Source organism: Urocampus carinirostris, chromosome 4 (assembly GCF_059441175.1).
Source record: "Urocampus carinirostris isolate Australia breed hairy pipefish chromosome 4, RoL_Ucar_1.0, whole genome shotgun sequence".
NCBI lineage: Eukaryota > Metazoa > Chordata > Actinopteri > Syngnathiformes > Syngnathidae > Urocampus > Urocampus carinirostris.
Genome location: NC_142352.1, coordinates 19,596,224 through 20,136,680, shown reverse-complemented (window position 1 = coordinate 20,136,680; position 540,457 = coordinate 19,596,224). Strand labels below are relative to the sequence as shown.

General features: G+C 38.9%; 2 protein-coding genes, 1 long non-coding RNA gene and 1 other non-coding gene across 6 annotated transcripts; 3 read left to right on the top strand and 1 right to left on the bottom strand.

Annotated features, from left to right (window-relative positions):
* The first annotated feature begins 51,079 nt into the window (after positions 1-51,079).
* On the top strand, positions 51,080-187,689 carry lrp4 (low density lipoprotein receptor-related protein 4). 3 transcript variants are annotated; one of them, XM_088333855.1, is made up of 38 exons: positions 51,080-51,375; positions 101,260-101,406; positions 123,857-123,973; positions 133,236-133,349; positions 133,428-133,544; positions 135,288-135,416; positions 141,117-141,236; positions 141,324-141,449; positions 141,735-141,860; positions 142,709-142,843; positions 147,329-147,454; positions 147,791-148,021; positions 151,642-151,798; positions 153,932-154,149; positions 160,908-161,084; positions 162,049-162,174; positions 163,252-163,460; positions 164,253-164,334; positions 164,431-164,536; positions 165,243-165,444; positions 165,515-165,704; positions 167,080-167,211; positions 167,398-167,538; positions 167,604-167,690; positions 168,652-168,823; positions 168,897-169,059; positions 170,799-171,024; positions 174,789-175,092; positions 175,228-175,446; positions 175,897-176,031; positions 176,517-176,625; positions 176,970-177,114; positions 179,231-179,344; positions 179,422-179,533; positions 179,614-179,678; positions 179,743-179,830; positions 180,632-180,773; positions 184,801-187,689. In XM_088333855.1, the coding sequence occupies exons 1-38, from the start codon at positions 51,315-51,317 to the stop codon at positions 185,131-185,133; spliced, it is 5,703 nt and encodes a 1,900-aa protein (XP_088189981.1). In that variant the 5' UTR covers positions 51,080-51,314; the 3' UTR covers positions 185,134-187,689. The 3 variants fall into 3 exon arrangements, with proteins under 3 accessions (XP_088189981.1, XP_088189980.1, XP_088189983.1); XM_088333854.1 differs by having other exon boundaries at positions 176,922-177,114; XM_088333857.1 differs by lacking the exons at positions 176,970-177,114; positions 179,231-179,344; positions 179,422-179,533; ... (2 more) ...; positions 180,632-180,773; positions 184,801-187,689 and adding an exon at positions 176,727-176,872.
* A 1,677-nt stretch (positions 187,690-189,366) lies between these two features.
* On the top strand, positions 189,367-191,002 carry LOC148367060 (uncharacterized). Its single transcript, XR_015850189.1, has 2 exons — positions 189,367-189,442; positions 190,858-191,002. It is a non-coding gene; the product is annotated as an uncharacterized LOC148367060 (long non-coding RNA).
* Positions 189,546-189,659, top strand: LOC148367061 (small nucleolar RNA SNORD67). Its single transcript, XR_015850395.1, has one exon. It is a non-coding gene; the product is annotated as a small nucleolar RNA SNORD67 (small nucleolar RNA).
* Positions 191,003-249,551: 58,549 nt separating the features above from the next.
* On the bottom strand, positions 249,552-532,444 carry LOC148367059 (protein kinase C-binding protein NELL1-like). Its single transcript, XM_088333852.1, has 20 exons — positions 532,287-532,444; positions 531,877-532,005; positions 502,213-502,363; positions 489,038-489,208; positions 451,453-451,549; positions 441,620-441,692; positions 441,252-441,334; positions 428,164-428,298; positions 425,237-425,339; positions 421,212-421,285; positions 417,297-417,396; positions 412,706-412,834; positions 344,596-344,721; positions 326,182-326,304; positions 290,270-290,365; positions 276,107-276,247; positions 260,912-261,105; positions 257,617-257,793; positions 256,505-256,729; positions 249,552-253,738 (listed from the first exon to the last, which is right to left on the bottom strand). The coding sequence occupies exons 1-20, from the start codon at positions 532,333-532,335 to the stop codon at positions 253,688-253,690; spliced, it is 2,427 nt and encodes an 808-aa protein (XP_088189978.1). The 5' UTR covers positions 532,336-532,444; the 3' UTR covers positions 249,552-253,687.
* Positions 532,445-540,457: the final 8,013 nt, after the last annotated feature.

Genomic DNA, 540,457 nt, shown 5'->3' with positions numbered 1-540,457 from the left:
AAACTCAGTTGGACATTAAGAAAACACAATGGCGGGCCGTGCCTTCAGCAGAGGTAATATCTTGTGCCTGGGTCGAGCCCAAAATGCCAACCATTACGTCCGGGTAGGGTCGAGCTTCTCTCTTGCAGATTTTTTTAGTATCCATACATCACTGTTCTTCTTTGTCTCTCTGCTTCTCTCGAAATGCCGTGTGTCTTAAGGATGCGCTGTTGCTGTGGTTCATAGTACTATTTTCAAAATGACGGACGGCATTAACATTTTCTCGTCAACTTTTTAAAAAATCCGCAATAATGGAAAGTTGTCCTCCAATGTAATGTCTGTTAAATGTCCATCCAGTCTTGCTTAACTCAAATTTTGTTACAAAAGACAGGCTTTACGTGTCACGCATCAGCGCCCCCCCCTCCCCTTAATCAATCATCAAAATAATCGGAATTAATTGTATGTTCCGGGAGTATAATATTAAATATGGCGTCACGTATTTGTGCCCTTTAAAGACGATCCGTGCCAATGCTCCCCTTCAGCAATTATCTAGGAAGGTCCTCCCCCCAAGCACAATTCGTCCCCAATAGCTTCTTCTCACATTTCTGTCCTTTCCATAATGCACGTCGCCTTTAGTCCCGGTGGCACTCATCCGTCTGAGGCCGCCTCATTGTGATGTTGCAGCAGATGGAAGCCCTTTTCAGAGGCCATCAGCTGGGGCTTTATCCCCCACTCGTCCGGGGCCCGAGAAGACATTAGTCATGGCCGTGGGCGACACCGACACAAGAGGACTAATTGGAAACAGATCACACACTCCGGACGGCGCTTGTGATGAAATTTACACGCGCAATCTCGGCTGGCGGACGCACATGCCGCCCATTCCACGTATACACACAAACACAATATGGCGCACTCGATTAATCAGCGCCCCGCTAGCGCTCAATGTCTGGCTAACACTCGGCCTTGTGTCTTTCAGAGGCCCCGGAGGAATTACCTCGAGGTGAGGCGAAGGGGGTCAGTTTATTGTTCCTTATCAAGAGCATGGGAAATGATTGACTCAACAGACGGGTGATGAAAGTGAGAAAGAGAGACTGAGGAGGTCTTTTGGAAACCTTGTGCAAAGTTGGTCTTGCACGAATGAATTATGGGGCACACAAACGCGTACTTTATAATATGCTTACTTTAACTTCTGCTTCTCTAATCGCACAAATAACTTTGAGTAATTTTTCCCTTTAAAATATTGTATGGTTCTGGTTGATCAAATCCCAGTGAAGGAATTTGAGCATTAGCATCAAGCAATATTTTTATTGATGAAACATTGATTAAGAAATCACTGTTTTAACTTGATTACACTCTGCTTTAACAACTTTCCAGACATATTTATCAAAATAAATAAATAAAAGTACTAGATAACCGTCAATATTGGTTTAGGCTAGCCCCTAGCATAACTTCTCCACCCTCCGCTAATTGCTACTTTTTTCTCTCTTTGACAACACTGATTGCAAGAAGTGTATTTACTTGTTTTCCTATAGAGACAATTATTTTTGTTTTAAGATTGAGTTTACATTTTACTTTTGTCGCTAGGCTAGCCACACAAGCTAGCTAAGCAGCCACTATTTTGAACCGTGGCGTTTTTTTTAAAATATGCTCTATATCAACAAACATCTTTCTTAATGTTGCGTAAACAATAAAATGTGCCAGGGGGAAACAGAAAGTTACATTAAAATGACAAAATGTTTGCAATTATTATTTGTTTTAACTGCCTTCTGGTTCTAGGAAAGCTTTATGCAGAGTTTCACTACTTCAACCGTGGCAGTTTTGCTTACTTTAGTTTTCACTTCTCTAATCACACAGACCACTTTGATAAAATGTCCCCCTCTAAAATGGTTCTGGCGACTCAAACTACAGAGAATGAATTCAACCATTAGCATATTATTCACGTAAAATGTTGCTGTTGTAACGCAATTATGCTCTGTTGTCACTGTTAGTCTAATCAGTGCAGAGGTTGGCGACCTAAGATGTTAAAAGAGCCATATAGGACCAAAAATGAAGCCTTATAAGTAAGTAAGAATATTCCGTGTATGTATCTAGTGGTTTAGGATTCAGCACTCTCATGGCCGGGTTATTTGGGTCCCGCTGCATCCAATGATTTGTGATTGTGGTCTGTCGTATTTCCGACTAATCAATCATTGGACAGATATGGTAATATACTACCATAAAACCTCGCAGGCACCTAGATGTCAAGTTCTTTTAGGGAAAAAGTGTGTGTTCTACACAAATAAATACGGTAGCTTTCCTGCATTACCTAAATAGTCAAACTAGCAGCAAATAAAAGTGCAAAAAACTGCCACTGACTCTATACTCATCATTCCGTGCATGAATGAGTATTATGACACTTAAAGTCTGCCAAGGTGACATCCGCACATCCTGCCTTCGCATGGCATGCGCCGCCTCCTCCTTCTTTTGCTGTCAGAAAAGAAAGTCATGGAGCAGCGCGAGTAAGTTTGTGCCAATTAAGGGATGTCCCGGAGCTGATTGGTGTAGCTGACATGTTCGGCGTGGCCCTGCCAGAAAACGGCCCGAGTCGAGTCTGCGGCGAGGGCCGAGGCGGCTGAAGTTGATGGACAGCGGCTGATTAAGGGAAGGCCTTCGCTTTGCTCACATGCCCTCAGGCTTTGTCAAGGTAGAACAACCCCCCCTTGCCCTCACACAGCCCCGACTATTACTTATTTATTCATTCTTGTCCAGGTTGACGGCTCGGGGGTTCCAACTGGATATTGTTGTTGAGAAACCGAATGCTCCATGCTCGACTGGTCTAAGGCTTTGTGCTGAGTATTGGCCGACAAATGACAGTTGGGGTGAAGGTGATGGGGGTTGACGTCTATACTGACAGTTTAAGGAGATTGTTAACCCGGATTGTGCAAAAGTGAACATTGATATGAAAGAAAAGTGAAAGTACAGTAGATAGTTGTGAGCAGATTCATTCAATAGCAATATTTTCAACACTAAGAAGGTACTTCTCCTTCTTAGGAGACCGAGAAGATGGCCGCGATTGACGTGGATGGATGGTGTTATGAGTGCACTGCAGGAAAGAGGTTTAAATATAGTGGAAGCTAGAACTCTTGTTGGTGAAAGGAATGAGTGGAGATGTGTTGTTAAACGATAGTGGCATGTCCGGACGTGTACTAAGGGATGGGCAGGGCACTTGTATGATGCGACAGGGGTAAAACAGTGAAATCTGTCACGGCCAGCTGTTGAATGTTTTGTGTCACCTTGACCGAGTGTCGTGGATAAATGGGCAAATATTTACAAAGCAGTACTTGTAAACTGGCCTAAGTTGTCAGTGCATCAGAGCAAGAACGTAATGAAAGATAGTACAATGACATTAGCAGCAGTCCGTGTACTTACAAACTTTAATTTGTTCTGTTAGTAGCTTCCTAACCTGAAAACTTGAGCAGAGACGCAATTTGAATGTAATTCGTTCCAAACCCGCAAAAGTACAGTATGATATTATTTTAATCAATTATTAAAGAGCACCAGAACATGAAACAAACAAATGTTAAAATTAGACTTCCGCACAATGAACATAGTACGAGAGGCACATTATGTAAAAAAGCAAAGTTTAATGGAAATAATAAAAATATTTATTGACCTTTTTACCCCGCGTTTTTTGAAAAACTGATCCATCGAAGTCTGCTTTTGACGGCTTTTGACAACCTGTCATAAATGTGCGAGAAAGACTTCATCATAATGAGCGATAGCCTGACTGGAATTCCTTTCCACAATTGCGAAACTTCATGGAATTTTGTTTTTAAAAAAATCACTTTAATTTGGGCTACGTCTTCCTCCTTGCCACCTTGCTGGTATTTATAATGTTCTCTCGTCATTCACTTACATTACACATGAATAGTTGTAATCGTTTTACTATTTTACAAGGATACTGGGGTTTTAGAACCAATCACCATGGATTTCTATCCCTTCACAGTACAGCAAATTCACTTTGAGGTCTCCACCTCGAAACAGATTAATGTCATATCCTGAGGGTCTACTTTAACGGGTGTGGCTTATGATCAGGTGCACCTTATGACATGTTTCAGTCTTTGACAGAATTCTGTTTCAGTAAGTTATACGGACGGACGCATTCATAAGTTCCACATCTACGATCAAAAGTACAGGGCTCTAATGAACAGTATCATGTAAAAGCCTTTTATCCGAAATGCCTCAAATTAGCCTCGGAAAGTCTTATTATATCTTACCTCAAACAGTGAAATTCGTTGCCCTCAACAAAGTTCTTCCAGGACGACGTTATAAAAGTAGTTTTTCTGTCCTCCATTTCTGTTTATCACTTCCGAGTCTGACTTTGCGTTTTCTTTCTCGTTCTTTGCTGTGTTGCTCTTTGTCAGCACGTCAGAATAATGAGGGCAAGAGAGTTCAGGACAACCTGCCGATGAATATTCAGTACGGCATATGGTGCTTTGCGTTAAGATCCGCATCCACTCGAAGGACGTTAATTCAGATTCTTGATTGGGAAAAACGAAAAGTGCCTCTGGCTATTGTCAAAGAGCTCAGAAGAAAATGGAGAAGAAATGATGTGGTATACAGTCATGAAAATCTCTCATTTTTAGGAGAATTTTACCCAGTTGAAGTCAAAACAGGTGACTTATGTGAATTGTGTAGATCCAGGGAGAAAATATTTTGAGGTGGGAAGAGGGTTATTGGGAGATTTTCCAGAGTGAATTAGGCGTTTGAGGCGGTTGGTTTGAATTACAATCAGTGTGGTTCTTGCAGGAAAGAGTACTGTATTTATTATTTTCTAACACTCACTAGATTTGACCTCATGATCACACAAATTTTATTAATGGTAACAAAGACACAGTTTGATTTTCAACTCATTTAGTGCCAGATGTTTCCCTATAAAATTGGAAGTGCCATTTGGACTCATTTCTGAAGGCCAACAGAAAATCTATCTCTTTTGCCATATATGCATAGTTCCGTCTAATCTTCCACTGTCCGTGAGCATCGCTTGAAACAACGGAAAACATCAATCGGAAATTTGGCAACCTAATTAGAAAACATGTCCAAAACCTGAATTCCTCTTTTTCTTATTTTCCTGCTTTTTTATCCTTTCTCTGTTTTCCCTTTTTATTTTTTTCTTCTCGTTTTGTTTCTTTTTTACTTATCTTTTTACTTCTTTTTAATTTTGGTATTTTTCTTTTTTTTTGCTTTGGTTTTTGTCTCGGGTGTCCCTTTTTTTAGCTCTTTAGTCTTGGCCAGAATGAAATTTGTAGTGTGACGTATTGAGGTCGTGGACAGTTGTCTTTTACAGCAATGTAAGGAGTTTTCTTTAATTTCTATTATTTTTATTTGCTTTAAGGAGGAACGTTTCGTTACTCGAGCAATTACCAAATTTCTCAATAGATGACGCTAGCAATACACCATATAGTTTAGTTGGATCAGTCTTATAATCTGAAAGGCTAATTGCTACAATATTTTTAATATGCATTATTAAGATTAACAATCCCGAAGGAATGGAAATTGAAGACACACATTCTTTAATTCAATATAGAAAGGAAGATTTATTCAAAACAGATTCGAAATGGAACAAAGAAAGCAAAACCAACCGGGGGTAGGGGATAAACTGATGGCGAGTGTCTCGCAGGTGGGAAAGGGGTACGGAATCAAATGAAGTTCATATTATCTAAGAGGAACAGGATTTCTATTATGATAGGATCATTTTAGGATATTCATTTGTACAGGCTATTCCGCTAAAGATACCCACCCCACAGAATTGAACAACATGAAGTTTGAAATGGAAACGGTCACCTTGTTGAGGTCTCTGATGTCTTGAAGGTTCACGTCTCGGCCGGGTCACAGCAAGGACGACAGTGAAGGTCAGTCTTACAGTGTGGGACTAAGTGCTGTTAAAATGATTTTTTTACAATGGTTTTCTTAAATGATTTCTTGGTAACTCGCGTTGTCCAACCGGCAGGCAAGAAAAGTGAAGGAATCCTGTCCGTTGTTCCCACTTAAATGACCTGTGGCGCATGTTTACAAATCACACCCCAGGGGCGTTATTTGGGGGAAACCGGGCACATTCCCGGAGGGTTAAGGTGTAAACCGGTTTCTAGATTAGGGGGAGTTGAAAACCTCACCCCGAATTGTTCTTAAGATGATAGGGGATGGACGATTCAAACGGATTTATGAATGTCCTAACCTGACACACGTCATAAACAAGTGGCATCGTTCATCCTGGTTCCTGCATAGTCATACATTTTTTAATTCAAATCACAAAATTCAGGTTATCAAACTTTTTGTGATCTACGGAAGATTTGTGGTCTCTGTGATGAGTCCTGGGTAAGTCCGGGAACTGCCATCAGGGGGCGAAGTCATTCCACCCATCGTTAAGGCCTTAGTTTAAAAGTAAGATCGGCCAAACAAAATTCAGCCCGACCCGACCCGAGTCGCGGGTATATAAACCCGAACCCGCCAAACCCGATTTGATTGATTTGATAAACAAGCCTAATAAAAACCCGAAGCTTTAATTTGCCGGCAAAGTAAACTTCTACTCCGGCTACGGGTACTTCAGTGCCCAACTGTGAGTTTTGGCAGAACTACGCAGCTTAGGGCTTACTTGGGGCCTACAAAATGACAAAACATTAAGTTATTTTAAAAATGTTTTTTTTCTAATTTAACGAGATAAAAAAACAATGGAGTTTTGTCTCATTTAGCTTGTAGTATATAGTTTTACGCTTTAAAGTTGTAGTTGACACATAGGATTTATTATCTATATTGTGTTCTAGCTAAGCCTGAAAACTGTAATGGAGATAAATAGAATTCAAGTAAAAATATAAACCCGCGGCTGTGTGAAACATTGAACAGATCACTGGCTTGGCTGAACGCTTTTCTCGGGTTTCAGGGATTGTTTTCCTTCGTGGAGAGAAGACCTCCTGTACAGTATAGAAATGATGGCAGTTCACTGAAGCTAAAATGGGCTCGCTCACTTTCTATGCCATAACTTTTCTTCCTCCTTAAAGGTTAGCATCGTTGTTGTTTTTTATCCAAAATTGAATGTTGTCTTTTTCTGCTCCAAAAACTAGTTGTTGTCAAGTCAAGTCAAGTCATGTTTATTTGTATAGCCCTTAATCACAAGGAGTCTCAAAGGGCTGTACAGACTACAGATTATTGCAAAATCTAGCACTGTTGTTGTTTTCTGCACCAAAAAGTTATGGTAAATGGTCTGCATTTATATAGCGCTTTTCAAGTCCATCAAGACTTCCCAAAGCGCTTTACAATGTGCTTCACACTTACCCATTCACACACACTCACACAGCAATAGCAGCCGTGCAGCCATGCAAGGCGCCAACCTGCTTATTGGGGATATATATTACGGATTCAAGGACACTTTGACACATAACACGGAGGAGCCGGGAATCGAACCTGCGATCTCTGGATCCCAAGACGAGCGCTCTACCTCCTGAGCTAATGCCGCCCATGTTATGTTATGTTGCCATCTTACCATCCCCAAACCCCAATTGTACCCCACATTCATACAAGCCACAGGGTTCAGAGCATGTTAAGTTGGGATTTAGTTTTGGGGTCTTTTCTGTCAAATGAAAGTTCAATGTTCCTTTTAGAAGAGGACATGAATAGCAATCTTGCAAGATATATGCTCTGACTCGTAATTTTGATAGGATGAGGCCAATCGCGAAGAACTTTTTTGTAAAGATGACAAGTTTAGCAGCTGGAACCGGTAAGACGGCGTAAAATATAATTATGTGAAATAAGTTTGCCCTGTGAGACCTTGCCAGAGGCATCAAACTCGAGTTAACTTAGTTCCCGTGGGAAAATTGGGACATACAAACACCTTCACTCTAGTCAGATGACCGCACTTGGCGAGCGGAATGGGACAAAAACCGAAAATATCAACTATGATAAAATACGGTGATGCTCCGCTACCTCACGCTTTGTACTTAGACGCCAATTTATTTAAAAACTGAAAAAAATGTTAAATAAAAATTCAAGCCTCGCTGCTTGTGTACTGGATGCACTATCGTAATGCATGATTTTTTGTGTTTCGGGCCACTGAAGCAATCCATTAGAGTACACTTTTGTCTGGCCTGGTGACTCTTTTTTTTGCTGTTAGTTTCCGCTTAACATAAACTGCACTCATGCGGCCCAATCCTATATTGCTGCGAGCAAGGACCGGCAGAGCACTCATTTGTCAGGCCTGGCGGCTCTTTTTTGGTGTTAATTCCAGCTAGAACAAACTTTGGCTTGTGCAGCCGGGATCTATTATCCTCTATCTCATATAGTTGCGAGCAGGGACCAATAGAAGCTACTTTTTCTGGAGGCGTGCCATCCTAGCCTGCTTAAAATGAAATGGCCAGTTGTGGCCGCAAACGATTATCACCGATCGAACACTACTAAGAACAGGGCCCAGCGGAGTGCATTTTTTTTCAGTTCGGGTCATCGGAGCGTGCCACTGTGGCCTGCCTAAAATGTTGATTATGTTGGCCATGATCCATTATCCCTGTTCAACTATTTCTGAGTTCTTTTCACCTAAAATGAACTGCACTTGTGCATTATTCTGCATTTTGCTGTAAGCGTGGCCCAGCAGAGGGCACTTTTGTTGGGCCTTGTGACTCCTATTCTGCTGTTACTGAATTTCCGCGTATTATGAACTAAACTATTAAAGCCGCAATCCATTATTACCAATACCTTATATTACTATGAGCGGACCAGCACAAGGCATTTTTGTTGGGGCGCGTGCCAGTCCTGCCAGCCTAAAATGAAACACACAGTTGTGACTGGATCGACTGTTGCTGAAACCAGGGCCTGAAACACCACATATTTTACAGTTCGAGACAATGAAGCATGCCATTCTGGACAGTACAAAATTAACTGTACTTTTTTGTTTTATCCGCGATTTATTATGCCCAGTAGACTATTAATTAAAAGCTGTGGCCGAAAAATTTGCCTCTTGTCAAGTTAAGTCAAGTCATCTTTATTTGTAGCAGATTATTGCATACCAGAGACTATTATTACACAATGCCCTGATCAAAACCTACATGAGGGCAAGGAAAAACTCAAAAACCTCAACATGAGGAAAATGAGGAAACCTTGAGTAGCACCCGCACATGAATTAATCCCCCTTTAAAGATGACCAGGCTGCAACGGAAAAGAACAATCCACAGATATTGTCAATGTGAAATATAGGTCAATCATAAGCTATAGTGTGTTTTAGCATAGATTTCAACAGTTCCATGGATGTTGCAGATCAAAATGTGTACAATGGAAAGCACCAGTGCGGCCCGATCCATTATCCTTGGTCAAATATTGCTGAGAGCATTGCACAATAGTGCACTTTTTTGTGTTAAGCCGCTGAACCATGCTAATATGATCCACCACTTGTGGTTTTTTGGCGAGGCTGGACCCATGAGGGGGAGGCAAGAATTGGACAAAGGGATACTCAAAAAACATGTGGTTGCATTTAATAACAAAATGAGCTACAAAGTGCCATCAAACATGGGTTGACAAAACAACAAAATTTCCAAACAAAACTAAACCCGCCACCAAGAAAGGAACCTTGCACGGCAAAGGGGCCCTCTCTTCTCCACCAGAACAGCAATGTGGGAGAGACCCCCCTGGATCCTTTGGTGTGTTGGGTTATTCTGTTAAGTTCTGGTGGTAGATGGACCAATGCGGGGAAGCAAGGACTGGGGGCATGGGTATTCAAGAAGAGGGATTGTATTTAATAACAAAAGAAGGTACAGATTAGCAAACAAGCATAGGTTCACAAAACAATGAAATGTCCAAACACAACCAAACCCTACAAAGTACAAATCAGGAACAGAGACCAAAACTTGAAATGGTAAATGGAAAATGCAAAGTAACAAAGTAATAAAGAACCAAACAAAAACAAACCTGGCGTGGTGGAAATTAAATAAAAATGACAAAGAACATCTCAAACATCTTTTTTAAGGGGTGTGTATCCAATCGCCACAAACCTGTGCCCAGTTCTAAACATGGTTGGCACCCTCTGGTGGAATGAGGCACAGAAGACCCGAATACCGCCAATAATAAAACATAGCGTCTTTTTTTGTTGGTTTTTTTTTGGCCCCACAGAGCTATAGTGTGCTATTGAATTGCCTTAAAATGAAATGCACTAATTTGGCCGCAATCCATTATCACCAGTTGGCTATTGCTAAGAGCCGTCCCAAGATAGCAAATTTTCGTGTCCTGCGTGGCAGCAGTTTCCTTCCATTCTATTTGCCTTAAATGAACAGCACCTGTGTGGCCGTAGTACATTATCCCAGGTCCACTACTGCTGCGAGCGTGGCCGACAGAGTGGATGTTAAAAATGGGGTAGCTAAGTTGCGGATTTTTGCATATCGCAGGGGTTGTGGAACTAATTAACATCGATAAACGAGGCATTACATATAAAAATGTGTTTTTAAAGAGTGTGTTCATTAGCACAATAACTGACTAAACAAAGCTGCTGTTGTTTAAGGACTCCTTCCACCGGATCAGTTACTTGCTACAAATCCGTTCCTTGTGTGGCAGGGGGCAAACGTGCGGTGTCAGCGTGTCACTGTTGTGATCAGAGGCCAGACATCTGTCTTTCTCTCTCCTCGGCTCCGTCACAGCAATGATATGCTTGATCCCCGAAATGCTCCGCGCAGCAACACGATCTCAGTGTTGGGGATGAAACGCATGAGTGGATGATTACGAGCTTGCAAAAAAACTCAGAGGAGGTGAAGAGGGAACCTGGTAAAAGCTTTATTGATTCAATAAACACACTTGGATGCACGGCAGAAGAGACCAGCGAGAGGTTTTTCAAAAATAAGTGTGAAGTAGAGAGAGTTTCTCCTGACTGGTTATGAAAACACTAGAATGTTGAAAAAACAAAACTCTTAGATGTAAAGATACTTTGTTTTCGAATTTCAATATGTCAGCCAACCCAGTTCGAAAAAGTACTTCTGACGGAAGTCATAGAAGTATTTTATTAAACATATTCGCAGATTTTCAAAACATTTCAGTTTCATTTTTATTGCAACTATATTTAACTCTGATAAGTTTGATAGATTGTTGCTGTGCAGATGTGTACATTCTAGACAGAAAAAAAAAAAATTGCCACACATCACACAAATTTGCCTTCTTGTACTCTCTCTCAGCCAAAGTCAACCGGTGATAATGGATAACAGACACAACCATGTGTTTATTTTAGACGAGCAAGAACAGCACGCTTCCCAACAAGAGTGCCATATATCGGTCTCTGCTCACAGCAATATAAGTTTGGGGATAATGGATTGCGGCTTCACAGCTGCACGAGTACAGTTCATTTTATTCAAAAATACAATAATTGTAAAAAAGAGCCACCAGATCCAAAGCCAGAGCCATAAGTGCACTCTGCCATTCCCTGCGCGCAGGAATATGTGTTATGGGATAAAGAATTGCGGCCATAAGAGCGCAGTTTACTTTTCAGTGGACAGAACCTTAAAAAAAGAGCTGCCAGACCTGAAAAAATATGCTCTGCCAGCTACCTCTCGTACCGCTATTGGAATAGGGGGACTGGCTTTGGGCGGCACAAGTGCAGTTATTTTTTGGAGGCATTAATGGCAGAAAAGTGCCACCAGGGCCGGCAAAAGTAGGCTCGGATAGTCTCCGCTCACAGCAACTTGCATTCAAGGTTAATGGATCACGGCCGCACAAGTACAGTTCACTTTTCCTTGGACAGAACCTTAAAAAACAGCGTTCAGGCTTGAAAATAATATTTTCTGCCGGCCCAGGCTCGCAGCAATATGGGAATAGGCATAGTGCATCGTTGCCCCACGAGTGCAGTTCAATTTTGGAGGAAGTAATGGCAAAAAAGAGCCGTCAGGCCCCACAAAAGGACCCTTGGTGTATTAAATACAGTAACAAGTAACAGTAACTAATGACTGTTTTTCAGTAACGGGCCAGACACTGCATATATACATTTTACTTTCCACAAAACTCGAATGGAATCTCCGCTACTTTATTTTTTGCGTACATATTACACTCCCTGTGCAACTTGATTCAAAATTTGTATATTTTTTCGAGTTTCCACTTCTCAGTTGTCGTCATTTAACGCTCCGGGATAGGCAATCATCTTTGCAGGAGTGTGTTGTTCTTGTAAGTCCCCTGTCCATTTTTAGCTCCGTTTTGTTTTTGGATTTCATGATGTCATCCCGGCAACCCTTTTCCTTGAAATCCCTAGTTACATTTTTAAAACCTGCCATTAGCCAAAAAGGGGAAGTAGCGGTCGCTTTCACGCTCTCTATCATTTCTTCATGGAGAAACATTATTGTTTACGTTCTCTAGTTTGCAGTAAGACAATACCATGGGAAGTTCAACATTGTTTTTATGAGAAAAGAGGCATGGGAACGTAGATTGAGGGCAGAAAAGAAGAAAGAAGCCTTTTGTCACGGTTGAGGTTTTGGAAATGTGATGAGCTCATGAGGGAGAAGGGAGGAAAAGAGCACTAGTGATAAGATGTTCTCTTTTGCGGAAAAGAACATAAAAAGCCCCTTATGGCGAAAAATAGCCAAAAGGTATTGGTTAACGAAACTCGAGGTACAGTATAATGAATCCATGGAGGAATCGCTTGACCTGATTTTCTCACTGCTCAAAAACAACACTTCCAATGAAAATAACCTATATTTAAATTAGTTCTGGATAGATACTTTATTCATCCCCGTACGGAAATTCACACTTCCAGCAATATCCTTGTGTTGAAAAATAAAATAATAAAACAAAGGAAATAGAATACAGAAATACCCAATATAACGTGTTGATATAGAGTATTTAAAAAGTGCTACATAAAATACACACTGTAATAAAAATAAGGTAATATGCAAATGTTGGGGTGGGGTTTAATGTGGGCTTTTACTCCCCCGGGTGGAGTTAAAGAGCCTCATGGCATGAGGAAGAAATCATTTCCTCAGTCTGTCCGTTTCATTTCTTCGCTGTATAGATACAGCCTTTAAACCCAAGGTAAAAAAGTCATTTTATTTTTACTAATACTGAAAAAAATAGTAATAAAAATAATAAAAACAATAAAATAAAATTCTACTAAAAAGGTAATTCATATTAATAAATGCCATTTTGTTTTATTCATACTAATTATTACCGATTCACATAAGAAAATGCAATTACCCAAAAATAAATAAATAAATAAATACAATACTGTACATAAATATAATATTAAAATGAACATAACGAAATTACGGCATCCAGATAACCACTAAACCTCAAAGTGTGGAGAAAAAACATTAAAATAAAATCTTAAATCATCACTTAAATCATCAATATAGCAATAAAACAGTAGAAATGAATCATTTCAATGACTTGAATTGAAATGTGTTTATTGTGATAAAAACATAGTTAAACATTTGATGAAATGAGATTAGATATGGCACTCCAAAGCAACACGTAATTAAGACATTAAAAAGAAAAAATAAGATAAGAAACTGTCAGTAAATATGCGAAAATGATTTTCAACGTAGTGCTTAGAGACTGGCCTAAATTAGGATAATAATGCAATAAAAAAAAATAATGCCTCATAGCGATAGTGTGAAGAAAAGCAGTATGATAACATGTAGCAGCAACAAAAAATTCCATATAAGTCCCTAAAATATCTATTTTTACAGTCTGCGCACTTGTTTAGGTTGGTGATAGCCCTGGGGAAGAATAAAGGTTCAACTTTAACATTTACAAGTAAGCAAAAGGCACTCTACCTGTGCTACAGCAACATCAGACATACAGAAAGAAGACAATTTCTATTTTGTTTTGTATATTATACTTTAAATATTATTTTTATGTATTTATTGTTTGTTATTGCAACATCCGTTGCAGCCTGGTCATCCTGGAAAGGGGATTACCTCATGTGTGGTTCCTTCTCAAGGTTTCTTTATTTTCCTCATTTTGAGGTTCTTGAGTTTTTCCTTGCCCTCGTGTAGGTTTTAGATCAGGGGATTGTGTAACAATAGTCATTAGTCTATACAACCCTTTGAGGGCTATACAAAAACATGACTTGACTAGCCTTTTAGTGACTAGCCACTAGCATTAGCTTTTCCTCACAGTGCTTGGTCAAAGTCAAAGTCCAAATACCCAATTTTCTTATTTTCCAAATGTTTAACTTTCGGATGCATGAATAGGGTAAAAAAATGACGCCATGTGGGGATTTTTCTTCCAGGTATTCCTCATAAAACATGTTTATGACGTGATGCCAATAGTATTTTTATTTTTGGGGTCACTGATTTTTCACCACCATTCATGGAAGAGTGTATGTAATGGTAGGTCATGCATCAACGGGGATAAAGGGACTGTGTACAATATTTAGTGCCACCTAGTGGTACAAAAAACTTTTATTTAGTTAAACATTGATTTCAATACCAGGCAAAAATACAGAATAATAACTATAATTCCAATGTTTATTTTTTTTTTTAAATCATACATTGAGAAATGTGTATTTCTGTTACATAGTGGAATCCATACCTAGAGGATTGTTTGTCTGCCGGTTTTTGCTGCTACGCAGTGCTCTGTGGCGCTGGTTTTCATTCTCTTTAGACAACCGTGCCATCTAGATGTCAGATATTACACATTAGGGATGTATATGAGCAAGTTTGGAGCGAGAAAATGTTCCCAATGTTTGCCTTGATAATTGATAAAACTATTTTGAGCGAATGTATCATCGATGTTAAAAACATGACACATTACTCAGTAAATATCGAAAAATAAATTGTTTGTGAAGTCATGAACTTAGCATTCATTTTTTAAAAGGCAAAATAACATTTTAACAATCAGTAATCATTCTAACTAATTAGAATACATTTAATACTTACACAAAGCAATGTTTCTTTTTTTTCATTCTAAAACACGATACAGTACACCCTAGGGATATGATACTCATCAGTTCTGAGGTGGGGATCACAAAATGGAATCGCAACCTGTGGCAATGCTTAGCTAATCTCTTTAAAACCCGGTACACCTCATAAAAACATTAAAATTACAAAATAGGATGTAGTAAGTGCTATGCTTATGTAATGTGCATGTGTAGGATTAACTAAAATAAGTTAATATACACATAAAGGAAAAATGAAATTTGATTGATCAAAATATGTCCTTGCTTCAATTGCCTCCTTATTTTTAATAATAGTACATGTTGTCCATTTCCTACAGCCATGCTAAAATGAGGGTAGTGATTTGTAATTCTTGATCACCGCAAGCTTTGTTTCCATGGTTTTCATGTTTTTGCTTCCCCCCTTTAGCGTCACTGCAAGCCTGATAATATTGGACCGCCGACTCGCTAAATCTTCACGAAGCTCACGAGATTCTGAACTGTATGAAGATAAAGGCATAGTGGGAGGTAATTCAGCCAATATCATATCTGCATTATCAAAATGATGTGACGCAAACCAGTAGCAGATCAGCATATGATATGCTGTCAACCGATAGGAGAGAGGCTGTTACATATACTTGCAAAGTTTGAAAAGTTTTGGGCCGTGTGAAAAGACTTGTAGATGTTATGCACTGGCAAAAATGGCAAGAGGGGGATCCAAAAACACTTCATTCCACAACATAAAGTGAAAACTTTGTATCCCCGTGGTCGACCGTACTACGTGATTATTCCCATCACCCCACTTTTAATCTCCATTTGCTCTTAACTCCATTTTTTACCCTGTGATCTCAGCTCCTGGGCTCAGCATTGCGTCACATACCTGAAATCCTCATCGCAGATTCCAAACTCTGTTCAGACTGACTTTTCTCAATGTGAGTCTTGCATCACTTCGTTTCCCAAGTATGTTTTGCAGAGGTGCAATTGCAGACAGGTTGCGTCCGGATGGATAAACAAAAGTTGCTCGTGATCGGGCGACAGGACAGCTTCTTCCTCACAATCCTTGAATCGGAATCCATTACAGCAGTGGTGTCAAACCCAGTTTAGCTCGGGGGCCACATCGTAGAAAAAAAACGATCACAGGGCTGCACAAGTAGATTAAAGAGTAAGAAAGAATGAAAGATAGTGAGTGAAAGAGAGGGAGTAGTGAGAGAGAAAAGAGAGAAAATGAGAAAAGGAAAGAGTAATACAATAAGAGAGAAGGATAAATTTAGGAAGAGAGAGAATGAGATGGTATGACAGAAAAAGATAACAAGAGTGAAAAATAAAGAGATAAATAAGAGATGAGAGAAAGAAAGATAGAATATTAGAAAAAGAGAGAGGAGAGAAAGGGAGAAGGAAAGGAAGAAAGAGAGAGATCAAGAGAGAGAGAAAGCAAGAGAGAAAGATAGAAAGAAATAATAAACAGAGAAAGTAAGAAAAAAGGGAGAAAATGAGAGAAAGAAGATCAGAAAGATAGAAAGTGTGAAAAATAGAGACAGAGAGAGGGAAAGAAAGGAAGAGAGAACACATAAGAGGGATAAAATGAGAAGCGAGAACAAGAGAAAGAATGAGAAAGAGAGAGAGAGATAAGTAGAGTGGAAGAAAGAAAGCACGAAAGAAAGTGCGAAAGAACGAAAAAGAAAGAAAAAGAAAGAAAGAGCAAAAGATTTAGAGAAAGAGCAAAAGAATGAAAGAAGGAAAGAAAGAAGAAAAGAAAGAAACAAAGAAACAAAGTAAGATGAAACTGAAAAAGAGAGGAAGAAAGAAAAAATGAAACTGATAAACAAAGAGGGAATGCAAGAAAGAGAGAGAAACGAAAACAGAGAGAGAAAGAGATAATAAGAGACAGAGAGAAAAAAAGAGAGAGAGAAAACAAGAAAGTTAAAGAGAGAGAAAGAAAGGAAGACAAAGGTACAAAAAAAGAGGCAAAAACTCTTGGCAGACCTGATCTGGCCCGCGGGCTGCATGTTCGACACCCCTTCATTACCGTACTACAGCATTCACGATCGTCCTTGTAAAGTGTCAGGAAACTCAATATCAATTTGATTTATGATAGATTACACAAACAGATGACGCAAAGCAGCATACTGAAAAAGCACTTGAGAGTTACTCTTCAAAGTCATGATGTATTTTGAATGCGTCTTTGTATCCTTCAAAAGTGGGAAAAAATGTCGGAGGTATCTCCAGGGCACCATCTGCTTTGATGACATTTTAGGAATTCATTAGCATTCATTTATTAGTTACATAAGTCGAGAATTGCAAAGACACTCAATCCTACACTACAAAAAGTCCTGTTAGGGAAGTTAAATAAGCCAAAGCGGATCATTTTCTCGTTTTAAGTATTTAGTTTCCTATATCATTCCCCCAAAAATCTTAAAATGAATCATAAAACTAATTCTAAAACCTTGCAATATGGAATACATTGTTTTATTTAGCCCCTCGTTAAAGCAATTTCCCCACTTTACAACATTGACAACAAATTATGTTGAAAGCCCAAAAACGGATAAAAATCCAGTCTCCGGTGTTTGTGTGTATGTAGTTACATCTTTAAGATGCCAGTCTGCTATTGGTCGACGTATTATAAGATGCTGGTCCACTATTGGTTTGCGTCACAGCATCATGAAGATGCTGATATGCTATTGGCTGAGCTCCCTCTCACAATGCCTTTATCTCTCTTCTTTGAGTTCAGAACCTCGTAGAACAAACTTGAAAACAGAGAAGCAAAAAGCTGATAACCATGGAAACAAATCTGGAGATAAACAAATATAAATAAGTCTCATGCATCATTACCCTTATTAAGGAATATGGTCATAATCAATCCACATTCTCGTCAATTATTAAAAAAAAGGAGGCAATTCAAGCAACAAAGTCTTCTAAAGCCATGACAACTCTTGCAAATAGAGGTGTAAAGTCATTTTTGATTATACTCCGCTGCCTCCTCCTCTGCATCCACCCATTAACTCCACTGTACCAGCCCAAGTCACCAATGTTAAATAAAATATATTTTTTCCCTAACATGGATATTTGTTTAAAAAGTAATTTAATCATATATACGTATAAGTAGTTCATAGTATTTTGTTACCACTGTTTAATCCGTATATGACAATTTCAGTTTATGATCTCCACATAAGAACGGAAATATGTCCACTATATTAAAAAGGAACCACATTATCTGCCAGTAAAATAATACAATTACACCAGGAAAGGCAATTATGTTACTGTGTTTTCCAACAAAACATTTTTTCAGTGTAGCACCTTTTCAGTTCTTAACTGATGAATTTCCACTGTTAATAATGACATCTATTATCTGCACCGCTTATCCTCAGTAGGGTCGCGGGGGCGCTGGAGCCCATCCCAGCTGTCTTTGAGCAGTGGACAGGGGACACCCTGAACTGGTTGCCAGCCAGTCGCAGGGCACACAGGGACAGACAACTCATTCGCTCATTCACACCTAGGGACAATTTGGACCGGCCAATTCACCTGAAATGCATGTTTTTGGAATGTGGGAGGAAACCGGAGTGCCCGGAGGAAACCCATGCAAGCACGGGGAGAACATACAATCTCCGCACAGGAAGGCTGAAGGCCGGTAGCTGGATTTGATCCCATGAACTGTGCCACGGCCACGCTAACCACTCAGCCGCCGTGCCGCCTTTAATATTTACAACCTGGTAATAATGTATAAATAACATAGTAACAACATAGTATCACGATAACTTGTTATTTTATACATATCAAACTGGTAGACCTTCACACTAATAAATTATATTATAGTAGCTATCAACTTCAAAAGTCACCCCTGCTTTAAATATTCCTCTAATAGTTTACTAAGGAGTTATTTAAAAGGTTTGTACTCTAAATCTGTCAATATTACATACTTTGTTGCCCTAGTGTTAAAAAAAATGTACATTATCTGTAATTAATTTTTAATAACCCTAGCATGGTCCATCAACCATGGAAGATTTTTGGCTTTAGAAAACAGGAAAGAAAAAGGTGAGATGCGGAAATGTGACTCGTTTTTGCCAAATTCCTCACCAAAGTGGCAGAACGAAGAAAGTGGCCATAGAAGGAGTGAAACGGCGCTCGTAAAGTGTAAAAAAATGTCACATTTCATAGTGCCACTGAAAATTTTTCTTCCGCAGATTAATGACAAAATTCCATTCGGTAATGGATGAATTTCAATATTGTGTGCTTGAATCTTTTAGTTCAGTCACATTTTTAAAGATACTGCAAATGATTAGTCGGATAAAATGCTAAAAAGAAGGTATTTTAATTCAGAAAAACATATTTGAAGGAATTAATGCAAAACATCAAATTGTGAAATTATGATAAAAATGTGTTCTCCTTTGGTCGATAATACATCCATCCATCTATCCATTATCTGCACTGCATATCCTCAGTAGGATCACAGGGGTACTGGAGCCCATCCCAGGTATCTTCACGGAGTGGGCAGGGGGAAAACCCATGCAAGCATGGGGAGAAAATGCAAACTCCACACAGGAAGGTTCGATCCCATAACCTCAGAACTGTGCCAAACACGCGCTAACCACTACTCCGCCGTGCTGCTTGTCGACAATACAGTGCTGTTCAAAATAGTAGCAATACAGTGTGACTAAACCGAATATCTCAGGTTTTAGTATATTGTTTTTATTGTTCCATGCCAAAAAAAAGTTACCAGTAAGTGCAGTAGATTCTCAGAAAACAAACAAGACCCGACAATCATAATAGTCACACTTCGAAAGCTGTGCTATTGGGCAAATAGTTCAAAGAGGGGTCTTCCAAAAATAGCCCTGTCGTCATTCAATCTCTGAGTTTATCAATTTTGGGGGGAAAAAAATACAAAATCAAGTGAGAATCAAGTGTGAATCAAGTGGCGCCTATTTAAGGATGATAAAGCCAGCACAGGTTGAACGTGCGTTCGTTCAAGACACTGCTCTGAAGAACAGTGCTCTTTGATCAAAAAGTTGATTGGAGAGGAAAGAACCTATAAAGAGGTGCAACAACTGTTGGCTGTTAAGCTAAGATGATCTCCAATGCTTTAAATTGGGTAGAGAAACCAGAGACACTTGGCAGAAAACGGAAGACAACTATTAAGACCAATGATCAGGTCCAGGACAATCAAACACCAGTCTGCAGTTACCTTTAAGTACTGTGACAGTTACAAGACGTCAGTATGAAGTAAATTTATTTTCAAGGAGTCCCTCTGTTGATAAAAACACATGTGCACAAAAGGTTACAATTCACCAAAGAACACATCAACTGGTCTAAAGAAAAATGGAGGAACGTTTTGTGGACTGATAAAAGTACTATTGTCCTTTTTAGGTCCAGGGGCCACAGACTGCGTGTGAGACGACCCCCAAACTCTGAATTCAAATCACAGTACACATAATAGATAGTGAAGCATGGTGGTTCAAGTATCATGGTCTGGGCATGTTTCTCCTACTCTGGTATTGGGCCCATTTATCACATAACAGGGATCATGGACCAGTTTGTGGATGTCAAAATACTTGAAGAGGTTTTGTTGGCTTATGCTAAAGAGGACATGCCCTTGAAATGGATGTTTCAACAAGAGAATGACCTCAAACACACCAGTAGACGAGCAAACCTTTGCTTCCAAACCAATAAAATTCATGTTATGAAGTGGCCAGCCCAATCCCCAGATCTCAATCTAACCGAGAGCTTGTGAGGTGATATCAAAAATGCTGTTTGTGAATCAAAACCAAGAAATGTTAATGAATTGTGGATTTATTTTAAGCCATCGTGGAGTGAAATAACAACTGAAAGGGGCCTTGAGTTGGTTGACTCTATGCCAAACAGATGTAAAGCAGTGTCAGGCCACTGAATATTAGGATTACTAAATCCTACCTTTTTGGGGGAAACAAAATAGTTTTGAGTTTGCACTGTCAACCACAGACACTGCTATTTTTTAAAACACTGCTTTGAACTATTTTGCCCTAATGCACAGCTCTTACAGCGCGCCTATTATGATGCTGGGTCTTATCTGTTTTATGAGAATCTACTGCACCTACTGGTAATTTGTTCGGTATCTTAACAATAAAAAAAAGACTAAAACTAGAGATATTCTGGTTAGTCACATTGCACTGCTATTAATAAAATAAGCCATACATGTGTTGCAACACCTTTTCAGTGTTAAATAAAAAATGCAAAATGAAAAAGATACATTAACAAATTTCAAATTTTGTAGAAAATTATTTTGATCATTTGTAATATGATTTTTCCTATTTGGCTGTTTGTAAATGTATTCATTTTCACAGATTCCTCACAATATCCGCAGCTCCATAATGTGAAGAATTTCGTTAAAAAAAAGAGAGAAATTTTAGTGTAGTAAAAGGTATGAATCTAGGGAGGCACTTTAAGATAGACAGATGCAGGAGAACAATGACTTCTCATCAAATGCGTATTTATTTCATTTTTTATGTCCCAAACCCAACGTAATGATTGACATTTGAGACCTGAAGCTTTTTGTAAGGTCGGACGTGGGCTTAGACTTAACATCTTACCTATACTTTCATATGAACGAATGGTTTTGCCCAAGACCTCTCAACAGCATCTTGGCCGGGGGTCAGCTACACGCGGCTCACGAGCTGCATTCAGCTCTTTAGCTCTGCTGAGGGGCTCCCGGGCGCTTTTACAAAAATGTTTACACATTGAAAAAGATTGGGGAGGAAGATCCATTTTTATTTTGATATGGTTTCTGTAGGAGGATAAAAATGAAGCAAACACCATTGATGTTTGCCGGTGCTGTAAAAATGTCTGGAATAAATATGACATTTAAAGGAGGAGCTGTTCCAACTTCACGACTCCGGTGAGTTGCTCCTCGACTTTACTCACTCTCTCTCTCCACTGGCCTGAGCTATGTCTCCCGAGCTCCGCCTCTTTTAAAGGAGAAGCGTGACCAGGCAAGGCAGGTGGCTGTTTTCAGCAAATTGGACATGGACCTTAAAGGTATAATGAGAAGTATAAGTGAGGAGAACAGAGGGTTCAATATTTCTTGGACCAAATGCGGATTGATTGTCTGAATAATTGCTCTGTATAGAGAAGTTATCAAAAAACAAAAAAATAAATGTGGAAATAACTTACCAGGAAAAGTATGCTACATCTGTGGCATGGTAACCAGGTAAGAGAAAAGGTGTAATTAAATCTACACTACTGCCACGTGTTTTGTTGCAAACTAGGATATATTAAAGCAGAGAAAACCTTTCACAGATGTTGACTACATGAAGAAGAACATCAAGAACACCTATTTGAAGACTTCAGGGCCAAAAGTGAAGTAGTGCAGATAGTTAGATCTTGAAGAAAAAGGCTAAAAAAACAGCAATAAACATCACCAAACAGCAAATCATGGCCATTCGACGCCAGAACGTTCAAGTGTGATGAGTCAAGTGATCTGGTGGATTTCTTTATTGGGCTTCTTTAATATTGTCAAAGCAATGAAAATGAAATTCATTATTATTGTAATGAAGTCAAACTTGAGGTGGTATCCTGCAACAGAATTGTCACGTGGTGCATCGTTATCCAGAACACGCGCTGCATTCAAGATTTCAATAGTAGGCTAACATAGCTAATGTATATATACATACAGCATGCAAGCATGAAATGCAATCATTATAGGGCTTGTAAATGGCTTTACATGTTTTTTGCGGCGCCAGACAAATTTGGGTTGTTTTTTTTTAATCCAATATGGCTCTTTCAACATTTTGGGTTGCCTACCGCTGTTCTTGGTTAACTTTATCATGATTGACATGATTGACATTTTAGGCCCGACCCAACCCAAAATTCATGTCAGGTCGGGCTTGGACTCAGGCTTGGGCTTAACATCCTCCTCTAATTCCAACCCACCAAATGATTTTGCCAAAGACCTCTCAGCACCATCTTGGATAACATTCTTATGATTGACATGACCCTGCTTATATAGGATTTTAGTGCCTGCAGTGTAGGTCAGAATTATCTCTTCCGGTGTAACGATGTTGTGTCTAAGCCACAGAGGCGCAGCTAAGGCAGATTGTGCTATTGCTTGAGTCTTCATCAAATTAAAGTTTCCATTTCCCCACTCTTCCAAATCCCACAAGCAGTGCCACAGTGGATCCATTTCACACCTGGAAATCGTTTTTCACCATGCGGGTTCGAGATGAGCTTACAGGGATATTTCGGCCGACATTCGCGGCCAATCTTAGCCGCCGGCCTTCCGTAATTTCATCTTCTTGGCTGCTCGAACTTTCTCTCCTTGTCACTGTGCCTGTTTCTCCCCGCAGACATTGTGTCCTTTATTTCAACCTCTGTCGGACGCACAGTCTATTAGCTCGGATTGGTTACAGCGCAAAGGCGTGAAATGAGCCGCTTGGATCAAATCGGAATAATTCGCATTAACAGCAAAGTCAGGACGGCCAATCTGCAAACGTAAGCGCGGGCTTGGGTATAACAATTTAAAAACACGAGTAGATTTAATCTGCGGCTGTGAATTCAAAAACCTCATCTGCCCTATATCAAACCTGCCGCTCCAATGGGAAATAATAAACTCGATTGTGGTATATTCACAGTAATGTAATCCCTCATTGATTGTGGTTAACGGGGACGAGAAGATGTGTGAACATCCACAATGTAGCCCCCCAGCCATTTTTAACATGCGCTTTACCGGCCCCCAGGTGCTGTTCATTTCAGGCGGGAAAAATGGGAACTTAACTCTCTCGGCCCCCACTCTCAGCAAAAGTCAATTAGGGATAATGGATCATGGCCAAAACAGTGCAGTTGATATTAGGCGGGGCACAATGGCACAGTTCAGCAGCCTGAAACGAAAAAGGGTTCTGTCGAATCCTGCCCTACAGAATAGTTGACCGGGGATAATGGGCTGCTGACGCACAGGTGCTGTTCATTTTAGGTGGAAATAACAGGTGGAAAAAAGAGCCACCACATGACACAAATTTGTTCTCTCAGCCCCGCTCTCTGCAAAGTCAACTAGAGATAACGGATCAGTGCCAAAACAGTGCTGTCCATGTACGACAGGCCACAATGGCACATTTCTGAAGCCTGGGGAAAAAAAGCTTTCCCAGCTCCTGCTCTCAAGAATAATCGACCAGTAATAATGGATTGCGGCCACGACACAGAATTTTATTTTGGGGAGGCCAAAACAGCAAGCCATCCGACAAAAGTTGCATCTGCGTGTCCCCGCTCCCAGTAATGTGGGATTTGGGATAAAGGACAGCAGCCGCACAACTGCAGTTCATTTTAGGTGGAATACAAAAACTGCAAACAGGATATGTCAGGCCCAACTAAAAAGTGCTCTCTGCCAAACTAGGCTGACAGAAATTTGCAATCAGGGAAAACGGATTGCGGCCGCACTAGCGCAATCCAATTATTAGTGGACAAACGCAAAAAAGAGCTGCCAGGCCTGACAAAAATTCACTCTCTTCTCAGATAGTTGACTGGGGATAATGGATTATGGCTATAACCGTGTGCTCCATTTATGGCTGGCCAGAATGGCACGCATCCCGATGCACAGGCATTTCCAGCAAAATGTGATGGAGGATAATGGATCACAGCAGCACGAGTCTTTGAATTGTATGTCTCTCTTTTATAGTATACAGTATGTACTTTTATAGTATATGACTATTTTTATGGTGCAGTAGTTTTTTGACATTAATTTAAACTTATCAGTGAAATATGACTCTCTCCAGAATGAATGTAACATGAATTGTGTAATAATAGACAAAATTAATTTTGAGAAATTCAGCACATAACTAATACATGCCGCATCCAATAAATTAGTCATGCAAACACATACCTAGGTTGTTAAAAAAACGACAAATGCTGCTCTTTTTAAAAATGGAAGGACACTGAAAGAGGGTTGCTATCTCCATTAGTTAAATATTTTTTATGGATGAACACCTTGGCTCTCTTCATGAAATAACACAGCATAAAATTGAATTTGCAAAGCCAAACCGAGCTCTTTCTGACTAATTCTGTGCCAATATCAAACCAGATCTTGTCCCGGATCGAATTATATAACACGGTCAGAGTAATGTGATACTGTTTTGTGGTTTATTGGCGAAGACAATATGTGAGTCGTTCCCCAGACCCATCAAAACAGTTTCATAAAATAAAGTGTTCCCTTGCTATATTGCAGTTAGACATTTGCGTCCTCCTCGTATTACAGATTTTTTTTTTCCATTATTCTTTTTTTGTGTACTTTGCAATTGTAGCAGTCCGAACAAACTGTTTACATGACAAGTGACAAACTACTAAATCCCTTACACATGGCGTTTGACATTAAATATCAATCTTATTATTTCATTCTTTGCATTCACCAAAATCCACCGAGTACCTTACTTGTTTGCCCTCGTTTCAAAGTTTGCTCTAATGTTACGCCCTGTCTGTTTACAGGGTGCCCAAATGCATAGGCTTACACTACATATGGATGGATACAACTGTTGCATCCACCTTGTATGGACTGCAGCATTTTTGGAGCACAAGTCCCACTGTGCTTTGCGCCATTATAAACATCTCAGGTGATACGCACAAGTAAACAGATTCCTTGTGTTATGTCATAACATGTATACAGTACAGTATGTATCATCAATTATTACCCCATTGGCAAGAAATATGCTCATTTTAAGTATATTCTACACTACACTTTGGGTAGTATTTCTTGTTTTGCAATAATATGTCTTTTACCAGTAATCTTTGTTCTTGTTTTTTTAATATTGGTGTTGGCGTATATTCGGTATATAGGAAAATCATCAGTTCCTATGCGTTTTATTTTGAACCACCCTATTCTTTTTGTATAATTGATCTTCAGAAAGGGACATAATGAGAAGTTAATCACGCTTTATTGAAAATGCCAACACATTTTTGTTTATCAAAATTGCATACTTTAAAGTGGGGCAAATAAGTATATAGTCAACCACCAATTGTGCAAGTTCTCCTACTTGAAAAGACTAGAGGCTTGTAATTGTCAACATGGGTAAACCTCGACCACGAGAGACAGAATGAGGGAAAAAACATGAACATCACATAGTTTGATTCTTTTATGATTTTTTTCCAAATTCGAGTGGAAAATAAATATTTGGTCACCTACAAACAAGCAAAATTTCTGTCTGTCAAATAGGTCTAACTTCTTCTTAAGGAGGTCTAACGAGGCTCCACTTGTTAACTGTATTAATGGCACCTGTTTTAACTCATTATCGGTATAAATGACACCAGTCCACAACCTCACTCAGCCACAATCCAAAGGCAAAGACCAAAGAGCTGACAGAGGATACCAAAGACCAAATTGGAGTTCTGCACCAGGCTGGGAAGATTAAATCTGCAATAGGTAAAACAGACAAAGAAATCAACTGTAGGAGCAATTATTAGAAAATGGAAGACATACAAGACCACTGGTAAGCCCCCTCGATCTGGGGCTCAATGCAAGATCTCACCCGTGGCTTTATAACGATAACAAGAACTGAGAGCAAAAATCCCAGAACAACACAGGGGGACCTAGTCAATGACCTACAGAGAGCTGGGACCACAGTAACAAAGGCACTATTAGTAACACGATGCACCGTCAGGGACTGGAATCCTGCACTGCCAGGCGTGTCCCACTGCTAAAGCCAGTATATGTCCAGGCCCATCTGCGGTTCGCTAGAAAGCATTTGCATGATCCAGAAGCGTATTGAGAGAATGTCTCCTCTCATCTTATTAGCTACACCGCTTATCCTTAGTTGGGTCGCGGGGCTGCTGGAGCCCATCCCAGCAATCATCGGGCAGTGGGCAGGGGACACCCTGACCTGGCTGCCAGCCAATCGCAGGGCACACAGGGACAGACAACTCGCTCGCTAATTCACAGGGACAATTCGGACCGGCCAATCCACCTGAAATGCATGTCTTTGGAATGTGGGAGGAAACCGGAGTGCCCGGAGGAAACCCAAGCAAGCACGGGGAGAACATACAACAGTACCAGACAGTAAGTCCGGTAGCTGGATTTGAACCCACAGAGGAGGTTCCCAAGACCTTAGAACTGTGCCGCACACGCGCTAACCACTGCGCCGCCGTGCTGCCCTTGAGAGAATGTGTTGTGGTCAAATAAATCAGAAATGTAATTTTTCATACCAAGTCCTTAGCAAAAATTATTCCAAATTATTGGTCAAATACCGATTTGTTTGAAAGCCGAGCAGTTCAAATACTGAGGTATTGTGGTTTATTTTTGGAAATTCAATGAATATGGGCTGTTACAGAATGGATTGAGCAAGCAAATCAAGGGAATGGTGTACACACAGATGATATAAATGCTTGACGTCTATCTAGGGGAAAAGCAAGCGACAAAAATAAGCATTTCCAACATTTCCTGCGTGCTTTTTTCTACCATTATGCAAAAGAAATTGCGCAAGCGGACCTTGACAAGCCCTTGCAAATGAAAACCGAGTTCACCAAAGATGAATGAACACTCACATTAAAGTGTTTGCAACACTCGAGATTCGCTAAATGCTCATGCCGCTTTGCAATTTACACACTCAACTGTATAAGCACTTCATAGTGCATTAAAACACTCAAATCTAACGAGGCCCAATTAAACAAATAACACTGCAGTCTTCCGAATAGAACAATATTGATGCAGCCATACATTTTCCAAACTAAATGCAAATCCACTCTGCATTTAATGCATCTCTGTAGGAAAAACTGCTTTTCTCATGCTAATTCCAGAACGAAAACAAAGACAAGAGGTGAGTGTTTTGGATTCTGGTTTGAAAGCAGATCTTCCATGAACAGTTTTACCACTGAGGGCCAATTTGCAGACGTTCATTTCCTCCAATCTGTCAGAGCGGACAGTGTAAGTGTGGGAGGAGAGGTTAAGTAGTCAAGGAGGAGGGGGACGGAGCTAGGAGGCGTAATAAACCCAAATGAGACTCTTGGGATTACCCGACCACAGAGCTGCTAAGCGTTTCAGAGCTCGGCTCTGAAAGTGGCTGCTACCTTTTCTTGATTTTAGCAAAACCACCAAAAATAGACCCCAACAAATCTGGGGAGTCATCATTTGTGTCAAGTTCCTGGTGTACACATTTTTCTTTTACTAGATTAAAAAAAGGAATAAATAATGTTGTACTTTTGTAAATTTATGACATGATACATGTGTTCATTTCTGTTGCTAATGTACTAAAAAGAAATGTTTTTGATTGATTTTATTCATCATATATTGAATTTAATTAACTTCATAGTCATTGATATCAACGTTGGGAAACATTGTATGCAACAAGATTAGACATGGTGCTTCAGGTTAAACATGCTCTAAAAAGGAAAAAGGAATATTTAGGACATTCAGGATAGACAAAAACGTAGACCTAGGGACTGGCGTAAGTTATAATAAGAGTGCAATTTAAATAATAGTGCGTCATAACAATACAGAGTTCGTACAGGTGCATAAAATCTTTTAAATACTTTAATGTCGTTTACAAGGATAAAAAAGTGCTTGAATTTTGGCTGAAGCGCTAGTAAATGCTTGAAATTGTTGCCATGTTTCTCAAGTCTGCTTGAAAATTATGCCGACACTGCTCTCTGGTGGCTTCGCTTTGCTGTTGCTTTTGTTCTTTCCTCTTGATTAACAGCAGTTATTTTGTTTGGCATTGGGCTATAAAGTGTAATCATCCCGTTTTGGGTCACGCCCAAAATGAAAGGTGAATGTTAAACCTAAACAGGGGATTACGAAATGTGTATTATTGCAAGTATTACTTGTCAATTATGGACATTTATTTTTGGCCAAGCAAAAAAATTACGTAGCATTTCCCAGTGTTAAATTGTAATGGGAAGAACTTCCAGCAGCTGAAAATATAAGCTACATATTACTGTCCTTTTACCAAACACATACAGGGAGAGCTGAGTCTCACAAGATTAAAAATCACATCGGTAAATCACAGATATTTTTGCGGTTCTGCAAATCATGTGATTCACACCGGATTTCTTCTTTTAATGGTAATTGAGAAATTGAAAAAAATGGCGTTGAAAGTCCTTTAAAAGTGCTCGAATTTGGCCATGCAAAACGTGTAAGAACCCTTACCATAGTGCAATGAAAAATAGTGCCATAACATTTAACGGCAACAACAAAAATCTATTTCTATTTATCTACCGTGGTCATATCCCTCGAGAGGGGTGACCGACAGCAAGACAAACACATAAAAAAAACAAAGAAAATTAAAAAAGGGGAAAAAGTAGCAAAAAACACACACGAAAGTTTTTGGACCATGGCCAACCCAAATGCCCAAACACCCAAACAAGTTAAGCACCTCGGCACCCAAGTTGGTCATGCTTCTGTCCCTCCAGATGAAACGGGACACAAGAAAGCGGCCATGTCACCCGGGTCAGGGTGACACAACACACTCTTCTGTTCAACAGCAGGGCCCGACAGCTTTCAATGGTTTACCCCTGCCGCATCATACCACCCTGCCCATCCCTTAGAACACGTCTCAACATCCCACTATCCTTTTACAACACCTCTCCACTCATTACTATCACCAACAAGAGCTCTAGCTCCCACTATATTTAGACCTTTTACCTGCAGTGCACTCATAACACCATCAATCCTCGTCAATCACCCAAAAAAAATCCAAGTACAATAATGTATATTTTCACAGTTTTGGGCACTTCTTTAGGGTAGTGATGGCCCTGGGGAAGAAACTGTCTCTGAACCTGTTCGTCCTTGTTTTCAGGGACCCGTAGCGTCTACCTAGGTCAAAGAGGTGGTGGCCGGGCTGAGAAGAGTTGATTGCTCTGCTGCGGTATCGAAAGCTGCATGGAATAATAATAATAATCATCTAGAAAGAGAAAGAAAATAACTTTTTAAAAAGAAAGTGGAAGTGTTGATCATTCGCTTAAAGAGAGTTGAGGATTACATGAACTCATCTAGTCCTACTCTTGATCGTCAAGTCAAGTCAAATTTATTTATTTAGCCCTTAATCACAAAAATGTCTCAAAGGACTGCACAGGATAACAATGACACAATTACCTGATCTTAAACCAACATGTGGGCAAGGAACAACTCAAAACCTGTGGAAAAAGAGAAACATTGAGAAGGGACTTCACAAGTGGTATCCCCCTTTCAGGATGACCAGGGTGAATTACATTTAGCATTACAGTACACAAACATAGTAAACACTAGGTAACATGTTGAAAATTTGTTCGGAAAGTGCATGACAGCAGCGACGCCCCTAGCCTGTAAACTAGACAGAAAAGTCTATGACGACCACGACGCAGCTTCCCATCTCTGCCAGCTGGTCCATGCAGGCGTTCACATGCTTCAGGTCAAACGCTGGTCCGCTGACTCATCTCAAATCGTCCTTTTCCTTCGTATCACCACAAGGCAGGCAGTTGGAAAAATACAGGACAATACAGAATATGAGGTGGGCATCAATCAAATAGAATACAAGTGTGTCTTAAGCCTTGATTTAAAAACTTCCATTGAGGTTGCAGATCTTATCTCCGGAGGCAGGGCATTTTTTTTAGCACCAGGGCCCGGATGGAGAACGCTCTAAAGCCTGCACACTTCTTGGCTCTCGGAGTCACAAGTAGACCGGCATTTTCCGAGCGCAGACTCCATGCAGGAACATAGGGGGAAATCAAATCAGAGAGATAAGAGGGTGCAAGCCCATGCAAACATTTATATGTTAATAAGACAACCTTAAAGTCACATCTTAAGTGAACTGGGAGCCAGTGCAAGTTGGCCAATACAGGAGTAATATGCTCAAGCATTTTGGTCTTAGTCAAAAGTCTAGCTGCTGCATTCTGAACCAGCTGCAAACTTTTGATGCTAGACATCGGGAGACCAGAAAGCAATACATTACAGTAATCAAGCCGAGAAGTAATAAAGCATGAATTAAAACCTCTGCATCTGATTGGGACAGCATCGAACGAATCTTCGCAATATTACGGAGGTGGTAGAAAGCTATTCTAGTAATATTTTTCACGTGTGACTGAAACGACAGATTAGGATCAAATATAACACCTAGATTTTTGACCGAGTCACTATGGGGGATATTACATTTGTCTAGGTTCAGGGTAGTGTTTGAAAACAACTTACAACAGTGAGCTGCACCAATAATCAACATTTCAGTTTTTTCTGGGTTAAGGCGCAAAAAATTAAGTGACATCCATCTTTGAATCTCAGTAAGGCAAGCCTCCAGATTTCTACAACTTAACTGTCCAGTTGTCTCCAGTGGCACATACAGTTGAGTGTCATCTGCATAGCAACGGAAACTAATATTATACTTGCGGATAATGTCACCAAGGGGAATCATATAAATACTAAAAAGAAGTATTTTTAAACCAAACAATACTATCTATTAAATATCAAAGACAATCCTGGCTCTTCCGTGTTAAATGTCCAAGTGTCCTTAGGCAAGACACTGAGTCCCTAATGCCCTGATGAGCAGGTAGTTGCCTTGCATGGTTCACGTTTCTATTGATGTGTGTGTGTGTGTGTGTGTGAATGGGTAAGTGTGAAGCACATTGTAAAACTCTTTGGGAAGTCTTCAGTGACTTGACTATATATAAATGGAGACCATTTACATTTAGAAAACAAACACTCATATTAAACCAGACTATAATCCATCCGTTTTATGAACTTTTTATCCTCCATATTAGTACAAATATGGAAATACATATATAATTTCATATTTTTTAAGTTATTTGAGCAATTTTGAAGTCTTACTATTGTAATGGAACAGCTCTAGACCTTTTACGCTCCTTTCGAATGCTTTTTGGTATGACGGCAGTCGCTCTTTAGTGGAAAACCAGATGATGTGTCATAGTGATGTTGTGGTTTGTATAATGGTATGTTTAGGAGGCTGGTGGCGCCAGACCCCTCTCCTCTTGACACACAGAATTGGAGGCTCTGAAATCTTTCATATGAAACCAAACAGTTCGGCCTGCCGTTGAGGGTTAGGAATTGTTTTTAATGATTGAGAGAGTTTTGATGAGATATTCATTCATCAGTTAGAAATACATTTGTAACTGCATATACCATAATCCTTTGTTTATTGTGGGTAAAGGGGACAAGAAGCCTCCGTAGTATGGGAAAATGCATGAAGTAGACCCTTCTCCACATATGTAACATGTGCTCTCCCGGCCAACGCTCGCAGCAATAGTCAACCAGGGATTATGAATAGTGTCTACATGGGTGCTGTTCATTTGAGGCAACAAGAATGGAAAAAAAGAGCAAATTTGCTCTTTTGACCTCCCACGCACAGCAATATTTACCCAGGGATAATGGATCATGGACACAACAGTGCATCTTGTTTTAGGCAGGCACAGAACTGCACAATACCCGACAAAAGTGCTTTATGCCAGGCTCCCATAAAAGCAATATGGGTTTGGGGATAATAGATCACGCTAAAGAAAATGGCCCGCGAGACAATGCTGGAAGAAGAACATGCAAACTCTGCACAGGAAGGCTGGCAGCTAGATTTGTTCCAATGAACTCAGAATTGTGCTGTGGACGCGCTATCCACTTAGCCGCTGTGCCAATTTTAAATAATAATAAATAAATAATAAATGATTTTTAAATCATTTTAAACCCCACCGAGTTAGTCGCTAATACCTTACCCGTGCGATCCGACACTACAATGTCATTTTTAGTGGATATCATGTTTGCATGTTGGATATGTGAATATTACCCGCAGGAAGAATACGCAAAGTTGCAACGCGAGTCAGGCCAAGCTGCAGATGGGAATATTGGTTTCAAATCACAAGTTTAAGCTTCTTGTGGTGAGGCAGCTGTGCCACCGCATTCACCAGCACGCTGCCAACCACATTCATTTGCAGACTTTAAATCAAATATTGCTGGAAAATCTTGAACGGTTGATCTGTGGATCGGAAAACATTTGATATATTTTCACTTTTAAATCTCCGGTGTTGAAATGAGAATAAGGAGTTTATAATTTATTTTTCTAAACACATTTTTTAAATACCCTTTTTCATGTCACTCTGTGAAAACTAAACAAATGTTATGACATAGAAAAAGTATTAGTGGGCATATTTGCTTCACATCAAATATCTGAATTGTCTTTATTGATAACAACTTAGTAAACATTGTATACAACAAGTATAGACATGGCACTCCAGGCTAAACCTGCACTGTAATATGTAGCATGCTCTTTGAAGAAGGGTGGCGTATTGCGCTTATTTCTGAAATAATACTCAAATTTGCTCCCCGTGCCTCTAGTCATTATAAGGCGTTTGAGGGTCTTGTCATGCGGTCCTCTTTCATGTCAATTTTATAGTAACCATTTATCGTGCCTCAGGACCATACTTGGTTTTCTTAGATGAAATCTCAAAACTGTTGCCTGACCTAGTAATCTATGAATTCTTCCTTGCCCTCATGTGGGTTTTAGATCAGGGGATGGTGTAATAACAGTCTGTGGTTTGCAATAATCTGTGGTATTTGCAGCCCTTTGAGACTCCTTGTGATTAAGGGTTATACAAATAAACCTGACTTGACTTGACTTACTAGTGACTTGGGGGCGGGGGTGGGGGGGCACTAGGGACACAAATATAACAGCATCCAAGGTGATAGTATAACCAGTGTCTGAAATAACGTCTGCCCGGGGCGTGCATCTTTTACGTACAACTTACAAAACCTCTCTGCCCGGGTGGCCGCCAACTTTTTCAAGAAAAAAAAAAAAGATTAAATAAAAAGTTTTATTCTGATTTAGAGATCTTTGTTCATTTTGGAAATTTCTGAATTTCGGTTCATTTGGCAATTTGCATACCCGGCAGCCAATCAGAAGCCTGCATCAATAAGTTTGTGCTTACGGACTTTCCCCAGCGTTATAAGGTCGTGCATTTGCATATCAATTTCCAAAGTAGACACGCAGAGAACACAAGAAAATGGATAAGTGGTTAGGAATTGTTAAGATTTGACAAAGCTCTTACTCGTGGTCTTGCGGTAAGACGTTTTCCCTTGTTACGCACGCACCATATTTTGTTTTGCTAATTGTTGATCGCTATGTTGTACTGAATGGAGCCGTGTTCTCGTTTGCTTGCTGTTGAGGAATAAATATGCTTAAAGGCTGAACCCCAATGTCCTGCTTATCTTCTCACGGATGAGGAAACTGCACACTCTGACATGTCCTTAACAAGAATCAAGCCCAAAACCTCAGCCCCAGAAGAAATATTCAAAGGAAGCTAACAAAATTGATGACGCTACAAAACGTAAACGTACATTTAAAGCATCGTGGAAAGAGGAGTTCACGTGGCTTGTAGCAGACGACGCAACGCAAACATTGCATAAATGAAGATGAGTAAATACAGGTACATACTGATGGCAGATGGAAAACAGCGATGTTATATACATGCAATGAATGTTATAAGTTTAATTATTAAAAACTTAATTATAAAGTGTTGTTCTGTTATATATTCTGTTTATCAGTCCTTAATACTTTACAACAATGGCTTTTTTTGCGATTAGTCGTCTTATTGTGTTTCAAGTTTTGAAAAATGGGGCATGCAACTTTATGGCTGGGCAGGCAACTTTTCAGAGTTGGCCTGCCTTGGTGTCCGGTAACCTTTTGTCATGAGTTTCAGACACTAGTATAACATAAAACAAATCAACCCAATATACATACAAAAACAGCAAATAACAAAAAAAGAACTAATAGAACAACACCAAGACAAACCAACAAAAAAGTACCTCAGCATATTCAAGAAAAGTGATAGAAGTAAATCAGCCCGCTACAGTTGGTAGTTCAAAACACGTTAGACATCTGATCAATATTGTAAGAAAAAGAAAGATAAATAACCTTGTGTAGTGAGTTATAAATTACACTAGGTTAAGAGTCTGATGGGATGGGTGGAACAGACACCATATAATTACACTGGGTAGGTTTATCATTCTGGGATGTCAGCGAAGTTTTCCTAATGTAGTTAAGGAAGACAGACCATCTTGAGTAGAACATTTTAACAAAGCCCTTTAGTGTTATCTATTTTTTTTAAATGGTACTGTAAGGTAGATTGGATCCACATAGTGTGTGATGGAGGAACTGATGATTTCCATTGTATTAGGTTCAGAAAGCCGTGCTAGTAATGTGATTGTCTTGTGTGGCTTTAGGGAATTTTAATGTGATTGAAGACGTTTCATGTAATGCTATCATATGATCCCGTTTGATAAGAGAGACGCATATTTTTTAAATGGTTTGAAAAATCTCCATTCAAAAGTTATGCAGAGAATAACATGACCAGGAAATGTGTGTGTGATTGGCTGGGGATTGATGGCAGCGTGCGCAGTTTGAATTTACATTCCAAAAATTTGAGACTTTCTTGGTTTGGTCAAATAAACTCTGTGAATAATTTGTCAGAATGAGGCTGTGTCACGCGCATATTGAACATTTATGTGTTCTCTAGAGCAAGGGTGTCCAGATTTGCTAAGATAAAAATGTTTGAGGCCCGATCATTCAGCCTAGCATTCTTTGAACAATCTTTAATAGATTCACCCTCCAGGAAAGGTTTGCAGTGCTTGGCGATCAACGTCGCGACCTCGTAGCTTGCCTTGGTAGTGGTTTCATTTGACTTGCGGGGTCTAGTGAGAAAGTGAAGCAATCGCTCGTTCCCAGTTAGCTTGTCGTAGTCGGCATGTTTAGTCTGGCAGAGCCTTTTGATATTACATTCTTTGTCAACAATCACAGTCTCTAGGCAACTTCGGCAGGCGCATTTGCTTTGGATTTCAGTGAAAAATTAGTCAATTTTCACTTGTCCTGCAAGCAGCGGCCCTCACACCCAATTTTCCTTTTTTATTTACAGTTGACATGTCGCAAATGGGGTGGGCTAAAATTCTCACAGAGAGCAAAAGACAAGGTGGCTACTGCCATCATCAACTGAAATGGTGATTTATTTATTTTTTAATGTTTTTTTTTTTAACAAATGTGTTTTATCATGCAATCAACATTACTGGTGAGCCACATCTTATTAATTTTGTGACAGAGGCCGGACTTTGGACATGCCAGCTCTAGAGTATGTTCTCTCAAAGTACATCTGGTAGTTCTTGGCCGATAGTCTGCTCCCATATTGTTTTATTTTTGGTCAACGAGGTTTTAGTCAGGTCACATATCTGGCCATAGATAACTGACAGGCTGCCTACAAGTGAAGGGAGAGTGTCAAGAAGCATGTCCAATGCAGTCTCTTCTGGAAGAGTGGGGAAACATGTATCGATATTAGGAGCAAAGCTGTGGATCTGGAGGAATCTCAAAAGTCATTATAAGGTATGGTGAATTTGGTCATAGGTTGCTCCAAAGTTGCAAAAGTGAATTTTCACCAGTCAAAATAAATACTTTGAAACCACGTTTTATTCAAAGATAGCTGAAATGAATTGACGCATATTTCAACAACAAAAAAAAAAAAAGATAAAAACCTGTGTTCCATTTGACAAACAGGTGCTGCTAGTCACTCAACAGGTACACACACCCACAAACACAGGTGCATTTTCTTTAGTGAAAAAAAAAATCTCTGCACATCATATAGCCAGATGGCAACATAAAAGCGAGTTACAGGATTTTGAGGTTTGCTTTGGGTTTGCTTAAAAGTCTATTGACACAGCTGCACGCCCTAACTTGGTCCTATATTACTTGCTGAGAAAAGAAAGATTCCATAGAAACTTGCAAACATCACATTCTGTTATTTTCAACAGTAGCCGAAAATCTAAGTAAACACACGTACACAAGAAGAAATAAATCAGAGGACAAAAAGGCAAAAAGCATTTAGAAGCCACAGAGATGAAGCTTTTGTAAGAGAAAGCGGGATTCTGTGCATATAGTTCGTGGACAATGTGTGATCAAGGTTGGATTTTGAAGGATTTGCTGTGGTTCTGTTTGCACTTGGGTAGGAAGATACAGACAGAAAGAGGCCATCAACATAACATATAGAATGACAGAAAAGTAATTTAATACAAAAACATTTGATACAAACTGAAAAGATGAAGATGGATTTGCATAGCTGCTACGGAAAAAACTCAGTCATCAACACAGCTCGGAAAATCATTGGCTGCTCTGTGCCCAATCTGGAGGACATTTTCGGCTAGAGATTCTGCAGCAGAGCGAACAACATTATCAGTATTGGGCACGTGTCTTTACAAAAGTATTTCGTTATACTGTAAATTCGGGACTCTAAGCCACTACTTTTTCCCCAAACTTTCAACCCTGCAGCTTATTTAGTGATGCAGCCAAGTTATGTAATTTTTCTAACGGCCGCCAGCGGCACTCGAGTACAAAAGGTAAGATTAGACCGGTGGAATATATGCGCCGAGGAAGACTGCAACTTCTTGGCTTGACTAGCGGCGAGAAATCTTTCACTAAAACTGGCTGCATGCGAAAGGCAACTTTTTCGCAAGTCTGCCAGTGGATCCTGGCAGCGTTGGGCAGCATAAAAAAATCCACCATCACCAACGGGTTCCGAAAAGCCGGTCTGCTGTGTGACGGAGAAAAGGGCACAGAATCAGGAGTGGATGGGAGCGTGGGACGACGTCTATATGACAAAGTTTCTTTCCGATAACTGAGGAAGACGACTTTAATGCCTTCAAAGGAGGAAGATGAGGACGGTTTACCGTGATTTTTACAAGTACAGTAATTTTTTTTAGCAGACCCGTTTACTGTGTTGCTAGCGTGTTGCTACCATTAACTGCCCGGATGAAAGTTATATTATTATTATTAAAGCTTTGAAAACTCTCTCGGTGTACCGTCTTTCTTTGTAAATATGTGTAACCATGTATAATATGTATTTGTAACTGTATATTTTTGGAATGTATTTATTTGTATTTATTTTGGACACTTATTCTGATATGTTTTGGACGGGCGAATTAAAAAGAAGGGGCGTAACAAACGCGGGCTGACGGGAAGTAGGGACCGGTAAAGGTGAGTGTTTGTTGACACGGCGGACAATAGTAGATATATATTTTTCCCACCCTTACCTTTGGAAATATATACTTTTTTTTTGGGATTACTTTCAACGGGACCCGGACTCTGCCGGTCTGCATTAAACCCTAAGTACCTGTATCATTTTCCGTTCATTTTGCTGGCTGTGATTTTTGGACTGTGTACTTAAATGAAGGATATTCAGTTAGAGAAGACAGAGCTATGCCCTTGCACAATAGTATTGCCCTTTACACATTGGTTAACTGCTGTTCAAACCTCATATTGTTAGAATATGATATAATGAAATTGTGAATGTATTTAATTGCTGTTAAAAATGTCGAAAACATTGTTAAAACGTCATATTGTCAGATATAACGAAATTGTGAATATGCTTAATTGCTGTTAAAATTGTCGAGAAAAATTGTTCAAACCTCACATTGTTTATTTGCTGTTAATAGTGTCAATAAAATTGTTCAAACCCCCCAAAAAAAAATCTGTTACAATCGCGCGACTTAAAGTCAGGTCTGGGTTAATTTTGTGTTTTTGTTACATTTTTTTAACGTGGGCGCATGCGGCTTATATACAGGTGCGGCTTGTGTAAGTACAAAATCGGTTTTCCTCTTAAAATGTGGTGGGTGCGGATTATAATCAGGTGCGCTCTATAGTCCGGAATTTACGGTAGTTACTCCTGGCGGCGAGGGGAATATACCTCGGACGCGCCTGGTTACCTGTACTGGCAGCGGGGGAAGAGAACCTCGGCCGTGCCCTCGTGTCTCAGGGCTGAGAACCCATTACCATTGATGCACACCTCCTTCCTCCAGAGGGCCTCAACCACCAGTAACTGGGCACTGGTCTGTCAAATCACAACACAGCTATGCCTGATCATCCTAGCCCTTTGTATACCACTGTTTGGACACCATACTTTGATGGATCATTGTAATTTTCAACTTCTTTTGTCGCGGTCATTCTATTCTACCGCAACCCCAGATTTACTTGTTTTGTTCCTGGTTTCTTTGTTACTTTAGTCCTTGTATTTTTGTAGGTTTGTCTTTTCGTATCTAGTGTCTTGTTTGGGCATTTTTTTGGTAGCTTTGTGCCCACTTGTTTGTTTGATACGTTCGTCTTAGTTTTGTAAATAAATACAGTTCGTCTTAAGCACTTCTGCCTCCAGTTTCTGCCTCCCACACATGGATCCATCCCACCACCAATCCGAACAGAAAATGTGTTATCCATATGGATTTATTTTGTAGCGTCTGTAGATTTCAGGTAAATAAAATGTTACAAAAACACACTTGCAAATAAATCATTTTTTATTAGACACAAATATTACAGGGTCATTGTGTAGTTCCATAAAATAATGATGACCAAGTCCTGTGCTGTTCAACCAACGAAATTAATAACCATGGTTGGCCCTCGATACCACAGTATAGCCGACAACATTATAAAAGAATTCTTTCTCCCCTGCGACCACCTCATTTACCTGCTGCTCTCTGGAATACGCTACAGGCTCAGAGACAGTTTCTTAGACGGGCCATCACAACCCTAAACAAGCACACAAGATGGTGAAAATAAAAAACTTGCACATGTATTGAAAAATCCATATTTATATTTTATTTCTTTATTTTTATATTTTGCCGCCAATGTCATTGCATTATTTTGGTTATGCTATTGTTCTAATGTCACGACCGGAACAAGCGGTGGACCCAAATGCGTAAAGTTTCACACAATGCTTTATTAAGGGATCGGGGAAATTCAGGGGACGGGGAAAAGGCAGCGATCTGGCGCTCGCTTGACAGGTGTAACAGGAAGCCCCCACGGCCGATGACAGATGGCGAGGCGGACAAGGCGGGGGCAGAGAGGCCAGCATAATCGTGGACCAGACAAGTTGTGTAGCCGGGATTGGAGAACAAATCGTGATTGCGGATCAGAACAAGTCGGTTAGCCGGGACGGGAGAACAGAGCGTGGTCAAAGATCGGACCAAGTCGGGTAGCCGGGACGAGCGGGAAGCCAGGGATCAGGGATTGAAACAGGAAACTGAATCAGGCAGAATACGGGTAGCCGAGACAGGAGAACAGAGCTTTGATCGGAGATCGATACAGGAAACAGGCTGGGATCAAAACAGGAGCCAGAGTCAAAAGTGCTTGCCTTGCTTGCGCTGAGGTTTGCTGACGGACTGACCAAGAGTGAACAAGAATGACCTGCTTATATAGGAGTAGGGCTAATTAGGGAACAAGTGGAGCTGGGGCTAAAAGAGTGAGCGCAGGTGAGGGCAATTGACAAATCATAACATCCAAAGAACTTACAATTTATGCCAATCCACAAGCACTGCTTTGTAAATATATTTATTTATTACCCTGATATTCTTTTTTTTCACTTCATTTTTCTCTTTTAAGTTTTAATCACATGTTTATCCTGGGGCAGCACATCTAATCTCATTGTGAACAATGTTCACTACGTTGTAATTATTGACAATAAAGACAATTCTATATTTGGTGGGTTTGGCCAGTGGGGAAAAAATACATACATACATTTATCATTATAGTGAAAAAGAACTGGATCAAATAGTCAAGTCAAGTAAAGTCCAGTTTATTTGTATAGCCCTTAATCACAAAGAGTCTTAAAGGGCTGCACAGACCACAGATTATTGCAAACCATAGACTAATATGACACCATCGCCTGAGCTAAAACCTACAAGAGGGCAGATATTGTCAACATAAAATATTGGTTATTCATAGGCTATAGAATAGAAGTGTGTTTTACGCTTATATATGAACATTTCCACTGAAGATCAAATCTCATGGGTAAGAGCATTCCACAGCACCGGGGCTCGAATGGAGAACGCTCTCGAACCTGCGGAACTCTTCTTGGCTCTTGTGATCACTAGTAGACCAGCGTTTTCAGAGCGAAGGCTCCGGACCGAAACATTGGGGGAAATTAAATCTGAATGATATGAGGGAACAGGTCCATGCATGATTTTGTATACTACCAACATGACCTTAAATAGGTCACAAATAGAGTTAACAAAATACTCCACTAATGAATGGTTTTGTCGTACTTTTTCTAACTTTACATCCATACATTTTTAACATAGTTTTACCACATATGTGTTTAGATTTTTTTTCCCATCACCAGAAACTTAATATTTGTTCAATTGTAGAGTACTCTGTTGCTCGCCGTCATTATTTTTCATCCCAAACATTTCCTGTCACTCAGTTACCGCAAGGGTTGAAGCAAACATCGCAGACTGAATGTAAGCATTGTGCGTTTATAGCATGAAAGTCACACTGTTGTGTTTATTTTAAGCGTGCAAACAACTTTTTTTTTCTTGTGGGAGTACTTGTTGGCAAGTTTGCGTTGGCACCGCAAGAGTGAGAAGATGAACCGTGACGGTATAAACCAAAGGCCATGACAGATGCAGGCGTTTATTATAGTGTTTTTAGTGCTCTAAATTGTAAGAAATAAGTATGACTTTCATGAAGTCATCATATATAAAAGTCAATCTAAATAATTTAACTTTTAAACATTTACATTTGGTTGAAAAATTCCCAAATTGATTGTTTACCAACTAAAACTAAAACTTTGAAGTTTTACCCATACATTTGTTTAAGTTTGTCAGCATAGCATAAAGCAAAATTGATTAAGACGGAAAATGATTCATTTAAATGATTTTTTTACATTAGTATTACAATTGTTTGCCTCAAAAAAACAGGTGCCTTCATTTTGGCTTATTATTAATAATTGTGCTTATTATCATGATAACAATAATAACAAATACGGTTACTAATAATCATAATTCTATTATTAGGATTGTAATGATAACTTTTGATCCAATTTTTGAGTAGTATTTTTCTGCTTACATAATAAAATATTATCTAATTTAGCAAAATGTTCTACTATAAGGCGGTACGGCACGTGAGTGGTTAGTGCGTCTGTGGCACAGTTCTGAGGTCATGGGTTGAAATCCAGCTACCAGCCTTAATGTGCGGAGTTTGCATGTTCTCCTGGTGTTTGCGTGGGTTTCCTCCGGGCACTCCGGTTTCCTCCCACATTCCCAAAACATGCATGTCAGGTTAATCTGCCAGCCCAAATTGTCCCTAGGTGTGAATGAGCGAGCGAATTGTCTGTCTCTGTGTGCCCTGCGACTGTCTGGCAATCATCTCTGGGTGTCCCATGCCTACTGCTCGAAGATAGCTGGGATGGGCTCTAACAGCTTTGCAATCCTACTAAGGAAAAGCGGTGCAAATAATGGATGGATAGATAATCTACTTGAATCCCTCATAACAAAGTGACCCCATTTGTAGCATGCGCTTTGCCGGGCCCCACTTGTAGCAATAGTTGATCAAGGATAATTAAACGTGGCCACACTGTTCACTCTAGATGGAAAGAACAGGGGGAAAAAACTGCTGCCACACATGACACAAATTTGCCTCGTAGCTACTGTTCTCAGCAATAGTCAAGTGGTGATAATTGATTTCGGCCAACAAGGGCAGTTCATGTTAGGCAAGTTAGAACGGCACACCTACAGAAAAAGGAGCCTTCTTTCAGTGCTAGCTCGCAGGCATATGGGCGGGAATACAGTAAAGGCAAAAAAGGAGCCGGCACGCTTGACAAAAATGCATTCCCCCAGGCACCGCTCACAGCAATCAATATGTGATCAGGGATAATGTATTACGGAATATTTTTGTCAGACAATTGTTTTCAATTTAAGAATTTGTATTATTTTGCCAAAAAAACATGATAAAATAAAGTGAAATTGTATTAATAATTATTTTACTATAAAAATACTATAAAAAAATTTTTTTCCTCGTTCTAAGCCCTTCTATCCACCAATGTGGCCGCATTATTTTTTTAATTGTTGGAATTCTCAACTGCCTTGCTGCATGTTAATTGTAGGTAAAAGCCTTTTTTAAGGATGACTATCGTCACAATGAGTCAAGAAGGATCAGGTGTTATCCAACGATTGTTTCTAAAATGGACAAACTATCACATTAGACTTGTGCAGGTCACAGTTGGTACGTGGACTGAGTGTTTGAAATCCCTGAACTGGAGGTTACGGAAGTAAATACAGTATTACCTTTGTTACGGTTAATGGGGTGCATACCCCCTACGAAAAGTGAAAGTCAGCAAATTAGAAACCTTTTTTTTATATTCATGATTGAATTATTTCATTTTTTAATGTAGAACAAACCCAATATACAGGCTCAAGTATTTGCTTAACAATTAAAAGTACTGAACTTTATAAACTGTTTTCACAAATTAGGTTTTAGATCAGGTGATGGTGTTATATTAATCTGTGGTTTGCAATAATCTGTGGTTTGTGCACAAATGATAATTTTAAAATAACTGCTGTTTTATTGCACAACTTGATTAATTAAGGACCCGACCCACTTCATTTTACATGATACTTTACCGCTATCATGTGGATGGTATGGAAAATTACATTTACTCTAAAGTTCTGTCCTCCAGAAACCATATAGTGCATCGTTTCATGACCAAACATTTTTGAAACAGCGCCAAGGAGCCACTAGGAAGCGCTAAAGAATGTGACTCCTGAGCAGGTTTAACGTGAGGAGGGATCTAATTTTGTTGGCGATAGAAAGCATCTTCCTCTGTTTAGCCAATCAATTCAGAACGTTATACACAATAAAAATCCGCGAAGCAGTGAACCAGCGATAACCAAAGTGCAAATAATTGAGAAAGAACTGAGTCCTAGTACACACTTGGATGGTATAGCATCCAAGGAAAACATGGAAATTTGGCCCTCCATAAGTTAAATGTTATACAGAATAACCTTGTAGTTAAGAAGCCCACAAAATATCGTATCCAACTCTAAACCCTACGTTGACGTTAACTGTGAGGTTTGCTCAATGCAGCTGCAAGCTGAAATTAGGAGTAATGAATAAAAGTGGATGTGGCATAAAAAAAGCAGTGGGTTGACTCAAGTGTCAAAAAGCAAACAGGGGGTCATTTAGGATCAAGGCTGGAACTCATCGATTCATTGAATTCTAATTCTGTAGTTCAGGGGTCACTTAAGAAAATTACATAATTCTATACAAATGAACTCCATTATCAGGTTGATGCTTATAGGGTTTTTTTTTTACCCAATTTGGAAAATAAATAATCCAAGTACCAGACGGGACCAAATATGTTTTTAGTTTTGTTTTGTTTTTCAAATAAAGTGATTACATTTTAAAAAGAACATAACTCAATGGATCCAAATGATGTCATTTTTTGACAGTTTTTAAAAAAATAACCCAAGTAAGCAGATCGGTCCAAATTTGGTTGTTTTTAACTTTTTTTAAATTTATTTTTAACCAATATATTTTGCAGATTGGGTCAAATATTCACCAATTTTGTTGAAAGGGACCGTAAAAATACTTAAAAAAAAGAAAATAAACTACACAATTTCAAACAAATCAATAAAAGTAGATGGTTCGAAACTGGGTTATTTTCTGACAGCATTTTTTTTTAAATACACACGTGGTGGAAAACGTTGTGTTGTTTTTATTGACTCCTTGAAAAAATAAGCCAAGTAGCATATTGGGTTGTTTTTTTCCCCGTTGCCATGGCGCCCAATTGGCTCCGCCCGTGTGGCACCAGCTGCGGCTAATTGACAGATTGGCTTCCCTATTATTTAAGCTCAATGCTCTCACTGACCCTTGGTCAGTCCGTCAACGAGCCTCTGCACCCTCTAGACGTGGGTTTTTGACTCTGTCCGGTTTCCTGCTGGTTTCCTGTCCTTTGTATTGTTCCCGTCTATTTTGTCCTGTTTGATATCAATCTTCAGTTTCATTCCCGTCTAATTTGTCCTGTTTAATTTCGATATCCAGTTTTGATATCAATCATATCCGTCCCGTCCTGTCCGGTATCTACCTTATCTGTTTGATATCTGCTCGTGCAATTGTACTGATTTTGTCGGCCTCTGGCTTCCTGTCGTTCCACGCCAGCCTGCTAACCTAATTCTTCCACCAAACGATCGCCGAATCACTGGTGTTTGGGTTAACGTGCAAGACCGCCCCATTTCCTGTAAAATAAAAGCTTGTGTGAGGAATGTCACACATTTGGGTTTGTCTCCTGTTACGTTTCATGACAGTTTTTCACACGCAATACGTAAGAGGAAGTGTGCAAAAAGGTTCTATTTATTTATTTTTTAATCAAACAAATTGATTTTAAACAAATCAAATCAAGTAGTGGATAGTTTCAAACTGGGTTCTTTTCTAATACAATTTGTTGTTAACCCAAAAAGTGGATGAGGTTAAGTTATTTTTTGGCCCATCTGTTTTTAAAATGTCGCCTTCTGATTATAAAATGTATCCTATGTGCAACTTTCTCAAAATTATAAATTAATTCCAGTTTTTAAAAATAATTTGAATATACATGCTTCTTGTAAAATATCTTTTAAAATGTCCTTTACCTCCTGCAGTGCCATCAAACACCCCCCTTTTAGAAATCACTGTTTCAAACCATTGTTCTGACATCATGGACAAAAATAAAATACATGATGATTCAACTCCATATTTCCTTCCTGGGAAACAGTCTTCGTGATGAAAACCCTTTAGTGATGGTGGAGAAAAAGCAGGAGAGGTAAAAGATGATAGAAATGCCGATATATTTATTTTTTTATTAAACACTGTGTTCTCCAGCCTTGGGAGACGCGCTGCTACCATGGCGACCCGTATTTGATGCACTCACACCCACCACTTAACTCTCCTCAGATTTATGAATGTAGAAAAGCACTTTCCTGCTACGCATCAGAAATGTTCTGCAATGATCCGTTGGTCTTGCTATTCAAAGCTATTTTGGTTATACACCCAAATTGTTGGCAATTGTGATTGTCTAACCTTTCAAAACAAGAGAGAATAAAATCGTAGCGACACCCAACCCCCTTCGCTTGACACAAAGCAATAAAAAGCTTTTCTTGTTATATACAACCGTAGTTTGAGTATCTGGTTTCAAGCAAGATAGATGGTTCTCCCACTCAATACCAACACACTTTTATCGTCACCACTTATCATTTCTGCCTATGTCATTTTGAACCTTTTGAGGTCTCTAGACTATTATAAAATCCTGATTTGCTTGCATGTGTGTTTCGTGTCCAGGCATCCCCAATAAATACCAACAAAATAGATTAACGTCTGCTTTTGTGTACAAGCGGCTCTAGAGATGCATGTGGTCATGCTGCTCTTTGGCACTCCCTAGTGGCTCCCTGGCGCTTTTTCAACAAAACATGGCCCCAACAACCTCGCTCAAGTAGTGTGCCCAGCAACGCAAAGCCCGGTAACGCCGGGCCATTATTGTCAAGGACCCGCTTGGTGTGGCTTGGAAGCACAGTGCGGACACATAGATTAATGCAGCAATAGATTTTTAATAAGGACAAGGCTCGGTATATAGGGAGTCAGAAATCGGGGCAACAGTATCAAAATCACCAGAGGCAGCAGTCGTTGTCCAGAGCCAGGCAAAGGGTCGGTAGTGATGTTGTCCTCGGCCCGAATACCTGAAGCATGTGCTGAGTATTTTACTGCACCCATCTGTGACACAGCACCTGGCCATTCTCCACAGAAACTACCAAGACTTGGCTTAAAACACTCAAACCCTTTTCGACTATTTAACATGTAGATCAAGAGTGTGACTGGCTTCTTAGGGTGCTGGTGTGCTTCACATGAAATCAGATGTCAGGAAGTCAAAGATGAGACGGACTGTCTTCAAAATGCATTATCTGGGAAAATAATTGGAATATACCGAAGCCATAAATATAGATATTGTGCAAAAAACGCATACAGTGTTATTTTCTTACATTTTGTATGTTTTTAGAATTTGGGAATCCCATTAAATAGTGAGCAAGAGAGGTGATTATGGAGCAATTTAGAGCAAGTGACACTGGGTCTATCCATATACCGAAGCCATAACCCAGTAGTGGGAGCAACATCGGGTATGAGTGGAAATTTGGGCCATGTAGGAAGTTAAAGAGGGAGAGAGAGAAAATCAAACCTGTCTGCCGGAATTTGACAATTTTGCATATTACTTTGTGTTGCAGGGCTCAGAATCAGCACCACTGTCTTTCAAGCGGCGTGAGAAATGCTAACTTTTGTGCTAGCTCCATGTGTTGATTTAATTATTTACAATAACTGAATTTGAATTAAAATGTACAAGATATAGTGACGAGTGGTCAGGTCCATTTCTTGTGAAGCAATACTATCACTATTCTTTGTGGCTGAGGTGTGCGCCAAATTCAGACTAAACCGCACCGCGTGGAAGCGTGACATGTAAAGCCTGTTTTTTGAAACCAAATCTAAGTCAAAGAAGACTGTATAAACAGAAAAGGAAGAACAATGACAGGGATCATAAAAAACAAAAAAAGTGAGCGGGAGAGAAGCTCGGCCAAACCTGAACGTAATGGCTGACATTTTAGGGCCAACCGGCCCGAAATTTGGATCGGTTGGACTTGGGCTTAAGATCTTACCTCAAGGCTTAAAGTCCTTGTTCCTGCTTGAGAAAGGGTTGCTCGCTTCATAGTTGTCTGACTTTTGCCATTAAATCAACACAACAGACAGTATATTTCCTTGAGCAGCTCAGTCTCTTCAAGTTTAACGGCTGTTGGCGCAATCGCTCTGGTGGATTACTGGGCCCTAGCTAATTATGGTTTGTGAAACTGGTGATGTTACCTAACGCCCAGAAGCAGGCGCTCCGACTACAACTAGGAATCTGAATGGCTAAACCAACAACTTTTTTAAAGACTGATTTTATGGTACACGGCCTTCAGTATTTTTGTGAAGGTTGATTTCTGAGCCTAGCAACAACTAATGACTGAAATGTGATTGTTTGAATGCTGAAATATGAAAGCACACATCTGGATGCAGCACAACCAGGCTTGAGAGCATTCTCCATCCGGGCCCCGGTGCTGAGATATGCTCTGCCTCTGGATATAAGATCTGCAACCTCAATGGAAGTTTTTAAATATAGACTGAAAACACACCTCTATTCAATAGCTTATGATTGATGTCCACCTCATATTTTGTTGTCCTGTCTTTTTCCGATTGCCTGGCTGGTGGTGATACGAGGGACAAGGAAGATTTGAAATGAGTCAGCGGATCAGCATCTGACCTGAAGCATGTCAACGCCTGCATCGACCAGCCGGCAGAGATGGGAAGATGCGTCGTTGCTGTTATAGACTTTTTGGACTATTTTACAGGCTTGCTGTCATGCACTTTCCTGACAAATTTCAACATGTTACCTTGTGTTCTCTTTTATTAGTGTTTACTATGTTTGTGTACTGTTCCCCAATGCTAAATCTATTCCACCCTGGTCATCCTGGAAGGGGGGTTACCATTTGTGAGGCCCTTTCTCAATGTTTCTTTTTTCCTCACGCTAAGGTTTTGAGTTTTTCCTTGCCCGCATGTTGGTTTAAGATCAGGCTATTGTGTGATTGTAATCCTGTGCAGTCCTTTGAGACATTTTTGTGATAAAGGGCTAAACAAATAAATGTGACTTGACTTAACGATGTAGAAGCATTGAAAGGTATCTGACATATAATCTGAAATTATCTAATATGTATTGATGGACCAAACATAATTAACATCACATGGTTCAAATATATTTTTAGGCCAGAAAAAGCCTTGTAGGCCGTTACAGCTCACCACTGTATTTCCATGATGACAGGTGAGGCACTGACTCACAGACCTCCTCTGAAAGATTTTTACTGTTGTTAATTTGACTAATTACAAGGACTGGGTGCATAACATTGGTTTAAACTGTACAAAATGATAAGTAGATCTGCTTTCTCAGAATTCAAGTTAAATGTTGTCCACTATGTTTGATGATTTAAAATTCGTTTTCACAAATTTTATTTTCAGTCCCTTTTGTTAAGACCAGAATGGAGACAGGACCCATTTGCGTTGCATTTCTCACAAGTCTTATTAGAAGAAAGAGAAAGGGTTGCGCCCACGATCTGGTGGTTGCTGCACACGGGAAGCAGGTCGCTCTGAATGCGGAAGTGGATCTTCCATGATGAGCGATGGCGGTATCGGGAATGGAAATACGGGTCAGTAGCCGGGAAGGGAGAGCAAAGACGTGGTCGGGGGTCGTAAGCGAGTCGTAAGCCAGGAAGACGTGGTCGGGACAAAAAGAGGTTGAAAGCCGGGACGGGAGAGTAGACGTGTTCAGGATCAAAAAAAGGTGGAAGCCGGGGGACAGACCAGAGCAAAAACAGGTGGGAATCAGGGTCGAAAAAAGGCTTGCCTAGTGTTAAGTTAGGTTCGCAGAGGTACTGACAAAAGGGGACAGATAGGAGTGAGGTTAAAAAGGCACAGAGAGCCAATCAGAGTCCGAGGCTGTTGGCGCCAAAGGAGCTGGCACAGGTGATGCATATCGGTAATCATGACACCTTTTCAATGCAGCATCATTATACTATTAAATCACAATCATCAATTTATGCGTACAAAGTTAAAATAAAAGATTAAAAACAAGTCAAAAGAAAAAAAACTTGTGTATAATGATTCAATATAATTAAGTTTGATTATATTTATTTCAACTTTCCTATTTTTAAGAAGAGAAAGTATTTGTGACAAGAGAGCAGGAAATCTACCTGTTATTTTGCAAAGTGAAGCACGTGCATGTACTGCAATATAAAATAGTTTCTGTTTTTTATTTATTTCGTTTTAAAATCATCTTAAATATAACAAAATAAGATCATTGTCACTATTTCAGTACAATGTGACAAAATGTGTCACAAAAAATTCATCTTGTCCCTCTCGGTCCTGCTTGCTTTATCAAAGTCCAAAGTGTATATTTCATATGTTTCACAGATTAATTGATAGAGTGATCAAGATTAAGCACATACAAAAATAAGTGTTAGTTGCAGCCATACCTGTAATATATTTTTGGAAATTGAAAAATGTCTTCTGAAAAGTCATGTTTAGTCTATTACCCTACTATTTTTAAATATAGTTCTATTTTATATACATGCTTAGTGTGTTGAGGTTACATTCAATTGTATACGTTTTAAGTACAAAGTTGAACATCTTTAACAAATTGGCAACAGCATAAAACCAAATTCTTTGTGAATCACTATTATTTAGTTTGGGGTAATTTATTTGGCTATTTAGAAGAAAGGGAAAATAATCCCTTCTTGAGCAGAAAAGAACAGGGAATGTACCACCCCTTTAGGAAAGTGAAATAGGTGAATATACGGATAAACAAAATTGATTTTTTTATTTAGTTTGGAAAATATAATTTAAAATACAAAATCAGGCGGGCAGCACGGCGGAGCAGTGGTTAGATCGAACCTTCCTGTGTGGAGTTTGCATGTTCTCCCCGTTCTTGCATGGGTTTTCCCCGGGCACTCCGGTTTCCTACCACATTCCAAAAACATGCAGTTCAGGTTAATTGGCCTGTCCAAATTGTCCCTGGGTGTGAATGAGCGAGTGAATTGTCTGTCTTTGTCAGCCCTGCAACTGAATGGCAACGAGTTCAGGGTGTCCCCTGCCCACTGCCCGAAGATACTTGGAATGGGCTCCAGCACCCTCACGACCCTACTGATGATAAGCGGCACAGATAATAATAGATGGATGGACAATATCAGGCTCAACATTCCAATATATATATCTGGTGCGTGACAAAATTTGCCTCAAAAATTAATCTTGTCCCTTCCCCTTTCTGGCCGCTTTGGTTAAGTCCTAAGCATGAAAAAATAATAAAAATAGGTGTCAACTATTAATCCATATAATGCTTATGATAAAACACATTTAATAATACTTGTTTGTTGCAACCTTACCAAGTATGTATTAAAAAAAAAGAATCACATCTTATGAAAATTCAAGTTCAGATGGGGTACCCAACCTTTAATTGTTTAAAGAATGTTTATTTTCGCACCTTGTGCTTGCTTACAAGGTTTCATTCATCAATTAAATGATCAATTAGTTTATCGTACAAGTACAAAGCTGACAAAATTATCAAACAATTTGAACGGAATAAAACAAATAATTGGTATGATTCGTCACTATTATTTAGTTTGAGGTCATCTATTTACGATTAAAAAAACACCCAAAGCGCTGACGAGAGCGGGGACTGTTCCACTTCTTTTGTGAAAATAAAATACTGGTAACTTAGTGAATGTACACATTTACAAAAGAGCTTTGTGTTTATTTTGTTTTGACAAATAATTCCGTATACTACAATAGGCTGTATATACTTCAATACATCCTCTGTGCGTGACAAAATGTGCCACAAAAGGTTCCTTCGTTTCTCCCCTTTCTTGCTCACTTTGGTACGGTCCAAAGCGTTTTTATGGTAGCTCCAGCCAGAGCGAGTCCAACAGAACATGCTGGAGACCGACAGTGATTATTAGTCGTCCAAAAGTTAACTTTTAAATCCTTATTTTTCTGCCTCTTAAACCCTAAGGTGGTAAATTTGAGTAAAGAAGATACAACAACTCCAGCGATGCCATTAGAATAACGTGAAATGCCGGAAGGTGTTTTTTTCCCTGCCAAGTTGATTTGAGTGAGGAGCAAGAAGACGTCGCAAGGGAAAGCCCAGGAAGAGCAAGACTTGCCCGGTCCGAGATATGCCGCCGGCCGCGGGGCTATGGCTTGGCCTCACAACTTTGCTGCTCAGCTTGAGTCCAGGTAGGAAGACGTTTGATAAAAATGAAAAATGTGCGATAAATGAGTTGAGGGTCTAAGGGGTACAGGTCTACAGGATGGTTGGTTTCTGAGGGGACACTGGCGGTTTCCCTTAACACCTTAGCTCACGTAAAGGCTCATCCCCTATTCTAAAACCTGTTTGATTATTACAGACTAACGACATGAAATAACTTGTCTGCAAAGTGTTCAGAAACGCATGGAGACTTGACATTTATTTGCCTTATTGTGCATTTTTGGAATTAACTGTTTCCCTATTCAATATTGACACGGTAGACCCCCAAGATACGACATTAATCAGTTCTGAAGTAGATATTGACATGTAATATTTGCATAAAACAACAAAACTTTGTAAATTGAGTACAATTTAGGTTTAATATAAGTGCATATAATTGTCATAATAGTAATGCAATTTTATTTTACTTTGATGGAACGTGACATGAGCTGGTGCAGTGGAGTTCGGGAGTGGCTGCAGAATGTCATGACCTTCGAAGATTACCTGGTTATAACCACCTTATTTTTTAATATTTCGGAATGTCTATTGGTTAAGGCCCTGCCACTCGGCTAAAGTAGCGGTTTGTGAGCCCTCTATTTATTTCCTATTTGATTCTATTGTTATTGTTTTTGTGTATCCATTCAGGAAGCGACAAAATACGACACAAAAATACAGTCTTGTAAGTTTTTGCAAAGCACTCGGGTCTAAACTGATTGAAAAAAGAGAATTATGATGTCAACAATTAGCAGACAAGCATGTTAGTGACATAACTCGTCATACGCATGCAAGTTTTCATTTTATACGTATTTGGGCATACAAAATAATTTGTTATTGAAGTTGTATAATAGCAAAACTGTTGTAAAGAAGAGCCGAAAAAGCATAGTATTTCACACAGTAAAGTGAAAACATCATTAGGCATGGACGCCGTATCCCGGGGGTCTTCTGTATTAGTAATCGGTCCGGAATGACATTACCAAAATATACAAGATTTGATACAAAATCTCCAATTAGTGCTCAAAAATAGTAGATCCATTCTTGTTTACGCTCCTTCTCTTGTATTGAGAAGCTTGATCAAGAATCTGCAACCTCTTTGTCTTAAAAAGCAAAATATTTAGATTTTTTTTCACATATACTACCGTTTATCGCGGGAGTTACGTTACCAAAAAAAAACCCTTGATAGCCAAAATCTGTGAAGGGGTGAAACATTTATATTTTTCAATATACTCTATTGCACCATTAACTACTCTTGACAGGTTTGTTGACATTATGGGTTTACGAGGAACTTTAAATGGCAAGCCATTTGGCACATAGGCTTGTGATATCTGTATAATATCGGAAGTAGACAAGACGTATAGGACACCTGGCATGTACTCTCCGTGTGTTCCATTAACACATTGCAGTATGTGATTTTTGTCTCTGTAAACATGCCTATGTATCCTTATTTAATGACTTCTTTTCACTGGAGGAGTTTAAATGAAGGCTTTTGAGATGTGTAAGCATTGTTTTTTTTCTGCTATGCCTAGACGATATGGGAATATAACCATTTGATCTTGAAATTGACATGACAATTGTCTTTGAAATGTATCATTATTTCAAACCTTAGGTGCTGAATTTGTGGATTCTACCCTCTCCCCATCCACTGCTGTTTTTGTAGCAGTGATAACTTTCCGCCACCCCCTCCCCCTGTTTTCTCTAACACCTTGTATTTACAACATGTCAGAACAGCCGCTGGAATGTACAGACCCTACGGAAGCTATTCTTAAGCTCCCACAACGGGCTTTGCGTCACATATTGACACACGGACGCTCATATGCACTCGTGCACACCGTGCCCTCTGACACGACCTTAAAAACACACCACGTCGGAAAGCGAAAAATCACACCTTTAATTGGCTACTTGGACTTCAAATGGGGACTGCAGCCATTGTTCCTGCTGCTAAATGTCACCATAAGACTCTCATCAAAATGTCAACCGCAAAGATTCAATATCCAATTGAAAACAAAAGCCACCTCCGGTTTTGTCCTCCAATCGGTGTGGTGTGTTAGTCATCACATCAGATCTCAGTTAATATGAATTTATCGTCTGCTTGTTTTGATGATAAAGCGCATCCGTCACAAAACAATTACAACTGCTGGACTGTTTATGTTTAATCTTGTGTTGTCTTGTCATTGGTAAATAGATAGAAATATTTACGTCGTTATAAGTGCAAAAAATGAATCTAACAATCCTGCTGGAAATAAATATTAAAATCTGACTTTCTTCTATCCATTGTCCTCAAATGAAAAGCAAACCATTGATTCACAAATAGAAGTGGCAGTGTTGGCATTTCAAGACAGATCCATCGTATTGGAAATGAGCCACCAATGCATAACTCATGTTTGTGTGTTTTTGTGTGATTTTGTGTGAGGTCTGCCTTCCAAGATATGTTGAGTGGCCTCGCAGTAATTGGTTCAGTTTGACTAATAGCAAATTGGAGAGCAGAGTTTTCAATTTAATAATGCGCTCTGGGACAATGTGATTATTTCAACCTTTTGTTTCTCACTGACCAAGCCAAATTACCCCCCACGTACAGTTTTTTCCCCCCCTTTCATCAAGTGTAATTGAACTCGCAGGCAAACATGAAAGATGTGTCTTTTATTTTTAGGGCATGTTGACATTAAACTATACAAGTAAGCTACATTTGAAATATGTACATTACCAATTAGGCATGGGTTTGAATGCAAAAACACACACAACGTAGTGCTCGTGGGCACAAGGATGCCCCCTAAGGACAGCCCTCGGACCTGTTCTGAAAAAAGTTTCAGTGATTTTCTAGTTATTTTTTTTTATTTTGTAGTTGACCGTGTCTAGTTGACCAAAAATTATCTGATAATAACATAGTAAGCACACGGTAATGCCATAAGGTATTATTTTGAAAATGCATATCGAAGTGGGTGCCCTAATGCGCTAATTAGTAACAAGAAGTAGTTCTCCGTTCAAAAAAGGTCGGAGCCCCCTGGTTTAGAATCTATTGCAATTGTAGCCATCCAGGCTGACGAATAAAATTTAGATTTTATTTTCCGGCTGTGCAAGAAATGCCAGTTGTCCATTTGCACAAAAGCACTGTTATTTTTTATTCAATAATTATTATTTTTTCCCCAGTATTGTTGATTTTTTTTATGACGGTGTCATCGCATAATATTCAAGTCAGGTCACATTTATTTATATAGCCCTTAATCACAAAATGTCTCAAATGACTGCACAGGCCACATTTACACCATCCCTAGATCTGAAACCTGTGTTTGTCTGTGCTTTATTTAATTTGACCTTTTTATGTTTTATTGATGTATTATCAAGTGAAATGTAGACCTTGCTACTTGTCAAAAAAGTATCTTATTTTTTAGCAAATTGTAAATTACTTTCTGTTGCCCATTAAAGGGATAGTGTGTATTTTTTTGTGTCTTTTGGTAGTGAGAAAAAAAATTAATAGAAAAATATCCAACAATACATGTACTATTATGAAACATTTTTTTTGTATTTATTTTACATAACAAGGCTCATCTACAGGAAGCTGACATAATTGTCCGACATCTTGCTGTTTCAGCTACCCGAACGCTCCCAAAAAATCTTGTAAAAGGTGCCAAAAAAAATGAGACGAATGTGGTGGTTGGGTCACTTGGAGTCTTTGTAGTTGGAATTCTTCCATGTCCTTTTTAGCACTCATTTTTCGTTGCACTACACAATGCAGTAACATTTAGTGGTCAATCATACTTGTTCCTTTAAGTCATAACAGCTTCATAACAATTGTAAGCTTTTCAGTACATTGGCTTCCATTCATTGGAATGATTGTGAAAATGAAGTAGAGAGTGCGAAAGGATTTCACTATCATGTCACTGGCACGTTGGGTAGTAAGAAGCGGATTATGATGATTGGGTTGGATTATATTAATTCTACAATCCTGCTCTGCATTTATCTCTTCTCCAAATCAGATGATGCCATTGATCGTTCCCTTACCATTCATCTGCAACAAGGGCCAAACATTAGCACCACTTATTCAATGGTGGTCTTTGTTTTATAGAACTTGCAGATGTATCTTGGCCTTACCAGCAAGCCTTCAATGTGGATTTATGGCTTTGTTTTGCAAAATGGCTCCAGCAGCCTATTAGATTAAGTGCCCCCAAAGTTGTTCGGTTGGCATTAACTGGCATTGCAAAGTTGATGCCTGCTTGTAAAAGACTGGCAGATTTACTGCTAGCCACAAGTTGATTTTTGTCCAGATTCCACTCGGCAAACCATATTTTATTTGAGCTGGAAAACGTACGTTTGCAGGATGTCGATAAATCACGACCTGTTTTTCTGGCAGAAAATGACTATACCGTATGAAACATTTACCTTCCAATGCCAGAGTTTTTTGTTGATTCTGAACCTCTTTAGGGGCTCATGGAGCCTGAGGTGGGTCAATTCTTCATTAGTTTCAACACTTCAATTATGAAGGCTTCGGCGTATACCGCTGAGCTAATAAACACTCTGCTAAATGAAGGCAGTGAAATGCCACCCCTGAGTAACATATTATAAATTGCGCTGCCATGCAACTAAACTTATTAAGCACGCTTCTCTATTTGACTGTTTATCTTTTCACAGATCCCAATTTAGAATGATTCTACTATTTTTTGGGAGCGTGTGCAAGTGTGCTTTCTTTCCTCCTTGGTGCTGTTGGTCCAAATCCTACTACTGAGCTACAGTGCCCTTGCCGTGAGCGATGGAAATCTGGTATTGTAACTAAATGGCTTAAATTAGGTCTCTGAGCCAGGTACAATCCTCAAGAGAGCAACACCTGGCTCACAAAGCATATGTTTCTGATGCCTGACCTAGATGTGGTACCTAGAGAGAAGGTGATCAACACATCTGTTTATTGGACAGAATTAGGTTTTCATTTTGGTCTTGTTGGTCTCTTATTTGAGAGGAGCATGTTTAAAATTGTGTGGTTGATGGTGCCATCCTTAACAGCATTGTGCAAAAAAAAAATAAAAACACTTAAAAAAAATGTATATTTTATGCTTTGAATCTGATTCTATCTGTATCAGACAATATTTCAGGCTGCAATGTTTTTGTCCAGTGAAAAGTTGGTAAGCATTCACATCTTTTACTGCTTTTAGATCCTATAAAATTACATTACAGGCTGCAATGTCTAAATTGTATCGAAAGTGGAAAAGCATGTATAATGTTTTACTGATTTTGGATCAAATCACATGTATCTGAGAGTCCTCTCGGGTGCAATGTTGGTATCGTGCAAGAAAATGGAAAAGCATTTATATTTTACTGATTTTAAATCTGATATCGTATTGGACAATACTACGGTTTGTAATATCTGTGTCCGATCAAAAGTGGAAAAGCATGTATATTTTTTTATCACTTTTGGATGGGATGACCTGTATCGGACAACATTGGAGGCTGCGACATCGTCGTGGAAAATAACTTATATTTTTTTTAACTGATTTTTGGATTGGATAAGATGTATCAGATAGTCCTCTGGGGTGCAATATTTTTACTGTTTGTAATCCGACTATACCTTATGTAATTTTTGGTCTGCAATATTGGTGTCCGATTGATCGAAAGTGCAAAAACACAGAATTTTTGCTATGTTTGAATCCAATAATGCTTATCGAGGAATGTTACTGATTGCAATGTCTTTTACCAACATGGAAAAAAAATGATTATTTTAAAAATCTGACAATAAAATGACAAAGCATGTATATTTGTTAACTCATTTTGGATTGGATACCACGGATCTTATTAGTAGAAATTTATTTAAATGTTTTTACCGGTTTTAATTTGGATAGTATACAACAGTTCTCCTGGCTATAATGTGGATATCAGGTTGGAGGTGGAAAAGCATGTACACTTTTTGCTTGATTCGTTTTGTGTGAGGCACGCTTTTGCTTTCACATCAGAGTACGACACCTGATACCCCCCTAGTGCTCTGTTTGGCCCATTTAAAGGGATGCAATTGCACCCCCAAGGTAGCAATGGAAGTAACCTATGATTATTTAAATCCAGCCCGCTACGCACACACACTCAATATTCTCATGGATAAATGTCACATTTAAAACTGCACACCCCCATCTACATTCCTGCGCTCATGTTCCCCCTACCTTCCTATAAATCACATAGCTTGCTCGCACTGGATGGCCAAGTTCCTTTGCAAAGGACCTTCGAGCTCTCTTTAGGGTGGTGTCAGATTTCAGAACACGATGCCATAGCCCGCAGGCCAATATCAATTATGTTCATTGTGATGATATGTGCCACTGACCTCAGATTTAGGAGCACACAAGCAGAAATCAAAGTAAACTTTTGGAAACCTACTGTTCCCACAGGTAGCTACCCAACAACTACACATGTGCAATTTCAGGTTTTGGATTGATTTACAAGACTTCTTGGATAACATTTCACCATTGTTTTTAAAGGCATTATCTGCTAAATTGCATAGAATTGAATCGTTATCATCGTTATGTAACATTATGTGTATGCAACAAGATTAGGGTAAACATGTTAAGACCTAATGGAGAAAAATAAGATAAAAGGCTATTGGGATGAATAGTCAACCGATTTACAAAGTAGTGCTTAAAGACTTGCCCAAGTTATAATCATTTTTTAATGAGGGAATAGTTTATCATAATGGTAATTTGCATGCCATTTAGCAGCAACAAAATACTTAGCAGCAACAACAAAAAATTCTCAAATAAGTTGCAAGATATATATTTTTAGTTTTGAGTGCTTGTTCAGGTTGGTGATGGACCTGGGGAATAAACTGTCCCTGAGTTTATCGGTCCTTTTTCTTAAGGGACCTGTAACACCTACCAGAGTGTAGCAAGGAGGTGGGGGCCGGGGTGACAAGAGTCTTGTATAATGTTGATTGCTCTGCCATGGTTTAAATCAAACTGTCAATGTCCTCCAGACTGGGCAGTGAGCAACCCAGGATCTTATATTATTACTGTACTAATTTTGCTGGTGTGGATTCAAAATTTAAATAAAATGGCATGTTTTCATATTATTTGTCTACTTTCTGCGTATATGTACTTATTGCATGCAAAATTGCCACTTTTGATCTTAGAATCTATATAAGGAGTAGTAGGAGTTTTGTACAAAACGCTGTGATGTCACAATCCAGTTGACTTTCTATGGGTTTGGCAGACAGCCACAGCCGCTGTGTTATTGTTTTTCTTCCCGAAAGAGTTCCAAAAAGCGTTCCAGGTTATACATTGTCCTCCCAAATTCAATAGTGTTTTAGGCAACCGCAATGTCCTCGTGATCTTTAACTCACACTATGTGTATTGTTTTTCGGTAAAAGTTACTCTGCTGGACACCATAGTGTAGAAAAAAAACATTCGAATAAAATTTTAACTACAGTTATCAAGGAAAGTAGATCTCAAAATGAAAAACTGAAATCTATAACACGATTAACATTCATGAAACATTACTTCTATTAAGCTATTTATAGTATCCTTTTGGCAATTTTATTCAATTTGACTGTCTAAAAACAGATTTTAAGATGACTCAAACACATGACGAATTTTTAGAAATGTTTTCTAACCCCTGGAATTTCAAAACGACTTTTTATTGAACATGCATTAAAGATAAGCTGTGCAACAAATGAAAATTAAATTACTCTGCAAAATCTTTTACACTTGATTTATCATTGAGAAACCATTTGGATAACGAATGGTCATAATTCTCAGAATTTTAGCTTCCAATTATTAATTATTCTTTAATTTCGCTAGTCCTCCATAATAGAAGCCCAACGATTGTGTTAATTCAAAATATAATATTTTACTCTCTACCACATGCTCATCAGTCACACTTTGGTAAATAAAAAAAAAATATATATCTGAAATTGGACATGTGTGGGTGTTTTTCCATATCATTTACCAATCAAAAGTTTGTAAAGCCAATGATTTTAAGGTCTTTAAATACTACATACATTATTCGCACTTTTGCTGACACATTCTAAGACAAGGGCCTAAAATGTAAACATTTTAATTGCAATTATTAAATCAATAACCTTTTTGAAATGTGAATTTATTTTAATTTTAATTTTATTTTAGTATTCAATATATTATTCAAAAATTAAAATGTTTAGAAACCCCATTCTAAATCACTGCTAAGTGATGTATTGATTTCCAAAGTTGGTTAAAAGCCTCTTTCAAAGCCGTTTGAGATCGCTCCGGGCATTGAGGGAATTGTTCGGGCCATTTACCAGTATGACAAACAAAATACATAACTTTTGGATTGTAGATTTTTTTTTAAATAAAATACTAACCTTAGGTAATGACTTAGCAGCATTCGTTTGTATTTTAACAATATGCCAGGGTGTGACATAAATGATGCAGATCAGTTTGTTGTTCAGGTATCAAAAGGCATTTGTAGATTTATCAGCCTTGTAGTGTGTAGTTGAGTTCCTCGGGGGTGGCAGATATTTGCAGGCTGTAATAAACTCTGCTTTTCTGTCCCGGCAGGGGGCTGCTGTAAAGGACAGACTGATAAGCAGTGTTGGAGACTCACTGTCTGAGCACAACCAGAGAAGGGGGGTGGGCAGGGACGCAGAGGCATTTTGAAGGACACCCGTGTGCACCGATCCATAGTAACCTAATTCTAAAGCTCTGCTTTGACTTGACTGGAAAAAGCTTCAATTGGGGATTGATTTTTGAACATTTGACTTTGAAGACTTGTTAAAGAGGCTTTTTTTCTATTACAAGTTTTGCAATCCCTGGTTTACTTTCAACCATACATACAGCGGAGCAAATTAGTATTTAGTCCACCACCAATTGTGCAAGTTCTCCTACTTGGAAAGATTAGAGAGGCCTGTAATTGTCAACATGGGTAAACCTCAATCACGAGAGACAGAATGTGGGAAATAAAACAGAAAATCACATTGTTTGATTGTTTGAACCGTGGCAGCTATTAGAAAATGGAAAACATACAAGACCAAGGATAATCTCCTTTTATTTTTGGCTCCATGCGAGATCTCACCCCGTGGCTTCCTAATAAACAAAAATCCCAGAACCGCACAGGGGGACCTAGTGAATGCCCTGCCGAGAGTTGGGACCACAGTTACAAAGGCTACTCTGAGTAATACAACACAATGCACTGCCAGGGACTCAAATCCTGCACTGCCAGACATGTCCCCCTGCTAAAGCTGGGATATTTCCAGGCCCGTCTGCAGTTTTGCTTGGGAGCATTTGGATGATCCAGAAGAGGATTGGTAGAATGTGTTACGGTCAGATGAAAAAAAAAAAAATGAATTTTTAGGTAGAAACACACATTCTCCTGTTTGTAGGAGAAATAATACTGAAAAACATCCGTAGAACACATGCCCACTGCTGAGCATGGGAGTGGAAACATCTTACTTTGAGGATGTTTTTATGAAAAAGACCAGGATGTCTGATCTGTGTAAAGGAAAGAAGGAATGGGGGCATGTATTGAGAGATTTTGAGTTGAAATCTTCCATTAGCAAGGTAATTTATGATCAGACGTGGCTGAATCTTTCAGCATGACAATGATCACAAGCACACAGCCAGGTCAACAAAGGATTAGCTTCGTAAGAATAATTTCAATGTCCTGGAGTGGTCCAGCCAGTCTCCAGATCTCAACCCCAGTGAAAATCTGTGGAAAGAGTTGAAAGTCAGTGTTTCCCAATGACAGCCCTAAAACATCACTGCTCTGAAGGAGATCTGCATGAAGGAATGGTCCAATATATCAGCAACAGTGTGTTAAAAGGTTGTGAAGAGTTTCAGAAGACATTTGGACCCTGTTATTGCCAAAAAAGGGTACAAATTATTGAGGATAACTTTTGGTATTGACCAGATACTTATTTTCCACCATGATTTGCAAATGCATTGTTTAATAATCAAACAATGTGATATGTTTTAATTTTATTTATTTATTTGTTTTTGAGCGAGCCACACAATATACTAAGATAAAATTCAACAAAACTGCCCAACCTGCTCTCTTGACAAAAGCTAATTTTTAGCACGTTTTTATTTCACTGTCTGACATTGAATCAGTTGATAAAATGCATGAAAAAAATACCAGAGCCTGTGTCCCATATCAATATAAACATACAACTTAAAATTTGTCTCCCTCCCCCAATTACTTAAGAGGGTTGAGGTTTATTTTAACTGTCTTTTTTTGTCCTAAATAATTGGTTTCAAAACAAGGTCCGACCAAAGTTATTTTGTAAAAATGTCACAAAATACGGCCAATGAGGATATTTAACTTTGGTGCCGACAGCATTGGGCAAGGGGAAGAAGCAGGGCCTGCACTTTGTGCATAGCGCCGCCCACTACTACAGCTTAGCTATACTTTTTTTTACAGTTTGTTCTGTGGGATTTCATTAAGTGTTTCAACATTGAGCATGAATTGTTTAATAAGAGTCCATATAAATGATTCTTTAGCGATAATCAACCAAATCGCGGTCTGTTGGTGTGACGACTTGACTGTAAACCGAAGTTAGGGAATGTTCCTTATATATACTGAACTGAACCTTACATGTATTCAGTGTTATCCCAGCTTTGCACATGCTGCATTCAGGTTTGAATAAAACAATGCTGCATATTCACATTTGGAAATATTCAGATGAAGAAAAACAACCTTGGTTTGCTTCTTTCAAAAGATAATCATGCAGTTGTCATAAAAATAAGCAAATTTACTACAAGCCTTGTCTTGTGAAACCGACCTATCTTAATAAAACAACTGTGCTTATGTGTGACAAAAATAAAACTCATACCATTCTGCTATTGTAAATATTTGCCCAATGTGTTTGAAGCTCAGAATAGCCTCCAACATGTCTGCATTGCCCTGTTATCCACTAGCCAGCTGTTTGAGCTTATTACTACACTCCTTTTGTAATGGATACATTTACATTTCCCTTATGAACAAATGGGATTGTAGGGCAGAGCAGGCTTGTTAGTTGCGGCCACAGAAGACCTGTTGCCTCTCTGGCTTTTGTCCTCTTGTAGGATTTACCGATAATAGGCAAGTAGGTTGTATTCTTCTAAAAAAACACACTGATTTCAAATTCTAAATATACTGCATGTGATGCCAGTGCAGCTTGCTTTGTCCTACCTCACTCGAGACAAAAATGGATCGGGGGATAGGTCCGTCTATAAATACCCCCAAAGACAGACAGGTCTCTTCAACTGCCAATTTGGCATCTTTTGGAAGTGCACTAGCTTGTGATTTACTGGGTACATTTACATGTAGGCCAATAATCTGATTGGGAACTGATTGCTGCCACTTTACCAATAATGTAAAGAGGTGTAAACGCACACGGAAAACCGGTTAAGGTCTTAGTCTGACTGTGAGTAAACCGATTGCAATTTTTGGACTAGTCCTTTCATTTTTTTTTTCTTGTTCATGTATATTAGTAATCCAATTGGTTCTAGTCACGTGCAGTTTCACGGCCCAGACGTCCGTAGTGTTAACAACAACAAGGACATGTGATTTCCGTTCAAAAAAATTAAAACACTTATGTGATACAACACTAACATTTTGTGGATTAATTTAGTTGTGTTGCACAATACAGAACTAACTTTTTATCCACTTATAGTGGAAGTACAATGTTGGCAAAAAGATTGACTTGATATGTTTCCAAATGATCTAAATGCAACACAAGAGCAAAGACACCTCCAAAAATGTATTTTTTCTGCTTTTTTGCCTTGATTTTTCCCCTTTTTCCTTTGTTTACTTGCCTTTTTTCTTTTGCTCAATGGTTTCATTTTTTTCTTTTATGTTTTTAATTCATTACATTTTTTAGCTTTTTACTGTTTTGTTGCATTTTCCTTTTTGTTTTGCCTGTTTTTATCCCTCCCTCATATTTTTGGGAAGTCACACATATGATCAGACCTAAACAAATATGACTTAGTTTGTTCTCTGATGTGTAAGTTGCAAAGACACAACAAAAAAATAATAGCATGAGAAAATATAGAAGTGGCAAGATGCAGTCAGTCTTATGGTATGTCATTTTTACCCAAAGTTGACAACACGAGTTCAGGTCAGACTGGAATCTTGAGAATTCATCCTGGTTTTATTATTTAATAAACATTTCTTTCCTTATTCAACGCAATAGTGAGTTTAAGAATTTCGTTTTCCTTTTTTCCCTAGATGTTATTCAGCGACCAACCATTTAGTGCAATGTCACAACAGCTGATTGGATTTGGGGATTTTTTTTCTTGTTAGTTACAGTAGGAACATGTGGCAGTGTCACCTTACCCTTATAAACCTCCCTGAAACAACTGTAGGGAAGCACCTGCTCCATTCATATCTGGTGTCCTCAGAGCTGTTGAAATGAGTAGAAGCCCTGCAGAGGTATAAAGGTAACCAGAAACATATACGATATAATAAAACTGCCTATGCTGCTATCACATCTTAAACGCCTTTGTAAAGCTATAAAATGCGTGAAAATGACATTGTATATGTATTATTCGGGGTTCTATGATTTGTTTCAGCTGTTTTAGCTTAACAAGATCTCGTACAATAGTATTGCTGTTTTTTTTACCCCAAAAGTGAAAAGAACTAAACCCTCATATGCCAACCAACAGTATTTCAGAGATCATAAATTAACATGAATGTAAATGGTCTGCATTTATATAGCGCTTTTCAAGTCAATGAAGATCTCCCAAAGCGCTTTACAATATGCTTTGCACTTTTTCCATTTACACACTAACTGATAGCAGCGTCAGCCATGCAAGGAAACTATCTGCTATCGGGGGCATTAGGGATTCAGTGTCTCAGACCTTGTTATGGAAACTCATTGTTTTCTAGTGCTTACAAAAAAAGAACAATCTTTTTTTAATTGAACATCTGTAATTTCACTGTCATAGAGGAACCTCCTATACCCTTGCTAAAAATATGCTTTTTTTTTTAATCTTGTTTTTCCCTTTCAAGCTTTTTTTTTTTATTGACTTGTTTTGTCCTGGAGCGCCACATTAAATGTCACTACGAACGATGTACACTACGTTAAATAGACTATTCTAATTATAAATAATTTTCCAAGTGTAAAAATATAGCATTTTTGCAATAAAGCACTGAAACCAATAGGTCACTATTTGAGACAACCTAAAGGGGTTTGCTCCAACATCCCCAGGGTGTGTTTACTGTATTCTGTGAGTGAAATTACCCTTCTCGAGTGACGTTTTTCTCTTTTGTCTACTCAAGGTGATGTCACTTGAATGTGTGAGAGCAGAAACCTTACACTGCACATTACAAGTATGCAATAACTCATGAAACAACAGTTGACATAAAAGTTTGTGTCACTTCAAGGTGACACTCGCAAAGTTGTATCTCATTTGTTTCCTATTTCGATTGGTGCATTCCCGATTGGCAATGGCTGAGCCGAGGCCACGATGATGGAAATTGAGCTGCTTGTTGTAAAGGTGCTGAAGGACTTCATTAAACAAACAGGGGAGGGCTCAGGAGGCCCCATTGAAGCCCGGAACTGGAATGGGGACACCACTGAAAGCATTGCTCTCCCTAATGAACTTGAGTGGCCAATTGAAGTAGGGCTTTTTCACCCACGCTAAGGAGGACAAAGTGTCAAAACAAGCCCAGGCCCTTGCTGTAACCAGGGGCTAAACGCTGCCTTTTGACTCTTAGGAGTGTGGGCATCTGAAGGGAAGGGCACGAGGAGAAAGGAGAGGGACGGAGAAAGTACATGCTAAAACAATGGCCTCTTAAATCTAGCACCCCCTGTGCCCCCCCCCCTCCTGTGCTCCTGAGCTTTCCCCCTTTCTATTGCCTCGACTGCCAATTAGGGATTCTCTTGCACAAGCAGTTGGAAGACCTATATATTGCATGGGCCTCTGCGGAGGAGGCTTAAAAGTTGGTTCTCTGTAGCAATTTTTCTATCTAAGCTCTCCGTATTCAGAACAGAGCCTTGTTTGGACTCCTCAAAGCTGTTAAATATGCCACTGAGGGACACATGCAATATCATGTCCTCTATGTCGTCATCATTACTTTCATCCATTTTGCTTTCTTGTACTGAAACTTTTCACCCAAATTCAATTTCATTACTCCTCCACTTCTGAAGGCTTGCACAACAAAGAATCGGCTTCTGTAATCTTATCTATCCTTCGCAAATCCGGCATTTAAATCATCTGATTAAAGTGATGGCTGGAAGAAGCCATTTGCAATGCTACAACTTGTACTCTGGTGTTTACAACTGATTGGTGAAGTAGAATGTTTGGGTTGAACTACAGCAGGGAATATAATATAATATAATATATAATTTACTTTTATTGTCATTCTTTGTAACCACGCACACAGAACGAAATGTCGATACACCTGACCCGTACAGTTCAACTGTAGCGAGCCGATGCAGCCGCAGCCAAACAGGGCGCAGCCATTTTTAGTCATTAGGTGACCAAACCCCCCCAATTCCAACCCTTAATGCCGAGCACCAAGCAGGGAGGCAATGAGTACCAATGTTGTAAGTCTTAGGTATGACTCGGCCGAGGCTTGAACCAGCGACCTCCCAGTCTCGGAGCGGGCGCCCTACCATCTATGAGCAGCCACTGTGCTTCTTCAAACATAATTGACATTTTGACCTTATTAATATTCTTTGGGAATAATAAACTAAAATATAAACCTACTTAGAAACTGAACTGAAAGAGGAGTCATGAGGAATCTGTTGAAGAAGACCAATCATTTTGGTCGAGCTATGAATTTAAGAATAGATATCTGAAGGGACGCATTCGTCCAGTGTTCTGCCTCGAGAGTTTGTCTATTTTTGGTATTTGGATGTCCTAGTTTTTAAGGGTACCTGATACTCCCTACTCCATACACACAAAAATAATGACCTTTTGCCCTTAGTGTACAAGGAAAATGTTTTCCTCAAAGTCTTTCTTGATTGTTAGTAGTGTTTAAGCAACCTGGAATGCAAACAAATTCCTCTTACCCTTGAACTGCCCCTGAACTTCGCTGATCTTCAAGGAACCAAAGACTAAAAATTGTTTCTGAAAACCATTTTCTATTCATCCTGTCCATTTATACAAGAAGGGCATCATTGCTTTAAATTAATTAGTTTATTGAATTTATGCTTGTTATTAGTTGTGCATGTGATTGAGAATTGTAACGGTAATTCACATGATGTGTGAATCTGGTAGATAAAACAATGATGTGGGAACATTGAGTGCTGGCCTCGTGTTCTTGATCAGGCTTCTCAAGGTTTGCAGAGCTACAACAGAGTCTCCATTCACTGCAACAACTCTTGAACTTGTGATGATACTCTGAAACATCCTAATGTATTTAGTTCCGCTGCATTACCAAAGGTTACTTTTTCCTGTCAATTGCGTAATTTCCAGTACTTGTTCAAATCCCGTTTTGAATTCTTAAGTGTATGTGCATGTGTTTAATCTGCGTGTTCTGTCAGGGATACCAGTTGACCAATCAGTTTCTTTAGTTTTTTTATTTATTATTATTATTATTTTTTAAATCTCTGGTACATTTGTTTGGACAAATGTATACGAAACATCAAACGCTTTGTTTTGATTCCAATTTGTAATTATATATGTATATATGTATGTATATACTCATCTCATCTCATCTCATTAGCCGTACCGCTTATCCTCATTAGGGTCGCGGGGGGCTGGAGCCCATCCCAGCCATCTCCGGGCAGTGGGCAGGGGACACCCTGAACTGGTTGCCATCCAATCGCAGGGCACACACGGACAGACAACTCATTCGCTCATTCACACCTATGGACAATTTGGACCGACCAATTCACCTGAAATTTTGGAACGTGGGAGGAAACCGGAGTGCCCGGAGGAAACCCACGCAAGCACGGGGAGAACATACAAACTCCGCACAGGAAGTCTGGAGCTGGATTTGAACCCACGACAGGTTCCCATGACATGAACTGTGCCGCACAAGCGCTAACCACTGCGCCGCCGTGCTGCCTATGTATATACTGTATGTATATATTTGTAATTTTCTACCATACTCAGATATAAAAAAAAATATGTAAGTCTAAACACTATATCAATTGCCCTGCATTTATCCTTTTGTTTATTTTTTCCAAAGTTATCACACATTTGGTGGTTCAATGCAAAAAACTGAAAAACTCCCATACATTTAACACTTAAGCTGTTTTACTTTATTATGGAAATTTGCCGACCAACACATGTTATTGTAAATAAATGCTTCTAAGGAGTTTTCTGGAAACGTTTGAATTCTAATTATTTCTTTAAAAAAAAGTAGAAGCATCTATGCACATATTTGTGACTGTCACTGTAGAAGAAAGCATTTCAGACTTGGGAGTAGTGGGTAAAGAACGTCACAAATAAAGGATGCTTAATATACTCATCCCACATTTGGTTTTTGCATGTGCCAGCTGTCTTGCTGTGTGGATTACATAGAAACTCGATTGTTACTCAATTTGCTGTCATAGAGATGGCCACACTGTGAGATATTTTTATCTCAGAATTGATTCATGATTTCAGTGGAGAATGAACTCATTGAAGGCATCTGTGACATTAGTACAGTAGACCCCTGGGATACAACACCTATCTGTTCTGATGTGGGGATCTTAAAGTGGATTAGTTGTTAGACGGGGGATAGAAACCAATGGCATTTAGACCCAAACCCCTGATACCCTAGGGATCCTAAAAGCAAACATATTTAGATTTTTGGGGAGCCACACCATACATTTTAGGACAACATTCAACAAAACCATCCAACCTAATTCTTTACCACACTTTATTTCATTATGTGATGTTTAATGATTTGAAAACAAAAAAAAATCTGATAGGATAATAATGTCCAGAGTGTACCACTAACAATTTGACTCCCTTCCTTGCTAGAGTTGGATTTTATCTGCGAGCCGGATGTAATCATGAATACAGCCATATGTGGCTCGTGAGCCATAGGTTCCTGACCCTAGCCCTGCATTAAAACATTAAACGAACAAAATGGTATAAAGTTAATAATAATCATGTGTAAAATACATGCATTTGATTAAATATTGTGATGCATGTAAAGTTAAAATGAAATTGCATTTACGTTCTGATATGACGTGACTTGAGGTGATCGTGTGGAGTTAGTAGAGCCAGAGGGAAAAGGAGACGGCAACAGCAGATTAAAAATTATAAAACTGATTTAAAACTTGGAATTGCGAGGACTGTCTTAGAAGATTTCCCCCACTTTAATTGCCTCCTTATTTTTATAAATAGTCCAAATTGTCAAACGGTGCAACTTGGTGAGGGTAATAATTCGAGGGCTTTCTTCGAACTTTGTATTCCTTGATAATCACAAGCTTTGATTCATTGGTTATCATGTTTTTGCATCTCGTCTTCACATTACTACAAAGATAGATGATTGAATATCCTTTCACTGACTCAAATGTCTTTAAAAAGTTCGGGATTCTGAACTGAGTGAAAACAGCGAAAGGCTTTTGTGGGAGGGAGTTCAGCCAATAGCATATGGAGATGTTCATTAGGCTGTGATGCAAACCAACAGGAGACTAGCGTTTTATGTAACATTGACTAATAGCAGACAGACGTCTTGGAGGAGTAATTCGTCACACGCAACAAAAACCTCAAAGTTTGTTATGTTATGACATTATTTGTTGTTGATGTCGTATAGTGGGGAAAATGCAATGCAAAAAACAGATTTTTCCCCACTGCAAAGTGAAAATATTGTAATGCAGGGTTGCCGTAACTGAGGGTATATGCAAGTGCAACATGCAGACATTTAATTTTATTTATTTAATTATTTTTAGGAATTCCTTTACTTTTAGCTTTTGGCACTTACAGGAAGTTTCTCATGAGCTATCATTGGCACATAGGGAACAGTCGTGCGGATTGTCTGTATTTTTGACCCATCCCCCTCTTCTGTTAAGATTAATTTGGCACATTCTATTTAGCTCTGGAATACACATGCTTTGACCTCTCAAAAACACTGGGCTGGAGTTAAACACAGTTGTGATCATTGTGCTGGTACCTAATTATTCCGTCCCTTCTTTTCCACTCCCCTGTCTTCTTCAGTTCCTCTTTTTCTTTTTATAGAGTTTAGAAAAGGATGCCCCAAATGGACCTAACTTCCAGGTCAGTGGATGTGGGATGGGGGGTCACGTTTAGGCTTAAACGATTATCAAATGGATGATCAGGCGGCTGTGTGTTGCTTAGTGATTGGAAGAATCATTCCCAATGGAGGCATTGGTTTTTTTCACCAAATCTTCTTTTCACACTATCGTGTTTCTCCCATCGTTACTTTTTTGATCACACGCTGTTCTTTTATTTGCTCCATTGCCAAGCAACAATGACAGCCATGACAGATTTGGACTTTGGCTCAAATTTACTCACAATTGCCATAAGGCAAGTTGGCAACCCACTCCCACAAAGATGTCTATAAACACGTAGACCTTCGCCTTACAACCAAGTATCCTGCTGATTTAGGGTTTGATACTGAAACCCCCATCCCCATCAGAAGTACTCTGCTCAGCACCCCCTTTCTGGGGCGACAAGAGAGAAATGTCCAGCTGGATAGAGCGGTTGTTCTTTTGCTTCTATGGGCTTTAAACTCTTGCACCATTTGTGTCCCCAATCAGCATATATCTTTGCAGTTTTGAAGTCCGTTTTCCTTGCTGCTTGACGCACTTTGCTTTTCTTGCTGCTCCTTGTTGGGTATGCAAGCATTACTGAAGTGGAGATGGATGATCCATTCTGCTGTGACTCCATACGACAGTAGGGGCATGGTGGAGTCGGGTCGCTTTCTTCTGACTCGCAACCCACTTTCCTGGTCATAACTTCTCCCAAACTGGCACTTGCTTTTAGCTTCCCTCAAATCTGCATCCTTACGTTTATGTATAAGCCTTAGCATGTCCTCAGAGAGTAGGCTTGAAGCTCCCCCTTCTTATGTCCCACAGAAGCCCCTGATCCTGGCCCCATTTTTTAAAGCTTTAAGACTGACCTGTCAGCCTGGCTCTCTTCCCTAGAGTGACTGTGGGACGGCCCCCTCAAAGACCAGTCTGCATCAGCCTTCTGTTAAAACAGGCCTGACCGAAAGCCTCTTGTGCGGCCCTTTGTGTAGTCAAACATTAGATCTGAGCTAAATTCCCTTTTCTCTATTGTTTGTAGATGAGACTTGTGGGCCAAGGGAGCACTTGGTAGTCATATTGTTTGTGCAGTTTTTTACAGCATCATTTAAAATGAACATGCACTTTATGTTTCATTCTTACCCAGAACTTTGGTGTAAATTGCGCTGGTGGAGTTGAAATTCCGATCACTTTTTTCACCAGAATGGTTTTAGAAACATTATTTTCACAAATTACTTTTCCACAGTCTGCAGTTTAAGGGGTGACTAAAAGTTTTGGGACTGGTGTCACATTATTTACAGTATACAGTAGTACCTCAACTATCCAATATCTCCTTCGACCAACTCAAACTCCAACCCAAATTTTCGTAAAAGGTTTTCCTCCACTTTTGACCGAATTTCAGCTTTTGACTGGCCCGCGGTTAACCGTGAATGTTCAGACAGCCCCGGGGGTCTCAACTCCTCAGAACTGCGTTCTTTCTCATTTAACCAGTTGCAGGGCACACGGAGACTTACAACTCACTTGCTCATTTACACCAAAAGACAATTTGGACCAGGAAATTAACCTGACATGCACGTATTTGGAATGTGGGAGTGCCTGGAGAAACCCATGTAGGCACAGGGAGAACATGCAATCTCTTCTACTATTGAGTTGAAAAAAAGAGATGATACACACAATAGTGTTTTGTAGTATTGTTTCTAATCTTGCTCACCAGTCGCCTTCCCAAAGTCTACCATTTCGATTTTCATAAAGAACAAGGAGGTCATCAAGAAATCCAATATCCGCATCGACCGATTTTCGTAAGTCGAGTCGTGAGTAGGGTAGCGTCTGTATCAGTATAATCTACATGTACTAGTCTACATTGCAAGTTAGATACAGGCTTTATTGGAAAGAAAGTGTACTTTTTATATCGGCCAGAATTTATTAATGTGTTAACATTATTAATAGTGGGAAAAATAAATGAAGACCTCAACCAAATCAGACCTCGACCATCAAATTGGAATGTATGCAGTTTGAAAGCTGATGCACCATGCACCGCTGTATTTCCTATCTGGACTACAAACGACAAGTTTTCTCTTTGTAACAATCCCTTGAGTACACCTTCCCTGGCTACACTGTCATGCCTTAGTGCACTCCTGATCATTCTTCCAGGATCTTCCACAACTCCGTCAGTATAAGAATCGGAATCCCATCCTCTCGAAAATTCCCCTGGTGACCTGATCGTTAAGTGGTCTTCCTTTATTTTCTCACTCACAGAACAAAGCAAAATCTGTAAGATGTTTTTTTTTTTTTTTACTGTTTTTTTTTGTCTGATCGACACACAGTTTTTCTCAATATACTTCTGTTAAACAAGTTAAATGTTTCAAACTGACACAACAAGCCTTGGAAATTGCTAAGAAAATGTGTATCCAATGACTCTATCAAAGGGTTGGGGGGTTAAAAAAGAGCCTTATTTAAATCAAATTCACAAATTGTAGTAAGTATTGACGTTTTGTTTGGCTCTGGATATGGTAAGCTGTCACCTGTGCTGAGCATATAATTCCAGTTATATTTATCTATAACCTTTGCACGCACTTGTTGCACACTTTACAAGCAGGCTGCCCACAGCAGTGCAATCGGGTTATAAGGACAAGCTGTTCTGACAGGATTAATTGAAGAGAAGCAGAGATAGCGAGTAACTAGATTACACACTTTCACTGGCAGGGCTGTTAACTCTGCTTAAGTGCTCTAATCACAAAATTTAATGCTTCCGCCAGATGGACATGATTACTGTTGGGATATTACTCACTGGGCTGGTTGACTTTGAGAAGAATAATTTGTAATGTTGTATACTGATGGAATACTAATATACATATTTGTGTTTTTTCTCTTATTCAATCCTTGCACTTTGCTTCAGCTTCCATTACAGTCATATCGCAGGATACTGTGCCTTGACATCATCACCATGCACGGGCGACAAACTTCCTCTTGTGGTCAAATTTGTGACCAACACTACCTCAAATTGGCTTTTATTCCATGAAAACCCGTGACCATAAATATATTTAGGTGTCACATATACAGCATATACAATTAAAATGATAAAAAAAAACGTATTAAAAATGGGCGGGGGGATTTTTCTAGGGCTTCTAACTTATTACGCTGAAAAACAATGGCGGCAATTTGTTTTGGATCAGGTCTCCGGGACGATTCTTTCTGACTAATCACTCGTAGTCAGTGAACCACGTGATGTTTTAGTCCCCATGGCTGTGTTTTGGAACACCGACCGGTGTTACGAAAAACACATGTACCAGGGACCTAGAACCAGGTACTTTTTCATAATGGAAAACAAAAAAAGGCGGGACGGAGCAAGGCTCGGCGGGGGCCTGGAACGGTTTAGTGGAAATGCACCATTATTTATGTCCTTGCACATGTAAAGCATAGAAATGGTTGTTCCACGTAATGTCAGGAAAAAGTAACTCTTTAGGGTAATCCCTCAGACATAGTGCGAGTCCGGAGCCAGTCTTCAACCTGTTGTAATTTTTTCATCATCAAGACCACATACATGGGGCTGGAAAAAGAAGGAATAGGTTATCTTGGTCCACTGCTAGTCTTTGTAAACGTAATTTTTCTACAGTGATGCCACGCAATATCGTGGTTCGACTCTTTCACTGCACCAAATATATTTTTCTATTAATTCTGGGGTTTTTCGCACGGATCTTAGAATATCTGCGTTACTCTTAGCGTGCCAGTTCACTCAAACCAATCTGAGAGCTGCTTTCTGTTTTTTGGGTGCTAATTGGAAGATTTTGAATGAATGGTTCACATTAATAGTGAAAAACGAATAACCCCTGATACATTCTGTATGCAAACAATCAGATCAGAGTGGGCAAGCACGAGCAACGTCATCAAAAAATTTGACGTACCTTTTGACAATGAAGGACATTTTCATTAATGTCACTAAAACTCACACTCACTAAAATCAATAAAGTACCATGCTTGTTTGCTCTTATTCCAATAATGGGCTCCATTGCCGTATCCGTTTGTGGCTTCCTGGAAGCATAGACTTACACTACATACACATAGATACAACTGTCTCTTCAGTTATATATGGTCTCTAGCCTTTTTTGCTGTGCGGGTTGAAAATAAAACTGATATGTCTCGGATCAATCAACCAATACAAATGAGGCTTTTTTAGTGAGGAAACCGGAGTTTCCGTGCATAATTTGTCTCTGTACTACAAGTCCCACAGTGCATTGTAGCAATATTATATTAATACATTCTTTACAAGTTAAAATGTTCTTGATTTTACCTTTTTGCGTGTCTGGGGACTGATTCTAATTCCCTCCAGTCGTTAAGTGCAAGAGTGAGTCTTTGTCTATTTATGTGTGAAGCAAGCGCTTTGAAATGGAGTCATCTGTTACTGCTTGAGTGTTTCATGTGAGACGAAACTATTTTTCTCCTTTTGCCTCTAATCAATCACTACGCTTTACACTTGCTGCCCTTGCTGTTTTTCTTTATTGTCTATTTGTATCTAAAAGGAGTCACTTGAACTCCCTCTTCCGCCTCTTTTGTGAATACAAAATAGAATGGTGTAAAGGAGAACTTAAATATTATAATGGGTTTAAAATCCAAAGACAAAGTGCTATTTTCAAATTGTTGGTATGATCCTCTAATGATAGAATCAATTATCCCAGGGAAAAAATTGTGATTATGTGATTGAGGTAACTTTCATTACTTGCAGTAACTAACTTATTAAATCCAAGGTGGTTTTTATTCTGGCACAAGTACACTGTAATAAGCAACCTACCAAAGTTAAATGCTAATACTTAATTTTGATGAAAATACAATTATATAATATTCATCATCATATCATCAGCTGCACCGCTTATCCTCAGTAGGGTCGCGGGCGTGCTGGAGCCCATCCCAGCAATCATCGGGCAGTGGGCAGGGGACACCCCGAACTGGTTGCCAGCGAATTGCAGGGCATTATATAATATTATACTATACTATATCATACTATACTATATATGCACCGTAAAATTCAGACTATAAGGTGCAACTTTTTTCCCAAGCTTTCAACCCTGCGGCTTATGCAATGAGGTGAATAATTTTTGCATTTTTTTAAGGGCTGCCAAGGGCGCCTATGCAGTAAAGGGAAGCGTGAAACAGGTGGAATATGTGTCCATTTGTTTGTAAAGATCTCATGTTTCAATCTGGGCACATGTGGCCTATAGTCAGGTGCGGCTTATGTACAACATATCTGCCAGAAGCATTGACTCATACTATAGATATATTGATAGAACTGTTGCATTTTCACTGTAGGGGCAGAAACTAAAATATAAATGTCCTCAAGAAATCAATACACATGATGCTTTTTTAGCGTGTAAGCTTAAGTTTTCGTGCATCATTCACTGCTGTACTTCAAGTGCCATAGTGCTTTGCGGTATCAAAATAACCCTGGATGAGGGAAAACCACATAAGTGCGTTACGCTGTAGTGTTTGTATTAATTAGTTTTTACTTTGCGGAAATTCACTGGTCGTAATGAAATGGATCAACTGTAAAATTCCAGGCAATACGGACACTGTGCGACCAAATACTATTAATCTTCCTTTGTTTACTGCTTTTTGTTTGTAGCAAATTAAGAAAAAAATAATTTTCAAGAAATCTGCAAATATTGTAAAAAAAATAAGTCAATCATTTTGTTAATTTGTATTGAAAACACTGATTGCAGAATAAAGAATAATTCGTTTCAATCCTTAACGATTTTCAAAATTAAAGCTAGAAAAATCCTTACACTTGCATGCCTGCTTTAGATAAGTGAATGATATAACTTTAGCCTTTGCAGTCTTTTGAGGTATTTTGTGATTAAGAGCTTTACAATAAAGTGTGACTTCACTTGACTTGAAAGCCCTTTGTATTTATATTACACTAAATTACAGAGATTGCATGACTTGTGAGCCAGGTATGGCTCTCTTTATGAGTACATCTGCCTCAGAGATAAAATAGCCACACTAGACCTATTTTTGCCTGGTTCAAATTGTAGTTAAGTATATGTAAAGCTGAGGCAACGCATTACAAGCTAGGTTTGGTTCAGAATATAAGTGGAAAAGTCCCATCAACAAGTCACAGTCACGGTGTTACACCAACATACCTCGTTTTGGTTGCAAGTCTCTCAAACAATGTATGTTCACTTTATTATGAAAACACTCAGAACAAACTGTAAACACCAAGAAAGGCAAACAGATCAATTTAATTGGGTAAGCTGTTTGGGTGGGTGTATTTCTGCACACAAAGCGCACTCCCCCCCCTCTTGCCCAGTGCACTCTGTACCGAAGATAAATATATTTCTCGTTTGCAGTAGTTTGTGACAGTTCTACAAAATAACTCTGCTTGCACCTTGTTTCGAGACCAAACAGCAGGGGGTGAAAGGTTCTTGCAATGTTCATGCATAAGTTGAGGTGTTCTTCATTTTACAAGTACAGTGTTGTGTTTATATAAAGCATAGTTCAGATATTGGAGGAATCACAAATGTATATAAAAAAGCAAAGTTCTGCTTGAAAAGCATCCTTTCACAAAAAGCTGTTATTCTCAGTTTTTCTCGGAAACGAGTATTTTAAAGAAACTTTGTAATGTTCAACTGTTGTTTACTATATAATAGTAAAATCTAGGAGTATCCTTTTTTTCTAATACAAAATAAGGGTTCAAGCTTTCTTTTTATTGTTTCCTTTCCCTATATAGCTGCAGATATACAGTTTCTGTAGGACTTCAAAAATGGCTCTTCCTTTTTGAAAGAAACGTCTGGCACTCTGAGTTGAGTACAACATCCAGTAACTTTTAACATTCTTAGCACAGGTGTGCTGCAGGTGGCGTGTCTGTGTTCATTTGATCGGATCGGAAGCTGTTAACTGAAGCTCACTTCAGTGCTGCGTGTTGGCCTCCTGCACATTTGGAACGCTTTGATAGAAACAGGAGGAAGAGGGTACACTGAGGGAAATGGCTGTTTGGCAAGTGATCTATTGCTTGTTTATCCGTTCTATATCTTTCTGTCACGCGCACATGCACAGACTTTGAGATAGGCTGTGCAGTTTGCTCAAGTTCATTGCATTCGTGTTCTGGGAGGTGGGCTGTTGGGGGAAGAGGAAGAGCAGTAATTAAAGAGCTTTGAGAGCGGGGCCCCCTGACTCTCTGTTAGATGCATTTCATCCCTCCTCCTCTCGGTAATCCCCACAGGAATAAACAAATTGGGGGGTTTCGGATTGCAAGATGGACCTGGTCACTATTACAATGCTTTTGAAAAGAGGTTTGTGTGTGTGTGTGAACGTGTTTGTACATGTATTGTTTGAATAAGTAAGGGTGTGAGAACATGTACTTGTATTTTTGTGTGTGAGTGTGGGCACGCTTAGCTCAAGTGCGGTAATTGTTCTCGCCTCCGCAATAAAGTGTGTTTATGGACAAAGGCCTTGGCTGAGAGGATTTGTTAATTTAATCATATTAAAACCATATTTGCAACAAAACATCCAGAACTATCCTGAGGATACGAGTTGCCGTCTCTTAAGACATTAGTGCGATCTGGTAATTTTATACCTTGAGAACACTGATTTGAGTGGGCCGAGATTATAATTCAGGAGAACGCCGGATACATCATTAACCCAATTTGAGTTGGGGATCCCAAATTGAAATTACCATATTGTTGGGATAGAAACCTATAGTAAACATCTTTAAAAACCCCACTATGTATAATATGCATTCATTTGATTAATCAACATTAAAAATATACATGTACAGCGAAGGGAAAAATTGCATTTAATTTACCTTTGTTATATCGTGACTTGAACTAGTCAAGTGGAGCAATGGGTAAATGAAGAGAGGGGAGACCATGGCGGGGGATTAAAAATACAACTCATTCCAAAATGTCAACTCATGAAGACTGTCATATTTCCTCGATTGCTTTCCCTTTATTTGTAATAGTCCTGATGGTTGACTGATTACGACCATTAATTTAGTTTAATTTAATAATGGCACGCTTCGTTTGCATGGCTATGATGTTTTTGCTTTTCCCATAGCCGTTAGATATAGTTAAAAAATACACTATTTTATTGCCGATTATAAGTCTTTTCTGAGTCTTAACTAAGTCTAAACTGAATCAAGGGACAGAATGGCATTGTTTAGGGGAACATTTTAAGAGACTAGTATTTTAGATGACAGGCATTTTAGAGAGGTAACTAGTACCACAGAACACCGCTAAGTTAAAGGTTTTGGACATGCAAAGTAATTTGTTCTTTATGTCCTATAACGGGAAAAAATTCAATAAAGAGGGGCTGATAAAAACATCTTACTCCACACCTTAATAAAATGTATCCCTGAGTTCCACAGTGTCATGTCATGTCATCAGCCGTTCCACAGTATTTGGTTGTATTTTGTCAATAATTAAATCCATTTTCCATTCAAATATAATTCTATTTTGCACTTGGAGAATACTTTCTACTACTATTGCTCTTAAGGATACACACCCATAATAGCCAATGATTTATTCAAAGTGCTCTTAATCATTACAGACAGCTTTTATTACCCCTTTTGTTTGGAGTTCAGAAATTGTTTCCCTTATCTTTAAAAAAGCTTGGTTATTCATCAGTTTTTTGACAAGTGGTGTTGAAAACTTTCAGATTGTATTTTTCATGCATGTCTGATCTAGGTCAACAGGTTTATTTTGTATTTATTTATTTTTCTATTTTTAAACGAAACGCAAAAACACACACATTACCTGTTTCATTCCACATTTGAAGCTACAAGCTTTGAACTGAAATGAAACGACTTCATTTTGATCTGTCTACTTCCATCTTTGTACATATATTACTGTCGCTCTCTTGCTGTGTGAAGGTTAAAGGTTACATATGCTTTTACCCTTAACATTTTCTCTCTTCTTCTCATCAAATCAAACGCGTTGCTTTTTTTCCACCTAAAAGAGGCCATTCCTCACAAAACGCAGCAAATCGGAAAGTAATATGACCTGAGGATGAAGATTCTTAAATTCCAATGCATTCTGGAGCCAGTTTGAACTGTCCATGTTTTGTCGTTCTCAAGTTGAGATGTTTGTTAGATCACAGTGAGCTGCTTGTCTTGAACTGCATACATATAAGATATGCATGTTAAATGAACTTTAAGCAAAGGGTAATGGAGCTGAATGAATAAATAACTAAATGCTTAAGCTATGTTGTTCGACTTAATTGTTTCGAACTTTTGAATGTTTAATTATTATTTCATGTTTTGTTTATTGACATGATTCTGTAACATGATAAAATGTTAAGAATTCCGGGATCGAAATCAATCATACTTTACACATACAAACTGTTAAATAAAACACATTGTTAACCCCTTTAAAATGGTTATTAGATATCAATGACAAAACCAGTTCAGTTGTGGCTAACTTTTAAAATCCATGATGGTTCTTACAATCATATTTGATTAACCCCATCAATTATCTGATTTGGACAATTTTAGTCTTGCACTATTCCCTATAAAATTAGACTAACACTAGATCTGGGGTCACAAACTCAATTTACTGGGGGTGTCGCTGCACTGGATTCTGGGTGAGGTTAGGCTGCATTGAGGGCTCAAAAACACAGTAATAATAACAACAACAAAAATCTGCCTAAAAGCATTTCTGCATCGTTTGATGATCATTGTTGTATTCCGTCTGTTTGGCTCCATAACTTCCCTTTTAAAAATAAACAGTCGGCAGAGATTTGCTTTATACTCATTGGCCTCGGACCTTTTGATTGATACCACTCTTGGCCAATTACAAACTTTCTTTCACTGTCCTTAGCCTGTGACAACCTATAAGGCTGTATTGAGAAAAAAAAATTGTCATGACCTACTTTGGCTTCAAAAGTCATTAGCCAATAGTGACCGATTCAAATGTGGATTGAAACATTTGTTGGCCAATTAAATAGCTAACATAATTTTATTGTTTTTTTTTGTTGTTTTTTTTTCAAGCATTCATAGTTCAATTTCCTTATTTGAATGATGGAGTGCTGTTACATTTCGTGGCTTGTAGCAACAGTGGCTCGTTAAATTGAAAATGCATTAATTAATTAAATCTGACTCTGAGGAAATTCAGAACGGCGCAAAAATGGCTGATCACCAGCAGGAGCTGCCTGGATTTTCATCGCTTCCTGGAATTGACTAAGGCGGCGTCCGGAGGGAAAGCTAACAACTCTTAATCCAACGCTGCCAAACGGGGCTAGTCACCAACGCCAGATCCATTACCCATTAAGGGGCGACTACTTGTGAAAACCGCTACATTTGCGACTCTTGTGATTTAATCATCACAAAAACCTTGCAGAGGTCTCGGTTACTCAAGGTTAGTTTGCATTCCACTATGTTTAAGTTCTCCCCCCCCCCAAAAAAAAACAAGCACAGGTAATCATTTTTCTTGCAAAATTGAAAAATCGCTACTAAATTGCAATACAGATCCAAAAAATCGCAATTTGGTTTTCTTCCAAAATCGTGCAGCCCTAGCAAGGAGTCTATGAATGCAGTTCATAGCTCAAATGGAGGTATGGAAGATTGTGTTTTCAGAGTTGTACACGGCCTACAGGTATCCGAGCTAGCAGGCAAGCCAGCACAGGCCCCAACACTAAGGAGTCAGACGGGCACGTCCAACGTTTTCTCTCTCGCGTCTGGGTCATCTGACACCGCTCTCATGTTTTTTGAAGTGCCCTGGAGGGCTCATTGCTTTTAATCAACACGGACAGAAGATCCTCAAAATATTTTAGGGCTGCAGAGAGACAAAGTAAGGACAGAGCAACAGTAGGATTGAAAGACTAATGGCACGCAAGATTAGAGGGCAGAGCTGATTAGATAGTTGAGTTGTTTGTTTTGGGAGAGTGAGGAAAGTCACCCAACGGAAAATATTGCCCAGTCATAACGTTTTTTTTTTATTTTATTTTTAAGAAGGGTGTACCTTCAACACATTGTTTTGTTAAAAAATACCACATATTATATTAATGTCTTAAGCATTTGATTTGCGATTTTGTTACCCTTTCCATTCCTAACAAAATGAAATAACTATGACATAGTTTAGCCACGAAATCCACTAAATGATTGACTCTTACTTTGAAAGTAGACACACATTTTCTAATCTTCTCAAAGTCAATGGGTGTTTGTGATTGGTTGGCTTTGTCAATCCAGAATGAGCACAACGTTTTATTTATTTTTGACTTGCCTTTACAAGGTATTTAAGGATATGTGGAAAAGGGATATTCTGTCTGTAGTCACTGTCCTGTCAATATCCATTTGCTCTTTAGCCATCTAGCTAGTTATCTAGCTAGCCATTGTCGTACTATTGAAATGTGTCACTGCGAAATGTGTCACTGCATTGACATTGGATAGGTTGATTATTTACATACCTTTTTGAAATTTGTGCCTTTTTAAAAAACCTTCCCTTCACAAACTCGCTGCTTCCATAGAACATTGATAAACCAACCTCTAATAGGAAAAAATATTTTAAACCATATCAATCTTGAACTAAACTCATCTGTAGTCTTACTAGAGAAACCTGGGACATTTCTCCTCAGAAAGATCCTTCAAAACAATCTTCACAACCCTTACGGAAACTGTCTTTACTCACAGTACACAACCATTCACCAGTGTCTCCTACAGAGCTATTGAGCATTCACTAGGCACCTCCACATCCCTGCAAGGCCAACAAAAAGCATTTTAAAGCAACACCCCCCACAGTTCCCACACTATTTCACCTGTCAAGTCCTTACAAAACACCCAAGGAGGGCCAAACACTGCTCATGGGCGCCACAACACACCTCTTGCCAGCCTCTGCCCCACTAAATAAGTTAGAAGAAAGAATAAACTATCAATCTTTCCCCATCTGCTATCTTGGGATTTTATTGAACCTCAAGTGCCGAAGAGGACCGAAGACCAAAACGAACTTCACTCCAAACGAGCAGGAAACCTAAATCCCTCTTAGAAATCGTTCTCCCAGAACACGGGGATGAGTCATCTCAGAAAGATGTTAGGAAAATCGATACGAACCAATTGTATGTGCAGGGAAGGAGACAGGAACAGCAAAGAAAGGGCAGACCAGGAAATCCATTATTCAACATTAGAAGTCACCTGCAGAGTTGGAACATTGTCTGACAGATTGATCGTTTCACTATTGATGTCTATGTACTAATGTAGTAAATAAGTTTCATAGAACAAAACTGACTAGAGACTTTGTTGAGGTATCAAAAAAGATGAGTGATGCATTGAAAAAAACAATCAGTTTTGTATACTGAAAGGATGCAATAGACACGTAAAAGCCCAGGCAAGTTGAGCTTTAATTTATCAGAAATGGAGCAACTTCTCATGATTTCATTGCAAAAAAGTAAACATTTCAACCATTACAAAAATCAAGAAATCTTTAGTAATGAGCATCCATTTGTTTTTCTTCACAAATTGAGACGGACACATGATTTATGGGATTTTATCACACTAGGAAATGCTATGAGCGCCGACAATTTCCATCTCTCACTGTTGGATGGAGGTACTGAATCACCTGGCTTGATATGTCTTTAACAACAGATTGTGTTGCTATGATTCACACAATATAATATTTTCTCTATTAGGAAAAGAAAACACCTAAAATAGTGCATTCAATTTTGTGTCTAAAGATTTTAAAAGTTAGCAATCAAAAAACAATTTTAACATATTTGTAATCTTTAGGTCTCTGAAAAAGTGAGAAAACGGTACAAGATGTTGACAAATGCAGATGTTTGAAGAATGTTTTGTTTTGATACAATAAAATAATAATTAGGTTGGTTTCATCTTTGGAGCATATTACTTTTGACAAATGAAAATTCAGAGGATTTATTTATTTATGATTTATAAATCAAACAAGATAATGTATCCACAATAAAATATCTTATTGTGAAAAGTGTTTTGACTGTCAAGACGACAGGACAAAGAGACGGTGTTTTTCCCGTCTCTCCGTTTTTCCCGTTCAACTTTATCAAATGTATCATGAAGCTGTTGATTTTTTTTGATTCATTAACATTATATTAAGAAAAGGGAAGGAAGAAAAAAATCAATCACTTAGCTTTGAATTCTGTACCTCTAATCAGAATAATCCCACATTCCAAAAACATGCATGTCAGATTAATTGGTTGGTCTAAATTGTCCCTAGGTGTGAATGAGCAAGTAACTTGTCTCTGTGTGCCCTACGACTGGCTCGCAACCACTTCAAGGTGTCCCCTGCCCACTGCCTGAGGACAGCTAAAATGGGCTCCAGCACCCCCGCGACCCTGCTGAGGATAAGCGGTACAGATAGTGGATGGATGGATAATCAGAATCAAATAGAATAGTCTTCATTGTCGTCGATTACAGCGTAGTGTCATTGTTTAAACAAGATTAGATGTGGCACTCGGGATAAACATGTAATAAAAATGTAACAGATTAAAAAAAAAGATTAAAAAAATGTAGTATTAGGGCGGCATTAGCTCAGGAGGTAGAGCGCTCGTCTTGGGATCAAGAGATCGCAGGTTCGATTCCCGGCTCCTCCATGTTTTATGTCGAAGTGTCCTTGGGCAAGACACTGAATCCTTAATGCCCCCAATAAGCAGGTGTGCGCCTTGCATGGCTGCATGGACGCTATTGGTGTGTGAGTATGTGTGAATGGGTAAGTGTGAAGCACATTCTAAACCGCTTTTGGGAGGTTTTCATTGCCTTGAAAAGCGCTATATAAATGTATACCATTTACCATTTATATAGTTGGTGCTTATTGACCAGCCCGAATTGTATGTACATCCTAAAATTGTGCAATAAAATAAGCAGCAACTTTGAGCAAAAGTAGATGTGAAAAAAATAACATTTCAATATAAAATATATGAATTGAGTATTAATCAAAAAATATACAGTAAATTTGCCCAAGCGGTAGGATAACACACAAGTTGGGACACAAAGCTCAGTTTATTATCACTACACAATGCTAAAACACTGAAAAATATTAGGTCAGGTTTTTTTTTACTTGTCTCTACTTGTTTACTTTACACAAAAGTATGGGTCAGTTATTTTCATAGAAATAATTATTTTGATTTATTCCCAGCTTGGATTGATTTTTATAAAGGACTTTAGTGTGTTTTGTTTCAATAAATGTTAATGTGCCCCGAGGCGTCTCGGAATATAAAGTCATCAATCTTTGATGGCCCTGCGCCCAAGATTAGCAAGTGACAGCTGCAGAATAAGAGCTGCAATATAATTAAGGGAAAAAGGCGACAGGGGGAACAGATAAAAGGTTGAGGTTGTGCCAAATGAACAATTACCTCCATAAAGGGGGTTGCGAGTGGGTTGGAGGGGCGGTGGGGGGATTAAGTGTTGATATAATAAGAGGCGAGGAATAATATGTTATTGAATCACATCTGAATATGAAGATAATGCAAGATATTATCATTAATATAAAATTTCCTTGCTGTCAAATGCATGTCAAGCTCAGATAAAATAAAATTGTATTGTCATAGATTACAACAAAGGGTACATTGTTTACAAGTTATCATGGCACTCCAAAATAAACTTGTGTGGACTCAAAGATTTGCCATGTGTGTAGAGTTAAACATGTGCTTATTGTTATTTTTCTTTTCACTCTTTACTTTTTTCTGTATTTCTGCAGCACTGTATTTCATGATAAAACAAAGTTAACAACTTTCAAGGGAACAAACACTACTAAGTTGAAACTTTCGTACCAATTTTGTTTGTATTGATGCAATGTTCAATATTTAGGATTTAAAAAAATGTAAGAACTTTTATAAAAACCTTGGCTCTCTCTGCATGACCAAAGCTGTACTAAAACTCCAGGCGTCACAACGGAATAGTATGCACTCGTAGTTACATTGATTTAACAATGTTTGTGGCTTATAAATTGAGCGATACAATGAATCGATAAACCAAGTAGTTGCCAACGCTTTTAATCACAATTTTAATCGAGTTCATTGATTAGTTGTTACAGCCCTAAACATATTCATCAATTGGGAATTGTTAAAACTATGTGCTTTGTAGGTCGAGTAGGGGTTGATGCGTTTTGGATATTTTGGATGGGGCATGTAACAATGAAGTCGGATATTGCATTACAATATGCTATTAATTTATATGGTCTAAATCCGTCTCGGCATTTCGGATTCAATATGGCATTCTGAAATATTAGTGGGTTTTTTTTTAAAGCAACTTGGGTCATACTGAAGTTTTAATTTTTTTCTTTGTTGGCAGAAAATGTCAATTTGGGTCCTAACAAATGAGAGCATAACTATATTGGCATTGTGTGTTTTTTCTTTAGTTGAGTATTGTGCTTTTAGTTTAATCAAAAAATATTGAGGTTACTGAAAAGAGGCTGGAAACAACAGCACATGAATCATTTGCCACTAAAAGAGAGAGAAAAAACAAGCGGCATTGACATATGAAGGCCTGAGTTTTTCAAACAGTACGTCGCGGTTGCTTTTAGTGATGGAGAAAGTGTGGCATAAAGCAAAGCCGAGCAAGATATTGTTCAGGGCCATCGCCTGGCGTGGAGTATTGTTCATCCTTCTCTTTTGAGCTCAACGAGACAGAGTTTCACACGCCACTTGCAGGCATCCTGCTGGGCAGCCCCGGAAGGGGGCTATTGCAGCCGGCAAACAAGGCTTGGCCATAGGGATAAATTACTCTGAATGAAGGGATCTGTGTTTGCTGTTTTCTAGTCTTATTCTGAAAGGAGGCAGAAAGGGAAAGAATTCAACCCCGACCGCAGGTTGTCCGCTTCATTGTGGAAAAACGTTGCCTTCCAAGTCACCAATTTAACATCCCTCCACCCTTGACGCCCCGTAAACTCTCTAAACCCACCTCCGCTGGAATGTTCATCTGTTGTGGAATCGTAATAAGACTTGATAATTTCTTAATCTTTTATTGATTATCAATGGAACACTTACTTTCATGTATACATTTGCCCTTTTATATCGCTTTTTGGCATTTGTGTCCTCTGTGCATCACATCTTTTTTTTCATTAGTTTGCGAATTTTGCTCACAGAGTGTAATTTCGGTGTGCCAGTACACACGAACCAATGGTCGATTGTAGCAATCCGAATCAATTTTTTACATGACGAGTAGCAAACGACTAACCCCTTATGCATTTTTGCTAGCAATCGGATCAGGGTTGCATGCTGAAGCGAAGCCATCATGAAAATAATAATTTCCGCTTTTAACTTTTGACAATTAAAATGATTTCATTCACGTCACTTACCAAAATAGACAAAATACCATGGCTTGGCTCACCAGATGCGTAGATCTACTCTAAATCTAGAAGAAACAAATTTTTGTTCCATACATTATAATATGAACTGTAGTATTTTTGACATAGGGAAAAAAATAAAAATAAAACTTCACAGAGACATCATCTCATACACATGAGGCTTTTTTTAACAAGTAAGCCAGTGTTTACATGTTTAATTATTCTTCGTACTACAAGTCACAGTGATTTTTGGCATACAAATATCCTGCAAGATTGAAACTTTTATGTGCACAGGTTATCTAACGGTTTAACTGTAAAAGAATTGAGAGAATACTGTGCCTTTTTTTAACATTTCTTAATTGTCGTAATCAAACATTAAACCAGGGTTCGGGAACCTTTTTGATCCAACGAGCCAAAAAAAATAAAAATATTGATTGATTGATGAATTCTTTGAGAGACCCACGCCATATATTTTAAGAAAAAGACAAAGATGCTCTCCAGGCAAAAGCTAATTTTTCAGCACATTTTTTTTTCTCTGTGACGTTTAATGATTTGATAAACTCTATATAATAATGACAATAATGCCAGTGTCCCATATCAATATAACTGTACGATTTAAAACAAAAATTCCAACCTGCAGTTATTTAAGCGTGTTTAGGCTCATTTTGACCTAAATAATGGTTTCCAAACAAGGTGCAGGTTGTATTTTTACCTTGTGTATTTTTAAACAAGGCAACGTTCTTGTGTAAAAATACTGCAAACGGGGGTACCAACATATTTACTCTCATTGCTGACGGCGCTGGGCAAGAAGAAGGAATGCGCGTGCTGTGTGTATTTCTCGGCCCATTCCTACCCCTCACCCAGAGCTTTTGGGTGTTTACAGTTTTTTCTGTGGCTTTTCATCATGACGTGTCTTAACAATGAACATAGACTGTGAAATTAGATTCCATATAAAGGATTATTTAGCGATTTACAGACAAAGGTGTGACACGCTGACTGAACCCTTTGGATAGTCAGTGTCGTCTCTGTTTCGCACATGCTACGATCGGCTCCGCGTGTATCAATACAGTAAATAATTGTGCACGTTATATCATGTTTTATCTCCAAACCAGATTTACTTATTAAGAGCCATACAGCGTATGGCTCGCGTGCTATAGGTTCCCAACCGCTGCATTAGTCTAATGAGGAAAACGGCGCAAGACTGACTGTAATAGTGTAGGTTTTTTTCTTTTTCTCCCAAATGTTTCAGTTTAACGTCATTCTGAAATGTGGGCCAGCACAGTAGAGGTTGAGGCTGCCAAGTGACTCCCCTGACGCTATGTCATTTTAACTGAATATTGATTGCAGAGCTGTAACCTTGGTGCTCTTCTCATCTAGGCAGAGCCTAGAAAGCCAGTTACTACTTTCCCACATGGAATAATCTCTTCTTATTACATTTATTCCCTCATAGAGGGTTCACATTTACAGGCATGGACCAGAGGGAGTCTGTAATACTTATCTTGCCCTCGCAGCTGCTCTGAGGTCTTTTAAATGAAGAAAATTGCTCATGTGCAAAATCCATCCTTGCTTTGGAGGTAGGAAAACGAGAAATCTTCAAAAAGATGTCAAATGACTTAGAAACCGGCTAACCTGTGCATTTCATCCATTTAATCTTGACACCAGCAAGGCCAGTTTGTGGCAATTCTTTTTAGGTGTCTGTTTATAATAGACATCCAATTTTGGACTAATAATTTATCCTTGGACATGAATTTTATACCCCCAAAAACTTGAGTTGATTGCCTCCATTAAAAATGTTTTTCAAAGACAGATTAGTGTTTCTTTGTTGGGTATTCCTATGGTTTAAACTTTTAATCTCATTATGTTAATAGTAATCAAGTGGCTGCCTTAGTTCTTTAGTCATTTGTTTGAAATACTTTTGTATGAGGGAATCTTCATTGGCAGGAAAAAAACATTGGAAACAAAATGGAACTGTGGGAAATGCAGACCACAGAATTAGTAACAAAACTATTTGCTCACTGCATTTCTTTTGCACTGTTGTGTAATTTCAAGAAGAGAGCCATTTTTGTGAAAACTGATGTTCTAGGTAAAGTCTAATACTTTTGTGCGCCACAGAGGCCCCGTTTGGGGGTGAAGAAGGTGTGTTTGTTGGATGTCTTTTGGTTTTTGGTGGGGGTGTCATCTGTCTAACACTCAGCGGATTAGGCTGAGCTTGGACACCAAGCGCTCTCTCAGCACATTACCCACTCAGTATGAAGTTTACTGCCAGAGGCAAAGTGTGGTTCACTGCTGTGTTTATTCCACTAGACCCTGTACATACAAATAAAAATGCATACTTTGCTAAGTGTATCACAACGTATTAAATATTATGTTCTCTTCTATTTAATATACAGGTTCAGGCAACTTGACACATTTGCAGGCTTAATACAAGACAAAGCAAAGAAACAAAGTGTTTTACATGTTTTAGTACATGTGTCATTTTTTTCACATTGTGCTTTTTTTGTTGCTACTTTGCGCTTCAGTTCACTCCTTTGCAGATCTTAAATTGAATTGCTTTGTCTTTGTCATTGATATCATTGTATTGTGCATTCTGTTCTGATAGCCAGCAGAGAGCAGGAACAGATTAGGAAGGGCGCTCTGCATTGGTTGAGTGTAACTGTATTTTTGGGTAGCTGTGATAGGCTGGTGTATGCTGTAAGTCAAGCAGTGGGCGGGCACAAAACAAATTGCAGCATAGAACCAGATAGCGCCAGATAGCTTTAAAAGTTCCTTATATTAAGAATAAATCCATCAATTAAATTTGAGGAAAGTCAGAAGAGTGCTCCGTGGATTATTATCAGGTTCCAGTACTGCCTGGGTGGCGTCATGGAGAAGGCAAGAGCTGTGCTGCTGGCCCGGCCTACTGCTACGGCTAGGCGGACAACTCTCTTAAGATGCTGACCCTGTATCTTCCCAAAGCCAGGTCCATTAACCATGAAATGGATGACCTAGAGCTACAACTCATGGGAAACTGGCATTCTGAAAGGATTTATTCTGATCATTGCGAAGATCTGGCTCAATTAGAGGACGCCTGATGCTTACGTGCAGTAGCAACCCATTCTCTAAATGTATTTCTTACAATGCAAGGAGAAGCGCTTCAATTTCGTTTTACTCTTGTAGAATGACAATAAAAACATTCATTGTGTGTTTTTTTTTGTAGATCTATAATTGTTATTTTGTTATCATTTTATACTCTCGGACTACAAGGATGTCATCTCAGGGTAAGTTTAACCCTTGGGGGCTGTTATGAATGTGTAACGCTACTTCGCCAAGCTTGTGTTATGAGTGTGTCTATCAAGTTTGAAGTAGAAACGGAATTCTTATTGGGTTTCAGTGGCAGATTTGTTCGTGTTGATAAATTTTTTCACAAGGAATGTACAATTTTTACCAGTCCAATTCATTGCATAATCTAAAAACAGAATAAAGCAAAAGCTATTATATGAAAAGAAATTGCATTGCATGTTGTTTTCAAAAAGAGAAACACTTTTTGTGTCTTTGCTTTATTTTAATTGTCTTTTTTTGTCAGAGGTACTAGTTCATAGGCTTTATATTGCTAAAAAGTCTGAAATCTAAATGCAAAGACATACATTATTTGGGAATACTTTTTATTTGGCTACCGGAAAACTTTGTATATGCCTACTGATGAAATCTTTACAGAGGTTATAGGGTGTCGACATCAAAGTTTGATGAAGCAAATAATGGTAGTGCAGCTGATAACATTCTGTCTGAGGTTCAAAGTCTACACACTTACTGGTGACATAGATGATAAATATTCTGTGTATATATATATATATATATATATATATTTACTCAAAACCCTATCCATTCAAGTATGTCAAAATATAAATTGTCAGCGTACCACAACAAAATTTTGTGAGGCATAAGACAATGGTATTAAATTGTATACATTAATTGAAACTGACCCAGATAACACACAGCAAACTTCAGCTTGGCAATGAACTGATAATGACCCAAATTATACTTACCTTATCATTTTTCCACACATTTCAGTCTGTGCCAACATCATTACATTTTGACACCAAAGCTTGTCAAAACTGTCATTCTCTCTCAACAGCTAGCCTTTTATCTGACTGGTTTGACAGTTGTGGTGCTGCCTCAGCAGGCCTTGAACAAATAGACAACATTTTCTTTCACTTTCTTACTCGTTACAGTCTCCTGGTCTGCTCTGTTTTCTCTCCCACTCCTCAGAAAAACACCACACGAGGCTTTCCCGTTCGTAGTTATGATCAACAGACCCGCAGTTCTTTTTAGAATGGAATAGAATAGTTTTTTTTTGTGTCAATGATAACAAAGTAGTAAACATTTCTTAAAAAGTAGGTGTGGCACTCCAGGGTAAGCAAAGTAAAAACAACTTTAAAGATAAAATATATTTTTAAAGAGTTACAAGATATAGGCAATATATGCAAGGTTGTGTTTGTAGACACGTGGCAATGAAAATTGTGTAGACGTGTAACAGAGTAAAGCAATTTAACATGGATATATAATATTCTGTGCATAAGCAGGGTACAGATGCTGCCCTACTTACAAACAAGATAGGTTAAAGTTATTCGGAGCCTCGGATAGGTCAGAGGGCCGAAACAAACCCTGCAATTGGCCGAAAAAGATGTGTCAATCATCATTTGAATTGATCGCTATTGGCTGAAGTTATTCGGAGCCTCGGATAGGCTAGAGGCCCAAAACAAACCCTGCAATTGGCCGAAAAAGATGACTGAATAGCAAGCTTGCTAAACTACGCCATAAAGAAACATGTTTCATTAGTCTGTATTTGTAAATATTTTACTCTTCTGGATTTACTACACTAACGGTTGTAAGAAGACCATGGTTGCGTATCATTTTTGAACGTGAGAACTTAGGTGAGCTATGCGGCTTTATACTTTCCCAGTATCTTGTTTTAGAACGATCTTGATGTTGCTGTGATGAGTTGAGTGAATTAAACTAAATTCCAAGTGTTTATTGTCATATGCACAGTAAAGTTGCGAGCGAAAAAGAAAGTAGAAACTAAGGAATGGTTGGCATTTCTTGAATCCCAAGACTTTAACCTTCCGAATGATATTTGAAATGATGCATTTGAGTGACATCGTACGGACACCGCATTCGCATGTGTCTACGACACGTATTTGCTTCTTTGCAAGCTTTGGGAATGTTAAGGGGGTAATCAGTTTGACTGAATCATCTGACTGTTTTGTCGACGTTCCCATTGTAGCCTTATAACCCGGTGCGCCTTATCTATGGAAGATCTAGGACCAAAAACTTTTTTTGGGGGTGCGCCCTATTGTGCGGAAAATACGGTACTTTTGGAAGATGGGCTTCAAGAAGTCCTTAGTAGTAGAGAGTGGCCAAAAAAAAAACATCTGACCATTTTCTCAACCGCATTAAGCTTTCTTATTTCACTTTCATTTCAAAAGAAACGGCTTGTCTCTTCTTTATACTTCACACTTTACACCAACCAAATTGAATGGATGCACGAGATATTAAACAATAAAAATGTCAAAGTTTTTAGTGCGCTAGAGGTTCAATAAAGTATGTTTACACATGAGCTAGGAAGAGGAAGCTGATTTCTTCTTCGGGGTGGATGTTGGCTGACCTCTCACAGCCCCACCACACGCCAGTATCGAGGGAACGAAGCACACAGTAATGTCCAGAAAAACGCGCACACAATACAAAATCTAACTTGCAGCCATGTCCGGATGTTTTTCGACATCCAGAAAAAAATGTTCAGATCTACCGTTTTTCATAAGTCCAATGGTTTTAAGTAGGTGAATGTTTGTATATATTTTTATTCTCACACACTTGTGTGCACTTGTTTAGGGTAGTGATGGCACTAAAAAACTCTGTTAGTCCCTGTTTAACCAGAGCATCTGCCATAGCACAACAGGTCAAAGAGGTGGTGGCCATGGTAAGAGAATACTTTGAAGTTGGCTCTCATGTGGTAGCGCAAGCCGGCAATACCCTGCAGAAAGAGCAGCCGCTAATTTTCTGTGCTATGTTGCTGACTAGGTTTGTCATGATTTGCCATTTGCCCACACCTGCGCTCACTCGTCAGCCCCAGCTGCTACTCATTCCCTAATTAGTCCTCCTATTTAAACACTTAATTCTCGTTCACTTCTTGTCAGTCCGTCAGCAAACCTCCGCCCATGCAAGGCAATCATTTTTGACTCTGGCTCCCGTTCTGCTCCCGACCCGTTCCTGTTTCCTGCTTGTCTGTTACCTGACTTGTCCGAATCTCCGACCATGCTCCGTTCTCCCGTCCCAACTGCCCAACTTGCTTCTGATCTCCGACCTCGCTTCGTTTGCGAGGGCTTCCTGTTCCTCGCTGTTGTGTTTTTTTTCTCCTCGCCTGACTTTCTCGATTCCCCAATAAAGCATTGTGTGAAACGTTACGCATTTGGGTCCACTGCCCGTTCCGGTCGCGCCAAAGTTATGTTCTTCTGTCCACCGCTGTGCTTGCAGCATACTATTAACTTCCTTTTTCAATGTTTGGACCTAAAGTGGCACCAATCGTTTTATGTTTAAAATGGGTTTGCTTGTTTGAAAAGTATATAAAATCAGGATTGCCAAGAACGACAGATGAAATCAAAATTGACATTTTTTTTGGCATATATTTTGAAACATGGGTCACCAACGTGTTACCAGGTAGCCCCAAAATACCACCTGAGTAGTCCTGAAACCCACCCTTGTAACCAGTGCTGGGTCATTATAATTTACTCTGAAGTTTGATTTTTACCTGCCTCAGAAATAATTGTTTTTTTTGAATACTTGACCTATTCTTCCCCAAAACTTCTTTTTTTAATCAACCTCTAGTTTATACTGTATATGTAAATCACTCAATGCCTTTTGCCTTTACACCAGGCTGATGTTTTATCTGTTGACTCTGCCTATTTTAACCCTACTTTGAATAATTACTATTCGGTAATATCATCGTAACAAAAACATGATAACTCGGTATTTTAGAAATGCATTCCAAACGGGTAACCTTTGAGTACAACAATGTTGATCTCATCTTCAAAAAACTTTTTGAAATATTTGACAGATATATATGCAGCACCAGGATCTTTTGCAAATGCCTTTTGTAACCGTAACATGATATGAGCAAAGGTGAAGCTGAAAAATGAACATGTCATTATATCAGACCGTTCATGCTTGCTGGTTTTAAAAAAAATCATAACCTCAGCTTGAATAGACACAAAACAAACGGAGTTGCTTTTGAGACCCAAACAAGCTTCTTGGGTCCTTCCATTTTCAAATTTGTAATATTCGTTCTTGTTGTCTTCCATATTCGTGTCATTCTGACTGGCTCTCTCCTTCAACAAATTGCCAGCCGAAATGAGCGGCAGCCCTGCACTCATTGCTGGCCAAGTCAGTGTTACGTTGGAACTCGATTCTGAAATGGCTGGCCAGTTATGTATCGTGTGTGTGCGCATGTTTTCAGTTTTTGGCCATCTAATTCACTCGCTACACGGATTTACTTGTGAGGTGTTTTGCAGCAGGGCAATATATCAATGACATTCTAATTATGATGTTGTTGTTTCTTTTAAGGGGAGACAGAAAGCGTACTATGTTGCATTTAGGTAATTGGCTGTAGCGTTGTTCAGTATGTGTTCTTCATGTTTTTTGTTTCAATGAATCACTGCATGACTAACGTGGCAGAGCATCGCAGGATTTAACTCGGGTCTGCCATTAAAAGGTCATCCAGCAGAGGTTTAAAAACACACGCCCTCTTGCCGAGCTGTAAGAAAGTGATTGAATGCCACTGTGTGATGCGAGTTTAAATGAAAGGCTGAGATGAGCAGGTGTGAAAAGAAACCCACGTTGTGTGCCAGTGGGCAAGCCAGAGGATGAGCTTGTGATGACGGGCCTGTCCAGAAAGATTTTGAGTTATGCTTTGAACAGTTGGCATCGACTCTGAACTCTCTTGTCAGTCAATTTATGTGTATTCCTAAATCCCGAAACTGCACATTTTCAAGTGCGTTTGAATTTAAAAACCTCTGCATCTCTTTCACACAATTCACCCAGCAAGGCTCAAATTGTGTTGCTGTGGTTACCGACTGGCGGGACTGATGCTGCATGACCTATGACGGGCAAATTAGTAGGTGAAGATGAGCCAACAGAGCAAAGGAACTGGCCTGTCTGGCATCTTGCAGTCATGTCAGCGTGGCAAAACCCACAGAACCGCAGGGAATGTTGTGAATGTGTTCTTTGTGTGATTCAAAAACTTAAAAGGAACTCGTATATTGCCATAGAATCATTTTGAGTTTATAACATGAACAAAGACTTTAAGAAATAGAATGGTTGCATTGATTATAATTCATCTTTAAAATACACATGATCTGTTGTTGCAGGAACAGAATGATCAACCTATAAAAAAACGGGCAATTTACAATCCGGAAAATACATCTGCCAGATGTTCTAAAGCGGCTCTCTTCAGTTAGCAGCCTGCGGGTAAAATGCAGCCCAGAATCAGACTACAGTACAAGTGTGGGTACCCACCACAATTGGAATTGAATTCAAAACCTGGAGAGAACATCCTTCACTGGGATGCTGTGAACACTCTTCGTAAAGTAGTCTCGCAACATTTTTCCAACAAAGTATATTTTTTGGACGAGTGGCTCAAGAATCTGTTTTGTGCACATTTCAACGTCCATCTGAAACCTTGAACGGAAACCCATCAATTTTTACGCTCAAAACATTCTACAGATAAATGTGATTGAAAAAATGTTTTTAAAAAGCTAAAGAAAGTATAGCCTTTAACGATAGATACATGGTTTGCATTTTTTTAATAGCCACCTTTAACTTAATATAAAAATTCGGTCAAACAGATTTTCTGTTTTATGGCAACTCAGAACATTCAAAAATGTGCGCACATTTTCGATCTTGAATGAAAATACACATTCTTTAAGGCTTCATCACTTTTGGGTTTTTATTCAACAAGGCTTTTTTTTTTTTAAACCCAAATTTGACCAGGACTAACCACAGAGTTGGCTAAGTTGCTTAATTATTCGTCAATTAAGTAGATATCTCGCTTTAGTTCCGTGCCAGAAAGATTCCGCTTAACTTTTCATGGGTGTGGTAATTATCTAATGACTGTCAAGTTTTTCGGAACAAACCAATGTTAGATCTTCCATGAGTTGTTGCTTTGTGTATGTGCTGAGCTATTCTGGGAGGAATTAGATGTTTGCGTACTGATTTAATGCATTGAATTAAGATATTCCAACACCATTTCACACAAAAACGTACAGAAGTTTAGATCTGAAAGTGAACACGGTACAATATATTATTTATTGTCTCCATAGTCCCTTATTGAAGTTCTATAAATTAAACCTTTCAGTTTCAATCTTCCTGACATACAGTAGACCTCAGGACACGAGTTCCCCACACTTTCACTTTACGGTGTGGAATAAAATTGTTTTATGGGATTTCGTTACGACATTCCCAACAATACTACACCATCAACAACAACTTTTCGCATGCCCCAAATCATACAAAATTCAAACTTTGTGGTGCGAGTCCATATGAAGAGTTACGTTTCTAAAATGCATGTCTGTTATTGGTCAACGTCATGTAAAATTATTAGTTTCTGTCACGTCAACATGAAAATGCAAATGTCCTATTGGCTAAGTATCTCCCAAACGACATGCTCTTTATTCATTTCAGAATTTTGTGTACTTTGTAAAGACTTTGCAAGTCAGCGATACAATTAGGAATTTTCTTTTTATTCGCTAAGGGTCTTGAGACTTTCAGTGATGCGAAAGCGAGAATCAAAAAACACGATAACTAAGGAAACAAAGCTTTTGACTATCAAGAAATACAAATGAATAAAGCACACAAATTGCTACCCTAGCTAAGTTGCAAATCTGTATTCAACTGGCAATCCTGGCTAATATTAAAGATAAAGAGGCAATTTAATCACATAAGTAGTCATTAATATATTCTATTTCGGTTTTGTTTTTATGTTTGGTACCTGAGGTTTGGAATGCATTAGCTAATTACTATAGGTTTCTATACCCCGACTTAGACAATTTTACTTTGCTATACCTAACTCGGAACAGATTGTCTTATCCTGGGGTCTCTTTTTTCTTTACAACTTGATACTCGCAAAATGTATTTAGACTTTACTGACCTTGTTAATCATGGTTTGATCTACAGGGTTCTTTTGTATAACAGTGCTATTGCAGCAGTTTTTCCAAAGAGAGAAATCATCAGCACTGTTGGCTGACAGTAGGGTAGTACACCAATTGGTTACATTGTGCCAGTGCAACACTGTTGGACTACTTTGCTCAATGCAGCTGCTTGAAGCTGAAGCTCAACAGTTGCTGGGACACAGTTGCTCTGGCGCGACTACGCGATTACTGCCGGTGAATTTGGTGACCAACAGGAAACCCAGAGAGCGTTATGCATTCACTCTGCACTACTGTCTTAGCCTGTTGCCATCGCAGATTGCTTAATCAGCCACTATGATTCTTGTTTATCGGTTTTCAAAGTAGGACACTCTGACAAAAATTACATTCCGACCCTCCAAGTAGTCTCCTGGGCGGTTTATGGCTAATTACTGTTTTACCTAGTAGCTCAAAGTCTGCTCTCCAGCTCAGGTTTTTATTGTGTGTTTTGGCTCCAATGTTCTCTCCCATCGTTCCACCAACAGTCATTTATAAGAACTGCAAATTACATTAGATCCAAGAATTGCATGCTGTCATTTCTTCTGGTCTACAGTCAGGAGAGCTACATTTCGAGATCCATACGCTGTATGTGGGGCCGTCAAGGTGTGGTGTTTGCGGTATCATTTGTGTTTACTCGAGACGTAGGACCACCTGTGCTTTTCCACAGCAGGCCCATTTAGACAGTTTGTGGCCAAAATAGCGGTGGATCCTTGGTGGCCCATGTTTTCTCTTACAACATTTTCCTGTTAAAACACACGCTGCAGCTTTTGGCCACAGCAGGTGAATGGAGAATTTAGCCGTTCCTCGTTATTTTGTTGCCTGACGACCAAACTCAACAATTCCGTTAGCAACATTTCCCATTGGTGAGTTGGAAGTCTTTATATTATATTTTCTTCCACTTGTCTAGCTTGCGTAGTGGGTTTTTCAATAATGTGCTGAACGAGGCCAAGGTGCCCTCAGAAAAACCACTCACGTTTGTATGGAATCTTACGGAGTAGTATCTCAGTCCGTTGGAGCAGTACCGCCCATTATTCTGCTATACATTTATTTATTTGCATTTTTGTTCAAGACTGGAAGTTGAATGCACACACACACACACACACACACACACACACACACACACACACTTAAAGCGCAGTGTCTTTTAAACTGGCTGGATTTGTGATTTGCTATCTGTGGATGCATCGGAGGTTAGTCATGCTGGTAGTCTCCAAAGCCCCCCACCGCCTTAGCTGGCAGCTCCTCGCTGATTCTGGAACCCACACAAAATGTTGTTTCTTAAACAAACAAGCTGTTGGTGTGATTTTATGAAAAATAGTTAATTATGAACTGTTCATGTTTTACCCTGGAGTGCCATGTCTAATCTCGTTGCATACAATGTTTCACAACGTTGAAATCAGTGACATGAAATACAATTCCAATTCAATTTCTTTGTTAATAAATAAATAATGGATAGTCTTATTTCAACTTTGAAATGAGACAAATAACTTTAAAACAGATATAAAAGGTTCTAAATAATGAAAACCTCAAACAATTGACATCCATGTAAAGACACAGGCCTTTCTATACAGTAGACCCTCGGCATATGACAATACATTCTGAGGAATGGAAATTGCCTTATTGCAGGGGATAGAATCCAATGGTAATTAGCACAGAAAACCTACAAATAACAAAATTGTATATAGAAAATAAAATTTATCAGATTAAATAACATTATTTAATCTGCATAATGATGCATAATGTATACTGTAAAGAAAATGAATTTATATCTACATTTGATGTGACGTGACTTGAGCTGGTCGAGGAGAGAATCTGTTATGTGTAGTGGGGGTCAAGAAACGCTGACGGCGGATTCAAATTGATATTGATTTAAAAATTCCACTTGCAAAAATTGCCAGGACCTCTAAAGAAGTATTTGCTTTAACCACCTCCTTATTTTTTAATAATAGTTGCAACTGAGCGAGGATAGGATTTTTGTTTCCTCTTTGTATTTCTTGATGATCACAAGCTTTGTTTCTATGGTTGTCCTGTTTTTGCTTCTCCCTTCAACATTATGGCAAACCTTGTACCTTTCCGAATAAATTCAGTGTAAAAAAATGCAGTATTCATTACCTGCAAGGAAAACTTTGTTAGGCAGAATCTATGTATTATATTAAAACATTTGTATTCACTTTATAAGTTGAAATTGGTTTATAATACTATGTGCTTTGTAGTTTGCAAAATTATGGATTTTTAAATTTTTATTGTCAGGGTTGTTGATGTGTTTGAGGTCTGTGTTGGAGCATAAAACAATAAGGTCGCATATCGCATCACAAATATGCTATCTTGGATTAAATCATTTGTTGTTGATGTCGCATGTGAAAAATGACTCAAAAGGGGTCTGAAAACATCGTCAGGGGCGGCAGTGGCTCAGAAGGTAGAGCGCTCGTCTTGGGATCAAGAGATCGCAGTCCGAATCCCGGCTCCTCCGTGTTACATGTCGAAGTGTCCTTGGGTAAGACACTGAACCCCTAATGCCCCCAATAAGCAGGTTGGCGACTTGCATGGCTGCATGCCCGCTATTCGGAAATGTGAAGCACACTGAAAAGCGCTTTGGGAAGTCTTGACTTGAAAAGCGCTATATAAATGCAGATCATTTCATTTTTTCATTTTCATTTCATTTCTTATGCCACACCGTAAAGTTAAAACGTTATAAGGCAGGGTCTACACAGTGTGAAGTGCTAAATTACTGAAACGACAGATTCCACAACAATGCAAACATGATGAACCCAAAAAAATCTGGAATTGGGGTGCCCCCTTTTCTTAATCATGTTGGCAGACCCAAGAGTCTGTAAATAAGGGTCATGGAGGAAGAGAAGGTGGGAAGAGCTGAAAATAAGAGGGACAGCTTTAGGGGGAAGTGTGATGAAGGGATGGTGAAAAGAAAGGAATGAGAAGAAGAATGGGGGATGAAAAAAAGAAAGGCCATTAATTTAGTGCAGTGGGAGGGATCTGAAGGTTACTGAGCTCTCTGCCAGGCCCTCCTGGGTTGACTGATGCCTTTGTGAAGAGGCCAGAAACCACACACACACACACACCCACACGATCACATCCCAAACCATTTGTGAACTTGTGTATTCCTCCGAGTTTGTTGTGGAAGGATAGTTTTGGTGGTCGTCAAGATACGTTAAGGTAAACAGAAGCTTGGCATGAAAACACAGTTGTGTAATGATATAAAATCTCATTTATTTTGTGTTTATATGACAACATATGCTCTGGCCTAATATACTGGATATACCAAAAATGTTCTGCTTTTAGTTAATTTGTCAAATGCTGCACGCATGTTGACGAGAGGGCCTTGTGGCTTGCTCGATCCCATTTCATAAATAAACGTGTGAAAATGCTTTGTTCCTGGCTTTATGGACTATTATTGCTAAAGAGTAAGGGGAAAGATCAGATTAAAAAAAAAATCTAAGAACAATGTTTATTTTCACTTTTTTAACCCCTGACCCATTTTCATGCTTGTAATATGTAAATTATATATTGTGAATTAAAACATATACTAAATTGTCTATAGTGCTACCAAATACCACGCTTTCTCGTAGTTTACTTAGCCAGTTTACACAAATTTACAAAAAAAGCATTTTGTAGGAAAACTGAAAAAAATCAATCAGTGCTCAGCTTTTTTCCCCTTATTTCTGTCACATGAGTATCATTTGGTTCGTATTTGCATTAGCAGCAGGTTTGGTGTGTGTTTTCTTTTTAATTGAAAATACCGTCTAACAACCACTTTTGACTATAAAAAAAAAAAATTTACTATATAAAAAAAGTGAAAATTGTCGTCCTCCATTCTGAAATGTTTTTCAATGTTTGGCAGCTCTTTAAGCGATAAATGATTGTTGAAATAATGAAAGAAATGATGAGTTGAAATGATGGATAGAAGAAGAAACCAAAGTTATTTATGGGACGGGTCAGTCTTCTATAAGCCTTTGGCTTCAACCAGTCGTCCCTTTTTTATTTTTGGGTGATTTGTTAACAAAAAAAGTGGAAAAAGTTTGGAGAGGAACATTTTTTGTGTGTGTGCCAAACTTTTTAAACATAAATCAATAGCTTACGTTATTACCATGACGCATTACCATTGTGTCTTTCACTCAGTTTTCTGCAAATTTCTAATTTACCTGAAATATTTTCTTCTTTCATTGAACACATTTCTTCTTGCGTATTTCGTTGTACACAATCAGTGAATTTGGAAAATGTGAATAAATCAACCGGTGCGCTGCTTTGGAAAGATGTCATCTCAAGGGGAATCTGAGTTGACATGACGGCACTTGTTCAAACTGGCAGACACATGTAGGATTGTATCTTTCTGAGCACACTAAGTACCTGAAGTTGTTTCTCATGGATGTTCCATCACACAAGAAATCAAATTTTTTGTTTTCTGTTTTTGTATGCATTATACATTCAATACATTTTCAACGGATGGAGCAAACGTTGGCTGGAATTTCAATAAACAAAAGGTATACAGTAAACCCCACAGAGTTTGGGGTCGCAAAGTGAAATTGCCGTTTGGCGGGAATAGAAAACTATGGTGATTACCTGATGCGTTGAAAACCGCTGGTAACCCAGATACAAGAATTTTAGAAAACTAAAGAGTATACAGTACGTACTACTCGTGTTTAATATACATGCACATGGGTTAATACCATTATGAATAAATGTACATATGAGTGAAAAATGAAATTTGTATTTACATTTTAAGGTGACGTTAATTGAGCTGGCCACGTGAAGACTGCTGATTAAAATGAAAGTGATTTTAAAATTTCCACATGCGAGGATCTAGATTAGAAAACAAAGGTGCTTCATTCGCCTAATTTTTTTTTCCCATAAATGCCCTGATTGTTCATTGGTAACAGCCATTCTATTTAGCAAGGGTCCTTTTCCTTGCAATCTTGTTAATCGCAAGCTTCATTTCCACAATTATGTTTTTGCTCTTCCATTCAGCGTCACTGCAAGTCAAGTGAACCATTGCTAATACAATACAAAAAATTCCGTACAGTACCACACTAAATTGCAAAGTCTTTATAAAGGGAACAAGATTCTGAACTGAATGGAGACAAAGGCATTGTGGGAGGTATATCAGCCAATAGCATTTCAGCATTTCCGTGATGCAAAATGTTTTTACTAAGAGACGAAAAAACGTCTTATTCCACATCATAAAGTGAAAACATCGTGAGGTGAAGACGCCCTATCCTGGGTGTCTACTGTATCGTCTTAGATTTTCCAATTTTATTACATATAAGATCAACCGTTTCCTCGATAAGATTTTTACTCTTCTGATTAGCCTATTCCTCGTTAATCTCTGTGGATATTAATCTTTTTTTTTAATGTGTGTAGGAGTTGAAGGAAGTGCTGAGTGTTCCTGTGGGAGGAACCACTTCACATGTGCAGTCAGCGCTTTTGGCGAGTGCACCTGCATACCCTCCCAGTGGCAATGCGACGGAGACAACGACTGCGGTGACCATAGTGATGAAGATGGATGCAGTAAGTTTACCCTATTTGTTTCACAAATATTCTCATTTCACTCAACTTCCAGTTTGTGAAACCATGCCAAAAATGACTTCTGATGGGTTTGGCAAAGTAAAATTAACTATCAGTCCATTTTGTTTTGTGTACTTTAATTAAGTTGTTTATATGGTGCAGAGTGATTCTGTTTTGGACTTTAAACTCAATTGAAATTATAATGTTAAGAAAAGCTCCATTTTCACTAGACCACCACCTGATGTTTAGTATAATTTTAACTACAATCATTTGAGATGGAAAAAATGTTGTAGCTGTATCGTGTTTGTGTAAATTCACTGTAATCCCTCGTTTATTGCGGTTAATGAAGACCAAAAGCCCCCGTACTATGTGTAAACCATTGAAGTCCCCCTCCCCCATATTTGATAAGTGCTCTGCCGGCCCCCACTCGTACCAATAGCTGACCATGGATAATGGCTGCACGGGTGTTCATTTTAGGCGTAATAAAACCAGAAGAAAAATGTCATGCATGTCTCAATTGTCTACTTGGGATAACGGATTGCGGCCACAACATAGCATTTGATTTTGGTGGGCCACAAAGGCACCTCTGCTCACCAATTGGCCTCCTGCCGTTCTCAGCTTGCAGTAATATGAGATTGGGGATAATGGATTTATTGTATTTAAATAAAATCTCTCCACTAATCTCTTGTATATGTATATGTATATATATATATATATATATATATATATATATATATATATATATATATAGACACACACAAAACATATTTTTTTTGCTATGTCGGCATAGTACAGTGACCTGATCGGACGACGGTTCAATTAACAGAGGTCCCAGATAAATGGTTACAGGCTGTGTGTCAACTAGCAGAAAATGAATTCAGACACACTCAGATTTTCCAATTTTTCTGGTAACTGTAACATTTACCATATGAGAAGTTCGAATAACCCAGCAAAATGAATAACGGGGGTAAATATAATTGAAAACATTAATCAGCCAAAAACACACATTATGACCATACAGGATTTTTCCATTTCAGCTCCCAGATGATTAAAGTCTCACAGATTGAAAGAATATCAATACATCAGCTGTGGGATTTTTTGCTCACATCTAAGAAACAGGATATATTGTTTTAAGTTTCAACGTTGCACTGTGTGGATGGCATGGTAATAGCTAGGTCTGCCACATAAATATTGTGACATCATACCAGAGGGACAGTACAATTGTACCTTGCCAATAAAATGAAACATGACTCGGAGCAATGTGATATGGCATTTTGCATAAATTAAGCCTTTAAAAAAAACACACAAAAAAACAACACTGGTTTGTTAACGTTCCATCCTACCAATACACATCCTAAAATCACCATTAAACTGTAAATTATCCTATTAGTCAACAGACATAATTACATCAGAGTATACTACTGTCTTACAGTGTATGTAATAAAGGCGTTTTTGTTCAGTATTTGACCTGAGGTGCTCAAAATGCTTTCAGTTACAAAAACAAAAAACGGTGTAAACGACAGTTTTGAAGCTGACCTGCTAAGTAATACTAACAACGTAAATCCATTCTAGCAGGCGTTCGACCAATTTAATTCATCCCCGTATGGCACTAATTCATGTAACGACTGCACTTGAGTACATTGCCAAGAAGGAACGCCATGTGCTCAGGCAACCATTTCCTGTAAAAAGTAAGAATAAAATAATAAAAGGAATATGTATAATTGGACCCATATGGCTCCCATCATCACCAAGGGAAACACTAAATGGTTCACTGGTCTGGGCATGGTAGTATTTCTTAGGTAGAAGCAAGCAGAGGCGTCTGTCGTTGGCGTATGTTTCCTTGCGGTAAAACTCCATCAGTGAGCAAGGTTTCTGAGGCACTCATTGCGTTTACATGTGGGGAATAATCCAATTGGAAACAGAATATTGGATTTCTGAAGCAATTCGAATGAATTGTTTACATGCGTAGAGACCAACGAATAACCCAGTATACATGGCATTTGTGAGTATTCTGATTACAGGGGCGAAGTGGGAAGTACATTTTTCGGCAAATTGATGGACGCTCTGTATTTAACTTTTTACATTAAATAAAGGATGATTTAAATAATGTCACTTGCTTGTTTCCGTGTTTCAAAAGTGCGTTCTATTGCTGCGTATCATGTGTCAAACAGATCTGCCCGTATGTGGCTAGCCAAAAGCATAGACTTACACTACATATTTGTGTGGTATTTTAGGCATGGGGCAGAAAATAATAAAAAAATAATAAGTCCTTGAGAAATCCACTACACATGAAGCTTTTTTTTGTTCTGTAATCTGGAGTTTGTGTGCATCATTTGTCCTCTGTATTACAAGTTCCATAGTGCTTTGCGGTATAAAGATATCCTGTGAGGGAAATTGGGCCTGTTCAGAATCACACTATTCAAATATGTATACATGTACCAGTAATCTTAAAATGACAGGACTAATCCAGCCAAAAAAAAAATACTCTGTCAAGTCAAAGACGTTCATCAGATTATTGTGCACGTCTACATGGCTTTACAAAATCTGAAACTGGCCATATTCTGTTTCCAATTGGATTATTGCCTGCACGTAAACATACCCACCGATGAACACCCAACATTGTAGTTGTCAAGAAAAAGAGCACTCCTCCATATCTGGTTTCTGGGTTGGTTGGGTGTGAAGATATTGAGAAGTGATACCAAGTGCTATTGATCCGTGGCCAGTTAAGTATCTGATTGTGGTTTGTTGATCTCTTGTGTGGTGCTTATTGAAGGAGAGAGCGAGCAAAACTAGCTGACAGAGATCGAACCACATAGTCTGACTGTTCGAATTCATTTGTACAGTTTGATCAGTACTCTGTCCGTTTACTTTGCTCATGGCAAAGGCCACTAAACATGGTTTAAATGGCCAGACGGTTGATTGTATTGGCAGCTCCAAATCATCAGTGGGAAACTACATTGAGTTAAAGTAGCTGCAATAGCATTGTTGATCCCAATACATCATTCTTCAGACCAAAACAGTCTGGTGATGGTTAGCCAAATTCCAAGTCTAAATTCCAACTCAAAATCTAAATTGCATCAGATGGTTCTCGAAGATATTTCAGCCTCTTTTTCACTGAGGGAACTTTTTAGAAGACTTTTTGCGTGTACCGTTCGGAGTTATCCACCAAAAATCTGTTCATGGGACGCAGCCAGATGCCTTTGGAAAACCACCTATCCATTAGTTTGACGACCCAAAATATTGAAAGAGCCATATCGGACCAAAAAGAACCACTTGTGTTTGGAGTGGTATTGAGTGGTTGGCACGTCTGCCTCACAGTTTAGAGGACCAGGGTTAAAATCCAGCTACCGGCCACTTCTGCGGCCCTACGGAGCATAAGCAGTGCCGTAAATGGATGGATGGATATTTGGAGCCAAAATATTAAAAGCTTTTCATAAGCCTTATATACATAATGTGTTGCCACCCTTCTATTTATATTCATTGAAAAACCTTAAGAATGTTTCTCATGTTTGTCCTATTGAAACTATATCATTTTCCATTATCAAACACTTTTCAAAAAGTGGCAGAGAGCCACTACGGAGCGTCATGGAGCTGCATGCAGCTCAATAGCCACTTCTTTCTGACCCCCGCACTCGACTCTTTTAAACACCCTGAACTGTTCATTGGAAGGCCTGCACTGATTAAAGCTGATTGGTTGATTCAGTTTGGGGGCGTGTCGCTTAGCTCCTATAGTCTCACCATTTACTTTTGTTCACTTTTTACCAGTGTTTTATACGGCAGCTTTTTTTTAAATGAAGGGTAAAACTAATGGTTGGTTGATTGAGAGTGGATGCTATGCTTTGCATTTTGATGCAGTAGAGATATATTCTTGTTTTGGGTCTGCACCAAGGAACGATAAAGTAACAACAAATTAGAAATACTGAATCATGTTTTTTTTTTACTACGACCGGGTTTAAACGACTCAGTGGCCATGCAAAATTGCATATGGTTCTTTAGGTTTGTAGTAATAGAGTTTTTGGGCTGCAGAGTTCATGGGCTATTTAGAGAAAGAGTGCTAACAAAGGCCGGGCTACATTACAAAAATAGTCATCACAAAAAAAAATATTCTCATCAGTCTATCAATAATATTCGGAATTATTATCCCGTCTTTTTTTCTTTATCACATTTTAAGTCTTATTTTTGCCTCTGAAAGATGACAAAATTTGATGCTGCTTCAACCAATCCTTAATGTAAAAAAAATGGATGGTGACAAACCATTGAACAGCATTTCCACAATATGAAGGTCAATAAAAAATTGAAAACCTTCGCAGAGTGGGAACTGTTTTCAGCTAGCGCTTTCTTGGGAATTATTTTCAGATTGCCCGGTGATTGTTCGTCTGCTAGCACTCGTTTGGGGCTGAATTGCTTTTCTTTTAGTGTATTTTAGCGGGCAATGCTATTTTAAATGGTGGAATAAGTTTGCCACGTTGCCCGTCTTGGTTGGCAAAGTGTGCGTTGCATTTAGGCTCTGTATTTTTTTTTTTCAATTGGAATCTAAGAACCCAACATACCTCCATCAAAGTGAAGATGAGGGTTTCTGCTTTCTAAGACTTTTACCGCATGTTTTGAGTGGGTGTGCTGGGTGTCCTTTGTCTGTTTATGTCTCATTTTTACTGGGTGGTAGTCCTTTCGTTTTCATGGTGTGAGCTGGCTTCCCGCTAACCCTGCGAAATGATTCGCTGGTCCTAGTCTCCTTCTTCGTCTCCTGAATTTTGGTCTGGATTTTTCATGGGTGATCAACTAATTATCAAACTTTTATATTTATGCGGGCAAAAATCATATGACAAATTTGTTATCGCTTTATTGCCTTGGCTAAAATGTACTAGCACCTGCTTTCTTAGTGGTTAAATAACCGAAAAATAATTTTGAAGCCCATGCACTTTTTTTGCGTGAGATAGCCCACAATTAGAATGGCCACTTCAAAGTATTACTAATAATTATTTGGGGCGATTGAGCGAGAAACCCATTGAGCAGGATCTACAGTTTGCCTCAAGCCAGAGGAAGCGATAAATTAACTGAGAGCAACGCAAAGGGAAACAAACTGCTGGAGGTCCAAATTACAGGACTTGGCGACGACCACCTGCAGGCCACAGCTGTGAATGGTAACCAGTTGTCGTCTCATTGAGCCTGACAGGAACTGCAACTAACGCTACTAGACTATTAACAAACCTATCCTCTTATATGTAACTATATCTGAAAGACTGTGTAGAAACCTGTCAGCGTCCTGGAGAGCACTGCCAAACCTACGCAATATAATTGGTGATTGACCCTTGACGCTTGTGCTAAATGCTAATCTTCAAATGAGCAGATTGGAAAAACAAGTTTTTTTGACCGTGGGAATGTATACACAAACACTTCTGATAAACACACAGTCATCTATTCTTAGCATTTTTAGAACACTGCAATTCTGTGCCTTCCAGGCTCTGCTTTGAACTTGCACATTTATGTCAATTAATCCATTTTTTTAGAGAAAGCCACTATTGTTCGTCATCTCAATGGAGGAATGCGGAGAAACCAGACATCTGTGAAGCTCTTGTACACTTCAAATCTAATTACAACGTGGGAATCATGTGAAAATTGTGGAAATTGCAGATGTGCCGCTGTTTGCAATGAGGTGTTCTGATCTCTTTTTTTCTGGATAAAGTTTAATCGCTGTATTAGATAGCTAAGGTGGAAGGATGGTTAATGAGTGACTTTGAATAACATCATATTTCCCTTTTTTAGAGGCATTTGAGCCAGTTGATGTAAAAGAGCAAGCAAATGACACTCAAGGAACACTTATATAGGTTATTGAGTTTCAAGGTAAGGAGAAAATGGACTTTGCAGCTGGCAGTTGTCCTTTATTAGCTTATAGTTGGGTGACATTTGAAAGTCAATCAAGGCACAGCAAAGTTGTCTTGTAAATCCTAATGAGACTTCCAATTTTTGTAATCAATTAGCCTCGTATTGTTTATTTTTATTTCAGGTAACGTTCAGCCACAGAACAAGACATTAATACTTTCTGATGTTCTGATTGTAGCATAGCAGGATAAAAACCCAATTAGCTAATTTGTTCTAAAACCCCAGTTTCCCACATACAAACATCAAAATGACAAATTAATATAAAGTAAGTACTAATTATGTGTAATATACATACATATGGTTAAATAACAAATATACATGTAAAAGAAAAATGCATTTGTATTTGATTTTGGTCGAATCACAACAGATGACGCACCCTCGATTTTGTTGTTACGTATGGCTTTAGCGCCAGTGAGTCCTTTGCTGTCGATCTGGCTGTGTCTGATGATGTGTGTTTTTTAACATCAGTACTTCTAATCACCAGGTGGCCTCAGGCGGGGCAACTTTTTTAACTGGTCTACTGTATATTCTAGAGGAGTACATTTGTTTTTCCCAATTATAGCTCAACTGTATGAATTAGAATGTATGTATTGTAAAATCCATATGTCAATATATTATATTATAGTTTTTGGAACTTTAATGTTTCTCTTGACTTTTTTTGTCCGTTTCACAATACATTTTGTTCATAATGCTCAATGTGTGATGGTTGACCTTGGCTGTGTCATTTTGAACCCTTGAAAAACTCATATTGTGTTGTGGAAACTACCAAACCAAAATAGACTGATTTAATGCTTCAGTCTACGATCTCATATCTGAATTATCTTTCATGAACTATTTTTCTTAGAACAGTGTAATAAAACCTAACAACCCACAATAATTCAGGATGTTCAAAACTGACTGAATCACGGTTTGAGATTTATATATCCAGCGATTCTTATCCAGCTGTCCATACCCCCTCTTTGCACATCATTCACATTTACTTAGATTTATTTTCGTTTTCACCACCCAATAATAGAAGCGGGACATGGGTTGCGGTTTGATTCCTGCTGAGTTGAGAGTAGGTGGGCATTTTCAAGCGTAAATGCTTTTAGTAAAGCGAGGGTGACATAAAAGTAAGAGAAGATAGATGTAAAATTCTCTGTGTAACCTCTTTCACACAGGACAGCTATAAATATGAGCCTACCAATATGCAGCCTTGCTGGTGTAGAGCTCACCAACAGCAATATACCACCCAAGTGAGTCTAAAAGGACTGAACCAGCATTCTGTAATGCTGGTGTTTTAAATCACAGCTGGAGTAACATTCTAAGCTTGAGACTATTTTATGGGGAAGTGTAAAGTGTTTGTTTATGTGATATGCTTTCATCATTTTTGTGTTGTAACAGCACACACTGATCTATCAAGTTTGAATTTCAACATGAATTCACAAAGGAATACTTTTTAACTTACTGTTGCAAAGCTAAAAAAAAATAAGTATTGCTGACTTTCCCATTTGAACCACTGAAGATGTTCTGCACTTTATTCATACAGTTTAATGCTGACATCTCACCGTGCATGTCTGGAAATGCATAAGCTGGTTCATGTGTGTGCAAAAAGCAATACAGTAAACCCCCGGGATATGACTATTAGTCTGTTCTGAGGTGGGGATTGCAGAGTAAAAATGCCATATAGCAGGGGATAGGAACCTCTGGTAATGCATATCTAATGCATTCCAAACCCGTGGTTCCCCTGATAGAAATTAAGCTATAGTATAAGTAATCTATGTGTAATATAGCTGGATATGATTAACATTATAAATGAATGCACATGTAAACGGAAATGAAATTTTTATTTTCCTTTGGGGTGACTTGACATGAGCTGGTCAAGTGGAGTAGCAAGTGGATGCAGAGGTGGAAGGTGGATCCTTAAGTCTTAAAAGGCATTGAATTCATTGTTCTCAAAATATGGCCTTGATTGGATTAAATGTCTTGAATCCAATTTTCCAAAGTGCTACACACGTAAACAAAAAGATTAAGTAATATTTATCCATTTTTCAGATCCATAGAGTACCTTTTTTATTCCCCCCAACAATGTGCTTTTATGATGCTACGCTCTAAATTAATCATTGATACAGCAGTGTTTATTTTATTTTTTTAAGTTTTACTCTGGACCAAAATTGTCCATTTTAATGCATTATAATAAAAACATTCATGTAGCAGAAGAGTTATTTGGAATTTTTAGTTATCTGCCAGGTTTGACTGAGGATCCACTAACACTGTAAAACATCCTTTTTATTGTTTTCCATGTCCAAAATATTGGAGAGTGCTTTGTTTTTTTGGATGGGAAGTTTTCAACTTGACCACAATATGGTTTAAAAATAAAATATTTCTCTAAAATTGCAGCTAGTTCATATGTTTTTGTTTTTGTTGAGTTTCAATTGTGTATTTTTTTTGTCGACATAAATTTGATTTCAAAAGGCATCAAAATTAATCTTAAAAAAACTTGAGCTGTAGAAAAATTGCAGACCATTCCTTATAAGATGTCCTTGCTTTAACCGCCTCCTTATTTTTAGTGATAGCCCTGATCGTCGATTCGTTTCAGCCGTTAACCCATCGAGGGTAGCGATTTGTGCCTTCTGCCTATTTCATAATCATCCCAAGCTTTTTGGGGACAAAATAAAGTTTTGTTATCGGAAAAAACAGAGTTGTTGGTTTTTGAGAAAACAATTTATCTCTTTTTTTGTGTGGGGTAGATCATTTTGACTTGAAAATTGGTGCAGTTGTTCACTTTGAGTCTCCCTAGTTTCTATTCCTTCTGGTGCTTTTCAGCACTTGTTTTTGATTGCATAGCACAATACAGTGACATCTAGTGGTATAATATAACTGTGTCCTTTTAAATACCTACAAATGTTTAAAACTCAAACTAGTTCTCCTTGAACTCACACCTCCCTCTTTTAAAGATGTCTGAGCAGTTGTAGCTAATCGAGAAAGCAACCAGGACAGCAAGACCACAACGGGCCATCAGCATGTACCAAAAAGATAAGGACCCCATTCCCACTTTCTCTGTCATGTCAATTTCTCAGCCCAGACCTCCGTTAGCTCACCTCGCCATCCTGTCTGCCATCCCTTTATCATGCTACTCACCTTATTTTAATCCAACACTTTTTCATTTATTTCTCTCAACGTTGGATTTTTGATGCTTAGCTCAGCATGTTTGCCTTCAAGTCCATCACTATGCGCCTTGTATTTTTCTTTTTATGTCTTTTTTTGTCCGGCTTTGGATACATTAGCATAATCCTCCTCCCCCGCCTTCTCTTTCGTCCTCTACATGCCTCTTTTCCTCAAACCTAAGCCCAGTTTTCTCTCCTCTACTTCCTCCTTGGTTATTTACAGCCTCTTCAGTAAATGAAACCGCTTCAGAAAACACGTGTTTCGAAGCTGATAGGGTCGCTGAAGGGATAAGGGAGTGTCTAAACCGTTTTTACAGTAAATCTTTCACAAGAAGGTTGAAAGGGACTGTGTGTTTTATTTAGTGCATCCTAGTGTTACATTTTTTTTAACTCAATAAAATTCAACTGATTTAAATAATAAGCAACCCTAAATGAACTGTAAATAAATCAGAATATCAACACAACTAGCATGAGCAATCTTTCACTCGAAACAAAAACTAACCATGCAGGAAATAAAATTGGGCTTAGCAGAAACTCTTATAACAATTCATAAAAACTTAAAGAGCGCCCTGATTTCCCCCCCTACAATAAATACATAAAAATGCAAATTGAAAAGTGTTGGCACTCCTGACATGGATCTAGATTGACGAACTAATGCAATGGTAAAAGCTAATCACTCAGCCTTCCACTTTAGCGTGCTTTTTATGCTCTCCCTCAATCGCAAACACACATGCTTGATTGACTAACTAATGTAATGATAAGAGCTGATATATCAGTCTCCACCTTAATAAGATTCCCTTGGACAAATTAACTACTACATAGGGAACAGGAGAGTAGGAGTAGGAGCAAGGGAGAGAAAGGCTCAGCTGTATCTGAGCTTAAATAATCAGCCTGTTGAATAAATAAAAATGTCTATCTATATCCTTCAAATATCGGTGCAGATAATTGGTCGAACCCTAGCCCCAAACTTTCATCCCGAGGGCCGCAATCGGCCCCTGGTCGTTAGTTTGAAACACTTGTCATGAGTCATTTTGTGTTTTGTTCCACTTGCATAAATTTCATGCACAATAAAATGGATTTTGTGTAAACAATTGCTGCATCAATAAAAACAAATGTCAAATGAAAACTCTTTGAAGGGCATAAATCTTGCGAGGTTTTCAATTTTTCTGGATTCAAAACTACGATAGGGAATTTGGATACAACAATTGTTTACTGTGAATATGATCCAGATGGACATGATGGCTTTAGCCTTGGCATCTTACAAAAGGCTTTTTTTGTACTTGACATAATCCAGAATACGTGCAAATTTGACAGTGTTGGCTTTTTGCTCTTCACAAGCAAATCCTGGCTCTCACTTCTTATTATCGGAAAAACTAGCTAACAAATTTATGTTGGCTTCGGTTTTGAGGGTGGTTTTAAAAAATAACAAAACATGTTTTCTTTCCCTTTTTCAGGTTGCCACTTTCGAGTTAATAATGTATTTCAACATTCTTTTGAAATCATCCAAAAGTCTAATGACATGACTGTCTGTACAAGATAACAAAACACTGCAAGATAACACTAAATCTAATTACTCCTTCCTGTCAAATGCACTCCTTACTCTAGCAAAACACCTTCACTATGAGTGAAAAAGTTTGAATCCTTAGCAAAGCAGAGCGTAAGGTGGAAGGGTGGGGGCACAAGCCACATATCACGAAGCCAGCTCAAAAGGGCTCTAGCTTCTTGCTAGCCCTTGGCATTACTAACCATTTGGAAGCAATCATGCGAGAGAAAGTATTTATGTTGTGTTGGGTTTTGGAGCCTAGATTCTTAGAGGGCGCTGCAAGACAAGGAAAAGCAGAGAGATGCAGAAGTTTTGGGGTAGACAACGAAAAATAATTAAAAGTGAAGCGCGTGAATTACTCAATAACATACTTAGTTCTGTTGAAAGTTAAACACTGCAGTTTTCAGTAATCAGTTTAAATGGTACTGTTTTAAATTGTATGGAATTAAAAGCGAAACATAAACATTGTCGCATGTTTTACTTCACAACAAATGTAACTTGAAGTGATAACATATTAACCAGGAAGTAAATTTTGTAATACCTTGAGCAATTGTTCCTTTGTCGTCACCAAATAAGTGAAAGGGGGAGAAGACAAACACTACAAATGCCTCTGTTAGGGTTTTGGATCTTTGCTGGTGCCATAACTTTGTAAGGGAATCACTCTAAAAAGTATTACATTATCAATTTTGCAGTCCATGAAAATGATCAGTTCAAAGGAAAAATGTACAGACACATAAATAAAGAACTCGCATTGTTATAACAATCAACTTGTTTACAGGACCGGGAATTCTTTCGTAACTTTTTGGAAATTAAATACTATATCCCCCTGCACCAAAACCATTTATTTTGTGATATTTTCTTGGTTTACCTTGGAGGACAAAAGACGTCTCGCTCTGCTCTGGTTTGTGGCTGCATAGGGTCGCGGCCCTCTCTGGTTTTTCTTTGCGCAAGGAAGACAAAGACTAACCCGTGCAAGCATAGCTAGGTGAAAGATTGAGCCAGAGAGAAATGTCAAGAATTAAAGAAGACAAACATTTTTGCCTTTGTGCTTTTTTCTTTAATTGGCCATTTTGTCCGTAAATGCTGTTACTCTGCTTGGATTTTAGACACTTAGCATTGTATTTTTTTATCGTTTTCATAATTTTATGAGTTGGTGTGAAACTTCTCAGAAGCACCCCTGCCCTGATTCAGCTACTTTTGAAAAGAAACTTTCCTGCGGCCAAGTAGCCTGGTCATAAAGTATGCATTGCTTTATCCATTGGCTGTAAACTCTAGCATCTATAAAACCAGTTTTGAATTATATTGCGATAGACTAGTAACTTCCATTTATGAGCTCATAAACTCATTGGCAAAATGTCTGTCCAGATTTCCTGTATTTGTGTCTCTGAACTATGAGCTAGATTCTGGCAACGTCATACTTGCATATTTTTCCCTATTTAAACATTATTGTACTGCAATTTATACATCAACTTTCTTTTACTTCAGCAGAAATCCACATTATGGACTCCATGCTTTTGACTTTGCCAGGAGTGACAAAAGAAAAAAATCAGAGTAGTCCTGTTCTGGCCTTACACAAAGACCACTTATTAAAACTGCTGTTTTCTACTATTGTCGTAGCTTGAAGTGTCAAAATAAATTTCCACCTAAATGCGGTTAGTGATTCAAATGATAATTGAAACAGATGTAAAACATCGATTTAAAAGTAGACCAACATGATCACAAAGTGAAATTGGCATATACCGGGGGCTAGAAACATGTGGTAATAAGCCAATGCTTTGCAAACTCCTGCCTTCAAAACAAAACATTTTCACTTTCCTGTCATGCTCTTGCTTAAATTTTCAATAGGTGTCCCAATTGTCGATTGGTTATGGCTATGCAACTTAGTGAAAGTATCGATTCTTATGCCCACTTCGTATTTTTGGATAATTTCAACCTTGGTTTCCATGGTTATCATGTTTTTGCTTCTTCTTTAGCATCACTGCAACCATTGGCACCCAGAACGAATAATTAAAGTACAAAAATACAGTAATACAATACTCTAACTTATTATTTTTTTAAGATGCACACAGGATTCTGAAAGAAGAATAACAAAGCCAACATGGTGCCGTATCTTTTACACTATAAGGTGCACCGGGATTGTAAGCCGCACCCCCAAAAAAGTCTCTTGTCATATATTTTCCATGCCTAAGCCGCACTGGACAATAATGCACTACAGTAGGAATGTCAACAAAACGGTCAGATATGTAAGTCAAACTGTATTAACCCCTTAAGATTCAGGCAGGCCGTCGGACTGTTAAGAAGCAAATACGTGTTTTAGACACGTACAGACACGGTGTCTGTACAATGTAGCCAGTTACTGAAATATGTCATGCCAAATATCATTGGAAAGTTAAAACTCTTGGTAGATATCCTGACCATTTAAAAATATACTTATCACAGCAACTTCACTATCCGGCTGAAACAAGATACCATAATAATATGAAGTCTAGGTAGCTCACCAAAGACGTCATCTTGCAGCCATCACATTCGACAGACCCCTTACATCCGTGAGCGTAGTAAATCAAACCGTGTAAAATATTTATATTAAATATATTTAAATATTAAACAAGCGATTATGCGGAAAAAAAATATCAGCTGAAAAGCATCTCTGCATTGATGGATGTTGCTTGTTGCTAGCTTTGTTGCCAGCTGTCTGTTTAGCCCCATAATTCCCTTTACGAGACCTGTTGCTTTTAGGTGCACCTTAGAGTGTGGAAACTACGGTACTTCAGGTAATAACATATTGTCATCTTCATAACGCTCTGACACAAACCAATAGCAAGGCAGCATTTCACAAGACATAGACCAATAGCAGACAGGTTTTTTTTTTTTTTTTTTTTTTTAAGATTTACCTCAGTCATATTCAATTAACACCGCAAACTTTGAATTTAATTTAATTTTGGGTACGCAAAATCCTTAGGGGCTGAAAAAAAACCTCCCAGAACATAATGCAAAATTATCATAATGCTATATCCTGGGGGTCTATTGTAATTGGATGATGATGATTTCCTAAATTAATGAATCAATTTGTGGTAATTTAGCCAATCAAGTAGCGGAAGTCACATTAAATATCCTAGCCAAGGCTATGTAAATTAAAAATCCTTGGTTGATAGTTTTACTCTTCTGAGTGCCCAACCAGCTACTGACTAGAGCTCTCTAAAATCAGATACGCCTGGTGTCACATGAGCCCAAAAAGAAAAGATAACATTAACACTGTAGTGGCAATTTTTTGGGCCCCTTTGAAAAGTAGCAATCGTTCCCTTAGGAACAATTTCGGTTGTGGTGCAACAGCCTCAAGTAACCTCAGTGTTTTTTTCCTCCTTTCAATTGAACTCTGTTATTTTTCTGTGTGTTTTTTAAATTCGCTTACCACCATACTAGAGAATGTTTAAGGGACAGTGTGTATTATTTGACTACTTAATGTTGCTCTACTGTGGCACCAGAACAAGTACTAAAAAGCTAAAAGAATACATACTACAGAAACACTTTAAGTAACCAAACTGCACAAATTTTCTTTTCATTTATGTGTCTAGATTTGAACAGCGTGCAAGCCATGTGACATCGCATACAACTCGGGCTGCAAATAACTATTATTTTATTTATCAATGAATCAGTGGATTATATTACCAAAAAATGGGATTTTTAAAAAACACATCTTTAATTTCTCCCTCCTTTTTCAAATATTGAAGTTTTGGACGGATGGACAAAACCGAATATTCGATAATAAATAAAAACAAAAGATCCAAGTGTTTGTCAAACAGTTTAAAAATAAATAGAAATAAGTTCAAACATACGTTACACACCTGCAAATACGGTATATACCTTTTTATAAAAATGGTCTCGAGCTGTCCTCTCTGTGCTACAACAACTATTTCCCTTTAACGCCACTTTTTTTTTTGCATTGAATTAACCTAAGTGGTGCATAAACCCTGCAACACAACGAATCGATGATGAAATTAGTTGCCAAGGCTTTTAATAATCTTATTTATAGGTTTGTTTTTGCAGCCTTACATACGTTTCTCAGAATCCCTTAAAGCAAATATTAATTATTTCCAATTTTTTGTGCTTTATTTAATGGATATTCTGTCCCACATTTTACAAGGTACTGTATAATTACCACCACAACAAAAAAGCAACAGAAATGTCAGCTCCCTTAAGCACAAAACATTTTATAACATTCGATATTTGCTTCCTTTGTGTTTTTCGGTGCCAGCATTTTTCTTATTTAATTTGACCTTTTGAATTGCATGCTTTGCATGCTACTATTAAATATTTTTTCCCCTTCCACAAAAATCCGGACAAATGCTGCCTTTCGTTTTTTTCCTTTCCAAAACTTCAATCAACAATTGTTATGAAGCTCGCTTAGATCGCCAACATTATATTTGTCACGATGTTGGATGTACTTCCCCATTGGTGTACGGAAAAACATAATTCCACTGTTATGAACTGTTTCTACGAGAGATGACAGTAATCTGGAAAGGAAATGACTTATGTTGGACACGAAAGAAAAGCTTTATTGAAGATTGAGCTCAGGGATTCACATCTGCTTTTTCCACTCGTTCTCAAGATGTTCATTCATCGGTGTGTTGAGCCTCGGCGATAAGCGGCATTAAGACAGATATATTGGTCCCATTAGAGGCACTAGATTCCGCTGCTCTACAGGAAAGAGTGGGTCATTAACTTGCTGCTCCAGGCCACTTAAAGATGCACACACATTTACTTGCCGCGCATACACATTGCATGCAAAAATGTGGCTATCAATATGCGTTTTACTCGTGACCCCCCTCATTACAGAACCCACATGAATATTAAGGCACTTTTAAATAATGAATAAAAGTCATAAAGAATAATGATATACGAAACCATGAATACTCCAACAATTAAATAAAGGTGTATTCAAACAATGATAATTACTTAAATGTGTGGATAATTAAGATTAAACATCAAAATAGACATATAAAACAATTTTGGACAACGCAGCGGTTCGAACACCATTCTCGTGTTACATAATATTTTACTTCAACATGATCAGTTTTCCTCTTTTCCTCTCCTGATAACTAACTTTATTTGGGATCTGGCAAGAAAACACACTTAATTACAATACATTCTCAACACATCTCTTCCGAAATGATGCTACCCCACTGGCCCGGAGTAGCTACGATTGCCGCTCCACTTACTCTGCCATGCGTTGGCTGTTTTCGGATTTGTTCAAGTTATGATTTTTCATTAGAACACGGAAGCACAAATTATTGTTTTTTCTCGGGTCGAATGCAGATTTTTTTCAAATACAAGGTCAATCGAGTACCATGATATCTTGTAAAATATGCGACATCGATTCATTCCTGTTTTTGTTTTTTTTAACTCTACTCCAAACCAGTAACACGGGAACTGGTTGCAAAACTAAACTGTAGTGTTTAACTTTCAAAATATACAAGAATGTTGATTAGCACTGCGCTTCACTCATGGTCATTCTTTCTCTTACCCACAACTAACTCTCCTGCCTCTGACAACAAAACTATAAGGTATTTTTACCCTAACAATGTCTTTTAGAAAAATGTCCGACCCTGGTACGCAATCATACTGGGTCAAATGACTATTGGAACTGTAAAGAAAGTATTAAATTTCTCCGAAACTCCCTCACAAGTGTGTTAAGAATTAGTATTGTATTATTGTCATTGATAACAATGTAGTAAACATTATTTACAATGAGATTAGATGTGAAATTCCAGGATAAGACTTAAAGATTTAATATTAGAAGGACAAAATTAAAAAAGAATGTTGGCATAAATAAGCGAACATATTTACCAGGTAGTGCTTGGAGACTGACATATGTTGTAAGTGCATCAGAACAATGACAAGTAGTGCAATAACAATATAGAGATGTGTACAAAGATATTGTGTGTATATATATTTATATATAATATTTATTCATCAATCCTCTTAATTTTAAAAGCACGGCCGTGGCTTTATGTTTCTAATTGAGGTATAGAGGACTTTTCATTAGAACGATCAATATGTACTTTTTTTTCCTTTTGTGTCAAACTTGCTTGGTAGCACACACACAAACAGTTAATGTCAAAACACTGCGGATGATTTACACTGAAAAAATAATAAAAATGTTATGCCCCCAGTGATTCAGTCATTTACGGACAGGTACTATCGTATTTATGGTGTATAAAGCGAGGCATTACGGTTGTATATTATTGTAATTGTGCAGTTAAAAACTATAACTGACCTCAATTGCAACATTGGACGCAATGGTAATCGAACCCAGGTCGCAGCGATGAGTACGTCAAATCATAACCACTAGCCCACCAGTGATTTTTATGTCATACAAAAAGGCATTAAATTGTATCAAATTATCACAATATTTTTTTTTCACTGCACAAGAGATGAATGTTGGTGAACAGGGAAAACAGTAAGTCCTCCTAAAAGATATGAATAAACGCAAAAAAGCACAAGGAGGGAAACAATTATTTGTTGTATCTGGAGATGAATCAGACTTTACAGGACATCAAATTTTAACATTTTATTTTGTTATTGTGTTCATAGCTTATGTTGTCAATAAATTATTTTAATCAAACAACGATTGTCACTAAGAACGCTTAGTTTGAGCTGAGGAAAAGTGAAACACCATTTCATAACGATTTTTATTAAAGACTTAGGCGTGCGCCTTATAAGCTAAAAAATCTAGTTATAAAGCAATTGAATCTTAACTTTTTTCCCCAATTCCATCAGAATTTTATGTGACCTTTTGTTTTTCATCATGTGAAGATGTAATCACTCATTTAAGTTAATATCGGGCTCACAATTTTCCAACAGTTAAGAGTGCTCCCGTAACATATCTCCATAATAAATGAACCAGACCATTCCTGTGACGGCCAAATGTGTCTGAAACCAGATTCATCAGACGAGAAGAAAATGCTGAGGCGCTGGGCAAGCAGTTTCTGTACAGCCATGTCTCACTTGGCTTCTCCTTTCTCTTAAATAATGTAATATCCAAGCAAGGGTATGTGGGTCAGTAGTGCTTTACTTTACCCAGGAGACCGGAGCCACACCCCGGCACACACACTTAATTCACTCCCCGGGCCCGAGTTGTCTGACTGTCTGCCATGGTGGTTAAATCGCTGTGTGACGTCATGCATTTTTCATAAAGTCTGCAAAGCTCGGTCAATATTTAATATCTGGTATTGACAAGCGAGCCCGGTGGCGAGACTAACTAGCTCCCTTCCTCCTGCTTTCATCCATCGCTGGTCTGTAATTAAATTAGCTCTGTCTGCGCATGACAAAGAGCCAGTCATTAGACTGGGAGCTTCTGCGCTTATTACGGATATGAAGTTAAGAAAGAATGTGCTGAGTTGAGATGCATTGTGTGCATCTGGGAATAAGTTGTTTAATCTTTTTTTTCAAATTCATGTATTATTATTTTTTTTACTTAAAAGAAAGAAAATGTTGTGTTAGAATGTTTTAAACACTTATTTATTCCAATATACAGTGGTGCCTCAGTTTTCGAACTTAATCTGTTATGGGCTGGGGATCGAGGTCGGATTTTGTTTTGAAATGAATAATGGTATACTGTTCTGGTCCATTTGAACTATACTATGTCTATCTAACCAGCAATTCAGTCTTTATCATGTAGCTCAGGGGTGGGCAAACTTAGATTGTCAGGATGCATTGGTAAAAAAATTGGCAGAGGGGGCGGGCCAGACTGAAAAAAGCACATTGATTTTGTTTTGTATCCATCAATGTTGTTTGCAATCTGATACCTCGGCACTACATTTGGAATAAAATAGAGGCGTATCCAGTTTTTCCTAATATAGTCACTGCTATTTCAAAAGGATTCATCTAATTTTTAGCTTGTTTCTAAACATTCCATCCATCCATTATCTGCACCGCTTATCCTCAATAGGGTCGCAGGGGTGCTGAATCCCATCCAGGCTATCTTTGGGCAGTGGTTAGGGACACCCTGAACTGGTTGCCAGCCAGTTGCAGGGCACACAGGGACAGACAATTCGCTCACTCATTCACACCTAGGGCCAATTTGGACCGGCCAATTCACCTGAAATGCATGTTTTTGGAATGTGGGAGGGAATCGGAGTTCCCGGAGGAAACAACACAAGCACGGGGAGAACATGCAAACTCCACACAGAAATGCTTGATCCTATGACCTCGGAACTGTGCCGCAGACGTGCTAACCACTGCCCCGTCGTGCACCCTCTAAATCCATTCATGCAAGAATAATAGATGACAAATAATAGAGAAGTTGAACAATATCGATACATGAACATGCAAACATCTAGATGTACATTTAATATTTTCTTAATCTATCGCCACATAGGCTTTACAATAAAATGTGTTTTAAACACTTAGTTAAAGCAAAATAATGCATTATGTATTTTTTTAAGCACTAAATTTCCTTTCTCAGTTAAACTCAATAAATATCTTGATGGAAAAAATACGTCTTCCGCCGCCTAAAAAACTATAGAAAAATGTAGCCAAATATTTGATTGTTGGAGACATTGAGAACAAGAGTGGCACCAGATCAGTTCATGTTTTTTATTATTACGTCTTTAAAACCATTGCGTGTATATATACATATATATATATATATATATATATATATATATATATATATATATATATATATATTTATATATACTGGACTGTCTCAGAAAATTAGAATATTGTGATAAAGTTCTTTATTTTCTGTAATGCAATTAAAAAAACAAAAATGTCATACATTCTGGATTCATTACACATCAACTGAACTATTTCAAGCCTTTTATTATTTGAATATTGCTGAATTTGGCTTACAGCTTAAGAAAACTCAAAAATCCTATCTCAAAATATTAGAATATCATGGAAAAGTATACAAGTAGGCTATTCAACTAATCACCTGAGTCATCTAATTAACTCGAAACACCTTGCGAGGGTTTCCTGAGCCTTAAAAACACTCAGCTTGGTTCAGTAAACTAAATCACAAGTATGGGGAAGACTGCTGATCTGTCTGCTGTCCAGAGGACCATCATTGATACCCTCCATCAGGAGGGTAAGACACAAAAAGAAATTTCTCAAAGAGCAGGCTGTTCACAGAGTGCAGTTTCAAAGCATATCCACAAAAAGTCTGTTGGAAGGGAAAAATGTGGCCGGAAACGCTGCACAACCAAGAGAGATGACCGCAGCCTTAACAAAATTGTGAAGAAGAGCCGCTTCCAGAATTTGGGGGAGCTTCAAAGACAGTGGGCTGAAGCTGGAGTCCAGGTATCAAAAGCCACAGTTCACAGACGTGTCCGGGAAATGGGCTACAATAGCCGTATTCCCATGGTCAAGCCACTTCTGAACTCAAGACAACGGAAGAAGCGTCTGACTTGGGCTATGGAGAAGAAGCACTGGACAGTTGCAGAGTGGTCCAAAGTCCTCTTTTCAGACGAAAGCAAGTTTTGCATTTCATTTGGAAGTCAAGGCGCCAGAGTCTGGAGAAAGGCTGGAGAGGAGCAAAATCAGGGTTGCTTGAAATCCAGTGTGAAGTTCCCACAATCAGCAATGGTTTGGGGAGCCATGTCAGCTGCTGGTGTTGGTCCACTGTGTTTCATCAAGTCCAGAGTAAATGCAACTGTGTACCAAGAGATTTTAGAGCACTACATGCTTCCATCTGCTGAAAAGCTCTATGGAGATGAGGATTTCATTTTCCAGCATGATCTGGCACCTGCCCACAGTGCCAAAACCACCAGTAACTGGTGCACTGACCATGGCATCACTGTCCTTGATTGGCCTGCTAATTCCCCTGACCTGAACCCCATTGAGAATTTGTGGGGTATAGTTAAGAAGAAGATGAAAGACACCAGACCTACAAATGCAAATGAGCTGAAGGCCGCTATCGAAGCATCCTGGGCATCAATAACACCTCAGCAATGCCACAGGCTGATTGCCTCCATGCCACGCCGGATTGATGCAGTAATCCGTGCAAAAGGATTCCCAACCAAGTACTGAGTGCATCAATGGACATTTTCAAATGTTTGATTTAGTTTTGCTGTTATAAAATTATTTTTTTACTTGGTCTGAGGAAGTATTCTAATATTTTGAGATAGGATTTTTGAGTTTTTTTCAGCTGTAAGCCAAAATCAGCAATATTCAAATAATAAAAGGCTTGAAATAGTTCAGTTGATGTGTAATGAATCCAGAATGTATGACATTTTTGTTTTTTTAATTGCATTACAGAAAATAAAGAACTTTATCACAATATTCTAATTTTCTGAGACAGTCCAGTATATATATAATATATAATTTTTTTAACATTTGGCGGGCCGAATTAAAAAACATGACAGGCCTTATGTGGACCCTGGCTGTAGTTTGCCGACCCCAGCCTTTGATGTTAATGTATTTAATACTCGTTTGTAAATTTATCAAAGTTCGCTGAGGAGCAAATTAATTTATCAGCCTTTATGTCTTGGGCCAACTTAATCAGGTATTTATCTGCAGCCTTTTGTTCTAAACGCGCTGCCTCTCTAGTTGCATGACCTCCTTTGCGCCGAGCATGGTGCGTTATATGCACTTGTACGACCTGTTGCGGTTGTAGAATCTTACACTGCTCCCACCGGTTTCATCCCTGCTCTCTGTCACAGTTCTGTTTTTATTAAAAGAAAAGCACTCTTTCCAAATGCCAAGCCCAGTTTGAGTTTTTGCTCCTTCTCTTGAATGTAGCTTGGGAATTGGTAATTTATTCATTAAGATACCAAAGACTACTTCAATGAATTTGCCTTGCGGGGCCCTCTGTGGGTGGGGATCATTTGAGGCAACTTTCCACTCTCTGTATCACATCAGTTTTTGTTTTGTATATTTTGGTGGGTTTTGGACAACCAGCTGAAAAAAACATGCTTTGTTTAAAAGAGGAACTGTGCAAAATCTAAGACAGAGGTGTTCAAATTACAGCCTAGGGAGCTGTTTTCTCACTGCCGTGTTTGATAACATTTTTGAATATTATATGTTTTTTGTAGGACAAAACAGGATACATTTTTAACATTTTCCATCGAATATAAATAGATACAATATATGTTTCTTTTCTTATAAGGGTTTTATTTTCTTGTGGCTACACATATTTTAAAAACATTCTGTGGCCCAATAGGGCTTTTTTGTGTTATCAACTGGAAAGTGAATGCAGGTTTAAACAACGTCCATGTGATGGTGACAAATCATCACGTAAGACAAAGCAGATCGTGTCCTTAATCCAGTTGTGCAATAACACGGCAAGACTATTTTGAAAATTATAATTTGACAGGGCAGAAGTTATTTGCAAAATAAAACTACGTTTATAAAGTCAGTACGTTTATTTGTCAAAAAATACTTGAGCCTGTAAATTGAGTTAGTTCTTGTTTACTTGAGAAATAAATATAGGTTTCTACTTTGTGGGTTTTTACTATCGCAGGACGTTTTTCAAACGCAACCCTGCGAAAAATGAGGGACTATTGTACATGGTCCTTGGAGGAAATAGTTTTGACATTTCTGGTATAACATGTTTAGCTGATTGAAAAAATCTTGTCTATTGTCACTTCGCATAACCAAATTTAAAAAAAAAAACACAATAAAACAATGACTTCTATTTGATTTAGTAAAACGTTTTCTCAAACATTTCCAACCCACAGCTTGTTTCCTAAATAGGATTCATGCTTAATTAAAGAAAAAATACATTTGACACCTTTAGGGCAACACTGCCTCAGGGTGTAGTAATTTGTTTGGCTTGCCTGCACCCCCCACCTACCGCCCACTCCCCTCATTTCCTCTCATTTGCACTGCCTAAGCGCCTGTTTATCTTTCCTGTTTTCACACTGTTCAACTTGTATGCTTGCAGTGCTTCCCACCTGCTCCCCGCTGGACTTCCACTGCGACAACGGCAAATGTATACGACGCTCGTGGGTTTGCGACGGGGACAACGACTGCGAGGACGACTCTGATGAGCAAGACTGTCGTGAGTGCTCCTCCTCATACGACCAAACTGTACAATCATTCCTCTGCTATTAATGGATGTACATGTGTACTCCTATTGCCCCGCCCCCTTTAATTAAGGAATCATATTTGAAAAGAAACAGTTTCTTCATAGAGACCTGCATTTATGAGGTTTTTCATGCAAAAAAAATCCTGGGATTTGACATTAATCCGTTCTGAGGAGGAGAGCGCAAAGTTAAATTTCCGTAGAGTAGAAATTTTTACCATTTTCAAATTGTAAATAGATAATGTGTTCCAAACCCCCTGTATTCCAGTTTAAAACAATACAATGCAAAATAGTTTATAATTGCTTCTTATGTTTAATATAGATGCAAATGATTAAATAACATTATTAATAAATAATACTGCACAGGAAAAACAAAATTTTATTTACCTTTAGTGTGCCATGACTACAGCTGGTTGAGTGGAGTAACAGGAGGATGCAGACGCTTAGACTGCGCTTAAACTGATTTTATAACTTACACTTGCGAGAATTTTCATGCCCTTTGAAGATGTCCTTGCCTCTTTTTCTATATTTACCTCAATCATTGCTTGGTTACAGCCATTCAACTCGTGTGCCTTCGCAAGAATTATTTCTGTCGTTATCATTATGTTGCTTCTCCTTCTAGCTTCACCGCAAGTTTTGGGATCTACAGCGAAAGAGTACAATACAAAAAATTTGCAAAGTCTTTAAAAAGCATACAAAGTTCTGAACTGAATGAATAGAGGGCATTTGGGAGGTAGTTTATCCAATAGCATATCAGCATTTTCATGATGCCGTTACGCAAACCAATAGCAAACCAGTATTTTATAGGACATCAACCAATAGAAGAGGGCATCTTAAAGCCGGAACTCATCATATGCGCAAACACTACATTTTAAATGACAGTTTTTGGATTGATTTTTGTAAAGATAAAACGTAGGACGGCTGGAATGCCATGTGAGTAGCATCAATAATAACTTAATATATTAGCAACAATTTGTGAGTTTGCTGTGTCAACAAAGTACCATTCTTTGGAAATTGTGGCCTTTCCTCTGTCAACTACTGTTCGGTCTATTGCGTTGGAATTCAGTTTAGTTTTTTTTCCTGTAGCTCGTCTCGATACATTCATTCTAATGTATGTATAAACTGGGTGGAAATATGTTGGCCACATGAATTATGAAGCAACAAACCACCCGGTTTTGAAGTTGAATTAGGCCAAATGGGTAGTGGCTTCAAGAGACCGCCATAAAATAAGAAAAAACACCACAAAATAGAATTTGGTCCACCACCAATTTGGTTACATGGTCCCATGAGGATGCTAAAGCTGAGCAGCGTGTGCAGAATAATGAGTTATGTGCACTAATTTAATTTTATTGTGGGAAAAAATACAATTTTATTATTTGCTACTGTTGTTTAATAAAAAAGACTGATGTAATGTACTTAGTTTTTAAAAAAAAGCCCTACCTAATTTCATACACTGGGTTTGAGATTTTAGACTACAGAAGGTTCAGTGAATAAAAGTACAATTCAATCACACTAAGTGCTCTTTAAAAATCCAATTTCATCACATCCAGTACAGATTAGTCAAGATCATTACAAAGCACCATCCCCCTTTTTTCCTAACCCATCTCTAAATCAGGGATCTTCAGCCTAGAGTTCCTTTTTGTTACTGCTTAGAATGAAGGGCTAAAAGTTTCATATGCATTTCAAATTCAAACTTTATGAGGTTTTTGCAAGTTATGTCTTTAAGATTCCTCTCTATTGGTCGAAAAGTGCTTGAAATTTGGGTGAAGTGCTTGTAAATTATATGGTTGTCGTGTTTCTCAACAAGTCTGCCTAAAATGACACTGCTCCCTGGTGGTTTTGATTTGCCATTGCTTTTCTTCTTCCCTTGTGAATAACGGCAGCTGGCATTTGTTTGTATGGCATTGTCCTATGAAGCGCTGGTCGCGCCCAAGAGGGTGCATGCTACACCTAAACATAGCACTATGTAATGTTTATAAGTGGAAGGATTATGTCTTTTTTATGGACATTCATTATGGGACATGCAAAATAATTAGGGTAGCTTTCTCCAATGGTAAATTGTAATGGTAAAAACTTACTGCAGCTCAAAATGTAAGATACATCCATTATCCGCACTGCTCATCTTCAGTAGGGTCGTATGGGTGCTGGAACCATCCTTGCCAACTTGGGTCAATGGGCAGGGGACACCCTGAACTGGTTGCCAGCCAGTCGCAGGGCACACAGAGGCATACAATTTACTCGCTCATTCATACCTAGGGACAATTTGTGCCGGCCAATTAACCTGACATGCTTGTGCCCGGAGAAAACCCACGCAGGCATGGGAAGAACATGCAAATTCCACACAGGAAGGCTGGTAGCTGGATTTGATCCCATGACCACTCAGCCGTTGTGCCGCCCTGTAGGCTAAATATTACTGTCAATTTTACCCAAAATCTATTTGGGGAGAGATTTGTCTCAAACATATTTACACACTTATTGTTCAGATCCACAAATATTCGCAATTACTCTAAATCTATATGTCCTGATGAATGGACACGAGAGATTAAAAATCTCATATGTAAATTGGAGATATATTTTTGGCTCTGCAAAATACATGATTTACACTCAATTTCTTTCAATGTTCCTGGGGAAATTGGGAAATTGGCATAAATATAGGCATGAAAAGGTGTGCAAATCATATATATACTTTTTTGTTCTCTGATTTTCTTTTCTGGTGTACCAGGGGTTCGGAAGGCACTGACTACCCATTGCCATAGACTTTGTGATTCCCCCTTTGAACTGATTCATGTTCTATCTCAGGGTTCTATTATGTATACAAAAATCGAAACGAGGCAGACCCTGAAATTCATACAGTCATAAGGAAAGAACCCTTAAAAAGATTTTAACGGTCCCACATGTCTTTTGCTCGGTGTCCTTTAATTTTTCATCTGGCTGCATAATTTTTTCGCTCTCCTCTTAGCACCAAACTACTTATTATTTAATGCATTTACCCTGCTTTTTCCACTCTTTAGCTCCGAGATTTTTTTAAATTCAATTATTTAGAAGCAGAGACTGAAGTGGGTGGCGCATACCTACCAAATGATGTGATTTTATTGATTTTTATTGCTTTTTGTTGCGTGGTTGTTTGACAAGGATATATAGGCGTTCCAAAACGCTATAATAAAAAAACGTGAAACCAATCACACATTCAGGAAGCATGGTAATGACTCGTCGCACCCTTTGCCCTTTGCCGTTTGGCAGCTGTGTGAGTGATAAGGGTCTCGAGGGCTTCTCCACCTTTAACCTTCCTTTGTTTACTACGCTGAAGGCAGCAAATGACACAAAAGGGATGTGGGGTGTGTGGCTTTTGCAACACAGGTTAATGAATTCAGTTCATTGACATTGTCTGATTTTACTTTAGTCGAACAAAATATAAGTTTTAATATGAGTATGTTTTGTAAATTCGTTTCACATTTTTGAAGGAAGTATCTATCGCAGTGTCTGAAGCTTTATTTTGTTTGGGGCTGGAGAGGTTATCAGGTTTTTCACAAGAAAAACCCTGATAGAAATATTCCCCTGTGATCTGATATGTACAATATAATATATATTTTTTTTAGGGCCCGGTCACACAGCCGTTTGCGTCTGAATCACGGCCAGAAATTTCTGCCCGTGAAGCAGACGCTGCTGGACGCTTTGAGATGGCCATATAGACGAGATACAGCAGTGCTTTACACGCGGTCGGAAATTCACACGCGGTTGGCCGCGCGAAAAAGTTTTGCGCTGCTCAAAACTTTAGACCATGTGTTAACCGCGGGCGGCACACGAGGTAATGACGCGGAACAACGTGCTCTGGCCGCGGCCAGGGCGTGGTTACACATGGGTAGGACGCGAAATTTCAGCGGGTAATCGCGGGTGGAGCACGGTCATAGCATGTTCTGCGCCTGTATCGCGGTGTTATTACGTGAAATTAGCGTGTTACGCGTGTGACGGTCAAACGCCTTTCTCCGCGTATATACAGCGCGATTAGCCGAGCAAACGTCAGTTGTGCTCGAGACGTCAAGGGGTGGACATGGGTCACCGTAGTGACCTCGTCTTAATCCATTTTTATTTCTTGACATTTATTTTCATTTCATAACAAGATAATAAAATAAAAATGAAAAACTATTACAATAATAACATTTTGGCTTCTTCGGTGCCATAGCTTGAAATCTTGATCTTCACGGGACTGTGTCTTGAGGGGTTATGATTTCTACAGCCCGGTGTTATGCCGAGAAATGCATCCCTGCCGAGATTTGCATCCCCTCGCTACTACAACCACTTTTACCTCGTTTTATCTCACTTTTAGGGAAATATAATGGCGAACATATAACCAAATCCACTTCGTCTTGCATTTGTTGGGAATGTAATACAACTTAAACCATTCCGTCTTTGTTTTTGTTGTGAAAGTAATCGAATGGTAATGCACACCGTATATAAATCACTTTTGAGAACTGCTATGCCCTCTACCGTAAAGCTTATTATGCAGAAATAATCTTTATGGTAGAGTGCATAACAGTTTCAATACGAGCGATTTGAATAGAAAAAGGCAAAATAAACATGTTACCTGCTCAAAAGTTATTTGTATACGGCGTGCATTACCGTTCGATTACATTCACAACAAATACAAAGACGGAATGGTTTAAGTTGTATTACATTCCCAACAAATGCAAGACGAAGTGGTTTTGGTTATATGTTCGCCATTACATTCCCTAAAAGTGATATAAAAGTGAGATAAAACGAGGTAAAAGTGGTTGTAGTAGCGAGGGGATGCATTTCTCGGCATAACGCCGGCTCGGCAGCTTTTATACCCGTGGTCCACACGAGAAAATGACGCGAAAATGACGCAGAAATGACGCGATGAGGAAGCGGAACAGTAGCCGGCGTCTGTTTTGCGGGCATACCACCGATGAACAGCGGGTTGGCCAATTTTGCGCATTTTCCATCGCGGGCAACCACGGGCAAAAAAAAAACGCAAAATTTTACCCGCGATACAAACGCAAACGGCTGTGTGACCGGGCCCAAAAAAAGAGAGAAATGGTTAGAAAATATTTTAGGAACGCTCACTCGTGTGAGTCAAAAAATGGAATTTTCAGATTCTAAAGCACGTCTACAGCCTTTAATACTCTGAACACGAACTGTACGGAACTTTATACAAAATAATTTATCGTAACATTTAATTTCTGTGATGCATGACAAAACAAATAAAGCAATGTTTTGTTTGTAACCAAAGTCAATCAGATAAAACTGTTTAAGTAGTTTTCTCTTAAAGGCAGAGACCAACTGGATGTTATTTAGCAAAGTGCATCTACAGTCCTTTTAGCTTCAGTTCAAAAACAGCGACCATCTCCCGCCAAAGGGAACATCCATACCGCTCTTACATTAAATGTGCAAACACATTAAGTTGGGGGCCTCACAATATAATCAAAATCATAGTACAGTATCTCTAAATGTTAAAATATTTGCCTCACTAAAAGGCCCCACTAAACTTTCAGAAACTATACCTGACCTAAACAAATTGAGAATTTGTCAAACGTTTGCGTGAATGTTGTGATCACTATCGATATACATTGATATCTCGGTACTCGACCCTAATCAGTTTGAAACCTAATTACCGAAACATTTTTCCCAAATGAAGTGATGGTATTCATTGTCATACGTACTGTGTATTACAAAATAAGCAAATGATAAAACCTGTACCTAAACAGCCATAAATACTCTGAATTTGAATAAAACTTGTACCTAAAAAAAAAATGAGAATTTTTGAAATGTGTGGATACAATTAACCATAGTAAAGATATGAAACATTTTAAACCATTTACTGTACGTTTTAGCATCGGTTAGATGACAGACACACGCACACCATTATCGTAATTCATGATAATTTCGCTCTTTAACTCAATTGTTATTCTTACTTTTCCTCCCCGTTCAGTAACGTTCTATGGAACCAATATTATCGGCATTAAAAATGAAAAAAGCTCTAAATTACAACAACTTTTCAGCAATTGTTAACAGACTAATGAACTCTCTCAAAATGATGCTACCCAACCGGGCCCGGGTAGTCACGTGTTTAACTATGTTGAGATGTGTTTGGGTTTGTCGGAGCTCAGATTCTTTGTTCAAACACCTGAGCAAAAATTACTTTCATTTTTGTGTCAAAGCTAATTTCTTCGGTTACAGTCTCGTTCAAGTACTGAAGTATCGTTGTGAAGCAAATATATCCGTCAAAACATGCTAAGATAGTTTTAGTAGCCTGAGCCTTCTGATGTCTGCACTGTGCACGGAACTAACGTCAGTAAAACTGAATCACCCATTCGTAGAATTGTGCCACCTCCACAGGGCATATTCAACTATCCATCATATCAAAGATCTCTGATCTATGATTCAGATGCACACATTCCACAACTGGTCTGTATCTTGTCTCTGCCGTCCCCATGTGACTTGCACTTGAAAGACCTCAGAAGTAAAACTCAAATCCGTGCTCTTCCAACTCTTTCTGTCTCTCTCTTTCTGTTTGCCTCAGTTGTCTATCAAACGAAACACACAACAATGCTAAATTATAGATTGCCATCTGCCTGTAGCCATCCGTCATTGGTTCCCCTTGACTAAAGTGTTTACTCTGCTCGAGGCTAGTCGAGCTGGGATTTGCCATCGATTCGGGGCAGCAAATGTAGATTGTGATTTTGAAACAGCATAAAGCAAAGGTCAAGAACCTATGGCTCTTTTTGTGAGTGCATGTGGCTCATAGTTAAAATTTGACTCATATTTTGGTATCATTTTGATGATGGTACATGGAAGCCAGTTTGTCATATGCGAATCCGGGGTGACGCTGTTACAGTATCAGGTTTGGTCCAGGATATATAGGGCACAGACAGAACTACAGTTTACAGTCAAGGTGTCGCACCAACGGACCCTAGTTTGGCTGTACGTCGCTAAAGAATCCTTTATATGGAAGCTCATTAAAAATATGTTCCCTGTTGAGATAGCTTATGATGAAAACCCACAGAACAAACTAAAAAATCCAAAGCGCCAGCAAGGTACCCAGAGCAATTTGATTGGGTGAGCACTAGGGACTATGCAAGCAGTGCACGCTCTCGCCTATTGCGCTGCAATGAAATTAATCTGTCGACTTTTAGTTTGCAGTATTTTTACAATAAAAACTCTGCTTGCACTTTGAGTAAAACCATTTTTAAAGAAAAAAACGGTCAAAATGAGCCTCAATTATCTCAAGTAACTGCGGGAGGGACACAGGTTTAAAGTCATATATAGAATTGATGTGGGACAAAGGCGCTTGCATTATTGTATCATAAAGTCATTAACGGTCACATTGTGAAACAAAATGCACTGAAAATTGAGTTTTTGGCTGGAGATTGGGTTTGGCGGTTTTATTGATTGGTCTTAAAATCTACGTTGTGGCTCTCTCTCCCCCCAACAAATCAAAATATGGTGCTCTTATGTCTCTTTGGGTCAAAAAGGTTCCCGACCCCTGCCAAAGAGTATTTTAATCAATAGACGTGTGATTAAAAAATATGCAAGATGGAGGAATTTGGTCTGGTATAAAAGATTTTAATTGGAAATTATTTTAAAGTTGTGGTGCTTAAAGTTAACACGAGGTAGTGACTTCTCCCAGGGAGACGCAGTGGAAGACGAATGTCTTTTTATGTCTTGTCTCAAGGTTAACTGTCTTGTGAAATTGCGCTTCCTTTTATATTGCAGCCAGGGTTTCCAATTAAGGCGTAAATCAAGCTGTGAGGCTGAGCACGGAAAGTTGTAAATTCGAGCCGAGTTTTCAGATAAATCAAACGGGATTTTTTCAGTTCATCAATTTGCTTATTTTTTAATGGATACTCTGGCATAAATTTCATCAAACGTTAACAGGGCAATAACAATGATGGGATTGTTTTTTTCTGTTATAAACTTGGATGTGTCCGTTTGAATCTGTCTTTTATAGGCAAGGAATTTGCTTATCTACAAAGTGGTCTCGTATTTTAAGAAAGTAACGTAGACCTACGAGATATGACTTTATTCTGTTATGAGGTGGGCATAGCCAAGTGAAATTGCAGTGAAGTGGGGGATGGAGACCTATCACAATTAGCTCCAAACTGCTGGCACTCGAGATGAAAACATTAAAATAAGAAAACCGTATAAAGTAAGCACTACTTTAGTGTAGAATCCGTGCATATGATTATATAACATTATAAATAAGTATACATGTAAAGGGGGAAAAATGATTCACTTTTTTTTGACATGAGCTAGTCAAGTGGAGTAAAGGGTATATGCAGAGAGAGTAGGAGATGGCAGATTAAATCAATATTTATTTTAAAACTTGCAACAATTGCCTTGTTCTCAGATGATATCTCTCCTTTAATTGCCTATATATTTTCAATAATAGTGTCAATTGGCAATTGGTAACGGCTATGCAGCTTTGTGAGTGTAGTGGTACATGTGCTTTCTTCGTATTTGATGATCATTGAAAGCTCAGATTCCATGTTTATCCTATTTTATGTCCCCTTTAGCATCACTACAAGTCTTGGGACCCATAGTGAACAAATACAGTGCAAAAAATACATTAGTGTATCACTGAAAGACGAAGTTTTAACGAAGCATATGAGATTCTGAACTGAATGTAGAGAAAGACATTCTTGGGGGTAGTTCACCCAGTAGCATATCAGCATTTTCATGATGGCGTAACACACATCATTAGCATATGGGCATTTTAGGGATGTAACTAGTGACTTGCACAAACATCACAAAGTTTATCTTTGATATGTTTTTGCGCATGCAAACATTTCTTTCATTGGCTTTCAAAAGTGAGGAAAATCCTATAAAGAGTGGCTGTTAAATCATCTCAATGTGCTTAATTGCTGTTGAGATTGTCATGATTGTTTTTTGTTTTTAGTGTCAATAAATTTGTTCAAACCACAGACCAAAAATAATCGACTTTGGCCTGGACGGATCTATTGACACTAACAAAGATGTTATATAATGAAATTGTGAATATGCTTGATTGCTATTAAGATTTTCGAGAAGGGTTGTTCAAACCTCACATTGTGCTTGCTATAAAAAGTCATATTGAAATATAATATTGTGAATGTGCTTAATTGCTGTTGAGATTGTCATGATTGTTTTTCTGTTATTAGTGTCAATAAATTTGTTCAAACCAAAAAAACATTGTAAAGCGAAAACGTCTGTTCATAACTCCAGTGGACTTTTCCTTCTCCAGCTCCTCGAGAATGCGAAGAAGACGAGTTTCAATGCCAAAATGGATACTGCATTCGCAGCCTCTGGCACTGTGACGGAGACAACGACTGCGGGGACAACAGCGATGAGCAGTGCGGTATGTACAAACACACCACCAACCGTGTCGGGATTTCTTATTCCAATGGTCTAATACTTATAATTTTTGCACATCAAGACATGCGGAAATGTTCAGACAAGGAGTTTCGCTGTATGGACGGCAGCTGCATAGCCGAGCACTGGTACTGTGATGGTGACACGGATTGCAAGGACGGATCTGATGAAGAAAACTGTCGTAAGTTTGGTTGTCCGAGATAATCACTTGATCTAATCCAATATTCTTACAAAGTGTACTATCAAAATGTAAATTATTTTTCTTTTTGACTGATTTATGTTTTCTCCTATCAAACATTTTTATTAGAGTTACATGTGAGTATAAGTTCTAATACTGCTAGTTGAAGCACAAGGTAAACAGAGAGGGTGATATTAGCCTAGCTTGGGCTTTAACTGTTTCATCGATGCCCGCATTAAGAAATGGGGGATGGGGAAATTATGATCCAACCATTGCATATCATCAATGCTAAAGTTTAGGTAATTTTTTTTGGCATAAGAGAAAAATGTGGAAGTGTCATTTTGAAAAATAAAAATGAATACGTTGACTGCTTTTCTTCATAATGACACATTTTTTTAAATACTGTTTTTGACACCAAGATTCAAATCTTGAGTAGTTTTTGGTACCAATATCACAAACCGATATTATTATTGGCTTAAATTCCCTCCCCTTTTCAAAAATGATAGCTATTTTTCACGAAATACCTTTTAGATATAAACATATTTTCCTTAATATTGCATCTATGTAATTACTTTGGGTGGGACCAAAAAATAAATTGATGTGTATATATTGCCATTTTATTTCTGGCGATTTTTAAAATCGATGTCTTTCCCCTTGAATGGATTTTTGGGATGTCATATCTGGTACGTAAAAAATGCAGGAAAGCAAACGATTTTTATTCAATTCCTAGAAAGACTGAGCAGGGCATGACCAAAACTGTCTGCAAACTTTGTCACAGACACGTATCCCATTGCGGTACTACGACAAACATGACCGCACATCAGAAGTGAATGATTTTTAAGTTGCTTGTTTTTTAGGAAAGAAAAATAAAACGCAATCATTAATTACAACTAATCGCAATACTTGTAGAGCCACAATTATCGAGAATTGTGACATAAATCGATTTGGCTCCTGAGTATTTTAATACAATTGGAATCTTGAACAAATCATATCGTCCCACCCTATGACAATTTAACATTGCTTTAATTTCTGCTATTGGCTACTTAAAGGTAGCAGATACAGGTATCAGCTATCATCCTGAGTACTGATGCCCTAAAACTCAAGGCTAGAATCGACACCATCATTGATATTGGTACTCCCTAATTTTTAGAATTATTTATTTATTTATTATCAGTTTGACTCTCCATTAGTCGGTCAAATTGTTCTAAAAGAGTCTTACAAGTTAGAGTATTTTGGTTGTTTTTTTATTGGGTCTGAATGGTTTGAAAAGAAAAAACAAACGTGAAAAGATTGATGTTCTTAAGCTACCCTTTTAAATACTGATTCATATTTTTCTGGTTTCATCACTCTTTTTGAATTAAAGGAAAAGCTTTAAGGATGTTTTTTAATTGTAAAAAGATGATCATTCTGCTTTATTGAAGCACTACTGAAATCGTGAAGTGATTATGTGAATGTGTCGTAAATGCTGAAGCGTTTGGGGGAGATCTCCACAAATGAAGTAGTATGAAAGAAGAAGATTGCATAGAAATTTACATCAGTGATTATGTAACATTCGTGCTAAAGCTAGTTCCAACTTCATGCTAAGGGGGAAACGAGGGCAAGCACAAAACGGCAACGCAGATGCAGAAACCCTCACACATTCTGACTGATCTTCAATCATCCTTCCCACCATTTCATCTTAAACGGAACTCCAAGATGTGTTTTTGAATTCTGTCATCTGTTTGCCTTATGTGTGCGTGCGTGCAGCTTCGGATGTGATGGCGGCCACGTGCAGCGTGGAAGAGTTCAAGTGTGCATACGGACGCTGCATCTTGGACATTTACCATTGCGACGGCGATGATGACTGCGGGGACTGGTCAGACGAGTCCGATTGTTGTAAGATTATTGACACACTGTCGATTGTCGTGGCTTCTTGATTACCTGGTCGCATTAAATAGACTAGATCCCTCGTATACGACTTTAATATTGAGAGGTGGGGATCGCAAAGTGACATTGGCGAGGATGGAAATAGGTTTGGGCGATACGACAAAAATAATAAAACATTTATCAGTCGATGGCGATAATTATCACTTAATTTATCACGTCTTGGGCGGAGGGGAAAGTAGATTAAAAATACAACTGGTTTTAAACCTCCACTTGTGAAGATTGACTTGACCTTGAAAGATTTCCAAACTTAAATCGCCTATTATTTATTTGTATTACTGCATTAATCGTCCATAGGTTTACAACTTAGCGGCATTAGTGATTTGTGTGCCTTTTTTCTGTATTTCTGGATAACCGCAAACTTCGTTTCCATGGCTTGTTTTTGCATCCCCTTTAACATCACTGCAAGCCTTAGGATTCATAGCGAACAAATACAGGACAAAACATAGAGGAGTGTATTGTCGACTCGCAATGTTTTTGCAAAGAACAAAAGATTGAATGAATGAATAGAAAGCAAGACACTGGGGGTTTCAGTGCAGCCAATAGCATATCGACATAGCCATGGCACAAACCGATAGCAGACAGGCATCTTCAAGATATAACACGACACCTGCACGAGCACTGCAGAAATTGAATTTGATAGTTTGAACAAAAACAAATTGTTAAAATAAGAATGAACGAATGAATAAATAATAATTAATGCATTGGTTTCTTTCTATGTCCCTTAGTTTAAGTATAGACCTCATTTAGCAAATTATATTTTCATTTCATCTTAGTCTATAAAAAGGTACATTCTTTTCAACCCTAGGGATAGTTTATTAAGTTTTTTTAATCATCTTAACTGGAATTGATTTTGTTGCAGTGTACATTGTTCAAAAACTAAATTGGAACGTGGCAGTCAAGCATTAATATGTAATAAAAGACTTCAAGAACAAATAATGCATTATTTACAAGGTAGTGCTTGTTTTATTTTATTTGTAAATTTCATTTTTTTGCTAACGCGTTTACATCTCTTTCCTCCTCCCAAAAAGATAACATTATAAGCCAGATTATTTATGTATTTATTTATTTATTTTTAGGTCAATTTCATGAACCATCTTCTCGTATAATTGATGTCTCGACTCGGCATTAAATAACATGCTTGGGAATGGCAAGGTTTTTTAGTACCTTACATTAAATCACATTTGCCAAACATGCAGGTCACAGCCAAACACAGGGTTTGTACGGGTTCTTGAAATTTTTGAAAATGCTTGCATTTTAATGTTGTGTTTCCAAGGGTTGAAAATGCTTGAAGTTTGGGTGAAGTGCTTGTAAATTATTGAAATCGTCAACCAGTCTGCTTAATAATGTTGCTGAGACTGCTCTCGGGTGGCTTTGCTTTGTCATTGCATTTCTTATTCCCTTATGATTAACGACAGCTGGCATTAGTTTGTATGACATTCTCCTATGGGTCATCAGCCCCTACAGGACATACCCAATAGGACAGGCGCATGCAATTTTATGTTTATTATTGCAAGGATTACGTACCAATTATGGACATTTATTATGGGGCATGCAAAAAAAATTAAGGTAGCATTTCCCAGTGGTAATTTCTAATTGGAATAACTTCCTGCAACTGAAAAATGTAAGCTACATATTACCTGGGTGGAAACCGATTTATCTCAAATATATCTAAACACGTATTGTTCAGATCCACAAGTATATTTGCGATTTAATCAAGATTTAAAAATAATACGTGTTAATAAATGCACACGTAAGATTAAGAATCTCATATGTAAACCGCAGATATATTCGTGGCTCTGCAAAATACATGATTCACAGCAGATTTATAATTTTACTGCTTCCGGAGAAATTCGAAGACTAGCTTCGAAAGTCCTTTAAAATTGCTCAAATTTGGCCATGAAAAATGTCTACAGACCCTGCAAACACCACGTGATCTACAGCTAAACAATTTTAACAGACTGGTGCTCTCAACTGTCACTGCCACTCAATTGCTCACTCTCTCTGTCGCAAACACTCATCGGGTTTCTTTTTTGATGTTTTTATCTCCGCTGTGATAAGCTTTTAACTCGAAGCTTTACTGTCATCGTTTGCTCGTCACCAAGGTCACAGAAGCCTCCCCGCTCTTCCTTTTATCACTACTTCACTTTTTTCAATGTTTGCTTTATTCTGTCTACTCAAACACACTCAACAATTTATGAAATATTTAGCCATTTCAGTCAACAGTGAAAAGGGGGAAAAACGTTTGAGACACACATACAAGACCTTCCCCTTATAGAACATTCCATAGAATCCTCAGACCTATGAAGGGTGCTTTGTTCAATGAAAAAGAAACCTCTCTTTCTTTCTCACTCCCACTTTTCATGTGAATCCTGGTAAACATCCAGATTCTTGTGCCTTGTTGACAGCTGACTAAGCACATGAAAGCACATTGTTGTGTTTTGGATTGAATAGAATAGAATTGTCTTCATTGTCATTGATATGAACGTTGTGAAACATTGTAACGTGATTAGACATGGCACCTCATGTTAAAGATGTAAGACTTAAAGGAGAAAAACGTCAAGACTGTCAGGATAAATGGCAGAAATATTTACATCATGGTGCTTAGAAACTTGCCCAAGTTATAATAATAGTGCAATGAAAAAGAATAGTGAACTCTTAATAATTGTGCAATGAAAATAATTACAATAACATTTAGCAGCAAAATAAGTACAATAAATGAATAATACGCAAGATGTTTTCAGTTTTGATTTTTTTTTTTTTTTGTCTGAGAATAAACTGTCTTTGAGCCTGTTAGTCCTTGTGTTAAGGGACCTGTAGCGTGGAATCAAATGCAAACTCCCCTGAATGATGTGCGTGTTTTTACTGACACGTTTCCTCTTAAAGCTCGGAACGGAGATAAAACAAAGAGTCAAAGAGGTGGTAAGAAGAATCCTGTATAATGTTGATAGCGCTGCTGCAGTATTGCAAGCCAGCAATGTCCTCTAGACTGGGCAGAGAGCAGGCGATGATCATCTGGGCTGTGTTGATTACTCTCTAGGCGAGTGGGGATTTTAATCGTATATTTAAGAAAGTACTATAATCTCTTGTAATCATGTTTAATGTAAACTAAAATCCCATACGATTTGTAAAAATTTGAAGTAATCCCTCTCTACCATTCCCACCATAGGCTTCATCCATCTCACATCAATAGTAGACTGGGGATGATGCTTTGCTACTACATAGCGGAAAGAACAAAAAAATGTAAGGCAAATATTTGTTCTCGGCCCCCGCTCTCAGCAAGGGTCGACTGAGAATAATGGATCGTACCCAAGCAGTATTTTAGACTAAAAGAATGGTTAAAAAGTGCTACCACACATGACACAAATTTGCTCTCTTTGCCCCTGCTCTCATCAAAATTCGACTATAGATAAACGATCGCGGCTAAAACATTACAGTTCTTCATAGGCAGAAATAACAGAAAATTTGTCATATGTGGTGGTTACTTTTTTTAATCTCTGGCTTCGCTCACGGTAATAGTTGACTGCGGATATGGATCATAGCCAAAAAATTGGAGTTCGTCCTAGGTGGGCCACAGTGGCATGCTTCAGCGGCCTGAAACTATGAAGGAAAGAAAAGTGCTCTACTAGCCACTGCTCTCAGCAATAGTAGACATGGGATAATGGAAAGCGGCTGCAAACGTGCATTTTATTTTAGGCAGGCTGTGATGGCACACCTCCTGGCAAAAGAGCCTTCTGCTGAACACCGCTTGCAGTAATATGGGATTGGGAATAATGTGCATTTTAGGCGGAAAGAGCGGGAGAAAAATAGCCGCCGCGTTTGACACAAATTTGTTGAACCTTGCTCTCAGGAATAGTCAACTGGGGATAAAAGATTACCGCCAAGGGAAGTATTTACAGTATCTACCTATCACGCATTCTGTGTTGCCATTATTGATCTCTTATCAAAAGCACCTGCTGTTATGATCATCTCAGCCAGCTGATAAGCCCGCAGCAGCAGGCTTTAAGCGTCAAATGTTTTCCATCTTTTTCTTTTGACTCTCCCATGCGGTTTTTTTGATCTCCGTCCCGAGCTTCAAGAGGAAACGTGTCAGAGAAAACACGCACATGATTTAGGGGAGGTGGCGTTTGATTCCGCGTTAATCTTCCTTTGCACCTCCGGCCCCATCCGTTGCCGCTCGGAGAAGATCTTCTGTCTGTAATTACGAGGAGTGATATATGAGCCGTGAAAGTAAGACTGCTCGTGGCTGAGTCCGTTACACAATATGAGGAAACCATTGAGATTGTTTCCATTTATTTTTAGTGTCATGTCGTCCCAGATTTTGATGAATCTTGGACCTTTGCTTTGACCTAAGCATTTTTTAGATTATATAGTTCTTAAAACATTTTTTGTTTTATTAATTTTATGCATTTATCAATTTTGATTTGTTTTTGTAGTTTCGAGTATTTCACCAGAAATCATATACATATTTCCATTAAAATATTTTTTTTCATTTTTAAATGAATAAAATATTTTTCTTAAATTACGATATATTTTTGTGAAATAAGTTACATAAAAATCAGATTTTATTTGCTCTCGGTCGGCTTGCTTTGTCCCCCAGGGGAACTGCCCGTTCACCTTCTTCTCACTCAGAGGACCAATTTTCTCAGGGTTTCGTTGGACACTGTGTTGATGTCAGCATGGCCCTCTGATCGTAGGGTGGTCGACGTTCTCCACCTCTTCGACCTTTTTCGAGGCGGCAGGCTCTTGCTTTAAGTTTCCTATTTGCGGCTTTGAGGCAAGCCGACCTCCTTGATGACTGGTGTCCCGCTGGGCCTGCTGTCGCTGCGCCCCCTGCCGTTTGTGGTCACAGGGTGGCCACATCAAAATGCTGGAGCTGCGTGTGGTACACCTGGCCCTTATGCATTTTCTCCCGTATGATAACATTTAGAGCTTAAAGCATCGCCTGTAGCTGTTGTACGGGACTCCTAGAACCGTCGTTACATTCGTAACTTTTTGCGTTTTCCTCTCCAAATGGTTTGGTACGTTAATTTGTTGGTTGCAGCCAGGAAATGCAACAATCAGACAAAGATAATGATTCAAATAAATCCTTATTGACTGCAAAATGTAAAAAAAAAATTCGCAGGCAGCCTCTTTAAACCAAGAGCGTATGGGCAAAGGGAATTGTTTGAAGAAAACAGTTTGAAAAATTAAAAAAATATTCTACGTTCGGGACACACAGCAAACGCTAGATTAGTATTTTACGCATCCAGCGGCACTGTGAGTGTGCCAAGTGGATTGCATTTACACTGATTTTTTTACATTTTATCATTTTTTTCCATTGGTGTCGTTTGAGCTGTTCTTGGTTATTAAAGCTTTGTACTTTACAGTAACTTAATCGTTTGACATCTTTAGCCTTATTTCTTGTTTTATTTCTACAATGTGGTATATTTATTTATGTATTAGCTGAACATTAGTGTACCTCCAGTTAATGGGTTTGAGAAATTCGGAACGGATTGATCCCGTTTCCATTCATTTCAATGGGAAAACATGTTCATTTTTAACAGTTTCATTTTACAACATCACTGCCAGAACCAATTAAATAGTGGCGGTACCCCTTTTTGTATGTCCAGTTAATTTTAATGACGATATTTGTTGGGTTTTTTTCCCCAGCGTCCCACCAGCCATGCAGATCTGTTGAGTTCATGTGCAGCAGTGGCATGTGCATCAACGCTGGCTGGAGGTGCGACGGCGAGTTCGATTGTGATGATCAGTCCGACGAGATGAATTGTAGTAAGTGAACACTTTTTTTGGTCTTATGAAGCATGCACACTCCACACTCGTGTCATTTGCATTTACACCCTTGGAAATGTCTCACAGCTACATCTATGTGCACGGCCGACCAGTTTCGGTGTGGCACAGGACGCTGCGTCCGGTTGTCATGGCGATGCGACGGCGAAGACGACTGTTCAGATCACAGTGACGAAGAGGCTTGCGAAAAAACTGGTGAGACTGTGCTTGTTATCTGCGTTTTGGCGGCTAAATATAGTCCAAATTCAACTTGTAGTCATGGCAACAGTGGAAGTTTCAACAAAAGTCAGCTCTTGTTTTTTTAGCTCAGTCAGAGTCTCTTTCGAAACCCTTGTTTTATATTGTACCAATCTCTGAAAATTGCTGAAAATCATGCAGTTACAGTCCAGCAGAATATTGGCTCATCATTCTTTAAGATTGAGTCTCACGTTGGTCACTGGCTTGTTATTTAAGCAAGACTCTCTTCTATGTCCAACTCAGAGACGTCCCCTTGCGCCTCTGACCAGTTCCAATGTGGGAATGGGCGCTGTATTGGTCAGAGGAAAGTGTGCAATGAGGTGAATGACTGTGAAGATGGGACTGATGAACTTCCACACCATGAATGTCGTGAGTCAACCTTCTTTGTGCATAATATATATAAATATATATATATATATATTTATTTATTTTATTTTTTACGACTCGTGTAGTAATTGGTGAACTGTGCACCAGTGATTTTTTTTTTTCCAGCCAAATACTGTTATTCCTGGAAATGTATGTTTAAATACATAAATAAAACCAACAATAAATACATAATAACTAAATGAATACATAAATAAATTGTATAAAATAAATAAAAACATTATAAAACAATGCAATAATAAGTTGCATAGAATAAATATACAATGGAACAAAAGATTAAAAATAAATAATTGTTGAGTAATACACAAAATAAACATCCCTTTGAAAATAGGATCAAAAAAATATTCCAGGATCAATGTATTAGAAATAAATCATAAAAAAGCACAACAAAGTATTTTACAAAAATATATTCAATTTTTAAATGTAAAAAAATAATCTATCTAAATTTGTTTACAAATCCTAAATTGCGTGCGTATGCTTGCAATCATATGTGGCTTATAGGCTCCGTAAGGGCTCAAACGATTTGTGTGAAAATTGACACAGTAGTTATTTTGGTGTCCGCAAATCTGAACTAGGATTTGTGTAGAGGCACCCCCAATAAATTCTAATAAATTGATATATGTGGTGATATGCCACACCCATGCTAAGACAGGGGTCTCTGTTCCTCCTACTCTTTTAGAGAATCAAGTGTCTAATTTAATGTCTGTAAGTATTCTATGTTGAAATCCAAAAATACATTGACATTTTACCAGTGGTGATATCAAGAAACCAACACAAACACCAGTGGGACACATTAAGAGTGCTTTTTGAGATGCTCAAATGTTTCTGTGCAGGTCCACGTTCCAGCGACAGCAACTGCAACCAGAATAACGGCGGGTGCTCCCAGAAGTGTCAAATGCTCCGAGGATTGGTCCAGTGCACCTGTCACACCGGATACCGACTTATGGACGATGGCCGTTCCTGCCAAGGTATTTGTGCGTCCCTATCGGTGTGTGGGTCATTTAGACATCGACGACATGTCGAAGACTGGTCAGTTGTTTATATGTTGCATATCGGTTCACCTTCCCGGAACCCGAGAGATTAAGTGTTTGCCAGCGAGATAAAAATAACTCATGAATCTTAATGAAAGGTATGTTGCTCTTAATAACAGTATAAACAGTTAATGATTTACAGTCAAATATTGACTATTCACTGGTACTTTTTTCCTAAGTTTTCAACCATTCAAAAGTGCGTACTCTGTAGAGATTAAGTGGTGTGCTATCAAGTCCAAATAGCCTCAGCAACAACACAAAACTGAATAAACGGAGTGTCCACTAAGTCTGGGCACATGGGGGATAGGAACATATTTTAAAAACAAAACAATCTTGAGAACATTCCTATGTACCCAGAATTTTGTGGACAATCATATATATATATATATATATATATATATATATATATATATATATATATATATATATAGATATAGATATAGATATAGATAGATATAGATATAGATAGATAGATAGATAGATAGATAGATAGATAGATTACTTTTTATTTTATTTTATTTTTTTATTTATTTTAGTTGAAAACTACTGCGCAAATGTAGTGAGCCCGCCCTGGCCGCCATCTTGCTTGGTCTCCCAGGCCGAACTGACAACATCCGGTCAGTAGGCGTGGATTATTGAAAAGTCGCACATGCGCAGTGAATGAATGGAGTCGCGCATACATATGACATAATATACAATAGATAAACATTAAAAACGTATTAAAAACAATGGAATTAGACTGAAAACGTAGATCTAGAAAAATGTGACTGTGTGTGTGTGTGTGATGATTACTTGCGTAAGCCGGGACGGGAGATCAGACTTGGTCGGGATCAAAAACAGGTCGTAGCCGGAGACAAACGGGGAGATCAGGAACGCACAGGTGGAAAAACGGGTGCAAAAACGGGACAGGGTTAAAATGCTTGCCTTGTAACAACAGATTGTGGGCACTGGTTTGCCATCCCTGGAATCTATATATAATGATAGAGTTTTGAAACATACCTCAAATATTCTTAAGGATGAGAGTCATCCTGGTAATGATCATTTTCATCTATTACGGAGCGGTAGGTGGGTTCAAATCCAGCTCCAGACTTCCTGTGCGGAGTTTGTATGTTCTCCCCGTGCTTGCGTGGGTTTCCTCCGGGCACTCCGGTTTCCTCCCACATTCCAAAAAACATGCATTTCAGGTGAATTGGCCGGTCCAAATTGTCCCTAGGTGTGAATGAGCGAGTGAGTTGTCTGTCCCCGTGTGCCCTGCGATCGGCTGGCAACCAGTTCAGGGTGTCCCCTGCCCACTGCCCGATGATTGCTGGGATGGGCTCCAGCACCCCCGCGACCCTACTGAGGATAAGTGGTGTAGCTAATGAGATGAGATGAAAATAGAAAAACAGTTTAATTTCATAGCATAGGAGTCTGAGAAATACACAACTAAAAGTAGCCTACTTTACAATATATAAAGATAACTCACAAACACAGTAGACCTACAGGATACGACTTTAATCCATATCTGAGGTAGGAATCACAAAGTAAAGTTGCTGTATAGCGAAAGATTAAAACATAAAGGAAACATTTTATTTGCCTTGGTGTGACATGACGAGCGGGGTAGCGAGCGGATGAAGAAGGGGGAAAGATTGTAACACCAGATGAAAATGGAATCTAATTTTAAAATTTCCACTCATGAGGATCATCATGGCTTTTAAATATGACTTTTCTTTGATTACATTCTTATTTTTAATAAGTCTTGATTGTTGGTTGGTTGGTTGGTTACAGCCAGTCAACATGGTGGGGGTAGCTATATGTGTGAATTTTTTTAATTTAGCAATTATTACAAGCTTTGTTTCCATGGTTATCATGTTGGTATTTCTTGATAACCATGAAAATGAAGCTTGCGATTAATTTTCATGTTTTTGCTTCCACTTTAGCATCATTGATGGCCTTACAGACCCATAGAAAATAAATACAAAAAAACAGTATCTTATATTGCCTGCCTTTATGAAGCACAAAAGATTCTAAATGGAGAGAAGCATTATGCGACGGAGTTCAGACAATGGCATATTGGTATTTTAATGATGCAGTTACGCAAACCAAAAGCATACCAGCCTTTTTTATGTTGTCAACCGACAACAGACAGGCAAACTAAAGTTGTAAAGTTTCATTTTGTGGGATACGCAAATGTATTTGTCATATAGCAGGAAAAATGCAATACATAAGGCATTTCATTCCACACCGCAAAGTGAAACGTCGTATGGACGCCAAATCATGGGGATTTACTGCACTAATACAGGGAGTGCAGAATTATTAGGCAAATGAGTATTTTGACCACATCATCCTCTTTATGCATGTTGTCTTACTCCAAGCTGTATAGGCTCGAAAGCCTACTACCAATTAAGCATATCAGGTGATGTGCATCTCTGTAATGAGAAGGGGTGTGGTCTAATGACATCAACACCCTATATCAGGTGTGCATAATTATTAGGCAACTTCCTTTCCTTTGGCAAAATGGGTCATAAGAGGGACTTGACAGGCTCTGAAAAGTCAAAAATAGTGAGATATCTTGCAGAGGGATGCAGCACTCTTAAAATTGCCAAGCTTCTGAAGCGTGATCATCGAACAATCAAGCGTTACATTCAAAATAGTCAACAGGGTCACAAGAAGCGTGTAGAAAAACCAAGGCGCAAAATAACTGCCCGTGAACTGAGAAAAGTCAAGCGTACAACTGCCAAGATGCCACTTGCCACCAGTTTTGCCATATTTCAGAGCTGCAACATCACTGGAGTGCCCAAAAGGACAAGGTGTGCAATACTCAGAGACATGGCCAAGGTAAGAAAGGCTGAAAAACGACCACCACTGAACAAGACACACAAGCTGAAACGTCAAGACTGGGCCAAGAAAAATCTCAAGATGGATTTTTCTAAGGTTTTATGGACTGATGAAATGAGAGTGAGTCTTGATGGGCCAGATGGATGGGCCCGTGGCTGGATCGGTAAAGGGCAGAGAGCTCCAGTCCGCCTCAGACGCCAGCAAGGTGGAGGTGGGGTACTGGTATGGGCTGGTATCATCAAAGATGAGCTTGTGGGGCCTTTTCGGGTTGAGGATGGACTCAAGCTCAACTCCCAGTCCTACTGCCAGTTTCTGGAAGACACCTTCTTCAAGCAGTGGTACAGGAAGAAGTCCGCATCCTTCAAGAAAAACATGATTTTCATGCAGGACAACGCTCCATCACACGCATCCAAGTACTCCACAGCGTGGCTGGCAAGAAAGGGTCTAAAAGAAGAAAAACTAATGACATGGCTTCCTTGTTCACCTGATCTGAACCCCATAGAGAACCTGTGGTCCCTCATCAAATGTGAGATTTACAAGGAGGGAAAACAGTACACCTCTCTGAACAGTGTCTGGGAGGCTGTGGTTGCTGCTGCACGCAATGTTGATCGTGAACAGATCAAAGCACTGACAGAATCCATGGATGGCAGGCTTTTGAGTGTCCTTGCAAAGAAAGGTAGCTATATTGGTCACTGATTTGTTTTTGTTTTGTTTTTGAATGTCAGAAATGTATATTTGTGAATGTTGAGCGGTTATATTGGTTTCCCTGATGAAAATAAATAATTGAAATGGGTATACATTTGTTTTTTGTTAAGTTGCCTAATAATTATGCACAGTAATAGTCACCTGCACACACAGATATCCTCCTAAAATAGCTAAAACTAAAAAAGCCCCACTCCAACTTCCAAAATATTCAGCTTTGATATTAATGAGACTTTTGGGTTCATTAAGAACATGGTTGTTGTTCAATAATAAAATTAATCCTCAAAAATACAACTTGCCTAATAATTCTGCACTCCTTGTACTTAGGCATATCTTCTAATGCAGGCTCAAAGAAATTAATTTTATTTGTACAAGAAACTGGAGCGTCAACTTTCTCTGCTTGACCTGCAAAAGTCTCGAAAAACCTTTTACAGGATGCCAACAACATGCCTATTACATATGTGAAATCATTAACAAATCAACTTCTCGAGGGGGCTTTAACTACGCGTAAAAATGGTAACCCTTCCTTTTTAAAAGTCAGCTTTTACTGATGCGTTCCTCCCATGTTACAGGCACTGTTTGGAATGACAACTTTAGTTAGTAAAACCTTCTGTCTTGGTAAATATTTATTTTTATATATATATATATATATATATATATATATATATATATATATATATATTCTACAATGCCGTGACGTTTGGCTTGTCTTATGCAAGCTTATTTCTGTAATGTATTTTCTTTACAAACGTAATGCGTGCGGCTTATAATCAGGCACATCTTTTAGTCCGTGTTTTTTAGTTCTAAAACGGAATACTAATGCGTTTTAAACACAACCCTCGATTTGTTTTCTTGTGACATCACCCATCTTTTCCTTTTTCCCCTGCGGTTGGCGTTTTCCAGATGTGGACGAGTGCGCGGAAGAAGGCTACTGCAGTCAAGGCTGCACCAACGTGGAGGGGGGCTTCCAGTGCTGGTGTGTTCAAGGCTATGAGCTGCGGCCCGACAAGCGAAGCTGCAAGGCGCTGGGTAAAGATCAACTGTACTCAAGCGTTGATGTCAAACTGCAAGGACAGAGACAAAAAAAAAACATTACGATATTGTTGATGTATTCTTCAATTGTAATTATATTTCTGCTGGTTCTGCAACATATTATCAAGGCCTGGAGTAGATTCACTGGACTCAAGATTGAGTGCTGGTGCATCACCCCATCAATCTGTCACAGAACCAAGCTAAACCTAAATCCCGACTGTCAGATGAAATGAATGTTCCACGATAGTGACAAAAAAGAAAAAAATGATTTCTTTTTGTAGCCTTTCCAGAATACGTCCTTTTCTGTTCATATTGATGTACCATTTTTGACAGGTCCAGAGCCGGTGTTGCTGTTTGCCAATCGGATCGATATCCGTCAGGTTCTGCCCCACCGGTCCGAGTACACGCTGCTACTCAACAATCTAGAGAACGCCATTGCTCTTGACTTCCATCACAGCCAAGAACTTGTTTTCTGGTCAGACGTGACACTTGACCGCATCATGAAAGCCAACCTCAATGGCTCCAATGTAGAAGAGGTCGTCTCAACTGGCCTGGAGAGTCCAGGTGAAGGCAGCATGTCAATGTTATCATTCATCAAATGTCTTTTTGCTGTCGTCTTCTACAGTATTTCTCTTTTTCTTACCATTTCCCACTCTCAGGCGGCTAACATTTCTTTACTGTAATACATGTTATATATGATACTTTTTATTTATATACATAATTTATGTATGTAATTAAAGATAAATTGTTATTTTTAGTTATACATTTTATATGCAAATAGAAACCCACAGGAAAAAAGCCTAAATTTTACACTTATAATGTAATATGAAAGAATACATTTTATTTACTAATGGTTTAGAATGTATCATTGTTATTCGTATTTTAATTTAATTATTTGTATATGTATATTTGTAAATGGTTGGTTGGGTTCCTTAACCACTAGGATCGTAGGGACACCAGTTGTGGTGTGTCTTGGGCAAGTACAGCCTGTTGGTGCCCATACCTCTCTTCAGGCCAACAAATGTTTCCACCTGGTCTCGAATTGGGGACATTTCGCATGATAGGCGAACGTGCTAACCACTCCATAAAGATTCCCGGTTCGAGGCCGAGTGGAAACATGCAGGGCTGGAGAGGGATGGACCCCCCTTTACATATCTTAACATTCTGTATTCGTGTACTGTATAACGCACCTTTCTTCTTAGAAAAATAACTCAAAGTTTGGGTGCAAGTTATACACAAAAGGCTATGATTTATCGGTCGCAAAATGTTGCTGGTCACTATCAAAAAATCGCGAATCTCAATATCACACTGTTTTTATTAACAGTACTAGACACAAATGCATGAGAATGGAGAAAACAGAAAGCCATCCTGAACGATATAAATTAACTCCAACAGTTGATGGAATGATGGAAATAATTATTTGGTCTATCTGATGATGAATATGACTTTGAGGGAATTTAAATAAATAGATTGTTATAATTATTTTGGGATTGCGTACATCGTTTATTTGTCAATAAATGATGACAATCATAGCTGCACATATTCACTTTACAATGCTTAGTTTCAGCTGAGAAGAAAAGGAAACTCATTGGGATGCGAGTTATAAACAAATGCGCGTGTATTCACACACATTTATAAACTACTCAGTTTTTTGTGTATATTTTTTTAACGGAGTCTATATATGTATGTATATCAATTTATAGTTTATTACTAATATGCATAGTGTTCCAAAAGTCATGGGCACATTAGAAGTCCCCATATCTCAAAGATAATGTATCAATAATTAATTGAATAAATCAAAGTATTTAGATTTTTTGTATGGCTATGTATTTGTTTTAAATTTCCGTTTCAGACCCATGTATGGCATTCACTTAACCAGAAAAGATGATTAGTGTGCTTGAATTTGCAAAACTGGCTTGATGTGTGACCAATGCCGCTCACATTGAAAATGTTTGAACATTCTATGTAGCATTTGAGATTCCAAGCTTTCTCAATTTGATAAATGTCCTTCTATACTTACTTAATAGTTTGAGATATCCATTTTCAAAATATGCCCAAGAATTTTGGAACACCCTGGGTTGAGCAATATGGCTAAAAACTAAAACAAAAAAAATCCCTTTCTCACGGTCCCTTGTCATCAATACTATTCTGAATTAAATTGGATTTTGAACCTTATAACGAAACCACCAATAAACAAAGAATACAGCATATGATTAATTCAAACCAAAATCCCATGCTGCACAAATTGTTCATGAAACAATAATATATTTTACTTAGTTGTACAGTAGCTTTTCAGAAGTTGCGCCTAACTTGCTTACATTTCAGTATAATGTAGTTTGTAACTATTGTAAATATATTTTGTAAACCACACAATCCAGCATTATACTGATAGTAGAAAAATAACATTTGGATTTATAAAATGTTCTAATATTCAGTCCTGCCTTTGATTGATTAAAATGAAACTGTTTAATTACGGCCCTTAGCAAATCATCACTTATTTTTCAAAACAATCATATACTAAAATTTAATTCCCTACTATTTATGTTTTACTGAAGTACAAAAGTCAATTCCATTGAAGTTGGGAAAAAGTTTAAAATGTCAGTAAAATTAGAATAGAATGACTTGCAAACCTTTTCTAACCCATATTTAAATGAATACACCACAAAGACAAGATTATCCATGTTCAAACTCATAAACTTTATTTCCATAAGCAAATAATGATAAACTTAGACTTTTATAATTGCAACAAGTGCCAAAGTAGTTGGGAAAGGGGCTTCTTCACCATTGTGTTACATCACCTTTCCTTTTAATAACACTCAATAAACGTTTAGGAAGTGAGGAGACTAGTTGTTGAATCGTTGATAGTGGAATCCTTTCCCATTCTTGCTTTATGTACAGCTTCAGCTGTTCAACAGTCCGGGGTCTCCTTTGTCTTATTCTGCGCTTTATAATGCGCCACACATTTTCAATGGGAGACAGGTCAGGACTGCAGGCAGGCCAGTCAAGCACCCGCACCCTCTTACTACGAAGCCACGCTGTCGTGAGACGTGCAGTGTGTGGCTTGGCATTATCCTGCTGGAAGAAGCAAGGGCGCCCATGGTAAAGATTCTGTTTGGATGGCAACATACTTTGTTCCAAAACCTGAATGTACTTTTCTGCATTAATGGTGCCTTCACAGATGTGCAGGTTACCCATTCCTTGGCCACTCATGCACCCCCATACCATCACAGATGCTGGCTTTTGCACTTTGCGTGCATAACAGTCTGGGTGGTTCTGTTCTTCTTTGGACCGGAGGACACGACGTCCACAATTTCCAAACACAATTTGGAAAACTGACTCATCAGACCACAGAACACTTTTCCACTTTGTATCAGTCCATTTTAGATGGGCTCGGGCCCAGAGAACCCTGCGGCGTTTCTGGATGTTGTTGATGAATGGCTTACGCTTTGCAACATAAAGTTTTAACCCACACTTACGGATATAGCGTCGAACTGTATTGACTGACAGTGGTTTTCCAAAGTGTTCCTGAGCCCATGTGGTGATGTCCTTTACACATTGATGTCGGTTCTTAATGCAGTACCGCTTGAGGGCTCGGAGGTCACGGGCATTCAATAATGGTTTACGGCCATGCCGTTTACGCACAGTGATTTCTCCAGATTCCCTGAACCTTTTCACAATATTATGGACTGTAGATGATGATATCCCTAAATTCCTTGCAATTGTACTTTGAGGAATGTTGTTTTTAAACTGTTCAACAATTTGCTCACGCAGTTGTTCACAAAGAGGTGAACCTCGCCCCATCCTTGCATGTGAATGACTTAGCTTGTTCGGGTCTCCCTTTTTTATACCCAGTAACAACTCTCACCTGTTGCTAATTCATCTGTTCACCTGCAAATAGTTGGTTGATTTCCATTCATCCACTTTCTGAGTAGTTATTGACACCTGTCCCAACTATTTTGGCACGTGTTGCTGTCATCAAATTACAGAGTTGATGATTTTCTCCCAAAACAATAAAGTTTATGAGTGAAGACAATAAATATGTTGTCTTTGCTGTGCATTCATTTAAATATGGGTTGAAAAGAATTTGCAATTTACTTGGATCAATTTTTATTTGCAATTAACACACTTTCCCAACTTCATTGGAATTGAGTTTTGTATTTCTATTTAATTTCTTTCTAAACTAGGTGGACTGGCCATTGACTGGATCCATGACAAATTGTACTGGACCGATTCCGGAACATCCCGCATTGAGGTGGCCAATCTGGACGGGACTCATCGCAAGGTGCTGCTGTGGCAGAACATGGAGAAGCCTCGGGCCATTGCGCTGCATCCTATAGAGGGGTAAGCGCACACACATGTATTTACTCCGATTCAAAGCAGATGGTTTCAAACACACACACACACTATCCTCTCTGGATGTGTCCCAGTTGTCATGCAGTTCCAGAGTGAGGATTAGGGTTTGGCACAACTGCAGTGCCCACAAGCAAGTGCCTGTGTGGCTGGTGAAGATTTCATACAGAAAGCAGTGACTAAGACTCCCTGACTTTACTGTATGTTGTTGCTGATAAAGCTATAGAAAAATGTTCAGCTAGAATACGCTAAACAGAGTTTATTGCGGGGATTCTAAAAAGAACCCCTGATAGACAAAATCTGTGAAGTTGCAACCTTAGCTTTTTAAATTTTTTTACAATTATACAATTAATTACAGTAGACCCCCGGGATACAGCGACACCACCTTAAAGCTTTTTCACTTCTCTGCCCCTCTATTCAGCATTTTCACGTTCACAAAACTTCACCTTCTATTGTAGGTTGATGTTATATAAATTGCTTGTCTGTTATTGTTTTTGTCACTGCCTCGTGGAAATGCCAATATGCAATTAGCTGAAAAAACTCCCACAATGCTATTTTGATCACTATTTCCAGACTCTCGTATGCTTATAAAGAATTTGCAAATTAGTCCGAATTCAATACAGTATTTTTGTGCTGTATCTATTCACCGTGGGTCTCAAGACTTGCAGGGGAAGTAAAAGCATGATAAGCATGGAAACAGTTTGCAATTATAAAGAAATCCGAAGAAGGCAGAGGAATCCCTACCCTTGCTGAGTGAGTGGGACAGGGTTCATATGGGTGCTTGAAATCTGGAAATATGCTTTAATTTTAATGTTGTGATTTCAAGGCCAGAAAAATGCTTGAAGTTTGGGTGAAGTGCTTAAAAATGCTTTACATTTTGTCATATTTTTTTTATCAGTCTGAATCGACAGAACAGGCTTTAAACGAAGAAAGAACAAAAAAAAGATTATAAATTCGGCTTAAAAATGACGCCGGCACGGAAGCTGCGATTGTAGTGTTTTGTATAGCGTTGTCATGTGATGCATCATTGCTCCCTACAGGTGCGTTAGGAAAGGTGCACCACATCAAGTAAATCACACAAAGATACTGGGAGGTGTCCGGATGGCCCGAAAAAGAAAAATAGAAACAATGGTTAAAATGTTGAACAAATCTACGTACAGCATGCTGCAAAATTTGCATGAAAGAGATCCAACTCTTCACAACAATTTGTTACTTGCTACACCTAAAGTCTTTTGTACCCAACAACTATATGGCGAACGATTTGTATTAAAAATATTTACTCTCAAAATGTTAAGATCCTTAAATATAATCAAGATTTACTCAAGATCTAAAAATCACGTCTTGATAATTGCACACACAAGATTAAAATCACGTATGCAAATGACAGATAGTTTTATACATGTTTCACACTGGATTTATTTTTCAATTAATGGTACTAGAAAAAAATGGAAAATTGGCCTGGAAAATACTTAAATAGTGCTTGAATTTGGCCATATTAAAGGTGTACAAACCCTGATGGGAGTATCCAATTGATGATCGGGACTATTAATAAAAATAAGGAGGGAAGCTTCTAGGGGCATGATGATACTCCCAGGTAAAATTGAAAAAATGTTTCATTTGTAATCCGCCGTTGCCGTCCCTTCCCCCTTCTGCACCCACCCGCTAACTCCACTGTACCAGCTCAAGTCACTTCACGCCAAATGTAAATACAACTTCAGTTTTTCCTTACATGTATATTTGCTATTGCGATTCTTACTTCAGTACAAATTAATGTTGTATCCCGCCGGTCTACTGTACTCCATTATACATTCAGACCAAATAACAAACCCTTTTGCCACTTTTTTTGGGGGGAAAGCTGTTTTGCACACGTGCACATATTTATCCGCAACACTATTTACGCACAGGTGGAGAGGCAAAAGGACAGCTAGGCCAATCAGGATGCAAAACAAAATGCATGATACAAATCGGTGAAGTTGCGAGATTGTGAGAAGTGAATCGTGTGATAGCAAATGTTTACTGTTCTCAAGCAGTGAGCCAGACATATGAAAATAATCATGGGTTGGCCATCTTTTCCCGAGGCTTTAGATAGCCAGCTAACGCGGCATTGCTGTTTTTCATCTTCAGTAAGATCTACTGGACCGATTGGGGCAACACGCCTCGCATCGAGTACGCCAATATGGATGGATCCAATAGACGGGTCATCGCCGACACTCACCTCTTTTGGCCCAATGGGCTGACCATCGATTATGCCGGCCACCGCATGTACTGGGTGGATGCCAAGCACCACGTCATTGAGAGAGCCGACCTGGACGGACGCAATCGGAAAGCTGTCATCAACCAAGGTGGGCCATTTTTTTCTTGAACAAATAAGACGTTTCTTCCCCCATTTGGTGCCCAGTGGACAGGCAGCCTCATGTAACAAACACTGATACTAGATCCTAAATCCTGGAGAAAAACTATTTTGTTCTTGAATTTTGACGATCACATCGTAAAATTGCTTCACTTATGGACAAACACCACCCAAAAAACGGCCTGGAGAGAAATGGGCACTGCCAGGGTGTACTTGCCCAAGACACACAGGAAAGGGTGCGGCTACAACTGGTGGTTAACCGTGAACATGAAAAGAAAAATCATTATGTATATTCTTGAAAAAAATGAAAAGAAATGTTGCAAAATGATCATTTTTACATCATTTTTAATGTACTCATTTTAAGTATTTTCCTTTTTAATCTAAAAAGTAAACATAAATTGAGCAAAAAATACCTACTAAGCAAAACTATATACCACCAAAACAAAAATAACATATTTTGCAGTGTAATGAATATGTCGTTCCCTGACATTTAACTCATTACTCAATTTGCTGGAAACAAGAAAATTATGTGTCCGGAAAAAAAACAATCTGTTCCTTGTGTTAGTCATTTGTTCATTTTCCAGGTTTTGACAATTTAAGTCCTCAACAATTTGGAGCTAGGCAAAAAAAGCAGCATGCAGCATTATTCTGTTCTGACGTGAGAGTCGCAGAGTAAAATGGTCGTATGGGCTGGTGATGGAAACCTTAGGTAGTCAGTTAATTTGTTCCCTACCCCAGGCAAAACATTTGAATTCCAAAATAATATACTGTAAGTACTCCTTATGTATTAGCTATCTATATAATCACATAACAGTACAGATAAATATTCATGTAAATTAAATTGCATTTACAATTGGTGAGATGTGACTTGAGCTGTTCCACCGGGGTAGCAGGTGTGTGTAGAGTGGGAGGAGATGACGACGGCAGTTCAAAAAAAATGAAAATGCTTTTAAAACGTACACTTGTGAGGATTGTTCTGCCCTTATAACACATTGTTGTTTTAAACCCCTTTTTCATTGTTCATAAATGTTGATTGCGTATATGGTAAATTCCTTAGCGAGGGTAACATCTTTGTATTCTATAACATATATCACAAGCTTCTATTCAATGGTCATATATTTTTGCTTCTTTCTTTAGCATCCCTGCATTATTTGGGACCCATAACAGATACAGTACAAAAAATTTAGTATCGTAATGCCGACTCGCAAGGCTTTCAGAAAGCACACATGATTCTGAACTGAATGAAGGGAAGTGCATTGTAGAAGGTAGTTCAGCCAATAGCATACGGGCATTTTCACGGTGCCATGACGCAGACCAATAGCAGACATTTTTTCGACCTTGACCAACTGCAGACAGTGGACGTAGTGACGTAACTCGTCATATGCACAAAGCTGTAAAGTTTGAATTTTATGTGTTTTTAGGCACTCCCAAAATATGTTTTTGTTGTATAGTGGGAAGAGTCCAGAAAAAACAAAGTTATTCAATATTGTAAAGTGAAAACATTGTAAGGTTGGGACGTCGTAACCCAGAGTCGACTGTATTTGTTTCTTCGGAAATGTAACCACAAAAGGTACATAGGCGAGGAAAAGACAGTGGTAGTAATTTCTCTCCCCAACTGAACCTTAATGCAACAATGATCAATATCAAATTCAATTCAATATAAAATAGCTGTGATCCAATCACTATTTGGAGTCTCTGCTCAATTTGTGATAATGAAAGGCCTGATGTGCTTTTGTATTTGAAAGTCTTCTGTTTCCTCCTGAGTTTTTATCAGCACATCAGTCAGGACGGCTGGAGTGTGTGTGAGCGAGGAAGTCCGGCGTGTTTGTATACGCGTGCACGCGCCATTGTCCGTGTGAGCACTCCTTAATGATGTGTGTTCTGAGGATAAAAGGCTGTAATTGGCCCTGTCCGTTCCCCACAGCCTCTGTTTGCTCAGACAACACACAGGACAAATGGGACGTGTGTGTGTCCTTTGACCACACTCTGCCAAGGAATGTTAATGACTATTGTAGCACCTATGCTATCAGGCAAGGGAAGAACAGCGACTGGACTAGTTCTACATTTCATAAATGGTAAGATTAATAGAGGAAACAACAGAGTCAAAATTAATTTAAAAGTTTGCTGGTAATTTATTGTACAATAGATGGCATTTAATATTAATTATAGTAAAATAAATCTTATTTTGTTTAAAGAGTTAGATAAGAAGTACAAAATTAGGTTACTCTTGGTTTACTAACCCGTTTATTTTTAATTCAGTTTGCAGGGATGGTACGGATGCTTGAAATCCTTGAAAATGTTTACGTTTTATTGTAGTTTTTAAGGATTGAAGAATGCTTGAATTTGGGTGAAATGCTTGAATGTTTCACAAAATGACGCCGACACAAGTTAGCTAAAACTGGAGTGATGTGGTAAAACATTTTGAACTAGCTGCAAACTTGATGCTAGACATCGGGAGATCAGAGATCACTCTATTACAGGTATCAAGCAGAGAAGTAATAATTGCTTCAGTTATAATCCCAGTATCTAATTTGACAGCATCAGGCGAATCTTTGCAACATTACAAAGGTGAAAGCCTCTCCAGTAATATCTTTCACATGTAACTGAAACGACAGATTCGGATCAAATATGACACCTACAAGCACATGTTGTTTGTCAATCATTCTTGAGATTGATTGTGTTAAGCCCTTATAAGTCAACTGCTTTTTAATGTCAAAAGGTTGACATCTTCTCATTTATTCACAATCAATGCAGAAAAAAGATGTTCATGTTTAGATTTGCATTGAATGTGTTAATTAGTTCATTTTAACAGTTGATTGAATGCAGCTTTACACCTGAATGAACTCACCACACTATACAAACTTCACACAGCCCTCTAGCGGCCGGAGAGAGCATTTGGTTTGCATTTATTATTTTAAAAAAAGATAAATTATGATAGAAATGACCGAGGGACTCGCTTCTTTTTAGACATACTCTGAAATTTATGGCTGACTGGATGAAATCCTCCACTAGGCCAGATTCAGCTCGCGGGCCGTATGTCTAAAATCTCTGGGTTACACTATCTCCTTGCACCAATAGTTGCGTTACATTTGTCTTTGTGCGGGATCTGGACACACGCCAAGTTCCTGGAGCTGTAGGGTTTAATCTTTTAGCAGCCTACACACCTGTAGAGCCCTGGGGTGGGGGCAGACGATGAAATTTCTGTGGGGGCGTGTCAGTTTGATCTCTGAGTATATATATTTTTTTTGCTTGGGGATATTCCGCCCTGGGAAGATGATTCTTTTACAATGCATGTGACACCCTCTGCCCTCTGGGAAACAGATATGAGAGCAACAGTACAGTGTGGCCTTTTTGAAAGGTCCTAGGAAATTAATCTCTTTCAGTTTTGCCTTAGGGTTTGTGTTTTCAGTGGTCCTCGGACTTTTTATATAGCAGGTGTCACCAATGCGGGCACCAAATAGCCCCGGGAGAAGACGGAAAATAGCTCACTAGTGGGTCATTGCAATTTTCTCGGAAATTCAATTTCTAACTAGCATGATGTTTTAGTGGTTGATTTAGCTTATTTTACCTATACTTCTAATAACTCCAACCTGGGAATAACGTAAAACATGGTACTAGCATATACAATACAACAAAGTCATTGCATAGGTTATTTATTAAATAATATCAAAATGTTTGCCATTTGTGCTAATCAAATAGTTCTTAGCTTCAAAAACGATCGTTTCCCCTGTTATATAGAATATAATAGAATGTAATGTATTGTCGTTTATTTATTTACATTTTCTCCTAGGACCTCAGTGTTTCTTGTAGGTGATTATTTTTTCATGATAATAATAATAACAATAATAATAATAAGATTAATAGCCCCTTCTTTTTTCACATTTTCTCATTCAACGCCCAAAATGCCTTGAAAATATGGTAAAATAAAACTTGTAATACTTTAAACGTTTGGAGATTGTTCTACCAATGATGCACGCACGGATACAAAGAGGTGCAGACGCTCCCCTACTTACGACCATTCGACTCACGTAAAACGGAAAATACAAACATTTTTTTCGGAATGTCAAAAAATATCCAGACATTGCTATTAGTTAGATTTTGTATTGTGTGTACCTTTTACCAAGTACAGGACAGTACTGTAATGCTTCTCTCCGACGCTACCGTTGTGTGGTGGCTCTGTGAGAGGTCACCCAGCCTCCACCCCGAAAAAGAAATCCGGCTTCCTCTTAGTAGTTAGTGTGTAAACATTCTATACTGTATCTCCGGCACGTTAAGAACTTTGACATTTTTATTGTTTAATATCTCGTGCATCCATTCAGTATGGTTTGTGTAAAGTGTTGAGAAGAGGTGAGCCATTTCTTTTTAAATAAAAGTGGAAGAAAGATCGATGCGGTTGAGAAAATGGTTGAATCCCTTTTTTAAGCCACTCTCTAACACGGAGGAGGACTTCTTGAAGCCCATCTTCCAAAAGTAAGTAAAACTCAACTTGATTTAGTGTATTATTTGATGAAAAGTTTATTTTTTTAGTACAAAACAATAGAGGTTAGTTATACAAGCCTTAAACATACTTATATAAACCTTAAACATACAAAATATAGCACTGAAGCAACTTACGTCCGTTTGTAAGTAGGGCGGCGTCTGTAATATAGTACTAATACTTGATTTATTCCTGCAGCAGAATTAGTCTCCAAAATGTAAGGCTATCATGCTATCCACTCATGAGATAATACTGTGCATACCATAAATGTAATTCTGTTGGTCAAGAAAAAAAAACATAGTCCAAAGACAAATAACTAAGAAGAAAAACTAAGACCACACACATATGTTTACTTTCCAATCCTGTACTTTCTGGCCATCTGGAAGCGATGCTCGCTGCTATCATTGATGAGCTGAGAGTGTGACTGGTTTCGGCTTGGTGTGAGGTGCCACATGTAGGTTAAAGGGGACATTGCTGTACAGGCCCGACGCGGCACTCCATGCCCTGTCGGCCCGCAGCTGCTCGTCCAGCTGTCCTGGGAAGAACAAAAGCAGAGGGGACGACAAGTTCGTGTGATGACACGGAAGAAGGTGACCAAGACAAAAGCACTCGCCTGTTTGGATTTCCGTTATTCCCGGCCAGGAAGCGGGTGTATTATTCGCCACCCTCATCTTGTGTGGATAACATCACAAAAGCTGCCACGCACCTGACCCAGTTGGTAGATCAAACGTTTTTTTTATTTTTTTTTTTTATTTTATTTTGGTAGTGCTCATGCATGAAATAAATATTCTACCCACATGCCAAAATACCAGAGAATGTTTATTTGACATAGTAACTGAGCACTCTATGTGACAAGGGCAAGTTACGGTAATTGATTGAGGCGAGCAAGTTTTTTTTTTAATCAGTGCTACTGGGTGGCCACGATGGACCACACATGAATGCGATTTTGCATATCGTCGCCTACATACAGACACTCCCCTACTTACGATTGTTCGTAAGTTGGATTTGTTTGTAAGTTGCTTTAGTGCTATATTTTAAGGCTTATATACGTAACCTGTATTGTTTTGTATTGACAAATAAGCATTTAAAAAATAATATTCTCTATAAAAATAAAAAAGGTGAAATTTAACTTACTTTTGGAAGATGGGCTTCAAGAGTTTGGCTACTTCTCTGCGGTAGAAAGTGGCCGAAAAAAAAGCCGCATTAAGCTTCCTTATTCCACTTTCATTTCAAATGAAACGGACCGCCTCTTCTTTACACTTAACACCAACCATTTTAAATGGATGCACAAGATATTAAACAGTACAGTATGTTTACACACAAACTGTGACAGGAAGATGAAGCCGGTGGATGCTGGGTGAGCCCTCACAGCGCCACACGCCAGTAGCGGCGGAAGGAAGCACTACAGTAATGTCCTGTACTCTGAAAAAGGTGCACAATACAAAATCTAACTTACATTAATGTCCGGAAATATTTCGACATTCCGAAAAAATTTTTTATATCTACTGTTGTTCGTAAAATTGTTTCATTTAAATTTCGAGTTTATGCCCTAAAAGATAAGACTCAAGCAGATATATGTGTCATGTCTGCCATCTAGTAGTGAATATTGATATTACAACTCAAAACTACAATTAATCTGTCTCCTCCCAGTTCCTGTGTTTTCTTTTCTTTTTGGGGGGAGTACAAAAAATAATCAACTACAAAATCATTGTCTGTTACAGTTTTCAATGCGGAATTATCAAACATTGATGAATAAAATATATATAATATTCTTTTCAGTCAATCAATAAGGCTCAGGGAGCTCAGATTTCAAAAACTTAATCTGCCATTTTAACAATCAAAAATGTAACATGTCAAGAGTTGCACTTTGATAAAAAAGTTTGACTAACTTAAAGTGAGCACTGATTATCAAAAAATAGTAGGTAGTCTTTTTTGGGGCCTTTCTTTCTTAAGAAAACAAAATTTATTCAGTTATCACATTTTGCACAGGATGTATTTTTGTAAGCAAAACGTTCTTTTCTGTATGTGTTCTTAGTGAGGCTTATATATATTCAAAATTGGAATCATCTAGAATGACAGCTATTCTACTTTTTAGGGCTGTGTTTTTGATGCTCAAAATCCATGTCGTGCTCAGAGTGTGTTGCTCTGGCAACAAGGGCTCAGACAACAAAATCAGCAATTCTTGCTGTCTGTTGATTACTCGCTGTCCTTGTCCTGATGATGTTCTTCTTAAAGTCTCATTTTTTAAAGTGCTCTGCTTTTGTCTTCCCTAGGCCTCCCTCACCCGTTCGCCATCACTGTGTTTGAGGACAGCCTGTACTGGACTGACTGGCACACCAAGAGCATCAACAGTGCCAATAAATTTACTGGCAAGAACCAAGAGATTATCCGGAACAAACTGCACTTCCCCATGGATATCCACACCTTGCACCCACAGAGGCAACCTGAAGGTCAAGACACAATTATTTTGTACTGTTTGCTCCATGCTGGATTTCAGTTAAACTTGACTTTAGTCAGATATAATTTTGGGTTTATACAATATTTAATGTGAAATATTGTTATAGTGTTATGTTGGGATGCACCAAATATTCAGCACCGAAAATGTTGCCTTCGAAACAGACCAAATGTGCATTTTAAGTTTCGGTCAAAAGAGTATATAAAACTGACAACCTTTTGAAAGAACAATGTTGTGAAGACATCACGTCAAACGTGAGGTGAACCTTGCGAAGCTGGCTTTTACTTGGGGACAGATTTCTCAACTCCATTTATCTCTCTGCTTCCACGTTCCTCTTAACCCCTACCCTAGTTTGGCTAATGTTTACAGCGCTTACACTACATAATTAAGTTACTACAATTGAGCAGTGTTAAGTAGTAACCACGTACTCTGTGTGTGATATTCAATCTGTTCGTCCCCGAGATGATTGGCTGGCCCTAAGCTATTTATCATCAATTCCTTCCTTCTGTTTTCTTGTCACTATTTACTCCTCTTTAAAATCCCCAATAATATGTACTTAAAAAGGGGTAAGGCAAGATTTTGCAGTGTAGCAGCTACATGCTATTCTTCATTAGAAGCAGACAATTTACTCAAATAGAATAAACCTATTTGTGTCATTTGCATACAAGATATTTCAAAGGTTTTACTCCTTCTTTTTTAAAAACACTTTTAGTGTTTTTTGATGTTTTGTGTGAATTTACCAAATTAAAGATTAGCTACAATTAGCACAGAGTAATATGCATGTCGGGTATTCATCATTTTAAATTGTTTGATTGTTTTAGCAAGTCACTTCAAAATAAGTTCGGTTCTCATTTTCGGTTTTCGGCCGAGCATTTCACGTTTTCAGTCTCAGGCTAAATTGAGATTCTGTTTCATCCCTAGTGTAAAATGCAGTTTTCTTTTCTTTACTTTTTTCTTAGGGGGTAGAAATCGCTGCGGTGCCAACAATGGAGGTTGCAGCCACCTGTGTCTCCCTGGCAACAAGACATACACTTGTGCTTGTCCAACTGGTTTCAAGAAGGTGGATCACAGCAACTGTGCAAACAGTGAGTTTTTTTGTACTTGTGTGTACTTTAATGTACAATACAGTAGAACCCCAGGATATGACACTAAACTGTTCTGAGGTGGGGTGCGCTAGGTGAAATTGTCAAATGGAGGGGGATGGAAACATGGTAATCAGCTAATGTGTTCCAAACCCCCAGCCCCCCTGGTGAAAACATTAAAATTATATATACATGATACACATTGGTAACAAAATACTACTTATTTGATTAAAAACATGATAAAACATATAAAAGTAAAGGATTTTTTAAAATTTTATCTACTTTTGGTGCAATGCGACTTTAGCTGGTACATTGGATTTTGCAGGTGGATAGTAAAGAGGGAGGAGACAAAAATGGCGGATTATAAATGAAACTAATTTTAAAACTTACACTTGTGACAACTGTCATGCCCTAAGAAGAGTTTATTCCAATAATTGCCTCCGTATTCTTAATAATTGGAGCGATTGTTGATTGGTTGGGACCATATTTCTTAGTGATGATAACAATGCGTGTGCCTTCTTCATATTTCTTATCTCAAGCGTCGTTTCCATTGATATTATATTCTTGCTTCTCCCTTTAGCATGACCGAAAGTCTCGGGATCCATAGCTAAACAAAATAAAGTTTGTCATGCGAGATTCCAAAATGAATGGAGAGAAAAGCTTCAGTCAGCCAATTCAACCAATGACTTCAGCCAATAGTATATAGGCATCTTCATGAAGCTTTGACGCAAAACCAACAGCAGACCAGCATCAGATATGGGGTTAACCAATAGCAAACCCGTATCTTATAGACTCATCTCAAACACCACAAGGTTTTGCTTATTTTGGGGCTCTAAAATTTGGTTTTGCCGTATGGTGGGGAAAATTCCTAGACAAGGGGCCGAAAAAAAACATCGTACTCCACATTGTACCGTGAAAACATTGTAAGGTAGTCTGCAGTAACCCAGGGGCCTGCTGTATAAAGATTGTATGCTGATTTAGAAGTTGTATACATTTCCTGTTTGTCAGTATTTTGTGTTTTTAATGTTGACCCATTGTTAAAAATAGAAGACTGACAGAAGACCTCTGGTCTTTAATCAGGTCTTGACAAGTTCCTGCTTTTTGCCCGAAGGACGGACATCCGACGGATCAGCTTCGACACTGAAGACATGTCGGATGATGTCATTCCTCTGGCCGACGTACGCAACGCTGTGGCGCTGGATTGGGACGCCAGAGATGGTTTTATCTACTGGACCGATGTCACTACTGACTCCATCAACAGAGCACTGTGGAACGGCAGCAACCAGGAGGTATGAGGAGATCAGACTAGAATAGAAACCATGGCATTCATACAGCGAGTTTATTTTTAGTCAGTGGAAGAAGTAATTTGTCTGGTGAAACACTGCTATCTAGAGTTGGAGCAGCGGCATTGCAATTCAACTAATCTGTGAACCACAGCATTATAAAAGTGAGCCATGGTTCTCAAATGGAGTATTAAGACCAGGAGTTAGGAGGGTTGCTTTAAAAATGTGATCCAAAACAGTTACCTGTAGAAAAGTGCAATCAGTAACATAATCCAAATACCATAATGTTTCAATATACCTTGATTACTTCCAATTACTTTTAGATTACTCTAAAACCAAATATGATAATAGAAGATAAATAAACTATATATAAGTAAAAGTATTCTTTTATTTTAAGAAAAATGAATAATGTATCATTGAAAAAGAAATACAGGAAACCATGTTAAGGTAGTTGCGTGTAGTCCGACAAAAAGTGGTACAATTTTAACCACTTGGTATAGTGCATTGAGGAAAAAACAACTTTCTCTTTCGCATCACACAAAGATATGCTCTGTTTTAGTGCATCTTAAGAGCACATCAAGAACTTAATATTGTTTTAAACACACTAAGTGTTCACTTCATAAAATTCCATCAAACTGGGATGTCTTCTCATCCCTCTGTCTCTAGTGCAGTTCTTCTCATTTATTTTCTGTCATGTCCCCCCTCAGAAGAATAAATCCTTTCTTGTCTTGAATTAAATTAGTATATTCTTAAAATATGCAGAATTATTAATTATCTAATTTTATTTTGTTCTTTCAGATGGTGGTGGACACCAGTTTGGAAAGTCCTGCAGGTTTGGCGATTGACTGGGTGACTAGCAAGCTCTACTGGACTGATGCTGGTAATCAATGACAGAAAATGTAAACATGAGTCATGTTCTTAATCTACCTCATCATTTTTATATACATGTATATTTTTTTTAAATATATTTTTCCAGGCACAGATCGCATTGAGGTTTCTAATGCAGATGGCAGCATGCGGACTGTGCTGATATGGGAGAATCTTGACCGTCCCAGGGACATTGTTGTGGACCCTATCGGAGGGTGAGCGGATTGAAAATTAAATATCAATGATATAGTATTCTCTCTATTTTCACGTTTAATCCATTGAAATACTACCCATATTAAGTCAATTTCTGTGAAGTAGGAACTACTGTATAAATTTATATACTGTAGCTTAACACAGGGGATCTGTTCACCTCAAAAGAGATTGTTTTATGCCATGAAGCACTGGCGGGATCTTTAGTACAGAGGTGAATAATACATGTCAACTCTTGCTTACTTTTTGAAAAAGTGTCATATGATTTGGTTGATTTCTCTGGGACAATTCTTTTATTTTCTGCCTCCACAGCAAAAACGCCAAAGTAGTGTCCATCCATATAAAGTGGATACAGCAGTTGTATCCAAGATCCAATAACGTAAATCTATGCTTTTAAAAAGCCTTGTTTAGCCTCTCTATTCAGATTGATCGCAAACCATCATGCGTTTGTCACGAAACATGAAAACTATTCTTCGGATTGCTCCAATCAGTGGCCAGGAAACGGAAGGCAGTTCTCTGATTGGTTTAAGTGTACTTGTGCTTTGGAAGTGACAAAAAAAAATCATAATGTATGCAAAATTCCACAAAGCTAAATAAAAGAATAAATTCCATGGTGCACTCAGAAGGAGATAGTCGAACCGCGATAGGGCGAGGGAACATTGAATTAAGTTGACGTTTTAGCAATTTCTCTCATCGGTGTTTTCTCCATAGTTTCATGTACTGGACAGACTGGGGTGCCAACCCCAAAATCGAACGTGCAGGTATGGATGCTTCAAGTCGCATCGTCATCATCTCTTCCAATTTGACTTGGCCCAACGGACTTGCAATCGATTATGAGACCAAGCGCCTGTACTGGGCGGATGCCGGCATGAAAACCATCGAATTCGGAAACTTTGATGGTTCTGACCGACAGGTAAGCGATGCCTTCACTTTATTTCGTTTTTTACTTAAACAGCTATGTATTCATACTCTCTTCTGTTTAGGTTCTCATTGGCAGTCAGCTTCCTCACCCTTTTGGCCTGACAGTACACGAAGACACGCTGTATTGGACGGACTGGCAATCCAAGAGCATCCAGAGTGCTAACAAGCTCACCGGTTTGGGTCGGCACACCCTTGCAGAAAACCTGGAGAACCTCATGGATATTCATATGTTCCAAAGACACCGGGAAACAGGTGTGTGACTGCATTTGAGATGTTGCATTTCTTTTTTGGAAAGTTTAAATGGGACTGAATGTAAGTTTACCTATATTCAGCCTGCAAAAATATAGTCATTCGCTGCTTCATTCTCAGGTCACTGTCATTCAATTTTGCCTCACAGAAATGATGGTAAATCAGTTAAATTTAGCATCCAGGTAGCTTCTTTTCTGTCGTTGCTCATTTGTTCGAGGGAACAAGCTGTCAAATTTAACACAGGGGGGAAAAATAAGTCTACTATAATTAGATTTGTTTTTCTTCTGTCGATTTGAATTTTTGTTTCCTAAGTAAAGTTGATCATTTTGTGGGTGACTGTGTATTAAAATCAATGTCAATTTATTGCACTTGTCATTTTTTTCTTTCTGTGGTGTTATAACATATGACGTATGATATGACCCAGTTTCTTAAGCCCGTGCACACCTGACACCAGCCACATGGTGAAAATTGAGAAATTTAAGAAAGCCAGATCTTTTTAGTGAGATGAGCTGAAAAAAATGTCTCTAAAAAGAGTCGGAATTCCCATCTCTTCAACATACCATTTGCTTCCCCAAGGTAAAATAAACTCCGGTCAAAATTGTGTTTTGTATTTAGAGCGCATGCGTCAAGTCATGCGCCAAGATTATCAAACATGTTTACGGTTGGCGCTCAGCGTGCGGGTGGCTTTTGACTCTTACAGACAAACTGCATTATTTTTTAGTGTTAAAAAAAAACCACAAATTTTTGGAGGTCTGTTGAAATGTAAAAATGTATGTTTTTGTGATTTTAAAGACAATCAATCACCCAATTTTTGTTGCTATTATAAGCAATTATAATTTCTTGCTTTGCGTTTAGAAACTTTCGATCTCAACAGAATGGCACAGGTTTTATTTTTTATTTAAATATGTTCGGCTGTTAGAAATAAATAGTAAGATTTGGTGACTTTGAAACAAAATGACCCTAATTGTGTTGCTATTATAAACTGTTAATTTTCTGTTTTTGTTTATATATATATATATATATATATATATATATATATATATATATATATATTTATGCTTTTTTTTTTCAACATCGTGATCATTGGTTCATATTTTGAATGTGGCTTAAATTTCAAACCTTAAAATTTTGGAAACACAAACCTAAATATTGAATATTTAATAGGTGTATTCGGGAATTAGTTGTTTCCAGGATGCAGGGTGGGGAAAAAGGTATTTTTTTATGTATTCATTAACCTCTTAATTAAAATTGTGCATGTGTTTTATACGCACAGATGTGTTAAGGTGCTACCTATCCTGCTGGACACTTGTACCTGACAAAGATGCTCAATGCATTATAATCGTGAGCAGGGCTAATTTTTTTGTTTGTGCTCTTGCAGTTCAAAACCCCTGTGCAGTGAAAAATGGCGGTTGTAGTCACCTGTGTCTTCTGGCTCCTGCTCCCAAAGCCTACAGCTGTTCTTGTCCCACCGGCATTAATCTTCAAGCAGATGGAAAAACCTGCACACCCGGTATGAAAGTCTTTTGATTTTTGCATATCTGGTCCCCATTAAACCATATAAACAAGGTATTACATTATATATGGTTCCCTACTTAGTGATAATTTACTTATTACAGGTGGTTATGGAACGGATAACCGTAAATATATATCGATTGAATACTGTATTATACATTTTTCTTGACTAATTTTCAAACAGGAATGAGCAGCTTCCTGATTTTTGCGAGAAGGACCGACATCAGAATGGTTTCTTTGGACATCCCTTACTTCGCTGACGTCGTTCTTGCTGTCAACAGTTCGATGAAAAACACCATTGCTATTGGAGTCGACCCACAAGAAGGTTTGTGTGCCTGGAAAAAAAAGCAATATGACATAAACTGCGCTCACTTCTGAATTCTTCTTCAGGTAAGGTGTACTGGTCTGACAGTACACTTAAAAGAATCAGCAGAGCCAACATCAACGGTACGGCCGATGAAGACATCATTTCTACAGGTTTGCTGTTCTGAACTTTTTTTTTTTTATTATTCAATCAATACCATAATGTACAGATACTTTTCAGAAGCATTGTCTGAGTGACAAAACTCAAAAATATGTTTTTCTTCTTTTATTAAAATTTTATCAAACTAAAAAAGATTTGGCGCTGGTCATCAGTAAGTAACAGGCCTCTGGGAATGATTTCTGTATGATAAATTACCATTAGATTGAAGGAGTGTCTTTTATTAGATATTTTTCAACACATCTTTTTTCTGGTGAAAGAGTATGTGTAGGCGGCCCCACATAGCGAGTAGGCATACTGAAGCTGTGTGTTGACACCTGCAACATGGAGACAAATAGGTTTTAATTTTCGAAAAAGATGACAAAGTTTCATCGTCTGGTCAGAGGGATGACGTTTCGTGCACGTCCTCAGCAATGTGATTGCCGTCGTGACTGAACTCATGTAATCACTTCACCGTAAAAAATCAGGCACTGAAAAGTTCTTCATGCTTAAGTTCAGTGTCCCTGCGATACATTGTTATTTTGCAAGCAAAGTTGTGTTTAGGGAAATCATTGTTTATATATATATATATATATATATATATATATATAATCAAAAATACAAAAACAAAAGAAAGCTCTGTTTGGAATGCAGTTTTTCACAAAAAGCTGTTTTTCTCAGTTTTCTTGGAAACAAGTATTTTCAGGAAACATAGCATTGTTCAACTGTTGTTTACTAAACAATGGTAAAATTTAGAAACATACTTTTTTCTATGAAAGATGACGGTTGAAGCTTTCCTTTGATATATTTTATGCTTGTATAGCTACAGAACTAAATTTTCTAAATGTTCAAAAATGAGTCAAAATTGCAAAACTTGGCTGGCACCGGCTCATCCCATTTGAGAAAAACGTCTGGCATTGAATGAGTTTAAAGAATGGTCTGTGACAGTGTTATGATATTGACTTTCTATATCTGTAGGACTGATGACAACCGATGGCCTGGCAGTGGACGCGGTAGGTCGAAAGCTTTACTGGACCGATACCGGAACAAACAGAATCGAAGTCGCCAATCTGGACGGCTCCATGAGAAAAGTTCTGGTGTGGCAAAACCTGGACAGCCCTCGTGCCATTGCCCTTTACCATGAGATGGGGTGAGCATGGCAAGATTTTGACTTTACATTGAAATTATTGCATTTGTGTGTGACAAAAAAATAATTCTTGCAGTTACATGTACTGGTCGGACTGGGGCGAGCACGCTAAGCTGGAGCGTTCAGCAATGGACGGGTCCGATCGAGTGATCCTCATCAACAACAACCTGGGATGGCCCAATGGGCTCGCTATCGACGGGGCAGGTTCACAATTATTGTGGGCTGATGCACACACTGAGGTAAATTATTTTTATCTTTATAATATAAATATTTATTAGTATGGATTCATTTCTAATGCATTAGTGCTTTCTATGTATTATTAGGGTGATTTTCAGTCTAGTAACCCTTACCAAGGCAAAACATTTTTTTCAAACAACCCAATATTTGTGGTTTGAAAACAAGGTGACCCATTATTTTGTAGTTGTTTAAAAAGCATTAAATATTTAGATTTCAAGACGAAATGACTCATTTTACGTTTATTTTGAACAAAATGATCTCCTGTAGTAGGATATTAATATAAAATGAAACCATTTTTGATACATAAACTGAAGTGGTAAATGGCTCTTGACCAAAACCTCAACCCAAATTGTTTTAAAGCCAATAGGGGGCTGACGATTAAAACAGAATAGCTGGCAGTATGAATATCCTACCCCGACACACACTAAAAACAAGCGGCATCAGTCATGCATAGTCATAAATGTTTTAATTACACAAGAGCTATGTTATCAGACTTAATTGTAATCCCTTAAATATTTGTGGTCTCCGGGGATGGGACCTGGGCTTTTCTGGGAACTCTCCATCGGGTGGCGGAGTCGTTCCACCAATCCCAAAGGCCAATATTCTACGAACTAGGGTGGAATGCAAATGTTCAGTTCTGTCTGTGGTAACAAAAACTCACAAACGAAAGGGTGGACAGAAAAATAAAAGGGAAAACGTGGTCCTGACTAAACGAAGGCGTACGTAGTGAGATAGTCCAGTGGAAACAAAAAGAATAGTCTTTGAAAAGAAAAAGGGGAATGGTCCTTCGCTCCGCGGCCAACAGATAGATAGATAGATAGATAGATAGATACTTTATTCATCCCCGTAGGGAAATTCAGACTTCCAGCAGTCTACCCCGTTGTTTATTAACAGATGAATATAATGCCCTAGGGGTGCTTGTAGCGGAGTGGATGACGTCACGCCAGTCCAGAAGTTCGACATCCCTGCGGCAGATGGAAAACTTTTCTTTGTGAAAATCCAGGGATACACCACCTCGTGTTAGCAAGTCCGCCTCCTCTCCGATTCCCCCCGGCTTTCGTGTCTCTGTTTAGCGGCGTTGAAGCCGGGTAGCTCCGGGTGGCTACACGTTAGTGTCCGGAATGCTAAACGTGAGCCATGTTTCCGCAAAACACAGCAACTGCGCTCCCTGTGCGCTTCGATGTTTTCCACCAGCACTCGATGATCTTATTTGGTCGTGAGTTTGCATTTACCATGATGCGAACCACATATAAAGGGAGAAAAAAGAATGGAGTTGTCGATGTTGTGCTGAGCTCATTTACCCTACAACAAGGAGCGGCCCATGGTCGTGAAAATACAGTATAGTTTAGAAAAAGCAGAGAAGACATTGATGGATTTTGAACTTGCAAGGAGAACAGGGGAAAAAAGCAACTTCAGTGAAGAAATTCCAACCTGTTTAAAAAGCCTTCTCCTGACCCATTTTTATTTAATCTCCTAGGTTACAGATTTGTAATCAAAGAACAGCAACATGATTGGGCGATGTAAACAGTTCATAATAGTCAAGATAACGGCATCTTATGCATTCTCCTTTGCAGGTGTCCAATATTAATAGATTAAACTTATCAATATGCCTCCTTCATTTGAATATGTTAAAACACCCCAATTTAACACCAACTCTTATAAGACAACGGTTATAAAGATTTCAGTTATTTCATGTTGCAATTATGTGGACTGTAAGCATCTACTTTCGTATTTTCCGCAGCGCATTGAGGCTGCTGATCTAAACGGGCAGAACCGCCACACCCTGGTGACCCCAGTCCAGCACCCGTACGGTTTGACCCTTTTGGGGCCTCACATCTATTGGACCGACTGGCAGAGCCGAAGCATCCAGCGAGCGGACAAGAATACCGGTGCCGACACCATCACAGTCCGTGCCAACCTCCCGGGACTGATGGACATTCAGGCAGTGGACAGACAGAGGGCTCTTGGTGAGGCTTCCAGAATGGAAAAATGCATATCGGGGTACTACATTAATCCAATATGAGGTAGGGGTTGCAAAGTGAGATTGTAGTATAGCGGGGAATAGAAACCTATGGTAATTCATAGCTTATGCCTTCCGAACCCCAAATACACCAGGTTTAAAAAATCAATTAAAATAAGAAAATATTATATAGTAACTACACTCTAAAAACGGATGCGTTTAATATAGACCAGCTCAATAATTTTGATTTGACCAGTCCTGTGTATTTTGCAGAAGTAATCCTCACAAAGGAGTGTTTTTTGCACACTAAAATTGTGCCTTTTTTTTCTTTTCTTTTTTTTAATGATGGCCCCCAAAATGTTTCGTTTTATATTAGTTCGGGTCATTTTGTTTAGAACAACCTAAACAAGTTTTATGCAAAAAGATTCTGAAAAAATGAGTTAAATTGACCCAAGTATTGGTTTGTTCCCTTTTTTGACTCATGTTTTTAGAGTATTACATACGTATTATATGTGTATATAATACAGTGGTGTAGAAGGTGGGTTACTACAATTAAAAGTCATTCTAAAACGTCCATTTGTGAGGATTGCAAGGATTGTCATATATAGATTTCCTTGCATCTATTGACTATTTACGTTTAAAAATAATCCTAAATGTTGAATGGTTAATTTAGCAAGGGAAGTTTTTTTTGTGTGCTCTCTTCGTTTTTCTTGATAACCATAAGCTCTATTTCCATAGTTATGATGTTTTTGCTTATACAGTAAAAAAATACAAGTATTGTATTGCCAACGTGCAATACAATTAGAGGTAAGATCGGGCCAAAAAAAAGCACCCGAGCCCGACGCAGGCCCGAGGGGTATTAAACCCGACCCGGACGGAGCCCGATTAATTAACTGGATTTGCTGGCCCGGCCCGAAAGGGGCCCGAAATTACATATTTTATTTATAAGGAGGGGTGATTTATGATAACAAATTAAACTCTGCCTTTTGATACAACATCTAGGCCTAAGTTAAATAAAACTGTATAAACATTTACATCTTTTATATTTCTGTGTCTGCACTGCAGATGTTACATTAAGCGACAATCTGTCATTGACGTTTTTTTTTTTTTTGAGGTAGCGAAAACATTTAAGGGCGTCCGTCATTTTGACGACTTGATCATTGGGCCATAATCCACAGCAGCAGTAGTAGTACGTCCTTAAGATTTTAGCGCAGCACTTTCATTGAGATGGTGTTGACGTGTTGTGCCCTTTTCCGACTCCTATGCAAATCCCCCCCCCCCCCCCCCCCCCCCCCCCCCGATCGTATTCTATATAAAACGCTTATTAAAACAATAAAGCGAGCTAATTATAATAATTGGGAGATCCTAGTCTATATAACGCGTTTATTTAAACAATAAAGCGTGATTTTATTCTGCAAATTGCGTTTTTTAACGCGGATGAAAATGTCACCAACGTCAATGTACGCTTCCGACAAAAGCGATCGTATTCTATATAAAACGCTTATTAAAACAATAAAGCGAGCTAATTATAACAATTGGGAGAGACACTTCACTCTTACCAGAGTGCGTTTTCCTCGTCAGTTCTCCTCTCTTGAGTTTATCCTTAACTTCTTGTTGGTCCGACTCCATATCGGGGATACCAGGCCAAAATCACGCGAATTTGCGGAGGGGAAGATTATTAAGAGGACAGCATTCACGTCACGTCACGTGCACAGAGCATGCTCTGGCTCCGTTAAAAGCAATTACAGCTCCTTCTCCGTTTTATCCAAATTATTTATTTTATAACAAGTATTCCTTGGTCTAGTATCCATACATAGTTTAAGTATATATTTTTAATGAACATATATTTATAATTATTAATTAATTAAAAAAAAAAAAAAAGAAAAAAAAAGCAGGACCGAACCCGACCCGACCCGACCGTATGACTGACATTTCAGGCCCGAAATTGCCTCGGGTTCGGGTTCGGGCTCGGGCCATAAATCTTAGGTCTAAATACAATACTTGTATTTTGGGGGGAATTTTTATTTTTCCACTTTTTTTACAAGACTTTTGGATTATTCCTTTTCTTCAGAAATTATTAAACGGCATAACACCTGATTGAAAGGACAATAGGGGAAAGAAAAAGCAAGGAAAATGTTATAAATATACATATATATATATATATATATATATATATATATATATATATATATACATAATTTATAGTGTAAGACTCTTTTGTTTTTGTGATGATAAAATCTAAATGACATGAATGTATAATTAACAAATGAGTGTGATGATGAAAATGTTAATGTATAATGAACAAATAAGTGAAAGGAATACTCATAACACTTAATATCCAAGTCATAATGAACCTCACTTGTTTGTTTTAAGGACAGTGTTCCCGTTTGGCCGCGTCCCTGCGTCCTAGACGCATCATTTTTGCTGGGGACGCATAGTCTCAAATCAATGTGCGTCCCCAGAACGCAACTTTTTTGACACAAAATTGTCATTATTACCCGATTATATTTTTTTAAACAAAGATTTACCACACTCCAAAGGCAGATCCAGCAGATGTGGTTTTGGTCCCGCGGTTCGAGTTTTCGTCTGCAAGCCGATCTCGATTGTGTGGTGAAAAGTCTGTTTCTTTTTCGGCTCAACTCATTCAAGAGAGCCGGCTCTCAAACGGCTCACTTGCTTTGATGCGTTACATTATGAATTATTATGTTGTATAAAGAAGTTAAGAAAAAAAGGAAGTATAAAAGGAGAAAATGAAAAATGACAGGTTTGTGGTTATCCTTTAATCGGTATATTACCAACACTAATTTGATGCAGAAAATGAATTTATAATTCGATGATTAAAACTGAATGAATACTGTATATAGAATTGTATTATATTTTTGTCATCGATTTACAATTGCAACCTCGATAACACTAAATTTTGGGGACCCATAGATCTCTGTTGGGACCCATAGATTTTTGAACGTGCGAGTCTCCGGGACTCATCACTTTTCAGTGGTAAAATGAACACTGAGGACATTAACAGAATAGCTTCTTTATAAACTCTAAGAAAAGCTGTACCGTAGTATGTAAAAAAAAAAAACAAGGTTAAAAAATATTTTTGTTTTCAGAATGGGTTTTAAATGTGAGACGGGGTGTGGGAGCAGGGCCTTTGGCAAATTTTGTGTTGAGTGTGACCCAGGCTCCTAAAAAGATACAATACTGATGTTCAGATTGACCTGTAAATTCATTATGCTCATCAGAGCAACATTGATGCCATCTTGGTTCCGCACTGAACAGACGACGCTGGAGAATACCTTTGATCAGGCTGATGTCAGCTGAGCTGCAAAAAGCGATGGAAGGGGCGCTTGGCGGGTGCTCACCTAGTCTGGTCGCACTCTTGTGGTTCACTCTTGATGCACGTCCAATCCCACTTTAGCTTTTTTTCACAATACCGTGCCTGTTTGTCACAGGTTTGAGGAGGAGAATGATGTAAAAAGAATAATTTTTCAGAAACTGTAAAATACTGTATACATCGTGATTCAATAATGCGGCCATATTTTAATAGATTGTTATAATGATGTAAGATATGTTAATTTGTTTGTATGATTGAGCGTTAAAAGGTTTTTGGTGGTCCTTGATAAGTCTTGACTTCAACCTGTCATCCCTTTTTCTTTTCAAGTGATTTGTTCATTCTGTTATTTGATGTGTGTTGCAATATGACTGAAAAGAAAAATAAACGAAAAAAAAAATTCAAAAATTAAGATCATTTTCTCCCTCTTTCCTGGTCAGGGTTCAACAAGTGCGGCAGAAAGAACGGCGGCTGCACTCACCTGTGCCTTCCCCGCCCCAACGGCACTTCCTGCGCTTGCCCCACCGGCATCCTTCTTAAAGCGGACGGCCGATCGTGCGACGACTCTCCCGAAACTTTTCTGGTCTTCTCCAACCGCGTCAGCGTGCGAAGGATCTCATTAGACACGGACGATCACACGGACGTGCATGTGCCAGTGCCCGAGCTGCACAATGTCATTTCGCTGGACTTCGACAGCGTCGATGGCAAATTGTACTACACTGACGTCACGCTAGATGTGATAAGGTAGCGGACACAAATATTGCTCGCATGTTTTTTTTATTTTTGACTAGATTGTTTAAGATCACTTTTTTTTTTTTCCCAAAATTCCAACCAACTAAAAAAAAGTAATCACATTTAATATATGTCTTTTATTTATAGACGTTCAAACCTTGACGGCACGGGCATGGAGACAGTCATCAGCCAGGGCCTGAAAACGACAGACGGGCTGGCTGTAGACTGGGTGGCCCGAAACATGTACTGGACCGACACAGGACGAAACACCATCGAGGTGGCGCGAATCGATGGAACCAGCCGAAAGGTTCTGGTCAACAATAGTTTGGATGAACCCAGAGCCATTGCAGTTTTCCCGAGCAAAGGGTGAGGGGAAAAATAAATTGATACAAATATCTGTCTCACTCTGTCTGTCTGTCTGTCTGTCTCACTCTCATTCACTCTCATTTACTCATACCCTCGCCCACCGTCTTTCTCCTTTTGCTCTCCCCAATCTCTTTCTCCTTGTTGCACTGCTCTTTTGTTTTTGAATTTCTCTATTCTTTCATATCCCTTGTTCTTTCTTTCCCCTCTCTTCCCCCCCTTTTTCTCTCCTTATTTTCAATCCTTCTTTACCCCCCTCTCTTTGCCTCTTTCTTTTACCCCTCTCGCCCTCTTCTCTCTTTGCCCTATCTTTCCTTTTTCTCTCCTCTCACTTCTCTCACCTCTTATCTTCTGTTCTCCCCTTTTCTCTTTGTTTCTCTACTTATGTAGCATAATTAATGTATAGTATATGCTTACAATTTTTTTTTACAAGTTTCTTTTTTTTTTTTTCAGGTTCCTCTTTTGGACCGATTGGGGTCATATAGCGAAAATCGAACGATCCCACCTAGACGGCACTGACCGCAAAGTCCTCATCAATACTGATCTGGGCTGGCCCAATGGACTTACATTGGACTATGATACTAGGAGGTGAGACTCTGTTTTTGATTTCAGAAAGTTTTAATCACAGGGAAGTTCTTCTAATTCACTTAGACTCTTAAGATCTGGACATAAGTGCCCATCAAACAAGAAGCTAGGTTCTTAAGCCGTTAAGTAGAACATGTTTTTCCACTTAATGCTGACTCCGCGATCGGGTTGTATGAATAGGTAAAGTGTGAAAGACACTTCTACTCTATGGCAGATGAATAACCTATATTTTGTGTTGATGAATATGTGTATTATTTGCCCTCATGTAGGTTTTAGATGAGGGTATGGTGTCATAATATTCTGTAATAATAGTTTGCAATAGTCTTTGATCTTTGCACCCCTTTTATACTCTTTGTGATTAAGGGCTATACAAAAAAAACATGACATGACTTGAAATGCCTGGTAGCTATGGGGTCCTTAGTGACTGGCTAATGCGCTATATAAATGTAGTCCATTTACCTCAACAATGACTTTGCTATTTCCCGCAGGATTTTTTGGGTGGATGCCCACTTGGACAGGATCGAGAGTTCTGATCTGAACGGGAAATTGCGCCAGATCCTCGTTAGCCCCGTGTCCCACCCCTTCGCCCTAACACAGGTACCCATTGCTGCAACCTCTCCCTCCCACCAGCTCGCGATCCGATCCAAGACTGACCCTTCCTGTCGGCTGCCCACTTCACCTGCTCTGTCTCGTGTCAGCTCACCGTGTAACTCGGTCATTCACTCGACCTCCACTTGGCTCATTTGACTCGACCATTTCTTCTTCATTCCTTCCACTCTGAACTTCATTTTTCTCCCTCCTCCTTTCCCACCCCCTCCCTTTATTCCTCCCATACCCCTTTTCCTTGTCTGTGTTTTTTCCTTTCCTCTTTTCTTCTGCCTCCGTTTCCCCAGTTGAAGCCGGTGTCTTCCCCTCTAACGCCTTTCTCCCGACTCTCGCAGCAAGACCGTTGGATCTATTGGACAGACTGGCAGACTAAGTCCATCCAGCGGGTGGACAAACACACGGGCCGGAACAAGGAAACCGTGTTAGCCAATGTGGAGGGGCTCATGGACATTATTGTAGTGTCTCCCAACAGGCAGACGGGTAAGTGATGTGTTTGTGTGATAATACGGCAGAAGTAAGCTGCATGTTTTCATTTTTTTACACCGAAATAGTTGGAAAAATAACTTCTTATCAGGGGCTGGTGATTTTTCTGCAAAATAAAATTTTGCAGAAAAAACATTGTTTTTTTTCCAAGAATTGTATTTACAGTTTTTTAATTCTGATTTTTGCCTCCAACTACAGTGGGGCAAATACATACGTATTTAGTTAACCACTAATTGTGCATGTTCTCCCACTTAGAAATGTTAAAAGGCCTGTAATAGTCAACCATGCGTGAATGTGGGAACAAAAACAATATTACATTGTTTGATTTTTAAATATTTTTTCCCCTATCATGGTGGAAAATGAGTATTTGGTCAATACCAAAAGTTATTCATACATTGTTATGTACCCTTGTTGGCAATAGCAAAGGCCAAATGTTTTCTGTACCTCTTCACAAGCTTTTCACACACTGTTGCTGGTATTTTGGCCCATTCCTCCTTGCAGATCTCCTCTAAAACAGTGACGTTTTGGGGCTGTCGTTGGTCAATATGGACTTATAACTTCCTCCACAGATTTTTGTATTGGGTTAAAATCTGGAGACTGGCAGGCTCTCAGAATGCTTCGTAAAAAAACACTTCTTGGTTGCCCTGGCTGTGTGTTTGTGATCATTTTCATGCTGAAAAACCCAGCCACGTCTCATCTACAATGCCATTGGTGATGGAAGATTTTCACTCAAAAGATCTCGATACATGGCCCCATACAGATCAGTTGTCACCGTGGAGATAAACAGCCCCAAAATATTATGTTTCCATCCCCGTGCTTCACATTGGATACAGTGGTCTGTGGATGCAATTCAATATTATTTCTCCTCCAAACACATGAACCTCTGTTTCAATCAAATATTTCTATTTTCCTTTCATCTGTCCATAACACATTCTCCCAGTCTGGTTCTGGATCATTCAAATGCTCTGTAGCGAAAAATATGGTCCTGGGTGCGTACTGGCTTCAGTGCACCCTCAAAGGCCCTGCAGATTGAATGCAGCTAGTTCACTGTTCCACGACCCGCACGAAAACTACACTTGCTCCTCCTGAGTCAGAGATTCGACTGTCTGATGGACCCTCCTCTCCAGTGACCGTTAATAGCAAGGCTGTGAAGTTTGATTCCCCTGTAATTTGAACACACTCTCTGATCCCCTTTCTCGAAAAGTGGAATCTTCATCCCAGTCTGCCAGTCCAAGGGTATGGTCTCCGATGTCCGGGCGATGTTGCAAAGGCGTGGCAATCATGACACGTCCAAAACATACAGAACACTGGGCGGATCTCATCCACCCCTGGGCCCTTGCCACCGAGGAGCTTTTTAACTACTCAGTAACTTCAACCCCAGAGATATGAAAGTCAACCTCAGGTCCCCAGATCCTGCTTCCTTAGAGCAAAACATATTGGAGGGATTGAGGAGGTCTTCAAAGTATTCTGCCCACTGCTTCACAACGTCCCAGGTTGAGGTTAGCAGCGTCCCATCTCCACGATTAGAAATGGGACGCTTCTGGCACACCGCTTTCGTGCACCAATGTTCGTTTTCATTATATGTGAATTTCCCTGCGGGGATGAATAAAGTATCTATCTATCTATCTATAAGAGGTCGATGAGCTGCGCTTTGGCCCCTTACCGAGGACCTGTTTGTCATGGGTGACCCTACCATGGGCTTGAAGCCCCAGACTACAAAACTCCTACAAAATAAGGTAGCAGATCATGGAGGAGGAAGAAGCAATGATTTATTAAAGTATTTTTCCTCATTAAATGGGTGGTCTATCAAGTCAGACTGCCGGGAAACATGGCTACAATTCAAAGCATTTACAAGTTCTTCACACAAATTTCAAGCACTTTTAATACCTTGAAAACAACATTGAAGCACTTTTAAGGATTTCAAGCACTCGTTCGAACCCTGCCATCCATTGTTGGAACAGAGCTTTGATAATAGTGGTAAACAAGAACAAAGCAGAAGCTAGGCTATGAATAAAACAGCAGTCAAGAAATTTGTATGACTATAAAAAGGAAACCCAATAAATCACCCACAGAGTATTTTTTTAAACTTGTGTGAACCCTCCTCTTTTGCAAGGTACCAACCTCTGCGGAGTCAACAACGGAGGCTGCACTCACCTGTGCTTTGCCAAGACCAACAGTTTTGTTTGTGCGTGCCCCGACGAGCCAGACGGGAAACCGTGCTCCACCAGTAAGTGGATAAGGATTCTGCAATGCCAAGTGTGAAATGTTTTATACATAAAAATTCAACATACTTGTTCTTACCAGTTGCAGGCTACATTCCCACTTTGCCAAGCCGAGAAACGAGCAGCACTGCGGTCCCCAACAAGATCCCTAAAGCTCCAACAGAAAGTTCCCAGAGAGGACCTTCTGCGGTCAAGTAGGTCTTTTGACTTAATTAGATCACATTTGGTTTTACATTGGCTTATTAAGACATCAAATCCATGCGTTTGTTCACAGCTGCACTGACAAGAACCTAAATATTGAAGAGTGCTTGCAGAGTAATGTAGTCACTGCTCCTCATGGTCAGTATTAAAAATGTCTGTTTTTGTCACTATGAGCAATGAACATGCTTGTTTCATCGACCAGGAGAAGGACTTCATCTCAGCTATGTGATCGGTGGAGTTTTGACCATCCTGGCTATTCTGATTCTCATCATTGCTTTTATTATTTACAGGTCAGTCCCCCACATTTAGATACACTAAACCCCCATGATTCGACATGAATACATTCTGGGGGTATTGTAAGGGGAAAATTGGCTGACTTAGAATGTGAGAGGCAAAAAATTCCATATGGTAGGGAAAGATACTTGTGGTAAATGTTTTCTGAACCCTCGGTAGCCTTTGATAAAAGACATGAAATAACTAAAAGTATAGTTAGTATTACTTCAGTGTAATATAGATGTAAATGATTAACCTGTTAACACTCATACAGCTCACCCGCAGGCCGCCAGAATTGATAAAAAAATGTCTCTGTGCAATGTCACCAGTCACTGAAATATATCATGCCACGAATCATTGGAAAGCTTAAGCTCTTGGGATCCAAGATATGATGACTATTTTCAAATGTACTCATCACAAAAACATCATGAGTAATCCGAAACAAGATACCTAAAAACTAGAATGCCGGCGTCCCCTGGCAGTGAATAAATCATTCGAATGTCCACAAACATGGCTTTGTTACATCCAGGAGCGTCCAGAGAATCCAACCGTGTAAAATATTTACTCCAAAACACACAATAATGCTGACAGAGTACAAAAAAAATCTGCCTTAAAGCTTTTCTGTATCATCAATAATTTGCTCGTGAAACTTTGGAAAATGCTGTAACGGGGGCGAAAATTCATCTTATTCCACGTTGTAACTTAGAAACATAAGAGACACTGTAAACAGGGGGTTGTCTTTTCTAAAAGTATATGCTTTATTGATAAATCATATTTATCACACAACCTTTATTAATTCCTGTGTTTTTGTCCAACAGACACAAAAAGTCAAAGTTTGCTGATCCCGGAGTAAGCAACCTGACCTACAGTAACCCTTCGTACCGGACTTCCACGCAGGAGGTCAAGATTGAGGCCTCCCAGAAGCCGCTGATTTATAATCAACTCCGATATAAGAAAGAGGTATACAATGCACAAATACAACTTTTGAAAATTGAGTGGACTTAAGGTTTTTTATACCTTATATCGAGGGTCGCCAAGCTTTTTGTAGATTAAAACTATTTTGTGTTAATGATTAGCAGGAAAGGGCTTCTAGCATTTGTATAAACAAGCGATCATGTTATATTTGTTAATATTACCAGGTTGTAATCAGTCAACCACTAAAACATCTGCCTTGTATAACCTTGTAGGACTAAGGGATTTAAATATATAAATTATACTGTAGACTAATTTTAAAATGAATTGATCATGTATTTAAACACACGGATCATGTCAATGGTTTCTCATGCCAATTAGAACTTACATTTGACAATGACCCATTAAGTGCTTCTAACTACAGTACTTGAAACTGCTGCCATGTTTTTCAAGTCTGCTTAAAAATGATGCCGACACTGCTCTCTGGTGGTATTGTTTTGCCATTGCATTTCTTCTTCTCTTGAGATTAGCTGCAGCTGGCATTAGTTTGTGTACCCAAGTGTACAGCTCTTTGCTAATCCTAAACAGGGCACTATGAAATGTGTATTAGTTCAAAGGTTACGTATCAATTATAGACATTTATTATGGGACATGAAAAAAATAAGATGGCATTTCCCAGAAGTAAAATTGCAAAAATATTTATACATGTATTGTTGAGATCCACGAATACAGTGCAGCAAAGAAGTATTGGGTCAACCACTAGTTATGCAAGTTCTGAAAATCACATTTGATTTTTAATTAAATAATTCCCAAATTAGAGTCGAAAATAAGTATTTGGTCACCTACAAACATGCAAGATTTCTGACTGTCAAAGAGGTCTAACTTCTTCTCAAGACGTCTAACAAGTCTCCACTTGTTACCTGTTGTCAAGGTTAAAACTCGAGATTGTAGTCAAATGAAAAAGAGAACACACTTTGAATCGGATATTTGGGTTTTTGATAGCCCCTTCCTTCGGAGGTGCGTGTTTCCAGGATCGAAGCCGAAAAGAATCCTGCTCCTCCACTCTCAGGAGGCTAATTTATTGGAAAACACTCGAAGGAAACTACACATCTGATTGGTTTATATGAACACATGAAATGAATCTGATTGGTTTAGACAGGAATCACATAATTAAATTCTGTGTATAATGTTGGTCACTAGATGGCGTGCGAGTATGATAAATGACCGATAAGGCTGACTTGGAATGTGGAAGCTCTCGAGCGCGCTTGACGGCACAGAAACAGAAACTTTGTTAACACAATGCGTCTCTGTAAGAAGAAAGAAATGTGGGAGGCAAGGACATCTTTTGACATTGCCTCTAAACACCAAGTGAAAACGTAAAACCACACACACTTCTTGAGTATACCATATAAATATAAACGTATAAAGATGTAATAGTACAAAAGTATAAGAGTATATAAAAATACAAGATTATAAAAGGCCCATTTAAACCGTAATTTCCCTTACACCTGCATTAATGGTACCAGTTTTAACTATATATCAGTATAAAAGACAACTGTCCACAACCTCAGTGAGTCACACTCCAAACTCTACTATGGGCAAAACCAAAGCGCTGTCCAAGGACATCAGAGACAAAATTGTAGACCTGCACCAAGCTGGGAAGACTGAACCTGCAAAAGGTAAAACGCTTGGTTTGAAGAAATCAACTATGTGAGTAATTAATAGTAAATGGAAGGCATTCAACCCCACTGATAATCTCCCTCGATCTGGGGCTCTGAGAGATCTCACCCCGTGGCGGGAAAACGATAACACTGGTAAGCAAAAATCCCAAAACAACACAGGGAACCTCGGGAATGTCCTACAGAGAGTTCTAACGACAGTAACAAATCAGTAACGCAATAAGCCACCAGAGGCTCAAATTCTGCAATGCCAGGCATGTCCCCCTACTGAAGTACATGTCCAGGCCTTCTGTTGTTCACTAGAGAGCATTTGGATGATCCAGAAGAGGACTGGGAGACTGTGTTATAATCAGCTGTAAAAGAGGTAGACGAACTGTGATTGTCAGTTCTGGTCCGCGGGCTATTCAGCTGTTTTTGGGGGGCCACAAAAAAAGTGACATCTGCCTTTTACCATAGATTCCGGACTATAATACGCGACTTGTGTAACAAGCTTTCAACCCTGCAGTTTATACAATGATGCGGCTAATTTATGCATTATTTTTCTAATGGCTGCTTATAATTGGTGCGCTTTATTGCCCGGAATTTACAGAGATCGTTATTGTTTTAAATGGCAAATTAAATCTTTGAAAGGCTACACTGAAACTCTCATTTTTTTTGCTCCCTTTGTTGTATTTCCTGCAGCTCTCTCATCCTTACAACTCCCTCTCCCCCTTTATCTTTTGACCCCTAATGTGCTGTGGACAGGTAGTTGCGCCGCATGGAGGAAGGGCTCCTTCTGTTTTGCATTTTTGATGTGTGCTGTGTCTTTCTATCTGTTATGTTATGCTGTTTTATTCATTTCTATTGTGGTAAAAAAAGTTATTTTGGGGACTGTAAAAGTTTATATTCCTTACTTGAAATGAGATTGAGTAGTGCATAAGCATGTACAGGTAAGGAAATTCGAACTGTCTGTTGCAACTGGCGTGAAACTCACACTCATAAAAGATAGAAAATTTATGTAGATAAATAGATAATTATAAAAAAAATATTATCCCCAGTAAAGTATTCTTCATCTGTTGGCAGTTGATTTTTATTATATAATTCCTTTAATAAATACTTTGAGTCAAAATAACCAAAAATATTGTTATACCATGTCATGATCTATTAAAACAAAATGTGTATTCAAATAGTAAACTCGAAACACTTTAACTTCAAAATGATTTCAAAATTATAATAAAAACAAAAAAAGAATTTCGAAATATTTATTTTGCTCTGCTTTAATATTTGCGTCTTCTAAACATCCATTTTTGGCCGAAATATTGTAAAAATAAGGCACATCTAGAAAGAACGTGTTAAAAATTACTCATTTTATGTTTTTTCCTATTTAATGGAAACATTTCAAAGTGCAGTACTTTTGGGTGATAAAAAACCTTAAATATACCTTAAATATGCTTATTTTCAGTAATACTTTTCTTAGTTTAAAATGTACTCATTTTAATATAAAGTAATTAATGATATAGCAAAATAAAAATATTTTTTTTTTTTTTTTTTTTTTACGGAGAGAACTTAATTTATTTGATTTTTATTTTTATTTGATTTTATTATTTTTTTTTGGGGGGGGCAGAAAACGTTTGGGGCAGTTGAGTGTTAAAAAGACGTTCTTAAATAAGTTTATTGGTGGTCTATTGATCTAGGAAGTGTGATTGAATTTTTTTTTTTTGCTTGGTTTTTTTTTTTAAATGTAAAAAAAAAGTTAAGGATAACAAAATATCATGATATCATTATGATGCGGACTTTAATATTTGATAACTGTCACAATATTGTAACAAGCTTAAATTAACTGATTATTAATTCAGTGTTATTTGTATTCAATGTAAAGAAATACTACACAATGTTCTTATTTTTCTAACTTATTATTTAACATCCCAAAAAATTTATTGCTAAAATAAGTTTCTAAAATATATGTATTTATAGCAGTTTAAAGACAGAAATATCATCAAAACACAAGTATTATGGGTCTTAAATTTAGCTGGCCAAAACGTTCCTTATTGAAATATCTTCAGATATAAACTAACCATCAATGATTGCCCAAACTGTTTTGGTATGATGATGATGATATTGAGCCTCTTAACATTGATCTCAATTGTGTGCCAATTGTGATGCTTTGACTAAAAAATATCCCATTGCCTTCAGAGAAGGTCTCGAACATTGGTTCTTAACCTCACCGCTTTCACTCTAGTGTACCAAAATACGTCTCCCTGAACCTGTGAGACTGACTCACCACACCCATAGTTCGATCAAACCTAGGTTAAGAACCACTGATCTAGAAATAGATCTCCTGAAGGAATTACAGACATGTGAGAATGCCTGAATCCATCCTTCACTCTCCAACTAATTCCACTTCATGCATTCTCTAGGGCGGTGTGGACGGAGGCTACACCAAAGAAAAAATCCGTATCGTGGAAGGCGTTTGCCTCCTGTCCACCGAAGAGCTCTACTGGGATGACCTCAAACAAATCAAGCCGTCGCGGGGGGGCCTGCATACCTGCATGCGAACCGACACCGTTTCCCTGCAGACCAGCAGCGCTTCATTAGATGACGGCGAAACGGAGCAGCTCCTCCAAGAAGAAGCTTCCGAATGCTCCTCCATCGCAGCCCTCACCCCTTCTGCCATCACCCCTCAGCGCCACGGCCTACCCGACACCGGCTGGATGTCCTTGCGTAAGCCCTCCACTGAGAGTGAAGTTTGAGGGCCGGCCAAAAAATAAAAATAGTAGTCCAGATGGACCCAAGGTACGAAAATTAAAGTCCAAGCTGAACTTGTGTGCCCCCATAGCACAGCCCTAAAACACCTCCAGGCGAAATTGTAATCTGAATAGTTTGCCGGAATCGGAAAACGCAAAGGACTCTTTGGAGCTAGTGGCACGGGATACAAATGTGCAACTATTATCTCTCTGTGTACTTTACTATTTTTAGGATTTTGTTTTTCCTTTTCAGATTCAGCAGGACTCCTAACATGGTACCTTAAAAACCACTCATCTTGAGATAAACTCTATTTATTAATTTTTGTTTTGTATATCTGAGTGGGCTTTCAGATTTTCGTCACTTTTTGTGCAGCAGGAATACAAGTGTCGTATTTATGACTGTGCCAAAGGGCAGGGCTTCAGAGTGTCCCCATGCTTCTGACTCGCATTTATTAATCGGAGGAGGATTTAAGTCATTTCACGACAGTAGAATTTTGAGGAAAAAGCTGGGAGTCGACGAAATTGATTTCTGCAAACGCTGCTGAAATGGTCATTTAGCATCTCTCACCCTTGGAAGAAGTCACAGTGATGCAACAGTAAGTGCCACATGCTTCGTTATCCACTCCCCCTTTTCTAGACACCCCCCCAACCCCCCTTTTTGTGTAAATGATCCTCTATATTTGAATTTTTAACCATATCATGAGAGTTCAGATGTGTCTGTATTGATATCAAGATGGATTTAGATTCATGCACTGAATGTGTGACAAAAAGACTAAGTCTGATGCTGATAGGTTTAAATTTATGCTAACAAAATCATCTGTCCCTGTAATTCTTAATACACAGCACTTATGATTGCAATGTCAAAGCTACTTGGTTTGAACAATACTAAAATATCCCTAATTATCTTCTTAAACTATTTTAGAGGGAATAAAGTGCTTCTATTAAAGTATTTTCTAAAGCACTAATATTTCCAACCCCGCTAGCATAAATGCTACTTTTAGACTGTATTGACAACTGGAAGGAAGTCATCATAGTAGCCAGCTTGAAGACTGTTTTACTACTTCCCTACCATGTATCTTGTTTCTAGACATTGTTAAACAGAGTAAAATGAATTAAATTGTATTCTGTGTAACCCAACTACTATCAAAACATGTAACACTGTCACATTCATTTTTGGTCAGCCGGCCTTCTAGCTAACTCAGTTTAGCATAAGCGACTCTTGCTAGTTAGCAATATCATGAATATTAATTATTTATGGTGTCATGTATTATGTGTTAAGGCTGGGCAACGTGCTCGTTGGATTATTATCAGACATTCTGGGCGGTTACAAATGTAATACATTTTAAACAAATTAAGTTTACTTGACAGTTGTTTTAAAAAAATATGACGAAAAGCTTCCTGAGCAATGAGTTGGTGCAACAATACCTGTAACTGATTTTAACCCACCTAGGGTTAGGGTAAAAAAATGGTTGAAACAAGGTTTCAAAAATGCTAAGGTTCAGTCAAAAAGGCGTCCTTATTTGGTTGCAAAACATATTTTTTAAGATGTTAGGGGAGGCCTAATCGGGTGCTAAATTTAGACCATGTTAGAAGGTAAGAACTATTTTTAGACCAAATTGTATCCACCTTGGATGGGATAAACACAACCCAATTTTAGACGTCTATTGGGATTAAATCGGGTCTTAAATGGACTAGACGGTGGGAAAACATTTATGAATAGCTGGATACATCTGTGACATGTTTGGTTTTTGGGGAGGCAAAAATATATATCCTGTAGACATCAACCAAATACGCAGGAGACTTTTTTTTTTTTTGTCGTAAGTTTATGTGCATCATCTTTATACTACAAGTCCCATAGTGCTTTGGGGCATAGAAATATCACGGATGAGGGGAATGCGCACAAGCAATTTCTGTGCCCATTTACATGGCTTTACATCATCAGAATATTGGTAATAATCAATTTCCAGTTGGCTTATTGCCTGCACGTAAATATACCCTAGGTTGTCTATTTTCATGCATTCGGGAGTTTCCATTAATAAAGCAACTTGCTGTTTGTTGTGCTGCTAGCACTGACACTAACAGGCGAGCGTCTCGGCAGCTACAGTCGGTATCATAGTGACCCAATATGTCAGCCCAGCTCACAAATCCCTCCAACTCTGCTGCAGGAATGCTAAAACTGTACAAATTGTATTTTTTCGGGTATATGACTATTCAGCTGTATATTCTTTTTGTACAAAGGGATCTGTAATTGGACTTGCATTCATGTTTTTCACTGGAGAATGTGTTTTTTTAATGGATTATTTTAACCACTGTTTTGCAGGCTATTGTAAATGATAGGGAATATGCCATTTATTTAATAATCCCCCCTTTCTGTTCTGAAATATCAGTTGCATATAGCTGTTGTAAAGTTGACAAAAAAGAGGTATTTATGATTTGATTGTCATTTGATGTAAAAGTATGGACAGACATGTTATTTACATGGCGGTACTAACGAGATGTGTTGTGTGATATAGTGAATTATCCCTTTGCTATCTTTTAATATAAAATTGCATTTTAATGGAATTCTTGTCTGACTCTTTTTCTCAAATATGTGGTTGGGTAATGATAAAACTGTTCAGAGCTATTAAATTCGTTGATTTTAAATGGAGCGTTTATTTTTATTTTTGGGGTTTGGACCAATCAAGCGTCACGGCTGAGTCACGTTCTCATACCTGGCCAAAACCGTCGCCATAGCGATTGGGCCCATCAGCTCACTGTTAGAGGCGGAAGAGTTTCAGTATGTGACGATAGGGGGCGGTAGTGCACCAAAGCGATGGATACCACCCGCATTTAACCTGGAAGAAAAAGAAGCTTGGTCTTTTCTTTTTTTCTCTCCTTTGTCCACATTTCGAACTTTTATGGTTGAACGTTTAGGTAAGTTCTCATATCAACATTTTTGGGGGAAATGTATATATATTGTAAATGTTATGAGTCTTATGACGAGAAGACGAAGTTAATTTTTTATTTCTGTGACTTGGTTGTTTATAAATTCGAGTAAAAATAAAATGCTAAGCTTGGCTGCTAGCTTGTCTCCTATAAGATTCAAACTACGAAAAAAATATTTTACATATTGGATTTTAATTTTGACACCATCTCCACTCGTGCATCATAACTGTTTCTCATAAGTAACGTTTGTGTGCGTGTTTCAATTCTTAGGTTTAACTCAGCCACGTGGTTTGCGAAACGCTGACAACTTGCTGGCCTGCAAATTTTTAAATGCCTTAACTCATTATTGGCTTGCAAATTAATGCTCCTTTGTAAATCATTGCTCCTTTGTAACGTGTCAAATATTTCTAGCTAGTAAAATATTGGTAACGCAGCAGCTGTTAATAACGTAAATGCAGGGTTGGGTAAGGTTACTTTAACTTGATTACTTTCAATTACTTTTGGATTACTCCAATACCAAATATTCTAATAAAAGACAAAATAAACTAAATATGGGGAGTAACGGAACGACAAAAAATGATGTTGGCAAGCTGTTTGGATTTATTTTCCTTTTGTTTCTGTCGCATTATATGTTAGTTTTGCAGTAAATCAAAGCCAGGAAATAAAGCTTACCATGTGTTGTGAGTCATAATTTTATTTATATGTAGTTTTTTTTTCTTTTTTATTTATATTTGGTATTGGAGTAATTGAAAGTAATCAAGTCAAAGTAACCCTACCCAACCCTGCCTAAATGAAGGAATCGGAAGAGGCTGGAAGTGGTTCTAGCTTAACCTGTAAGGCAAGGCGTCTGTGAAGGGACATGAGTCAAGTCATTTTTATTTGTATAGCCCTAAATCACGAAGCGTCTCATGAGTGTCCCTTCACGTTGTAGATTTCTTAAAGAAAATGTACAAACATGGATTTTGCAGGTGTGTTCTCTCCCTCAAGGACATAAATTATTCAAACAAGAGCAGCCATACTCCAAATTGAGCTTCTTTAAAAGCAGATGAACGTCCCTGCGTCCAGTGTTGCCACTATATTCCTCCCACCATAAGGAAGCCAGAGCCATCTAACTCGAAGCCCAACAACTATAAGTCCAGGAAAAGAGACAAATACCTTTAAAATGCAAAATTGCAAATGCAGCGTTATGTGTAGGTAGGTCTTCATTTGTAAGATTGCAAATTATTGTTCGCTTGCAACTGTTGTAAATGTGAGCTCCATGCATCTTGTTCTGTTGTGAAAAGGACATGCTTAACATCATTGACATTTATTTTCTATTTGTACTGGCTTCTTATGCTTTACCCGCGGCACACTGAATACGAAGAAGGCGTCCAGTTGAAGATCCCCCATTGTAAGTTGTTCTTTAGTCTCTTGGTGGGATTTAATTGATTTCTGTGCAAATAAATTCTCCTCGAACGATCTGAGAAGAAATTTGTTTCAAAAGCTTGGGAGTGTATGAGAGTGATGAGTTGCACTAATCTGGTTGGGGTGTGATGCAGTGACATCAACGCTCCAATCTGATTCTACCTTGATGACGCAAACTGTGCACAGGGGCCATCTGACTCAAATCTCCCTAGTCTGTAACCGTCATTTTTGTCTCAATAAATGGGAAATTGACAATTCTGAACTGTTGGTAATTATGCAGAGAATGGAAACAATTTGCCATGTGACAACTGTTTCATTTTTGGAATGCAGACAAACATTTGTATTTTTTTTTCTAAGGGTTTTGTGCAAGGTTGCTAATTTCTGTTTTTATTCATCAGTACACATACTGCATTATCCAGAACAGCGTTTCCCAACCTTCTTTGAAGCCAAGGCACACATTTTTCATTAAAAAAAAATCATGCGGCACACCCACCATCGAAAATTGTTCAAAAAATTATTCTTGACACCAGTGTCATGGTTTTAATCTCACATTTAAATAATGTTGCCTGAATTTACAGTTTTTATAATTACCGCAGCTGAGGGGTTATCGCAGGTTTATAATTCTAGATTTTTAACCAGTTTTTCAAGTCTTGTTTAGAAAAATACGTAAAATGGGCAAAAATTATCTGCCGGTGGAACCAAAATTTTTTCCTGGGTTAACCCTTTCATCCCTCCCTCAGATAAATGTGGTGCGCTATGTCTAAGATGTTGGCACGCACAGGGGAAGCGGCTCATTTTTCCTTCGTTCCTTCTCTAATTTCGTCCGTTTTCTTGTCTTTTGTACTTTTCTTCCCCACTCTTAACAAACACGGAAAACTAGAAAATATACATCTTGGTAGTTGCATTGAAAAATGGGTATTCAAATGTTATTTGTCAATTTGTAGGGAATTCTAGCTGCTGCTAAATGTTTCACTACTTTTCTTTGCACTATTGCAACTTGGACAAGTCGCTAAGCACTACATTGTACATATTTCTTGCCGTTTATCCCGACATTCTTTTAATTTTCATGTTTTAAGCCTTTACTACGCGTTTACCCTGGAATGCCATGTCTAATATTGGTGCAAACCATGTAATCTGCAATATAAATGGATATAAAGACGATTCAATATTCAAATACCACACAGCTTGACAAACACTTAGATTATTGCATATCTTTGAAATTGGGGATATCATAATTATATAAATATATATTAATATAAAAAATTATAGTCTGACAGTATTAGCATTGTGTAATTTTCTAACAATTTTTTTCAAATTAAACTAGAATCAGGGTTTGTATTTTGTCTACTTATGCAATTTTCACACTGCTGCTAATCCAGTCTATTTTCTCTTTTCTCCGAGGTTCAAGAAATCTTCCGGCATCCTTGTACTGTTCAGAGTTCCATTCCTGCATTTGAAGCGAAGTGAATTGTATTTATGAGCAACAGAAACTGTAAATATGACCACCCTGAACTAATCTGTAAATAAATTGTTTGAGACCCGTCAACTGTTTGGAATGCTTTTGCTGTAATTCACAAATGTGCCACGAGATGGGAGTAAAACAACAGCCATCATCGATAGTTGGCAGCAGGTGAATCTTCTCAGTCTTATTAAAATACGTGTTCAATAAAACATGAGGCCTTCCAAGGGGACTCTTAATATTCATCGGGCCACGGGTGGAATTCTGAAATGGTGTGCCATGTTTATATTGAAGAATGGCACCAAGCTGTATTCCGGCTTGGGGAGCAACAGAATACCTGCAACGGCGAGATTTAATTAGGATACAAATATGTAATTGTATTCCACTACAGTTACAGAAAAAGGATTACCATGTCAGGTTTGCAATTTTATTTCAGAGTATATTCAAATATACATAATGTGCAGAACTGTGTATTGTGTCTCGTAATTCCAATCATTGATGCGAGACAGGGCTAAGAAGTACACACATTGTGCACGTGCATTTTAGTAATTCTGTACGGGCGACGAACTCATCTACGCCTGCAACTCTGTTGCTTATGTTTGCGCTAGTGATGCGCTCGGGGAATTTTTTTTTTTTTTGATGTCCTCATATTTTGCAGGTATTGTGGTTCACAGGGTTTGTTCAGGTTCTTGAAATCCTTGACACTGCTTTAAGTGTTTGTTAATGCTTGAAATAGTTACCATGTATCTTGGCAGTCTGCCTTGATAGACCACATATTAAATGAAGACAAATAAATGTAGCCTGCTTAAAAATAATGCAGACACTGCTCTCTTGTGGCCTTGCCACTGCATCTCTTCTTTCCTTACGATTAACTGCAGCTGGTATTAGTTTGTCAGTCATTGTCCTATGATTCATCGTTGCACCCAAGAGGACAGGTGCCTGCTACACCTCAACAGGGCACAATGAAATATGTATAAGTGCAAGGATTATTTATCAATTATGTGTAAACTGTTTATTTTGCTTCCTAAACTCCATGGTTAAAATCTGAGCACTTTTTGTACGACTGCAGGCAACTGACCTGACCATGGTTCACTCCAATTAATTTTTAAGGTCAGTTACTTTATCTCAAACCTAGTTCTGCAATTGTATTTATATTTTTATTTTGTCTTCAATTGTTATATTTGATATTAGAGTAATCCACAAGTAATTGGAAGTAATCAAGTTACATTACTGTAATATTGTAATCAGATTATTTTACTTACATTTTTCAACAGTAATGCATTACATTTATAAAGTAAGCCTTACAACCACGGCTGTTTTGAAAGTAATTCAAGACCATTCTAATCCGATACAAGTTGACAGCATTTAACCTACGGTAAATCATTGTCGTCTTTGATTTAAAGCTAATTATGTGTTCTCAACAATGTAATCTTGGTAATTTCTTAATAGCTTTGACTGCTTCACGCCATAGCAGTTCACTGTCATTACTTTTTTCCCTAGCCATCCAGTAATCACAGTTGCTGTCCGTCAAAGTGTCACAACTGGTGCAGGGCAGTACTTTTCCTGTCAAATCCAAGTGCATGAGGCCGGGCTGGCCACACCGTCTGCTCGTGTGTTGGTCGGGTTCGTTAAGACTTTACTTTTTGTTTGGAATGAAAATTTTTTAAAATGCAATAACGCTGTGCACTACTCGAATGCAATTTTTAGACTCTTCAGCAGGAAGGGAAGGCAATTGTTGTCTATAGTTTCCCTGTATTTGGCTCCAAAGAAGTATTTGAACATACTTGCAACTAAGTCAAAACGTTTACATATAATCCTATCTTGTATTCATTATTTGATATTGGCTTGCACTCAGCCTTGACAATATAAGGCATGTTTTTTTGCATGCCGCTCCCCTGACCCTTTTTGAAATTGAATGTGTGTCAGAAAAACAAAAAAAAAACATTGCGAAAACCAACAATAAATGTATATAAAGGATGTGTTTTTTTATCAGTATATGTTAATCATTTGAAGTTAAACAATATGGGCTTAGAAATAAAAATTTGTTTTTTTGCCATTGTTTGCTTGTTTTAGTTTCCAACATTTGCCATGCATACACAAGAAAAACATCAGGGATATCTATAGATGTAAATAAAAGATGGGGCTTCCCATACATGTATGCGCAATATAAATAGATTTAAGAGTATTTTCAGTTTTAACAAGTCTACCCTGGTCATATCCCTCGAGGGGTGACCGATATCAAGACACATACACAAATGTCATGAAAATACAGAAATAATGTGGTTTAGAATAGTCTAGCATACACAAAACAAATGGCATATATATTTATAAATAATATTTTACAAAGCCATTTTCATACCTGTCAACCTGTACGTTTTTGCCGTACAAAGTATGTTTTTATGCATTTTAAGATGTGTGCGACGTACAAGAAAATCTGTACGGAAAAGCGCAAATTTGTCAATTATGGGTACCATCCGGTATACACCGACTATCGTGAAATGGCAAATCAATCAAGTCAAACGATTTCGCCGCAGAAGCCTATCGTTTTTATTTCCCGTTGCAATCGAAGCAAGCGGTTTGATGCTACTGTGCGCATGCGTCTGCCGCCTGAGCATTTCTTATGCATCATTCTGAAAAAAAATATATGGTGTAAGATTATTTTGTACGGGAAAATACGACAGTTTGTACGGGCATGGAGCTGTAGAAGCTGTGGAGGTTGACAGGTATGCATTTGATTGTTTTGAGTATGTTTTGAATCCTCACAAAATCCGTGTTTTTGTTGCATTACTGTTAAATTTCTGGTAATGCATTCATTTGTTGGCACTTCATGGACTTCTGCGCTTGCCGTACCTTCAGCTCAATAACATCGTGCTGAAGATGATTTCAGTCGCCCTGACTTTTGTACTGTTTTGTTTACAGAATGCAGGCAATAAACCGAGTGACTGTGAACCCTTGTGTCGCCAATGATTGAGGGTCGTTACATAGGGCCTTTCATCTATCAATGCTATCAATAAGTTTAAGAGCTTGTTTGTTTTGTTTATCCAGGTTCTGTCTCGGATTAGAAATGTATTCTCTGCTGCCGTCTCCTGCCTTAAAATTCCGTTGCACCCGTAGCTCATTCATCAAGTACGTGCATTTCTGAGACGTGAATAAGCGCCTGTTTGTTCATAGTTTTGGGGGTTGGAGTTGCCGTTTGCACTGTATTTGAAACAGGCCTTTTTATTACCATTTTCAGGCTCTACTAACAAAAAAACTGCAATGACTGGCATAAAGTCACACTCCAACCTCTCCTCCCTCTTCTACCGTCCAAAATGGTGTTGCAGATGGGTGCTATGAGAATTTGGTTTTATGTTTTTGTTTTTCCTATTATTTAATTGTAAATGTGTAACAAACATTAACAACAGAAAAACGTTCAAATATAAAACACAGAAAAATTGGCGAAGTATATACAGGACTGTCTCAGAAAATTAGAATATTGTGATAAAGTTCTTTATTTTCTGTAATGCAATTAAAAAAAAAAAGTCATACATTCTGGATTCATTACACATCAACTGAACTATTTCAAGCCTTTTATTATTTGAATATTGCTGATTTTGGCTTACAGCTGAAAAAAACTCAAAAATCCTATCTCAAAATATTAGAATACTTCCTCAGACCAAGTAAAAAAATAATTTTATAACAGCAAAACTAAATCAAACATTTGAAAATGTCCATCGATGCACTCAGTACTTGGTTGGGAATCCTTTTGCACGGATTACTGCATCAATCCGGCGTGGAATGGAGGCAATCAGCCTGTGGCATTGCTGAGGTGTTTTTGATGCCCAGGATGCTTCGATAGCGGCCTTCAGCTCATTTGCATTTGTAGGTCTGGTGTCTTTCATCTTCTTCCTAACTATACCCCACAAATTCTCGATGGGGTTCAGGTCTGGGGAATTAGCAGGCCAATCAAGGACAGTGATGCCATGGTCAGTGCACCAGTTACTGGTGGTTTTGGCACTGTGGGCAGGTGCCAGATCATGCTGGAAAATGAAATCCTCATCTCCATAGAGCTTTTCAGCAGATGGAAGCATGTAGTGCTCTAAAATCTCTTGGTACACAGTTGCATTTACTCTGGACTTGATGAAACACAGTGGACCAACACCAGCAGCTGACATGGCTCCCCAAACCATTGCTGACTGTGGGAACTTCACACTGGATTTCAAGCAACTTGGATTTTGCTCCTCTCCAGCCTTTCTCCAGACTCTGGCGCCTTGACTTCCAAATGAAATGCAAAACTTGCTTTCGTCTGAAAAGAGGACTTTGGACCACTCTGCAACTGTCCAGTGCTTCTTCTCCATAGCCCAAGTCAGACGCTTCTTCCACTGTCTTGAGTTCAGAAGTGGCTTGACCATGGGAATACGGCTATTGTAGCCCATTTCCCGGACACGTCTGTGAACTGTGGCTTTTGATACCTGGACTCCAGCTTCAGCCCACTGTCTTTGAAGCTCCCCCAAATTCTGGAAGCGGCTCTTCTTCACAATTTTGTTAAGGCTGCGGTCATCTCTCTTGGTTGTGCAGCGTTTCCGGCCACATTTTTCCCTTCCAACAGACTTTTTGTGGATATGCTTTGAAACTGCACTCTGTGAACAGCCTGCTCTTTGAGAAATTTCTTTTTGTGTCTTACCCTCCTGATGGAGGGTATCAATGATGGTCCTCTGGACAGCAGTCAGATCAGCAGTCTTCCCCATACTTGTGATTTAGTTTATTGAACCAAGCTGAGTGTTTTTAAGGCTCAGGAAACCCTCGCAAGGTGTTTCGAGTTAATTAGATGATTCAGGTGATTAGTTGAATAGCCTACTTGTATACTTTTTCATGATATTCTAATATTTTGAGATAGGATTTTTGAGTTTTCTTAAGCTGTAAGTCAAATTCAGCAATATTAAAATAATAAAAGGCTTGAAATAGTTCAGTTGATGTGTAATGAATCCAGAATGTATGACATTTTTGTTTTTTTAATTGCATTACAGAAAATAAAGAACTTAATAACAATATTCTAATTTTCTGAGACAGTCCTGTATATGTACAATGCATCCGGAAAGTATTCACAGCGCTTCACTTTTTCCACATTTTGTTATGTTACAGCCTCATTCCAAATTGTATTAATTTAATCTCTTATCTCAAAATTCTACACAAAATACTCCATTATTACAAAGTGAAAAAGTTTTTTTTAACTTTTTTGAATTTATTAAAAATAGAAAACCAAGAAATCACATAAGTATTCACAGCCTTTGCAATGAAGCTCAAAATTTAGCTCAGGTGCATCTTTTTTCCACTGATCATCCTTGAGATCTTTCTACAGCTTAATTGGAGTCCCCCTGCTGTAAATTCAGTTGATTTTACATGATTTGGAAAGGCACACACCTGTCTATATAAGGTCCCACAGTTGAGTGTGCATGTCAGAGCACAAACACCAAGCATGAGGTAAAAAGAACTGTCTGTAGACCTGCGAGACAGGATTGTCTTGAGGCAGAAATCTGGGGTAGGATACAGAAAAATTTCTGCTGCTTTGAAGGTCCCAATGAGCACAGTGGCCTCCATTATTCGTTAATGGAAGACATTTGGAACCACCAGGACTGTTCCTAGAGCTGGCCTTCTAAACTGAGCGATCGGGGAAGAAGGGCCTTAGTCAGGGAGGTAACCAAGAACCCGATGGTCACTCTGTCAGAGCTCCAGCGTCCCTCTGTGGAGAGAGGAGAGCCTTCCAGAAGGACAACCATCTCTGCAGCAATCGACCATCAGGCCTGTATGGTAGAGTGGCCAGACGAAAGCCACTCCTTAGTAAAAGGAACATGGAAGCCCGTCTGGAATTTGCCAAAAAGCACCTGAATGACTCTCAGACCATGAGAAACAAAATTCTCTGGTCTGATGAGACAAAGATTGAACTCTGGTGTGAATGCCAGGCGCCATGTTTGGAGGAAACCAGGCACCGCTCATCACCGGGCCAATACCATCCCTACAGTGAAGCATGGTGGTGGCAGCATCATGCTGTGGGGATGTTTTTCAGCAGCAGGAACTGGCAGACTAGTCAGGATAGAAGGAAAAATGAATGCAGCAATATATAGAGATATCCTGGATGAAAACCTGCTCCAGAGCGCTCTTGACCTCAGGCTGGGGCAAAGGTTCATTTTTCAGCAGGACAACGACCCGAAGCACACAGCCAAGATCTCAAAAGATTGGCTTCAGAACCACTTAATACAATTTGGAATGAGGCTATACCATAACAAAATGTGGAAAAAGTGAAGCGCTGTGAATACTTTCCGGATGCACTGTATTATCAAGATTTCCTGACTATTGACCTCGTTTGCACGTGACGTCACGTGGCTGTCTCTGGCTAATTGAGAACCATGACGGACAGCAAGAGGTACTTGGGCGCATGGCAGTTGAACAAGTAAGTGAGTTGAAACATACCAATTACCACGACAAAAGTATAGTCACGTTTTACCCTGGTGTTTATTTCATGTGCGGCAGGCAAACTTCTAAGCCCGATATGGAATTGTATCCCTTTTGATGAAAACAGAAGACTGTGATGTTAATCTGCAATCAAGCGGAAGGATCAGTATTGTGCCTCAAGTATTCCAGGATTTGCAGCAAACATTTCCACATGGTATTTTTGATGTAATTCCCAGCAATTTTAAGTAGGTATGAGTCACGTCAAAGACACTCAGTGTAATAAATTAGCTAGTGCTAATTAATAATAATAATAATAATAATTTCCTTGTATTGTCATTCTGTGTAACAATGTACACAGAACGAAATGTCGATTGCACCTGACCCGTTGTAGCGAGCCGATGCAGCCGCAGCCAACAGAGGGCGCCGCCGACCACTTTTTAAGTCTTAGGAATGACTCGGCCGGGGCGCGAACCCGAACATCCCAGTCTCAAAGCTAGCTACGTTAATGGCAAACCGTTGCCATTTCTTACTACGTACGGTAGCTGCTTTTGTTGTGATTAACCAGGGATTCACAACCGTAATCTTCTGAATATCAAATGTATTGAAAAATGTGCTGTACCATAAAGCTTACTATGCTGAAGTAACCTGCCAAATTACCATTGGATAAAATGAGATACGAACGTTCAGTAGAAAAACCGTCACTTCTCCAAAACAAATAATTTCTACATGGACAAGTGATTTCTGTACAAGCTGCAAATCCTCTGTGCATTATTATTCTGTCCCCCAAATTTTTAGTTACAAATTCATTTTAGTAACGTTTGCATGAGTGGAACAGTTTACGTAAGGGTGCATTTGTTGGCAAAGTGAAGCACAGTAACGCAAACCAGTTATGAACTGGTAACCATCCAGACTTTTACAAGCTTTTAGACCAGCACCAGTGTATGGGGATACTCCATTTCCAATATAGTGGTACAGATCGTGTAGAACAGGGGTGTCAAACTCATTTTAACTCGAGGGCCACACAATAGAATTAACATTCTCTCGGGGGCCGGACTAGTAGATGAGAGAGGAAGAAAAAAAGGAGAATTAAGGGAAAGAAAGGGAGAAAAAAAGTAGAGAGGGTGGGACAAAGGAAGGGAGAGAGAGTGTGAGAAAACAAAAGTGAGAAGGGGAAAGAAATAGAAAGAAAAAAATCCAGAGAGAAAACCGAAGGGGAGAAAGAGAGGAGGGGAAAGCAAGAGAGAGAAAAGGAAAAAAAGAGCAAAAGGAGGTCAAAAGACACAGAGAACGAGTGAAGGGAACGCAAGAGAAAAAAGGAAAAGAAAGAGACAAAAGAACAAAGAAAAAGTGAGACCGAAAGAGTGAAAGAGAGAGAAAAAGGGAGGGGAGAGAGAAAGTAATACAATTACAGCATTTTTGAGAGGCATCTGGCTTTGGCAACATCAAGTGGAGATTTTTCAACCTGCAGCTCGATTTTCTCTCGCGCTTCCCTGAGTATTGTCTCGCAGGCCAGATTAGCGGGCCTGATCTGGCCCACGGGCCGCCTGTTTGACCCCCCTGGTGTAGACTGACATCAGGCAGACTGGGTCATTTGATCAGATGTGTGAATATTTCAGGAGGGAGACAATAGTTCAGAATTTAGCATTGCTAATGTTGTCCTCAATTTCTCTAAGTAGCGCTCTTTGTGGTTACTGGGTATGTGAACCACATCAACTGACAGCTACTCAATGTTCGTTTGACTAGTCATTGCCAATGGTGTTAAGTAATACAGCTGTTTTGTTGTTGTTGTCTCCTGTTTACCGGCCTCGTCAACTTGGTACGAATGTCCATCATGGTTTCGTCACGTATGTGCAAAGGGTCAAAAAAGCGCACCTAAGAACCCCAAGTTGGCAAGAAATTTGAAAGTGTGCATTATATACCCAAAATACAGTTGATAAAATTCAATGTGAATGGTCTGCATTTGTATAGCGCTTTTCAAGTCACTGAAGACCTCCCAAAGCGCTTTACAATGTGCTTCATACTTACCCATTGCAAAGATTTTATACGATTAAATACAAGTTAGATTTATCGAGTGCAATGAAGATTTTCATTGAGTGGGCGTCAGGTCACGCTGTTCCAGATTTCGGAATGTTTTGGCTGGGTAATTTTGATAACAGGACTCTGACGGGGACGGCAGGGGATGTTTGGACAACAACGCCCTGATGAGGTAGAAACGCTCTGTTGTTATGAGTTTTTTTAGACATCGGGACGCTCTTCTCCGAGATGGTGGGGCCACGTGGGGGCTTTCATTGGCATGCGCACGGGAGGAGCCGGCACACCAGCTTTCGGAAAAAACGTGGGCCGAGGAGAGAAGCAGGAGATTGAGAGAGGAGGCTTGACAGAGACTCAAGCGACACTAATTCGGCAATATAATTCGATGGAGTTCACTTAGCTAAATTGTTTAAGAAATTAAATCTAAATCATGTGGAAATGCCGGTCTCTTGTCCATCTTTTCCCATCAAGAAACGAGCGCGCGTTGTTAAGTGAATGTAGGTTGTGTTTGGTTAATGGATTCAGATAACTAATTCGAACAATTTGGTAAACAGTAAATTTTAATATTTTAATTCCTTAACACCTTTCACACACACACACTCACACCCCGATAGCAGCGTCAGCCGTGCAAGGCAACTACCTGCTATCGGGGGCGTTAGGGATTCAGTGTCTTGCCCAAGGACACTTCGACACACAACACGGAGGAACCAGGAAATGCATTCTTACCATTAAAAGGTTCTGCCTATGGTACCTGTTCTGCCTTTATGAAACGTGTGAAGTGGAGTGTCCTCTTGTAGTTAACATGTTAATTGTATGTAGCTAAATGAAACGGGACAGGCACAGCACTTGGACTTCAGCTCAGAGGCCGTCTTTCAAGCACTCATTGCGGATCCTCTTCTCTTTTTGCTATGGATAACTCCATAAGTATGAAACATTTTGTTTACTTGGATGAAATTTTTTGTTTATCGTAATGTTTTGAATAAAATCACGTAATCCTGTTCAAATTGTTAACCCTCCATTTGTCTTCGGGTCAAAATGTCCGCAACTGTGTTGTTAAAAACTCGGAAAAAAACCCTAAATTATTTAATTTAATATAAATGTTATGACTTTTCATGGGCGGAACACCACCTGGTTGGTTAGTGCACAGCCCCACAGCGCGGAGTCCAGGGTTCAATTCCAGCCACTACAGCCTCCCCTTGCAGAGTTTGCCTGTTGATTTCCTCTGGGAACTCTGGTTTCCTCTCACATTCCAAAACATGCATGACAGGTTTATTGGCCGGTCCAAATTGTCCCTAGGTGTGAATGAGCGAGTGAGTTGTCTGTCTCTGTGTGACCTGTGACTGGCTGGCAACCGGTTCAGGGTGTCCCTGCCCACTGCCTGAAGATAGCTGAGATCGGTGAAGAGAATGGATGAATCAATGACTTTTCTAGATTCATTCACATTTCCATGTAAGTTGTATAAACCACTACAAAGAAGGTTCTTAGAACGTGAATATCACGAGGGATAAATTATACTGCACACTGTAACTCTTCTGCCTCTGAGGAAACGGTGTGAGTGGTCTTCAGCCCTTTTTCCACTACACAGTTCTGGCCTCTCACGGCCTCTCCCCGGGTACCTTTTCCATTATTGGTCAGTACTGCCTCTTGAAATCATTTCAGTGTCATAGTTTGCGTAAATCATAGGTTCAAAGCTTCGAAGCGAACCAGAACCACGCTCACACTCAGACAAGCGACAATGGGTAACGAAGTAACAGAGCTTTCAGTCAGGAAACACTGAACCTTGTCGGAAGATCACCGGGCTGAATTTCGTGCGGCAATACACTAACATGTGGAGCTATTTAAAAAATGGCGGGTAGGACGAACCGAACCTTCCTTTCTCTACTACTTTTGAACAATCATTGGTCTGCAGTGCCCCAATCAGTGGTCGGCACGTGACTGTTTAAGTCCCCAGTGCAGGTATACAGCCTCAACAGAGAGGGTACCTCAGGCTGGGTTCCCAGGGTCTAGGGAACAGTTACTTTTTCATAAATGAAAACCAAAAATGGCCTGGAGAGATGAGAAGGCCAGAACCGTGTAATGGGAGAGGGCACCAGATGTCATTAAGCTATTTTTTGTCAGAACCAGAACAGGAGGAGGACCCAGATTTTTAACGTTTTCACACAAGCATTATTTTTCGGGAATGGGGCAGTCATGCCCATGAACACAAACGCCCGTGATTCAGCGATCGCTGGGCGGAAGAAGTAAGACAGAAGTCCGGCGTGGAAAAGCAGGAAGCCAGAGGCCTACAAAACTATACTAGTTATAGAGCAGATACGGGACAGACTGGTCGATACAGGACGGGACAGACAGGCTTGATACCAGATACACGAGCAGATACCAGACAGACGGAGTCGATACCGGACTGGGCGGGATAGACAGGATCGATACCAGATACACAAGCAGATACCGGACAGACGGGATCGATTATTCGACAGACACGATCGATACCAGATACTGGAGACTGGAGTCAGGTATCAGACAGGACGGGACAGACAGGATCGGTACTGGAGACTGGCGCAAGATATTGAGACAGATGATGAGACATCAGGCGGAATCGATACTGGATATCAGAGACTGTAGCAAGATATCAGGCAGGACGAGATAGAGGGGATCGATATACAATACTGGAGTCAGATGTCAGACAGGACGAGACAGACGGGATCGATACCAGACACTGGGGACTGGAGTCAGATATCAAACAGGACGAGATAGACGGGATCGATACAGGACAGGATTCACATGCAGGATACCGGACAGAGTCAAAACACACCTCTTGCGGGTGGAGAGGTTTGTTGACGACTGACAAGGGGTGAGTAAGAGTACTGAGCTTAAATAGAAGGGATGCCAATCAGGCAACGAGCCGCAGCTGGCGCCAAACGGGCGGGGCCAAGTGAGGGCAATGGGCAACCGCGACAATTTTCTATTCAATCGATTATCTTAAAGCATATATCGTATTTTCCGCACTATAAGGCGCACCGGGTTATAGTGCGCACCCCGAAAAAATAGTTTTTGGTCCTATTTCTGACATACATAAGGCGCTTCAATGGGAACGTCGACAAAACAGTCAGATAGTTCAGTCCAACTTATTACCCCCTTAACATTCCGAAAGCTTGCAAAGACGCAAATACGTGTCGAGAACACGTGCGGATGCGGTGTCCGTACGATGTCACTCAAATGCATCGTTCCATCATTCGGAAGGTTAAAGTCTTGGGATTCAAGAAATGCCAACCATTCCTTAGTATCTATTTTCTTTTTCGCTCGCAACTTTACTGTGCATATGACAATAAACACTTGGAATTGAGTTTAATTTAAAAATAGACACTCCATTCCATCCATTATCTGCACCGCTTATCACAGAAACATTGAGTTCAGTCTGAAACAAGATACAGGGACAATATAAAACCCGGAGTAGCTCACCGAAGTCGTTGTGTTCATAATAATGTGCAGCCAATGTCCTCTTATATCCGTGAGGGTAGTAAATCCAGGAGAATAAAATATTTTCAAATACAGAATAGAAAAAAATGCTTTCTCTATGCCGTCAGCCACGTGCTATACACATTCATCTTTTTTGGCCAATTGCAGGCTTTGTTTCGCCGTTTAAGCCAAAAAGGATCCGCCCTTGACCTCCGAATAACTTTAGCCAATAGTGATCGATTCGAATGATGATTAACACATTGGTTAGCCAATGAAATGCCGGTAAATAAATCCCAGCATACACCGCGTACTACTTGGCGTTCGGGGGAAAATCTAGTCGGCGGCTGCAAGTTAGTTGAAAATCTTTGCAATTTTAAAATTGATTCCTTTTTTTGCACTATGATGTCTATGCTTGCACCAATGTATATGCGGACTATTTTTGCACCATGATGACTTTGCACCAAATGCAATATTGCACAACCGTTACGATACAACGTTATCACGACAACCCTGTATGTAACATCCCACATGCTGACATTGCTGTGTAAATACCATGTAAATTATAACTATAGCCTTATTCCCCTTGTTTTATAACATTATCTTCTCTGTTCCTTTATCTTCTTGCTCATACCCTCACTATGTGTAAAACTGGAGTGTCATGCCCAATTTCGTTGTCACAATATGTTAGCCCATTTGTAACAATGACAATAAAGGTATATTCTATTCTATTCTATTCTATTCTATTCTATTCTATTCTAAATAAGGCGCACTGTATTATAAGGCGCATGGTCAGCTTTTGAAAAAAATAAAGGCTTTTAGGTGCGTCTTATAGTGCGGAAAATACGGTACATATATTTTCTATGCAATCCTTTCCCAATATTTTAATTCACACATTTCCCGATCAACGCTAGCCCCGAGACACTAAGATAACAAACGAGATCATAACAAGACGCGACAACCTAGCCACAGATGTTCCTACCGAAATGGCTTGATTCAATAACTCCCAGTGGTGCGCAGTGACACTCAGTTTGTGCGCAAACCCAACATCTGTTTGCGAAATGACATCAACTATTTATTTATTCAAATGCATTCACATACCCCATTAACCATGCACCCCCCTCTCAATCCTCTCCCTGTCGCAGAGTACCATTTTTATCCTAAGACAAACAGCCAAAACAGACGCCATATGTTTTTCTGTTTGCTCCTGCTTGAACGTGAGCTAGGTTAAGTCGATCGGGTTCTGTTTAGCGAAGCCTAATCAGCAACTGTTGCCTTTGGCTGCTCACCTAATAAAAGCGCCGCGTTTCGATTCGTCTCTGCGACGGCGGCGGAGGTGTTGAGAACCTCAAGGGAACTCCGGGATGAATATTTATCCCTCCCCAGGAAAGTGCCATGAATATTACTCTTGTATCGCTTCCTACGTGTGATGTTTATTTTCATGCTGTTGAATCATAACAATGAGAAAACCAATGTGAAACACTGAAAGGCCTCTTTGAGGTGATTTCTTCTACAAGCAAATGGGACCAAGCACCAGTATGCTTTGTGGAGATCCCCATTGTGATGATTTTAGCACTTAACGGCCACATTACTTCCACAGGTAAGCCCTGCATGTGATGGTCTCAGTGTCCTGTAATGCAGGCATCTGGCAACTTTTTTCCCTACTGTTTCCTTCTCTATCCACTCTTGTGAGCCACTTAGCTGGAAGGCTATGGCTATCCACTAGCTGGGGACTCAGAAATTAGAGCCACATGCAGCTCTTAGTCGCTCCCTAGGGGTCCCCTAGCACTTTTTCAAAAATGTTTGATAATGGAAAATTATATGTTTTCTACAGGACAAACATGACACATTCTCTGTCTCTCTCTCTGTCTTTCTCTCTCGTCCTCTGTCTCTCTCTCTTTATGGATGCATCTGATACAATCGGAGTCTTATTTTGCTCCTACCCTCTTATCCAAAGATCACATTACAATTAGGCTTATTATACAAAACCAAAAACAAATAAAAAGCAAAAATCCCAATTTGACATCTAACAAAAATATCAAAAATGTATACCAAATTTTTTCAAATGTTGTCAAATTTGTTTTTTGGATTGAATCTCTGAATATGATAAACATTCCAAATGTGCAATTGCTGTATAATATATTGAATACACGAGCAGGATACCGGACCAATACCGGATACAAGATGCACGAGCAAATTACCGGACAGGACTGGACGGGCGGGGTCGATACCAGATACAGGGTGCATGAGCAAGATACCGGACGGGACCGATGGGATCGATACCGGATGCTGGATACACGAGCAGGACACCGGACAGGACGGGACTGACGGGATCGATACTGGATACAGGATGCACGAGCAAGATACAGGACAGAACGGGATCGATATCGGATACTGGCTACATGAGCAGTATACTGGACAGGACAGACGGGATCGATACTGGATACATGAGCAAGATACCGGACAGGACGGGACTGACGGAATCGATACCGGATACAGGACGCACGAGCAAGATACTGGACAGGGCGGGACAGACAGGATCGATACCGGACAGAGTCAAAATGCATGCCTCACAAGTGCAGAGGTTTGTTGACGGAATGACCCGGAGTGAATGAGAGCACTGAGTTTAAATAGTAGGGGAGCCAATCAGGCAACAAGCAGCAGCTGGCACCAAACGAGCGGGCACAGGTGAGGGCAATGGGCAATCGTGACAGGCTACATTAGGTGAATTCTTTTTACCGCTTTGATAGTTTAATACTTTAATCAAGACACACACACTCTTGGATTAATGGACTTTTCTTTTACTAATAATTTACTGAAGAAGCTTGATTAGAACACAAATCAATAATAAGAAAATAAAACAAAGACAACTCGGAGTTGAGAACTTAAGCTGGCACCATTTGGATTGACAACAATGTTGGCTTGATTTTTACATTAGTCTTTATGTCTTCGGCTATAGAGCGATGAGGAATTCTGGTAGGCTTGAGAGGAGGTTGGGACGAAGATCCACGAGATGCAGAGTGTTGAAGCAAAGGTTGACTGCTGGTGCCTCGAGGCTTCTTTGACGTTGCTGACTTTGTCCCACCGGTTTGGCCGCTAGCTTGCACAAGCTTGGCTGCTGACTTGGCAAGGTTCTCTGGCTGCTTGTGAAGCTGAGACTTGGCCAGGACCGGCCAGGGTTTTGATCTAGTTCTTCTTGTTAGAATATGCCCTCTTGCATTCTTGTTGGCCAAATTCAGGAGTGCCCTTTGAGTCGAGACGTGTTCCAGCTCTTGGTCCCGGTCTCCTGGGAGGGGCGGACCCCTGTGTTGGAGTTGTCACGGCAACCTTTGATGGGCAATTGCAAGCTAACACTCCCCTCACCCAACCTCACATTCCACCAGTATCAGTCAGATAATATATCTATGTGGTTGACTTCAAACACAGTATTCACCTCATATGTTTTAGCATTGTTTGATCATTTTCTGACATTGCAAAACAAGATTCTGACCAAACATTGAATATTATTCATAAATCATCTTTGAATGCTCACGCTTTTGCTCCATTCTCAGATACAGTGACGCATAGTGGTCACACTGTCATATTTAGGCCATAGTCCATCACATGGAACACACTTTAAAGCACAGATCAGAAATCCAGTCTGTAGTCTTCCTTCATTTTTGACTGTCAGTGTTGCTTATCCAGTCCTGAATAGGAGTATAAACTCCTTTCACGGGTAAAGCTAAAACTTGTCGGATTAAATGCGACAGGGCGTGCAAGTGTGACGGTATGACGCCTTTCGAATGAAATGTGACGGGAAAAGGTCGCTTGGTTTTGCCACCGATGAGTGCAATGAGAAGCAAATGCCGAAAGCAAAGAATTATTCCGACATTTGATTCTATGCCAATCCTTTGGTCAAACCGAGATTTTCCCAGATGTAATTCATCCACTGCCACTATAATTCGAAGATAAATGTAAAAATATTTTGCAGATGGAAATATAGGTCGTTGTTTACATTTGTATATTTAGTAAATATACTTAAGAAAACTAACATCTCATCTCATTAGCTACACCGCTTATCCTCAGTAGGGTTGCGGGGGTGCTGGAGCCCATCCCAGCAATCATCGGGCAGTGGGCAGGGGACACCCTGGACTGGTTGCCCTCCAATCGCAGGGCACACAGGGACAGACAACTTACTCGCTCATTCACACCTAGGGACAATTTGGACCGGCCAATTCACCTGAAATGCATGTTTTTGGAATGTGGGAGGAAACCGGAGTGCCCGGAGGAAACCCACGCAAGCACGGGGAGAACATACAAACTCCGCACAGGAAGTCTGGAGCTGGATTTGAACCCACGCAGGAGGTTCCCAAGACATGAACTGTGCCGCACATGCGCTAACCACTGCGCCGCCGTGCTGCCCGAAAACTAACATATACATAGATTTATGTCATTTTGGTTTTGTGCTAGTTTGATTTATTTATTGATTCTGTATATTTTTTTCAGAATTGTCGTGAACCGGAAGAGGAGGAGAACCCAGATGCGTGACGTTTCTCACACAAGCTTTGTCTTGCGGGGCAACGGTTCGTTGACGGACTGACAAAGCTAGAGTGAGAGCTCTGAGCTTAAACAGACGGAAAGCCAATCTGTCAACGAGCCACAGCTGGCGCCACCTGGGCAGGGCCAATTGGGCACCATGGCGACTGTGACAGGATTAGGGATATTATTTTGTTTTTGGCACTGATATCATGCAAGAATTATGAATGTTTAACTAAGAACAATTCATTCGATTTCTACAAATTGTTTAGATTAATGATATAAGGCTGTTACCGACACTGAAACCAAGTATCCGCACTCACATTGACAATGTATTGTAAATTATTTTGAACCGCTAATAATGAAAGGTTTAATTGTTTCAGGATAATGTTTGAAATTCACTGTTGATTATAAACTGATATTTACAAACAGTTTCTATAATTGTTTAGGGATATGAGGTCGTTATCAGTGCTGATACGAGGTATTCATACTCACATTGGCAATACGTGGTCAAGGATTACGCACTCATTACAAAGGGTTTCTTCAATTCCTACAAATTGTTTGGATTAGGATATACAGGGAGTGCAGAATTATTAGGCAAATGAGTATTTTGACCACATCATTCTCTTTATGCATGTTGTCTTACTCCAAGCTGTATAGGCTCGAAAGCCTACTACCAATCAAGCATATCAGGTGATGTGCATCTCTGTAATGAGAAGGGGTGTGGTCTAATGACATCAACACCCTATATCAGGTGTGCATAATTATTGGGCAACTTCCTTTCCTTTGGCAAAATGGGTCAGAAGAGGGACTTGACAGGCTCTGAAAAGTCAAAAATAGTGAGATATCTTGCAGAGGGATGCAGCACTCTTAAAATTGCCAAGCTTCTGAAGCGTGATCATCGAACAATCAAGCGTTACATTCAAAATAGTCAACAGGGTCGCAAGAAGCGTGTAGAAAAACCAAGGCGCAAAATAACTGCCCGTGAACTGAGAAAAGTCAAGCGTACAGCTGCCAAGATGCCACTTGCCACCAGTTTTGCCATATTTCAGAGCTGCAACATCACTGGAGTGCCCAAAAGCACAAGGTGTGCAATACTCAGAGACATGGCCAAGGTAAGAAAGGCTGAAAAACGACCACCACTGAACAAGACACACAAGCTGAAACGTCAAGACTGGGCCAAGAAAAATCTCAAGACGGATTTTTCTAAGGTTTTATGGACTGATGAAATGAGAGTGAGTCTTGATGGGCCAGATGGATGGGCCCGTGGCTGGATCGGTGAAGGGCAGAGAGCTCCAGTCCGCCTCAGACGCCAGCAAGGTGGAGGTGGGGTACTGGTATGGGCTGGTATCATCAAAGATGAGCTTGTGGGGCCTTTTCGGGTTGAGGATGGACTCAAGCTCAACTCCCAGTCCTACTGCCAGTTTCTGAAAGACACCTTCTTCAAGCAGTGGTGCAGGAAGAAGTCCGCATCCTTCAAGAAAAACATGATTTTCATGCAGGACAACGCTCCATCACACGCATCCAAGTACTCCACAGCGTGGCTGGCAAGAAAGGGTCTAAAAGAAGAAAAACTAATGACATGGCCTCCTTGTTCACCTGATCTGAACCCCATAGAGAACCTGTGGTCCCTCATCAAATGTGAGATTTACAAGGAGGGAAAACAGTACACCTCTCTGAACAGTGTCTGGGAGGCTGTGGTTGCTGCTGCACGCAATGTTGATCGTGAACAGATCAAAGCACTGACAGAATCCATGGATGGCAGGCTTTTGAGTGTCCTTGCAAAGAAAGGTGGCTATATTGGTCACTGATTTGTTTTTGTTTTGTTTTTGAATGTCAGAAATGTATATTTGTGAATGTTGAGCTGTTATATTGGTTTCCCTGATGAAAATAAATAATTGAAATGGGTATACATTTGTTTTTTGTTAAGTTGCCTAATAATTATGCACAGTAATAGTCACCTGCACACACAGATATCCTCCTAAAATAGCTAAAACTAAAAAAGCCCCACTCCAACTTCCAAAATATTCAGCTTTGATATTAATGAGACTTTTGGGTTCATTAAGAACATGGTTGTTGTTCAATAATAAAATTAATCCTCAAAAATACAACTTGCCTAATAATTCTGCACTCCCTGTACGGCTGTTCCCTGCGTCAAAACCAGGGTGTCTGCTGTTAAATTGACAATTCATTGTCAATAATTATGAATTGATTGATTGATTATTGCTCCAGCGAAGGTCGGGGGGTCCCGTCCCTGTGCGTTGAGCCGACCAGATGAACCAGGTTTTTCCAATGCTGGCGGTCTTGTGCCAGCTGTTCTGCATCCTCTACAGCAACTCCGTGTTGTTGGAGGTCGCCCGCAATGACGTCGAGCCATCGAGTGCGGGGTTTCCCTCGTGGTCGTCTCCAGCCTGCTGCCTTTGGGTCAAACTGGAGAATGGCTCGTGTCGGATGGTCTGGTGGTAGACGAAGGACATGGCCAAACCAGCGGGTGCGGCGTTGTGCGACCATGGAAGATGCTCGGGGCTGGCACGTGCGGGCTCTGAGCTCTTTATTGGAGACTCGCTGGGGCCACCTGATGTTTTCGATGGTTCTGAGAGCCCTGCTATCAAAACCGTCGATTCTTGTGGCCAGGGTGTCGTTCAGGGGCCATGTTTCTGAGCCATAAAGCAGGATAGAGAGTACGGCGAGGTTGTAAATGCGGAGCTTCGTCTTGCGTGCTATGGTCTGGTGCCGCCAGAGTGGTTTCCAGAGAGACTGCAGAGCAGATGCTGCCAGGGCTCTTCTGCGGAGAATCTCTGGTTTTAGGTCCCCATTGTGTGTCACCATGGACCCCAGATACACAAAGCTCTTGACAGGCTCTACGATGTCGCTACCAATTTGGATGGGAGGTGGATCTGGTCCATCACCAACATACATGAACTTGGTTTTCGTCCAACTCACTTGGAGGCCAAGCCGCGCTGCCTCTTCGCTGTAAATGCCCAGAGCGTCTCTCAGCTGGCTGTAGGAAGTGCTGAGCATGATGGTGTCGTCAGCATACTCCAGGTCAGTCAGGTGGTAGTTGCCGAAAGACACTCCGGGGATGCGCTCACTAACCCTGAACATCAGATGGTCGATGATGCAATTAAAAAGGTCGGGAGCAGCCACGCAGCCTTGACGAACGCCGCTGGAGATAGTAAACCAGTCGGAGTCAATGCCGTTGATACGGACACAGCTCTCTGCGTTGCTGTAGAGTAGCTTGAACAGGGCTATGATCTTGGGTGGTGCTCCGAGAGCTTGGAGGATGTTCCACAGTGAAGAGTGGCAGACGGTGTCAAAGGCGGCCTTCAGATCAATGAATCCGATATATAGATGGCGATCTTTACGGAATTCACGGGTCTTCTCTATCAGCAAACGGACGGCAGAGATGTGGTCCGTTGTGGAATACCCAATTATGAATACCCAATTCCAAATGGTTTGTTTAGGGATAATCATTGACAATGCATTGCCGAAGCTAAACAATTAAATAAAATATTCGTAATCATAGTTCATATTCATAATGCACTGTCAATTTGAGTACTTATACCTGGTACCAGTACCTGTGCCGAAAACAACCTTATATCGTATACTAAAAAAAACAAATAAAAACTTTTTGTCATGATTACTGATGCGAAGCACCTATGCCCGCTCATTTGGTGCCATCTGCCTCGGACTTTGATTGGCTCCCTGTCATTATTCAAACCCACTCCTTTCTGACACCTGTTGTCAGTCCGTCTGCGAACCTCAGTTTACTCTAGGCTAGCTTTTCGACCCTGATTCGCTCCTGTTTTGGCTTCAGTGTGTTTCCCGGCTTCAACCCGTTTTTTGATTTTGACCACGTCTACTCTTCTCTCCTGGCTTTCGACTCGTTGCTGCTCTTGACCACGTTTTTTGTTCTCCGGTCCCGGCTGCTGACCTGATTTTTCCGCTCCTGACACCGCCATCGCTCGCCACGGAAGTGCCACTTCCGCGTTCAGAGCGACCTGCTCCTTGCGACCAGCGATCACCGGATCGTGTGTGTAATCCTTTCCCTTCTTCCCAATGAAACTGAGAGAAATTACGCACGTGGGTCTTGTCTCGGTTCTGGTCTTGACACCCTTAGTAATTATCAGTTTATAATGACAATTCATTGTCAAAGGGAGAACCAATAGTTTCTTTAACTATTTAGTGATAGTAGTTGAAAAAGCATCGTCAGTGCTGAACAATGAAAGAAACGGTTTGTAATTACAGGATCATAATCTTTGTCAATGCAAGGACCGTTACTGTCACGACCAGCAGACAGGGTAAACCCAATAGCGTACCATTTTCTCACAATTTTATTGAAAGAAAGAGGATGGGCAGCGCCCACGATCAGATGTTCACTGGACACGGGAAGCAGGTCGCTCTTGTACTCGGATTGTGATCCGAACACGGAAGTGGATCTTCAGTAGCGAGCGATGGCGGTGTCAGGGATGGAAAAACGGGTCGGTAGCCGGGACTGGGAGAGCAAAAACGTGGTCAGGTTCAGAAACGGGTCGTAAGCTTCGAAGGGAGGGCTGACGTGGTAAGGATTAAAAACGGGTCGTAAGTCGGGATGGGGGAGCAGACGTGGTCGGAATCAAAACGGGACAGGCGGGAGTCAGGGTTGAAAAAAGGCTAGCCTTGTAAAAACAGATGTTCGCAGACTGACTGACAACAGGGGACTCACAGGATGGGGTTCAAATAGTCACAGGAAGCCAATCAGAACCCATGGCGCTAAATGAGCGGGCACAAGTGATTCCCATCGGTAATCATGACAGTTACCTAATATCAGTCCTGGTAACAGCCTTTGACAAGGTATTGGTATCTGCAATCAGCTACCTTTTACAACTTGAAATGAAAAGAATTGTATATCGCAGCTCTATTATCTCTTTTATTAGTGTTCTCATCTCATCTCATTAGCTGCACCGCTTATCCTCAGTAGGGTCGCGGGGGTGCTGGAGCCCATTCCAGCAATCAGAGGGCAGGGGACACCCTGAACTGGTTGCCAGTCAATCGCAGGGCAAACAGGGACAGACAATTCGCGCACTCATTCACACCGAGGGACAATTCGGACTGGCCAATCAACCTGAAATGCATGTTTTTTGGAATGTGGGAGGAAACCGGAGTGCCTGGAGGAAACCCACGCAAGCACGGGGAGAACATACAAACCCCGCACAGGAAGTCCGGTAGCTGGATTTGAACCCACACAGGAGGTTCCCAAGACCTCAGAACTGTGCCGCACATGCGCTAAACACTGCGCCGCCGTGCTGCCCTTTATTAGTGTTATGTTGTTATAAATGAATCTTGACTTTCATTGTTTGGCACAGGCTACATTGCGCCCATTATTAAACTTGTGGCCATGATACATCAGTGTTAAACTATCCACAGTTTCCGTTTTTTCCCCCAAAACACGCCGTCGGGTTATATATCCATTCTCCGATAGTGCCAACCTGTGATTGCTTCTTTTGCTCCTCCGCTTTCTTTTCGGTATCGCCGACAGCAACAAGAGCAGACGAAGAACGCGGCCTAACGGCTTCTCCTTGCCACGGGAGATTTGGATATGGATAGATGGTAGCTGCAGTCGTCTCCCAGCTGACATTAACCTTCCCTTCTGCTCCTTCACCTTCATCGGTGATGGACGACCTCTCTCTCTCTTTTGCTCTCAATTCCATCGCCCATCAAGGACACATCTTTATAAACGGATCAAGTCACTATGTAGTAATGGAAATGTGTAGAGCTCGGTCCCACCCCTATTCATATTCTTTGCTTCGATCAATCTCGTAATTGTTATGAAATGTCACCGGTTTATTTAAAGGGGGCATGTTGTAAACCAGTGTTTCCCAACTGGCGGGTCGTGACCCAAAAGTAGGTCGCAAGCCTTTGCTTTTCAATATATGCTAAGGAGAAAAAAAATCAATTACACTCCTTACCACGAGTTGCCCTGCTCGCTCTCTTCTCCCTGTTCAGTCATTCATCACCATCCTGATTGTTTTTGAGTGGGACCACATCTCATGTTGTTTTGATTTTGTTTGTTTTATTTCCTTATTTGCCAATTATAGTGGACACCAACAACGTTAACAGTAAAAGAAAGTAGAAAACTGTCACACGATCGAGTTCCAAACAACAAAATGGTATATGAGTGTCTACTGTTGAAGCGCTGCTTGAAGGCACAAAAATTAAAATGTTATATTTTTAGCTTTTTTAAATCGGTATACTAAGCTTCTTTATCCATATAATTGAATAATTACAATCGTTTTGGTTGTCACGACCAGAACGGAGACAGGACCCACTTGCGTTGCGTTTTTCTTTTACTGGAAGAAATAGAAATGGTTGCGGCCATGATCTGGAAGTGTATCTTCTGTGGCGAGCGACGGCGTTGTTGGGGACGGAAAAACGGGTCAGTAGCCAGGACAGGAGAGCAAAAACATGGTCGGGGTCGTAAGCGAGTCGTAAGCCAGAAAAGGAGAGAAGACCATGGTCGGGGACAATAAGAGGTCGAAAGCCAGGACGGGAGAGTAAAAGGTGGTCAAATCAAAAACGGGTCGTAGCCGGGGGACAGACGGGAGCAAAAAAACGGGACAGGTGGGAGTCACGGTCGAAAAGGCTTGCCTAGGGTTAACTAAGGTTCGCAGACAGACTGACAAAAGGGGACAGACAGGAGTGGGTACAAGTACTGATCATGAGCTAATCAGAGTCCGAGGCAGTTGGCCCCAAAGGAGCGGGCTGAGTCACATCAGTAATCATGACATTGGTACACTTTTTTATTAATATTTTGGGTACACATTTCTTTGGGCTATTTTAAAGCAGCATTATGGGATCTGTTCATATGCGATATAGGCTTATATGCTAGTATATTCGGTATTTAAAGTTGTTTTGCTGGTCATTTTCTAGGACGTATACTCTACTATCTCCTTTCATTCAGCAAATTTGAGAAGTGGAATTAGGGTGGGATGATGCGTCCTGATGTCAGACCAGCTAAGAATCACTAAGAATCCGCACTGAGAGGAGCCAGCTGAGGCGGCTCGGGCATAAGATAAGGATGCCAACTGGACGTCTCCCTTGGGAGGTGGTTTGGGCATGTCCCCCGGGCAGGAGGTCCTGGGATGGACCCAGAACAGACTACTTCTCTAGACCGGCATGGGAACGCCCTGGAAACCTGTCTGATGAGTAGGATGAAGTGGCTGGGGATAAGGTCCGCTGGGTTTCACTGCTGAGTCTGCTGCTCCTGCAACCCGACCCCAGATAAGCAGGGATGAATGGCTGTTTGGTTTGGTCACTCCGATATCTTCGTAATTTGTAATCTTTACTCCTTCTTCCCTGCACTACACTATACATCGACATCTAGTGGTCAAATATTACACACCGTAACTTTAAAATCTATTCACGAGACAAATCGAAACAGACAAAAGAGAAATGGACCGAACACAAAAGGATTTGATATCAAACCCGATTTCATTTTGTAGCTGCCGCTTACGAGAACTTATAAAAAATACTGCCAGCGTGTTTGGTTTTCCCGAAATCCTTTTGAGACCGCTGTGTTCTCTTTCCCGTGTTCAAGTCTCCCCGTTGAGATTAATCATGGTTGAGGATTACGTTTCTGAGTCAGCCACGCTGCCAATAATTTTTTTGGGGCTCCTTTGTAGCTCTCCAAGGACGCACACAGAAAAGAATTATTTTCCAAAAGAAGGATTTCAGGTCAAGTGGTAGATTAAATTACAGCACCCTACTTTCATATATTCTCAAAGGCTTAAGTGGAAAGAATGGCGTTTATTTTCTGTCGGGATAAAGTCTCCCAGATAAAAGGTGAACTCTGTCCTCAGAGTGGCCAATTCCGCCTAAAAAGAGCATTCTTCTCCAGTAATTCCATTTGAGATTTTCAATGTGGCGCCGAGAGCTGGCATTGTCGTTTCTGCTGACGGTGTGCTGCTCTTAATCGTTGGAGAATCGAGCGCAGTCCAGTCTGCGCTCAAAGAGAGATAAAGTGGGGGCATTCTCAGTCTTTACTTAGCCCAGATTTAGAGGGGAGGACACTGGGAATTGCTGTGGGGGACGGACAGCGTGTCCTTCAGGCAGTCAGGAATTTGGACCGTTTTAGAATAGAGGAGAAGAGTCATTATTGTCATGGACTCAACAACGGAGTGTATATTGTTTACGAGGAGATTAGACGTTTAAAAAACAATATATATATATTTTTAAATTATGACAATTTTTAAAAGGTAGCACTTCCGACGTAAATGCATTAGAAAATAGGGCAATGACATAATAATGTATCGTCAAGAATACATCTATACCTATGTCTCTAGCTCTTTCTATATATCAGTGTTTCTCTGTCTGTCCCCGTCTGTTTCTTTTTGTGTCTTTCTCTTTCTATATATATATCTCTGTTTATCCCACTATTTTTCTATCTCTCTTTTTCTCTATATCTCTATCTCTCCGTCTACAGTATATGTAGCTTTCTCTAGCTAGTGTATCTCTAGAAGAGGTAAGAACGGGCCTAAAAATCCAGCCAAAGATGCTGTAGTTGTACTTTTTCTTCTTTACTCCCTCCCTTTCCTTTCTGTTTTTCTTTCTCTATATCTTTCTTTTCCCACCTCTCTCTCTCTCTCTCTCTCTCTCTCTCTCTCTCTCTCTCTCTCTCTCTCTCTCTCTCTCTCTCTCTCTCTCTCTCTCTCTCTCTCTCTCTCTCTATTTCTCCATTTCCCCTCTCTATATGTCGAAGGGCAAGACACTGAATCCTTAATGCCCCCGATAGCAGGTAGTTGTCTTACATGGCCGACACTACTACAAGAGTGTATGTGTGAATGGGTAAGTGTGAAGTACATTGTGAAGCACTTTGGGAGGTCTTCAGTGACTTGAAACGTGCTATATAAATGCAGACTATTAAAATTTACATCTCTCTCTCTCTTTCTCTTTCTATCTCTCTCTCTTTATTTCTCTCCATTCTTTTATTATGCTCTTTCTTTTTCCCGACTTTTTATCTCTCTCTTTCTCTCACTCTCTCTTTATTTATTTTGTTCTGCCTATTTTTCTCTTTCTCAATATCTTTATTATATTTCTGATGCTCCATTTCTTTTTCTTCCCCTTACTCTCATTGTCTCACTCTCTTTCTTTCAAATGTTTTTTCTCTACTTTTCTCCCTTCATTCCTTTTTTCTTCCCCTTTCTCTCATTGCCACTCTCAGCCTTTCCCTTGTTCTCTCTCCATTGCTCTTTTTCTTCCCCTTACTCTTATTGTCACTCTCTTTCTGTCTCTTGTTCTCTTTCTATTTTTCTCTCTCCATTTCTCTTTTTCTCCCCCTGACTCTTGTCACTCTTTCTCTTGTTTTCTCTCTATTTTCCTCCCTTCTTTCCTCTTTTTCTTCCCCTTTCTCTCATTGTCACTCTATTTATTTCTCTTATTTTCTCTCTATTTCTCTTTTTCTTACCCTTACTCTCATTGTCACACTTTTTTTCTCTTGTTCTCTCTATTTTTTCCCTCCATTTCTCTTTTTCGTACCCTTACTCTCATTCTCACTCTCTCCTGTTCTCTCGATTTTTATCCCTGCATTTCTCTATCTGTTCCACATTATTTCTGTCTTTATTTCCCTCTCTTTTTTCTCTTTACCCCTTTTCATCTCAATCTCTCTTTCTGTCTCTAACTTTTTATTTCATTCTCTCTTTTGGTCTCATATTCTTTTTCATCTTTCTTTCACTTTCTCTCGCTCTCTTTCTTTCTCATCTCTCTCTCTCTTCGTCTCTTTCTTGCTCTTTTAGGCACACCCTTCGATGACCGTCAGGAACAATCGTCACAGTGTTGTTGTTAAAAAACGTGGGAAGATATTTGACATTGCAAGTCAATCACCTGAGATCAGAATTTCCTCCGGGTGCTTTGAAATTCCCAGAGACGCTTTATTAAAAGGAGAGGTTTATCTAATCTGGAGTTAGCAGAAATGATTAAACCTTCCATTGTCTGTGCGATTGATCGAGTCTCTTCGGAATTTAAGACCCTACGAGTTGATGTCCTATCCTGAGCAATGTTTTATTTTCATTGATCTCTTTTGTCTTCTTTCCTGCAATGACTGAAAGAGAAGAAGAATGACTATTACTTGTGCCCTTGAATCCAGCAGAAACACAGCAAGTATTTTAATGAGTTATTATCCACCGCTTGCATTGTAGCCTGTAGTCAAATTTCACCAGAAGGCAGGGGACACATGTTTAAGGCAGGTTAAACATCCACATTTTAAAAACACCCATATGGGATAGGAAAAGGTCGCATAAGTCGTCCTGGAGTATAAGTCGCATTATTTGCAATACAATAGGACAGTAATCCGTTTTGAAGTGGGGATCGCTCGGGATATCTGCATCTTCAAGATGCTGTTACAAAAACCAATAGCAGCTTAGCATCATGTATGGCGTCGACCAATAGCAGACAAGCATCTCAGAAACGTAATTCTACATATGCTCGAATTTTACGTTTTTGGGAATGCAAAATGATTTGTTTTTAATGTTGTATAGTGTGTCATGATTGCCGATTGAGCGCAGCTGCGGTGGCTTAATTGCCGCCAACAGCCCGGACAGATGATTGGTGCACACTCTCTTTTTAAACCCCCGGCTTCCTCTTGGAAGCGGTCAGATCGTTATGCGAACTGTTGCCTTCAGCTCAGTAAGCCTTTTCGTCCGACTCTGTTCCTGCTCTGTTTTTTTCTGCCTGATCTTTGTTACCAACCTGTTTCCGGACCTGCCTACGCCCCGTTCTGCCTGCCTGTTACCTGACCTGTTTTGCCCCGTTACCTGCCTGCCTCCTGCTACCGACCTCGCTTACGAACTCGACACCGCCTTTGATCTCCAGTCCCGGCCAACAACTTGCTATTTCCGCCTGTCTCCAAATCCTCCTTGCCCAACACGGAAGTGCCACTTACGCACCGCTTGCTCCTTTTGTCCGTCAGCCATCGGATCGTGAAAGCAAGCCTTACGCTCCCTCTTTATCAATAAAAACTGAGAAAACGAGCGCTATTGGGTACTGTGTCCGTTTCTGGTCTGTGACATAGTGAGGAAAATGCCGTAAAGAGGGGCTGACACAAACACAATTTTAATTACAAATGTATCTGAAAAATATTTTGCTTTTTTTGGGTTTCTATTAATTTTTACTGGCAGTACGTAAAATTTTTCTTGAGATTGTTTAGAGTTTTTGTTATTTTTGTAGGGGTAATCCCTTGCAACATATAACCCCCCCATTTTTTATTACAGCCACACACTCTGTCAAAAAGAAGGGAACCTAGAAAGACTCACCACTCGTCCCCCACGATGTTTTATTTTTCCTCTTTTTATATCTGGTCTTCCTGAAAGCGTTATTACCACTTGTGAGCCCCCTTCTTAAGGTTTCTTAATTCCCTCGTGCTGAGGTTTTGAGTTTTTCCTTGCCCGCATTTTGGTTTAAGATCAGGGGACGGTGTAATGTTAAATTCTGTGCAGTCCTTTGAGACATCTTGTGAGGGTTAAGGGCTATACAAATAAATGTGACTTGACCTGATTATTTTTTGTTCCCTATTGGATTATGGATTACTTTAACTGCAGATAAACTGACCTATGCTCGAGATGAACTGAATCGCTGATCCATCTCTAGGCCAGTTTCACCAGACTCGTGATGAACAGCACACATGCACACGCTACAAATGTGCTCATGGACGACATTTTTCTTTTTTCGTTTCCAGGAAGTGACCTGACTCTGCATTCATCCATTTTCTACGCCTTGTACCCCCATTAAGTTCGTGTTGGGTGCTTGACAACTCACTCGCTTATTCACACTTAATGACAATTATGATCAATCAACCTGACATGCATGTTTTTGGAATGTGGGGGGAAAACCCACGCAGGCACAAGAACATGCAAACCCCGCAAGAGAAGGCTGCGGTAGCTGGAATTGAACCCTGGACCACCGCATTGTGGTGCTGTGCGGTAACCACCAAGCCCGTTTTTGTAATCAGCGCAGAATGTCCGATTCTTCACATTCCTTTTTTAATAAGAAACATGAGTTTTTCCCCTTTTGTTGAATTCTTTTGGGTTTTATTAATTTTCCAAGTATGAAAAAAAATCATAGTTTGCTAGATTAAAAACTGATAACTTTGAATTGACAACTTGAAAGTAAAATCAAAAGTATGTATAGGGGTTTTCCTTTATAATGACTTAATATTTGATATTGACATAAAAAATAAATGAAACTAAAAACTAATTTTTGTGGTAGACCTCTAGCATTCTCAGCTGGTTAATTCGGTAACTGCCAAGGCTCCTGCCAAATCAAGTTTGATTACCGTATTTTCTGCACTATAAGGCGCACCTAAAAGGCATTATTTTTTTCAAAAGCTGACCATGCGCCTTAATACAGTGTGCCTTATATATGGATCAATATTAAGTCGCAAGGTCCCGCAACGAAGGCAAGCAGCCGCCGACTAGATTTTTCCTCGTAGGCAATGTGGTCCACGGTGAATGCTGGGATACATATGCCGGCGTTTCATTTCCCAGCCAATGGTTCAATCATCATTTGAATCGATCACTATTGGCTAAAGTTATTCGGAGGTAAAGGGGGCGGATCCTTTTTATCATTTACAGGCTCGCATAGGCTAAAGGGGGGAAACAAAGCCTGCAATTGGCCAAAAAAGATGAATGTGAATCACAGTTCAGTTGCACCATGGCATAGAGAAAACACTTTTTACTATTCTGTATTTGTAAATATTTTACTCTCCTGGATTTACTACACTCACGGTTGTAAGAAGACCATGGTTGCGTATCATTATTAAATGTGATGGCTGCAAGAGAACTTAGGTGAGCCATCCGGCTTTATATTTTCCCTGTATCTTGTTTTACAACGATCTTGATGTTTCTGTAATGAGTTGAGTGAATTAAACTCAATTCCAAGTGTTTATTGTCATATGCACAGTAAAGTTGCGAGCGAAAAAGAAAATAGAAACTAAGGAATGGTTGGCATTTCTTGAATCCCAAGACTTTAACCTTCCGAATGATATTTGAAATGATGCATTTGAGTGACATCGTACAGACACTGTTTCCGTACATGTCTGAGACACGTATTTGCTTCTTTGCAAGCTTTGGGAATGTTAAGGGGGTAATCAGTTGGACTGAATCATCTGACTGTTTTGTCGACGTTCCCATCGCCTTATAATCCGGTGCGCCTTTTGTATGGAAAATATAGGACCAAAAACTATTTTTTGGGGGTGAGCCCTATAACCCGGTGTGCCTTATATACGGTACACTAAATTAATTAAAAATCAAGCAATTCCATTTGCATTTGACACATTTCAAATTTTGAAAATGTTATGTATTGATTAAAATTAATTCATGTCAGAATCAAGATTCATCCCAAAATCGGAAATTGTTCTTTCCTTACCGGACACAACATACCAAACACAAGATTAGCCCTTATTTTGGGGGAAGGGATAGCGCTTAGCAGAGAGAAGTCTTTTTTTTTCCTTTTAATGGAACCCAAACAACATCAGACGAAATGCCAGAGAGAAATTATTTTATTACTGCAAACTATTTTTGATTACATTTGACTTTGATTCAGACGAGAAGGCCAAATTATACCGTGTCCGTATTAAAAAGATTGACTACCAGCCACAACCTCTAATTAAATAAGTAACAAACTTGTCAAAGAAATAAAAAGGAAGCAATTCAACCATTTTTTTCTCCCGCTAAAAGTAAAACCACTTTGCACGATTCTATTGGTAGGCAGGGAACAAAGGAACACAAAGACAGATTATTACTTTGCTAGAATGAACGTAATAAGCAATAACATATTTACAAATTCTTTCTATCAGCCTAGGCTAATTGCGACACCAAATAGTCCAGGGGTGTCAAACTCATTTTAACTCGGGGGCCACACGATAGAACAAACATTCTGTTGGGGGCCGGACTAGTAGATTAGAGATAAAGAAAAAGAGAGATAAAGAAATAAGAGAAAGAAGGAGGGAAAGGAAGAGAGAGGGCGGACAAAGAAAGAGAGAGAGGGAGAGAGCGTGAGAAACAAAAGAGATACAAAGAGAAGTTGTGAGGGAGTGGGAAAGAAATGGAGAGGAAGAAAGAAATCCAAAGAGAAATAGAAAGACAAGGAGAGAAAAGAGAAAAGAAAGCGCAAAGGGTAGGAAGAGAGAAAGAGAAAAGAGAGAATAGGAAAAAAATGAAGTTAGAGCAAAAGAAGTTAAAAAGACAGAGAGAGAGAAAAAGACAAAGAGCAACAAAGGAAGAGAAAAAGGGAGACACAGAGATAGAAAAAGACAGAGAGTGGGAGAAAAGGTGTGTAAGAGAGAGAGTGAGAGAGAGAGTGAAAGAGACAGAGAGGTAGAAATGAATACAAGTACAGTGTCTTTGTGAGAGCCACCTGGCTTTGACAACATCAAGTTGACATATTTCAACCTGCAGCTTGTTTTTCTCTTGTGCTTCTCTGAGTGTTGATGCAATCCCTTGGCGGGCCTGGTCTGGCCCGTGGGCCGCCTGTTTGACACCTGTGAAATAGTCACTTAAAATAGGGGGATGTTTTTCATAAATTACATTCGACTCAATGTCAATAATATCAATTATAATAATGACCTTGGAATACAAAATTAAAAGATGATTTCATATAGCCTATGAGGCTTCCGCTGTGTTTTCTGTTATATTTTCTCTTCCAATCATTGTTAACAAGGCTTGTTAGAAGAAAGCTTGCCGAGAGAAACAAAGAAAAGGGGTGATTGTGTAATTAATGCGTAAATGTGTCCTGGATTACAAAACATTGATCCCTGAAGATGTTAGCTTTGGCTGTCTCTATTACTCTTCCCCTGCCTTTGCGGGGATTTGGACTTTTCACCTTCAACGTCCTATTAGAATTCACGTCAGACCAATCATTTACCACATTGAAGCGCTCTCTATTATTTATACAGTGATCCCTCTAAATACCAGATTAATTCGTTGCCTGATAAGCAAGTAGGCCTATCTAGAATTTTTTGTATCACGAAATAATTTCCTACATAAGAAATAACTGCAAACCAATTAATCAGTTCCATGCCGACCAAAACATTTAAGTTAACATCATTAGGGACCCCTCTCACTCCCATCATGGACTGTTCACTCTGCTCTCCTCTGGGAAGAGGTACTGCAGTGTGCGGTGCAGGACCACCAGGTTCTGCAAAAGCTTTGTCCCCCTGGCCGTTAGACTGTTAAATGGTCAATCACACACATAGTAAGCCTACACAGCTGCTAATCTGTACCTATGTTTTTTTTTGTCCTTGCACTACTGGCAGTTCTCTATACCTAGCCACTCCTTGCACATCTGTTCTCCTCTGCACTATCGTACTCCAGTGTTATTGTTATTGTAAAGTGACTTGTTTACCTGACTGCCCATTTTGCACATCTGGTTAGCTGCTTCTCTTGGACTCTTTGCACTACTGTATAATACTACACATAGCTATAATTATTTATTATATTATTAGTACTTCAATACTCCAACTCAATACAACATTTTATTTATATCTTTACATTCAAGGAAACTGTGTGGGTCAGATGTATCGACATTTCATTCTGTATACACGTGTACAAGAATGACAATAAAGTAGATCTGAATCTGAAGTTGACCCTGAATAGCTATAAAACACATCAACCTAATCGCTAAAACCTAAGGGTGGGCGGAACAGTCCAAATATCGATACTCAAGATTGTCTTTATTGTCATCAACAATGCCAATTTAATTTTCTTTGAGTACAGTGTTCACATTTGAAATTCAAAACAGGGTATAATAAAATCAATGGACTTGACAGCTCTGGGGAAAAAAAACAGTCTTTAAGTCTTTTTGCGGTGGCACGGGTGTTTCAATACCGCTTTCCTGGTCGAAGTGGTACAGTTTGTGGACAGGATGGGTGGAATCCAGGGCGATGGCTTTTCACTCCCTTTGACTCGGGCAGCATTTATGGATTCCAAGTCAGGGAGCTGGCTGCCCAAGATGCCCTGTGCAGTCCTAAATACCCGCTCCAATTGTTTCCTCTCCTACGTGTTGCAGCTGCCATACCACACGGTCACATTGAGGAAGCGAATGCTCTCGAGTGCTACTTAATAAAAGTTGTTGAGGAGTGCTAAGGGGAGAGACCAGCCCATTTAGGTTTCCTGAGGAAGAAAATTCTTTGCTGAGCCTTCTTCGCCATACAAGTGTTGGTAAATCGGGATATGTCTAATAGGATGTGGGACCCAGGAACATCCAGGAGGATGGGGCATGGTCAGTCTTTCTGGACTTTCTGAAGTCAGCGATAACCTCTTTTGTCTTCTTAGTGTTCAGCACAAGTCCCGCGAGCTAACCGATTGCGCCACTGGAGCGCAAATTTTTGAGATAAAGTGTTTGAGGAGTATGTTAGGAGTGACAAGATTGGATAGATTGAGAAATGAAATTGTGAGACACAGAACTGGAGTAGTTGAGGAACTGAGCAAGCGTGTGGATAAGAGGGTACTCGGTTGGTTTGGACATGTGGAGAGGATGGATGAGAAGCGAATGTTGAAGAGGATCTACAGAGCAGAAGTAAATGGAAGGAAACCAAGAGGAAGGCCGCGATTGACGTGGATGGATGGTGTTATGACTGCCCTGCTGGAAAGAGGTCTACATCTAGTGGAAGCTAGAGCTCTTGTTGGTGATGGGAATGAGTGGAGGGGTGTTGTAAAAGGATAGTGGGGTGTTTGGACGCGTTCTAAGGGATGGGCAGGGCACCTGTATGATGCGGCAGGGGTAAACCAATGAAAGCTGTCGGGCCCTGCTGTTGAACATAAGAGTGTGTTTTGTCAACCTGACCCGGGTGACATGGCCGCTTTCTTGTGTCCCGTTTCATCTGGAGGGACGAAAGCATGATCAACTTAGGTGCTGAGGTGTCTAACTTGTTTGGGTGTTTCGGCATTTGGGTAAGCCATGTGTGTGTTTTTTGCCATTTTTTCCCCTTTATTTTCTTTGGTTTTGTATGTGTTTGTCTTGATGTCGGTCACCCCTCTTGAAGGATATGACCAAGGTAAATAGATAGATGGATAGTGTTCAGCAACAGGTTGTTTTTATAACACCCTGGTGAAAGCTGATGTATTTCCTCTCTGTATTGAGGCTTATTGTTGCCTAAGAGACCCACCACTGTAGTGTCGTGCGCTAATTTCACGACTGTATTGCTGGGATGGATGACAGCACTGTCGTGAGTAAATAGGGTGGTGAGCTGAGCACACACCACTGTGGCGTGCCCGTGTTGGGGATGATATCGTGGGCTGAGAACACACCACTGTGGAAGATACCGTCTTCCCAATTCTTACCATCAAAGGCCTGTTGGCGAAAAAGTCTCTGATCCAATGGTTCAATGCAGGCAGACTAAATGGTAAATGGAGATACTTGACTCATTCACACAGCGATAGCCCTGGCAGCTATGCAAGGGACCTACCTGCTTATCTGGGGCATTAAGGGTTCAATGTCATTCTTGAAGAAGCCAGAAATCGAACCTCTTGGTCCCAAAGATGACTCTACCTCCAAGCATTCTACCTCCTGAGCGACTGCCTTTTAAGCATTTTTTAAAATTTCTTCAGTGGAATTAAAGAATAAACTCTGTGAATCATGTATTTTACAGAGCCATGAATATATCTGTGAATTATAAATGCGATTTTTAATCTTGTATGGACATTTGCGAACGACATATGACAACTTGAGTAAATCGCAAATATATTTGTCCCTGAGGCAAATCTCTCTCCACATTGGTGTTGGGTATAAATTACAACAATATTTACAATAATTAGATTAAATTCTGTTGGGAATTAATCATCAAAATGTACCGTTTACCAAACTGTTCGAATTAGTTATCGGACTCCATTAACCAAACACAACCTACATTCGTCCAACAATTATGCGCGCTCGTTTCTTGAGAGAAAAATGACCAGGAAAGCTGATATTTCACACGGGAGCTTTCTCTTATTGGCCCACGTCTCCCCGCAAGATGGCGTCTCGGCTCCTCCCATGGGCGTGCCAAGGAATTGTTTGCGCCCAACGTTCTCACAACACAGCGCCTTGATGTCTGTCTTCCCAAAACAACGCCTGTCGTCCTGTGTCAGCAAATCCACGAGTCCTGTTATCAAAATTTCCTGGACAAAATATTATGCATTTCGAACAGCCTGCCCTGTCATTGAACTAAAGCTCAGTCAGTGAATATCTTTATTGCAAATGTATAAAATCCTTTATTTCTCAGGAAGTTCTTCCCATTACAATTTACCACTGGGAAACACTACCTTATTTTCTTGATAGGCCCACAATAAATGTTCGTAATTGATACGTAATCCCCGCACTAATACACATTTTATAGTGCCCCGTTCAGGTTTAGCATGCCCCTGTCCTCTTGGGTGCAACTAGTAGGGGGATGACGCTTCATAAGACAATGCCATTGTCATATCCAGCATGGTCGCCATGACAACCAGCTGGCCCCGCCCCTTGGCACCGGCTGTGACAGATTGTCTAAATTGCGTGTGTGCTTCTTAAGGGCGGGTTTGGGGACTGCCGGTTGCTGGATCATTGCATTAGTCTGTTCTGTTTTGCTCTGTTCTGTTTTGTTTGACTCAAGGAAGACCTGTCATGCCCGTTTGTCTGAGTTAGTAACTTTAAGCCTGTTTGTGAGTATTACCCAGTCTGAGTTCCTGATTGCCTGTAAGCCTGTTTCTGTTTTGTTTTTGTCCCTGCGTGTTGGACAACTTTTATTTTCTAAATAAAAGTAACTGATCGTTACGCGAATGAGTTCACCCTTCCTGCCTCCCGGTCCGGTCCGTGACAGCCATACAAATAAATGACAGCTGCCATTAATCAGGAGTAAGGAAAAAAATGCTATGGCAAAGTGAAGCCACCAGAGAACTGTGTCGAGATCATTTTGAAGCATACTTGTTTAGAAACAAGGCAACAGTTTCAAGCATTTACAAGCAATTCACCGAAAACTCAAGCACTTTGCAACTATTAAATCACAAAACTAAAATTCAAGTATTTGGAAGGATTTCAAGCACCAGTACAAACCATGTAAAGACGTTCCCCTACTTACGACCATTCGACTTACGTAAAACGGTAAACACGAACATTTTTTTCAGTATGTCGAAGAATATCCAGATATTGCTGTAAGTTAGATAGCGGCAGTGGCTCAGGAGGTAGAGCGCTCGTCTTGGGATCATGATATCGCATGTCGAAGTGTCCTTGGGTAAGACACTGAACCCCTAGTGCCCCCAATAAGCAGGTTAGCGCCTTACATGGCTGCAGGGCCGCTATTGGGAATTGTGAAGCACACTGTAAAGCAATTTGGGAAGTCTTGACTTGAAAAGCGCTATATAAATGCAGATCATTTCATTTAATTTCATCTTTTTCCAAGTAGAGTACATGACTGTAGTGCTTCTTTCCGTCACTACTGGCCTGTAGTGGCACTGTGAGAGATCACCCAGCGTCCACCCGGAAGTAAACAAAATCCGCTTCCTCTCCCTAGTAAACATATTACGTGTACTGTATGTCTAGCGCGCAAAGAACTTTAATGTTTTTATCATTTGATATCTCGTGCATCTGTGGTTGGTGTAAAGTGTAAAGAAGAGGCGAGCTGTTTCTTTTGAAATGAAAGTGGAATAAGAAAGCTTGATGCGGTTGAGAAAATGGTCAGAACACTTTTTTCAGCCACTTTCTACCACAGAGAAGAAAGTCGACAAACTCTTGAAGCTCATCTTCCAAAAGTAAGTTAAACTCAACATTATTTATTTTTATATTATTGTATTAAATGTTTATATTGTTAGTATATTGTTAGTTTTTTTCAGTGTCAGCCCACTCTTCAGAGATGAGCGCTAGCTTCAAATTGACGGGAAGCGGAGCAAAGCGGAGCAAAGCGGAGCAAAGCCGTTCCCCAAAATATGGCCTGGAGGGGGATTTGCACCGACAGGCTGTACATGCCCAAGATACACCACAGTAAGTGGTGCCCCTGATGACCCATCATATAATATTATATTATGTAAATAATTTACAGGAATCACTCATAGTTCGCATTTAAAGGCAAAAACTAATCCCCTCCCATCACTTTTGACATGTGCTCTACCATTTCCGGTCCGTCAAAAGTCGACCAGGGAAAATGGATTGTGGTGACACAGACAAAGAGATGCCATGACATAAACTCTCAACCATAGTTGAAGGGATAATGGATTGTCGCCAAAACAGTGCAGTTAATTTTAGATGGAGCACTGCCCAATAAAAATACGCTCTCCTGGCCCTGGCTTTCAGTAATAGTAAACAGGGATAATAGATTGTGGCCACAACCATGCATTTCATTTTAGGCAGACCAGAATGGCACGCTTCATGACAAAAGTGACTTCTGTTGGTCTCCACTTGCAGCTATATGGGATTGGGGATAATGGGTTGCTGCGAAACAAGTGCAATTCACTTTTTGGTGGACAGAATGGCAAAAAACCATCAGCCTCACAGCGATATTAGATCGGCAATAATTAATGCAATATTTTTCAAACCGCGATGCACTAAAGCCGCAAAGTACAATAACCGAAGTAGCATTACATTTTATATGTTTTTTACTTTGCAGAAATTCACTTAATACGGGTGGTTATCAAACGCATTAGCTGCTAAAATGGAGGAAATACTGTATTCTTCAATCATGTCTTATTCAGGGAACCTTTAACAATTTTGGCAACCATTGAGAATTGTGCTATCTGCGCCAGTCCTATTCACCGTGCAGACCTTTTCTTGCTCACAAATTGGTAGGAAGGCCTGACAGAGGCTGATAACATCCCGCAGCGTCTGATGAAGGACAATAGTCTTTAGGAATGGGAGCAGAGGGGGTTCATCTGGAATGCTCTACTATCCTCACAATCGCCCACACACAAATGGATGCTCTCCAAAACGGGCTTGAAAATCATCGGGGGGTGCTCATAAGGACTTAGCCTGACTATGTTTAAAAACAGAATAAAACACCATTTGTAAAGATTCAGGTTTTGTAAGCCTGTGTAAACAGAAAGAAAGTCAAGTTCTCTCCTATTTCTTCACTTTATGTGACCCGATATTCTTTTTCAAAGAAACACGTTTTAAATATAACGTATTTTCACGTCTGTAAAGCGCACCTGATAAGACACAGAGTATATATATATACAATCAATGCACCCACACTTCACCTTATAATGTTCGCATGGTGTCCTCTACTACGTCAGTCTTAAAACAACAATACACAGAAACACACTATAAATAACTTACTGTAATATTAACGTTTTTTTAATCATCAGCCAATCATCAAAAGGCGTCAACAAGATAAAAAAAAAGAAATACAATGGGGACTTTGTTGCATATTGTTACATTTGTTTTTATTCTGCTAGCAATGTAGTTTGCTTATAACGCCAGGGTAGTTCTATTTTATCTGTTAAACACTTGCGAAAGAATGCCTGTTATGCCAGGGTTGTTTTGTTTGGTCTATTAATTTTGAAAATCGTTAGAATTGAAACAAATTCGTTTTTACTGCAATCAGTAAACACATTTGCCTCTAGGTGTTGCTTGTGCTCCACCATAAATGTTTTTTTTTCTTCTGAAGGATGCTAGAATTTCTTGCACTGATAAAAAAATTAACTTTCGTTATTATCTTGAGTTCTGATATGAATTACTAACCCCAAGAAAATGGAATCAATGAACCAGGCCGATTGAAATAGGCACACAATTTATTAACACAGGGAATCAATGATTGAAAAAAAAGTGTGGGGGGGGAAAGGCGCTGGAGATTATGGGAGTTTTCGGCTGCTGAAAGTCTGGAGGTAACTTGTGCAAAAACAAAGTTTCCGCTATTATGCTAGTCCATTTGGGGAGATTCCCTTGTCCTTAGAAAAAAAACGCTCCTTCCCAAGAACCAGCAAACATGGAGTTAAATCTGAAGCTGTCACCTTACTTGTGTTGCGGAGAGAATTGGTCTCGTGCTCTGGATGGTCACAACGTGTGGCCCACGTGCTGAACTCCAGGCCGCATATCAGGCCTACACGGCTTCTTGGCGCGGCCATCGTGCGAGACGAACCAGGCTTGCAGTCAGGCAGTAGAAAAGAGAGCAAGCTATCAACCAGCTACTCTTTTTATATGGACCAGGGACCAGATCATGTCTCTTTGGGCTTGGTCTCAGATATCTGATAGCCCAAAGATCGGATGACGGTGTTTGAAGTTGCTAAACTTGTTAGAAAGCCAAAGTAGTGAGGAATCTGCGTAATGTTCTGTACTTGAGAATCAACATAATTATGTATGGTCAGAACATTATTTTATCAATACATTGCCGTGGATGTTTTAATTACATACAAAACTTCATGTTATCAGATTTTATTATGGTACATGGTGAATTGCATCGTCCGGGGACTGTCCAAACAGGGAGGCCATCGTTCCATCCATTCCAAAGTGATTAATTCAAAACAAAGATCAGGAAGTCATTTTTGTGCTGGGCTTTTTGCTCGAAAAACATGTCATTGACTATTTTGAGCGCTTGGAAAAAGTATGCTTGTAATCCCAGGGTTGTTGTTTTTGGTCAATGTTTGCATCAATGTCACTGATGGCCAGTTGTTAAGTGAATATTTTACTTTGTTTTTCAGACAATAAAAACTAATCCATATTTGTTTCTGTGATTAAAAACCAGGGGAACGATAAGTAGATAATTTATTTTTGTTTTTACTATTTGACACCTGCAAAGAATTTGGCTCAGGTTGCCAGGGCTGTTCATTATTTTGTCAATTATTATCGTTATTATCGTATCGCGTTCAGTTGTTTGTGGTTTTAGCTCATTGCTTGTTGTTTTGTCTATGTCCCTTTTAGAAAAGGTTAGAATATCTTATCTAAGGGCGGGGTCAATATCCATTGATGTCTTTTCTCCATATTTTGGTCATCTTATAAACTTAGCACCAAGCATGTTGCTGTTATTTAATTTCAATTTGTAACTTGGGAGATTTTAATAAGAAACCTTAAGAACAGGTTGGATTTTTTTCATCTTAAGGATTTTTGTAAAGTTCTTTCTTGTTATTCCAGCAAGTTTAAAATCCATGAGTGTGTTCTCTCCATACTTTGAGTATCTATTAAACCCGGGATATCAAACTCTGTCTGGCTCCGGGCCCAATCCAGACTTTCGGTTTTCAAGCGAGTCTGATCAGTAAATGAATGTCAACTCAATGTTTAGCTTTGTTTTTCAGTATTGTGCCTAATCACGGATGATATGGGATCTTTTCTAAACGCAACATATTTATTCACAAACGGGGAAAGATTTTTAGGTTTGGCATTGAATGTGTTAACTGGTTTATTTTAACAGTTGAGTGTATGCAGTTTTACACCTGTACCCACTCATCACTGACCTCTAGTGGTCGGAGAGAGTATTTGGTTCGAATTTGTTTAAAGTAAACAATCATAACTTTAGATAGAAATGACCTAGAGACTCGCTTTTTTGACATCCTCAGAAATTAGCTGGAAATAAGCAACATAGTTGAGGACATTTATTACAAAGTTTCAAAACAAAGATAAAACAGAGTGCACTCTGGAGAATCGCGTCTCCCACCCAGAAAGGCATCGAAGGCCCTTCTCTTATGGGAGAAAGGCGTGGTTTATGCAAAATGGAACATGAAACAAGCTCTCCTGGGAACTCACAATACAGAGCAGGATTTTGAAGGTTGTATGATAAGGGTAGAAGATCATTGCTGGCAAAGTAATGATACGAAAGGATACAGCAAGTAAATACTTCACTCAAATATGTGGATGAACATAGGTGCATTTATAATAGCTAAATGAGTCGTGTTATCGTTTAAGTAATTATGTGATGATTAAATAATAAACTTAATAGAGCTGGAAAAATCACTATTATGGTGACACCATACTCGGTGACCTATTTCAATAATATAACAGTACCATGAAATAAATCATCTTTTATTTATTGTCAATAAACCTGTATACTCAGCTTGCATTTAAGAAGACTTAAACATCTGTGCTAACGCTAAAACAGCATCATCCATTCGAAAAAGCGGTTTCTCCATTACGGATGAGCTTCACGCTAACCGAACCACATCTTACAGTTTAGGCGCATGACTTACAAGTCGTTAATTACTCGGCGAGCGCGTTAAAATCCGAGAGCCTTTGGGGATTTTGTCTCCGACATGCTCCGACGTCGACTGAGCAGAAGAGGAGCGTAGCTCAGCTCGCAGCGTAAATGAAATTGAAAGCGTTATCTTTGCGAGCAGATGGAGAGCACCCCCTGGAAAACGATGACACCGTTGTGTACCACCGAGTCCAGACGGAGTTCTTACCAGCAGCGAGGGTACACAAATTATTATCTGCCTTGTTACGGGCGGAACGACTGTTTTGTTTGCCGGGATAATGAAGAGATATTGATACAGCTTTGGCAACAGAGATGTACAACCGGTAGGACTGGAGTGCAAGAGTCTATTAACCCGGCAGAGAAATGGCATTTACGAACACCCGTGTTGAATTTTGGACAGCACGCGACGGAGTTTGAAGTGTATTCTATTATGGAAGGCAAGACATTCATTATCATAATTGAATATGAAAATTAAGTGCATAAAAAAATACTACTACAAATGAAAATAGTTAGCCCAAAAGTGGACTGAAAGGAAAAAAAATAAATCTATTTCAACATGTTTTTATGGGAAAAGCTATAACATATTTTTTGTTTGAAAAGTACTTGTGCCAAAAACGCATATTTCAGATAGATAAAAAGGATACACTGCCCATGTAAGAATGAACAAAAAGATCAAGCGAGCATACGACTTGAACAAAGGCAACGAAAAATTTTAGCATGGAAATTGGCAATTCCTTTTTCACATAGGACCAGATGAGATTTAATTTTTTCTTGTGCCTTAATAATTCGAATCAACATTTCCTTGGATTGTCTCTGTGTGGTAATAAAATTTGTTTGATAATCTGAAACCTTTGTGTGTGATAAATATGCAAAAAAACACAGAAGGGGGTAAACATTTTTAACAGCACAGAATACAATAATACCTCGCTATAAGATTCAGATTTCATAGTTTTGTTACTTCACGGATTTGCATCGTGCATTGTGTTCTGCATTTTGATTGGCTAACAAGTCTTCCCGCATGTCATTATCTGATGATATAGTGGTTATTTGTAAAAAAGTAAAAAAAGTTTATAAAGTACTTTTATTTGTTAAAAAAAGGTTTGAGCCTGTGTAACGGGTGTAATAATAACTTTTATTTTATTGAAATTCCTGCTAAAATATGTGTATAGTTTTTGGTAAATGTCCTGCAATGCTGAGTCCAACAGTGCCATCTGCTGGTATGGGGTGGGGTTTGGTTTTGGCTTCTAACATGTGACCAGGAGGCGGGGTTTTGTCAGTTTAACCAGAGTACTACAAAGGTAAGACATATCTTTTGGTGCTCCACAAAATAAGTTAATTTTAAACTTTATAACCCCAGCTGACAAATCTCTCACCATGCATAGTAATGTGATTGATATTGTCAAGCTGTTTAGGTTTATTTTCGTTTTGTTTCTGTTTTACTAAATCTTAATTCCCCTTGTAGAGATCAAAGAGATCAGACCCAGCAGAAAAAGCTAATGTTGTGACTCATCCATTTGCAGGTAAATTGTACCCATTTTTATACTCATTATTGTTTTTATTCCTATTTTTCATATACATTAAAAAAAGGATGATGTTGGTTAAAATTCAGAGTAAAGAAAAACATGTTGAATTCATTGTAAACGTTAAAAATCCACTATACGATCTCTTGTTAAAAGTATCTTGTTAAAATGCAAAGATTTATAAATGTATTGTGATATTCTAAAATGTATTTTCTATAAAGTGAAAAGACAGCTCTTTGATATGCTTTGTTGTCAGTTTAACCAGAGTACTACAAAGAGATCAAAGAGATCAGACCCAGCAGAAAAAGCTAATGTTGTGACTCATCCATTTGCAGAAACTGTAATAATAAAAACCTCATCATCCAGTCCAGCGTGAATGTGGATCTTTGGTGGGACACGTACACCGCGGTTACATTGGTGCCGTGACCCGTGACTTCTATCAAACTCTCCGAACCGAGGACTGTCCTACCTGCCACATTGTTTCATGATGCCATCAGCTCACAGTATTTAAAATTGCTATACAGTGACGTGTTACGCAGGCTCCTGATTTATTTTGTGATTTTGACTCATTTACATATTTGAAACATGTTTAATCAGAGCACGAGTGACATTTCTGAGGGTGTAGCTGATCAGATGACAAATGTTATTCAGGAGATAGGACATACATTGGCTGATAGCATTTTCTCACGTATACAGTCACACAATACAGTAGCTCCTAGCGCTGCTGCCACACAAGATGTAGCAAACACATTGAGTAAGCCAGGTTATGTGTCAGATGTAACACAGGTTCAGGTGGTTACACAGAGAAAGGTTAAAGAACCACCATCATTTAATGGGGATGGCTCAGACTCAATAAAATTACATGAGTGGGAAGATCTAATGAAGACATTTATTAAGAAGAGTAATGTGAGACTTGAAGAGCAAGCAGAGGAAATCCAAATGCATTTGAGAGGAAAAGCTAAAGATGTAGTTAGGTTTGGCATTAGAAACAGTAATATAGACGTCTATACCCGCCCTGACATGATTTATAGTCTCCTCAGGAAACACTTTAGCTGTACCAAGTACTCTGCTGTCCCTTTAGCTGACTTTTATTCAACTTTGCCCAAACACCAGGAGGACCCCTATGACTACTGGCTGAGACTAAACAGAGCAGCTGACCTTGCCTCTGAGTGCTTGAGTGAGCAGGGCAAAACATTTGACAACCCTGAAATAGAGGTCACTCGCATGTTTATTAGGAACTGCCCATGCAAGGAACTGGCACTCACTTACAGATCAAAAACCATCGAAAAGTGGTCAGCATGTGAGGTACTAGAGGTGCTGAATGAATACCACGCTGAGAAGAGCTACAAAGCAGATTCCCTACAACAATCTGCGAATAGAGCGGAAATTGCCGTACACAAAGCTGAGGTGAACCATGGTCCAACCCTCATGCACGAGCCACCTCAGACTTCGAGCCCACAGTATGTCTCTCTAACGGACGTTATTAGTATGTTGGAGAAGGTTCTGATACGTGTTACCTCAAACCAGTTTCAAGGGAGAAGGCGAGCTCCAACCAGGCGACCTGGAGACAGAATTAATGGTTTCACTGACAAGCCATGTATCATTTGCAAAGAAGTCGAACACAGTGCTCTCTCTCATTGCCGAGACAAAAACCTTTGCTTTCACTGCCATGCCCCAGGGCATTCTCGACGTGATTGTCCAGTGACGAAAGTTGTCCCACTGCCTCAGGGAAACTAACTGATCTGCGCTTAGGGGAGAACAGTGCAGATCAACTGAGTATACCTCCCACCACTAATGTGAAGCCTGACATGCAAGACAATAAATCAATTTATGAGTTGTATAGCAACAAGATACCTCCATCGAAGAAGCTGATCTTTCAGGGGTTTCAGAGAATAGCGGAGACTGACGAACTGTTTTACACACCTGTACTTGTGCAAGAAGGCCCAACTTTCAGAGCGCTATTGGACAGCGGGTCGATGGCTTGTACAGTAAGTGAGGACACGGCTAAGTCCCTCCTGCAGCAATTCCCTGATATGATGAGTTACACGGCCGATGATTATGTCATTGTAGGCTGCGGTGGACACCAAGTTTCTCCCAGAGATATGTACGACATTCACGTCACAGTTTACGGGTGCCAAATGATAATACCAGTAATGGTGGTGCCAGGCCAGACAGAACAGATGATCCTTGGCAGCAATGCCATCAAATATATTTTGACTCAATTGAAAAGTACTGATGGCTATTGGAGATTAGTTTCCACTCCTGACAACGGTCTGTCCGATAACCACAGTCAATTCCTGTCAATGCTTTCCAACACAGAGAGATGGAGAGGTGATTGCATTCCAGACAAGGTAGGGACAGTAAAGATCAAAAGTTGCGTGACGCTGAATCCACGGACCGAGTACGTTATTTGGGGCAAGTTACCTGAGTTGGCCGGGGCATCAGCGGGCAGCACAGTTGTCGTTGAGCCAACCCAATCTAAGGCTGCGCCCAGACAAGTCCTTGTCGGACGAGTTGTCACTCCACTCTGGGGAGATGGATGGGTGCCTGTTAAAGTCTTTAATCCCACGGACAGAGTTGTGGTGCTGAGAAGAAACAGGAAAATTGCAGATGTGTCTCCTTGTATCGCAGCGGAAGACCTGCCCAATGCAGAGGAGGTCAAGTGCAACGTGCAGAGTGTACAGAGCAAAGAGGTCCGACCCAGGTCAGAAGAGGACATGATGCGTGCATTGGAAGCTCTGGGACTGCAAGACATTGACCTGAAGTCATGTGAGGTTTCGCTGCAGTGTAAAGACAAGCTCCTTCATATCATCGAACAATTCGAGTCAATCTTTTCTCGCCATAAGATGGACTGTGGAGAGGCCAAAGAGTTTGTACATCGTATCCACCTTGTTGATGATAAGCCGTTCCGTCTACCCTACAGACGTATACCACCAAGTCAGTATGAAAAATTGAGGACGACTCTGAACGAGATGGAAGAGAAAGGAATTATTCAGAAGTCGACTAGCGACTATGCATCTGCGCTTGTTCTCATATGGAAGCGGAATGGAGAACTAAGGGTATGCACTGATTTCAGAAGGCTTAATGCAAGAACAATAAAGGATGCCTACCCACTACCGCATCAAGCTGATGCTTTGGCCGCACTTGGGGGAAATGCCTTTTTCTCCACAATGGATCTGACGTCAGGCTACTACAATGTCCCCTTGCACCCTGACGACAAAAAGTACACGGCATTCTCCTCACCATTCGGCCTTCACGAGTACAACCGGCTCCCTCAGGGACTTTGCAACAGCCCAGCAACATTTATGAGGATGATGATGTCAATATTTGGTGATCAGAATTTCATGAGCCTATTATGTTACCTCGACGATCTGATGGTGTTTGCCCCCACAGAGGAAGTTGCACTCCAACGCCTGCAGATGGTGTTTACTCGCCTTAAGGAACACAACCTCAAGCTCGCACCCAAAAAGTGTTTTTTCCTCAGACGGACTGTGAAATTTCTTGGGCATGTCATCAGTGAGGATGGAATTCGGACTGACCCCGAGAAAGTGAGAGCGATAAATGACGTACAAGTCGCTGATCTAATGGAGTCGGATGGCAAGACGCCATGCCCTAGTAAAATCAGATCTTTTCTAGGCATGGTGATGTATTTCCAAAGCTTCATTGAAGCATGTTCTGCGAAGGCAAAACCTCTGTTCAGGCTCACATCTGAATCTGGTGACAAGCATAAGCGCAAGAGAGCCCGCAAGAAAGGTCAAGTGAAGCTGACGCCTGCAGATTGGTCCGATGCATGCCAGAACGCCTTTGAAACACTGAAGCACGACCTCGTGACAGGTGTCACTCTGGCCCACCCAGATTTTGATGCGCCGTTTATTCTGGCTGTCGACGCATCCTTTGATGGGATTGGAGCAGTCCTGTCACAGCTGCCACCTGGTGGAAAAGTAGCCAGACCAGTCGCCTTTGCAAGTAAGACGCTCTCTCGCTCCCAGCTCAACTACCCTGCACACAGGCTCGAATTTCTTGCCTTGAAATGGGCGGTATGTGATAAATTCAGCCATTGGTTGAAAGGAAGACACTTTACCACGTGGACCGACAATAACCCACTGACATACATTTTGACCAAACCAAGACTTGATGCGTGTGAACAGCGGTGGGTAGCGAAGCTAGCTGCATACAATTTTGACCTGAAGTACATTCCCGGCCCAAAGAACATCGTAGCCGACGCTCTGAGCCGTGAGCCATTTGTACGGTCATGTGTGGGTCATCGCCTTGTTACCGAGCCCTATACTTCGCTCTTGGACCAAGTCAACAGGGTGAACAACAGTACTGTGCAAGAGGTGTTCAGAGTATCCAACAATTGTCACGCTGTTGTAGACGAGAGTGCTGGGACATCAGACGAGTCAGTAAAAAGGGCAATTCCATCAGGCTCCAATGGTTCTGTGACATCAGAAGAAGTTGCTGCTGTCTTCAGTGCTCAGTCCACTGGTGGTGTGGGTCAAGTGATGGGAACAGATGCTAACTTCAATCTTCTGCAGAAGGGAGATCAGTCAACGGCACTCCCACAGAGTCAGCTTGTTGGTTTACAAGAACAGGACAACACAATAAGCAGAACCATGTACTTTGTGCATAGACACAAGAGACCTACCAGGCGTGAGAGAGCTGTCGAGTCGACTAGTGTGATGAAACTACTGAAGCATTGGAGCAGACTCACCATACAGAATGGCATGCTCTACAAAATAAGGAAAGATCCTCACATGGCCAAGAAAATCTTCCAGTTTGTGGTGCCTGATTCATTGAAACAGAAAGTCCTTCAAGGTTTACATGACTCAGCAGGTCACCAAGGCCAGAACCGTACTTTGTCTCTGGTGAGGCAACGATTCTTCTGGAATGGCATGGAACGTGATGTTGTGAATTATGTCAAATCCTGTCAGCGCTGTGTAGTAGGGAAAACACCGGAACCACACAACCGTGCACCACTCAAGAACATAGTCACCTCTGAGCCTATGGAGTTGGTCTGTATAGACTTTTGGACTGCTGAGCAAGAGAACAAGTCTGTAGATGTCCTGGTCGTAACTGATCATTTCTCCAAGATGGCGCACGCCTTCCCTTGCAGAAATCAAACCGCCAAACAAGTTGCTCGCCGTCTGTGGCAGGATTTCTTCCTTGTCTATGGTTTCCCACGGCGTATCCACTCTGATCAGGGAGCTAATTTTGAGAGCAAACTGATCAAAGAGCTTCTAGAGATGGCAGGGGTGCAGAAATCCCATACCACTCCGTACCATCCCATGGGAAATGGCATCGCAGAACGATTCAACCGAACATTGGGAGATATGATCAGAACCCTTCCCCCTCAGCCCAAAGCAAAGTGGCCACAAATGCTGCAGCAGCTCACATTCTGCTATAACTGCACAGAGCATGAGACAACAGGGTTTGCACCGTTTTACCTAGTGTTTGGTAGGATCCCTCGTCTCCCTGTCGATGTCATGTTTCAACATGCTAATACCAATGATGCTGTTGTCAGCTACTCTGACTTTGTACGCCATCTGAAGAAAGATCTACATGAAGCTGCTCAAATTGTACAGAGGAATACTCTCAGAGAACAGACTCGTCATGCCAAGCTGTACAACCGTAGGGCCAAAGGATCACCTCTCGTCGTGGGAGACCGGGTGTTGATCGCCAACAGAGGTGTCCCGGGGAAACGCAAAGTTGCAGATAAGTGGGAGTCAACCCCGTATGAAGTCATATCAGTCAAGCCTGATCTCAATGTCTACAGAGTCAAGGATTGTCTGACGGGCAAAGAGAAGGTAGTTCACAGGAATTTGCTGCTCTCTGTTAGCTTCTTGCCCTGTGAGGATGATCTGGCCAGCGAATCTGAACACTCAGAGTCTGACGCTGCTATGCATGGAAGTGATGTATGCCCTGATTTACCTGACGCGGTTGAAGACAGTGATGTCCGTACAGTAAACTGGGTGATACAGGCAGGTGAAGAGCAAGTTCATCCAGAGGTAGAGGATAACTCACTAGACAGCAGATCTGATGCCCAGTCCGACTCTTGCAGTGTTGATACATCCAGTCGAGGAAGTCAGCACATCCCCGAACAAGATGTTGACCATACTTCAAGTGACAATACGGAAAGCCCATCACAGTGCTCTGAAAGCATGATCTCTTTGGGTATGGGTCTCCCAGATGAGACCCCATTGAACACTGACCATCCGGACGCAGACTCCCCTGATACTGACTGTTTAGACTTGACCGTCCCAGACCTTCAAGCTCAGGTTAATTGTGCTCAACCTGACCGTTATGGTCTTAGGGTCCGCCAGTCCATCAGGCCTCCTAGTCGTCTAATTTGTCAGATGAATGACCAGTTGGTAGGTGACAATCCTCTGTCCGCAATATCTGCTAGTTCCTAGTTTAAGTTCAGTAGAGATGCACTTTCAGTTTGAGTAACAAAGCTTGAGTAAGAAACAAGAATTGTGCCTATGTGAGCACTTACAACTACAGGAACAATGTTTGATATTTCAGAGATGTAACAGGCATCTTTGAGTCTGTGCTTAGTTAGGAGTTTCATCGCCTCCTTTCTTTTCACACTCCTTTTTGGGAGAGTTTTAGAACGGACATGCACTTCAGTTTGTTCCTTGTAATACTGTACCAGTTTTCGTGTCCTCTTTTTCATCAGTATTTGCCTTTTTGGCATGTGATTTTTTTTCTGTTTAGTGTAGCACTCCCATATTTAGCAGAATTTCAGGGGGGTGTATGTAACGGGTGTAATAATAACTTTTATTTTATTGAAATTCCTGCTAAAATATGTGTATAGTTTTTGGTAAATGTCCTGCAATGCTGAGTCCAACAGTGCCATCTGCTGGTATGGGGTGGGGTTTGGTTTTGGCTTCTAACATGTGACCAGGAGGCGGGGTTTTGTCAGTTTAACCAGAGTACTACAAAGGTAAGACATATCTTTTGGTGCTCCACAAAATAAGTTAATTTTAAACTTTATAACCCCAGCTGACAAATCTCTCACCATGCATAGTAATGTGATTGATATTGTCAAGCTGTTTAGGTTTATTTTCGTTTTGTTTCTGTTTTACTAAATCTTAATTCCCCTTGTAGAGATCAAAGAGATCAGACCCAGCAGAAAAAGCTAATGTTGTGACTCATCCATTTGCAGGTAAATTGTACCCATTTTTATACTCATTATTGTTTTTATTCCTATTTTTCATATACATTAAAAAAAGGATGATGTTGGTTAAAATTCAGAGTAAAGAAAAACATGTTGAATTCATTGTAAACGTTAAAAATCCACTATACGATCTCTTGTTAAAAGTATCTTGTTAAAATGCAAAGATTTATAAATGTATTGTGATATTCTAAAATGTATTTTCTATAAAGTGAAAAGACAGCTCTTTGATATGCTTTGTTGTCAGTTTAACCAGAGTACTACAAAGAGATCAAAGAGATCAGACCCAGCAGAAAAAGCTAATGTTGTGACTCATCCATTTGCAGAAACTGTAATAATAAAAACCTCATCATCCAGTCCAGCGTGAATGTGGATCTTTGGTGGGACACGTACACCGCGGTTACACCTGTAAAAAGAGTTTGTTATTTGGCGTCAGTGTATAATATAGAATTTTAATTCTATAACAACTGTAAAAAATATATAAAAGTTTCTACCTTGTAGATTTTGCTTGTAGCGGGTGTATTTTGGAACCCAACCCCTGCATCTCTTATCATGTAGGTTTTGTCCATATTTCCTAGAACCGGTGTGGTGGAAACCAACCGTTTGGATAAATACTTCATTATTCTGCTCTGAGAATTTTAAATCTCTTATGATCTTCTTTACCTTGTAGCACATGTTGCCTATAACTGTTATGGTAAAAACGAACTGTTCAGTACTTCATTGTTTATCACCCTGAGTATTTTCCATCTCTTATTTTGATATACTCTTACCATGTAGCACGAGTATGTATTCCCTGGAATCCTTGACATGGAACCAGACTTTTAAAAACTCAATTTTAATGCCCTGATGACTGCATTTTCATGACCATAAGTCACATAAAAGCCTTATTTGCTTCAAATTGTGTCTCATATACACCGGTGGACGGGTTGGCCGCCTGCCCGAGACTGGTAGGTCACAGGTTCGAGTCTTGGCCGAGTCATTGACTTACCAGGAAGCATGTGTATGTATTTCCTAGAGCTTTTGACGTGAAAAACAACCGTTTCATACTTCATTATCGATTCCCCTAGGATTTTAAATCTCCAATTACAACTTTCTCTTGACATGTGGCATGTTGCCTTATTAGCGATGCTACAGTGTCGAATTGGATTTTGGGATTATTCTTTTGTGCCGCAATCACCTTTTCCGCTCAGATTTCCTGCAGTCTTGTTTAAGTGATCTAGTTTTTTTCAGTAAACCAAGGTATGCGTCTATTTGGTCGTAATTTATGCCGTAGGGATGCCACAGAACCCAGGACGCAAGCCAGAGCAGCATTTAAAACATTCATAAATGAGTCAATAGAGCATTTATACAAAGGAAACCCCTTGAAAAAGATCAGAGAGCTCAGAAACTGTACCAATGCAAATATTGCGGCAGCTAAATCCTTTACTTTCTTTAATACAACATTTAGCCAGCACCTCAAATGTCACTAAATAATGATAGAATAGAATAGAATAGAATAGAATATACCTTTATTGTCATTGTTTCCACATGGGTTTAATATATTGTGACAATGAAATTGGACATGGCACTCCAGTCCCACATTCACCAGTGAGGATAAAAAAAACAAAGAGATAAAGGAACAAAGAAGATGTTTGTACTGTCTTTGTTGCATAGGCTTTGTTTTCCTCCGGAGGGGGGTGTATGAGGGGGTGATGGACAGACAGAGATGGCCGGATCCAACTAGATGTTTGATCTTACTGTACACACGGTCCAGAGTATTTTCCACATATGGAATGAATTTAGGAAGTACAGTCTTTAGCATCCGGTGGAACGTTAGCATCCGGTGGAACGTAAACAGCAACCACAATGACCACAGTAAGCTCTCTCGGTAGATAGAAGGGTCTACACGATACTGCTAGAAACTCTTTATCGAGTGAGCAGTGTGTGTCAATGATTGAATGACTGTTATTGTAGCGCATAGTCCCCGAACCCCTGTTTTTACCGGACTCTCCTTCTCGGTCGTGCCGGTGAAGTGTGCGTCCTGCTAGTTGGGCTGCGGCGTCGGGGAAGCCAAGACTCAGTGATGACAAAAATACTCCAATTTCGGACGAAGCTGTTGGTGGCGATCCGCAGCTCAAATTCACTCATTTTGTGGACGATGGATCTGGCATTGGTCAGGAACATGCTTGGAAGCGCTGGTCTGTGTGGTCGCCTTTTTAGCGATCAGAGATAACGGTAGTATACGGTAACACCGTCATATTTGAGGTTGAAACTCATTGAGTCATAACCAAGCCCAGTGTGTTTCTATATTTATGCTTCAACAAATTAATCAATTGATTAAAAGCAAATGTTTCAATTATAGACCGAAACACAACGGTATGCGAGCTGAGTGGAGAATTCATGTGAATGTTAAAGTACCCCATAATTATTGTTTGGTCTGCATAGGTTACTAGGTCAGACAACAGTTCCGAGAATTCATCAAAGAAAACCCAGTATCGTCTTAAGGCGCGATAAATAGTTACTACAAAAATTGAACATAAAAGAGGACCGCATGACAAGAGCCTCAAACGGCTTAAGATTATTAGAGGCACAGGGAGTCCATCCATCCATTACCCGTGTCGCTTATTCTCAGGAGGGTCGAGGGGGTGCTGGAGCCTATCCCAGCTATCTTCGGGCAGTGGGCAGGGGACACCCTGAACTGGTTGCCAGCCAGTCGCAGGGCACACGTTGACAGACAACCATTAACTCGCTCATTCACACCTAGGGACAATTTGGACAGGCCAATTAGCCTGACGTGCATGGTTTTGGAATGTGGGAGGAAACAGGAATCTCTGGAGGAACCTCCTACGCAGGCTTGGGGAGAACATGAAAACTCCACAGAGGGAGGTTGTGGTAGCTGGACTTGAACCATGAACCCAGCTGTGGCACAAGAGTAAATTTGAGTACATTTTCAGAAATAGGCCCAACACCGCCACCCTTCTTTAAAGAGCGTGCTACATGAGATCTCACATGTAGGTTTTAGATCAGGGAACGGTGTAATAATAGTCTATAGTTTGCAATAGTCTGTGGTCTGTGCAGCCCTTTGAGACTCCTTGTGATTCAGGGCTCTACAAAAAAACATGAGTTGGCTTGACTAGTAGTGAATACGAACGATTATTACTTCATTATTGATCGCCCTGAGTATTTTGGATCTCTTATTATGACCTTCTCTTACCATTTGGCATGTTTACATACTTCCAAGAGCAGTAGTAGAGAAAACCAAACGTTTATTACTTCATTATTGATCGCCCTGAGTATTTTGGATCTCTTTTTTACGACTTTCTCTTAACATGTAGCACGTGTACGTATTTCCTAGAACCTTTGTAGTGAAAACCATCCGTTTGATCGCCCTACATTGAGAAATAGTTTCTTGTGCTTCTTTCCAAGCCCAATCTTATCAAGGTACCATTTGCTTTTCTTTTTTTATTTGCAACCATTGCGTCAGCGATTGGCAGAGGAGACAATCCTCCATGTTCCCGTCTAAAATCTTGAAAAGCGTCCACGTACAAACGCAGATGGATGAATGACAGGCTGGTAGTCTGCCTCTCGTCACATCTAATAAGAATGTGTCAGGTCATCACAGATCGTCTATTGATCACGCGCACTTGGCCCACTTTCTGTCTTGGCTTCGGTTTGAAGGTCTTAAGCCGTGAATCACAGCAACGGCGCTAAACAGGGAGTCGGTGGAATGCGGAATGAGCTTTTTCATTTTTTTGCCAACAAAGCTCTCTCATTGAGTTGGGAAAATCATGGCTCGTGACGCTTTTGGTACGAACATTCATTTGCTGGGAAATGTTTGTTGTAATTGAACGAGCACATCGGGTACACGTTGAAATACTTTTTGTGAGCAAAACCTGGTGAATAATTTGAGAATGTTATGAAAAAAAATATCCAAAAGCTCACCGTACTTAAGATAGCTAATATTCATAATGCAGCTGGATGTTGCTAATGCCAAAGTTAATGCTTGCTATAACTATCTTTTTCTATAACTATAGTTATATATATTTAGCGCTTTCTTTTATCCCTACGAATTTTGTAAAACATTTGGTTATTTCAGTGTGTCATGACAAAAACTTTGCTCATTAGTCACAATGTAAGTGCACCAAAATAACTTCAATAGCGTACTGTACAATATATGTCAACATTACTAGTTAGTATTTATGTAGCAGCTGGTTGTTTCTAATGCTTAATATATATATATATATATATATATATATATATATATATATATATATATATATATATATATATATATATATATATATATATATATATATATATAATTTGGCCACTCTTTATGGTATTTTACCCACTATACAACATCAACCATAAGTTATTGAGCGTGCCCAAAACATATACAATTCAAACTTTTGTGCGAATGACAACATACATATCTAGGAAGCCTGTCCGCAATTGGTCAACGATGTGTAAATATTAAATAGAAATGTTATTGACCTCTTTTGTTTCTTTTCAACTATTACTTTTCAAAACAAGACGTCTTTGAACAGAAAATTTATGTCTTTTCAATGTCTTTTTACCTTTTTTTTTTCAATGAAAATAAATCCTGGACAAAATGTTGATGTAATTCCAACCTGTTTTCATTGTATTTTTAGCCAAATTTTGCTGTGTTAGCTAGCTAGCTAGTTAGTTACTCAAATAGTTTTATCTTAAATCAAAACTTTCAATTAGTTTGACGCTGCGGGCTAGTTTTGTTGACGGCGCTGTTACTTCCTATGTGAGGCCCAAAACTCTGACGCCTCTTGACATTCAAGGTCTTTTCAAGAATTAATTCACGTCCTGTAATTTGTGTGAACAGCACTCTTGTCCCGGGGCTGTACGCCCTCTCAATTTAAATCTGTTTGCCTAATTAATAAATGTTACCGCCTAATAAATTGTGACGGGAAAATAATGGTGCTGGCCTGGTCGTGTGTGAAGGTCATGATGGACCCTCATAGATGACGGGTTCATATTGTGATATATATATTCATATAAAACAAAATTTCATCTAAGACAATTAAGCAAGGCACAACACACTGAATATGTCCAGATGGTGAGCTCTGGCACTCACATTTACTCTTTATAGCCAGGAGTATAAAATTGTTATCCTTTTATTGATGCTGCAAATTTCTTGTCTGGATTAAAAAAAAAACAGTTTTTCTGTCTGTCTGTCTGTGGTTTAGGATTAGAGGCATAGGGGTAACCTGTTAATGGGGTTTGAAGGTTAAGGATTGGGGGTTTGAAGGTTAAGTATAACAGGGTTAGGATTAAGGGGTAGACGTTAAGGTTAGTGATTAGGGTTTAGGGGGTCAGGGGTCAAGGTTAGTGTTTAGGGTTGGAGTGTTAGGGGGTTTAGGATTAGGGGGTTAAGGGTTAGGATTAGGGTGCGCTGATTAAGATGAAATGTTTAGGAGTTTGTGTTTAGGGTTAGGGTTTATGCTGTGAGGGTTTGGAGTCTTAACACAAACCCCCAAACTCTATGACCAGCCCTAATCCTCGGACATCACGTGGCATTTTCTTTTAGCATTTTCCTTCTTACTTTGCCTTCTACCACCTTGTTTTCTGCCAAAAATACTGTTCTATGTGAATTTTAATGTTTCTTTTTTGCTTGTTGACAAAATAAAATCTATAAACTTTTAAATTCCTTCCCAGAGGATACAAATTGATTATCTTCAATCTCTTGAGGAATTGTTTTTTGGGTTTGAGGGAAATGCAGGAAGTGAAGATATCGTGTGGTTAGTGCCTGACTAAATCTCGACCGTGAGGAGCCTCAGCAATCATCACTTTGAGTGACGGTTGAAAATGATTTATACGTGAATGTGATGCATTTGTTTATCAGCAAAGCAAGAGGCACTTGAGCGTTCCATCCACGAGTTTTTCATCAGAGTTTAGATTTAGATATAAATTGGATTTCAGATAGCATGTAGTTAGATAATTTAGTAATATTTTCCATTTTATCTTGGAAAATTCATGCTTTGGGGAACGCAAGTTACCCACTACTATTCAAAAATGCACTTTCCATTTCAGAATGTAGATGATTTTAATCTGAACAGGGCTGGTTTGAAAATAAAACATACCATTTCCCATGGCCTTTTGTGTTCAGACCTCTCTTTTTATTCTGCCAAAATTTTAGATTTTAGAATATTTGAAAGTTGACTTGGGATAATGAATCACGAAAACAGTGCGGTTCATTTTAGGCAGGCAACAATAATACGCTTTAGTTGCCCAGTTTACATTTTCGGCAATAGTCGACAGGGGATAATGGATGATGGCCACTGCCTTACATTCCATTTTAGGCGGGCCACAACGGCACGCCACCTGACAAAAGTGCTTTTCACCAGTTCCCGCTCGCAGAAATATAGGGCTTGCGGCTGCACCATTGCAATTTACTTTTTGATGGACAGAATAGCAAAAAAAAAAGCCACCACACCTCAAAAAAAGTGCACCCTGCCTGTCCCGGCTTGCAGCTGTATCCAATCGGGGATAATGGATAGCAGTCTCATTCACGCAGTTCACTTTTTGATGGACAGATCATCAAAAATAGTCCTGCCAGGCCTGACAAAAATGTGCTCTATAAGCCGCTGCTCTCAGCAATAGTTAACCGGAGATAATGGATTGCGGCCAAAACCGTGCATTTCCTTTAAATAATGTCAAAATAAACCGTCTCATAATGAAATTGCCATTTGCCAGTCCCTGCATGTAGTAAAATGGGATTGTAGGTGATGGCTTGTGGCCGCACCAGTGCAGTTCACTTGATAGGCAGAGCGGCAAAAAAAGCCACCAGGCTTGACAAAAGTGCTTTCTACCTGTCCCTGCTCGCAGCAGTATGCGATTAGGCATAATGGATCATGGGTGCAGTTCACTTTTTTTGTAGACAGCGTGGCAAAAATAGAGCCACAAAGCCCAACAAAAGAGCACTATCCTTGTCCCCGCTCATTGTTATAAACAACCAGGGATAATGGGCAGTGACCTTTATCCAGTCCTTGTTCTCAGTAATGTGGGATTAGAGATGATGACTTGCGGCCGCATGAGTGCAGTTCACTTTTTGGTGGACAGCACGGCAATAAAGCCACCGTGCTTGACAAAAGCACACTCTACCTATCCCCGCTCGCATCAGTATGCGATCGTCATCAAATATTTTTCAACTAGCAAAGCGCTGAGGCCGAAAAATTCGAACGTAAAGTAGCGAGGGATTACAGTAGTTACACAGCACTCGGACGTGACATGGGGTTAAATAAACACTTAACTGCTATGTCTGCCCTGCGGTCAACAGCGGCGTCGGGGCGGCCTTGTCACTGGCTCAGCCGCACTTTTTAATTATACTCCAATTGATTGCGCGCATCGTCGATAAGGCATTTAAGCCGCTTAATCCGCGATACGTTAACATGGGCAATGCGCGCCCCGCGGCCACAGGGACGTCGCTCGCTCGTCTCTTGCATTTCTAAGCGGGTGCCCTTTTTTGAGAAACGCTGATCGAGAGACGGCATCGATTCAGAACCGCCGGGGTGAGGTGGCCTTCGCGATTGCACAGAGTTTCTATCTTGCTGAAACAAAACTGATGAAAATGCCTCGATTGGATGCTCCCCCAGCACTCGTTTCAGGTTCTTTCTAAGCTTATCGAGTTGTTTTTTGGAGCAGAAATCTCAACGTATCGTCAAACTGTAGACAAGAGTTGTTGTTCTCGGGGGCGCGGACCGGGGCTTCAGATAAGATAAAAACCCTCTTTTAGAGCACCTACGCCTCCAGTTTGTACAGTTTTGGCCTACATCTCATATAGTCCATTTCAGAAAAAAGATTTTGTCAAAAATAAATGTCTAAAATCGAGTTGTGTTTAGCCCATTCCACATAGAGCAAATTTTGTCCCTAATCGGTCATACAGATCTGGTCTAAAGTGGTTTAAATTTAGCTCCAAAAAGTTGTCTTTTCAACATCTTTTGGAGATGATAATTTTGATGAAATGAAATGATCTGCATTTATCTAGCGCTTTTCAAGTCAATGACTTCCCAAAGCGCTTTACAGTGTGCTTCACATTTCCCAATCCTCCAGAGCTACTGCCGCCAGGGGCGGGGGTGGCAGTAGCTCAGGAGGTAGAGGGCTCGTCTTGGCATCAAGGGATCCCAGTTCGAATCCCGGCTCGTCCGTGTTACATGTCGAAGTGTCCTTGGGTAAGACACTGAACCCCTAATACCCCCAATAAGCAGGTTAGCGCCTTACATGGCTGCAAGGCCGCTATTGGGAAATGTGGAGCACATTGTAAAGCGCTTTGGGAAGTCATTGACTTGAAAAGCGCTATATAAGATGCAGATCATTTCATAAATCCGATATAGTACATTTTAGACGGGATTTAGTTGAAAATCGTCGTTTCTAATCGGGTTGTGTTATGCCCATTAGTTGTTGTGGTTACGTCATCTAAAGTTGTTCAAATTTAGCCTCCCATTTTTTTTTAACAACCTTTTCCGTCTTTTTTTACCCAAATAACGATGTGCTGTGGACGGCACTTTTGTCTCATTTCAATGTTTTTTCTAGGGATTTTTTTACTGTGTGGGTTGGTCTCCCCAAAGATCCTTTCACTCCTCCGTCTTAGACAAATTCCATCTATGCATCGCTTTGACAATAGGATGCATGTTTTCTTGGCAGTAGTGATATCATCAAGCCATCTCTTTAAAACAGGGGTGTCCAAACTTTGCAGAAAGCGGGCCGGATTTGCTAAGCTGAAAATGTGTAAGGGCCGACGATTCAGGCGTTCTTTTTTGCGGTCTTTAAAAAACTCACCCTCCTTTACACGTTTCCAGCGCTTGGTGATCAGCGTCACGACCTCCTAAAGTGCCTTTGTTACATTTTCATTTGACTGGCAGGGTCTCGTAAAAAAGCGCTGCTGTGCCGTTAAAACACCTTCAGGTTGCTCCACCTTTTTACAGCATTACATTTGCAAATTGTAATCATATATTTTACTCATTTATTAAGATATTTATCAAACACTTTTTCATTTTGAGTTTTTTGATGCACAATATTCCTTAATTATGAAGTATTTCAAAAATAAGTATATGAACTTGTTTATTACTTAACAAATATAAAATATTACATGTCAATATAAATGTCTACTCCTTTATTGGAAAAATAGGTTATATTTTCCCCTCATGCATTAGTGTGCATGTATTCTGTTTAGTACTTATGATATCGAGTCACGGTATTTTATCGAGACACGGTTTTGCCAGAACGAATAAAATCATTTATTTAGTCCTGGCCCAATTTTTTAACTCAATGCAGCCCATGTCTCAAAAAATGTGTCCAACCTTTGTGTAGACAGTGTTTATTTCCGTCAACTAGCGTCCAAAAACCTATGAGAAAGTCGACTTCTCTTAACAAAGACATCAAGCTTCTGAAGCAAACAGACACAGCAGGCAAAAATACAACTTAAATATTTATTAACTTGAGAATGTCTTACAGCAAACTCACAACACAGTCTTCAAGTCAAATGACACTTAACCCTTTGAGTACGAGAACAGTAAATGCACTGTTGTGTCTGCTTATCAAAAAACATGAAGAGCCTGTCAAGCTCGTCCTTATTTTTTCATTTATGTAAGACGTAACGGGAGCAACACAGTGGCTTGTTCATTTGTGTGAGTCAAGCTTTTTTCTCAACACTGAATTCATATTTTCTGTCACCCAGTGTCTATATTTTGTCCGATTTTTATTTCCCCTTTCGTGATTTCAGTGAACGAACATAGCGACTATTCTAATCCATAAAGTCTGTCGCACGACTGTGACGAGAAAAAACAAAAACGATGGCATTTACTAAAAGGGTTAAGGCAAACATAGAAAAATAAATAGCAATAAAAACAACTTGCTTCTCGTACTTGACCCAAAACACTCCTAAGAAGCTCTAGAATTATTCACATGAGTTGTATGTACTTTACACACTTTACAATCTATTTACAGACAAAATGAGTGAGTGGAATCCTCCACTGAAAGGAACAAAGGATGCGTGAACACCATAATAGAAAAAATTCCGTTATTAGCCATATGGAAAAACATTCACACGCAGACTGGCAACGTCTTGGTTTTTTAAGTTCATAGTTTTCATATCAAATAAGTCAACAGCACGCGCTAAACGTACTTTAAATTTTTTTTACGGATATTTTATACAAATGTCTGTGTTAAAGTTTGACAAAAACACAAAAAGGAAATATTAGAAAAGGAAAAAATATTTGTGAGTTTTTATGTGAATTTGGCAAAAGCACTGCAGCAACATTTATTTTTGGAAAGACAATTATTATTAAAAAGACAGTGTGTATAATTTGACCAATAGATTTCGCTGTATTGAAACTAAAAAGCACGAGTACAAAGTACCGAGACTCAATCTGACCAAACCATTCGATGTAACCTTTCATTTTTTGCCTGGATTTTATGAGGTTTTTGCTGGCAAATATTGAAAATACTATTTCAGAATGGATGTAGATAACTTTCAAATTTTGACAGTTCTTTTCCTAGTAGCATATAAAAGTACAATTTTTGGGTTGTAGGAGGTTCTTTTGTACAAACTTGAATGTAATGATTTACTATTTCATAAAGCATTTGTGATATTGATTCTTGTGGCTAAAGATGCACTAGAAGTGTATTGAACTAGCCTTTGTATCGATTTTATAAACCATGAATACCATCAGACCCTAGTTCTCAACTGGTCTGACTTTGGGACCCACCATTCCACTTTAATAACATGCTGCGACCAAAATCAAGAAGACATTTCTACTTCTTCAGCTCTCTCTGTAGGTCACTAGGTCTCCCAATGTCGATCTGGGATATTTGCTCACTGTTCTTGTTGTTATTTTGACACCATTTGTATGGGAGATTATTAATGGTCTTGTATGTCTTTCATTTTCTAATACTTGCTCTCACCGTTGATTTCTTTACACCAAGCGTTTTATCCATTGCAGTTTCAGTCTTCCAAGGCTGGTGCAGGTCAACAATTTTGTCTCTGGAGTCTTTCGACATCTCTTTGGTCTTGGCCATGGTATGCTATAGTTTGAAATATGACTGATTAATTGGTGTGGATAATTATCTTCTATACTGATAATGAGTTAAAACTGGTATCAAGTGGAGCCTTGTTAGAAGAAGTTAGATCTCTTTGACAGACATAAATCTTGCTTGTATGTATGTGACCAAATACTTATTTTCCACTCTAATTTGGAAATAAAATATTTAAAAATGAAACAATGTGATTTTTTTGTTTTTTTTCCCCACATTATCTATCTCATTGTTGAGGTTTACCCATATTGACAATTACATGCCTCTCTAATCTTTTCAAGTAGGAGAATTTGCACAATTGGTGGTTGACTAAATGCTGTACTCATTTGCCCCCAATTATTGCTTATTATTCAAAACCACTAGGATGCGCCAAACAGTGCACACTGTCCTTTTAAAAGAATACATGTGTATCTCACTTTTGTGTTTCTACAAATACAATGTGGCAAACACAAATAATACTGACAATAATAATGACAGCAACACAGTTCAAATGTGATGAGATAGACACAAATTGGAATTGAGTGGTCTCAAGACAAAATTGAAACAGATAATGGAACAGGAGCGAATAAATCTGTCATATTCCAAAAAGCGTTATTTTATGTCTTGATTATTCTGATCGCCCGTAAACAGAAGCTGACTTGCTAAAATACTCGAGGTGACGTCCCTCTTTTTCAACGAGTATGACGTGTATGGAGAGAAAACAAAATAATAGGGATTCACCAAAATAAAAATTTGGTGCCGTAGCCAAAAATTTAAAAGCCTTGGCCAAAAAAACACATTAAAAAAAAAAAAAAAAAAAAAAAAAAACACAAACTTACAATATCAAATGATAGATACATGACAGGCATATTACTGGATGCAAATTGTAAGTGTTTCATTCATTACATTCTGATAAAACAAAAAAGGCATATAAGTGCTTACAAAAATTTAGCTGGACTACAAAGAGCAGTAGTTTAACTGTTAAGGGATAAAAAATGCGAATAATACGAGCAAGTTCATTTTTCTTTGGGTAACGTTATGAAAAAAATAACTTGTAGTTGCTACACTGCGATATCTAACTCTTCTTTTTTCAAGTACTGTATATACTCACATATAAGTTGACTGCCTTAATTGCTTCGAAATAGCTACCTACTAAAATAAATATGTATAACCGTTGTTATCAAAGTTCTCCACCTTTCCTTATAACTATCATTCTTGGGACTCATTTTTATTGGCAAAATCCAGTAAAACACACTAGATCACAGTAAATTGAGATGTGGTCCCTCTTCAACACAATCGGTAGGATGAACAGGAAAAAGGGATCAGGCGAGGGCACTTTGTGTTCCTTATTTTCCTTAACCCTAACCGTTATTTTAAAATGGCATCTTATTGTTCTAAATTCGGCTTACATGAGAGAATATACAGTACATATTTTTAGGACAATTTAGCTTTTAATGGCAAGAGAGTGAGTAGTGACAGGAAAACGTGAGTAGGAGAGAATCGATGATGATGATGTTGCGGTAGCTGCACAGTCTAATGCCACAAATGAGTCATTTTAGTATATTTTCCATAGTAAAATCATAATAACAGTAAATCAAACTTTTGTCGTATATAACTTAGCTCCTGCTAATCGACTTTGGGGATGAATGGACTGAATATCTCAAATAAAGTATGTTTTTACGACTTAAAACTACTCAACTGTAGTAAGTTAGCTCCGTAGTGCTAGCATGTAAACATTAGCCAAAGTCCGGCTAGCGACAAACAAATAGAAGGAAACACAGGGACAGACAAACTTTTGAGAAAATGTCTTATTGGTTTTGACAAAGTCCTCCATTTCCTTCCTGTAAAAAAAAAAAAAACAAAAAACAAAAAAACCCACCATGATCGAGCACAAAGTCATCCCATGACTGAAAGCCAGCTTCGCACAGCTCGATTCACCTTAGTCGTAATTAACGTCATTAAAACATCATTCTTTCAGAATCCTTTTTTTCCCGTGTTATTTTTTTCTTTTGGCTAGAATGATGCCAAAAATGGTTAGTGTGTCCCTAAATGAATTTAAAAAAAAGTTTTTTTTTTTTTCTGTTTTGCAAAGTTATTATTTTTACAAATATGTACAGGTTGCATTCAAAAGTGCCATATGTTAAAAATGTACAGTGTCAACATAAAATAAAATTGAGCGGAAAAGCAAGGAGTGCTTTCACTGGAGCCGAATGGGTTTTTCTGATAAATAGAAACATATTTGCATAGATTTATGATCAATTTTGCAGAAAAACCATGATGAAATCATTAAATTGAGATTTTTTTTTTAACCCCCCAATTTTTGTTATTTTTCTTTTTTCTATTACACCAAAGGGGTTTCATTCAGCCTTAGGCGCCTGCAGTGAGGTCCTTCTAAGAGTTTCGAGTGGAAAAATAACAAAAACACAAAAAGGTGCAAAAAACAAGTGTACAGGGCTCAGTTGTTTGATGGAATTGTGGGCGTAGCAATCCTGCAGTGAAGGACAGAATCAAGGAAAAATGCTGAAAGAAAAGGTGCAGCCTCAGTTGTTCTGAAGGCATTCGAGATCCAGTGAACAGCAGACGTTCCCGTTCTGAGTACAAAGAAAGAGGTATGTTTAAAGTTAATAAAACATGAAATTAAAAAAAAAACCTTTAAAAAAAAACGTATACTGGAGATGTTTTATACTTCTTTTTTTAGACAGATACTAACATCTTGAATAAGCGTCTATAGTACTCTATACCTATAACAGGTATCATTACCACTAGTATATGAACTTTCCTCTGAAAACCCAAATTCTAAAGAAATAACTTAGCATAACTAGCAGAAATTCCCTCAAAATATAATTGATATTGCATTTCATTCAATTTCTAGTTCCTGGTCCTGTCATAATCAGCCGTGAGCAAAGCCAAATTATTAGGTAAACCTGTCCAACTACTCATTAACACTTTATTTCCAAACAGTCAATCACAAGCCATGTAGACATGGTCAAGACAATGTTCTGCAGTTTAAAATGAGCATCAGAATGGGGAAAACATGTGATTTGAGTGTCTTTGAACGTGGCACGGTTGTTGGTGCCAGAAGGGCTGGTCTGAGCATCTCAGTATCTTCTGATTTACTGGGATTTTCAGACACAACCATCTCTAGGGTTTACAGAGAATGGTCTGAAAACAAAACAATATCTAGTGAGCATGAGTTCTAAGAGCGGAAATGCCTTGTTAATGCTAGAGGTCAGAGGAGAATGGCCGGAATGGTTTGAGAAAGGCAACAGTGACTCAAATAACCACCCATTAAAACCAAGGTAGGCAGAAAAGCATCTCTGAACACACAGTGCGTCGAACCTTTTCGGTAGATGGGCTACAGCAGCAGAAGACCACGCTGGGTGCCACTCCTTTCAGCTAAGAACAGGAAAGCGAGGCTACAATTTGCACGAGCTCATCGAAATTGGACAGTAGAAGATTGGAAAAACGTTGCCTGGTCTGATGAGATTTCTGCTGCGACATTCGGATCGGTCAGATTTTGGCGTCAACAAGAATAACGTATGGATCCATCCTGCCTTGAATCAACGGTTCAGGCTGATGGTGGTGGTGGTGTATTAGTGTGGGGAATACTTTCTTGGTCCTCTTTGGCCCCTTGGTACCAATTGAGCATTGTTGCAACGTCACAGCCTACCTGAGGATTGTTGCTGACCGTGTCCATCCCTTTCTGACCACAATGTACTCAACTGCTGGCAGCTACTTTCAGCAGCATAATACGCCGTGTCATAAAGCATGAAGGAATATCCTGTGAGCTGGGACAATACGACCAACTGGACCGTGTGCTGTCCAAACGGTCTTAAAGATGGGAACCACCACCCCAGTCTGCCAGTCCAGAGGACCAATCATCAGACTGATTTCTTGAACATGACAATGGGTTCACTGTTCTCGAATGGCCTCCACAGTCACCAGATCTTAATCCAATAGAGCATCTTCGGAATGTGGTGGACTGAGAGATTTGCATCATGGACTATGTCAACTATGTCATGCCCTCATGTCAATATGGACCAAACTCTCTGAGGAATGCTTTCAGCCCCCTGTTGAATATATGCCACGAAGAACTGAGGCAATTCGAAAGGCAAAAGGGGGTCCCACCCGTTACTAGCATGGTGTACCTCAAAGTGGCTGGTGAGTGTATATACACACACACACTTTTTTTTTAACATATCTGTTTGTCTCTGTCTTTATGTGTATCCATCCAGCCAAAAAAAGTGGTAACCCTAGATGTGAAAATGCAAAAGAAGATGACTCAGCTCTTTTGTTTTTGTTTACTCAGCATTTTTGAGCAAAAAAAAAAAAAGATCAAAAAGATGCTGCTTTTCAACTTCCAGTCTCCAGTTTTCTTAAGATTTTCTCCTTGGACTATTTGCATTTTAATCTTTTCCAAACCATATTACATGTAGACAATTACATATTTGGGATGTTCGTAACCCTATTTCAGGATTTTATTCTCCGTCCCTGGTCTTTGGGTGCCAATGACCCTGCAAAAAAGAGAACTACCAACCAAAAATGGTTTTGCATTTCAAAGTGGGTGATGCTCTAATGGAGCACAACAATTCTAGTTTTTCATCTAATTATTATTTATTATTTTGGTTTATTTTTTTCAGTTTTTATGTTTTATACTCTCTCTCTCTCTCTCTCTCTCTCTCTCTCTCTCTCTCTGTATCTTTTATATTTTTATTTCTTTATGTAAATATCTTTAGATTTTTTTAGGAATGTGTTCCTGATCTGCGATTATTTCTCATTGCATCATTTTCGGTATTTTCTTATTACTATTTAAGTATTATTTAGTCATGTAATTAATCATTATTTTAGTTTTATTTTATTTATAAATTATTGTTGCATTTGATTATCTTATGCATCGTCATCTGGGCTCAAAAGAAAATATTAAAGTATTTCAGATACTAAAGTAGGGATCACCAACATGTATCCTGCGGGTCATTTCTGAAATTGACGTGAAATTAACTGACCGGTTATGTGTCATTCCATGAAATTTCATTTCTAACTAGTATGAAAATTCATTAAGATGATCAGTGTCTTTAAATGCATGATCGTTTCTTCCAAAGTTATTTTTAAAACCAGTCCGTAATCTTAAATGTAAATCACTCAGCTTTAAGCAAGGACGATGTTTTAGTAATTAACTTAGGCTTTTTTGATCATACTTCTAATAATGACAACCTATTAATAACAGAATATTAACATCATAGTAAGTCAATGAGTTATTTTGGAAAAGGCATATCTAACTGGTAGCACTTCGCGTTAATCAGTGGCAAAAAAGTATCTCACAGCTTAAAAAAGGCCAAACTAAAGTGAATAGCACATACTTTACACTGGCAGCTGGTGCAGGGCGAGTGTGGCATCCGCCAGGCGTCTCCGCTGGGCCGGGTGATGCCGTAGTGGTCCGAGCACGTCCGCCGGACGTCGTAGTTCGTGCTGTCGGCTAGGCAAGGGTCGACCACACAGCGCGGGCAGCATTCGCCCTCCGCCACCGCCGTGTACTCGCACGCTAGCCCAGGACACACCATGGGCCAACAGTCCACCTCCCCCTCCTGAAAAGATTGAAGAAACAACAAAGTCAGCATATTTAGTGCAGTCATACATCTATATATGGCCACCTCTAGACTAGGGCTGCATTGGTTGCTTTTAGTCGATGTTGTCGACAAAAATCAATACTAGTAATTTAATGTATAATAGAGATAATAGAAACCATAAATGTGTTCATTCTGTTTTTCTAACAGCGAGTCATCTTTACATGAATATAATCTTTGTCTAGATTTGCTCATTCGTCTCTGCTTCTAGCTGTAACATACAGAAATGACGGAGTCGCATACATGTAACAAAACTTCTAAAATTTGGAAGCATTTCGACCCAATTCCGACCTGATCTGAAGTCCTGCCAGTCTCGGCTAAATTGTCAACCATAACTGGGTCTGACTGAGCTTCTGTCTTGCTGCCTCTTTTTTTTTTCAATTATGCACCCATTATGGTTCCTATGTTTATACCAATTTCTTACCTCAGATTCCCTTACATGCGGGGCTGTTGGAGTAAAAAAACAGAACCCACCCTTTTCCTACCCTCTACCGCTCTCGCTCAGTCTGAGCTCCCCAAGAGGCTGCTTTTTGGGCGCTGCACCGTTGTTAAACCCGGTAACCGGGTGGCGGGGGCCAGTTGGCAAGAGGTCTCCCACACTCACAAATACATTTTACTTCCAAGTGTCCGCTCATTAAAGTCCGTTTGTTCGAGAACGACACATCACTAATATGATAGGGATCTGAAGGCGTAGTTCTAATATCCATGGAATGCCACTTGTTTTTAATGATTATACATCAGGAAAATGCCCTTGTTACATAAGCAATTCGAGGTACAAACACAATCCTGGAAAAATTTAAGCTGGTATGCAGAATTATCACTGTAATTTCTATTGTGTGAACGCTAACCATGCAACGGCACTGCTGGCATCCGTAGAGCCAGGAGGCGCCGCTCCGGTAGAGTGTTCGGCCACTCTGGTCCAAGCATTGGCTGCTGGGTCGGTTGTCGCAACCGGGGCAGCAGAAAACATCCTCTGTCGGGTCGCTGCAGTCGCACGGTTTCCTTCGACAAAATGTCTGCCCCTCCTAGAAAAAGATTGACTGGTTAAAATTGAGATCTGAGAAAAAAAGACCAAATTCTGCAGTCCTCAAGAACAATTAAAGTTTGTAAAGATGCAAAATATGAAGAAATAGTACATGGGTTTTGCATAACTTTACAGATTTCATTGGTATATTCAAATTATTTTTCAAGAAAACGCATTTTGAAGACAGTATGCCTTGATTTTGTCATTCTATGCTGTGACGTCATCAGAGGAACACCAGCGCTCTAGCAAGCCAGTCATCATGTTGGTCGACGAGCTCCATCAGGCTGTTATTACACAAAGTTATCTCTTCACGGTGTCACCAGTCACTGAAATACGTCATGGCACAGATCTTTGGAAAGCTTAACTCTTGGGATTCAAGAAATGAAGACCACAAGATGTACTCATCACAGAAACGTCATGACCAGTCCATAACAAGATACCCGAAAACTATAAAGCCTGCATAACTCACCCAACATTGCAGTGGTATTCCACTCATGAAAGAATTATGCACAGACACGATCTGGTTACACTCACGAGTCCAGTAAATCCAACTGTGTAAAATATTTACTCCAAAAACACAAAATACTGCCGACTGATAAAGACAAAAAATCTGCCTAAAAACATTCCTACATTGTTTGACAATTCTCATTTTACTCAGTTCGTTTCACTCCAAAATTCTCTTTTAAAATAAACAGACTTGTCAGATGATTTCCAATATTGTGGTTTGCCTCTAACCTTTTCGCTGACACCACTATTAAAAAAAAAAAAGACATAACCCACTTTGGCTTTGGTTATCTTTAGCCAGTAGTAACCAAATCAAATGATGATTGACACATTGGTTTCTTTTAACTCACTTTAACTCCTCAGTTAAAGTAGCTTTGCATTGGGAGCTAGGGTTATGACAATTCCCCCTTCAACTCGCTTGATCCTTCGGTTAAAACAGCTTTCACTCTAATGTTTTCTTTCATGTGAGTGACTAACACCAACAGGAATTGGATTTTGCATTTCATGAAACCCATCTTATAGATCTGAATGTATAGGTCAACATCAACAGAATTTGCGAGAACTCCTAAAACTTTTTCAGTTTTAATTTCTTTAAATTTCTCATAAAAACTCACTTTTCCACAGTGTGTCTAATTTACATAACGAGTGAGCATGATATTTACGGTACATGGAGGTGTCCTCGTTTTTATTTTCCGCCTTGACAACTATTAGAATTATTCAAATAGACTGTGCAATGCTTAACTACCATCTTTTAATTTTTTAAACGCTCTACTACTACTCTTCTTCGATCAGAACCTCAGCGAATAGCAAATCTCAATTGTCCTCCGACTGATTTTCAGTCAGCTCTGTCCTTATATCTTACACTAAAGCTGCTAAAAACTTAATGGTTGGTTTTACACACAACAGCGAGCACGGTCAGGCTAAGGGGTGGCCGGGCTAGTACTGATATAAAAACGTTACAAGAAAGGGCTGTTAGAAAATGGACGAGGGCCGTAAAACCGCTCTGCATACCATTAAAAGGTAACGCCGGGCCGATGTTTTATCTACGCATATTGTCGCGCTTCCGTAAACCCGAGGCCGACTTCCTTTTTATGTGGATCGTCCTGAGCTTGCTAGTTCAATATAGGTTATATATGTATGTGTGTAGTATTTCTTTTTATATTTGTCAGGTAAGTAGGGGTGATATGACAATAAGCTTGTGAAGGACTGAAAACTATTTTTTGATCTAAAAAATAATAGCTTGTTAGATTGTCTTTCCTATTCCGCTGCTAGCCAAAACAAAAGGTAACACCTTAGTGGCTAGCTTTGCTTTATGTACTGGCATCATATTAGTTGTTAATGCAAAATAATTTAGCAACTCTTCCTAGTGCCAAGCATCTTTACTTATGTCACCATTGTGGATATGGTTGATAGCTGCTGAATGAATACCAAATGTAAATAATGCAATTTTTATTAATCAAAATCAGAATGATAACAGTCCAGAAAGTAGCAGTGCATACTTTTTTTTCAATTTGGAAAACAGGAAAATGGCTAGAAATGTGCTAATTTAGCCACTGTAGGAATTAGGCTTTGGTGGCTTGTTTTGCTTTAGCCACTAGCATCACATTATTTGTTAATACAAAATATTTTATTAGTTAATGCTTCTATCATGAACCTTAACTACTAATGTTTACATTGTGGACATGTTTGATAGTTGCTAATGTATTTGGATTCACGCTTGAGGTTGCATTAATGAGTGATAATACCCTGCACTATTTAATTAAAACCTTGTCCAGAAAATAAATGTTCCTAAAATCTGAATTTTTTTTTTCTTTCCTCACACGAATACAAATGGCCGTATTGTGATATAATTTTGCCAATACACCCACCCTTACTTGTTAGCATATCTTATGCGACATTAAAGTGTTAGATAGAAGATTGCGAAAATTTAAGATTACCATTGCAGGGTTTTGCTCAATTTTGTTTTATTTTGCGTGGACATGTCTGTTATTGCTTTTATCGAATTAACCATCAGAAGACGCCAGAGGTCCACCACAAGACTTTGTTTTATAAATAGGTATCAGTCTCTTATTTAGTCATGTTGAATCAGTTTAAAATTTTTAACTCTTTCTGAAGGTCAAAAACCGATTACATTAATTTTCATTTTACCATTATGTTATCAATTTTGCACCAGTTGATGCCTGCAAAGCTGAGAGGCACAAAATGTCAATATCAATACGATCACTGTACTATTTGCTCTTAATGTGAACTAACAGAGCATATCTCATGGGAATGGGAAAGTTTGATTTTGGCCTAATAAACTATACTACGCGATTAAAATGTGAGCAATTTTTATAGGACTACAAGTACCTGACCTTGGTTTCCTCCAAATCTTTTTCAAGGTTACACTGTTTATTTATCTTGAAAAATTGTAATTGTATTTATATTATTAATTAATTTAGTCTTTTATGAGCAAATTTGTTATTGGGGTAATCCAAAAGTAATTGAAAGTAGTCATGTAACATTACTGCAATATCAGAGTATTCGGGTAATGTTACTGATTACATTTTTCAACAGGTGACTCGTAACTGTATGGGACTGCATTTTTAAAGTGACCCACTCAACCCTATGTATACCTTGCAGGAGCACACAGTGCAGATGTCATAGCTTGGCTTCCAGTCTTCTCCGTTTCTTCTAATGCCCTCTTCCTGTGGGCAGTCGCCGGTGCATTCGGGACCCACCGTGCAAATACAATCGTAACTTCCGGGTAAGTTGACGCAAGCACTGTTGTTCCAGCAGGTGTGCTTCTGCAAACTGCACTCGTCGATGTCTGTAAGGCAGAAAGGGACAAAATATCATTGCATAGATTTCTCTACAGTAACAGAGGAAGGTACGAGTCAATGGAGTACAAAAGATTGTGGGTGGGCTGTTCTAATTACGTAGTTGCTCTTTTCAAGAAAATGTTTTCTGTCAACCAATCAATGGACATGGGGGGTGGAGGTGTGGGACAAGTATCCTACCATGGGATTTATGTTGCAGTTTGTGTACTTTATTAGGTACAGTTTGAATATTGTGTTAGACTTTTCAACTTCTGACCGTTAGGAACACATTACGATCTTTAGCTAATTAGGGAAAGCTATTACAACAGCTAATTGGGTACAGCGTTCAATCGATCCCTGACGACAGAAGCCGGGGAATTTACTCGATCATTTGACGTTAGAGAAAGAAAACAAGAGCATTATTGCAATTTTAAACAAAAGTGAAATTGGAAACAGCAAAAAAATACTGTTTATATTAAGCTCCTGGTTAAAGTATCTTCAGCGTTTCTGGAGAGAAGCGACTGACAGGAAATCATAAAATGTTATAAAATATTTCCAAGTAAAAATGTTCTTGTTGTGTGTTGTATATAGTATTTTCTTACTATACAAGAATTATTTCAAATTTTACTGTAGTTTCCTCAATGCTTACACAGTAGCTACGCACTCCAAACTCAAGTCCAATCCTAAAGAGGGGGGAACAATGATAACATTTTCATGTTCTTTTCTGTTATCATTTAGCTCAGTTTGAATATTTTATCTATTTTTTTTTTTTACAAATATAAACCTAATAATTATCTTAATCCTGTACTCTAAATAATAGAATAAAAACATTATAAAAACATGAAAAAAAATTCATTTACTATTAAAACCCAATACATCCTAATATATTGTAAATCAACACTGCATTCAGTCTAGTATCAATATGAAATGTTAAATTAAAACATTTTAAAATGGAAATATTTCCCCCAAAAAACTTTCCTTTGATGCTACAAGGTAATTTTGAAAATAAGGTATATATATTATATGTATATACATATTTTTTGGTATGCAAATGTTGTCATTTTTTGGGGAATCGAGTTTGCCCAAACCCCCACCCCCCGAACAAAATGAAGCCAAAACAGAGAATGCAGGGTTTCCCATACCATTAAAATAGCAACTTAACTAGATAGATTAAATGGCTAAAAAAGTAGCTTGATGGTTAGCTAGAAAGGTAAAAAGGTAAAAAACTAAAATGGAGCTAAAAAATAGCTAAAGGAGTAAAAAGCCTTCTTACAGCTAGATGGAAAGCTAAAATCAAAGCTAAATGGCTAGCCAAAAGGAAGCTTAAATTTTGCCTGATAACTTTCAAAAAAAGGTAAAATGAAAGTTCAAATTAAATGCAAAAAAATCAAAACGCTAGCTAGATAGCTTGCTAAATAGCTAGAAAGGTAGAAAGATAACTCGCTACAAAGCCAAAAAGGTGAGCAGCTTGCTAGCTCATTTTGTTTTTCACATAAATTGGAATTTAGTTTGTTGTATTTCTTGTAAAATAACTCAATGAAAAGTGTAATAAATAAATAATTAATAATTGGAATAATTCTTTGCTAAAAAATAATTATCAATACAGTGGAACCTCGGTTTTCGAACGCCTCTCAGTTCGGACAAATCGGTGTTCGACCAAAAATTTTGAGAAATTCTTGCTTCGCTGTTCGGTCAAAAAATCGTAGTTCGAACGCCGGTACGCTAGGGTGCGATGCTGAGCGGCGTACGGGTGTTTTGGCCCCTAATTATGCCTCTGAAGAAGGTCGGTGCAAGCAGGACAGGTGAAAAAAGACAAGTGGTTCGTACAACTATTGCCTTTAAGAAAGACATTATAGCTAAATATGAAAGAGGTGTACGAATTTCCGATCTTGCTAGTGAATACAGCATGGCTAAATCTACTATCAGTACAATAGTAAAGAATAAGGAGGCTGTGAAATCGAGTGATGCGGCTAAGGAAGTTAGCGCTATAAGCAAGCAACTGCCATTTTGGAAGAGGTTGAAAAACTTTTGATGATTTTTCTCTCCCCACCGTCCACCACAAAGGTAAGAAATCCTATTGATAATCCTTTTTTTATTTTTACACGTTCATGTTAGCGTAATCTTTCGTACGGAAGATTACGATAACGCGAACGTACGATTAGCCTGGGTTAGCTTTGTTTACGTAAAACATTCAGGGTGTTGGAACGGAGCTCCCTTTCCAATGAAGCGCCAGCCACTTTTTGTGGAGACCCGGGTGCTATATGACATGTAAACGACCTGATTTTTTTATTTTTACACGTTCATGTTAGCGTAATCTTTCGTACGGAAGATTACGCTAACGCAAACGTAAGATTAGCCTGGGTTAGCTTCATGTTTACGTTCATGGTAAACATTCAGGGTGTTGGAACGGATTAAAACGATTTTACATTACTTTTAATGGGAAAAACAATTTCGGTGATCGAACAAATCGGTTTTCGAACAGGGTTCTGGAATGGATTATGGTCGAGAACCGAGGTTCCACTGTACTTGAACATTTTTTTGCCAATGAAGCACATGAACTGTAATTTATTTGAATTTCTAGAATGACAACTTATCATTATTACTATGTTGTACAATGTTATTACCATGTTATTTGTTAAAAATAGGGTAAATCGACTCAGTCAAAAACAAACAAACAAAAAAAAACATTCGACTAGAATTCCTCAATAACCCAGCCCTGGTGAGCTATTTTCAGAACAGGCAACCTCAACTGTCCTTAGAGGATACCCCGGTTCCAGCGGGCACCATGTTGAAAACCCCTGCCCTAGACTGTCCACCCACTAAGATTTCACAAAATTCCATGTCGAACACTGCAATGCGATGCAAATGTCATTGTTTGAAGAATCCAGTTTGCCCCTCTGAAAAAATTGAAGCCAAAGTGAAGAATGCATCATTCCCGTTTGCATACGCTACATCAAATCCCCATTAGTCAGCAGGACGTGCACCTCTCCCGCCGAAGGATTAATGTTCGTCATGCTACATTCGCCGCATTCCGCCAGAAGCCGCTCAAGACTGCAACACAAAAAGTCATTACGAGGAAGCAGCTGAGCGCAGCCCCCCGACGGAAAGTCAGAAAAGGCAAATACATATTTCGTGCCGGCTCAATACAAATCCATCCGATGGTGAGAGCTTTTGTATTTGCGAATCTAAATGATGTCGCCGCTACTCCGTATGGAAAGGTCAGCTCAATTACACCCGACCAGAAAGAAATCCTCGAGTTTCTCCCATTGTTAAGGGGGAAGGAAGGTCTATTTTGAATGCGACCCAGGTGTTGCTCAGTGCATGTAATAATGCAAGTGAAATGCAACCTGCAGCTTCTCAGAGCAGAACAGGCTTCGCTTCGAAATACCTGCAGTGCTTCCGAATGAACTAAATGCAAATGTGAAGAGATGCTGTTCAGTGAGAAGAGAGCAAAACAGTTTTCCTGAAAACTGTTAGGCATGAGGTCCGGGGGTTTATTCTATTCTATTCCATTCCTGCATCCTGTCTGTTTACAAGGTGTGCTGAACGTAGCTTTTCAGAAGCATAGACTTACACTATATATGGATGAATACAACTAGGACATCCATAATATACGGATGGGTACTACAGTGAGATTTTGGCTATGGGGGCAGAAAAAAAAACAGATATGTTTAAGAGAAATCAAAAAAGAAGTCACAGAGATCGCATACCTGTCAACTTGTTCTGCATATATCATAGCATATTTGAACATTTAAAATCCTGCACGCCATACAACCATTGCATTTAAAAATAGAATTATATCATCTTGCCAACTTCAGCTCTTACCCGGAACATCTTGGTCACTGGTAGAAAACGACGAGGTCATTGTAGATTTCTAAAACCGTTGTGGTATTCGACATAGTCTGTTCTGCTGTGTGTAAATAGGAGCCAAGTTGTGGTTGTAAGGTTTATTGTCACTTAGAAAGGATTTGCAACCATTAATGAGGGGAGCAATTGGCAGAGGTTGACACGGTATCGAGAGATCGAGACATAGTCGATGAAAGTCTTGTATATGGAAGCTCACCAAGCACTATGTTCTTTGGACACTTCATAATGAACAGCCACACAGCATATGTTAAATAGCCGGAAGCTCTAGCAAGGCATCTATAGCAATTTGATTGGGTGAGGGGAAGGATTGGGCGGAGCTATACACAGGATATGACGCACGCACTCACTCTCACCCAGCGCCATATGACTCATTTGCAGTATTTCGTGACATTTTTACAAAGAACTGCTTGCACCTTGTTTTGGAACCATTATTCGTGACAAAAATCACAGTCAAAATGAACCTCAACACTCTTAAGCAACTGAGGGCGGGAGATCATTTTTAGCTGGTAAATTTATATTGATATGCGACACAGGCTCTAGGATTATTCTTATTATTTCATAGATTGAAGAATTAGCTTTGGTCTGGAGAGCGTTTTGGGTGGTTTTGGAGAATTCTGTCTTAAAATGTATGGTTAGGCTCTCTCAATTTTTGTTTTATATTTTTGCTTTTATGGCTCTTTGGGTCTTAACGGTTCCCAATATCTGTGGCTTGAGCAAGAGGAGCGTTGGCAGGGATGATTGCTTGGGGGCTGCGTAAGCGTCTTTGTGAAATGAGCATGGAACAGATTTAGTTCAGTCGTCAAGCTATTGTTGCACACTCTTGTCGTCTTGATGTGGTCTCCCGTAGCTGGCGACGTCTTTTAGGATTTGCCACTTGAACACCGCGTCCATTGCACGAAAGTCTATTCCCTGCAAACTGTCTCCAGGGCAAGAAATTAAGCGCTTGATATGAATAAGGCGGTTGGCCGAGCGATTTAACCCATTAACACATTCACTACCAATGACAACTACAGAAGTCAAAAATCAGTTCTGAATTTAGTTCAATTGATTGACTTAGATGTCAATTCCTCTACTTAAGTAGGAACTATGCATGAACTCAATGAGTTAGGCAAGCTTTAGCTTTGTTGAAAAAGTATGGAATATTTTTGACATTCACTTAGATACAATTGACAAAGACGACAAACATCTGTTTTAAAATTGGTGCCATTAAAAGCTGAAGATGAATATAGGCTTTTGTGGCAATATCCCATATGTTCATCCCATTTTTTAAAATTTACTTTATTAACGAGGAAAACATTTTGATGAACATATGGGATTATTTCATGAAAGCCTTTATTCACCCTAGTAAAATGGAAAATGAAGGCGTGACGTCTAACGATGTCAATCGCACCAAAATTAGAACATATTTTTGACGTCTTTAGTTGTTAACGGTATCAAAGGAGTGAAAGTCCGAAACATTTTATGAATTTTCAATAGTGCCCCAAATGCCTTTACATGGAACATGGAGAATTGATGTCTAAAACTGATATTGCTCTTAATTGTGAACTGATTTTAAGGCTGGAGTGTGACTTTGGCGTTGCCTACAAAAGACAGGGCTTTTCTTAGAAATCAACCTTTATTGCGAACGCCTGATCAATCATAATCGATTAAAACATTTGGTAGTTATCATCTGTGGCTTTCACAAATAAACAGACGTAACATAACTGGACAAATGTTTATGAGCCATATTTCTTTTGTTTTATATTGCAGGAAAAATTAATTTATTTGGATGAATTGGATCTGGCACGAATGGTGGTGTCATCTCCAATATCGAACGATTGTATCGTTCCCACCATAATATGTGATCACTTAATTAAACGATCAATCGATGAAAGCATTGCAGAAAGGATTAAGGCAGGTTTTCTCCTTAAGTGCTGAAAAAAAGGACAAATGTATTTGCTGTGTCCTTCCCGTATTTCACGAGACTTGTGCTTTTTTGTGATTTGGTCTTCAATGCCAAACCCACGTCTGTGCCTAATGTTGCCAACAACCATTGCATATCCCTACTTTAGTAAACCAATGAACGTTGTTGGGATCATATCATTGAGCAGGAGGTGAGAGTTGCTGTTTCTGCCTCAAATCCTTCGTTGAAAAACTGTGTACATATTTAAAAACATGCTTTTTCAGCCATTATTACAGACATTGTTTTTGATAAAAACAGTTTGCACAAATTATATAATATATTTATGCTTAGCAGGTAAACATGTTTTTAATATTTTGCTCTTGAAGTAATGTTTGTGATCAGTTTGAATTAGGGGTAAGATTGGGCCTTAAAATATCCAGCCCGAGGGCACCAGAATTATTTGATTTGAGTGACCAAGCCAGACAAAAACCACAAATTTTTACATTTTATTTGTGGGGAGGAAAGCTCTGACAACAAAGAGCCTGGTGCCAAGGTGCACACTTTGGCCCCCTGACTACCTCGGAAGTATGATTTTCACCTTCTCTGACAACGAACAGCCCGGCGTGGAAGTTCACAGCATGCCATTACCAAGACTATCTTAAAACGTGATATTTGCCTTTTCCAACAACAAACAGCTTGTCGGAGACGGCAAAAAACACCCTTCGGATGTCGTCAGGATAGCGTGCATGCTGTGAAGTACCTCCACGAGGAAAATAAATATAGATCACATGATGACTGGATAATTGCTTAAAAAAAAATAAAATTCAATGAGAGAGAGAGAGAAGGGGGAGAGAGAGAACGCAACTTTATACGTTCAGATAAAACTAATTGTATTTGAAAAGCTTTATCTTATGACCCAAATCAATTTGAGAGTTAATTCTCAAAATGTAGACTCTCGATCTAAATGAAATGAAATGAAATGATCTGCATTTATATAGCGCTTTTCAAGTCAAGACTTCCCAAAGCGCTTTACAGTGTGCTTCACATTTCCCAATAGCGGCTGTGCAGCCATGTAAGGCGCTAACCTGCATATTGGGGGTATTAGGGGTTCAGTGTCTTACCCAAGGACACTTCGACATGTAACACGGAGGAGCCGGGATTCGAACTGAGATCTCTTGGTCCCAAGACGAGCACTCTACCTCCTGAGCCACTGCCGCTAAAGAAGCATTAAGTGATGAGTTAATGCAAATTGAAAGTTTTATCTCTTAAGTGTTAACCCTCAATGTAAACCTGTTATAACTGATGAGTTAAAGTGGGTAAAAGGTGTTTTATTGCCCAATGCTTGAATTCAACCAAGTTGAACGTTTTAACTCTTAAAGTATTTAACTTTCAATGCCTTAAAGCAACTTCAACTAATGAGTTACAAAAATTAACTCTCAAAGTATTCAATGTTTTTTGGGTGGGGTTAATTGTAAGCCTTATTATCCCTACTTCAAGAAATGTTATTTAAATGTTTTTAAAAACCGACGAATGCACCGGAGTTTTAGTACAGGTTCATTATTCGGAATTCCTCTCCATGTAAACACATTGAAAATACCTTCAATACCTTGAACCGGGATTTTGCTTCCTTCTATTTTTGCTTTATCTTTCTTCTTTGCGGCTTCTTCTTCGTGACCTATATACTTGCAAGGAATCTTGGGCTTTGTAGTGCAGAAATGATTTTATAAACGTAACCGCTGTCTGACTCGCTAAATGAGCCTCGCCTGAATACGATGTTTACTCTGTGGCGTTTGTTATGTTATTTTCCATCTCAACAGAAGGGAAGCTGCAGTGTGAATACATCCACACATCGAATTTATTATTTAATTTTACTGCAGTGGCATAACTCCATATAAAGCTCCTGAGGAAAATCGTTCAAATATCATTTTAGCATTCTTTACTTCAGCATTTTCCACTTACAGCCCATTCAATAAGGATGATTAAGGTCCAAAATGTAGTTTTATGTCCGGCAAGACGTCGGATCCGGTGGCCGTGTCAAAGATGGACCCTGGCGCACCCCCGCTGCCAGAAAGGACAATATCGGAAAGTCAATCAACTTCCATTGATCGCAGCCCGCTGCCAAGGCCCTGATTTGTGAAAGTATTGAATTCCATAAAATGCTGAATTGCACAGAACTGCGGCTTCACAGTGAGAGGGTTACGTTTGAATTTCTATTCTGACTTTGAAAGCGTTAACTACAGGCATATGTATTAGAAAATTACTTACCAACAGCTTTTACCTTAATACCTAATTTATTTTATGCGACATCATTTTTGGGTAAATTTCAAAAAAGCCTGCAACCATGCAACTGCATTAGAAAAATACAATAATCCTTACAATTTCACGTTACAACGATGCACAAGACATAGCTGATCACTCTCTCCTCTACTGTTCACACTTTTACTGAGCTACTCGCATCAGCTATAAACCAAGACATTAGGATACATGGTATCCACGCCGGGGTGACTAATCACAATATCGACTAATATGGATCATAAAATTTCTTTCCACCCCCACCGCTGCCAAATCTTTAGAAGTATCCACTCTAATAACAACATTCTCATATTTATAAGATTACTCTATTACCTGGACAAAATCTACAATACTTCCAACCACAGAGACTTCATAGAACCCTACAATCCAAGACCCACATTACTCATTTTCCACCGGTAACACAAAATATTGATGTGATGAAATTTCAGCAAACATAAGTGAATTAACAGATTTAAATTTTCGCCCATTGGATAGTGTTTGTAACAACCTTCAATGTTGGAGTAACTTCCTTACATCACTTTTAGGACGAAAAGCATCCGTTAAAATGAAAGTTCTACCCAAAATAAACTACAAATTTTCCATGATTCTATTTCACCCAGCGACTCAATTTCCTGAGAGTGCTCAGGAAAAATCATTTGAAACAGCAGCTGCTGGTGTCCTTCTACAGAGTCACAGTGGAAAGCATTTTGGCATACTGCATTACAGTGTGGTATGTTGGGTGCATGGCAGCAGACAGGAAAACACTTCAGAGGGTCATCAACACAGCCCAGAGAATCGTTGGCTGCTCTTTGTCCAGTCTGGAGGACATTGCCTGCTCTCGCTACCTCAGCAGAGCAGAAAACATCATTGAGGACTCTTTTCACCCCGGCCACCACCTCTTTGACCTGCTGCCTTTCGGCAGACGCTACAGGTCACACAAAACAAAAAGACTCAGAGACAGTTTCTTCCCCAGAGCCATCACCACCCTTAACACACAGTGCACAAAAAACTGAAACTCTTGCAAAGACACTACCTCATACAGATGTAAAATATTATTCATGCCTATGCTTACTTTGCACAATGTTGCCTATTTTGCACTACTGCATATTGCACTAATACGTTTTCCCCTGTAAGCAAACACCCAATGTAAATATCTTCTGCCTGTACATGCTCACACTTTCTTGTGTAAATATTGTGTAAATTATCTTTTTATACCCTTACAGTTAAATGTGTAACTGGAGTGCCACGTCCAATTTCGTTGTGACAATATGTTCAACCCAATTTGTAACAATAATAATAAAGGTATACTGTATTCTATTCTATTCTTTTCCATTCTATTCTATTCTATTCTATTCTATTCTATACTATTCTATTCACCCAACATCCCACTGGTTCAAAATGCTAGATTCTGCTCTCATAAAATAACATCGGAACAAAAAGAAAGAAACAGTTTCCCTATCCACTCTCCATGGAAAAAAATCTCAAGGAGGTCTTGATGCACCTAATTTTAAATATCATTACATAGCTAATGTGGTATGGCAGCTGACTGGTTAGTGCGTCCGCGGCACAGTTCTGAGGTCATGGGAAGAAATCCAGCCACCAGCCTTCCTGTGTGGAGTTTGTATGTTCTCCCCGTGCTTGCGTAGGTTTCCCCCGGGCATTCCTGTTTCTCCCATATTCCAAAAACATGCATTTCACGTTAATTGGCAGGTCCAAATTTTCTCTAGGTGTAAATGAGCAAGTGAGTAGTCTGTCTCTGTGTACCTCGTGACTGGTTGGCAACCAGTTCAAGGTTCCCCTGCTCGCTGCCCAAAGACAGCTGGGATGAGCTCCAGCATCCCTGCGACCCTACTGAGGATAAGCGGTGCAGATAATGGATGGATGCTTGGAAATATAGCTAACCAATTACAATATCTTATTTTATAGGCACTTCCTAAAATTGTTGATTTGAATTTGATCAATTCTACTGTAAAACATCAGATTTACCCTGTCACAACAACTATTAAGCGGCAAAGCTGCTTTGAAAATACAATGATCTCTGTGACCCTGGCGGCCTGGTGGGAAACACTAGACATCACCAACACCCAACTAGAACCGTGCAAACTCTCCCATTTAGTACAACCCTGACTTCCAACTAAACAAACATCCTGTCCACTTTAGTATGTGGCAACAAAAAGAAATACCACACCTTCACAATCTTTTTCCAACAACAGGTTTATATCATATAAAAACTTAATCGAAAACAACAAATTAAAAAACATTACATATATACACTTTTTTTAACAGTATTTACCAATTAAAAACGTTATCAAAAAGAGGATGCCTACCTTCCAAGGTACGTTTTAGCCACCGGGTCTTGCAAAAGGTATTATCAAGTAATCAGCGACAATCATAACAAAATTGAACACTAAAAACAAATGTTTTTTCATGTAATTATATGAACATTAAGAGTGGGACTAAATAAGTTAGTTTTCCTTTTATTCACGTTTTTTGGACACGTAAGCAATGCTTGCACTACTGTCATTTAGAAAAATAACATTTGTCCCTTTCTCCTTATCAATCTTTTTTCTTTTTTTTTTAAATGAGTATTTTTACATAATGCTGCAGGGGTAAACCAGTGAAAGCTGTCGGGCCCTGTTGTTGAAAAGAAGAGTGTGTTGAGTCACCCTGGCCCGAGTGACATGGCTGCTTTTTTGTGTCCTGTTTCATCTGGAGGGACGAAAGCATGACCAACTTCAGTCCCGAGGTGCTTGTTTGGGTGTTTTGGCTTTTTTGTTGGCCATGGTCAAATATATATATATTTATATTTTTTTTTTTTGTTGCTACTTTTTCCTTTTTTCTTTTCTTTGTTTTTATGTATGTGTTTGTCTTGCTGTCGGTCACCCCTCTTGAGGGATATGACCAGGGTGTATATATATATATATATATATATACATATATATATATATATACATATATATATATATATATATATATATATATGTATATATATATATATATATATATATATATATATATATATATATGTATATATATTACATCATATTAAAAAACAAAAGAGAGAGATTAAGGAGGACAATGAAGACAATAACTTAAAAGTTGTTGACACTCCAGAACAATCTGCCATCACATATCTCAATAACACATTCAAAATGTTATAGTTAATAATTTATATGTTTACATAGTCAATAAAATACAACCAACTTATTAGATACATCTGTGGCAAGAAAGAAAATTCAATCAACATTTTTTGGGGAAACTTATTATTAGGTTATTTTAGAGCTATAGGTTTCTATCCTTACGTTTCTGCCTCCCGCACACATGGCCATTTCACTTTGTGATCCTCACCTTAGAATAGATCAAAGTTGTATCGCCAGGGTTTACTGTACTTTTTTCAGTGACAAGCATAAGCATTTATCTCGAATATATCCTGTAAATCCGTGGGTTGTTTTATCTCGTTGAGTTTTCAGCTCCTCGACACTCAGTTCCCCTCAAAAAACTATTCTCCACAGTTTAAAGCTTTCGAAATATATTTTAATTATTTTCTCATCGTTTCGAGTGCTGAGCAGGGATGCCGAGCGCAGCGCCAGGCATCAGGTTTATTCTTGTTATTTTCTTTGTCAGCCACAAATTTGGAACCGGGCCAACCGCATCCGCTTTATTTGAAATGCAGCTCACACTCACTTCCACTGCGTCCGCCGTGCAATACGATCACAAATAAAAGTAAGCAAGGAAGGGAGTTTTTAGGGAGAACTATTCAGAAATCTAATGGGATCATAAATTCTGTATTTTTTACACTATGAAGCTGACCGGATTGTAAGGTGTACTCCCAAAATACAGTCATTTGTGATATTATTTTTATATGTAAGGTTTACCGGACTATTAGGCAGATGGAATTAAAACAAATCTAATGGCTAGGGTTGCACATCAAATGAAAAGTGCCGTGTTTGCACATTTATTGATCAGTTTGATCACAACTGCGTAACAGGAATCAAACCAAGAATTCAGCCTGGAGTGCGCTATATCCTATCCACAGAGATCACTGGGGAAACAGACGGCATTTGAAAAGGCATTAGGTCTTTTTAGGGCTATTTTTAGTCAGAGTGTCAAATTGATAATGTTATTATCGGGCCAGGTCACGAGAATATTGACAGACATTAAATTTGTTTTTGCTAAAGCCGAATCGCAAAGTCTTTATGAAACACACAAGATTCTGAACTGAATGACGAGAAGGGTAACAAAAAGGGTGCAATAAAACAAAGCATGCATTTATAATGAAATAGCAAATAGTAGAAGCTTGTGACAGCTCTTCAAACACAGGACGGTGGAAAGAGAGAAAAAGAAGCATCGCAAGTAAGTTTTCCGAGCAGGAGTTCAAGGCTTAAAACCACCATTTCACGTCAGTATATATGACGTTGCTGCGATCAAGACAACAAGTATTTCGTGTCTTAACAACCTAATACCATTGAGAAAGCAAAAAAAAAATGTATTTCTCTCACCAATATTTTTCAATTTGTGAAATTTTTGAAAATGCGCCAGGCAGCCACTCGGCACTGCTAAGAGCCATTTGCAGTTTGCCGACCCCCCGGTCTGGTGGATAAAATCTGGCCGTTATGGCCCGGTCACACAGCCTTTCACGGGCGTATCGCAGCTGAATCACGGACAGAAACTTCTGGCAGACGCAGTTGAAAATGTGCAAAATTAGCTAAACCCGCTGTTTACCCGTGGTATGCCCGCGAAACAGACGCCGGCGACTGTTCCGCGTCCTTATCGCGGGTAACAGCGGCTGCATCGCGTTTGACCGTGCTTCCACGCGGTACACACGCTAATGCACGTGGTAACACCGCGATACAGGCGCAGAACAAACGTGCTATGACCGTGCTCCACCCGCGATTACCCGCTAAAATTTCGTGTCCAACCCGCGTGTAACCACGTCTTAGCCGCGGCCGTAGCACGTCCTAGCACGTTCGTACCGCGTCTTTACCTCGTGTGTACCACGTGTGCCGCCCACGGTTACCCGCGGTCTAAAGTTTTGAGCAGCACAGAACTATTTCGCGCGGCCAACCGCGTGTGAATTTCTTACCGCGTGTAAAGCACGGCTGTATCTCGTCTGTATCGCAATCTCAAAGCGTCCAACAGCGTCTGCTTCACGGGCAGAAATTTCTGGTCGTGATTCAGCCTCGATACGCCCGTGAAAGGCTGTGTGACCGGGCCTTTAGGCTATTCAATTTTGAACAACCATCCATGTTCCCAGCAGCCAGGTGGTTAGGATTCAGTGCTCTTACCAATGCACTTAGGTTAGATCCCCATGTCCAGGACTGAACTTAAACAGATACAGTGCATTTCTTTTGCCAACCACAGACTCTGCCAACACCTCAAAAGACCCACAATTTGTTCACTTGACCCTTCCTTGTTCCTAATGGCACTCAAGAGCATGCACACCGGGCCCACAATCAAGCATTACATTCATTTACAGGAAGTGACTCTCCGGCTATGTAATAAAGATTTTAATCACCAGGGTATTCATTTGTCATCACAAAATTAACGATTTGCATATATGTGTCATGTTAATGCCAGAGAAATTATTTCATAACCTGTCCAAATTAATTATCATTCAATCAAACAATTGTAGAACACTATTTTAAAAAGAAATCATCAGGAACTTCAACCGGTCACAGGACACGCGCAAACGCCTTTCTTCCCCTCTTTTCTTCATGCCTACTCTCCCTGGATGGTGGCTCGAAAAGGGGGCCGTTTGGACAAAGAAGGCTGGGATCCAGGGCCTTGTCTCCTTGGCCAGGAGGCCCGGTTTGCCCATTTACCTATTCTTCCCTCTCCATTGGGTGAAAAAAGACAAAGGAGGAGCATCATGTGTCCTCCCCCATGTGCCACTCCCCAAAAGGTATCCATCAAAAGATAATGCAACAAATTGTTTTGGTGCTGGGCATGCATATTTCATTTTGACACGCTATGAAAAAATCTTGATAACTTAAATGAGTTGATTATCTTAAAACCAAGTTTGTTGATCAGTAATTTTATTCCTGCTACAGAATTTTTTCCGCTCCCACCGCTTACACCATAAGTTCTTGTGACAACAATGTTCTTTGTTCTTTCTTTTGATTCAATTTTCCTTGTCCTGTAAATAAATGGTAGTTTGTTAGAATCAAACCACCTGCATTATTTCTATATATTTTTCTTTTGGATTTATCAAACTTTATTCATGTCAATGAACTGAAAAATCGATAATTTAAATCTAAAAATACAATATGTTGTGAAAATTGCTTCCTTATTGATACACAGACAAAAGAGGCCTTTTTGGGAACTAATGGTGGGAAATTGTATGCCCCAACTACTGGTCAAATCACCAAACAACAAATTAAATTCTGAAGCAAATACATACAATTTAAAGCAATTATCTCTGCACCCGTTTGCATCATTGTTATGCAATTGTGGTAAGCGATAAAATGTATTGACTCATCAACAATTGCACAAAAATGGTAATGCATTTTCAATTTTGAATGCACATAAGGCGCACTGGATTATTAGGCACATGTTTGAATTTCTGGCTAATTTAGGGTTTTTAGGTGTGAATTGATAAGTGTGTTGCTATTGGACAAGGGCAAATGAGATTTCACAAAGTGCCAGTTCCTTATTTGGACTTACTGTTGTTTATTTCTTTTGACTATTGCATCATTGTCGCTATCGGCCAGTCATGTTGCGGTTCTTTGATATCCACGCCCATTTGTTTTTGGTAACCTTGAGGATTTATTAGATAGAACAGCTCAGAAGAGAGCTTTGAGAAGGGATGGAAGTTTTCTTATCAGAGAGCTCTACTCCTGCTCCCCCTTGCAAGTTCAACATTCATTGATGTCTTCTCACCTTATTTTGAGCGTCTACTAAAGTTTAAACTTATTAGCCCTATAGTCCGGAATATACGGTATTTTGATGCGGTAACAAGAATGTTTACTTACCGACGCAGGAGCTGCCGTCGAGTAGATAGGAGCCGTTGTCATGGAAACCGCTTCTGCACTCACAGTGGTACCAGCCGGGGAGGTTGACGCAGCGAGAATGGTTATGACACTCAATCAGCCCTTCCGCACACTCGTTGATATCTAAGAGAAGCACAAAGGCGCCCGGTTATGGGCATGAAACATTGACGCATCTCGCTAATCCCCTCAAAGCGGCAAACACCGTGGCCTGGCCGGCGGATATGTCCGCCGCTTTTTCCCAACCAGGCTTTGTTTCTCGAGAGTGGAGTAAATACTGGAGGCATGAGGTCTCGGCTGGCTCTCAAGAGAGTAAATGGCACTCATCCATTATGTATCGTGAGAATTGTGCTGCTCTTCTGCAGTTCTTAACCTTCTAGCACACCTGGAGTTCAAAAAATACTTGCAGTTACACTTTAGGTATGTTTTTGTTTTCAGCTTTTTGGTGGTGTTCTCTTCTGTAATTTACCGTATTTTCCGGACTATAAGGCACCCTTAAAAAAAAACAAATTGGCCACAAATTTGTCAGTGCGCCTTATAGCCAGGTGCACGTTATATACCACAAAATACAGTGGGTAAGATTGGAAATGCATACTGTATGTATACGAGGTTTTACTGCGGTATTTGGCAATACTTGATCAATCGAAACACATCGCTGACAAAAATCGCAAATCGGCTTGAACCCGGGTCACTCGGGTGAGAGCACTGATACTTAACCACTGGACAGGTGGTCTAGAGTTCTCTAGTGGCTTACTGGCACTTAAAAAAAAAATATATATTATTACATTATTAAGTTTAACAGCGGTTGGTAGATCATTTATGTGCATTGCCGACAAAAATGTTTGATAATGGAAAAATTATATATTTATTGGGAAAATAGTTACCCAACGATTCAGAATGTTTACGTATGAATATAAAAATAAACAGAATATATAACAGTATGTGTATCATTCCTCATGAGACTTATGTAAAACATTCTTTTCTGGCACAGTGACTAAAAGTATTGTTAAAATGATATTAAATATAATCAATTTTCACAAATCATCTGTATCCGGTGTTCTCTCTGCCGTGACCCGGGTTCAATTCCCCATGCACAAAAGTTTTGCCATTTTGGTCAGCGACATTTTTTGACTGATCAATAACCCCTAATATGTAACGTAAGTGTAGAATATGCTGAACGGGTACACACTAACAAATATGGTAGCTCTTGGTTGGTTGGTGTCATGGCCAGCATGGTCGCCGTGGCCCCCTGGGCACCAGCTGAGGCAGATCAGCTAATTGCGTGTGTGCTACTTAAGGCTGGGTTGTGGGTTTTGCGGGTGCTGGCTCATTACACATTTTCCGTTCTGTTATGCCCTGTCCTGTTTAGTTTGAGTCGGAGGAAACCTGTACCTGCCCATTTTGAGTGTAAGAATGTTTTTGTTCTGTTTTGTCCCGGAGTTTTGGACGACTTTTATTTTGTTAAGTAAAAGTTTGATCGTCACCGCAATTGAGTTCTCCCTTCCTGCCTCCTGCCTCCGTCCTGGTCCGGTCCCACCTCATGACAGTTGGTTGGATCCCTTAACCATTATTGTGATAGCTCTTACTGTAGTTTTAATTCCAGGCACCTTATATATGAAAATAGACGACAAAAGATGATTTCTAAGGGGTAAGTCTTATAATCCGGTGCGCTTTATAGTTTAAATACTTGGGGCACGAAGTCTAAGCTGGCTCTCAGAGGAGTAAATCACACTCATAAATGTATCATGAGAATTGCATTGCTCGTTGCAGTTGTTCACCTTCTGGCACAACTGGAGTACCAAAAAAGACCTCCAGTCAAACTTTGAGTGTGTTTTCGTTTACTTTTTTTGTGGCGTTCATTGTCATTTCTGATTTGCCGTAAAAACCCCAAATCGGCCACAAATTTAAACATGTGCCTTATGTACTGCAAATACAGTGAATACAAAAGGAAATGCATACAGTATTTAAACTAGCTTTTACGGTATACTGCTGTATTTGTGCAGGGATTGATCAATCAAAACATGTCGCTGACTAGGATCGCAAATCATTGTATGCAACAGGATTTGAACCCAGATTGGCATCAAAAAGGCATTACATTCGTATCTCGTTGGTGTTTTTACTCACGGTGCCAGAAAGAAATGTTAGAAAATAAAAAAATAAAAAAATCCTGAAATACAAAAATAAACATAAAGTCCCATCCATCGTCAGATAAACCATGCTTTTTGCGTTTGCAGTAGTCCTTTGATTTTTGTTGGGGTTGCGTTCCAAAACGGTACTGCGATTTCATAACCTGCGAAGTAAAAAACGTTGTTTATCTATCTATCTATCTATCTATCTATCTATCTATCTATCTATCTATCTATCTATCTATCTATCTATCTATCTATCTATCTATCTATCTATCTATCTATCTATCTATCTATCTATCTATCTATCTATCTATCTATCTATCTATCTATCTATCTATCTATCTATCTATCTATCTATCTATCTATCAATATAATACCAGACCCAAATAGTTGCAAGACATTAAGTCCTCCAAAGAGAAAATTGAGTTTTGTTCTTGAATTTCAGGACGCGACTTTTAATTAAGTGTTCACCGTATTCCGGAATTTACAGTAAAAATAATAAAAACAAGTAACTTTTTATATCATGCATCTCTATTTTTCTGTGAAGGTGTTTTTAATTTCAACGCAGCGCTCTCAATTTTTGCCCCGTAGCTGATTGTTGCTCAGTCCAACCTGAAGTCCCTCCCTCCACCTTTTTCTTTTCCTTCCCCGAAGCAGCCGGGAGAGCTTACAACTCATCACGGCACCAGGCAGGACAGCTACTATTGAAAATCAATACATGCATGGATGGAGTGTTACTGAAACTGTCAGAGGCAGATGCTTGATGTGTGAATTTATGGCAAGATAAAATATTTGTCAGGTGGTCCCTGAAATAAAAGAAGAAAAATCCATATTTTCTATGCATGCAAGATTATAAAATATTCTCAAACATGTAAAATATTGATTGGTACATATCATGTGTCAACACGCAAACCCAAACCTTTATTAGCACAGGGGGGGGAAAAAATAACTGGAAACAAAAAAAAATTGTTTTAGATATTGTTTTCCAGAACAAAAGTCAATCCCCTTGTAATGGTTACATTTTTTCTGAGCAATGTGAATAGGAAAACATATTTTTTTATACAATACATGTAAAAAATATTTCAAATTCCTACTGTTTTAAAATTGGCACCATTTTAATTTACACAGAAATTTAGCATATTTGTTTGTGATATTTTACATAATCAGCCAAACAGATTAGTCTAGTCCTACCAAAACGTGCAATTTGTAATCCTTTTACATTATACATGGGAAAAAAATAGGTCAATGTAATAGTGTGGTTCAAGTAATTGATATATTTTGCAAAAAAATCTAATCCAAGAAAATGTAAAATAAACACCATATGAAAATATAACTCATTCATGAAACAAATTTGCCTCAAATGATAATGTGCCGAGTCAAAATAAGTTAATTACTTTGACCATGCGAACACATTTGCCAATAAGTTACTTCTTTGGCATTAAAAACTATGTACGTATGTATGTTTTCATTATTTTTGTATTCATTTGTGTATTTATTTACAATAAATAATAGGTTATATTTACATACCGAAGCCATAGAGTCAGGAACACGACTCACTCTCTTGCATTCTTGACTCTTTCTGGGAGATACTGAGGAGGGGATTCCCAGCCCCCACACTCAACCCAACCATTGTGCTGCAAAACCTGTCGTTGGGAATCATTAGGTAACCAAACCCCCCAATTACAACCCATGATGCCGAGCGCCAAGCAGGGACGCAACCGGTACCAATGTTGGCTCGACTCGGCGACCTCTCAGTCTCGAGGCAATCGCCCTACCCCCAAGGTCATGGAGCTGATATTGATAATATTATCCATCTATCCAATATCTGCACTGCTTACCCTCAGTAGGGTCGCAGGGGTGCTGGAGCCCATCCCAGCTATCTTCAGGCAGTGGGCAGGTGACAACCTGAACTGGTTTCCAGCCAGTCGCAGGACACACAGAGACAGACAACTTGCTCACCTCGGGACAATTTGGACAGGCCAATCAACCTAACATGCATGTTTTTAGAATGTAGGAGGAAATCGGAATGCCAGGAGGAAACCCATGCAAGCAAGGGGAGAAGATGCAAACTCCGCACAGGAGGGCTGGTTGCTGGATTTTAACCCATGACATCCGGACTGCTCTGTGGAGATGATAAACACTCAGCTATAATGTTATAGATATGTTATTAATTTTAGTCCATGTATTTATCTTCCATTTTTATTTATATTTGTGTTCATGCATTTATGCTTTTATTTATATTTAATACATATTTTAATTAGATTGATACATTTATTTTAGTTGATTTATTTCAGTTGTTAATTGTATTTAATACATAAAATTTAATTATTTATTCTGCTTGACTTATTTTACCGTATTATATATTTACACATGTTGTATTATTTCATTATATTTATCTAGATCTTAACTTGATTTTGACTTTATTATATATATATATTTATATTGATTAATTATCATGGCTAAGGGCTAATATTAGGGGTAATATGTCATTATCTCCCCACCAGCAACTAAACTGTCCAGGAACATACAAAATAAAATGTAAAAAAATATTTGATTTTCTAATTCGATGCACGCCATTCCATTAGACACAGCTATAAAAATTTCCCGTGCTCCCTTACTCCAAAACTAGCGACCTCCCCGCCCCACCAAATGAAAACTTCAAAACTCGGATCAAGCTGTTCTTAAAGCTCAACTTGTATTTATAGTGTTGGCCTCTCACAGTACAGCAAAATGTGTCAGATGCCTGGGGGGATCACTGGCCTCTATTGCTCCCCCAGGTCAGAGACAGATCAGTCAATTCAACCTCTGTGACTCACTGCAGGCTCAAGGCCAGCCATACTCTGCTAGACTTTTGATTTTGTGAAACTCACTGCGTGTCAAGAAAAACACAATCCTCAGAGTAATAAACAGTGTCAAAAGTAACGCGTTACAGATGAAAGTGTTCCTGGAAAACAATTGATTTTTTTGATAACAAGTACTGTAACACGTTATTAACTCATTCGATCCCATAACATATACATTGATTTTCAGAAGTATTTTCCCTGAGTGCCAAAAGTAAAATACACGTTTTTTTATAATTATTTTGAGGAACTTTTACAAAGTGTTTGGCGGAACTCATCAGTAAGTATACAGCCTCTGGGAACTATTTCAATATAATAAATCACCATTAGATGGCAAGAGTGGCTTTGATCAGATTTTTGTTCACACCAACTTCTTAATTTTTCTTCCTGTATCCAGCAATTGAAGTGTGTCTACAATTATGGGTATAGTGAAGCAGTGTGGTAGGAATAGAGAATATATTGCTCTTGTTCTTCCTCTAAAATATTATTTTGCAAGCCAACTGCCATTGTGTTTATGGAAAACAATGTTTCATGCCAAAAAGAGCACCAACGTAAAAGTTCCGCTTGAAATGCATCCTTTTACAAAAAGTATTCTTAGAAAAAAGTATTTTCAAGAAACTTAGCCATGTTCGACTATTGTTTACTAAACACTAGTAAAAGCTAGAAAAATAATTTCTTTCTAATGAAAGATAAGGGTTCAAACTTTCTTTTGATATGTATTATTTCTATATACATTAGGGCATATAAGTATTTAGTCAAACATCAGTTGTGCAAGTTCTCCTTCTTGAAAATATTAGAGAGGCCTGTAATTGGCAATATGGGTAAACCTCAACCATGAGAGACTGTATGTGAAAATAACCAGAAAACCACATTGACTTAATTTTATTTTTATTTTTTTCAAAATTAGAGTTAAAAATAAGTATTTGGTCACCTACGAACTAGAACGTTCTTCTTCTAACGAGGCTCCACTCATTACCTGTAATAATGGCACCTGTTTTAACTTATTATCAGTATACATGACACATGTCCACAACCCCAGTCAGTCACACTCTAAACTCCACAATGGCCAAGACCAAAGAGCGGTCAAAAGACACTAAATACAAAATTGTAGACCTGCACCAGCCTGGGAAGACTAACTCTGCAATAAGGTAAAACGCTTCGTGTAAAAACATCAACTGTGGGAGCAATTTTTAGAAAATGGAAGACATACAAGACCGCTGATAATCTCCCGCAGTCTACGGCTTACCCAAGAACAATAACAAGAACGGTGAGCAAACATCCCAGAACCATGCAGGGGGACCTAGTGAATGACCGACACAGAGTTGGGACCAGGGTAACAAAGGCTTACTATCAGTAACAGAATGCACTGCCAAGATCTCAAATCCTCATGATGAAGCCAGTACACGACCAGATCTCAACCAAAGATAAAAAATCGATAAGAGGGAATTTAAAGTCCCTGTTGCCCAATGACAACCCCAAAACATCACTGCTCTATAGGAGATCTGCATAGAGGAATGGGCCGAAATACCAGCAACAGTGTGTGAAAAGCTTGTGAATAACTACAGAAAACGTTTGGCCTCCATTATTACCAACATTATTACCTTACCGTTTGAAAAATATAGACGGTTTTGTTCTCTTTTGAATGGTAACACTCTGAAGTTTCGTCCCGAACTGAAATAATATCTGCAAGTGCTATTAACATTGAGTAATCTTAGTTGGATCACACGGAAATAGAAGGTTTTTATTACCACCAGAATTATTTTTTTGCAGTCAAATGCCTGCAGATAAGTGTATCATGGGTATCTTAGCCGAAAAACAGGAGAGACAATAGCTTGAAGCCTTACCTAGTACCTCGTCAAATTTGATTACAATCTGAAAACTAAACAACATATTTGACTCATTTTTCTAATGCTAGGTCTAGGTGTTTCCAAACGTGGTCTTATGGAGACAAACCACTGCCCTGAACCTTGACAAACCCAGAGTGACTCGGTCAAAAAATCTAGGTGTGATATTTGATCGTTTAAGTTGCATATGAAAATTATTACTAAAATAGCTTTCTTACACCTTCTTAATGTTGCCAAGATTCGTCGATCCTGTCTTTATCAGATGCTGAGATTATAATGAATGCGTTTTTTTACATCCCGGCTTGATTATTGTTATGTATTGTAAGTTTGCAGCTGGTTCAAATTGCAGGCAGCGAGACTATTTACCAGGAGGATAAAGTTTCTCCCTGTCCATTTAAGATGTGACTTTAATGCGCCAACATCATACTATTCTTCTTCTGTCCTTTCTAGCTCTCTGGCTGGTGGGGAAATAAGGGAGAAGGACAAACCCGGATGAGTCAGTGGAACAGTACCTGGACCTGAAACGTCATCATCTACATTGAACAGCAAGCTGAGATGGGAAGCTGTGTCATTGCTCTCTTGGACTTGAACAACTTTACGTATTACCTGTGTTAATTATTTACGTTGACTATGTTTTGTGTATTGTTCCCCAATGCAACCCTAGTCATTATCAAAGGGGGATTACCTCTTGTGTGTCCCCTTCTCAAGGGTTTTTATTTTCCTCACATTGAGGCTTTTGAGTTTTTCCTTACCCGCATGCCGGTTTCAGATCAGGGGATGGTGTATTTTGGCCTGTGCGGTCCTTTGAGAACTTTTCTGATCAAGAGCTATACAAATAGATGTGACTTGACTTGAAATCCAGAGGGATTCGCAGCGTTACTGTTTCCACAGTGTTTTCTTTTTGTTCATTGTCTATGTTTATATTTTAAAGCCGTTTTAGGGGTTCGGTTTTCATGTGAGTCTATACAGTAAATTGTAACTAGATAGTTACTTTCAGAATACTTTTGGTTCTCTGAGGATAACTGGATAAATTTTTAAATGAAGCATTTAGAAACCGTAAATAGTTACTGATTTTCACGCGCCCAGCACTAGTGATAAAGAACATTTTTGGATATCCCTATTAAAAGAGACTCAATCAAAACCCAATGTCCTCATCTCAAGGTTGTATTTTTCCAAAACAGATAAAGGATCTTTCACAAAAAGCAAAGCGAGACTAGGAGGCGACTGCAAGTCTTTCAAATCGTAACAACAATCTTGCGGCACTTGCAAATATCGCTCGCCCATTATGAAAGGAGACGCGGCCCAAAATGGATTTCGTCTCTGATACAAAATGTTACCAGCTGAAGGCGATAGGGAAAAAAATCTCACCTTTATTTTCTGTTCTCTTCTGCTCTCTCTTTTATCTCTACATTTGTTTCGGTCAATTTTTTACGTGTTAAAAAGAGGCTTATTAAGTGCTTAGGTGTTTGCCTATGAAAAACCAAAAAATAAACAAAATAATACAGCAAATAACTGATATGTGTATTCTGTTTTTAATATTGCACACCTGCAAACTACAGCACAAGTTAATACAGCCCGCCAAAAGAAAATGGTTATAATATAATGACAATGCATTTATTGGTAAATAATGTCCACATACATACATGTGTTGTTGTTTTGGAGCCACTCTTGTTTTCAGTGTCCCTCAGTTTTTCCCTCATGCTTTCCCAAGCTATCCATACTACATCGCAAATGTGTACACATTTTTTGGAGTAGCGTGTCCTGGATACCTTTTTGTATGTTATAAATCTTTTTAATATTTGTTTTTAAATAAACTCATTTCCTCAAATTGCTTTTGTAACACTCACAATTAAAGCAAAATGAAATATTAGGTGGCTGTTTTAAGCACTAAGTGGGATACTGTATCTTGTTTTTTTTTAGAGCATTACAGTAGTATTTTGTAGTATTTCCTCTGAATTATTTTTTGAAGTCTTTCTGTAAAACGTATGTAGCATTTTGTACCATTTCTGTAGTATTTCATTAGTTGTATTTGCTAGTTTTTTGTCATATTTGTATAGTATTTCTGTAATATTTTTGTCATATTACTGCAGTGATATTTTTAGTATTTCTATAGTAGCATTTTTGTAGCATTTCTCTAGTTGTATAATTGTAATAACACTGTAGTAATTTTGTAGTTCTTCTGTAGTATCTTCGTAGCCTTTTTGTCATATTATTCGTGTAATATTATTATAATTGCGTTATTTGTGTAGTTGTTCTGCAGTATTTTACTAAAATAATACTTTGAAAATACTTTTACAGAAATACTACAAAAATACAATGCAGTAATACTATAGTACAAAAACATCACTAGAGGAATATTACCAGAGAAATACTACTACAGAGGTATTATGATGGAAATACTGCAAAAACTACTACTACTCTAGCCTTACCAAAAATCCACCTGTGAAATATTATTAAATAAAACTACAGTAATACTACAGAAATAGTACGATATACAACAAAAATTCTGCTTTGGAAATGCTACAAAAACAAAACTATAATACTACTAAAATACTACAGTTATCCCAAAAAAATCTGCAATGGATATACGACAGAAATACTCAAGAAATACTGCTGCAGAAATACTACCAAAAACTACAGTATTACTATAACAATACTATAGAACTAAAGCATAAATCCAACTGCATAAATACTAAAAAAATACAAATACAAAACTACATATCAAATACATTTTTTAACAAGCACGTAATATATTGTATTTTGCTTTAAATGTGATTGTTTTAAAATTAATTTAATGAAACTCATCTATTTCAAAATAAATGTAATGCCGCTATCGGTGTTTGAGTGTGTGTGAGAATGGGTATGTGTGAAGCACGTTGTAAAGCACATTGGAAGGTTTTAAGTGACTTGAAAATGCAGACCATTTACCATTACCATTTAGACATCTGCATGTATGTTTATTCCTAACCAAAAACATTGGATAGGTCTGCAGAATCGGCCCCTCTGCCACATTTTTGAACCCGATGCAGCCCCCGGCTCCAAATCGTTGCCCACCATTGGCGTAGAGAGTCTCTCTAGTGCGCTCATTTCCCGCGACGTTCTCTCGATTCATCTTTGTCTCGGGCAGAAGACGGAAAGAAGTCGCTTTACATTTATCTCGCTTTTCCTCTATTAGGAAGCACTTAGCTCTTTCTGCAGGGCATCCGTTTCACTCCCCATCAGTGAGGGTTTCCCGTAGGGAGGGGGGCGGGCAAAGACTCCATGACAATTTAAACTGTGAAGGGTTCTAAATTTGACTTGAGCTGTGAATTAATCCGTGCAGTTAAAGTAACGGCTGAGTTCTCCAGAGACTCCCTCGGCTCTCGTAATTTAAAATTTCTGTCCGAGTCCCACTAACCTACTAGTGTAAAACACCATTTGGGAAATATCGCACACTCAACTTGGAGAGCAAGTTTGCTGCACATTAAGACAAGTCTGCTATTTTTTTTTTTTTGCTACTGTGGCGACAAAGACATGGAAGAAATTGATCGCTAAAAGCATAGTCGCTTTAAAAGTTTTTCTGCTGCAGACACTTGAAACCAAACGCCTAGTTAAAAAAATGAATCAATAACTAGGTAACTGCATAAATGAATAAATACTGTCATCTCTTGCTAATTTGCACTTTGTACTTCACAGACTCAGCGCAAGGCAAGTTGAACAAGATTCCGCAATCCATTATTCTCGATGGCATATTGCTGCGTTCACGAGCCGGCAGAACTCATTTTTGTCAGGCCTGTTGGGTCTTTTTTGCTGTTCTGTCCACCAAAATAATGAACTGCACTCGAGTGCCCACAATCCATTATCTCCAATCTCATTGCAAATCTCCATTGCAAAAGGCACTTTTGTCTAGAGACGTGTCGTTCTAACGAGCCTAAAAGAAATGAACAGTTGTGGCCGCGATCCATTATCCTTGGTTGACTATTGCCAAAGGCAGGGGTTAGCAGAGTGCATTTCTTTTTCGATTCTGACTGCAGAAGCAAGCACTGTTTTGGCTGCAATCCTTTATCCCCAATAGACAATTGCTCAGAGCAGAGGCTGAGAGAGCAAATTTGCATGGCAGCTTTTTTCTGTTCTTTCTGCCTAACATTAACAATTCCCATAGGGCTGGGATCCATCATCCCCTGTTTACTATTGCTACGAGCAGGGGCTAGAATAGCTCATCGTTGATGCATTTTCGTACGCTGTTATGGGTTCTAGTCCCTCTTAACCACAATAAACAAGGGATTACAGAAAATAATTTTTCTATAATTTTCTTGCCACCATGGTTACAAAGAAGTGGGGGAAATTGATATTTAACAGCATAATCAATTTGGATGCATATAATGGGTTTTCTCACAGCAAAAACTGGAGGCCAAACGAATCATTCAAAAACTTAATAATAATAATCAACAACGTGACTATACAAATAAATAAACACTGTAACCTCTCTTTACTTTGTACTTTGTACTTAGCAAACTCGGTACAGTGCTAGTTAAAAAAAAAAATTGTCAATCCATTATTCCTGATCGCATATTACACTTTTTTGTTGGGCCTAGTGGCTTTTTTTGCCATCCTATCCACCAAAACGTGAACCGCACTTGAGTGGCTACACTCTATTATCCACAATCAGATATTACTGCAAGCAAGGACCAGCATAGTGCACAATTTAATTTAGGGCCATTGGCAAAAAAAATGGTGTTATTATTTTCTCACTTATTTTTACTGCACTCGAACAACCGCGATCCATTATCCTCGCTTGCATATTGCTGTGAGCGGAGGTGGGCAGAGTGCATTTTTGTAACGCCTAGCGGTTCTTTTTTGCCATAGGCCATGATTCATTTACCTTCGTCAATTATTGCTGAAAGCAGGGGCTGACATATCGCATTTTCTTCCAGGTCAGGGTGCTGATGCGTGGCATTGTGGCCTGCATAAAATTCTGTAAATTGCACAGTTTAGGCCGAACCTCATTATCCCCTGTCTACTATTGCTGATAGCAGGTGCTGAGAGAGCAAATTTCCCCCTGTTCAGCCTATAATGAAGAGCACCTGTGCGGCTGCAATCCATTATCCCCAATTAAATATTGGAGTGGGAGAAGGCCGGCATGTTAAAATGGGGGGCTACTTTGTGGACTTTATATCAAACGGATTTTGGTTCCCACTAACAGCGATGAATGAGGGAGGATTTATAGTTGCATTTTGTTTCATAAGTAGGCTGCTCTGTGACAGACCTTCAAGAGTGAGTAATATTTATACTTAAATATATATTGTTTCTAGACTCGTGTTTATGTGCGTCACATTACTTTCTAAATTGAGCTCAATGAAAGTCAGTGTTATTATTTTTTTAAACACCAAAAACTAGTGTTGTTTTTTGCAAAAAAATGAACATCTTTGTGCGTAGGAAGCTAACCTAGTCCCCCAGTAAATTGAGTTTGAAACCCCTGTTCTAAAGGCACCGATTTACATAAATACTAAACATGAAAACGACTGTTTCCTGACGCACCCGAACAAAAGACAGCCGCGTGCACATGTAAAAATATCTGCACCTCTGACTCGTAAGTGGTCTTTTTTCCTTAAATGCTTAAAAGCAATCACATGGTGAGAAATTCGGCAAACTGCTACATGAGCGAGGATGAAGGAGCGTGAGAGCAATAACAGCAGGTTTAACGCAACTGCTCCCGATTTGCAGACGAGACTTTGTGCCTTTGACGAGTTACGTGACATCGAAGGGTGAAAATGAATCGCTCCTTTTGGATGTTTTCCCTTAGGGGGGAGCTCACTTTTATTGCCAGAAATCTAGATATAAATGGCTGTCGTGTAAAGGTACAGTAGACCCCCGGGATATGGCATTCTCGTGTTATGAAGTTTTCCTTTTACTGTTTGGTCTATCAGCCGCTCTTTATGGCATTACCCACCTATATTAAACTTACTTTTCATTTTTAATCTAGTGAACCCCCTGTGCATCCACTCGCTACTCCACCTGACCAGCTCAGGTCACATTACAGGTATTTACCTTCATTTTTCTTTAAAATACATTTCCTAAATGTTGGTTAATCATATTCACATATAATAGACATAAGTAACACCTACTATAGGCTATTTGATTTTTTATTTATGTTAGTGTAATGAAATGAAATGATCTGCATTTATACAGCGCTTTTCAAGTCCAGACTTCCCAAAGCGCTTTAAGATGCGCTTCACATTTCCCAATAGCGGCCGTGCAGCCATGTAAGGCACTAACCTGCTTATTAGGGGTTTTAGGGGTTCAGTGTCTTACCCAAGGACACTTCGACATGTAACACGGAGGAGCCGGGATTCGAACTGCGATCTCTTGATCCAAAGACGAGCGCTCTACCTCCTGAGCTACTGCCGCCCCAAGTGTTGTTGTTTTCAGAGCTAATTACACTTATAATAATACATACAGTAGTACTTACTATACACAATTTTGTTCCTTTAATGTTTTATCTGATGTACCAGGGGTTCAGAACCCATTAACTAAAACATTTTAAATTCTGATCCATACCTCAGTACAGATCCCAGACGTTTAGTGTATTTTGAAAGACCAATGCATTTTCAGTTTTGTTGTAATCTATGTAGTCTCTGATAATAAACGAATGAACTACCTGGCTAACTAACCAACAAACTGACTAGAATAGAACTGACTCGCAAAACAATGTTACTCACAATTACTATAAAAAAATGGCTCGCTCTAAACGCCTCAACTCACTATGTGTTCGCATCATATTAGCTCAGGAGGTAAAGCGCTCGTCTTGAGATCGAGAGGTCACAAGTTCGATTTCCGGCTCCTCCGGGTTAAATGTTAATGTTGAACATACTGAACTCCTAATGACCCTGATAAGCAGGTAGTCGCCTTGCATGCTATCGGTGTGTGAGTGTTTGAATAGCTAGTTGTGAAGGACATTGTAAAGGGCTTTGGGAGGTCTTCAGTGTCTAGAAAACACTGTATAAATGCAGACCATTGACCAATCATTATCAATGATTTCACTGTGAGGGAAAAATTTATTCTAACAAAGGGTGCCATCGCTTTTGTCTCAAAAGTAAAGGTATGAATGGCTGTATTTTGAGTCCTAGCATTGTGTCTTGACGTTATAGTGTTGTTTTTCATTTTCTAGACACCGAGGGCTGAGAGAAACACAATTTCAGTTCTCTGTTTTTGCTGCAGAACTGACAATAAAGCTGACTTTGACTTTGGTTTATTCAAAAAGAACAATTAAATTAAATACATTAAAATATATAATCAGATACCCAGAGAATGTGTGTAAGGAGTGTGTTGACTCTTTTGCGTCAAACAGAATCTTACCGATTTCGCAGTATTGTCCTGTGAATCCTGAAGGGCAAACGCACGTGTTGGGAGAAACGCACGTCCCGCCACTCCTGCAACCGTCTTCGCAGAAAGCTGCAAAGATAGAAAGAAAACGAGAGTAAGAAAACGCTTCACACTTGCAAGCTGTCTTGGATTTGTCAGATTATTTTTAGCCAACTCAACACAAAGAACAAAAAAAGTCTTTCTCAATATCTCAGAGTTTCTTTTTTAACTCACACAGATGCAATTGGTGCATTGAAACAGTGTTTCTCGACCAGTTTGCCGGAAGACTTTGATAATTGGCTTAAACGCTTTATTTTTTCTGGTTTTACTCAAAAACAAGTTCAAACAACCGTGCAAAGATAATTATTTTAAATTCAATTCAATTCAAAGTGTTTATTGTCATATGCACAGAAAGAACCACGTTTCCCTGCACAACGAAAATTTTACTTTGCTGTCCACACAGTTGTCAGCAAAAAAGAAAATAGAAACTAAGAAATGGTTGGCATTTCTTGAATGCCAAGATTTTAACCTTCTTAATGATATGTGGAATGACGCATTTGAGTGATAGGTGACATCGTACAGACACCATGTCTGTGCGTGTCAGAGAAACGGATTTGCTTCCTTGCGAGCCCTCGGAATGTTAAGGGGTTAAAAAGTTTGACTGAACTATCGGAGTGTTTTGTTGACGTTCCCACTGTAGGGCCATATAGTCCGGTGCGCCTTATGTATGGTAAATATAGAACAAACACTAGTTTTTGGGGGTGCGCCTTATAACCCGATGCATCTTATAGTCATGAAAATACGATACATGGTTTCTGCAGTTTTCCTTAACGTCCACATGATGGTGGCAAAGTATTATGTAAATTCAAGTGGATCGGGTCCTTAATCTGTGATATGATGATTTGAGCGAACAGAAGTTTTGGGAACAAAAAGAAAAACGTTATTTTTTTTATTTATTAAACAAATACACGGGCCAATGAATTAAGTCTGTTCTTGAGTAATAAAAAAATAAATAAATGAAATATTCTACGTTGCGGGTTTTGACTATAACAAGAAATTTTTGGAAGGCAATCCTCCAATATCATGGCTCCGACATCGCTAAAATTTACTCAAACCTGAAAATTGAGGGAATACTGAAGATGGAAAAAGTCTCTTATTACCAGCCCTATTGCTTCTGTACCAATAAAGCTAGCACTGAAATATTAATCACACTTATATTGACTCAATCTATCTGCAGCACTAATTATCATTTTACCATCATCAGCATTATGCCGCCTGTCTTTTCCAACTAATGACTTTCAAACAAGAGAGGGAGGCGTTGTGGACGTGCACAATGACCATCGAAATGCTCACGATTCATTATTAAGTGTGTCTATATGCATCTAATGAATTGTGCTGCAGTAAAATTAATGTTCAGCCTTCATTAAGTCCCGGGATTTTCAATATGTATGTCATTTTGTTAATCTTGTGATGAAGTCTTAATTATAGCAATCCGTCTTTGCCCGCCTCCTCATCTGCGCCGGTTGATGGATATTCCGAATTATGCTCGTCGGGGGAACGCGTGACGGACATTTGAATTGTGGAAAAAGAAAACGGAAGAAAAACGGTGACGCTCAGGTTTGTTACTAAACAACTGAACTCTTATTTGGGAAAAAAAAACAAAAAACAATCAAACCTCAATAAGGAAGATTAAAGTATGTTTTTTGTTGTGTACAAGTGGAATAAACAATGAGATCGTATATCTTAACTTATTTCTCTCATGTCGCTTCGGTCACGCTCCGTTTGGCTTATTTTGTGTTCTCAAAACAAGTATTACTAAGATTAATTACACAACATTGAAAAATATCGTCAATAGAAAAAAATAAAAACATAACTTAGCTTTAGAAGAACCAACATTTTTTTTCAATGCTTTTTTTTAACATAACTTCCTAGATTGCGTTTGCTAGCTGGTTCATTTTTGCTTTTACTATGTTTAATGTTTAATATAACGTTTGTTTGAAAACAATACCTAACAACTCTTAAAATATACTTGGTCACTCAAACACTTTATCCCATTTTGACATTAAAAAATGATGATACATACAGTGAAGAATATAAGTATTTGAACACCCTGCTATTTTGCTATTTCTCCCACTTAGAAATCATGGAGGGGTCTGATTTTTTCTTTGTAGGTGCATGTGCACATTGAGAGAGCTAAACTAAAAAGCAAAATCCAGATATCACAATGCATGATTTTTTTAAAACGTATTTGTGTGATACAGCTGCAAATAAGTATTTGAACACCTCTGTATCATCTAGATTTCTGACCTTGAAAGACCTTATAGTCCTCCCCTGAGAAGTCTACCTGTACACTGTGTATGATCCTGAATTAGATGTCTTTGAGCTTGTAAGCTGCGTGAAGACACCTGTCCACCCCATATAATCAGTAAGACTTTAACTTATAACATGGTGAAGACCAAAGAGATATCTAAAGACACCAGAGACAGAATTGTACACCTCCACAAGGCTGGAAAGGGCTACGGGGCAATTGCCAAGCAGCTTGAAAAAAGCTCCACTGTTGGAGCAATCATCAGAAATTGGAAGAAGTTAAACATGACGGTCAATCTCAATTGGAGTGGAGCCTAATGCAAGATATCACCTCGTGGGGTCTCAATGATTCAAAGAAAGGTGAGGAATCAGCCCGGACCTGAAAAGAGCTGGGACCACCGTTTCCAAGATTACCGTAGGTAATACACTAAGACGTCGTGATTTGAAATCATACATGGCACGAAAAGTTCCCCTGCTTAAACCAGCTCATTTCAAGGCCCATCTTAAGTTTGCATATGGCCATTTGGATGATACAGAGGAGTCATATTAGAAAGCTTTGTGGTCAGATGAGACTAAAATATAACTTTGTGGTCATTATTCCACTAAGCGTGTTTGGAGGAAGAAGAATGAAGAGTAAAATCCGAAGAACACCATCCCTACTGTGAAGCATGGGGATGGTAGCATCATGCTTTGGGGGTGTTTTTCTGCACATGGGACAGGACGAGTGCACTGCAATAAAGAGAGGATGACTGGGGCTGTGTATTGTGAGATTTTGGGGAACAACTTCCTTCCCTCAGTCAGAGCATTGAAAATGGGTTGTGGCTGGGTCTTCCATCACGACAATGACCCGAAACACACAGCCAGGAAAACCAAGGAGTGGCTCTGTAAGAAGCATATCAAGATTCTAGCATAACCCAGCCAGTCTCCAGACCTGAACCCAAACTCCGTGATTTCTCAGTGAGAGCCCAGAAACCTGACTAGTCTAGAAAAGATCTGTGGGGAGGAGTGGGCCAAGACCACTTCTGCAGTGTGTGCAAACCTGGTTAAAGTTTGACCTCTGTATTAGGAAACAAAGGCTACTGTACCAACTATTAACATTCATTTTCTCAGGTGTTCAAATACTTATTTGCAGCTGTATCACACGAATAAATCGTTAAGAAATCATGCATTGTGATTTCTGGATTTTTCTTTTTAGTTTATTTATTTCACAGTGGATATGCACCTATGATGAAAATTTCAGACCCCCTACATGACTTTTAAGTTGGAGAAATAGCAGTGTGTTCAAATACTTATTTTCTTCGCTGTAGATGTTATGGCACATTCTAGTTTTACGTGCAAAATACAATCCGCCTACAGAATATTAAAAACCTGTGCGGAATCGATAGGCAAAATAAGTCACTATTTTGCTTTCAACGAGGAGTGAGGAAGCGGAGGAATCAATAACTATGGCGGACCAAAACACAGAGCATTCAATGGAGTGAAAGTGAGGTTTTTGATTTAATTAAGTTGTACATGTCCTGCCTTCGGTAGCACGATAACTTAAAAATTGCTAGCTACAGTCGGGCGTTAACATCCATGAGTACTTTTGCCAACACTGAGCGCATTGCTTATGACAACACAAGTCCTCTTTTGTGCATGCAAGGGTACTTGTGGCGTTCACACAGATGGCTGTAGTTTTGTTGAAAATGTCAACAATCTCACAAAAACATCAGATTTCTTCCAAAGAATCGGAGTTGACCATTTGGCTTTGCACTGTGAACTTATCCTTAGGCTCACTTCAAATTAAAGCAATCATAGACTAAAATAACAGTCTGGAGTCAAAATGTCTTGTTCTTTAAAGTTGAAAAAGCGGTAGGATCTTTTAAGGGGAGAAAACAATTTTGATCAGCATTGTATTTCAATAGATGTATCATTTCACAAATACAGTAATCTACTACTGTAAAACTTTGTTTACGCTTACCCAGACTTCAAGTTCTTGTTTAGGTTAAAAAAAATGCACGTTATACATGAACTCTTACGGTATATACTGATACAAATTCACTTAATATGGGTGGTTATGGGAGAGATAACCTGTGATAATTGAGGAAAACTGTAGATTGAAAAATGTCTCATTACCAGACTAATATGATGACTATTGTGACCTCCAGTTGAACTATCGGGACGTGGAAGCAAGCCTGTTGCTGACTCGTGACTTCTCCAGACATGCTTATATTCACACATTTGCTCTTTGAGTTTCCCATTAAAGGCTCAGATTGCTTTCTAGTGGGTGGCGAGAATCAAATCACTCCACTCGGTGCCATAGCTAACTGCCCTGTTCACGGTCGTTGGGCATCTAAGGATCCATCTCGGAATTAGCGCTCAAGTGAACGCTGAAAGCCAATGGGTATTCCACCCGTTGTGAGAAATACCAAATGTGCATTTTAATTAGAACATGGAAGACGAGTCGGCTAATTACAGGCTTCCGTGGCTCACCGATGTGACGTGTTAATGCTTTGTTAGTCTTCTGGTAATGACGCCATTAAAGGTTGTTTTAAAAAGGGCGGTCTGGTGCATATTTGCATGTATTAGGCTGAATCCCATTACTTCCCCTTTCACCTACCCACTTAGTCTTGTTTATCCATCTCCTCCCCTTCCATTTATTTGGTCAGGGCAGAGGAAAAATTCCTTTAGGAGTTGAGGAAGCACAACCTGCTTTCCACATCTTCATTCTGAGCTGAATTGTTTGTGATGTAACATGTACGACAGTTACCACATTTTCTAGAGTATACCCTTAGAACCACCAAATTTGCTAGGAATGCTGGATAGCGTCTGAGAATCAGGTGCTCTTTACTGACCAGAAAATACATGTGAATACAATTCTCAAATGCATAATTACAATTAAATAAAGTGTAGTGTTTAAATCGCTAAATAAATAAGTTTGCTGCCAGAGATTACTGCTAAGGGTTTCACTTTTCATTAAACTATTGTTACGATCCACTATCTTTTCTTCCTCATGCCATGAGGCTCTTTAACTCTACCCGGCAGACTGCTGGAAATGTGAATTTCCCTTCGGGGATGAATAAAGTATCTATCTATCTATCTATCTATCTATCTATCTATCTATCTATCTATCTATCTATCTATCTATCTATCTATCTATCTATCTATCTATCTATCTATCTATCTATCTATCTATCTATCTATCTATCTATCTATCTATCTATCTATCTATCTATCTATCTACTATCATAACTTCGGCCAGTCTCCAAGAATTATGTTTTAAATATTTTTGACTATTTGTTCTGACAGTCTTTTGTGTTTTTGCTCTTTAAAGTCTTTATTAGATGTTTACCCTGGAGTGCCATGTCTAATATCAATGCATAACATGTTTTAAAACGTTCATATCAATGACAATAAAGACAATTCAATTAAAATATAATAACCATTAATGAATGCATGGTTTGTACACCTTTTTTATGGTCAAATTCAAGTACTTTTTATTGGTTGCAGTACCGTTAAATAAAGAAAATTTATTTGGTAGAGCGACTAATATATCTGTAATGTACATATGCAATATTTAATGTTGCGTGAACATTTATCAAGACGTATGCATTTTTAGAACTTAAAGGGCAAACACATTTGTAAATTTGAATAAATATGTGTGTAAATATTTTCGAGACAAATCTCTCTCCATATAGGTGTTGGGTAAAAATAATGGTAACATGTAGCTTAAATTTTCAGATGCAGAAAGTTCTTCCCATTATTATTTACTACTGGGAAGTGCTACCTGCATTTTTTGCAAAGCCCATAATAAATGTCCATTATTAATATGTAATACTTGCACTAATACACATTTCGTAGAGCCCTGTTTAGGTGTAGCATGCACCTCTCTTATAGGGGGCGACATGACAGCGCCATACAAACTAATCCCAGATTTCGTTAATCACAAGCAAAGAAGAAATGCAATGGCAAAGCAAATCACTACAGAGCAGTGTTGGCGTCGTTTCTAAGAAGACTTGTTGAGAAACATGGCAACAATTTCAAGCCTTTACAAGCACTTTACCCAAAATTCAACCACTTTTCAACCCTTGGGAACACAAAATTCAAATTCAAGCATTTTGAATGATTCCAAGCACCCGTACAAACCCTTTGAATTAATCAGTCTATTTTCACGGTTAAACCAGATTTTAGGTGACTTTATGTTCTGTGAAATATTTTTTTATTTGAATTGTCTGACTAGCTAGTCATTTTGATTTTATGCACCTTATAATCCAGCGTGCCTTCATTACAAAACTATTTCACACTGGGCTGCTTTTAAATGGTGTGTCTTAAAATTCAATGCGCTTAATATTTTGAAATCACGGTTGTCCTCAAATTTTATGTATTCTTTATTTTTTTTTAATTTCACTTACCTCAAACAGCAACGTTGGACCGGTTTACAACAATAAAGTTTTGAGTTAAACTTGCAAAATAAGATGCCTGAGATTATTGCGCTGTAATCTTGTTTATTCGTCTTCATACTACAACCACATCTCTGTTTTTCCTTGTCCCACAACATGAACACCTTTGAGTGGAATGGGAATGGGGAATAATGGGATTGAATATACGTGTCAAAAATAAAAGGGATATTTCGCAGATTCAAAAGAACGAAAAGTATTTTGATTAGCATTTGGAGAAACGGTCAAGCTGAATAAAATACTTTTCACAAATTATGTACTTCTGTCCCTCATTCTTTCCTATCCCTCTATGCTTTGTGAAAGATTTGGAGTTTTTTACTCTAATCAGGAACTTGCTTTGCTAAAGGAAGGGGTCAAATTAAGGGGAAGTCAGAGAAATGGGATACCAATTGTTAAAAACGAAAGGGACTTTTTGCAGATTCAAAATAACAAAGACATTTAAGAGAGAAAGCCGAGTGTAAAAAATGTTGTGGGAAAATTATCTATGTGACCCAACTAATTAATTATTCAACAAATGCAAAAATCCTGACAATACTCTGTTTATTCTATCGGGAGCACATGGAGCAATAATAAGCGCAATGCCACTTTTAACTCGACTTCTGCTTGCAAGTGTCTGAATATGAAATGAGAATAACGAATAGATTCCGGTGCTCATCTTTGTCCCTCGAGTGTGAAGTGATGCCATACATCAGCGCAGATGTTATATGTCATGGTGAGCCATTGAGTTTACAACGAATGAATAAATCAATACTTGTAAAGAAGCGCCCGGCTGACAGTTGTTTGTACAGCCGGAGGGACAAACAGGCCCCGGAAACAGTGACCGCCCCTGCTAAGGTCAGAATCGGTATAAAACGTATGGGCGGCTTATAAACCTCAATAATGGCTTTGTTCAGCCATAGAGTGGGGGTCAACTGCCTTCACTGGACCTCCCGTTTGTTCACGAAAAAAGGCTACCACAAAAACTGCCCGGATAGGAATGTTCACTTTTAGACCCTTTCTACCATTTTAAGAAATATTTTTCTTATTTTACTGTATTTCATCTTTTTTTTCTAGTAAAATAGGGAAGTAATGCGAAAATGAACAATTGTACCCATTTGCTTTTACAGGCTTGACATTGCTGTCATGTACTTTCTGGACAAATTTCAACATATTACGTATTGTTTTCTTTTATTGATGTCCACTATGTTTTGTGCTAAATATATTACACCCTGGTCTTCCACTTGTGAGGCCCGTTCTCAAGGTTTTTTTAGTTTCCTCGTGCTGAAGTTTTGAGTTTTTCCTTGCCCGCATGTTAGTTTAAGATCAGGGGCTGGTCTCGTGGTGTAACCGGTGCAGTCCTTTGAGACAGTTTGTCATTAAGGGCTATACAGATAAATGTGACTTGACTTGACCTTCATTTTGAGTAATATTTATTACTAGGACAAGAAACACAATACTTCAAAAGAACAAATGTTTCTGTATTTCACTCTATGGGGACATTTCCCTTTTTAAAAATTATTTTTCTGACTTTCCTGTATTGTTAACTATGTTTTTTTGTAAAATATAAAAGTAATGCTTAAAATATGAGATATCACTGTAATATGAATTATCTCATTTTGAGTAATATTTATCACTAAGACAAGTAAAATAATACTTTAAATAAAGACATGTTTCTGCCAAAGCACTGTGGCTGAATGGTTAGCACGTCTGTGGAATAGTTCTGTGGTCATGAGATCGAACCTTCCTGTGTGGAGTTTGCATGTTCATCCTGTTCTTGCGGGCACTGCAGTTTCCTCCCACATCCCCAAAACATGCATGTCAGGTTAATTGGACGGTCTGAATTGTCCCTGGGTATGAATAAGCGAGTGAGTTGTCTGTCTCTGTGCGCCCTGCGCCTGGCTGGCAATCAGTTCAGGGTGTCCCCTGCCCACTGCCCGATGATATCTGGGATGGGCCCCAGCACCCCTGCGACCCCACTGAGGCCAAGCGGTGCAGATAATGGATGGATGTTTCTGCCATCCCCTCAATGAGAACATTTTCCAATTTTAAGTATTGTTTTTCTTATTAAACTGAATTGTCATATTGTTTCCCAGTAAAACAGGAACATAATGATTTAAATGAGCAATATGAATAGAATTTTAATGTTCCCATTACGATTAATATTTTGTATTAAAACAACAACAAAAAAAATTAAAATGAACACATTTTTTGCCATCCACTCTGAAAACATTTTTCCCTTCTTAAGAAATATTTTTCTTATCTTAATTCATTTTTAACATTTTTTTTCCCAAAATGAAAATTAATTCCAATTGTGCCTGGAGTAAACCCACACAAGCACAGGGGAGAACAAGCAAACTCCACACACGAAGGTTCGATCTCATGACCTAAGAACTGTGCCACACACGCGCTAACCCCCCTAAAATGAACAACTTTATGTAATATAAATGATTTCATTTTGAGTAATATTTCATGCTAAAAGAAGAAAGTGACTTAAAATGAGTAGGCTCAGCTCTTAATTGCACAAAAATACAATTTTAAAACAAATTTATATAAAAGAAATGCCCCTAATTATCAGCCAAAAGAAGTAAATGCTTTTTTGCATTTCACTAGTCACTTTTGGGCTATTATCACATTTGAGTTTTATTCCTCCAACATCCTTCATCATAACAACACTTACATGGCAATAAAGATGTGTGCCAGGCGCTCGGACTTATTAAAGATGCATTAAGAGAGATTTTCACCATCATAATGCATCTGCAGAGGGTTGTGAGGGCAGATGATCAATATTACCGGCATGCCGATTTATTACCCTTGCGTCCTTTTAGAGAGTTCTATACTGTGGGGAGCCCCCGCACATTTCAATTACCTCAAGAATGGATTGTTTTAAATTGTCGGTAAAAAGTTGAGAATTCTTTCAAATACTGCTTAAGATGCGCCTACATTGCAAACGGAATAGAGATCGACTTTACAGGGCAGATACGAATTATTAGTGGTCAAGGATGCAGATGAATGATATTTTAAGCTGATCTGTTTCAGCAAAGTAAATAATGCAGGCATTGAATTAGAAAAAAAACAATAAACCAAGCGCTTTACATAACTTAAATCCTAATAAAACAATTGTCGCATTTTACAAAGAGAACAATGATCGACCAATGTCATTTTTACAGGGAACATACCGATTATTAGTGGTCAATGATGTAGATAACTTCTATCTTAAGCTAATGTTCAGTTGAAGTAAAGTAAATAATGCAGGCATTGAATTTAAAACACAAAACAGAACAATAAACCAATGAACCAATCACTTTACAGAATTTAAATCCTGGTTAAACATTTGTCCCATTTTACAAACGGAACAACCAAAATCATTTTTACAGGACAGATACCGATTATTAGTGGTCAAGAATGATTATAACTGATCTTTTAAGTTGATTTTCAGTCTCAGCAAGGTAAAAAATGCAAATGGCAATAAACGTTTTCAAAACATAAATCAGCAATTTACTGAATTTAAATCGAGTTGAGTTATTTATTGCATATTACAAATGGAACACTGATTGACCAATACAGACGCTCTCCATTCGACTTACGGAAAATGGTAGATACGATAATTTTTTTGGGGATGTCAAAAAATATCAGGACATTGGTTTAAGTTAGATATTGTATTGTGTACAGTACAGGACAGGACCGTCGTGCTTCTTTCCGGCGCTATCGGCATGTGGTGGTGCTGTGAGAGGTCACCCAGCATCCACCCCGACAAAGAAATCCGGCTTCCTCTTCCTAGTACGTGTGTAAACATCCTGTACTGTATCTCCAGCGCTCTAAGACCTTTGATATTTTTTTGTTTAATATCTCGTGCATCCATTCAAAATGGTTGGAGTAAAGTGTAAAGAAGAGGCGAGACGTTTATTTTGAAATGAAAATGGAATAAGAAAGCTTGATGCGGTTGAGAAAATGGTTGGATCACTTTTTCGGCCACTTTCTACTACAGAGGAAGAAGTCGCCTAACTATTGAAGCTCATATTCCAAAGGTAAGTTAAACACAGATTTATTTATCTTTATAGAGAATATGTTATTTTATGAAATGTTTATGTTTTAGTACAAAACAATACAGGTTACTTATACCTTAAGCATACAAAACATAGCACTGAAGCAACTTACGAACGATCATCCGGAACCTCAGGATCTCGTTCGTAAGTAGGACAGCGTCTGTACTATTTTTACAGGGCCAATACCAAATATTAGTGATCACAAACACAGACAACCTATAATCTAAGCTGATTTTCAGTTGCACGAATCAGGGGTCTTATACTCGCAGACCACCACAATGTTATTTTACTTAAATAAAATCAGACATGCTGTTAAAGTCAATTCAAAAAATTAAACATTAATAAATAAATAAAGTAAAATGGCACCTGTGTGTCTTTGCAAACATTTGAAGAATCATTAGTCCCTTTTCATGATGGTTATGAAATCTAACAGTGAAGATTGCATATTTGGGTAAATATTTTCATAAAAAAATACAAATAAAAATTCAATACATTTTTAAATAATTAAATCAATCATTGAAATTAGTTTTTCTATGCTTTTTTTTGTCACTTTCCTGTCAGCCCGAGTTTCCCTAAATTAAACAAAATCCAGTAGGAATGAATTTAATTGTTGTCTTACAAATTCATATTTAACAAACACTACAGGAGATTAAATCCTGGTGAAGAAGAAACTGTGGGAAAAAACCCTATATACTCCTTTTTATATTCAAATCTTACACCCCTGAATCATGATTTAGTTGTGAGCCTTCAAAAAGACCCCCAACCCACTTTTATCGCATACATTGACACGTTTTTTTTCAACCATGTGGCCTCCGAGCTAAAATGAGTTTGACACCTCTGATTAAATCAATATCGTTTAGCTTTTTCACCACTAAGAGGGACTAAATAATACACACTGTCCCTTTAATGAGTCTTTATTAACCACCACAAGGAACCAAGAAAGATAATGAAATGATTTTATTGACTATAAAAAAAACAACAACAACAGGGCGACTAAACATTGAACTGGGAAACTATCCATTCTGGACACGTTTGGACGATTTTATCTATTTTAATCTGCGGAAGAGTCAGAGGGGCATGGAGCTATCAGACGAGCAAGAGGGGAAGAGCAGGAGGGGGGGCGCCCTTGGCAGTCCGATGTGAGGAGCTTTCATAACTATATGCTGAGCGGGATTGGCGAAATCCATTATTGCAACTCGCACACACGCATGGCAAAGTAGCTGACGCCACGTTTTCCAGCAAGATAAGATGACGTTTAGCGCCGAGATGAAGGATGTAGGGTTGGAATTGCGCTTGGTGCCGACGACCAACGTGTAGAGGAGGGACACCGAACCTGACGTGCATTTGATCCCGTGAAGAGATTGCGATGATTTGTTTAGGCTTCCTTACACCGGAATACAAGTGTGTCCTGGGTACTTGAGAATCCTTGAAAATACTTGAATTTTAATGTTGGGTGTCAAGCAATGTTCCCTCTAATTTTCCACGGGTCTGAGCGTTCACACAAAGTCTGTGAGCAACGCTTGAAACAACAGTGGGCAACCATAATCCCAAGTGTGGCAACTCAATCGTTATCAAACATGTCCAAAACTTGACATCAAGTTACATTTTGCTGAGTTTCTGGCAATGCAAAATTATTTTTCTCTTTTGAATGAATTGACTCATGTACTATTGCGAAGGTTGTACGGCCTACAAATGTCGTTTGTCCTTACAATTCTTTCACAAGATATCCATTTCTTTGTATTTCCTGATATATATTGTCGCATAATATTAACATTTTGGGGGGCTTATTTGGTCAGTTGATAGATACAGAACTGTACTTAATCACATTTTAAATCACATTTTTAGTGGAAGTACAATGTTGGCAACAAGATTCACTTGATATAATTGGAAATTATTTGAATGCAACAAAAACCTTTTCATCTTTTTTTCCGTGTTTTTTTCTCCTTTTTTAAAAATTCCTTTAAAAAAATCTCACTGAGTTACTCTTCTTTTTGTCCTCTATTTACTTTTTTCCTACATTTCTTTCTTTTCTTTTTTTCTGGCTTTTTTCTAAGTGTTTTCTTCTTTTTTTCCTCTTCCTTTTGTTTCTTTTTTTCTCAGCTTTTCACTACTTTTTCATTTTGGCATTTTTTTCTTTTTTGTTCTATTCCCCCCTTTCTTTAAGTCATTTTGTGCATAAGTTTACACAATATTTGGTAATGTTGGGATTAAAGAAGCAAAAACAACCTGAAGAACCGTTTAGGACCAGAAAGAGCCGGTTACTTTTAGTGAGCCGAGCCGAAGAAGCCGGTTCTCGACAAACTCTACTAACTTTACTCAACTTCATTCTACTTCGACTCAACTTCAAAATACCGCATTTAGGACACAACGTCAGGGGAACCTTCATGCACTGTAACTTTAAATTAAGTCGCTTCTTAATTAGTAATTTTGAGCCCTCATTTTTGTGCGCTGGCTAGATTTTCTTGTGCGCAGAGAATGTGCGAGCAGTGTGCAATTGCGCACGCGCGCAGCTTAGAGGAAACACTGGTGTCAAGGATTGAAACATGCTTGAATTTTGGGTGAAGTTTTAAAAATGACGCTGACACTGCTTTCTGGTAGCTTCACTTTGCATGAATAAATACAATGTAAGAAATAACAAGGCACATTTTGTTTATTTCCCTGTAACCTGGTTCCACCGCCGGTAACTATAAACAAGCTAGTGGTTGCCGACCACTGCATTAGGCTATCATTTTTCTCCCCTTAAAAACGCCCATAATCTTTTTTAATTTAACCCCTTACCGGTCTTTTAAAACTTGCCTCAAATCCCAATCCAATATGTACCCAAAGTAGATTGAATACTGTTCTTGAACGGTTCAGAGAATCTGGTTCAGAGAATAATCACTGCAAGTGCTACTATCATTGAGTAATCTGAGTTGAAACACACAGAAATGGAAGGTTTTTATTCTCACCCATTTTTTTTCCATCAAATGTCTGCAGATGAGTGTAGCATGGGCATTTTAGCTTGAAAACAGGTTAGACAATATCTTGAAGCCTGACGTAGTACCATGTCAAATTTGATCAAAAACTGAAAAATCAAACATTATGTTTTACACCTGCGATTGGCTGGCAACCAGTTCAGGGTGTCCCCTGCCCACTGCCCGCAGATAGCTGGGATGGGCTCCAGCACTCCCGCGACCCTCCTGAGGATAAGCGGTGCAGATAAGGGATGGATGGATGGATATGTTTTACACATTTCTCTAAAGGTAGGTCTAGGGGCTTCCAAAAGTGGTCCTAACAACTTTGCATTCATGTATTTTTAGCCATTTTTTTAGACATTGTGAAAGAGTTGTAAATGTATGACTTATCTTTGTTCAGTTCTGAATCTCGAGTGTTTTGCAAAGAGTTAGTGCAATACAATACCGTAGTGTTTATAGAATTGCGGTGATGCTAAAGAGAGACACAAATACATAAAAACCATGCACGCAGGACAATTATTAAAAATAAGGAGGTTTTATAAAGCATGGAAATATCCTAAGGCAGGGGTGTCTAACAGGTGACCCGCTGGTCGGATCAGGCCCACTAAGGGAATGAATCCGGCCCAAAAGATAAAGCTAAGGGAAGAGCAAGAGAAAAACAAGCTGCAGGTTCAAATATGTCCAGTTAATGTTGCCAAGGTAAGGTGCCTTTCAAAGACTCTGGAGTTGTATTTCTCTCTCTTTCTCTCTCACCCTTTTTGTCTCACTCTATCTCTCTCCACGACTCTGTCTCTTTTTCTCTTTCTCTCACTGTGTCTTTTTACCTTCTTTTCCTCTCTCTTCCCTTTTCCCTTCTCTCTTTCTCTCTTTCTATTCCTCTTTTGATTTCTTTCTTTCTGTCTTTCTTTCGTCCTCTCTCACTATTTCTCTTTTCATCTCTTTTGTTTCTCATGATCTCTCTCTCTCTCTCTCTTTTCCTCTCTCTCTTTCTCCCTTTCTCTCTTTCCTTGTCCCACACTCTGTTTTCTCTCCCTCTCTTATTTCTTTCTCTTTTTTTTCTTTCTCCTCAATCTACTGGACCGGCCCCCGAGAGAATGTTTGTTCTATCGCGTGGCCCCCAAGATAAAATGAGTTTGACACCCCTGTTCTAAGGGAATTAGAGTTGTTGTATACCAGTGTTCTGTGATAACCATAGACCTATCGTACCGTTCACGATGGTTATCGAGGAAACTGCCAAAGGGGTAAGAAATATTATTTATTCTTTAAAAATCTTTTTTTTCCATATTTTCTTGTTACTTGTTGCCTCTTTTTCTTTATTATTCCCCTTTTTTGGGTCATTTTCCCATTTTTGTCATTCCCTTCTTCTTCCTTTGATTTTTTTGCCCTTCCCGCTTTTTTGGAAAGGGACACTATTATTGCTGGATGCATTTTCATGCTCAGCATGCCCTCTACAATTGAAGACGAGCATTCACAAAGCAAAGCCTCCTTCCTTTCATTTCTCAGTGTCTACATCACAGCAAGGCACAGCCAAGAATTAGTTGCCTCATATGTTAATTGTTTGAAAGCTTAAAACGTGCAGCAGTCTTTTATTCTTTTGACTCTGCAATTAATCATCGCTTCGCTCAATTAAAAGCAGACAACGTTGCCCTCGAGCGCAGACGACACAGCCGAAAAATGCCCTGTTAAATCGAGACGTAAACATCAAATTAAATCCTAAAGGGACTGTGTCAAATATTGAGCACCTTCTAGTGGTAAGACATAAAAAAAAAAAAATTCATCCATTACAAAACAGTATTGATTTAAATAATATGTAAAAATACACAAACTATGATGTAAATGTGCATTTTTAATACTTATTGCCACGGTTGGCCATTGCCCTCACTTGGGTCCGATCGTTTGGCAATGCTCGTTGCCTGATTGGCTCCCCTCCTATTTAAACTCAGTGCTCTCATTCAATCCTTGTCAGTCCGTCAACGAACCTCTGCACTTGCAAGATGTGTATTTTGAGTCTATCCGGTATCCTGCTCATGTATCCAGTATCCGGTATCGACCCCATCTGTCCCGTCCTGTCTGGTATCTTGCTCAAGTATCCGGTATCGATCCCGTCTTTCCCGTCCTGTCCGTTATCTTGTTCCAATATTCAGTATCGGGTATCGATCCCGTCTGTCCAGTACCTTGCTCCAGTATCCAGCGTCCGGTGTCGATCCCGTCAGTCCTGTCCTGTCCGGTATCTTGTTCCAATATTCAGTATCGGGTATCGATCCCGTCTGTCCAGTACCCTGCTCCAGTATCCAGCGTCCGGTATCGATCCCGTCAGTCCTGTCCTGTCCGGTATCTTGCTCCAGTATCCAGTATCGGGTATCGACCCCGTCTGTCCCATCCTGTCCGGTATCTTGCTCCAGTATCCAGTATCCAGTATCCAGTATCCTGTATCGACCCCGTCTGTCCCGTTCTGTCCAGTATCTTGCTCCAGTATCCGATATAGATCCCGTGTTTCCGGTCCTGTCCGGTATCTTGCTCCAGTATTCAGTATCCGGTATCGATCCCGTCTGTCCTTTATCTTGCTCCAGTATCCAGCGTCTGGTATCGATCCCATCCGTCCCGTCATGTCCAGTGTCTTGCTCCAGTATCCAGTATCTGGTATCGATCCCGTCCGTCCCGTCCTGTCCAGTATCTTGCTGTTGTATCCAATATCCGGTATCGATCCCGTCTGTTCCGTCCGGTCCGGTATCTGCTCGTGTATCCTGTATATCGTATCGACCCCGTCTGTCCTGTCCGGTTTCGATCACGTCTGCTCTCTGGCTTCCTGTCTTTCCGTGCCTGACTTCTCTGTCTCAATTCTTCCACCCAGCGTTTGCCGATTCACTGGCGTTTGTGTTCACGTGCATAATTTTAGTAAAATAAAGCTTGTGTGAAACCGTTACGCGTCTGGGTCCTCCGTCTGTTCGCTTGTAGGTTGAGAAATCTGGATTTATTTGACGTAAGATGAGGCTTGCCTAGAGAGGGCAGGGATCAGTTTTTCTTTACAGGTGCCTTAAAAAAACCCTTCTTTTATTTCTTTTTATTCTGGGCCCCCCTTTTTTTCTCGTCTGTTTTCTTTCTTTTGTTTCATTTTTCTTTTACTTCATTTTCTTTCTTAGTCTCTTTCTGCATCATTATGTTTATTCTTTCCCCTCATTCTGTTCTCATCTCATCTCATCTCATCTCATTAGCCGTACCGCTTATCCTCATTAGGGTCGCGGGGGGGCTGGAGCCCATCCCAGTCATCTTCGGGCTGTGGGCAGGGGACACCCTGAACTGGTTGCCAGCCAATCGCAGGGCACACAGGGACAGACAACTCATTCGCTCATTCACACCTAGGGACAATTAGGACCGGCCAATTCACCTGAAATGCATGTTTTTTTTTTGGAATGTGGGAGGAAACCGGAGTGCCCGGAGGAAACCCACGCAAGCACGGGGAGAACATACAAACTCCGCACAGAAAGTCTGGGGCTGGATTTGAACCCACGACAGGTTCCCATGACATGAACTGTGCCGCACAAGCGCTAACCACTGCGCCGCCGTGCTGCCCCTCATTCTGTTCTCACCAGCTCAGTAGCCTAGATGGTAAGGCGCCCGCTTTGAGACTGGGAGGTCGGTGGTTCGCGCCCCGGCCGAGTCATTCCTAAGACTTAAAAAGTGGTCGGTGGCGCCCTATGTTGGCTGCGGCTGCATCGGCTCGCTACAACGGGTCAGGTGCAATCGACATTTCGTTCTGTGTACATTGTTACACAGAATGACAATACAAGGAAATTATTATTATTATTGTTATTATTATTTATTTTATTTTTGCCTGTTTTACTTTTCCTTCCTTGGTCCTACTCTCTCTCTCTCTCTCTCTCTCTCTCTCTCTCTCTCTCTCTCTCTCTCTCGAACTCTCTCTCTCTCTCTCTCTCTCTCTCTCTCTTTCTCTCTGATTGCACAACACAATGGAGTGACATTTATTAGGCACTGTCTATTTAACACTTGTAAGGAAAATCAAGGCTCTACTAAACAAAACCTCCCAAAGAAAACATCTTTTCTTGATCAATCCGAACACATTATCTTTCCTTTTGTTAGTGTTAGTAAAGGAGAAAAATGCTTCCTCTTTGATTAGCTCCGCTGAGAGGACGAGACGGGAACGAGATAACATTTTTGTTTCCTGATGGCACCCGGGCTCGTACCTCGACGAGCCATCGGAGATGAAAAGGAGCACGATTTGCTATTAAACGACCGACACAAGATCTGCAATAGGCAGACAGTCATTAGGCTTATTCGGAGACAATGACGATCTGTAATTGTTTGCTCTGATTGGTTGCATGTGGTCTGTTTATCGGGTAGTGACTCAAACAAAAAAAGCTAAATCAGATGCTGTTTTTATTGTCTTATTTTCTTTCAATTCTAAATAAGCCTGATAATCAATCACTGAAATAAAATGTATAAACACAATTGGTACCTTAACATGCAGGCCATTTCCGATTGGAAATGGAATACTGGCAGTATTCCGATTATACACCTGTATAGAATGTCGTAAACATGCACAGAAATACGATTAAGGCCTCAGTCCGACTCTATTCCAATTTCAATGGTTGGAATAGTCCTTTCCTTTTCCGATTACTTGTGCATGTACACACGCTCCCCTACTTACAATCATTCAACTTATGATAAATGGTAGATATGAATTTTTTTTCGGGATGTCGAAAAATATCGGGACATTGCTGTAAGTTAGGTTTTGTATTGTGTGCACCTTTTTCCAAGTACAGGAAATTATTGTAGTGCCCCTTTCCGTCGCTACTGCCATGTGGTGGCGCTGCAAGAGGTCACCCAGCATCCACTCCAAAGAAGAAATCCAGCTTCATCCTCCCAGTAAGTGTGTAAACATTCTACACTGTATCTCCAGAACTTTGACAGTTTTATTGTTTAATATCTTCTGTATCCATTCAATGTTTGGTATAAACTATAAAGAATATGTGAACCGTTTCCCTTTGAAACGAAAGTGGAATAAGAAAGCTTGATGCGGTTGAGAAATGGTTGGATCGCTTTTTTTGGCTACTCTCTAACACGGGGGAGGACCTTTCGAAGCTTATCTTCCAAAAGTAAGGTACACGTAACTTTAGCTGGACTGGTGAGTGAGGTTCAACAATCTCAATTTCAACTATTGAAGTTGATGAGTTACCCGGTGTGCTCAATTAGCACTCTAAACACTATGCCGCCCTCTAGCTGGTTGTAGACAGGATGGACCCCCACAAGGGTGTTTTTCGACTAGTCTTAGTCCGACAAGTTTTCTGATTTCAAAGGTTAGTCCTTTTACCTTTTTGATTATTCCAGTAATCAGATTGTTTGAACGTTGTACAAAAGACAACCAATATCTGTTTTTTTTTTCCGCTTATCCCATGTATTTTTAGTATTACGATTATGTAAAGGAATAGAATAACGATTAAGGTCTCAGCCTGACTACTAATATTCCAATTGCAATGGTTGATTTAGTTCTTTAGGTTTCTGATTACTTATTTAGTATATGCATTCAGATAATCCGATTGCTTGTTTAGACTCAATTATGTCTGTTTAAAAGACAACCAATATTGGGTTATGTTTATCTTACCCTACGTAATCCAAATTTTGTCTGAAATTATTTATCAGTATGTTTACCTAATCCAATGTGGTACAAATTTAGTCTTTTACAGATATGTTTTAAGGCCATCTTTTGGGTGGAGGTTTGGTGTCTTTTCAACAGATTTTCAAAAAGTGTTGGATTTTTTTTTTTTTAGGTTTCCTGGCTTGCATTAGTAGGCACACAATACACCGACGATTGCCAGTATTCCGATGATGTAAAACCATGTAACTTTAGTCCGACAGTATTCTGATTGCAATGGTTGGATTAGTACTTTCATTTTCCATATAAGCCGCACACTCAGTTACCCTCATCTGGGATATTTTTATGCCCCATGCACTGTGGGACTTATAGTACAGAGAAAAATGATGCACACAAATACAGTTTAAATGCGAAGAAAATCCTCATGTGTATTGGTCTATTTCTCCGGGACATTTCAGTTTTATGCAAGAAATGTATCCATCCATGTATAGTGGATACATGAGCTGAAACACCCCATATATAGAATAAGTCTACGCTTTTGAAAGTCACGTATAAGCACAACTTCTAAGTACATGAAACGAAGCAATGGAGCTCACTTTTGTAGCACGGAGGAAACAAGCACGGTACTTCGTTGATTTTTTGTAACATGAATAAAACAAAACATTATTTCATGTGGAAAAGACACATTTGTGTTTTTTTTTTTTGTTGTGTTTTGTTTCAATTGTGTTTTTTGTTGATTTGGTCTTGATTTCAATAAACATTGAAAAAAATGTATTGAAAAGTATTGAATTTAACTTTAAGATGTAAGAACCCTGTAAGGACATCACTCCCTTTTACGCTTGTTCTGCCTTATGATTGGCTAAAAAGTCCATTAGCTCATTCTATTCTTTCATATGTACATGCACACAAAACAGTTTGCCAAATTGACATTACGTACATGTACATTTCCTTGCGATTTTAAATTTCTCTTAAACCCATAATTTTAGCAAATTGCATTGCACCAACAAAATTGTTTGATCGTATAAGACGATGATAATAAAAAATAAAGGTTTGTACTTCGATGATTTTTGCCCACCACGGGTTCTTATTGGAACATAAACACCGCGATAAACAATTCGTTCAGATTGCTTCTAAAAATCTGGCTGCTGATCCCAGTCTAACTATTGCCTGCATGAAAACATGGTTACTGTTTAGCCTGCTTGTTATTTTTTTATGACCCAAAAGATTTTACAAACCAGACATTTAGAAAACAAACTGCTCTGAGGTCTCATCGCAACATTTGATGTTTGGGCAGAATCTACCGTTTCCGTAGCAAAATGATTCATAATTACAAAATAGATGTAAAGTGTAATCACTTAGGTTCACAAGGGAACACGATGAACCCGGTCTATAAAAATGGAGCGTTACGGCGAAGAATTAATCCGAACATCCTCTTGAGAACAAACGCCAAAGACTCAGACACCCAATTTCAAAAGTGGAATTGGCCAATTGAAAGCATCATTTCACATCGAATACAGAAGCATTTCTAAAAGAAAGAATACACTGTTTTTAAGGCTTTACGCCAGTCCTTGCGGAGGCTTACTCCCATTTTCCAAAAGGTCAGTTGACACACATTCAAAAATAAAACCTTCCATTGGCAAATGATTTTGCTAAGTTTCATTTTAAGAGTATTTTTTTTCCATTACTATATTTAAATTCACTTTTCTGATAAAAATGAATAATGCTTATAATACTAATATAATAATATCTTAATATGTTTATATAACACTACAACAAAACATGGTTACATTTGGACTTACTTTTCTTTTCAAATAAGAATATAATATTTAAAATGAGCAAAATTACCTTATAAGGCAGAATTTCAAAATGCATTTTGTGTTTTGTTTTCTTATTTTTATTCTGTTTTGATCATTTGAAATAGTCTGCTCTTGCAACAAAAAAATTACTCGGAGGAAAGAGTTTTTTTTCTAAACTTCTTTTGAAGTTTAACTATCTTTCTGACTAGACTTTTAGCCGTGACGAAACTAAAAAGAATAACTTTTGTACCTTTATTGTAGGCCACCAGTATGATGCTCACATAAAGGAAGGGGATAATATAGCATAGTAACCGTATAGTATAGTAATACCATAATATAGTAATAGTACTTGCCCAAGACACACCACAGGAAATGATGTCCCTATGACTTTAGTGGTTAAAGGATCTTACCCAAATATAGTCTAGTCTAGTCTAGTCTAGTCTAGTCTAGTATAGTATAGTATAGTATAGTATAGTATAGTATAGTATAGTATAGTATAGTATAGTATAGTATAGTATAGTATAGTATAGTATAGTATAGTATAGTATAGTATAGTAATCGTATCGTATAGTATAGTGTCGAGTGACATAGCATAGCATAGGATAGTATTGCATAGTTACTTGGGCATGTTACTTTAAAAAAAGTATTTTGTTTTAGTGACTACTGCTTTCAAAAAGCAACTGAGTAACTGAGTTACTCTATAGTAAAAGTAACTAGTTACCACATAAAGTAACTATTTCAGTTACTTTAAAAATAAGTTGGGGGAACGAGGCCACTTCTTACATACAACTGCATTTTGAAATTTTCTGAGCAGTTTTCGAGTCAGTTGAACGGAGATATTTATTGCATCTCACCAGCAACACATTTTTTTAACACCTGAAATGCGACAAAAAGAAACAGTAAACAATATACTAAAAGGAATCGAACGGTCCGTTGTAGAGCTGGGAATTCTGACTCTTTTTAGAGTTCCAGCTTTTTTGGCATGGCTCACTAAAAAGAGCTCCCCTAGATGGCTTTTCAGGTGGTGTTGTTTAATCCATATATTACCATTTATTATGCATTTTTATGAAGCACTAAAAAAGGGGGTAAAAAGCAAAATAAACACTTAAATATTAACACTTAAAACACAGTAAACATAAATCAAAATATGTATCACTCTACAAAGGAAAAGATAAAATACAAAAAATTATTAACCCTTTATACACTCAACAAAATCAAAGTCAAGGACATAGAATCCTTGAAAAAATGCTCTTTGACTAATCATAAGGGAAAAATAGCATCTCAAAAGGAACTGGCTCTTGGTTGGTGGGTAGCAGGCTCCAACTTCCAATAGATGGCTTATAGAGCCGTTTCGTTTGAAAATGACACGAGTTTGTTGCCCTATTCACCAATTCCCTTTTTCTTTCGGCGCATTTTTAAATACTAATTGCCTTCTAACTATATGGCAGTCGCTATTTTGAATGGTGACAAAAGAAGTGACAAAACGAACTCGGAGAAGAGCGGAAAACTGTGCCGCTCGAAACAATGTCAGGTGTGTGGGGATTCGCCGCCATTTGCGTTCCCCAGCCAAATTAACGCAAAGATTTTGATCTTTGTCATGGCAGAGAAAGTAATTAGAAAGATTTCCCCGTTACTGAAAAATAATGCGGTTACGTAACATTCGGCGTTATCACCCACACTGAGCATCGTATAGTATATAGTATGGCATAATGTGTTAATAGTATAGTAAAGTGTACAAATGTATAGAGTACAGCAGGATAATATAATATAAAATAATATATATATATATATATATATATATATATATATATATATATATATATATATATATATATATATATATATATATATATATTATAATATAAAGTATTGTTGAATTAAATATACTTCAACCATTTGCCTGACTGGACTTTTGGCAGGGACAATCAAAAAAGAATATGTTCTGTATATCCATAGCATGCCACCAGTAATTTGCTCCCATAAAGGAAGTCTATAGTGTAATATAGTATAGTATAAAATACCATAATAGCAAAGTTTGAAATAGTGATTTATAATATTTTTGGTATGGTATAGTAAAAATATATAAATAAAAATTCAAATAAAATAGCAAACAACAATACAACAGTTATCAAAGATAATAACATTGAGGGGGGAGGTGTACACTAGATAAACATTTAAAAAACAATTACCTCTCAAATTGATAGCAGATGTGGATGCTAATGTTTTAATATCTTATGATTGACTGGCCACCAGTCGCTAGTGCCCTATCCTCAGCTGGGAAGCTTCCAGCTCATCCCTTACCCTAATGAGGAAAAACGCTATAGGAAAGTGGTGAAAATAGAGGAGCCATTATACGAGCAAACGTTGTTTCGCCTTCAAAAAATTGAATAACAAATTCATTGTGGGAAATATAGAAAGCCCCTATACAACACCAATTACATGGCAACAGAGGGCTGCAAAATCACCTGCACAGCAGTGCTGGGACCAACACAATTTTCCCGGTAACGAGTACTATAAGGTGTTACTACAATATGGTGCATTACTCCGTTGCTTAGGAAGGGCAGAGCATTAGTAATAACATTCTCTTATTGCTAGCTGTCACTCTTTCACAAACGATGTAGCAGCACATCAGTCACCTGCCACTTTTTATACTGTTTATATACAGTATATGTATATACCTTTAAAATACACCTGATTACAGTTACAGTGGCGCTGTTTCAAGTACAGAAAATGAGGACGCTGAAGTTTTTTTTCATGGAGATACTCTCCCAAACCCTTATTGTGCCTAGCCAAAGTTTAGGCCCCTCAAAAACGAGGAATCCACAATCAACATCGTGAAGTGGAACCACATTATTTCAATAAAACAAAACAAAAAACTGAAATGTAGGTGCTGCAAAATTATTGTCCCCTGTTGTCTCAGCTCAGCCAAGTGACTCCAGAAATTCATTGAAGACTTCTGAATGATCTAATGTCAACCTAAATGACAAATAATGGCAAACAGAATGCACCTCTGTGTCATTGAATCCAAGGGAACGGACAGCATTATGAAGACAGGTTTGAGAACAGACAGTATTAAGAAGACCAAAGAACACACTAGGCATGTCTAAGATTGGACTTAATTCCAAACAAGTACTGAAGGCTACAGTAGCCAAAAGCAAGATAAAGTTGTGGAGATGTTCAAAGCAGAAATCGTCTACAAGATAACCATTTACAGAAATCCCGGAGCAGTGGGCGGCAGTAGCTCAGGAGGTAGAGCGATCGTTTTAGGATTAAGGGATCCCAGTTCGAATCCCGGCTTGTCCGTGTTACATGCCGAAGTGTCCTTGGGTAAGACACTGAACCCCCAATACCCTCAATAAGCAGGTTAGCGCCTTACATGGCTGCACAGATCACTGCCGCTATTGGGAAATGTGAAGCACAATGTAAAGCGCTTTGGGAAGTCATTGACTTGAAAAGCGCTATATAAATGCAGATCATTTCATTTCATTTCATTGAACAAGCAATAATATCAAAATAGAGAAAGGGTAAACCAATGCAGACCTGCAAAGACACAGCCGTCCTTCTATACTTTTATCCCAAACTAATCATGAAAGCAACCAAAAGACCAATTATCAAAGTGGGTGACCTGCAGACATACAGAGCTGAGGTGGGACAATCTGTGCATAAGACACCTATTATTCATAATTTATAACCAGATAGTTGTTTTCAGAGTAACATGCTACTTTGGGTGACAGTAATCTGGGGGTTAGCATAATTGCTTTTTAAATTGACTAACTGATAACTATAACTAATTATAGTAATCCCTCGCTACTTTGCATTTTGGTTATTTGTGGGTCACTGCTTTCGGGATTTTGATTTGAATTGTCTTTATTGTCATTGAAATAAACGTATATTGCATTGTGTTCAACACCAGACAGCGCACAGCAAATGCTATCACGTGTCTGTATGTGTGTGTATGTGTGTGTGTGTGTGTGTAGAATAGGTTTGACCGTCTGTGTGCACGACTGTGATAGGCTGGTGTATGCTGTCAGTCAAACAGCGGGGAAGGCTCACAAGTGGCAACCCCAAAATAGCGGCAAAGCATGGCGACAGCTATTTTAATTGGCACGTTACATTGAAAATAAATCTATCAATATCGGACTCTGAGAAAAGTCAGAGAGCGCAAAGAAATGATCTACACTGGCGGGTGCATTGTTATTGTGTCCGGGAAGGGACTGAGGTGGCGTCGGGAGGGAAAGCAATATTGGGGCTGCAGTTCTGGGCTACTGCTATAGCTAAGCTACGTAACAACACTTACAAGCTACGCCTGCCTGTATCTCACTAATGCCAGATCCATTACCATGAAACGGATGACCTGGAGCTACACCTCGTGGGAAACTGATAGATCAATGTAATCATCATGGAGACCTGTCTCAATTCAAGGTTGACCGATGCCAGCGTGCAGCTAGCCAGCTGCTCTTTAAATCACTTTCGTACGCTGAAAGGAACATTTCAATGTAATTTTTCATAATGACAATAAATAGCATTTCTGTGTTTTTATTTGTAGATCTATAGTTGTTATTTTGTTACAGTCGAATGCTCTCAGTCGGTAAGGACGTCATCTTGAGATAAGTTTAATTCTTGGGGGCTTTTATGAATGTGCATTGCTGCTTTGCGTCTTTTCACGTTTTGCGGGGGTCCTTGTCCCAATGAGACGCAATAACCAAAAGATTACTGAATTTGTTTCAGAAACATGCCCAACACTGATGCATGGTGTGCTAACGACACCTGACTTGGCACCGCTTGCTCACCACACAGCTCGCGGCTAGCTAAACACAATTCTTTGTCCTATTAATATTAACAGCGACGGACAGAAGAGCTCGAGTCGCACTCAGACTAATTCCTTGAGTCCTACGGGGATGCGTGGATGTATGAGGGGAATGAAATGGGAGGCACAGGTCGATTGGCCAACACTGTCGCCATCATCCGGTAATGAGATCTCAGGGGGAGGGAGGGGGAGTACGAGGCCACTTCCTCTAGCTTCTTTTTTGAATTATAATAATTGGCTAGAACAGGATGGAAGTCAGGAGAAGGTTCAGGTTTCATTTTCATGCTTTAAAAGTATGTTACTCCTGCCGTACATTCTGGACTATAAATTGCTACTTTCTTGTAACATTTTACACACTGTGTATCAGGCAATTACTCCCAGGATTAAAAAAGGAAAGCATGGGGTGTTAGTTAGCTATAAGGATGGGCTGCATAATGTGTTGATGATATTCCAGCGGTAGAAAATGTATGAGAAGCATTTTTCAAATGCCGTTGATCTTGATCCATAATATCGGAAGAGCGACGATTATCAGCGGGCGATTGGTCGACCAATTACTCCCATGTTTTGAAAGCAAGGAAAACATGCAATGCTAGCTAGCCAAATTGGATGCATATTACCTTAATGAGGTTTGAAATACTCAAGAAACAGAAAGCGTGAAAGCATTTTGCATTGTATTAATGCCTGACGCCCGATATCGGATCGGCACCAATTTATCGGTCAGGCCTGTTATTGGTCAGTCTATTACTATTATATTACTCGCAGAATTAAGAAAAACAGAATAAATGTGCTGCTAGCTGGCTTTATAGACGGGTTGCATCGTGCTCTGATGGGCTTAATGATATTGGAGTCAGAAAATATATGGAAAGCATTTTGCAAATGGAATTTATCCAGATCAGCTCTGATTATTGGTCAGTTTTTACCAATTATAATTGTTTTTATTATTTTTTTATCAAATAGGCAAAAAATGAAAAGCGTTCCTCCCCACAATCATGCAGATAAGTTTCAAAATACTCCCTGCGCCAGGGGACTCAAAATTGACCGATTTTGGTCATATCCACCTCATGTCTGTCACCGGAAGAAAACGACTCAGGTCTCGTACACTCAAATATGAGGCAGCTTTGAAACAAACAGCGATTATAGTAAACAGTGATAGCATTGAGCTCATTTGTGCTTGGAGAAATCGGAACTTCACTTACCATGTCATGTCCTTAAGGAACTTGTGACTTTTTTGTCTGAGTTGCATACTTTAACCTCCAAAAGCTGCGCAGGTGAGTATACCAGCAGCCGTTATAGCGTGCTTTCCTTTTTTTGCCTTCGCCTCTTTTTGGGGTAGGTGATTGTGGCTTTCCCTTTAGTTTCCGCCTTGTGTCTCGCGGTTGGTATAAAATTGTGCGGTTAGCTCCCAAAGGCTTTTGGTTTAGTTTGGTCCGAGTTAAATAACGTTAGCAGTCGACTAGCCAGCTAGCCAGCCGAGTCCATTGGTATGTTCCCGGCTTTGTTGGCGTTTGTTGGATTACCCCCGGTTGGCTCTTCATGTGATATTTTTGCCAGTTAGCCCCATTTGGGCTGGGCTCCATTTGTGAATCCACCTCCAACACAACACCTATGCATTCTACACAAAAGCTACCAAAATTCAGCTTAAAACACTAGTAACCTTTTTCGACAAATTAACATGTTAACCAATGCGGTGACTGGCTTGCAAGTGTGCTAGTGTTACTCTGATGACGTTCCAGTTCAGGAAGTCAAAGACGACACAGTCTGTGAATTAATTTTAAGTTTTGGGTTTACCTTTAAAGAAAAATAGAGAAAACATGCAGTGCTACTCAGCGATATGGTTGATGAGTTTGGCGATATTCCAGAGGCATAAAATGTAGGAAAAGCATTTTGCAAATGCCATTGATTCGCCCTAAGACCTTTCTGCTCCCTTTTTCCTACCTGCTCCACATAGTAATGCCTGTGTGGCACGTTCAGTGAGCTACATCGACTTCAGCCGTCGTACGTCAAATTCAGTGAGCTTTCCCTCACGCAAGGTTAAATAATTTGTAATTATCCATCATCTTACTTTTGAGATCCTCATCAAACAAAAAAGGACACAGAATTGCAGAGGCAATAACCGAGCTGCGCTTTAGAATCACAGCTGGTGATTCATCACAACCGCTGTCCCATGATGGAACAGATTTTTGCAAAATCACACCCTAATTAAGGATACTTTCATCTTTGGACGACAGCCAAGAACTACCGAAGAGTGAATCGTGAACATTTGATGAAAGGCTCCTTATGAGATTGTGTATGGCTTTACTCATTCGTTAGAATTAGCACATTAAAGACTGTCGAAATCGTTTTCATATCCTTGTGATTATTACCTTTCAATGGTGTTTTGCATTCAAATTCAAATGATGCCTTTTATGATATGTATAATGTTTTCTGCATGTAGGAAGTGTTTAAATATACTTCATTATGTTGAGGGTTGTGGTTGGACCCCGTGTTCCCCTATGTTGCCAGCTTTTGTGTCTGGCCCGCCCCCAGGCAGCAGCGTTTTCTCCATTTTGCCTACAATGGCCACCACTGGCTGTTTTGAATTTTCCCCTATGATCTCAACTTTGTCCCATGGGTCGTGACCTGCATTGTAGGGTCTGTCCTTTCCCCCCGGCAGCGTTTGACGCCTTGACGGTCTTACACATACCCTACCAATGCTGCAGGCAGTCTGCAGGGCTGTTGCTGTAGCCCGACAGTCTCCTCAGTTGGGCTGCCAATGCCTGGCCAGTCAACAGCTGTGCACTTGCCCAGCGATTTGTATTGTCTTGCTGGTTTCCTTTGGCACTTGCGCTTTCCCTGGTCTTTTAGCTTCCAGGTTCCTCTGTGGTTCCTCCTCATGGAGATGGATAGTCCTATGGGCTTATATGCGGTGGCTAGTCCCTGCCCACTATGTCCCCAATACGCCTTACCACCGCTACTTCTCATTTGTTCAGCGCCCTGGGGTTTTTTTCAGGAGGGCTGCACGTTATTACTGATCACGCCTGGACATGGTTCCCCTTTTAGTGAAGGATGTGCTTAGATGTTCCATGGCCTCTCCTCAATGGGCAGGACCTGTTGTCCGGACGAGGGAGGCATTCCAAACTCAGCTTGTGTGTTTGGCCTCTGAGGATCCTGATATGTTGATGCAGTGCCGGCCAGCTCAGGCACAACACTCTTAATACCGGGACACTGTCTGCTTGGCTGATGTGCAGCATCCGGTGGAGGTTGTTCACATCATGTGCCTGCCATTATGAGTTTCCTGCAAACTCATCACGATGGGACCTAGGCTCTGTCTACCCTGTGAATGTGAGTGGCAGCTGTCTCTTCTTGACGCGCTGGAGTTTATGGCGTCTCTGTGGGAGCCAATGGCCTGGTGTTTTGGTCCTCGGGGGAACACTGCAGCTCCATCGCTGTTCTGCTACTCGCATCCCATCTTGGGATTTCTGGCTGGTCAGCCTCCCGTTGTGCTGCTTGTGGCCTTCGTCCCCAAGGTGCCTTCTGGCTTTCCGATGTTGTCGGGTGAGGGAGGGCCAGCAAGGAATTCTTGAAACACATGCATGCATTGCACTGCTACATTGAAGCGACAGCGGGTTTTTGTTAGTCCGGTCAACTTTTGTTTGTTTTGCTGCTTGTCCCACTGGATTGCGTGGAATATTGGCAGTTTTATCCCACCTGCGCCCGCCCCCTGTATTTAGGGTTGGCTGCTGTTCTGACAGGGCCGTTGCCACTTATTGCGCTCTTCTGGTGGGGGTGTCACTGGGGGGCATCTGTGCTGCCGCCTCTTGGGCGTTGACTAGTCCTTTTGCCAGGTTCTAAAGCGTTGATCTACCCTCTCTCACACCGCTTGGTGTTGTCTTTTGTCCAGTCGAGGCTGCTCATTGAGGTTTGTTTCTGGGGTTCCTTGAGACTACATTTTATTAGTCATTCAGTGCTTAAAGATAAAATTTAAAAAATAGAATGAAAAGTTACAAATGTGACTATTGCTCTATAAATCCCGTGCGACTGCCAGAGCATCTTGTCACTCAGAAGTAAACAGACCTATAACAAGACTACAATTTATAGACATTCCTGGACTATACAGTTTTGATGACTGGCTATTTTTGGTGTACATTTCTCGGAATGCCCATGTGCGAAGGTAACATACAGTGCTTAAAGCTGGTGGTCGTACAAGGCTCATAGGACCGTACAGTAAATTAATAACTTTCGATTTATTTCCCCCATATCAAATGCCGCTCATTATATAATAAGCATATCACACAAGTATTTTTGATCTACTTATTGCTTTTCCTTAACCTAATGCATCAGGTTTTTGGGAGGAGGAACTGTACGCAAACCTGAACTTGGTCAAGTCAAGTCAAGACATGTTTATTTGTATAGCCCTTAATCATTAAGAGTTTCAAAGGGCTGCACAGACCACAGATTATTGCAAACCATAGACTATTATTACACTTGGTGGTGGCTTTATTTTTTTCAATTTCATCCTGGATTGGTGCAGGGGGCTCAAAGGGGGCTAGACAGTAGACCCAAGGATACGGCGTCCCCAGATTTAGAACATTTTCACTTTTCACTTTGCAGAGTGGTAAATATGTATACAGCCCTTCTTTACAGTATTTTACCTACTATTGTACTACAGGTCTGCTATTGATTTGCATCATGACGTCGCTAAAATAATGATGTGCTATTGGCTGACCTCACTCCAACAATGCTTTTCTCTTTCTGCATTGAGTTCAGAATCTTCTTAAAGACTATGTGGACTGTGATACAGTAATGTTATTTTTGTACTATATGGGTCCCAAGACCTTAACCAATCGAATATTGGGACACATTTTAAGATAGGAAGACAATTAAAGCAAGGAAATCTTCCAAGGGAGAGATAGTTCTCAAAACTGGTTTAGTTTCAGTTTCATATTTAATCCACTGTCGCCATCTCCGTCTTTATGGCAATTAACAATATTAATACATATTAATGCATATTCTACGGGATCTAAATTGGTGTAGTGACTTCATTTTAAACCATTCCACATAATACGCTAGCACATTTTACTACAGTTGTCATTTTTATGCTGCTAAAATAATAACTGATAGTCGAATTCAACACTATCAAGATTGGCCACTCTTACCCCTATAAGATTAATTTCCTCTTTTATTAGAGTTATTATTTTTCAATGGTCTCCTCGTTTTATTTAGCTTCAGCACACCCAAAAAAGTAAATTTTTCAGCTTAATGGCTCCAGACAGTAGGCGGTGTTTTGTACGATGATAACAATCATACTGCTATCGTATATGAGTAATGACAGATGAATTTGATGGTCACAGGGAGTTTAAAGTATCATAGTCATCAAAGTGGGGATGAATGGCAAACTTTAATGACTCATTGGGCGTGATATGGAGGGTGAGATGACCAATGACTGTTTCATCCCTCATGGCTGCTTATCAAAAACCACTGCAAGCAGCCCGCTATATATAGACGAGCGAGGTGTCTAAACGATCATATTGAGAGGAGGTGGGGCAACTCGAGTGTCAAAGAGCATTTGAAGTGGGAATTTAGCCTAAATAAGTAGATTCAATCGATGGTGTATCATTTGACTTGCTCCTTTACAAACGAGGGCTATAACTGTCACTGTCACGGTCGCCATGGCTACCAGTCTGCCGCTCCCCCGAACTCAGCTGCAGCAGATCAGCTGATTGCTGGTCTGCTATTTAAGGCTGGATTTTGGGTTTGGCGGGCGCTGGCTCATTACACAATCCCAGGTCTGTTATGCCTTGTCCTGTTTTAGGTTTAAACATTTTCCGTCTGTTATGCCTTGTCCTGTTGAGTTCGTGCCGGAGGAACTCTGTATTGTTCTGTTTTGGTCCCGGAGTATTGGGCGACTTTTATTTTGTTAAATAAAACTTATGATAGTCAACGCATATGAGTTCTCCCTTCCTGCCTCCGTTCTGGTCCGGTCCCCCACGCCACCACGCCTCGTGACAGCCCCCTTCCACTCCGCCACGTGACAGAATGAGCCAGCCACGACAAGAACTCAGCGAACGATCCCAGCGCGATTTGGGGAGACCTGGAGAACGCAGCTTGGCAAGCGCCCACTGAGTCCGACTTCGACTCCCTGCCCGTTCGAACCACGGCCCCGCCCGTCGTGGCCATTGCTGTGCCTCGAATGGGGTCCCGGGAGGAATTGACGCCTGCCTGTTCGACTCTCATGCCTGCCTGCCCGACTCCCGTGCCGATTGCCTGCTATTCAGTCTCCCCTGCGTGCCAGTCCGACTCCGCTGCCTGCCGGGCCAACTCCGACTCCGCTGCCTGCCGGGCCGACTCCGACTCCGCTGCCTGCCGGGCCGACTCCGCTGCCTGCCGGGCCGACTCCGCTGCCTGCCGGGCCGACTCCGCTGCCTGCCAGTCCGACTCCGCTGCCTGCCAGTCCGACTCCGCTGCTCCTAATTTGCCGGTTCTGATTTTGACTGTCTCCTGTTTTGCCGGTTCTGATTTTGACTCGCTCCTGTTTTGCCGGTCCTGATTTTGACTCTCTCCTGTTTTTGCCAATTTTGACTGTCCTCTGTGTTTGCCGGTTCTGAATCTCTGTCTGTCCTCTGTGTTTGCCGGTTCTGATTCCCTGTCTGTCCTCTGTGTTTGCCGGTTCTGATTCCCTGTCTGTCCTCTGTGTTTGCCGGTTCTGATTCCCTGTCTGTCCTCTGTGTTTGCCGGTTCTGATTCCCTGTCTGTCCTCTGTGTTTGCCGGTTCTGATTCCCTGTCTGTCCTCTGTGTTTGCCGGTTCTGATTCCCTGTCTGTCCTCTGTGTTTGCCGGTTCTGATTCCCTGTCTGTCCTCTGTGTTTGCCGGTTCTGATTCCCTGTCTGTCCTCTGTGTTTGCCGGTTCTGATTCCCTGTCTGTCCTCTGTGTTTGCCGGTTCTGATTCCCTGTCTGTCCTCTGTGTTTGCCGGTTCTGATTCCCTGTCTGTCCTCTGTGTTTGCCGGTTATGATTCCCTGTCTGTCCTCTGTGTTTGCCGGTTCTGATTCCCTGTCTGTCCTCTGTGTTCGCCGGTTCTGATTCCCTGTCTGTCCTCTGTGTTCGCCGGTTCTGATTCCCTGTCTGTCCTCGTGTTTGCCGGTCCAGTTTGCCTGCCGGCCCCCCCCAACCCTGCCGAGCGTCGAACCATTCCGGGGCGTGAGGTAGTATTTTTTTTTTTTTTTCCTTTTTTGGGGACCTCAGGAGCTGTCCCTTAAAGGGGGGGCTCTGTCACGGTCGCCATGGCTACCAGTCTGCCGCTCCCCCGAACTCAGCTGCAGCAGATCAGCTGATTGCTGGTCTGCTATTTAAGGCTGGATTTTGGGTTTGGCGGGCGCTGGCTCATTACACAATCCCAGGTCTGTTATGCCTTGTCCTGTTTTAGGTTTAAACATTTTCCGTCTGTTATGCCTTGTCCTGTTGAGTTCGTGCCGGAGGAACTCTGTATTGTTCTGTTTTGGTCCCGGAGTATTGGGCGACTTTTATTTTGTTAAATAAAACTTATGATAGTCAACGCATATGAGTTCTCCCTTCCTGCCTCCGTTCTGGTCCGGTCCCCCACGCCACCACGCCTCGTGACAGCCCCCTTCCACTCCGCCACGTGACAGTCACAGGCATGAACTCATTCATATATATTGATGGGTGAAGACGTCAGTGGCAGTGAATGAGTTGAGAGCCGTCATCCGGTTAAAAAAAAATGTGGCAGATATTGTCAGCCGTCATTTCTATTGTAATCCCTCGTAAATGGGGATCGTAACAACCCAGAGATATGGGAAAATGTAGACCTCCTCCCATGTTTTACATGTGTCCTGCCGGCCCTCGTTTGTAGCAACTGTTGACCCTGGATAGAGTATGGCGGCCACACAGGTGCCGTTCATTTTAAACGGAAAATAAATGGGGGAAAAGAATGCCATTCATGACACAAATTTACTCTCTCTGCCCCTAGTTTCAGCAATAGTCGATTGGGGATAATGATCCCAGAAAAACAGTGTGTCTCATTAAAGGCCAAATAAAGGCATGGCGTCCTATAAAAGTGCCGTCTGTTGGTCCTCACTTGCAAAAATATTGGATTTGGAATAATGGATCGCGGCTGCACTAGTGCAGTTCATTTGAGGCAGGAAAAATCAGCAAAAAAAGACAAAATAAGGGACAATGGATTGCGGCCACAACCATGCATTTCTTTTTAGACAGGCCAGAACAGCCCGCTCACGGCAAAAGTGCCTATACGAGTCCCTGCTTGAAAAACTATTGGATTTGAAATAATGGATCACTAACATAGGAGTGCAGCTCATTTTAGGAGTAAATAACGGTAAAATTGGGGCCACCAGGTTACAAATGAGTTGTTCAGGTCCCCGAATTTCAGCAATTTGGATTGGGGACAGCAGTCGCGCAGGTGCAATTCATATTCTGGTAAACATAACAGCAAAAAAAGGCTACCAGGCTCAGCAAAAATGTGTCCTGCTGGCTCCTCTTGCAGGATTTTGATATCTGGGATAATGGATCGCGGAATATTTTTCAACCGGGACGCACTGAATCGTATTTTGTTCTGAAACAGAAGGACATTTAAACCACAGTGTTCGATTCCGCCCACTCAAATGGCACATTTGAGTAAGACAAGAAATTGAAGAGTAGGAAATGTGCGGAAGTCAGACTGCCAGCGGCAAAGTGTAAAATTACGTTCACCTTTCACGTTCCCTTTCAAAAGAAGTGAGATGGCTCTTGCGAGCGATCACTTGGCAGCTAACTGCTAGCCGTTAACGCTGTGAACATGGACTGCATTCTAGAATATTATCACAAACAATCAGTTCTTCTACTGCCCTTTTTTAATGAATGCATACAAATTCTTGTAGTCTGTACAATATTCCCTCGATTCTCAAGGTTAATCGGGTCCAAAACCACCCATATTAAGGAAATCTCAACAAAGGAGGAACTATAATACAGTGTGTTATAAAACTCATGGGCACATTTTGACATTGAATATGTCAGAACCTATTATGTGTATGAAAACACCTGGTAATTCAGAACATTTGTAATCTCAATTTTCACATGGAATGTTCAAAGATGTTCAACACAAGCACCATTGGGCACATGAAGACATATCAAACCAAAGATCAAATTCTGGCCAAACGCATCCCTGCATTGCATTGTCAATGGTTGCACCAGCTTCTGTTATTCGTGCTTTACTGTTTTGTGTTATGTAGAAGAAAGCTCGCTATGGCCTACAGTACAAATGTTTTATTTTTATACTGTTAAATATATGTTTGTAGTGCTGTATACACTATTTTGACTTAGACTTCATTTACAAAACATTGTGCAGTTGAAAATATTATAGCAGTCATGCTGACTTTGTTATATCATTATTTTTCTACATCGCTGCTTTATTTTGGTTTGACTCTCTTGACCTTTGTTTTGAAACTGCTGTATAATAAATCATATTTATTTGTTTATATTGTTAGTTTTCATTTTAGGTATTAATAAAATGATGGGTTTAGGTATTTAATGATCATGACATTTCAGAAAAAAAAAATATATATATATCATATCGGTTCAGTATTGATCGATACTATTCTTTATTTTCTTGGATCAGATGATACCAAAAATCCCAGTATCACCACTCCTAATTGGGAGGAAACACTGTAACCGTGAAATTGCCTCCTCCAAAAAATAAACTTTCCTTGCTCCATCTGTGCGATCTTGAGAAGCCAAACCAATAATACACTTCATTGGTGCTTAGACGGTCAACAGAAGGCAGCATGAGCACTAAGGGACAACAAGTAGCACCTGAGGAAATATCTCCAAAATCTATTTTTGAATCATCAGCCTGGCACATTGTGACCAGCTACAGTATTGAGTAGGAAGGTTGAACCAGACGGACAACGACGTTACTACGAGATTCCTCCTAATCGAGAATCTGTGTTTACATGAGTAAAGGGGATATTCCAGCTGAGAACCTACCTCTGCAGATGGTGCCATTTCCCACGTAGCCCGGCTTGCAGGTACACAAGTGTCCTCGGATGGTATTGGTGCAGATGGCGTTATCGTGGCATGAGTTCTGACTACTGGCACATTCGTCATGCTCTGGAGAGACAGAAAGGAAGAGAATCTCCATTAAAGCAAATTATTTGCTGCTGTAAATTTTATGATATGCAGTAATCCCTCATTTATGCGGTGGTTGCGGTACAAAAAGGTCCCGCGATAGTCAAAACCTGCGAAGGAGTAACCTTTATTTTATTTATGGAATGATCTATTAAACATTGGAACCAAAAAAATAAACCCAATTTGAGTCAAGTCTCAGAGGGCAGATGACTATTACACCATCCCATGATCTAAAACCTACACGAGGGCAAGGAAAAAAAACTCATGAGCATGAGTAAATGAAGAAAAGAGTTCACACATGATGTAAAGCAATGGTAATGTTAATAATGATAATGATAGCAATGATAATTATCCACATGGTAACATTCTTTTACAAAATGATACACTCTTGTTTAAATTGTTTTTTTAGCATGTCTTAGCCGATCTTAGAAAATAGCTGAATAGTTACAGGCCCAAGTATTTGTTTAACAAGTCTTGCACTATATAAATGTTTTCTTTTACAAATGACGACTGGACTGTCCAATTTTAATTTTAAAAATGCATTACTATTTAATAATAACCTATTCAATGCCAGACCTTTCTCTGAAAAGGGAAATGCGGGTGCCAGTCAATTTAACCAATTTTGCCTCATTATTATATGCCTACAAAAAATGTAGTTCTGTAGCTAGATAGGAAATATCAAAAGGAGGTTTTTAGCTTTTACCATTGTAAACAACATATATATATATATATATATTAATGTACATATATGTGGATATCTCATTTGACTTCACACAGCTCTGTAATATTTCATCCCAAGGTTACATGAATAACATTAGATGTAATCAGTCAGCTTGACCTAGTATATATAAGATGTTATTGTGCAAGTCTGAGAACAAAGGTCTAGACTTATCTTGTATGTGATTATGTTAAATCAGATATTGTTGTGAAAAATTACATTAAGAGGTTTAAGTGTCACCGATTAAATCTAAAAGAATATACGGAATTCCCTAGCTGCATCGCGATTTAACTTATCATGGTTTTGGTACTTTGTTCACTTTCATTGTGCATTGATTTCTGTGTTCTGCTTGGTTAAATAGAGAGACATGCTTTCTATAGGCAACAAACCTGGACCACGCCACCCGCAAAAAATAGTAAGGAGCCACTTGCGGGTCTTTTGCGCTCACTGGTGCCTCCATGGTGCTTTTTCAAAAATGTTTGATAATCAAAAGATATATGGTTTCTGTAGGAAAGAACCGGAAGGTAAATGCAGTTTTCCATAATGTCCACATGATGGAAGTGAATCAATACAGAAATGATTTTAAAAAAATGTTTATAAAGTACAGTACACTTGTATTTGTAAAAAAATACTTGATATATATATATATATATATATATATATATTTATATACATATATATATATATATATATATATATATATATATATATATATATATATATATGATTGCACAGAACTCTGAAAATATTGCACTATTTTTACGACGCACTATTCTTTTTATTCACAAACAATGTACTATTATTACAACTGAGGCCAGTCTCGAAGCATTATATTGTAAATATTCTTTTCTGCATTTTATCCTGATAGTCTTTTATCTTTTTTTCCTCTCTCTAAAGTCTTTATCACATGTTTACCCCTGGATTGCCATGAATAATCTTGTTGCGTACAATGTTTCACAATATCTATATCAATGACAATTCAATTCAATTCAATGATATTGTTGAACTCGAAGGAGAAACTCAGGAATTCGCAGATCTGGTCTATCGTTTGGACAAAGTACAAACCCATTATGTGATGGAAATCAGCACAAACAAAAGTAATGACCACCACATCATAACAAACATCACCATCAACCACAGAGAGTTTGAACAGGTCACTGAATTTACAAATATATTATAGCTGTTGTATCAGAAGAAGGGTCAAAATCAGAAATCATGGCCAGGATAGCTCAATTCACAGCCACATTTGCCAGACTTAAACCCATCTGGAGGGACACAAACATAGCAGTGAAATCAAAGACCAGACTCACGTAAGCACAGGTTACTTTGATTTTCCTCTACGCTTGCGAGATATGGACTCTCACAGCAAAACTTGGAAAGAAAATCCAAGCCATGGAGATGTGATGCAATAAGAAACCTGTAGACATCAGCTACAGGTCCATAGCCCATGTGACAAACAAAATAATTCACAACACCATCAGGGAGTGCCCTAGAACAAACTGTCTTCAACTGTGCGCAGGCAAAAACTATAGTGGTATGGTTACGTAACAAGATCATCAGGACTGGCCAATATAGTTCTTTAGGGACCAGTTGAAGGGGCCGGAGGAGAGAAAGACCGAAAAAGAACTTGGCCGATAGGAATGGACTGGTGCCAACTTTGCCATGAACCGAAAACAGGCCGACAACAGTGATGAAACCTGTCCAGAGTTGCGTCTTCGTTGTTGCCCCGAATACCCAGGCGTTCCAATGGATCCGTGAGCCGTGAAAATATTACAAAACTCTGTTGTTAAGTCACATGCAACTAAGATCAAGTCAACATTTAAAAATAAGATTAGCCAACCTTTCTCCCTGCTTTGCTTCAAATTGTTACACTTTTGCTAACGAGCTAATAGATATTTCGTTGTTTGCAATCTCGATACAAATTAGCGTCCCCCATTGAGACACACAAGGGAGGTTTATTTCAACATCTAGACTAAATTACTTCAGTCAACTTGGACTCTGCTACAGCGATTTAGTTTCCGCTGCAATCCATGTACACGTCATGCTAATGAGCCATCCCGATGATGCTGTTGTGAAAACGACCCGGGGCCACCGCATCGCTTAAGTAATGTGCAGAGTACCCAAAACATCTACCGTCATTATTCATTTCCTTAATAACATAATCAAAACAGCACGGAGATTATAATCAACCGATCGTGATTGCAAATATTTCTTTTAAGTACCATGTTCTGCGTTTGAAGTTATTAATACTGAGGCTAATTTCATAAGCGAGGAGGATTTCTGTTTTTAATTTGAAGCATATTTTATGTAATACAATTACTTGACACCTGTGTTTGTGAGTTGCATTAAATGTGAGGGTCCGATAGAAAGTTTTTACATCGGAAGAAGCATGTTTCCTCTAGAGAAAGCCGTCTCTTCTCTTCGGGCACATAAGCCTCATTAATATGCAGTTTTGGTGCGAGTCGTGACTAATACATGTCCCTTAATTAATGAGCGGCATGCAAAAAGCCCTGCGGCAAAGGGGAAAGTATTAACACGTGTGATGGAATTTTTTTGTTTATATCATGGCACTGTATTTTAAAATTCAGTAACACTGACTAGACCCTGGGTCTCCAACCTTTTTGAAGCAGAGATCTACTAGCTTTTGTTACTACATAGGTCAAAAGGCTACTAGTTTAATATGCATTTAGAAAATAATGACTTATCACGTTATTACTATGTCGTTAATACATTATTACCAGGTTAATTTTTGGAAGAAGGGTTAAATAAACTCAGTTAACCACTGAATAATTCATTTTACTAGAAAATCACAATGACCCTGCACCGGTTAGTTATTTTAAGAAACATTTGCACAGGCTATTCAGCTGTTTTGGGGGCTATCTGGTTCCCAGCACTAGAGTAAGAGAAATTAAGTTTAAACGTTAAGAATGCTGTTGAATGTCTGCTGATTGATAAATACGCTTAAGGGATAATAAAGTACAAGTAACGTTAAACTAAATGATTTACTTTATTTAATGGTACTTCATGTAAAAAAAAGCGATAATAGTGTAATGCCCCTCGGTGTAATCAATGATGCAGTCTGTCGCTGATTAAGTCTCGTCGCCAATTTAATAACAAAATAACAGGTAGTATAACATTCGCACAAAAGCTAATGCTGGTCATAACTCACACCGTTCGCGTGGACACCCAGACTGACTACAAAGCACAAAGCTTCCAGATATGTGCCCCTCCCCCCACCTTCCCTCGCAACTCAATTTTTCTTAAAGAGACCATGCGTGAACACAAACAACAGCAACAAAAGTAACAGACATTACACTGATTTTGTCTTTATGAAGAGCCTCGCCCCAGGGGGTTAGCAAAAAAAATCTTCGATCCACCTATGTATTCACCTCAGTCTCTGGGGTCAGCCCTGGGCTTGGCCATCACGGAGCGAACTAACTCTATTCTATCTATTGTCGATCGATATGCGCTGGTGTGTGGCACCTCCTACTGATGGTGAGTCCGTGTAGGATAACCAAACTCTACCTGACCTTCCTTTGATCGTTGTAGATTCATAACTGCTGCTTTCCCCTCCGGACTTGTTACTCCTGGAATTGCTGTGTTGACAGTTGCCCCCTCAACATGCCGCTGAGAGGCCGGTATCAGCTTTACATGCTGACCACTTGGAAGGGTGAGCACCCCAGTTCCCAAGTCCACCACATTATTTGCAGCTTTCAAAAAGTCTCGATCTAATAAACAAGAGTCACACACATCAGCCACCCAAGATGAATGCAAGTGGTTTTGCCGTTCACGGTCCTCAGTTCTGCGAGAGTCGGTTTAAGACGATTGCCACTCGAACGACGTCAGGCCTTAACATCGTGGCTGAAGACCTAGTGTCCACCAGGGCTGTGCAGGAACCTCCCCAATTTGCAAGCAAACAAGGCAAGGTCTCCTTTGTCCATCCAGCCCAACATCACAATGTTTTCTTCTGGACGTGTGGGTCACTGAACACAACTTTTCCGCATGCAGGTTGCATTTTCCAGTAAATTGGAAGGGTCCGCGTAGTCCTGTCTAGAAAGACCCTTTTTTGTCTTGTCCTGCTGTTTCACCATCTTATGGCAGCGGCGAAGCTGGTGACCTGGTTATCCACATCCCCAGCAGACAGCAGGGTCATTACCCTGCTCCTGTTGTGCCGTATGGTTCTTTTATTGCACACACGAGCGCCTCCGCCCATGCAGGTCTGCGCTACTCCATCTCCGCCACTGATGTCGGTGAAACAGGGTTAGTAGTTGTCTGTAGCGCCCACTTGGCTGCGATCTCCCTCTCCTTGGCTGTCGATCACATTGCTTAAATTCACTGCACAGTGATTATTTCAAATTTAACTTTGCAAAATGTCTCTGAAGCACCCCCATGTGATCTGCTCATATTCGCACCAATTAATTCTGGCGGGTTCTAAATACCGGCATTTTGGCAACCTCTTTTAATGCAGCTTGATGCAGGCATGTCAATCAAAGACTCAGTTTTACTACTCGCCAACTCCCTTGAGTGGTAAACCGTCCATTCCTTTTAGTGTTCGAGACGAACGGCGGCAAGTCCCAAACTTTTGACACCAATCTAATGCCCCTCGGTGTGATCAATGATACACTCAGTTGCTGATTATGTCTCATCGCCAATTAAAGAACAAAATGACAGGCGTTGTAAAATTCACACAAGAGGTACTGTCGGTCATAACTCACACCGTTCACATGCACACCGAGACTGACTTAAAAGCTTCTAAACAGAAAGCTTCTGCATCTGTCGCCTCCACTATCCCTCTTGACTCGTCTTTGCGTGATGACAAACAATAGCAACGAAAATAACAGCTTATACAATAGACCAAGTGAAATGAAGCTAAATGGCAAATAATACAGTTGAAAGTCTGTCGGTTGCTGAAGAATGCTTGTGAGGTCAGCAGGTTCAAGAGCGTTCTCCATTTAGGGTCTCGGTGCTGTGGAATGCTCTGCCTTGAGATTCAATTTGCAAGCTCAGTAGAACCGTTTAGATCTTGGCTCAAAACACACTTCTATTTTATAGTTTATGACTGACCTATATTTAATGTTGACATGATGTGTATTCATTGTTATTGCAACATCCATTGCAGCCTGGTCATCCTGGAAGGGGTATTACTTCATGTGCGGTACCTTCTCAAGGTTTCTTCATTTTCCTCATGTTGAGGTTGTTGAGTTTTTCCTTGCCCTCGAGTAGGTTTTAGATCAGGAGATGGTGTAATAATAGTCTGTAGTTTGCAATAATCTGTGGTCTGTCCAGCCTTTTAAGACTCTTTGGGATTAAGGGCTATAGAAATAAACATGACTTGACTTGAAAAGCAAAAAAGTACCAATATGATTAGTAAAATGTTTTAATTGAGATAATTGTACAGTATGTTTAAAATACTGTGCATTACTTTCGAAAGTGAAATAAAACTGAAAGGTAAAGAATGCCGTTGATAGTATTTTGATTGCTGAAGGATGCTTGAAAGGTCTAAACAACAGACACTTGTTTTTTTGTCCAGGGCTACTTAAAACAAATAAAATTGATTACATCATAAATTGTTTGTCATCTACCTTTACATGTATTCTCTCCTGGTTGTGCTGCTTCCAGATGTGTTGGTTGTGCTGCTTTCAGATGTGTGCTTTCATATTCAAGCATTTAACTAAAGACATTTTAGCCATTACATGTTGCCAGGGTCATTAATCTATCCGGAGAGCTTTACAATTAATTCGGCAGGCCCTGAGGCATAACATCAGTGTCGATGAAGCTGTTGGTTTAGCCAATCCGATTTTGAGTCGGTGGACGAAGGCGTTCTCAAGGGAACGTCAGCGGTTTCACAAACTATGATTTGCGATGGGGGCAGTAAAGGAAGTTTCAAAACAAAAAAGTGAAGAAAAAATACCTTCCCAATCCATTGCTTCTGTCAAACAGACTTTTTCAGCCCAAAATTGATTGAAACATATACCAGAAATACAACAGGTCAGTGTTATAGCGTCGATGGTAATAGAAAATAACTTCTTGATGGAACAAAAACACATGAATAATCGGTACGAAAGAGTAATTTAAATCTTCTTGAGAAAAGAAAGGAGGATTGATTTTGCCCACAAAAAATTCCTTTTTTTGAGGAAAATGTGCCTATATCCCTAAATAATAACGTAATCTTATAAGGTTATTATTAATTATTTAAATGTTTTATAGTGGGTGGCACAGCGGCTGAGTGGTAAGCGCGCCCGGGGCACAGTTCTAAGGTCATGAGATCAAATCCAGCTACCAGCCTTCCTGTGCAGAGTTTGCATGTTCTCCCCGTGCTTGTGTGGGTTTTCTCTGGGCACTCCGGTTTCCTCTTACATTCCAAAAACATGCATGTTGGGTTAATCGTCCGGTTCAAATTGTCCCTAGGTATGAATGAGCGAGTGAGTTGTCTGTCCCTATGTGCCCTGCGACTGGCTGGCAACTAGTTCAGGTTGTCCCCTGCCCACTTCCAGAAGATGGCTGGGATGGGCTACAGCACCCCTGTGACCCTACTGAGGAAAAACGGTGCAGATAATGGATAGCCATAAAATAGTTATAGAGGGTTGGCTTGCTTCAGGCACAGCACTACTAAAGGCCTAAGTTTGAAATGCACGGCCTGCCACTGGATCTATTGTATTTGGAAATAGAGTTCTACAGTTCAACAGTGCTCAGCAACAAACAGCCCTGAGGACAGAATGATGTTATTATCAAACACAAAATCACAACAACTGCTGTTGGGTCCCAGCATGTTATGCGAGTCCATTTCGATGGTCCTAATTAGTGCTGATTATACACTGAGGCAACATCGGGCTCGGACAAGTCACGTTGACCCCCTCAGGACTCTCGGCTAATGATGTGAAATGAAACATCAAAATCTGAGCAAGTTTCACAAACAAAGAGCAGTTTGCATATCAGAGATAGAACCAAATATGGCAACCCTTTGTTTAAGAGTTCCATTTGTTATAATAGTTAAAATTGTAAGCCCTCCTGCTTATTTTGTAGCTCAGCCTTGATTCTCACCTTGACGTGATGAGAACTCAGCTGAGCTGTGTCCCCAGTATTGCGGGAAACAATATTGATTGTTTGTCACAGTATTTAGCCGGGGGAGCATGAATTTCCATGAAATTATCAGTAAACAGGTATGACATTTCCCTGCAATAACTATTGTGAGGCTGGAGCTACAATTTGTGGCTGACAGGGAAGTAAAATCTAACAATTTGTGGCAGCTCTATTGCATGGAAATGTGCCATCTTTAAAGGGACGGTGTATATTATTTGACCACTAGATCTCGAACTATGGTATACAGCTAAAAGTGATTCCAGGATGCCCCCAAAGAACAGCAGAGTTGCCCGCGGACCTGTTCTAAAAAAAGCTCTTCAGTGCTTGGTCATTGTGATTTTCTAATGATTTTTTGTGTGGTTGAGTCTATTTAATCCTACTTCCAATTATTAACCTGGTGATAACATAGTAACAAAAGTGTAATAACATGATCATTTATTATTTTAGAAATGTACGTCAAACTGGGCTCCTTTAGCGCTAATTTGTAAAAAAAAATAGCTCTCAGTCTCTAAAAGGTCGAAGACCCTTGGTGTAGTGCAACCGAAAACAAGTTAAAAAAGCAAGGGAGAATGCATACTAAGGAGACTACGTGTACCTGTAGAAACAAGATGGTGGGGGATTATTTTAGCTCCCGTTGGGGAAGGCTCGTGTTGTGTTGAATTGATGCTTAGCACCTACAAATTTTTAAATGAAATGAAATGATCTGCATTTATATAGCACTTTTCAAGTCAATGACTTCCCAAAGCGCTTTACAATGTGCTCCACATTTCCCAATAGCGGCCTTGCAGCCATGTAAGGCGCTAACCTGCTTATTGGGGGTATTGGGGTTCAGTGTCTTACCCAAGGACACTTCGACATGTAACACGGACGAGCCGGGATTCGAACTGGGATCCCTTGATCCCAAGACGAGCGCTCTGCCTCCTGAGCTACTGCCGCCCCATAAATGCATATGTATATGATAATTCATGTTTCTTGCTTAAAATTTAAATCATTTAAAAAAAAGGATTTTTTTCGAACTACTACAAAGCACGAAATAATACACACTTTCCCTTTAAGCCAAAACTAGTGTATTTTCAAGTGCACCTAATTTTGTTTTTGATGCCTTACGTCAGAATGAAACCGCTCAAAATGAACTGCTTAGTAATAAACAAGTTATAAATGGTATAAAAAAGATCAAATCTGTGGAAAATGGGTTAAAAGGTTTTACACTATGTAAGTGTTAAATCACCCAATTTGGGCACAATGACTACCATCATATACAGTAATCCCTTGTCTTTCAGCAGGGGTTGCGTTCCAAAAATGTCAGTGAAATACGCAAAGAAGAAATCTTCATTTGTTTATTTATGTATTTATTTACTTATTACTCAAAAAAAAAAACAATTTACAGGTATATGTATTTGTTTAACAAATAAAAATACTATACTTTAAAAAAAAAAATATATATATATATATATATATATATATATATATATATATATATATATTTTTTTTTTTTTTTTTTTTTTAAATAACGCTAATTTAAATTTAAAAAACAAAATTTTGACTCAAGACTAGTATTTGATTCTACAGCTGCTTGATTTTAAAACAGGTTTTAGTCTTTGTGTGTGAATAAACCGCAAGGTTGATCACATTAAGTATCCGTTTTTGTAAAAGTTTGCCACTTAAACGTCACATATTTTAATATTCCAGAGACGTACTGTGTTTTGTGTGTAAAAAAAGAATGCTTGATAAAATTAGCCTGGTCATCCTGGAAGGCGGATTACCTCATGTGCGGTCCGTTCCCAAGGTTTCTTCATTTTCCCCAAGTAGATGTTTTGAGTTTTTCCTTGCCCTCATGTAGGTTTTAGATCAGGGGATGGTGTAATACTAGTCTGTAGTTTGCAATAATCTGTGGTCTGTGCAGATCTTTGAGACTCTGAGTGATTAAGGGCTATACAAAAGAAAATGACTTGACTTAACATACATATACCACTTTTTGATGCCACAGCTTTGCATGTAGAGGTATGTTGTCACATTTAGAGCAAAAAGTCGATTTTGGGCCGAAATACCACCATTCACATCAAAAATAATAAACTACATTTCGTGAAAATGTGAACCCTGGGGGCAACTACACGTTATCTTGGCAGGTTTAATCAGATCCAAGACAATTCGGTATGTCCAAAGAGAGTGAGGAACACAAACACTCAAACATTCATTAATGAAAGCATTTCACATTAATGCGTTGTGTCAGAAAACATGCACAGCACGTTTTCTTCCTGATGTCTCTGCCTCATCCACCCACAAGAAATTGAATCAATTCAACTCTCGAGAGCACAACATGAAGCTTTCTGCACAGGGGTGTCACACGAAGACAAAAATGACTGGACACTTACACCGCCTTCCTGTAAGTGGAATGGAATCCTCGCATCAAAGCTTTATGAGGAGGCTAAATATAAACACTCACCTCGATAGAGACAATTATAAATTGATAAAAACTTACTTGACTCCTACCCAAACCGTGTTTGATGGGCTTATTAAAATAGGTTCTCCCTCACCAGCTTTCTGACGTGACCTGCATCTTTGAAAATCAAGCGTATACAGTATATACAGGGAGGGTTGCCAAGGTTACGGAGCTCGTCACACCTAAGATTCATGTTCATTATACATATAATTGGAATAGGATTTGGAGAAAATGTCTTTAAACCAAAATGTCTGCAGGAACTGTGGCCTTTAAAGAAAGAAGGCTCTTTTCTTCCGTGGCGTGTTTGTTTATATCCGGGTTGTGAGGAGGGTAAAACGAATGCTGGAGCGACATGCACAGTTTATTCTAAGTTTTATTATCACAGAATATTCTGGGCACAAATTAGCTGCAGCTGTGTTTCCAAACCTTTTTTAAGATTAGGCACACCTTCCGTAGAAAATGTTTAAAAGGTGATTCCTGGCCCCAGTTCCATGTGTTTTTTTAAACATCAAATTATTGCCTAAGAGTATTCCTATATGTTTAGCCTGTTGTATTGGTAAATTTCTCCGGGACATATCCATTATACGTTTGGAACATGTTAAAGACCGTTTATAGTAAATGCAACATTTGTATCCATTCATATGTAGTGTGAGTCTATGATTCTGGAAAGCCATATAAGCGCAAACCATTCTTTGTTAATTTTAGTGAATAATATGTATGAAATCCTCCTTTATTTAATGTACTCAAAATTCCTCAAACCCAAGAAATAGGATGTGAAAGTTGATGGAAAACTTTACTGTTGTCTTGTACATCCAGAAAATCTCATAAAGTACATGCTAAATATGTTTGTTGTAGTAGGGTCAAGGTTACTTTATTACCATTACTTTGCCTTAACAAATACAACATTTATGTGTATCGTCAACAGCATCCTATCTTTTCCAGTAGTTCATTGTCGTACATCCATTTATGTGTAAAACTCAATGAAAATGTGACAAAAAACAGCATGTTTTCTCAGTTGAATCTGTAAATTTGAGCGTCTACATTTGCATAATGCAGAACACAGTTATAAAAGCGAGCATAGGATGCAGTGCACGATGGGAGCTGGGCATTTTCCTGCCATCGCAGATGGCACATTGCTATTATCCACCAACACATGAAGTCAGGGATCATAATGACCTTCCACAAGGGAAATCACCCGCCTGCACTGAATCATAAAAGTAAGCGTAAACACCATTCATTAGCCGTACTTCTGCCAAATTGGCTTGTACTGTATACTGCACACATAATTCAATATTACCGTAATCGTTACTTGGAAGAGCTATTTTGCTGAATTTGTACAAATAACTTATCGTTGAGAGTAAATGGACTGCTATGGATTGAGTGAATCGAATAACTCGAGTGTTATAGTCTAACTCGGAACTCGTTTCGGATGAGAGTGCTTTCGTCGCCTGTTTTTCCTCCCATTTTTTCGTGTCTCTTCGCCAATAAAATTAATCAAGCTAAACGCGTGCGGTAGTCTGACCTATATCCTCTGTTTATTTTTTAGAAGGACTATCGATAATGACAATAACATTATGAAACAAAGAAGTCAAGTCAAGTTTATTTGTTTTTCCTTTTATCACAAGGAGTCTCAAAGCGCTGCACAGACCACAGATTATTGCAAACTACAGACTATTATTACAGACTATTATTACACATCCCCTGATCTAAAACCTACATGAGGGCACGGGAAAACTCAAAAACCTCAACATGAGGAAAAAAAGGAAACCTTGAGCAGGGAGCGCACATGACATAAACTCCCTTCCAGGATGACCAGGCTTCAACAAATATTGCAATAACAAACAATACACAGATATTGTCAACATGAAATATAGGTCATTCATAAGCTATATAATTTTAGTGTGTTTTAAGCCTAGATTGAAACAGTTCCACTGAGATTGCAGATCGAATCTCAGAGGGCAGAGCATTCCACAGCACCGGGCCCAAATGGAGAACACTCTCGAACTTCCGGATTTCTTCTTGGCTCTTGGGATCACTAGTAAACCAGCATTTTCAGAGCAAAGGCCCTTCGAACTTTTCAAACCACGACCGGGCGGCAATTATTATTTTATTTTTTTGTAAAGACCTACCTTTTCATGCAACGAGGAAGTAAATTATTGACAACTTTCAAATTACCTCGAGGACTAAGACGTACCCATCGATTCTTGAATTAACACGTGATGGTGTCATACAGCAGAATTTTTTAAATTTCCACCATTTTTATCTTTGGCTTATTTTTTGATGGAGATTTGCTGACATTAAAATGATCATAAAACAACAAAGCCCTTGAAAACCTTTATAACAAAAAGACTAGGAATCAAATATTATTTTTTTTGTAAAGTTGTTAGACGTTTTAGACAACAAAACTGCCAAAGATTGACAACATTAAACCGACCCAGGCGACCAAGAATTACCACTCGATTCCTGAATAAACATGTGATGGTTTGTTAAAATTTCCTTTATTTTTTAGTTTAGCTGATTTTTGACGGAAATTCGAGCAGGAAACTCTTTTGGACTTCAAAAGAGCAGGACCAGGAGGCTTTTATTGTTTTTTGTTTTTTTCAATTAATTCGTACAATTTAGACAAGGAAGATTTCAAAGATTGACTACTTACTAAAGGTCTGGAGGACTAAAAATTACAACTTGATTCCTGAATAAGCACGTGATGGTGTAGTCTGACAAATTGCTTCCATTTTTATTTTTAGCCACTTTGGCTTTTTTAGCTCTGTTTGGTAACATCATATTGTCAGGGACAGATTGTCAGTCTGAAAGAACATGCTGACAAGTGATTGTGATTTAGTGGGTTTTATTGCCTTCTTTAGAAGATAATGAGTCCCCAAAATGTGAGTGATAAGGGGCAGAAAACGGTGAAAACGATTGAAGAAGGAAATGACTGTGAAAAACGAGAATAGGGTACCAGTGTCTGCCATCTAACTGCAGCTCAATGGTACAGTAAATTTGTTTCCTTTGTTTATCTTAATTATGTACCCTTTTAAAAATTAAGGTTGTTTGGGTATATGTTTACTAACAATCTGTTTTTTTGGGAATGCGTAGACGGATAGAGACACATATTTCATATGGAAGAAAATGTTTCAGTACTCAAACGGTTATGTAGTTAAACATCGATCTGGAATGGATTGCTATATAATATATACTCTTGCCTTCTTATACTTTAGAGAGAAGGATGAGCATGATTGTTGAACGGTGCATGCAATTTGAACCATCGTACTTGCACTTGGACCTGATGTACGCCATTGTCTAGAACTTATTGCATCTTTCAAGATTTAGGTACAACTCGCCATTATGTTATCACCTATATATCATGTTGATGATAACTGTGTATTATCTGTTGATATACTTGTTGATACACACAACATTTTATGACGGTAATTCATTGCTGTGCGGTGGGCAGTGCGAACCGGCAAGGTTCTAAGTCTGATTTAATATTTTATCGTATCTTTTTTCTATCTGCAATCAAACGGAGTGACAACCAGCCAAAGTACTCCAGGATTTGCAGCGAGCATTTTTTTACAAGGTATGTTTGATGTATTTCCGGGCTACCTTTTGTTAAGTAGGTACAAATCACGTCAAAGATACTCAATATAGCTCCCAACAGTTAGTTAGCTAGTGCTTCTGTAACGGAGTGTGTCTGACATCTGCTGTGGATAAACACATTGGCCTATTCAAATTGACCATAAATGATAAACAATTTGATCAGTTTTCGGTTACAGGCGATTTAAGATTTGATGACACCCTGAATGAAACATGTTAGCGTACACACTTAACGTTAATGTCTTACCACTGCCATTTTTTACCAGTTATGAATATTTAAATGAGCTGTATTTATTGTGATTAACCAGGGATTCAAAACAGTAATCTCTCAAATATCACATGTATTGAAAAGTGTTTCGTGCTCAAACATAAAGCTTATCACGCCAAACTTAACCATCCAAATATGAACCAATAAAACATGAGACACATGTTCATTTCGCCAAAGTAAATATTTTCAACATGCTTAAAAAGTGATTTCTATACAAGGTGTCAAAGCCCCATGCTTTATTGTTATATTACATTCCCCCAAACATTAGATAAAAAGTAATTTTAGTAACATTTGTGCGAGGGGGGTCTATTTACACCATGAGAGCATTTTTTGGCACAACGCAGATAAGAACTGGTAAGCATCCAGACTTTATAAGCTTTTAGATCAGCACAAGTGTATGGGGAAATTCCATCTACAGTTTTGGTGTCACAGAACATGTGGACTGAAGTCAAGTGGACTGGATGATTTGTTTATATGTGTAAATATGTAAGGAGGATAACTGTATGGATCAGCAAATATCCTTGCTAATGCTATCCTTCACTTTCTCTAAGTAGCACTCTTCGTGCTTTCCGACAAGGTGAGCCACCTCATCAGACAGCTACACAATATTCGTTTACATAGTTATAGCCGATGGAGGTAAAAAGTATAGCTTTTTTGTTGTGGTTGTCTATTGTTTACCCACTCACCCACATGTTTGCTACTGTTTACTGCCGCCTGTCATTGTGTGGTCACATGGTTAGGTCATGTGTGTGCAAAGGGTCTATATAATGGGTTGGTAAAAATCAGCTTCGGTTTTTGTAAGGCTACAGCTGTAAAACTACATTAGGGGTGGCGACAGGGTTGGGTAGGGTTACTTCCACTGGATTACTTTCAATTACTTTTGGATTACTCCAATACCAAATATGCTAATAAAAGACAAAATAAACTAAATATGAATAAAATTATGACTCACAACACATGGTAAGCTTTCTCTCCTGGCTTTGATCTCTTTGATCTCTGGCAAAACTAACATTAAATGCGACAGAAACAAAATGAAAATAAATCCAAACAGCTTGCCAACATCATTTTTGCCATTACTGTTACTCCCCAAGCCTGCACAAAATTTAGTAATTTTATCCATATTTTGTTTCTTTTGTCTTTTATTAGCATATTTGGTATTGGAGTAATCCAAAAGTAATTGATAGTAATCCAGTTAAAGTAACCATACGCAACCCTGGGTGGCGAACACGTGGCTCTGGAGCCGCGTGCGGCTCTTGGCCTCATCATATTTTCTATATACTGTGGCTCTTTGCCTTGTTTCATGTTTGTTTTTGTGTGTATTGAGGGTGGACACTTTCCTTGAAATCAACACAAGAACAAAACTTGTTGAATTAAAAGAAGAGGAGTGTGTTATTGGAAATAATATGATTTTAATTGTGTGTGTTTGTACGTGTGTCTGTCTGTCATGGCAGGTCAGTGCGTGGTGTGGCTCTTTGACTCTCACAGTTAAAAATGTCGGCTCTTTGTGTCAAACTTGTTCCCCACCCCTGAAATACATAATGTTTTGGGAATGATGTTTCTATGTGCTTTAGGGGCTGAAAAGATAATTATTGATTCGGTGTTGACTATATAGTATAATTTACAAGAAAAGAAACATTATTGGCGGGCGAGTCCAAAGGCATTCTCCAACATAAGAGACGCATAGTGTCAGGTGGTGGCATATTTGGCATAATAGTGTCTTGCGGCCAAATATCAAGGGTGAAATATCAAAATTATAAGTAAGCTAACAAAGCAAGTGTCATTGACCATAAATGAACATTAAGTTAAGATAGAGTAACTGTACCATCTCCTAGCTTCAACAACAACAAAACTAATACTGGAATTCGACTGAATATGACTTGAATGCTGTCACACTCTTTGAAAGTCCAGCACGACAATACGCAGTGGCTCACACTTGCTGCCAGCGGCTTGATTTCTAAGTCCACGGCCTGTCTCCCTTGAGCCGCTTGCCTGCTTCCATAGAGGTGAAATCAAGTGGAACCACAATTACTGCAGCTTCCTATTGTTTACAGGGCACTGTCAGCACAAAGGACAGGCCCTTCAGCAAGGCCGATGATAAAATAGAGAAATAGCAAGAGATAATGTCCAATGGCATTTTATACCTCGGAGGAACAAACCATTCTTTTATTATTTATTTTTCCTGACATCAAGGGAAATCATTCTTTCACAGAGGGACAGAGAGACAGAGGTAATATTCTGAAGAATCCTATATATATATATATATATATATATATATATATATATATATGTAGGGCAGCACGGCAGCTGAGTGGTTAGCACGTCCATGGCACAGTTCTAAGGTCATGAGATCGAACCTTCCTGTGTGGAGTGTGCATGTTATCCCCGTGCTTGCATGGGTTTCCACCAGGCACTCCGGTTTCCTCCCGCATTCCAAAAACATGCATGTCAGGTTAATTGGCCGGTTCAAATTGTCCATAAGTGTGAATGAGCGAGTGAGTTGTCTGTCTAGGTGTGTATATATATATATATATATATATATATATATATATATATATATACATACACATTACACATATCTACATACATACATTATACATATACATTATATATACACATTATATATATTTTTCACAAAATGGATATTGCATTTTAACAAAAAGCCTGTATTTTGCATAAAATGCACTGATCCAACTGTCTACATTTCTTTCCCATGCCTATCCCATGTCATTGTTCTTCTCTATTTTTTCATGAAATGCCTTTAATTATTTTGTGAAGTGTTGTAGTACCAGGATATGGACGCAAGAAAATGTAATTTAACTGGGGAACAGTCATGATATTATTTCAAAAAAAGTATTCATTTTTTTATCATTTTGATCTTCAGTCTAAAAAAAGAGATAGTATTAGCAAGTTAATAGCAAGCAAAGCAATCCAGTAATTGTTTTATTGTTACAGCTTTTTTTCATAATGGAAGATTACTTATCTGTTAATGCATTTATTAAAAGGAATTGCATGTACTTCATTTATAGGTCAAGACAATAAAACGTTATATGTATACATGATATACAAGCTATTAGCATATTCAGGAGGATTTATCCTAATGAGCAGGTGTTCCAACTGCTTCGGCTCAGCAACTCAAGGCAGTTTACAAGCTGTAGAATAGATTGATTGTGCACAGACCCTTGTCTTCGCACGCTTGCCAAGTCCCGGCTAATTAATATACACTAAGAAAAAATATATATAGCGGCAGGAAAGAACATTGAGTAAACAACCTCGACTTACACAGCGCCCTGAAGTGACACAGTAACCTAGCTATAGGGACGTGCGCTATACAAATCTGTGGCCTGACATTTATGATGACGAATACAGTATTTATAGATAGAGGGATTTTATTTTTCAATCACTTCTCTCTTAAAAACCTTATGTGCTCAGGTAGCCTTTCACCGATGCATTAATTCCAATCAGTTCCCTTCTTTTTTCCCGACAGCTTTGATTTCAGATAACAAATTATTCATAATCGCTGTTGCAGAGGCGTGATATAATGTTACCCAGGCCAGTGCAATATCCTACAATTTTCGACGCTACCTCAGTATCACACAGCTCAGTTTTTAGAAGGTGTTACACGGGGTTGTTTTTGTGGAACCAAGAGACAAAGGAAATAGGATATGTATGACTGAGGGGGGACAGACTCCCAGAAAAAAACAATTTTTATAATGTATATATTCGGTTGTTCGTGGTCAACCCAAATCACCTCTAATCCACCTGAGTCCTCACAAACAAAAATAGAAAATTTCCCGTTTGAGGTGGCTCTTAGAGCCGGTTTGTTTGCGGACAAAAAAATTCAGGCTAGAGTGAAGGCCCAAATTCCAAGGCACGTCACTGGAATTAGATGATATTTAAGTGTTGAAATAATATCACACTAGTTATCTGCACAGTTGAAGCTTGCGAACATTAAACAGTTATTATTACATTTTTTTGTATTTGTCTCTGATTTCATATAGATTTGTGGCGTACATTTCTAGTCAGAAAAATTATTTTCATTGCATCAGGAATAGCCAACCAAATTTTAAAATAATGCGACATAAAGCCCAGAAAATTCAGCATTAATAAACCAGCACGGAATAGAAAAGTAAGAGTGGTCCGTGCTGTAAAAAACTATGTTCGAACAAAGAGACTTACCAGTGCAGGAGTACTCGTCCACTCGGGTGAAGCCAGGCAAACAGTCGCAGCGGTGGCTTCCGGGCAGGTTGACACACATCGTGTTGGATTGACAGTAATGCATTTGAGTTGCACACTCATCGATATCTGAGAATAAAACAAGACAAAAAAGTAATTTTTAAAGCTATTTTTCTACTTCACCAGTTTTATATTTAAACCATACTGTATTTTTTAGAGTATAAGTCAGAGTTTTTTTCATAGTTTGGCCGGGGATGCGACTTATACACCGGTGCAACTTATATGTAAGATTATTGATACATTATTTTATCATTGTATTTTATTTTTTTATTATGAGTGTAAAATTTCACATGCTATTTTCACAATAAACCAGAGGGCGCTCTAGGCATGTGTTGATAAATGTCCTTCCCCCAGAATAGCCACCCCAGCGTACGTCACTCCGCAAAAGTCACTGAAATGACGTTGAATCTCATTTTCAGGGAGAAATCGTCATGATTACTGATGAGATTCACCTGTGCCTGCTCACTTGGCGCCAGCCGCCGCAGTTTCTGATTGGATCCCTGTCTTATTTGAACCGAGTCCTGTAAATCCCCTGTTGTCAGTCCGTCTGCGAACCTCAGTGAATACTAGGCAAGCCTTTTTTGACCCTGACTCCCACCTGTCCCGTTCTGCTCCTGTCTGTCTCCGGCTTCGACCCATTTTTGTCCTCATATGCTCTACCGTCCCGGCTTACGACCTCTTTCTGTCTCTTTTCTCCCGTTCTGGCTTAAGACCCATTTCTGACCCTGACCACGCCTTGCTCTCCCAGTCCCAGCTACCGACCCGTTTTACCGTCCCGGACACCACCATCGCTCGCTACGGAAGATCCACTTCCGTGTTCGGATCACAATCCGAGTACGAAAGCGACTTGCTCCTCGCGCCCAGCAAACACGATCAATAAAACTTGTGAGAAACGTAATGCAACTGGGTCCTGTTTCCGTTCTGGTTCTGACAGAAATGTAATAGAATATTATCATATATCATTTGCACCTTGTGTAAAAATGGCTTTTGAACAAGTTGAAAATACTGATTTGGGGAAAATGACACCATCTTTTCTTACTAATCGGTACACGGGTGTTCAAAAAATAAGGTGGGATTTTGCCAAAGATAAGATTTTTAACTTAATTAAAATGGGTTTTAACCCTGCATAACTTGATTAAGAGATGGATCAACATGTGTGAATCTCGCGAAATAGTTTGCTCAAAAGATTAAGTTAAATAGTCCTGTCAAGTCAACAGTAGATACCGCAGTCAATGTTTTTGAGCTGTAAAATCTTAGACAATTTTTTTGTACGAATCCGAGTTTTATTTTATATCCACTTTAAGCATGGCAACGGGCTGGGAACCAGTTCAGGTTGTCCCTTATCTACAGCCCGAAGATTGCTGGGATGGGCTCCAGCACCCCCACGACACTAGTAAGGATACGTGAATGGATATTTATTTAAGTCCTCTTTTATTTATTAGTTTGGAAGTCCTAAATGTTTAATGCACAATTTGATAAAATATCCCGTCAAGTCTCCATTGGATGCCATGATCTATAGGTTTTTTTTAGCTGTAATTCTAACAAAGCATTATTTTCTGAGACTTGTTTAATAATAATAATAACAATTTCCTTTGTATTGTCATTCTTTGTAACAATGTACACAGAACGAAATGTCGATACACCTGACCCGTTGTAGCGAGCCGATGCAGCCGCAGCCAACAGAGGGCGCCGCCATTATACCAATTAGGTATGACTATAGTCTGTTTCTATGTCTACGTGTTATTAGTCTGAATTATTTCCAAAAAAGTGTCTTTTTTTTCATACAAAAACCCCTCTCCATTTCGTGATTCGGTTATTGCGGTTCTTTGGCGGATTTTCAAATAAATTGTACTGTCTTTATTGAAAATCATATGAACATATCATCAATTGTTTTATAAGACAGCACACAGCAAATGCCATCACCGAGGCAGGTTAGGGAGGGCTTTGTGTGTTGAACAGGTGTGACTGTGTGCACAACTGTGATAGGCTGGTGGATGCTATCATCCATAGAGCGGAGAGGGCGCACAAGTCAGTGGGTTTAGCCAAAATTGCTCCAACTAGCTTCTAAAAGCTCGTTACATCAAAGAGAAATTCATCAATTAATTTGGACAAATCGGAAAGTCAGAAAAGCGCAAATAAATGATAATCACCAGTGGGTGCTCGGTGGGTTGTTATCAGGTTTGGGAAGGGACTGAGAAGTCCGAAAATCTGCATGTCCGGCCTACTGCTATGGTTAGACATACAACAATCTAACCTTATCAAGGCCAGATCCATTACCCATGAAGTGGATTACCTGGAGCTACAACTCATAAGAAACTGCTACATTCTTAATGTTACCGACAAACACGACGTGAATCAAAGCATCTTGAAAATATAAAAGATAATGGAAAAAAAATAATCATTTGAGTTTTTTTGGGCTTCAAAAGGCGGACATTTCGACATTTTATTCTCATCTTCAGACTAAGAGTAAAATCAATGTCTCTCTAGGCTGGCAATATGAAAATCACTGTTTACCTTTATTTGGGGGGTAACATTTCCAAGTTAATTCATACGAGACTCTCCAGTCTTTTGATTGTCAAGCTTTTGCTTCGTATTGTGTCCTCGGAAGTGTCAGGATTCTTTTCTTTTTTGGGGCTAATCAGCGGGGTGTGCCCATTTCTTCCCGACTGCCTCTCTCGTTTCGCTCCTGCTTTATACATGCAGTGAAGTAGGTCAGGATGGGAGAACAGCTAAAAATAAGTCATGAAAGGACTTGTGTGCTGGGCAGGATTTTTTTGTGTGTGATTGTGGCATTTCAATACAACTGGAGTGTTAGAAATAATATCCCAAAATATAATAATAATAATAATTTGAAAACAGTTACTTTTTACAGACTTGCTAAAACCATATTTTCTACAAGTCACAACAGCCATAAAATGCATGATAAAGAATAGATTTTTTCTCTCTCTCTCTCTCTCTCTCTCTCTCTCTCTCTCTCTCTCTCTCTCTCTCTCTCTCTCTCTCTCTCTCTCTCTCTCTCTCTCTCTCTCTCTCTCTCTCTCTCTCTATATATATCACCTCATCTCATCTCATTAGCCGTACCGCTTATCCTCATTACGGTCGCGGGGGGGCTGGAGCCCATCCCAGCCATCTCCGGGCAGTGGGCAGGGGACACCCTGAACTGGTCGCCAGCCAATCGCAGGGCACACAGGGACAGACAACTCATTCGCTCATTCACACCTAGGGACAATTTGGACCGGCCAATCCACCTGAAATGCATGTTTTTGGAACGTGGGAGGAAACTGGAGTGCCCGGAGGGAACCCACGCAAGCACAGGGAGAACATACAAACTCCGCACAGGAAGTCTGGAGCTGGATTTGAACCCACGACAGGCTCCCATGACATGAACTGTGCCGCACAAGCGCTAACCACTGCCCCTCCGTGCTGCCCCATATATATATATATATATATATATATATATATATATATATATATATATATATATATATATATATATACATATATATATATATCATTAGTTGAACTGGAGTGAACTGAGGCGCATTTTACAGATTTGTCTGTAAAATTGAACCTTCTTAGTAATTCTTATCAACTAGAGTTTAAAATTGTAGTTTTTTTGCATGATATTAGGGTTTCAAAGCTCTTTTCAGGGTTTTCAACTCGGCGGCAGTGGTTAGCAACATGCGGCTCTAGAGCAGCATATGGCCCTTTAGCGCTGCCCAAATTGATCCCTAGTATTTTTCAGAAATAATTAAAAATGGAAAAAGATGGAGTAGGAACGCACACATATATTTGACATCGATCTGTCCTTTCAAACACACGTTAAGAATATGGCTAGAACAGCTTTTTTCCATCTTCGCAACATTGCTAAAATTCGCCCCATGCTGTCTCAGTCAGATGCGGGATTTATAATTCATGCGTTTGTTACCTCCCCTCTCGAATATGATAATGCACTACTCTCCGGCCTCCTGAAGTCCAAAATCAAGAGCCTTCAGCTACTATAAATGCTGCAGCAAGGCTTTTGACTGAGACAAGAAAGTTTGATCACATTACCCCGATTTTAGCTAACCTGCATTGGCTCCTTGTATGCTTAAGATGTGATTTTTAAGGTTCTGTTGGTATTATACAAAATCATGCATGGACTTGCTCTCTCATATCTTTCAGGTTTAATTTCGCCCTATGTTCCGGTCCGGAGCCTTTGTTCTGAAAACACTGGTCTACTAATGATCCCAAGAGCCAAGAAGAGATACGCAGATTGGAGAGCGTTCTCCATTCGGGCCCCAGTGCTGTGGAATGCTCTTCACCCTGAGATTCGATCTGCAACCTCAGTGGAAATGTTTAAATCTAAGCTTAAAACACACTTCTATTCTATATCATATGAATAACCTATATTTTATGTTGACAATGTCAGGGGATTGTGTCATAATAGTCTGTAGTTTGCAATAGTCTTTGATCCGTGCAGCCCTTTGAGACTCTTTGTGATTAAGGGCTATACAAATAAACATGGCTTGACATTATATATATATATATATATATATATATATATATATATATATATATATATATATATATATATATATATATATATATATGTATATACACATATATAGGGGGAACACGGCCGAGCAGTGGTTAGCACGTGTGCGGCACTGTTCTGAGGTCATGAGATCGAACCTTCCTGTGTGGAGTTTGCATGTTCTCTCTGTGCTTGCGTGGGTTTCCTCCCATATTCCAAAACCATGCATGTCACTAGCTATCCACTGCCCGAGGATAGCTGGGATGGGCTCCAGTACCCCCGCGACCCTACTGAGGATAAGCGATGCAGATAATGGATGGATGGATGGATATATATATATATATATATATATATATATATGTGTGTGTGTGTGTCTGTGTGTGTGTGTGTGTGTATTTTGCGTGATGGTTTTTCCTAGAGTAAAAACTATGTTGAATGACTAACTTACTGTATATGTATTAATCACATTTTCTTTTCAACATTTTTTGCAGCTCCTTACAATTTTTTTTTTTTTTTTAATTTCCATTAAGCCTATTTCAAAATTTGGGGTTGCCGGCCCTGGTCAAACTAGTTTTCGGCTAGGGTTTAAAATGAAAGTCTTGCGATAGAATTACGGTTTGAGATTGAATTTTTTCAGCTAGGGTTTCAAAATAGGGTTCCAGGGTTTTAAAACCTTTTTGGAGTTTTGACTCAGATTTCAAACTAGCCCTGGAGAACCCACTGGTCTTAGTTTTTCCAAAGATGAAATGGGTTTTGGGTTTTCCAGGCCTAGGGTTTCATCTTGATATTAGGTTTTTAAACATATTTTGCAGGTTTCCAGCTAGGGTTTCTAACTGGTGTTTTGGCTTTGTGTAAAAGGTTAGATAGGGTATGGTTCGCTGTAATCTTTAACCAAATCTTGCTACTGTAAATCACTTCAGTAGCTCGATTTATTTTATTATTTTTATAAACACGGTTGCGTCAATCAGCTGAAAAAAACAAAAACATAATTTTTCTTATGTTGTCTGAATATGAAGTCTTTGTGATTCCGCCGCACAGAGGATTTGCCCGGCAATTTGCATTCCCCTTCTTCTCTGACCTCTCGTTGTCACCCTCTTTATTTCTTTTTACACTGAAATTAATCTCACTCAACTATTATGCAGCGTGATAATTGAAGCTGGCAGAGTGTGACACAGAAAAACAAACACAAGCACGGATTTGATATTTGGTCTGTAACACCAGCTGTAATCCCTTTTTCATTTGAATTAACAGACTCATAATGAATTAATGAAATCTCGAGACCCGATAGTCAATAGAAACGCGGCTTTGGAATGAAACTGAAGAATGTAAGTATTACAAGCTATTACCAATTGACACAGCATCAGTTTTCAGTTCCGAGTGTTTAGCGCAAACTGCTATTATACCTCACTGTAATCTCTCTGTAAACTCAGTAGCCTTTGCAATAGAAACGTTGTAGCATGGCCAAATTCATCCCTGAATTTTGTTTTGGTTGTGTATTACCGAATGTATCTTGCAAGAGTTTGTTGAAAAGGTATTTGAAAAGCATTGCTAGCCACTTCCATTAGAAATAGCAACACTGTGATGAGCGCCGGCTTCTATTATCTTAACTGCATTCCTCAGTAGCATGATTCTGGAGCGGTGAAAATGGAGAAAGAATTTGATAGCCATAGACAGATCAAAGAAAATCAATAGCAATGCGAAGAAATGTACGAGAAGATTACAGTTCCACAATATAAGGCAGATGATTTTGAGCGTTGTGCTCGTTTCAATCATTTAATCATTACATGAGTAAACATTTTGCAGCACACAAAAAATACCAACCCAAACCAATACATTTAAACAGTGACTCAACAGGTGACTTCTCAACTCCAAATTTGATAACTGGAAATGAAGACCTTGTTCAGTTCTGCTATCAACACCCAATCATGAAGACCTTGTTCAGTTCTGCTATCAACACCCAAAGGGAGATGAGACACCAACATCTGTTTTAAGACGGGTTTCCAACCGATTAGAGAAGCGTGCTATTTTAAAGCAAGGACCAAAATAAAAGTTTAAAATGTCTACATCAACAAAAATCTCATCAAGATGAACGCTGAAATCAACAAAAAGGACGTCAAATATAGAAAAAAAACTAACTGATAGACAGCACCTGGATGGACATATTGTATATTTTTGGTTCAAACAAATGGAAGTCCCACAGATCAAAATACAACACAGCTGTTCAAGACGATTAAAGACCTGGACACATTCATAAACAACTGAACACATATCATGTTGGATTATCTCTTTTTTAAATATTTTATTTAGCTACTTTTATAATTGAGGGGACTTATCATATTAATCATCCAAAATCTAATCACAGACTTATATGGTTTGCACATTTGCTCTTGGGACCTGCAGCTGCTTTGAAATGGCTCCAAGTGACTTGACTGAGTTGTTGAAGTCAATGATTTGCTTTTTCAGATCCATGCTGAGCTCCTATGACTTTCCCATTGTAGCGTTTGTGGGCGTTTGCATCCAATGAGCCCTATTTATATGGCCTTAAAGAAGTCACCAACTGTAGTCGCTCATAATCACTCACAAGAAGTTAGGAGGCCATGCTATGAAGCTCATTTCACTGAAACAACTTTCTAGGTAACCAACAATGCTCATTCCTGTTGCTGTATGCTTAATTTTGACCTAGCAGATTTGATCGCTTTTCCTGTTAACCCAGAATAAAGTCATAAAAGAACCAAACCTCATGAATGTTTTGTTGTGACAAAGAACTATCTGTTCCATTCACTCTATCAGACAAAATTCAGAGTTGTAGAAAAAACTGGAAACTCAAGAGAGCCATGACGTTATGTTCTTGTGTGTGAGCCTTTGTTATGATTTCGTGCTGTTGAAATCTTATTGATATAAACATATAATCAGCGAATGAGTATGATGGTGAAATGTAATTGATGTAACGGTATAATTAAGTGACACAAATTTTTTCAACATTTAATATCCAAGCTGATTTTTAATCAAATATTTATGCCTTGATATATGAAATCAATATTTTTAAAACAGCATTTGGAATTTCCTTGGGTTGTTTCTGTGTGATATTAATATTGGCACTGTACAGTATTTGTAGAGTATTTGATTTTGAAAATGTGATATTTTCTGAATGGACTAACAAATGATTGTAATAAAGATGAAATATATGTTTATTTGTGTATATGATTGAGATAAGAAGTGTCCAAAGTTATTTCGGGGACAAGTATCTTTTGGCTTCAACATGTCATCCTTTTTTTTTCTTTTAAAGTTATTTGGACATGTTGTGATTTTTGTTGCAACATGATTGAAAAAATGAAAAAAGTAAAATAGAAAATATTATATGCAAAATACAAAAAATACTATTTTTAACATAATTAGTCTTTTTCGTGAAATTTTTCCTTATTTCCCCTTTTCTCCCACTAGCAAAAAATAGAGACTTCAATGCTTTGGTTTGGGACTTTTTTGCTCATCATATTGATGAGCGTAAAAGGGTTTTTTTTCCTCTACATTTTAAAGTATGGCACACGTTAAGACTGCAGTTTCTAAATTTTTGGCAAGCTCATGATGAACGAATTTTCGAAATCGGTTTTCTTTTTGTTTTTAATTTTTATTCATGGTTTACTGTAGAGCTGAGTTTTTAATCTTAATATTTTTTCACAATGAGGCTGCATTCGATTAAATGGGAAAGTAAGACTGGTCCCATAACAGGAAGTAAATAACTACTTTTTAGGTATTACCTTTTCATTTCTTTCATTCAAGAACAACAGCTAATCAGAATCAGTCATTTTTGTTGTTTACACTTGCCTCAGGCGCTTTGAGGTCAAAACTGGGACAATCTATAGAATGAATCTGATTTCCCACCTTCCTTGATGCAGCGTTAATAGATTTTACGTAACTGTAACGTACATGTCCTTGCTTTACCGTATTTAAAATTTTACCTTCACAATTTTCAGCATCAATTTGTTTACGGAGGAGTTAAAAGCTTCCTGGTGACAAGAGAAAAGTTGTCATATATTTTATTTTATTTTTTCCATTGTTTGCTTCTATTGCGTTATGACTGGTGGTTTGATGTTACTCCCAAGTCTATGCCACTTAGCAATTCCTCCTGCTGCTTTGAACATTCGTGTTTGTGAGTGACTTTGTTCACTTATACCTGCATGTTTTATTTATTTTATTGTTTTTCTCTCAGTCAACTTTGTGCTCCACAGCTTGATTTTTTTGTTGCAAGAAATTCGCTCGCACACCTTTTTAATGTTGTTTTATTCCGGCTTCTTTTCACCCGTTTGTTATTCCGCAGTTGTCATGTGCTTTGTATGATGAAATTGATTTTCATTCACTCAATGTGCTTCTTTTTGGGAATACTACACACATTTTGTAGTGTAGCAATGTAGTGTACCACCATGGTATCACCACAAACATCACCATCAATCACCAAGAGCTTGAACATGTCACCAAATTTAAATAAATTGAAGCTGTCATTTCAGAGGAGGTGTTAGAACCAGAAATCATATCAAGGATAGCTCATGACAAATCCGCATTTGCCAGATTAAAACCATCTGAAGGGACAAGAACATAGCAAGGAAATCAAAGATAGTGCTTGTTACTTCCATATCCATCTACGCTTGTAAAACATGGACTCTCGCAGCAAAACTGGAAAAAACAATTCAGGCCATGAAGTTGGGACACTACGGGAAGCTACATAGCCTATGTGACCAACGAAACAGTGCACAACACCATGAGGGCGCACATTGTACCCTACGAAGAACTGGTGTGAACTGTGAGCAGAAATAAACTTCAGCGGTATGGTCGTGTCACAAGATCATCAGGACTGGCCAGGATAGTTTGCCAGGGCACAGTCCAAGGGGGAGGAGTAAGGACATTGAGTGCTGACTCAAAGCAAGGTGGACCCTCAAGTGATCGGATGAAAAAAATGTTTAACACAGAGATACAGGGTAAAATAGGCTCCTCTCCAACGCATAGACTCCACTGGAACCACTGAGGTGAAAATGAGCATAGACCGTTGTGCTATTATTTAACTGCCAGAAATCAGACTGATCAGACTAAAAGGGCGAATATGATTTTTTCTTCTGAGGAGGGGTTGATAACAAATTATTGAGAACCACTGGGATAAAGTTATAGTGTGTAATATTCAACCACTAGAAGGCACTTTTGTTTAATGCGAACGGAAGCCCATGTCACAGCAAGCAACAACATATATATAAGCAGACAAACATGGCAATGATTCAAGTAGGGATTCCACTATGTAAACTGGTATATGGTCTGCATTTATATGGCAGCTTCCAAGTCACTAAATACCACCCAACAGGCTTTACAATGTGCTTGGCACTTACCCAAATTTCCCGACCTATGATTTTTCATCAAATTGAACCTTGGTATGATAATTCATATATTTTTGCTTAGTATTCAAATGAAGGTTTTGTTTTACTGATAGAACGCTTTTTGTACGACTAGGAGGCACTAAATATAACACACTGTCCCTTTAAGGGAACCATGAACATAAACTTTTTGTGCTCTTTCACAACCCTGACTGTACAAATTTAAATTTACAATAAAGAATGTCATATTTTAACAGCAGATTATGATTAGGAGTTTTTTGATGTACCAAGATATCAATTAAAACCTAATTGGGTTTGTAATATTTCAAGAGTAATAGAATTTTACATTTAACTTTCTTGAGACTGATTTATTCCATTGTATGTAGTTTTTATAAGTTGTGTCATCTTCTCACATTCAAACAGGGCATTGGAAAAAAAAATCCACACTCTTGCTCATTTTTAGGATTATTTTTAATCCTAAAAGTGGACATTTTCTAAAAAGCTAGATGAAATATTGTCCTCATTGTTAACATTTCATTTGACTATAATGAAAAATAAATACTGTGATTAAAAACTATAAATTGAAGTCGGTTCAATTGGTAGTATTTTTAGCTGAATTTTATAGTCTTTATTTTGATTCTCCCAGTGGTAGGAAAATATGATTTATATTATATTTTGAAAAGAGCAAAATTATCTATTCTGGTGGATATGTTTTGCTCATTTAAATCATATTTTAATCTAACAATTTCTGACAATATATCTTGAAATAACATTCAAGAAAAATATGATGCAGGAAAATTATTTTATGTTTAACAAATACTACTTAAAATACATCTTGGAATAGGAAAAAAACGTTAAAATGAGTAATAATATCTACACAAGCAAAAATATTCTGCTCATTTGAATATCTTTCTATAGTATGCACTTTATAATTGAATTAGAAAATACATTTTTTAGAACAAAAAACACATTTAAAAGGAGTTCAATTCAATTATTCGGCACAGGAAAATACAATTTGCTCTATTACACATGTTTCTATGTTGTTTATGTTTTGTTACATTTTTGAATAAAACTTTAAAGAAAATAAAACAATATTTAAAATGAAAAACAATCTATAATGGAAAATTATCTTGTTTGTCATAATAAATATTTGCGATTTACTTTTCTTGAAATACATTTTGGAAATAAAAAAGTAATATATAGTGCAGTGCAAATAATTATCTAATTTGGCACAAGCATAGATACATTTATATGTATAAACCACCCAAATGTCATTTTTTTTGGCATACTAACAAAGAAACACAAGAAACAAACACAAACACAAACAAATCTGATGTGGTAGTTGAAGTAAATGATATATGTCAATTTCAAAGTCTCCTTTTTAAGGGTGCAGGATAATTGGGCACAAGTGTGCAGTGACTGGATAAATATGTGCCCAGTTCAAACCACTGTTGGGGCCCTCTTATCATAGATGGTTTGCCAGACCCGAACATTACCTCCCCCCTAAAGGGACAGATATCAAACAAAACTGGAAAACGCATGAAACAAGAATTCTAAAATGACAACGACCCAACAAATTTATACTCAGCAAATAATCTTCCAAATGGGGTAAGAATTGAATTGGCTTTGCCGCCACTTTCATAAACTCCAATATGCAAAATCATTTTTTTCTTTTGTTTTTAGATATTCCAACTTCGCCACACTCTGTCATCCCTTTAAACGGCTTAGCATTTTACCTGCAGAGTGAATGTTACGTTCCGCCCCGTACAAAGGGATCAAAGTAAACATTTCTTCTTACGTTTCCCTTGCTCTCCACTTGAAAAGCTGTGCAGCATTACACATTGATCTGCTCTGGGGCCGGATTGTTTTTTATGGGGGAGTCTCGGCGGAGCCACATCTAAAGACATCAAAAGTCGCAAGTGCATGACAAGGTGCTGTTATCTCTGCACACGTTGGCTAAGAAAATAGGACGGGCATGCCGTGCCAAATTGCCACCCTCCGTGGGATAGACGCTTGGGCGTGTTCCTACAGATTTATACTTAGTAATTGTCCAAAAGTGTCAACCAAACCAGACTTTTATCTTGGTTTGAGCCAGCGCCGTGACCAGCCTTCAGTCTCTGGGGTGGCATATCAAATGCATGGGGAAACATAACTAACGCAGATTCTGTGTTGTTGACTTTAAATCTGTTGAAGATTCAAAAGGTCAACATTGTTATCTTTTTTATTTTTATTCTTTATTTTTTAAATCTGTTAAAATTTCAATTCATGTTTCCAGTGTTTTAAGCAATCTTCTTTACAATTAGTTTTTTGGAAAACCATGCTTTTTTTTCTTGTATTTTCTAGTTTACAGGTTGTTGCACTGAAAATATTTTTTGATTGACATGTTGTGTCATGCAAGGATTTCGGTTGCTTGACTTTAAAGTTGCTTAGTATAAAAAGGTACAAAGTTTAAATCAGTTGACTGGAGATGGAAAAAAGTAACTACTATTATATTTCAGTGGAATGATAGATTTATATTATATTTGTGCGTTATATTACATTATTGATTGTATACTGATCGAAAAAAATGGGTATTGTTTTGTTTTTTCTTTTTTTTTCTTGCTTTCTTTCTGCTTTTTTGCCTTCTTTTTTCATTTTCTGTGTATTTTCTTTTGTTTATTGTGTTCCTAGCTATTTCCTTCCTTTTTTTTGCTTTTCTATTATTTTGTTCTGCACTTTCCTTTTTTCTTTACTTTTCTTTGTTTTGTTTCTTTTTTTAATAACATTTTTCCTTTTCTCTTTGATTCTTTTTTTTCTGAGCTTTCCCCTGATTTTTCCTGCTTTATGAAATCATCTCTTTTTGACTTTCAATTTATTTTCGTCCTTTGTTTTTTTCATTGTCATCTTCTTTTCTTGTTTTGCTTTTTTTGGTGCATAATGTTACTTAATAATTGGTCATATTTTGATTAAAGCCAGAAAAACAATCCGATAAACTGCTTGGGAGTTTAAAGAGTCGGATCTTTTTAGTAACTTGAGCCGAAAAAGCTGCTTCTCTAAAAAGAGACGGACTTCCCAGGGGGAGGGGCTGCTCCCTTTCTTGGGGATTGAGTTCACAGTACACAATATTAGATGAACGGAATAGCATATTAAGTGCCCAGACTGCAATCAGTACTACATCCAGTTTTATTTTGGTGGGTTGAGTGTGTCCGTGGGTGGGCGTGAAAAAAAGCTGTTCAATGTTTAAAACACGTGTTCTATTAGCATACTGTAGACTGCTGAAAAAAAAGTTGGTGGAAACCAAACAGCCCACAGCCCATAGTTTGGCTACCACTAAATTGGTAAGACCATTTAGGACTCAAAGGCACGGTTTCTGTACTTGGTATTGGTGAATACACAAGTCTGAAGCAGTTTTATTAATTGTAGCATTTTTCTATATTTACATAATTAAGAGTTTGGTTATTTTTTTCATTCAATAACACAGATTTTCAGTTGGGTTTTATTGATTTCAGTTTTATTTCACTGCATTGTGAAAATGTGATATGCTATTAGCTGATCTACCACAATGCCTTTATGTCTCTATATAGTTTAGAATTGTGTGTCCTCTTTAAAGACTGTGCGAGTTTGCAACATCATACTGTTTCTTTTTGTACTGTATTTATTTGGTAAGTGTTCCAAAGCTTGTTGTGATGCTACAGGAAGAAGCAAAACATGATAATCATGGCAAAAAAGTTTGCGATTATCAATAAAAATGAAGAAGGCACACAAATGGCTACCCTTTCTAAGTTGTGGTGATGCTAAAGGGAGTAACAGAAACATGATAACCATGGAAAAACTGTTTGTAAATATCAAGGAAAACGAAAATGGCACATAAATGGCAACGCTCGCTAAGTTGCATGACCATATTGGTTCCAACGAATTGTAACCAAAATTAGGGAAAATTAAGACAAAGGAGGCGATTTAAGGAAGGAAATCTATGGGCCTGACAATCAGTGTTAATTTTAAACTGGCATTGTCTTTCACCTCTGCATTCACCTAGTAACACAACTGTACCAGCTAGAGTTATTTCACACAAGATATACACAAATTCATGTTTCTTTTGCATGCATGTATAGAATATATATATATATGTATATATATATATATATATATATATATATATATATATATATATATATATATATATATATATATATATATATATATATATATATATATATATATATATATATATATATATATATGCATACATAGAATATATATACATAACATAGAATGTTATTTATTAAATGTAAGTCGTACTTACGATATACTTTTTTGGTTTTACAATTGTTTTTATCAAGAATACTGAGGTGCGGTGTGTATTTGCTAATGCATGTATGTTTCTATCCCCCGCTATACGGTAATTTCACATTGGAATCCACACCTCAGAATGAATGAATGTTGTATCATGGCGGTCCTATTTATTTAAAAGAATAAAAAAGGTAAAATAACCGTTTCTACTTCACGGTGCTGCCTGTCATGAAATATAATCCGCCTGATAAACAATGGTTTACTGTATAGCCGTCAATGACAGATAATGAGTTGATATATGTACAATTGTGACAAAAACACTTAGCATACTCTGAAAAAAGAAATGGCGAGAAACGTTCCAAGCGAACCGATCTGCCGCCCTTGGATTGAGAAACATATCCTTGGTCTGCCTCAGCGATTAGTTTCGCACGACTGCGTCCATTTCTATTTCCGAGAGGTCAGCTGTGAATCCGTGCAGTAGGGCAAGTCGGGTTCGATTCTCCAAAAATTGAGTGAACAACATAAGGAGATTAGCGGAAATGACACAATCAGGAGTTGTGCCATCTGCGCTCATTTTTGACCTGAGCAGGGTATAGTATAAAACTGACTCAAGATAACTTGAGTTGTTTTCCTTAATTTTGTGTTGTTTTCTTTTAACTCAATTAATGTCATACGTTTTTCTCAATCGAGAAGAGCCGGTGCCATCAAAATTTTGCCATTCTGATTCATTTGGAAGCCTACAAAAAATGTTTCTCTGTGGTTGTATAGGCATAGGGCAGATGTAACGCTCATCATTTTTTAGAAGACAACAAAGATTTGGTCGCAGACATACTTGCAAAGCCATTTTTAAGACATAATAATAATAATAATAATAATAATTTCCTTGTATTGTCATTCTGTGTAACAATGTACACAGAACGAAATGTCGATTGCACCTGACCCGTTGTAGCGAGCCGATGCAGCCGCAGCCATGAAGCAAGGTCTTGTGTATTGCTACATCGATTGCAACCCGGTCATCCTTTTTATTTTATATTATACCTATTTTTTCATATATTTTTTTAATTTTATTGTTTGTTAATGGAACATCCATTGCAACCTGGTCATCCTGGAATGGGGATTACCTCATGTGCAGTCCCTTTTTTTCAGTTTTTGAGTTTGTCTTTGCTCTCATGTAGGTTTTAGATCAGGGGATCGGTCCTCATTAACTGCGAGAACTGAGGTAATACTGTAAACTATGTTGTTATATTAATATATCTATGTGGAGTACCATTAGTTTGAACGCGTTAGCTACACATCACCAAGGGTTTCTATCCCCTGCTATAAGGAAATATTTTACTTTGGGTTCCACACCTAAGAACATTTGTCGTATTTAGGGGCTCTACTTTCTTCACATTTGTTTTACCTCACTCCTTGGTCGATTCATAAGCCGTTACCCGCCCCAGCATTGTCCTGTCCACTCACTAAAGTGCCATCAGCGTACGTGCCCCCACACGATAGCATCATCTCCATACCGATTGAAGCGTCCTCAACTTATAATTGAGACAGCAACCTGCTGCCCTGAGCGACTGACATTCAAGGAGCTCTGAAGGACAGCCGAGGAAACGAGGAACGAAAAACGAGGAACGAAGAAAGTGATACGCCGCCGGCACAAACAGCGGGAAGAACCACTCGTCTGATTTCCTTTCTCGCTTATATACGCAGAGCAATTAAATGCCAGTGACAGCGAGACGTAGATAAGCTGCATGGATGCAAACCAAATCCTGGCGGTTGACTTTGACGTCCTTATCAGGTCGCATGTCGTTTAAAATATAACCGGACTGGGGTTTGGGATCTCAATTGATTCGCTGAGCGCTTTCTTTTAACCCGCAGGCCGGAACCGGATCCCGCTGGATGAATTTATCCGACCCACCATCAATTTCTGAGTACAGTGGGACCTCGGTTTTCGGACGCTTCGTTTTTCGTTCAAAAAATCGGAGTTCGAACGCCGGTATGCTAGGGGCGATGCTGAGCGGCGTACGGGTGTAGATTGCCCCCACCCCTCGTGAAGAACTGTTGTCACGTGACCACGCACTTCTTTTTGCTTTCGTTTTGAATATCGGTGAATGGAGTGTTTTAACCCCTAATTCTGTCTCGGAAGAAGGTCGGTGCAAGCAGCAAAGTTGCTACAGGTGAAAAAAGAAGAATAGTGTGTACAACTATTGCATTTAAGAAAGAAATATTAGCAAAATATGATGAAGATGTGCAAGTTTCCCTTCTTTCGAGGGAATAGAGCATGGCTTCTGCAGACCACCACAAAGGTAAGAAATCCTATTCATAAATCTTTTATTTATCCTTTAACCGCTCACTACTTGTTGTGGAGACCCCGGTGCTAAATGACGTGTAAACGACCTGATTTTTTTATTATTACACGTTCATGTTAGCGTAATCTTTCGTACGGAAGATTACGCTACCGCAAACGTACGGTTAGCCTGGGTTAGCTTCATGTTTACGTTCATGGTAAGCCTTCAAGGATTTGGAACGGATTAAAATGATTTTACATTACTTTTAATGGCAAAAACGATTTTCGGTGATCGACCAAATCGGTTTTCGAACAGGGTTCTGGAATGGATTATGGTCGAGGACTGAGGTTCCACTGTATGTACTTTTACTATGCTATACTAAAAAACCTATAGAGACAGCAATGATGATAATGATGGCATTGAAAATAGTGATGGTGATGATAATGTTGATGATCAAGTGACTGTGCATCTATTGAACGTATCTAAATATGAATATTCATGTGGTGTTTTTTACATGTAAATACACAAGAGATCTATCAGTGAGACAATATTTAAGGAAGTCGGGGATAGGATTGAATAAGGATATGCTTCTTCTTATTCTTTTTCAGACATGTTACGTATCATAATTTTTTTGTTTTTTTTAACTTGTAGTTTTGTTTTTATCATGTTTGAAATAAAGTTTAATAGATTCATTAATTTATTCATTCATTCATTCAAGATTTGGAGGTCATTTAAAATCAAATGTAACCCAATTTTCTGCCTTTTTTAACATAACAACCTAGTTCTAAGCAGGGTCGTTTTGCACAATACAAACATTGCTAAATGTTTTAAAAAATATTTTGTTTATATTTTTTGTATGACAGGGTGTCCACAAAAAATAGTGAAATATTTTTGTTTTTTTAAATTTAAGTATAATAATATGGTTGGATCCCTTAATCACCAGAGTCACAGAGGCACCATTTTCTGTGGTGTGTCTTGGACAAGTAAAGCCTGGTGGTGCTCATCCCTCTCCAGGCCCCCCCAGACTCGACCCGGTGATTTTTCACATCTTAGGAAAATGTGCTGCACTATGGAAATACATACTACAAATGTAATATACTTAAAGAAATTTACGATGAATTAATATAATTTGATACATAGTATTTGCATTGCCATGTTGACATTTTATTCTTTTTATCAATTGAGTGTTTTTTTTTTTCCTTACCCTTGCTCCCATTTATTTTTAGATGGTCATCCCGCTTCCGGCATAATTAGTTTTTAACAATAATACTCATCTTGTTTTTCTTTTTTTATTTACACCCCCAAAAGCTTATCTCATGTATGACTTCATCCAAGCAACCGAAAATTGTTAAGGTTCTTAGTTGAAGAGCTGTGCTTGGGAATAACCTCCACAAGGACGCGGCGGTCGCCAGGCCGACAAAGATTAATGACCGAGAAAGTCTTGACTCACACCGAGGCTGAGAGAACCTCAAGATGTTGTACTGCTATTGCACGATCAACAATGGAGAAAATCTTCCAAATCTAGGATATAAGACTACATTTTGGAAAACTAAACTCAATGCAAACCTCTCACACGCTATATATATATATATATATATATATATATATATATATATATATATATATATATATATATATATATATCCATCCATCAATTATCTGCACTGCGCATCCTCACTAGGGTCGCAGGGGGTGCTGGAGTCCATTCCCCTGCTATCTTCAGCCAGTGGGCAGGGGACACCCTGAATTGATTGCCAGCCAGTTGTAGGGCACTCATAGACACACAACTCACTCAACTCAGCCTAGGGACAATTTGGACATGACAATTAACCAGAAATGCATGATTTTTGAATGTGGAATGGAACCCACGCAAGCACGGGGAGTATATGCAAACCCCGCACAGGGAGGCCCGTAGCTGGATTTTAACCCTCGACTAACCACTCAGCCACCATGTCGTGTGTATTATATATATATATATATATATATATATATATATATATATATATATATATATATATATATATATATATATATATATATATATATATATATATATACATATATATATATATATATATATATACATATATATATATATATATATATATATATATATATATATATATATATACATATATATATATATATATATATATACATATATATATATATATATATATATATATATATATATATATATATATATATATATATATATATATATATATATATATATATATATATATATATATATGCAAACTACGCTATAACGCTATACAAGGGATTATGGTAGGTAAGGTAGGTAGGTTGATAGGTAATACAATATGTGATATACTTTAAATAGTATCTCAAATTTATTATTCTCCGGAATAATAGTGTTATCTTTTGCACCTGATTTCTTATCTGCACCGCTTATCCTCAGTAGGGTCGCGGGGGTGCTGTAGCCCATCCCAGCCGTGGACAGGGGACACCCTGAACTGGTTGCCAGCCAGTCGCAGGGAACACAGAGACGGACAACCATTCATTCGTTAATTTACACCTAGGTACAATTAATTTAATTTAATTGACCTATTTGAATAGGTCAATTAACCTGACATGCATGTTTTGGGAATGTGGGAGGGAACCAGAGTGCCCGGAGGAAACCCACCCAAGTACAGGGAGAACATGCAAACTCCACATATGAAGGTTCGATTCATGACCTCAGAACTGTGCCACGGACGCGCTAACCACTCAGCAAACATGCAAACTCCACACGGGGAGGTTGCAGTAGCTGGACTTGAACCCTAACCACACATCTGCTGTGCCGCCAAAAGTGGCAATATGAATAAAAAACTAACAAAGTTTCATTGTTTTCCAACTCAACGCCTACCAGAGTAAAAATATTGATCCTGCCAACAATACCCTCGCCTTCGACCTCCGAATAACCCCGCGGCCCTTGTGTCTCCAGAGGCTTCTCTTCAACTTCTCAAGGTGACCTGTTAGAGGTGAGCCTCTCGAGACGGATTCCTAACACGAAAGTTAAAGCTGATTTACTGGAGACGATTTCGGGTTCCACTTCATCTACTGTCCCTGTGTATGTGTCCTCCATCACTCCCGTGTCATGACAAATGCTGGGCCCACGGAGCAGCCCAGGGAAAAGTGCCGGGAAATGCACTTTCTCCCTTGGCTTTTTATCGTTCTATTTCATCACGGAAATCACCTCGTTTATTGTGAGCTCTTCGCCATTCGTCTCTTATATTCAGTGGCAAAGCCCATTTTCTGTGTGCGAGAGTGTGTATGCATATGTTGAATTCAAAGGAAGCTAAGAAATGCCGGAAAGAGTAATGAGCTACTCTGGCAACCTTCACTTGCTGGGTTTCCATTAACCCATTGAATTGAATTTTCAAGAGTTTTAAAGATGAATTGAAAAAGAAACGCAAGCCGGAAATTAGCGCATGAATAAGAATAAAATAATTAAAAAAAAAAACTAAAATAAAATAAAAAAAAATATATATATATATATTTATATATATATATATATATATATATATATATATATATATATATATACATATATATGCTTGGAGGGTATGGCAGTGTCAGAATTGGTGAATTTTGACTATGCAAACAGGTTTTAGTCATTGATGAGGACACGATTCCTTTTTTTCTCTGGGGAATTTCTCGAAAATAATTTTGGTGATATCAAAAGCTTTTTCTACATGAAAACGATAATTTTTATTCAAATTTTGAAAACTTAGAAAAATGACTTAATAAAAAGTTGTGGTATGAATTAGATCATTTTTTCTCAAGTGTTGGGTGGGACCCAAAAGTTAGTCGAAAAAAATGCTAAAAAGAAAAAAAATGGAGGGTCAATTGCTCTCCTCAAGAGCAGATGGCAAAAATCCCCTGGTTGATTTCTTCGGCACCGTCCAAATAGTGTTTGAGAGGGACCATGTTTCATTTTGTTGTTATTTTGTCGGTTTTATTTCCTTCTCCTGCCCGTAATAATGGATCCCAAGAATGTTAGCGACAAGGGGAAACAAAATAGTGACAACAACAATTGAGGTAAAAAGAAGGACATGATTGCAAAATGCAAAAGTATTTTACAAAAATGCTATATTTTAGCTTTTCACTAGTATATTAAACGTTATGATCTATATAATCAAAAACATTTAGATACACATTCAACAAATATTTTGGGTACTATTTCTTGTATGCAATGCGTCTATATGCGAGATGATACAATTTTGGTTTTGCTGGTCATTTTGTTTTTTGAAAAAAAAAAAAAATATATATATATATATATATATATATATTTTACTTTCTCTGCTTTAAACTGCACAATACTTTCAATCGAGACATTTCTTTCTTGATTTGGGTCACAACGTGTCGTTAGGATGGAATGTTTGGTCCTGAAGTCAGACCATTTGAGTACCACTGATTCAGATCACACGCGTCAAACTCATGGCCCGCAGGCCAATTGTGGTCCGACACATCCTTTAATGAGGCTCGCGAGACAATGCTGAGAGAAGCACATGAGAAAAATTAGCCACAATGACACGTGGTTTTAAATATGTCTACTGGATGTCCCCAAATCTAAACACCGTTCCCAAAGCTGTATGTGCTGACTACCATTTATCAACCAGATAACATTGGGGAAACCTACCCTGGCATTATTTTACTTAAAAACCAGAGGAATGGTCTAGGACAATACAAAAATACATCTATTTCTGATGGACCATGGACTATGTTTTGAATTTATCGTTTTCTCCCATTGATTAGCTTCGCACCAAATAAACTCTTGTCACTCAGCTTGGTTGTCTGCATTTAACAAAACATATTAATTTATATCAATAACGTTTATTGATGCCCTTATTGCAGAAAAATAAATTAACACCCTTAAACCATTCATAAAGTAATAACATGTTTTTTAGGTAAATAAACAAGAACAAAAAAAACATCACAATTCCATCATTTTGCATTCTGGTCAAAGTTTTCTGTACGGTGTGAAGAATGTGTAAGTAGGTATTACAACACCATATTATTTCCACTGTTTTTATTTGGTATCGCTCCAAGGCTTGCACTGATGTTAAATGGAGAAGCAAAAACATGATAACCATGGAAACAAAACCTGCGATTATTAAGTTAATAAAGAAGGTACACGAATCATTACCCTTGCTTAACTGCATGGCCATAACCAAACAATGAGTGTGACTATTATTACAAATAAGGAGGCAATTTAAGCGAGGAAATATTTTAAGGGGATGAGGCATGGGCTAATTTCCTCTTTCCATCTACCTGCTACTCCACTTGATCAGCTCACATTACGTCACACAAAAGCTAAATACAATATATTTTTCCCTTACGTAGATACTTTTTTATAATGTTATATATTTGTATACACATTCGTACTTTTTTGTTACTTTAATGACTGTATCTGAGCTCAGCGGCTCTAGAACGCATTTAAGCTTGATATTATAGGCTTCTATCCCCGCTTTATTGACATTTCCCCTTACCAGCCCCACCTCAGAATGGATCAATGTCGTATCACAGTGGTCTACTTTAATATATTTAGGTATTTCTGTTATTTCTCTGTGTCGGGGTTAGAGAACGGAGTACCGAAGCACATTTTATGTTTTGCTATAACTACCGTAGCTGTATTCCTGGCAAACAAACCTATACTCTGAGACTGCATTTCAATATTACATTATGTTTTGATCTTGCTCCCTCCATCTAATAAATGTTTAAACACTGTATACTGCAAGTGTATCTTTTCTATGCTAATCTGCAAAAGAAAACGTCTCATATCCTTCTGCTGATTATCGTTTCCTACCGCTTCCCTTCCACAAAAAGCTCGAACCGTGAGGCCGGGGAAGATGCTCAGGCGTACTAATAATATAAATAATTGAAAACTAACTCTATGGCGGTCTAAAATGTATTCCGTGTGCTTGGAACGTCAGCGCAGCTCAGGAGAAGAGCGACGGGGTTCTTGAACTAATGTAACATGACAGCGTTCACCTCAGATGATAGAGAGTGGAAGAAAACTATCAAAATGCTTATAAATATCTTATGGAGCTACTGAAGAGAAACGTGGTAGGGGGAGGGCACAGGACGGAGGGAGCAACTGTCAGATGTGAATCGACTCTGCGGTTGGCTGAAATGATGTTAACGTGTTTGTGAGCATGTGCAATGCTCAGCGTGTGCTTTTGCAAAATCGTGGAGGAACAGAATGCCACTGGACTGATAGGAATATAAATGCTAAGAGGGAGTGGATCGAGCCAAACAGCCATATTATAGATACTGACTGAGCACTTGGATTGGAACAACACTTTTAAGATCGATACTGTCTTCCTATTTTAATAATCACTAAAAACAATGTTAGAAAGATTATACAAATAGTTTACCTTTAAAATTGTGTTTACACTTTATTTGCACGAATGATTTTATTTGCAAAATAAGGTGCAATGAAAGGTACTGTATATTCCAGACACCACATTAGAAGCATCTTTAAGTGAAAGATTTTCTTATACAGTATATATTGAAGGATTCTATACATTTGACTATAAGGGATTTTGTACGATCAAATACAAATTACATTTAATGCAAAAGATATTCACTGGCCTGTGGGGCAGGTTGTTGCAACCTTGTGAAGAATGATGTTTACAGAAACAACGGGAACTGGGACAAGAGCTGATAAGAAAATCAGCAGATCCGACGACAAAGGGGGCCCTGATGACGGGGGACGGCAGGCGATGTTTGGAGAACTAAGCCCTAAAGACGTGGAAACGCTCTGGGATGTTTTGACCATTTCAGACATTGAGGCGAGGGGGCGTTGCTGGCCCGCCTATGGGAGGAGCCGGCACATCAGCTAGCGGAGAGGCGTGGTCCGGGGGAACTTGAGGAGATCGGAAAAGATCAAGGGAGAATCAAGAATGTGGGCTCGCTGAAGACTTGAGCGACACTAATTCGATGGAGTTTACTTAGTGAATTTGTTTAAGAAATTAAATCTGCCCCCGTGTGGAAATGCTGGTCTCTTGTCTGTCTTTTCATAAAAGGAAATGAGCGCACATCACCTGATCTAAAACCTACACGAGGTTTTAGATCAGGTGGTTTTGGTAAACAATACATTTTTATAGTTTATTTCTATAAAATATGGCAAAAATCTAACGATTTATATATATATATATATATATATATATATATATATATATATATATATATATATATATATATATACAGTGCATCCGGAAAGTATTCACAGCGCTTCACTTTTTCCACATTTTGTTATGTTACAGCCTCATTCCAAATTGTGTTAATTTAATCTCTTATCTCAAAATTCTACACAAAATACTCCAGTATGACAATGTGAAAAAGTTTTTTTTTTACTTTTTTTGAATTTCTAAAAATAGAAAACTAAGAAATCACATTTACATAAGTATTCACAGCCTTTGCCATGAAGCTCAAAATTGAGCTCAGGTGCATCTTTTTTCCACTGATCATCCTTGAGATCTTTCTACAGCTTAACTGGAGTCCACCTGCAGTAAATTCAGTTGATTGGACATGATTTGTAAAGGCACACACCTGTCTATATAAAGTCCCACAGTTGAGTGTGCATGTCAGAGCACAAACACCAAGCATGAAGTCAAAAGAACTGTCTGTAGATCTGCGAGACAGGATTGTCTTGAGGCACAAATCTGGGGAAGGATACAGAAAAATGTCTGCTGCTTTGAAGGTCCCAATGAGCACAGTGGCCTCCATTATTCGTAAATGGAAGAGATTTGGAACCACCAGGACTCTTCCTAGAGCTGGCCGGCCTTCTAAACTGAGCGATCGAGAAAGAAGGGGCTTAGTCAGGGAGGTGACCAAGAGCCCGATGGTCACTCTGTCAGAGCTCCAGCGTTCCTCTGTGGAGAGAGGAGAGCCTTCCAGAAGGACAACCATCTCTGCAGCAATCCACCAATCAGGCCTGTATGGTAGAGTGGCCAGACGAAAGCCACTCCTTAGTAAAAGGAACATTGAAGCCCGTCTGGAATTTGCCAAAAAGCACCTGAATGACTCTCAGACCATGAGAAACAAAATTATCTGGTCTGATGAGACAAAGATTGAACTCTTTGGTGTGAATGCCAGGCGCCATGTTTGGAGGAAACCAGGCACCGCCCATCCCTACAGTGAAGCATGGTGGTGGCAGCATCAGGCTGTGGGGATGTTTTTCAGCAGCAGGAACTGGCAGACTAGTCAGGATAGAAGGAAAAATGAATGCAGCAATATATAGAGATATCCTGGATGAAAACCTGCTCCAGAGCGCTCTTGACCTCAGGCTGGGGCGAAGGTTCATTTTTCAGCAGGACAACGACCCAAAGCACACAGCCAAGATCTCAAAAGATTGGCTTCAGAACCACTCTGTGAATGTCCTGGAGTGGCCCAGCCAGGGTCCAGACTTGAATCCCATAGAACATCTCTGGAGAGATCTGAAAATGGCTGTGCACAAACGCCTCCCATCCAACCTGATTGAGCTTGAGACTTATTGCAAAGAAGAATGGGCAAAACTGCCTAAAGATAGGTGTGCTAAACTTGTGGGATCATATTCAAAAAGACTTGAGGCTGTATTTGCTGCCAAAGGTGGATCAACAAAGTATTAAGCAAAGCCTGTGAATACTGTGTGTAAATGTGATTTCTTAGTTTTCTATTTTTAATAAATTCCAAAAAAGGAAAAAAAAAATTCACATTGTCATAATGCAGTATTTTGTGTAGAATTTTGAGATAAAAGATTAAATTAATACAATTTGGAATGAGGCTGTAACATAACAAAATGTGGAAAAAGTGAAGCGCTGTGAATACTTTCCGGATGCACTGTATATATATGTATAAAGTGCATGAGATTAAAACAAAAGATAAAAATAAAACGTACTTTATAGAAGATCAATATAAGGGAAATCTGGTTTCTCAACAACAACAAAAATCATTTGTAAAAGGTTCCCTGATGTAGAAGCATTATGCTCTATAAAGGCGGACTAGAATACAAGACATACTTTCGAATCTCTTGGGGTTTTGGGGGGGCGCTTCATAGTCTAGAAATTACGGTATTGTAGTTGTCTTGTTGACATCATGATATAGAATTTTTATGCTGCTCTTTTGGTTTGATTCTGTTGACTAATGACTTTTTGCGCAACAGTTGTAGTTGAAGTATTTTATAATGTTAAAGGTTTTTAGATTGTATCATTTACACTATTTGATCTCGGGCTTTATTTTAAAATACTGTGCAGTGGAAAGTATTCTAGTCGTAATGTGTACTTTTCTATAGTTGTATTTGTAACATTGCTGCTTTTTTCTCTCTTGACTTTTTTTCTGTAACCGTTACAAATATACTATATATATATATATATATATATATATATATATATATATATATATATATATATATATATATATATATATATATATATATATATATATATATATATATATATATATATATATATATTAATTTATTATAATGAAAGAACTTGTATTGTAGTTATTAAATAAAAACTAGAAAACTAAATTATTCGGCTAATATTATCTAAGTAAAAACTGGGGTATCAATTATTCATTGATCAAGATTTTTAGCAAAAAAAAGTATCGGTATCAGAATGGTATCCATCGATACTACATTGTATTTACTTGGACCCGATCAAAACGAAAAATCCCAGTATCGGCCACCCTTAATAAATGCATCACCAATACCTATAAGGTTTAGAGTTCAACACTTCAACACACCACAGCTGACCGCGGATCACGTTTTTTTTCCCTGTGCAGGCTGAAGATACGAGCACAACGGCGCTTGCGGATAAACACTTCACCCTTGAGTGTTCTACAGCCAAATTCCGACAGCCGGCTCAAACTCCTGTAAATGGGGGCGTGAAGGAAGGTAATACGAATGAAATATTGCAGTGTATCAACTGACCTCCAATGAGGCCAACTTCGCCTTACTTGGAAGTAAACTGTTATTAGCCCAGCAGTGTTTACATACATATGTACATACATATATATATGTATATATAATTTGACTTTACAGCGCACCTGATCATAAGCCGCACCCAGTACATTTTTAAAGGGAAAAACTTTGATTATACGCCACATATGATTCAAAAGACTTCCTGCTGTTTTTGCCATGTATTTGGCCACATCAATCTTCCCATCAGTTGAAACAATCTTCTCAGTCCCTGCTGAAGAAAAGTGACCCCATGCTGCCACCATCAAGTTTGACAGTGGGAATGGTGTTTTCAGGATGATGTGCAGTTTTTTCTCACGCCAGACATCATGCTTTGCATTTAGCCCCAAAAGTCCAACGTTGGTCCCATCTGAACAAAACACTTGTTCCACTTGTTATTTGTGTCTCCCATGTGGCTTCTTGCAAACGCCAAACAGGCCTTTTATGGTGTTCTTACAAAAAAGGACTTTATTCTTGCCACTCTTCCATGAAGGGCAGATGTATGCAGATCACGATTTATAGTCTTATGTACATATTGTCCCAACCTCAGCGGTTATGCCTGCAGGTCATCTGATGTGAGCATGGACTCCTAATGCCCCAGATAAGCCGTTAAGTGCCTTGCATGGCTGACTGTGCTAGCGGTGTGTAAGTGTGTGAAAGTGTGAAGTACATTGTAAAGCACTTTGGTAGGTCTTCAGTGACTGGTTAAAATGCAGTCCATTTACAATCTATCATTTGTCTGGGCCGGATGTTTAGACGGACAGCCCGGTTTTGGTAGGTTTGAAGTGATTTTATGCTCTCCATTTTGATATAATTGCTCGCACAGTGCTCCGGGAGATGTGTATATGTAGCGAAATCTCATTGTATCCCATTACCGCTTTGACATTTTTTACAACTTTATTCTGGACCTTCCTGGTGTGTTCTTTAGTCTTCATAATTATATCATCATGCTATTATAATGCGAATAATGCTGTCTGTTCTGATAGATTTAAACTGAGACTCAATTACACTTTGTCATTGTTAGTAATTTAGGTCAACAATGGATCTTTTAGAAGTCATCAAGAAACATCAAGAGGGGGCCAATGTTTTTGCATCACCTACTTTTCAGTTTTTTTTCCGTTTTAAATATAATATAAAATGTTGAAATGATTTGGTTCTACTTCATGGTTGTGTCTCACATACTTTTGATTCTTAGAAAGTATTTTCTTTTTTTTATATACAGTATAAGTTTAAAGTCTGAAAGGTGGCAATATGGAAAAAAGTTCTTTGTGAGCCAAATGTTTCATTAGGACTTGTAAGTAACTCCTACTACAGACACTCCCCTACTTACAACTATTCGACTTACGAAAAACGGTAGATACGAACATTTTTTTCGGGATGTCGAAAAATTATCTGGACATTGTTCTAAGTTAGATTTCGTATTGTGTGGACAGTACTGTAGTGCTTCTTTCCACCACTACCGGTGTGTGGCACTGTGAGAGGTCACCCAGCATCCAGCCCGAAGAAGAAATCCAGCTTCCTCTTCCTAGTTTGTGTGTTATCATTCTATACTGTATCTCCAGCGCACTTAGAACGTTGACATTTTTATTGTTTAATATCTCGTGCATCCATTGAATGCGGTTGGTGTAAAATGTGAAGAAGAGGCGAGCCGTTTCTTTTGAAATGAAAGTGAAATAAGAAAGCTCGATGCTGCTTAGAAAATGGTTAGATTGCTTTTTTTTGGCCACTTTTTACCACAGAGGAGGAAATCGCCTAACCCTTGAAACTCATCTCCCAAAATTAAGTTAAACTTAGCTTTATCTATCTTTATAGAGCATATTATTATACGAAATGTTTACTTTTTAGTACAAAACAATACAGGTTACTTATACAAACATTAAGCATACATTTCATACAAACTATAGCACTGAAGCAACTTACGAACAAATTCAACTTATGAACAATAGTTCATAAGTCGGGCAGTGTTTGTATATAGTATTTTAATGTTTAATATGTATATACTATTATTACTATACTATTTATACCTAATGCATCGGGGATTTGGCACCCACTGGCTAGTTACCTTACGTTTTTATCCATCGCCATACAACCATTTTACCTTCCAATCCTCTAGGTCTGAACGGATTCATGTCATGTCCCTGGTGTTTACTGTAAAGGAATTTCAGATATGACAATGACGATGCTAACGTGACGCAGTCTCATTCCTAAGCGACAGAAATTACAAAGCCAAAGAAACAGCGGGAGACGCCGCACGTTAGAAAAACAACCGAGCAAAAGTGGGACAAAAAGCTTGGCCAACAAACAGAGCAACATGTCATTAATAACTCAACAAAAGGCTGAAAAACATGCAAGATACTGTAGCGGCACTTAGGGAATGACAAGAGAGCAAATCTAATTGATTTGTGGTTAAAGTGAAGCGCTGCATCACTGCCAGTTGTGCTCGGTTTTACGTGAATTATTAACTGCCATTTATGTGACTTTCACATTGGTCCTAATGAAGCTAGCTAAGCATGTCTCGCGCAAGGTGAATGCTAAGTGGTTGAACGGCAGCAGAATCACAATGAGAGCGTGAAAAGCTAAAGTCAGGGTTCGTACACCTTTCTCATGGCCAAATTTAGTATAAGCTAATTTTCCAAATTATCCAGTACCATTCAAATAAGAAATTGCCAGTGAATAATGTATTTTTCAAAACCACACATATATTTGCGGTTCACATATGCAATTTTTAATCTTACGTGTGCATTTATCATCAATCCATCAGGTATCTGCACCACTTATCCTCAGTAGGGTCGCGGGGATGCTGGAGCCCATCCCAGCCGTCCTTGGGCAGGGGGCAGGGGACACCCTGAACTGCTTGCAAGGCATACAGAGACAGACAACTCACTTGCTCTTTCACACCTAGGGACAATTTTGACCAGCCAAATAACCTGACATGCATGTTTTTTGGAATGTGGGAGGTAACCGGAGTGCTGGGGAGAACATGCAAACTCCACACAGGAAGGCTGGTAGCGGGATTTGAACCCATGACCTCAGAACTCTGACGCAGATCCGCTAACCACCCAACTGCGGTGCTGCCTGTATTTATTAAGACATATACATTTAGATATTGATCACATTGCGAATATATTTGTGGAGCTGAACAATAGGTCTAAATATTTTTGAGACAAATCTTTACCCATGTAGGTGATGGGTAAGATAATGTGTAGCTTACATTTTCAGTTTCAGGAAGTTACTCCCACAACATTATTTTACTGGGAAAGGATGCTTTAATATTTTGCATGGACCATAATAAATGGCAATAATTAATACGTAATCCTTGCACTAACAAATTTGCACTTTTCCTTTTGGATGCGACCCTCAAGGCGAGATGATACTTTATAGGCCAATGCCATATAAAATAATGCCAGGTACAGTTAATCACGAGGGAAGAGCAAAGCAAAGGCACCAGAAAGCAGTGTCGGCATAATTTTTAAGAACACTTGTTGAGAAACAAGAAAACCGATTCAAACATTTAGAAGGACTATGCCCAAAATTTAAGAACTTTTCAATCCTTGAAAACACAACATTACAATTCAAGCAATTTCAAGGATTTCAAGCAACTGTACAAACCCTGTATTTTTTTTTATTTTGATGCATGACTACAAACATCTCAGATAATCTAGAGCAGGGTTTGCATTCCCAGAATAACCCATGATAGCTACAATAATTTAAGGAGAACCTGTAGGAGCCAAAATGTTTGTTTATCATTGATTGTTTTTTTTCCCTCATCCATAATGTGGCGCAGGTTAATATTTAGGTATGTAAAGGCAGGAACGCCTTGGTAGTTTGACGGGTATTCTACCCAGAAGGGCAAAGGGTTTTGACCACAAAGCAGGTCTGTTTATTGTAATCGGTGTATTTTAACTAAATAAGTTAAATCAATAGGATCACTTTTCTTTAATTTCAGGACCGTTGTGACTTGTTAAATTAGATCACGATAAAATCCACAAAGTAAGGGACTTCAGGTAATAACTAGAGTGTCTGCCTAGCTCGATCTGGCGTCAGGAAACTTCAGTAGTTCAGCGTTAGACAGAACTCTTGACAAAACCTTTTTTTATATAATTACAGTGGACCCCCAGGATATGGCTACCCCACCTTACAAATGTTGACAATATCTGTGTATCTGTGTATTAGTTGCCCTCGTGTAGGTTTTAGATCAGGTGATGGTGTCATAATAGTCTGTGGTTTGCAATAATCTGTGGTCTGTGCAGCCCTTTGAGACTCGTTGTGATTAAGGGCTATACAAATAAACATGACTTGACTATTTAATACAGTTTCCCCACAATACCAAATCAGCAAAAATATTTTGAATGCCCAAAGATGTTGCAGTATTTGCGTTGCATGTCTGCAGAATTCCATGTCCATGATCGCTGTCTGCTATTGGTTGACGTCAAATAAAATGCCGGGCTGCTATCGGTTTGTTTTTTAATATCATGAAAATGCTGATGTGTTATTGGCTTAACTACATCTCCCTTTTAGTTCACTTCAGATTATTGACCTTGCGAGTTTGCGATAGAATACTATATGTTTTTTGTACTGTATTTATTCACATTTTTAAGGCCTTAATTGAGAAGCAAAAACACGTCAACCACGGAAACGGGGCTTGCTGATCCCCTCACTAAGTTGCATGGCTCTAACAAATCGACAATCAGAACTATTATTTAAGATAAAATCAAAGCAAAAAATATTCTATGGCAAGTGGAAGTTTTAAAATCAGGTTCATAGTTAATCCTTTATTGCCATCTTCTCCTCCCCCCTGCAACCGCCTGCTACTCCACTCGACCACCTCAGTATCGAAATATGTCATGATTTTATAATTTCGTCATCTATAACTCCTGCATTTATTTATTCGTAGTTATGTAACTTTTTTTTCAGTTGATTATACGAGTTTTTTTGTTGCCAGAAAAAGGCTTTGAGCCTTATTATATCAGTACTTGTTATAACTGGTTTGGACAAAGGCACATATACTTTTGGTTTTATTTAGTGAGAAATGCATTGTTTTCATTTTCGTTTTGGCTCAGGCGCCGTCCTTCGTTTTAGTATATTGTGCCTCCAAATAATCTGAGAATAAAACTTTCAAGGGAACTTCTCATCGCCTCAGCGTTTATTTTGATAGGCTATATTTTCGCTACCTGGAATCAAAAAAACACATGAAAAAAGAAAGAGACAATTTAACACATGAAATAATGTAATACTTCTTTTCCAGGCAGAAGTGGCCCTAAGCATTATCATTTCAGTACTTGCTATAACTGATTGAGACAAAAGCTTATGGTATAAGTACTTTTGGTTTTATATAATGAGCAATTCCCTCTTTTGTGTTCTGTTTGGTAGTGGCCAAAAAAAAATTGGGGAATGAATTGCCTATTGACCTAGATGTTATTTTGATAGCCAATCCTCTTGCTATCCAGAATTAAATGAACATGCGGAAAAAAATACGATTTACAACATGATGTAATGTTATATATATTTTATAGCCAGAAGTGGCCTTGAGCATTATCTTATCAGTACGTGATATAACTGGTTTGGACAAAGGCTTATTGTACATGTACTTTGGGTTTTGTTAGTGAGAATTTTCACCTTTTAGTTTTGATTCTGCTCTGGCACGTCCCTCTGATAGTAAATTGTGCCCAGAATATTCTCTGAATAAAACCTTGAGGGAACTGGTCATTGTCTCAGCCTTTATTTTGACAACCTAGCTTCCGAGGACCCCAAATAAACAAACGAGTGGAAGAACACGATTTACAACACGAGCTAAGACACAAAGATTCGTGGTAGATAGTAAAATATTTATGTGAAGAAAAAAACAAAAGCATAAATGTTTCAGATGCTTTTACCTACTATGTATCATAAATAGCTTCCAGGAGGAGTATGATGACTAACACTTAAGGTAATGTGGAAAAAAATTCCAATCAATCTTTGATATCCTCTGCAGAGCCGTGGGAGATCATAACATGGCTCATAAAAAGCATTTTTTGCAGCGGCTACGTAACGTCACGCTGAATAATTTGCCTTGTCATCTTAGTGGCTGCAATCCCTTTGAGGCTAAATTCACGCAACGCATCAGCAAGTATGCAAATGGGATACAGAAACGCTCCACTTATGTAACATTTTAAAAAATTTAAATACAAATTCAGGAAGTCACAGCAGATGATTTTGCAGTGTTTGGCAGATTTTGCCTTATTTATATACAAAGGGGGTGTAGGAGAAGGTTTCCAGTTAAAGAGGATTTATTTATTATTGAGCATTCCATGGGGGAATTATAATAACCTAGGTCGGGTTAAAAAAATGTATGATGTTCTTTGGTTAATTTACACTCCTTTCCAGAAAATTGCTGAACATTTAACTTATTGTATTTTTCCAGCAACAAAGGTGGAATACAGAAGACCCCAGGTGGGCTATATTTGTGGGAAAGAAGACCTTAGTTTGGATTAATACAAATGTTATAGTTTTTAATGCCCTGGCAATGCTGTGTTAACAATACAAATGATATAGAAACATTGACAGATAAATCATTATTGATACATTTGATCTAAAATTTAATCATTATTTTTAAGTTTTTGTTTTTTCTTTAACAACAATAAAAAATGTTGGAAGGGCAGTTAAAAACTTAGAATAATCATTAATGAATCAAACAAAATCTGTTAAATAATGATTTGATATGGCAAATCATTTGTTCATTTTGCATATTGTTTTTGTTACAGTAAAAAACAAAAAAACACATTCAATAATGGGAAAATAATGGATTTATTTTTTATTTAGTTGCCTTATTTTATCATACACTTTATTTTGGTGTTTTTATTTATTTTGCAATGATATACATACCCGGCGGCGCAGTGGTTAGCGCGTGTGCGGCACAGTTCTGAGGTCATGAGATCAAACCTCCTGTGTGGAGTTTACACGTTCTCCCCGTGCTGACGTGGGTTTCCTCCCACATTCCAAAAACATTCATGTTAGGTTAATTGTCATGTTCAAATTGTCCCTAGGCTGAGTTGAATGAGTTGTGTGTCCCTGTGTGCCCTGCAACTGGCTGGCAACCAGTTCAGGGTGTCCCCTGCCCACTGCCCGAAGATAGCTGGGATGGGCTCTAGCACCCCCGCGACCCTACTGAGAATACGCGGTGCTGATAATCGTTCAGTTTAAGTACTACTTGTCTTGAGTTAAAGTAAAAATATATACATAAAGAAGACAGAACAACAAGTGTTTATTATTTTCTATGAGAAATTATCTTTCTATATTTTCAAACATGTTCATTATTTTTGTTTTAGAAATTCAGGATATAAGCAATACCTCAAATAAAGGTTTTAAGAAAATAATAATAAAAAACAATCAATGTAATCAGTAAAATTATTGTCTGATATGGCGGATCGTTAAGTCATTTTTTTTAGGGTTTTTTTGTGCTAAAAGTAAAAGAAAAAAACATTAGAAGCAAGGGAAAATATTTTTTTACTGCTTTTTAAATGTAATCACTTTCTTTTCTTATTTATTATCCTAAAAGTTTCTTTAACAATGAGAAGAAAAAAATATAGCTGAAATTAGAGTTATAATCAGGGTTGGGGAGTGGCAGCTTTATTAAAACTACATTTACATCTACATTATGAGCCAATAGACTTATTGTATTTAATGAAAATGTCAATCACTGACAAGAGAAAGACGGAGAATGATTAGGTGCACACACACATCGTAGTAAGTATGTACAGAATTCATCTAACACTGCATGTTTGACACAATACGTAGCAGGTTTTCTTTTTTTATGTATTTTTTTTCTTCCTTCAATGTAGCACTCTTTTAATGAATTGGTGCGAGCCTGCCGTTTCATGTCGGCAGCGGAGTTGCGTGCTAGCCATCCGTTCAGGAACATTTAGTAAAAATGATTGCTTTTTATTTTTTTGTATTTTGCAGTCAATTGGTGTTCAAAATAAGAATATGATTTGAGGATTGCTATATTGTGAGAATGTTTTATTAAGCCTAGTCTGTATGAAAATTGCTACGATATTTAGATCCAATACCAGTTTGTTGAAAATTTAGAAAGTGAACCCCTGGTGCGTTTAAAACATCATTTGGTTCTTAATGTGCTCCTGCTGTGACCTATAACAGAGTTTTCTTTTTGCTTCATAAACTATACTCAATGGTTAAAATTTGAGCACTTTTTTGTCGGACTACATGCAACTACCTGACCTTGGTTTCCTCTAATTATTTTTCAAGGTTACATTGGTCATTTATCTTAAACCAAATGTAGCAATTATATTTATTTTTGGTTTATTTAGTCATTTATTAACATATTTGGTATTGGAGTAAAGGTAATTAAAATTCATCAAGTTCTTAAAACATCGTAGTATTCAGATTACGTTACTGATAAAATTTTTAGCAACAGGTTCTTGGTAACTGCATCGGATTCAGTTTCGTAAATAACTGCCTTTGAGAGAATAAGGAAAAATAATAATAATAGATACATATTAATATATCACGTATTTTCTTATATTGCTAATGTGTTTCTACTTTTACAAACATTACAATAAAAATAATTATTTACATTTCATATTTCATCTATTTTCCATAATGTATTTTATATGTTACAATATTTTAATGTTTTTTGAATATCATAATCATAGTCATAATCATAAAAATAATACTGAAAATGTACAGTATGGCAATAATATTTTTTTCTGTGTATCATTCCCTTGGTAATGAAAAACAACTAATTTACCTAAATATGTGTAGTAAACAATATCAGAACAATCAACTAGTGCTCAATTCAAATAAAGATACAAAATTGTTTAAATTCAATCGATCTTAGAAATGATCATCAAAACTGTGCCCTAAAACTGTTATAGTAATGCCTTGTTATCCTAAAATATGTATTTAATTTTATTTCTATAAAAAAAAACATTACACTGCATACACTTTCGTATAAAATAAAATTTCCAAGTCTGGGATCTTGATCCTTTCGCTGATATTTTTCTTCAGGTCCTTTAACTACAGCCCAAGTCAAATATAATCTTATCTTTACAAGAAGACATACTTGTGATTCGGAAGGAAGCAGGTCCCAACGTGAGAAGACAGAGTAGGAGGTAATAGCTTTTGCAAGAAAAACGTGAGACGCATAAAAAAAGGGTCGATTAGCAAAAGTTAAGGCTGCAGGGAGAGTAGCAGATGCTGCCCACTTTTCTCACCGTGGTTTCGATCAGTTTCACCATACAGTAGACCCCCGGGATACAACATCAATTTGTTCTGAGCTGGGATCTCAAAGTGACATTTCTGCATAGTGGGGGGCACATTTCGAAAGCCTACAACACCAGGTAAAACAAAGTACTTGAATTGACCTTGATTATTGTGTTCTATTTTTTAAATTAAATGTAGATTATTGTTGATTGGATGGACTTTGATGATTTGATGATCTGATTGAATGGTTGTTTGAAAAATTAAGAATTTACTCAGTACTTGAATAGTTTTTTTCACCACGTACTTTTTTACTTTTACTGAAGTAATTAATTTGATGACTACTTATCACTTCCTCTCGAGTCGCATTATTCTGAAGTAAAAGTACTTTTACTTAAGAACTTTTTGGGCTACCTCACACACCTCTGGGATTTTCATAGTGCGTTGACACAAACCAATAGGCATTTTATGTGATAGCAATAGCAGACAGGCATCTTAGAGAGACAACTCCTCTTACGCAGAAAACTATTTGGGTATGCAAAAATATTTGTTCTAGATGTCGCAAAGTTTGAAAAATTCCGAACAGAAGGGCGGAAAAGGATTCTTATTTCACACTGTAAGGTAAAAACCTTTTAAAGGGGAGACGCCATATCCCAAGACTGGGACTATACTTCAGTTGGATTCAGTTTCTTCAAACAAATCATGGACGCCAATGAACAAAGAAAAGAAAAACAATATTCATCCCTTTGCATTTTTTTTCATCTCAGTCTTGCTATTAAAAAGTCATGCAAGTTTTAACAGTTGACCGTTTGCTGTCAGATATTTCCACGTCAGTTGGATGATAGGGAATGACACAGACTGTTTTCATTCCCCAACCTATTCATATTTAATTTGTGGAACCTGCTTTAGAAGCCGCACGCTGATTTGAATTGTCTCTATGAGAATCAAATGCTAGTGAGGCTAATTTTGCTTACAAACATTATCTAAATTCTCCCTGAATAGTCAATAAAATGCTATTTAAAGATTTTGGGAAATTTGGGAACATGTTCTATTCATTTCGTATAAAATACATCAACACTTTTGGGGGGGATAACAGTGTAATTCATATCTTCTTGAAATATTTTTTTTTATATTTCTTCTATTTGCAAGACAACTAGAATCATATATAATGAATATGCATAAGAGAGAAACAAACTGCCTCTATAAGGGATCTTGTCTGGGGTTGCTGCCAGTTATTATTGGCTGAGGAGATTGTTGAAAAAAATAATCATGATATATTTAGATACAGAAAATGTTAGGCTTTTTTATATTTTATTATTTTTCTGATCCATGTAAAAAAATCTTAAAATGTAAATAATGATTAGATTTTTTCCATATAAAATATTTTTGCTAATTCAAAGATGGGGTGTGTCTTTGGAGATGTCATTAAAAAGTTTCAAATAGAACATTTTCTCCATTAGGGAAATGTTAACAATGCCTAAATGAGTTCAATTAGCTTTTATTTTTATTTTTTTCACTGCTCCTATCTGATTTTATCTTACTTTCAGCATCGATGTTTTGGGACGCAACACTTTAGGTCAGGGTTTGGGAACATTTTTGACCCAAAGAGCAAAATAATTTTAGTTATTTTTGGGGGAAAAAGAGCCATACCAAATATTTTAAGACAAAATTCAGCAAAATCAAAAAAACCCCGCTATACAGATAAAAGCTGATTTGTCTGTAAACTGTAGATATAGACAAAACTGTGCCCTTTATATCCTCCTGACTACCCAAATCCCCCTCCAAAAATCAAAAAAATAAGTTTATTGGAGCGCATCTAGTAAAAGCATGTACTTAAAGAATGAGCTGACTGAACCCGCGATCATAACGTTAAGTCAGGCAATGGAGGCAGAGAGTAACAAAGTTTCAAATTCCGGACAGTGCTTTTAAGGATTGTTTTCCAGATCTTAGTAGAAAATGCTTACTAAAAATTAAAAAAAATATACTTTCTGAAAAATGCAATTATTTGGCTCGTTTTCTAGATTATTTTTTATTAGTACTGTTCGTAAAAACACAATAAAATGGGAAAAATGACTTAAGTCAAGTCAAGTCTAGTCATTTTATTTGTATAGCCCTTAATCACAAAGAGTCTCAAAGGGCTTCACAGGACTACGCAGACTATTTTTTCAGACTATTATTACAACATCCCCTGATCTGGAACCAACATGAGGGCAAGGAAAAACTCAAAAAACCTCAACATGAGGAAAATGAAGAAACCTTGAGAAGGGACCGGACCGCACATGAAAAAACATCAGAAAAAAATATTTGTTGATAGAGTATGATTTATTCTTATGATAATTAAAATGATAATAAGCTTGTGTTGCTGAAAATGAGAGAAAGGTGTACGTGTCGTCATTGTATTGAATACATTCGAGCGTGCATACTATTGTGTCAATGAACCTGGGGTTTCTGCTTGCTTAGATTTTCTAAGTCAAATTTTTTCCGAACAAAAACTGCAAGACGCGTGTACACACAAAATAAACATGACCTGTAAGTCATGAGGGTTCGTAGAATGGAGAAGGATTACTTATAATCACCAAATATATATTTTTGGTAACATTTTAAACAAATTGCAACATCTTCTGACAATGCACCAACTGGGTAAGCTATCTAAAACGAAAGCAATCCCGCTTTAAACTGCCGTCTCATTGAAGTTGTACACATTGGAACCGCCGGATGACAGCCCTGCATTTGATTCTCTTTCTGATAACTTCGCCGGTTGCAGGTTCACCGACCGAGCGGCCATTTTGTTAAGTTGATTACGTTTGCTCTGTGAACAGATAAGAGACAGTTTACCTTTTGTCAATCACGAGCTCAGATGTTATTTAGGATTGCTTCAAACGTCGTTTTTGGAAGCGTTTTCAAAGCGGCTGGCTGTTGTTCACGGAGTTATGTATGTTGTATTTACAGCATGGTCCTTTTTCTTTTTCCCGTTTTTTTTTTTTTCCACAAACCAATTTTCCCGTTTCGGGTATCTCATGACACATCTAGCATAAAAAGATGACAAAAGATGGAAAAATCGACCAAATGGAGGCTTTACAGGTACAGTGTGTATTACTTAGCACATTCTAGAGGTAGGAAAGAAGATTTGCTAGAAAAATAACATTGATTTAATAAAAGGGCAAAATATCTATCTATCCATCTATCTATCTATCTACCTCAAGAGGGGTGACCGACAGCTAGACAAACACATACAATAACAAAGAAAATAAAATAAAAAGAAAATAAAAAAGGGAATAAAATAGCAAAAAAAAAAAAAAAAAAAATATATATATATATATATATATATATATATATATATATATATATATATATATATATATATATATATATATATATATATATATATATATATATATATATGGGCCAAAGTTTTATATATATATATATATATATATATATATATATATATATATATATATATATATATATATATATGGGCCAAAGTTTTATATATATATATATATATATATATATATATATATATATATATATATATATATATATATATATATATATATATATATATATATATATATATAAGGGCCAAAGTCATTCTTAAAATTATAATATATGCTGAAATGCTCATTTATTTCTTTTTCTTTTTCAGAGGACAGGGATAAAAATGAAATAATTTCTTAGTTATATAATTAACTTCCGTCTGTCTCTCCCTAATATGCCCTGCAATGGAAGAAAACAAATCAACGCTTTAATCGAATAACAACATATTCTACCCGCTTGAATTCCTGCTAGCCGTTTCTCCTTGGGTTCAGAACTGACCAAGAAGCTGCCTGTGAAGGTCTGTGGGCGTCATTGCTATTCCCGCTGCCCGCTTTTGCTGTAAGCTGGCAAATAAAAACGAATGACCAATGAAAAAAAGAGCCGGAAGCGGGAAATATCAAGTTAGCAAAACACCCAGCAGTGAAAGAACCATTCTGCTGCATCATAAAACATCTCATGAAATAATATCATGCACAGGAGGAAGCAATAAAGTTGATTTGATGTTGTGATATTAGAGGTAAACTTGTAAATGCAAAGATAAAATAGAAAATACGGAGATAAAACAATAGATGACCAAGTCAAACTAAAGCAGCATAGAAATGAATGGATCATATTTTAGCTTAACCCACATCAGAAAGATATACGCACTTTCCGGCAGCGATAAACTGCAAAAAATAGGGCAAAATTGCAGTTTCGGTTCTGGCCGAAAGAAAAAAAATACAACAGAATAAGGTTTCCAAAAGAACAATGTTGACATGGCGTCATGTCTAAGGTGAGAAGAGCCATGTGAAGCTGGTCTTTACTCGGGGACGAGTCACTGCACAACAACAGCTTCTTTTTCATTTTGCACCCAAAAAGAAAGGCGATAGAGGATGCTATCAAAATGGGAGCTCTGTAAATTTTGTGTCAACGAGACATTTTCTCAAAAAATGCGTGTGTCCCTCTGCTTCCATGTTTTTGCCAGCAGGACTTTAGCTAATATTTACATGGCAACATTACAGGGCTACAGAACACGTATTATAAGTGAAACATTAAGTCCATTTGTTTCTGAATTCCATTGGCAGTGGCCAAGCTATTTGTGAAGATCCTTTAATTTACTATCTGTATTATTTGGTATATATGTGACCTGTTTGTTGTAACTATCGTAAATGACATTATCATCAATATATCAGTCCATTATACTTAAAAATAGGTACTGTAATCCATTCTACTTTGAGCTTCAGACTTCTCGGCCTAAGTGCATCGCAGGTTGAAAAATATTCCGCAATCCATTATCCCCGATCGCATATGCTGCAAGCAGGGGCTGGCAGAGTATATTTTTGTCAGGCGTCTCTGTCAACAAAATGTAAAGCTGCGATCCACTACTCCTCATCCTATATTTCTGCAAGTGGCAACCAGCAGAAAGCACTTTTTCGAGCAGTGTGCTGTTATGGCCTCCCTAAATTGACCCGCACAGTTGTGGCTGTGATTCATTATCCACGATTGATTATTGGGTTTTTTGTTTTTGTTCAGCTTGGAGTGCTAAAGAGTCCCATTGTGGCCTGCCAAAAATGAACTGCAATGTGTGTCATCGATTATCCCCAACTAACTATTGCTGAGCGCGGGGATTTGTTTCATGGTGTAGCGGCTCTTTTTTCTGCATAAAATGAAAAGCACCCATGCAGCCACAAACCATTGTCCCCACTATTTTGCATAGCAAAGATCGTGTCCCCCATTAACTGCAATACAAATATTACAGTACTTAAAAAATGGGAGCGCAAGATTGTGCAGTGTAACAGCTACAAGATTGGTTTTATTAGAAGTAGCTACTTTACTCAAGGTACAATCAACTTGCGTTGTAGATCTCTCTAAAGTTTGATTTCTTTTTTGTTGTTTGACAGGATTTGTTTAGAACCCTTAAGAATGTTTTGCTTGAAACCCTGGGAATTAGCATATAGCATCATGCCTGTCATTTTTCTTTTTTTGTGAGTCAGTGAAATAATTATAGAATTCGTTTTCGGAGCATTTCATTTCCTGTTTTGGCGCATCCTTAATATAAATATTAAAAACAATTTGCCTGAAGGTATCTAGACCAACTTAAAGTAACACTAAAAAACAGACAAAAGACAGATCTGGAACTCTGTGTTCCTTGGAAGAGGATTAACTGGAAATAAACATTTTTATCATAAGATACACCACTGCAAAAAGTAAGCCAAAATAGATTCTCCAAATAAAATTGCAGTTGTTGCACTTGGGGCCACAAAGTGTTGTGAGCTTTGGCCTTTTAAACTTTGAGCATCTCGTATTTTAGCTGCTAGCGCTGAGCAGATATTTTGGAAAGTCTTCGCACTGCCTCCACATTAGTCATCATAATGGAAGATTTTTTTTTTTTTTGCAGCTAGGGGAAAGGAGTAGCTTATTTTGAAAAAAACACAATATATAGGGGAAGTTGTTCAAGTTGTAATATTTAAGGACCAGGGGAAACAAAACCCTGGATAATGTGTACAGTGCATCAAAAATGAGTACAGAGCTGCCAAGTCAAGTCATGTTTATTTGTATAGACCAGTGGCTACCAAAGTGGGCTGTGAAAGGATCTGGGGGCGGTGAGCAAGAAGGGGGCAGTAGGGGGGTGGAAGTCCGAAGTCGAAGTAAGAAGTTTGAAAGTTTGTTTGATGATTTGTACACAAAACGACGACCAGCAAGAGGAGTCAGTGGACGACACATCAGAGGTGTTTGTTTGCATATGTCCCCAGGGGGTGCGCTAGGAATTAACTGGGGAGCCAAGGGGGTGCCAGCTTGCCAAAGTTTGGGAACCATTGGTATGGACCTTAATCACAAAGAGTCTCAAAGGGCTGCACAGATCACATCTTTTTGGAAACTACGGCCTATCATAACACCATCCCCTGATCTGAAACCTACATGAGGGCAAGGAAAAACTAAAAAATCTCAGCATAAGGAAAAAAAGAAACCTTGAGAAGGGACAGGAAAGAGGTAATCCCCCTTCCAGGATGACCAGGCTGCAATGGATGTTGCATTAACAAACAACTAAATTAAAGATAAAATAGGAAATAATTTAATTATAACATAAAATATATATGGTTTTCTGTATTTTGTGCTATATAAGGCGCACTGGGTTATAAGGCGCCCGGTTTGGCTTTTTTAAGCACATTTTACAGTCCGGAAAATGCCGTACTTATAGTGAGGGGAGAAAAAACTGCCAATGGGGTACCAATTTACTTTTTCTAGGGTTTTTTTTTTCTCGTTAAAGATCTAATTAAATAATAATTACGCTTAAGGCATTTGGCTCTTGACAGACCAAAATGACTTCTCGAGTCCCCCCCGCCACAGTGTGAAATACAGCCTAAATGGCAAGGAGCTAATGAGGAAGGTCCACGGAGCAATGATGACACAGTTATCACTCTGCGGACGTCACTCAACACCATTCACTGTCTCAGGAAGTGCCCTTGGCTTTCCAAACACTTTCCCGGTCTTCCCCCTAGACAAGAACTCAGATAATGGTGATTGATTTTGGTTCTTTCCCAAACAAAGTCGTCCCGCTGAGAAGTATTTGCGCTAACTTTGTGTTTCAATATCATTGGGGTCTTCTGCCTTCGAAAAACATATAGAGACTTTGTTAAAATGTAAAAAAAGAAAGTGCAGAACTTTTAAACGCTCATTGCAAATTCTCTATTGCTGTTGCTTTGGAAAATAATTGTATTATGAAACTGATTGTGATAACCCAAATGAAGATTTTTGTTTATGTTAGTCGGGTCAAGTGGAGTTTATTTTCATAGCCCTTAATCACAAGAAGTCTGTAAGGGCTGCACAGACTGCGGACTACTATCACACCATCCCCTGATCTAAAAGATACACGAGGGCAAGGAAAAACTCAAAAACCTCAGCATGAGAAAATGAAAAAATCTTGAGAAGGATTCACACTTAAAGCAAACTAATGGTAATATTAATACATAATAATAATAATAGATAATTATCCACATTTACAAAATGATGTACTCTTGTTTGAATTGTTGTTAGCATCTCTAAGCTTAGTTTAGAAGATATCTGTATCGTTAACCAGCTAACGGGACATTTTGTATTATTATTTGATTTTATTACTTTTCTGTTATTTTGCATATTTTTCAGTACTTTTAAAACATTTTTAATACTTTCAGTATGCTTTTATACTTTTGAATCCCTTTTACATTTTAGCTACAGTGGTGCCTCTACTTACAAATATTTCTGTATGTTTTTTCAGATTGCAAAATACCTGAACAGAGATAATTTTTCCTCTAGTTAAAAAGGCGTTTCAAGATACAAAGTTATAAATACAGTACAATATGTGCTGCTATTAGCCGTTTTCCGAAGGTAAACAAACTGGCAGTCGTTTAAAATCTGCCTGGTAACTCGGTGTGCATGTGTGTATCCCAGCATGCTCTTCGTGTCACTGTCATAGTTCAGACTTCAGAGACGAGAAGGAGGAGGATTTCTGGCAAGGTGGCAAGGAAGAGGAGGCAACCAATCAGCCCAAAGTAGAGATTTTAGCAATGTTCAATGATGTCTCGGAATTTGTGGAAAGCAATCCCCAGAAAAAGTGTTCACAAGTCGGTGGACCACTCATTATGATATTTACACATTTTGATTGTCACAAGCCGGCAAAAGCAGATGGTATTGGATCAGTTTTTTTCTAAAAATGCGAGACAAAAAAAGCAAAAGAATATTTTTATTATTTCCTTTATTCTTTTTTTTCCATCATGTGCTTTATTATTGAGCGGTAATCTAATTTTAACATGTATTTGTTTCACGTTGTGATGCTTTTTATTATTTATTAAAAAAAGATACTGTACTTTTGCTGGCTTGGAACGGATCAGTGCATTTCCATTCAGAATCCTTCTGTACTAATAATGTTTTCTGGTTATGAAGCTACTCCCAGAACAACCTAAATGCATACATAGAGGTACCACTTTTTTCTGTACTATATAATAGTTTTTTTTTTTGAGTGTTCTGTCATGCTTCTCAGATTCCAGTTGTTGACTGTTTTCAGTGTTTTGCTATTACATACTTATAGCACTTCTTTTCATACTTTTGTTTTTATACTTTTTTACATACTTTTTCCTAGTGTTTGTATGTTTTCCAGTTACCAGTACTTTCTGGTACTTTTCAATCATCTGTAATACTTTCTGAACTTTTTTAGATGTTTCCATTCCTTTGAACACTTTTTCGCCATTTCAGTCTTTAGTACTTTCTACTACTTTTCAATATTTTGTCCTATTATTATTTTTTTCATATTTCTTAGTACTCTCAATGCGTTTTGATAATTGTTGAACTTTTTAATACATTTCAGTACATGTTTCACTTTTAAACCCCTACGTTTTTTAGTGCTGTCCAGTACTTTAAAAACAAATAAAAAAATATGCTTCTTAGTGCTGTTCGTGCCTCCCACTAGTTTTATACGTTTTCCATACTTTCCAGCATCTTTTTGTACTTTTCGGTGTTTTTCGTTAGTTAATGTAAGTATTTCCTCTACTTTTCAATACTTTTACGATTATTTTTACTCAGAGTGGTGTTTTTACCATATGGCCCCTGAGTAAAAATGAATTTTGAACTAGATGAATGGATACATTAAAGTGACAAGTGAATAAAACAAGAAGTACCGTATTTTCCGCATTATAAGGCGCACCTAAAAGTCTTATTTTTTTTCAAAAGCTGACCATGCGCCTTATAATACAGTGCGTCTTATTTATGGCTCAACATTAAATCACAAGGTCTCGCAACTTACGCAACAGCCGCCGACTCGATTTTCCCCCGAACGTGGAGTAGTCCGCAGTGTATGCTAGGATTTATATACCGGCGTTTCATTGGCTAACCAATGTGTCAATCATCATTTGAATCGATCACTATTGGCTAAAGTTATTTGGAGCCTCGGATAGGCTAGAGGGCCGAAACAAACCCTGCAATTGGCCGAAAAAGATGTATCAATCATCCGTTGAATCGATCGCTATTGGCTGAAGTTATTCAGAGCCTCGGATTGGCTAGAGGGCCAAAACAAATCTTGCAATTGGCCGAAAAAGATGTGTCAATCATCCGTTAAATCGATCGCTATTGGCTGAAGTTATTTGGAGCCTCGGATTGGCTAGATGGCCAAAACAAACCCTGCAATTGGCCGAGTTTAGCAATGGCGTAGCAAGCTTGCTAAGCTTGCTAAAGTACACCATAAAGAAACATGTTCTATTAGTCTGTATTTGCAAATAATTTACTCTCCTGGATTTACTTCACTCACGGTTGTAAGAAGACCATGATTGCGTATCATTATTGAACGTGATAACTTAGGTGAGCTATGCGGCTTTATATTTTCCCGGTATCTTGTTTTAAAACGATCTTGATGTTGCTTTGATGAGTTCAGTGAATTAAACTCAATTCCAAGTGTTTATTGTCATATGCACAGTAAAGTTGCGAGCGAAAAAGAAAACAGAAACTAAGAAATGTTTGGCATTTCTTTAATCCCAAGACTTTAACCTTCCGAATGATATTTGAAATGATGCATTTGAGTGACACCGCATCCGCACGTGTCTACGACACGTATTTGCTTCTTTGCAAGCTTTGGGAATGTTAAGGGGGTAATAAGTTGGACTGAATCATCTGACTGTTTTGTCCACGTTCCCATTGTAGCGCCTTATAATCCGGTGCGCCTTGTCTATGGAAGATATAGGACCAAAAACTATTTTTTGGGGGTGCGCCCTATAACCCGGTGCGCCCTATAGTGCGGAAAATACGGTAAATGGATAGATACTGTATCTACAATCAAATTTATGGATAATCATAAAGTGCATTAATTAATTACCACTGACTCAACAAAGGAGTTATAAATGATTGAGGTTATATTGTAGCTGACTCATACACCCATGACTATATATGCAGTGGCATATTTCAATATTACAACATGATGGAATTTAAACTCGCTGAGAAATACAAATTTGTGTTGAAGCATTCCAAATATTCTAATTAGTGACTGTAGACGTTTTGTTCGAAGTAATAGCTCGTCTCCAATGCGCTGAAGCAATTAAAGCTCCCGGCAGCTTCAATTGTCACTCGTTAAATAGCACGTGAATATCGGATGGCCCGTAAGTATGTTTGGGACAATAAACCGTTCTTGACGTGCCTGAGCCTCAAATCACGACCGCCAGGCAAAAAATCCTCGACATGCCGTCTGAAGGCGAAAAATAAATCCTCCAACAAAGCGCAACATTCACCGTCTTGGCTGACATTTCCTCCTCAAACTGATGCCTGAGCATGAATATTCATTGAGCTGCTAGTGGATTTAAGCCAGGGGTCTTAAACTCACCACCCTCGGGCCAATTGCGGCCCACCGGATAATATTTTGAAGCCCCTGCCTTAATATTAAAGTATATACAACACTTACAGTGTGAGATTTTTTTTCATTATTCCCATTGTGATTTTGTGATGATGAATTTTATTTGATGTAAAAGTATAATTAACAATTGGGGAAAAAATGTTATTTGATGGCTGAGTGAGTGTATTGGGTCTGGCGGGTGTCTGTGTCTCCTCAGAAGACACAGACATCTCCAACTTTACCTTGGCCAATACATTATGCTCATCAGAGCGTCACTGATAGGCAAGTAAAAGACTCTGCAACGTCCGGCCTCACAGAAATCTAGCTTCAATGCCGAGATGCCATCTTGGCCAACATCCCTGCTAAATAAACAACCACACTCGAGAACCCTTTGATAAAGATGTCATATGTGCTGCAAATGTAAGCAGCGGCGTGTCATGGGCTCTCACTTGGTCTTGTCAGGCCCTTGCAACTCACTTTGCACACGTCTAATCCTATTTCAAAATTTTCACAAGAAAATGCCTATTTGAGGCAGCACGGCGGCGCAGTGGTTAGCGCATGTGCGGCACAGTTCATGTCTTGGGAACCTCCTGCGTGGGTTCAAATCCAGCTCCAGACTTCCTGTGCGGAGTTTGTATGTTCTCCCCGTGCTTGCGTGGGTTTCCTCCGGGCACTCCGGTTTCCTCCCACATTCCAAAAACATGCATTTCAGGTGAATTGGCCGGTCCAAATTGTCCCTAGGTGTGAATGAGCGAGTGAGTTGTCTGTCCCCGTGTGCCCTGCGATTGGCTGGCAACCAGTTCAGGGTGTCCCCTGCCCACTGCCTGGAGATGGCTGGGATGGGCTCCAGCCCCCCCGCGACCCTAATGAGGATCAGCGATACGGCTAATGAGATGAGATGAGATGCCTATTTGTCTCGTGTTTTACACATTATAAAAAGAGTAAGCAGAAGGAGGATGGGGAAAGAAAAATATTTTAATATACTGCGCATATCGAGATTAAGAAAATGCTGCAGCCAGGCTTTTAACTAAGACAAGAAAGTTTGATTACATTACCCCGATTTGAGCTAACCTGCATTGGCTCCCTGGGGCTTAAGATGTGATTCAAAGGTTCTGTTGGTATTATACAAAAGCATGCATGGACTTGCTCCCTCATATCTTTCAGATTTAATTTCCCCCTATGTTCCAGTTTGGAGCCTTTGCTCTAAAAATGCTGGTCTACTAGTGATCCCAAGAGCCAAGAAGAGATCAGCAGATTCAAGAGCGTTCGCTGCTGTGCTGTGGAATGCTCTTCCCCCTGAGATTCGATTTGTAACTTCAGTGGAACTGTTATAATCTAGGCTTAAGACACTATTCTATAGCATATGAATAACCTATATTTTATGTTGATAATACTTGTGTATTATTTGTCATTGCAATATCCATTGCAGCCTGGTCTGCCTGGAAGGGGGATTACCTCATGAAATGAAATGATCTGCATTTATATAGCGCTTTTCAAGTCAAGACTTCCCAAAGCGCTTTACAGTGTGCTTCACATTTCCCAATAGCGGCTGTGCAGCCATGTAAGGCGCTAACCTGCTTATTGGGGGCATTAGGGTTTCAGTGTCTCATGTGCGGTCCCTTCTCAAGGTTTCTTCATTTTCCCCATTTTGAGGTTTTTAAGTTTTTCCTTGCTCTCATGTAGGTTTTAGATCAGGGGATGGTGTAATATGGTTTAAGGTGTGCAATAATATGTGGTCTGTGCATCCCTTTCTGATTAAGGGCAATACAAATTAACATGAATTGACTTAACATTAAATCTAAATGGATTAACAAATGAATATCATAACGACATAAGATATGATAATTCAAAATATAAGTTCAATGTTAGGGCGGCCAAGATGAGCTTGATATAGATGCTTAGGGGGGCTCAGTATCGGGATATAATCACTCAAAAAAGCAGCCACAATTACTGGTACTGTGGATGAATGATAGGGTGGTCGTTTTGGTTGTAACATTTCTCAGAATTCACTGTGTGAATATAACTTGTTTTTATATTCCTAAATATAAAACCGATCTTTTACACACACACACACACATGAAGTAACGGTTCAATAATCAATCTAATTGCATCTCTTGTACATTTATCAGTTTTGTACTCTTTTATTTTGAAGTTGCATTTCCGGTGTATTTATCTGTTTCCTGTGTGACTAAAATTAACTAGACACACGTGGGCGTGCAGTGTGGCCGCAGCCCCGATGGGTCACCAGACAGAGCTAATACATTTATTTACCTTAATGCTAGTTTTTATTTGTTTTATTCTGCCAACATAGAGTTCATATAAGTTTTAACTTTATCGATTTGGTGCCGAGAAATCCGCTTGGACCTCCTTTTGTTGTCCAATGAGGTTTGGTTGAAAGAACAAAGAAGCACATGGAGAAGCACATGGCGTTTAGCAACACGATGTTAGCATTCTGGAGTCTTGGACGGACTCAAGGAGGCTTCAAAAGAACCAGACTGGCATTTATTCAGATGAAAAAAATATATTAGCTGTTTTAATGTTGGAGGATTGGTCTGTCCCATGGTTTTTTTGCACATCTTAGCATCACAGACTAGAATTTTCAACAAATTAGCGGATTCAATTACACAAATAGATGTTGTTTCCAATTTAACGTTTGACTGTAAATCAAGGTTGATTTAACTCATGACACCAAATACAACGAAGAGCCGTGCTTGTTTGCTCCAAAAATGAGCTCAGTTGCTGCTTCTCGTGTGTTTACAAGATGTGCTCGTACCTGGCTGGCCAAAAGCATAGAATTACACTATTCATGGATGGATACAAGAGTGTCATCCACTATATATGGTGTGGGCAGAAATAAAATGGAAATAAACGACCGTAAATGCTTGCAAATGAGCCAGATTTAGAAGGATCAAATACAGTACTGAAATCAGGGGGTTGACTTAAATACGCAGAAAAGAACATTAAAACAAAGGGACCCAAGACAAACATATCCAACCAACCCACCCAATGGATTTGAATCGCCAGGCCTCTCTTTTGGTCATCGAGTTGGCAGCCGTGTGTGTAATTCTCCGCCGTCTCGACTACAAAATCATTTTAGTTTTCTGCTATATTAAAATTATTGACTGAAATTAGTCATCTTGAACAACTTGAAAAGTTTCTGGTAAGTATCTCAGACGGTTTATGTAAGCTAAGTCTGCACACAGTTGTTTACCGTCGCAACGCTGCTGGAAGCCAGTGAAGGAACATACCCTGGCTACTAAGACGCTGCTCAGCTTCCAACTTACAAACAGGTATGGTTTATTGTGAAGGTCATTCCCGATACCGTAGCAAGGTAACCCTTCTGGATGCACGTGATCTGGAGCGGTTTAAAGAGAAAATGTTAGGTGGCTCAGACACCACTGTTCATGCGGGTTGTAGAAAACCTGCAAATTCATATTTATCAATCCTCTACATTTCTATGACACATACGTAGGACTTACTTTATAACATATCGTTATTTTAATGTTCTATCTGTGGTAGTGGGGGGTTCCAAATACATTAGGTATGCACTACCATATCAAGTCAAGTCAAGTCAATTCAAATTTATTTATATAGCCCTTAATCACAAAAATGTCTCAAAGGACTGCACAGGATTACAATGACACAATTACGATCTCAAACCAACATGTGGGCAACAACTCAAAACCTCAGCGTGAGGAAAAAGAGAAACCTTGAGAAGGGACTTCACAAGTGATATCCCCCTCTCAGGATGACCAGGGTGAATTACATTTAGCATTATAGTACACAAACATAGTAAACACTAGGTAACATGTTGAAAATTTGTCCGGAAAGTGCTTGACAGCAGCGACGCCCCCAGCCTGAAAACTAGTCCAGAAAGTCTATGACGGCCACGACGCAGCTTCCCATCTCTGCCAGCTGGTTCATGCAGGCGTTCACATGCTTCAGGTCAGACGCTGGTCTGCTGACTCATCTCAAATCGTACTTCTCCTTCGTATAACCACCAGGCAGGCAGTCGGAAAAAGACAGGACAATACAGAATATTTTTTCTATCCCCCACTATACGGTAATTCCACTTTGCGATCCCCACCTCAGAACGGATTAATATCCTGGGGGTCTACTGTAAAACACAGTCTTCGGCTGCTCAAGCAAAAAAAAAAACAATAATGATGCCGTCTGGGACGAAAAACTTCTGGGCTCGTTTCCAGAGGAAATTTCTGCATTTTATCCCAGCGTGCGCCTTCGATTTTGGGATTAGCACGACGATTCCCCGCAGCTGCACGAGGAACAGGAAATTGAACGTAAATAAGACGGGATAAATAAGCGTATGAGGAATGAGCCGAGCTTGACGCCAGAAAGCACATGCTGTCGGTGGTGTGCAGATGGCAAAGATGGACAAAACCCAAAAACGAGTTTGGAGGGTGCTTGTGTGCGCTGGCGTGAGGCTGAGTTTACAAACATTCATTGGCTGTTCACTGAAATGAGGAACAGCACCTGTAATTTATAACAAGTCAGGGTGACCTTTTACCAGGGGCCGCAACCGACCTTTGCCAGCATTTCACAGTCAGTCGAGCGGCTCCGCAAAACTCGGCCCTGGCCCTTTTTGCCAGGGATTGAAAGAACTTGGCTTAAATGAAATCAAATGATTAAACTTCGGAACGCTTTGTTATCTTTCTCTGAGCTGTGACAAAAACTATTGCAGAGTTATTGTGGATTTACCTGAACTGGTCTTGCTATCTGGGTTTTATAATTGCCAACCTTTTCCCATTGGAAAGCATTAGATCTTGGTCGCAGACTCTATTTTTGCGTGCAAAACACAATCCAACTCTAGAATATAAAATAAAAAAATAAAAAAACATGTTCTTGTTTGAAACCGGAAGGGGCAACTTCCATTTATTCACGCCATGGACTAAAATACTAATTTCGAGTCAACATTTGTTGTTTTTTAAATTTGAAAAAGAGGTGGATTTAAACAGTAGGCGTTTGGAAGGGGGTAAAGCGGTAGTGTTGCTGAGTGAGGTGTTGACAATTTCCTAAAGAAGAAGTAAGATGTATTATTACTATTGTTATTAATTATCATCAGCCTTTTTGTTTTTTATTATTATCATTTATTTAATTATTCATAAGTTATTATTTAACAATATTTGAAAACATTTAACATTATTTTCTATTATATATGTATTTGTTATCTAGTTTAATATTTTTGTTATTTGTATTGTTATTATTATCATTTTATAATGTTACATATATATATATATATATATATATATATATATATATATATATATATATATATAGTTTTTATATCTTTATCTATTTAATATCTTATTGTAAAAAAAAGAAAAAGTACAGGTGATCATCTTCTTCTTTTATTTTACCTAAAATAAGCCTTTCAAATGGAAATCTAATAAATAAAATGAGCACACAAAAAAAACTGCTAAGCGTGGAATCACAGTTGCAGCAGCACCTGAGATATTCCACAAACAACATATTCATCCAAATATTGTGCTTGGACAAGTGGAATAACATACAACATATCAGGGTAAACTCAATTCATGGGTTGCCTTCGCCTTTAAACATGAAACATTCTTCCAATAAGATGTCTTGCCAACCTGAACTTGTATTTAATCACGATCAGCTAGTGGCAGCTCGATTTGATATGCGAGAGCCAGCTGTGAACCTGCAAAGATTCCGTTTCGCACGTTTCCCTTTCTCCCTTTTGTGTACCTCGAAAACCCTCATAAAGCTTTTGCATCTAAATGAGAAGGAGCAGATGCCATCGTTCCCTCTCAATACATATGTATTTTAGGACTTTAGAGGCACACTGCTAAAATTCTTATCCCATTGCCACAACTATGACTCATTTTAAGTTGATTTTTGACTTATTTTGCATTTGATATTGTAAACTGGCATACATGCGTATATGTATATATGTCTAATTGTCTTTGTGTCTGTCCACCCAAGAAAAGAGGGAACGAGTTTAGATATGACCACCATTTTCAAAATCAGTCGGGTAGGTTACCTTAGATGTGAAAAATGCCCAAAAGCAGCTGCTTTAGAATTCCAGTGGTTTCTTCCTGAATTATTTGCTTTTTGAGGTTAATCTTTTCCAAACAATACATGTGTAGACAATATTTGGGCTCTTCGTATACCTGTTTACGGATTTTAGACTCCAGCTGGACTTAGTCTTACTCTTTGGGTGTTCCATTCTCAAGTGCCAAATACCAACCAAAAATGATTCCGCATCTACGAGAATATGGGTGATGCTCTAAGGGCGTAGCTTATATTGTTCTTCTACTAAAATAAGAAAAATAGTCATGTAGCGTTGGTTAAATTGTTTTGTTCATTTAGTATTTTTTTAATATGGGTAAAAAATAATTCTTAAAATGAGTAAACCATGAGATAGGATGCTTTAGTAGAAACTTATGTTATATAGTGGTGAGTGCACTCTTGGGGGACAGGATGTGGGGGGATGTGATGCAAGCCCCAGTCAAGGGGGGCATGGGCATGTTTGACTTTAGGAAATGTGTCTTTTCTAACTTTCCCAGAATGAAGCGCCATTGCACCTCCACTACACTAGGGAACAGTGGAGTTCTCATTGGCAGAGTGGTTCTTTTACTTTCAGCCATGTATGAAAATAAATGTATAAACATACATAACTACTAAAGAGAAATGCCTTTTTAAAAATAGTCGTAGGTCAATAAATGTGTGTTCATTCTATCTGTCTACGTAACACAAGGCTTACTTTGAGGGAGCTGTCATGATTTTCCACCATCTTGCTGCTACGGTACCCCGAAAAACCCAAAACCTAGTGAAAGGCTGGACAAAAAAAAAAAAGAAAAATGGTGCCATTTGATCACTGAGTCTCCGTAGTTTGTATTGTTCCCTATGCTTCATTGTACTCGTTTCCAGTTGCACTACAAAATACAGTGCCATTAGATGGCTTGGTCATGCATGGTTCATGCATAAGTTCAGTGCTCGGCAATAAAATTGTATTTTGAAAGCAAAGTGCCCTTGTGTTTATTCAAATTATTGTTTCGAATTTTGGGGTATCAAAAAGGAAAAAAAAGAACCTTAATCAAACTTCTGTCTCAAATGCATCTGTTCACAAAAAGCTGTTTTTCTCAAGTTTTTTTTTGGAAAGGAGTATTTTCAAGACTTTTTGCAATGTTCAACTGTTTACTAAACAATGGTAAAAGCTAGAAACATAATATTCTCTAATGAAAGCTGAGGGTTTAAGCTTTCTTTAAAAATGTTTTATGCCTATATAGCTACAGAAACTAATTATCTGTAGGCCTTCAAAAATAAGTCAAAATGGCAAAAAAATGTCTGGAACCCGCACTTCCAAATTTAGAGACGTCTGGCATTGTATGAGTAAAGTATACATTATATTTGCAGAAAGAAATCCAGCAACTCTTGAAATTGGGCTACGAATTGTATTTAATTATTTTTCTCTTAGTGCACTCAGAGAACTCGATTGATTTGCAGAATAACAAACGAAGCCAATGAGTCTGTTTGAGCACAATTGAGTGTGGGGCTTTGGCCGATCCCACAGGCCAGAAACGCATAATTTCTCTCCGTTCTCCGATACTGAATGGGGGATAAATGAGGGTTACTAGCGACTGCTCCCAATCAATACGCCACCGTCTTTTCAATGAGATCCCTCGAGAGCTTTACCATTAACGACTCGACTCTGCAGGGTCTGATAAACCCGTAAGAGGAGCGAAATCTTCGCCGTGCACGCCGACAGTGCTTCGACCTCCCCTCTTAATGTGCCACCAACCTTGGCGGCCAAAAGATTTAGCAGACATCACGTTTAGCAGAGTTTATCTGACATCCCGCAAACGCGGCTTTATCCGAGAAGCTCTGCAGGAAGGCGGCACGCCCCTTGATTAGCTCGTTTTTTAAACGCTGCCGTTATCAATCTCCGCTCGCCCACCGGCCCGTCTGCGTGCGTTTGATGCCTCTGCTGCCAGACCTCGGAAATCACGAATGCTGTGATGATCTGTCAGTCCCTCGCTGTTCAGGGACCATGAAACTGAATGTTCTAAAACAAGGGTTTCCAATGTATGGGCCACGGGCCCCAGGTAGACCTCTAAACAGATGAGTAGCTCACTAGTGATGGGTCATTGTGACTTTTTAGGAAATTAGAGTTCTAACTGCCATGATATCCTAATGCAGGGCCGGATAAACTATGGCCCGCGGGGCGACATGCGGACGGACTAGCTTCTGAATCAGGGCTGATATTTCTTACTGTTCTTATAATGAGAAAAATAATATTCTATTTGGGCAGCACGGCGGGGCAGTGGTTAGCGCTTGTGCGGCACAGTTCATGTCATGGGAACCTGTCGTGGGTTCAAATCCAGCTTCAGACTTCCTGTGCGGAGTTTCTCCCCGTGCTTGCGTGGGTTTCCTCCGGGCACTCCGGTTTCCTCCCACGTTCCAAAAACATGCATTTGAGGTGAATTGTCCAGTCCAAATTGTCCCTAGGTGAGAATGAGCGAATGAGTTGTCTGTCCCTGTGTGCCCTGTGATTGGCTGGCAACCAGTTCAGAGTGTCCCCTGCCCACTGCCTGGAGATGGCTGGGATGGGCTCCAGCCCCCCCGCGACCCTAATGAGGATAAGCGGTACGGCTAATGAGATGAGATGAGATATTCTATTTTATATTACACTTAGGAAAAAAGTTACAGTCACTCTATTTAAATGAAAAAAAAGGATATTGTATTTCCCGGACTATTGGACACACCAGTTTATAAGGCATCCCCCAAATATATTTTTGTGATACAGTTTTAATATATAAGGCATGTGGATTTAAAAGAACAGTCAGAGCTACAGTTGCATTAAAATAAAATCTATCTATCTATCTATCTATCTATCTATCTATCTATCTATCTATCTATCTATCTATCTATCTATCTACCTATCTACCTACCTACCTACCTACCTACCTACCTACCTACCTACCTACCTACCTACCTACCTACCTACCTACCTACCTACCTACCTACCTACCTACCTACCCTGGTCATATCCCTCGAGAGGGGTGACGGACAGCAAGACAAACACATACACAAAAACAAAGAAAAGAATGAAGGAAAAAAGTAGAAAAAAAAAACACAAAAAATGTGACCGTGGCTAACCCAAATGCCCACCTAAACAAGTTAAGCACCTCGGCACCCGAGTTGGTCATGTTTTCGTCCCTCCAGATTAAACGGGACACAATAAAGCGGCCATGTCACTCGACACAGCACACTCTTCTGTTCAACAGCAGGGCCCTACAGCTTTCACTGGTTTAACCCTGTCGTATCATACAGGTGCCCTGCCCATCCCTTAGAACATGTCCAGACATCCCACTATCCTTTCACAACACCTCTCCACTCATTCCTATCACTAACAAGAGCTCCAGCTTCCACTACATTTAGACCTCTTTCATTTCATGCAGTGCACTCATGACACCACCCGTCCTCGTCAATCGCGGCCTTCCTCTTGGTCTCCTTCAATTTATTTCTGCTCTGTGGATCCTCTTCAACATTCGCTCCTTATCCATCCTCTCCATGTGTCCAAACCAACCAAGTACTCTCTCATCTACATGTTTGCTCAGTTCTGCTAAAACCCCAGGTCTGTCTCTCACAATTTCATTTCATTTCAATCAGAACCAAAATTCACAAAATGACGTCTGGTTTCAGCACTAAAATTAATTTGATCAGCAAAAAGGTGGCATATTAACCAACAGAGGGCAATTAAAGACCATTCTATGTTTTTCAAAGGCAGAACAGTCATTGTCCGCAGTATCATTCAACAACAATTCAATCAGTACTTTGCAATTTTCCACAAAATGTTACCATAAACAAAAATCTTCAAGTAATCACATTAAGTTTCAAACTGATAAATTCAATATAATAAGGAGTTTATGTAGAGATCCTTATCAATATAATTCAACCTTACTAAACATAGCTGTTTTTTATAACATCAGTGAAGAATGCACACCAGGCGACTTGCGACCGAGGCCGAGAAAACGGAGGTCAAAGGAGAGAAAAAAAGATAGAAGCAGCTGCGTGGTCAGCCGAGATTGACTGGAGATCACGAGCGTCATAAAGCTTTGCCCTGCAGCCGCTTAGCAAAAGAGACGTGTCATACATTTGATGTCTGAGCCCGGCGAGTCCCGCTGCTCTGGAGGCTAAATGAAAGCCAGCTGAACAAACAGAAATTGCCCTGTTAGGTTTGATGTGTCGGCCGCACAGTAAGTCCTAATCGTGTTAGCCGTAACTGGAAAAAAAAGCACAGTGGGCAGAATCGCCGTGCACAGGAATACTGTCCAAGAATACGGCCATCGGTTGAGACAGTGTAGTGGGGAGAACATCGTGAAAATATTTCGAACTGTATCGCAAGGTTTGTTCACCTTTTTCATGGCCAAAAAATAACTTTTTCAGGACTCTTTAGTTTTTTTTCAGTACTATTAAAATAAGAAATACAGTGTTAATTAAGTGTTTTCCACAAATATATCTGCGATTTACATATGCAATGTTTAATCTTGCGTGTGCATTTATGTTGTTTAGATCTTGACTTAATTGGGAATATATTTGTGGATCTGAATAATACATGTGTAAATATTTTTGAGACAAATGTCTCACCATAAACGTGTTAGGTAAAATGACAATATGTAGCTTACATTTTTGGTGGCAGAAAGTTCTTTCCATTACAATTTACTACAGATAAACGCTACCTTCATTTTTTGCATGGCTCAAAATAAATGTTGTGTAATAGATTGCTATTACTATGCTGTTACTATGTTACTAATGTTATTACTAGGTTACTTATTGGAGATAGGGTTATATAGACTCAGTCAACAAATAAAAAGCAAAAAAATTCTACTAAAAATTACAATGGCCCAGCACTGGTGAGTTATATTCAGAACAGGTCACCTTAGCTGTCCTCAGGGGGGGCACCCTGGTCCCTGCAGGCAAGTTGGAGACCCCCGCTTTAGGGTAACCTAGGATATTTCACAAAATAAAGTTCAAGAGAAGACCTTTGGAACAAGTTTGACTTCTACAACTAAAAGGTTTTTTTACGGTGTTCTCCAGCGCTCATTGCAAGCTCAAAATGTCAAAGAAGTCTTCTCACCTTATTTTGAGTGTCTATTGAACTATAAACTCATAACCGTGTTCATTAGGTATATGGTTATTGAGAAATTAAATGGATGTCTTTTTCACGCATGAGAAAATGTTGTTGTGTCGGAGCTGCGGGGGATGCTGGACAATAAAAAGCAAGTGTTAATTAAAGTGACCCAGGACGCTTGTAAAAAAGCAGAAAACTTCTGCTAAACAAACCTTTATACAGAAAACCCCGAGATACAACAATAATCCGTTTTGAGGTGGGGATCGTAAGGTGGAATTTGTATATGGCGGGAGGTAAAAACCTGAGCACATCAAAGTTTCGGAAATAAACCACCGCCCGGCGCACCCCCGAGGTCGATTGTTATCAATTTCCTCAAATACGAGACCAAAGAAGACGAAGGCATGGAAAAAGAGAATACAAATTAAAGGAAGACAGATTTTCTTCCAACAAAAGTTCTGCAACAATGCAAATCCTATTCTGAGTTGTCGAAACTTTTGAAAGATAAGAAAATATGTTTCCAAACAGAATTCGAATTCATTGGCAGGGCGGCCCCAAAATCAACGAAAGCGCGAGCGACGCAACTCGAGACATTACCGGCGGACAGGACAAAGAGCCCTGTGACGGCAGACCATTAGTCGAGGAACTTGTTAGCGCTTCAGGATGGCAAAAAGTCAGCCTGAGGCGCGCGATCGGCACCGAGATCATCACTCGGTACGCCAACCACGACGCATGTGAAGTTAAAGACCAGATTTAACGGCCACGGAAAATAGTTAACACTGGATCGCATCACAAACTTTTTAAACATATAAATGAAACATCTGGCAAACATTCAACGACAAAGTGATTCGAATCTGTTCAATTTTTGTCATTTTTTACCACTGAACACACATGCAAATTGTTAGCTACCACATTAGCTTACCCTATTGCTTGTTCGAACCACTTCAATTTTGTTACGTCTGAATGCATCTCACCAACTGACCACGGGGCCGAACCACAGGTAGCAATAACTTGAAAACATAGTTTTTTTCTGTTCTAGATGCAGCTTTTGGGACAATTTTGTTTGACCAATAAGTGGTCGGCAGGAACTGACATCCAATTTTAGATACAGGATTGTGTTTTGGAACCTTGATAGAGGTTGTTCGAAAACGGTGGTGCCAGGTACCAAGAACCAGGTACTTATTCATAAAGGAAAACTAAGAAAAGGCGAGGGAAGCTGGACTGTCGTAGTGGCACAAATTAGAGCCCTAATTCGTTTGTGTATAGATGGTTGCAAAATGGAAAAGTATAGGATTAGGGACGGCAAAACACAAAGGTTCAACATTTAAAAGCAGATATATATTTAAAAATGTAGGTAACTAGCTCGGAGCAATAACTAACAATAAAACAGCAATTGAAGGCAAAAGACAATTCCGGTGTCTAGCAGAATGTTCTTTTCCTGGACCAGACCGAGTATTCGTTCTTTGAAAAAAATAGAGCTGGAGAGTAGCAATGCAGTTGAGGACATTTATTACCAAGTTTCAAAACAAAGACACAATCAGAGTGCACTCTGTTCCAGTCAATGGGAAGTTTTCTCCCACCAAAAGCTATCAACATTTGTTAACCACAGTTTAAATAGGAAAGGGGTGTGGATTTGCAAAATGGAACATGAAACTTCAACAGGCAAATAAAGGAACTTACATCTTTTTCAAGAGCCCTTTATTAAAAATGGTCGTAGCTGTATTTTGAAGGTTGTATGGTAAGATAAGGACAGAAAACCATTGCTGGGAAAGTACTGATATGAAAGGATAAAGCAAAAAAATACCTTGTCCAATGTGTGGATGAACATAAGTGCATTTATAACAACTAAAGGGGTAATGTTATTATTATAGTAATGTTGTGATAATTAAATAATAAACTTAATCTAGCTGGAAAACTCATGTTATGGCGACACCACATTCAGTGACCAATTTTAATTGTCTAACAGAATATGGAATACAACTTTTAGGAAATACAATTTGGAAAGGGAGGCAAGAATCCTGAGTTGGTTTGCCTTCAACGTCAGGTTTATTCGCCGACAGAATGATAAAGGGTTCCCACACTGAGCGTGCAAAGGTATTAAAGCTAAATGTAAGATAGTAAAAGAGGATGAGTTTTGTGGAATTAAAAGAGAAATTTGGGTTATAGGGAAGTGACTATTTCTGTTACCTTCAATTGAAGGACTACTATCACAAGAGATAAAACCGGTGACTGGTCACAAGGTCATCAACATTTTTGATAGAGCCTATAAAGGTAAAACTTTTAGAGCGATTCCTGATATGCATGAACGTTTGATGCAATGTTGTGGGCATCTATGCTGGAAAACATGGGAAGAGGTAGACCACATGCATATAGTTTGGCTTTGCCCAAGAATAGAAGACTACTACGACAAGTTGCGCTTTTTAGAAAGAAAGAAAATGGTGGGATACAGAAAACCCAATGCTCTATTTGGGAAGTCTAACAGGAGAAATATTACATAAAAAAAGATGAGTACTTAGTACAAAAAAGCATGGCGGGTAGCAATAAACTAATAACAAGATTATAGTACAAACAAGATTTCCCCTTTGTGGAGCAGTGGGTGTGCACTGTGGAGGAAATATTTGTAATGGAGAGGACCACATTTTGGATGAGAATACAGGAGACCCAACTCACGGACCGATTGGAAAAATGGATAAATTATTGCAAAAAAGGCGTTGTTGATTTCTTAATTAGAAAAATAATGCTTAAAACGAGCAAAATCATTTAATTTTTCTAAATTAAATGATTGTGATTTTAAAATTCATAAACCGTTTTCTTTTTTCTTTTTTTTACAAAAAACTAAAATTAAGTATCTAAAACAAAAAACAATACAATTGAAATACACAAAATTTTCTTGAAAGAGTTTGTTTGCAGTGTAAAAATACAGTACCAATTCTAATTGACTAACTCTCTAATTGAACGACCAAGAGGAATGACTAGCACATTTAGCTAGCAAAGGCTGACAAAACCCCAACAGGAGGAAAGCTAACTAATTTGAATATAATATAAACGATGGGTAGAGTCAGCGTAATTTTGCCATCCTGGCTGTTGGACTGATTTCCTAACTTCTACAAACTTTTAGCTAGCAAAGGCTAGTATAAGAAAAAGAAAGGGAAAACCTGAATAATATAAAGACAATACGGACAAAAGCAACGTCAGCGTGCTTTTGAAAGAAGTCTAGACCCATTATTTGGGAGTATGTAGTAATTGAGCCTTAAAAGCCCCGATTAGATGTTTGTCTTAAGTGATGAAGTTGATTAGCCTTAAGAAATGATGTTTGAAGAAAAGCATCATTGTTTTTAGGCTGTAATTAGGCAAATGTCAGCCAGACAACAGCAGCGTTAATGCGGATGTGTCCTCAAGCAATGAGCGAGGATTCCCGTTTGCTGCAAGACTCACTGACAGGATAAACAAGAGCTGATGAGGATAATGAGATGATCATAAGCCCATTAGTCCAAATGAGCTAGAATTATAGCAAAATGAAGCGGCGGTATGTCGAAGATACCGCGGGAAAAGGAAATTACTATAAATAACGAGTGCTGATCCCTGACAGTGATGTCAATTAAAATTTGACTTTTAATAAAATTTGGATTAGAAATTTTCCAAATCTTTAATTTTTGACATTATATGCCATTGCTATTGATGTCAAAGATTCATTCTAGCTTGACCGCTATAGACGGCAATTGACGTTAAAGATTATTTCTAGCTAGACTGCTGATGACTGCTAACGACATTAAGAGTCCCTCCTCGAAAGGATACAATTGTTGGATATGTATGTCAAAAGGTAGGCTGCCATTTACATTATACTCCATTTTAGCTAGGCTACCATGGATGGGTATTAATGACAACAATCCATTCTAGCTAAGCAGTCAGCAGTTGGTTAGTCTATAGATGAAAAAGTTTAATTTTAGCTACACTGCTAGTGATGATTATTGACATGAAGGATCTCTCTGAGCATGGCTGCTATTGACATCTATTGACATCTATGAAAATTCTAGTTTGCATAGCATAGGCAGCCAAAGATCCATTCTAGCTTGGCTGCCAGTAATGGTGATTGACATTACAGTTACATTTCAGCTAGGCTACCATTGCCGGCTAAGCTTTTTTATCATTAGGCTATCAATGACGCAACAAACCTCAAAAATGTATTATAGTTAGGCTGCCATAGAAGGCCATAGATGGAAAAGATCCATTCGAGCTAGACTGCCGTGGAAAGTAATATTTGTCTAAGATTCATTTCAGCAAGTCTAGCAGTGTTTAGTTCGATGGCTAAAGACATCAGAGATACATTGTAGCCAAGCCCATTGACAGCTATAGCCATCAAAAATTCAATTGAGCGAGGCTTCCATTGATGTCAAATGACATCAAAGATGCCTTCTAGCGATGCTGCCGTTGTTGGTTATAGATGTCGAAGGTCCCTTCTAGCAAGGCTGCCTTTGACTGTTGTATATGTCAATGATCAATTCTAGCTATACTGCTATAGATGTCAAAAATATATTCTCACTTGGCTGTGATTGATGGCTATTGATATCAAAGATCCCTGGTAGCGAGGCTTCCATTGTTGGCTATTGAAGTCAAAGACCCATTCCAGCTTGACTGTTGTGGACGGCAATATACATTAAAGATCCATTTCGATGGCAAATATATACCTAAAATATCCATTTAGCAAGGCTATCAATGAAACAGCCAATCTCAAAAGCAAACTGTTTGCTGTTTTTTTAATACATTTTTTAATGTTTTATACGTTATAGACTCAAATTATTTAAGTAAAAGACTAGTGATATATGTCATCTGAAAAACATGTAACCACGTTTTTTTGAAGCTCAGAGCTAATAATTTGTTATTCAAAGGGCTACCAGTCTTATACACGTTTCTAAAATAAAATTGTATTTGCTATTTTGTTATTATATATTTATGTTGTAATTATTACAAGTACTCGAAATAGGTTCAGCTAAATGATGGATATATAAATGATAATGTAGGCTTCTTTTGAAAATATTGTTTAAAAATCAATCATGTCTTAAAAGACAATGATCGTGCCAGTTAGAAATTAAAAAAAATGAACGAGCATATCACAATGACTCAATACATGTTAACATTTTTCATAACCAGTATGTGGGCTTACCCAGGGGTTCTTAGGAGTCTACATTGGAAACCCCTGATCAGAAATTACTTCAAAATACTACAGAATTCACAAATAATAATAAAGCTTGCATAACAGTTAAAAGAAATCTGGTCCAATGCATCTAAAGTGAAAGGGGAAGAACATTCCAGCTAATCCTTTAACAACCCCAACTTGATCCATCCTCAGGGAAATCCCCAAATACGACTAATGCCGCCGCTTGACGATTCACATTGTTGATCCAACAATTGGCGCTTTCCCGTTCCCGCCTATGTGCTGTCGGACAATCTAGGATAGGAACGGAGCTTTCGCTAAACCTCTTTAGCACGCAGATCAAGCACAAGCAAACACATTCAAAAACTGCTGGCGGCTCCCGAGTTCTCTTCATGTTCCCAGGATTCGGTCCAGGGTGGCACCGGACCAAAGACAACCGCAGTAAAAGTGGCGGGTAAAAAAAAATCCTTGAATCCGGCCACGAGCATCTTCGACAAATACGATCATTAGCTACAGTGCAAGTCGTCTGAGCCTAAAACACCCGGGGCCTGTTTTGGCTCAGTCTGACGTTCAGAAGGCGGCCAGCGCTGACACTCGGAGATAAAGCCGATCCGGTTCAGCTGGATAAGACCAATATGCTCTCGTTTCAAGATGTTAGGCGGTCTAATGAGGATACAGTTTAAGAACTGCATCCAGACGTGTCGTTTCAACAGATAATAGGATCGTTAGCTATGGACAAGAGAAATAAACTATGGATTCTTCCGGATAGAGAAGAAAAAGACAGTAAAAAAAGTTTACTAAATAACCAATGTGTCTCGTTTTACTAGCATATTATTGTTTTTTATGGCTAAAATATACACTTAAAATTAACATAATGATAAAATGTATAAGTGGCAGATAATTTGGCTCATTTTAAGTATACTGCATATTATGTTTTACCAAAACTATTGGTTAAATATACTAGAATAAGAAAAATATTAATCAAAATGACAGCTCTGCAAAACAACAACAAAAATGACTAACCCAATGTTGCTGGTTTTAGGTATATTTGTTTTACTTATTTTAAATTATTTGAATGATTTGTTTTTCTAGTAAAATAAGAAAATATGTATTTCAAATACTCTAAATCGCCTTACATAGCTGCAGCTATAAAAAATGTTTTTCCTAGTTGGCATATACTTTAAATAAGTAAAGTTATCGATGATTAGTTTGATAATTCATTTTTTAATTCTTATTAATTTTAAGTTGATTTTAAGACTTTTTTGCCCCTTTATTTTCTTGGTAGAAATTAATGTTTAGAATGAGCAAAATGATGTACCATTTATCGGACAAGATAATTTATGTTTTAATTTGAGCTCAAATTGTATTTCAAACCTATTTTAAATTTTCTTAAAAAACATGATATTATTTCTAAATAATCTGCAATAAACAAAATATACTGTCATGATTACCCAAGTGGAGCCACCTGGGGTAATCATGGGGTGCGCTGGAATGTGCTTCCTGATTGGTCAATGCTCCCTATTTAAACGCGTTACGCTGAGAACTCTGTGTCGGAGGATTCCTTCTGTACCCCGTAAGACTCTCCCGATTACCTGTGCCTTGTTTACCTGATTCTGTCTGCCTGCCTGCCTGCCTACCTGCTTCCGTCCGACGCTACGATCTTCTCTTCATTCCTGGTAAACTCGACCTGCTTCCGTCCCACGCTACGATTGGCTACGTCGTCCGAAGTTTCCCGCTAACCCTTGTGCTTCCCCAAATAAAAGTATTGTACGAACGCTCTGGGGTCTCCTGCTCTGTTCTGGTAATCCTCGTGACAGAATCCTCCGACCAAGAATGGACCCCGCGTTCGTACATTTGCCCCCTGACCACCATGAAAGCCTGAATCAGCAGCGCAATTCCTGTTCAGAATGTGCAGTTCGGCAAGTCCTTTCCGACGTGGCGAAATTGGCCAAGGCACCTCCGGCCGAATGACTGCGCAATGACTCTCATGCCTGCCTGTTCGACTCCCATGCCTGCCTGTTCGACTCCCATGCCTGCCTGTTCGACTCCCAAGCCTGCCTGTTCGACTCCCAAGCCTGCCTGTTCGACTCCCAAGCCTGCCTGTTCGACTCCCAAGCCTGCCTGTTCGACTCCCAAGCCTGCCTGTTCGACTCCCAAGCCTGCCTGTTCGACTCCCAAGCCTGCCTGTTCGACTCCCAAGCCTGCCTGTTCGACTCCCAAGCCTGCCTGTTCGACTCCCAAGCCTGCCTGTTCGACTCCCAAGCCTGCCTGTTCGACTCCCAAGCCTGCCTGTTCGACTCCCAAGCCTGCCTGCTCGACTCCCAAGCCTGCCTGCTCGACTCCCAAGCCTGCCTGCTCGACTCCCAAGCCTGCCTGCTCGACTCCCAAGCCTGCCTGCTCGACTCCCAAGCCTGCCTGCTCGACTCCCAAGCCTGCCTGCTCGACTCCCATGCCTGCCTGCTCGACTCCCATGCCTGCCTGCTCGACTCCCATGCCTGCCTGCTCGACTCCCATGCCTGCCTGCTCGACTCCCATGCCTGCCTGCTCGACTCCCATGCCTGCCCTGAGTCTGCCTGTACTGATTTTGTCCCGTCTTTCCTCTCCTGTCTTGTCTGTTCCCTTTCCGCTCCCCGGAGTCCGACTCTTCTGAATCTGATCCCCCCTGAGTCCGACTCTTCTGAATCTGATCCCCCCTGAGTCCGACTCTTCTGAATCTGATCCCCTCTGAGTCCGACTCTTCTGAATCTGATCCCCCCTGAGTCCGACTCTTCTGAATCTGATCCCCCCTGAGTCCGACTCTTCTGAATCTGATCCCCCCCTGAGTCCGACTCTTCTGAATCTGATCCCCCCCTGAGTCCGACTCTTCTGAATCTGATCCCCCCCTGAGTCCGACTCTTCTGAATCTGATCCCCCCTGAGTCCGACTCTTCTGAATCTGCCTGTCCTGTCTGATTCTTCCTGTCCTGAGTTGACTCTCCTGATTTTCCTGTGTTACTCTGTGACGTGCTGTGGGTTTATTTTTATTTATTAATTTTTTTTCCTGGGGAACTTCTGGAGCCGTTCCTTGAGGGGGGGGTTCTGTCATGATTACCCAAGTGGAGCCACCTGGGGTAATCATGGGGTGCGCTGGAATGTGCTTCCTGATTGGTCAATGCTCCCTATTTAAACGCGTTACGCTGAGAACTCTGTGTCGGAGGATTCCTTCTGTACCCCGTAAGACTCTCCCGATTACCTGTGCCTTGTTTACCTGATTCTGTCTGCCTGCCTGCCTGCCTACCTGCTTCCGTCCGACGCTACGATCTTCTCTTCATTCCTGGTAAACTCGACCTGCTTCCGTCCCACGCTACGATTGGCTACGTCGTCCGAAGTTTCCCGCTAACCCTTGTGCTTCCCCAAATAAAAGTATTGTACGAACGCTCTGGGGTCTCCTGCTCTGTTCTGGTAATCCTCGTGACATATACTTAACATTTGTTTTCCTTATTTAACAAATATTTTAAACTATAGCTTGGGTAAAATAAGAGAAATATTTACTTAGATGTCGTTCGAATTGGGTAAAATTATGTGGCAGTGTAGTCATTTAAATTCATATTTAGTTTCTTTTATTAATTATTCAAAAATACTTTTTGTAAAAAATAAAACGTATACAGTATACTAATATGAGCAAATCTATGTACCTCTTACATTAAATAACCTAGCTCATTTATTTTCATTTTTGCTTCACCAAAAATGAAGAAGTAAAACATATATATAATAAAATGAGAGAAGTCATACTTGATACAGGCTAAATAAATAAGCCTAGGAAACAATGTATTTTCTGTAGCCTTGCTGCAAGCCTTAAAGGGTTTACAAAAGACATTTTTTTTCTATTAGGCACAGAAGGTGCTGTGTTCCTCATCATAATCATGCAGATATGTTTTAAAATATTCCACGCACCACGGATCTCGAGAAATTAAAAGTAAACAGTAAGACCTCAAATCCCCTAGAGCTATGACGTCACCTGATGCCAACGAGGACCAAAACAATGGCATATCTAATAGATAAACAGACGGCAATTGTAGTAATCAGCAAATGATGGCGCTCAACTTTGCTTTCCGTGTCACTGGGGGACTTATGACTGTTTTGTCCGAGTTGAGTGCATTGATTATCAAAAGCTGCTCGGGGTAAGTTTACCTGCCCTCTTGTACAGCGTATGTTCCTTTTATCGCCTTCACCTTCTTCTAGGTATGTGATTGTGACTATTGCCTTCATGTTTTTTGCCGCGTGTCTTGCAATAATATAATATTGTCCAGATAGCTTACCATTAGCGAGCAGGCTCCCAAAGTCCTCCAAGTTTTGTTTAGTTTTGGTTTGCCCCTTTGGCAGTCTGGTCAGTCTGCCGTGCCCGTTATTTTTTCTCCCGGCACGCATCGTGTTTGTTGCCGTGGTAGTTTTGTTTTTGTTGTCGCCTCATGGTTATCCTGGCTGTGTACTGCAGGTTTACGGTCAGCCATCCTTCCAATTTTTATGTCGACCGATCCTGGTTCATCCTCAATAGTATGCGTCTAGCCTGCCGTGATTATTTGGTACTGTTACAGCTCGGTTTGTGTTTTTTGCCGAGGTAGTTTCATTTGTTGTTGGCTCCTTGTTATCCTTGCTGCCTACTGCATGTTTTTGGTTCGGCCAGCCTACCCTTTTTCTGCTGATCGGTCCTGTTCATCTCGTTATGCACCTGTTAGCTCTGTGTGTTATTTTGCTATTTGTGCCAGTTCGCCCCATTTCGGCTCCTTGTCGTTTGTTGTTCCATTTCTGCATGCATCTACAACACAACGCCAAGGCATTCTTGACAAAATCTACCAAAATGTTGCTTAAAATACTCAAAACCGTTTCGAGTGATTAACTTCCAATCGAATATGGTCACTGGCTTGCTACGTTGCAGGTATTCCACCCATGACATCAGACCTCAAGAATATATATATATATATATATCCATCATCTGCTCCGCTTATCCACAGTAGGGTTGCGGGGGTGCTGGAGCCCATCCCAGCTATCTTTAGGCAGTGGACAGGGGACACCCTCAACTGGTTGCCAGCCAATCCCAGGGCAATATATATATATATATATATATATATATATATATATATATATATATATATATATATATATATATATATATATATATATATATATATGAAAACATAGATAATATGCCCAAATTGTGTGCTATTTCCTAGCATTGTGTATGTTTTAGAATGTGGGTATCCTTTTAAAGGAATAAGTAGATTCTCATTTTGTGAAAACAAGCAAAGGTTGAAATGCCAAATTCGCTTAGTCAGCAAGAGTGACTCCCGGAGGTGAACCGTAGTTAAAAAATAAAGCATCCTTACCTTCACAGTAAGTCGAATCCCCGTGAATGGAGGCATAACCACTCTTACATTGACACTCAGCTTTACTATCTCTGTTTTTACACAGAGAGTTTTCTCCACAAATGACCCCTTCTGCGCAGAAATCATAACCTGGAACATAAAACAGCACAAAGATACACATAAAAAATAAAAAATAAAAAATAAATGTCCTTTTGAGTCAGTAAAAAAACAACAACCCTGTAAAGAATGTTACGTAGGAAATTCCCACCATTGTTTTGTATGGAACTGATGACTGATAAAAAATTTTTGTCCAACATGGCCTCAATGTAAATATCTTCTGACTCTACGTGCCCACGCTTTCTTGTGTAAATATTGTGTAAATTATCTTTTTATCTTTTTAAATGTGTAACTGGAGTGCCACGTCCGATGTCACAACATGTCCATCCCATTTTGTAAAAATGATCATAAATGTATATTCTATTCTATTCTATTCTATTCTATCAAATCAGCTTTAAAAGTTTGAAGGTGGAGAAAAGAAATGTGGGGTTATTTTTCCAGTGTACTGGATAGTCATTTTTTTCTCCTTCTCTCAGCAATCCTGCATTGTCTTTTGTGATTTTTGATCGAACTGTTTCTCCATGGAGGTTTTTTACTAGTTATAGTTTTGATAACCTGTGGAGCTATGCAAAATAGCAGGGTAAACTCGATAACATTTGCAGCCACTTTAGGAGTGAGGGATAGTTTCCTCACTGGTCTTACAGGGGCCACTTGGTGATTAAATGTACTGATGTTTCACAGCAATTGGTACTGTTACAGCCAGATCGACAACAGAGGACACACTCGACCTCAAGCCATACGCAACTATGAGATCATGAGTATGTCTGTGTGACTTGCTGTTTAAAATATAGGTAGTTTTAATGGTCTAAAAAATTTAATATTGGTTGAGTGCAAACTTGACAACAATTCTGCAAATTCACTAATGAAAGATGTTGAGTGTTTTTTAGGGGTTATGCAAAAAATGGTCCGACAGCCAGACAAAAAAATGTGTGGTGCTCTAAAGATGTGTCGGCGTTAAAAGTGACTTCTTTGTTTTTAAAAAGGTTTTAAAAATGGATGCAGTACCGCCTCCTCCTCTTCATTCCCCTGTCGAAATTAAAAAGCTCAAATTTGGTGGGCAGGCCGAACGGGCCACCCGTACCAAGCCATGTTTCTGTTAAAATAATCCCTTCCATGCAAATATCTGAAATCAAAGTGTAATAATGTACATAAGTTATTCAACTTTACTATAATTTATGAGTGTTATATGTTTGCTTGAAATATTGTGCTTACAAAATAGGATGTTCTCACAAGCAAAAGTTTTCCACTGCACTAGAGAGAACTAATGGTGTGAATACGTCACAGATTTGACCCGAAGGCTAAGGATCTTTTCCTGAGTATAGCGTAAAGAGAGTTAATCAGTCACATTTCAAATAACAAGTTGTTGTACAAAAACTGGTTTCAACTGGAAATTCAACCTTCAACCAACCCCTAAACCCTTAGTATTGAAATCACATTGTAACCAGGGCATTCTTTTTCTAAATAAAAGGCCAGGAGAGGGAAGACTGCTTTGAAGTGAGTTGGAGGACTGTAACCAAAGCAGTTTTCCGTTCACTTTCCTTGCAAGAAAACCATACACAATTCTCTGTGTCTTCTTTTGTATGCAGGTTTTTGTTACAAGTGTTGGGTTCAACCTGACACAAAGTGTTAATGACAAAAGTTTCACTTAAAAGGGAGCCCATGTTCAACACAGCTTAGTTTATGTCATAAAGTGGAGGAAGCGATGGCTTGATGTGTATGAGATTGTTTCTGTTAAAACCTCATTCATATATGTGCGGTGATGGATCATTTCTGCCAGTGATAGTCTGAATATCCACATATCGTGCCGGAGTTGCCTGTCTACAGGAGTAGCTGGGGTTATGGCCTGCAGACAGTCAGTTTCTCCATGCACTGTGTACAAAAGTTTCCACATTGACCACCAGCACACCAAGGGTGCCAGTATGAACCCTGTCCTGTATGTAAACTGATGGCTGATTCTAAAACAGGTCACACTTATTAATAAAACCAATGTCATAAGTCAGGGCGCTAAAACACTGCCAGGTGCTGCGGCCGAAAAGTCTGTTACAACGCCGCGATCCGCTTGAGAAGACGGGGACGGGCCAAGATAAAAACAGTTTTGCCGCAGCTGCGGAGCAACCGAGAGAGTCTGATAAAATCACACTTTGTCACCTAAGATTCGTGGAACGTGTCATTGAAACCAACATGTAAAATCAGTTTAAAAACTGTTGAAGGGATATGACATGTGGTACTTTATGGTAGCTTAGTATTTATTAGTTAGACATTTAAACAATATTTTTGTTTCGGTACAAGTTTCAGTAATAATTTGGATATGTATTTATTTTGGTATGTTGCCATTTTAATGATGTTTATAGGGGGTTTCTTGCATGTTATGTAGGCTTATAAAAAGAGTAAATACACATAAGGGCTTTTTGTTGACAGTAAACCGAAATTTGTGTGTCCTGTACTACAAGTTCTACAGTGCTTTGGGGCATTAGAAAATACAGATGCTTTCCTACTTACGACCATTAGACTTACAAAAACCGTAGATATGAACATTTTTTTCGGGATGTCAAAAAATATCCGGACATTGCTGAAAGTTAGAATTTCTATTGTGTGCACATTTTTCCGAGTAGAGGACAGTGCTGTTGTGCTTCTTTCCGCCGAGTGGCGCTGTGAGAGGTCACACAGTATCCACCTTGAAGAAGAAATCCGGCTTCTACTTCCTAGCTCGTGTGTAAACATACTACGTGTACTGTATCTCTATTATCGTGTGCATTCATTCAATATGGTTGATGAAAAGTGAAAAGAAGAGCCATGCCGTTTCTTTTGAAATGAAAGTGGAATAAGAAAGTTAGATGCGGTCGAGAAAATTGTCGTAACGCTTTTTTTCGCCCACTTTTTACCACGGAGGAGGAAGTAGCCTTATTCTTGTAGCCCATCTTCCACAAGTAAGTTAAACTTAACTTTATTTATCTTTAAAGAGCATATTATTTTACAAAATGTTTATTTTTTTAGTACAATACCATACTTATGCAAGCCTTAAACATACATATATAAATCTTAAAAATACAAAACAGCATGAAGTAGCTCACGAACAAATTCAACTTACGAACGACAGTTTCGTTTGTAAGTAGGGCAGCGTCCGTACCAAATGAGGGAAACTGCACGTGCACACAATAAATCCCATCAGGCAACTCGTATACGTCCATGAGTAATCGGAAAATAAAAATACGAACACAACCATTGCAAACCTAACATTTCTCTCCACCTCAACATTTTATTTTTCTTCCAGGAAACAATAATACTAATCCAGGCAAGATGAGACACAGCCTGTAATAATATGAAACCAAATCTAATGTAATGTTTACACATAATCAATCACAGCCTGACAAATCGTAATGCACAAGCCAGGGTCACGCCAAAGATTTAAAATTAAAGTACAAGTCCCACTTTAATCTGTGATTCAGCACACAAAAATTCCTCTCCAGGTGCCTTCATTGAATTTTAATGCCAGAATATTTTGTTTTGGTGCTCATGTTAATCCGCGAGCATTAACAGCTTTCGTGCTACCTTTCTTGATGCTTCATTTTTTTACCTTGCTCTCGACAGTCAGTCTTAGTATTTTTGTTTACTCTAAATATGCCTTTAAATCAGGGGTCAATAACTTCTAATAATTACACCCTTGTAAAAACACAGTAATAACATACTAACAACATATTAATAACATTCTAACTAAAATGGTCAGTGAGCAGTGCCCTAAATCAGGGGTGCTCATTACGTAGATCGAGATCTACCGGTCTATTACTGAGGTAGCAGGAAAGTATTGAGTGCAGTGTATTTTTTAGCAGTAGAATGCAGCTATTTAGCAAATACATCAATGTTTCTTAACAATAGTAGCAAATTGGAGAACACCAAATGTTATAAATGTTGGGTTTAGTGTATTACAATTGTTATTAATTTTGGCTAATAATGTGATATGTGTTTAATGATTGAGAATCCAAATAAAATGTAATATTTGCAATAATCAATATATAGTAAAATGTATGATGTTGGAGTATATCAATATGACTTACAAATCAATAAAGAAAAACTGTTAAATATACTGGTATTTAGGTATATGATGGAGTTTAGATTATTACCTACAAATGAAAGTATTTGCCTTATTTGATTACAGGGTATTTAATGATTTCCAATTTATTGAACTGCTCTATTGCAGGAGAGTGATACTTAATTCTTGCAAGAGCATCATTGGACAAAAACTTTGAAAAACTTGAGGCATGGTTTTTACGATTTTATTATAATTTTTTATTTTGATTAAACATATTTGATTTGTTTAAGCAAGCATGGAGAAATATTGTTAGTATTCAATTCCTCGAATTAGGATGCCTTTTTTTTAACGTAAGACTGCCCTTGAATCTTCATTTTTGTGGCTGTAGATCGATCATTTCAATTGGTTATTTTCTAAGTATCTTGCATGCTGAAAAAGTGTGTGATGTGTTTTTGGAGCCAAACGTACCTCGACAAACATTGCAGCATCTCCCGTCTCTTAATATCTGTTCGCTGACAGAACAGTTGAGCTCTGGACACGTTTCTGTGACTCTCACCATCAGACCATGCTGCAAAGACAGTTTATTTTTATTTTTATTTGTTTGTCAGGAACAATGTAATCGCACATTGGTTCAGATACAAAGTTTGCAGATAAGGTTGAGCATGTATTGTTAAACAAATGCTAAGTTACAACTTCTTACCCTGGTTTGGATCTTTATAATCTAAAACATAAACAGCTTTAAAAGTTGCCAAAAAAATGAAAGGAGAGTAGTTGATGCAGTTTCAATTAACTCACAGTTTATGAGCACAATTCTTGTTGATTTTCAAACACATTTTGTTTTAAAAATGAATAATTTGAGCTCACGGATGGCCTATTTTTCCATAGTTTTATTTTTTCATTTTGAGTAGAAATAATTTTATTTTTAGTATTTGCATTGTCATTATTTAAATCATGATTAATTATTTTAAAGTACAAAATGTAATTAAAATATTATTTTCTATATTCATTAATATTTATATTTTTACTAATATTAATATTTGTATTCATCCATTCATTCATTATCTGTACTGCTTATCCTCAGTAGGGTCACGGGGGTGCTGGAGCCCATCCCAGCTATCTTCGAGCAATAGGCAGGGGGACACCCTCGACTGGTTGCCAGCCAGTCGCAGGGCACACAGAGACGGACAACACAGCCAATTAACCTGACATGCATGTTTTTGGGAATGTGGGAGGAAATCGGAGTGCCCGGAGGAAACACATGCAAGCACGGGGAGAACATGCAAACTCCACACAGGAAGTTTTGATCTCATGACCTTATAATTGGTAATGTTTTATATTTTTATTATTGATGTTATTATGGCTATTATTAAGCCATGCCCTTTTCATATGAACATTAAACTACTTGCAGACTAGAATTTATATATATATATATATATATATATATATATATATATATATACAAAAGTCAATTCCATTGAAGTTGGGAAAAAGTTTAAAATGTCAGTAAAATTAGAATAGAATGACTTGCAAACCTTTTCTAACCCATATTTAAATGAATACACCACAAAGACAAGATTATCCATGTTCAAACTCATAAACTTTATTTCCATAAGCAAATAATGATAAACTTAGAATTTTATAATTGCAACAAGTGCCAAAGTAGTTGGGAAAGGGGCTTCTTCACCATTGTGTTACATCACCTTTCCTTTTAATAACACTCAATAAACGTTTAGGAAGTGAGGAGACTAGTTGTTGAATCGTTGATAGTGGAATCCTTTCCCATTCTTGCTTTATGTACAGCTTCAGCTGTTCAACAGTCCGGGGTCTCCTTTGTCTTATTCTGCGCTTTATAATGCGCCACACATTTTCAATGGGAGACAGGTCAGGACTGCAGGCAGGCCAGTCAAGCACCCGCACCCTCTTACTACGAAGCCACGCTGTCGTGAGACGTGCAGTGTGTGGCTTGGCATTATCCTGCTGGAAGAAGCAAGGGCGCCCATGGTAAAGATTCTGTTTGGATGGCAACATACTTTGTTCCAAAACCTGAATGTACTTTTCTGCATTAATGGTGCCTTCACAGATGTGCAGGTTACCCATTCCTTGGCCACTCATGCACCCCCATACCATCACAGATGCTGGCTTTTGCACTTTGCGTGCATAACAGTCTGGGTGGTTCTGTTCTTCTTTGGACCGGAGGACACGACGTCCACAATTTCCAAACACAATTTGGAAAACTGACTCATCAGACCACAGAACACTTTTCCACTTTGTATCAGTCCATTTTAGATGGGCTCGGGCCCAGAGAACCCTGCGGCGTTTCTGGATGTTGTTGATGAATGGCTTACGCTTTGCAACATAAAGTTTTAACCCACACTTACGGATATAGCGTCGAACTGTATTGACTGACAGTGGTTTTCCAAAGTGTTCCTGAGCCCATGTGGTGATGTCCTTTACACATTGATGTCGGTTCTTAATGCAGTACCGCTTGAGGGCTCGGAGGTCACGGGCATTCAATAATGGTTTACGGCCATGCCGTTTACGCACAGTGATTTCTCCAGATTCCCTGAACCTTTTCACAATATTATGGACTGTAGATGATGATATCCCTAAATTCCTTGCAATTGTACTTTGAGGAATGTTGTTTTTAAACTGTTCAACAATTTGCTCACGCAGTTGTTCACAAAGAGGTGAACCTCGCCCCATCCTTGCATGTGAATGACTTAGCTTGTTCGGGTCTCCCTTTTTTATACCCAGTAACAACTCTCACCTGTTGCTAATTCATCTGTTCACCTGCAAATAGTTGGTTGATTTCCATTCATCCACTTTCTGAGTAGTTATTGACACCTGTCCCAACTATTTTGGCACGTGTTGCTGTCATCAAATTACAGAGTTGATGATTTTCTCCCAAAACAATAAAGTTTATGAGTGAAGACAATAAATATGTTGTCTTTGCTGTGCATTCATTTAAATATGGGTTGAAAAGAATTTGCAATTTACTTGGATCAATTTTTATTTGCAATTAACACACTTTCCCAACTTCATTGGAATTGAGTTTTGTATATATATATATATATATATATATATATGTGTATATATGTGTGTGTGTGTGTGTGTGTATTTAGATTTCCCAACTGCACTTTAAACAACACAGTTTATTACATGAGATGAAATAGTTTTGCCAGAAAATATCTTAATCAATTATTACATTATTATTTTATATTGTTATTACGTAGGCGATAATTATTATTATTATTTTGCTAACAACCTAACACGATTAATTTGTCATTCTTTCAATAATAAAATAAAATATTTGAAGCCGTTTCTATGTCACCTCATCAAAAAATAATGGAAATTACAATCAAATATTACAAATGTACTCCTTCACTGCTAGCTTAGTAAAATAATGGATGTTTATGTTTTCTTAACTTTTTGGATTTAACATTCACAATAGTTGGTGTGTAATTTGACTTTTTTTTTTCATTTAGCACTTTCAAGTGTTAAGTTTTCATAGTTAGCTTTTACTAAACAAATGGACACAAGTGTTGTAATAAAAAATGCATCTCCCCAATTAAACTTTCATGTAAATAACGCTCACCTCTGAACTCCGCTTAACATGAAGAATGTCTTTAATTATAATCCGTGCGACAATATAAAAAGCAGTCCTAATGAGCTCCTTTGTATTTCTGCATTAATGAGTTTTTTGTAATTACCTGGCTTTCTGAGCTTTGGAGAAACAAAAGAGAAACAGATTGAGTCCAATGAAAGTCAAATTAATAAAGACTTGTGAGCCTGTTGGCTAAAACAGTCATTTAAAAAACGTACATGAGCTAATTTTTAGCTGAAAAAGAACTCAAAGTTTGGGTGCGCATTATAAATAAGGTTTTACATTAGTATATCACTGTTTTTGTGCAAAGATGAATCAATCGAAAACTATCGCTAATCAAATCGCAAAATATTGGAGGCAAAGGGAATCGAACCCAGGTCACGGTGGTAAAAGCACTGAATCCTAACTACTTATCCACTAGTGTTATAAATGCCGAATGAAGAGGCATTCAATTTTATCTCATGATTACAGTATTCATGGTACCAGAGACAAACGTTAAAAAAAGGAGAAAACAGAAAGTTGTCCTGAAAGATATAAATAAAAACAAAAAAAACACTCTTTGGTGTATTTGCTGATTAATCGGACCTATAATACATTCAAAATATTGGTATTGTGTTCATAGTATCCGTCGTAAATAAATTATTTAAACTATCGCCGCACATATTGAACAATGCATAGTTTGAGCTCAGGAGAAGTGAAAAAAATATTTGGTACCGATTTTTATCAAAAATTATTCATGCATGAATAGATATGGTCAATTTAAAAAAAGGATACTCTACCTTGCATTCCCTGCAGTTCCGTGATAAGAAGCGTTGACCCTCGGAATACACCTTTCCCATATAATGACATTTTGCTGTGAAAAAAAGGTATTTATTCACAAAAAGGTTACAGTCAACTTTCACATGTATATTGTCGATTGAAAAGAATACATTAATTGGGAATTGAATTACTTAAAATACCAACGGACAGTATGTGATTGCATGCAGACATGGTTTCCAAGGATCTAAATAATTCAGCCGGTAAAACCAGTTATCTTAGGTTAGCGAGGAGAATGTAGTAGTGTGTTAAGAATACAATGAAGAAAAAAAAAATCAATCAATATACACCTCTGGCAACAAAGAATAATATAAATACAGATAAAACTTATCATGTGAAGTCCTGCTCTCCCGGAGCTCTCAACTCTTGTTTGCCTGTGCTTGCTTCAGGCATGGATCACTAAAAATAGTTTAATTCCTTGATATCTGTTATTTCAAACTTGAATTTCTTCACCATTTTCGTTTTTGGGAATCCGTTTGGAACAGTGTTTCTCAAATGGTAGGTCGGACCGATAACTCTTTATAGTGGGTCGCAGGCCTTTGCCCTGGCCAAATATGCTAGGTCAAAAATAACTGATCAGTCAAACGTTGCCATCCTGATTGCGTTTGAGCGGAACCATATCTCATTTTATTGCAATTTCATTTGTTTTATTTCCTTTTTTGCCCATTCAATGGCTCCCAACAAAGTTAGTGATAAGGGGAAAAGTGGGAAATAGTGACAAAAACAATCAAGTGTCTGGTCATTTTAAGGCAGTTTTATGTGATGCAGGCTTACATATAGGTATATACAATAATTAAAAAGGTCATAGTTTTGCTGGTCATTCGGCCGTTTTTTTTGAAAAAGATGAACATACTATATACTATCTGTAGTTTGAACTGCACAATCCTTTCATTCATTAAGTTTGAAAAGGTTTTTTTTCTTTGATTTGGGTCATGGCTTGTAATTAGAGTGCAATGGTGGGTCCTCAAGACAGACCAAACAAAACCCACTAGTTTAGAAGCGTAGGTAAAACAATAAAAATATACAGAATAAAAATAAAAACAAGAAAAAGAGTTCATAACAGAAAATATGTATGTATTTTTATAAATATAAGGCGCACATACAAATATTAGATTTTATTTTAAATTATTTGAAATTAGTGTGCCCTATAATGAGGTGCACCACGTGTGTATTGTTGTTGTAAGTCGGACGTAGTACACACGAGTATGTGCGTAGGTGCGCTATGCAAAACATTGTGTTTATTCCACGCACCACCATCGAACTGTGCCTCTGTGCATGCCCATCTCTAACCCTACATACAGCTGATACTATCTGCAAGCATTGCCACAGAAAAAAAACGACATTTTGATTTTGAGGACTGGTACCACATTTCTTAGCGCTGATGTTGCAACTGCGACAGTACTTTTCCATGGTATCTTTTGCATTGGTGTGCTGTCTTCTTTAATGAGCATTACTTCTCACAGACATATACGCAGAAAACCTTTGATGACACCGTTACATTGTGAAAATACGCCGCAAAACGCTAGTGCTATCATCAATTGTCGGGTAATCACAATCGCTGAAGCATCTCTGAAATTGCTGTCTTGTGTGCAAAGTAAATCTCCATCTGCCTAGTAACTAATGGCATCGGCGGCTGAGTGGTTAGAGTGTCTGCGGAACAGTTCTAAGGTAATGAGTCAAAATCCAGCCTTCCTGTGTGGAGATTGCATGTTCTCACTGTGCCAATGTGGGTTTTCTCTCACATTCCAATAACATGAACAACAGGTTAATAGGTGACTTCAAAATTGTCCCTAGGTATCAGTGTGCGTATGAATAGTTGTCTGTCTGTGTACTTTTTGAGTGGCTGTCAAGCAGTTCAAATTATCCCCCTGCCCACTGCCCGAAAATACCTGGGATGGGCTCCGGCGTCCCCGCGACCCTAGAGAGGATAAGCTGTGCAGATAATGGATGAATGGATGGATGAGCTAGACCAAGGGTTCGAAGCCCATGGCTCGTGAGCCATTTATGGCTATTAGATAAGAACATATGACTCAGAGATAAAATTGTACTCGCGGAAATTCGACCTACAACGTTCAAAATCTGACAAGTGTGGAGTCAATTCTACTGTTAGCATAGCTTATGTACTGCAAATATCTGGAATGGTTCGGTCCAATATATAAAAGGCATACTCCTCACTACAGTTTACAGTCAAGGTGTCACTCCAACAGCCCCCGTTTTGGCCGTACGTCACTAAGGAATCCTGTATATGGAAGCTCGTCAAACAATTGAGGTTCACTGTTGAGACCATTTTAATGAAAATCCACAAAATAAAATTAAATATGGCAAAAAGGCCCGCGAAGCAGCAGTCGCGGTGGGCGATGCTTTTTAAAAATCACACATCTGCCCAGCGGCGTATACACCGAAGATAAATACGTTGGTATCTTTGCAGTATTTTGTGACATTTATACAAGAGACTTCTGCTTGCACCTTGTTTTGAAATCATTATTTATTTAAAAAAATGAAGGTCAAAATAAGCCTACACGATCTTTGAAGTAATTGCGGGATGGAGACAAGTTTGAAGTGTTATATTTGTTGATATGGGACACAGGCTCTGGCATTATTCTTACATATTACATTTTGTCAAATCATCTCATATCACACAGAAAATGTGATTTGGTCTGGAGAACGAGTTTGGCGTTTTTGCTGTAATTTGACTTAAAATATATGGTACGGCTGTCTCAATTCCATCCATCCATCCATCCATCCATCCATTATCTTCCATCCTACCCTCACTCGTGAACAAAACCCCAAAATACTTGAACTCCTCCACTTGGGGCAACCCGGAGGGAGCAGGCCACCCTTTTCCGACTGAGTACCGTGGTCTCGGACTTGGAGGTGCTGATCCTCATCCCGGCCGCTTCACAGTCGGCTGCGAATCGCGCCAGCGAGAGTTGAAGATCACGGCCTGAGGAAGCCAACAGCACCACGTGATCTGCAAAAAGCAGTGACGCAATGCTGAGGCCCCCAAACCGGACTCCATCCCCACCAAGGCTGCACCTAAAAATTCTGTCCATAAAAGTTATGAACAGAATCGGTGACAAAGCGCAGCCCTGGCAGAGTCCAACCCTCACCGGGAACAAATCTGACTTACTGCCGGCAATGCGGACCAGACTCTGGCACCGGGCATACAGGGGGGCGCTTCGGGAGTTCCCCATACTCCCGAAGCACCCCCCACAGGGCCTCCCGAGGAACACGGTGTAATGCCTTCTCCAAGTCCACAAAACACATGTAGACCAGACAGGTAATCTCCCATGCACCCTCAAAGACCCTGCAGAGTGTGTAGAGCTGGTCCAGTGTTACACGGCCAGGACAAAAACCACACTGTTCCTCCTGAATCCGACATTCGACCTCCTGGCGGACCCTCCTCTCTAGTACCCCTGAATAGACCATACCAGGGAGGCCGAGAAGTGTGATTCCCCTGTAGTTGGAACACACTCTCCGCCCCCCCTTCTTAAAGAGGGGAACCACCACCAGGCTGCCAGTCCATTGGCACTGTCCTCGATGTCTCAATTAAAAAAAAAAAAAAAAACCTATTGTGGCTCTTTGGGTCCAAAAGTTTCCCAACCCCTGAGCTAGACATTTGCTTTGTTTTGTTTTTTTTACATATATAGACATTTTCGGCGGGCTGGATTAAATCATCCTACAAACTGGATTACTGACTGTATATTTGACATGCCTGTGCCAACATGATTTTAGCACTCATTTTTCGAAAGAAGTTCAAAATGCAAACTACAATTCAAAAACGTTCATGTTTCGCTATAGTAGCGACAAACGGAAACCAGGTCGGCATTAGAAGTTGGTATGAGTCATGTAACAATCATTTTTTTTAACAAAAATGGACTGTCAATGCCATCTAAATTTCAAGTCTCAAATAATAGCTTCCCTTGCCCTCATGCTAAAGTGGTATGTAATTGGCCCCAACTGAAGTATTTTTGTGATATGTACTTACGTCTGCATTTCTTACAACAAGTCCCTTCCATATGCACTGGCAATGAGTCCTCCGAGCAATTGGCAGGTGGACAGAAGATCCTGCGGCACTCTACGACTCCATTCTGTTGATGAAGATATAAAAATAAACCTAAATATTAATTTTTCATGTTTAACGGGAATACCATTTATTCAGTACCGCATAGAGTGAATAGTATACATTGGTTTCACATGAAGGGGAAAAAAAAACAATAAACAAGAATCACAAGTTAAATCAAGTATTTAACTCTTGTATTTAAGTGTATTTATTTAGTAGAGCTGATTCTTTAAAACCTTACCCAAACTAGCTTTGGGTTTTATGTAAGCTGAGAGTTAAGGAGTTAAATATTTAACTCTTTAATGTTATCACTTGGAGCTTTGACACTGTCTTTGAGCTTTACACAAGGTTTAAATCAAATGTGTAAGTTTTACTCTAGACTTTACATATGCTTTACAGTTAACTTAAAATTTTTACTTCTGAAGGTGCTCTCTAAAATGTTCAAAGCCCTAACTCCTAAATTATATATCTAAACCTTAAAATCTTTAGAGCTTTTGAATTAATAAGGTTTAAAGCGTTATACAAGGTTTAGATCTTAGTTTTATAACTAAATCTTAAGCTTTTAATTGTTTAATTTTACCACTTAACGATTTAACTCTTAGGTTAAAGTTTGTTGAAGCCTTAAATAAGGTTTAGATTAAATGTAGAAGTTTTAACTCATGTTGAAGTGGGTTTAACTTAATCTTTAACTCTTAAATGTTATCACGTAAACCGTAATAAATTTAAAGCTGTAACTTTTTGTTAAAAACTTAAAAATGCTTTACTATAACTTAAAAACTCTGGATTCAAAGTTGCTCTGAATAAATGTTTGTATTTTGGCTTTAAACCCTAAAAGCTTTAACACTTAAAAAAGTTTAGATTATATTTAAAGCTTGGCCTTTGGAGTTGAATCAGCTCAACTAAATGTCAAAGCTTTAAAGTTTTAGTTGGAGCAGCTTTAACACGAGAGTTTAAGCTTTAGGTATGATCTATATCTCATTTACGGTTTAGTAATTAAAGGTTTAAAGCTTTAGTTAAATCAACTTGAACACTAGAGTTCAAACCTTTATATTTAATCTAAGCCTCATTTAAAAGTTTAACACTTTAGGCCAAGAGTTAAAACTTTAAGTGATACAGTTAAGGGTTAAAACTTTGAAGCTTTGGTTAGAAATTAACCTGAAATCCCTATCCAAGCTGTACCGAAAGTAAATTGAATGCTGTTGAACCGTTTGGACAATCTGGATGGTTTTGGTCTCTTTTAAAAAGGTCATACTCCGTCGTACTAAAATAATTACTGCAAGTGCTATTAACATTAAGTAATCTAAGTTGCAACACACAGCAATTAAAGTTCTTTAGTTTTTGACATTTTTTTTTGCAATCACATGCCTACAGATGAGTCTTGTAAAGGCATCTTGGATGGAAAGCAGAAAACAGCTGGGACAATAGCCTTACCTGGTCCCAGGTCGAAGTTGATCACAATCTGAAAGGTTAAATGATAGCGTTTCACACATTTTTCTCTAGGTATGCCTAGGCCAGGAGTGTCCTGCATGTGTAGGAGGTCTCCCTTCTCAAACTCAGGTGATGCAAATATTTAGCTTATTAGCAAGCTGTGTGGGAGCTTGATAATAAGCAAGGTGATTGTAATGATCTATATTGGAGTAGAGAAACTCCAAAAACATGCAGGACATGCTGCTTCTCGAGGACAGGGTTGGCCACTCCTGGCCTAGGCGTTTCCACAAGTGTCCATTTGGAGCAAGTGCGATTCCACCAGAGACCTCAAAGTTCTAAACTGACAAAGACAACTTCGGCTTCAACACACTCCAACCAGTGATCCTGGGCCTCTGGAATTGAGGACTGCAGACAGGCCACCACCATCACCACATCATTGCACTAAAACCAAAGTTTGCAATGGTAGAATTTGAGCAAACTGAACTGTATTTCTATCCTAATGATCCATGATTCTTTCATGTTCTTATTTTCATTTAGTTTTTGTGTTTTTTTCAAGATTTTTAGGTAGATGACCAGTAAAGAAACGTGATTAAATCTTGAATAAAGTATGTTGAAATTTAAAAAACAGAGACAAGAATTCCCTTTTATTTGTTGTGTAGTCAATTCTTCAGATTAACTAAAAGATTTTTCCAATCTGTTTTACTGATGAAATTTACTTAAAAAACGTGTGATGCTCCAAAAAGGCGAGGTGAGTTTACAAGAATAACCCCGCCTCAGGAGTTTAAATGGTTAATTATTTGTTAAAAGAAATTACTAACCACCCAATTTCGCTACAAACAATATGAAATTATTATTTTCCTTCTTTTAAGGTTGTGCGTTTGGCGAGTTACGTCTCAAAGATGCCTGTTTGCTATTGGTCGACGTTTTACAAAGTGCTTCTCATCTCATCAGCGACACCGCTTATCCTCAGTAGGGTCGCGGGGGTGCTGGAGCCCATCCCAGCAATCATCGGGCAGTGGGCAAGGGACACCCTGAACTGGTTGCCAGCCAATCGCAGGGCACACGGGGACAGACAACTCACTCGCTCATTCACACCTAGGGACAATTTGGACCGGCCAATTCACCTGAAATGCATGTTTTTGGAATGAGGGAGGAAACCAGAGTGCCTGGAGGAAACCCACGCAAGCACGGGGAGAACATACAAACTCCGCACAGGAAGTCTGGAGCTGGATTTGAACCCACGCAGGAAGTTCCCAAGACATGAACTGTGCCGTACATGCGCTAACCACTGCGTCGCCGTGCTGCCTTCAAAGTGCTTCTGTATAATGATATTCTCGTGTTGCATTCTTGACAATACTTCATTGTGCATTGTGTAAAATATGGACAAAGGATTTCATAATTAGGTCGGCCAAGATAACACTCACCTTACATGCACAGTTCCTGCAATTTTCCGGCTCCGCCCACATCTCCTTATCCCTGTAGACTAAGCCGTTGACATTGCAGGTCTTCTCACAGTGACATCCCTCAAGCTGGGTCAGCCTGGACTCGGCGTAATTCAACTAAGGATGATGTCCGAATATTGAAATGTGTCAATGCATATATTGTTTGTTTTCTCCGTTCACAACCTCTTAAGTATTTCAGTCTATTATTTCTTCATCCAATTAGTCATTGGAAAATTGCGGGACCCTCTTTTCCACGACATATGCACTCTAAATATAAAACATTGAAGTGCATACATTTCTCAGGCACTTCCATCTTTTTGCCAACATTATTCAGATAATATATATAACCCCCACCACAATGCATTCATTCGTTCATAATTGGTTACTGTGCTGTCCTCACTGCAAAGTATCCCCTTTTTTTGCCAGCCAGAAAGCTAGTGAATGATATCCTGAAAAAAAAAACTTATTTTCTCTAGTTTCCGTTTATCCAGACAATGGCCTCAACCATTACTCTTGTAATGTCACCATGAAACTAAAAACAAAAGTAAAAACAAAGTAGAATACATTCCTGTTAGCTCTTCAATCAAGTAATCACTTTCCGTTTCATACTAACTGACAATTACTGTCCAAAGCACCAACAAAAGAGGACGGAAGGGCTCTTGAAGACCCCTCTGTTTCTCAAAGGCAGTATCATTTATTTCTAACTATGGATTTCCAATTGTATCCGGTAATTCCCGGTGTATAAGGTGCACCAAATTAGAAGGCTCACTTTCAAATTTCTGGCCAATTTGGGGTTTTTAGGTACGCCTTATAGTCCTGAAGATACGGTAATTGACAGCCATTTTTACTGCGCACACAGCTTTGACCTGTTCCTCACTTGTGCCTGGAATATTCCATTTTAAATACCTCAACAGAACTCTGTTACCAGTATCACAACCTGGGTGTTTAACGAACATGTGGAAGAAAAAAAGTCTTGTCCTTATTTATTGCCCATCAAATCATCAGTAACAAACCCCATCAAAAATAAAGACGGCGCGAGCAGCTTAACTCTTCAACTCTCATTTCCGTTTTTTTTCCAAACACCTGTCATTAGGAAAGAAAAAGAAGTGCCACAGCATCAGGTTTCAATAAAGCTATTTGTTAAGCCAATCGTATTTCAATTTGGTGAGCCGTAATGCACCAAAGTTTAACTTCTATTATTTGACTAAATTATATGAGATTTTTTTTCACTCTACAGTGATGTTTTACCAGATTTAAACATTGAACCTTTTAATAATAACTCTAGAGCAATATCACTGGCTTTTTTTTTTCACCCAAGCAAACACATTTACATGATTTGCAACATTTACATTTTCTGATTGTCATGGGTCCCTTGGTAGCTTCATCAATCTTTTTGGCATTTTTAAAGTTTTGGGTTTTTTCCTAACCTGATGCCCATTTTTTCCTACAGGGATGATTTCAGGTGATTTTTACGGGTAATGGCAAAATAGGGTTAAGTATGTTTTGTTTGGATTTCACCCGGGAATAGTCTTAGTGAATAAAATCAGTCCATTTTGCCTCATGTCAACGGTGCGAGCATTCAGAATCATAATATGTACGGTCATTTTTCAACTCCTACTGTCATTCTGTCACAAAATCAGTGTCTCTGGCAACTCAGGGAGTGATTAACACAAAGGTAAGTTTGTTTTTCTAAACTTAAATTGTTAGGTGATTACATATTATCTTTTTTTTTAGCCTAAATTTACATATAACTGCACATTATTCCTTTCAGTAAAGAGCTCTAAACAAGATATCTAGCAGGTGAAGTCCTAGCATGAATCCGTAAAAAATGTGTAAAAAAAAAAAAAAAGCCGGTAAAGTCTATGACCTCAAAGCAACTAGCGATTCTGTTCAAGGAAATTAGTGATGAAGAAGTTGATCAAGTAGAAGCTTTATGACAGCTACAGTGACATTGACTAAATTCTGAAACCAGATAAATATGTTGATGGTTTAAAAACATATCGTGGTCATCATGGGGGGAAAAAGTTACTGTGATTCTAGTCCACCAACCACCAGGCCCATTGCCAACTAAGAATCGGTTACCTCTATGTTTATGTTTATTGCCTGTCCCTCTACAATCCCCGATTATAAGGGAAACCATATTTTAGTCAAATGGTCATTTTTACTTACTACATAAAATGTAGTCTCGTGTCATAAGAATGGGTGGATCAAAAACCATGTTTCTAGTTTTTTGTTGTTCCAGAATCACGAAGTTTTCAACAATTTTGGAACATTTTTTATGTTGTTCCAGTGTTTCCCTATTTAGATTTTCTATTCATATACAATCAAAACAAAGAAAACCACTCTAATTCATCATGTGATTTTACATTTTGATCCATTTTCTATGACAAGTAGTGTTTTGGGGGTATATAATATTGAGTAAAAATTACCCGACTTATGTGATGGTGTTAATTTTTTTAGCGAAAGGGTACTAAGCAACTTTAATGTCAAGCAACTCAGAATCTCTGAAAAACACACAACAAAATGTCAATTAGAATATTGCAGCGCAATCATTAATAAACTGAAACACAAAAATTAACTTTACATGTGTTGTGTAAAACACATTGTCTCTAAAAACACAGGAAACATATTAAAATATTTATAGATGTACCAAAAAAAGATGAAATACAAAACAAATAGAACCATCTCTTATATTCAACACATCTAAAGTCGAAGACACAGAATCCCTGAAAAAAACATGAATCTTGACACATAACAAGAGAAAAAAGGCGTCTTGAAAGGAACAAGTCCTTAATTGGTGGTGGTGGGCTCCTGTTGTTCAATTCCAACAGCCGGCTTATAAAGCTGGTTTGTTAACAAACCACACATCACTAAAGACCATCACTGAAGGCATAGGTTTGAAATGCATGGCACGCTACTATAAAATTAAAAAGTTTAAGACGTTCAGCGAACCCCCCGCTCCCTTGTTTGACTGTGTGCCGTTCTAAGAGTCTTTCATTCTCAATTCTATTGATGCCCGTCCTTTAATTTTGATGCCTCTTTGACACAGGTCAAAGCACTTAGTTCTTCTCCCTGTGATGACTTTAAAGTACAATTAAAGGTGACATTTGATTCCCTTTAGTTCAATTTTACTGCATTCTCCACAATATAAGGCGTACCAGATCATAAGGGAATGGCGTTGAAAAACATTTTTATAACCTTGGTGCTCGGTTGCCAAAAACCTCAAGTGTGAGTGGGACAGAGGAAAACACCAAGCTGCTCTTTTCCACACTCTTGATACAAAACAGGGCGGTGACATCTCACAATATTCGAGATGCCCTTCTGGAGGAGAAATTAGTCAATGTTTTTGTCAAGATTTTTCATATAATACATAACAGGAGCAAAACCGGATGTCTGAAAGTACTTCATAATTTTTATAACATACTCACAATATTTATTTATTATTTTTTCACCCAAAAATCAATTACTCCATCTATACATCCTAATTGAAAAGCAATAGATGTTATCTATCAAAAACTTTTCAGGTTCTCTTTCTGCATAATTGGAGTCAATGTCAGGTCGTTAGAGTTTCCTTTAATACACAAGGACTGATGACAAGTAAATACAATTACCGTAGCAACTACTCATGAAGAAAACACAAAGATGACTTCTGACGTCTGTGTTGCAACGTCGGACCATTCCTACAGTATGGTTACGCTCACATTTTACGAACCCATCAATTGTATTTTATTTCAGGGCAGTAATAAATATGTGCTTTTCTTCATAATCGCTATCCAACATTCTGATAGCCGCCTTGAATGGTCACATGATGCTAAAACACGTCACGTAAACAATTTGAAGTAGAGATGAAAACAGCGCAGCTGTAAACAGCTTTACGTGTGCGAGTGCACAACGCCGTTTACGTTCTGCAGTCAAAGGCATCAACGCCAAATTCCCCATGCGGTTGGTTCAGGTGTGTGCAGGTGTAACTTACCATATCTTCCGAACTATAAAGTGCAACAAAAAAAACTCAAATTGGCCAGAAAATTGAAAATGCGCCTTATAAAACGGGAAAAAAAACAACCAAAAGATAGATACAGCATTTGGTAACTGTTCTGCTTGCATACCATATACAGGTATAGTGCTCTTTGAGTGCTTTGTTGTGATTAATTGTTGTTTTGCTAAAAGGAAACAGAAGCACAAAACTTGTATGAAGTCTGAAACGTGTAGTGATTAATTGAACCAAGATTTGGTTAATGGCAAAGTGTTGTACCAAATAACATACTTGTATTTTCATCAATGACAGAATATGCAGGCTTAGCTCAGAAGTTTTCTGTAAAGCTAGCAGGCTAATTGGACTTTTTTGTATGTTGCTTTGAGTATGGGTAATGGTTGAAGCCATTGTCCGAACAAACATCTCGTAAAGAAAATATGTCTGCTTATTAGGGACGTCGCTCTCTAACTGTCTAGCTAGCAAAAAGGGGATCTTTGAAATGAGGACAGCACAGTAACCATTTATGAATGAATTCATTATTTTAGCGGTGAAACCAGATATCATAATATTAATTTATGTTTTTTTTAATAAATTATTTGAATTCAAACGTAATTATGTTTATGCAACCCTTGCTCTTATTGTGGTTTTATTATCATGCGCCTTATAGTCCAGTATGCCTTATGTATGAAAAATATATCCCAAGAGGTGCGTCTTATAATTTGGTGTTCCTTACACTGCAGGAAATTCTGTAATTTCAGGTTCAAACATTACTTTGAGGTTCATCAGACATGTTTCACCAGATGCTTCAGTCCTTAACTCCATAATTTGGTACCTAGAGAAAGTGAACGCGTTCAAGGTTTTGGCTGTAAAACTAAAATAAATAAATAAATAAATAAAAACCTGGACAAAACAGTGAAGGCCACCCAATAAATTGTGGTCAGGTTGGGCTGAGCATTGCTGCATACAGGCCACCACAGCTTTTCTTTCGGGACCTTCTCTTGGCAATGCCAGAAAACACAAAAAGAGAGCAATCCTAGATGCCTCTGAGACATCTCCAGTGGCTAAATGAAAGTGAGAGTGGAAAAGAAGCCCTAAACAAAAGATACTCTTTTAAAAGGCAAAGCATCCACCCGAGACACCACAGAGGAATAGCTTTACGATATATTGTGAGCAGCAGCCACTGGCAGTGGTCATAAACTAATGGGCCTGGTTCTCTAGTGCTCGATGCGTGATACACAGACACTCTGGCATTGCAATAAAACAACAGGAGACCATCGAACTCTTTAATCAACACACTCGGGTGTCTCCATTATTTTGATCCCATGTGATACTTACATAATCAAAAAACAGTGCTAATTTAACACTCTGTAAATAAAAAAGCCACAAGATCAGCATTTTCACATGTGTACCAGATGTCTTTGGGGGCAAGCTGAAGCTGCTGCCCGTCAATGCTGATGTCCGGCTTAAAAACGAAATGACGCTTTACAGAAAATAAACAATACCAACCAGATAATGAATCTGCTGAATCAAATCAGGAGGTGTCTCCTGCTACTGCTAACCATGGAAACCAGTATTATCTGTCTCATGTGGGGGAAAATCCCCCCCAAGAAAGCAGCATGGAGATGGATGGGCACCAACAGGCTGTACTTGCCTTTACGACCTATGTGGTTAGGGGATCCGTTGACCTCGTGTTCATTGAGATAGTGTTAAAACGTCCCATTAAGAGTCAAATTAAACATATATTGCACATATAGTAAACCAACACTAATTTTATGATAAAAAAAAGAATATCTAAACAGAGAAAAATCATCAACTATGCGTAAATGTAATTTATTTGTGTCAATTTAGTAAAAATATTTTTTTCATAAATAATAATCTGAATAGACAAAGTTTACAGCTATAGGCCAATTATTGTACTCCAAAAATGTGAACTAAGAACATTACTATTTTAAATTAGAAAACATTATATTTTGTGCTAAATGTAACATGTTTTCTGGACTATAAGGGACACCGGATTATAAGGCACACCCCTGAAGAAAATTGTCTTTTGTGTAATAATATTTCATATACAGACACTCCCTTACTTACGACCATTCGACTTATGTAAAACGGTAAATACGAACATTTTTGGAGGATGTCGAAAAATATACGGACGTTGCTGTAAGTTAGATTTTGTATTGTGCACCTTTTTTCCGAGTACAGGACACTACTTTTGTGCTTCTTTCAGCCACTACTGGCGTGTGGTGGCGCTGTGAGAGGTCACCCAGCATCCACCCCCAAAGAATACATCTGCTTCCTCTTCCTAGTTTGTGTGTAAACCTTGTATACTGTATCTCCAGCGATATTTTTATTGTTTAATATCTCCTGCATCCATTCGATATGGTTGGTGTAAATGTTACACTGTAAAGTGTAAAGAAGAGGCGAGTTGTTTCTTTTGAAATGAAAGCAAAGTAAGAAAGCTTGATGCGGTTGAGAAAATGGTCGGAATGCTTTTTTTCAGCCACTTTTTACCAAGGAGGACCCCTTTAAGTGCATCTTCCAAAAGTAAGTACACTCAACTTTATTTATCTTTATAGAGCATATTATTTTATGAAATGTTTATTTTTTAGCAAAAACTATACAGGTTTCTTATAAAAACCTTACACATACAACATATAGCACTGAAGCAACTTACGGACAATTTCAACTTACAAACGTTCGCAAGTAGGGCAGGGTCTGTATAAGGCACACTGGACTGTAAGCATGGACTTAAAACTACAGTGAAACATAGGGTTGCATAAATAATAAATACATACATTTAAATTAAAATAAATATTTCATTGAACATGAATTGACATTTTGACATCCGGTTTCAGCATTTGAATGATTTTTAGCAACAAACAAGTTAAATAAAGTCACATTTATTTATGTAGCCCTTAATAACAATATGTCTCAAAGGACTGCACAGGGTTACAATTGCACCATCGCCTGATCTTAAACCAACATGCGGGCAAGGAAAAACCCAAAACCTCAGCATGAGGAAAAAAGAAACCTTGAGAAGGGGCCTCACAAGAAGTAAAGATTTAACATGTTAACTATAACAGGGCACTCACAGACCACTCAACATGTTTCTTAAATGCAGAAAAGTTACTATATGTAGTATTAGTTATCAACAATTCAGACATTTTAAAAAAAACGTAAACATAAATAAAAGCATTCATTCAAATAATCACAATAGGTTTAATATTTACAGACAATAATCGTCCAAAACAATAATAACGATTTGCAATAAGTGTTCCAAAGTTGTCATCTGAGCTGCCGTCAAAGTTCTGCGCTTCTCTTTTGTTTCCTTTTAGCAATAAAATATTACCAATGTTAATCTTAAAAGGCCCTCGAAGACCACTCTTTATGTTTCTCAAAGGCATAACAGTTACCGTATGCAGTATAATTCAATTGTAACTATGAATTTCCAATTTTATCCACTGCCTTATAGTCCAACTATGGTAAACCTGGTTATATTACCGTGTGATGAGCATGTGTGCTCCATAAGAATGTCAAAAAAACAAAACAATCAGAGCAAATTGGTAAAGGAAAATATCCACCCTTTGGTTAACCTCCACCATTCGGTGGGTAGGAGATGGGCAAATCTTCCCTGTTGTGATTTGAATGAACCACTCAGGTGGCAAACTGATATATGTAACAATGTTCGAGGAGAATGTGTCCAAACAGCAGGATGGTAATGTTCAACAGAAATGAGGTTCATTTTAGTCTCATATATCAAAGTTTCTGAGACAACTATTTTAAATCCTGACAAAATGTTGTACTGCCAAAAGTGCTTTAAGTGGCTAAGCAGAACCTCAAAAGAGGCAAAAGATAAGATTGTTATTTTATGCTTCTCAAAAAAATATATATTCTATAATATTTTGCTTATGTTTAGGAAGCTTTTTTATTTTCAGGATATTCTAACCTGTTTTTTCCTAACAAAATGAGAAAAACAATCTGAAGACTATGCAAAATTATCTTATTCAGCAGATGTATGATTATTTTTCTTATTTTAAGAAATATTTTCTTCGTAGATTCGAAAAATGTACTCAGAATAAGCAAAACAGTCTACCGACTGTGAGATGATTTTGCTTATTTTAGGTATAAATCAGATTATTATAATAAAAAACAAGTTAAAATGTCTTAAAACTAGAAAAAAAGCATTTAAAGCAATCAAAAATTTATGAGCAGGGGGTTTATAAAAACAGTATTTTTTATTGGTTTAATAAATATTTTTGGCTTTTTAAACCAAAACAAAAAAACATCCTTAAAATAGGCATAATTGTCGAAAATTTTCATACTTTACACCCAGATTCCCTGAAAATACACAAAAATGAATCAGAATCTTACCCCATTCATGGAATTTGTTGCGCAAAGCAAATGGTTTAAAATCGTTCTATATTTTAACCTTTAGTGTGTTTAATCTTTATTATCGACTCATTTAAATAATTGTTGTTGTTTGCATAAATGTTTTATAAATATTATGGGTATTTTGGTATGCGTAGTAAAGTAAAAAAATAAAAATGACATTGCTTCGTACAGGAAAAATGTTTTGGAACTCTGACAAATTTGTGTTCAAATGCGGAAAAAGTACCAAGTTATAACTGTATTAATAAATAAAATGAGTAAAGCAAAGGCATAAATGCAATCCGTTACCTAGGTTTTATGGAGGAGTTGAATATGACTGACATGCAGCTCGAACTCTGCTGCCATCACCTCCAAATTTGTGTAAAGGAGGTGAAGGTCAACTCCATTTTCTCCAAGCCCACGCACCAAAGACTTCCAGGTGCAGACGGATTGAATGGCCATAAAGACTGTCAAGCACTAAGGACATGTTGTGACTCAATTGCTTCAGTCTTTCCCAAGTACATAGAGGACAATATTCCTGACCTATCCTCCCCCCCCCCCAAAATGTCCTCCCAAATGCAACAGTGACTTAAGACTCAAATGAATTGAAGCACAAAATAATGGACACTGATAATGGCTCAAATTACTGCCGTCAAAAATATTTGTCGGCCTACAACAGGGATCGGGAAACTATGGCTCGCGAGCCATATATTGCTCTTATCATAAGTACATATGGCTCAGAGACAAAATTGAGACCATGTAAATTTTCTCCATGTTGTTTCATTTATAGTGTGGGTGATACAACACTGGAATCCCTGATGGGACAGTCCAGTATTTTTAGGGCATATTTACCTACAGCTTACTGTCAAGTTGTCACACCAACAGAAACCTTTTTGACTGTTTTGGATGATTAGGGGGTTGGTAGCCTATAGCTTGTGAGCTTGGTTGGGTAGGGTTACTTTAACTGGATTACTTTCAATTACTTTTGGATTACTACAATACCAAATATGCTAATAAAAGACAAAATAAACTAAATATGAATACAATTACTTTTTTTTTTGTGCAGGCTTGGGGAGTAACGGAATACATGGAACGGCAAAAATAATGTTGGCAAGCTGTTTGGATTTATTTTCATTTTGTTTCTGTCGCATTTTATGTTAGTTTTGCCAGAGATCAAAGAGATGAAAGCCAGGAGAGAAAGCGTACCACTTGTTGTGAGTCATAATTTTATTGATATTTATTTTGTCTTTTATTAGCATATTTGGTATTGGAGTGATCCAAAAGTAATTAAAAGTAATCCAGTTAAAGTAACCCTACCCAACCCTGCTTGTGAGCCATACATGGCTCTTCTTTTGAATATATATGGCTGGGAGATGAAATTGTACTCCAGAAATCCGACCTGAAGCATTAAAAATCTCACAAGCCTTGAGTCAAATCTACAGCCTGCATAGCTGATGTAATATATATGTGACAGTTCGGTCCAGTCTATAAAGAGCATACTCTTTACTACAGTTTACAGTCAAGGTATCACTCCAACAGACCCCGTTTTGGCTGTACATCGCTAAAGAAAAAGTAAACACCCCAAAACAAGCACTACGAGTAATTTGATTTGGTGAGCGGTAAGGATGGGCAGAGCTGTGAACAGTGTTCAAGCAGTCCCTTCTGTTTCTCGCCCACTGGTTTCTTGGCCGAAGGTAAATACGTTGATATCCTCGTTTGCAGAATTTAGTGACATTTTTACAAAAGAACTTTGCTCGCACCTTGAAATAACTTTTTACGACAAATGATGGTCAAAATGACCATTAATGCACTTTAAGGCCCAGTGTGTAAAATGTTACCACTAGTGGCACTGGTCTCCGTTGCAAATGAAACCCAGTGTCACAGCAAGCAGAAAAACGTCAGACAAACATAGCAGCCTACTAGGTAGGGATTCCACTATGTTAGTGGAATGCATATTTTTTAGCCTATGTTTTTTTGAAAAATATTGGCATAATAATTCATGTATTTTTGTTCGGTATTCAAATCAATGTTTTTTTTTTTTTTTTTTACTGAATGAAATATGATTTGTACCACAAGGAGGCACTAGATATTACACACTGTCCCTTTGGGTAAACTGAGAGTGAGACACATTTTAAAAGGGATATTTATATGGGACACAGGCTCCGCCATGATTATTATTTGATATATTTTAACAAATCATCATTTGTCAAACCATGAAATAAAATGCGCTGAAGAATAAGCTTTTATCTGGAGACCGGCTTTAGTGGTTCTGTTGTATTTTGTCTTAAATATATATGGTGTGGCTCGCTCTAGAGAAAATGCTTTTATTCCTCTTTGTGTCAAAAAGGTTCCCGAACCCTGTCCTACAATGTAAACATGTAAGTCATACCCCAATGGCATTAAACGCCAAAGTAATGCTTGTTTCATGTATAAGTGTTCTTATTTTTAGACGAGCAATCATTTTTCTCAAATAAATCACCAGATCATCCTTGATATAAGTTGGAACATTTTTTCTTGCACTGCAATGAAAAAATATGACATTTAGGGTAGAAAATGTTGCTTATTTCAAGAGTAAGTTTTCGCGCATTAAGCTGGTTTAACTCTTTTTTTTATCATTTTTTTTTTAATAGGACAAGGAATTATTAAAATAAGCAAAACACTTTTATCCAGGAGATGGTAATTCAGTTTGCTATTTTTTTCTTTCTTTCTTTTACATGACTTTTTCTTAAAATTAGCAATGTCATTATTTTACACGTTTGATCGTTTTTCCTGTTTTACAGATTTATTTAATTTTTAGGACAATACAATGTTGCTTTAATAAATATAATGTTTTCTACCAAAATTAGAAACAAAAAGTTACAATGAGGAAAATGATCTACCATCTGATAGACATTACAATGTTGATATCTTTTGCCATACATTTTCTTTTTTCAGCTGAAAAAGTTAATATCTATTTAAAAAAATATGTTTACAATCTCTCTCTTATTCTCAATCGCTCTCTATATAGTATATATGTGTTCTTTTTTGCAATGTATAAAGCAGGGATCACTAATGTCATGCCCACGAGCAACAGGTAGCCCCCTAATAACATATGAATAGCCAGTTCTAAGAATATCCCCCCAGTGAAGGGTCATTGTGATTTTCTTTTAAATTTGATTTCTTACTGACATGGGAACTCGATGGAGGCGGTGTCTTTAAATACATGCTGTTTGTCCACAACTATTTTAAAAATTAGCCTATATCTTATAAATCTGAATTACTCTGTGCCCTTCTGGCAAGGAAGATGATTTAGTGGCTATTTTAACTCCCACTAACTTAGTAATGGGACAATAATAAAATAGTAACAACATGGTAATAACATGTTACGTTGTCATATTAAAAATGCTTATACAACCGGTAGCCTTGCATGCACACATGTAACTGAAAGTAGCTTTCAGCTCCCAAAAAGTTAGATGACTCCAAGTATAAAGTGAACAAAGAAGTAAAATACACCCATACAAACACAGTAGCGACACTTCTACTTTTCTATGAAATGTTTAATCAATTCGCTTTTCATCACTTTTATCCAGGAACTAAAAGCAGAATTCTGCAAAAGCTCCAAGAACTACGAAGCCATCACTTGACTCCTTTTAATGGCTTTGAACCTCCTGCGAGTGCATTTAAATGGCCTCAAATCATACAATTACACATTTTTTCACTCAAACGAACGAATGCAAGAACGAGTGAGTGCAGCTGCTAAAATATGAAGATGACACGGCCCTGGTGGCCTCTTCGTTAGATGAACATGCAAGCCTTATGTGGAAACGATGGCCCTTTAGTTTCCGGAAAGCTCACTGGAACTGAATGTTAATAAAAACCAATGAGGTGTACCGTGGGGGGAGCCACGCCAGATTCAGCACCCTTTTTTAGTGAGGCGCCTCTGTTTGAGGGTCATATTCAAGAACAAATTCGAACAAGTAAAAAAAAAAATCCCCTCATTTTTGCAGGGACTTGTTTCATAACCACTTGTATTATGTAAATTATGACTAAGAATTAGTTGCACTGGAATCCCTGATGGGACAGTCCAGTATATATAGGGCATATTTACCTACACCTTACTGTCAAGTTGTCACACCATCAGACACCGTTTTGACTGTTTTGGATGAGTAGTGGGCCCAGAAACTCATAGTTGCACTGCTACAGTCCATATATAGTGGATGTAACAGTTGCATCCATCAATATATCAGGAAAGCCACACACAGCACACCTTGTAAACAAAGGGGACACCTTTTGCTCATTTGAAAGAAATATTATTTTTTTTAAATCAAGAATAACAATGAATACTGTGAGTAATAATTATTTAATATAAGAAAAAATCTAAAAAAATCTATTGTGTAAAACAACTTTGCTTATTTTAACTACACATGTTCTTGTTTGTCTATAAAACAATATAAAATATGATAATATTGAAAAAAAAATCTTTAAAATCAATGATAGTTTCTGCAAACAGCAGATATTGTTTTTTTATTTTACTGTTTGATTACCAAATCTTGCAGGGACTATTTTTAGCAGAATATTAAATAATTTGTTCATCCTACATTTAGTTGGTTTAGTATGTTGTTGTATATTTATTGTCCTCTTTAGCAAACAAAAGGCAATTTGTGATGCAAAAAATATATACATTTATAATCACTGGTATAATCATGGACATTACTTGGACATTACTATGGAATTGATATATTTTTATTACCTTTAGAGTCATCTTGGCGAGAAGATCCTGAAGGTCCATAATGCCTTGCACCAGGCTCAAGAAATCACTACAGGTCGGGCAGGCTAAAGGGAAGAGTCCAGGGACAAAAGAGAAAAGATGAAGGACCCAAATTTGATTATTTTGAGTAATAACAACGACTTTTGATTGGTTCACAGTGATTAATGAGAAGAACTCATGGAAGAGAACTTATCTGCAAAAATCTGCTAGATAGAACAATTTTTAAGTGTTTCTGAGTATAAAATTTTCTTATATAAGCAAACATTTCTTAAAATGGGATTCATGTTTTGCTGTGCACCAACTCGTATACACTTGCAGTTCAGAAAATGACATTTCATGCTGCTACTTACTTCGGTTAAGATTAGGACATTGGGCGATGTAGCCGTTGGGAGCAAACACAAACTTCACATCCTGAATAATCCCCTGGAAAGAAAAGGAACAATACACTGATGAGATTTTTTTTTTCCTCTTTTGAGCCAAGACGTCCAATTCCCTTTATGTTCACCAGTAAGCGATTGAGGTTAAGTTGAAACAATTTGCTGTTTGTTGAAATAATACGAGCCCCTCCCCACTTGCCCGTAAATATAAGGAGCTCATTTGTATGAGAGTGGCATAAAACAAGCTCATTTCAGCATGACAAATGGGGTGCGTGATTTCACTGCCGATGATGAAGGCGTGTTGTTGTCCACTTAATGGAAATTTTCTCAAAATCTATCCCATTAAATCTGTTATGCTTTTCATCGAGGGCAACTCATGCCAGGACGCGTCAGCTTTTCAACAAATGAGAAATGGTCAAAAAATATATACTTATATCAAGTGGATTTTGCTGAAATTGGCAATGCACAAGTACCAAGCCAATAACTATGGGACGAAATATATTGTCATGGTGATTGGCCTGATAGAAAAAAAACATGAATTAGTCCCTTGACACCACGCTATATTAGCTTTATCTTTCATTTATCGAGCAATTTTACCATGCTGGCCCCAGTTCACAGCAATAGTCGACCAAGGATAATGGATCGCGGCCGCACAGGTGTTGCTCATCTTAGGTGGAACGAAGGGGGGGGAGTCTCGCGCGACACAAATCGGCTCTCTTAGCTCTTGCTCTCAGCAATAGTTCATTAGGGATAATAGATCAGGATGCCGGTTGAAGACTTTGTAAATAATTCACTGCATATGTTTGCATGCATTCAATCATTTGAAAACTGAATATTGGTTGAACTCCAGTACTGTAAAGCCACAAAGACAAACACAGAAATCTGATGGAGGACCCTGCCACACAGGTGCTGTTCATTTTAGATGGAACAGAGATAAAGAGACTGACACAAATTGTCTTTACTAGTCCCTACTCTCAGCAATAGTTGACTGGGGATAAAGGATTGTGGCCAAAACAGCGCAGTTCATTTTAGGCGGGCCACCATTGCACGCCTCAGAGACCTGAACAGAAAAATAGATTGCACTCTGCTCTTTCCGGCCCCGGCTCTCAGCAATATTCAACTGAGGGTAATGGATCGTAGCCAAAATTACTCATTTCATTTTAAAGTTATTCTGGCCTAACGATGAATCAATATTTGAATGGATCGCAAACTATTTTTCAACCTGTGATGTACTGAGGCTACGAAGTATAAACGATTTGGATATTTATTTTGATTAATTGCATTTACTAATGTGCGCAGCTAAAACAATACAACTTGATAAGAATGATTACTGCATGTTTTCTTTGGAAAGGCATGCGCGCATTTCACTGTTGGAGCTCTTGTATGTTTATTAGCGACGCATTTTCAGATCATGAAAACACCCATAATCATATACTTATGCACTTTTTGCAATTTGAATACGTTGATGATGACGTACTCATAATAACATATTATTGTTATAGTCATTATATATATATATCATTGACAAAGTAAGTGTTGATCAATAATTCACTAATTAAATCCCTACTGTTTTCCACGTGTTTTCACATCACTACTTTTTGGAGACATTTTTACCAGAGTTGTACATTGTTACAACAAACAAAACTTGGATTTTGTGTGTATTTTTTATTAAAGTTATTGTGCATCCATAGCTGAAACATAATTCAGAATGCTCAACTGCACTCACACCTGTCCCTCCACTCTCTCTATGAGCCCTTTCAGTCTGGTTTCCGCCCCCGCCACTGCACAGAGACTGCCCTTATCCGTATTGTAAATGATCTCCTCATAGCATCTGACTCCGGTCTAGTCTCCATCCTCTCCATCCTCATCCTCCTAGACTTGAGCGCCGCCTTCGACACAATCTCTCACCCTATCCTCCTCAATAGACTCTCCTCCATTGGTCTCACCTATACTCCCCTCAGTTGGTTCCATTCCTACCTCACTGGCCGCACTCAGTTTGTCCAGCTGAAATCCTTCACCTCAAAGCCCTCCCTAGTCACCACAGGTGTACCCCAGGGGTCTGTCTTAGGTCCTCTTCTCTTCATCGTCTACCTCTTGCCTCTTGGTCATATCCTCCGCAAATTTAAAATCCACTTTCACTGCTTTGCTGATGACACCCAACTCTACCTCTCCTGCAAACCAAACTCCATACTCCCACCTCCCTCCCTCACCTCTTGCCTTTCCGAACTCAAAACATGGTTCACAACAAACTTTCTTGAATTAAATCCCAATAAAACAGAATTCCTCCTTCTTGGCACAAAATCCACTTTATCCAAAGTAAACAATTTCTCTCTCAACATTGACAGCTCCTTAGTGTCCCCCTCCCCCCAGGTCAAGAGTCTGGGTGTCATCCTGGATAGCATGCTTACCTTCCACTCACATATCAACACCATCACCCGCACTGCTTATTTCCACATCCGCAATATTACCAGACTCCGGCCTTCCCTCATCCCCCGCACCACTGCTATTCTTGTCCACAGTCTTGTCACATCCCGCCTTGACTACTGCAATGCTCTCCTCTTCGGCCTTCCTCAAAAATCCCTCCATAAAATTCAGCTGCTTCAAAACGCCTCTGCTCGCATCATCACAAAAACATCTTCCCAGCAGCACATCACCCCCGTTCTCTAACAGCTACACTGGCTTCCTGTTCAGCATCGCATCAGCTACAAACTGATCCTATATACATATATGGCCATTCACAACCTGGCTCCTCCTTACCTGTCCGACCTTCTCCAGGTGCACGTCCCCACTCGCTCCCTCAGATCCTCGTCCTCCCTCCGACTGTCAGTGCCCCCTGCCCACCTGAGCACCATGGGAGCCAGAGGCTTCAGTCGCGCTGCTCCCAAGCTTTGGAACAATCTACCTCCGGACCTCCAAAACTGCACACCTCTCTCCACTTTTAAGTCCCGTCTAAAAACACACCTGTTCAGGACTGCCTACAACACATAGCTTCTCCATTTCCTATGTTTTTATGATTTTATGTCTTGTTTTTATTTATTATTTCGCTTACAACTTTTTAAATTGTATTTTTTCACTGTTTGTACAGTGTCCTTGGGTGGCCTGAAAGGCGCTTTTAAATAAAATACATTATTATTATTATTATGATTCAAAGTTGCCTACCAGTCTGCCAATTATTTTCAAAGACGTGCCAAATCCAAGGCTGCTAAATCGAGGCCATTTATGATAACAGCAGGCAACAAACTCTTTGCCAAAACACAAGGAAAACCAATCTTTTAAAATGCTCCCATGCAGTGTGGCACAATTTCGCCTAAAAATTGCTAGCTGGAAACGATCCCGTGTGTCATCATGAGTACACGTGCCGCCGAGCTGGAGATTTGCGTAAAATCCATTGACACGTTGCCTCTGTGTCTTGGAAGGGGAACGAGAATTGCAGCACAGATTGAAAGCAAATTCACACAGTAGCTCGAACTGAGCGCTAGTGGGTTCAGGAGAGGTTGACAGAAGTGTCAGAATAAAAATGAAGGTGTTGATCTTAGACATCTGTTCTGGTGCTGCAATATACAATCCCTGACCATACATCACTGTATATGATTAGTACATAATCTCATTGAAACCCTGAAACATATTCTGTCTTTTCTGGCTCTCCAAATGTATACAGGCCATTTGCTGTAATGTATTCTGCATGTATATATACATGTACACAACATACATTTCCATATCGGGGTCAAAGGCTTATTGACAATGACTACATGAGTGCATTAAAACCCTTTCTTGAAACATATTTCACGTTGAATATTCAAACAGTACACCAACATTGATGTAAGGTGCCAGGTTGTGGTTACCAATTTGGATTCTGCCCATGGAATACAGCAAATATAGAAGTGTTATTTCTGAGATGTGAGGTGTAAAAATGTGTCGGAACAACTGCACAACATTACAGTTCAAAGTATACCGACAATACATTTGAAGCGAAATATAATTTTTAACCTTTTTTGGGAAGGGAGAAAAACCCCACTCCTATCAGAAAAGCCTCATACACAGAAAAGAAACATAAAAAAGCAAGGTCATTGAAAGGGCAAAGACAAAAAAAAATCTCAAAGGCAGGAGAAATGTGCAGACAGCAAGGCAAAGGCACAGATGACAATACGAAGACAGACAACATAGCAAAGGCAAGAAGGAAAAGAAAAAGACCAGGAAAAGCAAAAGGCAAAGCAAAGACAAAGACGACGGGGGTAAAGGCAAAGAGGACAAGAAGAAGACTGGGCAAAGAAAAAGACAACAGGACAAACACAGCTAGGACAAAACAGACACAAAGATGACAAGGTAAATAAAATACAGAAACAATGACAAAAGGTCAAAGACCTAGATGAGGACAACAAGGAAATGACAAAGAAAGACGACATGACAATAGAAAAATCAAAGGAAAAGAGATCAAGGAAAAACTGATAAAGGGCTATATTCATAAATGGGACTTGACTTGGTAACGACAATATGGCAAGGCAAAGGCGACACGACAAAGACAAAGGCAAAGATAACAAGACAAAGACAGGAAAGATAGGACAGAAACAACGATGACAAGGCAAAGGAAAAACAAAGACGGAAAGACAAAAATTCAAATAAAGGGGCAAGGGCAAGACTAGACAAGATCAGATTAAATCGAGTATTAATGAGAATCTCGGAAAATGATTTGACTTCTTCAAACACTGTATTGATTTAATTATGTATTAATTGTTATTTTTATTTTGATTCATGAAAAAACAATCTTTTAAGTCTTTTCTTACCTTTGCCATAATATAAATATATTTTTTAAAAGTGTACTGTATATCATTTTCCAGTCATCTATGGGAAAAAAAAACTAATGTGTCAATGATTTCGATTTTTTGTATTCATTTTTTATATTTTCATTTTACCAGAAAAACATTTTACAGTAAAATAAGAACACCATATTTAAATGGATTAAAAGTATTGACTAATACATTGCTTTTGTATCCCCATAGTTGGCTAGAAAAACTATTTTTAAACTCTAAAATGTGAAATTATTTCTATAAATATCATTATACTGCTTAAGATGTGCAAAATGATCTGATTTTTTTACGTGTCTAAGAAAAACTGCACACATTTTCACAAATACCGTATTTTCCGCACTATAAGGCGCACCTAAGGGTCTTAATTTTTTTCAAAAGCTGACCATGCGCCTTATAACACAGTGCGCCTTGTATATGGCTCAATATTAAATTTGCAAGGTCTCGCAACTTACTCAACAGCCGCCGACTAGATTCTCCCCCGAGCGCGAAGTCGTCCGCGGTGTATGCTGGGATTTATATACCGGCGTTTCATTGGCTAACCAATGTATCAATTATCATTTGAATCGATCACTATTGGCTGAAGTTATTCGGAGCCTCGGATTGGCTAGATGCCCAAAACAAACCCTCCAATCGGCCGAGTTTAACAATGGCGTAGCAAGTCCGCGGTGAATGCTGGGATTTATATACCGGCGTTTCATTGGCTAATCAATGTGTCAATCATCATTTGAATCGATCACTATTGGCTGAAGTTATTCGGAGCCTCGGATTGGATAGATGGCCAAACCAAACCCTGCAATTGGCCGAAAAAGATGTGTCAATCATCAGTTAAATCGATCGCTATTGGCTGAAATTATTCAGAGCCTCCAATAGGCTAGATGACCAAAACAAATCTTGCAATTGGCCGAGTTTAGCAATGGCGTAGCAAGCTTAGCAAGCTTGCTAAAGTACACCATAGAGAAACATGTTTTATCAGTCTGTATTTGCAAATAATTTACTCTCCTGGATTTACTTCACTAACGGTTGTAAGAAGACCATGATTGCGTATCATTATTGAACGTGAGAACTTAGGTGAGTTATGCGGCTTTATGTTTTCCCGGTATCTTGTTTTAGAACGATCTTGATGTTGCTGTGATGAGTTGAGTGAATTTAACTCAATTCCAAGTGTTTATTGTCATATGCACAGTAAAGTTGCGAGTGAAAAAGAAAATAGAAACATAGAAATGTTTGGCATTTCTTGAATCCCAAGACTTCAACCTTCCGAATGATATTTGAAATGACGCATTTAAGTGACATCGTACGGACACCGCATCCGCACGTGTCTACGACACGTATTTGCTTCTTTGCAAGCTTTGGGAATGTTAAGGGGGTAATCAGTTGGACTGAATCATCTGACTGTTTTGTCGACGTTCCCATTGTAGCGCCTTATAATCCGGTGCGCCTTATCTATGGAAGATATAGGACCAAAAACTTTTTTTGGGGGGTGCGCCCTATAACCCGGTGCGCCCTATAGTGCGGAAAATACGGTAAGCCCAAACTTTCATTCAATTTCAACTTTGCCCCTCAGCATTGAAGTTCATTCTAACTATGTAATTTTCAAGCTGTCCTGTCTAAGAAATACAGAAAAAATATAAGAAATATAAAATCAAAAAGCTTGAAAAGTGAGCGTGGGTGAGCAAATGTGTTTTGACTCATACTGCGACTATTAGGAGACCTGCTGAGCCCGACACAAAAACGCAATCATTTCCTCTCAGTGGTATCATTTCAGGTAGACAGTACCGCCCGTCAACATCAAAATTACTAAGTCGAAGGGACTTTCCGATGATTTAATAAGGAATTATTCAGACTGAAAAAAAGTTGTGTTTTAACACAAAATACTGTGCTTCAACAAGAAAAACAAATACACTGATTTTCAGATGATATATGACATAACATACCAGACACTCCCCTACTTACGACCATTCAACTTACGAAAAACGGTAAATACAAACTCTTTTTTTGGGATTTCGAAAAATATCCGGACATTGCTGTAATTTAAAATTTTGTATCGTGTGCACCTTTTTTCCGAGTACAGGACAGTACTGTAGTGCTTCTTTCTGCCACTACCAGCGTGTGGTGCTGTGACAGGTCACCCAGTGTCCACCCAAAAGAAGAAATCCGCTTCCTCATCCTAATTCATGTGTAAAGATTCTATACAGTATCGCTCGCACGCTAGAATCTTTATTTTATTGGTTAATATCTTGTGTACTACAGTACTGTCCTGTACTAGAAAAAAGGTGCACAAAATAAAAAAATATAACTTACAGCAATGTCCCGATATTTTTCGATATCCCCCAAAAAATGTTTGGATCTTCCGCATTGCATAAGTCGAATGGTCGTAAGTAGGGGAGCGTCTGTATTGTCATACATACAGTTAAATTAATACCCCATTGGCAGAAATAAGTTCTCAATAAGTATAATTTTTAAGATCTATTATAGTATTTTCTCATAAAATGGGAAAAAAGAGCTTACGTTAAATGAGCACATGTATGTTTTCAGCATTTTTGTCTAGTCTAAACTTAGCTGGTTAGTGTGTTTGTTTTTTTACTGTATTTATTGGCTATGAGTCCCAAGACGCTAAAAGGGATGCAAAAACACCATGGAAAAAGGCAGAAGCATCGTTATCCTGGATAAGGAATACAGTCTTAACTAATTCACAATCTGGGAAATTATTAAGAATAAATAGGCAATTTATAGGAAAAACATTCCTCACAAGTGGAAGTTTTGAAATCACTTATAATTTTAATTCGTTCTCCCAAACTCCCTCTGCATCTACCCACTAACACCAATCTACCAGCTCAAGTCATGTCACACCAGAGATAAATACAATTGTTTCTTTATGTGTACGTATATCAACAATGTTAATTACAGTAAGTAAATAGACATATATTACATATACCATAAACAATAATATATTATGAATATAGAATTTGAATGTTTGGAACACTTTAGTTGATAACAGTAGGTTTTAATCCCCCACAATATGAAAGTTTCGATTGCAGCTCAGACTGGATGAGTATATTTGTCTAACTCATTTTATTCAGAAATTTCGAAGTACATTGAACGATCTGCCACCGTAGAAAACGCCAATTGAGTTATCTGAGTCTAGTCTGTGTCTTTGAGTGCCTCTTAATCTTGGACTGACAACCCCTTCGACGCAGGTTGAGGATTCCAGGCGTTCCCAGCTCACCTGTCAGCCCGCATCCCTGTAAATCTACTGTAGGAAATGTCTGCTTCTCCTCCATCACATTGCAGGAAAACAGCATTGTCATGCTAGCTGTCAATCTTTTATTTAGATAAGTGACGACCTGAAATAAACTCTGCATAGAAAACTGTGATTACCTCACTGCAAACCCAGACGTCATTGCAAACTATAGTCGTTCATGGCAGTGAATGGGATTGTGTTGTGAGTTAATAAAACACGTTGTGATTAGTTGACTTTAATTTACTTAGAAATTAGCACCATTATCGCTAGGAATTTGAGCATGTTAGAGGGACAATGCGTATTTTATGATTTTATTATTTGATGGATGTCACTTTATTGTGTAGTGTAACCAAAATCTGTGCTAAAAAGCACAAGAAAGAATAGACTATACAGACGCCGAATGACATTTTTTCTTCTGCTGGATAAGTATGACAACTTAAGGGTGTTCTTTTATTATTTGAGTCAAGACACAAGATAGACCATCAATCCATCCATGCATTATCTGCACCACTTATCCTCAGTAGGGTCACGGGGGTGCTGGAGCGCATCCCAGCTATCCTGGTTGCTAGCCAGTCGCTGGGCAAACAGAGACAGACCACTCACTTGCTCGTTTACACCTAGGGACAATTTGAACCGGCCAATTAACCTGACATGCATGTTTTTGGAATGTGGGAGGAAACCAGAGTGCCCAAGCACGGGGATAACATGCAAACTCCACACAGGAAGGTTCGATCTCATGACCTCAGAACTATGCCAAACATGAGCTAACCACTGCACCGCTGTGCTGCCCCAAGATAAACCATCTTGCCACAAATATAATGTATATCCCCAAGACTAGCCATGATCATTCTCCAGGGCACGGTCCAAAAGGGGCTGGAGGGCAGGAAGACCGAAAAAGAACTGGGCGGACAACATCAAGGAATGGACTGGTGCTAACTCTACCACAACCTCCCAACAGGCCAGGGACCATCAACAGTAGAGAACCTGTCCAGAGTTGTGTCCTCAGTGGTGCCCTGACAACAAAGGCAGTTAAGGGGTCCGTGATAATGTGTCAAGGAACTCATTTCAAGAAATATTTTGGTTTTAGAAAAAAATACAGGACTTAAAATGTGCAAAACTATCTACCATCTTCTAAATCAGGAGTGTTAAAGTCAAGCTGAGGGCCAGACTGATAGAATGTTGAAATTGTTTTAAATGATGAGTATAGTTTAGTGCAGTGTTTCTCAACTAGTGAGTCATGACAAAAAATTGGGTCACGGACCCGTTTTGAGGGGGTCAAGGGTCCTTTGCCTGAGCAAAAATTGGTAAAAGAAGAAAACAAATGACAGAGGATCAATTACACACCTTAACAATAGATGGTAATAATGCCCTGCAAATGTGAACTGACAACTGCCATTTCAAACCACAGAAATAGTTTGTTAAGCATGTTGTTGAGCATGGCAGTGTGGCCTGTGAGGTATGAAGGGAACAATTGGAGAGGGTGTGGGTCATGAAAAGAGAATAGAGTCTGCTAAGAAGAATGGGTGGGAAATGGCGTCAAAGGCGGCCTGTTTATAGTAATGAAGACAAGATACCGAAGTGAAACGTTTTGGATTTAAATGAAAATGTATTTTTAAAAAATCGCGTGTTCGTGTGATAATTCATGCATTTTTGCCTATTACTTGGATCAATATTTCGCTTAATGAGGTTTTTTTTTTTTTTTACAGGAGAGAACTGCACAACCATGCAGGGTTATTTATTCCTGGGGGAGGGGAGCTCACCTTGAAAAGGCCATGCTTGTGGCTGTGCTGACCAAGCCAAACGCCACTGCCAGGGGTGAAGTCCATCTGCGGAGGGTCTATCACTCGCTCGTAAATTCTGGGGGGAAAAAAAAAAAAAAAAAAAAACAGCCCATAAATAATCAACCTTTACAAACAAAATCAGTAAACAGTGATATTTTGGTTCTCGAACAACTCTAACTTCAAACAAATTGGTTTTTGGCCCAAAGATATTAAAATTTTCTACCATTAGGTGAACATTTTAATTCAAAATCTTAATTTGTTAACTTTGACCGTTTTTAAAGGTTACAACTGATCGATTCTCAGAATATATACAATATAGAAGAACCACAAGGAAAAAATATGTTTTCTTAAAGTCAACAAATCAACGTGGATAATAAAACCGTGATGAAAATATTCAAGAAAAGGTTGAGTGCACGGCAATAATGCTTCATCTCGGAGATGCATGTTCACTTTGCTCCAGGAAATTGATGCACATAGCATATGCAATTTCATCAAAATCTTCATTTGCCTCCCGACATCCCTTAAATGTTGCCCTGACTTCAGCACTAGCCAGGGTGGAAGCCACTGAGGCCGTTTTTTTTTTAATCCGTATCATCATAAAAACACTGATCCATTGAGGACAGTGGGAACCACCTCCAACGTATAAATCACCAAAACCTTTTTTTAATGGCTATGGGGGTTGTTTCAAACACAGACTAGAGGACAAAAAGTACTATGTGTAAGCGCCAAAGGTCAATAGTGCAGGTAATTGGCCATAATAGTGCGTAAAAGCTATTTTACTACCCGGTAAATCACAACTATACTTCCACCTCAAGCGTGTTATTACCGCTTAAAAATGATTCTTGTTTAACATTGAGGAATATGTAATGAAGATAATCTGATAAAGGTGAAGGAGGGGGGGGGGGGGGTATCTAATCCCAAATGAAAAGCAAAGACCCTGGCCAGAGAAACCATAAATCCAATATTGTGGTGCATATGCTTGACTTGCAATCTCCTAGAAGTGATTTATGCAGATAGGATTAATGATAAATTGATTTGAAATCAAATTTGGAGTCGGGAAAGCCTAATGTAATATTCATTATCCTTGACGAAAAAATGTGTTTGAATATAGAATATATTTACCTGTGTCGTTGGCAATTATGGCTATTGAGATCAAAATACAATAAAAACTGGGTTGTTAAAAATGTTTTGATTCTTCTTAGCCACGTGAAGAGGAACTCCTCCGCCTCAAATTTATTTCCCCGAACATTTTTCCAACCACTGACTCTGCCAACACCTCGAAAGACCCACAATTCATTGAGAGGAAGTGATCAGACTCTCCAGCATCATAATAAAGATTTGAAACCAAAGTGTGCACTTGTAATCAAAAGTTATTTGCATATGTGTGATTTTTTCATGTCAGAGTATTTAATTGTGTGGTACAAATGATACTTTGCCTTTTTTCAACAATCATTCTAATGAACCAATCGGAGAATTTTAGTTTAAAAAGCATCAACAGAAACTCTGGTCACCGTCCACTCCTCCGGTGACTGACACTACCAGTCTTTGAAAGTGAGGCGCGAAAACCTTTCTATTTCTTCACGCACTTCTTTCTAAAAAGGGATCCTAAAGGGGAGCCTGATTGGCCTTTAGGAAATCTAGTTTGACAACTGATGGAGTTGATAATTTAATAAATGGTTGCCGTTTGTAGGAGCATTTCATTGTAATTGTTCATTTCTGATTTTATTTATGGTATTTCTGGTCTATAAGGCTAACTGTAGAATAAACTCCAATTGTAATTTAAATATTTTAATCAATTTAAAATTTGATATTAAAAATATATAAAACCAAAAAAAATGTTTTTTTTAGAAATTAATTCCTAAATAAAAAATACATTTCAAATCAATTAAAAAAATGAAAGAAACTCTTTATGGTTTTGGAAAATATTCATAAGCATAAAAGCACCCATTTTTCTTCTGGGTACAAGCCCCCCAAAAATTAATTGACTTGAGTTGTATTTTACAATTTATAATCCATTTTCAACCTGATGTGGAACAAAAAAATGTACAAATAAGTTTCGAAACTTTCATGTCTAATATATTTTTATCATGTTTAAATAATGTATTTAAATTGTAATAAAACCTGAAATCACATTCAAATCAATCAAAACTCTTAAAAAAATAAAAGTAATTAATTCCAACGCTTCATCTATAAATTACTCTTAAGCTTTTAGAGAATATTTACATGCACTAACTTTTTTTTTACCGCTTAGTAAATGTAAATATACACTCCAACTGTAATTTATCATTTTTAAATCGTTTTAACCTGAAATTTGAAATGTAAAAATATACACTTAACTGTTAAAGATGTTTAACAATTAAAAGTCGAATCAAATTCAAATCAAACATTTTAAAAATAAAAAATGATGACCTTTCTTATTTAATTGGATGTATTATTTTAGGAAATGTTCATACGCACAAAAGCCCCTATTTTGCCCCGCAAAATGTCCATTTATTTTTAATTTATTTCTACAAAAATAAAATGGCACATGCTTAAATAGCACAAAACAGTCATCTGTGCTGCATCATTTGAATGGGTACGTTTATATTATCTCCATATTCATGCCAGTGACTCTCCATTGACGAGGCGTTCAAGTGCTCCACGAAAAACTGCCGAATCTACAGTGGTTGCAGCTGTCTAGAATACCTGTAACAGCAGTAAAGAATTTGGAGGTCAGGCTGTTTTTGTCTTCTTTGTCCGGCCGCAACCTCTACGTCTCGGCGCCCTTAACCTTCCCCTTCCGTCTTGCGCCGAGGGAGGAAAACGTCGGAAAGCCGTGACGCCAATTAAAATACAAAATGGCAGCTGGCTCGGAGCCATGTTTGCATTGCCTGACGTTAGCAAGCAGCGCCCGTCAACATCTAATTACCGGGGAATGTTCGCCGGTCCACAATACTCTGCGCTATGATTAACAATACTCCTTTATCACAGTGAGTAGCACAAAATGTCTTCAAACACAATAGGAGAATCAGGAGAATATTTCAGTTGCAGTTTTCTTTCCTTTTTGTACCTCGCCACAAATAACCCATGATCATGTGAGTACAGTAAAACCCTCTCTAATCTGTTCCAAAGGAAGGATTGTAAAGTGGAATTGTCATTTGGTATTTATTCTAATTAGGTAATGTGATTCAAACCCCCTGATAAAAACATTAAAATTGTATTTACAGTAGGGCAAATATTTTGGTGAAGTTTTGCATCTTGAAAATATTAGAGAGGCCTGCAATTGTCATTATGCGTAAACCTTAACCATGAGAGACAGAATGTGAAAGAGATAAAATTATTTGCAAATCATGGTGGAAAACAAGTATTTGGTCAATAGTAAAAGTTAATCTCAATTCTTTACTATGTACCTTTTGTTGGCAATAATGACTCTTCACAAGCTTTTCGTACAATGTTGCTGGTATTTTGGCCCATTCCTCCATGCAGATCCCCTCTAGGGCTGTTATTGGTCAACACAGCCAATGCACTCCACATATTTTTTTGTGGGTTTGATATCCGGATACTGGCTAGGCTAGCCAAAGAAAATACATCTAGTGAAGCCCTTCCTTTGTTGATGTGGCTATGTGTTTGCCATTGCCATGCTGAAAGACCCAACCACATCTCATCTTAAATACATTGCTCCATTTATTCTTTCATTTACACTGATCTGCTGTCGTGGTCCCTTTGCAGAAAAACAGCCACAAAGCCTAATGTTTGCCCACATGCTTCACAGTGTAAAGGTGTTCTTTGGATGCAATTCAGTATTCTTTCTTCTCTACGAGAACCTGTATTTCTACCAAAAAGTCAAGTCAAGTCAAGACATGTTTATTTGTATAGCCCTTAATCACAAAGAGTCTCAAAGGGCGGCACAGATCAAAGGCTATTGCAAACTATTATTACAGACTATTATGACACCATCCCCTCATCTAAAACCTACATGAGGGCAAAATATACACATATTATCAACATAAAATATAGATTATTTATATGCTATAGGGTAGAAGTGTGTTTTAAGCTTCGATTGAAACATTTCCACTGAGGTTGCAGATCGAACCTCAGGGGGAAGAGCATTCCACACCACCGGGGCCCGGATGGAGAACGCTCTCGAACCTACGGATCTCTTCTTGGCTCTTGGGATCACTAGTCGACTAGCGTTTTCAGAGCGAAGGCTCGGGACTGGAACATAGGGGGAAATTAAATCTGAAAGATATGAGGGAGCAAGTCCATGCAAGATTTTTTATACAGTACTACCAAGAAAACCTTAAAATCACATCTTAAGCTAACAAATCAATGTTTGCTACATGAGATTCTGAACTGAATGAAGAGCAAGGAAGGGAATATGATGGGATGGAGTTAGGCCAAATGTGTTATTTTGGTTTTATCTGACCATAACAGATTCTCCCAGTCCTCTTTTGGATCATCCAAATGCTCTCTAGAGAACAACAGAGGAAGGAGTCTGGACATGCACTGGCTTCAGCAGGGGCACACATCTGACAGTGCCGGATTTGAGTCCCTGGGGGCGCATTGTGTCACTGATAGTAGCCTTTGTTACTGTGGCCGCAGCTCTCTGTAGGTCATTCACTAAGTCTCACCCATGTGGTTCTGGAATTTTTTCCACGGTTCTTGTTATCATTTTGACACCATAGGGTGCATGTAGCCACAGATCGAGGGAGATTATCAGTGGTCTTGTATGTCTTCCATTTTCTTATAATTGCTCACCCAGTTAATTTCTTGACACCAAGCATTTTACCTATTGTAAATTGTATATACATATTAAACATTACTACAAAAACAGTATATAGTAAGTCGTATTTAGATGTTTTATACGTGTTAATGATTTAAAAATATATATATTCAATATAAATTTTTAAAAAACTTATCCTCGAGTCCTACACTCATCTTTTTTGCTGGGGACGTATTGTGTCAAATCAACGTGCGTCCCCAGGACGCAACTTTTTGGACACCAAATTGTCATTATTACCCGATTACTTTTTTTTTTTTTTTTAACAAAGATTTACCACACTCCAAACTTTTCGTCAGGCAAATCCGCCATTGTTGTTTTGGTCTCGCGCCGATCTCGGCAAACGAGATGACGTCATTGTTTTGGTGGTTGTCGAGTGAAAGAGAAGTATGCCTCCGTAAAAACAGTTGGTATTAGGTGCAAATCAACAAAAAATTGGTAATTTCTTCAGTATCGGTAATAAGTCGAAACATAATACAGAAAGTGGTAACAACGGCAATAATTCCGGCACGAAAAAACGGCGGAGAAATTCTTCAGAAGACCGCGAAGGCAAGAAAAACACGTGTTTTGAAGCGAACGATTCGACGAAAGATAAACAAAAGAATACTCCTAGCAAGAAAAGGACTTTTCTGCCAAAATGGACTCAATTATATTCCTGGTTACGCTATGAGGAGGATGATAATGGAGGCTACATGTTCTGTGATGCGTGCACCCAGCGTGACAAAAAACTGGATTGCATGAATCATTTCGCAATACGAACTTTCAGAAAAGCACATTGGATTGGCACAACGACAATGAAAACCACAAATTAGCTATGGAAATTCCGTTGCTGCAATTGGACCTTGAGAAGGCATCACAATTGTGGCGGGACAGCGAACCACAAAGAATATATGAACTGAAAAATCTGAAGTGATTAAAACTGCATGAATATATAGACTAATATTTCAGCAATATTATTTTATATAATGTACAGTATTTTTGTGAACTGAAAAATCTGAAGTGATAACTGCTTTGTATTACCAATTAAGTGTGATTATTAAAACTGAATGAATATATAGATTTATAGATTTATTTATATATTTCTCGCCGATTTACAATTTCAACCTTGATAACACAAAATTTTGGGGACCCATAGATCTCTGTTGGGACCCATAGATTTTTGAGCATGCGAGTCCCCGGGACCCATCACTTTTCAGAGGTAAAATGAACACTACCGTGATGCAAACCAATAGCAGACAAGCATCTTATATGATATCGACGAATAGCAGACAAGCATCATATATGATATCAACCAATAGCAGACTGGCATCTTACAGATGTAACTCATTATTGACCCCACACCGCAAAGTTTGAATTTTGTAGGTCTCTGGACAAGCTGAAGCCTTTTTTGATGCAGTCAAGTAGGAAGAAAGCTATAATGAGGGTCTGAAAAAACATATCACACATCGCAACATGAAAACATCATAAGCTAGGGACACCGATTAAATTGTTGAGAAATGTAAAAACATTCCGGTGCAGAACAGCAAACATTACTCTTTATGATAAAATAGGGCAGCGCTGTTCCACTTTTCTACAGCTTCTGTTGACCTTTATCGGTGTTTGTGTATAAAAAAGACTTAAATTTCAATTTCAGACAGTAGAAGATTGAAGGTGATGTTTTCGTCATCAATTGTGAAACATTGAATGCACCATATGGCAGAGAAGAAGCTTTTTCGCAATTTAATCAAATTGATTTAAATGGCAAATGTTAGTCAACATATATCTAAGAGAGTGACCACATTTAATTACATGCAGTCTTCCGTCGACCCTTGATATTGTATCATGTATTTCAACATTCATTATTTGTATTAGTTATATACCAACATGTTTTTATTCATATAATTTACAAAAAAAGTTATATTAAACTTGTTGAGGGTGATCTGTATATTTGTGACCAGTAACCATGACATATAACAGACTAAATTAAACTGAATTAAGTGACTGGGCCATTTTTTGTCACTGTTGCTATTGTACATACATCATAAGTAGAAAACTACAATATTGTTATTTTCTAATACAGGTATTCCTTGCTACTTGGCACTTTGTGGCCGCAGTGCATCGCGGGTTGAAATATATTCCACAATTCATTATCAAATGTACATTGGTGCGAATGGGGGCTGGCAGACCACATTTTGCCTGGCCTTTCGACTTATTTTTGCTGTTACTATATTTCCGCCTACTGAGAATTGCATTGTAGAGCCACCATCCATTATCCCCCTAATTCCGTATTGCTACGAGCAGGGACTGGCAAAGTACCGTGTTGTTGGGTCTGGCAGTTTTTTGGGGCGATTAATGTAGTTCCGCCTAAAGTCAACTGGACTCGTGCCTGTGATCCATTATCCTCAATCCCCTATTGATGCGAGCAGGGACTGGCAGAATGCACTTTTGTCTTGGATTGGGATGTTGTGGCCGGCTGAAATGAAATGCACCGTATAGGCTGCGATACATAAACCCCAGTCATTTATTACTGAGAGTTGTGGCCAGCAGAGGGCATTTTAAACATGTGTGTGCTGTTCTACTTCTCTTATTTTACAAAATTATGAACAGCACAACAGAAAATTTGGTATCCTGGCTGCAACTCTCAGCAGTAGTCAAATGGGGATAATGGATTACAGGCAAAACAGTGCAGTTAATTTTAGTCGGGCCACATTGGCATGCTTCAGGGGCCCTAACAGACAAAAAATACAAGTTGCCAGCCCCTGCTTTCAGCAATAAACGACAGGGGGAAATGGATCACAGCCACAACCATTCAGATCCTTTTAGAGAACAGCACCTAACATAAACGCTTTCTGCTGAATGAATTCTGGCCGCAAAAGTGCAGTTCATATGAGACGCAAATAACGCCAAAAAAACATCAGTCCTGACCAAAGTGTACCCTAGCGGTCCCCATTCTCAACAAAATCTGAGAGGAGATACGGATGTAAACATACACAGTGATTTCTTTACACTGTTTTCAACCAGCATCTCGATATCTAATTTACACCATTTGAAACAATAAAGGATAACAACACCAAGTAACCAATCAAATGAAATGTTACGAACTGTTGAAGCACAAAAGGTCACATGCCTCAACATAATCCTTTTATACGACAAATGTTTTTTATATACAGTCTTATTCTTGAGCTCCTCTTCCGCTCTGGCAAAGTTGCGGAACTTTCTAAATTAAACATATTTGCGAGGGGAAACTTTTTCTAGGAATTTCATTACTTTGTGTTGCGGAGAGAAAGGGAGCTTGCACTGATGTATTTTTCTGTTCGTCTTTGCTGGCTCCATCTAAAGCATTATAAATTCTGGTTCTGTCGTCGCAGCTTCAACGGATTTCGACTCCGCATCTGTCAGTCTCTCTTATGACTCTGTATCCAAATATTGTGAATCGGAGGACATGAACTGAATTTTCGTAATTATGCTTCGATATATAGAAGCATGGCAATCTGAAATTGAAGTAGTTGTTTATATGGGAATACAACAAACAAACATATGCTAAAAATCCCTTAGAGGAAATTTTTCGATGACACTCTCGAATTATTCAAAAATACAATAAAAACAGGGCACAAAAGTAAGCCATGAAAAAAAAACAACGAGAGACTAAAAGTAGAGCAAATGTGATAAGATAGCAGATGTATCATATTTAATGGATTAAATGACCCCAATTCCATGATTTGTTGCCGAGGACTTGACTGCTTTTATGGAGATAGCTCCAAATCGGATTAAGAGTATCTCTGCCTTCTATTATGACTTACCTTACCTGAAAGGTGAGCCTAATTTTCTGATAATGACACTGGAATAATCTTCTCATTTAAAAAGAGCCTGAACAAATGTGTATTTGTATATCGATATATTTCCTCTACTCACAAGAATATTTTGTTTCCAGGTCGTGCTTGTATTTAGTCTTTCTAACTTTTTAAGCAAATTGTCCCAATCAGAAGGAACTGAAAAACAGTTTATCTGTTCCCGGCCTCCCAAAAGTGTCCGAGTTACCCCTGATCACAAATAAAAACACATTGAAACAAAAATTGAACTTTAAAAAAAAACAATCGATCTTGCTGTTGCTAAATGTTTGCAAAGAAACCTTGAGCTAATTACAGAAGCAATCATGCAAAGCCTGTCAAATGAAGAAGGCTCGACTCCAACAAATACTATGTTGTCTTGATATTTTGACACTGTTGTAGATGTAGAAAAAAAACGATAAGTACAATAAGTGTTTCTAGCGATAGATGATAAAATCCTGCTTCTGGAAACCAATGAAGATACTGATACATTTTTTTACCATCATAATTCCACTCTGCGTGTGTTGGGGGAGCAAGAATGAGGAGTACAATCCGAAGAACACCATCCCTACTGTGAAGCATTGGGGTGCTTTGGAGGTGCTTGTCAGCACATGGGACAGGACGAGTGCACTGCATTAAAGAGATGATGACTGGGGCCGTGTATTGTGAGATTTGGGGAAAACAATCACCTACCCACAGTCATTGAAGATGGGTCGTGGCTGGGTCTTCTAACATGACAACGACCCGAAGCACACAGCCAGGAAAAGTAAGGAGTGGCTCCAGACCTGAACCAATCGAAAATATTTGGAGGGAGCTGAAACTCTGTGTTTCTCAGCGACAGCCCTGAAATCTGACTGATAAGAGGAAATCTGTGTGGAGGAGTGGGCCAAAATCCCTCCTGTAGTGTGTGCAAACCGGTTGAAAGAGTGCAGGAAACATTTGAACTCTGTAATAACAAACAAAGACTACTGTACCAAATATTAACATTTACTTTCTCAAGTGTTCAAATACTTTTTTTCAGCTATATCATACAAATAAATCCTTAAGAAAATCATGCATCGTGATTATCTCTCTTGTTTACAAAGACAATAACCTCATACGGCTTCGGTAAACACGTCTCCAAAAGGTAGTTGCAGAGACTTAAGCTTTACTTTACCAATCAATGGATCGAACAATACCTACTTTTTTGTCAGTAACAAGTAATTACAAGATAGTATAACACTGACATAGATATTTCAGAGCGTGCATATTAATATTGGTGCATTCATTTCCTGTAAATACAATACCTCTAAACATTATAAGAGTGTTCTAATAGTATATAGATCACATGCCACGGCCAAGAAAAAATATATTGCCCATTCTTATTAAGGGGCATTAACCTAGAAGTACATATTATTAGCTACTATAAATCAAATAAATATACAAATGCAGAGGAAGAGAGGAGAACCTATATCCAATAAATGTAAAGTTTGACCAATAACGTCTGTAGAGATCTTTCATAGCGGCACACTTGAAGTAAATTTATGGTACCGATGATTCGGCCCGATAATTATCGCGCACCCCTAGTAATTAAAATGAGATGGAGGGCTGGAACTCTAAACCTTTGATATTTAACTCCACATTTGAAAGATAATTGTCCTAAAGGGTTTTGCTTTCCAAAACCTTCACACAAAGTTACACCATGAACAAACCTTTGAGAGCCAGATCTCAGTTTATTTAAGCGTAAAACAGTAAAACACAAAAGCATTTCGAGGTGAACCCGCTTCAGCCATTGACATTTGGAAAATTCCCCTCATTAGGTGGCCTGGCAGGAAGTCAAATTACTCTGCAAATTTGCCCTCAGCTGCTCGTAAAAGAGGCAGGAATTGATCAAAACGGAGCTTGCCCATCGATTCAGAGGCCATCGTTGCAAAACAACACGTTCCAAAGAGAATTTTCGTGTAGGAACAGTCCACTGTGTGACATTCTGAGAGACCCATTACCCCTTTATTATTTTTTTTAGTTCTTAAAGGGACAGCGTATAATATTTGACCACTAGATTTTGAAGTATTGTGTAGTAGCCCCAAAAACGTGTACTAAAAAGCACAAGGGAAATTACAAACTGTCATGTCCTGCACGGTTGTCATGGCGCCCAGCTGGCCCCGCCCCTTGACACCGGCTGAGACGCATTGGACTGATTGCTCTTGAAGTACTTGAGCGCTCCTTTTGGAACTGCCCGCTGCCAGATCATTGTTTAATCCTCGTTGAAACCCTGTTCATGCCCGTTTGATCTGAGTAATGCCTAGTTTGTAATTTTGATTGCCTTTGAACCTGTTTTGTTTTGTTTTGTTTTTGGTCCGTTTTTGTGTTGGACAACTTTTCTTTCCTAATTAAAGTGACGGATCGTCTACGCATATGAGTTCCGACTTCCTGCTACCCGGTCCGTTTCGTGACAACAAACTACGGACAGTCAAAGTAAACAAATCGCAACATTTTTCTATTTGATTTTTTTTGCCCAACCTTTTGTTGAGATGGCTGATGTAATTTTTTTGGGCATTTCAAATATTTAATTGTATTTTTCAATTGTTTTATATATATATGTACACATATTCAGTTTTATTTTTTATTTTTTCACGTATTGTATTTATCATATTTTTTCTAGTACATTTAATTATAAATATATTTCTTTTTTTCTATGATTTTTAATTAAAAAAAAGTTATATTTACATTCATTTCTTTGCCCATTTTTTATTCATTATTATTTTTGGGAATTATTGATGTTTTTTTTTACTACTCCGAGGCACCAAATAATACACACTTTCCCTTTATAAACAACAAAATCCCAAAAGCTAGGGGAAGAAATACAATCAAGAAAGGTTTCGTTTCATTGCAATCCCATCATTAGGCTAATGCTGTCTAGCGATATAACATCGTGACACCTATTTTCACACTAGGGATGTTTTGCAAGGCTAATATGTTGGGTAGTGATGGAGATGAAAAAGAAAAAATGGGGGACACAAAATGTGATTTTCTGGCTGCTGGACACAAAGGTAATACAACATGCATCATTATGAGACGTTGAAGGTGGAGCGCTCCATTTCTCTCCTCCATTAGATACTGACGCAATGAAACCAGCCTCCATAAACCGTCGGCAATTTACCGATTTGTTTCTACCATTCAGACTATTGGAAGAAAAGTAGGGTCTTACTTGTCCTCGAGCAACTACAAGGAATGGATTATACATTTAACTCGTTCGATACCAGATGTTTCTCTCAAATGTGAAGAGCAGGGTGCCAGCCAAATGTTTCTGTTTTGACTCATTGTTGAAGGCCTACAGATGTATAGTTTTGTCGTTGTATGAGTATTGACCCTTTGCATGTGACGTCACATTGCCTTCCTTGGCAGAATGAGCGCCATGACGGACGGCAAGAGGCACTTGTGCGCAAGGCAGTTGAATGAGCTTTTGAGCTGAAACAAATATCTATAAACACCACAGAAGAATAGAACCACCACTTTTTAAAATGGCGATTTATTGTTGTGCCAACCTGCAAGGTTCTTAGCCCGATTTAAATTTTCATCGTATCCTTTTTTATGAAGACAGAAGACAGTGATGTTTATCTGCAAATAACACTGAGGGACTCGCAGCCCTCAAATTATTATTATATTTTTATATTAGTAAGCATTTTTACAAGGTATATTTAGTGTATCTTGAGCAATTTTATGTTAAATTGGCACAAGTGTAGTGGGTATTTTCTGCTCTCCAGCAGAAGTCTCTCACAGTATCTGTGAGCACGCACTCCGTTTTTCCTTTGCTTCTTAGCGCTGCATTACAACAGAACGAGTGTCTCAATCCTAGTCTGTATAATGTGTTTGTTGAGTAATATTGATTGGCTTGATTAAAACAAAAAAAACAGTGTGTGTGTTTACCTGAAGAAGGGTGTGATTCTACAGTGAATCAGAAATTAGCCTCAATGTAGCTACTCTAGCTAAATTAGAAAAAGCTAAACAATTTGAGCAGCTTTCAGTTAGTCAATTTGAGATTTGATGGCAACCTGGATAAAACAAGCGTACACAGCTAACGTTAGTGTCTTACCTTTTGCAATAATGAGGTGCTTCTCCACGTCAGAGAGCAATAAGTAACCATGCCCCACTTTGCATCAACAACAAGGCTGTGGAGGTTGTCAGCAGTATCAAGTTCCTAGGGGTGCACATTACAAACAAACTCACCTGGTCCGTAAACACTGCATCACTGGTTAAGAGGGCACAGCAGCGCCTGTACTTCCTGCGGAGGATGAGGAGAGCCCACCTGCCCCCACCCTCCCTCATTACATTCTACAGGGGCACCATAGAGAGTATCCTGACCAGCTGTATCTCTGTGTGGTGTGGAGGCTGCAGCGCTACCGACTGGGGTAGTGTGAGGAGGGTAACGAGGACAGCAGAGAAAATAATCGGGACTACACTTCCCTCCATTCAGGACATTGGCCAGAAGCACTGCCTATCCCATGCTAAAAACATTACCGGGGACCCCTCTCACCCCCATCATGGACTGTTCACTCTGCTAGCCTCTGGGAAGAGGTACTGCAGTGTGCGGTGCAGGACCACCAGGCTCCGCAATAGTCTAGTCCCCCTGGCCATTAGACTGTTAAATGGTCAATCTAACATATAGTTAACTTAAATCTAAACGGCTGCTAATCTGACTTTTGCACTACTGGCAGTTTTTTTTATAGCTTGCCACTCCTTGCACATTGCTCTCTGCACTATGGTAATTACAGCGTTATTGTTACAGTGTTAATGTTACTGTGTACCTGACTTGTTAACCTGACTGCCCATTTTGCGCATCTGGTTAGCTACTCTTCTTGCACTATCGGCACTATGGTAAAATACTATACGTAGCCAAAATACAATACAACATTATTTATATTATTTATATCTGTACATTCAAGGAAACTGTGGGGGTCAGATGCATCGACATTTCGTTCTGTATACACGTGTACTAGAATGACAATAAAGTAGATCTGAATCTGAATCTGAATCTGAAAGTAGCGGTGTTCTGTCATATCAGACTTTCATACGCTTTCAGACCGGCACCGGTGTATCGGGATTCTTCATTTACAATATAGTGGTGTAGATCATGTGGACTGAAGTCAGGTATACTGGACGATTTGTCTAGATGTGTGAATATGTCAGTAGAAGTGCTGTATCGCGCGGTAAATAGCATTGATAATGCTATGCTCGGATCATGTAAATAGCACTCTTTGTGCTTTCCGACAAGGGGAGCCACCTCATCTGACAGCTTCGCAATATTCGTTAGACTAGTCATTGCCAATCGTTTTGAATAGTTTAGATTTTTGGGCTGTTGTCTTCTGTTTACGTGCCTCGTCCACTGATTACCACGGTGTGCCACCATCCGTCATGGTGTCGTCATGTGATTAGGTCATGTGTATGCAAAGGGTCAATAGGCAGAGGTGGGTAGTAAGCAGTTTCACTTACTCTGTTACATTTACTTGTGTAAGTTTTGGGACATTTTGTACTTCTTGGAGTATTTTTTTAATCACTATAATTGTAAGAACAATTCAAAGAAAGCCTTCCAGATTGTAAAAGCTCCAAACTCTACAACTACCCGACATAAGTATACCCTGAGGTCCTGAATAATTCCGAGGAAAGTGACGACCTCCCTATCATAAGAAAAGACGTAGAGGCAGCAATCACTGAAGAACAAAAAGTCTCCAGGAATCGACAACATCCCATTAGAACTCAGACGAAATGGTGGTGACCAAATTATCGACATTTTGACAGCAAATTGAAGAACGATATGGGAAAAAGGACAGTGGCCATCTGCATGGGCATAATCGCTTGTAATTATGCAACCAAATAAAGGAAATCTTCAACTATGCTCCAACTACAGGACCATCAGTCTCATCAGCCATGTAAGTAAAGTTATGCTCAAGGCCCTACTGAACGGACTGAAACCACAGGCTGAAACATCCTGGGCTAAGGGGCCGGTCACACAGCCGTTTGCGGCTGAATCACGGCTAAAATTTTGCGGTTTTTTTTTGCCCGTGGTTGCCCGGGATGGAAAATGCGCAAATTTGGCCAACCCGCTGTTCATCTGTGGTATGGCCGGAAAAAAGACGCCGGCGACTGTTCCGCTTCCTCATTGCGTCATTTTCTCGTGTGGACCACGGGTATAAAAGCTCCCGAGCCGGTGTTGTGCCCAAATCCGACTCCTACGCAACAACCACACCGCCCCACCCCCCCGCGTGACTTTTTCATCCACGTTAACAAACGCATTTTGTAGAATACGATCGCACTTTGTTTAAATAAACGCGTTATATAGACTAGGATCTCCCAATTGTTATAATTAGCTCGCTTTATAGTTTTAATAAGCGTTTTATATAGAATACGATCGCTTTCGTTGGAAGCGCAGCAGAATGCGCGTTCACGCGAGGGGGGGAGGATTTTATATACGGTGTGCATTACTGTTCGATTACGTTCACAACAAAAACAAAGACGGAATGGATTAAGTTGTATTACATTTCCAACAAATGCAAGACGATGTGGTTTTAGTTATATGTACGCCATTACATTACTTATAAGTGAGATAAAACGATGTAAAGGTAGTTGTATTAGCGAGGGGATGCAAATCACGGCACCGGGCTGTAGCAAACTTAACCGCATAAGACACAGTCCCGTAAAGATCAAGATTTCAAGTTATGGCACCAATTTTAATTTGTTATCCTGAGAAGAAATGCCTAGAATTAAATATGGATTAAGACGAGAACACTACGCTGACGGGGGGGAGGGTTAGGGGAGATTGTTCTATCTTCTTTATTCATTATCCATTATCGATCAGTTCATAATACGCTACAAAGTTTAGGAGCCGGGATTCTTACTCTCAACCAAAAGGCCAAGCTAAAGTCCCAGATTTAAAGTCTTTCTGCGAATGCACCGAAAGATTTATACGAAATGAAGAGAAACGCTGACGGGGATCCATGTTCACCCCCTTGACGTCACGAGCACAAATGACGTGTGCTCGGCATTCGCGCTGTTTATACGCGGAGAAAGGCGTTTGACTGTCACACGCGTAACACGCTAATTTCACGTAATAACACCGCGATACAGGCGCAGAACATGCACCCACGATTACCCGCTGAAATTTCCCGTCCTACCCATGTGTAACCACGCTCTGGCCGCGGCCAGAGCACGTCGTTCCGCGTCATTTCTGCGTCATTACCTCGTGTTGACCACGTGTGTGGCACGCGGTTTAACACGTGCTCAAACTTTTGAGCAGCTCAAAAGTTTTGAACGCGGCCAACCACGTGAAAATTTCCGACCGCGAGTAAAGCACTGCTCTATCTCGTCTATATGGCGGTCTCAAAACGTCCAACAGCGCTCAACAGCATCTGCTTCACGGCCTGAGATTTCTGGCCGTGGTTCAGCCTCAAAAGTGAAAGGCTGTGTGCCCGCGCTCTGAAGAAATGAGCAGCGTAAAACTTTTTCGTGCTGCTACCCGCGCGCGAATTTCCGACTGCGTGTTGAGCACCGCTGTTTCTCGTCTGAATGACGATCTTAATGTGTCCATTGGCGTCCGCCTCAAAGGCAGAAATTTCTGGCCGTGATTCAGCCGCAAATGTCTGTGTGACCGACCCCTAAGAATAGGGAGGTTTCAGGGAGGAAGGAGCACGACAAAACAGATTGTTTTATCTACCCATCCAATGTGCAGAGTTTCAACAACACCAGGGAAACCTTAATCACGTTTTTGTTGATTTCAAGAAGGCATTTGAGAGTATGGCAAGCTGCTTTATGGGCCATTATGCAAAAGCACAACATAGGCCAAAAACTAGTTCAGGCCATTGTACAACTGTATGCCAATTACAACAGTGCACTATCTATCAATGGAAGCATTGGAGCGTGGTTTCAAACCACAGTCTGTATGAGATATGGCTGCATTCTTCAACGTTGCTTAACATCTTCCTGGAGAGGATCAGGTCCGAAGCAACATGAAGGCACAATCAGTATTGGGGACACAACATCACTAACCTTCTTTTTTCTGATTATATTGGCAGGAGACAAACAGGAACTGAAAGATCTGGTCAATCGCCTGGACAAAGCATCAAGTATGGAATGGAAATCGGCAGAGAAAAAAACAAAAGAAATGACCGGCAATTCCCAAGGTATTAGCACAAACATCACCATCAACTACAGAGAGCTAGAACCTGTCACTAGATGTAATTAATCTTCTAACAGACATATGATAATACTAACAAACAGATCAGAATCAGAATAGCTCAAACCACAGCCACACCTGCCAGACTTAAATCCATCTGAATGGACAAAAACATAGCAGTGAAATCTAAGACCAGACTTATGCAAGTGCTGGTTACTTCCATCTTTCTCTACGCTTGTGAGACATGGACTCTCACAGCAAAACTGGAAAAGAAAGTCTAGGCCAATGAGATCCGATGCTACAAGAATCTTCCAGGCATCAGCTACTTAGCCCATGTTACAAACGAAACAGTGCGCAACACCATCAGAGGGCACATTGGACCCTCCAAAGAACTGTGTCAACAGTGTGCAGACAGAAACAGCAGTATGGTCACGTCACAAGATCATCGGGACTGACCAAGATAATTCTCCAGGGGACAGTCCTAGGGGGCAGGAAGAGAGGAAGACTGAAAAAAAAATGGGCCAACGACATTAAGGAATGGACTGGAACCAATTTTGCCACGACCCAGGAACAGGTCAGGGACAATCAACAGTGGAGAAGGCTGTCTAGAGTTGCGTCCTCATTGGTGCTCCGACAACCCATACGTTTAAGGGATGCGTAAAACGAGATCGTCTCAATAAAAACAACTTGGTGCTTTTAATCGTATGAACTGATGGTCAGCAAATTAGCCATGAGTCCAGTATATATAATGTATACCGCCTCTGACAGTAAAAACGATATTCAAACACGGCAAAGCATATTGGACTCAATAGGGCTTTAGCCTTGAAATCCCCATAAGAAGATATTGAAATTTGCCGCTGTTACCCTGAAGGCAAGCACCTCGCCTTGATCATCGAGCATCTTAAAGCTGCCGTTGGCAATAAACGCACCGCAGGTTGTTGTTTTTTTTTTGGGCTCGCCTCTGCAGACTATTAACAATGTTTTTCCTCACCACTAGCTGCCATTTATACTGTACTGGAGGCACCGAGGACCACCAATAAGCCTACTGCCCGTCATGGCTGAAGTGGCCCAGTCAAATTCGAGATGGCGTGCCTTTGGGGGACGTCTCTGAAGATAGGAAAGCTACCAGGTAGTTTTTCAGGCGTGCGGTAGAATAACTTGTATGCAAAATGGAGGTTTAATGGGGGCACTTTATGTTATGACCCGTAGCATATACTACATTTCAAGGGAAAAATACACTAAAAGCTAGACTATAACCATGTGCAGTTAAACCATTTTGGAGCCAATGCACATTTTATTCAGGCACACTACCTGACAATCATCTAAAAAAATAAGAATGCTTCTGCATTTCTGATTAATGTTGTAAAAACAGCTAACTTGTCAAAAAGTCGGTTAACTTGTGACACTGCCACCACCATGCCTTGATGTTGGCAATATGTTATTTTTGTTAAAGGCTGTGCCATTTTTACGCCGGATGTAACAGGCTGCACACCTTCCGAAAAGTTCAATTTTTGACTCATTGGTCCACAGACTGTTTCACCAAAATCTTTGAGGATAATCAAGATGCTTTTGGGCAAATGTGAGACAGCAGGAACTATCAAAAGGCTGCCATTTTTAGCCAGTGTCTTTTTGATCGTAGAGTCGTGATCTTTGACCTTAACTGGGATGGTTTGCTGCCTCACAACCAGGATAACTTGCTGTGGTTGACAGCATGATGAATTCTGGTGTTTACCAGAAGATCCTGAAGAAGAAGGTCCAGCCATCAGTTTGTGCCCTCAAGCTCAAGTGCTCTTGGATCATTCAGCAGGACAAAGATCCGAAACACAGCAGTAAATTCACCTCTGAATGGATCAAAAAAAAAAAAAAAAGGAAAATTCTGAAGTGGCCAAGTCAAAGTCTGGATTTAAATCCAATTGAGATGCTGCAGTGTGACCTTAAACAGCCATTTAATGCTAGAAAAACCTCCAATATGGTAGATCTGAAATAATTTTGCAAAGGCCGAAATTCCTTCACTATCAATTATCATAAATTTTTGATTTCTGTTATCCCTGTCAAAGGTGGCCCAACTTGCTATTGGTTTAACGGGGCAATTACTTTTTTACATAGGGCCACATAGGTTTTGATTTTTTTTTATGCCTTAAGAATTTAAATCAACATTTTAAAACTGCATTTTGTATTTCCCTGGGTTGTCTCTGTGTAATCGTATAATTTACCTGAAAACGTTGTGAGTAATAAATAGGCAAAGAACACAGAAATCAGGAAGGGGCCAAATACCTTTTCATGGCACTTTATATATCAAAATAGCAATAGTAGTTATTTCTTTATGCAGCCCCAAGAGCAAAAAGGTTTGAGCACCTCCACTTTGAAATAAAAATGTACCGAGAAAAGGCTAAATTTCGATTTGAAACGTCGCTCAAGGTGTACAACACACATGACATGATGCAAAGCAATTTTGAGTGCACTCGAGCTTTTTCGATTGTGACCTTTGGATGAAAACTCCCCAGTAGAAGCATCGCACGCAATCAAGGCACATCTAGTCTGTCACTGCTTTCACTCACCAAGCATCCAACAAGCGAAAGTGTGCCCCAGAGGCGAAGCTGTGCACAAGAATGTAGCATTTTTCCCTTCTCCTTTCTAACCGATGAATGAAATATTGTTACAAAAGCGTTTTAGACATTTTACACCTGGTGATAGGGGAAGTGTTTTGTCTGATCTGCTGTAGTAAAACAAGCTGGCAAGCAAACGAGGAGAAAAAAACGTCTGAGTGCTCTGGAGGAGAAACCGAGCTAGCTTTTATTACACTTTCAGCTTTTGCTAAACTGGGTGCCAAATGATATTTGGACTAACGCATAGTAAAGGAACGGGTTCCTGGTACGCAATTACTTTTCTCAGTAATGAGTATTGTGACACGATATTAACTCATTCTGTGCCAGATGTCTCTCTCCTGTGGAAAAGAGTCAGTGCCAGCCAATTGTTGCCATTTCAAGGTCATTCATTGTTGAATAATTCTCGGGCCGGAGATAGGGGGCCCTATCGTGGATGGAGAGCCGGAGCTAGCTAAGCGGCTAGCAGCGTTATGAGTCTCCGGTATCGTCCGTAATCATGGTAAATGTAAACTCTCTACCAAATAAGACCGGAAGTTTGAAATGGCTGTGCTGGTGAAAAACATCAAAGCGCTCAGAGAGTGCGGTTTGCTATGCTTTACGGAAACGTGGCTCACGTCTAGCATCCCGGACGCTAACGTGGAGCCACCCGGAGCTACCCGGACTGGAGCCATCCGGAGCTACCCGGCTTCAGCGCTGTTAGACAGAGACACGAAAGCCTGCGGGAAGCGGAAGTAAATGGTAAATGGTCTACAATTATATAGCGCTTTTCAAGTCAATGAAGACCTCCCAAAGCACTTTACAATGTGCTTCACACTTACCCATTCACACACACACTCACACACCAATAGGGAGTCAAGTCACGTTTATTTGTATAGCCCTCTTTCACAAAGAGTCTCAAAGGGCTGCACAGGCTACAGATTCTTGCAAACCACAGACTGTTATTACACTATCCCCTGATCTAAAACCTACTTGAGGGCAAGGAAAAACTCAACATGAGGAAAATGAAGAAATCTTGAGAAGGGGCCGCATATGGGGTAATCCCACTTCCGTGGCTTATACAGGAAAAACAAACCAACGGGAAGTCAATGGGGCAAACGTGAGGGCAGAATTTACAATAAAATTGTATTTTGAATTTTGGTCTTTTTATTTGAAGAATTATTTTTGCATTACACAATGCATGGAGAATTTTTTTGACTGTACTCAGAAATGGAGAAAGAGATCTTTGAGTGGTGTAAAGCCCAGAGACAAAATGGAAATGGGGTGTCTCTCCTGAGAAAGGTTGGTGTAAACATTTTCTTCTATTTTCATCTCATCTCATTAGCTGCACCGCTTATCCTCAGTAGGGTCGCGGGGGTGCTGGAGCCCATCCCAGCAGTAATCGGGCAGTGGGCAGGGGGCACCCTGAACTGGTTGCCGGCCAATCGCAGGCCACACAAGGACAGACAACTCGCTCGCTCATTCACACCTAGGGATAATTTGGACCGGCCAATCCACCTGAAATGCATGTCTTTGGAATGTGGGAGGAAACCGGAGTGCCCGGAGGAAACCCACGCAAGCACTGGGAGAACATACAAACTCCACACAGTAAGTCCGGTAGCTGGATTTAAACCCAAACAGGAGGTTCCCAGGACCATACCAAACTGTGCCGCACATGCGCTAACCACTTCCCTGTCGTGCTGCCCTTCTTCTATTATATTGTGTGGCTATTTTAAAGCAATTTTAAGGGGTCCACTATTAGCAGATCTGCCATATGACATTTGTTAATATATATGGTATTTTTTTACTAGATGGTTACTTTTTGGATGTCAGTAATCAGGGGGGGGTGACCGACCTACTTTTTAAATGAAGTGACAAGTAACTGTAACTAATTACTGTTTTTCAGTAACATGCACAACATTTGTGCCAAATAAAAAGCATCCCAACTGGGACTTAGCATTAATGAGCTTAGCAAAATGACCTTGCGTGTGGAGGACGGACACAAGGTTGTAAGTGACACCCGTAGCCGATGTCATTATTCCGATTATTCCGCAACAAAAAACCAGACTGAGTGACAAGGATTTATGTTAATTTATTTGGGCGTGTGCCACTAATTCACTTTTGAGGACACGGAGATGCATTAGCATAATGTGATCGTGTACTGTAAATGCGTGACCTTGCTGGTGACCCGTGAATATGTTTTGAGAGGTAACATAAATGCGTTTTATGAAAATAGAAGGACAATATCCTCTTCCAAAGTTCTCCGTGTGTTTGTTTGTATCCAGGTTGTAAACTGAGATGAGCAGTTTCTTTAACATTTTTTATCACACTATATTCTGGGCACAAATAGGCCACAAGACAATGGCTTGTAGGATTAATTGTTTTCTTTTGTTGCTAGGAATTCAATGTCTTATCCTGCTAGTAGTTGATTGGTTTACACTTGACATTGTATTCAGTAAGTGCTAGCAACAAAGCCTCCTTCATTGTTTGCTTAAAGCCCTGGAAACAGCTTTTTGTTGTAAGTTTACAGTTTTATTTGATGTTTAAGAGCTTTACAATGTTGAATGTCACTTATTTATTTTCCTAATAAAAAAAATGAACTTTTGAAAGCCTTTACTTTTCAAGCTCTTGGTAGCATATTTCTGTTGTATTTGAGGTTTAACAGCTGTGCATTGTCAATATATAAAAAAAAAAATTGGGAGGCTACGTGTTTTTGTTAACTAACATGTTGATGCTAATGTAGCCGACTGCTCTTGTTTAAGCACGAACATTGAAGGATATTTGTATTTCGTAAGCAAATGTGTTGATGCTAATGTAGCTTAAAACAGACGTTCTTTCCTTTTTTGGCGTATCATCGTTACCCTTTCTGACCAATTTCAGTCTTAGAAAGAAATTGTAAATTTTGAACTGCTGGAATTCGAAGTTTTGAGTTGCTCATAGTTCATTAAATTAGCATGTTCAGGGTGTGCTGACAAGAAGCATCCATTGTTTGCTGTCAAAGTCCCAAAAATAGTTGTAAGTTAACAGTTTTGTTGGCGTTTAAGTCCTATATAATGTTGCTTTTGTCCTCCTATGAATAATTTAATCTAAAAAATAAACTTTTAAAAGGCAATTTGTATTGTGTTAGCTAACGTGTTGATGTTTTTTATCTTTGCAATCCTATTTTTCATTGCTAATTATTCTATTTTTAGTAGACATTTGTGTTTTTGTACAACTGGATTTCAATGTTTTCTGTTTCCTATTGTTGATTGGTTTAGCTTGGTCACATGACACCTCTAGTCAGGATGAACTCACAAGAAAGTTTATGAATGCTATTGTTTATTATTCAAGCCCAGTAAATGGTTTCAAGTGCAAGATTAGTGTTTTATCATATGTTCGAGAGCTGCACAATGTTGATTTTGTCCAAAAAAATCATATTTTTGAAAGATACATTACAGTTTTGTTTTAGGTAACGCTTTGACGGTAACGCCTTCAAAAAGGACCTGTTATTTTTCCTTTTTCAGTTCTACCAAGGTGTACAATGATTACAAAGGTGTCCAGAAGACAAACACAGTAAAGTAATATATTTACTTTAATGTTTTAAAGTTGTTTTCAAAATTAAACATCAGCTCTGTATTGAACGCACACTGCTACACGTGAGGAGAACAGAATAACCTGGATCCAATAAACATGTTTATTGGTTGCTCTTCCAGCAAGATGGATGTATTTCTTTTTTCAAGCGGACTACGAGTGCCCATAAATAAAACATCTGCTGAAGAGCCGACATTTTGCAGGTAAAATGGTCGCTTATTTCAAGCACTTTTCAAGTCGCTACTCATTTTACATGACATCGGCCAGCTAATGTGGAAAGCCTATTCATTCACAGAACGTAGCATAAATGCGGATCTGCCATTACTGTTGTGGATAATTTTGTGTGTAATCAATATGTCAGGCTCATATTTTAGCAGTCGTTGCAATGGAAATTACAATTCAGTGATGCTGAATGACATTTAAATATCAGTTTCACTTAAATAAAAGCTGGGTTATTGTAACCTTTCATCTTCTTGAAAATGTGTACAAATATGTTCAATTAGGCCTATTCGAATCGTTTTAGTATGATACATGTCAAAGGTTTAATTGTAACCTCTGTATAAACTCGATGTTATTAAATATTGAGATGGTAAAGAAGGTGATTAATAAACTCGGGATGGGTTTTTTAAATGTATTCATCAATATTAAAAAAAATGGTTTTACATAATTGGATGGAAAGACCTGAATTAACTATTTTAAGATAAGTTTTTTCACAAGATATATGTGAGGTTAAAATATATTTGTATTCATTTTTTTCAAGTCATGTTTAATTGTATAGCCATTAATTACAAAGAAACTCAAAGGGCTGCAACACCACAGATTATTGCAAACAACAGACACTATCCCCTGATCTAAAACCTACATGAGGGCAAGGAAAAACACAATAACCTCAACATGAGGAAAATGAAGAAGCCTTGAGAAGGGACCGCACATGAGGTCATCCCCCTTCTAGGAAGACCAAGCTTCAATGGATGTTGTAATAACAAATAATACACAGATATTGTCAACAAGAAATACAGTAATCCCTCGGTTATCGCGGTTAATGGGGACCGAAACCACCCGCGAGAAGTTGACTTAAACACCCCTTCAAAAATGCTTAATTTTTTTTTTTAATTACTTTACTTTTTTTATTATTAACACCAGCTCGGCAGCCTTGGGGGTATGGCGCCCGCCCCGAGACTGGGAGGTTGTGGTTCAAGCCCGAGTCATACCTAAGACTTAAATATTGGTACCCGTTGCCTTCCTGCTTGGCGTTCAGCATTAGGGGTTGGAATTGGGGGGTTTGGTCACCTAATGACTCCCAACACCTCAGTTGGGTTGAGCGAGGGGGCTGGGAATCCCCTCCTCTGAATAAATCTCCCAAAAAGAGTCAGAAATTACTCTAGCCACCTCCCACTAGGGGATATGGCTGTGGTTAGCGCTTGTGCGGCACAGTTCATGTCATGGGAACCTCCTACGTGGGTTCAAATCCAGCTCCAGACTTCCTGTGCGGAGTTTGTATGTTCTCCCCGTGCTTGCGTGGGTTTCCTCGAGGGCACTCCGGTTTCCTCCCACATTCCAAAAACATGCATTTTAGGTGAATTGGCCGGTCCAAATTGTCCCTAGGTGTGAATGAGCGAGTGAGTTGTCTGTCCCTGTGTGCCCTGCGATTGGCTGGCAACCAGTTCAGGGTGTCCCCTGCCCACTGCCCGGAGATGGCTGGGATGGGCTCCAGCCCCCCCGCGACCCCAATGAGGATAAGCGGTACGGCTAATGAGATGAGATGAAATATACATATATATATATATATATATATATATTATATATTATTATTATTTTATTTTTTTTTTAGACCCGCGAAGCTCTGAACCCGCGAACGTGGAACCGCGAAGTAACGAGGTCCCACTGTATTTCTTTCCTTATTTCTTTTCAAGTATACTGTATTTTTTATATTGTTTTTCATAAAAAATAAAAAACAATAATTCAACTGGGTTAATTATTTTTTACTAAAATATCTTCAAAAATAATTATTTTTACTTCCTTTTATGTATTTGATCATTTGATTCTTTGGAATGAAAGCTTCATCAAACAAATGTTATTTAATGTAAGATTATTTCCTAACTCCCTTGTGAGCAGATACAGTATAGTCAAATTCAAATTACAAGAAATGATTAACCAATTTTAATAAGATATATTACCTTCTGAGTCACAGTGACCATAAACTTAATATTTTCAATTTAGGCAACATGATGATTCAAACATAACATAAAGTGATAGGAAATAATAAATTATCGACAGACGGAGATTGTTAATGAAAAAGTGTGCCTTGGTCTCCAAAAATTAGCTACGTTATGATTTCTACAAAACTCAATTCCAATGAAGTTGGGAAAGTGTGTTAATTGCAAATAAAAATTGATCCAAGTAAATTGCAAATTCTTTTCAACCCATATTTAAATGAATGCACAGCAAAGACAACATATTTATTGTCTTCACTCATAAACTTTATTGTTTTGGGAGAAAATCATCAACTCTGTAATTTGATGACAGCAACACGTGCCAAAATAGTTGGGACAGGTGTCAATAACTACTCAGAAAGTGGATGAATGGAAATCAACCAACTATTTGCAGGTGAACAGATGAATTAGCAACAGGTGAGAGTTGTTACTGGGTATAAAAAAGGGAGACCCGAACAAGCTAAGTCATTCACATGCAAGGATGGGGCGAGGTTCACCTCTTTGTGAACAACTGCGTGAGCAAATTGTTGAACAGTTTAAAAACAACATTCCTCAAAGTACAATTGCAAGGAATTTAGGGATATCATCATCTACAGTCCATAATATTGTGAAAAGGTTCAGGGAATCTGGAGAAATCACTGTGCGTAAACGGCATGGCCGTAAACCATTATTGAATGCCCGTGACCTCCGAGCCCTCAAGCGGTACTGCATTAAGAACCGACATCAATGTGTAAAGGACATCACCACATGGGCTCAGGAACACTTTGGAAAACCACTGTCAGTCAATACAGTTCGACGCTATATCCGTAAGTGTGGGTTAAAACTTTATGTTGCAAAGCGTAAGCCATTCATCAACAACATCCAGAAACGCCGCAGGGTTCTCTGGGCCCGAGCCCATCTAAAATGGACTGATACAAAGTGGAAAAGTGTTCTGTGGTCTGATGAGTCAGTTTTCCAAATTGTGTTTGGAAATTGTGGACGTCGTGTCCTCCGGTCCAAAGAAGAACAGAACCACCCAGACTGTTATGCACGCAAAGTGCAAAAGCCAGCATCTGTGATGGTATGGGGGTGCATGAGTGGCCAAGGAATGGGTAACCTGCACATCTGTGAAGGCACCATTAATGCAGAAAAGTACATTCAGGTTTTGGAACAAAGTATGTTGCCATCCAAACAGAATCTTTACCATGGGCGCCCTTGCTTCTTCCAGCAGGATAATGCCAAGCCACACACTGCACGTCTCACGACAGCGTGGCTTCGTAGTAAGAGGGTGCGGGTGCTTGACTGGCCTGCCTGCAGTCCTGACCTGTCTCCCATTGAAAATGTGTGGCGCATTATAAAGCGCAGAATAAGACAAAGGAGACCCCGGACTGTTGAACAGCTGAAGCTGTACATAAAGCAAGAATGGGAAAGGATTCCACTATCAACGATTCAACAACTAGTCTCCTCACTTCCTAAACGTTTATTGAGTGTTATTAAAAGGAAAGGTGATGTAACACAATGGTGAAGAAGCCCCTTTCCCAACTACTTTGGCACTTGTTGCAATTATAAAATTCTAAGTTTATCATTATTTGCTTATGGAAATAAAGTTTATGAGTTTGAACATGGATAATCTTGTCTTTGTGGTGTATTCATTTAAATATGGGTTAGAAAAGGTTTGCAAGTCATTCTATTCTAATTTTACTGACATTTTAAACTTTTTCCCAACTTCAATGGAATTGACTTTTGTAGTCTCCAGAATAGCTGCCGTAAATCAAATTGAATTTAACATTTAAAGATGTGAAATTGAAAATCTGTATGTTAGTATGATTATGTGTTTGTAAGAAGATTCATTAACCTAATCTGATAAACATAATTATCATGGCCTATTAGGCACACTTAAAATCCCAAGATTTGCCAAACATTTTAAAGTACACCTTATAAACGTGCAACATACAATTGTAAATGCATAGTTACGATTAAATAATACTGCATAGGGTAATTTGAGAAACATATAAAGTGGTCTTCAAGTGCCATGGTGTGGTTAATATTTCAATTGTTTTGTTTTTTGATAAAACTTTTGAACACCTCTTTTGTTGTTGCTTTTGGCAATAATTGTAAGTATGAAACGTAATGTGAATACTCGAATGGAGATTGTTGTTTATGGTAACATTTTGAACAAAGTTACGTAATCTTGTTTGAGTTGTTGTTAAATGATGTGCATTTGGAAACTGTTCTGCCACTGAGAAACATACAGAGTGGTCTTCAAGTGTCCACTTGTGGTTAACATAATACGTTTTTGTTGCTGAAATTAATTTTGGTCGTGAAGCAGATGGCGTAATGTGATTTATGTTACATGAAGAAAATCATTTTAATTTAAATACATTCATTTTCTATGCAACCCTAGCTCTTACTGTAGTTTTAATATTATGCGCCTTAAAGTCCAGTGCACCTTCTATGAAAAATATATCACACAAGACTATTTTTGGGGGTGCGCTTTAAAATCCACTTTGCCTTACAGTGCGGAAAATAAGGTATCTCCCATCTTCATGGGGAAAGTGCATAAATTCAAACCAGAGTTTTACAGTCCAATGTTAATATTTCAAAGCTCTTTTATGCAAAATATCAAACAACATTAAGATCTATGAATTTGAAGTAAGCTACAAGGACAGCCGGTCAGGCCGACCATTCTAAGTGGAAAGTCGTGTACAAGATGAAATGGAGGCACTTGAGGCTTGTTTTGTTGTGAAAAAGACAGAGCAGAATCTGGTGTGGACAGAGAAGTAACGTGGGGAGGAATGCTTATTAGCTCGCGCACAAAAAAAATCCATCGTTTCCTTGAATGCCAGACAAGATACCACAATTATTTGGAGGAACGCCCTAAGTGACGAGGCCACACTCTTAAACACAGCAATGAATATCGAGGAGGAGGGGCTTGGTAACCATGACAACTTGTAGTCTTGGTTCACGGTACCGGAAAAAGTCTATAAATAGCCCATTTTTCTTCTTTTTTTTAATACAGTAGACCCCCGGGATACGGCGACCCCGCCTTAGGACAGTGCAGCAAAAGATGTTTTTTGGGAGGGCCCTTCTTTATAGCATTTTCCTAACTATACAATGGACAAACCATTATTTTGCAAGCCCAAAAACATATAAAATTCCAAAATTTGTGTTTTTTGTGCGAATGTAGTGCTATTTCTGTAAGATGCCTGTCTTCTATTAGTCGATATCATAAGAAATGCTGGTCTGCTAATGGTTTGCGTCACTACATCTTGAAAGTGCTGATATGCTATTGGCATTCTCTTAGTTCAGTTTAAATTGTTGTGTGCTTTGTAAAGACGTATTTTTGTACTGTATTTATTCACTATATGTCCCAAGGCTTGCAGTGATTCTATAGGAAGCAGCAAAATGATGATAACCATGGAAACAAAGCTTACGATTATTAGGAAATCCGCAGAACTCATACATCTTTACCCTCACCAAGTTGCATGGCCGTAACCAATCAACAATTTGGATTATTATTAAAAAAGAAGTAAATCTGTGGCCATTTACCACATATTTTTGACTCAACTATTCGGGAAACCAGAAGAGGTGAAAGACAGATGTAAAAGTAAGGGAATGTTCTAAAGAATGACAATGCTCACCAGTGTTTTAACTTTTAACCTAACTTAAATAAACCACTCACTAGTAAATATTTTTCCTATTTACCAGACATTTTTATTTTATTCTATTCTAAATCGATTGCATGTTTGTCCCAGAGTTCCATCTTTAATCTCGTAAACAATGTTCACTATGTGTTCATCAATGACAATACTGTCTATTTAAATTATAAAAGCTATTTATTTTTTACTCCACAATCGCCCATCCACACCCTCCCACACACACACACACACACACACACACACACACACACACACACACACACACACACACACACACACACACACACACACACACACACACACACGTGCTCTGCATCCTTCTGCTACTCCACTCAACCAGCTCAAAACATGCCACAACAAAGATAAAATAAAATGTATTTTTTCTTGTTCAAGTACAGTGATCCCTCATTCATCGCGAGGGTTAGGTTCCAAAGAGAAACCTTTATTATTATTTTTTTATAATTATAATTAAATACTCTATTATACACTGAAATCTAGGGACAAACATTTTTTGCAGGCTCTTTTAACAATTAGTATTGTAAAAACGTTTTTATCTTATTTTATTTTTACAAATTACAACGGTACCCTCAAATAATGGGCAGGCAGACTGTTTAGCCAATCATAATGCAGAATACAATGCATGAAGCAAATCCGTGGAGTAGTGATAAGTAACTGTGATAAGTAAATCAAGTTGTAGTGAGGGATTATTGTATATTTATAAACAGTTATCTAATTATATACATGCATACTACACATAAGTAGTATTTACTATAGATATATTTTGTTATTTTAATGTTTTTATCTGGGGGTACCAGGCGTTTGAAAGTCCTTACGTAATCATCATAGGTCTTTTTTCTTCTCCATACAGTAATTTCAGTTTGCGACCCCCACCTCAAAACGCATTATTGACATATTCAGGGGCTCTACTGCACAGTACCTTTGTCAAAATATTGATTGGTCTTGAGCTTGTTTTTTTTTTACTCAAGTTTGCTAGTGCACCCTAACAACTGCATATCAGCAACAAAGTCTAAATATTATTTTAAACCGTCATGTTTTGATCTGTTCACTCTTCTGTGCTGTTTTTTATCTTCTGAATAGAACCGGTGGATACGACGGCTATAATTAATCGACAACGCCGGACCTTGTTGGAATAGACGTCCAGGGTTGGGGGGAAAGGAATCAATACTACAACAAGACGTCTTGTGAATTATACAATTTCATCCTGGATGGGTGATGAGGCTGTAGAGCTTCTCAAAAGAGCATCTCTGCTCATTGGATGAGTGTGTCGAGCCAGGACAAAGAGCCTCTTTCGTGCCAATTTCCTTTTTTCCTTGGGGGCGGAACTGAGTGGGATCGCCACCTCTAAAGAGCTTTTTTTTTAAAGATCAGCTCTGAAGAAGAGCTCTTGCAGAAAGAGGCCTCGACTGCCTAATCGAGGAACGATTATATCATTGTCAGCTTCTACTTTATAATAGGATGCGCATTGTTTAGTTTTGTCTGCGTCATCATCAGTATTGGGACGAATACTGCAACATTTTATCAATAAAATTTTGTCTCTTTGCTGCTGTTACGACATGGTACGCAGGCTTGAGGGATAATGGAATAAATGAAATGGAGTCGCTTGATGAGGAAACAAAAAATATAATTGTATTCTGTTATGGCTACAGAAAAGAAGATAGATATTGAGTAAAAATGAAGATTACTTTGTAGGATTAACCAGTGTTTCAAATAACATCTGCCCGGATGCCCGGGGCGAGCATCTTTTACGTCGGGCGTACAACTTACACAACGTCTCTGCCCGGATGGGCGAATTTTCAAGAAAAAAAATGAAATTGTTTTTCTTTTTTTTACTATTATTATTTTCAGTTTGTTTTATTCCGATTTTGAAACCTTCGTTCGGTTTGGAAATTTTTGAATTTCGGTTCGTTTGGCAATTTGTATAATCGGCAGCCAATCAGAAGCCTGCATGGAATAACTTCGTGTTTCCGGACTTTCCCGAGCGTTATGAGGTTGTGCATTTGCAGAACATTTTCCAAAGTAGACGCAATCAAGCCAAAACCTCCGCCCCAGAAGAAATGCTCAAATTAGCTAACAAAATCATAACGTAAACGTACATTGAAAGCATTGTGGAAAGAGGAGATCATGTGGCTTGTAGCAGATGACGTAACGCAAACATTGCTTGAATGAAAATGAGTAAATACAGGTACATACTGATGGCAGATTGAAAACATGCAATAAATGTTGTAAGTAGATTTATAATAAACATAATTTTAAAGTGTTATTCTGTTATATATACTGATTATCAATCCTCAATACAGGGTTTTTTTTTGTGGTTAGTGGTCTTATTGTGTTTCAAGTTGTGAAAAATGGGGCAGGCCACTTTATCGCCGGGCGGGCAACTTTCAAACACTGGTAAAAATGAGGATTACTTTGCAGGATTAACATTTTATTTAAAAGTATATTTAGCTATCATCTGGCCTCTCAAGATTGGAACAAAAAAAATGTTCCCCAAATTGTGCTTCAACGTTGTGAATGCAATGTATGAGTGACATCTTGGAGTCTTTTCTGTCATGATTGCTGATTCAGGGCACCTGTGACTGCCCAATTGGCGCCAACAGCCCTGAGCGCTGATTGGTTCAAAGACTCTTTTTCAACCCCTGGCTTCCAAGAGGAAGCTGTCAGACCGTTTGCGAACCTATGCTCCCAGCTAGGCAAGCTCCATACCTTCCGACATTTTCCTGCCCTGTTTTCTCCTGCCTGATACCTGTTGCCGACCTGTTTCTGGACCCGTTTCTGCACTGCTCTTCCATCCCGACCATCGACTTGTTTTGCCCTGTTTCCTGCCTGATACCTGTTGCCGACCGCTTTTCTGGACTCGATACCGCCCTTGCTCTCCCATCCCGGCTATTGACCAGTATCCCTGCTGCCTCGACACGGAATTGCCACTTCCGCGTTCCTGCCACCTGCTACCCGTGTCGATCATCGGCTCGTGGAAGCAAGCACTGCTCTCTCCCTTTATCAATAAAACTGAGTAAACAAAGGCTACTGGGTCCTGTCTCGGTTTCTGGCTTGTGACACTTTTCATGATTTTTTTTACTATATTATAAAATCAAACCCAAACATATTGAAATAATATACAACCTCAAGCTTGTAATTCATTGTTAGTATTAATATGTATATTTGTTATACCTGTGAGTGTTTATTTGCAACACAGCTGAGGTAGGAGGAATAAAATGTAACAATGCGGATGAAATATGGTGTCATGCACGGATGCAGCGGCTCTTAGCTCTCCCATCTAGTAATTTTTTGTGTATCTTTTTAATCTGTTCTACTTGCGCTGAAAGGAGAAGCCTTCCAATTTAATTATACTCTTATGACAATAAAGACCTTTCATTCATATACATAATGCGCCAATAGATGAATTGTGTTTATCATAATTCAGTAAGAGCTAGCGCTTATTACAGCATAGACATATGGCTACAAATACATCATGTCCGGGTATGCCGAAGCATGAAATTGTAAAGAGGTTTGGCATCCCCATTTCAAACAAGTACAACTTGCACACAAGACAACCCAGAGTTTGTTAAAAATGTAGAAAGTAAAAACCTTGTGTGTTCAATAGAATATGTTCTTCTTAATTTGAACTAAAACAGAGCATATCTTGTCTGCCACGTGAAGGGGAAATTCATATTTTTGCTTGATAAATTATACTACGTGGTTAAAATGTAAGCACTTTTTTGTAGGACTTCAAACAACTACCTGACCCTGGTTTCCTCCAATTATTTTTCATTGTTACATTATTCATTTTTCTTTCAGTGTGTAATATTTGACCACTAAATGGCATGTTGTCTAATAAGAATGAAACCCGGAGCTACAGTAAGCAGCAAGACACTAGACAAACATGGCGGCACCTTAGGTATGGATGCCACTGTGTAAAATAAAAGCGAATTTTGCGACTTATTGTTTTTTTTTTTATAAACAATTCACATTGGTATGATAGTTAGTGTATTTTAGCCTAGTATTCTTTTTTTTTTTTTACTGAAACTTCTTTCTACCACTTTGCGGCACTTCATTTTATAATAATTATAATTATAATAATATATACATAATTTTGTAATTTTATTTATATGATGTTTATTTTGTCTTTTATAAACATAATTTGTGTTCAAGCAATCCAAAAGTAATTGAAAATAATCAAGTTACATTACCGCGATATTATGGTACTCGGACTATGTTACTGATTTTTCAACAGGTATCTAGTAACTGTATGAGCTTATATTTTAAAAGTAACCCTCCGTTATTCCGCTACTCTTAAAATGCAGATCACGTATTACAATGTCTCTTAACTGCGGAAAACTCTCATTGCCACATAAAACCGTTAATCTGCCAGCAACATAATGTGAAGGGTAGGCGTGTTAATATTGACAATTAAAGTACAGCTGTATACAGTTAAGGTGGCGCTGTCTCAAGCACAGAATATTCTCATCATGGAGATATTCTTACTGCCATATACACTCACATCCAAACCAAATTTACAACAACTAAATAACATATCCAAATCAGGGGGTCAGTTTACATGCACATACTGTATTTGGTTGTGTGTCACCACTAGCAAATGGTAGGCTGTGCTTGGGAAAGTAGGCGTGGCTTGTACAGGAACAACAAAATCAATGGTGCAATGTTAGCACAGAATTTGCGTTAAACGTGAGCTTAATTTTTGTCTTAAGTGTACGAGTATTTTTGTAATATATCATACCTGGGGAAAACAGGAAAACATCTTGTACAGTACACCAAAATGAAAAAGGGATCTTAGGCTAGTTTGAGAGACTAAATGGATATGGAGTATCTCGGCTAGGTGTTTGTAAGCTTTCAAGATTGCACAAGCCAAGAAATATGAAGGTTTTGCTGCGTTTTGTTCTATTTATTTTATTGTGTGACTATTTTAATGCAGTTTTATGGGGTTGGCTTCTATGCAATTACTGTCTATACATTAAATAGTAGCAAGATAGTTACTTTTGGAGTAACGGGCTAGTTTCTGGTGTCAGTAACCTGAAGTAACTACTAGCTGATTACTATTTTTCAATAACGCTCCCAACACTAGTTGTCTTCTCCAGCTTGCATCACTGCAGTCAAATCCAGATTAAAGAACGAAAACTCGGGTTCGTAAATGTAATTTTACTTCACAATGTACTTTTCTCGCTAGGATCAACATGGCGGCGCATGGATGCATGCTTGCGGCTCGTTGCTCTCCAGCTAATCTTCTATTTATTGCCGTTCTCTTCTCTTTTTTGCTTTCACTTTTGGACACATGTGTGGCCAAAAACACTTACAGTAGGGACGAACTTATTCGGTTGGGTGGGCGTCTAAATTTCGACTTTTCGGGCACTTTTTATACCGCCTATGATATACCGAGCGAACTTCAAAGAGATCCGGCATCCTTGTGGACCGCTATTCCTCTTAATAAAAGACGACAGCGGCGCCGTAAGGACAGAAAACAGAAGCGTGGTTGCCGTGCAGGTAGATGTGTGAAGCGTGCGAAGTCTAAGCAGCAAGATGGACGCGAGGATGTAACTAATTCCACCATTCATTCCTCGCCGGACAACCGAAGCTTTACACTCAGCGCGCACGAAAAGCAACAACCGCGGCATCTTTTGAAGATCTCGACAAAGACTACAAAGAGCTCAGCTAAGTCAAATGATTCAGCAAAGCTAAAATTTGGTCTGTTAAATATTAGATCGCTTGCTCCAAAAGCTTTACTTGTTGATAACATTATTCGTGATTATAAACTTAACTGTATGGGTCTTTGTGAAACCTGGTTACGCCCGGATGAGTATTTAGCGCTAAATTATGCTTCTCCCCCAGACTACGAGAGTAGCCATGTAGCACGCACGTCAAAAAAGGGTGGCGGTGTCGCGCTCATTTCTGAAAAAACGCTCAAATTTAATCCTCGTACCTCTAATAATTACAAGGCGTTTGAGGCTCTTGTGATGCGGTCCTCTCTATTGTCAATTTATGTAATAACTATCTATCGCGCACCTGGGCCATACACAACTTTCTTAGACGAATTTGCTGAACTTTTGTCTGAACTAGTAACCTATGCAGACAAAATTATAATTATGGGGGACTTTAAGATTCATATAAACTCCCCACTCAGTTCACTTACTATTGCGTTTAGGTCTCTAATTGATGCATTTGGTTTTAATCAACTGGTTGATTTGTCAACCCATAAAGATGGGAACACGCTAGACTTGATTCTGACTCGAGGAGTTTTAACCTCAAACATCATGGTGTTACCGTGTACTACCGTTATCTCGGATCATTATTTAGTTACATTTGAGGTGCTAGCTAAAAGTAGTGTTAAAAAAGCTGAAGGATTTAGCGGACGCAATATAAGCACTGGCACAGTTTCTGAGCTCTTTGAACTACTTCCTGGAGCAGTTGCGTCCTTTCCTTCATACAATGGCCCGATAGACTCACTCATAAATGATTTCAATATACCCTGACTAGTGTCCTGGATTCAATAGCGCCCATGAAGCTAAAATCACGTCCTAAAAGACGCACGCCTTGGTTTACTGATGAAACTAGAACCCTTAAACAAGAATGCAGGAAATTGGAAAGAAAATGGCGCACTACCAAGCTTGAGGTTTTCCATCAAACATGGTGTGACAGCTTGTTAAAGTATAAAGCGGCCCTTGCCTCTGCAAAATCGGCCTATCTTTCGAAGGTGATTGCGTCTCAAAAGAACAATCCCAAAGCACTTTTTGAAACTGTAGCATCGCTTACAAGGCAACAGACTACTGCAAATAGTTCGACACACTCTGCTCATGACTAAATGGTCTTCTTTACTAAGAAGATTCAATGCATACAGGAAGAAATTGCTAAAGAAATTATTAATACCACACATACTAAAGGGCTGAAATCTACAGATGCACGACAGGGTGGCTGTCCTGGGAAATTGTCCCGTTTTAGTGAACTGTCACTTGATGATCTCAAACAGGTGGTGAACGCAGCCAAACCGACAACTTGCCAGTTCGACCCGCTCCCAGGTTCACTTATTAAAAGTCTTTTTGGCGTCCTTGGACCTTCAGTTCTAAATATTATAAACATATCACTCTCCTCAGGTGTAGTTCCAGCAGCTTTTAAGTCCGCCGTTATTAAACCCACACTGAAAAGACCCAACCTTGATCCAGAAATCTTAAGTAATTATAGACCTGTGTCAAACCTACCTTTCCTCTCTAAAGTACTTGAAAAAGTAGTGGCACAGCAGCTAAATGTTTTCATATCCGAGAATAACCTTTTTGAATCCATGCAATCAGGATTCAGGGCTAACCACTCTACTGAGACAGCTCTGATCAAGGTAACAAATGATCTCCTACTGGCAATGGATTCTGGCGCTTCATCACTTTTGCTGCTGCTGGATCTTAGTGCTGCTTTTGACACAGTGCGCCACAATTTCCTACTAGAACGGTTGGAAAAATGGATTGGTCTCTCAGGAACCGTCCTCTCGTGGTTCAGATCCTACCTCTCAGATAGGACGCACTGTGTTAAATATGGTGAAATGACATCTGAGCCCTTTAATGTTACCTGCGGTGTTCCGCAGGGTTCAGTGCTTGGCCCCCTTCTTTTCAGTATTTACATGCTTCCATTAGGTGATATTATTCGCAAGTACAATATCAGCTTCCACTGCTACGCAGACGACACTCAACTATATCTTCCGTTGGAGGAATCTCACACACTAAACTGTGGAAATTTGGAGGCCTGCCTCATTGAGATAAAAGAGTGGATGTCACTCAATTTCTTGCGTCTTAACTCTGAAAAGACCAAAATGTTAGTCATTGGTCCATCTAAATGCCGTGATATATTCTCAAAAACTACTGTGAACATTGACAAATGTCACATCACACAGAGTGACTCAGTTAAAAATTTAGGTGTCATATTTGACCCTGATCTATCCTTTGAAATGCATGTAAAGAAAACTACTAGAACCGCTTTCTTCCATCTTCGTAACATTGCTAAAATCCGTTCAATACTGTCTCAGTCTGATGCGGAAATTATAATTCATGCGTTTGTCACCTCCCGTCTCGATTACTGTAATGCACTACTCTCTGGTCTCCCGAAGTCTAGAATCAAGTCACTTCAGCTGGTACAAAATTCCGCAGCGAGGCTTTTAACTAGGACAAAAAAGTACGATCACATAACACCGATTTTGGCTAACCTGCATTGGCTCCCAGTTAGCCATAGATGTGATTTCAAGGTTCTCTTAGTATTGTACAAAATCATCCATGGACTTGCTCCCTCTTATCTTTCAGATCTGATTTGCCCCTACGTCCCGGTCCGAAGCCTACGATCTGAGAGTGCCGGTCTTCTGGTGATCCCAAGAGCAAAGAAGTGTTCTGCTGGTTCGAGAGCGTTCTCCATCCGGGCACCGGTGCTGTGGAATGCTCTTCCCCCTGAGATCCGATCTGCAACCTCAGTGTAAATGTTTAAATCTAAACTTAAAACTCACTTCTACTCCATAGCATATGAATAACCTACTCTTCTCGTCGGCTGGAAAAAAAAAAAAAAGAATAGTCTGTGTAATATAGTGTAATAATCTGTGAAGCCCTTTGAGACTCTTCGTGATTTAGGGCTATACAAATAAAAATGACTTGACTTGACTTGACTTGACTTGACTAGTGCCACCTCTGGCCTAAAGAGTTACTACAGCTAGTTTCAAGCGGTGGCAATAAGAAAACCGAAAATCCGCTCAAAATTTAAAAAACAAAAACAAAATGACACTATAAATTGTCGTTGCAGCAACACAATGTAAAAAAAATCTGTAATAAACCGTGTGTACTGTGTGTACTGTACCTGTTGCAGTCGACGTGGAGCAGAAGGTGAGTGGAGCTTATGGTTAGGGCGATTTTGTGCCACTGTCCGTCAGCAAGACGGTAAGGGAAGGATTCGGTGCGGGGCTTGCCCTTGAAGCGGTAGTGGTAGCGAATTTCCTCTCGAACGCCGCTGCTTTCCAATTCAAAGTAGCTAAGAGTAAGAGGGAAGGGTCAAAAGTCAGTGACAGAGTGACAGAGTATAGGTTGCATTAGGAGCGGAAATATGCACATTTATGTTAAAAAAACAACAACAAACAAACAAGTTGGAGTTAAATAGTTTGGATTTTCTACAGCTTAAGTAAAGGCAGTGTCTGGAATTTGAAACTGTCTTACTCTCTGCCGCCTCCTATAGGCTTAAAGTCATTACGGCAGCCTCGGAAAGTTCAAGTAAATGCTTATCTTAGATACTTTCTGTTAAACTGTTCTTTTTTTTTTAATCTGTTGTTGTGGTTTGTGTTGGCGAGCCTAAAGTCACACACCTTCCCCCTCCCTCCCTTTCGTTCTACCTAATGTGTTGTGCGACCCGGAACAGAGTTCCAAAAAGTAAAATAAAAGCAGATAGGCGCAGGAAGACAGATTATAATGGCTCTTTGAACTCAGTTGGGCATTGTTAACATATACATAGGAGGAAATATTCTACTTTCAACTTTTTAAAGACAGCTCAAACAACGCACCTCACAATTAAACAATCAGTTTGAAAAAAATTGTGCACTTGAATACTAAAGCAGTGGTCGGCAACCACCGAGCGTGGACCGAGACCCTGAGGCGAAGAAAGAAAAAAATTGCCTTATTTTTTGCATATATCATATTTATTCATAAAAATACAAGAACTTTTTTCATACTGAGGTTTTACGCTTGTCTATTAACATAATTGAGCAATCACTGGCCAGTCAACAAATATCACTGAACTCATTTTCTCTGCATTGGTTGCCACAGGAATCGAACCCAAATATCAGCAGTGAGAGTGCCGAATTCTAACCATTAGTCCACTAGGATGACAATAGAAAAGGCATTATATTTTATTTCATCATGACAAGAATTTTTTACTTAGTATGTTGTACAATGAAGCATTATGGGAAAGAGTTTAGCTAAAACAACATTTTAAGATGTAGTGCAGTGAGTAAATATAGTGTGATGTTAAAATCTAATGCATTTTCCTATGTCATATGAATCCTAGTCCTTATGTGATTAACACACTGAATTTGTTAATATTGTTATTTTTATTGTTCTTGGTGTCATTTTCATGGGTCAGCCCACAAGAATATAGCCAGACAAATAACCGGTCCATGGTACAAGAGTAAATATCGAACAAATGTTCTTTTTGTTAAGCTTTCATCCTTTGGTTACAGTTTGGGGAGGAAACAAAGTTAACAAGTCAGCCAATAAAATAATATTCCTGACTTGGCATCTCTCCAATGTTTTTATTCGTCTCGCTCTCTCGTAACTCGAGGCGCTCGACCTTGTATCCTGCATTGTTCTCGTCCTCATCGTGTATGCTGCATTAGAAGGCAGCCAGCCGTTGCAGCATCTTCATTGCTCGGGGCCACCGGTCGTGGCATTTCGGCTTCCCCGTGGCGGCGGATGATGACCCGAGCAAGCGCCATCTTTGGCAGGGCTTGTACATGTCAAACTACACAATCGCTGTAAAACCATTGATAGCAGACAAAGCTTTTCCCTAAGCTAGCAACCTCCGTGCCAATACCAATAGAGCGCGATGCATGAGAACCCACACACACACACAAACAACGGAATTGGACTCAAGCCCATTCAATACAAAACAAGTGTCATGCATATTGATGAAAAGGGAGCAAAGATTCTTCCCATAGAATATTAAAGTGAGCTATGCTCTTTAGAATTGTGTCTTTTCCACTTCGGGAAATTGAATAAACCTAGGCGCAAATGTGTTTTTTTATTGCTGATCGTTGTGGAGTGAGGTAAAGATGAATTTTAAATTACAATCACATTCAATCTTTTTTACACAACACTTTTAATACAGTTTTACTCAAAGAGTGGTTTAAAGTAAGGGAAAACATCTATTCTACACTCTACAAATAGTAAGGTTAGAAATAATCCAATCTTGTGTTAAAGAATGGACCAACTCAATAATCGGATTGTCCTGTGTTGTTTTACAGAAACGTCTCCCACAGAAATTGTGTTTAAGTTTTAGGAAAAGACACTGTAAACAAAGAATAAAATGTAAAAAATGATTTCAATAGTTCAATGTATACTTAAGATGTTTTAGTTATTTTCCACACAGTTCACTTGTATCACTTTCATTCATTTTGCTATGGGAATTATCTTTATTTTTGCTATTTAAAAAGGCAAGGCGTCTACCAGTACAAGACAAAATCCAAATCTGCCCTTCTTCACACACATAGTATTCATTTTACTTTCTCAACATTTGATCTTGCTTTTTCAGCTTCAGTTTTCTGTCAACTATAAAGATTCAAATCATCTATTTTTCTCACAGGAGCTCTCTCAATTGATCAAGACTAAAAACAAAAGCGAAAATACCTAGGACCAAGCCAATCATGTATAATTAAGAAGCTCAACCCATGTGACACTCACTAATGACGGACTTTCAGCCCCTACTTTAGCAGGCCTCGTAATTACGCTAATGTTGCATTTTATATTAGATCAAAACAAATTAAATCTCACAAGTTTTCAATATAGAACCAAACATCGACTCCCCCCATGCATTGTGCAACCTTTGTGCTCTCGAGCTCATATTACCTCTGTAGAATGTCATTTCTGAAAGGCGCTATACCAAGATTGGTGAGTGCATAGCCAAAGCAATGCCAATATTTGATTTAGTTCAGGGCTCAGATTCAACTACAATTTACAGTCTAGGTGTCACACCAACAGTTGGCTTTACATTGCTAAGGAATCCTTTATATGTAAGCTCATTAAATCATGTATGTTCACTGTTGATACACTTAATGATAAAAACCAACACAACAAACTGTAAACACCCAAAAACACCCGCCAAGCACACAGAGCAATTTGATTGGGTGAGCGGTAGGGGAAACCGGATTCCTGCACACATAGCACGCTCCTCTCTTGCTCGCTTACACACGCCAACTGCGTTGAATGGAAAGACCTCTGATAACTTTTTGTTTGCAGTTTTTTGTGACATTTTTACAAAAGAACTGTGGCTTGTAATTTGTTTTGAAACCATTATTTAACAAAAAAAATAATGTCAAAATGAGCCTTAACAATGTTAAGTAACTGAGGGAGGGAGACAAGTTTAGAGTGGTAAAGTGAAAGAGTGGTAGAGTGAAAAATGTAGGTTTTGTCTAGAGAGTGTGTTTGGTGGTTTGCTGAACTTTGTTTTAAAATATATGTTATGGCTCTCTCAAAAAACATCTAAATATTTTGCTATTGTTTGCTATTGTGGTCAAAAAGGTCCCGACCCCTGCAGTACATTAGTGATATTTCGTCAAACAAATGCTTGAGTCTGTACATAGGGTTTGTTTATTCCTTTCAGCATATAATATATTTTGTAAACTACGGCTGCACGATTAACCGAAATCAAATCGATTTAGCGATGTGACGTTGTGCGATAGGGCAACCACAAAACTGTGTTTTTTTTCAAGGATTTATAGTTTCCTATTTGAGTGATGGAGTGTTTGTACAACAAGTATTGTCAAAGTTCGAGGTTTAACAGAGCCAATCAGAGGCAGGTTTTTAATAGCACCAGCCAAAAAAGGCGGGACAAAGTTTGCAAGACGTGTATGCGCCACTTCGATAGGCTGGTGCCAGCTGTCATTCATGCAGCGCTTGCACAAATGGCCACCAAAAAAAACTTCACAGTTAGTAGCTTTAGTGGCTCGTTACATTGAAAACAATTTCATTAATACAATTGGACTCTGAGGAAAGTCAGAAAGTGCAACAAAAAGCAGGTGCTCTGTGGATTTGTATCGCCTCCGGCAATTGACTGAGGCGGCGTCAGAAGGTAGGCCAACAGCTAGGCTAACATCTTTTAAACCGCCTCTGCCAAACGTGGCTAGTCAACAACGCCTAATCTATTACCCATGAAATGAATGACTTGGAGCTACTACTTGTGGAACGCTTTAATTTTAATCATCACAAAGACCTTGCAGAAGTCAAGGTTACCCAACAGTAACATGTAGCTTGCCAGCTGCTCCCTAAATAGCTTTCTTACATGGAAAGGAGTAGCCAATTTAATTGTACTTTTGCATAATGTCAATAAAGACTATTTAATCAACTGCAATTCTGTTTTAATTTGTGGCTCTGTAGTTATTGTTACAGTCTTATACTCTCAGTCCCGAATCAACTCCAGATAAGTTTGTAGGTCACTATGTTCAAGTTCTCTCCAAAAACAAAACAAGCACAGGAAATGTACTTTTATTGCAAAATCGAAAATCGCATCGAAATTGCAAAACTGATCTGAAAAATCGCAATCAAGTCTGCAGCCCCGACGTAAACGATTCATACGGAAAGCTCCGACTTCTGATCCCGGTCCGACTATTGCCTGCGTGGAAACGTAACTGATAAAGTAGGGGTATAAATAATCCATGGCGGGCCACTCTCGGAGCTCCGAAATGAAATAAATACATCATTGTGTTGCTGCCCAGACCTGACAGCTCGTCTCCGTCAATGATGCTTGTCATCTTGGGGGGTTTTAGAAGATTCATTTGCATTGAGTGAAGAATAATAAAAGCTCTCCGGCGTGAGGATTGACGGAAGCATTGTCAAAGTTTGGAGAGGCGCAGCTCTTTTATCTCGATTCGACTCATGAAACAAGCGCCAAAGCCATTAACTCCGCTTCGCAGCCGGCATTTGTTTTATGGAACATTTAGTAGGAGCTGTCGTAATAAGGAATATTTAATGAGAGGGAATCATCTACTGGCAGGATGCAGTAAACACGGACAGACAGACAATGAAAAAAAGAAAAACTGTTTTACGAGACTCTGCAGCAATGCTAAGAATGCAAACCAAAATTCTAAAGAAAGATTTAGAGCAGGGGTCACCGACGTGGTTTCCTTGGACTGGTTCGAAAAAAAGCTCACCAATTCCAGGTCTTTGTGATTTTCTAGGAAGTTTGTGTTCATCACTCAGTGCCCTTATACAAGGCAGATGTGCTAGTAGTTCCCTGAGCCCATTTTAACTCCATCCATCCATTATCTGCACCGCTTATCCTTAGTGGGGTTGCGAGGGTGTTGGAGCCCCAGCTATCTTTGGGCAGTGGGAAGGGGACACCCTGAACTGGTTGCCAGAACATCGTAGGGCAACGTCCATTTTAACCCTACTTCTAATAATTCCAACCAGGTAATGACATAATAACACAATAACATACCAAAATGCAAACGAAAAGTCTGTTGTTTTATTTGGAAACATTTTCTTATGAATGACAAAATAAAAACCAAATTTTCGCGAAAAAACAAAAAAAAATCAATATTTAGGGCTTGACAAAGTGCTGAAAATAGCTGAACACTGATGTCTCATTGTGATTTTCTAGAAATATGTATGTTAAATATTGTTAATTATATGGTTAACACTTCGCAGATGTTTAAGTAGTTGACTGAGTCTATTTTAGCACTAATTTCTAAATTAAAACCTGGTAATAAATAATATCATTGTTACAACATAGTGATAATGTGATTGCTATGATTTTAAGTTTTTAGTTTAGAAAACAATGATCGAAATGCACAAAATGCTGATAAAAGTTTATCAAATAATTTGGAGATTTCATGTATATGGATAACATTAAAAGTAGTAATGTAATATTATTTATATTATGTTTATTTTGTATTTTTTTTCGCATTTTTGGTATTAGAGTAATCCAAAAGTAATCGATTTTAATCACACTACATTACTGCAATATTACGGGATTCGGATTACGTTCTAAATTACATTTTTTAACAGGTAACTAGTAACTAACGGATTACATTTGTAAAGTAACCCTCCTAACCCTGAACATAACAATGACATGTTAATAACATTTTGTTTGAGGTTGATATTTTATAAATGTATGGCAGAGCGGCTGGGTGGTTAGCACGCATCCCCACAGTGCAGAGGTCCAGGGCTGAAATCTATCCTCCGCGTGCAGAGTTTGCATGTTCTCCCTGTGCATGTCAGGTTAGTTGGCCCATCCAAATTGTCCCTAGGTGTGAATGAGCGAGTGAGTTGTCTCTGTGTGCCCTGTGACTGGCTGGTGACCAGTTCAGGGTGCCCCCTGCCCGAAGATGCCCCCAGCACCCCTGCAACCCTAGTGAGGATAAGTGGCACAGAAAAAGGATGGATGGAAATATTTTAAAAATGTGTACCGAAATACACAAAATGCAAATAAAAGTATATCAAATGCTTTAGATATATTTTCAAGGGGTAACACATTAAGTCATGCATTTCTCTAAAAAAATTAAATCATTCAATCCATTGGCCACCAAAATGCTGAAAATAGCCCACTTATAATGAGTCATTGTTATTGCCTAGGAATTTCTATCTGGCATGGTGTTTTACTGATTAACCAAACTTATTATAATCAGTCTTATAATACGTATAACCTGGTGATAACATAATGAGAAATAAGAAGTGATCATATAAAGAAACTGATCATGTGAATGTTACTAAATTGTTATTACTGTACTACAATATTACTTGGTTGTTATAAGTACTGGGGCTAAAATATGTTCACAAGCTTCCTCAAAAAAGGTGGAGATTAAATACATACTGTAATGAATAGGTTAGTTTAAAATATATACTCATATAATATATTAAAAAGGTATTACTAATAATTATATATTTCATTATGTATGCAAATAACCTGATAATGTAAAAATTACTACTATGTTGTTAATCATATAATATTACATGCCTGCTATCCCCAAAAGGGGCATATTGCATAAGGAGAGGCTAATAATAAAACAATAGGTTCAAATAAATGTATTATCTATGTAAACAAATGTTAATACTATGTTGTTACTACATACTATATTGGTACTAGGTTATTAAATTGAGACATTGAACCCCTAATACCCCCAATAAGCAGGTTAGCGTCTTACATGGCTGCAATACAAGGCCGCTGTTGGGAAATGTGGAGCACATTGTAAAGCGCTTTGGGAAGTCATTGACTTGAAAAGCGCTATATAAATGCAGATCAAATGCAGACCATCATTAAAAGTGAGGGTGAAATGTGCTAAACTAACACATAAGCTAATGTTAAAACAATATATTTAAAGTCATCAAGAATTGAAGTATATGTTACTACTGTGTTATTGCTGTTACTGCTGTGTTATTACCATGTTACTACAACGTTGTTAGAAGAAGTGGGGCTTAGATGTGCTCACCGTCTTTCTCAAAAAATGTAAAGATTTATGGTTATTAAAAAAATCAAAATTATTACAAAGTATTTATAATGTACTGTATGCAAATTTAATATAAGTGATTTCCAATTCCAGTTAAAACACATACTATCAATTTTTCAGAAATTCCGGATGCAAGCCTGATAGTTGTTGTTTTTTTTTTGTTTGTTTTTTTTCCAGATACCAAGCACAGACATAGTCCCTTGATTTTTTCACACCCAAAATACAAACAACGTAAAATATGATTTGCTTGAAGAACTTTTGGTAAAATCAAAAAAATAATCAACTTAATCAAGCTGAACGTTCTTCATTTCTGATGGAAAACTTTGGCTCGCTTTGATTGCCAGCTAAGGTTATAAATCACGGTTGCCCTTTCCCTTCAACCCTGGTGTCACACATCTACTTTATGGACGGGAGATGACAACCAATTATAAATCCAGAGGGGAGGGCCAAACTCTTTCAGACGTGTCAATGAAAAAGGAGACGCTAACTGACAGCTAGGCAAGAAAATGAAATGCAAACCGGTGAATATTACACTTGAACAGCGACATTTTTTAAACACGTTTTCTGGTTTAAAAGTAGTTTTTTACCCTAGTACACAAATTAAGGTTTTAAAGTAAGATTTTGGTTTCACACAAGAGTTTTACGCTATAGCTACAGTTCAAATTAGGGTTTTAAGTTAAACATCGTGTTAAAGGTTTAGGGCTAAGGTGGGGGTTGGCAACCTGCAGACCAGGAGCCGCATGTGGCCCTTTAGAGCAAGTGGGTAGCTCCATGGTGCTTTTCCAAAGTGTTAACAAAGATGTGAGAGGGACATATATTTAATTTTAATATAGTTTCTGTAGAGCAGCAGGGAGATTGAGTGGTTAGCGCGTCTGCGGCACAGTTCTGAGGTCATGAGATTGAACCTTCCTGTGTGGAGTTTGCATGATCTTCCTTTGCTTGCGTTGGTCTCCTCTGGGAACTCCACTTTACTCCCACATTCCAAAAACATGCATGTCAAGCTTAATTGGCCGGTCCAAATTGTCCCTAGGTGTGAATGAGTGAGCGAGTGGTCTGTCTCTGTGTGCCCTGCGACTGGGTGGCAACCGGTTCAGGGTGTCCCCTGCCCACTCCCTGAAGATGGCTGGGATAGTTTGTAAGTATGAGCTGGTACGAGTGCACTTCTTCGCTTGTTTTCCTCTCGTCTGTGTCCCTGCCCTGTGTTAGAGCCGAGCTGTGCGGCCTAAGCGTCCTGTGTGTGATCCACCATGGACCCCACGGGTAAAAAGAGAAAAATAACTGCACATAAATCAAACTTCAGTGTATTCATGTAATCTTATTTACTCTATCTTTTCTATAGGTTGCTATTTTATTTTTATCAATGCGTACCGTGTTTTATTGCGCTCTTTTTGTTGCTGAGTTGAGGGACACATTATGCATGATGGTGTTGTTGTTTCGAATCGTCAAACTAAAAATGCCATCAAAAATGTGATTTCCGAATTGCGTTTCTTTGATTTCATTGAAATAATTAAATATTGCGTAGTTCGTTAATATAGTAACAAAGTTAAACTTGAGGCAGTATCTTAAGACTGAGTGGTCACATGGGGCATCATTCTACACAGGATGTGTTGCATCCAACTTTTATTTTGATGGTAGGCTAATACAAATACATAAAGTCAACTTGTATCGGGCTTTTAATCTTTTCCTCCAGACAAATTTGTTTTTATTTTGTTTAATAAGGTTCTTTCTACAATTTGGGTTGCTGACCCCTGGGCTAGGGCTAGGTAATGTATATAGCACTTAGGATCTTAAACTAACATTTTAAACTAAATCTAAAGTTCCAATGAGGGTTTTAAAGTAATGTTTTGGTGTCAAACTGGTGTTGTTAAGTGCAGCTCTAGTTTTAAATTGATGTTTTAGTAGTAGTAGTACTAGATTAAGGTTTCAAATTAGGATTTTAAACGGCAACTTCTGTTTTACCTTTGGGTAAAGTTTCAATCTAGTGTTTTGAACTGCATTTTGAGTTTCAACTTGGTTTTAAGATAGACCTAAGGTTCAAATTAGGGTTTTTGTTTCTAACTGGGCGTTTTAAACTGGAACAATAGTTTTATCCTCCAACTAGGGTTTCAAAGTAGACTTAAGGTTTAAATAAGGTTCTTGTTTCAAACTAAAGTTTTAAATTGCATTCAATGTAACAAACAATGGTTTAAGCTAAACCTAGGGGTCAAATGAAGGTTTTCGTGGTATTTACTATATACCATACTATATGCCATTTGGTTTATTATGTTTAATATGAACAGTATATACAATTTTTATGTTTTTACCCAAGGAACTGGGGATTTGGAATGCATTAGCTAATTAACATAGGGTACAATTTACCCCTTGTAATCCCCCGCCTCAAAACAGATTGGTGTCCTGTATTGTATGTATTAGACCAAAAACGGAACTGTCCTTTTTGCAAATGTACCAATGAATAGGAGAAGCTTACAGACCTTTCCATTGTAGGTCAATTAGTTCAAAAGAAGTGTTAACTATTGAACTTCTGTGTTTGATTATTCAGCTTTGAGATGTGTTCATTGAAGAGCTCACACTACCAAGCAAAAAGAACATTTTCTGAGCTACGGACAAAAAAGCTCTAGCTGGGCAAAAACATTTTGTTTGTAGCACCCCTCCTCAAACGGCAACACAAAGAAGAAGCCAAGAAAGGACCTAGTGATTTTTTTTCTCGCTTTGAGCAGAGTGAAGGATGAGTGAAAAGTGTGATTTCCTTGTACTTGAGCAAGAGTAGGAGGCGGAAGGGAAAAGAAGATGCTTGGACAGTACGGTGAGAAAATAGAAAGAAGGAGGCGACAGAGGGATTACGCTACAGTGATGGAGCGAGCTGTCTATTAGATAAGAGAATGGGAGGTTCTTTGAAGAACAAGCTAAGACCCTAATAGGGCCTTCAGAGGGGATTTGAAGGTTCACAGAGGAACACGAGTCATCTGAGGTTCTGGCCAGCTCCTTGACTGTAATTACTATCCATTTGCAGCGCTCAAGTGTGACTCACAACATTAGCTTTTCTCGAAGAAACACAAGCCTGATGCTACGTCGCTTGATGTTTGATTATGGGGAATTACAGACAGAAAGTGTGAAAAACAGGTTTTTTTATTAAATTGTAATTATAAAAAGTCATACGAGTCTAGGTTGGAAATCGTTGTAATTGGTGCTAAGCAATAATGTCTGACAACAATTTCACAGGAAAAACATCCAAACCAAGCATCAGCTTTTATTTATAATATTTAGTAACGATAAATATTATATACTATATGCATAATATGTAATCAATCCGTCAACAAACAGGCTTTCTGCTTGTTTCTGATTTTAATACCTGCAAAGGATAATGCATCAGATGACCGTATGTCAATTTTTCTCACTGTTGTTTGTTATTTTGACTACGATGCGATGTTTACATCTTTGTCACTATTGGCCAATAATATTGTTGTTTTTTAATATTCACACCTTTGAGGGCAGATCTAACTTGACTTGTTCTCAAAAACTGCCCTGAACATTGACAAATGTATTATCACCCAGAGTGACTCAGTCAAAAATTTACGTGTCATATTTGACCCCGATCTGTCCTTTCAAACACACGTGAAGAATATTACTAGAACAGCTTTCTTCCATCTTTGCAACATTGCTAAAATTCGTCCTATGCTGTCTCAGTCAGATGCGTGGATGAGAATTCACTCCTTTGTTACTTCCCGTCTTGATTACTGTAATGCACTACTATAAAAACTCCGCCTTTTTCCCATCAGCTGTTTTTTTTCCTTCTGTTTCGTCATTTAATCATCAACGTTGTTGATTTTGAGTTAATTGTAACCTTGTATCTGATGATTAGTGAGATGAGAAAAGTCATTTTAAGTGGAGTTTGGTTTTAGAACTAGGCATTTAAACTGCAGCTACGGTTCAAAGAGTTCAAGAGAAGGGTTTTGGTTAGAAGCTTGGATCAACCTTCAGCTGAGGTTTTAAAGTAAGGTTTTAAATCACACCTATTGTTCAAAGAGTTTTAAAGTAGGGTTTTGGTTTCAGAAAAAGGTTTTGAACTGCAGGTAGGATTTCAAACTAGGGTTTAAACTGCACTAAGGTTTCAAACAGGGCTTTTAAAGAATAGTTTGGTTTAGGATTTTAGTCCTACGATATGGTTTTAAAATAGAGCTACGGTACAAATTTCAAACTAGGGTTTTAAATATGGACTCTTAGGCTATCAGGTTTTGGATTTTTTAACATCTTTGAGTAGTTCCACTAACATGAGTGCATTGCGTGTGACGTCACATGTCCTCTGTTGCGCACGTGTGACAGTTGTGGTGTTCGCCTAGTAAGATTAAGTCACTTACAAGTCACATTGAATAGGAAATGTGAACAATGTCTGAAAAACATCAGATCTCACAAAAAAGGAGAATTGAGCATTACAATGCTCAATGGGAACCTAGCCTAACTGTCATTAAGTATGTTATCCAATATTTTTCTCTTTTGCATCTACTGTTTTGACATATTTATAAGAGTCCAGGAAGAAATGTGTACAGGAAAAAGCCTGTTCTCTAACTGATGAAAAATGAAATCAATGAATATTTTGTCCTTTGTCATGTGAAATAATAACGTATCTCCATTATATTCCAGTATAACTGAGTAAAGATGAACCTTTATTATTAACCAAATACTTAAGTTGAATAATTAATTCAGACAATGTGGTTTTCTGGATTTTTTTTCTAATCCCATCTCTTATTAGTGAAGTACAGATGCTCCTCTACTTAAGAACATTCAAGTTACGAAAAACAGTAGATACAAAAATTTTTTGGGGATGTCGAAAAATATCCGGACATTGCTGTAAGTTAGATTTTGTATTGTGCAACTTTTTCCGAGTACAGGACAGTACAATAGTGCTTTTCTCCGCCGCTACCCGGAGTATGGCGCTGTGAGGTCACCAAGCATCCACCCCGAAGGAGAAATCTGCTTCCTCTTCCTAGTTTGTGTAAACATACTGGACTCTATCTCTAGCGCAAACTTTGACATTTTGACTGTTGATATCTTGTGCATCCATTCAATCTGGTTGGTATAAAGTGTAAAGAAGAGGCGAGCTTTTGCTTTTGAAATGAAACTGGAATAAGAAAGCTTGATGCGGTTGAGAAAATGGTTGGATCGCTTTTTTTCGGCCACTCTCTAACACTGAGGAAGACCACTTGACGCTTATCTTCCAAAAGTAAGTTAAACTCAACTATAGCTTTATAGAGAATATCAATTGATGAAATGTTTAATTTTTAGTACAAAACAATACAGGTTACTTATACAAACCTTAAACATACTTATCTAAACCTTAAACATACATTCCGTACAAAATATAGCACTGAAGCGACTTCGAAATTCAACTTCGAACGATCGTCCGGAATCTATCTCGTTCATAAACCTATCTATGAAACCAGGCCCCTCTCATTTTTCTAAAAGAGTGAATTTTACTAGAAGTGTGCAAGCTCAGACACAAGGCGCTACTTCGACTATGTGGCCGTTTATGCAACATCCTGTGATAAGCACTATCAGTATGCTTCGCATTTTTACTCATCTTCCCGACACAATACACGAAAGCTTATCTGTCCTCCCGAGCGCCACCGCATTATCCCGTTCGCTGAATTCCCTCCCATGAGCGAACGATACACAATGACACCGGCATAAGTGATCTTTAAAACCGGTCTGGAGTGCGGCGGCCACCCGCAAACAACCATCTTATTACAAAAGGAAGAAGTCTAATCCGTCGCAGTCAAGTTGTGCCAGAAAGGAGCCGCAGACAAAATGAAGAGGATTAAAGATGGATTACCTGTGTTCCGATTCGTGGATGGAGAATATGACGCCCGACGTGGAGGATTTCTGTTGGATGGAGGCCAAGAAGGTGAATTCGCTTTTTCTCCTGAAAAGCTGCACCACTTTGTCGGTGATGTGAGCCGGGGCTTGAACGGCTCTCCCGACATCTAGGAAGGAAAAAGTTCCATTTGAATACATTGTTTTACCGTTAGTACATCAGTAAGTTAGCATATCTTAGCACGGGTGCGGGCCAACATTGTGTCAATAGCAAGGGACGGCCCAAGAGGGAAAAAAATATTGATTCGTTTGATCTGCCGATAGTTTTGCGTCTGGTACCTCAGTGATACATAAGCAAAACGCACGTAGACCTAATCCATTTTTTACCTTTTGCATTAAAGAATAAAAATACAAGCAGACATCTACATGCACGTGTGCCCCTGCCTCATATTTTGTCTGCATGTTTGAATTTTGAGCGAGAAAAAAAGCCGCGTAACTCAGTGTTTCTTTAAAAATGTCCACATCACCACTAGATGGCACTGTATTGTCTAACGCAAACAAAAAGTGCCTAATGAGCACGAAGTAGCAGCAAGATGGCCAACAAATATGACTGGGAAGACTAGGAATGGATTCTGCCATCAAAATGATAAACAAATTACTATGAATATTTGGAAAAAATAACATTTGTATAATAGTTGATGTATTTTTGCCTATTATTCAAATGAATGTTTTTTACTGAATCAATGTTTTTTTTGTACAACAAGGAGGCGCTAAATATCACACACTGTCACTGTAAGGTGGTAGATCGAAGTCCATTTTTCAGAGTGATGAGAATATGGATTGAAGCAGTTGTCAGCAACCTTTAAACCGGCTGAGAGCTTCTTTTTTGTTTCCAAGTGACACTTAGAACTACCAGTTTGCATTTCTAATAGATTGTTACTGTTATTACTATGTTATGACCAGGTTGCCTCTATTAAAAGCACTGCAGTGCTAAAACAGGCTCAGTCAACCAGTAAAAAATATCTGCATGCTATAAGAGCGCCAAATGATGTACATATATAAATAGTAAGCTAATTTTAAAAAGTAATTCAGGAAGATTTGATAATGGATTTAAAAATGCAGATTTCTTAGAAACTGACAAGAGTTACGGGGTAAAGAAATCGGCACACCTCTGTTTTTTTAATTGATTGACATTTATTTTTCCCAATATTAATCATATACAAGGTTAAAATCAGTTTAAAATCAACAGCTTTGATAAGCAATTGACAAGGAAAAAGGGGCAAATAGGAAAAATATTAAAATCAGCGTAAAATGCGTAGCAAAATGTCAATTTCATTACTTTTCATTTTATTGACTCTTTCTACCTTGATACTGTGTGTCCTCCTCATTTAAGAACCCTTTTTTAATATGGTATGTTATATTTCTACGAGAAGGGTCAAAATTCAATATCAATCCGATGAAAGCAGTCTAGCTGGTTTGTCAGTCATTAATTCCCAGTTTGATATTAAAGACCTCGAACTTATCAGTGAGCTTGTTTTAGAGGTCAGCTTTCAGCTTGTCCAAGGCGTTTGAGCATGGTGGTCTGTTCGGAGAGGCTATTGGCCAGGCTGGTATCACAGCGTTGAAGTAAGACCTCAGTTGTGCCAGTCTGATCTTTGAGCAAATGGTCAGACATTTTCCTCTGCAGTATCCACAAAATCCACATTAAATCGCAGGCAAAAATTCCTTTGTTGAGCATGAAGAACGTCAGGTACACGTCCTCAGCATCTTCAATGTCTAGTTGTGTTAAACACGCTACTTATTACAGGAATCTAAACTATTCCAGCTAGAGAACGTGCCCTTTTGGCAAGGTCTTTCATTACTTTCAGTGAGAGTAGAATAGATCCTATCAATTCCACTGAATGCTCAACTTGGAAATTCCTTATCGGCAGCAGTGATTTGTCGTGGGAGCAGGAAGATGTAAATGAAATGATGAAATGATCTGCATTTATATAGCGCTTTTCAAGTCAATGACTTCCCAAAGCGCTTTACATTGTGCTTCACATTTCCCAATAGCGGCCGTGATCTCTGCCATGTAAGGCGCTAACCTGCTTATTGGGGGTAATTGGGGGTTCAATGTCTTACCCAAGGACACTTCGACATGTAACACGGATAAGCCAGGAGGCGAACTTTGAGTATTCCATGTGGATCTCCTCTTAATGGTTTTCAACTTTATACTTATTTGTGTGTCCAAACTGAGACATTACATTTGACTAAAACAAAAACGGATCTTATATAAAGGAAGATGAACTCTTGTTAGTATGAACATTTTTTATTTGTATATTTTAAATCAGTTTTATTGTATTTTAACTATTTCATGAGCAAAATGTCATATGAAGCATTGTCACTTTTGCAATAAGGGAAAATTCTTTACTAAAATACACTTGAAAGAAATAAGAAACTTGATCTGTCAGTAAGTTCTCACCATTTTGCCATACAGCATTCGTTCATTTTCCAATCCAGACTATTAAATTTACCTCCATGTGGTTTTTGAGCCAAAACCACTTTGACTCCCATCTTTTGTGTTGATAAAAGTGCTACATAAGTGCATTCCATTTTCCAATTTACAAGGCCTATTATTTTTTAAACTAAATAGTTACTCCTTGAGGTTTACTTCTTTAAATAGCAATAGAATCATCAGCAAGTCTAATAGACATTTATTGTGTATAAATCACACTGCTACATCCATATTTCACCGGTGGTTTTCTGACAATTTTGAGTCCTTCAGGAGTTGAAAGCTCAAGGGATGTTACAAAATTCTATAAGGACATACAGTATACTGAAGAGTGCACGCACGCATGCACACAATGTGCGCACGATATGTTCTATCCATTTTTTACCTATGGAAATATAAATGTACACTGAAGAGCATAAATGCACACACATACACACAGACAAAATTAACACATGCAGACATAATAACTATATACTTACATATATATACTGTATATATAGTATATACACACACAGTTGTATTGTCATGGGGGTTGTATTCTAAAACAGTCTCAAAACCAGTGACCAAGAAATTTATTTAATGTATTTAAATATTTGTTACTCAAGAACAAATCCCAATTTACAGGTTCAAGTATTTATTTAACAAATAAAAGGACTGTACTTTATAAGCTTAAATAAATTGTATATTGTCAAATTATATTGTTAAAATAATGTTGCTGTTTTATCTCACAATTGTATGAAATAAGGTCCACCTTACATGGTATTTCTGCATCAGCATGTGGATGTTATGGAAAACCGCATTTACCTCCTGATTCCATCCTATGGAAATTATATATTATCCCTTTATCACACTGTTCAAACAGTGCCAAGAAACCACTGAGCAGATCCAAAGATCTACATGTGGCCCCAGAGCAAATTTAGCGGGTCAAGAAGTCCAATTTATTGACGTTAGAAAGCGTCTTCCACTGTTTAGCCAATCAGAATGCAGAACACAATCTGTTTTTATCTTAGTTTTAGCAGAGCTTATATGTAATTGCAAAATCCATTGCAGCCTGGTCATCCTGGAAGGGGGATTACCTTATGTGTGGTCTATGGTCAAGGTATCTTCATTTTCCTCATGTTGAAGTTTTTGAGTTTTTTCTTGCCCTCGTGTAGGCTTTAGATCAGGGGATGGTGTAATAATCGTTGGTAGTTTTCAATAATCTGGTCTGTGGAGCTTTTTGTGACTCTTTGTGTTTAAGGGCTGTACAAATAAACATGACTTTACAAAGATAAGCCGCAAAGTAGCAAAGCCATGAAGTCGAGAAACCCTTACACAGCAAGGGTGTCAGGACCAGAACGGAAACAGGAACCAATAGCGTTACGTTTCTCACAAGTTTTATTGGAAGAAAGAGAGGGCTGTGCCCACGATCCAGTGTTTGCTGGACGCGGGAAGCAAGTTGCTCTCATACTCTGATTGTGCTCCGAACACGGAAGTGGAGCTTCCGTAGCAAGCGGTGGCGGTGTCAGGGACGGAAAAAATGGGTCGGTAGCCGGGACTGGAAGAGCAAAGAATGGTCGGGGTCGGAAGCGAGTCGTAAGCCAGAACGGGAGAGTAGACTTAGCAGGGGGACAAAAATAGGTCGTAAGCCGGGACGGAAAACGGACGTGGTCAGGAGCAAAACGGGTTGTAGCCGTAGACAGACGCGAGCAAAAACGGGACAGGTGGGAGTCAGTGTCGAAAAAGGCTTGCTTAGTATTCACTGAGGTTTGCAGATGGACTGACAACAGGGGATTGACAGGACTGGGGTCAAATAGTGACAGGGAGCCAATCAGAACCCGCGGTGGTTGGCGCCAAATGAGCGGGCACAGGTGATTCACATTGGTAATCATGACAAAGGGATTATTGTATATTTATTTTTAGCGCTATTCCATGTAACAAGGTCCTCAAAATTATTTTTAAACACCTAAGATTCTTCAAATAGAAGAATTTTTTTTTTACATCTTTAAAGGGTTTCATCTTACACATAATTGCAGCTGTGAATCACTTAAAGCGTACAATTAAAAGAAACTCTTGGTAATATAAGCCCATCAATACCCCAGTAGCTCAACACACAGCCACACAATCTCAACTGAAAGTCTCACGGCCGGAACAATAAATGATACCCGCTCCCAGATGGAAACTCTTAAATTTCAATTTATCAGCGCTATCATAAGTCTTGCTTTGACTCATCCGGAAGACTTTGCTCAATGCCAATGAAGTATTTAGCTTCAGTCTGAGAAAAAAGAAAAAGCCCGTCGCCGAGTGTCACAGACAAATAAAAGCAGGACGCTGCAGGTTTATTGTATTTGCCAAGGGGCATAAAGTAAACTCGCCGAAGTTTCCAACAGCGTCGTTTTTCCACAAAATAACGGACAAGGAAGTGTCTCTGGGGATTGAGTCCAAAGTAATCCGATCCCTTGCTGTCAATACTCACATTTAATATTGTTTTTATTATTTAAGAAGAAGTTGTATTATAGTTTTTTGCAATGCGAGGATTTGGGAATAAAATATTTCATTTTATCTGGACCGAAGAAGCCTGACAATCAAATGGAAAGCTTTCAATAAGCCCTCCCTGCCTGACATTTTACCCTACGGTGTAGAGAACGATTTTATTTTTCTTCCCATCCTTACGGCATTTTCTCCACTCCACAACAAATCATTTTGTCACAAACTTTTTTTTTTTATCTATGGTTCCAAGGACTTGTACTCATGCTAAAAGGTAGAAGCAACCAACATAATAACCACGGAAACGAAGCTTGAGATGATAAATATGATGTAGGCACATGCATCGCTACCCTTGCTAAAAAAATATGGCCGACGACCAGGACGATTGTTAGGAATAATGAAGCAAAGTTCTGAAATCAGTTTCGATTTTATTCCGGCGTCACTGTTTCTCTAATACGTTTTAACTTTAGTAGACACTCAAAATAAGGTGAGAAGACATCAATGGATTTTGAATTTGGTTGTAGAATCGGGAGTCGAACTCTCAGTTAAGAAAAATGTCCTCCCTTCCTTAAGCCTCTTTTTTAATCAAACTTTTTTTTAGTTTACTAGAAAAGGTCAGCCCTAAAGGTCGGAGAGCAGCAACATTATGGGCTGATAGTGACAAGGCAACAAACAATAGTGTCAAGACCAGAACGGAAACAGGACCTACTCGCGTAACATTTCTCACAAGTTTTATTAGAAGAAAGGGAGGAGGTTGCGCCCACGATCCGGGGATTGCTGGACGCAGGAATCAGGTCGCTCTGAACGTGGAAGTGGGACTTCCGTGGCGAGCGATGGCGGTGTCGGGAACGGAAAAAAACGGGTCAGTAGAAAGCCAGGAGAGGAGCGTAGACGTGGTTGAGATAAAAAAAACAGATCATCGTTCGGGACAGGAGAACAGACATGGTCGAGATCAAAACAGGTCGTAATTCGGGACGGGAGATAAAAGGGGACTGACAGGACAGAGTTTAAATACTGACAGGGGGACAATCTGTCAACAAGCTGCAGCCACACGGGCAGTACCGATTGGGCGCCATAGCTACCGTGACAAGTAGTGAGTTCAAATAAGCATCTGGTATGCCGTGAAATCTCCTTTACGCTCGTCCAATAACAAACCCCCTCTTTTGCATTCACCCGCTATTCCACTGTACCAGCTTACATCACACCAGATGTGAATCATTTTTCCTTTATATGTATATTTATTTCGAATTTTATTTAATCATATACTGTACTTGTATACTTGACAGATAATGGTACTTACCATATGTTCACTTGTTTCTTTTACTGGAAATAGGTCAATTTATCTAATATTACGGTGGATAGATATGTTTGCTTATTTTAGGTTATATATATTTATGGATGAAGTATATTGCATAAGTGATCAGTGTAAATATTGGTCTGTAAAAGCAGCATGTAATTGGTTATCTGTGTTAGTAGGACCAATCGTAGCCATTTCTTAATGATTGTGGATCAAAGTGTTATAAAATTAACTTTTACTCATTTGTCTATTTTGACTACAAATTGATACAAACCGTGAAACTAACATCTGCCTCTTCTATTTTTAGGCGCCATTATTTGTTGCCGGTATGGGCCAGTGCTCTAAATTCATCTATTTTTTCCAGATCATTCAGAGCTCCGTGCCAGACTTGAACGGCCGACATGCCAACCTATTTCTGCTTGAAATGCCATTTGCTCTTTTTTCTCGCACTCGGAGAGCGCCTGCAACCGAAGACAGCCGGGCATCTAGTCCACAGCCGACCGTCCCTGAGGAGCTAGCCTGTTTTCTGATGCTCTCGGGGGTTTTGCAGGCGGGAGGGTGTAAAATGTTTGGGCCAGAGAACACAGCTGAAGCTGGAACTGAAGATACAGACGACTCAGTGTGGCTTGAAAATGGATATAAAGGGACGGGAGAAAATGGCACCAAAACCTTGTGTATAGATTACAGGGGCAACAATTAATTGATGAATCAACAACCAATTGGTCATATAATTAATCATCAACTAATTGGGGTGAATATTCGAGTAATTATTTTGCATTACAAATCCTCTAAAACCTCAGAGTTTCAGCTTGTCCCTAGCTTGCTATATTTTCCAGTTACAATATGGAGTATGAATCTTTTGGGGCTCTTGTAATGGCGTTTTCCCCACCATATAGAATGAACAACAAACGATTTTGTGGACCCAAACATTCAACTTAAGAGATAAAAATAATAAAGAATTACGTACATTACGTTTCCAAGAAGCCTATCTGATATTGGTCATCATTATACAAGATGTTGATGTGCTATTGGTTTGCATCATGGGGTCATTGAGAAGCCGACATGCTATTGGTTGATATCCATCCCACAATCCTCCCTTTTAGATGAGTAGAATATCAACTTAATGATTTCAAGAAATTGTAAGTTTTGTACTGCATTAGCAATGTTTCCCAAAACCGTAATGCTAAAGGTGAAGCAAACACATGAAAACAATGAAAATTGAACTTGAGATGTCAAGTAATATGAATCATTACCCTCGCTAAGGATTATGGCTGTAACCAATTGGTGATCACGATAGTTATTAATGGGATTATAAAAGGTTGTTTTTTTTTAATTAAGCACAGAAGTTCCTCCCCAAAATCATGCAGATATGTTGCAAAAAATGTCACGAGCCAGGGGAATCAAGAAATTTTGTTGACTGATTTAGGTCTTATACACCTAACATCACCTAATGAAAACAAGACTCTTAGCAATGGTGGGTGCCATTGAAGCAACACATGACACACGACCAAAACAGACCGCATTTGTAGTGAACAGCAATTGCATACCGCTCGTTTCTGCTTGGATTTAACGGAATTTTGCTGACCGTGTCACTGAGGGACGTATGACTGTTTTGTCCAAGTTGCGTGCCTTCATCTCCAAAAGCTGCGTGAGGTAACTTTACATGTCGCCACTACAGGGTACGCTCTTTTTTTGCTTTTGCCGCAGTCTAGGTAGGCAATTGTGGATTTTCCTTTGAGTTTTTCGTCACATGTCTTCAGTTGGTATAATATTGTCCAGATAGTGTTCCGTTAGCGTCTGGTTTGCCAAATGCTTCCCGTTTTGTTTGGTCTATGGTTCCCTGTTAGCAGTCAGCTAGATGGCTAGTCTGCCGTGTCCATAATTTTTTTTTTTCCGGCTTTGTTCATGTTTGTTGCCACATCAGTTTTTGTAGGTTGGTCCCTTGGTCGCCTGGCTGCTAACTGCATGTTTTTGATCGGCCCCAGTTAGTCCTCTTTAGGAGCCAGCTAGCCTGCCGTGATCATTAGGTTTATTTTCCGCTGGGTTTGTGTCTGTTGTCGTGGCCATTTTTAGTTGTTGGTTCGCTGGTAGTCTGGCTGCTTACTGCATGTTTTTGATCGGCCAGCCTCACGTTTTTCTGTCAATCAGTCCTGGTTAGTCCTCTTTAGGAGCCAGCTAGCCAGCCATGATTATTTGGTTTGTTTCCGGCTGGGTTAGGGTTTGTTGTCGTGGCCATTTTTCATTGTTGGTTCCCTGGTATCATGGCTGCTTACTGCATGTTTTTGGGCAACCGACCTCCCGTTTTTTGTCCAATCGTTTCCGGTTATTCCACTCTAGCAGCATGTTATGCTGCCGTGTCTGTGCTGGGTTAGCACTCGTTACCTCTCTACCACTGTGTGTTTTTTGCCAGTATGCACTATTTTGGCTGCTAGCCATTTGTTGTACCATTGCTGCAGACATCTGCGACACAACACACTTATAACTTATTAGACTAATTAAAACTAATCTGGTTACTGACTTGCAAGGGTGTCGGAATTATTTTGATGACGTCGCTGCTCAGAAAGTCAAGACAAATTGCATTATCTTGGAAAATAATTGGATTGTACCGATTATATAAAATTATGCAAAAGCATGTACTATTTTCTCACATTTTGCATTTTTGGAATTTGGGTATCCCTTCAACCCTTGGATATATGACAAAACAGTACATAAACTTTTCCATAACTATGGTCTAGAATTTGTCGGAAAGTTAAAATATTAATGGCATCATGTGATAATAATGTTTTGTGAGGAATACCAGGAATTTTTCTAAAGATTTGTAAGATCAACCACTCATGGGGTCATTTTCTATTCAACTTATGCCTCCTCTGCAATCACCCACCAACTCAACTATACCAGCTCAAGCCCTGTCTTTTGCTTTACATGCATATACATTCGAATGTTATTTGAAAAACGCATGTCACACATAGTCAGTTCTTACTATATACTATTTGGTTATTTTAGTATTTTTACCTGGTTTGCCTGGGGTTTGGATTCTGTTACCAAATTACAATAAATTCCTATCATCGTTATACAGTAATTTCTCCTTACGATCCCTAAGCGACAGATTTACGTCATTTCCTGGGGGTCCACTGTAATTTTCATTTAGGCAAAGATGAAAACATTCTGACTGTATCTGATTAGGTGATAAATCAAAACATTTGAGGGCTCATTTATATATTTAAGTTACTATTGTAATTGTAGAATGAGGTTGTGTCCAAAAATACGGTTTTAAATCCCAGAAAAGCACAAAGACACTATGTCAGTTTTGAAGGAGCAAATTGCCAAGCAGCCCCCAGACAACAACTGAATAATGTAGTTTACTTCTGCCCGAAATGTCAAACTGGGCTTTTAGAATTGCAAAACAAAAGTGAACATTGTTCCCGCAGAAACAAAAGCCACGGAGATCGAAGCATGAAGAAGCCTCCAACAACCGTCAAGCCCTCAGCATGAACACACACCCCCATGATGCCGTGGCTCACATTTGAAGAATCATAAAAAATTCATGCAGCTGAATTGATGAAACATTGATGGTTGCTTCCCTTTTGCGGGTAAATAACCTGCGTGTAAACATGAAAAAGCATCTAAGTTGTATCTGGAAGGTAATTGGTGTCGAGTGGGGTGTCACCGATCTAATGAGGTAAAATCTCTGGGGGAGTCCGCCGTCAACTCTTTATCAAGCCGTGTTGGATTAGTGTCGATAAAAAGGAATTAAGGTCGTTATTCTTTGGGAGCGTCGCTAGCTGTGACTTTGACAACAGTCCTGGAGAGTCTTTCAACATCACTTATGTTATTACCACCTTAGTTTCCGGACTACAAAACATACAAAACATAAAAGAATTGCACAGGAATTCAAAGGGTATGCCTTATAAATTGGCCTTATGTATTGGTAAATACGAGGGATAAAATTGGAAATGCAATGTTAGAATTAAATTATATGGTAACTGTTGTGCCTTTGAGAAACATATAGATTGGACTTCGAGTGGCCTCTTATTGTTAAGATAAACAGAACAGAACTCTCAAACGCTCAGTGCAAATCCTCTTCTAAATATAATAATAATTTATATATATATAATTGCCCGCAAGTATGAAACATATTGTGATTACTTGAATGAAGATTCTTTTTTATGGCGACATTTTGTTTGGCTTGTCATTCTATAGCTGCCTAGCTATTGAAAAAGGGGGATACTTTGGAGTGAGGACAGCACAGGAACAATGTATGAATGAATGTATCAATTTTAGTGCTGATGTCAGGGTCTGGTGCACCTTCTTCCGCCAGTGGGCACCCAGTATGTTTGGAACGGGGCACAAGTTTGTCCAAAATCCACACATCTACTCTGCCACACAAGGTCTGTTTTCTTTTGTTACTGGTTTCTTGTTTGGACATTTTGTCAGTGATTTAGTGCCCACTTGTTAGTTTGCTACTTTGTTCCTTGCATTTTCCATTTTTGGTTTTGGTCTAGGTTTCTGGTTTGGACTTTGTCAGGTTTGTTTTTGTTAGGACATTTCATTATTTTGTGTAAACTGTGTTTGTTTGTCCCTTTGTTCTTATATTTGTTACTGAATAACATCCTTCTTGAGGACTCCTGTGTCTTCAGTTCCTGCTTAACCCACATAGATCCCTCCACCCCAAACTTAACAGACCTGACCTGTTAATTTTTGCGAGATAGAATCCATGCGCAAACACCCGCATCAAATGGAAAGTAATGGAATGGATATTAAACACAAGGCTTTCCAAAGAAGAAGGAAACAGACAACTAATAACAGAAAACACAGTCCAGAGAGATTTTTGAGGAAGGTGGATAAAACAAATCGGACAATTAATGTCTGTCAAAGTTGCCTTTAAATGCTTAAGTCTTAATGACCACAAGGTGCACCCAACAAGGCAATGAGTTCCACAGCACTCTCTGGCTTGCATTGGCGTGCTGAAACCCCACATGACCAACAAAAGAACCAGGAGGAGGGTTCCCAATCCCTGTCTCAGTGGCAAGGAGAAGGTTCCTCAGGTCTGCCTGGTTACCTGCCTCGGTGAAGAGGAAACGGCCCCTCGGCCGCACCTTGTTTATTGTCCTGGTGACAAGGAAAAGGCCCCTCGGCCACGCCTCGTTTCCTGTCCTGCTGGCAAGAAAAAGGCCCCTCGGCTGTGCCTCGTTCCCTTTCCTGGTGACGAGGAGAACGCCCCTCTGCCGCACCTGCTTTACTGTCCTGGCAGTGAGGAAAACGCCCCTCTGCCGCACCTGCTTTACCGTCCTGGCAGTGAGGAAAACGCCCCTCGGCCGCACCTGCTTTCCTGTCTTGGCGGTGAGGAGAACAACACTCGGCCGCACCTGCTGGCCCTACAGCCCCGTCTGGTTTTCAGTCCTCCGCCCAACATTGTTTTCAGTTCTGGCTACGAGGAGAAATCCCTTATGCCTTGTCTGGAGTCCTGTGCCGGCAGCGAGGGGTAAGTCCTTTGAGAGAGAATTATTTTTCCGTTTAATTCATTTTGGCACTCTTGTGCTTCCGTACTTCAAAAAACTTGTTTTGTGTATCTATTTATCTCAATTAGCCATGTTCTGCTTACTTGAAAAATGCAACGCAGGGGAAAGCAGCTCTTATCCCCCTGAGGGTTCCAACGAACACCCCATCATTAAACCAAGAGTAAAACAAGCAATCTTCAAATGAGCTAATCATGCCGCAATCATGTTGATTGGCAGGCTACGTAATTATGTAATCACGCCAGCGAGGTTGTTGATCCCTTCAAGAGCGATGCGACATTTGCCGCTTCAGAATAGAAGGTAACAAAGAAAAACATGCAGAGTTGCCCCGGGAGACGCGATAAGAACATACAGTTAGCAGACACACGATGACCGAGAGATAATACCTGCAAAGGTCACCCGGAAGGTTTTTTTTTTTCCTTATTTTATCAGGGATCATCTCATAGCTTGTAGTCTGGACAAAGGTATTATCGCACCAGTGTGTGCTACGCACATGAACACTTCATGTTCATTTATCCTGGTAAAGATCATTGGTTTTCTTCTTTAAAGTTATTCTAATGAGAAAAGATGGGAATTTTTTTCATACCCATTGCATTTAAGGTTCAAATTAGAGTGGTGTAAATGAGCAGCAACACTGATATTTTTCCCGTTTTGAAAACGGTGGAAACATATGATGAAGAATGACGGGCACCACCAGGCTGTACTTAACCAGTATACATAGGGCACAGTCTTAACTACAGTTTACAGTCAAGGGGTCACACCAAGAGACCCTGTTTTGTTGTCCATCGCCAAGTAATGCTTAAAATGGAATCTCATTAAACAATCTAGGTTCATTGTTGAGACACTTCATGATGAAAACCCACATGACAAACTGTAAACACCCCAAACACCACAGCAATTTGATTGGGTGAGCAGTAGGAATGGGCAGAACTATACCCACATCTTACGCACTTCTACCACTTGTTTGAGTATTTTGTACCATTTTTACTCAGTAACTTTGCTCATACTTTGTTTTTAAACCATTATTTAGGACAAAATGATGGCCAAAACAAGCCTCAACTCTCTGAAGTAACCGTGGGAGGGAGACAAAATTTAAGTGGTAAATTTAAACTATTATGGGACATGGGCTCTGGTATTATTATTAATAAATATAATTTATCAAACCATCAAACGTCAGACCGAGAAATAAAATCTGCTGAAGAATTTTTTTTTGGTCTGGAGAGCAAGTTTGGCAGCTTGGTTGAATTTTGTCTTAAATTAATTGGTGTGGCTCTCTCGCAAAAGTAAAATAAAATTAAAAAAATATATATAAAATATTTTTGATTTAATAACTCTTGAGGTTAAAAACGTTCCTGACCGCTGGCATAAAGCAATTTTTTTAACTTTACTATTATTTCTAAGTACTGATTAAAATTGTTTCAAAATGGCACCGTGCATGGACGCATCATGTTTTGGCTGTCTTACTTGACACAAAAAAAGGACTGAAAGTTTGTCCTTGGACTCTATGTAGGCATACATCATCGTTACAGCACTATGCCAGACAGCAGCTTGTGGACATCGTTTACAGACATCGAAACATAAACGAATCATCGAGATCACCAGTTGCTCCATGGATTGCTATCGGGTTCGAGAAGCGAAAGAGACTGCGTCGGGAAGCAAAGGAAAAGCTACTGCTTGAGCCACGTAAATACTACAATCATAGTTGAACCTGTATCTCACCAACGCCATATCCATTACCCATGAAACGGGTGACCTGGAGCTACACCTCGTGGAAAATTGACCGTTGTATTTTAAATATTACAGAGAACTGGCCAAACCCGAAGCTAGCGTGCAGCTAACCTGCCGCTCACTACATAGCTTCTTGCACTGATAGGAAAAGCCCTCTAATTTTGTTGTATTATTGTACAATGACAATTAAGGTGGTCAGCACAGCGGCTAAGTGGTTAGCGCATCTGCTGCACAGATCTGAGGTCATGTGTTCAAATCCAGCTACCAGTCTTTGTGCGTAGTTTGCATGTTCTACCCGTGCCTGTGCGGGCATTCCCGTTTCTTCCCACATTCCTAAAACAAGCATGTTGGGTTAATTGTTGACTCCAAATTATCCCTAGGTATGGATGAGCGTGTTGTCCGTCTCTGTGTGCCCTGCGACTGGCCAGTTTAGGGTGTCCCCTGTCCACTGCCCGGAGATACCTGAGATGGGCTCCAGCAACCCTAGTGAGGATAAGCAGTCACGATAATAGATTGATGGACTGTGAAGGTGATTAATTAATTAATTCATTCATTCATTCCTCCTTTTACCTGGTGAGTGGAGACCTGAGCAATGCGCCCTCCGGTATTAGTGGACGCACGCCAGCAACCATAGGCGAAAATATTGCGACGTTTCTTAGACAATATTAGCTTCAAAGAAAGCGCCGATGGTATATGAAAGCCTGGCTGAAAAGAATACACCCTTATCCGATGAGTGGAGGGCAGATACGCTTAGACCGAAGGCACTGTGATCCCTGGGGATGGCCGTGAACACTAAAACGCCTTGCAGATCATAGTACTGTACGCCCTTCGCCGGCTGAAACGAGTCCCACAGATTGCGTTATTTCGACCCTAACCCCTACACCACATGCTTTTTCAAGCCCCTATGGGTCTTCTTTGTACATCAGTGTACATCTGTTGTAACTTATCCCGGAACGCTTACAACAGCCAAAACTAGAGCTGTGTGCAATAATATTGAGGTAAACATACCAATTTACACCCAACCAGAATGGCTGCCACTACGTGGGTTTCTCGGATGTTGTCAGGCGATTAAGAGTGGTCAATATATTGTGCATTTCTAACTCTCTGTGGGATAAGATTGGTTGTACAGTCAGTGCCAAGGAGTCTTTTCGCATTTGAAAAGCAATGTTTTTCATCCGACAAACAGTCCTTGTTCTTTGTGAACCATTGACTGGCAGCGCCGCCTTCGCTTGCTTATTTCTTTAATGATGGCAGTCGACGATTTGTGTTGGGCAACAAACGGGTAACAGGACCGGGAAAAAGACTAATGAGCGCACCAGTTTTACGGATTTACCATCGGCGACCTTTTTGGTGGAGACTATTTCATTAGAGCAACGGGCATTTTTCAACTCCTTCTACTCAAAGAGACTCGACAAGAGTGTTTTTTGGTTGACGTTCCTTCATGAAACGAGCCGAAATAAACAATGACGTGCCTTGACATGAGAACGCTGTTCACATTTTTTGGAGCGCATGTTTCATCTGACGTATCTTGATGTTTCGTTAACAAAGTTTCGCTTTGCGTTCTCCTGAGGGTTTTGCTTTGAAGAGTTTTAATAGGCAGAGTACAGCACTCATCTTGACATGTACCAGCTACTGTATTTTCCGGGGGTATAAGTCGCAGTTTATTTTCTTAGATATATGCTTTGGTAAGATGTACCTTTGAAATTATTAATAAATTATTTTATCATTGAGTTTTCAATTTTTATTACCTATACATGTTATTTTCACACTTAACTGCAAGAGGGTGCTCTAGGCCCGTGTTAAGTTTAACCTAAACTTAAAGCGGAAAGAGGAAGCCGGGTTTGTGCGTATCTACCTGCGAGACCTTCCCGGAGTCGTTTACTGGTAAAAGTGACACAGAGGATGAAGATTTGATTGGATTTGGTGTTTTGGAGTAAAAATGGTGGTTTGGTTAGCATGTTCTTTATGCATGAGTTATGTGAATAACTTTTAATATATTACGTCGGTAGCTCGGTGGCCTTGGGGTAGAGCGCCCGCCCTGAGACTGGGAGGTCGCTGGTTCAAGCCTCGGCCGGGTCATACCTGAGACTTACAACACTGGTACTCATTGCCTTCCTGCTTGGTGCTCGGCATTAGGGGTTGGAATTGGGGGGTTTGGTCACCTAATAACTCCCAAGACATCAGTTTGGTTGGGTGATGGGGCTGGGAATCCCCTCCTCTGTATCGATTTCCCAGAAAGTGTCAGAAAAAGACTCTAGGCGCCTCCCACTAGGGGTATATATATATATATATATTATATATATGATATTACGTCGTTGGCAGCACGGCTACTGAGTGGTTAGCGCGTCCGCAGTGCAGTTCTGAGGTCATGGGATCAAATCAAGCAATCAGCCTCCCTGTTTGGAGTTTACATGTTCTCCGCTGTGCTTGCGCGGGTTTCCTCCATGCACTCCAGTTTCCTCCCACATTCCAAAAACCTGCATGTCAGGTTAACTGGCCGGTCCAAATTGTCCCTAGGTATAAATGAGCAGGTGAGTTGTCTGTCTCTGTGTGCGCTGCGACTGGCTGGCAACCAGTTCATGGTGTCCCCTGCCCACTGCCCGAAGATTTCTAGGATGGGCTCCAGAACCCCCGCGACCCTACTGAGGATAAGCGGTGCAGATAATGGATGCATGTGGATGTTACCCCGTTACTGGCGACCGTGTCTGATATGCACGTACATGTAACGTTAGCAGTACTCCAGTGCAACAAAATTTCTCATCTATCTAATTGCATTTTTTTGGTCTCCTCTTCATCAAAATCTAGCATCATTTACAAGGAAACATAAAGATGGCATTGTCTAAATTTAATTACTAGCATTGGCTTGTTCTCAAATGAACTAGCGTTGTATTATTTTTCACCAAATGAGTCCTACTCTGAAAGCTAGCTTCTTCTTCATCAAAAACTGACCTCGTTTCCTCAAATACTTAAAAAAAAAAACTACATATGAAAACAAAATCCTTTAACTTTGAGTTTTTCTACCTCAACAACTTTTTATATTGTCAAAATCATACATTTTCTTTTTGACTGAAATCTAGAATTTTCTTCATCGAAAACTAGCTTCCGCTATCCCAACAACTAGCATAGTTTCCATCAGTACTACTAGCAGTCCTCTACATGTAAAAAAGTGACATCTAAAAATTGGCGTCTGCTACATCAAAAACTAGTTTCATCTTTTTGACCAATACCTATCATTCTCTTTTTGTTATCTTTAATAGTTGGTCATCTTCAACAAAAACTATCTTCTTCTATGTCAAAAACTCATGTCAAGTTTTTTATCGTTTTTCTAAACCTTTCCCAATAAAAATGATGAAAACTATGTCTAGACAAGGGTTACTCACACTTTTTCAGCATGTGAGCTACTTACAAAATAACCGAGTCAAAATGATCTGCCCACCTTTAAAAAGGAGATAGTAGAGAAGTTTAACATTTTTTTTAAAAAGTGTCCCAATTAGTGGAACTGAATGCCCTCAATGTTTCTTAATGCACACCTAATTCAAATATATTTCATCAAAATTTTAACTGTCAGTAACTGTCAGTGTGAACTCCATGGCTCAATTTGAGTCAGACTTTTTTTTGGGACAATGATACTCTCACGAGAAATTAGTGACAGAGTACTACTGTGGTGCAATTAATCGGAAAAGTTTCAATACCCTCTAATCAATGTAGGCAAATACAGTTCTTACATTTGTTGTTAGTAATCCAAATAACCAAGTAACCAAAATAATTAATATCCTTTTTTCTTTATTGATTTGTAAAGCATTTTGATAAACCCCATTGTCATAAATTTTACAATAATAAAATGTAAGTGTAAACACATTTCATTAAATCATTAAATAATTATTAAACCATTAGTAAAACATTGATACGATTTTAAAATCCTTTATAAAATGTAACGAATGTAACCTTGAATCATCATCAAATTTCTGAGTTTTTTAATTTGTTACTCCAGCATGAGCAATGTTGACGTTCACATGCTGCATTTGACCACTAGATGGTAGCGTATCCCCACAAATACAATGCAATGAATGTGTTTTCCGGTGTTCTAGCAGTACTACCTCTGCGATCCACCAGTAGATCGGGATCTACTTAATGAGCACCTCTGTTGTAGACCAAAAACGAGCATTTTTTTCTGCCCAATTATGCATATTTAGCTTATGCCGACTTATACTACGGAGCGATTTATATAGAAAACACTTTAATGTGATGACAAACACAAATCCCAAACAAAGCTTTTTTTGTTCCGATCTCTAATAATACGTTTCCTTTAATTTTCTAGCAAGTACGTAATCTGGACACGTCTGTGCCTTTAAGAGATATCCCCCTTTGTGTCTCATAAATAATTCAGAATGCATGGAGGTCCCTGCGAGGTGGGACTCGCGTCTGGCGTCCTCCTCCGGCAGTAGGACAGTCAGGAAACTCATACATAAAAGATGAAAGCTTTGATAACCTTCATCGCTTTTTGGTGCCACTCGAAGACTTTATTGTCGCCGAATTGCTTAGCTACACGCATCCTGACCAGATATAAATAGAAGCTCTTAAACTGGGGGGAGGGGCGCTGTGCTGAAATCTACTAAGTCAATTGGTATGCATCTGGTGGAGTTCCCAATTTGCGGTTATTGTTGGGTTGTGACACAAAATGTGTCATCTCCTCGTCTTGCTGTTAGCACCAGGCGTCTATTTTTTGCTGCGGCGTGTGCGCTACGTGAGCTCTTGAAAATGCGGTTTTAGCTTCTGGTAAATCAAGTTTACTTCTTGCTACCATATCGTTTCACATTAGAAGGATGACATTTACCTTGAGAACATACATCGTTTACATAAAATAAAAGTCGAAAAACGTGATTTCTATACAGTAGAGGTAAGATCTTGGGGCTGGGCCCAAACCAGACCCGGGCTTGAAATGTCAACTTATTAAGTCAGGCCGGTCAGGCTTCTCTATCGCGTTATTTCTTATTTTATTTAAGTTTTTTCCCCTTCATGGAAGATCTAAACAGCATGCACTTCCTTTCATTCGAGTATTTATTAAGATAAAGAAAATGCTTACCAAACTATCAGTTTAACTCAAAATCACTAAATCAATCCAAAGTAATGTTACTCCTCAGTGTTGAGGTAAAAGACATGCGGCTTCCCCCTTCCACCTCCCTCATGTCAGACGTCATTTCTGCTTCTTGCCAATAGCTTGCAAACCTTACCAACTTTCATTCTGTTTTTTGGGAAAATCTTTTACTATTTGCGGCTAGTAACCTGCAGAATTTGATTATCTTTTCAGTGCCATTTTGTTCAGTTTCACTTTCGTTCGCTCAAGGTCGCCGCAATGCGCACTTCGATGCCAAACCGCTGATTTTGGCACTGCCCTCGCAGTGCACACTTGATTTGAGGGACTCTATGCTAACCCCAAGCTGCGTAGCTCAGCTGAAATGCAGTTTGGCGCTGAAGTACGCATGGCCAAATTAAAGCTTCCTGTTTACTTTGACGGCAAATGAAAGCTCCGGGTTTATTTCGGGCTCGATCATCAAATAAAGTTAATCTGTTGGGTTCAGGTTTATATACCTGGGCCTCGGGTCGGGTCGGGCTGAATTTTTCCAAAACAAATCTAGCATCTACTTCTTCTCAACTGAAACCTGCTTCATCTACACCAAAAACACTTGTATTAAAAGCTAAGTTCTTCTACGCCTGAAACTAGCATTGTTTTATCAAAGACTTAAACTCATTATCTACATGTGGAAAAAAAAGAATTCTACGTCGACTTCTTCAACATCCAAAAACTGGCATGTTCTCAATCAGTAACTTTACTTATTACCGTTTCTTTTCACTGAAGTTTAGCATCGTCTTCTTCCTCACCAAAAAAATAGCTTTTTTCCTATGGTATAAACTGATTTTATTTTCTCTAGTTCTTAAAACCGCCATCTACATGTTAAAAAAATAATAATAATAACATCTAAAAATTAGCATCTTCTTCATCACCAACTTGCATCATTGTCTTTCTCACCAAAAAGGAGCTTTTTTAAACGCTATAATCTTGTATTGCTTTTATTAGTACTCATAGCTGTTTACAAATAAACAAACAAAATCTTCGTTGACTTCTTCGACTTTGAAAACTAGCATTACGGGGTAACCTATTTTTAGAGAAACCTATCATGTTTGGGGGGGAAGTAATCTACAAATTTAATTGGTATACATCTGGTTGAGTTCCCAATTTGCAGTTGTTGTTGGATTGTGACCCAAAATGTGTCATCTCGTCGTCTTGCTGTTAGCACCAGGGATCTATTTTTCGCTATGGTGCGTGCGCTACGTGAGCTCTAGAAATCGCGGTTTTGTCTTCTGTTATATCAAGCTTGGTTTTCGCTTCCATATCTGTTTGAAACATCACAGCAATCGTTTCACACAGGGAGGATGACATTTACGTTGAGCACATAAAAGACTGCGATATTTTAGCTACCGTATGTATACGTGAACAATATGCATTAGTGTATAAAGCACAAACTAATTTTTGATTTTTAAAAAAATCGGTAAGAAAGTGACAAATGTCGTATCATATGTGCATCCATTATAAAACCACTTATTGACAATATAAACTATGGACAAATACGCCGGATACGCCAGAGTTGTTTCTCTCAATTTTTCAATTTTGTGGTCATTTAAACTAGAGATCGTCCGATGTTGCTCCAATTTAGATGTATTTACATTTTGAAACTTTTTGCAACTATTTTTTGTTATAATTTTGGTCAAGCAAACAGTTTTTGGGTCATTAATCAAACCTTTTGTGTTCATTTTAGGTTAAGAGTAAGGCTGCAACTATTGATTGATTTTTTTTTTTCTTAAATATTTTCACTTTAAAAATATTTTTTGGGGCCACTTTATACCTTATATTATATTTATACCTTTTATTTTCTTTTTTTTTTAGGCGGGTCAGAATGATACACCTCCTGACAAAAGTGCACTTCCCTGGTTGAAGTAGTATGTGATTGGGGATAATGGATCGCAGACACAAGAGTGCAGTTCGTTTTTTTTTTGTGGACAGAACACCAAAAAAAAATGCCAGGCTTTGCAGAAATGTGCTCTACCGGTCCCCACTTGCAGCAATTTACAATCGGGGATAATGGATCACGGAATAGGTTTGAATCTGGAATGCTACAGTTAGTAGAAAAACATAATCAAATTACAGGTACATTTAGTTAAAATTACTTTGCAAGATTACACTTTTATTTAGAACTATATTTATATATAAATAATCGGCAAAAATACAAATAGTGTCATAATGTCAATCAATTGACACAAAAGAGACAGAGAGAGAGAGAGAGAGAGAGAGAGAGAGAGAGAGAGAGAGAGAGAGAGAGAGAGAGAGAGAGAGAGAGAGAGAGAGAGAGCGAGAGAGAGATTAAGTTTACACACGAGGTGTGCGAGGCAGCTAGGTACAGAAGTTGCTAGCTAGCATGCATTCAAGGACATTTCGTAAAATTAGATAGATAGATAGATAGATAGATAGATAGATAGATAGATAGATAGATAGATAGATAGATAGATAGATAGATAGATAGATAGATAGATAGATAGATAGATAGATAGATAGATAGATAGATAGATAGATAGATAGATAGATAGATAGATAGATAGATAGATAGATAGATACTTTATTCATCCCCGAAGGGAAATTCACTTTTCCAGCAGCATCCCTAAGCTGAGAACAATCGAAAATAACTGAGAACAATCGAAAATAGATGGATTATCTCTTTTCTGTATTTTGCAGTTAATTATTGTTCATATACCATAGTTTGAAAACTGTTTTCTTGTGGGAATAATTACCTTGGCCTAATAAATCTGAATACGTCCAAGAGGTAAAAACATGTTATGGAAATTTAGAAAGTGAAGAATTGGTGTGCTCAAAACTATTGGGTTCCTTTTGATGTAAGCTCAAACAGAGCATTTCTTGTCCGCCATGTAAAAGACAAAATTATATTTTTGCCTAATAAACTATACTACGTGATTAGAATTTGAGCACTTTTTGTAAGGCTATAGGCAACTTCCTAAACTTGGTTTCCTCCAATTCTTTTTCATTGTTACATTCTTCTTTTATGTTAAACACAATGTAATACTCCTATTTATACATTTTTGTCTTTTATTAGCACATTTGGTATTAGTCTCATACAAAAGTTATCGTAACTAATCTAGTTACATTACTTCAATATCATAGTATTCAGAATTTAACTCGCTCGATCGCTTGATGCCACATTCAATCGTGCACTCCCACACTTGCACACTCCCATGGGTATAAAAGCCAGAACCAGCTCGAACCCGACTGATTAACTTGATTTGATGGACCAGGTCTGAAGTCAACCTGAAGTGCAGGCCCCTCTGAAGTGCAGGCCCGAGGTCCAGCGCCGAAGTGTATTACTGAAGTCACAGGACTGTTACAGAAAAACATCACTCAAGTACAACGGAAAAGTAATCCAAATAATTACTTGTGTAAAAGTAAAAAAAAAAAAAAAACGATAATTAAAAGATAATTCCTGCCCAGCCCAACTTAATGATTGATATTTAATGCCCAAAGCCGGCCCAAAATTCAGGCAGGGTTCGGGCCGGAGAGAGCTTACCTCCAATTCTTAGTATGCCATTTGGTAGATGTATTGTTTACATAATTCCAGAGCAGCTGTGCAGCCAAACAGGTTGCTATGCACTTAACTATTATTCTGAAAGATAACTGCCCCCGTAAGCCACAAAGAATTATATGTTATGCAGCTACTGATAAAAATAAAAGGAACCGCTTGGGAAAAAGAGAAAAAAGTTACGGTGGGAGTAAAGTTTGAATTCAGTTCTTCAGTAGTTTACTAAGTACCGAGCTGCACAGAGTTTCCTCCTACTAATTGTCCCCTTCAGAGTTCATTTTTATCTTATTTGATTTATTCATCAGGCCATATATATTATGTTTTAGTACACAAACTTTGAAACATTCCGGGAAAGAAATAAGCACTACCTGCTTTAATGGCAATTTTTTTCCCATTTGTAATAAACTGCAGTACGGCTCCAGAACACAAAGGGGCGCCTGTAATGTTGGCACCGCCATTCAATTTATTTTCAAGCCACGGACTTTAGCAGTTTCAAAACAGTTTTTTTTTAAGAGTACTGTATTTTCCGCACAATAAGGCGCACCGGGTTATAGGGCGCACCCCCAAAAAATAGTTTTTGGTCCTATATTTTCCATACATAAGGCGCACCGGATTATAAGGCGCTACAATGGGAACATCGACAAAACAGTCAGAGAGTTCAGTCAAACTGATTACCCCCTTAACATTCCGAAAGCTTGCAAAGAAGCAAATACGTGTCTCAGACATGTACGGAAACAGTGTCTGTACGATGTCACCAATCACTCAAATGCATCATTCCAAATATCATTCGGAAGGTTAAAGTCTTGGGATTCAAGAAATGCCAAACATGTCTTAGTTTCCATTTTATTTTTTGCTGGCAACTGTGTGGACAGCAAAGTAAGAATTTTATTATGCAGGGAAACGGAGTTCTTTACCGTGCATATGACAATAAACACTTTGAATTGAATTTAGTTTAAATAGACTCATCACAGAAACATTAAGATCGTTCTACAACAAGATACCGGGAAAATATAAAGCCGCATAGCTCACCTAAGTTCTCTTGCAGCCATCACGTTCAATAATGATGCGTAACCATGGTCTTCTCACAACCGTGAGTGTAGTAAATCCAGGAGAGTAAAATATTTACAAATACAGAATAGTAAAAAATGTTTTCTCTATGCCGTAGTGCAACCCATCGTGTGATTCTCATTCATCTTTTTCGGCCAATTGCAGGCTTTGTTTTGTACCTTTAGCCTATGCGAGCCTGTAAATGATAAAAAGGATCCGCCCCCTTTACCTCCGAATAACTTTAGCCAATAGTGATCGATTCAAATGATGATTGAACCATTGGTTAGGAAATGAAACGCCGGTATATAAATCCCAGCATACACCGCGGACGACTTCGCCTTCGGGGAAAAATCTAGTCGGCGGCTGCTTGCCTTAGTTGAAAGACTTTGCGACTTAATATTGATCCATATATAAGGCGCACTGTATTATAAGGCGTATGGTCAGCTTTTGAAAAAAATAAAGGCTTTTAGGTGCGCCTTATAGTGCGGAAAATACGGTAATATTGATCCATATATAAGGCGCACTGTATTATAAGGCGCATGGTCAGCTTTTGAAAAAAATAAAGGCTTTTAGGTGCGCCTTATAGTGCGGAAAATACGGTACTTCTTTTTTCACACCGTTTGCCAAAAGGTTTTGCTCGATGTAATTATGAAACATTTTGAATGAATTGATATTTAGGTATTTGTTAACTTGTTTATTTATTTGTTCATTTTGAATCTATTTATTTATTTATCGTATTTTTTATCTTATTTTATTTTATACCATGCCAGTTAAAATGGTCACAAAAAACAGAAATAATGTAAGAAAAGAGTATTGAAAGAAAATATTTTTCTTACTGTCTTGCATAATAATTTATTACTCAATCATACGTTTAACCATCGTCTGATTTTGTCAAAAAATATTGATTATTTTTTATATTACTTTTCATATTTTACTAGTTTTTTTTGTTTGCTTATTCTGATTTTTATTTTTGTTCAATCGTTATATTTATTTAATTACCTTTCTTGCTTAACACAATTTAAATGGACCAGTTGTTAGTTCAATTTATAGAATTGGACCAACAGAAGAACTGAAATTAGATTCAGGAAATTAGTATCGATATCCGAGTGTTTACCTTCGTGTCAGGATAAAACATATTACACTAATTGCGCGTACATCGAATCCAATCGACTCAATTTAGGTTTAAGAAATTAGTACATTTGCATTTTGGTTTACCGTTTCTTCAAGTTAAATCAATTTTAAAAAACGTGATTAGAATTCAACTGTTGCAAATAAAAACGGAATTTATGTATTTACTGTAGTTTCAGCTTTATCGATAAATCAAATTAGACGGTTGCAAATTAAAATTGAATTGATTCATATTTAGGATGTATGCTAGAGTGTTTACTCTTGTTTTAGGATTAGCAAAAAATAACTCAATCAAATTTGACTGAAGTTAAATACAATCAATTATGATTCAAGTAATTATTATATATACCAATTTATTGCTAAATTCATTTAGTTCAATGTTGCAATCAGAGTTTACAGAAACAACATCGGGACCCGGGCTCGATTCCCGTTGTCAACGGCTGAAAAATAAACGCTGCCCACAATTCGGGTCGTCTCGAAATCAATGTGTGTGTACACTTTTGAGTGTTTCCGTGAATGTCGGCATGTTTTCAATCATTGTATTTATCGGCGGCAATCGTCCTAAGGAAAGACAAGTTAGGATGTTTTAATATCGAATTTTTCCACAGATCTAAACGATTTGTCAGTTTCGGATCCATCAGCTCGAGTGCGGCCTGGAGGTCTGGTCGACACAGATATGCGGAGGAAAAAATAAATACGTTTCATGTTCGAACTCGAAAGGCTGCGACGAATGCCGTCACCTGATAAAAACAGGCTAGTATGGGGGTTGGGGGGATTGGTGTCCACGGCAACGTAGAAACTCGTGTTAGTACGAAAATACAAACAACATATGCAAATGTCTCACGTGTTGCTCCCGGTTACGATACTGCAGCAGGGGATTAGCATTAGCATATCTCTGCACATTTTGTTCATCAAAAGGTCGGATAGCACATCCAGCTAAAGATGCTCCGGTGGGGGCGTGGCCTTATCACACTTACATTAAGTGCAATCATTTCCAGACAGGTTGAACTGAATACAATTGTTTCTGCTTGGCCTCCTTTGTTGGTAGTCTGAATAACCGATATCCGCATATAATCAATTTTTCTGTCTCTTTAAATCTCTTGGTCTGTCTATCATTCACTTTCTCTTTCAGACCCTCTGTCTCTATATGTTTCTTTTTGTCTCTCTATATACCTTTTTTCTGTCCATCTCTTTCGTCTCTCTAGATCTCCCTCTTCTTGTCTCACTTTCTCTATTTTTATGTTTTTTTCTCTTTCTCCTGGTCTTTCTGTCCCTCTTTATCCCTCTCTGTGTTTCTGTTTTTCTGTCTTTAAATCTTTTACTCTCTCTGCCCGTCTGTCCTTCATTTTCCTTGAATCTTTACCTCTCTCACTATGCCTGTCTGTCTGTCACTTTTATTGAATAGTTTACTGTCTCACTGTCCGTCTGTCTCATTTTCTTGAATATTTTACTCTCTCTCACTGCCTGTCTGTCCCTTTTCTTTAATATTTTACTCTCACTCTCTGCCCGTCTGTCTGTCTGTCTGTCTCTTTCCTTGAATATTTTACTCCCTCTGCCCCTCTGTCTGTCTGTCTGTCCCTTTCCTAGAATGTTTTACTCTCGACCCATCTGTCTGTCTGTCTGTCCCTCTTCTTGAATATTTTACTCTCGCTTCCTACCTGTCCGTCTGTCTGTCCGTCCGTCTGTTCGTCCCTCTTGAATATTTTACTGTCTACCTGTCTGTCTCTATGTCCCTCTACTTGAATATTTTACTCTCTTGCCGTCTGTCTGTCCCTCTCCTTCAATAATTTACTCTCTCTCTGCCTGTCTGTCCCTTTTCTTGAATATTTTACTCTCTCTGCCCATCTATCCCTTTTCTTGAATATTTTACTCTCTCTCTCTCTCTCTCTCTCTCTCTCTCTCTCTCTCTCTCTCTCTCTCTCTCTCTCTCTCTCTCTCTTCTCTCTCTCTACCTGTCCCTTTTCTTGTAAATTTTTTATTCACTCTACCCTTCTTTCTCCCAGTCTGTCTGTCCCTTTTCTTGAAAATTTTACTCTCCCTCTCTGCCCGTCTGTCAGTCCCTTTTATTGAATATTTCACTCTGTCTGCCCGTCTGTTAGTCCCTTTCATTGAATATTTTACTCTTTGCCCGTCTGTGTGTCCCTTTTCTTGAAAATGTTCTTCCCTCTCTTTCTCAGCTCGTCTGTCTGTCTGTCTGTCCCTTTTCTTGAACATTTTACTCTCTCTGCCCATCTGTGTGTCCCTTTTCTTGAATGTTTTACTCTCTCTGCCCGTCTTTCTGTCTGTGTCCCTTTTCTTGAATACTTTACTCTCTCTCCAAACCTGTCTGTGTGTGTGTCCCTTTTCTTGAATATTTTACTCTCTCTCAACCTGTCTGACTGCCTGTGTCTCTTCTTGAATAGTTTACTCTCTCTCTACATGTCTGTCCCTTTCATTGAATATTTCACTCTCTCTCGCTGCCCCTCTGTCTGTCTGTCCCTTTTCTTAAATATTTTATTCTCTCTCTACCTGTCCATCCCTCTTCTTGAATATTTTACTCTCTCTCTACCTGTCTGTCCATCTGTCTGTCACTTTTCTTAAATATGAATTTTCTTTCTTTTCATTTATATCTGGCTATTGGTCTTTCAAACTAGCTCTTTAATGTTTTTTCTGCCTCTGTCTCAATACCTTACTCTTATACTATGACTCTGCCTCCCCTTTCTTCATAATTTTTATTCTGTCTGTCAATATATTTATTTCTCTCTCTTGTTTTGTCTCCATCCCTCATACTCTTTAGCTGTCTGTCTGTCTGTCTGTCTGTCTGTCTGTCTGTCTGTCTGTCTGTCTCTGTGTCTGTGTCTGTGTCCGTGTTTCTGTGTCTCTGTCTGTCGACCATTTTTCTGTCACTTCATACGTTTCTCTTACCATTTGTCCCTTTCTGTCTTAACCGTTTCTTTCTGTGGCACCAACAACACCTATTACATAATGTAAGTTGCAACTGTTTCCGTTGTCGAGCTAATTAATAATGAAGATTTGGCATTATATGGCATTTGTTTTTGTATATTTGAAGTCAACAGCGGGTGAAAAAAATGTGATCAAATTGAGTTGCACAATGTCGCCCCCTTGCGGAAGCACCGAACTCCCAACTCTGATGAACAGGACTACAACATTCACACAAATATATTTTCACACGTTGTATCTCATAACCTCAGCAATACTAAACTGGAAATCATAAGGAAAATAGTTTTGCAGGGAAAAAACTGGGTGTCTTCTACTCCTCAATTTTGCTTCGATTTGGCTAATTAGGTGTGCTGCATGCTGCCTCCATTCAACCCAAGGTATTGGCAGACGCACACAAACACGCACTTTCTGTCTCTCTTCAATGCACCACAACGTCCAAGGATTTTGGATTCAACTAAGTGCTTCTTGTGCCAACTCTCCTTAAACTCGTCTGCCTTTATTTTTTTATTATTTTTTTGCTGGATGAGGCTCTAAAGGTTCATTTTTAGCAGCCATGCGTTCTAGGATGCAACAATTACTTTATTCTTCCTTTCTTATCTTGGTCATTTTGTCCACTCAATGATTATTCGTATACAGTATAACAGGGGTCACCAACGTGGTACTGATGACCATCAGGTCGTCCCTTAAGGACACCCGAGTAGCCTACGGACTGATTCTGAAAATAGCTTACAAGTGATGGGTCATCATGATTTTCTATGAAATTCTTTTTCAATCGGGCATGATGTTCTTGTGGTTGACAGAGCTGAGACCTACTTCTGAACAAGTCAAGTCACATTTATTTGTAAAGCCCTTAATCACAAAAAGGTCTCAAAGGACTGCACAGGCCACAATTACACCATCCCCTGATCTGAAACTGGCATGTGGGCAAGGGAAAACTTAAAAACCTCAGTGTAATAGAGGGGTTACAAAAGAGGTAATTCCAGTTCTAAGATGTCCAGTCTGCAATAGATGTTGCTTTGGGTAACAATACACAAAATGTAGTAAACTAAAAAAAAACCACCCCAATATTTACGATCTGGTAATAACAAAAGTAACGTAGTAACATAGTTACAACATAATTGTAACATGATACGTTATTTTTGGAATGTTTATCAAACTGGTAGCTATTCAGGCTAACCAGTATCAATAATATTTCATTGGAATTTTATGTCAATACCAATAAAGACAATCTTGAATAATTTAGCTCTCGTTTCAAAAAAGTTGTGACATCTACAATAAAGATTCCAAAGCCTTTAATCTAAAATGGTATGTTACTTCGAATAAATATTGCAATATTGACTTATATCAGGACATGCACACAAACCCCAAAAAATCATTATATTTCAAAATATATAATGGGCCAAATATTTCTCAAATTTCTCAAACAAACAGTATGCAAATATAAAAAAATGTTGGTAATCAATTTCATAACTGATTAACTTTTGCAACTCTATCATGTTTTTTTTTTACTTTTGCTGAACTTTATTTACATGTAAGAGTTTTTTTCTACGGTTCAAGGAACCCTCAACCGCCTGGGTCATCAGCGCACCACTGAGGATGCTACTCTGGACAAATTTTCTTCTGCACTAATGTTTTAAATTTGTTTGCATTACATGCTACTATTTTTTATTGCCCTTTAAAGAATAAATTATTTTTTGACTTATTCATTGAGAATGATACAAGACTATGGAAAATACGTAGCTAGAGACTGCCTAGCAACACGCAACCAATCAAAATTCACTGTCTTCCAACCAAATAGGAAACCATTTTCGGCAACTAGTTAGCTTTATAGCTAGCAGGCAGTTTTTTTTATTTTTAAATTCAGGAGTTCTTCAATAGATATTTCCAAAGTATGGTTTGGTTTCTATTGAGTGATTTTACTTTTAAATACATTTTCTAGTTGAGTACTTTTACTTAACTCAGTAGATTTATCAGTCACTACAAATATTTGGAAGCCCAAATAGTGCCAATAGGGCAATGCATATAATGGCAGGTGTTTTGCTAAGGCAAGTGTGAAGTATAGCTATCAATGTGATGAGTACAACTAGAATTAAATATTGACTAAGTATCGTTAGTCACCGAGCTGTTTAATTATTTAATTTGGTCACTTTTGGGCTTCCGTACAAATATGCCAACATCATTCAAGTGGCACAAAATAACTTTCCTCATGTAATATTCATTTTCATCGTATTATTTCACCAGCCTTTGTTCAAATCACTGCACCCGATTAAAGTATTCATAAGATCGTTTTCCCATTTTCTTGCTTGGGGGGATTCTGCTGCCACTTGCTGATACATGCGTGTAATTAGAGTGGATCTCATGCAGCGCCCCCCATCACCAATGCACATATATTTTATTTTACTTTCAACTTTTCTGCAGGTCTTACCTCGGAAAACGAAAGCTTTGCTGCCGTTGTGAAGTCCGGCCACTTGAGTAATTCCATAGGTGGCGTTTGCCAAGTCCAGTTCATTGATGATATCGATTTGGTATTCTTGATCCGTGCCAAAAACCAAAACTGACACACACAAAAAAAAAGAAAAGGAAAAAAAAACAAGAGAGGGTTTAGTATTGTTGTCTGTACTCGTTATTCAGGCGTAAAAGTCATTTTATGGTAAGACATGGATTAAATAACAAATAAATATAGGTTGCAGACGTAAAAAGCATTGAGTTGTCAACCCCAAAACCCCCACCCAACCTTGTGCATCCTTGATCACTTTCACGCAGGTTAAAAAAAAATAAAGAAAATTAAAAAAAAAAACGTAGCAGCTTTCACACGTGACGACGTTTTCATCTTACCTGGTCCAAAAACGAAAAAAAGGCAAAAGAAAGCCGCACACATATCCATTTGGAAGAGTCCAGATGCGTAATTCCACGAGCAAAACCTTTTTGTGGTTTCGTGTACGTGCAAGAATTGAGGAATGGTCCACGGAGCACGCGAGCGGGGATGCTGCAAAACGCGCGTGCACAGAGTCGTGCGCGCACACGCAAAAAAAAGCGTCGCCCTTGCGTGTTCTGGCGCACCATTAAAGATAGAAAGATTATATTTTTTGTTTTTCCTTTTTTAAATTGGAGGTAATCTATCAATTCAGGGAGGAGGGGGGACTCAGTTGCTAATTTCCAATATAAAGGAGAATTAAATGAGTTGAAACAATAATTAGAAGGACGAGGCAAGCACCATATGCAAAGATTATTACCAGGGTTGGGTAGGGTTACTTTAACTGGATTACTTTCAATTACTTTTGGATTACTCCAATACCATATATGCTAAAAAAAGACAAAAGAAACTAAATATGAATACAATTACTACATTTTGTGGCTTGGGGAGTAACGGAACACGTGGAACGGCAAAAATGATGTTGGCAAGCTGTTTGGATTTATTTTCATTTTGTTTCTGTCGCATTTTATGTTAGTTTTGCCGGAGATCAAAGAGATCAAAGCCAGGAGAGAAAGCTTACCACGTGTTGTGAGCCATAATTTTATTCATATTTAGTTTATTTTATCTTTTATTAGCATATTTGGTATTGGAGTAATCCAAAAGTAATTGAAAGTAATCAAGTTAAAGTAACCCTACCCAACTTTGATTATTACAAAAAGCCCCAACTTTGTAACTGAAACGGTGTCTTACCTTAACTTCATATAGTTCAGAGTTATCATTTTTTACACTCTAATGTGGGTTTACCAAACACAATATGGGTCAAACGTGGACCGAACCATTGAGTTTTGGGGGTTGGACCCATGTGGAAGAAGCAAGAACGCTCAAAAGAGTACAACGCAGAAAAACAGGAAATGGAAAACGCAAGGAATAAAGTAACAAACTAAAAAGTGAGAACTAATAAACCAACAAAATTTCCAATCAAGAAACCAGGTACAAAAAGGAAACCAGAACTGGCATTGCAGTGGAATGAAAATGACCAGACCCAGTGCACTGATCAAATTGTCCTTATAAAGGGTGGGGATAATGGGGCTGAGGGGTCTCCCATTAGCACACACACAAGAGCGAGTTGGCGCCCTCTGTACTGTGCATGAGAAGCAGATACATTTATCAAATCATTTAAGTATATTTTAGAATAAAGGTAAAAAACAGTGCCTCATAATAATCCGAATGTTCAATGATTTTGATGCTCACTGGACAGTACCAACCTTGGCCACTGGGGGCAGTATAACTCCGTGTTGCATATAAAACACAGTACAGTGGTACTTCTTTATACGAGCACGTTTAAATATGAGAGTTTGGTATACGGGTTTTATTTGTAACATACAATTATGATGGCTTTACAAGGAAAATCCAGTTTACAAGCAGTCCTAGAGGCTACCACAAGAGGCTGCTCATCACTCGAGACTGCTCACTGCCAGCATCAGCTCATCTAGTTTGAGCATACAAACTACACAGGCAAAATAAATTAAAGACTGTGCTTTATTTATATTTTTTATGTGTACGCTAATTTAAAGTTACAGTAAGTTTAATTTTAAGTTTACAATAAGTGCTTACGTATCATCAACAGTCTCTTGATCTCAATTTCTTAATCCAATCCTTCTAATTTAGCAATGATTAACCATAAAACAAAATGCGGCACCTGTTTACTCACAGCACGACAGACTATGCAGATTACCACAACAATATTAGCAATCTACAATGACGTTGTTGTCTGCTGCCAGTGAACGATACGATATGAATTAGAGCCGAAATAGGGAATAAGAGATTGGTCATTTTATTTATTTATATTCATGTACAAAAATTGTTATACATCATACACAATTTTAAACAATAGAAAAACGTATTAAATGCAGTGGAACCTCGGTTTTCGAACGACTCACAGTTCGAACAAATCAGGGTCCGAACAAAAAATTCGAGAAATTATTGCTTCGTAGTTCAAATAAAAATCGGAGTTCGAACGCCGGTACGACAGCTATGGCTAACTGTAGTGCAGTGGTTCCGTCTAGGGGTGGAAGTTTCACATCACATTTTTTTTACTGCTTTTAATTTTCTCAGGTGCAATTGCACCTCCACTACACTAGGGGACGTCCGAAATTAAACAAATGTGTAGCAAATGGGCCGAGTTACAGAATTTCGTCGAACTCCACCACCCCGATGAAGCAGCAGCCACCAGAGTCATCAATGACTTTAACGACACTGTCATGAACCACTTCCGAAAAGTGCTAGAAAGAAGGCAGAAGCAAGTGTCATTGGATAGATATTTTAAGAGAAAAGAACATCCTGTAGCCGAGTCATCCGTAGCAAAGAGATTTGAACGTGTGAGCACCCCTCAGACAGAAGAGCTCCTGAAGTTTTTATGGAAAGGGACTCTCCTTCCAGACAACAATTTTCCTTCCTCCTCCATCCCTCTCCACCGTCCACCTGCGCCTTCTGGTGACCACCACAAAGGTAAAAAATCCTATTCCTAATTATTTTCTTTATCCTTTTTTTTTATTTTTACACGTTCATGTCAGCGTAATCTTTCGTACGCAAGATTACAATAACGCGAACGTACAATTAGCCTGGGTTACATTTATGTTATTTGTGTCTTAAAGGTAAACAAAGGTAAACATTCAGGGTGTTGGAACGGATTACAACGATTTGCATTATTTGTAATGGGAAAAATGATTTCGGTGTTCGATCAAATCGCTTTTCGAACAGGGTCGAGAACTGAGGTTCCACTGTACGTGAAATTTGTCTTGTTGACAGGTATTCAATCTCTCTCACTCTTACTTGCAAAGGGCCTTTCCCTTCCCCATCCCTCCGCAAACCTTTTTTGCGGCGATTGAGTGCTCATAATAAACTTGCATTTCATTTTAATAGTGTTTCATTTATCTTCTTACTGTATTTTTCCAAGTTTGGTTACTATTTTACTGTGTTTTCAGTGATCAGGAGGAGGTCTTTTGTATCTATTTAGAGTCAACTTTGATGCTCCTGTAATGTCGGGAACAGACCAATTCGTTTTTAATGATTTCATATGGGGAGAACGTGCTCTTTACGGGAGCATTTCGAGCTACGAGCATGACCCTGGAACAAAATCATGTTGCATGAAGAGGTACCACTGTAGGTTTGTTTTTCTGAGTTTAAATGACCTTTAAATGCCATTGCGGTGTCATTTTGTGTTTAAACGAGTTTGAAATATTGATTAATTCAAGATAAAGCAGTGTTGAGGAAAGTTCTGGCCGATTTTCCCTGGAAAATGCAGTATTGAGCTATACAAGACTTTCTCACAACTCGTTTAGAGTTGTAGTGTTGAACATCTGGACTGTATACAACGACACCCCCCACTAAGAAAACATCCCCATCTGCCTTCACGTTGATAACAATTGTTCCTGTGGCTTTCTCCCCCGTGATGCTCTTCCGCACGGAGCGCCATTAATCATAGTTTTGGCCGCCACCCGCTAATTTGTGTACCTTGTCAGGCTGTCCAGGTTACTTGTGTCGCTTTCGCTCGGCCAGAAAAAGGCCAACGCGTCGCTTTGTGATTATACTGCTTACACAAAGTGACTGGCACGCCTCTCCACCCACAAAAGTCTGCTCCCTGACGGTAATAGAAACATCGACGCAAACCGCTTCTCTCCCCAACCCCCGAAAAAAAGTACAGACGCTCCCCTACTTACGACCATTCGACTTACGTAAAACAGTAGATACGAACATTTTTTTCGGGATGTCAAAAAATATACGGACATTGCTGTAAGTTAGATTTTGTATCGTGTGCACCTTTTTCCGAGTACAGGACATTACCATAGTGCTTCTTTCCGCCGCTCTGAGAGGTCACTCAGCATCCACCCTAAAAAAGAAATTCAGCTTGTACTTCCTAGTTCATGTAAACACACTGCACTGTATATCTAGCGCGCTAAAAACTTTGACATTTTTTTTGTTTAATATCTCGTGCATCCATTTGACATGGTCGGTATTGAGTGTAAAGAAGAGGCGAGACGTTTTTTTTTTTTTTTTAATGAAAGTGGAATAAGAATGTATGATGCGGTTGGGTAAATGGTTGGATCACTTTTTTTTTTCGCCACTTCTACAACGGAGAAGAAAGAAGCCTAACTCTCGAATCCCATCTTACACAAATAAGTTAAACTTCACTTTATTTATCTTGATAGAGCATATTAATTTATGAAATGTTTATTTTTTTTTTAACAAAACAATACAGGTTACATATACAAGCCTCAAACAGACTTATATAATCCTTAAATATGCAAATTATTGCATTGAAGCAACTTGTTCATAAGTAGGGCAGCATCTGTATAGTGGTACCTCTACTCTGAATTGAATTTGTTCTGGAAGTAGCTTCATAACCTGAAAACTTCCTAAGTAGAGACACATTTTGAATGTTAATGTGCTAATCCGTTCCAAACAACGCAATAGTACAGTATGGTCTTTTTTTCTTAATCCATCCATTATCTGCACCGCTTATCCTCAGTAGGGTCGCGGGAGTGCTGGAGACCATCCTAGCAATCTGCGGGCAGTGGGCAGGGGACACCCTGAACTGGTTGCCAGCCAGTCGCAGGGCACAGAGACAGACAACCATCTACTCACTCATTCACACCGAGGGACAATTCGGACCGACCAATTAACCTGACATGCAAATTTTTGGGAAGAGGGAGGAAACCGGAGTGCCCGGAAGAAACTAACGCAAGCATGGGGAGAACATGCAAACTCCGCACCGGAAGGCTGGTAGCTGGATTTGATCCCAAGACCTCAGAACTGTGCCGTGGATGCGATAACCAATCAGCCGCCGTGCCACCCGATATTTTTTAATAAATCATAAAAAAAAGCATGACAACATAAAACACCGCACAATAAACATGTAACACCATATAAAAAAACAAAGAATAAAGGAAACAATGCATGTGCAACACTGTGTTATACTGCTCCCAGTGGCCAAGGTCGGTACCCTAGTGTGAGCATCAAAATAGATTAAACCACAGTCATAAATTATGAGGCACTATTTGTGTTATATTTATTCTAAATTATATACAATTGATGGATTAATAAAATAAATTAATCCACTCAGCGGCACTATGGCTGGGTGATTGGCGCACCACAGTGCAGAGGTTCAGGGTTCAAGTCCAGCTACCGCAGCCTCCCCATGTGGAGTTTGCATGTTCTCCCCGTGCCTGTGTGGGTTTCCCCCGGGCACTTCGGTTTCCTACCATATTCCAAAGAGATGCATGTCAGGTTAATTGACCGGTCCAAATTGTCCCTAGGTGTGAATGAGAGAATAGGTCTGTGTGGCCTGCGACTTGCTGGCTAACAAGTTCGAGGTGCCCCCCACCACTGGCTGAAGATAGCTGGGATGGGCTCCAGCACCCACGTGACCCTACTGAGGATAAGCGGTGCGGATAATGGATGGATGGATGTTTCATCTTTATTCTCAATGACATTTTGTTGCTCATTCAATTACAAAAACAAATCTATATTTAATGTGCAACACTGTGTCATATTGCCTCCAGGTGGCTATGCTAAGTACACCAGGAAGCAGCACAAAAACTTAAAATGTAACATTACATTATGAGGCATTAATTGTTCTGATCTTTACTGTCTTTAATTTTGGCTAATTGAATGGTAGCTGCGTCCTCCTCGTCTCTGAGATATGAACTGTGAGGGTGATACGAAGAGCATGCTGGGAGCACGCTTAACCAGGCAGCTTCCAAGCAATAGCACCTTCGGGAAACTCTGGGAGCTGCTGATCGCAGCGCGTAATATACTATCTTTTTGACTTCGTATTCCAAAACCCCTTCTTAACTAGAGGCAATATTTTCCTGTTCAAATAGTTTGTAACCTGACACTTTCATATGTAAAGACATTCGTAAGTAGAGGTACCACTGTAATAGTTTCCTGACACTTTTTTTCACTATTAGGGCTGCAGAGATTAGTCAACATTGCAGCTAAAAATCCATTGTAGAAAGGGTCGACATGGAGTTCAGGAGTGATGAATCTCTCATGCCTTACGGCTAATGGATCATATCACCTCCACGGTCATAGGGGCGCCACTTCCTGTGGTGTGTCTGGGCAAGTACACCCTGGTGGTGCCTATCCCTCTCCGGGCCGTTTTTTTTTGAGGTAGGGCTTTGCTCCTCGACATGAAACAGATATTACTGGTTTCCATGGTTACCAGAAGCAGGGAACGCCTCCTAATCCGACTCAGATACAGCACCTTCATCATCAATCCAAGCAATTGATTTGATACATTTAATTATTTATGTTTTGTTTTTTTATTGTACGCCCGATTGTTGGCCACGCATGCCCATTTTCATTTTCCACCAACGCAGTCTTTACAAGGCTACCGTTGGCATTTAGGCTCCACGCTAACAGTTAGCTAAAGCTCAGAAAATAACAAGATACTTTGCTAATATAATAAGTAATATGGACTCCATAGCAACAATCCTAATAATACATCTTACCTGATATGAAGTGTGCGTAGCAAATCAAGGCATTTTTAATGAGTGCATCCGCTTTTTGCTTTAGCTTAAAACTCTCTTCTTTCTCTTTTATCAGGAGTGTCCTCTGGGATCCTGTAAAACTTCAATTTACAATCGCTAACGTTTTTTTTCTCCGATTCTGGCACACAAACACACAACAGGATGTCAATTAGCAGCTACGGCAGCATTATTTTCTGCTGTCTTCTCAAACTCATGTATCAAATTCATTTGAGCTCAGGGGCCACAGGGTCCAGACTAGTAGATTAAAGTGAAAGAAAGAAAAACAGAAAGAACGACCGAAAGAAAGACAGAAAGAAAGACAGAAAAAAAAAGAAACAAAGAGACAAAGACGGAAATGGGAGGAAGGAGAGAAAAGAAATAAAGGGAGAATAAAGAAAAAAAGACAAAGAGGGAGATAGAAAGGGAGTGAGTGAAGAGAGACGAAAATAGAGGAAAAAAGAAGCCGACAAAGAGAGAGAGAAAAACAAAGAGAAAAGAAAACAAGAGAAAATGGGAAAAAAAGAACAAAAAGAAGATAAAAGAGAGATAAAGAGGAAAAGAGAAATATACCAAAAAAGTAAAAACAAATGAGGGGAGAGAGCGATAGAGACATAAAAAGAGAGAAAGACAAGAGAAAGAGGGAGATAAATAAATGTGAGAAAAAGGGAGAATAGAAAGGCAGAAAGAGATAAGAAAGAGAGAAACACAAAGAACAAAAAGAACAGAGAGAAAGGGAGAAAAAGAAAAAGACAGAGGGAAGAGAGAGAGACAAAGAAAGATAAAAGAAAGACGGATAAAGAAATAGTGAGGAAAATGGAGAATATAAATAAACAAAGAGAAATGAAAGAGAGAAAGACAAAGAAGAAAAAGGGACAGAGAGAGATAAAAAAAGAAAAAAAGAGACACAGATAAAGAAAAACTAGTGTATTTTTGAGTGGCACCTGTCTATGGTTAAGTCAAGTTTACATAAATAAAACCGCAGTTTGTTTTTCTCTTGCACTTCCCTCAGCGTTGTCTCGCAGGCCAGAATAAAGCCCTCGGCGGGCTTAATTCGGCCCGCGGACCACACGGTCAACACCCCTGATTCACACCGTCAGCCGCAATCGACGTCTGGCCAAATGTCAGTCGCGGAGGGAATAGGAGACCGTTTATGTGCACAATTGGAAATGTTTGTGATTGGGTTACTCCTTTAAAATGTAACCACAGGCAGTTACGGGTCAAAGTGTTGTTTTTTTTTCATAGTCCAGTCAGTTTGAACATAAATTACACCTGAAAAAAGCTTGGCCTATTTTCACCTGTCGTTTTTGTGAAAGTAGAAGGGAAAAAAAAACGTGTTTCTGTGGACTCTGTTGGGGAGATTGCTTTTTCAAGGTATAACTGGAATCACGAGTAACCGTCTGTCATGCTCCGCACATTTAGAGTTTGCATTTTCTGTATGTCTCTGGATACAGCTCATTTTCATGGAGCATTGTTATATTAAATTTTGTTGACCTTTGAAATAATATTACCTTCCGAAATGATAAGCTCCATCTGATCAAATCAAAATTTGTTTGTATAGCACA

Bases quoted from the DNA above. Each gene is read 5' to 3' on its own strand.
- lrp4 (XM_088333854.1), top strand. From the start codon at position 51,315: ATGCCGCCGGCCGCGGGGCTATGGCTTGGCCTCACAACTTTGCTGCTC. The intron at 141,861-142,708 runs GTGAGTCAACCT...GTTTCTGTGCAG, and splicing joins ACTTCCACACCATGAATGTC to GTCCACGTTCCAGCGACAGC. The intron at 147,455-147,790 runs GTAAAGATCAAC...CATTTTTGACAG, and splicing joins GCGAAGCTGCAAGGCGCTGG to GTCCAGAGCCGGTGTTGCTG.
- LOC148367059 (XM_088333852.1), bottom strand. From the start codon at position 532,335: ATGGATATGTGTGCGGCTTTCTTTTGCCTTTTTTTCGTTTTTGGACCA. The intron at 417,397-421,211 runs GTAGAGTATCCT...CTGTCTTTGCAG, and splicing joins GGAACTGCAGGGAATGCAAG to CATGGTCTGATGGTGAGAGT. The intron at 326,305-344,595 runs GTAAGTCTCTTT...CTGTCTCTCCAG, and splicing joins GGACGAGTACTCCTGCACTG to AGCATGACGAATGTGCCAGT.